Genomic DNA, 426742 nt, shown 5'->3' with positions numbered 1-426742 from the left:
CCCACCTCTCCAGGGTTTAGACTATCAGAACTCCAGCAGGACAGCTTGGGGGCAAAGGGAATTGGGTAGACACATCATTCTACAGGCCTACGTCCTTTTTGCCTAGCAGTCGAATCCTTCTCTCCATTCCTGCCTCTTGTGGCTGGTGCTGTGTATCTAGCCATTTTCCCCTTCCCCTGCTTCCCCCAAAGTGGGCACGCCAACTTGCTCAGGTGCCCATCCTTCCTGCTAACACCTTGTTAGGTTAGGGAGGCAGTCTGGCGCTGACGAAGGACCTTTGGGTGCCAAGTTAGGAGACCTGTGTGACCTATGGCAAGTTGAATAAGCTCTCAGAGCCTCAGTTTCTCCATCTATAAGCTGGGAATAGCTACACGGTCTCTGTCCTCTGTCTCATCCTAGGATTATTGACGGGAACCAAGTGAGATTTATGAGACTTTACGAACAGGCAAAGAGCGCTTTATAAAAGCCAGGTGTTTCCAGTGTTGACTGTGGGGCTTTCTCCTGGTAACTACCCACCAAAGCCTCCCTGTCCGCCCCGCCCTGGCTGCATCGGCCTCACCCACTGCATCACCATCTTTTCCATCACTGTCTTCCTGCGTCTCACAAGTCCTGTTTCTGCATCTCCCCCGTCCATTTCCGGGTCTGGCTCTCCGGCCCCTGAGACCCCTCCAGGGACTCTGTTCTCCTTCTCCTTGAGGCACTCGCTGCCCAGGCGCCCCCCACCCGGTGCGCCCTCCTTTGGCACAGCCGCCGGGCCAGAGAATCGCCCAATAAGAGCGCCGGACTGTAGTCTGACAGCTCCGGAAGCGGCCAATCGAGCCGGGCCAGGGAAGGGGGGCGCAGCGCCGGGGCTGAAGTTGGGTTAAATGGGGGGAGGGGGATTAAAGGGGGATACAAAAGAGGGGAGCTAGGACTGGGGGCGCTGGAGCCCCGGCCGGGGGCGGGGGAAGACCGCGCTCCACCCAGGTCTGGTGACGGGACCGCAGGCTGGATGCGGCTCCTAGTCCCAGGGAGGGAGGAGCGCAGCGAGAATTTTAGGTGAGGAAGGGGAACTGGGGTGCCCGCGGCCAGGCCTGAGGATGCCCGCGGGGCGCCGAGGCTGGGGCCATGGCCAGGCCGGGGGCGGAGGCGGCCTCGCGCGGCTGTGAGCCGAGGCCCGGGCGGTGCGGGGGGCGGGGAGGCAGCGGGAGGAGGGGATGCGGAGGGCTCTCCGGCGGCGGCGAGCGGGCGAGAAGGGAGGAGCGGCGCGAGCGGCCGGAGCGGCGCAGGGCCCGAAGCGTGCATGGCGCGCCCTGAGCCGGGCTCCCGCGGGCCCCCCCGGAGCGCCTCTCGGGCGCCGCGGCTCTCAGGCGGGCCCCTCTGGGCCGGCTCCTTCTGAGCCCCGGCCCTGGATCTCTGGATGCCTTACTCCCCGGGAGAAGCCTGCCTACGTTGGGGCAGAACCGCGGCAGCGCTGCGCCGGATTCCGTCCTCCGCCTAGTCGTTCCGCGCCGGCCGCGGTGGGCCCGCAGCCGGCGACGAGGAGCTTGGGGCTTGCGAAGCGGGCGCGACAGCTCTCCGGGCCGGCAGGTCCCGGCCGGCCCCGCTCCGTTTGCGGGAAAGGGAGAGGCGAGAGGGGAAGGGCCGCACCGCAGGAGCCGGTCCCGGACCCGGACCCCGCCCCCTGCGCGGACGCGCCGAAGGCTCGGCTCGGCTTTCGCCGGGGCCACGCATCCACTCTCGCCGCGAGAGGTGGGGGATGCGGGCAACGGCCCCCCCGGGCTCCAGGACCCTCCCCCCCGGGGCTCCGGAGCTGTTGCTCCGCCCGCCGCCCCCTCCCCCGTCCTCTCCACCTCCCATCCCACCTCCCCACCCCTCGTAAGAAAATAATGCTGGCTGGCGCCCGCACCTCCCAGTCGCTCCCAGTCCGCTGCGAGGAAAGCACACCCGCAGTGTCTCTTCGCCGGGACCCCCGCCGAGCCGCCCTCGCCGCCGCCGAGCCACGAGAGCAGCTGGACTCCGCTTAGGCGGAATCTGCGAGCGCCGCGCCCGGGCACTGCCGGCCCGAGGAGGCACCGCCCGCAAGGACACCACTCCGTCCCGTCTCGTCCGCAACTCCGGCCCTCGTCGAGCTCGACGCGAGCCAGGATCCCGGACGTCTCTCCGCGTGCGGCGCAGCAGCAGCCAGACCAGTCCCTGCGACCCCACCTCGGAGGCAACTCCATTTCGGACCTGGGACTTCTGACGCGGATCCTCAGCTACTTCTCACCTCGGGGCTGTGCCCTCCTCCTCCGCTCAGGACGGGGGTGCCAAGATGCCCCGCTGCAGCGCAGGGCCCCGGGCCGCCCCCGACGTGTGACCCTAGCCTGGTCCCCCTGCTCGGCCGTCCGCCCTCCCCTTGGAGACCCCCGGCCCGGCTTCCGGGGGAGGAGGAAGGAGACGACGAGGCCGAGGGGGGGATGTCCGGCTCCAAAAGCGTGAGCCCCCCGGGCTACGCGGCGCAGAAGACTGCGGCGCCGGCGCCCCGGGGAGGCCCCGAACACCGCTCGGCGTGGGGCGAGGCCGATTCCCGCGCGAATGGCTACCCCCATGCCCCCGGGGGTTCTGCCCGCGGCTCCACCAAGAAACCCGGGGGGGCGGTGACCCCGCAGCAGCAGCAGCGCCTGGCCAGCCGCTGGCGCAGCGACGACGACGATCCTCCGCTGAGCGGTGATGACCCCCTGGCCGGGGGCTTCGGTTTCAGCTTCCGCTCCAAGTCCGCCTGGCAGGAGCGCGGCGGCGACGACTGCGGTCGCGGCAGCCGCCGGCAGCGGCGGGGCGCGGCCAGCGGGGGCAGCACCCGGGCGCCCCCTGCGGGCGGCGGCGGCGGCTCGGCGGCGGCGGCTGCCTCGGCGGGCGGGACGGAGGTGCGCCCTCGCTCGGTGGAGGTGGGTCTGGAGGAGCGGCGGGGCAAGGGGCGCGCGGCCGACGAGCTGGAGGCCGGCGCCGTCGAGGGCGGCGAGGGGTCCGGGGATGGCGGCAGCTCGGCGGACTCGGGCTCGGGCGCGGGGCCCGGCGCGGTGCTGTCCCTGGGCGCCTGCTGCCTGGCGTTGCTGCAGATATTCCGCTCCAAGAAGTTCCCGTCGGACAAACTGGAGCGGCTGTACCAGCGCTACTTCTTCCGCCTGAACCAGAGCAGCCTCACCATGCTCATGGCCGTGCTGGTGCTCGTGTGCCTGGTCATGTTGGCCTTCCACGCGGCGCGGCCCCCGCTCCAGCTGCCCTACCTGGCCGTGCTGGCGGCCGCCGTCGGCGTGATCCTCATCATGGCTGTGCTTTGCAACCGCGCCGCCTTCCACCAGGACCACATGGGCCTGGCCTGCTATGCGCTCATCGCCGTGGTGCTGGCCGTCCAGGTGGTGGGCCTGCTGCTGCCGCAGCCACGCAGCGCCTCTGAGGGCATCTGGTGGACCGTGTTCTTCATCTACACCATCTACACGCTGCTGCCCGTGCGCATGCGAGCCGCAGTGCTCAGCGGGGTGCTCCTGTCCGCCCTCCACCTGGCCATCGCCCTGCGCACCAACGCCCAGGACCAGTTTCTGCTGAAGCAGGTAGGGGCCGACCTGGCCACCGGGACTGGATTGCGGGGCGGGCAGGCCTCAGCTGGACTCCAAAGAAAGGGATCCCACCCTCACCCTTTCGAATGGTGAAAAGAGCCAGAGAGACAGGGCTCGGCCATGTAGGCTATTTGGGAGCTTCTTACCCCACTCTGAGCCCCAGCGGCTTCATTTACAAAAAGAGTGCCCTTGTGTCGTTTGCAGTGTTCCTTGCCCCTTAGATAACGTGTACTGAACTGTAGCCATCACTGTGGGAATGCAGTGAGGAAGGTTGGAGGAGAAAATTATAAGGAGTGTTTCCCATCTCTTCCTGAGCTTCTGTTCCTATATACAAAAGGCCCCTAACGAAAGTGGCTGGACCCTCTAGCAGCCACCCCCTCGTGAGTGCCACTGCTGCTTTGTTAATCCAGCCCTGGATAGAGGGTTGGTGAGGGGACACCCTGCACCCCTTGCTCAGTGGTAAGGAGGAGATAGCATGAGCCTGCCACCTGTCTAAGGCTGGGGATTTGGTAGCTGGAGATATCCCTGAACTTGCAGAAGGACTGACAAGTTTGTTTCAGTTAGCAGAGCGCCCCAAGCCAAAAAGCTGCCCTTCGCTAAAGTGGGAAGGAGCCTCCGAGATGTGTGTGGTGGCAATTCCCCTTCCGGCCTGAGCAGAAAGCTGTTGTTGAACATCATGACCCCTTCAAGTGGGTGCCCCTGGTCATTGCTTGTGGTAGGGACATTTTATCCCTGCTGGGATTTGTTGGGTGAGTCTAGAACTGCAGGTTCAGGAAGAAATACAACTTTTGCCTGGTTAGCTGGTGACTCTCTTAAAGGCTTCTGTGAGAGGGGCGTGTTGGCTATCCTGACCTCAGGGTGAGAGGAGCCCCCTGCCATCCATACCATATCTCCCTTTAGTGTCCTGTGGTCTGGTTTCCTGGTCCTCATCCATGATTGCTTCTGAACCTGCTTGTTTGCATGCTGCTCCACTGTGAGAGTCCACTGGGCCCTTGCTACAGGCAAGTCTCTTCACCTTGGACCCCAGTGCACACATCTGCCCACTGGTGTCTGCCTTCTCGAATAGAACCTCTTAAGGGTTTTCCATTGTCATTGCCTTCCTCTGTCTCCCCTCTTCTATTGCCTTCTCTTAGACTTTTATCCTCTTGAGTACCGCATCTTTCTTGAGTTGCTCTCCTGTGTCCCCTGGCTTCCTGGACATAGTATTCTTCCATAGAGAATAGCACTGTTATGGGTTTCAGGGCTCTGGGCTCTAGCTGAACCTGCAAGGTGCTCTGTGACTGGGATGGAGGGGACACACAAGCTCTCTGGGCCTTTGCTACCTTTTCTAGAGAATGAGAGGACTGTTTATGTCCCTTCCACTTCTAACGTCCTCTGCCCCAAGCTGTACCCCTGCAAGGAACCTTCTTCTTCCATTCCAGCCACACTGGCCTCGTGGTCTTCTGCATGATTAACAATAGAGTCAGAGGCACAGAGTGGAGCACTTATTCATTTTCCAGTGTCCACCTGTTTTGCTGTCTGTCCAGTGTAACCTCCATGGATGCACAAATCCCAAGGTGTATGTGTTTTTCCTCCTCTATTCTCTCACCCTTACCTAAGCACAGTGCAGAATACTTAGTAGGGATTTAATAACTGCTTGCCAATATAGTTGGGGTCCAGTGAGTGGAGTAAGTGGGGCTGTTGATGCTAAGTTAAAAGTTTTTTCTGATCTGAGATGAGAAGAAAAAAAAAATCTTTAGAGACCAGCTTTGAAGAAGACTTTTGAGAGGTGGTGGTTTAAAAGTTACTACCATTGTTAGTGCTTATAAAAGCCCCAACTCTTTTGACCCGAGGACTCGTGCTTTCAGATGGTTGTTGTATCTTTGGGGACTGCTCCTGACTTGGGTGGATGTAGCTTTTCTGCAGAGGAAGGGGCATGTCATCCATATGGAGATTTTCAGGATAGTTCAGGGTATTTTGTGAACCAGACTTGGGACACAGGGTCTGATTACAGCTGTAGGTATGGTTTCTCCTGAGGGAGGTTGGAGTCAGATCCCAGGAAAGGGGTGCTGAGCCTGGGAGGGGCCCCAATTCCACCTTAGCATGAAAATACCATTGCAGCAACAAAGTGTCTGTCTGACTGACTTCTCCTTCTGGTTCCTTAGGCAAATCCCTCTCCCTTCTCTCCCCACCCCCACTGGCTCCTACCCTGTTCTTTTACCCACTGTGGTCTTTAGACTTTTGCAAGGCTGTAGGATTTTGGGTGGATTTACACTTACTTTATATGATCTGCCCTGAGTGGTGCAGAGCTTGTTATGAGTGGTTCAAGACAAGGGAATGCAAACATTTCCTCTATTTGGCTTCAGAGAAAACTGTATCTTTTTTTGTTTGTACTTGATTTACCCTTTTGATTATGCCTCATATAAAATTTGTCTTTCTTGAGCAAACCCTGCTGGCTGGTGGGGGAAGTCCAGCATTAACCTCTGCCTCAGGTTACTCCAGAGCAGCAGGCATGTAAGAGTGGTTTGGATTAGATGCCTTGTTCTTTTCTTTGTTGAGACACATGTCCAGGGAAATGGGTGGCAATGAGCAGTTCCTATGTTGGGGCTTTGGGAATTCTCCCTTCAGTGGCTTGGACACATAGTAGGCCCTCAGTAAACTGGACTGGCATTTCTTCACTGCTCCTCTTGCAAGGCTGGACCTCTCCCCCTTTACTCAGGTCCTCAACATCATTATCTGACCTGTGTATTTTATTCTTCTTCAGCCTCTTATGTGTGGGGCTCTGCCCTTGGCTCCAATTAGGAGAAGCATTTGGTTTCTTAACCAGTGGCTCCTGACAGTTTTGACTCAAGGGAGGAACAGGACACAAGGTGCCACAGCCCCTCTTGGTGGGATGGTGTTTCTTCCCTTTTCCCTCCCTCTGGCTCTGTCCATAGTGTTTGTCACCCTCCCCCTCGGCTCCTTCTCTCTCTCTGCCTGCTCCTTTCCTCTCTGACTTCCTTTCTCTTCCCTCTCCCTCTGATCCCTGTTACTGTCTGCCCACCTCACCTCTCTGCTGCCTTCCTGCAGGCTCTGCTTTCCCATCTCTCCCTCCCTGTTCGAGGCCTCTCAGCCTCTGCTGTGCTCTTGTCTCACTGTCGACTCCTGTCTCCTCGCTGGGGTATAGTAGGAGCGTCACGGGGTTGTTTTTTTCTCCTCCTTTGCCTGTTAGAAGTCCCTCTGCTACACCCATACCATAAATAACACTGGAGCATCTGCCAAACACATTCCTCACTTGTGTTAATAGGCTGCAATGATGCTGGAGCCTGTTGCCATGGCAACCTCATTTTTGTTTGAGTGTATCCCACTCTGCTACATAAAGCTTCTGCACGCACTCACACAAAAACAAGCATGCTCACACAACTATTACATATGCTTAGCTATTAACGATTATTTTGGAGAAGGTATCGTTGTGCCCTGTGGGGTGGGGTGGTCATTTGCACTCCAGGAGATTAGCAGCAGCTCTATGGTCTGGACTCTAGGTGATGATGGATGGAAGAGCTCTTTGAAAAGTGGAGAGTCCTGTTCAAATATGGGGTATTATTATTATGCATCCACATTCAACCTGCCTGACATGGTTTCTGAGGAGAAGATTCTGACCCCACATGGGTCCCCGTGAGCTTGGGGGAGCCACTAGGGGTTTTCCCTGCAGTGTGGGACAACCCATCTCCCACCCCACCCTGTCTTTCCCCAGCTTCTTAGGCCCTTCCCCCTACCCCTTTCAGAGGTACTCAGTGATTTCCTGCATTTCTTCTTTTGTGCCTATTTGAACCTACAACTGTCACCAGTTGTTCCAGTGATCAGAAAGGCACAGGCGCTGTGTGGGTGAAATTCTGTGACTGTGAGCACGTGTGTCTGTAGCGAGGAGACAAATGAGGGGTGGGGGTGGGAATATGGACCAAGAATCGAGGCTGTGGCTGTTCAGGGGTGCATGTGTGTATGTGAGCACGTGCGCATCTGCCTATCTGGTATGAGGCTGACCCAGGTGGTGGACGTGGGCCTGGGAAGCCTTTGTGTTAACTTTGAAAGGAGATCATGGCAGCCCTGTCCTGTTTATTCTTGGCTGGTAGTTGGCTTCCCCTGGCCGTTTGCTTTTCTGGTCCTGGGCCTTGATGGTTCTTCGGACCTCGACCTCTGGCTCCCCAGGGAAGTAAGTACCTGGGGCTCTTCTGACTCCATGGAGTCCCTTTCTTCTCTTTCAAGAACCTTTCCTGCTACCCACCTGCTCAGCAGCCCAGCCCAATGAGCCCCGCTGAAGAGCTGCCACCTTGCTCTGGAACTTGGCCCAGAGGCCTGTCTGGTGGATCACTCTGGCTGCCCCATGTGAGACGCTGGGTAGAGTGGAGGAAGACACACTTTCACCCACAGGCCCGGGTATTGTCTGCCACCAATTACTTTCCCTATCACCTGCATTTCTGGATAGGAGAAATTCAGTGGCAGTGAACTTCAGCAGCAGGCTGGGGTTGGGGGTTGGCTTTGGGTTTTGAGTGGAGGAGGGTCTGCTTCTCTTGCCTCAAGGCTGACTGTATTTGCCGATTATATTTACTTATTGCTTATTAGATCTCCTCTTTCTCCCAAAAGCTAGGAGTGGGTATTTGGAGGAGAGCAGAAGTGGCTGGGGTGGGGGTCGTCTTCTAGATCCCTAGAGTGCCTTGATCCCTGGGGGAGGACTTCAGGAATGGCGGAGACTCAGCGGAGGGGCACAATGCCCAGCTGCTGTATTTGTGGGAATGTACACTGTTAATAATTCAATCTAAATGTTCGTCTGCAACAGGAGCATGAGTTCTGTGTGCTGTGGGACCCAGAACAGTGTGTTCATGTTTGTCTGTAAAGAGGACATGGATGATGCGTTAAACCCCATCAACCTCACAGAGAGTTTCAAAATCAGTGTACAATACTTGGACAGGAACTCTCCTATGCATTCAAGCTCTGGCCATGAGTCCCTCTGTCCGAGGGTGTGGCTGGAGCACACGCAGGGTGGTGGCCCATGTTCGGGCCAGGCCTTCTCTCCCGCATGAGGCGTGAATGGAACTGCCACCTTGGTCCTCACCAAACTGGGACCTGAGGAGGGAGCCTCCCGTGATGGCGCAGCCTCTTGCTGAGTGCCTTCCTGTCCGTGGCTGCCTGCTTGCTACTTCAGTTAACTTTATCTTGGTGGTGGGTGCAACCTGCCGTCATGTGTTTCCCAGGAGTGTAGCCTGTGTTGAGAAAGAAAAGTTTGCTCTGGGGGCTTCAACATGATGGTGCCGGTAAATCCTTTGGGTACAGTTACATAAGTGAGGCCCTAGCATCCTTGTCTCATCCATGCTTATCAGATGAGGGTAGCTGGCTCATGGAAGGCAGGATCAGTATTCATTCTGCTCCCAAACACAAAATTGCAAAATTGGAAAGCCCTGCTTTTTTTTTTTTTTTTTTTCCTCCTTAAGGCAATATCCAAATGTAGGACAGGGAAGATCTCTCTTTACAGCATTGTGAAGAAAATCTGGGGGTTTCTAGTTAGCGGACAGTGAGCTTAATGTGAGCCCGCATTTTGGGATGGCTGTTAGAAAAGGCCCACAGGATCTTGGTTAGGTTTATAGCCTTATCCAGTTCATCAGAGCATTGAGGCCTGGTCTGAAATACAACGGCCTCTGATTCTAGACTTCAAAGGAGAGTGACCAGTTTTGTAAGGGGAGTGGAAACTTCTGAGAGAGCATTTGAGAGAATGGAGGATATTTAGCTGGGAGAAAAGCAGACCATATCAGGTAAGAAAACCTAACGCGAAGGGCAAGGTGTTATTGCTGGGATCTCTGTTTTCTGATATTAGAAGAGGGACTAAATTATTTTCTGTTGCTCCCAAGAGTAGGCTTGTGGCAGATGGGTGGAAGTAGTAGACAGGTCTCAGCTCTAGGTAGATGACACCTTTCTAGCCATTGGGTTTGCAGCAGCCAAATCAGGTGCCTCTTAGGGTAGCCAGCTCTCTGTCAGTGGAGGTGTTCAAGTGGAGACTGGATGGCCACCTCCTTGGCTTGTTACTGAGGAAATTGATTGCTTGGTGAAAATTTGGATGGGTCACTGACTGCATCATTGATTCTTAACTTTCGCTTATCATAATCACCTGGGAAGTTTTTGAAAAAATGCAGATTCACAGGCCGCACTGGGAAGGTACAACTTCCAAAGGTCTAGGGTAGGGCCCAGGAATGGATCTCTATTTAAAACAACCTGGAGCTGGTTTTCAAATCTCCCCAGGTGATTTTGATGACCAGCTCTTAGGTTTGGGATCATTGGCCAAGAAGACGGCTCAGGTTACACCTAAGCCTGGAATTCTGTGGGTCAGTGTCTTGCAACAGAGTGGCAAGACCTCCTAAAGTCCTCCAGGGTATCCTCTTATCATGCCCATCTCAGCCCCTGTTTAAAAGAAGCACAATCAGTGCATACATGCAGACTTGTTGGGAGGCATCCAGGTGGGGCTGGTGAGTGTGCACTAATGCACAGATGCAGATCTGGAAGGCGATTGGGTCATAGTGGTGGTGGTAAAACAGGATGAGAGGGATGATCAGCCCTGGACTCTCTCTTGCCCCCTCGCCCCAATCCCCCCTTCCTTTTTGAGGCAAAACAATCTGTGGCTCACCTTTTGAGGGGGAGGTTAGTAGAAAGATGGGCCTAGGTTTGACTTCTGGTTTATTCATTTGTCTGGTGAGTGGATATGAAAACCTACTGAGGACATCCCAGATCCAGAAGGGATGGTATAGAGTGTGGAGAATGAGGAAGTCAGGGGGTGGAGGAGCAAGACAGGCGATGGGGAAGAATTCCGAGGTGGTGTGAAGGAAGGGGAGTGTGCCTTAAAGAAAGGAAGAGGAGATTGGAACTGTGAGTATGAGGAGGGTAAGGACTTGGAAGTGGGGGTAGGGCTGTTCTCTGGGAACAATGAGATATGGTCACAAGAGAAAGGGGGGGTGGTTAGACAAACAAACACAAGGAGACAGTAGAGGCTTTATTCTTTAGGCTAGCCTCATGTGTCAGTGTGAAACTGTAATAGGCCCCCCTCCCTGCCCACTACCTCTTGCTCTGGTCGGGTTATGAGCTGCTGCATCTGGGCTTGTGGCCTCCTGACCTCACACTTTCATGGTCCCCTCTGCCTTCCCCTTCAGGGCTCCCTGGGCTTTATCACAGAACTCACTGAGGTCCCACCTTGTCTTTTGGAGGGAATCCTGAGGGACCCAGTGCCTCACCTCCATCAGTGCTCAGCACACAGTAGGTGCTCAGTGAGGGTTTGAATGAACAAGCAAATGAATGAATGGGTGGTGGGGTGGGTGGACGTCTGCACGCAGACTCTAAGCTCTGCCGAAGTGCTAGACCAACACCTCCACAGAAGGAAGCGACGCAGCTCGGCTTGGAAGCCTATTTTGGTGGGTTGTAATCCTAAACTCTGAGCAGGGCTTCCAAAATCCCTCCTGCTGCAATTTAAAATGTGTGCCTTCTTAGAAACAGAGAGCTGTTGCCTGGCACTGCCGATACTATATCACTTAACAGATTTGAAAACCATCATTAAGTCGTTCTTTCAGCCTTCTCCCTATTTGTTCAGATAATAATTATTTATTAGGTGCCTACCTTATAATAGGCACTGTCTAGGCCATGGGGTTGCAAAGATGACGGGTTGTGGCTCTGAGGACCGCCTTCAGCCCAGGCTCTCCCACTAAATGTGCCCCTTGGAGGGCTGTTCATAGATGTCTCACATACAGTAGTCCCTCCTTATCCGAGGGGGATACAGCCCAAGACCCCCAGTGGATGCCTAAAATCGTGGATAGTACCAAACCCTATATAACATTATGTTTTTTTCCTGTATATCTATACTTGTGATAAAGTTTATAAATTAGTCATAGTAAGAGATTAACAATAATTAATAATACAATAGAACAGTTTTGATGATATACTGTTCAGAGTTTCAGACAGAAGATTTGTTCTTACCGTAGATCTTAGCAACCTCAGCGTATGATTTTTTTCTTTCCTTATTAAGTTGAGAACTTTTACATTTTCCCTTAAAGAAAGCACTGTAGGGCCGGGTGCGGTGGCTCATGCCTGTAATCCCAGCACTTTGGGAGGCCAAAGCAGGTGGATCATGAGGTCAGGAGATCGAGACCATCCTGGCTAACACGGTGAAACCCCGTCTCTACTAAAAATACAAAATACAGGCGTGGTGGTGGGCGCCTGTAGTCCCAGCTACTCGGGAGGCTGAGGCAGGAGAATGGCATGAACCCAGGAGGCAGAGCTTGCAGTGAGCCGAGATTGTGCCACTACACTGTAGGTGGGTGACAGAGCGAGACTCCATCTCAAAAAAAAAAAAAAAAAAAGCACTTTAGGGTCTGGGCACAGTGGGACCAGGCACAGTGGCTCATGCCTGTAATCCCAGCACTTCGGGGGACTGAGATGGGAGGATTGCTTGAGTCCAGGAGTTTGAGACCAGCCTGGGCAACATAGTGAGACCCTGTCTCTACAAAAAATTTTTTAAAAAGGTTAATCAGGTGTGGTGGAACGCACCTATAGTCCTAGCTACCTGGGAGGCTGAGGTGGAAGGATCTCTTGAGCCTGGGAGGTCAAGGCTGCAGTCAGCTGTGATCATGCCACTGTACTCCAGTCTGGGCGGCAAAGTGAGAGACCCTGTCTCAAAAAAATAAAAAGGAGAGGAAGAAAGTGCTTTAGAGCTTCTCTTTGGCATATCCAAACTGCCAGCATCACTACGCTTGCACTTTGAGGACATTATTAAGTAAAACAAGGGTTCCTTAAGCACTGCAGTACTGTGACAGTTGATCTGATAACTGAGCCGGCTATGGGGCGGGGGTAGGTATCATGTACAGCGTGGATCAGCTGGACAAAGGGATATTCATGTCCTGGGCAGGGTGAAGCAGGACAGGGAGGTTTCATCACTCTGCTCAGAATGTTGCACGGTTTAAAAGTTAGAAATTACTTATTTTTGGAATTTTCCAGTGAATATTTTCAGACCGTGGTTGACCGTGGGTTACTGAAACCGCGGAAAGCAAAACTGAGGTTAGAGGGGGACTATTTTACACACACATGGTGTGTGTCAAATAAATTTAGGAAATATTGGATTAAACAGAATTCTTAGGCATTAAAGCTTCTAATATGTAATGGGTGTAAGAATTTGCCAAGAGGGGGTTATGGCATGAAGCCTTTTTCAAACGCATTTGACTCCAGCACCATTTTCCGAAGGAACCTACCGCGGGGAGGGCATTAGTGTTTGTTAGGACACGCTTTAGGATACAATTCTTCAGGGGCTGGGAGGAGCCTTGAAGTTTCTCAAGATCTAGCCCCTTGCCTCTGGGCCAGGCCTATCCGAAGGCATCTAGATGGGGGCATTTGTTTGGTGGCTCTCCTCCCTCAGGGAGGAGATTGCTTAGACTGCATCAGCCTGCTGCCTGCTTTCAAGTCTCATTCTCCATCTGGGTCAGAAATCCTTTATAAAATAAATTGAGGGGGCTGGCAGGGACTGGGGAATGCCTCCTTGATTTTGCATCAGTTTCTTTTAGGAATTTTCTGCTGTTGTTAGACATCGGAAGAGGTTGGGTCTGCACAATGACCCTTGGTGGGCTTGGGGTCCCTTGAATGTCTTTCTGGAACTTTTCCTAAGCAAGGCACTGAGTGCGTGGCTGCCCATGGGGAAGTAGTGTCGGACCATTCCAGATCAGCCTTCCCCAAATGTTTCTTTCCCATCCCCACTCTCCAAAAGGAGGAAGCTCATAAAGTATATTGATGATAACCTGTAGCTTATATTGAGTCTTCACTGCAAACCTGGCACTGGGCTAATCCCTTCCATGCATGACCTCATCTAATCTTCATGTCATCCTTATGAGGAAGACATTTTTTATTCCCATTTTTAAAATTCTACACCGCTGCAGAAACTGGGATAAGAGAAGGTAAGTAACTTCCCCAAGGTCACACAGCAAGCTTGTGACAGATGGTTCAGCACCCTGCCCATATCCCCTGAGCATGTACCTTTCACTCATACCAGCCAGACTTCCAGCTGAACCTGGAACCTGAGGGAGAGAACCTGAGGGCTTTCTCTGGCCTTAAACCTTGGGGCCTGCTGATAGGGTAGGTCAGAAGTGCCAGGGAGTTACCTCCTGAGAGCAGCATTCAACCAATGGCTGTTGGGCACTGGTAGACGAATGCCCCAGCTCGTTTGGCCTCGGGGTTGGGGGAATCTTATTCTGAGGCTGGTGTTCTGCATGGTCTCCTAGAACTCTCTGCAAGGATTAATCTCTAATGGCTCACAGTGGTTACAGGCTTAATAACACACTCTTCTTTTTGGGGGCTTTCTTTCCTTCCTTTCTCATTTCTCCACTCCCCTACTCCCCTCCTAATGTTTCCCGGGGTCACCTCCCAGAAAAGTCACTTGTACTCAAATCCTTGTCTCAGGGGCTTTTTCTAGGGGAATCCACACAGAAAGTGGAGAAGCCTGCATTCTAACCCAGGTCTGACTTGAACACCAGGGAGGTGGGGAGGCTGCTTACTAAGGACGAAAATGCATGAAGTGCAGACCTCCGTGGCAGGATTGGATCCCTGGCCCTGCCTTGGGCCTCTCTCTTCCATTTGATAGCATGTGCTTATCAACAGCTGATTGGTTGCTGGACTTGAGGAATGATATGAAATTTAAAAGTTTTTACTTTACTTATTTTTAAATTTATTATTATTATTATTTTTTGAGATGGAGTCTCGCTTTGTCACCCAGGCTGGAGTGCAGTGGCATGATCTTGGCTCACTGCAACCTCTGCCTCCTGGGTTCAAGAGATTCTCCTGCTTCAGCCTCCCAAGTAGCTGGGACTACAGGCATGCCCCACCATGGCTGGCTAATTTTTGTATTTTTAGTAGAGAAGGGATTTTGGCATGTTGGCCAGGCTGGTCTCGAACTCCTGACCTCAGGTCATCTGCCCACCTTGGCCTCCCAAAGTACTGGGATTACAGGTGTGAGCCCACCATTCCCAGCCAAAAGACAGTTTTTTTAAAAGACAAATTACTGTTTTTGAATTTTTGCTTTGAGACAAGGTCTTACTCTGTTGCGCAGGCTAGAGTACAGTGGTATGATCTTGGCTTACTGCAACCTCTGCTTCTGGGGCTCAAGCAATCCTCCCACCTCAGCCTCCTGAGTAGCTGGGACTACAGGCGCACAACACCATGCCCAGCTATTTTTGGTAATTTTTAAAAATAAAAATGGGGTCTTGGCCAGGCGCAGTGGCTCACACCTATAATGCCAACACTTTGGGAGGCTGAGGCGGGCGGATCACGAGGTCAGGAGATTGAGACCATCTTGGCTAACACAGTGAAACCCCGTTTCTACTAAAAATACAAAAAATTAGCTGGGTGTGGTGGCACGCACCTGTAGTCCCAGCTACTTGGGAGGCTGAGGCAGGAGAATCGCTTGAACCCGGGAGGCAGAGGTTGCAGTGAGCTGAGATAGCACCACTGCACTCCAGCCCAGGTGACAGAGCAAGACTCCATCTCAGAAAATAATAATAATAATAATAATAATAATAATAATAATAATAATAAAAGGGCTCTTGCCAGGTTGCCCAGGCTGGTCTTGAACTCCTGAGCTCAAGCAATCCACCTACCTTGGCCTCCCAAAGTGCTGAGATTATAGGTCTCAGCTGATTATAGGTCTCACCACGCCCAGCTGAATTTTTACTTCTTAAAAATGTGTGGCTTTCTGTGCCCTTTTTCATTTATACTCTGACCTGTCTTCAGGTTCCTAAGCTGCTGTTATAAGGTGGCAGCAGAACTTGTGGCCTTAAAAAAAAGGTTTTCTTAGTATGAGAAACAAGGACCCTTGATTTGGGGCATCTCATGCAGGTTCTGAAAGAAGTTATGTGCTGACTAAAGGGCCTGCCAGCTTCCTGGAGAGGCTGTGACATCTCTTGGTCAATGGAGGACTCCGTCATTGGTTAAATCTTCTACTGGAGTCTGCAGGGACCTTGTCTGTGGAGGCAGTCTCTCTTCAGCATTTCTCTAGTTTTGGCGCTACTATTCAGATGAAACCAGCCCACACCACCGTGCTCAAGCATCTGAAACTCAGTTGAGTTCAAGTCAGTGCTGCCTTACGTATTTATTTATTTTTTGAGACAGGGTCTTGCCCTGTTGCCCAGGCTGGAGTGCAGTGGTGCAATCACGGCTCATTGCAGCCTTGACCTCCTTGAGCTCAGATGATTCTTCCATCTCAGCCTCCCAAGTAGCTGGGACTACAGGCATGCGCCACCAGGCCCAGCTAATTTTTGTGTTTTTTGTGGAGATGGAGTCTCACTATGTTGCCCAGGCTGGTCTTGAACTCCTGGCCTCAATCAGTCTGCCTGCCCTGGCCTCCCAAAGTGCTGGGATTATAGGTGTGAGCCACTGCGCCCAGCCTCAGTGCTCACTTATTAAGCTCTTACTGTGTGTGGCATATACCTAAAGGAGTGAAACATAGCCCTTGCCAGAGAGGGGATTGTCACATATTAGTGGGAGACCTAGGCCCAGGTCCTTTTGAGGGTCCCTGTGTCATCCTGCATGGTCTGTTAGGGTTAGGGTTAGGTTTAGGGTGGTTGTATGGGTAATGGAGCGAGGAAGGGAAGGTAGGGCTATAGACCAGAGATTTCTTATCCTGGGTGCACCTTTGAATCCCCTGGGGAGTTTTGAAACTATACCTTAACAAGGCCCACCCCAGATTATTTATATTTAACTCTCGGGATGATAGGCTTGGGCACTCCTAGGGTTGAGACCTGGACTAGACAGTGGCTCAAATACCAGCCAAAAGGCTCAAATACCTTTATATTTAATTAGCATTTTTTACGTGACAAAGGACTTGTTTATGTGTGATCTCATTTGCTTCTCATGGCAACTCTGACGAGGTGATGTGTTAAAACAAGATAACCATTGGCTTTGGGGCCTAGAGGCCCAGGAGATAACCCTGACTGTGTAATCCTGGCAGAGTTGCCCTAACCCCTTTTTAGTCCTTTTTCTCTCCTGTATACACTGGGGGTGATAGATTCCTGATTGACTGGATCTGTTCCTGGGTGCCCCAAACAATTTAATGCAGGTGAGGGCACTCTGTAAGCTGTGAGGCGGGTTACAGACCTGTGATGCTGATGCGGTTTTGGAGAGGAGGAAATAAGAGGCTCAGAGAGGTGAACCGACCCCATTCAGGTTACATTGCTAGTTAGTTAACTTTGGAGCTGCTGTACAAATTCAGATCTCTGACTCCAAACCCAGTGCTCTTTTCACAGTTAGGGCAGTGCTAGGTCCTCCCTGTGGTGCTTTCAGAAGCTGTGTGGAGGGCCCAGCTGCTCTCAGGCAGTTGTCTCAGTTTGGTTTCGGAATGCATGGCTTTTTATTTGTGACGGCCCTCCTTTCCCCATAGTGTCTGGCTCAGACGGGCATTAAATGGGTTGTCATTTCCTGAGCCGGCATTGGTGCTGTGCTGAAGTGTTTGTTTAGGGGGCAGCTGGGATCAACTGTTTACCTATGAAGAGCTTCTGAGTGGTTTTGTGGATGACTGAGTAGGGACTGAGACCCAGAAGAGGTATCAGAAGTGATGTTACAACTGCTCAGCTCTGGGGTGAGGCTGCCGCACAGCCCGTCTTCTGGTGGCATAAGTGGGACAGGGAGGGAAGGGAGGAGGCTGCTGGGGACCCATCAGGATCACCTCTTGGTACAGCCCTGGAAGTCTGACCCGGGGTCTCTCTGTTGAGTAGCATTCAGTAGATACGAAGCTTGGTGCTTACTAGAGCGTTTCTAGGGTGTCTCTAAAGCCCAGTTCGCCAGCACCATCAATACCCTAAGAAATACCCCAGCATCCTTTAGCTGTGTTTCAGATTCACTTTTGTTCCTGTCGCTCTTCTCAAGAAAACTAAAGGAAAATGAAACTCGTTTGCTAAGTAGATCTTTGAGATTATATTTTTACATTTTATTTTGGGGATGGGACGGCTGTTTGTTCACTTAATGTGCCCTAGTCCCCAGTCTTCTTCTGGCCAAGTCCCTTTCCCATAAGCATTTCACCACGCTGAGTGGAAGGAATCCATCTGCCCCCTTGACTGGCTCCCTGTAGGTGATGCCAGCTGGGAAGTGTCTTGGCTCTGGTACCTCAGCTGAGCAGGCTGCAGAGGGACAGGGGCCTGAGCTGAGTCCTGGGTGAGCAGTGTGGGCTTGCACCCCTCTGGGGCCCTGCCTGCCTTTGTGGCATCTGACACCGCCAATCTAAATTGGAAACATCCCCTTCTTTTTCTCTGTAGCACTTATGCTGGTTTGTAATTTTTCTCGGTAGGTTTGTTTATGTGTCTTTCCACTGGACTGTTGGCTGTCTGAGGTCAGGGAGCTTGTCTCTTTCAATCCCCAAATATTTACTGAGTGTTATTGATTTTTAGATCCCTACTTGCCCAGCACTGTGGGAAGAAGGCAGATAGTGCCCATTCTCAGGTTCCACAGGAGTCCTGACTTTGGCAGGAAGGGGTCCCTCTGGGTGCTTCTTCCCTGGGCTGGCATCTCCTCTACCAGAGCCCCACCTCTCTTCCTTGTGCCTGGGCCCTGCCTTAGAAAACACTGGTTTTCAGCTGGGTACAGTGGCTCACACCTATAATCCCAGCACTTTGGGAGGCAGAGGCAGGAAGATTGCTTGAGGCCAGGAGTTAAGAGACCAGCCTGGGCTACATAGCAAGTCCCTGTTTCTACATAAAATGAGAAAATTAGCTAGGCAAGGTGGCATGTACCTGTGGTCCCAGTTAGGAGGCTGAGGCAAGAGGATCACTGGAGCCCAGGAGGTCGAGGCTGTAGTGAGCTGTGATCGCGCCACTGCACTCCAGCCTGGGCACAGAGCAAGACCCTGTCTAAATAAAAAAATAAATAAAAATAAGTAAAAAAATAGAAAACACTGGTTTTCATCTCCTCTCCCTTTCTGGGATCTGCCACTGTGCTGTCAGGCCATGTTGGGAGGGGCTGTATTGCACCATTTTTCTCTCCCTCCACCCGGTTCCTTCTCCAGTCTTTCTTCTGGTGTCTTTTCCTGCCTGCTGCCTCCTCCCTACTTCTCTCTTTGCAGCTGTTAAGAGATGCGGGAGGACCTCAAAGACTTGACAAGAGGCAAGTTCCTGGGCATATTGAAGGACAATAAATGTGAGTGTGGATCAGTACACAAATTCCAAAGAGGATTGCTCATTCTTTTCAAAGCAGTCCCAGGAAATAGCAGTTCCTGCAGTGCCTTTTCAACTTCCTTGTAGTTTATTGCCATGTATTATGGTGCATGTGTCAGCCTCAATTTTTCACCTTGAATGCCCAGGGCTGAGACTTAGGCTTTCTGGCTGGGTTAACCTCAATGAGTCCGTCAGAGCTTAAGGTGTGGGAAGTAAAGGTACGTCAAGGAGCTTTCACCTAATCCCGGTGCCCAGGTACGTCGGCAGTGGCTGGGCATCAGCGTTTTGTAATGCTGTGGGTGATTCTGTTGTGCGCCAGGATTGAGAACTACTGCCCTGAGCCTCCCTCATCAGCGGAGGGGTCATGTGATGACACCGAGTCTGATTTATGGCTGTATTGAAAGGCAAGTTGTTTATATCTAAGGGGTTTATTGTGGTGATTCAGTAAGGAGTGATGGCCACTAAAAATGATTGCAGGCGTGTAAGAGGGGAAGAAAACTTGGTTGGTGGTTGGTATAAAAACCTTGTCAGGCAAGGCTGTGGCTTAGTATATTTATGTTGCTCTTATCACCAGCAATTAACCCCAAATGTGGCTGGATAAATGGCTTAGTGCAGTGCTATAATAACTGCAAGAATATTTTAGGAAATGACTGTTACACATGGCTGATAGACTGACCATCTTAGCAGAGCAGCAAACCTCACTCAACATTCCTGAAGGCTTGTTAGCTACAAACAAATGCCTATTGATCCGTCAAATATTAACTCTATTAGCTCTTTCCTCCTCTCTCTCGTTTTTTTTTCTTTTGAGAGAGGCTTGCTCTGTTGTCCAGGCTGGAGTACAGGGCTATTCACAGGCACAATCATAGTGCATTACAGTGTTGAACTCCTGGGCTGAAGTGATCCTTCTGCCTCAGCCTCCTGAGTAGGGGGGATATGATATTTCACTGTTGAGTAGGGAGAAATTGTATAAACACCTGTGGCCTTAATACCCTCAGCAGTGTTCATTAGTCTGTGTGAATCTGTCTTTGACTCCACTGTAAACTAGAAGTGTCTGTAGTAGATGCTCAATAAATAGCTGCTGGCTGGATGAATGAATTTGCTCCAGTTTACTCAACAGGTAGATAGCAGTGTTAGTCTGGCACTAGTACTTTTTCTTCACCTCTGTAGCTCATGAGAAGCACAGAATTATATAGCTGGCAACTCCCCATATGTGTTTGTTGTTAGCATGTGTGGCCAAGACTAGGAAAGTTAAGAAAGGTGATGTGCAGGGTGAGGAAAGGATGGGGCTTGTACCCTCAGAGGATTTCCTTCCTGTCCACTGTGTGGACAGTTATTTTCTAGCACCTTTGGATCAGGGCAAGAAGGGCAAGGACCCTTCTGCTGCAGGTCCGGGCTCTGGGAGGACAGAGAAGCAGATGAAGTTGGGGTCTGTCTGAGGACTGAAAAGGTTGGCAAGCACCAGCTGTGGGGCTGGGACCTGGGGCCTGGGAAGCATCCCTAGTCAGGACAGGGAGATGTCCTCAGGTTAAATCCTCCACGAATGACCACATGTGGATTTGTGATGTGGTCTTTCTTTGGAAAGGGGTTATCTGGGGAGAGTTAATTTTGGATTTTGCTTTACACTTATTTTTAAAGTGGAATATTTCTCCAGCATTGGTGACAATGGCCTAGAAAAGCCCGTTAGTCACCATCTGACATCTTCCCCGTGCGGGGTGTTGCTGCCTTTGCTTCTTTCCCACCTGACGCCTATGGGGCTGATTTCGGTCCTCCTTCTCCGAGGCCTCGGGGTGATTTCACTGGCAGACAGTGCTGTGGGGAACTCCTGCTGGGCCTGAAGTGGTGTCAGCCTCTGCTTCCATCCTGGGGTGTCCGGGAGCCAGGCAAGCTTGTGGGGTGGTGGGGAGCCACATCGGAGGATGCGATGGTGTCTAGGTGAGGCCTGTCCCTGTGAGTCCAGATCTGTAAGGCTGAGTCCGGCCTGTATTCCCCACAGTCTTTTTGCTCTTTGTTTTCCCTCTGTGTCTTCTGGAAGTCACCCTCAGTCTGGGACTTAAGGAACAGGTCTAGTTTATCTTAAGGGAACTGAAAGATATGGAATGCTCATCCTGTGTTCCCTGGGTCTCCTCTAGGTTCCTTTGTGGAGCAGGAAGAGGGTCTCCATGTGTTTGCCGTGGACAGATGTGGGAGGCTGTGCTGAGGGCATGGGGGAATGGAGGAGATGCTGACCTGCATGCTTTGTCGAGAGGTGGGAGAAGGGCTGAGGCCGGCATTCACTCCCTTCCCAGGCCGAGCTGCCCCCGCTGACACTCCTGCTGGGTCTCCACACCCCACCCCCAGGGCAGCCGTTGGGGCAGGTGAGCTGGGGAGGAACAGCTGGGGTTGGACGTGGGTATGGGGTGGGGCAGCCTCTTCCCCAGCAGAGTGTGGTTGCTCAGAGCCTTGGTTTTTTCAGAAGCTGAGAAGTCTGGACTGGCCACACAGGTGGGATATGCCACCCTGATGGTGCATATGCAGCCCATGCTCTCCACCTGCTGTCCCCTGACTACACCTGCCCCCTGCCCTCTTGAGGATGGGCCATCAGGTGGTTTTAGAGGAAGATGCCTCACTCTGTCACTGTCATTCTGTTGCTCTGTCACTTGTGAATGTGGCAGCCTCTGTGTTTCTGTGAACTCCAGGCCCCGAGTGAAGAAGCCTTCAGGATGCTGCGTGATTGGCAGGTGGGGGTGGGTGGGGCGTGCTCCTGAGATGAGGGAACTTACTTTGCCTTCTGCTCTGAGGAGAGGCAGACTTTGTGGTCTCAGATGAGGGGGCTGAGCACAGGCACTCACTGGGGCAGGGTTGGGGGGATCCTCCTTTTATCTGGGGTCCCCTCTGGATTTGGAAGTATCCTAATAGCCAGCCAGGTGTGGGATGGACCATGGCATCTAGCGGTCTTTGGGAACAGCAGCTCTTTCTTTTCCATGCCACAGCCTGTGCACTTTCCTAATGAGCCCCTAGGGCTCTGGGCATGGAGAGGAAACAGGAGGCTTTGTCCCTGCCTTTGCGGAATGTTCGGTCTGATGGAAATCTACTTTTGGGAGATGCCCAGCCTAAAAATAATAGGCAATACAAATACTGCCAATCCCTATCATTTATGACACGCAGAGTGTCAGGCATGGTGCTGAACACTTAGTAGCTCATTTGACCCTCATAATCTCCCATTAGGTGGGTATTGTCTTTTTATTTTTCTTCAGATGAGAACCTTTTATAGATAAGGAAATTGAGGTTCAGAGAAGCTAAGTGACTTGCTTAAGGTTGCACAGTTAAAAAGTGGTATGATAGGGCTCCAGTGCTCGCACTCTGAACTACTACTCCAATAGCTCACAAACATAGGTGTGCAAGAATTCCCCAGGAACTCCGTTTAAAAATTTGATTCCTGGGCCCCTCGTCAAGAGAGTCTGATTCAGTGAGTCTGGAGTAGAGCCCAGGAATCTGTATCCCAAATAGGCACCCCCCGCAAATTAGAGGCATGTGCCCTGGGGATGCAGTTCTACCATCCAGTGCTCTTCCCAGGGGGAGAACAGATTGACGTTATCAGGTTCTCCTTTCCCTGAAGTGATGGGGAGTCCCAGGCCCCTCTAAGAGACAGAAGTTTCTATGTTCACTGCACCAGGAGGTGGGCTCAGGAAAGGCACAATATGATGGTTAGATTGAGAGTGGAGGGGAACTTCCTGCTGAGCCTATGCCTGGTGATTCTCAGAGGACAGGGCTAGAGGAGGCTTTGGAGGACGCAAGGGAGCGAGGAGATGGAGACACTGTAATCCAGAGAGCAGGAGCTAGGAGGTAGCCTGGTAGCAGAACCTATGTCAACAGCCAGAGAGAGGAGGCAGACAAAGGGATTTTCAGGTGACTGCAGGGACACCAATTGTTACACTACAGTGCATGACTGCAGGCACAAAAGTCCTGGCAAGAAGACATCCACCCCGCCTCAGTTTCCTTGTCTGTACAGCAAGATCAGATGGTCCCTGAAGGTCCTGCCTGTGTGTGCCATAAAGGGTGCCCTTGGGTCAAATAAGAAGGGACTGTACTCCAGGGACCGGGAGTGCTATGGGGACAAAAGTACTGCAAACCTGGAGAAGCAGAGAGTCACAAGGCCAGGTGGCGCATGGTTCTCACATATTTCTTTCTAGACTCGACCTCAGACATGGGTCCCTGTCCGTTGATCCTCCTAGTCACTGTCCCTCCATTTGCCTGAACCTAGCATGCCTCCCAACAAAATTCCTCATCATCCCTAACTTGACTTTATTTTCGTTATTATCAGTTCTCTCTTTGCCTAGGTGCCGGTGTTAAATGATTGTTGAGCTGAATTATTTAACAAATATCTACCATGTGTTAGGCACTGGGAAACCAAGATGAACAAGCCACAGACCCTGTCCTCAACAGCAAACCTGTAAATAACTGCCACCTGTGTCAAGCTGTGTTCTAATTACTTCTGTTAACTCAGTTAATCTCCACAGTAGTCCTATGAAGTAAGCACTGATATTGTCACCCACATCTTGCAGATGAGGACACTGAGTATGGCAGGTTAAGTAACTTGCGCAAGCTCACACAAGGAACTGGGCAGCCTGACTCTGGGGTCTGGCCTCTTATACATCACCACCTCCCAAGTCCAGTGGAGGGTCCTAGGAGACTTCCCAAAAAAGATGTTCTCTGAGCCAGCTTAGAGGATGAATAGGGATTTCCATGTGCAGAGACATGGGAAAGGGCAACCCTCACACAGGTAACAGCAGGAGCGAAGGCATGGTGGCAAGAGACTAAACCAGGGGCCAGGGAGAGTGGCCAAGGAATATGGTGGAAAGGCGAGGCTGGCTGGTAAGTGGGACTGGATTGGGAAGTGTATAGACTTCTGCGCCAATACATTTGGGTTTGTTGGAGGGAAAGGAGATTTCTAGAAAGCTGTGTGTAGGAGAGTAAATAGATATGGTCCCACCTGTGATTAGAAAGGTGGGTCTAGTGTTAGGGCATGGAGGTGGTCTACAGAGGGAGAGCCTAGAGGCCAGTGATGGGTGTGCTGGCTGCTGCCCTTGTCCAGGGAGGCTGGAGGAGGCCCACTGAGGGAGCTGGAGGGCTAGGGCCACAGGGAGCCCCTGGGCATCTGCCTATTAGTGTCTTTCTACCTTGGTTACCAGTGGCGCTAAAGCTTGTCCCTAATGTCCCCCAATCAGGAGATCCTCCCTAGCCTCTGGGGAACCAGATATCACCTCTTCCCCAGGGGACTTGGATGGATCCCAAAGGCCTTCCTCCTTTTCTTGGGCTTTAAATATCCCATGACAGCCTCCTTCCTTCAGATTCCCAGGGCTCTGCCTTCATCCAGGTGTTAAGCACCCGAAGAGTCAACCTCCTAGCTTCTCCTCCCTCTGGGAGCCCCCACTCTCACCAGCCCCCACTGGGTGCCTCTGAGGACCTCATTCCTTGGACCGTGGTGTCTAGGGCACCCCAAGCCCCAGCAGAGCTCCTGGTACTCCTACAGGCTCCTTGCGCCAACCTCCACATAGCTTCCTTTCTCAGGGGCTGCCTGACAAAGTATATACTTAACTCTTCTGTTTATTCCTTGCCCTCCTTCCGTCCATAACCTCTTTAGAATGTCAGCTCTGGCCAGGCGCAGTGGCTCACGCCCGTAATCCCAGCACTTTGGGAGGCTGAGACAGGCAGATCACCTGAGGTCTCCTAGGAGTTTGAGACCAGCCCGCGCCAATGTGGTGAAACCCTGTCTCTACTAAAAATTAAAAAAAATTAGCCTGGCTTGGTGGCGCACGCCTGTAGTTCCAGCTACTCGGGAGGTTGAGGCAGGGGAATTACTGGAACCCAGGAGGGGGAGGTTGCAATGAGCCAAGACCACACCACTGCACTCCAGCCTGGGTGACAGGGCAAGACTCTGTCTCAAAAAAAAACCAAAAAAACAAAAAACAAAACAAAAGAAAAGAAAAAGAAAAAAAAAGAATGTCAGCTCCTACAGGTAGGAACTTCATCCTGTTCACTGCTGTCCACCCCCATGCTGCCATGCTGCAGGGTGTTTCTCCTTGGCAAGCGCCCTGCCCTTTCTGGGCTTTAGTGCTCTCCTCCATGAAATGGGATATCATGATGCTTGCTCCCCAGAGGGTTGTGTAGAGCATTACATGTGATGATATAAGCAGAGCACTTAGCACAGGGACTGTACAAAGCCCTCAATAAATGACCCGGTGTCTGTCCCAAATGTGGATGGTTTGTACTTTTAAATTCCCACACATTCCAGGAGAGCTTGTGTTTCTCTGGACTGCCTGTATGTTTGGATGGCAGTAAACAGGTGAGAAGAAAACTGCACTACCTCCAAAAAGAAGTGGAAGAAGAGCTAGGTCCTGGGTCATGGGTTTTACCCTCCCCTGGCCCTGTCCTTATTCTGGCTGCTGGCTACCAAGTGACCAGCACAGACCTTCCAGGAGCCAGGCTGCCCCTAGAACCTGACTGGGACCAGCTTGTAAGCTGGGGCCAGGGCTCCCTGGGGTGAGTGGTGTGAACTGGGGGGGTGGGCTGGGCCAGGTCCTCCTGAATCTGGGGGTGGCTGCAGCTGAGGGAGGCTGTGGCGAGGTCAGCCCTGTGACCAGCATCCCTTCTGGGGACTGTTCTAGAGGATCTGGTAAATAAGCTGTGGATGGTTTTGAAAGGGCTCGGGCCACTGGGACAGAGAGGAAAGCCATACAGCTGCTTCTTCCAGATGTACTTCCTTCTGTAACTTCATCAAGACACGCACACATGCAGTGGGACACAATGAAACCACCCATAGACCACCAGAGGCCTCAGTGCCGAGAGAGCTCTGAGCCTGTGAGGCCTGTTGCAGAGAAGGTGGCACATGGCGAAGACCTGAGACATCAAATGGGACACCCGAGGGATCTGGCGAGGGCTGTTGATAACCGAGACAAGAAGCACAATCCCTTTCCCCCAAGTGAGTGTCTAGGTGAGGCAGGACCCATGCCTGGAGTGTGAGGTTGTAATGATGTCCAGAACATTCCTCTGGCTGGTTGGACCTGTGAACACAGGGCTGGCCAACTGGGTGGATGGTTGGAGAACTGCTGGCAAGCGGTCTGCCAGCTTCCTGCCCATCCATAACCTTGTGTGCACCAGGATGGGCCCCTCTCTGCAGTGCTCAGTTACCCTAACATTGAGAGGGGCCCCTCATGCCTGGGCTGCACTCAGGATGCCTGGGGAGGGGGTGTGCCAGTGCGCCAGAAGTCACAACAGACTCTGACCCTGGCTGAAGGAGTCAGTCTCGAAATGAACCTTTTTTTCTTTTTGGCTAAATTAACATTTGGCATTTCAGGGTGCTGGCCCCATGCCCGGCCTCTCTGGCCTTCTGCCTGTCAGCTCCTTTGAGGCTATTTTTGCCATTCACTTATTTATTAACTATTATTGCTCCCCAGGACAGATGGGCACATGGGCATGCTGACATGCGCGCGTGCGTGCATGCGCGCACACACACACACACCCTTCAAACCTGGAGCCCATTAGAAAAGCCAGTGTGTACTCGCCAGGCTGAACATGGGGTGGAGAAGGAGAAGCCATCAGGAGGACGGTCATTCTGGGTAAGGCTGGAGGAAGGGCTGTAGGGGTGGTAGGAGGCAGCCACCTCCTCAGAAATGCCCCCAGCCACCACGGCCTCGCTGTGCTTGTTCTAGCCCTCAGAGGAGTTCAGCCCTGGGAACGGCTCATGTGTGAGAGGACTGTGCATTCTGCCTGGACCATCTTTCCAGGGAAATTGGCATGGGGAATTGGGACCTCTGAGCACCCCCTGCTAGGATATAGGAGAGCACTCGCCTTCCCCCTGGGGAGGCCCCAAGGTCTGCTTCTCTGCCTGACCCCACCAAACCCCCATCTTCTAGAGGAGGGATACTTGGCTCCTGCCTTCAGAGAGCTCCCAGCCCAGGACTCTGCTCATGAAAGGAGCAGGCTTGGGTCTGTCTCAGCATCTGAGAGCAAAGGGTATCAGAAGGCACAGGCCTGAGCGGAGGGGGCAGCGTGTGCCCAGCCCTGCCCACCATTCCATCTCAGAGCAAATGCCCACCCCTTGGCCCCCACAGTCCCATGTGCGTGTGCACGGTGCAGACACTTGAGTGCCGTGGGATAATCCTCATGCTGGCTTCCAGTCTCCTTGTCTCAGGCCCAGCCATCTGCTCTAGGACGGTGGCCTCACCATGTTTCTCCCACACCTGGCACCGGGATGCTCAAAGGCCAGCATGGAACCACAGGGAGGACAGAATGAAAAGCGAGACCTTCTGCCATAGGCTGCCCAAGGCCTCTCACTGGGCGTTGGCCTGTGTGTGGAAGAGATGGGAATGGTGCTCCCTGCCACTCCAAGGACATCAGGGGCTGAGCAGGTGCTGTGTCAGGGCTGAGTCCTGGGGTGGCCACCTATGCTCTCCCACTGAGCTGGCCACCCTCCCCTGCCCTTCTTTCCTCATACCCGAGAACCCTTCTTGGCCTCAGGAAGACAGTGTGCTCCTGGGACTGGATTCTTACTGCAGAGGGACTGCCAGCTGCCGGGCCCTGTCCTCTGGGGCCCTTCTGCCTTGGGGCTTGGTGACATGCCTTCTTAGAATAGTGTCAGGGAGCTCTTGAGGGCAGGGGCTTGTCTGTCCTCAGCAGATTGGGAACTCTGAGGACAGAAACGGGTATTGCACCTTAGTCTGAGAGCCCCTTGAGGATGGCATTGCACCCCCTCTTCCCTCCCATCAGGACCCAGTTTCTGGCTGTGGGATGCAGAAGCTGCCCAGTCCTCGGCGCCTAGAGATCTGGGAAGGAGGCTGTGGGATGTGGAGGCCTCAAGGCTGTAGCTGGGGATGCGGGAAAAAGAGAAACTTCCCACCTCCCACGGCGCAGAATCACATCCCCTTAGTGGCTTCCCTCCACTTCCCCTTCTCCGCAGGGGTGGGGCGGGGATGGGTTTTATAGCCAGGGGTCAGGATTCCACAAGCCTGATAGCCAGTGGAGCTTGTGCCCAGCTTGGGCGTGCCCAGCGTGGGCATGAGTAAGGAAGAGGTGGATGTGAGTGTGGGATGGGCCGGCAATTGGGGAGGGCTGGGCTGGTGCCTCTTGGTGGGCTCAAGAGTGAGGCCAGACCTCCTGTATCCTCTTGGGCTGCTGCCTTGTCTGACCCACTCCTGAGCCCGGGGCCAGGGTGGCTCCAGTAACTGGTCTGTCCTCTCACTGCAAGGTGCAGGGAAGTCTCTCCTGTCTATGAAGTCAGCCCTGATGCTCCTTCCCAGGAGGGAAACAGGGAAGTTTCTGTACCATGTGTCCAGATTCTGCTATACAAAATTCCTCGCTCCTATCGGGTGGTATCTCTGTGTCTGTATCTCCCCTACTTGAGAAAGGACCATCTCATTAATTGGCATGCTTGCCCCCTCCCCTGAAATGGCCACCGGCCTTGGATTCTTTTGGAGCCTTATGGCTTCTAAAGGCTTGATGAGAAGAGAGACCAAGTCTGCTGCTGATGGGCCCAGCCTGGAAGCTGTTATCCTATGATCTGGGAGGAGGCGAGTCCTTACAGCTGGGCATTCTGGCTGGGGTTGAGGAGGGGGATTCGCAGCGCCCCCTGCCACCAGGCATGAGCTGAGCTCACTGCCTCTGCCCTGCAGTTGTGACTCAGTGGCTGTGTGGTTTAATGGTAGGTGCCGGGGCATTCCAGTCAGGTGGCTCTGCATTTGAAACCCAGCTCCACCACCTACCTGTATATAAGAGCCTTGGAGAAGTGATGGCAACTGTCTGACCCTCAGTGTCTCCATCTAGCACTTGGAGCTATTGCTATCCACTCCACAGGGCTGTTGTGAGAATTTGTTTACTAATCTGTATAAAACACCCTAACCTACCACCCTGCCCATGGGACTTCCGTGGGCAGCCCGAGAGGAGGTACGTCTACTAAATGACTAGCTCCTCTGGCCACTGTGCCTACCCTCAGTTTTTCAAGATCTTGTTCATTTTAGCTTCTGGCTGCTTTAACTGCTCATCCAAATCTAGACTCAGCTTTGGTGCCACTTTGCCGAGAGAAAGGGGATAAAGCCTGGCAGCATTAGGAGCTGAGCAGAACCCTTCAAGTGCCCCTCTGCCCAGGAGGAAGCTGACAGTCTCAGTGCCTGCACAGTTTTTTGCTTCCTAGTAAAGACTGCATTATTATGAGCTAATGTCTGTGCTGTCCCTGGAGTGGCCAGGGGAGAAACACCGGGTAATGTGATTATTACAACAGTGACAATAACAACAACAGCACACCAACATGCACACACATTTACGGAGAAGGCCGTGAGTTGAGGGGCTGGCTCCAGGCCAGGGCTGTGGTTAGCACACCAGGGATGGCTGTGGCGCTTGAACACAGTGAGTTTCAGGCTTTTCATGCTCAACTCTCTCTCCCACAGTCCTCCCCCATTGAATAAAAAGCCAACAGGACATATCAATAAATCCTTTCCACTATAGCATAGCAGTGGGTTTGATATAATGTGGTCTTGTGCCCGCCTGGGAGGCCAGTGGGGGAGCTCTCAAAAAGGAAGGCAGTGGGCTCCATCTGTCCTGTGCCCCCATGCCCTTTACTCTTTACTTGCCCACTCAGAACTCCTCCCACCCAGTCATTGCCTACCACCCCCCCTTGGGTGACAATGTGAGCCAGGGTACAGGGAGCAATTGCCCTGTGAGAACTCCCCATGGCTCAATCTGATGGTCATAGTGGACCACACCCAGGTGCTAGATTTAGGACTAGGTGTCATGATGAGATAATATCTGTGCTGCTCAGAACCGGCACAAGTGCTAACAGTATGATGTGATTATTGTACTGTAGTGGCTAAAGACCACCTGAGTTTGAATCCTGGGTTTGTCATTCATGTACTGTACAACCTTGAGGCAGTTACCTAACCTGTCTGGGTCTCCGCTTTCTCAGTAGGAAGTGGAGATAATAAAAGTAACCTACTTCTCAGTGCTGGTAAACATGCTTATAATAGTGTGTAGCACCTGGTAAGCCCTACGAAGATTTACTCTTTTATAGTCATTCTTTCAACAGAACAATAAGCACCTGGAGTGATTCCCACCCTTGGGGTCTGTTATATGTTAAACTGTCTCCCAAAAAGGATATTGAAATCCCAACCCACAGTACCTATGACCTTATTTGAAAATAGGGTCTTTGCAAATGACAATGTTAAGATGTCATCAGGGTCAGCCCTAATCCAGTGTGACTGGTGTCCTTATAAAAAGGGGAAATTTGGACAGAGAGACAGACATACGCAGAGGCAAGATGACCTGAAGACAGGGAGAGAACACCATCTACAAGCCAAGGAACACCTGAGGCTACCACAAGCCAGGAGAGAGTCAGGGAACAGATTTTTCCCTCTGGGGAAACAGCCCTCAGAAGGAACCAACTCTGCCAACGTTTTGATTTTGGACTTCTGGCCTTCAGAACTGTGAGACAATAGATTTCCGTTGTTTATGCCACTGAGTTGTGGAATTTTGCTGCAGTAGCCCTAGCAGACTAGTGCAGGATCTGAAGGGGTATGGTGTGGCCACTGCCCCTCACCGCTGCCCTGAGCTGTTTGTTACCCCCAGGGACAAACAGTGTCAGAACTGAGCAGACCGGGGTGGCGAGGCTTCGGCTGGCCTCAAGCCTCTGGCATCTGTCTCAGATGGTCCAGGCTCTTGGCCGTGTAGGAGAATGGAGATGGGGCCATCTGTAGGGCCTGGGGCACAGATCACTCACCCCTCACCTCCCACCCTACCTTCCTGCCTCTCACCTCTTTCTTAGCCCACTTCCTACCTGCTCCAGGCAGGAGGAAAAGGAGAAAGGAGGTAACAAATCTCTGGAGAGGACAACCCAAAGCAGGGTTTTGGCCTGAGCATCTCTACCCATCTTCTCGCCATCTCCTGGAGGCTTAACTGTGATCTCTAAGCGGGAAATGATCTGCCTGTCTAGGGTGTATCTGTGTGTCTGTGCATGCATGTGAGTGTGGATAGAGAATGTCCTTCATTAAGCTGCTGTGGCCTCATGACCATGACTCATAAACTTACAATCAAGCTGTGCTGGACAGAAGAGACCTGTCCCCAGGGTGGGTGATGCCAGCTTCTGATGTAGCAGCCAGTGCCAAGGCCCTCCGCAGCACACCTTGGCAGCCTGCCCCGCCTGCTCCCTCTAAAGAACGGTTTGTTCAGTTTCATTTGAGGAAACAGATATGTCTTGAGCATCTCTGTATGCATAGCCTAGGGATACAGTGATGAGGATGGTTCAGGCTTCACCCACAGGGAGCTCATCATTTGTGCTGGGTGGAGGGGTGGGGGGGTGTCTACAACAACTGCGCAAATAACTCAATACAAGGTAGAATAAAATGAGCACGGGGGAAGTGCAAGGTGAGAGTCGGAGTGGGAAGAGCGACTCAGAGGAGGAGGGGAGCTGAGCAGCATCTGGGGAGGGCTGGATGGGGGAGAGCCCAGGGAAGGTTTCATGAAGGAGGTCACTTTTGAGAGGGGCCGCGCAGCAAGAGCCTCGCTGGCAGGGGGAGCAGTGGAAGCAAAGGATTGGAAGCTGAAATGTGCCACGTATGTCCGGGTACACAGAGTCTTCCCTGGTGACCCACGCACAGGGTCCTCCCTGGAGCAGGCAGGAGTTGAGGCTGGAATGTGACACATCATGGTTGCCCTCACATGCTGGGGTGAGGAGTATCTACAGAACCGAAGTGTAAAAGAGGATCCACTGAGGTCTGCAGGCAGGAGTGCACGGTCGGTTGGACAGGGAGCATTTACAGGATTGAGGAGGCTGATGCAAGTCTGGCAACGTGGATATGGGGCCTGAGGTGGGAGTAGGAAGGAAACGGTGAAGGGAGAGACATTTCTGTTGGAAAAGTGACAGGATTTGGCAAGCAAGGAAGAGGAGGCGTGGAAGATGAGCCAGAGTGATGGAATAGTGCTGCCATTCAAAGAGAAGTGGGTGGGCGGACGGCACTTCCCTGGCCTGTGGGGGCGCGTGGAGGGGAGGGCCTTGAGTGCCACCTGACTGTGTGCTCCTCAGATGCATGGAGGGCCTGGAATCATGATGAGGGGAGGGGATGCGGTGCTCTCTCGGGCACCGGCTGCACTATCAGCGTTCCCTGGAGAAACAGAACCCTTAGGATTTATATAGACATATAGAAAGATTTACTGTGGGGGATTGGCTCATGCCGTTACGGAGACTGAGAAGACCCATGAGCTGTTGTCTGTAAGCTGGAGGACCAGAAAAGCCAGTGACGTGGTTTCAGTCCAAGCCTGAAGGCCTGAAACCCAGGAGAGACAATGGTGTAAGTCCCAGCCTAAGTCAGAGGCCTGAGAACCAGGAGCCCGCTGTCCAAGGGCAGGGGAAGATGGATGTCTCAGCTCAAGAAGAGAGTGAATTCTCCCCTCCTCTACCTTTTTGCTCTATTCAAGCCTTCAGTGGATTTGATAACGCCCACCTGAATTTGGTGAGGGCGATTGCTATGGTTTGAGTTTGTTTCCACCGAAACTCACGTTGAAATTTGATCTCCGATGTGGTGGTGTTGGAAGATGGGGCCTAGTGGAAGGTGTGTGGGTCATGGGGTCAGATCCCTCAGGAATGACTTGGTGCTGTTCTTCTGGTAGTGAGTGAGTTCTCACTCTGCTGAGGCTGGATTCGTTCCTGGGAGAGTGAGTTGTTGTAAAGCCAGGGCGCCCATAGGTTTTGTTCCTTCACACGTATCTGCTTCCCCTTTGATCTTTGCCATGTTGTGACACAGCATGAAAAGCCTTCTGCAGAAGCGGAGCAGATGCTGGTGCCATGCTTCTTGAACTTTTCAGCCTGCAGAAGCATGAGCTAAATATACCTCTTTTCTTTCTAAATTACCCAGTCTCAGGTATTCTGTTATAGCAACACAAAATGTACTAAGGCAGCGATTTTCTTTACTCAGTTGGCTGATTCCAATGCTAATCTCTTCTGGATGTACCCTTGCAGATACACCCAGATATAATGTTTTACAGCTATGTGGGCATCCCTTAGCCTAGTCAAGTTCACATGTAAAATTAGCCCTCATGCCAGGGATGGTGGGAACATGGACCAGGTGGTAAGGTGGGATCTTTTGGTGAACATGTGCCACTGGCCTTTCCAGGAACCAGTGATCAGTGTGGGTCTCAGCTCCTGGGGTCTGAGTGCTCTGTAAATTAGACCTGCTGATGGGGCACAGTGGCTGGGTTCACCAGGGAAATGAGCCCACTCTGATTACTGTGAATGGCAGTTTCCTTGACTGCAGAATTGTTGGTAGTCATGGCTGGTCCAGAGTCTCGCTCTGTTGGAAGGCCACCCACTCTGCATTTTCCTCCAGCACATTGCAGGCATCCCAGGCCATCTTACCTTACGAGCCTTCATTTATATCATTTTCTGAGTTCTATTTCTTAAAATTCTAGAATGTCAGGGCTGGAAAGAAGTATAACCATCATCTCCAGCCCTTTCATTTTCAGAGGAAAAAATGGAGGCCCAGAGAGGTGAGGTGACCACCCAGGGTCACATGGCTATTCCATGGCTGATTTAGACCCATCTGAATGGATCGGATTTAGACCTGCCATCTTCTGACTTGAGATACTGTCCCATGGCTCATGTCTTTTCCATGTTACTTCCTTTATTTGTAGATTTCTGGCCACTTCAATGCCAGGAGTGACACATCCATCTCTAGCATTCAGCAAAGTGGACATTTAGTAAGGACTTGTCCCTGAATGAGAGAAGGACAATGACTGGCCTGTGCAAATATCTGTTCAGTTACAGAGTTCTGGGGGCAAGGGCTTAAGGTAATGTTCTCTCTGGGGACCTGTCTGTCCAGGGCTTGTGAGGGGAGGAGGGCTCACTGGCCAGCGGGTCGTTATCTCCCTCACTGCCCCATTAGGGAGCCCAGGAAGAGGAATGAGGAGAGAAGGTGGGAGCCTCTCACTGACTTCCTGAAGATGCAGAGCCACCTGTGGCCTTTTCATGCCTCCTGCCCTGGATCACATGGTGGTGGTGGGGTAGGGGGGAACCTGGTACCTTGGGGATGCCAAGAAATCAGGGGCTCTTGAGCTAGACAGATCTGCTGTGGGGACAGATGGAACTGCAATGCACCTTTGGCTCTCAGCTCTCTCGGGGGAAGGAGCTATTCGTCTGCTCAGGCTGCTGTAACATTTACCAGAGATTGGGGGCATAAACAACAGAAATGTATTTTCTCACAGTTCTGGAGGCTGGAAGTCAGGATCAAGGTGCCAGAGGATTGGGGTCGGATGAGGATTCTCCCTTTGGGTTGCAGATGGCTGCCTTTCGCTGGGTCTTTTCTCTGTGTTCTCACAAAGCGAGAGATATCTCTGGAGTCTACTCTTTTTCCTGTGAGATGAGGGTCCCAATCTTATGACGTCATTTAAGCCTAATTACCTCCCTCAAGTCTTCATCGCCAAATACACTCACACTCATGCATACACACACACAAATACACTCCCACCCTCTCTCCTCATTCCTCTTCCTGGGGTCCGTAATGGGGCAGTGAGGGAGATAACTGCTCACTGGCCAGTGAGCCCTCCTCCCCTCACAAGCCCTGGACAGGGCTTCAACAGAGGAATTTTGGGGGCCATAATTCAGTTCGTGGCAGAGAGAGTTTGTGAATAGTAAGAGCCACGGGTTAGTATTTTCCTCTATCAGGCTGCCTTGTCCCCAGCATGAAAGCCCTATCGGGTAGGAGTTTGCTCAAAATCTTGAGGTCTCTACCAGTTTCTATGAGAGACTTGTTCTGCGTCCTTCAGTGCCTTAGAGCCTCCTCCCTCCTTTCTAGTCAAATCAGGGACAGGGAGGCCCTTTGGGAGGTTGTCCAGGCTGTTCCACTGTTAAGCAGCCTGGTGTCTTCCCCAAGACAAGGGGACAAAATGTTCTGGCTATAAATGTCCTAGGGAAGGAGGTTATTGCCTTTAGCCCCTTTTTGGGGAAGCGTCTGGAAGTAAGTCCTGAGGAATGAAGTCTCAGAAAGAGGGCTGTTGCAGCAGAGGTGACCTGTCCATTCAAACAGGTCCTGGAGGAGAATGGGCCCCACGGAGGGTGAGTGTCATGGCCACCTCAGGCCTCCCACACCACCTGTCCCTTTCTGCTGATTCTCCTTCTCCTTTGCTCTTCCCCCTTCTTGGACACCTCACCTGGGGCCTGTACTGTAACCCCTGACCCTAGGTGGGAAGTTTATCTTGGATTTTTTGGTATGGAACATTCAAAGTAGAGAAAATAATGAACTACCATATACCTACCATTCAACCAGCAGTTGTCACGATTTTGCCGCATTGATTTCACTTACTCTTTTTTCTTTTTTTCTTCTTGCTGAAGTATATTAAAGCAAATTCCAGCCATCATGTCCATTTACCCCTATACACCTAGCATGTATTTCTGGAAACAATCTGTACCTGAATTTGATCTTTGCCTCTCTGTGATCCTGGGTCCACTAAAGATGCTCAGTTTCCTCACTGTGAACGACCTCCAATGGCATGGTGTTTGGGTTAAATGAAGGAGAACTTAAAAAGAAAAACAATGTAGTAAGAAGGCGCACCAGATTAGACCCAGAGGCCTGGGCTTTGTAATTAAACTGCCTTCTCTCTGGTTGGAGCTCCTCCCCAAGGCCACAGAGGCGCTGTGGGACATGCCACCCCCTCTTTCTGGTTGCAGGAAAAGTAATCATTTTCTAAACGGTCCCGCAGACGCTGAAGAGAGGCTCATTAGTTCTCCCAGGGGCCGCCATCACCCCTGGGAGGACAAGCTCAGAAAGAATCTGGGTCATTTTCTTTTGTGCCATGAAGCCCTCCCCAGGGCTCTGGTGAGAAGTGATCTGATCGGCCGAGGCCACAGGCACACTGACACCTGGCGGGCCCACTCTGGCTCTGGCGTGGAGGTGGTACTAGTGTACCGTGGAGCTGGGGGAGAGGCTGGATAACCCTCTGTCCGGGCATGGCAGAGGGTTCCACCCTGTCCCCTGGTCCCCAGCTGAGCCAAAGGAAGTTTTATGATTCCATCCCATTCCTCTCTAACAAATGCATTTCTCTCCCTCCCTTGGCAACCTAAGCCGTGTTTACAGAAAATATGAGTCTAGAATAAACAGTTCCTATCAGACCCGAGGGCCAGTGGGGGCTGTGGGAGAATCCATGGATCCTCTCCCTGGTGATGAGGGGTGGCTGTGGGCCCTGCTGTAGCTCACCCCAAGGATCTTCTCTCTAGGGACCCAAGGGGCCGCAGTGGTGGAAGCTTTGGAGTGAGCCATATGTTCAAATCCTGCTTCTGGCTATGACTACCTGTGCAACCTTGGGCAGGTTACTTAGCCCCTCAGGGCCCCAGTTTCCTCATCTGTCGATCCTCCGGAGGGTTGCTTTAAAGATGAGCCATCAGGGCCGGGCAGGGTGGCTTGTGCCTGTAATCCCAAGCACTTTGGGAGGCTGAGGCGGGCAGATCACTTGAGGTCAAGAGTTTGAGACCAGCATGGGCAATGTGGTGAAACCCCATCTCTACTAAAAATACAAAAATTAGCCGGGCATGGTGGCGCGTGCCTGTAATCCCAGCTACTTGGGAGGCTGAGGCAGGAGAATTGCTTGAACCCAGCAGGCAGAGGTTACAGTGAACCAAGATCATGCCACTGCACTCCAGCCTGAGCGACACAGCCAGACTTTGTCTCAAAAAAAAAAAAAAAAAAAAAAAAATAAGCCATAAGGTCAAGCCCTAGCTTAGAAGTGGTCCTCAGAAATGCTGCTTTCTCTCCCCTGAGTGGGAGCTCCTCATCCCCTGGTGTTTAGTCCTGGACACAGGAATCACTGGCTGAAGGAACATCTGTATGGTTTCCGAGGAGCATTTGCCATGCGTTAGCTTGTTGGAGTGTCAGCGAAGTGGAAACTATTATCATCCCCATTTTACAGTTTAGAAAAAAAGGCTTAGAGAGGATAAAGGGTCCCACAGAGCTGCACAGTAAGTGTGCAGGTGGGGCGTGGGTGTGGGATGAGCTAGTAGGTGAGATGAGTGTAGAGGGGCTGGCAGGAGGGCCATTCTGGGATTGTCCACTTGGGAGCAGAGAAGGCTGGGGTGGACTGAGGAGTGGTGGCAGGTCTTTGAAGTTTTGGTGTCCCCCAAAGTCATTCTTCATTGACTCATCACAGGCAGATGCCGGGCAGCTTATATGTCTTTAGCCCATGACATAGTGTCCAGACCACCTTCTCAGTCTCTCTCCCTCCTCCCTTCTGCGTTTTATCTGAATCAGGGCTGGCAGGGAACTTCACAGTCATCTCCCCAAATTCTTTCAGCATCGTCCCATCTGAGAGTGAGGCTGAACACACAGGATCACACAGTTCGCAGCTGGGCTGAGGTGCAGTTCCTGGGCCTCACTCTGTCCGTTCTGCAGCCCCCCCACCCCTTTGTCTCCCCAGCTCTCTGCTGCCATTTGCTCCTTCAGGGACAGACACTGGGTTTCATGTCTCTTGCACCCAACATGGTCAGGCTTGTAGAACAAAGCAAAGGCAGGTGAACTGCTTTCCCTGCCCTCACTGAGGAAGAGCAAGAGGGCCTCAAGCTGTAGCCTGAGGGATTTAGGTTAGACTGACAGCAGGCCAGGCAGAGTGACTTGGATGGGCCTGTAGTCTTGTTTCCAAAGGCTGTTAATCGGTTGCTCCCTCTGGTAAGAGCCTCACTGCTCTGGGATTTGTTTGCTGGGATCCTATGCAGCTCTGGATACGGAATCCTCCCCTGACCTGGCCTCTCAACACAGGCTTCAGGTTTCTGAGGGGAGGCCCTCTGCAAGCCAGGTTTTCTGTGACTCTACTGTGGAAATTCTGTCTGGGAGGGGGTATCTCCCTCCCTGCTCAGGCTGGGATCAGAGGCCTCCAGAAATCAACCACCCTTCCTTGGGCCCAGCCCACCCAGGGGCCTGAGCTCATGGCTCAGCCATCTCTCTGCTCAGGGACGGGAAGTGCTCCTGCCTGCTTCAGTTTAGGGTTTGGGGAAATGTTCCGTGTTCCGTGTTTTAGGCACGCTCAGCTCCTGCCTTCCGAAAGGTCACTGCTTAAGAAAACAGCCTGGTCCTTGGCTTGGCCCATCTGCTGGGAGATGGGCTGTGATTCCTCTCCCACGAACTGGCAGAGTTTCCAAGATGAAAATGGGAAAACAGAACAGGGGAGTGAGCCTGGTCCCGTCCCGGAGGAGCCGGCGTCATGAAGCCTGTGTCTGCTGAGGACGGTGAGGTCGTCTCCAGGGGGCTCCGTGACTTCTTAGAGATGTGGATTTAACCAGGAGACAGTGCAGGCTGGCCTGTGCCGCCTGCTCTATCAGGCTGTGCTGGGCATCTGTGCCGGGAGAGGGACGCCGTCACCAGCTGTTCTGACAGGCACGTTCCTGGACGGGGCTATTTAGGGCAGTCATTGAACGAAGCACATAACCATGACTGCCTTTTTTTTTTTTTTTTTTGTCATTGTTTGTTTGTTTTGTTTTTAGCGTGAGGAAGGATCCAGATGTTTCTAGTTCTGCAGATGTCTTTTTGTGGTAAAGCTGAAGAACAGAGATAGGAAATGAGGGATGGGGGAGTTGGATCCCAGAGGCTTCCACATCACCAGATGACCCTCAATGGGGCCTCAGGTTCCTTCTGCACCAGACCCCCATTAACCCCGACTCCCAGCTCCCCAGCACATCTTCCTCCAAGGTTTTTGCTCTTAGCCTCTCCGAGCTCTCTCTGCCACCGCAACACAGAGGCTGTCAGTGCTGTAACTGCTGTCTTCATACGCTTGAAATCTCACTCCCAAACCATCCCTGCAGCCCTGGCCCCTTTGGGAACCCCAGTGTACATGGTTTCCGGGCTTTTGGAGGACACAGTGGTTGCGTTGTCTGGCGTCTATTCAGAGTTGGGGGAGAGCCCGCGGGGACGTCCTATTGGGTCCTTTCTCTGTTACTGTCTGTTCTTACTTCTCCCACCACACCCTGTCTCCTGTTGGGGCGAATACCTTCTCTAAGGGCAGCCTGGTGGCAGGAATCTGCAGTAGGACACAGGGCCCCCAGGCCATGGCTAGAGAGGCCTATGAGGCAAAGTGTCCTCTTTCCTGCCGCAGCATGCCCCTTGTGGTCAGGAAGCCTCGAGGTCTAGCTTCGTTCCCTCCTGCTGTCTCTTCCCATCCTCCCCTATGTGGAGGAAGGTTTTATGAGTGGGGGCTTGTTGGCACCTTCTCAAAAGGAGAGGGCAGGCATCCTGAGCTCCTGGATGCTGGCAGAGCCTAGGGTAGGATAGTTCAGATGCCTGTCTGGGGAGAGGGCATGTTCCAAAGGTGGAGTTCTGTGTGGGTGGGCTTGGTACCTGGGCCCACAGGCTGCGGGGATGGACACTGGGCTATGCGGGGGCAGGGGATGGGTGACAGGGCCACAGTGAGTCCACCTGGGACTCTGTTGTGCTGTCAACGGTGGACAGCCCCACGTGGGCCTGCTCACCTGTATTGACATGTCAGCTCAGGTGTCCCATTAGGTTAAGCTGTGAGCCCAGAGGCTTTGGTCCCAGGGCCACCCTGGTCACCAGGCTGTGAGGACAGGAGCAACTGTTGCCCCACCCTGCTTTGCCTCTGGAACGAGTCCTGGGGTTGGACTGGGGGTGCTGGGCCTGGCACTCTGTGGGAGCTTGGACTTAAAACATGTTGCTGGCTGGGGGTTGGGGATAAGAGGCAGGGGAAGGAGAAAGATAGGCACTGGGATCCTGGGCCAGGCTTAGGCCTTTGTCCTTTGTCCCCTCAGGCTGAGTCAGCATCTGTTGTCTCAGGAGTTTCTGTCTCAGGCCAGGCACTATGAGTGTTACCTCCCCTAGGTGCCGAGGACAGGCCCCCAGCCCGGTGATCTAACTCTTTAGTCAGTGATCGGTGAGGCCTGTCAGGGGTCTGCTCCCTGCTTATTTGAGGCTCTGGTTTCCCTTCTGAACTGAAGAGAATCCAGTCCACTTGCCAGACACTTGTTTTGCTCTTATACTTGCTCAGCCCTCTGAGTGGACCCCAATGGTGGATGGCAGGCTCTCTTCGAAGCAGGCACTAGTACGCCCTTGACTGTGGATTCCAGGAGGCCCAGGGAAACTGCAATGGAAGAGGTTGGTGGAGGCACAGGGCAAGGAGGAAGAGCTTTCTGGCAGACTGAAACAGGAGGCTCATGGAGGGAACGGGTTAGGCTTGGTAGTAGAGGGCATATTTGACAAACCTGAGTGATTTGGTGTAGCTGCTGCTTTGGAGATGCGTGGGTGCTGGAATGGCTAGTGCTAAGGAATTTAGGCCGTATCCAGTAGGTGATAGCTATTTAAGTTGTTTGAATAAGGATGGGGTGAGATGGCTCACGTCTGTAATCCCAGCACTTTGGGAGGCCCAGGCAGAAGGATCACTTGAGGCCAGGAGATTGAGAGCAGCCTGGGCAACATAGTGAGACTGCATCTCTACAAAAAATGAAGAAGTTAGCCCAGCAAGGTGATACATGCCTGTAGTCCTAGCTACTCAAGATGCTGAGGTGGGAGGATCGCTTGAGCTCAGGAGTTCGAGGCTGCAGTAAGCTATGATTGCACCACTGCACTCCAGCCTGGGCGACAGAGCTAGTGAGATTCTACCTCCAAAAAAAAAAAAAAAAAAAAGAATGGATGTGATGGTGATTAAGAGCTGCCATTGTTGAGCCTTTATTTTATGTCCTTTATGTGTCCTGTTAGATTTCATTCTTACTGCAGCTTTCTAAGGTGGACGTTATGTTGGTTTTCACCTGGTCATTCCAAAGGCAGACAGAGTGCAGGATGTGGCCAAGGGTGTTGGAATAATAGGAGATTAGCCCTTCCCCAACAGGCAGTTCACCTTGGGATATGGCTCTACCATTCCTACTTATGCCTGGGAGGTACGGGGTGGCCCCAGGCTGCTGTGTTGAGGAGGAGGAGGAGGAATTGGGGGATAAGGGTTGGGGGAGGAGGAGGAGGGGGATGGAACTCTGCCAAGACAGAGCTGCCCTGGAGGGAGTCTTTGTGGGCTGTTTCCTGAGGAGTTCTACAAGGGAAGCTTCCAGTCACTCTGCCATCCTTAAGGGTGATGAGCTGTGTTCCAGCCCCCATCCTTCCCTCCCCTTCTCATTCTCCTAGTTCTGGTGGAGGCCCTGAGGGCAGATGGGGGCCTCTCACTGGGTTGACTGGATCCAGCACCTGCTCATGTGGGAGAGCAGAGGGACCTCAGGGCTGTGGGGCCACACTGCCTCAGGGAACACAGGTCTCAGTTGGGGAAGTGGGTGTGGGAGGACCTGTAGAAAAAGAGATTTATTACTGCTCTTTCCCTGCCAGCTGCGTGTTTGCCTTTCCCAGGTCAGTGGGCTGGTGACGAGAGAGGGCAAGTTAATTTATATCCAGGTGATAGATTAGCTCCTCTAACCACAGGGAACTTTCTCAGCTAATCCAACTGGGGCTTGGAGGGTGGGAGGGGCCGGTGAGTGAGGGAATGTCTCTGGGGCAGTCTCTACCTTCTGCCCGGCCTCTGTTAAGGAAGCAGGTGAGGTGCAAGAGGGGCATCTCAACATGAGTGGGCATCTTAACCTCCTGGAGAGCTTGCTGGGCTCCCAGAGTTTCTGAGTCACAAGGTCGGAGGTGGAGCCCAATAATTTGCATGTCTAGCTGCTTCCTGGGTGATGCTGCAGCTGCTCCTGCTCTGGATATCCCACTTGGAGAACCACTGTGCTAGATAATCAGTCAAGGATTTTTGGTGGTGCTTCCCTTACCTATCTGTGCTGCTTGGACAGGACTATTAGCAGGAACACATCCTTTCCACCTGTGAAAGCTGCATCCCACCTTTAGACCCTGACTCCAAGGATACCTTCTCCAGTGGCCACCCTGAGAACTAGCATGTGCTGGGCCGTCTGTCCTTTTTCCCCACATGCTACCTGGTTTCATGGCCTGCGACTGTACACACCTGGAGTATTGGGACTCACTCTTACCAATCCCTGGGGGCCCCCATGGCACCTAGCACGGCCCCTAGCACATAGAGGAACTAGGTGTTGAGTGGATATAGTTAAAGCAGACCCTTATAAGGGTTAAACTTTTCTAAAAACCCAAGGTCAGATGGGGAGCAGATTTTATAAGGACTTTCCAGGCTGGTTATAGGCAGAGCCAGATCAAGAGCCTGGCTGCCTGTATAGATAATTTTATAGAAAATATTTCATAAGCTTAAAACACCAGCTAGCTCTCTAAATCTTTTCTATACTTCATCTACAGAGATACATTTTTATGTAAGTAAATGTGGTTTGTTATAGCTATTTTTATTTTATTTTATTTTTTGAGTCAGAGTCTCACTCTGTTGCCCAGGCTGGAGTGCAGTGGCAGGACCTTGGCTCACTGCAACCTCTGCCTCCTGGGTTCAAACGATTCTCCTGTCTCAGCCTCCCTAGTAGCTGGATTACAGCCACCTGCCACCACACCTGGCTAATTTTTGTATTTTTGATAGAGACGGGGTTTCACCATGTTGGCCAGGCTGATCTTGAATTCCTACCCTCAGGTGATCCACCCACTCGGCCTCCCAAAGTGCTGAGATTACAGGAGTGAGCCACCATGCCCGGCCGAGTATAGCTAGAACTTTGTGTCTGCTTTTTTTTTTTTTTTTTTTTTTAGATGCAATCTTGCTCTGTCGCCCAGGCTGGAGTGCAGTGGCGCCATCTCGGCTCACTGCAACCTGCGCCTCCTGGGTTCAAGTGATTCTTCCGCCTCAGCCTGTCGAGTAGCTGGGACTACAGGCGCATGCCACTGTGCCCAGCTAATTTTTGTATTTTTAGTAGAGATGGGGTTTCACCATATTGGGCTGGCTGGTCTCGAACTCCTGACCTCGTGATCCGCCCACCTCGGCCTCCCAAAGTGCTTGGATTACAGGCGTGAGCCACCGTGCCCGGCCAATGTCTGCCTTTTTAAAAAAAAAAACAAAAAACGTGACATTTGTATACTAATTTTCTTGCTGAGTGTACAAATGAATGTCTTTTGTGTGCTGTTCCTTCATTATCTCACTCAATTCTCATAACGACACTGAAAATACGTGTTACGACCATGTTCATGCGGTAGAGCATCCCTTGGAAGTGATGTTCCATGATTTGCTTAATGTGTCCCAGGCATCAAACATGGAACTGGTGTCTAGATTTTTCACTGTAGGTCCAGGGCTCTTTGTATTCTCTCTGAGACCACCTCTGATATTTCTTTTTATGTGGCCACTGTACATAATTCTGTACATAATTGATGCGTTTTCTAAAAAACCACGCTTTAAAAAATTGAGATGAAATTCAATTTTCCACCTCTGTCTATCCCAAACATTTTTGTCAGCCCCAAAGAAAACCCAATACCCATTAGTAGTCACTCCGAATTTCCTCCTCCCCTCAGCCCCTGGCAACCACTAGTCTGCTTAATGTGTGTATGGATTTACCTATTCTGGATATGTCCTATAAGTGGAATCATACAATATGTATCTTTTTGTGTCTGACTTCTTTCACTTTGCAACTTTTTTTTTTTTTTGAGACAGGGTCTCACTCTGTTGCCCAGGCTGCAGTGCAGTGGAATGATCATATAATAGCTCACAATAGCCTTTATCTCCCTGGCTTAAGCAATCCTCCAACCTCAGACTCCCTAGTAGCTGAGACTGCAGGTGCATACCACCATGCCCAGCTAATTTTTTTTTTTTTTTTTAGTAGAGATAGGGTCTCACTATGTTGCCCAGGCTGGTCTTAACCTCCTGAGCTCAAGCGATACCTCCTGCTTTGGCCTCCCAAAGTGCTGAGATGATAGGGATGAGCCACTATACCTGGCATTTGCAAAATATTTTTCAGGTTCATCCACATTGTAGTATTAATCAGTGCTTTATTCGTGTTTTATGGATGAATAATATTCCATTTTATAGCTAGAGCACATTTCATTTATCTGATCCCATTCTTTTTGATGACCAGAGAAATCCAAGTGCTACTGCTGGTTGCTGAAGTGTGATGCATGTTTAAGAAGAGAGGGCATCTCAGGAGAGGGGTGTGCACTGATGGCGATGGCATGGCCTGTGGGGAGGCTGAGAGCAGTAGGGTGTCTGGAGAATGGAGAGTTGATGGTTAGAGCTGGGGCTGGGTATGTGGCCTTGAGGGACCCAGAGGTCAGAGTGGGAGGATAAAGCTTGGCCAGGAGGGGCAGCTGAGGGGGGTATCACGTTCCTAGAATAGAGGAGCAGCCAGTTCAGGGAAATGTGGTGGCTGAACTCCAAAGATGTCTGCAGGTCTGGGTGTGGACGGTTTCAAAGCGAGGCATTTTGGTCCAAAACCAAGGAGTGACCTGGTGCCCAGATGGAAAAGGTCCTGGATTCCCATAGGAGCAGGAGCAGTGGTGGCGGCTTGGCCTGCAGGGTGGGTGTGCTAGTGGCAGCCTGGCCAAGGATGGCAGTGGCGTGTTCTGGAGGAGAGCCAGCTCAAGTGGAGAGGGCCCAGGCACTGTTGAGAGGGCCTTATTAGGAGTCCAGCTGGGTGGAGTCATGGGAGTGCAGACTTGCTCAACCCCAGTCGGCCAAGCGTCCTTGTCCCTCCCATCATTACAACAGAGCCAGTGCTCATTAAGCCATTATTTGTGCCATTTTGAGTGACCATGGGAGAAATGGAAAGGGAATAACCTTGAGTCCCAAGAGCCCAATTTCAGGAGGAAAGAAAAACATCCCTTTCCTCTCCTCTTCACTCTCTCCAACCGAAATGAAAACGCCGCTTTGCTGATCAGGGGCACCAGACAATAATCTCTGTGACTGCCTGGGGAGCCCTGCATGTGGGTATTTTAAACCGTAGATTTTATTATTGTTCAGGTATGGTGTGGCCAACAGATCAGGAGACAACCACCATGGAAAAGATAGTTTGTTACTCATGGCTCCCAAGAGGAGGGCACATGCCATGCCACGCCATGCGGGGGCCACACGGGGAAATGCCAGGGTCAGTCAGGAGGCAGAGGGAGCCAGGGAGAAATGTGGGCAAGAGCCTTTATTGTGGTTTCCAGGGAAGGAACAGAGAGGCGGGGTCAGCAGGTTTAGGATTGGCAGTTTGAATAACTACAGCAGGCTCTGGAGCCTAGAGGCTGTCTCTGGTTGTTCAGTACCTGACCCTGGGGTGATTAGGGTAGGAAAGTAATGGCCTTGAGTATAAGAACCCAATAAAGAAGGTGGTTGGGAGTATGGCCTCTGGATTGGTTGGTTTGCATATGAAAGGTGCACTCACAAGCAAGTCATTTACTGTCTCTAGGAATTGGCTAGGCCTGGGAAGAGCAGTCGGTCCCTCCAGGGTCAGCGAGGCCCCAGATGTCAAAGTATCAGAGATGAAAAATAAAAAGTGCTGGGTGTGGTGGCTCACACCTGTAATCCCAGCACTTTGGGAGGCCAAGGCAGGCAGATCGCTTGAGGCCAGTAGTTTTAGACCAGCCTGGCCAACATCATGAAACCCCATCTCTACTAAAGATACAAAAACCAGCTCGGCCTGGTGGCAGGTGCCTGTAGTCCCAGCTACTTGGGAGGCTGAGACACAAGAATTGCTTGAACCTGGGAGGTGGAGGTTGCAGTGAGCCAAGATGGCGCCACCGCACTCTGGCCTGGACGACAAAGCGAGACTCTGACTCAAAATAAATAAAATAAAATAAAATGGAGTAAAATAAAATAAAATAAATAAAATAAAATGGCATGATGGTCTAGTGGGGAAGGCCACGGGCCTTGCATTTGGTATGGCCCTGCTCAGGCCTGGCAGGAGGCACCTCTCCCCTCCTGTCCTGCTCCCTCCTCACCTCTCACAGATCTCTCAGGTCCTAAAGGAGAGAACCAAGTTGGTGTTCAGTCCTCTCTGTGCCGGTGTTCTGGGTCTGGAAGCATTTGCATTCCACGCAAGGGAAGAATTCTGACATGGAAACCCTGCAGCCTGACATGCCTTGTCCGTGCTTCTCCATCCTGTGCTCTAGACTGGTGCTCAGAGCCTGGCCATGCAGCCAAGGGAGTCCGCGGGGCAAGGCTGCTGCAGCCTGGCGGAGGGCTGGAGTCCCTTGGCATGAAAACCAGAGCCACAGCATGAGAGAGGACAGGACTAGGGAGCCTGTGCTGCTTGGCCTCGCCGGCCTTCGCTGAGCTGCTCTGTTTTCAGGGCTGCTCCAGCAGGTACTGCAGCAGCACGGTGACAGGTGGCACTTCCAGCAGCTGTCGCAGGCTCGTTCCTCTGCCCTGCCCTTCTGGCATCGCCCTACCATTCCAGCAGCACTGGTGAAACAAGGGGGGCAGGTTTGTCGGAAAACTGAGGCCCAGAGTTAGGTGCTGAGACCCCAAGATAAACACACTGATCAGACCACACTGGTGGGGTCTCTTTTTCAGAGCCAGTTGAAGATGGGGTCTGAATAGATAGAATAAAACAGAAATGTGTGTTTCAGCAGAGGGGTCTCCTGCCCAGATGTGTCCACATTTGGCTTGACTCCTCCAGTCTGTCTTCCCTGCTAGCCAAGGTAGTGAGCCCTGGCCTTGTGATTTTTCCCATCAGGCTCCACCTAATCCAAAAATTCTCGAGTGCTGAACTCAGAGTGGACCCACAACACCCTCAGAGCCCCTGTGGCTGGGAGCTCTTGTCTGAGAAGATGGAGCCTCCCACTTCTTTCCCCAGTGGCCTTCCCACTCAGGAGGCCTGTGCTAGTGTTTATTCTGGGCATAGTGCACATTCTTCTCTCTGGAACACAGCTGGAGAGATGGGGCAAGGCAGAAGCTGGGCCTCAGACACAGGCAGGAGACATGGGCCGACTGCCCACCTCCTGGCCCCTGACCATGGTGGAGTGGGAGGTCTGGATGGAGCAGTGAGAAGGTAAGGGCTGAAGATGCTGCCAGGAGGGCCTCTGCTTAGTGTTCTGAACTGACCGGTGGCTTGAGGGGTTACCTTGCTCACCCACTGTGTCTGGCAAGGATGGTGTTTGTCCAAGGTCGGAAAGCTCGGTGAAGAGGGAACTGTCTCTTTTTTGAGTCTTATGTTCTCAGCACTCGGGGTGCTTGTCAACCAGCCTTTTGGTCTGCATTTGAAAGTCCCCTTCCAGAGCCTCGAGGTAATGTGACATTGTAACTCAGACACAGTGCCGACTGTGTGGCCTTCGCTGGTGCTTTGTAATCGGCTGTTCTGCTTTGTTAAATGTTTCCTGGCTGGGCATATCTTGATCTTCTTCACTGGATTTCAGGTTCTTCAAGGGAAGAGAAGTGGGTCTTACTCCTTTCTTGTAAACTAACACTTTGTAAATCAAAATGTTTGCTATAGTCAGGAAGATGAACACCTGTGTGTAGCTGGCTGTAGTCAGAATAGCATGTAAGGAAGGCTACAGGAGAGAGACAGAGAATTCCCTTCTGTCTGGAGAGAGCAGAGAAGGTCCAGAGGATGGATATGGATTCCAGAGAGGGATGAGATTGAGAGCCAAAGGGATAGAAGAGTGTGACAAAGACATACAGGAAGGAGGGACCCGGGGTCCATGCAGGGCGGCTGTGTGAGGAGCAGCTCCTGGTGGGCTGGGAAAGCCCAACTCAGGAGTTCATTCCTAATTTCATGGACAGCAGGGACCCTCCAGGAGTTTTTGAGTGATGTGGCTGATTGATTCTCATGGCAGTGGGCAGTGGTGTGGGGGGGATTGGGAGGAGAGGGCAGCATTCCTAGAGGGATGGACCTAGGGACTGATTGCGCACCTCACTTGTTCACTCAACAATGCTCCCTGAGTTTTTCATCTTAGCCATCCTCTCACATGAGTGTTATTGCCATCCCCTCTTACTGGTGAGGAAAGCAGGCCCAGGCAACACAGGCCGTAGGTGGTGGAGCCACAGCTTGAATGAACCCAGGGCTTTCTGGCTCTAAACATGTAATCTGTACTCTTTTTTTTTTTTTTTTTTTTTTTTTGAGACAGGGTCTCGCTCTGTTGCCTAGGCTGGCATGTAGTGGTTGGTGCAATCATGGCTCACTGCAGCCTCATCTTCCCAGGCTCAAGGAATCCCACCTCAGCCTCCTAGGTAGCTGAGACCACAGATGTGTGCCACTACACTTGGCTAGTTTTTGTATCTTTTGTAGAGATGGGGTTTCCCCATATTGCCCAGGCTGGTCCCCAACACTTGAGCTCAAGGGATCTGCCTGCCGCGGCCTCCCGAAATGCTGGGAGTACAGGCGTGAGCCACCGTGTCTGGCCAATCTGTGCTCTAAGTGCTGCTCAAGACATTGCAAGATGCAGAGGACAGATGGGGAGACACTGGTGAAGACATCTTTTGATTTCCTTGCCATCACACAGTGTTGAGGAATGCTTTACTGCTTTCCTTTTTTTCTTTTTAAATCACCAATCTCTAATTATATAATAAATATAACATAAATACATCTTCCCTGCGAAAAAGAAGAAATTGTAGACACGACTAGGGCTCCTTTTTTTTTTTTTCCTGAGACTGAGTCTCGCTCTGTTGCCCAGGCTGGAGTGCAGTGGCGCGATCTTGGCTCACTGCAAGCTCCGCCTCCCGGGTTCACGCCATTCTCCTGCCTCTGCCTCCTGAGTAGCTGGGACTACAGGCACCCACCACCACGCCTGACTAATTTTTTTTTGTATTTTTAGTAGAGACGGGGTTTCACCGTGTTAGCCAGGATGGTCTCGATCTCCTGACCTCGTGATCCACCCGTCTCAGCCTCCCAAAGTGCTGGGATTACAGGTGTGAGCCACCACGCCCAGCCGACTAGGGCTCCTTTAAACATTTCCCCAACCTGGTCCTATGAGCTGCTCTTCCTTGGATGGAGAGATTCAAAAGAAGCCGGTGCTTGCCTTCCTGGGCCCCCTTGGCTTCCAGCATCCTGCCGGCATTGTCAACACATGGCCACCAGTCACCATCAATCCAGTGCTGTCAGGCAGCCAGATTTGATCCCAAGAATAGTAACTCTGGGTTGGAGCCATGCTCTGCAGCCCCGGCATTCCACCTCTGGGTCTGCTCCAGGCAGTATGTTTGGAGAGTCGAGGGTTGTCCTCCTTGCCATCAACCTTAAAAGGTCCTGCTTGTGGTCTAGGCATCTCTCACGTGCCCTGATAACCGATTGTGGTTCTGCCTTCTCTTTAACATGTTGGAACCCTCCCTAAGCCTCTTGTGTTCTCAGCCTATCTCAGCTCATAGAGAGACGAGGGCCATGGGTCCCCATCCAGCTCAGAACACACTTCCCTTTTGTGTCCTAATCACACTACCTTTAAGCTCTCAGGGGTGCCCAGCACTGGTCTTGGAGGAACTGGTGGATAAGCTTCTCTTCGTAGCCCTTGTCCATGTGACTCTGTCCTCTGGATTTGCTCCAGCCTGTCGAGGCTATATCTGAGGTATGACCTGCGCACCGGGTCTTTGACTGTGGATTCTGCAGGGACAGGCACCGTGGAGTCATCTAGGGGGACATCTGAGTCTTTTGGTATATTTCTAAGACCCTTTCTGAGACAGGCCGGGTTTTTAGGTGGGTTCGGTAACAGCTACCTGCCACACTACCTCTCCTCACTACCTCTGAGCAGAGGTCTCAGAGAACAGCCAAAAGGGACTGGAAAGTTTGGGGAAAAGTTCCTGCCATGAAGAATGCTGACCAGGGAGGGAGATTAGGACTCAGGAGGGATCCCAGCTTCTCTTCCCTACCCCCCAGAAATGCTGCCTTGACCTTTCCACCACTTGTTCCAACAAAATCTTATGTAGGTGCCCCTGGGCAAAGCTGTTAGTAGCCATTGAGGGTGATGTCTCTCCCTTCCCTGCCTAGCTCCTCTACCTGACTCCAGCCACTATGTGGGCTCCAAGGATGGTCAGACAGATGCTTGTTTTTCATCCTAAGTGCGAATAGCCACAAAAATGGCCCTTCCCTCTCATTTTTTAAAGTAGAGGGATGGGATGGTAGGAATGGCCATTCCCCATCTGGATGGGGCTCTGCTGGTCCCTGGTTCCCCAGCCCTCAGGTGCTTGTCATTTCCCTGAGCCCCCAGAGCTGAGCCTGGGCTTAGTGTGCAACCTCATTTACCACCTGTCTGACCTACCCGGACATGTTAGAGCCATGCGTGCTCTTGGGGACCTTCAAATCCAGGTTCTTTGCTATGTAAGTTTTTCGAAATTATTTATGCATATTGGGAAACTGAGAAAAGAAGAAAAAACAAACACCTCTAGTCCCGTCACTCTAAATAGCCACTATTAGCATTACAGTGAATTATCTTCTAGCTTTTTGTGGACATATACATGTGTGTCCCCACAGGAGTGCAGTGTTCCTTTTTCTTTTTAAAATTTAACTGCTTTCATACCGTATCAGCTCTTTATTTATTTATTTTTTATTTTTATTTTTATTTCTTTTTTTTGAGATGGAGTTTTGTTCTTGTTGTCCAGGCTGGAGTGCAGTGGTGTGATCTCGGCTCAGTGCAACCTCCGCCTCCCAGGTTCAAGCGATTCTCCTGCCTCAGCCTCCTGAGTAGCTGGGATTACAGGCGCATGCCACCACATCTGGCTAATTTTGTATTTTTAGTAGAGATGGGGTTTCACCATATTGGTCAGGCTGGTCTCGAACCCCTGACCTCATGATCCACCTGCCTTGGCCTCCCAAAGTGCTGGGATTACAGGCGTTAGCCACCGTGCCTGGCCCATATCAGCTTTTTAATATCCTGCCTCTTTCATATGGCCAAATGCATGTTTTCTACAGATACTGCATTATTTTAAATAACTGCATAATATTTCATTAAAGGGATTTACCATATCACAGTTTACCCATTCTCCTATTATTAGACTTTAGCTCATTTCCAGTTTGTTAGTGTTATAAACAGTGCTGAGATGAAGGTCTTTGCACATAAGGCTTTTTCCTTTTTAAGGATTATTTCCTTAGGATTCTCAGAAGCAGAATTACTGGGTCAAAGAGTTTCTGAGGCTCTTGACACATATTGCCAAATTGCTGTACAAAAGGATTGAGCTGGTTCGCATTCCCACTAGAAGGGCAAGCGGTGCTGGTCTAGCTGCGTCTTGAAGCATCCGGCTGCTTGTAGCACAGATGAGGAAACCAAAGCCCAGGATGTAAAAGCAGTGATCCAAGGGCATGCAGTTACTTGGGAGCAGAGGTGATTCTGGACCCCAGACCCACAGATTCTGTTTTAGACCTCTTAACTCTCCTCACTAGCTGCTCCTATCTTAGTGACACTTCCCTTTTTATCAGCAGTGTCCCAGTCCCTCCTATTGCAGAGACAATTCTTGATGGGGCAAGAGAACATGTAACTGCTGCGTCTGAACCCATGTTCATTGTGCTTACTGCATGCGTGGAATGGAAAGTGGCCAGGGGTCCAGGGGTTGAACTTTAGTTGTGGAACTGCCTTTGTACACAGCCCTTAACCCCTGGCCTTCTGTTTCCTTACCTGTTGACTTGGGGATATTAATTCCCGACTTGCATGTTCCACAGGGTCGTTACATGAACTGACTCATGCAAAAAGCACACCCATACTGTAAGCAGTACAAATGAAATGTGCTGTTATGATTATGGTTATTCCTGAAGCGTTCCTGGGATGAAAGATTCAGCATTAGGGCACTAAAGGTCTAAGTCAATTAACTAACTGGTAATACCAGTTTGTTCCAGAAATAATTGGAGGTATCTATCGAAGAAGCAGACATCAAGGTTAAAGAAAACTAAACTGAGAAAAGTGATGCTGTACAATAATATGCATATAGTTAACAATAATGTACTCTCCACTTCAAAATGTGTTAAGAAGGTAGATTTTACGTTATGTGTTTTTTACCACAGTAAAAAAAAAAATAAGCCTAAAAACAAAGCAGTATGGAGAGGGAAAAGAAAGTAAGAACTAGGGACAATTCAGATGGGACACTCATTACACCCTTCGGTGGGTAGAGACCATTTTAACATAAAATAGATGACCATGGTCCAATAGAAACATAATGTGAGCTATATGTGTAATTTAATATTTTTCCATAGCTGTATTTTTTAAAAAGGGAAAAGAAACAGGTAAACTGAGTTTTAGGCATACACTTTATTTAACCCAGCATATCCAAATATTATCATTTTAACAGGTAACCAATATAAAAAATACATGTGGGTGACTTTACATCTTTTGTTCACATCAAGTCTTTGGAATCTGGTATCTATGGAACATTCCAGCATTGCAGAGAGCTCCACTGGGCAGCACTGCTCTAGACTTTGGCCCTCCAGCTTGCCTTGGAACCCTTAGAGAAGCCAGTGCGGGGCTGAAGCTTGGGGAGGGTATGGAGAGAGCTCCCCCAGTCCTGCCGCTGGGAGATTCTAAGGGGATAGCTGGATGGCCGGCCCTGTGGGAGCTCCCAGTCCAACAGGGGATTCTCGAGGCCTAATGAAGGAGAAAGCTCTCCCATTGATGAGCTTGCAGTGAAATTTGGAACCCACAGGCAGAAAGATGATCCTTTACAGTTTTACTCATTTGCACCTAACACCATGGTAGGTACAAATAGTTATAGTGACAGACTGCAGCGTGGCTCGCTAAAGGAGGTGGATATGACCCAGAAGACAAGGACATCACAGGAGGGGGTTAATGGCATGGGCAAAGAAAACATGGCAGGGACAGGAAAATTGGGACAGAAAGGAGATGTACGTGACTTGAATGGTGAGGACCTAGGGTTGAGGTTGGAGTGTGTGTGTAGGGGTGGAAATATTACAAACATTTAGATTTGATCTGATAAGCTGGGGCTGCTATTTTAGGCGCTTGAGCTGAAGAGTGATTGGATGAAAATGGTATTTGAAGATTATCCCTGTGGTAGTGGCCCTGCGTGCTGCATGGTTTGGAGGCGACAAGGGGCTGGGGTGCAGTGATCATGAATGGTCAGACGTTATTCAGATCTGTCCTTGCAAAACTGCAGAGAACCAAGCCCCGTTCAGGATCCTGTGTTGTCTCAGTCCAGGAGACCCCAGGGCAGACTCCCTAGACCATGTGATGGCTGTGTGTGACCGGTTCGAGTTGGGGCACCCTCAGGTCCCTCCATCACTCTGCAGCCAAAGTGTGTGGGTCCCAGTAGAGGGGCAGGGGGAGCACTTGGTTTTGGCAGGGGGGGACTTTGTTAGAAATCACGTGGGGGCCTCATTGCTGGCGAGACCTGACCTCCAGGTACTGGGAGAGCTGGTTGCCATGGCAGTGGGCACAGGTTGCCAATGCTGTGTGCAGGAGGGCAACAGATGGTTGCTTTGGTGCTGCAGGGCTGAGGCAGTAGAGTAACCCAGACAAAGGGGTGCCTGAACCCCAAGACACCCGCGAGCAGCTTTGTCAGTGCCTTGCAGTCAGGTAGACTTTTCAACAGGAGGGTTAACCCTTAAATTTCCCTTCTTGCTCTTCTCTTGGTCCTCTCTTTACTCTCCCAGCAGCCTCTGTGCTGTGTCTACACCCACACAGTCCCCTTCACTGTCTGTTTTCACCCTATTAGTTCCTCATCTGTCCAGCCAGGGTCTGAGCCAGGGATAGAGTTACAAAAGCCCCCTTTTCCTCAGTCCCCTTCCTTAACCTCCTCCCCTCTGATTTGAAAAAGTCCATTTGACTTTAGATCAGAGGAAGAAGTAGTTGAGAATAGCAAAGAAGATCTTCCCTGCAGAACAGAAGAAGGGATTTAAACCAGACACTAGGAAGAACTTCCAGACATGAGCTTTTAAAATTTTGAGAGAATCTCTCTCTGTCACTCAGGCTGGAGTGCAGTGGTGTGATCACAGCTCACTGTAACCCTGAACTCCTGGGCTCAAGCCATCCTCTTGCCTCAGCCTCCTGAGTAGCTAGGACTACAGGTATACACCACCTTGCCTGACTAATTTTAAAACTTTTTGTAGAGACAGAGTCTTGATTTTTTTGCCAAGGCTGGTCTCAAAGTCTGGAGCTCAAGGGATCCTTCCGCCTCGGCCTCCCAAAGTGTTGGGATCACAGGCGTGAGCCACTGCGCCTGGCCAGCCATGGCGATTAAGGGCTGGCATGGATGAGTCCATTCCTTTCCTTGGCAGTCTTTGAGCACAGGCAGGACTCCTGCTTGAAGTGGGGCAGAAGAGGGGCAAGTGATTCTGGATATTTCTATGCCTCCCCCTCTGCTGTGCTGCAGCGAGCAGTAAGGAAAAAGTCAGCTAGAGGAGGCACAGAGGCAAGTGCTGGCAGGGCCCCTTCCCTTCCACCTAGTTCCACCCATTCTTAGGAATGTCAGGACAGAGACAAATTTAGCTCTTCTGTTTATTGAGGGTTTGTGGAAGGAAAAATAATAGCATAAATCCTTATTGGGCCAGGGGAATTCCTTCTCGGCGGGACCTTTCTTCCTTTCCCAGTTCCGGGAGCTCACATTGTACAGAAGTTTCCCCAAAGTCATGGGAAGGGTGAGGCATGTGTGTGAAGTGCCCGCAGGCGTGCATGCCCCTGTGTGCTACAGAAAGCAGGGCCCCTGATCCACTGTGGTATGGATATGGGTTCTCTCTCTCTCTCTCTCTCTCTCGCCTGCCTTCTTTCCTTCCTTCCTTCCTTCCTTCCTTCCTTCCTTCCTTCCTCCCTTCCTCCCTCCCTCCCTCCCTCCCTCCCTTCTCTCTCCCTCCCTCCCTCTCTCTCTTTCTTTTGTTATTTTCCCTCTTTCCCTCTCTCTCTCTTTCTGTCTCCTTCCCTCCCTCCCTTCCTTCTTCCTCCCTCCCTTCTCTCTTTTTTCTTCTCTTTTCTTTTTCTTCCTTTCTTTCTCTTTTTCTTTCTTTCTTTCTTTCTCTCTTTCTTTCTTTCTCTTATTTTCCCTCTTTCCCTCTCTCTCTTTCTTTCTTTCTTTGTCTCCTTCCCTTCCTTCCTTCCTTCCTTCCTTTCTCTTTCCCTCCCTCCCTCTCTCTCTCTTTCTCTCTTTCTTTCTTTCTCTTATTTTCCCTCTTTCCCTCTCTCTCTTTCTTTGTCTCCTTCCCTCCCTCCTTTCCTTCCTTTCTCTTTCCCTCCCTCCCTCTATCTCTTTCTCTCTTTCTTTCTTTTCTCTCTTTCCCTCCCTTCCTTCCCTCCTTCCTTCCTTCTTCCTCCCTCCCTTCTCTCTCTTTTTCTTCTCTTTTCTTTTCCTTTCCTTTTTCTTCTTTCTTTCTTTCTTATTTTCCCTCTTTCCCTCTCTCTCTTTCTCTCCTTCCTTCCCTCCCTCTCTCTTTTTCTCTTTCTTTGTTTCTTTTTCTTTCTCTTTCTTTTCTTCCTTCCTTCTTCCCTCCCTCCCTTGTTCTCTTTTCTTTTCTTCCCTTTTCTCTTCTTTCTTTTTTCCCTCTCTTGCCCTCTCTTTCTTTCTCTGTCTTCTTCCTTCCCTTCCTCCTTCCCTCCCTCCCTCTCCCTCCCACCCTCCCTCTCTCTCTCTCTCTCCCTCCCTCCCTCTCTTTCTCTCTTTCTTTCTTTCTTTCTTTCTTTCTTTCTTTCTTTCTTTTCTTCCTTTCTTCCTTTCTTTCTCTCTCTCTGTCTCTCCTTCCTTCCTTCCTTCTCTCCACTCCTTTCTTTCTCTCTTTCTCTCTCTCTCTTTCTTTTTTTGAGACAGGATCTTCACTCTGTTTCCCAGTCTGGAGTGCAGGGGTGAAATCATGGCTCACTGCAACCTCGACTTCCTAGGCTCAAGTGGTCCTCCCACCTCAGCTTCCCAAGTAGCTGGGACTACAGGCACATGCCACCACACCCGGCAATTAAAAAAAATTTTTTTTTTGTAGAGACGGGGTCACACTATGTTGCCAAGGCTAGTCTTGAACTCCTGGACTCAAGCAATCCTCCCACCTCACCCTCCCAAAGTGCTGGGATTATGTAACACGTGAGCCACCATGCCCGGCTGACATGGGTTTTCAAATCCAGCAAAAGTTTATTGAAGGTCCACCAGGTGCTGAGACAGTGCTGTTCCTGTAGGGAAACAAATAGGAGTGTCTGTCTGCACGTAGCTTACAGAGCCAAGGAGGCGGTGTACAGGCAGCGCCATCCACTCAGTATGGAAAGGAGCCTGTGAGGCGGAGGAGGATTCAGCAGGCAGAGGGGGATTTTGATGGGGAGGGAAGTGGCAGGAGATATGAGGCAGGCTGAACAGGTGCTGTGAAGGAGGATGGGCATGTTTAGGGGAGAGGAGGTAGACTGGGGTTACAGCTTAGCTGTTTATTGGGAGATAAGCCATTGTGGAGCCACATGGAGACCAATTTGGGAGGCCTTGAAGGCCCTGGATTGCCCATTTGTCAGATAGTTAGACCAGGGGACAAGGGACTGACATTCCCCTCTGGGTCTGGGCATTGGCCTGAAGGGCTCAGCCCTCTGAGTGGGGAGAGGTCTATGTCCTTGAGAGTTAGGGAGCCCTTCTGCACATCACACAAGGCCCACCAAAAGTGGGGACTGTCCAAAGGGTCATTTTCACTTAAAAAATGAAGGGTCTCAGTAACAACCTTCTCTTCAGAACCCTTGAGGAATGGGCCATTCTGTGTGGCCTGCTTTTCTGGATAATCAAAAATTCATGCCAGCATTTATTATTATAATTCTTCCTGATAGAAGTCTTCTGAAAGTACGTGCTTTGTCCACTTCCTGAAGTAGTTGCTGATGCGACCTTTTCTGGGTGACTCAGGCCACCATTGCATCAGTTAATTATCATCCCCTGCCACAATACAAAGCAGGCCTCAGGAGGGTCAGAGGAGGTTTGCTCGTACCCTAGAGAGGTCCAACTGGGTGTTTTGATAACTTATGCTTACTTTAAGAACTCATTTTCTGTCTTGTTCCTCATTAATAAACTGTGCCTTACCACTTTTCAGTGTTATCACAGTGCCTGCCAAAGTGGCTCTGCCCCGCCCCCATCCTACCTTCCCTTCCAGTTTGCTATTTCTAAACTGCACGAGCTTAACAAGTATATTATTAGAATTTTTGGACAGCAACAGTTATCAGGTACTTGTGACAATCTGAGATGATCACTTCTGGTTCAAGTCATGAATGTGAGTGTGGAGTCTAAGTGACAGCTACTTTGTCCCATCAGATGCCTTTTTGGCTATTTCCCCGCTCTCAGTTGTGCTATAGATGGATGAGGTGCTACCCTAGATATGCATTTTTAAAAAAATTCATTCAAAAACAATGAGATCCCCAGAAGGAAACATAGAAACAATTGATTTGCTAAGGTGGTAGGAGTGGAGGCAATATCCTTTATTATTTCTGATTTGGATGAAAAGAAATGTTTTAAAATCAAATTGAGTTAAGAGAAGAGAGAAAATTATGTGTATCTCTTTAAAGTTAGAAAAACAAATTTAAAATGTCACTAACTTTTTTTTTTGAGATAGAGTCTCACTCTGTTGCCTAGGCAGGAGTGTAGTGGCACGATCTTGGCTCACTGCAACCTCCACCTTATGGGTTCAAGTGATCCTCCTGCCTCAGCTTGGGATTACAGGTGCCCACCACCACGCCTGGCTAATTTTGTGTGTGTGTATTTTTAGTAGAGACAGGGTTTCACCATGTTGGCCAGCCTGGTCTCGAACTCCTGACCTCAAATGATCTGCCCTTAGCCTCCCAAAGTGCTGGGATTACAGGTGTGAACCACCGCGCCCAGCCGCTATCTTAAAAGCTGTTGTTGTTGTGCATAGTTCCTGAAGGGTCCTCAGCAGCCGGGGCGGGAGGGAGGGAGGGAGGGGAAGCCAGCCCAGGGCCCAGGGATGTCAGGGAGGCAGGGTGCAGGGGAGTCTGGTCTGCAGGAAGGCCTGAGTTCATAACAAGGATGACCTGCATGTAGTAAGCACCTGCCGGGCCATATGGGCACTTTGCACATGTTATCTCTTTCGCATGTGACGCTGTCCCTCACACCCTCATTTTATTTTATTTTATTTTATTTTATTTTATTATATTTTAGAAATAGGGTCTCACTCTGTTGCCCAGGCTGGAGTGCAGTGGCACAGTCATAGCTTACTGTGGCCTCAAACTCCTGGGCTCAAGTGATCCTGTTGGTTCAGCCTCCCCGGTAACTAAGGCTACAGGCATTACCCCACCATGCCCACCTAATTTTTAGAATTTTTTTTTATGGAATCAGAGTCTTGCTCTGTTGCTCAGGCTGGTTTTGAACTCCTGTCCTTGTGTAATCCTCCCACTTCTGCCTCCCAAAGTGCTGGGATTACAGGCAGGAGCCACTGCACCCGGCCAACACCCTCATTTTATTGATGAGGACACAGGGATTCCAAGAAGGTTTAATGAACCCAAGGCTGCAGAGTTCTGAGTGAGAGGGCTTGAACCAAGGCCTGCCTCACTCTCGACCCCGGGCTCTTTTGTATCACTGGGGGAAGACTGTTGGTACAGTGTGTGTCGGGGCAGCAGGTGGCAGGAACATGGGCCTCTGTGCCTGCCTCACCTGTTGCCTTGTTTGTGGTCTGATTACAGGGACTGAAATTCCCAGTCTTCCTAGCATGTGCCATTGTCTCAGCTCAGTGCATTTAGAGTCACTGGGGGTGGTAGAGACCCCCTTCTGATCATAAAGCCACAGACACCACTTGAACAATCTGGAAAGTTAAAAAAGTGGTGGCCTCCTGTGGATGCTGTATTCTCCTGCCACAAAAAAGTGACTGTCCTATGGGGGAGGATGAATAAGGGGCACCATTAGAGTCTTTAGTGAGGCCTGGAGGTATAGCGTGCAAGAGAGGGAGGTGGTGGTGGAGGGAGAGAGAGAGAGGGAGAGGGAGACAGAGAGGCAGAGACTGAGAAAGAGACAGAAAGTTGGAGAAAGAGAGACATGCAGAGAGAAAGAAAGATACAGAGAAGGGGAGTAACACTGTCTGCCTGGGGACCGAGGGCCTGGATTCAGACTCCAGCTTTGTCACCACTCATCGGCTGACTGGCCTTAGGCAAGCTTTGTGCCCTCTGGCCTTGGTCAGCTGACCTTTTGATGAGAGCTGGGGATGGTCTCTGTGCCTCTCTAAGTCTGCGGTTTAGGATAACCCCGTGGATCACTGCCTAACCTGTGCTGCCTGCAGACCCAGCCCATCTAAGCCCTTCCTCAGACTTTCTGAACCCCAGGCAGGTTTGTAGCCTTCCAGGAGCTCCCGGAACTTACATCTTAAGTGTCTCTAGGGGAAGAAAAAAACTTGCTCACATTCATAGCCCTGTTTCTGTGATCATAAAGCCATAGACACCACTTGAACAATCTGGAAAGTTAAAAAAGTATAAAGGAGAAAGGATAAAATCCCCCTTAATTCTATCACATTTTGCTATTTCTTTCTAGAAATCATTTAAAACAAATTAGTATAACGGAGGCTATACTGTTGTGTAACTTGCTTCCCCCACTCCTGCCACAACAGTAGTGGATTTTTCTTAATTACATAAAGTAAATTAAGACAAATGCTTTAGATGTGAGGAGGAGGCGCTCGTCCAGAGCAGGCAGGCTTTCAGCAGCCGCTGACTCTGCCCCTACTGCCAGAGTCCCAGTGTGATGGGGGTGCTTTGAGGGCCCCAGGACACTCTGGTGGGACTGTGGGTACCCCTGGGACAGAGATGAAGTTGCTGGACAGACAAGCTGGGAGCTTGGTGGAGGAGAGCTGGTTGTAGATCCACTGGCCACCCCAGGGCGAACCGTTAGCCGGTGGGACTATAGCATAAGGTCCTGTACCTGCAGGGCAGTCATTCAGATGTGGCCCACTTGTGAATGGCACTCCCTGGAGTTGTGCAAGTGGAGGTTAGACTAAAGTTGCAGGGCCTGCCTGTGTTACTACTCTGACCTAACAGGAACCCCAGGCCCTGGAAAAGCTAAGCCCATTGCTTGGGGGTGAGGATGAGAATATTTTGGTAATATTTCTGTACTGTGGCATTTAGACCTTGGGAAGGGGTGATGGTGGAGGCTGGGCTGGAACAAGGCAACTGGAGACAGCCCAGGCAGTGTCCTTGACTGGGTGTCCTCCTGGGAAGGACGTCTCCATTGGCCGCCCTCAGTCTTCAGCCCCAGGGTGTCTCCCTCCTTCTGGGTGGGAAGTCATAATAGTAATTTATAGCTTCTCTTTCCCAAGAGGTGATCTTTCACTCTGTTTTGTCCAAGCTGCACTTGCCGTCCCCTGCACAGCCCTCAAGGACATCTGGAAGTGTTTAGACAGTCTGTGGTCATCAGGCTTGAAAAGGGGGGGTTTGGCCAGGTTTTGTGGCCTGAAAGCCTCAGGAGTGGCACGTGCTTTGAAATCCTCAGAATGTAGCTCCCTTTCCTTAACCCAGACCCACACACTTTTGCTTCCTTTCCCTTCCGTCTCCTCCCCTCCCACCCTCCTAGAGGTATCAGCATGCCCTGTATATCCTTAGAGCTTCCAGGAACCCCTGGTCAGTCTGTTTGGGCAGCTGGTCCTCATGTGCAGGTGTGCTGGGCGGCCCCCAAGCCCCTGGAGGGGCAGATGGGAAGTGTGCTGGCCTCTGCCCAAGGCTGGGTCAGCACGGTGTCCTTGTAGTGTTTGGCTTCTGGTTTTCCAAAGTCAGCTTTAGGCACCTTATTCCAGGGAAGAGGGAGGCCTTGAAATGTCCATCTCACATCCCACGTGTCTCTGTTTATAGCGTGCCAGTTGCAGGTTCACTGGCAATGTGAGAGCAGACCTCAGAGATGAACCCTCGGGGATGCAGACCTCAGCCTGCTGTCCTGAGTGGGCAAAGGTGAGAAGGAGCGGAGTCCATTCCCAGGATGGGACTGGGTGGCCTAGCCTCAGGCCGTGCTGCACCTGCAGCCTTGATGGCCCAGGATCACCATGGGATTATGAGGAAGGTTCTTCACTTACATCTGCCACGCCCCGGGGGAGGCCAAGCCCAGCCCTCTGTCTTTACTCCATGGTGTCTTTTAATCCCCCAAAGCAATTTTTTATCTTCCTTTGGGCCTCTGAAAAATCTAAGCATGTATCATCCTTCCTGCAGGGAAATGCACCTCTGTGGATGCAGAGAAAGCTCAAAACCATTTTAGGAGGATCTAGGCTCCCAAAGGCCACCTGTTCACATGGCAGCAGAGCTCCTGCCAAACAGGTCTCCCATGAGGAGGTGGCCCTCCATGGCTCATTCCACCAGAGGGCAGAGGAGGGAAATGGGCTTGAAGACGCAGTGGAGGCATTCATTTAGGGTGAGCAAAAGATGGACACCAAACTGGGCGATCAAGGGGATTATAAAGGCTGCTTTGACATCCGGCCACTAGCACAGCATCCAGGTATGACCAGCTCCCTCTTCTTCCCCCATTTTTCCACAAGAAAAAGTCAGGCTTGGCTGTGAGCTGCATCTGCTGGGGAAGGGTCGTAGGGGACAGCCTCTCTCCTCTAGCTGATGGCCCAAAGTGTCTGTCCAGCTTCCTGGCCTGAGACTGAAACTGGCATCGTGATGGCTCAGGGATTGGCAGTCATCCTCACCCCCATCACCGGGAACACCTGCTCTGTCCTGGTGCACCCGGCCCTGTACAGGCCCTGTAGGAAGCCAGGCCCTTCCTACGGCTTTGCCCTCATTGTACCTCTCCTCTCTCCACTCTTGAGGAAGGCTAAGGGCCATTTGTAGCCCCCCATAGAGCTAAGCTCCCCAGCGAGCACTGCACCGTTTGTTTTTTGTAGTTGCAGCTCAGAAGGCCTGCATGGACATCTGTGCACTGTCCGTTAAATTAGTTTTTGGTGGTATTCACTTCAGGCTGGAGTTTGTCCTATTCAGAGCCACGGACAGAGAAGCACTTAATTCTGGTAGAGTTGACTGACCCTGTGGTCAGCGAGGGGGAAAGTTATAGGTTTTTCTAACCTCAGGGTTAGTGTCCCTCTCATCTGCTTGTCACATGCCTCTCCACATGTGCCGCTCTGCTGGGGGCTTCACCAAGAGCAAGAAACAGATGTGGGCCTGTATGGAACCAGGAGTGGCCAGCATGGTGTGGAACGTGTGCGTGCGCATGTGTGTGTGCTCGCAGCAGGGGTGTGGGGGTGCTTAGCTCTCTTTTGCGAAAACTCTCCCTGTACAAATGGACCCTACTGGTATTGGGAAAAAGTGGTTTGAAGATTGAGGCAGGGAGAGTGGTCAGGACTACAAATCCTAGTCCAGAGGAAAGTCTCGAAGCTGCGTTCCTAACTCTTCTGAACCAGTTCCTCTCCTGGGCCAGACATTTTGGCAAGGATCTTCTGAGGAGATTTGCTGTTTTAGTCATATCCTCTTCTCCAGAGTGGCCGATCTGAGCCCTCACTGCTGTCCTCTCTATAGCTCCCAGTCCTGTGTCTCCACCAAGCCCTCATTTTTTTGCAGAGAAACTTCCTGCCTCATTGAGGACGTCATAAGCCTTCCCTCTCCATCTCAGCCGACGTCCTGCACCTCCTGGCTTCTCAGAGCAGCCCAGTTCCTTCTCCTGCCCAAGGCATTACCTCCTTTGACCTGGCCTCCATTCTTTCCTTCTGGCCACCTTCCTCCCTCCTTCCTTCCATGACTCCTGGCCTCCCGCCCCGCCTCCTTCCCCAGGTCCCTCCTGTAGAGGCTAACTAGGGACACAGGTCCCCAGTATAGAAACACCTCCTTCACTCCCTGGCGTGCCTCCATCTCTCACGTCTCTCTCCTCCAACTCCCCACTGGCCCTCTTGACAGGGTAGTTCTCAGCGTATGTGCCTCCCCAATCTCACAGAGGACCCTCATGGTGAAAGCAGCCCTTGCCGCTCATATTGGGGGCCCCTGGCTGCCACATGATGGGTCTCCTTCACCTGGCACTGCTTGCTCTGGCCCCACTCCCATTCTCGTCTTTCTTTGGCTGTTCCCACTCTGTCTGTTGTTTTGGCCTCCTCTTTTCTTTTCCTCCTCAAGCATTTGTTTTTCCCAGGGCTCCATCTTGGGCTCTTTTCTTCCAGCTCATTTTGTCCATCTCTGTGATTTTGTTAACCATCCCCATATCTGTCCCTCTGGCCCAGCCTCTCCGGAGATGCACCTGCACATTTCCAGCTGCCTGTTAGTTATTGCTCCCTGGGGTACCTTAAACCCATCATGTGTACCCCTCACTCATCCACCCCACTGTCCTCACGGAGACCGGCTCCTCCACTGCCTCTCTTCTCTGTCTTGTTTCCTGTCATTCTCCCTGTTGCCTGCTTAGAAACTGAAGTCATCCTTGACAACTCCCTCTCCTCGCCTCCCACTTTCAGTTGGTCATACAGTGCTGATGGGTTTGGCTCTGAAACGTCCCCTCCATTCCTCCAACCTCCGCGGCCCCTCCCAACCTGCCCTGGTTAGACCTTCATCATCTCTCATCTGGACCATTGCGCAGCCTTTTACTTAGCTCTGGGCCACCTTCCATACAGCTGTAATGCGACATTTCCAAAATTCAGGTCTGAGCACATCACTTCCTTGCCATTCTGGCCCAAAATACTGGCTTCCCCCCATCTGCCCTACACCCCTGAACAGCTGTTCTCTTCTGCCAAGCTTCTCTAGAATGCTTTCTGTCCCTCCAGTGTCTTGTCCCCCTTTGCTACTCATCTGCATTCCAGAACCCACCTCAAATATCACCTTCTCTGGGAAGCCTTCCTGGGTCACCTTCCAGCATTCAGGGATGGACTCTTTCCTTTCCTTTCTGGTGCTCCTGTGTGACCACACACCGTGACCAGCTGTTGTACTCTCCTGGTTTTATCTGTCTCCTCCTAGACTGGGTGTGTCTCAAGACCCAAGATAGGCCTTATTTATTGCTGATGTTGCCAGTCCTAGCAGAGTGCCTGGCCTGCCATTGGGTTTAGTACATGTTTGCCTAATTAATGTTGTGTTGAAAGGAAATTCTTTTTTGCATCTGCAATAGGCCTTTTTAAGGGGGGTTACTATTTCCCTTGATTTGAATATCTCATGTTTGTCTATGACTGGGCTGGGCCGGGTCAGGATGAATGTCCTCCTAGGCAAGAGATGAGCTTCTCTGCGGCCTTGTAGATTTGTATTTTTTTTTGTTGTTGTTACTGTCACCTACTTTGCACTCTGTAGTTTACCCCCAGCCTCCTGCTGTGCTGATAAAATCCTGGGCAATTAATACCTATTCCCAAGTCAATGGATTTGGCTGGATTGATTTTTTTTCCCCTGGCTAGCTTCCCCAACCCTGGTATTTTCTATGAAAGTAGAAGAGGTCTCAGAGTCTAGGCTCATTTAAATAACAATGTAATAAATATCACATGGGCTCAAACATCACCAAGGAGGTAAATGTATTAAAAAGCATCGATGCATTTCAAAGCCTGATACCAATGATTTTCAGATTATTCTTGGAATAGCTCTCACAACCCACACACATGAATAATAAAATCTGTGTATACACATACATGTGTCTGTGTGTATCTACATCCAATTCCGTGGGTTGTTATATTTGTACCATTGATTATAGGGACGCAGCCTTGAACCCGGTAATTTAATCAGTTTTTGTTGAATGAATGAAGTAGTGAAGAAATGAATGGACTGGAGCCTGAGGGAGTACCTGTTTCTCCTCTCCTTGAAGGTCCAGCACTTTCTTATGGATCCTAGTGTTTGCATGAGCTGTGCTGGGTCATGGCTCTGGCTGTCGTCTTTCTCTGTTTTGGAGTGGCCGGTTTCTGCTGGAGGTTCCCCTCCACGCTGACGGGCTTAAGACCTTGGGTCATTTGCATTATGATGAGAAGACCCAGCTGGGCTATATCTAGGAGAAGTTACAGGAAACGGGGTGGGGTCGGGGGCGCTGGCAGGCAGCGTGGGAAGAAAGTTTCTGCAGCCTGCAAAGTAAAAAAGACTGGTCAGGGGTGTTTCCTGGACGTCCTTGAAACTGCCCAAGGAGGGTGAGGTGCCCCTCCTTGGCTAACAGATTTGGGCCCACAGCTCAGGTAGCCTTGAGGGAGGGTCAGGGTATGGTGACCATATGATTTAGCATCAAAACCAGGACTCTTTTGAGAGTGGAAGGAGAGAGGGTGCTGTTAATAATTTGTTCCAGACAATAGGCATAACGAGACTGTGCTGAGCAAATTGAAACATGTCTCCTAAGTAGAAGATGGGCCAGTTCTGGGGGCACCCCAGTTCCTTCCAGAGAGCACATATGGGTGGGGAGTGGCAGCATGAAGGACAGTGTTCTGAGAAGCCGAGAGATGGCCAGGGTGGAAGATAGGATCCCTGGAGCCACTGGCATGCCGTGGGGTCTCTCTCGCTGGGCCTCGGGGCTCCTGGTTGACGTTAAGGATGGTGGCCTCTGCCGAGGATGAGGGGAGCCAGGGCTCAGTGCCTGGGCCCCAGGAGGAGTAAAGTGTCAAGGCTGAGTCACCCAGCTTGGCAGCTGGCCCTGTGCCCTCCTGTCCACCTAAAGCTGAGCTGCTTCGGGCTCATTCATGCCTTTGAGCCTTTCCTGACCTCCTCCTGGCCTGGAGTTCTGAGGAGAGCTGCATCTTCTGGAAGCCTTTCCATGGGCCTGCTTGGGCTCTCATGCTCTGCCTCTTTGACGGTCCTGTGGCGCTGTCACTTAGGCTTTGACCTCAGGTCAGTGTCAGAACCTTTCTGAGCCTCAGTGTCTTCATCAATAAGATAGGGATAAGAGCACCTACCCTGGAGAGCCGTCTTGGGATTAGATACAGGGTGATGGTGGTGACGATGATTCTCAGCCTGTCCACGAAAGAAGTCTTTTTTGTAGACTATAGAGAGAGGTAAGAAAAATGAAAAATGGGAGAATTATCCTGATAGCTAGTATCTACTTTAACTCTGCAGCTCCTGATTACAGATATTATTCTCCATTTTACAGATGAGAAACTGAAGCACAGAGAGGTTAAGTAACTTGTCCAAGATCACACAGCCAGTAAGTGTTATGGTGTCATTTGGACTCCAGCTTTTCTAGCTAACTTGCGGATGGATGGGTCCCCATGCAGGAGTTCTGGGAGCTGGAGGGGCAGGGGTAGGCATTCAGAACTTTGGTGGGTTTCATCTCCCACCCTGTACACACCCCTGTCTCACCATCTAGGTCTCCAGAATGTAGAGGAGTCATGATTTTAGGCACCAAGACTATGTGTCTGGCTGGGGCTAAGTGAGGCTTATTTATAAAAGGTTTTAATAAAATAAGCACTTTGGCTCTATTAACGTTCCCTCCCTCTCCTTTCTCCATCCCCTCTACTTGCCCTGCTCCCACATACTCACAGCCACACACAGACTACAGCACTGGTTGTGCGTGCGTGTGTGTGTGTGTGTGTGTGTGTGTGTGTGTGTCTGCAGTGGACATTTTTTGCCCCTAGAAGGATGTGTACCGGCTTTCCCCTGCAGTGTGAATGTGTGGTTCTGGCTCCAGGGTGGCCTCTGCAGGAAGGGCAGCTTGCTTAGATAAAGCCATCCAGAGCTGTGCTTCTGCCTGGTTCTGGAGTTTCTTGCTTGTTTATTTACTTACCGGGGGTGGGCTGGGGTGCCGGCTGTAAGGAGAGGGGGGCCTGCGTTCAAATTGTTCAGAGCCATCTGCTGTTTGCGGTAACTTGCCAGGCAGAGCTGCTGGGTGGCTGGCTTTGCAGTGTTCCCTGTAAATATTATGACTTTGAGGACCAGGGTGGGGTCCCAGGGACTTCAAGGAGACTGAAGGGCTGGTCCTCCTTTGTGCCTGCACCCTCTGACAGTCCTGTTGTCCCCCTTCCTCTCCCGGGCCGAGGGGTCCTAGGACAAAGGTTGGCTCCAGGAATAACAAGGAAATCAGAGTGGTACTAGTGGCCTCTTCATGCTTCCCAAGTTAGAAAACTTGGGATTCAGAGACTGTCTGCAGAGCTGCACTTCAGAGTGGGAAGGTGGGAAAGAAGAGGTGCCCTGGAGCTTGAGGCCAGTTCCCTTGGCTTTACTGGGGAGGGGGCAACACAGGACTAATCTGTGGGCGTAGTGAAATTTAGATGGTCCAGCAGTCCCCTGGAGCTTGGTTCTGGGGTCAGAGGAAGGGCAGTGTCTGTGGACATACCTGGCTTTGAGTCCTAGTTCCGGCCTTTGTGACCTGGACAAGAGCCCGAGGTAATGTATATAAAGGGCATAGCAAGGAGTGGCGAAAATACCAGCAGGGCTTCGCTTCTGGGGCCATGGAGCCAACTTGCTGTCTGCGGGTGGCTGCACTTGCCCTGGCCCAGGGCGACTCAGTCATTGTGCCAGAGGAGCCTCTGTAGCTCCATGTTTTTGGTTCCCCTGGGTTGGAAGATTCACCCTCAAGTCTAACCCAAGTCCTTGATAATATGTACTGTCCAGCCAACCTGTTCTGTTGTCAGAGGGGACAGCAGGTCCCACCTGTACTTGTGAGCTAAAGGCTGTTTATTTTTAAATCTCACTCAGGGTCTTTTCTTGGGGCCTAGTGACATCAGGCCCTCTGACTCAGGAATCTTAAGGGTCACATGGTAATAACATTTGGGAGTTTCTTATTGGGTTCAGAACTGCAGGGACTAAGGAGCAGTCAGTACTGTCCCGGGAGCATGGACAGACTCCCTTACCTTCTGCAGGGCAGAAAAGATCATTTACAAGGCCACCCTTGAGGAAGGGTGGGTGTGTGTTTGTGTGTGTGTGTGCGCGCACGCGCACGTGCCTTGCGGAAGGGTGTGTGTGTGTGTGCATGCCTTGAGGAAGGGTGTGTGTGTGCACGCCTTGAGGAAGGGTGTGTGCGTGCACCTTGAGGAGTGTGTGTGTTTGTGTGTGTGTGTGCGTGCCTTGAGGAAGTGTGTGTGTGTGCACGTGCACCTTGAGGAAGGGTGTGTGTGCGTGTATGTGTGTGTGTGTGCCTGCCTGCATGTGTGGATGTGGATATGGGCTTGTGTACATTTTCCTTTCCCTCTGGGTTGCCCAGTAGTTTAAACCTCCCTAGCTGAGATGTGCAGGGGGCTCTGCACAGGGAGCCGTCGCTGTTGCTGCTGTGGAGATGAGCCTAAAATTAGCCCCGTGGGCGGGCACTTTGCCATCTGGCATTCCTCTCCCTAAAGAGCTTGTCCATCTCCAGTAAGGTGGGAGTCTGGAATACCAGGGCAGCCCCTATCCACCTCACCGTGGCATTGAGGCTGAGCTGTGAGCATCTTCACATTTTCCCAGGCGATCAGAAGAATCTTACCCCTCCCCGCTAAGCCTTGACAGTTGCCACGTAAAGCCATGAGTGGAGAGAGTGGGCCTTCGCGCTTGCCTCAAGTGCACGGCCACAGGGACGTACTTCACATTCCCGAGGAGGCGAGGAGGGCAGCTGTGGGCCTGGCTGCAGAGGGAATGATGCCTCCTCCCTCCCTTTCTGACACACACTATGGCTACTGACTTGGCTTCCCTGGAATTTCTAGTCCTGGGAGCAGGGCTCAGATTTCCAAAATGCGACTCCTCCCTATGGCCTGGGCTGCATTCCTGTGTACGTGTGTGTCCCTGTCTACCCACTCACCCCCACCGGGACAGGGCTGGGACTTGGCCATTGGTTGTGCGTGGTGGTCAGGGGTCACCTGTTAGCAAGGCTCGGGGCCCTGGGGTGGCCATGGGGTGGGGGTGGGGGAGGCTGAGGATGGCTGGTGGGAGATATGGGCCTGGAAGGAGTGCAGGGCCCAGAGTGGATTTCATGTTAAATTGAATCTTCCACCTATGCTGTTTTATTTTTCTTTATTTTGTCATAAAATGCATACGACGTAAAATTTATCTTGTAACCATTTTTAAGTGTGCCAGTCAGTGACATTATGTACATTCACCATGGTGGGCAACCACTACCAGAATCCATTTCCAGAACTTTTTCATCATTCCAAACGGAAACTCTACCCATTAAACACCAACTCCATTCCTTCCTCCCCCCAGCCCTTGGTCATCTCTAATCTACTTTCTGTCTCTATGATTTTTACTAGTCCGGGTACTTCCCACAATATTTGTCCTTTTGTGTCTGGCTTATTTCACTTAGCATAATGTTTTTGAGGCTTATCCCTGTTGTAGCATGTGTCAGCATCTCATTCCTTTTGAAGGTTGAATAATGTTCCATTGTGTATAGATAGCATATTTTATCTATTCATTCATCTGATATGGATACTTTGGTAGTTTCCATCTTTTGGCTGTTGTGAATAGTGCTGCTGGGAGCATGCGTGTAAAAATATCTGTTTGAGCCCCTGCTCTCAATTCTTTGGGGTATATAATTCAGAAGTGGAATTGCTGAATCCTATGGTAATCTTATTTTTCATTTTTTGAGAAACCACCATACTGTTTTCCACAGGGGCTGCACCATTTTTTATTCCCACCAGCAATGCCTGGAGGTTCCGATTTCTCCATTCTCACCAACACTTCATACTTTTTTAAAAGGCTGGATGAAGTGTTGTCCTTTATAGATGAGATGATGTTAGAGGACTTTTCTGGCATTAAAAGGATATCTGGTCCTTTGCTTGGGGATGGATATCTGGCTTAAGAGTGTCCCATGCAGAAGCAACAGCCAGATCAAAGGCCCTGGGGTGGGAATGTGCCTGCCGCCTATTCAGAAGAACAAGAAGGCCAGTATTGCTGGAGCAGAGGGACAACAGGGGGGCCCCAGGAGATGAGGTCAGCAAGGTAAGGGAGGGAGGTAGACCGCGAAGGGCCTTGCCCACCACCAGCTGGACTTGGGCCTTTCTTCTCCCTTGAGTGAGAAGGGAGCTATTGCAGGGTTTAAGCAGAGGGGTGATGTGATTCTAACTCACATTTTTAAGGATCCTCTGGTTGCTTTGTTGAAAAGAGAGTACAGGCCCAAGGGTAGAAGCCAGAGAGCAGTCAGGTGCCCAGGTGAGAGCTGACGCTGAGGAAAGGTCTGAGATGTGCAGCCTGGATCTAGTGCTGGCAGCGGCTCTCAGGAGCGATGGAAGCCAGCGGGAGATGTGTGGATAAGCATGCTAAACCGGCAACATGATTTGTGGGACCCTATGCAAAATGAAAATATGGGACCCCTTGTACAAAAAGTACTGAGAATTTCAAGACAGAAACAACAGAGTATTAAACTCAGTGTGGAGCCCTGTGCAGCTGCACAGATCACACATGCATGAAGCTGGCCCTGTGGCTAAACCATCCAGCTTCTCCCAGACCAATGAGCAGGGCTGGGATTTGGAGATACTCACTGTCAATGTCGTGCAAGTATAGAGTTGGCACCTGCCATTGAGCCAATTCCCAGCCACGTCTTTGGGGAGAGGCTTCTGGGATTGGCTTTTGTGAGAAAGAGGTATAGTGATTTCTTCCCCTGAACGTGGCACAGGCCACAGGTAAAGACTCCCAGGAGAATGGAGATGAAGGCTTGTGGCTGAAGCAGATGCCAAGCTCCTGCCCTGACCCCTGGTGTACTGTGACGGAGACCTCTTGGCTCTGATAAAAGGGAAAAGTGAAAATCCTCGGCATTTACTAGAAGAGGGCAGAGCAAAGAGACTACTGCGCTCCAATAATAGAAAAGCTGAAACAGAGTATTAAGTTCTTTTTTAAAGTGTGCTAGCACTTGGCACATATTATTGCCTATACTACTTCAACCACTCTATGGGGAAAGCTGTCACCACTGTTATCCCCATGATACATATGACAAAACTGAGGCTCAGACAGGTTAAGTAACTTGCCCAGAGTCACCGTATGAAGTGGAAGGGCTAGGAATGGGACCCAGGCTTGCTGTCTCCTTAGCATGTGCTCCTGACCTGTCATTAACTCTGATAAGCGTCAGTTCCTATCCCCTCCCTCTCCTGGCAAGTATCTCTCAGGCTGGATCTCCCATCCTTACAGGCCCATCTGTGTCCATCCCTTTCTCAGCGGTAATGATGTTGATGACATGTTTATTGAGCACAGTTAGCACTTTACATATGATAGCTTATTTAAGTCTTACACTGACCCGGAGAGTGGTCCCCATTTCCCAGGAGAGGCAGCTGAGGCACAGACAGGTACTAGCCATGGGGAGAGGTAAAGCACCTTGAGGGGACCTTGACATTTGCACTTATCATGGGGAAGGACAGGATCTGAGGAAGGTCAGTGGAGGTGGCCTAGGCTCTGGCTTTTGTGGTGTGTGCTTGCCTGCCCTGATTTTAGGAGGGTGGCCCTGCCGGGCATCCTGACTTCAGAAGAGGAAGCCAACAGTGCCTTGTGTTTAGAGGGCTAAGGCAGTGGGCAGTTTTGTAGGACATCGTTTAGGTCATCTGGGCTTACAGGCCTCTTCTCTCTGCATCTCCCCTTGGGAAGCCCAGGATCTAAAAGCCTCCAAACGCCAGCTACTCAGGGCTTGGTTGTGGGGGATGGGATGGAATCCACTTGAGGGCAGAGGGCCTGGTGGTCACTTTCCCCTACTCAAGCCTGTTCACCACAGCTGGCTCCCTGTAAACGTTTGTGGTTGATAATCACATGGATGGCATTGGTAATTGCAACTGGGATTTTTCTGGCTTATTTTTTCCTAGGAGACCAAACTGTGTTCAAATCTGGACTCCCTGTTTCTGAGAAGACTGGGGAGGGACGTTTCCTCATTACTTCTAATTAGGGAAGTGGCTCTAAATAGGAGAATCTCATCCATTGTTGGGAGGAGGAAAATAAGACCTAGAGATGTCTGGTTGTGTCCTTTGGAGTTAGAGGGGCCTGGATTTGAATTCTGACCCTGCCTTTGTATTTTATCTGCGTCTCCTTGGGTTGAGTTGGCTTCTCCTTTGAGTCTCCGGTTCTTCTGTAAAAATGAGAAGAATCTATTAGAGTAGGCTTGATTAGAAACCTGTGTATTAGCTAACAAGAAGAGAAATGCCATTCCAGAAGCCTTTTTAGGCTGGAGTCTGTGCTGTTCACAGAAGGTCTGATCAGAAGTTGGCTGAGACTTGGAGGCTCCAGTTGGATTTCTCAACTTCTGAAGTCCCGTCTCTGAGCCCTGTGAGGCCTCCCCACCCTCACCCACACACCCACCCCCGCTCTGTGCAGTCACAGAGCCTCTCCTGACAGCCTCCATCATCTGCCTCACCCACCCCCTTCTCCACACCTCCTCTCTCCCTTCCCACTGCTCCCTGCACCTCACAGCAGCGATGGTGGCTGCCGGATTGCTGTTCTGGGCTCTCTCAAGGTTCTTGCAAACCCGCTGCTCCTTGCTCATCTCATGAGGCTTTCCTCCCCCAGGGAGAGAGATTGAGTGTGATTTCAAAGAAGCAGAGAGAATTGCTTGGAAACATTCCTCGAGGGGAGCTAATGGGAGGTCATGGTCCAGGAAGGTCATGCTCCCCCACTTCACCAAACCCCACTCCGGGGTCCTCTATACCAGCATCACCCCCTAACCAACCCACCCCCAACCCCTGGAACTCCACCAGCAAAGGACCAGGTGAGAATGGAAAAGTGTCTCCCTCCGAGTGGCCTGTGTTCCTCGCTGGGGGTGGCAGGAACCTGTATGTGGGTGGGGGAGTGAAGTGCCAGTCCCATGACAGGCGTGTATTGAAGTGAACATTCACATCCGCTGCCCTGGTCAGTCCCATGGTACCATGGCCAGTCCCCAGGACTTCATGCAGCTTGGAGAATCTCAGCCTTCATGGAAACTAGGGTAAGAAACTCTGAGAACAAGAGTGTAGAGGAGGACAGGGGACTGACAAAATGGGCCTTTTCCACAGGGCCAGGCACCGCTGAAGGGAAGAATCTTCCCTGGGGCTCTAGGTGACATTCTCCATCTATGATAATTGATGTCACTTGCATGGGAACGTCATTTCTCACCTCTTCTTTAATCTGTACACTAACCCCGGCAAGGGGGGATGTTGGTGCCAAGCATCTCCCTTTCACCTTTGGGGAAACAAAGGCATGAAGAGACATAATTAATGACATCTGGCCAGTCGGAGCTGGGGACAGGACCTGCATCCAGGGTTGGTTTCCTAGGCCAGGGCTCCCCCTCCATGCCAGTCCTTCCACATCTCTGGCTAATGACCAGGATTTGAGCCTTGAGTTTTCACAACGAAGTGGGGCTTCCCTAAGACAGTGTCAAACTGCCCTCCTCAGGCCAGGCCCAGCGAGGCCATCTGGAGCCCGAGGAGTGAGATCTGGAGGGTCAGAGCACTAAGGTGGGAGCTCAGTCATTTCCTCCCTCCGTCTGTCCCTCTCCCTCCACTCTGCAGCCATCCAGAAGATGACGTGCTGATGTCTGGAAGAGTCTGGCCTTCCCCTTGAGCCTTCTCTGCAACTTGGCTTCCCAGACAGGGTGGGAAGTCTTTTCTTTCTTTCTTTTTTTTTTTCGAGGCCTGTGGCATGGTCTCACCTGTTCTGACTAATAGAATAGCACGTTAGAGTCAAGGGTCCTGGTGTAGACCCTGCTGTTCTGATGCCTGACAGTGTGATCCTGGACACTAGACCCATTTCCTCACCTGAAGAAGCAGGGTATCCACCCCTCCCAGGGACTGGGATTTGGCCAGACTGTGAAGATGAGAGTTGAGTGACCACGTGGGTGCTGATTATCAGGATGGTGGAGAGGAACGGTTTCTGGGCTCAGGGTGAGAATGAGAGCAGGCGACTGCTATACCTGAGCTGGTTTTTAGCTTTATTCAGAAGCTTTGTTTGAGTGCTTTTACTTAAAGCTTTGCAGAGTGCCCAAAGCTCATACCAGTTTGATTGTTTTGTTTGTTCATTCATTCATGTATCCATTCATTCATGCAATATTTTTTGAGTTTTTTTTTTTTTTTTTTTGAGATGGAGTCTTGCACTCTCGCCCAGGCTGGAGTGCAGTGGCACGATCTCGGCTCACTGCAACCTCCGCCTCCCAGGTTCAAGTGATTCTTCTGTCTCAGCCTCCCGAGTAGCTGGGACTACAGGCACACACCACCACACCCAGCTAATTTTTGTATTTTTAGTAGAGACAGGGTTTCACCAGGTTGGCATTGTGCTAAGCACCTTCCTTCTTCGTGCTGGGTTATGTCTCCTTGTTTGCCTCCACACAGAGAAAAAGCACTCCATGCTTGGAACACCAGAGGATGCAACTTCCCCAGGTGGTGAGCAGAACAGGCCTTGCCCTCATGGAGCTCACAGTCTAGCAGGGAAGTTGCACACTGATGGAAAATCACACTGGTCATGATAGAATGGTGGCTGACCACAGCACTCAGAGGGAGGGAGGTGTGGGCCTATGATGGCTGTTGTGGGGGGAGCCACTCTGAGAGGTCAGAGAAGCTTTTCAGAGGAACTGAATATTGGCTGAGTCCACAGGAAGAGTAGGAGGTAACTGGGCAAAGAAAGGTGGGGTGGGGTTTTCTTGGGAGAGGGGCTGGCACATGCAGAAGCCCTGTTAGGATGGAGCAGGGACTGGAGCCAGGGGCAGTGATAACAAGAAGTGGTGTGAGATGACACTGGAGAGCAGAAGGAGCCAGATGACTCGAGCCCGGAGAGCTGAATTAAGGAGCTTTTATTCCAAGAGACTTGGAAGTTCTATCAAAGTTTGAAGTGGGAGAGGAAGTGCAGTTTACATGATCCGATGTGTGTTTTGAGAAGATCATCGTGGCTGCTGTGTGGAGCTCCAGCTCTTGTCTGCTGTGCGCTTGTCAGCTGGAGGTGGATAGGTGTGTGTGTGTGGCGGAGAACACGCGTGCAATTTTAGAAGGGCTGGAGCCGAGCCTTCCCTCTTCTTGCTGGGGCACATCTCCTCATTGTTTGGCTCAGCACAGAGAAAAAGCACTCCAAACACCAGAGGATGCAGCTTCCCCCAGGGGATGACAGGAGTTCACTGAATACAAATCCTAGTTCTTGGAAGAATGCTAGTGGAGAAAGGAACTATTGTCTAAAATTAGGCTTTGGGACTATTTCAGTGAAAAGTAATCTTCCTGCCTGGTCTTGCTGAGGGCTCGCCCTGGTTTCCCCCTCCTGCCTGCCCAGACTTTTGTTCCCCATTCTCATCCTCCTTCTGGCCAGTTCATCATCTTCACTCACCCCAGCCACTCTGCTCTGGGGCCACCTGGGACTAAGGTTGAGGCGTTCATTGTTATTTATTTTGGGCCTCTGTGGGCACACACATAGTAGGAGGGTGGCCCATTGGCTGGCGGTGATTTCCACTCAGCAGACAGTGTCCTGAGGCCCTGAGTGGGGTGAGACCTCTAGGAATAGGTGTCCCCTCCTTCTAATGACACTTTTCTCAAAAATATACAGTCTGGACTTGGAGACCACCCTGGGCCTCGGGCAGAAAGAACATATGCTCCTCCTTGGAAGAAATTTTGATTTCTCTTACAAATGCACGAAGGCCAAGAACCCCTTAGCTGTCCTAGTGATTCTTAGGCACTCACTGTGAGGAAGACAGTCCACCGTCCCAGAGCTGGGACTCCACGCAGGCCTTTGGAGCGTGGCAGGAATCATGGCAGCGATGGTGATGAGGAGTTTTAACCCAAAAGCTGTTGAGAGCATGTGTGCAGTAGCCCCTTAGCTTAACTGTGGCCATCTCAGCTACACTCTTGGCATTTCCTTGCTCTTCAATTCTGTGGGCCCCCAAACTGAGGGCTGCCTTAGTCACAATCCCGCTGAAACAGGCAGGACTGCCCAGCAGACCTCCAGTCTCCCTTGCACCCGGGCAGCCTTTGCCCTGGTGAGCAGGCGGATTAAGGCCTTTCAGGGCTACTGCACACATGCTCTCAACAGCTTTTGGGTTAAAACTCCTCATCACCATCAGTACCATGATTCCCGCCATGCTCCAAAGGCTCGCGTGGAGTCCCAGCTCTGGGACTGTGGGCTGCCTTCCTCACAGTGCGTACCTAAGAATCACTAGAATAGTAGGACAGACATACTGACATGGACAGGTGAACAGGCATTCACTACCCAGGGCTAAATGAGGCCCTCGTGGTCACTCTGCCCAGCCTTTCAGCTATCCACTTGCTACACAAATGCCCTATCCAGCATCCCCACATGCCAGAGTGCCCAGCACAGTTGGCCCTCAGGAAACACTGAAGGATGAAATAAGCTGTTAGAATGACTGGCCTGCTGGAGACCTCTCGTCCCTCTGACCCCTCGAGCATTCTTGGGGCAGACTCTTAGCTGGAGACATTCTTTCCCAAGAAGCAAGATGGCACCAGCTGACCTTGGATTATAAATATCCCTCATTCTCCAGATTGCTCTGAGAACTGGGAATGGGGAGCCTGCCCCAGACTGGTGGCTGAGCCCAAAAACAGGGTGCACTGAGCTGTTGGGGTGATGCCTTGAGGACCACTGGGTCCCAGAGTCTTCAGGAAGCATGCCCTGCCAGTGCCCCCTTGGCTGAGATTACTGGCGACAGGACCTGAGAAAACTTAGCGTCTGGTTTATCTCTGTTTGTCGTCCACTGAGGAAAAATGAGAGTATGCTTCCTTCTCTGAGGCAGAGCTGTTTATATCTGCAGGTTCTTGACACACTCATGCATACTTTCACACACACAGACTGGAAGATAAATGAGTCCTCCACGTCGAACTTCTCAGCAGTGAGCCGACACTAACCAGATCCCAGCCCTTTCTCCTCGGGACAGATGTGCTGCCCTTGAAAAAGGGCTGGGGGCAGGGGTGGAGGTGTCACCAGGGGATGGGGCCTGTGAAGGGGCTGACAGATGGTGAGAGGCTTCATTCCTCTGGAGGGTAATTTGTGAAGACCTGGGCTGCAGGTGAAGTCTAAGTTAGAGGGAGAAGAGGAACTTCTCAAGGAGAGATATGAGTGCCCATTGATGGGCACTTCTCAACCCTTCAGTGTGAGCTCATCATGTGCCCCATAATTGGTGTCCTTCTCAACTTTCCGTCTCTGTCAAGGTCTCCATAAACATTCAAGTTTCCCCAGGCTTGGGTGGGTCAGTCCCAAATCTTGCCAGTACTTCCCTTATAGAATCTATTGGATTCATCCCTCCCTCCCAGCCCCAGCCCCGTCTCTTGAGTGCAGCAGCATTCCTAGTCTGCAGACCGAGCCTCCAGACAGATGCTGCTGCCCCCCTTTTGCCAAGGAAGACAAATAGTTCTTCCTTCTGGGATGGAGCCAGTGTAGCACAGTGATTAAGACCATGGGTTTCAGAGTCAGTTGGCCCTGGTTCAAGTTCCAGTGCCACTACTTCCTAGCTGTGTGGCCTGGAGCGAGTTGCTTAACTTCACTGTGCCTCACTTTCTTTTTGTCTGTAAAATGAGAATTCTAATTACACCCAGCCCATAGTGTTGTCCCGAGGATTAGATGAGGCTATACCTGCACACTGTAAGCATCTGGTAGACAGTAGCTGTTATTAAATATCATGAAACAACCCCCATCACCAGCTTGTAGTGGCTCCTTATTGCTTGTGGGACCAAGCCAAGCTTCCCATCCTGGCAGACAGTGGTTCACCATCTGGGCCATTTGACTGATGCAGCTTCATCATCTGTCACTCTCTGATCCTGCTATGGTGGCCTCTTCACTGCCCCACCTGTGCTGTGATTTTTTGAGGACTGTTGTTTTCATTCAAAAGTTTCCCCTCCACACCCCAACCCTACTCAGCTCCCAGCCCAAACCTTACCCCCTCCCTGATGCCTGTCTTGACCTCTTTGGCCAACAGAGGCATTTGCAATCTGAACTTAGCCATGTCATTCTTCAGCATCCACTTGTGTGGTTTCTCCTGTGTTTTCTACCTTAACCATGAGTGCTTATGTCCCATGGTGCTGCCCATGTACTGTTGCCTCCCTTAATATGGAGATTTGGGAGTTGACCATATGATCACTAGAAACTTCTCCATCGAATATGCGGAAGCCCTATCCTGATTTTATAGGAACCAAAAGGTAAAGAGATGTTTCCCAAGGTTGCCAAATCACCCTGTGGTAGAAATGGGAGTAGAGCTCCAGCCCAGAGCCTATGCTTAGCCAGTCCTGATCCTCTGCTACCTGCGGGGGGGTGGGGGGGGGCGTGATGCTTCTGGCCTGTTGGCCAAATTCCACAGCTCAGCAAGTGTCGGTGATGAAAGCCGGGCCCGGCCTCGTGAGTGCTGGCAGAGGGCTTGTTTTGACAAGAGCAATTTAGCTTAAGTGACTTGTGCTAGCACTTGGGGTGCTCACAACAGGGACCTGACTCACTCCTTTGTCAAGGACCTCTGTCCTAACTCCCCAGCGTCCTTCAGGGCAAGGAGTCGTTTCTGTGAGACCCTGTGGATGGGGGCGTGAGAATCTGTCCCTTCTGTGGCCTTCATCCTTCCAGTTCTGTTTTGGCTCTTGGGGCAGCCCAGCTGAGACTTGGAGACTCCAAGAAGAGTTCTCCATCCCTCTGGTATCAATCCAGTTTGCTGCATTAAGCAGGAAAGCCAATGGCATGGATAATGCCCAGCGACAGAGGACTTCTAAATGCGCTAGATGATTTATAGCAGACTTCCTCTCTTCATTATTTTTGGCTCATGCTGAAGTCAGATCAGTCTGTATTCCTCATGTACATACCAGCTGCCTGGAAATGGCAGTGATTGGGACACACCAGTCATTACTTGATTTGCGTGCCCCTGTTCCTACTCGAACACTTATTGAATACCTGCTGCATGCTAGGTGCTGTGGAGGTACTGGCAGCTCCGTGAGACTTGGCCCCAGCCTAGCTGGCTTTGGAGGAATGGTTTGCTGTGGATAATTCCTAGAGTGAATGAGAACCTTAACCGGGCAGGAGAGAACAGGTGGTTGAGTGTTGCATTGCCACCTCTCGCAGTATCCCTGCCTTTTCCTCTGCTTGTCAGGGTTCAGCTTGTCTGGGTTCAAAGGTGGCTTTGTTGGCTCTACTTTCTGCTGTAGCTGTGGCCTTCTTTTAAAAAATTTTAAAAACCAGTTGACACACGTTCAGACTTGCCAATGCTGATTTTTTAACGGAGTGGTCATTTGCTTAGGATAGCAGAGTACAAAGGACACACCCAGGGTTTCTTCTCATAGCAGCTTCCTTGGTGCAGACTTTGACTGACAGCTGACTTTCAGGAATGATCCTGTTGCCAGCCTCTTGCCCAGACGGGCTTACCTGCCCTTGTTGCTGGTGTGGGGCACAGGCACCCAGTGGTTTTAGGGGTGGGAGGCAGGCATGTGTGTTCCTCTTGAGGTACTCTTGCTCTGTCATCTTAGGCATGTGGCCAGGAATAGCATCTGGTGTCGTGGGCTTAAATTCCACTCCAGTCTGCCTTTCTGAGGACTTGGGGCTTTTTCCCTCTGGGAAGGGGTGCTGCTTCCTCCAAATAGGGAGGAAAAGGGACACTCTCCTATCTCCTTGCCTGGGTGCCCTCAGGATGTGGGTGCCATGTGTGGGCTGATAGCCTGCCCAATTGGGCATTGTGATGTTTCCCTGGATCTTCCTGCATCCTGGGGAATGTCATTCTCTGCTTATGTGTTGGGGGTCAGAGCAGTGTGGGCTGCTTCTGAGTCCTGGGAGAGAGGTGAGGGGGTCCCTGGGGCTGGGGGTTGATGGATGCCTGTCCTTTGGCAGCTAGGATTACGAGCATCAATGTTTAGGGCCCTCGAGCAGAGAACATGGGGCAAATTGAGGTGAGAGAAGTGTTGGGCCAGCATGGAGGCTCACCTTTCAGGAGACAACAAGGGCTCCTGGACAAGACCAGCAGTAAGTGCAGTGTCAGCAAGTGCAGAGGAACACCAGCTGAATGAACAAGGGGCTAAGAGGCAAAGGTTCTGCATAATGGCCCAGCAGAAGGTGGGGCAGGGCCCCAAGCCCCCAAGCCCTCCTCTGTGCTCACTGCAGACCCCAGGGACTTCGCCTGCCCACCTTCTTCAAATCCCCTCACTCCCCTCTCCCCTGCCCCAAATCTGGCTTAGGAGCAGCCCAGGGCCCAGCTATCCCTGAGGGGGGGCCCTGGGGCACCTTTTGCTTTTCTGCCCTTCACTGTGTAGATATGCAGGGGTGGGGGTGGGGGACAATCAGGCAGGAAACTGAGCTTCAGATCCCATGCTACCCACACCTGGCCTGGCCTTCACTGCTGATGGGGAGTGCCCTGAGGCATTGCCCACAATGGGTGCAGAAGTGGCAGCCTCATCCCCAGCTCTTGCCCCATCCTCCAGGCCTGGCTGAGAGATACCGGCTGCCGTGTGCAATGCCCCGAGGCTCAAGACCAGAACCCGGCTTGGGTCCGGCCGCGTGCCACTTCCCCTGGGAGACAGTACTCTGGTAAAGCACCCAGGCCTGTGCCTGGTGCTTCAAGACAGTTGACAAATTGCTGATGTTCTTATCTTCTCCACTCTCCTCAGGGGACTGCGATTGATTGGTTGGAGCTCTCAGTTTCTTGCTTTTACTAAACCTAGATAGGCAGTGGAAGAATAATTGCTTTCCTGACACTTTATATTATCGCCTTATTTAGTCCATCATCTTAATCTTTACACAGTCCTTGAGAAGTAGATAGTATCATCCCTATTTTGTAGGAGAAGATTCTGAGGTTTACTAAGGTTAAGTTACTCAGTCACCACCACACAGGGGAAAAAGGATGTGAACTTGGAGCTTTGATACCAGGTCCTAACCAGATCCCACGTTTTCCCCACAGCATGCTTCGTCTTCTTGAGATACTGCAGAGCTCACTCCTTCTTTCCTCTGGGCCACTGTTTGTTACCGTGCAGAGTCCGGCCACTGTGCTTCCTTCCGTCTTGAGAATCAGCCCCTCTGTCTGCTTTGTCTCTGCTCTGGTTTCTGGGCTTAGTCCCAGGTCTTGTCAGGAGCACTGCTCAGATGCCTTCAACCATTCTTGGAGTGGCCTTAGTGTTTTCACACCTCCAGCCTCATCCTGCCTTCCCTTGGCTTTGTGTGCCCTGTGTGTTGTGATTTCTCCCTTCTGCCCCAGAGCACGTGGTGGGAAGGGAGGAGGAGGAAGTGGGGGAGGAAGGGAGAGGGCAAAGGGGAGGGAGGGATGGGATAGGGGCTTGCCATCTTGATACTCAGACCTAGAAACCTCTGCTGTTTGCAGGTGTATTGGGGTCAAGGCTAAGCTGCCGTAACAAAGAGATACCAAAATACAGTGGCCTTAAGAAGATGGGAATTTATTTCTCTTGTGTCATAGTCTCAAAGTGATGGGGTCCAGGTTGGTAGGATGATTCAGTTCCATGGGGTTGCTCCACCACTTCTAAGGACATTATCCTCATTCATATGGTCAAAGCTGGGTTTGGAGCTTATCTATGTTGTAGCCCAGAAGAACGTGTTTGATAATGGGATGGGAGGTGACATGGGAGCTGCATGTAGCACTTCCATTCATACCCCACTGGCATAGTCATGACCACACCTTGCTGCAAGAGGGGCTGAGAAATGCTGTCTGTGGCTGGGCAGCCATGTGCCCAGTGACTGTGTATTGCCTGGGAAGAACAGGGCAAGGAATTTAGTTGGACAACTTACAGTCTCTGCCACAGCCTTTTAAAAATTATTATTTTTAAATAAAAAGGTTAATCTTAATTATTCTAAAGGGGGCGGTGGTGTGATAATCTATAGTCCATCACTTGGACTTCAAACTGAGAATATATTTCCAGGGGCCTAGGGAGTATGCAGGGCAGGTGAGTCTGCAAATGAACATTTGCCACTCCTCCCACTGTCTGTTTTTATAGTCTTCTATCATAATGGCTGAGTTTCATGGCTCACCCTTTGGCATTAGGTCATGCCTCCACTGGCCCTGGGAGAGAAGACTTAACACTGTTACTCCTCATGCCCCAAGAATTAAGGCAGTCAGTGCTTCCCGTGGCCGTGGTGCCAATTCTGGTCACCCTTCCTACCCCCTTGTTAGCAGCACAGCCAGGAGAGAGTGGAGACCAGGGCAGAATCTCCTGGTTTCTTTCTGGGAGACTGAATCACATCACAGATAAGACTCCCCAGAGTCCTCAGGATGTCAGTGCTCTTGGGAAGCAGCTGAGAGCTGTTTGGTCACATTCTCCCATTTTACATAGAAAGAAACCTCATAGGACCCAGAGAGCAGGGGAGTTTGTTGAGCTGGCCCAGCCTGTGAGGAGAAGGGCTGCACTGCAGCAATCCAGGCCTCTTGCTGTTCACCAGGCCTTTCCAAGAGACTCGTTTGCACATTAGCTCATTTTTCCTATAGACTCAATCTCTTCTGGGGATTTCCTAGTGATATGCTCAAGGTCAGCCAGCAAATAAGGGACTCTCCAATACTTCAGGCCAGCTCTCCCAGTTCCCAGACACTCACAGGGACACACAGACTTGTTTCATGTCTCATCTCCCTGATAGAAACCATCTCCAAATGCTTAGTGGCCATGGCAGTTAGTACCACACTCATCTTTCATTTAATTCTGATGTGGGCCTGGGCATTCCTGCAGGTAAGGATTGTCTTAGTTCATTTTCTGTTGCTGTAACTGAACACCACAGGCTGGGTAACTTATAAAGAATAGAGGTTTATTTAGCTCATGGTTCTGCAGACTGGGAAGTCCAAGAGCATGGTGACAGCACCTGGTGAGGGCCTTCTTGTTCATCATGATGTGGTGGGTGGCATCACATGGCGAAACAGAGCATATGTGTGCACGTTAGCTCAGGTCTCTTCTCCTCTTCTTATAAAGCCACCAGTTTCATCATGGGGGCCCCACCCTGATGACTTTAATCCTTATTACTTTCCAGAGGCCCCACCTCCAATTGACCTGTGAATTTGAGGATTAAGTTCCCAACACATTAAATTTTGGGGTACATTCAAAACCATAGCAGAGACCCTGTAGCCCATCTCCCACCTTGTGTTTGATGCTCACCATCAGAGGCAGCTGGGGGTCTGGGACTGTCTTCTCTTGTGAGTTGGAATATTCAAGGCCTTAAAGGTACCCTGCAGCCTTCAATTTTCTTTTCATCCATGTATTCATTTAACAAGAATTTATTGTGGCCTGCTATGTGTCAGCCTCTGTCCTGGATAATAGGGACACAACAGTGAGCAGAGGAGGCCTGGCTCCTATGTACCTTTTTTTTTTTTTGGAGACACAGTCTTGCTCTGTCACCCACACTGGAGTGCAGTGGCACCATCTAAACTCACTGCAACATCTGCCTTCTGGGTTCAAGCAATCCTCCCACCTCAGACTCTCGAGTAGCTGGAACTACAGGCATGTGCCATCATGTCCAGCTAATTTTTTTTGAGACAGTCTCGATCTGTCACCCAGCCTGGAGTGCAGTGGTGCCATCTTGGCTCACTGCAAGTTCAGCCTCCTGGGTTCAAGCGATTCTCCTGTCTTAGCCTCCCAAGTAGCTGGGATTACAGGTGCGCACCGCCATGCCCAGCTAATTTTTTGTATTTTGAGTAGAGACAGCGTTTCGCCATGTTGGCCAGGCTGGTCGCGAACTCCTGACCTCAAGTGACCCACCCGTCTTGGCCTCCCAAAGTGCTGGGATTACAGGCGTTAGCCACCATGCCTGGCCTCCCATCTACTTCTCAGCCCTCCAGATCTCTAATGGCATTGTTAGACCCAGCCTGTGTTGGTTTACACCTGTACAGTGTTAGCATTGGTGTCTTATTAGCAGGCGTCATTAGCTCCATTATAGAGATGAGCGCATTCAGATTCCTATAGGTTGCATGACTGGCTCCGAGTCACAGGACTGGCCCCTGGGGCTCCTGACTCCCCAGCATAGCACTCCTCTCACTGAATCTTCCTGCCTCTCTCCCCCAGGCAATCTCTGGGGCCCCTGGATCCCTGCTGAGGTGCCCATGGTCCCCTCCATCCCCACAGGGCAGCCTGTGTAGTGCTGGGTAGGTCCCAGGCCTGTCCCACGGAAGACATGGCCCTGTCTAGGTTCCGCACTCAGTTGGAGGTAAGGTAAGCACTTGGTGGCAGTTTCATTTTCTCTTTGGTGTTTTTTTTCTTCTTCTGGATTCTGCTGACCTAAAATGAGCCCCGGAGGTGAGGAATGGAAAGAGGGAGGAGATGTGGGCATGAGTGGATCAGGCTAGGGGATGGGGGAAGGCACGAGGGAAGCTGCACTTCACCTGTGTAGGGTGGGAACCAGAACTCCGAGTTCAGGTGGGCTCCTTCTTCCCGCCCCTGAATCTGACTCCAGCCTTTCGTCAGCCCCCTCCCTCCACCTACACGGCTGGCACCACCCTCAGCTGTCACCACTACTCACAGGAAACAATGAAGGTTTGCCTGATATTCCGGGAGAGGAGGAGGAAGCTGAGGGTGGGAGAGCTTGGGGGAGTGGGGATAATTATTCTCCAAGATGAGATTTTTGGAAGAGAGCAACTTGATTGCACTTGGAGGATAAATAAACTTCTAGCCCACAAAACTTCTTGCCAGGCCTCAAAGCAAACGTCTCCTTATCCCAGAGGTCAGAGAACTGCAGGAGAAGCAGTTTGTGGGTGGGTGAAGCATCATCAGCTTCCCTGGAAAACCTTTGCAAGGTACTCCCGCCATGCCAGCCTCTCCTTGTCCTCCCGCCCCAACTCATGTCCTTGGTTTGTATGGGAACGTGTCTGCCTTTCTCTGCTGCTTTGTATGTGTGATTCCCACGCCTGGTCCGGAGATGAGGTGGGGGCCGGGGCCTGGCATAGATTCTGAAGGACTCCGGCTTCCTCTGGGATTCCCCATGGATCTAGCACGGTTGGATGGGGGACTTTTGTACGACTTCCAGGTATGACAGGCCTTCTTAAAGCTGTAGCTTATATGCTACAATGCTGAGCATTCCGTTGCATTGCAGGAGAATGGAAGGCAGAAGATTTGAAATCAGGGATTTCTCTGAAAGTCTTTCTAAGTAGCATCTCCATTTAGAGAGGAATGCAAATTGTCCCTGCTTGAGCAGCCAGAGGCCCAGGCTGTGGCCACTCCATGGACTGTCCCAGGTGGCAAAGACCTTGGCCATCACCCACTGCCTCTCACTTTTATGGATGAGGAAGCTGAAGTTCCCAGAGGAAAGGTGACTTGCCCAGAGCCACATGTTTGTTGTTTGCAGATCCAGGCTGAGAACTCACACCTAAGTTCCCAGGCCTTTCTCCACACTGTGCTGCCTCTAGATGTTCATTCATTGCTCTTGAGGATGCCCTCCTCCCCATGGTTTTAAATTCGTATATTCTCCCCAAGCCCCAAGTTTCGTGGTGTGTAAGATAAGTGAATTTTCAGTCTGATACCCTTCTCTAGACTGTCCTAGATACCTCAGTCGTCATACCTGAGCCCCTGTCATATACCTCCATATCCCTTGGGCCTCACCTCCAGCCCCCCTTCCCTTTTCTGTCACCACATCTCATGTTTCTGAAAGCCACAGAGAGTGGCTGTGCTGGGTGTACCATCTGAAATCGGCCCTGAGCTTGGCAGATGAATCTGAGCCTTTGGGAATGACCCCCTCAGGGGAAGTAAGGAGGCAGATCACTCTGTGGGCCTAAGGTGGGCCACCAATGGCTCAGCAGTTTGATATTCTGCAAGTAACCTGGGATCTGTCCCTCATCCACTATGCTCCAGGTCCCTCCTGTCCTGCCTCCCCTTTGTACAACAGCAGTGCTGTCCAACAGAAATATATTGAGAGCCACATATATCCTTCCAGCTATTCCAGTGGGCCAAAAAGTAAAAACAAAGAAAACAAACTAACCCATGGGTGAAAGTAATTTAAATAATATATTTTATTTACCCAATATATCCAGAATATCGTTTTATCATGTAATGAATAAAAAATAATTTCAGACTCCAGTGCGTTTTGTATTTACAACACCCCTCACTTCAGACCAGCCACACTGCAAATGTTCCTAGCCACGTGTGGCTAGTGGCTCCCCTGGTGGACAGCTCAGTTCTGCAGGGAAGTACGGTGCTGTCCTCATTTACCTCTTTGGCCCCTCCCCTCCCTCTGCCTCTGGATAAATCAAGTTTCCTAACCTCCATGCTGTATTCATTCAAGCTGTGACCCACTCGCTGTCCCTTCACTGCCAAACATCCAGAGTCACCTTCATTCACCGTCCCCTCATGACCTCATGACTTAACCCCTTACAGCTCAACTCCTCCTCTACCCAGTCTGCTTATCCATCTCTTTTCAGCCTCTTCCACAACATCTGATTCTGTTGACTTTCCTACTCTTGCATTTAGCTTTTGTGACACTTTATTACTCATAACCCACTCACTCCAAAGCCAGCTCCTCCCGGACTTCCCCTAAGTGGATTAGGAACCGAAGCTCTCTTCTTCCCATAGATACGTCACCCAGGCTCAAATACTCCTTGCAGATGCCTTGCTTGGGGGCCACTCTGCTTTCCCTTCATAGAGCTCCAGCCTCTCCCAGGCCCCTGGTGCTTCTTGTCTGTGCTATTTCCACAGCCCTCTTTTAGTCTCTCTACTTCTAGCATCTTCCTCTTCACTGCCTCCTTTCCAGCTGTCAATTTAATCTACCCAAAGTTCTGCTGTGATCACATTTCCCTTTTGAAAGCTGGCAGCATTAGAAGTTGTAATAACAGGGGAACATGCTTACGTTACAATATTAAATGAAGGCCGGGCACGGTGGCTTACGCCTGTAATCCCAGCATTTTGGGAGGCCAAGGTGAGTGGATCACCTGAGGTCAGGAGTTCAAGACCTCCTGGCCAGCATGGTGAAACCCTATCTCTACTAAATATACAAACCTCGTCTCTACTAAAAATACAAAAATTAGCCAGGCATGGTGGTGGGCGCCTGTAATCCCAGCTACTCGGGAGGCTGACACAGGAGAATTACTTGAACCCAGGAGGCGGAGTTTGCAGTGAGCCGAGATCTCGCCACTGCATTCCAGCCTGGGCAACAGAGCAAGACTCCATCTAAAAAAAAAAAAAAAAAGTGAAAAACACAGGATACCAAATTATGCAAACAGTAAGAGCACAGTTTTATGAAAGCAAAAACAAAAAGCCATAAGTAGATTTTTTAAAAAAGGAAGTAAAAGAAATAAATGGAAACGTTAATACTGGTTCTCTTTGGGTGATAATTGATTTTTTTTTTCCTTTTCTATGATTTCGAAGTGTTCCATAATGAATGTACATTTTATAATTTGGGCAATGAATATACTTTTTATTTTTGTAAATGTGGCCATCAAGAGTTTTTAATGCCTCCTAGATTATGTGCTGGCTCCTTACTCTGCCATAGAAAAAATTCTTTCATGATCTGGCCATGAACCCCCTTGTCTCATCTCTGGCCAGTCCTCTCCTTGCTTCTGGTCAGCAGTGAGTACCTGGTGTTCCCAGTGTAGCCCTGGACTCTTCTTCCTCTGCCCCATCCATATTGATGCTGTTTGCATCACCTGTATGCCCCTCCACTGGGATGCCCGCTGGCCAGGTCCTGCCCATCTGCAGACACTTCTCCAGGAAGGGTCCTGGTCCCCACTGCCCAGACATGATTCCTTTTTCTATTTTGAATCTCTTTTCCCATTTGACTTATTCTCTCTGGTTTTACAGGCATTTTCATTCTCATTTTATCTCTTCTGTCAGAAGAGAAGATTCTTCAGCCAGCCGTGCTCACAGCACAAGCATGTACTTTTTTCTTTCTTTATGTAAGTTTATCAGTATTTCTTTTTAGAGTAATATGTACAATAGAAACATTGGAGAGTATTCATTGGTATAAAGAAAAAAAGTAAAAAAGCACTTATCATCCCACCACCTAGAGATACTCCATCACTGTTAACATTTTGAAATGTATACATGTGAAAAATTGGGATCATGAGTTATATGCAATTTCATATTCTTTTTTTCCCCCACTTGACATTGTATTTTGGAAAATTTCCCACAATGTTGAATGTTATTTAAATAAGACATTTTAAAGGCTTTGAGATATTCCAGGGTATTGAGCACCAAAGTTTTATTTTATTTCATCTTAATGCAGAGTCTTGCTCTGTCACCCAGGCTGGAGTTCAGTGGTGTAATCGTGGCTCACCGCAGCCTTGACTTCCTAGGTTCAAGTGATCTTCCCACCTCAGCCTCCCAAGTAGCTGGGACTACAGACGCATGCCACCATGCCCGGCTAATTTTTTATTTCTTTGTAGAGATGGGGTCTCACTATGTTGCCCAAGTTGGTCTCAAATTCCTGGCCTCAAGTGATCCTCCTTCCTTGGCCTCCCAAAGTGATGGGATTACAGGTGTGAGCCACTGCGCCTGGTGACAGCACCATAATTTATTTAACTGTTCTCTAGTTTTTCAACATTTAGCTGCTCCTAATTGTTAAATTTTATAATCATCCTCGGACATAAAGCCCTGTTCAAGCTACTGAGGTTTCTGTGGCATAGATTCCTGGGAGGGGACTAACTTATTGGGTCAGAGGGTATGAATATTTGGAAAGCTCTTCATACATATTGCCAAATTGGTTTCCAGAAAGGTTATGCCGATTTGCATTCCCACTGATAATGTAGGAGGGTGCCTATTCCATTGCATTCTTGCCAACATTATTACTATGAAAAGAAAGCTTTGCTATTTTAATAGGTAAAATACTGCTTTTATTGTTATTTCTTTGCTTACTAGTAAGGGTTAACATCTTTTGATATCACACATTTATAAGTCATTTGTATTTTTACTTTGAATAGCTTATTCATCCACATTACCCATTTTTTTTGTTCTTCAATTCCTTTTTTTTTTTTTTTCAAGAAGGAATCTTGCTCTGTTGCCTGGGCTGGAGTGCAATGATGTGATCTCGGCTCACTGCAACATTCGCCTCCTGGGTTCAAGTGATTCTCCTGCCTCAGCCTCCCGAGTAGCTGGGATTACAGGTGCGCACCACCACGCCCAGCTAATTTTTTGTGTTTTTAGTAGAGACAGGGTTTCACCATGTTGGCCAGGCTGGTCTCGAACTCCTGATCTCATGATCCACCCACCTCAGCCTCCCAAAGTGCTGGGATTATAGGCATGAGACACTGTGCCCAGCCTTTTTTTGTTGTTAAATTCTACCCATTTATTGTTAATTGGCAAAATATTTTGTATATTAAGGGTATTTCCTCTGGCATATTCTTTGCAAACTGAATGTTTATGAAATTAACTTGAGGATAGAGGATAGAGGTTGTGGAGCCTGCAGAGTTTATGTCCTCCCAACCACTTCCATGCCTTGTCTGACTTCCCCACCAGATCTGGAGTCCTAGAGGGCAAGGTGGCCAGCAGCATGGTTTCCCAGTGCTAGGCACTCAATCAGTGTTTGTCTTGTTCATGTAAGCACTATTACATGAAAGCTGTTATTTCTCTCCGGTTGCGCAAAGCGTGGGGTCTTCCTAGGAATAAGTAATTAAAAATAACAAAACATAAAATGTACAATGTGGCCACTTCTCTCTAAAGGCACAGCTGTGCAAGTTATAGAAGACATTCTCTCCCTTGTAATTGTTGCTATTTGCTTTACAAATTTAAGGGCATTAAAACCACAATAAGATACCATCCTCACTCCTGCTAGGATGACTATCATGAAAAAGATAACAAAATAAGTGTTGGCAGGGCATGTGGAGACATTGGAACCCCCATGCAATGTTGGCGGGGATGTAAGGTGGTGCAGGTGATTGAAAGCAGTTGGGCAGTTCCTCAATAACATAGAGTTGCTGTGTGACCCAGCAATTCTGCTCCTAGATATATCCCCAAGAAAACAGAATATATCCATGTAAAAACTTGTACATGAATGTTCATCACAGCAACATTATTCATAATAGCCAAAAGGTGGACACAATTCAAATGTCTATACCTGATGGTGGATAAACAATATATGGTAGATCTGTGCTGTGGAATATTATTTAGCTGTAAAAGGAACAAAATACTGATACAGGTAGAGAGCATCCTGAATCTGAAAATTTGAAATCCAAAATGCTCTAAAATCTGAAACATTTTGAGCTCTGACATGATGCCACAGTGGAAAATTCCACACATAAGTACTTAACACAAACTTTGTTTCATGCACACAATTATTTTAAAATGTTGTATAAAATTACCTTCAGGCTACATGTAGAAGGTGTTTATGAAACATAAATGAATTTCATGTTTAGACTTGTGTACCATCTCCAAGATATCTCATTATGTATATGCAAGTATTCCAGAATCTGAAAAAATCCAAAATATGAAACACTTCTGGTCCCTAGCATTTCGGATAAAGGATTCTCAGCCTGTGTGTGCTACCATGTGGACGAACCTTGAAAATATGCTAAGCGAGAAAAGCCAGACACAGGAGGCCACCTATTGTTCACTTCCATTTATATGAAGTGTCCAGAATAGGCAAATCCACAGATGTGGGAAGTAGGTTCATGGTTGCCAGGAGCCGGGGGAGGGTGGGGTGGGGAATAGGCAGTGACTAATGGGCATGGGGTTTCTTTTGGGGATGTTGAAAATGTCCTGGGGTTGGTAGTGATGATTGCACAGCCTTGTGAATACACTAAACACTACTGAATTTTGCATTTTGAAAGAGTGCATTTTATGGTATGTGAATTGTATCTCCATAAAAAATAACGAAGGGAAGCTACACTAGAGTAAGACTTGGCTTTGTGAGACAGGTGGGCCTTTCTCACCCATAGCCATGAGTTCCCTGGAGAGTGTGCCCCCGGAGGACATTCATTGAATCTGGCAGTGGCTGGGAGTAGGTCCCTAATCAGCAGTACTTTATGTGACCAGGATCTATGAAGAAGGCCTGGGGCGCCTGGGACAAGGGTGAGAGAAAGTTGAATGTCTCTTTATTAAATAGAATAAAACAAAACTAGATCTAAATTAGGTTGGGATAAATAACAGCTTAGTACAGTAGAGTAGGATGAGCTGTGAGCTCAGAAAGAGATGGCTGTGATCCCAGTTCTGCAGCTTCCTTGCTGTGTAATCCAAGGCAGGACCCCTGCCTCGGGCCTCAGTTTCCTCATTGGCAGAGGGGGATGATGCTGCCTAACTTGCTTATCTTACAGGGATTTGATGAGGGTGAAATGAACTACATGTGAGAAAGTGTTTTGTAGACTATATATTGCTGTACCCAATCATTCCTAGATATTTGTCTTTCTTCACATTCTAGTCTATTTTGTTTTTCCTTAAAATGTATTAAGCAGATGCTAATTGTTGATTTGTCAATATTTCATGCTCTAATTTTAGTAACATTAAAGTTGTATTAAATAAACATTACACTTTAGAATCGTATTATAGGTTGGTTTTTTTCAGACACAGTGAGTAGCTGGGGTAGGTGTGAGACAGGGAATGTGGTCTATGATAAGACTTAGAGGGCGTTAATGCCAGCACAGGAATTTGGACTTTATCTTACTGGTAATGGACAGTCCTGGCAGGTTTTTGGGTAGGAAGATGTCATGATGTTAAGGGTATCATTTGAGGATCTCTGGCATAGAGAATGGTGTTCACAGAGGCTGGAGGCCCCTCAGGAGGCATCCTAAGCTCTTGACGGGGAGTTCCAGAGCAAGGGAGAGTGACAATCCCAGAGCAGCTAGATCCTAAGTGGAAAGGAGAGGAGAAAGGCGATGTTGTCTGGGCAGGACCCTAGTGAGCAGAGAGATGGGCTTGATGGTGTTTGTCCAGAGCCAGTAGTATAGAACTGGCCACCTCCTTGAAAGAAGACCTTGTCACAAAAGCCCCCAAGCAGAGATAATGCAGCTTTGATTACCAGAAACACGTAATAGCAATCTTGATTCTTTGTGAAAGGAGAAATTTTAGAGGTGTCACTCATTATGATTAGAAAAACAGTTAAAAGTATGTAATAGTTAAAAAAAAAATTAAGCACCTAATTGAGCATGGTGCAGTGTACAAGGAGCCATGCCGACATGCCTTCTAAGAGTATATAATTTAAGATTATTCTTCCTTGAATTATTTTATATTATATCTTAATGGGGTTCCACTGAGGTTCCCTGAGCTTCCCACCACCACTGTGTAAGACAAATGAAATCCAGTGTAGGAGGAAGGAAGTCTTGCCAGGATGTCAGCTTCTTTTATTTGGGAGTCATTTCGTTGTTAGTTTTATGTGTTTGTAAACCGACAAAGGACTAGAACAGGAAGGAGTTGTGCCTGTCTTTAGGGCTGGGGCCAGGGGACACCTTGCGGGAGAGAGCCTCTCCTCCTTTTCTACTGCCCAGAGCTTGGGGAGCTGGTTCTCTGCCCCCAGGGTCCCTGAGGTGGTCCAGCCTCTTGTGGTCTTTGGATGGATTTGGAAAATCAGATCTTACCTCTTTGGCTTGCACTTCATCGGGGTGATTGCAGACTCTGATGCACACGGAAAACGCTGCAGTCTGTCTACTCTGTCCTCATAGGTGGAGGAAGATCTGGAAGAGGGAGTAGGGAAGAGTGGGCAGGAGCTTGGGGAGAGGGTTGTCACGACTGCGGGAGGGCAGGTGTGGTTTGAAAAGGACCCCTGGTAGGGTTGCCCAGTAAAATATGGGTCACTCAATTATATTTGAATTTCAGATAAATAATGAATATATATATATATATATATATATACATACATACATATATATATATTTTAGTATAAGTAGGTCCCAAATATTGCCTGGAACCTACTTATACTAAAAGATGTACGTGTTGTCTGTAATTCAAATTTAACTGAACATCCTGCTCCCTCCCCCATCACTAACTCTGGCTCCCCGGGAAGTTCTGATTCCCACCACAGCCACCACCATTCACCTGTGAACCATATTGCAAGGGGTAAGCTGACTTACCGGGAACAGGAACCGCATAAAAGAGCAAACTGAGCAGGGGTCTTCCCCAACCCTAGTCTCCAACTCATTTCCTTCTACTCCAAAACCATGCATTTCTCATTCCCCTTTGCCTTGCACCTTTCCCAGGATTATCCAGTAGCAAGCCTGTTGCAGTGGGCTCATGGAGCCGCCTGAAAACTCAGAGAGGAGAGGCAGAAACGATCACAGTGCCTGAGGCCAGTGGCTGGGGTTTCTTTGAGTCTTCCCAAGGAGATACTGCACAAACCGAGCACTGTAACTTCCCACTCTTGGCTCAAATCAAACCTGCAGCCTGCGGGCAGCCAGAGATTGGGTTTCAGAAGTGCTGGGGTTTTAGAAGTATTAAATATTCATAGGCATCTCCCCTTGGTTTTGACTCTGAGAATAGAATTCCAAACATTCCCCCTCTAGTGGGGTCTCTCCTGGTGTGGTCCTGGGACCCCCTGGACCTTGTCCACTCGGACCCCATCCATCTGCAGGGCTTGTTTTAAACTTTTTGTTGTTGTCGTTTTGGAGTCAGAGTCTCGCTTTGTTGCCCAGGCTAGAGTGCAGTGGTATGGTCATAGCTCACTGCAGCCTCTACCTCCTGGGCTCAAGTGATCCTCCTGCCTCAGCCTCCCAAGTAGCTGGGACTACCTGGTGAATTTTTATTTGTTTTATTTTTATTTTTTGTAGATATGGGATATCACTATGTTGTCCGGGCTGGTCTTGAATTCCTGGACTCAAGTGATATTCCCACCTTGGCCTCCCAAAGTGCTGGGATTCCAGGTGTGAGCCACTGCATCCGGCTGCTTGTTTTAAAGCAGATGCTGAGGCTACTCCAGGGCTGCAGTCTGCTGTATTGTTGGGTCTCCTTTTCATTCCACTTGGTGTACTGTGGGTATATGTCACGTGTTCCGCCATACCACCAACTCCCTTCACACGCGCGCACGCGCGCGCGCACACACACACACACACGTGTTCCATGTGGTTAGATGTGTCCTGTGAGGCCAGCACAGGGAAAACCAATAAACCCTTAATTAGGCCCTGTTTACCTGCTGTTGTGAAGCCTCAGCAGTGACTGATATCTGTTATTATTTACTAATTAGGTCCTTTACACAAGGACAGGGTTTATACTTACTTTTACTTTGCCTGTCTTTATGGGGGTGTAAGAAGGGGCTCATTATTTGATCACTGAGTGGAGAAGAGAGCCTGGCAGCATTTGGACATACCTTCCTTGTCCCCAAGGTGTGGGATCATTTTTAAACTTCAGACTCCCTCTGTATGTAAGCAGAATTCCATCAGATTTTACCGATACCTCCTCACTATTCATAAGCGGAGCATCTGCACAGGGACCTTAGCACCCTTTAAGACCTGGTGCCCAGATTCCTGCTTTTTTGGCAGATGGTGTGAGTGTGTGTGTGTAAGGCAGCTATTAATCTCTTTTTCACTTTCAGGTCCAACTTGCTGAAATCCCCCTTTCCAATAGCCTTGCTCAAGACCCCACCCTCAAACCACAGCACCCTCTTTCTGCCTGCCTGGTTTTGTGTTTAGTGAAAGAGAGATGAACACCAAGGCACACTAAGCTTAGCAAAGCCATTTGGATGGCTATTGGGTTACCACACATCTTTTTACCTGGATTTGCACTGTCTGTTGCCATTGGACTTCTGGCTATAGGAGGAGTCAGATTACAGCAGGAGAGACCCAGAGGATTAGTACAGAGATGTTGCAGCAGACACTTGATAATTGCTTTGGGGGTCATGCCTCAAAATAGACTCTGGCCTCTCTTTCTGGCTTCAGAAAGAGGGAAGGCCACTCTTTCTCTGTCCAGCCATCTGCTTACATTTTCTCTCTTAGTCTCCTGGATATGACTCCTGCCCTTTTTTTTTTTAATTAAGGTATAATTTACATACAGTAAAATTCACTTTTTTAGTGCATTGTTCTGCAGGTGTAACAAATGCATACAGATGTGTAATTGCTAACACAATCAAGATACAGGACAGTCCCATCACCCCAAAAGGTTTCCTTGTGCTGCCCCTTTGTTGTCAGCCCTACCCACTGCTCCCTGGCAACCACTGATCTATGTGCAGTGCCCACAGTTTTGCCCACATCTAAATGGAATCATGGTCTGTAGGCTTTTGAGTCTGGCTTCCTTCATTTTAGCATAATATATTTGAGATGCATCCATGTTGTACGTATCAGTGATTTGTTTCTTTTTATAGCTGAGTATTTATGCAAATATTTTTGTGTGAACATAACTTTTCATTTCATTTGAAAAAAAATACCTAAGAGTGAGGTTGCTGGGTCATAGGGCAAGTGCATATTTAACTTGATGAGAAATTGCTGAACTGTTTTCCAAAGTAGCTGGACCATTTCTCATTTCGACCAGGAAAGTATGAGTTCGGTTGTTCTGCATTCTCACCAGTACTTGTTATTTCATTCTTTCTTCTTTTCTTTCCATTTTTAATCTAATTTAACTTCAGCCATTCTAATAGTGTGTGATAGTACTCATTGTTTTAAAAATTTGTATGATAGGTTCTGCATTTAGGCCTCTGAACCATTGTGAGTTAATTTTGTATATTTTGTGAGGTTTGTTTTTATCATATGAATATTTAATTGTTCTAGCACCATTTTTTTTTTACTCATTGCCATACAAGTGAAGATCTATCACGATTTTTTAAAAGACTCCTTTCATGTAATTGCCTTTATACATTTGTCAAAACTAAAGGTGTGAAATATGATTTGCAAATATTTTCCCCATTCCGTGGGTTGTATTTTCACATTCTTGATAGTGCCCTTTGAAGCACAAAAAGTTTAAAAATTTTGATGAAGTTCAATTTATTTTTTCTTTTATTATTTGTATGTTTGGTGTGATATGTAAGAAATCATTGCCTAATCCAAGGTTATAAAGATTTATCCCTATGTTTTCTTCTAAGGGTTTTATATCTATAGTTCTCATATTTGGGTCTCTGATTCACTTCGAGTGAATTTTTGTGTATAGTATGAGGTAAGGAGTCCAGCTTCATTCTTTTGCATGTAGATATCCAGATTTCCCAGATTACTTGTTGAAAAGACTGCTCTTCTTCTACTGAATTGTCTTGGTACCCTTGTCAAAAATATAAAGGCTTATTTCTAGACTCTTAAATTCTATTCCATATATCTATATTTCTACCCTTATGCTAGTACCACATTGTTTTAATTACTGTAGCTTTATAGTAAGTCTTGAAATTGAGTAGTATGAGTCTGCTAACTTGATTGGCAATCTTTTTCAAAACTATTTTGGCTATTTTCATTGCTTTGATTGTGATTGTGTTGCATCTGTGTATCAATTTGGGGAAAATTGACATCAGAACGTGGTGTTTTTCTGTACATGGTATATCTCTCCATTTATTAAAGTCTTTTAAAATGTCTTTCATCAGTGTTTTCATAGCTTTCAGTGAACAGGTCTTAGATAAAGACCAATTTTAGATTTTTTGTTAGTTTTTTTTTTTTTTTTAGATTTCTACTGAAGTATTTCATGGTTTCTGGTGCTATTTAAATGGTGCACTCAGCCCTCTGTATTCACAGGGCATTGGTTCCAGGACCCCCTGGGGATATCAGAATCCTCAGATGCTTATATAAGTCCCTTATATAAAATGTCATAGTACAGTTGGTCCTCTGTATTTGTGGGTTCTGCATCCACAGATTCAACCAGCCATGGATGGAAAATATGTACAGTTGCCATATTGGAGGGTTTTGATCCAAGGTTGGTTGAACCTACAGATGCAAAACCTGTAGATACAGAGAGCCAACTATACCTTTAAGAATTTTACTTCCAATTGGTATTTACTTGTATATAAAAGTAGGTTGCTTTTTGTATATTGATCTTGTATCCTATGACTTTTCTAAACTTGCATATTAATTCTGGTAGTTTTTAAAATTTTTTGAGGTTCTTCTACATAGACAATCATGTCATCTGCAAATAGAGACAGTTTTATTTCTTCCTTTCTAATCTGTGTGTCTTTTGTTTCTTTCTCTTGTCTGATTGCATAGGCTAGGACCTCCAGTGTGATGTTGAATAGGAGTGACGAGAGGGAACAACCTGGCTTTGCTGCTGGTCTTAGGGGAAAGCATTCAGTCTTTCACCATTAAGTTTGATATAATTTAGCTGTAGGTTTGTATATATGCTATTGATCAGATTAAGGGACTTCCCTTCTATTCCTAAGTTGGTAAGTTTAAAAATTATTAATGTATGTTGCATTTTGCCAAATGATGTTTTAGAAACTGTTGAAATGATCATATAGTTTTTTAATTTTAGTCTATTAATATGGAAAATTACATTGGTTGCTTTTTGAAGTTGAACCAGCCTTCATTCCTGGGATTAAGCCCATTTGGTCATGTTGTATAGTATTTTCATGATGCACTAGCCTGTCTGAGGCTAGCTCCTCATCTTCTTCTTCCCAGTTTCTCCTGTCTCACTCCTGTTTTTATCACCAAGAACCTTCCTCTCTTTTCACACAGATCTCCTCTAACTAGATCATCCTTCAGAATTCCCTGTGGCCTACCCCTCAGCCTTCACTTCCTCATCTCTTCCTCCTTATTCTCTCCCAGTGGTTCCCAGTGACTTCCCAGAGGCCTGTTTTTGGGGTCTCACTTCATAATCACAGCATTGGTTACTACTTCAGGCCATGGTCTCTTTCTTCCTGGACTTTCTTCTCCCTGGTCTTAGGGGCTCTTCCTTCTGAGTCAGCTCTGCCCTGAATGGCTCCCAGCCACACGCAGGTCTTTGTTCCCTCATGCTTTGGGCTTCTGTGGCAGCATCTGGACCCGTCTCCCATTCCTGCACTCTTGCCTCTGATGAATCTTCCAGAAGCCGTGGGCTCAACCAGCCATTCTTTGGTTCAGCAGTCCTTTTGGGGGACACAAACATTCCATCTATAACACTCTTCAAGTAGATTGTAAGTTTCTGAAGAGCAGGGGTCTTCTTTCCTTATGATAAATAGGTTGGCTTTTCCTATGCCATGTGTTTACATAAAATGACAGCAATGGGATGCTAGCATAGATGTGGTTGGGGTGGAAGGATATGGGAGTTATGAGTCAGCAACAGTAGTCGTCTGAGGCAGTGGAGCTAGAAATCTGAACTTGCCCCTTCCTGGAAGGCACATCCAGGAGACACATGGGGAGCTCAGGGCATTCTTCAGCCAGGAGGGAGTAAGAGCCTGAAATGGGAAAGAGAAAGTCTTTTCATGGACCGGGGCACACACACCATGGGATGTCTCCAGGGAAAGATGGTACCACATTCAGCAAGGAGCAAGGGCAGGACCATCGCAAAGCTGTGGTGGGCAAAGCCTTCTGGTAGAAAGCAGACCTGAGTCGAGAGCCAAGAGGCCCCTAGAGAAGAGCGTAGGAGTCATCTGCCAGGGCCACTGCCAGGCAGCTGACGTCCCACAGCAAGACTCTTTGGGATCCAAATGGCCAAGTGCCCTCCTTACCCCAAGACTTGGGACTAACACAGGCCTCCTGAGGGCTAAGGGAGCCACAGCAGAAGGTGCAGCGGCTGACCCAGGCTCCTTTTCTGGAGCTGGGACTAAGGAAGTTTTTGGTGGGAGTAACTGAGGTGCAGCTTAAAGCCCCCACAGCCTAGGAGCCGGAGCATCATTGTGTGGCTCTGTTCCATGTGGCCCCAAGTCAAGGACAACAACAGGACCCATGTACTCAGATATCCAGGAGCTCTACCTGCCAAGAGAAATTTTGCCTACACATCACTCACTGGGATCTGAATGTACCGTATAACCTTGCTTTCCGTGTCGTGTTGTATTGTGTTTCATTTTCCCTTAGCTTTTCAGTAAGTATTCCCTTCAAAAGAATTCCAGCTTTGACTTTGCTGACCTGGAGGGTCAGTGGTGTTTTTCCACACACACATCTCAGTTGTTGGGGAGCGGGGGAAATGGCAGGCCCTGGCCGGCTGGTGCAGTGGTTGTCAGAGAGCTGGCAACAGAAAGACCAGAAGCCTAGGGAGGAAGGAGTGGAGACCCACTGTGGCCATGGACCCCGACTGGCCAGCCTTGCCCTTTTGTTCCCTAGAGCATTTAGCACAGTGCTGGGGACCTGAGGGGATTTGAGAAGCCTTGATTCATCGGAGCTGATCTCTGGGGGAGGGTGGCCCCTTGTCCTGTACTGGACTCTATCACACTTTCAAAAGTGAAATCCCAGCACCCTTGTGGCACCTTCCTTGCAGTGGCCCTCCTGCCCCCAGCACACACACAGCTCTGTCACAGTACATGTAGCCTTTTAATTTCTGGTACTATAGGCATGTTTAGTATGATTATTAGGTGATTCAGTGTCTTTAGAGGACATATCCCATGACAAGCCAGCCAAACTTCTGGCTTTGAGGACATCAGAGAGCCCGATCGATTATGCTCGGCTGCTCACAGTGGTTGGCCGCGTGTGGGGTGCCCTCAGCATTTGTTTGCTAGCGCCAGGTGTGAGTTTGCTGAGACAGGGGCTGAGGGCTTCACGCTTTGGGGCCAGGAAGGTCAGGATCTGAGCTCGGTGTGCTCCTCTCTCCCTCTGCAGCTTGTCTCCAATGTTCTCATTTTCTCCTGCACCAACATCGTGGGTGTCTGCACCCACTATCCGGCTGAGGTCTCCCAGAGACAGGCTTTCCAGGAGACCCGAGAGTGCATCCAGGCGCGGCTCCACTCGCAGCGGGAGAACCAGCAGCAGGTGAGTGAGGCCCCTGCCCTTGCACAGTGGAACGGAGTCGAGCCCTGAGATGTACCTCAGCTGAGCGCCTGGCCTAGGGCGGGCAGTGCTTATTACGGCTGCCAGCCCCACTCCCCGGGAGGGGACCAACCCATGGGGAATGTTTCCCCTGGAGAGAGTCCAGCATTCCAGGCCCTGTGGGAAGGGAGTTCTACCCGGCCCGTGCCCAAGGCCTGGTGCCCATAGCCATGTGGCGTCCCTGTGGTTTGCAAACAAGCCCAGCAGCAAGAGGGTCCCTCTCTCCCTCCCCACACGGCCCCTACTCCCTCCCTACACTGCTCACCACTCCCTCCCCGCACTGCACCCCACCTTGAGTTGGAGTAAGGAGAGAAGCCAGCATTCCTAACTGGGATTAAGGTGCTCCGCAGGGGAGGGGATGAGGGAGAAGAAGAGGAGACAGGAGCTGTCATCCCCTGAAACACCCCACACCTGGCTATTCCCCTCTCCGAGTTCTGGGGTTTGGTGGTTCTGAGAAGGAAGAAAGTCCCATCTCTTCCTAGACCGACTGCCTGGGTCAGGGAAGGCAGGCCATTCCCAGGGCCACAGATTCCTGGTGCAAAGAGGGACCTGCCCTGTGTACACCACTCTTGGGTGGGGTGGGAGCAGGGCTGAGGGCCACATCAGGGGTCCAGCCCTTCCCTCTTTGGGGGCGGAGTCCTGTTTGGATTCCAGGTCTGGATCCCCGCTGTCTCCTCTTCTCTGTGTGAATCAGGTAGGGGTCTGGTGACTCTGAGTCATGGCTCACACATGGGAGGCCGGGGGGCTGTGTGGCCTAGGGGAGAGAGTGGGCGGGTCTGCAGGGTGATGGGGCTCCCACTAGCTCCTGTGAGATAAGGTTGCTCCAAACCAGAGGCCTTCCCTCCCCTCTTAGATTACCATCTCCCCAGACCCTCAGCAAGCATCAGTGGAGCTCATCTAAGTGCCGCATGCTGCGTCAGCCCCCATGGCTGATACGAACATGGAAGGTCTGCCTTTGAGTGTGGGGGACACGGAGAAATGGCCAAGATGGCAGTGGTCACTCATGGCTCCAGGCTGGCATGGAGCACATGCTGTGGCCACCCTGAGTGCAGAATGTTTTACTACTTTGGGGGGCGTCCTTGATGCCATCTGGTTGCATCCTAAGTGAGTCACAGTGATATGGCTGGTGACATCCAGACAGCCAAACGAGGGGGCAAAGCTCTGTAGTACCTCTCCAGGCCCCCCAGTCCCCACCTGTCTCCACTTCCCTTCCAGCGCTGCCTCGGTGGTCGCCATGTCTTGTCAGGTCTCCACTTACGCTGACCAGTCCCCAGCCTGGCTCTCCCCATTCACTCTGGCCCTGTCTGAGCTTCTGGTCCAGCATCTTGAAGGAAGCCCTTGCTGGCAGTGTCCCTGGGGTCCTCCCACTGCCCTTTATTAACACATGTACCTCGCCTCTGGCACACTGCACCACACTCACCCCCAGGCCTCAGCATTCCTGAAAAGCCCCTCATCATCCCCATTCCAGGCCTCAGCATCTCTCACCTGAGATCAGGATACCTCCTCCTTCCATTTTTGGGGCTGTGCCTCTCACTTCTCCAGGGGAATTACCATTTTACAGCTTGCCACAGTTTCCTTGCTCTGCCCGGGCCAGTCTGGGCATTCCACCAAATCCACAGGGATTTAGGGGAGAAAATATTTTTGCCATTCCATATTCGGAGCCAATGTGCTGAGGAGGGGAAGCTTTCTGCAGACAGGTGCTTCTCAACAGGCCATAGCCAGCAAGGCGTGCAGAAAGAGCTGCTGGGGCTCCCTGGGGGAAGCTTCTAGGTGCCCTGTGATGAGTGGGCTCAGAATTGTTCCCCAGCAGCCTCCTGCCCACCCCTCCTGGCCCTCAGCCCCAGAGGTGGTTGTAAATGTAGGAAGGCCTCTCATGAAGCCAAACGGTTTGTAGCACGGTCTCTCCCAGTCATCCCACACTGTCTTTTAATTCCTATTTCTATCACCAGTAACTATTTACTGAGAGTTGGCCTTTGGTGGTCGTGTTTCCTGCTGCTTGGGGAGACCAGACCGACCCACAGAGAACACCGCCCTTCACTAATGTGTCAGCTTCTCGAGCATAAGGCTCTGGGCTGTGGCACTGGACAAGATGCAGCTCCGGTCCCCAAGGTGGCCTCTCCTCACACACAGTTAACAGGCCACTGATGTGGTGTTTCAGCGAGTGGGGGAGGGGATGCCAGCAGCCAGAATTGGACCTCCTCCTGGGAAAAGGGAGACCCTGAAGGAAGGTGAGGAGCAGTGGAGGAGGAGGGTGATGCCAGCTGAGGAGCTTGTGCGCAACAGCAAGAAAGACCCCAGGAAGTGTGGGGGCCTCTGTGTTCTGCTCTATCTGGAGTGGAGTGTGGATTTCATTTCAGTGCTGCTGGGACAGCAGGTGGAAGGGCAGGGAGGAGTCAGGTCACGGAAACCTCCAGGCCAGGCTGTGGGCGTGGGCTGATCTCAGCAGTGTCAGGAGGCTTAGAAGGCGACATGGTCTGGCGTATTTTAGGAAAAGCAGTTGCTTGCTTGCAGTGGGAAGGATGGACCAGAGGCAGCAAGCTTGGAGACAAGCAAAGTGATCTGGAGGGTACCCTGGTCATCCAGTCTGGCCCTGAAGGTGGCCTGGGCGGCAACAGGCTGAGGTTTGGGTGGAGAGGGTGCTTCAGCAAGGAGAGGAGCAGCAGCCAGTCTGGGGGTGGCAGGAGCGGGCCAGGCAAGCATGAGGCATAGCAAAAGGGTAGGGGGACATGGGCTTTGATTTGCAGTGGAAAATAAGGAAGAGTGAGTTCAGTGGGTCTGGAAGAACCCATATGTGATGTGGCTGGTGAAACTAGAAAACCTGTGGAGGTGTTGAGCACAGGTAGTGTTTCAGAGAGATCGGGGCTGTGCAGGCGTCAGGGAGGGCAGAGGGAGGCTGTCGGTCCAGGATGTCGCGACCAGAATCCAAGAGCCAGGTGAGAACTGCATGTGGGCAGTGGAGGAAGGCACAGAACAGAAAGGACAAGTGTGAGAGCTGTTTCCAGATGAGCAGGACTTCGTCAGTGCTGGACAGGGCCTGCGGCTGAGGGGAAAGGAATGAGTGTCAGAGGGAAAGATCTGAAAAGCAAAAGCCACTTACGTGGGCAGGATCTTGACACTGGTGCAGCAGAATGGGGCTGTCCCAGGCAAAGGCAGGGAAATTGAAAGAAAAGTGATTGGGGAATGACAATGTGGGAAGGCGAGTGTGGTTTGGGTGTGATGTCAGGGTGGTGGTGGCAAGACATCCAGGTGGGCAGCTGGAGGCTGGCAAGCCATGGACGGGAGGTAGGGATGTGGGAAGTGGCTGATATAGCCACCTCTATAGTGGGAACCTTGGCCATGGACTTACTCCCAGAGTGCAGGCGTGAATGGGGCGAGGACAGAGGTGGGACGTGCCATGTTTGGGGCCAGGTGGAGGGAGACGAAGCAGAGATGACATAGAAGCAGAAGAATCTCAGGACCATATGGGAGGGTGACTCTAGCATCTGGTGCAGAGTGAAGGGCAGGAGAATGAGGAGGGCTGGAGGCAGCCAAAATGAAAGGCTGGGGATGAGCGAATGATGTGCACCAGCCTGATAGGGAGCCTGGCAGGGAGGCAGCTGGGCATCTTGGAGAAGGGCAGGCCCGGGAGAGGAGCTCAGAAAGAGAGCATAGTCCAGACTCCGTAACAGGCTGACGTGAGCCTCCGTGATGTGGCCCGCCCCTCCACTTGCTTCTCTCCCACCTCCCCTGCCGCTGGTTGTGACGTGGTTTCTCTGAGTCAGTCTGCTTTCCCACTCTCCTGGGCCACTGTCCCCCAGGTGGAACTGGAGCACCTCCTCCCCACCGCATCCTTCCAGTCTCCAGGAAGCCATCTCTGACTACTCCAGTGGAGATCAGGTTTCCCTGCTCAGTGCCCCCATAGTGGTGCCCCAGACCCCCATGACACCGGAAGCTTTCTGAAGGAGGAACCTTGCCTGTCTCACTCTTGGTGTTAACTCACTTGGTCCCCAGAATAGTGCCTGGCACATGGTAGGTGCTCAATAAATATTTGATAACTGATGGAGTGGATCTCATTTAATGCTCTCAACAACTCCATCCCCATTTCACAGACGAGCAACCTGAGGCTCAGAGAAGTTTGGTAATTTGCCCAAGGTCACGCAGAGTCTCAGGGGACATCCAGGATTCTAACCCGAGGTGCTCAGTACTCACAGGTTCACCAGGAGCACTTTTGCCCGAGAAACGTGGCGAGGGAGGCGGAAGGATTAGCTGGTGTCCCGGGGAGGGGAGATGGGGGACAGGTATCCTGCACACACATACACACACATGCACAGACACACACAGAGACACACACACACACACACACACACTGTTAACCCAGGAGTCCCGGGAGAGCCTGAGAGGTTTTCCAGGGCCCTCAGGCAGGGGCACAGGTGTGGAGGAGCGAGCACTTGCCAGGCAGGTAGAAGGCGTGGTGATGAAAGCATGTGCTTCCCTCCACAGGAACGGCTCCTGCTGTCTGTCCTTCCCCGTCATGTTGCCATGGAGATGAAAGCAGACATCAACGCCAAGCAGGAGGATATGATGTTCCATAAGATTTACATCCAGAAACATGACAACGTGAGGTAGGGGTGAAGCTGGGGGAGGAGGATGGAAGGGAGGGAGAGCTGGACCCCTGTGGAGACATCCCACTTCCTTCCTTTCAAGTGGGCACAGCCCGACAGGGTAGCTTGGTGACTTTGGAGTGTGTCATCTAGAGCATGCCAGCCCCACCCCTCCAGGTGTGTTAAATGAGTGAATTATCATGGTGTCCCATGGAACTTTTTTGGGGGGTGGGGAGAGGGGGGGACAGTGAGGCTGCAGGGAGAGAATAAAAACAGGAGGAGGAGAAAGGAGGAAGCAACACCAGCCACTTTGGGGAGGAGCTCCTAGCCTACCAAGAGAGATGGAAAGCGTAGACTGGGACCCGAGTGTCACCACCATCATCTCATCTTCACCGCCATCTGGCAGCTTCCGTGCCTCCTAAGCCAGTGCGTGCCAGGCGCTGGGCCAGGCTCTGCCCACCTTATCACCAGTCCTCCTGACAGCACTGCAAGCCAGCTACCTTTACCAGCACACCCAGTTGATAGATGGGTCATGTATGCTATTTACTTCATGTATACTCTATTTGAAATTTTCTGTAATAAAAAGTTTCAAGAAAAAAACACATCACCAAGAAACAACTGGACAAATCCAGAACGTGGGACAGTCTACATTGTGTACTCTTTAAAAAGCCAGTCATGGAGAAAGAAAAAAGGGTGGGGAATGCATTCTAGATTAAAAGACTCAAGGGCTCAAGGTCCCCCAGCCAGCAGTGGTACAGCCAGGCTGCACCCAAGTGGCCGCTCCAGAGCCCACGCTCCTTTCACTGCGTGTTTGCCGCCTCCCTAGACAGAAGCTGCTGACAGCAGGGACGTGCAAACAGATGTAGATTAATAGAGTGCAAAATCTGCTTATGAGTTTCACGGGGACACGAAGCGATACAGTGGCCTTCATCCAGCATGGCTTCCTGGAGAGCCTGATAATCCTCCCATATGCCCAGAAAAGGAGCTGCTGTGTTTGCCTTCTGGAGAGTTCCTTCTCCCCAGGCAAGTTTCCCTAGGACTCACGAGTCCTCTGAGGTTGGTGTAAAGAGGACTCTTTGAGGCTTGGCCTGAGTTTTCAAGAAAGTGATTAAGTGAAATAGTGCAAATTATCTCTCTCTCTCTCTCTCACACACACACACACACACACACGCACAGAAGGAGAGAGAGAGAGAAGGTGAGGCTGACAGCAGTAGGGGTGAGGGAAGCACTGTTTTCTTCAGGCAGAATGAGAACTGCCCAGTTCCCAAGTCTGCCCTGGGATCCGAGACTGTGGATTCTGACTGCATGTCTTCCATCTGTCTCTCAAAACTGAAACTCTAAGCCTTTAGGAGAGACATGTATCTGCATAACGCATTGGCCCCCAGTTTTGGGGGTCTCCCAACCCCCCATGCTTCTCTGTCAGGTAGGGACAGTGTAGGCAGCAGTCACCTTGGTCTCCCAGGAAGAAGGCTGCCCCTGGCTGAATCTCCACATCCGGGAAGGACCTGAGGGGGTTGCAGCTGAGCCCAGCTCAGGGAAGTGGAGTTGGTGGCCGGACTTCCAGGCTTGAGCCCTTCAGGCAGTGCAGATGTGCCGTTTCCCTGCTGCTTCTCCCACCCACCTTGGCCCTCCCATGGTGGAACCATCACTAGCAGTGAGAGGTCACACCTACGCAGAGCTTGCCTGAACCAGCCACCGCCCTATGTGCGTTCATCTACTCACTTAAACCCCACGGCAAAGAAGAGGGCTGTACTGTGATTATCTCCATTTTACAGGAGAGAAAACTGAGGCACAGAGATGAAGTAACTTGTCCTGTCGTTGGTTAAGTGGGAGAAATACCCTGGAACGCTTTCTGGTACTAGTTTTTACCCAGCCTGACTACCGGACAGATGTTTTTACGTGCCCAGGAGAAAGGAGTGTGTCCGAGGAATCTGGGAAGGAGGTCTGGGGAGCCCTCAGGCTAACAGGAGACTCAGAGGAGAGGCAGGAGAGAGATTTGGTTTCCTGTGTGTGTGTGTGTGTGTGTGTGTGTGTGTGTGTGTGTCTGTCTGTCTGTCTGTCTCTCTGTCTCTGTGACTGAGGAGCCACCAGGGGCCTTTCCTGTCTGATGGCAGTTCCTAAAATCCAGGGGTCTCCCCCTTAGGACATGTGAGGAAACAGACTCCCCTATTAGAACAGATCCCATAGGCTCAGGTTTAAAGTGGGAAGGGGTAGCCCACCAAGTGGTCCCAACATATACGAGCCAAGTCACTGAGCTCCCCCTTCTGGAATTTTCTCTCCTGGTCCTGTCTTCACCACCTCACTGGCCCAGGCATTGTCTCCGGCACCGCATGGACAAAGGTGCTTTCCTTGATTGCTCTCAGCTCCGCAGAGCTTTGTGCAGGTTTCGCTCATTCAGTGGAACACAAAGGAAATCCAGAAAATTTGCTGCTCAGAAGCAGTCTGGCACCTCCAGCACAGCTTCCCAGCCTGCCTCGGCCAACACAGCCGGCTCACCGGCCACCCCTGCACCTCGGCCCAGTTCCTTGCCCTCTCTCACCATCTCTTCTCCCACTCAGCAGGCATCTTCCTATTCCTCGTTCCACGGTGCTGGCTCTTGGGCCCCCAGCCCTCCAGCAAGGGTGTTTGGTCAGATGGACTGACTCAGGCCTCTTCTACGGTGACTGCCCTTGGGGTGACTCCTCCCTCTGTCTCTCTCCCATGGAGGCAGTGACTTTGGGTTGATAAAAGAACACTGCCCTAATCACAGAGTGGCCTGCACGTCAGACCCCTGCCACAGTGGGGGTATTTCTCTCTGGGATGTGCCAGGATCAATGACAGCAATCAGGAAAGAGATGAAAGGAGAGAAAAATCAAGATGCTATAATTTTCATGGGGACAGAGACGATTCTGACTCTGACATCGCCAGGGACAGAGGTGGCTGGTACACATCAGAGGCCAACTGCAAGCAATCATATGCAAATGTCCCTCTGGGGCCTCTTTCCCTGTTCCATCAGCAGCACTGGTTGTAGCCCTTGGTAGAAACACAGTGCTTGCTCTGGTCTCTGTTTTGGGGTTGAACTTTTGGCTTGGGTTGGTGGTTAAGTAGGAGATGGGGGGTGACATCATAGTTTTAAAACACCCCTTGGGGCTGGGCTCATGGGGCGGGGCACAGTGGTTAGGCCTAGGCGCTGGGGTTAAGCAGTTCTGCACATTGCCCCTACTCTGCTGTTTCCTGGCCATGTGACCAGGACAAGTTACAAGCATTGAGCCACTCTGAACCTCAGTTTCCTCATCTGTGTAATAGGATAGGAAGAGTACTTACTTAATAGGGTTGCAAAGAGTAATTGGAATAATGTGGGGAAAGTGCTTAGCATAGTATCTGGCACATAACAAGTGTTCAGTAATTGTGAACTGCCATTATTATTGTTACTGTTATTTTTATGATTATGATCACACTCATATCAACAAAGAAAGGCCTGGGGATTCTCTAGTTGGCGAATGGAGGGTGATGAGTCACATTCATCAATTCTCTGCAGAGTTGTAATATTTAGAGAGGGTGATGACATGCTGTTCTCTAGCCCCACTGAGAGCAAGGCCACAAGAAAAATAAATCAACTCCACAGCATGACAGGCTGGGCCTGGATCTAAGGAAGAGGAAGAGACTGATGGGGGTTTGGGGAGAAGAGTTTGTCTTGGATAGGGCGGGGTGTCAGGCAGGGGCCACCACTGTCCATGGCCTCATTCTCCCCTGGCCCTGAGGAGAATATTTGTGCAGCACACACCACCCCGGGGCACAGCCAGGGACTGGCCAAGGAGCCTGTAGGATGTTTTGATGCTGAGCCACCACTGGCCGTGGGCAGACGCAGGCCAGAGGCCAGGGGACCCCTGGAGACCCCGGAGACACTTAGTTGTCTCCCCTGTCTGACGTGTGGTGACAAATGGAAATGTTTCAGCCCTTCTGACGGGGCGGGTCAGCTGGAGCCGGGGCCCATGCTGGGATGTCCACCAGTGGCTTGCAAGCCCTCCTGCCTGTCCTCCCCCACCCCAGATACCTGCACTTGCTGCAGCTGACAGCGCCAGGGCTCGGGGAGCTGTGCCCTCCCCACACCTAGGAGGGACAAGGGCCTCTGGGACATGCCAGCAGAGGCGTTCTGGAGGGAGAGCCAGCTCCTGGAGCTCTGCCTGGGGAGGGGAGAGCTCAGTCAGCCTCAGCCTTCTCAGCCAGAGAAGGCGCCATACCACGTGGGTCACAGCAAAGGTAGATGCAAACAGACCTTGGCATCACCAGCTCACCCTTGCCCAGGAGTCAGTGGAAGGGACCAAGATGAGCACCTGTGTTAAGCAGACAGGTCCACACCCAGCTCTGCCGCCTGGTGGCTGTGGGAACTTGGGCAAGGCACCTAATCGGAGCCTCAGTTTCCTCACCTGTAACATGGGATGGGGATGGTCCTCACCTGTAACATGGGATGGCCATTCACTCATCCATTCAGCTAGTGTGTGACCTCTGCCTCATCAGTGGGGACCACCAGCCACATTGCAGGACACTCAGCTACAGGCGGGCAGTGTGACATGGATTAAAGTACACATCATCACTGGCATCATGAAGCTCATCTTCTGTTAGAGAAGACACTAAGCAATGAATAATTAGTCAACTGAGTTTATCACATTCTTGTGAGAGCTAGGGTTTAGTGACCAGGAGACACGGACTTCACAGGGTATTAGTGTTAGACAACGTACTGCTCTATTGTTCTGTTATCATTGTGATAAAAGGCACAGAGGAGCAGCATCCGTAAGAGGGTGCCCAGCTAGCTAGCCCAGGACTCCTTGCAGGGCTGCTGGGAGCTGAGGTGAGGTAGGGCATGGAAGGTCCCCAGCCCCGCGCAGTGCAGGAGGCTGCAGACTGATTGCCCTTGAGGCAGGGTGGACGACCAGAGAGTCAAGGTCAGGTAACTCAACACCCCAAAGGTTTCAGGGGCCAGAGAACGCCCCAGCCAGGCCTGAGAGGGCTCTGAAGGATTCTCTGCTTTCACAGGAGCTCCTTCTTACTGTGGATGACCCTGCATCTGACTGGTCTGTGCCTGAGCTGGAGCCCTGAGGTTTTAAAGGTCGTAGGTGTTGGGTGGGTGAGAGATCATTCCAGACTCTTCTTTGTGTGAAGGGAGAGAAGGCTGTCTCCTCTAGTGGGTGCTGGTCCTTTGCCTAAGAAACATTCCCCGCAGGGCCCCAGGTTTCAGGATGGGGCACTGGTTGGGGGATCTTGGTTCACCAACTTGGATCAGGCACCCGAGTCCTGTGGATCTGCAGCCAGGGTCCCGGCAGAGGGGCTGCCAAGTCTGGTGTGGCGATGAGGTAGCCAGCCCCGCTCCCCACACATCAGGGGTGGGGCAGGGTCTTGGGGAGAGATCCCCTGTCTCCTCAGTCTTTCCCCAACACCTCCCGCTTTTAAGGTTATTATCTCCTCTCCTGTCTCCTTCAAGGACTTGGCTGCATTCCCCAGGTTGCTCTGGTGTCTGGCTCTGCTGCAGTGTGGTTCTGAATTATAATGACCACGCGACAATGTCCGAGATACTCAGATACCCGTGGGCGGATTGTGCACCCTGTAGGCAGAGGGTGGAAAATGTTTACCTTCCACTCACACCCTCAGCCAACAGACCACATGAGGAGGGGCCGTGAACATCCTGCATTCCTGTCTCAAACCTGACATGAAGAAAAGTATTCTGGGCCGGCCACGATGGTTCATACTTGTAATCCCAGGCCCAGAATACTGGGAAGCTGAGGCAACAGGATTGCTGGGGCCCAGGAGCCTGAGGTTACAGCGAGCCAAGATCTTGCTGCTGCTACTCCAGCCTGGGCAACAGAGCGAGACCCTGTCTCTATTTTTTTTTAAGTATTCTGAACTCTACTCCCGTACCAGTTATAGATATAAATGGTCTTTATGTTATTATTTTAGTCATTCCACAAACATTTACTGAGCTGCTACTATATACAGCCTGCCAGTATGAAAAAGACACTGTCTCTGCTCCTTAGGGAATATCCAGCCCTCACAGTGAGGGAGTTAAGTGCTATGGGAACAGCAGCTTGACAGCCCAGGGGGCCCTGTTGGTGGAGTCACTAGGGTTGGGTCTTTAAAAAAAAAAATTAATGGATTATTTTAGTTGTGATAAAAATACATAGCATAAAACTCACCATCTTATCCATTTTTAAATGTACAGTTCAGTGGCATTAAGTACATTCAAATTGTTGTGCAACCACCATCACCACCATCCATCTCTGGAACTTTTTATATTTTCCCAAGCTGAAACGGTATACCCATTAAACGCTAACTCCCCATCCTCCCTCCCCCAAGCTCCTGGAAACCATCATTCTATTTTCTGTCTCTATGATTTTGACTACTCTAGGTAGCTCATGTATGTGGAAACATATAGTATTTGTGCTTTTTGTGACTGGCTTATTTCATTTAGCATGATGTCTTCAAGGTTCATCCATGTTATAGCATGTATCAGGATTTTCTTCCTTTTTAAGGGCTGAATAATACTCCATTATATGAATATACCACATTTTGTGGATCCATACAAAGTGTCCATTGATGGACACTGGGTTGCTTCTACTTTTTGGCTATTGTGAATAGTGCTTCTAGGAACATGGGTGTACAAATATTTTTTTCATATCTGTGCTTTCAATTTTTTTTTTTTTGAGATGGAGTCTCACTCTGTCACCCAGGCTGGAGTACAGTGGCATGATCTTGGCTCACTGCAACCTCTGCCTCCTGGGTTCAAGCAATTCTCCTGCCTCAGCCTCCCTAGTAGCTGGGATTACAGGTGCGCACCACCATGCCTGGCTAATTTTTGTATTTTTAGTAGAGACGGGGTTTCACCATTTTGGCCAGGCTGGTCTCAAACTCCTGACCTCAGGTGATCCACCTGCCTCAGCCTCCCAAAGTGCTGGGATTACAGAAGTGAGCCACCATGCCTGGCCTGTGCTTTCAGTTTTGGTGGGTGTATATCTAGAATGGCATTGCTGGATCATACGGCGATTCTATCTTTAGCTTTTGGAGGAACTGCCATCCTGTTTTCCAGAGGGGCTGCACCATTTGACCTTCCTCCCAGCAGTGCACAAGGGTTCGAATTCCTCCACATCCTTACCTGGGATTGTGTTCCAACAAAAGACCTCAGTTTGCCTTAATTGGTGGGGACTGGAGTCAGCAGCCAGCAAGAACTTACTATTTTAGCTCTCTGGACTCAAAATGAGGGGCCCTGTGGGAGATAAGAAGGGAGGGAAGACAGAGCAAAGAGGCGCTGACCAGTTGAATTTGCCCGGCTATGTCTTTGAAACAGCTGGAATCAGCTGTTATGTATGATTATGATTCTAATAAAAATTTAGACATAAGAAGTATTATTCTGGGCTTGGGTAAGTCAAGGAAGACATCATGAAGATGGAAGGGTTAGAATCAGGCCCTAAAAGAAGAATGTGATTTGTTTTTTACCTTTTAAAAAATAAACACTTTTCTTTTTTATTTTACTTTTTTTTGAAACAAAGTCTCAGTCTGTCACCCAGGCTGGAGTGCAGTGGTGTGATCATGGCTCACTGTAGCCTAGACCTCCTGGGCTCAAACAGTTCTCCCACCTCAGCTCCCAGTAACTCGGACCCCAGGTGCCCGCTGCCACACCTGGCTGATTTTTAAATTTTTTTGGCAGAGACAGGGTCTCACTATGTTGCTTAGACCGGTCTCCGACTCCTGGGCTCAAGTGTTCCTCCTGCCTTGGCCTCCCAAAGTGCTGGGGATTATAGGCATGAGCCACTGTGCGTGGCAAAAAATAAACATTTTTATTATGTGAAGAATATATGTTCTTTGTAGAAAAATTGGAAAATAAGAGCAGTATGGAGAAGAAAAAGCACTCATAGACTCCCCCCGAGGTCACTAACTATTGCTAGGTCTTGCAGTTTCTTCTTCCTTTTGTGTGATTTTCCTTCACGAAGCATTTCCCTAAATCTTTCTAGACTTTCTAAACAGAATGTCTGTAGGTGCTATGGGGTGTTCCATCGTATGTACAGTAGGGGTAGGATTTGGGTAGGCAGAAACAAGAGAGGGGTTTGGGTAGGCGGGAGGGGGCCTGCAGGAGGCCCTTAGTCGAATCTAGGACATGCCTCGACCTAGGACCCCTGGACCCAGTCCTGACAGTCAAACCAGCCACTGGGCCCCTTGTCTTGGTTTCCACTTGCTGAAGAAAGGCGTCCTGTTGTCCTTGTGAGAGTGGAGAGAGCACGGTTGTCCCAGGGCAGGCTCTCCCTGTTGGTGGACTTTGTGCAGGCATTCTGTGTCCAGCAGGCTCCCATAGGCCTTTCCCCCTTTCCCTTTCCCAGCCTGTGCCCCTGGATGGGCCTGTGGCTGCTGCCAGTTCACATGCCCCTCTCTCATCTTTTTTGTGCCACTCCTTGGAAAACAGCCCTCTGGTGTCTGACCTCAGCCCAGTGTTAATAAGACCACACCTGATTGTGCTAACTCCCCTAAAGGACATGAGTGACTCCTTGCTCATCTTGTACCTTACTAGGGACATGTGAGCCCAAAGGATTCTTCAGGTTGGATGATGGGGGGCAAATGGAGGGGGCACGCTGCAGGGGACAGCACTTTTGGTCAAAAAGAGACCACTGGCCCATCCAGAGGTGTGGCCACTTCAGCCTCCCCAGCCCACACTGGACACTTCCGGGTACTTCCCCGGCACCTTCAGCTCCCAACTTCCTGGGAGTTGGGCTGAGACGTTGCCATACTCCCTTCCCACCATCCACCACTCAGCACAGTTCTTGATGTGGTCCTGTAGCTCTGACGATGCCAGGGGCTGCAGGAGATCAGAGGAGCTGGTGATCAGCACTACAGGCCCCCCTAGACCACTAGGAAAACTCAGCACCTGGGTGTCCAAGGTGCTGCAGGGTGTGCACAGGAGCAACGCCAGGCTCTGACAGCTTCATAAAGTCATGGGCCTGTTGGCAGCAAGATGGAACAACCACGAGGAAATGCACTTCACCAAAAGTGCACGTGGTTTGGAAAGCTGAGCCAAAGCTACTCTGGAGGGCTGAAGGGCCTGTTGTGGTAATTGGGACTCTGTCTCCCACTCTTGCCCCTGGAATAGAATGCAGGAGACTGTGAGTGATGGATGGCAGGCAATTAGGGAAGCGTGCACAGGCAGGGTGGCCCTATCCCAGTTCTGTGCGCCCGCCATGAGGGCCTGATCCTGTTCCCAAGAGGAGCTCTCAGATGGGAGCTAATAGATGAATTAGCACCTTCCTGCACGTCTGGGCCAGCGCTGAGTTGGGAAATGGCCTTCAGAGTTACTCCGGGGCAGATCAGGAAATCCTGGCCAGCAGAACAGACAGTCTGCTGTAGGGTAAACCTTGTAAAACCCAGGAGCCTGCAGAAGTGACAGTCATTAAGCAGAATCCTCCCCCAAAGCTGCAGAGAAATGTGACTTTGTCTCTGACAGGAGGTGGGGGAATGTGGGGGTGGCAGGATTTATATAAATGTGTGGTGAGGCTTTGGGGGCTTCACAGTCAGGGCCTCAGCAGCAACCTTGCCTGGGTTTCCGCACACCCGGCATAGATGCCTTGTTTGAGTGGCTCTTTCCTGGTGGGTGGTGACCTGCCCCTCCCTGGTTCCTCAGCAGCTGGCCAGGAAGAGTAGATTCCCAGGAGGCTGCAGGGAGGTGCAGGTTTTCAAAGGCACGTGGAGCTCCTCACATATCAATGTTGTTTCTCATGTCTCCTGGCACACAACCAGAGGCCACTCATGTCCCCATGTCCCTGGTACCTGTTCAGCCACTGGTTCCGTGCATATGGCTGGGAGCATCTGCTGGGGGACAGGCCGTGGACTTCATGGGCTCCTGTCTCAGGTGACATGCTTGAGACTCCAAGAGGCTTTGTGGGACAGAAAGAAGAGCTCACAATTTGGAGTTACTAGTTGTGTCTCTTGCTTTGGAACCAGGAAAGTTTCCTTCCTTTCAACAAATAAGTATTAGGCACTGTTGTGGGTTGAATTTTATCCCCCTAAAAGAAGATACATTGAACCCCTGGTACCTGTGAATGTAGTTTTATTTGGAAGCAAGATCTTTGCAGATGAAATCAAGTAAAGATGAGGTCATACTGGAGTAGGATGGGCTCCTAATCCAATAGGAATGGTGAACTTGTGAGAAGAGACTGCCTTGTGAAAGCACAGACACACAGGGAGAAGTCCTGGTGAGGACCAAGGCAGAGACTGGAGTGATGCGGCTGCAAGCCCAGGAATGGCGGCTGCCTCCAGAAGCTAGGAATACACAAGGAGAGATTCTGTTGAGTTTCAGCGGGAGCAGGGCCCTACCGACTCCTTGATCTCAGACCTCCAGCTTCCAGAACCACGAGACAATAAAAATCTGTTGTTTTCAGCCACTTGGTTGGTGGTGCTTTGTTACAGCAGCCTGAGGAAACTACCGGGGGCACCTTTCATGTCTGGGTGTTGTGCTGGGTGTCGGGCAGGGTGCAGAGCAGAGGCCAAGGTAGGCATGGCCCGCCGCATCCAGGCCGTCATTCAGCTGCTTGTTTCCTAAGGGCTGGGATGTAGCTGTGAATCAAGTAGATAAAATCTCTCCCTCAAAGAGTTTACATTTGAGTGAGAAGAGACAGACCGGAGCATAATAATAAACAACAGTAATACACAGCATAGTCAGTGGAGAAAAATATGGTAGAGAAGGGAGATAGACAGATGGGAAGGGTTGTAAATTTAAATGAGGTGGTAGAAGCTTTCTTGAGGCAACCTTTAAACTAGTGTGGTGGTTCTCAACCCTGGCTACATAGTGCAGTCACCAGGGAAGCTGAAAATAAAACAGAAAAAAGACAATCAACAGCGGAGCCCACCCCAGACGATTAAGTCAGAATCTCTGGGGCTGGGGGTAGGGGGCCTCTCCAGGTAAGAGCTCCCCAGGTGGTTCTACGAGATGCCTGGTCCCAGGACCATATGGTCTAGTGTGACAAGAGTTGCCATGGAAGAATGCGCTTGCCAAGGTCCAGCAGGGTCATCTGTGGAGAATGAGTTGACCACAGGCCTGGCCATCCAGTGCACGGGTGGGCAGAAGCCTGGCCCACCTGAGTGGCTGGGTCAGCCAGGCAGGCACAGGAGGTTGGAGTGCAGGGGAGCCCCTGGGACCACATGTGTCTGCCTTGTGTGTCTGGGGCGCCCCACCCTCCCTCTTCTCACCTCCTCTGCTCTTCCTGGTGCTGTGTGTTACTCTGCTCGGTGGCAGTCCTACCTCTGCTAGATTAGGGGACTTTTTCCTTCCTACCCCGGGGGCATCTCCAGCCCCCAAAGCCAGGCCTTTGTTGCATAGCCTCAGGCTGGGGGTGGGCCAGCCACTGGTCGTGCTGCCTGCCAGCTTTGTGTTTGAAGTACTGGTGTTGGCCAAGGGGATACTCACTGAACATGCTCCTTGACTCATGTGCAGCCAGTCTGGACCCCAGCTTCCCTTGGTTTTGATTTCCTGAGAGATGAAGAAGAATTTCCAGAACAACTATGGAGTGGGTGCTTTCACAAACTGTGGGAGAGACCTCCTCCTTCTCCCTGGGTGGAGGGGGCAGGTGCCTGGGAGGCAGGGAGGCGGAGGGTGGGCCAGGATGGGGTTCTGCAGGCACCCTGCCCCAGGCATGCACACGCCAGCATAGTCTACCTCTGGGCCACGGTGGTGGGCCCACCAGCCACGCCAGATACCGGGCATGAGAGCTTATGGAGAATCCAAATTCCCTTTCATTTTCTGGGCCCATCCCACAGCTGCACACGCTGGAGCAGCTCTCTGCTGTCCTGAGTCCCCTGGCCTGGCAGGATAGGGCCTGTCCTCTCTGCTCCACCTCCTCACCTTTTCTTCTCTCCCTCTCATTTGTTCCATCTCTTGTCCCTGTCCCCATTTCTCCCACTCTGACCTCACTCTTACAGTTGCCTTGGTTGTTCTATTGAAGTGGCCAGAGGAGCCAGGATTTGGGGAAACAGCAGTGATTGGGGGCTGCCCTCCTGTGCTTCTCCTGGGAGGTGGGACAGCCTGGCTGAAGCCTTGGGATGCACTCCCTGGTGGCCCAACCTGTTTCCACAGGCCCTGTGGAAAAAAAGAGGTTCTCCTCGTGCGAGCTGGTGAGCAGCTGCTGAGAGTGACCCCTCTCAGGGGGGTCCTGTACCTGTCCGGGACCACAGCAGCAGCTCCCAGGGGTCCTCCCACCTCCCTCACAGTGCCAGGGTGTTGGATCGTACCTTTACCCATTTAAGATGTCTGTGGGGCCTACAGACAGCATCATCTTGATTGGTTCAACTCCTAAAGTGTGGAGCCAGTGCCTGTGTGGCCTTGGCCAGGTGACTTTTCTGTGTCCTCAGTTCCTGACGGGGTGGTTATGAGGTGCGAACGAGTTAATATTTCTGTGAGCTTAAAATAGTGTCTGACTGTTTTAAAATGTAGGTTTTATGATGGTGAGGCCAACAGATCGGGAGAGGACTGCTGCTAAGATTGTCACTCACAGTTCCCACGAGGAGGAGACACACCACGCAGAGGCCAAGGGGGAGGCACCAGGGCAGTCAGGAGGCCGAGGGAGCAGGGCCCTTTATTGTGGTTTGTGCAGGAAGGAAGGGTAGCAAGGCAAGTGCTTGGCTGGTTTGAAGAATGTCTTTGCGCTGGCTCGGTATGTAGGGGCTGTCCCAAGTTGCCTGGGACTCCAGTGCCTGTCCCTGGGGTGGCGAGGGCAGGGGATTGTCGTCAGCAGTGGACTCTGGGTTGGTTGGTTTGTGTGTGAAAGGCACACCCTAAGGCAAGTTGTTTACTGTCTCTGGGAATTGGCTTGTCTTGGGAGGCACCAACTCTCGGGAGCCTTGGATGTCAAAGCATGGGAATATAAAGACAGGCTTAGTAAAGAGTACCATGTTCCAGTTAGCTGACAGCAGGGATAAATGAGCAGTATGTGAGGTGATGGATTTGCTGATTAGCCCAATCAACCATTCCACACTGTGGATACGTGACATCACATCACTTTGTACCCACCCCATAAATATATACAATTATCATTTGCCAATATTTAATTAATTTATTTATTTATTCATTATTATTTGAGACAATCTAGCTCTGTCACCCAGGCTGGAGTGCAGTGGCACTGTCTCGGCTCACTGCAACCTCCGTCTCCCGAGTTCAAGTGATTCTCCTGCCTCAGCCTCTCGAGTAGCTGAGATTACAGGTGCATGCCACCACGCCCAGCTAATTTTTGTCTTTTTAGTAGAAATGGGGTTTTGCCATGTTGGCCAGGCTGGGCTCAAACACCTGACCTCAAGTGGTCCACCCACTTAAGCCTCCCAAAGTGCTGGGATTACAGGCGTGAGCCCAATATTTGATTTAAAAAGACATGCTTAATGTACCAATACACATTTTTAGAATAAAAGGACAAAATATGTTTAGTTCAACATCATTAATTTTAAAACTGAAACATGGTTCTGGAGCCTTAGGAGTCCCGAGGTGCCTGGGAAGGAGCACAGACCTTGGAGGAAGAATCCTGCCACGCCGCTGTCTCTGGCTGCTCTGAGACTTGGCTCCCGTCTGTGAAATGGGGACTCTGACCCCTCGCTTGCAGGGCTCTTGCGCGGACTCAGTGAGATGACATGTTGGAAGCCTCCCGCTTAGCTCCTGGCTGCCAGGAGCATCTCAGTACATGACAGTTTTTAGACTTTTGTGTCCCTTTTAAGAAAAATAAATTCAGGGGCCCTTACAGATTCTGGTCCTGGGGTCTTCCCTTCCCGTTTCAAAGGAAAAAGAAAATGTTTTCAACTTAGGGAACACAAGCCACAGGGACGGGTGAAAGATCTATCACCAGCTGGTGCACTGAGGAACTGGGAAGGAGGAGTTGGGGGCTTCCAGGGACGCTGACAGGCTGTGTCTTCCTTTCTCCTCCCTGGGTCTCTTTTACTGTGTTTCTTGTAGGGGATAGAGGACTCCCTCAGGATGGAGGGCTTGGGGCTAGAGTCCTTTCTGTGTGGGATTGGGAAGTCAGAGTTTGCAGGGCCATCATTCTGGCCTGAAATGCCTTCCAGAGCAGAGGTATAAAAGGCTTCTCTTCCCCAGGAGCAGGCCCAGTGCCCTCGGGGTGTGCTCAGAGGTCAAACGGGCAGGCCTGAGAGATGACTGGGAGTTGGGGCCTGGCCCCCTGTCCCGCACCCTCCTGAGGCACACACCCAGGCCTCACGCCCCTCCCCTGCCTTCCTCCTGGGCTGGGGGAGGGTGCCGTTAGAGCACAGAAGGAGGATAGCAGCAGAAAGAGGCAGCGTCCTCAGCCCTCCAGTGCCAGGGCCTCTTTGTCCCCTGCCCAGCAGCCGCGTGGAGCCCCCAGCACTGTTGCTGGCTGGCAGCCCTCTCAGGCCCAAGGAGCTCCAGGCTGGGCCCTGGCCGCAAGCCCTGCCTCTCCTCCCTCATGGAGGTCTGTCTTGGTCTGTTCAGGCTGCTTTAAGAGAATACCAAAGAACGGGGGCTTACAGACAACAGCAGTGTATTTCTCACGGTTCTGGAGGCTGGAAGTCTGGGATCAGGGTGCCAGCATGATCAGAGTCTGGCAAGGGCCCTCTTTTGGGTTGCTGACAGCCACCTTCTCATATCGTCACGAAGTGGTGAGCAGAAAGCAAAGAAGCAAGCTCTCGTGTCTCTTCTTATAAGGGCACTAATCCATTCGTGAGGGCTCCACCCTTGTGACCTCATTATCTTTCAAAGGCCCCACCTAATACCATCACATTGGGCATCAGGATTTAATGCAACCAGGTGTGGTGGCTCATGGCTGTAATCCCAGCACTTTGTGAGGCCAAGGTGGGTGGATTGCTTGAGCCCAGGAGTTTGAGACCTGCCTGGACAACATAGCGAGACCCTGTCTCTACCCAAAAAAAAAAAAAAAAAAAAGTTAGCCAGGTAGGGTGGCAAACTCTTGTAGTCCCAGCTACTTGGGAGGCTGAGGGGAGAGGATCCCCTGAGCCCAAGAAGTCAAGGCTGCAGTGAGCCTTGATCACACCACTGCACTCCAGCCTGGGCAATAGAGCAAGACCTCTTCTTAAAAAAAAAGAAAAGAAAAAAAAGATGTAATGTATGAATTTGGGAGACACAAAGATTCAGCCTATAGTAGGGTCTTCCTCCTCTGCCTGTCTCCCCAGCATCCTGTTTGCTGACATCGAGGGCTTCACCAGCCTGGCGTCCCAGTGCACTGCACAGGAACTGGTCATGACCCTCAACGAGCTCTTCGCCCGCTTTGACAAGCTGGCCGCAGTGAGTCGCCCTGAGCCGGGGGTTGGGGTGGCCTGACCTGGGCTGTTGAGGGAGGCTGCTGTGGTCGAGGACCTTCTGAACCCCAGGGATGGGCATGTGCCTGGGTATATCCTGCTGAGCAGAGCCTGCTGGTGATGGGCAGAGGGGACCCTTAGGCTGTGGCTGTGACCTCACGCCCTGCGTGGGCCCTGGAGACACACTTAGCTGGAGTTGCTTTCAGCACTGTCGCTGACCACAAGCGAGAGTGTAGGGAGCTACACTCTCCCTACACTGCCCCCCATCCGTGGAAGCGGGTGGTGAGGCCTGCTGGTCACACTGCCCAAACCCCAGGGGAATAAGCTGTTTGTCTGGGGCACATTAGGTGCCATCAAGCCACATTCGTGATGAGATTGGTCAGACTGATAAGAGAATGAGTCTGAATCCCCAGCTGGCCTGCAGGCAGCTGTGTGCCATTCCCTAGAGGCATCCAGAAAGAGGACTCTTAAACGTTTGGATAAATTGGAAGTAACACTCCATGGCAGGGAGTGGTGAACGACACGTTCATTCCTTAGGCCCCTATTCACCCCTCCATTATCCTTTCCCAGCTCTAGGCCTTTGTAGAGTGATTAAATGTCAGTGGCCACTGACGGGTGGACACATTCCCCTTGGCCCACACGACGCCAGGCTTGGTTATTGATGAGAGGCTGGTGCCGTCAGTGCCAGTGCCAGGGCTTCTCTGGGGGCTTCCATGGTGGAGCGCATATACTTACCTGTGGGTTTTGTCACTGAACTGAATGAGGTGAATAGCACCTGCTTGTCACTTGGGTCTCAAATGAGTCCAGGCCACAAGGGCACTTGAATCCCTGTTTCTCAACTATCTTTGGGAGCCAGAGTTGAGTTGGACCGCTCGTAATTGATGATTACTGATACTCTATCGCAATCCCACTGACGGATTGGTGGTGGCCTGCAGGTGGCCCTGTGGCACCTGTCACTCAGCAGCAGCTCAGCTGGATTCTTGGCACTCATGTGCTTGCTAGTTGAGCAAAATTCTTTTTTGATAAAAGTCTCAGACAGGCTGAGTCAGTGAGCTTTTGGTTAAAGCTCATTTCTGCCTGCTTCAGTCTTTTTGTAAAAGGAGGAGAATCAGACAACTTTTGATAGAATCTCAAGCAACAAATCAGAGTGACTCCTGGGGTGTGGAGGGGACCAGAGACCCTTGTACTGGGGCTTGGGGCCTTCCTTAAGCTGATAAGGCCACCCTGCTGGCTGAGCTGCAGTTCGACCAGCCAAATTCCTCTTGGGGCTCTGGAGTGGATCTTTAAAAGTGAGCTCCTGAGTCTGGGAGCTGGAATGCCGCTCAGGGCTGCCCAGCCTATCCCTCCATCCCCACAATCCCTCCCTCCCCAATGTCTCCTGATAAGCCTGTCCCAGGACCATGCCGAGTTCCGGCGTGGGCCTGCGCTCACTGCCCTAAAAGGCAAGTTATTCCAGGCACGGGGTGAATCTGTTTGCTTCTCGTTTCTTTCCCTCCCACTTCTCTTTCCTACTATTTTTAATTTGTAAAATTAATTTGCTTTCCAGGAGAATCACTGTTTACGTATTAAGATCCTCGGGGATTGTTATTACTGCGTCTCGGGGCTGCCTGAAGCGAGGGCTGACCACGCCCACTGCTGTGTGGAGATGGGCATGGACATGATCGAGGCCATCTCGTAAGTGGCCACCCCTGGGTACCGTCTACCTCCCTGGGACTGTCCACAGCCCGAGCGACTGACTGACCTGCCGGCTGCCTAGTTGGAGGCAGGGAAACAGTGGGGTGAAACTGTCTGCCAAAAGGTGCCCAGCCAAGCTGAGGGTTGGCGTGTGCCACCAGACTTTCTGCCTTCTCCAGGGTTCCTGTTCCCTACAGCAGCCTGGGCAGCTTTTCCCAGAGGAAGTGTGTGGGAAGGGAGGGCTCTGCAGACTCCAGGAGTGGAGGAGAGGCTGGCAGCCGTGTGAGGATCCTGTGCCGTGTGAGGCCCTTGCACTTCCGGGGCCTCATGTTTCCTACAGACACCCAGCCAGGCATCGAACTGCTGGTTCCACTTCTTCCCAGATGTGAAAGGTTGGGCTCATAGGGGTTAGACAACTCCCCAGGGTGCTACTACCAGGCAGGCGGATTCAAATGCAGGTGTTCCGCTTAGAGAGAATCACCCTGCCTGTGAGCCATAGCAAAAAGGCACTTTGGCCAATTCATGGCTATCACTGGCCACAGAAGGAGCCCTGGTCATTGAAAAACATGGGTGGTGCAAGCTTATGTGACAGCCAAGGAAGCAAGTCAGAGACTTTGGGCTTTAGAAATAGCTTGGGCAGGGGCAGAGAAAAAAGGCATAGAGGGCAAGGTCAGAGGCGGGAGTGGCTGCCAGGAAGGCAGCCGGGTCCGTTGGTTTGGCTCAGTTCTACCTGCAGCACTTGCCAAGTGTCCCCAGCAAGCCTGAGCTAGACAATCAGTCTCCCCGGAAGCACAGAGCCTTAAGGGAGAGAGACCAGGACTCCTGGTGCTCAGATACAAGGCACGTCATGTGGACACGGTGAGGTAAGGGAGGCAGACTATTGAAGGAGGGCCCAGGAGGGGACAGTTGATTGCACTGAGAGGATCGAGAGAGTTTGCCTGAAGGAGGTGGCCGTGGAGTTAAGCCAAAAAGACAGAATGAGCCATTGTCAAGCTAAGCAAGTATCCAAAGGCACTGTGGATGGAAAGTATTTCAGTGAAGGTATTCTGCTGCAGTGGAGGTATTTACCAAGTTGATTCAGGACAAGAGAGATGATGGGTGACCTCAGTCTCCCCTGCAGTGGGTGTCAGCCTCTTGCTGATGGTGTGGGATGGGGTCAGGGAGTCTCAGTGGTGGTCCCACCCACTGGGGCAAGTCAGACTGCTGGTCCCATGGCTGGCTGAGTGTGCCCATGCCCCAGGTGTTAGGGAGGGTCTAGGGCCCTAGAAAGTGCAATCTGAGTTCATCCATTACCCTACTTCCTGGCACCTGCACCCTCTCCTGCAGATGCTGGGCAGGTTCCCATGGGCCTCAGACATGCACCTGGAGATGCATGGCTTCCTTCCCAGTCTGCCTCCACTGCTCACCCAGCATGAGGAGTTATAAGTGCATACAGAGGGCCTGCCCTGTCTACTGGGAGCTCCCAGATATGGATATGTGGTGCATGTGGCCAGGACCAAGCTTTCCTCTAGGGCATGGAGCACCCTAAGCCCCTGCACCTGCCCAGGCTCCCCTTCCCTCCTGAGCAGGCCATACCCTTGAAACCTGGGTAACCACCTTTTGCCATCACCCTGCTAACATCTTGGAAGCAGCAGTGTGGATAAATCCAATAAAAAGATAATCCAAAAGCCATTTCTGTCTTACCCACAAGAGCATTATACAAATAGGGTTTGGAGTGGTGGTAACTTCCCTGTTTAATTCAAGTCGGCCCTAACGTGCATTTGCATTTTTCCAATCACAATTTAATTGACAGGGCAGTGCTGGCCAGAGGTGCCCTCCTGGAGGGGAAGCAGCAGGGCTCTGGGTTTTAGTGTGGCACCGCGCCACCTTGTGGCCAAGCCGGGAACAGCCCCTTTCACAGCCGACTGCACCTGCCGCCCGCCCCAGTGCCCTTCAGGCTGAACGTTCTTGGACTCTAGGGCTGGATGGGAGAGAGAAGCCTCTTTGACCCCCACACCTTCACCTTCCCTGCACCTGCAGCCTCACCCCCATTCTGTGTGCCTGGCCTCCAGCCTTCTCCCAGCTTTACCCCTGCTCCATCCCCAGGTTGGTCCGGGAGGTGACAGGGGTGAACGTGAACATGCGTGTGGGAATTCACAGCGGGCGAGTACACTGCGGTGTCCTTGGTCTCAGGAAGTGGCAGTTCGACGTCTGGTCTAACGATGTCACGCTAGCCAACCACATGGAGGCTGGCGGCAAGGCGGGGTGAGTGACAGCTGTGGGTGGCTTGGGGCCCCGACCTGGGTTCCCACTCAAGCCCACCCAGGGTGACCATCCTGCAGAGGCGAGGCGGGGCAGGGTGGGGTGGGCAGGATGGGCAGCAAGCACCTGTGGGGGCGCTGGGGTGAGCACAGTGGAAGTAGAAATTCCTCTACTTGCCAAATCACCTGTGCCACCATTGGCCAGTTGTGGGAGCATTATGTCACCCTTCCCTGAGCCTTGACCCAGAAGATATTGACCCAAACCATGGTGGCTGGTGAGGTGTGATAGACAGAGTTCTGGAGGAGGGAGGAATCACAGATAGTTTCTGGGATGGCTAGACCATAAAGGAGGCAGGACTGGGAGGGGTGAGGAAGGTGGGGTGGGAAGAGCCTGCTGCTAGGCGGAGGGAACACAGCGAGGCAAGGCACAGGTGTGGGGAACACAGCATTTCCAAGGAATGGGAGAAGAGCAGATGGCCTTTTAGGGACGGCTAGGAGAAACAGCGCCTGTGTTCAGAAGGCATGAGTGCCAGGCTTGTGAATTTGGACTCCGTCCTGTCGTGCGCAGGAGCCATTGCTGGCTTCTGAGCAGGAGTGAGAGGCTTGCAAAGTTTGCAAGACTGGGGGCCATGTTGTCTTGGGCAAGCTAATGTAGTGGTCTGTGCCAGGATGTTCAGTGTGAGATAGTGTGGTTGCAGTGGGCATGAGAGCCCACTTGATAGTAATGGAGGGTACCATGCAAGGTTGAGGTTAGGATTTGAGCAGAGTTTGGGGCCCTAGGGTTTGAATTGTGGTGAACCCACTAATTGCAGTTTGGTTTTTCACGGGGGCTGACATTCTGACTTTGAGTTTTCTGCCCTCTCCACCCTGATCCCTGCCCCCCTGTAGACGCATCCACATCACCAAGGCTACACTCAACTACCTGAATGGGGACTACGAGGTGGAGCCAGGCTGTGGGGGCGAGCGCAACGCCTACCTCAAGGAGCACAGTATCGAGACCTTCCTCATCCTGCGCTGCACCCAGAAGCGGGTCTGTGAGCTGGGGGGCCGGGGGGCTGAGGGGCTCCCTTCCCCCAGGGAGGAACATTTTCGTGACCTGCTGCTTCCTTCTCTTTCCTTGAGTGAAGTCATGAATTTCTTATGCAGTTGTGGTTCCTGCATCTTAAAAAGGACCCCGGCAGTTAGGCCTTGCAAAAAAGATGGTAAAGAGGGAATCTTTTAATAGTGCTTCTTTTGCAAAAATGCAACAGGCCTCAAATCAGTTAGCAACAAGACATCAGAAGTCCACAAGCTGGAAATCAGCATCAAGGGAGTCTGTGGATACCGTATATTTTATCTCCATCTCTCTCCTTTTCATTTGCCTTTTACTGGGGTGGACACTTGCCCTAATCTCTCCCTCTCTGATCCATAGATCGGTTTCCATCTCCACATGTGCCTATGTCTTTGTTTCTTGAACCTATTTTCCCCTTTCCCTTTCTAGTCTCTTTTTCCCCCTTTGTCTCAGCCCACACTTGCTGAAATATAAAGCTAAATTATTAGCAGACTTCAGTGTTCTATTTTTAATAGTGTCATGTTCCATGTTCTTAATTTTTAAAGCAAATCAAGAGAACATTCTCTATTTCTCCCTAAACTAAAATGCCTTTTACTTATGAGTCTTTCTGTGGAATTTATCTGTCAGTCAGTGCCCTTTGATAGAGAAAAGCTTCCCCATTTCTCTTCCTAAGAAGTGAAACGAAAGACAAAATTAATCTGTGAGAAGAGTTCAGAGAGTCTTGGATGACAGCAAAGGTGATTTTTTAAAGGGAGGCAGGCAGGGCTGTTGAGGGCAGGTGCCCGTGCCAAGAGGGACATCAGAGGGACACCTTATCCTACCATGCAGCGCCCCAGGGGACAGATCCTGGCTGCAGGGGCCCTTCATGGGAGCTGTGTCAGACCCTCCACAGGCACCAGGAAGAGGGATGGGGGATTCAGGGCCCTGTGGGGACAGCTCCTCATGGTTTCCTTGACACGTTTGTAAGCGTTGGCCAGTTCCTTGGCCATAGTATCAATGAACTGGGTCCTCCGGGCTCTTTACCCACATCTCCCGGTGCCTGGGTCACAAGGCCTCCCGCAGCTTCCTGCCCTAGACCCTGAGTTCCCTGGCTCTTGGTTCTTCTAGCTGGACAAGCCGTCCAAAAAGGATGAAATGGAGACAGAAAGAGTGACAGGCACCCCCACCAGCAATGTCAGCTGAAGCAGGCTGTGTGTCCCCACCGTCACCTCATCTGACAAGGGAGGGAGTTGAGGGGAGGGTTGCCTTAGGTCTCCAGCTCTCTTGCACCCATTTGGATGGATAGACAGACAGACAGATAGACGAGATCCTGGGGAGTGTGTTGGCCCATAGATAGCTGACTGAGACTCTGTGTATTTGTACAATGCCTGTCAGCTCTTGAATCTCATAACTTCACTGACCCAAACCTCTTTGGAAGTGGCCTCTTGGGCCCCGGGGCATGTCCTAGTGCCCTCTCTGTTATAGCATATTTTGGAGAAGTTGAGCAGAGGTTGTGATCCCAGGTCTCCTCTCCCTCCGGTACCCCCTGGGCAACTTCAGATCAGGCCCCACCCACCCTTGAGGCTGTAGCTAGAGCCCTACCCTGGCCTGCCCATGAGCAAAGCCTGATGTGACACCACAGCCTGCCAGGGACCAAGTTGGGAGGCTTAGGCATGAGTTGGCCTGGCTGCCTAGGAGACCCAAGCTCAGCCCTCGCTGATCGCCCTGCCCCGCAGAGTAGGGGGAGGAAGCACAGTGCGGGCAGCTGGGTGCGTCAGCTCAGGCCTTTCGGAGCCTAGGCCATCCAGAGGAGAGAAGGGTACCCAGGATAGAATCTTACAGTCAAACTTACAGGGAGAACTCTTTGCAAATGGCAGATGTTCCCAAGCTCTTTGCTTTCTCACAAGACCAACTCTTCATCATCTTTTGCCACTCCCACCTGAGCCAGCCAGGGCTGGCATTAGGGAGTTTGGAGAGATCCAGGATGCTTGCCTGGGGAGTTCCAGGATCTGGGCCGAGCTCTGGCTCTAGGGCTGTGCAGAAAGGAAAGGGCAGCTGCCTTAGCCCCTTACCTGGCCAGGTACCATGTTTGGGGAAGGGTGAGGAGCCCTCCGCTTGGACTCCTCGTCTCCCCCCACCCGCAGGCTGATGCATCTGTGTTCGTCTTCCAGAAAGAAGAGAAGGCCATGATCGCCAAGATGAACCGCCAGAGAACCAACTCCATCGGGCACAACCCACCACACTGGGGGGCTGAGCGCCCCTTCTACAACCACCTGGGTGGCAACCAGGTGTCCAAGGAGATGAAGCGGATGGTGAGTGGCTGGTGGGGCAGCCTGTGGGCAACACTCTCCAAGGCTAGGGCCTTCTGTGGGCATGAGGCCCGCACCAGTTGTCTCGTGTTGCCCAAGGGAATCTGGGGAGCCACACAAGCAAATACAAGTGCGGTTTGCCCCAACTTTGGACTAGGAGTAGGGCATCTGCTTCTGGCCCCAAGCTCTCCCCACCACCCCGTGGCATGCCTCATTAGGCTTTGGAACAGACTGGCAGCACCCCTTCCTCCCTCCCTCTTGGCAGAGCTTGCGGCACAGCCTGGAAGCAGGCATGTCTGGCTAGACTCGGCCAGCCACAGCCTCCAGCTGTCTCTTGGCACTGTCTGGTGAGGCCCCAGGGAGTTGGGTGGGCACCAGCTTGTCATACCCTCTTCCAGCACCTCCTGCATTTCCCAGGCAAGTGAAACCACATCTTTTGGTTCAGTTGTTCAGAAACTATCCTAGTGCTTTCTGGGAAGTGCCAGGTGGTGGTCCCCTTTGCCCTCTGTGCTGAGAAAGACCCCCCACTAATACCAGCCTTCCAGTGGGAGCATGTGGGCTGAGCAAGTCGGGGAGGCCATGGTCGGGTGTCAGCTCCACCTCCAGGGACCCTGCCTGCACACACCGGGACAGGTGAATTCAGGATGCACTGCCTGGGCTCTGGCAGCAATGACAGGAAGATGGATTCCTGGTGGGAAGAGGAGGAAGAAGCCACGTTACCGCAGTGGTGTTTTCTCTCTTACTGTCTGAGAGGTTGGCTTCTGCCCCTCAGGCATGCTGCTCAGCTCGGGGGCACCAGGTTCCCAGGTGGGAGTCACCCATACCAAGGAAGGGCCGAGGGATGGCACAGGGACTGTGTGTGTGTGTGTGTGTGTGTGTCTGTGTCTGTGTGTTTGTGTGTGTGTGTGTGTCTGTGTCTGTGTGTTTGTGTGTCTGTGTGTGTGTGTGTGTGGTTTCTGTGTGGCCACTTAGTGAAGGAGGGGCATGTTGCACAAGTAGCTCCAAGTTTGGGCTCTGTGGAGCAGACTGGGTTGAGGTTGTGGTAGAAGGGATCAGAGACGGACTCCCTGGAAATCCAGCAGGGTCAGCAGACAAGAGCCAGGAGCCTGGAGAAGGGGACATGCTGGGGACCCAGTCGCTCTGCTCCTTGTTAGCCAACACGTAGCAGATGATACGAGCTTAAGGAAAATGTACAGGAGGAAAAGTGAATTGAGCCAAGACCCCCATTTAACATTCTGACAGTAGAGACACCTCTTGGGGGGGGGCCCTGGGTTATCAGACAGCAGAGTGGAGAAACCTGGCCTTCCCCAGGGCTCCAAACTTGAATGTCCACAGACCTGGTCAGTGCCACTAAGGGCTCCAGCCACCACCCTCCCTCCCCTGAGCAAAGAGCAGTTGGCGACCCTCCCCATTGCCACCCCAGCCCTTTGATAGTCTCCTGCAGACTCTGTACCCACATGGTCAGGGCAGTCAGGAGTTCAGGACTAGCCTGGACAGCATAATGAGACCCTGTCTCTACAAACAATAAAAAGGAAAACTAGCTAGGCATAGTGGCATGCTCCTTCAGTCCTAGCTACTCGGGAGGCTGAGGCAGGAGGATCACTTGAACCCAGGAGGTTGAGGTTGCAGTGAGCCATGATCACGCCACTGCACTCCAGCCTGGGGGACAGAGCGAGACCGTATCTCAAAAATAAAAATAAAAATAAGGGAGAAAGGGGGAAAGGGGGAAGGACTGAGAGCAGGGACAGCAAAGGGGCAGGAGAGCCGAGAGAGAGGAGGCATTGAGCAGGAAGTGGAGGGGAAGCTGGGGAGTAGGGCAGGGAGATGGGGAGGAGGGGAAGGCAGAGAGGTGGCCAGGGAAGAGCAGGGAACAACCAGCAGGGAGGCAGGGCCTGGTGGTGAGAGATTCTTTCTGTTCAGAGCCCTTGGAAAGTTATTTTTTAGTGATATTTGATATAAGCTATATCTTTAGTTATTTTGGAGTCTTAAAGGAGATAGTTTGGACTATAAGCACTGTGTTGGCAGATATATTACTCATCATTAGGACAAGGAATTTTGGAAGAATTTGCAGTCAGGACTGTCATGGGGAAGGGACAGTCTCTGGAGAAGGAGGCTGCCAGGAAGTCTCCTCCACAGCGTTCATCGCTTTGCCCAGCAGGGAGGGGAAGGAGTGTGGAAGAACAGGGCTGTGGGAACAGAGGCTCCTGTCCTGGCTGGGCCTGGTGTCCCCTGAGGGGGCTGCCATCAATGGACAGCCTCTGGGACCCACTCCAGCGTGGCCCGTGGGAATATCTAGGCTGGGGATGAAGACAGGTTCCTCAGTGCCGCGAGGGCCATTGGGCTTTCCATGCTAACGTGCCTGGAATGTTGGAGAGAGATCCATGGAAGGCGAGCTTTCACCCTGAGCTGCCCACGCTGGATGAGTTTTATGAGAAACAGTCCACTGAAGCAGGGATGGGGGGCTGGGAGCGTGAAGTAGTGAGTGAGAACTGTTAGAAGGTTTGAAGTCGGAGTCAGCAGTGCCTTTTAAATCTTTTTCCAGCTTTTACCCAGCTTTTAAAAGTGATGAGCCGTGCTGGTTGATGCTTAGGCACTAGTGTCATAAGGTCTTTAAGGTTATTTATTAATAAAAAGGTTGCCAGTGGGAAGACACGTGTGGGCTTGAGCTCCTCTCACCAAACCCAGGAATGGCCGGTAGGGTGGGGCCCAGGTGCTGCAGGAGGGAGTGTAGGCAGACTGGGAGAGGCCAAGTAGCCGCTGTCCTAGAACTGTTAGAGTAAGTAGGTGGCGGGATTTGAGCCCAGTCTGCTCCGTTGTGTTCTTAATGGTCCCCCTGCCATGGTTTGTGTACCAGTATATTTTCGGTACTGTTACCAACTCGCCATGCCGACCTGGCGCTGAGCTCTCCACACCAACATGGCAAGCAGTGTGGTTAGGATGGTCCCAGCCCCCTACTCAGCACAGGAAGAAAAAATGGGTCCCATGCACCAGCCTCAGCAAATGACCAAAGGAGCATCGGGAAAGGTCAGAACAGGCTTATTCACAACATTTCGGCCTATTTTTGAACCATAGAGACCAGCATATATGTAATATAGCTCAGTTCTTCTCGGTTCCGTAATAAAATTTTTGCCGGCTCCTGGGATGGAATTGAGTGGGCCAACCCCTCGCAGGGGGTCTTCTGCAGGGAGCTCGCCTGTCCAGCTCTCTGCTGCCCGCCACGCCTGTGCTCCAAGGGATCCTGGGAGCATCAGGCACGGGCCTGCCCCCCAGAGGGAGAGCTCACTTGAGTGACATCTACGCCTCCAGCCCAGGGCTGGGATGGTGACGTGGGACCACTTTACAGCCTGGAGGGAGGGCCTGGCCATTCTCAAAGGACAAGGAGAAGGGTGCAGTTTGCCTAGGCAGACAACTGCCAGGCCATCCTGGGCCGGTGCTGGCAGCCCGGGAGGAGCTCAGAGCCTATAGTTGGTCACTTGGAGGTGACTCCAGAGGCTGCTGAGGCTCCCCGGAGCCCTCAGCTGGGGGTAGAGCCTCTGTGCCACCAGGGCCCCATGTCTGTTTTAGTGCCTGGTGGCCCGGCTCATGGAGACGAACATAAATCCCTCTTTTTGTATTTTCAAACCGTGTCCTCATTGGGAATGAAGAGTGGTGTGTTCATTTGGATTTTGGGTTTACCCAGTGTTTGCTGAACTCTGTTTGCCCAGCAGAGTACTCCACACTGCCAGGGAAGGGGCATCCTCTGTCCTAGTCCTGGCATCCCGAGGCTAATCTAAACAGCAAGTCCTGGGGCTACTTGTCACCTCCTGCACCACCTCTGAGATTCCACCCCTCCCCACAGTGGGGAAGCCTCCATTCTGCCACCACTGGTGAGACCCCGACACACATCTCTCCCTTTGCGGAATTCATAGATTCAAGAGGGCTTTGAGTTTGACAGCCGGTAAGGGCCCTTCCCACCCTCAACTCTGATAGAACAGCAGTCAGATCTGTAGCAGGTGGGTTCCTTACCCTCTGAGTCCCCAACCAACCCTGGCCTTATAAGAAAGCATTGATTTTCAGTTACTAAAACAGCTGTTGCAGGTAACTAGAGTGTAGTTTTTTTAAGTGCAAAATGTGCGAACTCCTGGGGATTTTATGTGTGCTCAGTGTGATGTACACAGGGAGGTGAGTGTGCATGAGTGTGTCTGTGTGACAGAGATTGTGCAGCCCAGCAATTCCCGATTTCCATCTGAGTAAGAGGCAGGATTGAGAGGGGACCCTCTGAGCCCAGGGTGCAGGAGGATGGCGAGGAGAGATTTAGGAAAGGAGTTGAGCGTGGGGGCAGGAAGAGCTTAGACACATGGATTGTGCCGGTGGATGAAGTGAAATCTCGGGGCATCCCCGGCGTCTAGCACAGCACCTGTCTCTTAGGGAGAACCCAGCTGTATTCTCCAAGTGAAGGAAGGAAGGAAAGGAGCTGCTGAATGACAATCCTCTCTATGTCCACGTCCTTTGGGAGACTGTAGAGAGGAGATGAGCTGCAGCCATCTAGAAGCCTCTGAGCTTTCACTTCTCTCTGTTCTCATTCTCTTCTCTTTCTCTTTCTATCCTTCTCTTCTAGGGCTTTGAAGACCCCAAGGACAAGTGAGTAATATGCCCTTCCTTATTCCTGCTCCCTGGGTCTGGGGGATATCTCCCAATCACCTTATCACTTGGTTTCTCCACACTCCATGGAAAATGAACCCTCTTGCAGTCTTAGCTGAGAGTGAATGGAGCCCACCCTAGCCGTCAGGTGGTCAGCAGCAGCCCCAGACAGGCCAGGGCAGCCCAGAAGCCCAGGCCACCCAGCAGAAGGACAGGGCCTCAGCACTGCCCATTTTATCTCCGTGACACGCTTGTGCACGTGTGCACACATGGCTCTCTCAGGAAAGTGCAGACCTTACACACTGGTCAGCAGTGCCTGGCATCCAGTGCCCCGAGGCAATGCCCTCTTCTCCCTCCTTCACTTCCGGTTCTCAGGATTGTCAGAAATTCCACTCCAGGACTGGGCTCCACCCTGAGAAACAGGGTGTTGAAGGTCAGTACTCCAAGTCTATGAAACCTGCTTCTCAAGAGTGCCCTGAGCTGGGTGAAAGAAACCAGGTGGGCCACAGTCCCTGTGGCAGAAACTGGCAGAAACTCTCACTGCCCGATCTAGGGCTTCTTTTCGGAAGGATAGAGCTAGAGGGTAAAGAGCAGAGCCTGTTAGCTGTAGGGAAAGTCCAACTAAACTGTCAATGGTAGCTCACATTGTTATGCTAATATAATATGTTAACAGAGTCAGAAAAGCCTATTGTCAACAAGGCCCTTCAGCCCGAAGGGGACTGAGACTTGGTCAGTTGTCTGTTCATCTGTGCACAGTTGTTAAGAGCACGGCTTAGGCTTCTGGTCTCAGTCTCAGCTCCCGCTGCCCTGATTGGGCTGATGGTGGACAGCTGCCGGGCCTCTCCGAGAGTCTGTGGGGATGGTCGGAAGAGCCAGCCCTCTGCCGGTGCCCCTGTGGTCAGCCTGTCTCACGCCCGTGCCTTCTGCTCCCCAGGAATGCCCAGGAGAGTGCGAACCCTGAGGATGAAGTGGATGAGTTTCTGGGCCGTGCCATTGACGCCAGGAGCATCGATAGGCTTCGGTCTGAGCACGTCCGCAAGTTCCTCCTGACCTTCAGGGAGCCTGACTTAGAGAAGAAGGTACAGCACCCTGGGTGGGAAGGAGGCCCCTGTGCTGAACCAGGACCAGGAGGAGGAGGGCAAGAAAACAGGAGGGCTCCCTCATGCCCCCAGCACCACGGAAGGGGTGGCCTCAGTTTCCCCAGCTCTGATGCTGCACTACCTAGAGAGATGTGAGTTCTAGGGAGGCTTCCCTGGTTGGAAGGGATACACCTTGACTTCTCTGTGCCTTCGTTTCATTATCTGGAAAATGGGGACAGTTAACATTCCCACTTCATAGGGTCATAGTGAGGATGAAATGAGTTTCTTTTTTTTTTCTTTTTTTTTTTTTTTTTTTGAGACGGAGTTTCACTCTGTTGGCCAGGCTGGAGTCCAGTGGCTTGATCTTGGCTCACTGCAACCTCCTCCCCCGAGGTTCAAGTGATTCTCCTGCCTCAGCCTCCTGTGTAGCTGGGATTATAGGCGCCCGCCACCACTCCGAGCTAATTTTTGTATTTTTAGTAGAGATGGGGTTTCACCATGTTGGACAGGCTGATCTTGAACTCCTGACCTCAGGTGATCCACCCGCCTCGGTCTCCCAAAATGCTAGGATTACAGGTGTGAGCCACCATGCCCAGCAGTTTCTATGTATGAAACAGTATCTGTCGCATAGTAGGCGTTCGGTGCATATTAGTTGCTATTTGCATTATTGTTATTATCATTGTCAATGGACAGCCCAACTGCTTTGTCACATTGGGACCTCAAGGTGTTAAAGTTGGCAGGGACAGTCAAGATCTCTCTGTTGCATTTCTTCACATTGTGAATGAGAAAGCTAAAGCCCAGAGTGGTTGGGGGACCTGCTTTCGGCCCCCCAGTGAAGTAGTGACAGAGCTGGAGTCAGACCCTGGTCCAGTCAGTTCTCTTTGGACTTTGTGGCAGCATCTCCCCAGGGTTCAGTTAAAATGGACTTGTGGTATGCTCATCAGCATTAAACCAGGCAAGCAAACTGAATTAGCAAGGTGAAGCTGTGGAAAGGGACCAGCAGTATATGGACCTGACTTGGGTGTTACTCTGGGTGACTGTGCCAGCCCAACCTCCATCAGTGTGGCTGCTTGGTATCATGGGCGGAGCTGGGGCTGGGAGCCTCAGATGTGACTTTGGACAAGTCATGTGAGCTCTCTGAGGCCCAGCTTGCTCATCTCTGAAGAAGAAATGACAGCAGTTTTATTCCGACTTCTTGGGCTGTTGTGGGGGTGCTGGATGATGCCTGTAGACACCTGGCATGTTTCCTAGCATGTAGATGGCATGCAGTCATGTACAGCCATGATCATTATGGATTACTCTGAAGGTGACCCACCTGCAGAAGGTTTCAGGTCTGTCTCAACTGCCCTCTCCATAGGCACTACCTTCTGGTGATCTGGACTGGTTTCCTAGGGTCTAAGTTTGACTCTGGTTCTCGAGTCTTCCCTGTTGTGGGAGTGGGCTGCACAGGTGACCAGCCCTGAGTGGCTGCCCCGGGTGTGTGGGATTGACAGGGCTGGAGCAGACCGGGCCAGGTACCTTGGCCCCTCTCACCCTGCCCGTCTCCTCTCAGTACTCCAAGCAGGTAGACGACCGATTTGGTGCCTATGTGGCGTGTGCCTCGCTCGTCTTCCTCTTCATCTGCTTTGTCCAGATCACCATCGTGCCCCAGTGAGTATCCCCGTCCCTCTTGGGCTCCTTCCTCTGGCTGCAGGGAATCCCAGGAGTGGGAGGGGGTGGTCATTTAGGAGAACAGAGCAGGGAGTCTGGCCTGCACTTGCTCAGGCAGGGAGAGAAGTTTCTGAGTGCCCTCGGTGGGGTACGAAGCCAGGGGTCTGACCTCTCTGGGCGGGAAGGTGATGTGCTCATTCCAGGGTGGGCAACTCTCACTAGGCGCTGCACAGCTGCATGAAAGATGCTTTTTTTTTTTTTTTTTTTTTTGGGGTGGGGGTGGTGGGGACACAGCATCTCGCTCTGTTGCCTAGGCTGGAGTGCAGAGGCGTGATCTTGGCTCACTGCAACTTCTGCCTCACAAGTTCAAGCAATTCTCCTGCCTCAGCCTCCTGAGTAGCTGGGAATATAGGTGCCTACCACCACGCCTGGCTAATTTTTTGTATTTTAGTAGAGACGGGGTTTCGCCATGTTGCCCAGGCTGGTCTCAAACTCCCAAGCTCAGGCAATCCACCCGCCTTGGCCTCCCAAAGTGCTAGGATTACAGGCGTGAGCCACCACGCCTGGTCAAGAGAGGCCTTTTTATCACTTAATTGTCTCGTCCCATTAACCCACCCCACCACTGACAATTGAGTCACCCAGAGTATTCCCTGGGCTGCTTTCTGTTAGTTCTTGAAAAAAAAAAAAAAAAATCTTCAAAAGATGCAGGTTTTCTACTACTGTGGATATTTCTAAGAATGGATTTCAAGTTCTGAAGGTATTTCACAAAGAGGTGTTTCTGAACTCTTCTGAGGACTGGCTGTGTCTCCGAGAAAGCCTATGGCTTCTATGGGGAGTACTTTGAAGTATGCAGTGGGATTTTGGAAATGAGGTTGAGGTGTTTGTTAAATTGTCATTCACATTAGAGTCTCGCTTGGGAGAGAAACATAAGTGCCTTATGTATGTACACCCATGCACATATATATATATACACACACGTACATATACGTATATGTATAAATACGTATTTTTACTTTTTATTATGTAATTCCTCAAATGCACAGAAAAGTAAAGTAAGTAATCTAATCAGTACCCATCTCCTAGATAGAACAACTGTTAATATTTTGCGGTGTTTTTTTCATCTATTTTTATTCTGATTTTTAAAAAGTAAATTTAGACAAAGACATTTACCCCTAAAAACCTCAATATATACTTAATTTAAGGACATTTTCCTCCTTAACCCCAATACTTTATATACCAAAAAAATTAACATCAAATCCCTACTATCATCTACTACCCCGTCCATATTGAATCTTCCCAAACTGTCCCCCAGAATGTCTTCTACTTTTAGTTTATTTGTAGCCAGGGTCTACTCAAAATCCACTGATTGCATTTGGTTAAATCTTCTAAGCCATGCTTCATCTAAAGAGTCCCCGAAGCCAGTACCTTCTGTTTTTCATGTTGAAATAATGGTATTTGAGAAGTTACAAAAGTAGCTGAGAGGGATTCTGTGCATCCTGCATCCAGTTTCCCCGAATGTTGACAGCTTCCGTAACTGTATATAATGATCAAAACCGGGAAATTAACACTAAAATGATACTATTAACTCATCTACTGACCTTATTCTAATTCATCATTTTCCCCTCACTATCCAGTTTGTGTTCCCGGAGCCAGTTCAGGATCCCATGTCGCATGTAGTTGATTCATGTCCTCAGTCCCCTCCCATCTGTGATAGTTCCTCAGCCTTTGCTTGTCTTTCATGACCTTGGCACTTTTGAGGAGTACTGGCCAATTAATTTGTAGTTTCAATTTGGGTGTGTCTGATGTTTTTTCATGATTAGATTGGGGGGGGTCTACATTTTGATAAGGCTCCCACTGAAGTGATGATGTGTCCTTCTCCATGTACCATAGCAGGAGGTACATGGTGTCAAAATGTATTTTATTTTTAATGGCATTATTAAAAGAATGAAAATATCCCCCTTACATTTGTATCTGTCATGACTCTGTTGGATGCCACAGGTGAAAATCAGGCACTGGCAGCCAGCTCCACCCTGGTTGACCCCTGCACTGAGGCTGTGCAGAGCTGGGGTCCTTGTTGGCATAAAACCCCATCTTTCTGTACTGATGTGGACGCACAAGTATCAAGAAGCAACCTGGAGGCCAGGTGCAGTGGCTCACGTCTGTAATCCCAGCGCTTTGGGAGGCCAAGGGAGGTGGATCACTTGAGGCCAGGAGTTCAAGACCAGCCTGGCCAACACAGCAGAAATGCAAAAAATCAGCCGGGCGTGGTGACGCAAAAATCAGCTAGGTGTGGTGGTGCACACCTGTAATGCCAGCTACTCGGGAAGCTGAGGCGGGAGAATCACTTGAAGCTGGGAGGCAGAGATTGCAGTGAGCCAAGATCACACCACTGCACTCCAGCCTGGGCAACAAAGCGAGACTCTGTCTCAAAAAAAAAAGAGCAATCTGGTTTTTCATCCCATTGCAACTGACAGTCCCTGTAGTTTGAGTGCATAGTCCTGCCTCTTTGCTGCTTTTCCTTCTCTGCAGTGGCTTGGGGGCTGGGTCATCTCAGTTACCTGCCCTGCCCGCAACGGCTTCATTCCCTCCTCTGGCCACAGCTCCAAGTGGCTTAGACATTGGCAGAGGTCATTCTCTAGCCACCTCCTCTCTAGGAAAGCCTTAAAAGCCACTCTGAAGATCTTTCTTTTCCCCTGAAGAGAATTCGTTTCCCTTGTTCCGTTTGTTGAAGGCAGCTAAGTGCTGGGCTTTTGTGGAGGCTTGGAACAAAGACGCTGTTTGAATCCTCCCTAGAGGTGTTCACCTGCCTCTCACGCCCCCCACGGGCTTTTAACCCCATAACAACACCTGGCCTCGTCAGGCCACTCTTCCTCCCTTGAAAGGCCACCTGGTGGTATGGTGGGGTGTGTTGTCCCTGGGCCAGCCCTTGCCCCAGGAGGGCTAATGGGAAGTTCCAGATGGAAAGTCACTTACAGCTCTTTTGTCTGAGGGTGGCCACCCGTGGTGGCCGTGAAGGTCACCTGTGATCTGCATCTGAAGGAGAGGCAGAGGGAAATCCTTGCATTTTGCTTGTTGAACTGGCTAGGAATCGAGGAGCAAAAACTGCGGGACTTGTTGTGGGACCTGGCAGTGGAAAGGGAGTGGGGCTTAGAGATTCTGCCCTTCTAAAGAGACAGCCACCCTTGTTTCTCAAAGAGTAGCTGGCTGTGCTGCTGACATAGGCATTTCTAGAAATGAAGGCTACTGATCCAATCAGTTTTCAGCCTTCACAGTTATTTATGGAGCTGTGAGTGACGACTTGGAGGGAGTAACCAGGTGGTTCTTCCAAGCTAAATGAAGCACATCAGTGAATAGCTGAGAATTAGGCAAAATACCTATCAGGTGTCACCTGGTTCTTCATTCAGCTTCCTGTGGGCTGCTGTCTCCGCCGGAAGGGGAGGGAACCATACCCTTATGGTTCCAGAATCCACCTGCAAGGCCGTGTAAGCCCTACTCAGGGAGTCAGTGCAAAAGGCTGGGCAGTGGATTAGGGGAGGTGGAGCAACTTCAGGTTCCCTCTCTGGATTTCAGAGCCCAGGCCCTCTGAAGCTGTGAGGATGGGCACGGGGGACCTGTGGCCTGCTTGCCAGGCAGTCCCCCCAGAAGCTGCAGCCCTGCCACCTGAGCCTGGCTTCTCCCTCCCCTCCTCTCTCCTTCCAGCTCCGTATTCATGCTCAGCTTCTACCTGACCTGTTCCCTTCTGCTGACCTTGGTGGTGTTTGTGTCTGTGATCTACTCCTGCGTAAAGGTGAGTGTAGCTGACAGCTGGGTTGCAGCCACCTTCTTCCCGCTTCTCTCAGCCCTAGGGGCCCTACCCAGGGGCCCAAAATGTGAAGGGGCCCGAGTATTGTGCTTGGCAGGGGTGGGAGAGTGCCTGATGCCAGCCACACCTCTCCAATGGCATTGGCAGCAAGCTTGCCTGGAGTCTGGCAAATGGTCAGTGGGAGCCTGTTCTTCACTGGCTGTTTTAACTTGCCCTTGGCAAATCTCTGCAACCAGAAGATGCTGTGGGTGCTGTGCCTGTTCATGTTATGCACAAGGAAGGAAGGGCACCGAGCACCAAGTCTGGCACAGAGCAGTGCCCAGTGAATATTTGCTGAGAGAATGGGTGTGGAGGAGGTCTCTCTCGACACCCGCTTTGGTGCTCCCATGTGCTCTGGAATTTTCCCTGGAGGGGACCTCAGAGATTATAGGTCTTGAGCCACCCAGCACATAGATGAGGAGTGTGTTTTGGTGTTTTCAAGCAGGCCATGCAGCCAGCTGGTGTTGGCAGCAGAAATGTGGCTCTTGTTCTGAGTTTTTCTCCCATATCTCTTAGGCGCGCTGTGTCCCCTGTCCACTGTGTCCCCTGTCCAGCCATGTCCCTCAATGCGACCTGGCTCTGGGTCACTCTGGTCTGTGGTAGAAACCACTTATGTTCCTGTTTGCCCTGCCCATCAGGCCTTTCCCTCAGTTTCTTCACTAGTGGTTTCAGAATTCCCTGACGCACCAGCCTGGCCTCCGGGAAGCACTCATCCCTGGGACAGATCTGTGCCTCTCCCACATCTGCTGAGCCTCTCCGACTCCTCCCTGACGCTCACTAGGAGCCAAGCCTCTGGGGTGGGCGGTGGGGCCCCCTGGAAGCTGCACCCTCTTCTGCAGTGAGCACCATGTCTTCCTTCTGGAGGAATTGGACCTTCATCCCCTCCAAAGTCCCCTTTCTCTCTCCACCCTCCAGAGAGGGCCCTTATTAGTCTGTTAACTGTATAGTCACGTCATGGTCAAGGTCTTGGTGGACTGATTGTCAGAACTGGAAGGGACCTTAGGAATCACCTGGTGTGGTTCACCTCCCCTGGCAGGTGCAGAGGTGGACAGCCAGAGAGGGCAGGGTCAGCCAGAGCCATTGGGCATGTCTGTGAGAAGCACGCCACGCTGAGCCGCGTGCTCCATCCGTTGCTAGTATTGTAGCATCTGATAGGCTGCATCGTAGGGCTTAACATTAGCTGGTTCCCTGCCTCTCCACTGACCCTCCTTCCTCAAGGCCACAGCCTCCCTCCTGCCCCATGTTCAGCCACTCCTGCCTTTTGGTCTTTCTGTTGTCAAGGCCCCCCCCAGCCTGCTTTATCCAGAGTGGACAGTTCCACTTCTTCATCCCGTGGCTATGAAAGGACGCTGTATTTTCTCAGTAGGCACAAAGCAGAAACAACCCAAGCATCCATCAACAGATGAATAGATAAACAAAACGTGCTGTAAATTGCAGTGGAATGTTATTCCATCATAAAGAGGAATGCAGTGCTGTCTCATGCTACAACATAGAAGGACCTTGAAAACATGATGCTGAGTGAAAGAAGCCAGACACAAAAGGTCACACGTATGGTCTGATTCCATTTATATGAAATGCCTAGAACAGGCAAATTCATAGACACAGAAAGCAGACCAGAGATTCCCAGTGGCTGGCAGGAGGGAGAACGGGTGTAATTGCTTAATGGGTTCAGAGTTTCTGTTTGGGGTGATGAAAGGGTTTTGGAAATTGATAGCAATATTGGTTGCACAACATGAGTGATTAATGCCACTGAATGGTACACTTAAAAATGGTTAAAATGGCAGATTTTATGTTGTATAAATATTGCCACAATGAAAAGTCACAACCACCTACAAAAAAAGTAAACCATAGTTAAAAGTTCTTTTGCTGAACCCCAAAGAGAACATTTCTTTTTTAAGTAAGGAACTGAGGCAAAGTCATTATTTGTTTGTTTCTTTCAGGCACTTAATTAGCCCATTCAGATCAGAATCAAAGCTGTGCATAGTCTGCCATTTTTTAAGCTTGAACCTAAATTTCCTTTCTTTTCTGTTAGGGGCTTAGGTGAACCTGAGCTATACTGATTTCATTCCATTTGAGTTTCCTGATTTGCAGTCAGTTGTGGAGGAGGGGAAGGGTGGGCCCATTTTCCTGCCTGCAGCCACCTTCACTGGCCATTTTTGGTCTAATGAGTTTTTTTCCCACAGTTCAAGATGAGTTATGAAAATCATCCCTGCCTTCTTTTGTATTGTTGAATTTGCCTATTTTGTTATCAGTGCCAAATTCACTGAGCAAGTTCTCAGTTCTTTTATCTAGCCCAGTGATTTTTGCTGCCTCTGTGCTGCAGAGGCCTCAGTTTCCTTGGGTGGGGGAGGGGCCGGTGGATGGAATACCTGCCCTCTACCCCCAGGCCACACAAACACTGTCCCCCCAGTCCCACACCATCCAGCCAGGGAGCCTGCTTTTTCCATCTTACAGATAGAAAGCTTCAGTAAAGAATTTTAGTGGCTTATGAAACCTGGAACCTGCCGCTCTGGGCTGGTGGTCCACCCATTGAATAGACTCCAGCACCCACCCTTGGCTCCCATCCCTGCCGCCTCCTTCTCTCCTGGCCTGATTAGCCTCTTCTCAGGGTTTGTCCGCTTTCTGGAACACAGAGCCCAATTTGAGAAGTCATTTGTAATATGAACTTCTTTCCACTGAATTCTTCTTCTTCCCTCTTTTATGTTGTGGGTTAAACAGCTTGCACGTGAAGACATGAAAGGAGCGTCTCCCTGGCTCTACCTCCTGCCATGTGCATGGCGGGGAACAGTACCCCTTCTTCCCCGCTGTGAATGTCTGCCTGTGTCTGAGCACCGTGGCACACTCACTGCGGTGGGTTGACCGAATGAAATTCATTTTCTCACCTTTGCAGGTGCTGACACAAAGCTGACTAGCCTGCAGTGTTTAGGGTCCTTCTGTTTTGTTTTTGAAAAACATTTGCGGTTTTACCAGAACACAGAAACTTTTTCTCATTTCCCCTGTCTCTCAGAAGTCACGGGGAGTGGCTTTGCAATGAGATGCGACAGTTCCTAAATTACCCCCAAGCCAGTTAGTGTCAGTCTCTTTCTCTATTTCATTTACTTTTCCATTTTCCCAGAACAACATGGACTGACTTCCTTGAACTGTCCATATTTTAACCTTTTCGAAGAGAGAAATATGAGAGTGTTGACAGAGTGAGTCGTCTTCTCTGGCTGTCGGGGAGCAGTTTTCCCTGGTTCTTTCCGGGTTTTCCCTTCTTACTAAGTGCTCTGGTGGCCTTTTTATCTTGGGCCTGTTCAGTCTTTTCCAGACACAGCTCAGTGCAGTTCACACACTCCCCTGGATTTCTCAGCGGGGCTAACTTGGTGCCTTGGTCTTCATTGTGTCCTCAAGTCCTGGTTTCACTCCTGAGCCTCAGCTGCCTTGCAGAGCCCCCACTGCCCCTCAGATGCCTTGCCTTAGGGACCGTCCCCTTGAGTGCTTTCTTCTGGAGATGCTGTCTTAGAGGGCAAGTCTGCACATCTGCACGAACCCCCCCTCCTTCCCTTGCCTTCTATGCTGACCTAGTCCCCAGAACTGCTTTTCGTAGAGAAAACCATGTTAAAGCCCTGCTCACCATCACACGTTGTCCACAACTCAGAGAATCTCAGGTTGGAAGGGGCCCATGCAGTGAGAGAGCCCAGCCACCTACCTGAGGCTGGAATTCCGAGTGATAACCCTGCGAGGGGTGGGCCGGCCTCTGCTTTGCTTGATCACCTCCAGGGATAGGGAGCTCACTCACAGCTCCTGAGTGCAGCCCCTTCCCTCTTTGGCCAGCTCCACATGTTCCACTGGACTCCCTGGAGCTCCTGCCTCATCATCCGGTGAAGCAGCCCTGGTCTATACCTGACAGTGCTGGTACTTTTGCCGCCACCGCCCAAATGGTGACTCCCCTTTCCCCACCGCTTGATCTAGGTGCCTCAGCCTTTACTGTGGCTCATTAGAAGGCCAAACTCCTTCCCAGCAGTTTGGGACTTAGGTACAGATAGGCCCTGTGGGGGAACTCAGCTGCGTAGCTGTGTGTGTGTGTGTGTGTGTGTGTGTGTGTGTGTGTGTGTGTGTGTGTGTGTAAATCTCTCTTATCCCCCAGCCTGATGGCTTGCTTTTGGTCTACATGGTACTCATCCCCTGGACCTGATTGTATGAGCACCTGGGATCTGTGACCAGAGCCTCCTGTGGGCCCTGTCTGCTCTGCAGTCACTGACAGAGCCTCTTCTCCTCTCCCTGCAGCCTGCATGTAGCTAAAGCCACCTTGCTGGTTCTCCTTTTTACCACTCCAACTCAACTCCTGGTCCACAGTTTCTAAAATAAGGTCTAACTGTGCAACCAGTACCCCTCCCCTCCTAGGTGTCTTCCATCCTGTGAAGATTTTAGGATTCCCATGTTCACCTTTCCCCCTGCATGCTCAGGAGACACATTCCTGTCACCATTCACATCTCATCATACATGTCATTCATTTAGGAGATGGAGAGGTCTTCGTTGCAGGAGGCATATTGTAGGTACTCCCTGTGTTTTTCAAGTCAGGACAGTCCAGGATGCATATCCAAGCTATGCTACTTGGAGCTGTGTTTCCTGAGCCTCAAAGGTAGCTTTTATTGAATCTGCTTTGCAGATGAGGAAACTGAGGCCCAGAGAGGTTAGACAGCTTTTTCTAGATCCTGGAGTTAGGAAGTGGTTATTGCTAGGATTTCAACCCAGGTGGTTTTTACTTCAGAGCCCATGAGCCTCCCCTCCAGGACACTGCCTGTGCTAATATATCCAGTTAACTCCTGAAAGGCCAAGTGATGAGAGCACTGGTGTGGACCCCTTCTGCCTGCCAGGTTTGACCTCTGTGGTTTTCTTACCTTTTTTTCTTTTTCTGAAGTAGGAGCTACTGCTTCTTTTATTAGCTCCTTGTCAAAGAGGCTGTATTCTTAAACTTTTTTGCCATCCAATTTCATCCCCTCCTTTTATCTTTGCAATACCCTGGCCCTGCATCACAGACAGGGGCCCAGGGAGGTCTTCGATGTACCTGGAGACACTCAAAGAGGCCAGGATCAAATTGTTCCTTACCCCAATCATGGTTTATTAACTATGTTCCCACTCCTGTTTTTCATGTTGAATTGATTTGAATTAATCAGATTGGGAATGTACTGGTTCTGAACTTATTTTTTGAAGACAGTTCTTTTTCTGGGCTCTGATTGTGAGCAAGCATTAAGTGATTGGCTGGTGCAGGCAGTTATCCTGCTGGAAAATCCTCTCCACGATCTGACTGCAGTTGTGGTGTAGCCCTGGGAAGAGACTTTGCCCCTGGCAAATAGTTTTTTTGTTTTTTCTTTTTGTTTGTTTGTTTGTTTGTTTTTGAGACAGAGTCTCGCTCTGTTGCCCAGGCTGGAGTGCAGTGGCGCGATCTCGGCTCACTGCAAGCTCCGCCTCCCGGGTTCACGCCATTCTCCTACCTCAGCCTCCCAAGTAGCTGGGACTACAGGTGCCTGCCACCAAGCCCGGCTAATTTTTTGTATTTTTAGTAGAGACATGGTTTCACCTTGTTAGCCAGGATGATCTCTATCTCCTGACCTTGTGATCCACCCGCCTCGGCCTCCCAAAGTGCTGGGATTACAGGCATGAGCCACTGCGCCTGGCCAAGAGTTTTAAGATCCAAACTGGGGTTAGTAAAATCTAGATTTAGGGCTGACATACAGATGAACTCTCTAATTATAGGAGATGAGACACTCTTTAAACTGATATCAAGACAGGATGTCAAATCTTCTGGAGACTTCAAAAGAACAGTAATTCCTGAGTTCCTACTGAGGTTTTAAAGTCAAGAGAAACTCTTTTTAAAGAGTGTAGAGTGTGGCCGGGTGCAGTGGCTCACGCCTGTAATCTCAGCACTTTGGGAGGCTGAGGTGGGCGGATCACGAGGTCAGCAGATCAAGACCATCCTGGCTAACACGGTGAAACCCTGTCTGTACTGAAAATACAAAAACAAAATTAGCCGGGCGTGGTGGTGGGCGCCTGTAGTCCCAGCTACTCTAGAGGCTGAGACAGGAGAATGGTGTGAACCTGGGAGGCGGAGCTTGCAGTGAGCCGAGACCATGCCACTGCACTCCAGCCTGGGCGACAGAGCGAGACTCTGTCTCAAAAAAAAAAAAAAAGAGCATGGAAAAAAAAAAAGAGCATGGAGGAAGTTGGCTTGTAGCAAGCAAGCAAGCCAGTGCACACTCAGTAATTCATTAGATGGTAGAGCCACATCTAACACTGATTTTTTTTTTAAGCCTGCAGTTCTTCTCCTCACCTCTGGATGGTCCTTGTGGGGCTCCTGGTCCCATATTCACCAGGAAGCTAATGTGCATACTCTATTCCCCAACCACCTTTTATTAAGAAAGTTTTAGCACGTATTAGTAACCTTTGCCTCTATCAGTCATTACATCGGTGATTGCAAAATGATGAAAGAAGCCTCTCAATCAGTGGATGGGGTGATCAGAACTGAACAGTTTAAACAACATAGGGCAAATAGGAGTTGGGGTGGGGGTGAGGGAAGGGGATGGAGATAGAATGACAAAATTTTCAGCAGCCAACGATTTGAAACCATCTGTCATACCATTTCAGACTGAGATCCTCATGCTAGTGCCAAAACACTTCCCCAGCTGTGAAATCAAAAATTCCTTTAAATGGGAAGTAAGGACTTTCATTCTTATTGGCAATATAGCTCTTTAAAATGCAAATATTAACTAACTTTTCTGTTGCATTTAACAGCTTACAGAGCACTTTCAAATGCATCACTTTACTAAGTCTTGATAGCCACTCTGGGCGAGAGCTATTCCCAATTTCCCAATAAGGAGACGGAAGCTCAGAGTGTAGAGTAACACCCCAGGATCACACAGCCAATAAGAGGCTGAGCAAGATTTTTAAAAATAAGAGCTTCATTGTGACATAATATGCATACCATAAAATTCACCTTTATAAAGGTGAATGAACTTTTAATACACTAGTTTTTAGTATATTCACAAAGTTATTCAACTATTGGTGCTAATTCCAGAACATTGTTGTCATCCCCAGAAGAAACCCCCAGACCCATTAGCAGTCACTCTTCCTTCCCTGATCACCACAGCCCCCAGCAACCACTCATCTACTTTGTCTCTGTGATTCACATGTTCTGGACATCTCACATAAAGGGAATCTCACATGGCCTTTTGAGACTGGTTTCATGCACTTAACATATTAGTTTCAAGGTTCATCCATGTAGCATGTGACAGCACTTTACTCTCTTTATGCCTGAAAAATATTCCAGTGTATGGATATATCACATTTTGTTTATTCATTCATCAATTGATGGACAATTAAATTGTTTCCACTTACAGGCTATTAGGAAGAATACAGCTGTGAACATGGGCGTACAAATTATCTGTGCAAGTCCCTGTTTCAGATTCTTTGGGGGATATACCCAGAAGTAGAATTACTGGATCATATGATAATTCTATGCTTGATTTTTTGAGGAGCTACCCTATTTTCCCCAGTGGCTGCCCCATTTTACATTCCCACCAGCAATGCACAAGGATTCCAGTTTCTCTGCATCCTCACCAATACTTTTTTAAAACTTTCCTGATGGTGTTAGTTGATGGACAAAAATAATTAATTTTGATAAAGTCCAATTTATCTGTTTTTTTCTTTTTTGATTGGTGCTTTTGGTGTCACCTCTAAGAAACCGTTGCCTGATCCAAAGTCACAAAGGTCTACTTGTATGTTTTCCCATAAGAGTTCTGTAGTTTTGGCTTTTACATTTAAGTTTTCTGGTCCATTTTGAGTTCATTTTTGTACAGGGTGCAGTAGGGACCCAACTTCATTTTTTGCATGTGGATATCTGTGTGTCCCAGCACCATTTGTTGAAAAGACTGTCCTTTCACCATTGTCTTGGAACCCATGTCAAAATCATTGGGCCATAAATGGAAGGGTTTGTTTCTGGACCCTCAATGTATTTGATTTATTTTTATGTCTATTAAGCAGGATTTTAATACAAGCTTATGCTCTCCAGATCACACCTTTCCTTCTACCACATAAGAGGGTTTGGTCAGAGGGTCTCTTTTATTATCCCAGAGGGTCTCCTTTATTATCCCAGTGTTTGTTCAGAACATGTGCCACAGGCTTGATGGTATAGGAGCATACCTGGGAGGCTCTCCTGCTGGGGAGATGGAGTCCCAGGCCTTCATCTTTCAGCCTGTAGTCCCAGCTACTCTAGAGGCTGAGACAGGAGAATGGCATGAACCTGGGAGGCGGAGCACTGCCAGGCCTCTGCCATGGCAGCAGCTCTTCCTGTGATCTATCCATCTTTGTGGTCCCCTCTTTCCCTGTGCTGATAGGAAATGGCTTTGCTGGAAGGGTGGAGGAGGATTCTGGGGTCAGAAAGATATACACCCTCCCTATGCACACAGCCAGCCCCAAGCCCAAGACCCAGGGGTGAGCAGGGGCCTGACTTTTTGTCAAGAACTCTGTCTACTTACAAGCTAATGAGTTTGCTTGTTGCTGTTTCATAGAGGCTGGCAGAAGACACAAGACTCCTGGGTCAGAGACAAAAACTTTATTACTCATGTTACAGTCAGCAGCATGAGTGTCAGCATATTTGTGTTTGAAGTCCCTTTGCCACTGAAGTCCCATGTGATGGGCCCTCATGGATGCTGCACATGTAGTGGGTTTGGGTTGCAGCTGAAGAACACTGGACCAAGGGCCCGACACTTTTTTGAGTTGGCAGCAAATACTGTAGCACACAAGCCAGTTCCCCTCCCCACTGGGAGTAAGTGGTCACATGGTGGTCATGCTACGGCCCCATGACCTACTTAGCTGTCTGTCAGTGTGGCCAACTGCAGACGCTGTCAGTATCGGGATGGAGAAGCCTTGTGGTCTGGCAGTTTAAGCAAGAATTTGCAGGGATGCTCACAGCCCATGACTGGGGTAGAGACCTTTGCCTGCTTCACTCACCACAAAAGCTGGGGGTGCCCAAAGGTCCCAAGAGCCCTACAAATAGGAGACTTCAGAGATGGGATGCGGCTTGCTCAGGAACACACAGGAAAAGCCAAGCCAAGCCCAGGCTTCCCAACTCCTGGCTCAGTGCTTTTTCAACCACCCTGTCTGCCCTTGGGGGGTTTTATAGACACCTAGCTTGTCTGTAGCAGATAGGCCTCAGCAGGAAGTGCTGGGGGCAGGTAGGGGTAGGGCATCCTGGATCCACTGCTTTGCTTCTCTGTCCATCAGATTTTTTTTCAGCCTAGGTTGCATGGGAGATGAGGGGGACATGATTTACAAGGCCAGCTGCATCAGATTTGGTGGCAGAAATGGGACTTAGGAGCCCAATCATTTAATTACCTAAGCTGCAGGGGGTCTTTGAGTAGACATGGTTTGTCTGGTGGAAGAATACAGCGTAGGAGAGAATGAGGGAAATGGCAAGTCCTTGGAGCCTGGTGCTAAGGATAGAGCTCACTCAGTGCTCAGGGCCACACCCACCTCCTTCCTGCTCCTCGCTGGTCAGTCCCTCCTCCCGAGCCCAGAGGCCTAGTCCTCTCCAAATCCTTAAACTCACCGCTGCCCACTCCCTCCCAGAAGCCTTCTCAACCCTCCTGGGAACATTCTGAGCCCTCCACGACTCCTCAGCTGCCACCCACCGCCCCTCCCTGATGGCACACAGCGGGTCAATGTGCTTTTTATTGATTTCTCTGTTGGGTCAAGATACCATCTTTCCTGTCTTCCTGCCTCTCTCACCTGGGTTCCCCACGTAGTCCCGCTCCTGGTCAGCTGCAGAATCTGCCCTGCCGTTGACCTGGAAGCAATGGTGCAGCGGTTCAAGGCTGGAGCCTTGCAGGCTGGAAGGGCCACCAGGAAGGCCCGGGGGTCATGCTGGGGAGAGACACAGGTGGGTCCACTGCACTCCCGGGACCATTTGTGGAGTCCTTGCTGAATGCTATTCCGTCTCTCCCTCCCTCCCTCTCCACCCCTGCCCCACCCTAGCTCTTCCCCTCCCCACTGCAGACCCTCTCCAGGAAGATCGTGCGGTCCAAGATGAACAGCACCCTGGTTGGGGTGTTCACCATCACCCTGGTGTTCCTGGCGGCTTTTGTCAACATGGTGGGTGGCTGCACGACCTCCTAGCACCTCCGCAGCCCCATTGGATCAAACCCAGTGGAGCCATGTACCCGACAAGCAGGGCTAGGAGAGACTTTCCCTGGAAGTTCTTATTTGTTTCGCACCTGGGTCTGGGATCAGCTTTGACTCAATGTGCCTCACACAAGTTCTTTCTTTTCTTCTCTTCTCTTCTCTTTTCTTTTCTTTCCAGTTTTGAGACAGAGTCTTACTCTTTCACCCAGGCTGGAGTGCAGTGGTGCCATCACAGCTCACTGCAACCACCACCTCCTGGGATCAAGAGGTCCTCCTGCCTCAGCCTCCCAAGTAGCTGGGACTACAGGTGTGCACCACCACTCCCAGCTAATTTTTGTCTTTTTTTTTTTTTTTCGAGATGGGGTTTCCCCATGTTGCCAGGCTGGTCTCAAACTCCTGGGCTCAAGTGATCCGCGGGCCTCGGCCTCTCAAAGTGCTGGGATTACAGGCATGAGCCACTATGCTTGGCTACTCTCCCACTAAGTGAAGTTGTTAGCTCTTCATTCTCAAGCCTGGTGGGGCCAGGAAGAGTTTAGGGAATGTCCCCAAGGCATGTTTAAGAACCCCTCCCTGGGAGGGCACGCTAGCCACACCCCCTCCAGCCAGGACAGCTGGACAGACTTTGTCCGTTCCTCAGCCTCTTTCAGATTTTGTCCCCATCAGTGCCATGCTGCACCTGAGGCGGAGGACAGGCGGGAGCCTGCGGCCTGGTGGGCTGGGCTGCTCTACCTGTCCCCCAGCAGCTTACCCTCCCCTCATCACCCTCCTTCCTCCCCCCAGTTCACGTGCAACTCCAGGGACCTGCTGGGCTGCTTGGCACAGGAGCACAACATCAGCGCCAGCCAGGTCAACGCGTGTCACGTGGCGGAGTCGGCCGTCAACTACAGCCTGGGCGATGAGCAGGGCTTCTGTGGCAGCCCCTGGCCCAACTGCAACTTCCCCGAGGTACTGGGTGCACAGGGGCTGGAAGGGAGTGGTGCCCTCCCCCACTGTCCCCTCAGCTGCTCAGGACAGTCTGAAGGACAGGGTCTCACCAGCTCACTGTCTTCTAGAGGCCTGCTTACGCCGGTATCTCTCACTCCTACATGCCAGTGTCTGCACTGGGAACAAGGGGAGCCTCCTCCGTATGACAGTGACTGTTAAAGTGGTGTAGCTGTTGTTTCTATAGTGCTTACCAGGGACTGTGGCTAAGAGCTCTACATGCGCTTACTCATTAAATCCTCCCAACAACCTATGACATAGGTATTATATTATCTCCTTTGTAGAGACGAAGAACCTGATACACAGAGAGGCTAAGTAATTTGCCCCAGATCACACAGCCAGGACTCAACAGAGTTGGAGCTCTCATTCAAGTTGTCCAGCTCCAGACAGAGTTCGTGCTCCTGATCTGAGGGCAAAACTTTATAGACCCTCAGCTTCTCTAGCAGACCCTACCCCACCTCAGGAGAACCCACCTAAGCCCCAGCTGTTAGAGTCAGAGAGGAGGGAGGGGAGCAGAGGAACCCAATCCCAAACCAGCACTACTATAAACCTCACCCGTTCAAAGTGCACGGTTCAGTAGCTTTTAGTGTGTTCACCGATGTGTACAGCCGTCATCATCATCTAATTTTAGAATACTTTCATCACCCCAAAAAGAAATTTTGTGCCTACAGGCATTTGGGTTTAAAAATAATACCACGTATCCTTATTTGGAAAACAGCATATATGAAGCACCTGTGGCGTGCAAGTTGCTTCGTTCATGGTACTGCGTTTGCCAGGAAGCAGTTCGCTGTCAGCAGCTGGGCTGGGCTTCCAGCCCCCAACTTCCCAAACCCCCAGCTCCCTATGGGTGCACACATGAAGCCTGTAAGATGGGGGCAGTTTGCCTTTTTCTGGGGAGAAGGTCCATGTTTTCATCCAACTCCCAAAGGGCCTGTGACTGCAGCTGAGGGGTGCTGTGGGCTGTCAGTGTGGGCCTCCCACCCAGCCTGGAATCTAGCTCTCAGATGTACAGACAGGGCAGGGAAGGCCCAGGGAGGAGCAGGGCTTGGCCCCAGGTCACCTAGGCAGGTGCAGCCCCACCCCCGCTCTGCCCCACCCCTGGGCTGGTGGCAAGCTCTCTGTCTCCTCCAGGCAGCCATGCTGCACCCAGCCTCCCCTTCCTAGCCTCCCCTCCCCAGCCTCCCTAGCCTCTGCTGCCTCTCATATCTGGCTGAGAGCCCACAGGAGCTCTTCAGCTTTCTGAGGGCTGTTTATGAGGAGCAGAGGCTATTTTCAGTCTCGTACTTGCCCCTTGGTGGTGGCTCCCCTGGTGAGGCTAAGGCCTGGGGGGAGAGGGTGGCAGTGGGCAGGTCCTGGCTCCTCATTTGTGGGAGAGGCTTGGTGCCATCCTTCAGCCCCCACCAGCTGACCACCTCCCTCAAAGGTTGCTCCTGATTCAGCAACTCCTCACAGACCAGACCCTGGGGGGTCCCCAGCATCCAGTGTTGGCCTCCTGGTTATCTGGGCCAAGGTCTGAATGGGAATCCAGGCTGGCTCTTGGAGCTCCCATCCCTCCTCCCAAAGACTGGGGCTCTGGGGCTCTGAGCTGACTCATCTGGGCATGCCCTCCTCATTCCCTCTTCTGCTCCTGTTCCCAGTGGTGATGTGAGGCTTCCCCCCACAATCCAATCACCCAGGGGCCCTTGGCAGTCCTTCCTTGGCTCCAGAAGGCCTGAGGAGGCTGAGGGTCCGCCCTAGGGGCTGCCCCAGCCCAGGGCAGAAGCCGTGTGCAAAGAGTAAACATCTGGAAGCCTGATTCAGAAACAATGGTGCTAAATTAAAATAGTAATAATAATAATCATAATAATTGATGCTGACGTGCCTAGGGTTAGCATCAAGGGACAGCAGCAGATGGGGACCTCCGAGATTACCTGGTTTAGCCTCTCAGTTGTCTAAGAAGGAAACGGAGGCTCAGAGACCAGAAGGGGCTTCCCCAGAGGGAACAGCACAGGGCACGATCCCTCCTCTGAAACCTTTGGAGCCCCATATATTTTGGTCTTCAGAATTTTTCAGATTTTAAAAGGTTGCCTCCCACCCCCAGTGGAGTCTGATCATGAAATGGTCATATTTCCACAGTAGTAGCATGTCTGCATGTCACAGGGGACAGGATAAAGATGATAACTAGCGTCCCAGAAGTGAGGTCAGCTTTTGCCACCAGAGCAGCTCCGTTCAGGCGTGGCCCCCTACAGGAGTCATGAAAACACATTCAGCTTTTGGAGCTTTGGAGTTCAAAGCTGCAGATTAGGGGCTCCCTACGGTTATTGAGGGTGCCGGACACTGCAGCGAGGGCTTCCTTCCGTGTGTTCATCACAGCGAGCCATGAGATAGGAAGCCTTGCAGAGGGGACACTGAGGCTCAGAGGGGCTGAGCACGCAGCCCGAGGCACACAAAGCCCAGCGTGGATCAGGCCTGAAACCCAGGGCAGCCTGGGCCTGCAGCGCAGCTGTAATGTGGGGCTGTCCTGCAGGCAATGGCCAGACTCCAGCTGGAGCCCATCTCCTGGTTCCTAACCAGGGCCCTTCACTTTATATCACACCTGTTGGGAAATTTACATCAGCAGAAACATGCCCAGCCCAGGCCTCACTTGAGCCAGCTCAGACTGGAGGATGCATGGGGCCAGGGCCCGGGGCCAGGGGTTGGGCAGGGCCTGGGGAGCTGATGCTGCTGCCCTCTGCCCGCAGTACTTCACCTACAGCGTGCTGCTCAGCCTGCTGGCCTGCTCCGTGTTCCTGCAGATCAGCTGCATCGGGAAGCTGGTGCTCATGCTGGCCATCGAGCTCATCTACGTGCTCATCGTGGAGGTGCCAGGTGTCACGCTCTTCGACAACGCCGACCTGCTGGTCACCGCCAACGCCATGTACGGGGCACCTCCCTCACGCTCCCCACTGGGCATGAGACATTGCAGGGAAGTGGCAAGAGCAGGAGGTTTAGGGTTCTGGCACCACAGGGAACTTGCGAGGAGAGTATCTTGTTCCTCCCCAGCCCTGACATCTGGGAAAACGGCCTTGTTTCTTTCCTTCCTTCCCATTCCCAGTAGTTGGAGTGGCCTCAGGTCACCAGGCCCCACTGTGTTTCTTTCTCTGGTTTGCTCCCCCCTTGCCAGCGCAGCCTCCAGTGGGCTGCTTTCACCTTGGTCCAGCTGCCCCAGGCTCAGAGGAGTCACGGTCCAGCAGAGCCGGGCAGTAAGGAGTGTGGGAGCAGAGGGACAAGCTTTGTTGTTCACAGGGTCTGTGTCCCACCTCGAGGCAGGTGCCTGGATATCCGCTGTTCCTCTTCCTCCTGCAGCAACCCAGCCAAGTAGGCAGGCCCACCACATAAGGCTGGGCATCTGTGCACTACTCAAAGGCTCCTGGCTGTGGTGGCAGAGGTTAGGTCCCACGTCCTAGAGGTGGTGGGTGTGAAGGTGGGGCCTATGGCTGTCTGGTCCCACAGTCAGCATGGTCATGTAGTGACAGATGTAAGATTTCCAAGGGAGGTGGCTCCATGAGGGGAAAGACCTTAGGCTTCGGGTGAAATTGGGTTAGAATCTCAGCCTCAGACACATTGATTATTCCTCTGAACCTCATAATTTTTTCTTTGTAAAATGGGAATATTGTCAACCCAAACTAAGGTGATTGAGGCAGAAATAATTTGATCAAGTTTTGTTGGAAGCCGGATGTGAGGATCGGCCAGGAAGACACACGCACCAAGTTGGGCATGTTCCAGAAGCTGTTACAAGCGGGAATGCTTTCATAAGAAAGTAGAAGGGAAGGAGACTCCTCAGATCAGAGTTGTCCTTTGTCATTGGAGGGTTACAATCATTGGCTACAGATTGCAACATACAGACTAAAATGTCTACATGCCAGCAATCAGTACAACTTCATGATTCAGAAATGAATCAGCATTTTTTCATGTCAATAGATTATGCATTAATCAGTACATCAGCAATTTGAGGAGCTCAGATAAGATTCTTCACTTGGGCAGGATATTGCCGTAAATCACAAGACCTCCCTGAAGCAGGTTAATTTGGAAGCCTGGCAAATGTGAACTGTAGATTATCAACGCCCATAGTAGTAAGATGTATTGAAAGTGCCTGATTCGTAATATGCTTTTCTACGCATCACCACTCCCTATACACACACCAAGAAGTGCAAAAAAAAAAAAAAAAAAAAAGTGACAGTTTTGTGTCCCCTGAGAAAATGCAGCAAACTGTACCTTCTTTGAGTGAGAGGAAGGGATTCATCCATCCATCCATTTGTTCACCCATTCATTCATTCAAAAATATGAAGGGCCTGCTATGTGCCAGCCACTGAGCTAGGCAGTGGAGGTACAATGTGGATAAATAGAAAACTCTCAGGAATGTTCCTCTCTTGGGAAGGTGGTGTCGCCTGAGAAAGTGGAGGTGTAATGAAGGGTTTAAGTCACATTCAAGGAAGAACTTCTTGGTGGTTGTGTGGGGGCTATGGGCAGATGACCACAAAGACATGGGACAGTGGAGCATGGGACAGGCTGCAGTCCTTTGAGGAGGAACAGGAGGTCCAGGAACTTTCTACTCTTGGTTCAGGGCTGGAGCAGGGAATGTTGCCCTCCTCTTACTGCTCCTTCCCATCCTCAGCATCTCCTCTTCAGGCGCTGAAGTTGGCAACAGACAGTGAAGGTTATTTCTGGATTGGGAGACCATGGTTTGGCTCTAGGGCAACCTTGTCCAATAGATAAAAAGTGGGCCGGGTGCTGTAGCTCACACCTGTAATCCCAGCACTTTGGGAGGCTGAGGTGGGTGGATCACTTGAGTCCAGCCTGGCCAACAAAATCCCACGTCTATTAAAAATATAAAAATTAGCCAGGCGTGGTGGCATGTACCTGTAATCCCAGCTACTTGGGAGGCTGAGGTACAAGAATAGCTTGAACCCAGGAGGTGGAGGTTACAGTGAGCCGAGATTGCACCACTGCACTGCAGCCTAGAAGATAGAGCAAGACTTTGTCTCAAAAAAAAAAAAAAAAAGCCACTTATGTAATTTAAAATTTTCTTATAGCCATATTAAAAAGGCAAAAAGTATAATTTGACTTTTATTTAACAAGTACTATATAGCCAAAATATCATTTTAAGATATAATCGATATAAAATTCTTAATGAAATATTTTACCTTTTTTTACACTAATTATTCAAAACCTGGTGTATGTTTTACACATACAGCACATTTTAGCTTGCACCAGCCCCATGTTAAGGCTCAGTAGCTGCACGTGGCCAGTGGCTGCCACACCAAGCAGCACAGCTGTGGGATCTCTCCTCCACGCCCTCTGGATGGCAGCAAAGGCCTGGGAGGGGGAGAGGCGGGCAGGCCTCCACCCAGATAGATATGCTGGGGTCTGGGAAGGCAGGGTTTCAGGTAAGAGCTGGGTGGTTTGTGGTCATGAGTATCCAATGCTAGTTGGGGCTGGGCTTTCTGCCACCTCCCACCCTGAAAATGTCGTTGGATATGGAGGGTGAATGGGGCTGGGGAGCCAAGGAGCAGCAGTGGTGGGGACAGCAGAGCAGGGCGTGGGGGCTGAGCAGGAGTGGAGGCCGCCTTATGCAGAAGGGTGGCCCTGACCAGTCTTCCCCAACTCTCTTCACAGAGACTTCTTCAACAACGGGACCTCCCAGTGGTGAGTTGATGCTCCTCGGATAGGGTCGCTCCCTGCCCTCAGCACAGAGCAGACAGGGAAGGCAGCTGGTGCCCAGGTGGGAGGGGCCTTGGTGGCAAGGTGGGTAGTGAAGGAGAAGGCCAACAGGACAGGGAGGCTGGTTCCTCCTGGGGTAGCAAGGCGTCCTCAGGGGGCAGAGGCCCTGGTCACTTTCATGATCCCTGCCAAGGTGATCTGTAGTCTCTGTGGTTGGGATCACCGGCTTCAGATCATCCCATAGGCCTCATGTTAAAGCATTTAGCCTTAAGCTCTTCCCCAGGAGCCTGTGTGAGAACCTCAGACACAGGAGAATGGAAGCTGGTACCTACTTTCCCTCTGGAGTCGAGGAACAAAGGCGAGGGCTGCAGTGCTTGTGGGACCCGTCCCTGCATTGAGGGCTGCTGCCTGGGCAAGGGGCGGGGGGTCACTGGAGCCTCTGTGCAGCCTTCCAGGGGTTGAGCTCTTGGCGGGCACAAGACGTAGGATTTGGAATGGCTGCTTTTGTTAAGAGTATCTATTAGTAACAAAAACAGAATTAGACAATAATGCTACTAGTTTGCAGCACCTACTGTTTGTCAGATGCTGTGCTAAGCATTTTGTTTATAATATCTCTTTAATCCTTACTACCATCTTGAAATGTGGCTATTGTTATCCTGTTGTACAGATAAGCAAACTAAAGTTCAGAGAGATTAAGACACTTGCCCAAGGTTATCCAGAGACAGGGTCAGCATGGCCTGCGTGGTGCCCTTTTACTGCACCCACTGCCCCTGTCTTGTCCAGAGAAGGATCTGGATGTACATGCTGCCTTTTAGAAAGCTAAGTTCATCCCCTGATCTGACCAGAGGGGAGCTCCCAAGTGACAGGGGGTTGTAAGGCGTCAGGAGAGGAGTAATGGCTGCCTGAGCTGCAGGTGCAAGGAGGGTCTGAGATGGGGCTGCCAGCCAGGAAGGCTTTCTGGAGGAGGCACGCGTGCGGCAAAGTTTGAGCAGGGGGATAAGGAAGAGGGGAAGGTATAGTGGGAGGAAGAAAACAGGGCCAGCAGTGGGTGGGGGTGGGGTCCTCAGAGCCCGCTGTGAGGAGCCACGGTGGTCTCAGGCCTGTCCACCACCTCCCCACAGCCCTGAGCACGCAACCAAGGTGGCATTGAAGGTGGTGACGCCCATCATCATCTCAGTCTTTGTGCTGGCCCTGTACCTGCACGCCCAGCAGGTGGAGTCCACTGCCCGCCTCGACTTCCTCTGGAAACTGCAGGTGGGTGGCCCTGGGGCTGGACCTGGGGAGGGAGGCATTTGGGAGCAGGTGGCAGAGACAACAGGCTCGTCTGCTGGGCCAGGCCAAGCCGGGCCTTCGTCTTACACTGTCAAACTGTCCTGCTCAGGCCCCATCGAAGCCACTTGGTGCCCTGTGTCCCCGTGGGTCTGCTCCCTGCACTCTGGAGCCAAGAGGCAAAACCCTGGGACTTACTCCGTGCAGACAAACCCATGCTGACAGTGCTGGGACTCTGACGGGTCCAGGAGGCATGCTTTGAAGTCAGCAAATACTGGCTGGGCACTTACTGTGTGTGTTGCCAGGCAGGGACAGAGGGGAGGTGCGGGCAGGTCCTTTGTGGTGGGGGCAGCAAGGCGTCTGGGACGGGGGAAGGAAGAGTGGCAAGAGGTGAGTGGAGGAGTAGGGGAGGAACCTGGCCAGGGTAGGGAACTGGCACCAAAGGTTTCTGAGCAGGGCTTGACCTAGCCAGAGCTGGGTTGAAGACTTCTCCAGAGGGGATGGACTGAAGGAGCAAAGACTGTTGACCATGATGCATGCATTCCAGCCAGCACTTGGCTCTCCAGGCTGCGTGCCCTGTGCCCTGTGCCTTGTGTCTCCCTGGAGGAAGGGGTGCCTGTGGGCCAGGTTACCTGCTGGAGCATCTCGGAAGGGCCAGGAGGGAGTGCCCAAGAGCACTCAGCAGGAGAAAGCCCTGTCTTCCTGTGGGCTGCCTCACACCTTTTATTCCAGCCCAGCCCTGTGCAGAGCTTAGCCTGGCCCGGCCTCTGCCTCTCCTGGCCCGGCCCCTATCTCTAGACCACTTCAGCTCACCCACAGCTCGCTTTGACCTCCTCCATCCCAGACTTCTTAGAGGCATCAGGATGGAAGTCTTTGGGCTGGAGCAGGAGGCCCTGCTTTTCGTTGGATGCTGAGTGAGGATGGGGGCAAATGGTTGTCCCTTCTGCTGAGTATTTTGCATGGGTTCTGGCTGGAATTGAGCATGGAGGTCTGCAATTGAGGGGTCCCCTGAGTTTGGGGAAACCAGGGAGAATCCCAGAAGGGTTCTGTGCAGAATGCCCCTTGTGAAGCCCTGGGCTGGGGCACCCTGGGGAAGATCCTGTGTGAGCCTGCCCCTTGTCAGGCCTCTGCCTTCTCCCTCAATCCCCTCTTCTTTGGGAACATTTTCAGGAGGCTGTCATTTTTCTGCATTTGCTCTATCACCCACCGCCATATGTATTTTCTGACATGATGCCCCATCACCCCTAAATACTCCCATGTCTACCTTGCAAAAACAAGGTCACTCCCTGCGTCATCCCTGCGCACCCTCCCCATCGGCGATCAGCAGGGGTGCGGCAGGCCCCTCTTAGTGTTGCCAACTGTCCCGATGCTGGTCCAGGATCCTGTGCACGGGTCCTCTGCATCGAGCTGTTCCAGTCTGCAGTAGATCCTCAGTCTCTCCTCATCTCATGGTCCTTGCCAATCTTAAAGAACTTGTTACTCTGGGACCTTCAGACCCATGTCCAGACTCAGGCTGAGCCTTCCTGGAGGAAGCACACAGAAATGGAGCCGGGCACCCCTTGGTGCCTCGCACTGAGAGACTCCACCGTGTTGACCCATCCCACCACCAGTGATGTCAGCCCTGATGGCCTGCTCAACCAGCATCTGCCAGATTTCTCCACTGTCAAGTCCCCTTTTCCCCCTTTATATTTGACTAGCACTTTATGGAAAGAGAGTCTGATATTCCACTAATTTTCTGATCCTCAGCAAATCTCTGCCCAGCAGCCTTTGCATCCACTGGTGGCTCCTGCTTGTCTCAGTGCCTGCTGTGGAAATGCCCGATAGCAATGCCCAGTGTCCGCCATTCCTTCTGGACTTGCTGGTTGGCATTCTACTGCACAGAAGAGCTGTCCCTCCTCCTCCATTGATTTGCTTATTTATTCACTTCTCTACCTCAGCCTGGACTCGCAGATTCCCATGTAATCCAGTGGGTTATCGTCTGCAACCCTCACTATGTATTTTAATGCTCAAATTGTCCTAGGTTTGGCCCATGTGCATTTCAAGTTGGTGTCTGTTATTTGACAGGTCTCCATCACTCTTTGAGCTTTTTCTGACTTTCCAACACACGCGATCTCAGGCTAATCTTGTGCTTTCCCTGCTCCAGCCCAGGAATCTGTGATTTCTTCAAAGAGCCCTCCCTCATTCTTAGTAGTAGAGAGTGGTGTTTAGAAACCAAGGTCTGAGCGTTTGGTGTGCTCGCTGCTTGTAGGTGTGGAAACATACGTGGAAACGTGTGTACACATGTATCTGTACTACTTCAGTATCCATCTGTATAGATCTGTTTTTAATAATCCTGAGTTCATACCACTACCTCCCATTTTAGTCCAATACCTCGGGCTTCTTCCCAGCCTTCCCTGTTCCGCGCTTGCAATGTCATCTCTGGCAATGAGAAACTCACCTCCCATTATCTTTCATGTATGTGTTTATTTGCTCAGTGGTGACCCCCCCGCCCCCTCCTCACCTGTGTGCACACACATGCACAAGAGTGTGTGTGTACATGTGCGTGTGTGTAGGAATGTGTGAGTGAGCCTGTGTCTATCTGCCAGCCTGTGGCAACCTCTCTCCCTCAAGTTTTCCAGCAGGTCCCTCATTTTCCCATCCTTCCCCTGGGATTTTGGGAGAGGGAGCCATCATCACATAAATGCCAATAAAGAAACACCAGAAAGCAGGCCCTTGGGATGGGCAAGTGATAGTCTCTGCCCCACCCCCAGGCTGGCTTAGCAGCCCCTGTACAGTTGGCTGGTAGGCGGACTCCTCAGCATTCTTCAAGCACCTGCACAAGGAACACACTCTGACCCGCCTGGCGCCTGCCTGGCCCCCTCCTAGCCTAACTGCAGGGTCTGAGTTCTCAGGAGAGCCTGCTCTTGTCCCTTCCTCCAGCATTGACCTTAGTGGGGCCACCAAGAGGCTGTAGCCCCCCGAACCTTCCTGCCCTGCCAGGGTGCAGCCCCAGAAGTAGTTGGCTGCATTGTCAGGCGCCCACCTGTGCTGGGGTGGAGTTTGCAGAGGTGGCCGTAGCAGCTGGCCTGGCCCTGGGGATTGGCTCTGACCCCAGCTGTAGCCTGCTCTAGCGGCCCTGCCCCTAGCTTCCACCTCCATTCTGTCTGACACTTTGGGCTGATGCTGTCTGCCACCTGCAGGGTGCATCGAAGGAGCTGTAGTGCTTCTGGCATCTGTGGGCCCCCAGGCATGTGTCTCAGCAGAGGTAGGAGCAGGACTGTCTAGTCTGGTGCATTTTCAGAGGCAAATAACTGACTGCAGGGCTCCTCCATGGGACAGCCTGTGAGAAGAAGCACAGGGATGCCCCCCACCCCCCACCCCCAGCCTTCTCCCGTGGGCATAGCTGTTCCAGAGCCAGACACAGGTAGCTTTATTCATGGGGAGGGACATGGGTAAAGGGTACTGCCTCCCAGGAGCTTAGGTCACCTGGGCAGGAAGGCTGGGCAAGAAGACAGCACAGACCAGCTGGCTCCCCGTGCCTCTGTGGGTGGTGGTGGAAGGCGGGGCCCTTTAGCGTCCAGGAGCCCTCAGGATGATCCCAGTCCTCACAGCCACATTCCCAGGGACTCCAGGAGGCCACCAGGCCATGGGCAGCACAGTCAGGAGCCCACTTACCTTAGGGGCAGGGCTGGCCGTTGAGCCTAGGGGTCCTGGATCTTCTGCCCTGGGAGCTCTTCCTCCATGCTGGACCCAGGTCCTGAAGCCTTGGAAAGGAGCACCAGCTCTTTCCCCATGGACATCCACCACCACAGGGACAGCCAGGGCCCTGAGAGTCAGTCCTGGTCCTGTTGGAGATTCTACTTGCAGCCGAGCAGAAAAGTGTCTTCATTTAGTTAGGAAAAGCCCAAGTGGGCCAGCCAGATTTTTCTCATGAACACTCTTGTCAGATGGTTCCTTGCCACACCTCGGTGTGTGACACCTCTTCCCTTCAGCCCCTTGTAGGGCACTACTGGCCTCTTGACCCGAGGGATCTGCACTGTCCTTTAACCTGGAGGGTGGGTGACCAAAAAATCCCATAGACCCAGGACCCAAACTGGGGGAAAACCAAAGTCACTGGTGATGTCCCATCCTCATCCCAGGGGGTCCCTCCTGGCACTTGCTCCTCCTGGCTGCATCTGGCTCTGGGGCAAGTCTGCCCTCCTGAGAGACAGACTGGGCAGGGCTTTGGGCTGTTTTCCCCCACAGGTCCGTCAATTAAGGTAACTCTGGCTTTTGATTCCATTTCCTGATATTAAGAGGACAATGAATAGTGGAGGAGCACCGGGGAGCTGGAGGGCTGTGTGGGCTGTGTTTTGGATCCTCTTCCCTTCCAGCCTGGTTCTGGCCTTTGGCAGACAGGATCCTTGCAGCCTCACCTCCAGGCTTGTTCCTGCTCGGGGCTCCCTGCTGCAGGCTCAGCACCCCCAGAGAGGCTGGCAGAGAGAGTTCGAGGCTCAGAAATGTCTTTTCTGATTGTCAAAGTCCTGCTCTTTGGAGAAAACCTGGAAGTAGAAACAGCAGAGAGAGAAGGAGAGACAGCAGTACTTGCCAACATCCTGGGCACAAGTTGGCATTTGCGTGACTGGTGCTTTTTCTCCAGGCCATGGAGAGGAGGAGGTAGAGGGGCCGACATCTGGGCTCGCATTGGCATCTGGGTGACTTGCAGTCTTTTTCTCCCAGGCCACAGAGGAGAAAGAGGAGATGGAGGAGCTGCAGGCCTACAACCGGCGGCTGCTGCACAACATCCTGCCCAAGGACGTGGCCGCTCACTTCCTGGCTCGCGAGCGGCGCAATGATGAGCTCTACTATCAGTCCTGTGAGTGTGTGGCGGTCATGTTCGCCTCCATCGCCAACTTCTCCGAGTTCTACGTTGAGCTGGAGGCCAACAACGAGGGTGTCGAGTGCCTGCGGCTACTCAATGAGATCATCGCTGACTTTGATGAGGTGCACAGCGGGGCCTGGGTCAGGCTGTGTTCCTGGGAGGGGCCTACAAGTCCCTGGTATGGGAGGGATGTGAAGAGACCTGGCGCCCCCTTCTACCATCGTGACATAAGCAGTGATGATGGGAGCTCTGCCGGCGGGAACCTGACCGTGTCCCCAGGTGCTGCAATGGGCACCTTGCACACATGGCCTCTCTCATCATCATGTGACAGATGAGGAAACTGAGGCCCACAGAACTCAAGTGTCTGGCCTGAGGTCACTGCCAGTAAGTGGCAGAGCTGGGGTTTCAGCCCACACTGTTTGAACTTAGCCTTTGGCAGCTCCCTGACTGGCTTGCTGATCACCATTCCTCTCATGCCATCTAGGGTGCATGGGGTCCCAGGGCCTGGGACAACCCAGTGTCTGTGCCCAGGGCTTTGAGAGAACCAAAGGAGGGAGGAGTCCTCAGGCTAAGGGAGGAGGCAGGACAAAGATGTGAGGCCCTGAGTAGCAGAGGCCGAATTGAAGCATTCCTTCATTTCCTTCTCATACCCCAGTTGAGCACCTGGCGTGTGGAGGCACTGGGGATGCAGAGCCCTGTAGGGCAGTCTTGACCCTGGGAGCTCCTGAGTCATGGGCGTGAGAGGGGCCACCCCAGCGGGCACGCCGGGCCTGGGCATGGGGCACAGGGAGAAGCAGGATGATGGAGCTTGGCCAGGCAGTGTCAGGAACGGCCTGCAAGACTCCCGGGGCAGTGGAGTGATGGGAGTTGGCTGAATTGAGTGTGGGAAGGCTTCCAGGAGGGCCGGAGCCAGGGGGTAGGGAAAGAGTGTCCTGCTGGACAAATGGAGGTTTCCCTGGGTGGGACGGAGGTGTGAGCTTGTTGAAGGGGAGACAGGAGACCCAGAGGTGACTAGTGACCTTGTCTTCAGGGCTCTTAGCGTGAGGGTGGGCAGGTAGCCCACAGGCACTGTCCAGCGGGTGAGTGAGTGTGGAGGGGCCTGGCTGTGTCAGGAGCGTTGCAGTCATCACACTGATGAGGATGGAGACAGGCCCCACTGTGTGAAGAGCGGACACATGAAGGGCCATGCTGCTGCACTTCCCTGGACATCCTCTGTCCCTCCCTGTGACCCTCGGTGTCCCAGGCTTGGGGTGACCCAGGTTTGGCCTCCTTCATCCAGATCATCAGCGAGGATCGGTTCCGGCAGCTGGAGAAGATCAAGACCATCGGCAGCACCTACATGGCTGCCTCCGGCCTCAACGACTCTACCTACGACAAGGTGGGCAAGACCCACATCAAGGCACTGGCCGACTTTGCCATGAAGCTGATGGACCAGATGAAGTACATCAATGAGCACTCCTTCAACAACTTCCAGATGAAGATCGGTGAGTGGGGCCCCAGGGAGTGCTGAGCCCAGGGTGCAGTCAGGCAGAGGGCTGGCAGGGGCTCCCCCATACCCCATCCCGCATCCGCCATTGTGGTCCCAAGGTAGAAGGCCAGGCGGCAGCAGAGGCTGATGTGGTGTGTTCCCTGCCCTTAGTAGGTGGGGGCAGCCATGGGTCATTCACAGCGGAATCCGCCCAGAGCCTGGCGATGCCTCTGCTGCCTTTTGACATGAGGGCCACATGGGTAGGACACCCCTTGGTGAGTTCCCACCTCACTCAGATGCAGGGCCAGCCTGGTGAGTTCCCACCTCACTCAGATGCAGGGACAGCCTGGTGAGTTCCCACCTCACTCAGATGCAGGGCCAGCCTGGTGGGACCCAGGCTGTGCCTGCTCGAAGGGCTTTGTGGGGGATGCTCTGTGCCGAGGGCATGGGGCCTTCTGGTGGTTGCAGCAAAGCAGATGGCAGTCCCATTTGTTTTGAGTAATACTGACCTAACAGCGTTGTTTTATTTAAAAGTATTCCACATTCATTCAGTAAAAATGGAAAACAGTAAAATCAAATACTTGATACATTTTAAATACAAAATGTATAAACATGTTACCAGTCATTAAATTTGCAAATGTAGAACAACATTAAACATGTAATCTGCAAAATCGTTAGCAAAACAAAGTGAAATAGTTTAAAAAACTAAACATTTAAAGAATCATGTGATAGTGACCGTGAAATGATTATATTCTGACTTCTTAAAAAGAGTTACTTTTTACTCTTTTTATACAAGTTATGAAATGGGTCAGTGGGGTTATTGTTGAGTTGAGGTGGTGAGCAAAATCTTCCAGTGGCTGCTCATCCAAACTGGGGAAAGAAATGGTGAGGAGGTTGTGACAGGTCAAAGCCCTGGATCTTCCCTGGACTCCTTCTTTGTCACATGCCTTGCCTTGGTTGGATGGCTCTGGAGGGGCTGTGCCGATACCTCTGTGGTGTCCAGCAGAGGTCCTGGATCAGTTTCAAAATAGTCATGACCATATTCTTGCTCAGAAAGTCTTTGAACCAAAAACATATGTATTTTTTTTTTGTAAAGTCAGTTTTGTTTCATTACCCCCAACCTTTTGACAAGTTTCAACTCTACAGAAGAGTTGAATGGTAAAATGAAAACCCAGGTACACACTTCCCCATGTGTTCCACCCTACTGTGTCCATAAAATAACTGTGGAATGCCAGCTCTGAACTCGTTCCACAAAGCCCAAAGTATTTCTGCAGTTTGTTTGTCCTTAGAATAGATCTTACCGAGGGTGTACAGTCTGATGGAGCACAAGTTAGTTTAGCAATAGAAAGTTGACTTGGTGGAGTGTTGCTCCTCCTGAGGTCTGTGGAGGTAAAGAATGCTTTCTGAAAGAGCAGGCCTTTGTTCTATTAGCCATTAAATGCATTATCAACTCCCTGGGTATGTTTCAAGCCATCAATGATTCAGATTTCAAATTTTTAAAAATTACAATTATCACCCACAAAAGTACTGGCATTTCAGTTCTCAAAATTAACACATTATACCGAAATATTGGATGACTAAAAACCAGTATTGTGATCATTCGTGTCCTTGGGAGACATTTTGTTGCAGCCTGAGTGTCAGAAATCGGGTTTTCCCTGGGCCAGCTGGCTTGCTTTATCCCATAGGCACAGTGCTTTGTGGGCTTGGCCAGGTTTGCATCCTGCACTGGCTGCTGGAGGCCCCGAGCACAGCCAGCTGGGAGTCTGCTTTAAGTGATGTGCAGCCTCCATTTTTGCATTAACGTCACGCACTCTTGGTCTTGTGTAACATTGCCATTCCTGTTTTCCTTTCACCCCATCTCGTCCACCTGCTTTGGTTTGCATTTTTCTCCCAGTGTGTGTTTTTGAAAAGCCTCAACTCCTTGATTGGATCAGGCCTGGGGACTGAGTATAGAATCTGCCAAGAGGTAGATAAGGAGCCGGGCAGGCAGCTGGGAGCCTGTGTGGCAGCTCCCCTCCTACAGACTCAGGCTTGTCTTCCCTGGGTGGCATGGCTTTGGGAAATAGAAGCCATCAGGGCTCAGTCTGGTCAGCAAGGGGGACAGTCCAGCCTGGTGATGGCACATGGGGTATAAAGCTGCCTGCGGCTTGGAAGGACTGATGAGGAGGGTCGTGGAAGGAAGTTCTGAGGACTGATGGCATTGCTGACCAAGTGAGGGTCACCAGGGGCCTAGTTTGGAGCTTCTGTGTTTTCAGTCCTGCCCTTCACACACAAGAAACAGGCAACAGTGAGGCCTAATGAGGACAGTATGAGACTGGCAGGTTACACAGGAGGGAATGCCCCGTGCCTGGAGACAGGACAGGAAATGTCTAGAGAACATCAGTTGAGCCAGATACATGGGGGCAGGATTTAGCCTGGGGAGGAGGAGAGAGAACGCTTCAGGAGGGAGAAGCAGCTCAGCGAAGGCTCAGAGGCAGTGATGCTCAGGGTTGCCTTGGGTGGGATTGGGAAAGTGGGCAGAGGAGAGCCGAAGTGGTGGCCAGAGCTTGGTTGCTGCAGTGTGCCTGCTCCAGCTCAGAGGCGGGGGAGCAGGAGGACTTGGAGAGAGGAGACTGGCACAGGGCGATGAGTTGGGCAGGATCTAAGAGTGAGAATGGTGAGGAAAGAAACAGAAGAATGAGGAAGAGAGACACAGCCAGTCTGATAGGTTGCGCCTAAATGGCTCCAAGAGGAGGAGGATTAGGGAAAGGCAACTGCATTGCACAGGAGGTCACTAGAGACCTTGAAGAGGGCACTCCTGGTGAGGGGTGTCAAGGACACAGGTGCAGGCTCCTTGTGTCTTGCATTCACAGGCATTTGATAGGAGCAGGGTAGCGGGAGGCTGCAGGGTTTAGCACAGCCTTGGGCCTGGAGGCCCACGGGTGTCTCAGGTTGGGAGTCAGAAGGACCTGCGGCATGTGGCGAGACAGATGGTGGCAAGGTCAAGCCAGAGATGTGATGACTGTGGCTGATTCCTGTCCCCTGCAGGGCTCAACATCGGCCCCGTGGTGGCCGGGGTGATAGGGGCACGAAAGCCTCAGTACGACATCTGGGGCAATACCGTGAACGTGGCCAGCCGCATGGACAGCACTGGTGTACCCGACCGCATCCAGGTGAGTGCAGGAGCATCCACCACCCCTCACCCCATGGGAGGGCCTGTGTCTGACACCGAGAGGTCTTCAGGGCAGGCCACCTACAGTTCCCAGTCAGAATGTCTGCAGCCAGATTCAAGGGTGATGGGGCTGTTGACGCTGATGTCTTGGAAGCTTGGAGAACACAATTGTGTTTCAGGCCCTCAGCACCTTGGACAGATCTTCAGGCTTCCGCAGAGCCCTCTACTGGGCATGGAAGGGATTGGGGGCTGCTGGGAGTGGATCTGATTGTAGAGGCCGAGCTGAGAGTGCACATGCAGGCCCCAGTGCCTCCTAGCCCAGGCACACAGAGAGGATGCAAAGATGTCTGCAGGGAGCAGGTCTTACCCATTGAGCCTGCAGCACTCCTGGCCTGGCTCAGGAGAGCCAGTGGGGGCTGCTGGCCCTGGGATGGTACCTCCCCCAGCCCCAGCAGCCAAGGGCCCTGGCCACAGACTCAGAGGCCTTTTCCCCTTGCTCCCTCCTTTGCGAGCTGGGCTTGTGGTTTCCAGGCCTGCTGTTCTTCAGCTGCTGCTTTTTGAGCCTTCCTTGATTCTCTGCTGCAGTCTGATGGCAGAGGCACCGCCCTGGGCAGTAGTCCTCCTGCACGGCCCTCACCCCCAGTTCTGTGTGAGGCTGTGGGAGGTCAGCTCGCCTGGCCTGTTTTTCCAGGTGCTAACTGTGCTGCTTTTAAGGCCTTTTGCCAACACTGATGATACTGCTTAAATGTCCCAACTTCTGTCCCCCACAGGGCCTCTGAATAAAGGGCCTGACCCCAAGCACAGTCCTGGTCCACTCAGCCTGACCTGGCTGAGGTGTGGATGCTGGCCGAGGGGCCTGGCCTTAATGGCCTTTTCTCACCTCCATCCCTGTGCAAAGGAGAGAAGGGCAGCAGGATGGGCCTAGAGATAGGAGCAAGGGGCATGTGTGTTTCCAAGGCTTCCAGCCCATTCAGGGACAGGCGCAAGGGACTCTCTCAGCAGCCACAATAATGACCCAGCAACTCACCTTGTGTAGGGCTGCACCACACAGGAACTGCAGCTAGTAACACAGTGGGGTCCCCTCTCAGCAGCCCACCCAGCACTCCTACCCCCTGCTCCCTGGCACTTGCACTCACCGGTGGGCTTGCAGTGTGGCTGGGGTGGGGAGCTCTGACGATGCTCACAAACAGCTCTTGGGTCATCCCAGGAGCCACTGGCTATGCTGCCCCTCCCCACATCTGTCCCCCACCACTCTTCTCTTTCACCCAGCAATGGGATAGTGAAATTAGTGAGGCCATCGGTGAGCTCTCTTCTTTGTTCCGAAAGCTAAAGCAGAGCCAGGCAACAAGACCTGGACCTAAGCACAGGCCCTGCCATTTATTCACTGTGTAACTCAGGCTCGTGACTTAGATGCTCTGAGCCTGAGGGTAATAATAGTATAGTAGTCACCTCACAGGAAGATGCAGTGAGATAAGCAAAGGCTCTCAAACGACCTGTGGTGAAAAAAGCAGCTTTTAAAAATCGTTCTGATCTGTCACGGAGGGATGCTTTTGTACAATGCACCAGGGACACACTTGGAGACAGGCTGCAGCCAGGTCAGATGGCTTTGAAAGCTCCCCGGCACTTACTGTCCACTCCTGAACTTATTCTGGACTCAGGGCAGTCAGTCCATGGACCACAGGCCACACTGAAACAGCACACGCAAGCTGCCCATCACAGTGCCTGGCACGAGCAGGTGCTGAGGGTGAGAGCTGGCGTTGCTCTTTTCTTAGGATCCCTTCCATGGTGAGCTGCTGTCAGTCCCTGAGAGCACCTCAGTGGGGCAGCTGCCCCTCTCCTTCTGTGTCAGGGGCGGCAACAGGGCTGGGCAGTCAGAGGTGGCTCTACCCCACAGCAGTTCATGGCCAAGGCCATCAGTGGCTTGCCCTCTCTCCTCCTTTTCCCCCACAGGTCACCACAGACATGTACCAGGTGCTGGCTGCCAACACGTACCAGCTGGAGTGCCGGGGCGTGGTCAAGGTCAAGGGCAAAGGCGAGATGATGACCTACTTCCTCAATGGAGGGCCCCCGCTCAGTTAGCAGCTGTTGGCCAATGGTGCCAGGCAGCCTGGCCTCCAGAGGCATGGAAGCAGCTTCTATGTGTGCCGGGGGTGGCGGGGAAGCCATGCTCCAGCCCGCAGGGCTGCGCTGCTGAGATTTTCCACTTGGACTCCAGAGCAGCTTCTGCCTTTGCTGGTGGGCAGCGGCCTCTGTCCCAGGCCCCGGGGTGCCAGCGTCCTGCGAGCACCCAGCTGACCAAAGATGTTTCCCTCTGTAGAAGACTCTGCTAGACTGGGTCTGAAGCTTGAGTTTTCTAACAGGTGCTGCTGCACAGGTGGAAAGGAGCCGTGGGAATGTGTGTGTGGCACGGCCCAGACAAGGGCAGGGCTGAGGGAGGGGCCTCCAACTCAGCTGGGGGTAGACGGGCTCGACTGTGGCCTGGGAGAGCCTAGGGGTCTGCTTTTCCATGTGAGCCTTTAAACTTCAGACAGGCCACCACCCTGCACCTGCAGGGGCTTTGGCGCAGGAGTGCTGGCTTTGGAGGGACTGTGGCCTTCATCGTGGTCCTCTGCCCACACCTCCACGCACACAGACAGTGCCCTAGGAGGGAAACAGAACTAATTACGAGGGGGAGGCAAGAGGACGCCAAGCAAGGAGTGGTTATTCTGAGAAAAATATTTATTAAATAAAACAAAACAAGTTCTCCGTGCCCTTCTTTAGACTATGCTAGTTGTATGCGTGTAAGAGACACACAAGCAAACGAGGACGCCACTCGGTGGGAGGGCGGGGATCCCCACTTGTCTTTTTTGTATTTTTTATTTTGTATTATTGAAAGCCTTGGAGATCTCACAGATATGCCAAATTCTATATTTTGTAAATTATATTAGAAAACAGCTGTGCACAGCAGGACGTGTGTGCTCATTTGTACTGTGTGTATGTCGGTGTATGTACTGGTGTATATGTGTGTGTGTGTTCATGCTGTGGAACTGGTCTCACACAGGATGTGTTTCCCTCATTTCAGATTTGGCAGTTTTGGGTTTTCCCAGGTACCACCAGAGCAGTGGGTGTGTGCTTTTGGGGTACCATATGCTCAGATTAAGTAGGAGGATGCATGGACACATTGCCGCATCATCTTTCTCTGACACATGCACACGTATGTACACACATGCACACACCCTCCTTCCCCTAAGCAAAACGCAGATGGAATAAGAAAACAAAAAGCTGCTTTCCCATCCCAGGCCGAGCTGGAACCAAGGGACGCAATCTCATCCTGCGACAGGCAGTGTGGTGCCCTCCACCCTCCGCCCTCCACACCCTGAGATTTCAGACGTTTGCGGCTTACAGAGGCAGCTCCCACGGATTCCAGAGTGCTTACAGAAGTCCAGGTGCTTTGCAGGCTGGGACGAGGAAGCCAAGCCTCCCTGGCCTACTCAGTTGGCCAAGGTGCAGGTGGCTCTTCCTGGAGATGTTCACTCAGACTGGGGGATGCCATGTGCAGCCTTCAGGTTTGCAGAAAGGGAGTGGCCTTGACCTCCACCGGCAAACCAGGGAGAGGAATGGGTAGAGCCCAGCTTTAGAGTCCACAGGGAAGCTAGCAGGAATTTTGCTTTATTGGGAGGGGGCAGTTAAACATACCAAGAAAAAAATACTATTTTTATAACCTATGAGGAAGGCATTTGGAAAATGATACTCTAGCACAGAATTCAGTGGAATCCTTAGGGCCCATGCCCAAATCTTTCCATTGCTTCTCAGGTTAGAATGATCTTCACCTCCAACATGAGCTTGGAGGTGATGAGGCAGTGGCTCTGTGCCAGCTGCCACAATGTGACTTTGATGTCCACCTGTACCACCTCTCACTGGGCTCTAGCACCACCCTCCCCTCCCTGCACACCAATTGAACACAGCTCTGAGAAGCAGTGTGTGGACCCAAAACTGCCAAGCCTGAGTCTGTCCCGTGCTTCTGCTGCTCCATCCTTTGAGTTATGCATTGCCATCCTGCCGTCAGCCGCAGGAGGCCTGCTTTCTTCCAGCTGTTGTTCTCAAGTTCCCTGCCCCTCCACATCGCCCACCAGTGGTGTTGGGTTTTCGTTCTGCTTCCAACCTGAGTAAAGTGTGTGCGCTGAGTTCATCCCATGTTCTCCCATGGTCATGGCCTCCCGGCCCCATGGGGACCCCTCTCCCATCCCAGCAGTGACTGGTGACAGTGTGCAGGTGCAGTGCTAGCTCTTCGTTCCCTCTAAAGGGTGTGCACTCTTTTTATTCCTACTCTTGCAAAAACAGATACGATTATGATTTCCCATGGAAATTGAAAAGTCTATTTAAATAATTTAACTATTAAACACTTTCACTGGTAACGTGTCCTGGTCTGATTTGCAGGTTGAGCCAGAGGGGCCTGGCCCTGGGTTGAAGAACAGTGTACCCAGCCTTGGGGGTGCTGGGGAGGGGAGCCACAGAGGGCAGAGAACTCCCCTGAGCGGGGGACAGCACCTTGCTATAGAAATAATGTTGGCTGAAGACTGCGGTCCTTGTGGGAGAACACTGGTGACCGTAGCAAGAGTCAGTGCATGGGGCTGGGGAGCAGGTGCACCCAGAGCAGGAGGCTGAGGAACAAGAGCTGAGTAGGGACCAGAAGTGAAGGGGATACAAAATCCAGTATCAGACCAGAAAAGACCAGGTCCAGGGAAGGATGCTCTAATATGTTTATATGTTGGATGAGCCAAACATGTTTATATGCCACGGGAAAGAAAGGTGAAAACACAGGCATGGAACACAGATAATGGAAAGGACCCAGGCAGGTGAGTGGGGACAAGCTGCAGGCCAGAAGTGAACTGATTTGACCTGCATAGCTAATAATGATGGCATTCTCTGTGTGCCACACTGGGATATGCACCATACAAATATTATCTCATTTAATCATACTGATGAAGGAACTGAGGTGCAGAGAGGTTGAGTTATTTGCCTAAAGCCACACAGCTAGTAATGAACAGAGATGAGTTTCAGAGCAGGCCTGTCTGCCATCAAACCCCATGCAAGGAAACTCATGCAGACCTAGGACTCCTCTCCCCGCTGAGAGGAAGGGAGAGGTGGTAGGGGAGGCAGGGGCCCCTGTCAGCACTTCTGCCTGCTGTGCCATCAAATGCCAGGTTATATTTGGGTTAAGGAAAGAAATTCAGAGGGGGTTGCTCACATTAAGTAGAACACAGGTATAAATAAAGGCAGCAGTGAAAAAGATTTCACAGCTTCACTGACCAGTAGCCACGTGGGGACATAGATGTGACAGTCCTGGGCATGTGGCCTCCTGCTCATTAAGGACTTCAATGTGCCTGCAGAAAGATGTCCTTTTACTGAGGTAAGACTTTAAGTCTGAGAAATTTTCATGCTGGAGTACATTCATTAGAAAAGGAGACCAAATGATAAAATGTTCAAACTTCAGGGGCCAATTGGCCTACGTGGGAACCTCAGCTCCTGAAGAACTTCCACCCTGCTGTAGCCAGTAGAGACTAGGCCCTCAGGCAGGCTCCATGAAACCACGCATGTAGATACCAAGGAAATGCAACTCAAAACCATCAAAAGCCCTTTCCAACCCCATCCCCACTGAGCTAGTCCCAGAGAACCTACTTGTTTCTCCCTTACGAGGGTCTACTTTTTTCCAAAAGCATACTCATATCTAGAACACCAATAAGCAAAAAGTTGATTTGAAAAGATGCTTTTGATAGGTGGGGTGAGTTTTGAACACCACTTTAACGCCCACTGACAGCAAACATCACTAAAACCAAGACCAGACTTCAGCCAACATGGTGATGATTTGACTGTAGTGTGATGTTAGCAGCTAATTAGTGGGAAGACAGTGAATGCTGGTGCATTGGAGAGGCTGAAAATAAATATTCGCCAGCTAGCCACGTTACTCTTAAGACATTCAAAGTTAGAAATACATTCACAGAACTTTTCCAAAAGCAAAATTACCTGAGTGGCATGTAGTTAAATGACGCCAGGAGCTGCGGGTTTTCCATAGTGCTGCAATGGCCACGAGCTGTTCATCAGCGGGATATGAGCTTCCTGGAGTCTGAAAAAGGTGCTGAGCCCGGGTCCCTGCAGGGCAGGAAAGCCTTTTCAAGCATTTCAGCATATAGTGTTCACAAGTGCTTAGCAGATTCTCACTGCTGCCTGAACAAAAGAACAATGATGGCAGTGACAAACACGCTCTGAAATCCGGCAGCTTTTGAATTTGTCTAAATCCAAATCACACACTAAAGAGAACAAATGCTGTCCAGTTCACCTTCACAGGGAAGGGATTGACAGGGCTTGGCCATGCTGGCCCTGGCTGCCCACCGCAAGGCCCCCATCACCGAGCGCAGGATCAGGAGGAGAGTTGGAAGGGCTGCTGTTATTTATGGGTGTGGGGAGGGGGAGGGCACAGCAGACCAGAGAGACCATCCCACTCCATTTGGATGAACTTCACGGTGTGTAGAGAGCTTCCACACACATTTTCTCACCTGTGCCTCCTCAGGCCTGGGAAGCCATTCAAGAAAGGACCAGAGCCTTGCCCGAGGCCACCCTGGTACTCAGAGCAGTCCCTGTGGCACTAGTCCAGAAGCACTTCTGTTCAGGGTGCCCATCTAGCTGGGTATTGAAGAGCTTGGCAGGAACAGCGGGCTCGCCACTCCTCAAGGTTAACAATAGATGAAATGAGATCTGATGACTAAAGTGGGCTTTTCTTGTCCTTCCAGACTTTCACAAAAGCCGTCTTGGTGGCTTTTCATTCCTGTCTTGGGAAGGAAAATGTGATATTGGCTGTCCTCTTGCCATCTTTCTTTCCCACCTGCAGGGTCCCTGCTTGACGAGACAGACATGAGCAAAGGCAAATGAGGGCATTGGAGTAGCTGGTCTCCAGGCTCGCTCTCTCCTCTGGCACTCCCTGAGTCTAAATATTTGTGTCACTCTCTATCCAATCTTCAAGTGCCAGACCACATGTATGGTGCAAATATAAACACAATCTAATTAAGACGTTAAGATTTAGAGCCAAAGGCACAGAGACAAAAGAGGTAAAAGCATCGTGCCAAGGGGGATCTGTGGGAAAATCACCTTCAAACCAAAGTCAGAACCAGCCCTTGCTTTGTCCTCCTGCAGACACCAGTCTGGCCCAGCAGCGTTCACAACATCAGCACAGTCAGGGGTGTCTCCCTTCCAGGGCCCCATTCAGGAGTGAGGGGTGGGTGGAAATCAATCCAGGTTCACAGAGCAAGCAGAGGGTCCAGAGAGGGAAGGGGAGGAAGACGGTGAAGAGAAGGATAGGATTCACCTAGAGTTGAGGGCCAAGTAGGCAGGCATCCTGTCCCCACGGGATTCCCAGCGCCCAACCTCACCTGCCCGAGTGTCTAGTGAGCAGAGCTGAGCCACTGAGGGCATTTGCATCCCCAGGGCCTCTCTCTCCTACTGCTACTCCATCAGGGCCATGAATTTAAAGAATTCTCACTGGAATCCATAAGGGGGACTATCACTGTGTTTTCCCTTGACCGATTTCTAATTTAGATCTGCCTGGAATCTCAGGTTTGTCAGCATCTCTGGTTAGCCTGAGACTAGTTTTCTTACTTTGCAAAATTGCTTCCCCACTTTGTTAGCTATAGTGGCAGTCCCCTCCCGGCTCACATGGGTTTTTTTGGAGGGTGCCTTTTGCCTCAGATTCTTTTAAAAGCCATGTTGCATTTGTGCAATTTAACAGCGCCTTTCAGCTCTCACGTCCCCAGCATCTGCATGATACTGCAGCTGAAGGCTGTGGCTGCATCCCCACACGCCTCACCTTCCCATCAACGCGTGTGCACACTCACGAGGGCCCTTAGAGTGTGGGCACAAGGGCTGCCGCCATCCATGAGCAAATTGTAGATCAGATTCGAATGTTCCAAGTCAGGTGTGTTGGGACCAAAATGCTGGTTCCATGCTGGATAGGGCAAGGTTCTTAGAGGCACCTCCCTCACTCACCAGCACCCCAGTGCCTGGGAGACTCTGCAGGTACTGGCTAGCACAGTCTACCACTCCCAGGTGTGTGACACAGGGCTTCATCCTGCTTCCTTCCCTCAGGAGGACTTTAAGGTGGGCAAAGCACCTGGCATACAGCAGGCATTTGGCAAATGTGAGTCCTTCAACCCCCTCTTCTCTCTTTGGATGCACCTCCAGTGCCCTGACCAGAAGTCTGCCCACAAGTGCCTGCCTGCTAGATATTTCAATGGGATTCTTACTTAAGTGGTGGCTTCTGAAAAGTTTTGTGCAATGATTTACGACATTCAGGGGCATTTGCAATTTAAAAGACTCTTAGCACCTTTAACTGCAACAAGGAAGACCACAACGTGGTGGCAAACGCTCTCCTAGCACTTGATGTGCCAGTCTCTAAGTGCTTTACATTTACGCACTCAATCATCACAACACTGCTTTGCCAAAGGTACGATTATTATCCCCACTTTACATCTGAGGAAACTGAGGCAGAAGGATTAAGTAATTTGCTGAGGTCACCATACTAGTAGAAGAGAGAGCCAGGGATGATTCTGGCTCCAAACTCTTAAACACTATTTTACACTGTGAAAAGTTCCCTTCTATTTTTTGGTTAATGTTTTCAGAGGGATCACAAATTCCCTAATCACCTAACAGAATTCCCATTAAATGACATCAAGTCAAAGAATCAACCTATTCTGGCATTTTGCTAGGAAAAGCAAATGTTTGTAACACCCAAATCACCAATAATGCTTTTATTTTCCACATCAAGATTTATATGTTAGTTTTAGTACAAGTACTAAAATGTATACTTCTTGCCCTAATAGCTAAGGTATACATAAGCTTCACCATACATCTTGCAGCCATCTGTCTGTCCTATGTCATTGTTATAAATGTAGAGATTTTCGGAAACTATTTTATTCAACCTGGGACATCTATACTGTAGGAGTTAGCACTGACCTGATGTCTTATTTAAAAGTAATGTATATTACCTTTACATATATTCCTTATATATTTAAACGTATTTCCATGTTATCCAGCTTAAAATCACATGGTGGTTAAGAGCATGAGTTCTGAGTCAGATCTGGACTGAAATCCTGATGCTACCACATGGGTTAGGTTGTATTTGTGGTCAAGTCACTTAACTTCTTCATGGCCCAGGTGGCTCATTTTTAAAAGAGAAAACCTTCATAAATGCTTTTGGTAAAGATGAGATGCTTAGCATAGTGCCTGTCACACAGTATACATTGCCATTTCCCCCTTCATGTCTGCTTCATCTGTTCACACTGCTGCTAAAACAGTAAGAACCCAGCTGTCGTCAGTCACACACACATTCCCTAAGAAGTGTCTTTCTGAGATGCACTGTGGCATAGAAAAATGAGCACCAACTTTCAAGCGACTTAAACCCAACTCCAAATTTGAACTTCACATCCACCACCAAGTGTCATACCATACGAAGACAAGTTCCTGACCTGAGTCTTGGTTTCCTCAAATGCAAATGAGATCGTGCCCGCTCCACCTCATGCTGCCATAAGGATGAACTACGGAGAACCCAGCACTGGCCCACAAAATGGGCTAATAAGCATTCTCCTCATTAGTCCTAGGCACTGGAGAGATTCAAAGTGCAAGAATGAAATACTTTGTTCATCTTTAGGCAAGGTCCTTTGCAACCCAACCTCAAAGAAAAGTGCTGGCACAAAGAAGGTAAGCAAGCAAGGCAGAGCTGGGGAGGGGACACCAGGAACAAATGGGGAGTGGAATGCCTGAGTCCTGCTTCCTGTTGTCAGATGGCGCCTGAATGTGCTTTCTGTTGGGTGATGCTTGTATGGCTGTGCTGTGAGATGCAGGAGAAAGGGGCGAATGTAAACCGTGGGTGGGTTTGGGCTGAAAATACTGTTTGTTGCCAAGGAAACACAAGGAACGATTCATAAGGCTAGGATACTGATTTCAAAAACTCTGAGAACTAAGGCTGATCTCTGAGTTTCCTAAAACCCCCAATTGTGCTGAGACGACTGATTACATATCAGCATTGCCAACGCAGAAGAAACCTGAATGCCCACGTATCAACACCACTCACTGTTAACAAGCAGGAGGATACGCGCCACGTGGCTTCCAACCACACAGTGTTTCCACGTTTCTTTTGATTTCATCTACTAAATAACCTAGAAAACTCAGCCACTCAAGAAAGAAAGAGTGGCAGCCAGTTTTTCTCTTTGAAAAACTCGATGCTTAAACAGGAGGCCGCAATCTGCCAGCATTCAACAGCAGCCCCAGAACATTAATGATCACACACCTCCAACCTTACCGGTAATGCTCAGAGTGACATTCTCAGCTCACTCAGCCCTTTTACACAAACTCAGTCACAACCCTTGGAGCTGGGTTTCTTTTGTTAACTTTTAGCGAGGATATTACTAAAGCCAATTTAACCCTAAAATCAGACCTTACTTTACCACAGCATTTTTAGGGAGAAAGACTTTGGTTCCTTAGAGATAATAAGGCAGAAAAATACTATAAAGCACTGAACACAGACAAAGAATGTGGCCCTAAAGAGTGACCTATAACTTGTGGTAAGGCTAAGTGTTCAATGCGGTTTTGAGTGGTGGCTGCTCTTGAATGTATGTGTTCTTTTACCACACACTCCACAGAAGTTCTAACTCTTACAGTGAGCCAAAAGTCTGTTAAAATAGTAACAAGGAAGGTGTACACACACACACAACCTTTGTTGAGTTCCTTGGAAACCCAACAGCTCAGAGTATGACCCTAGGTCACTTAGTAAACCTTTTGAAATGAAGGCCAAGCAATTGCCTTTTAGGGAGCAGCTGACCTCAGAAGCCACGGAGGTTAGGTCCCTTATGACAAACTTCTGGTCTCTGTGGAGCCCTGACGAAGGAGGAGTCTAATGGGGTTCCACACGTGGCCTAACGGAAATGGAGCCGTCCATCTCTCCACACTAGATTCCACTGTGGAGACATTTACTGCAATATAAATGTGCCAATCCAGGGATAGCACACTCACTTTCAATCTTATAAATTACAGAATTGGGTAAAGGTTCTCCATGTCTTAAGGCATTTGTCTCAAATGATTTTCAAGCTTAATACTTGTTTTCAGCTTAGGATTCTTACCTATGAAAACAAAATCCTTTATTAACCACACCTACACAAATCCCCCCAAATCCTGAAATGGAAGCCTTTGAAAGCTGGTACAAGGTAAGGATCCAAGGCACAATCATAACATGTAAATGTGTGAAAATTGAGAATTCTGTTCATTTTAGCACTTCACAGGACCCCCAGTGAGAACATCTTTACTAGAAGGCATCAGGAAAGGCTCTCCCCTAAGGAACTGGTATGCTTTTCACCTACTGATAGGGCAGTGCATAACTTCTTTCCCTACCCTTAGCCTTGATTTCCAGAAAGTTCCAGAGTCAAATTTTACATACGATAATGTATGGAAACCCTCCCTTCAATTTTCATTTGTTTTTCTTCCCTTTCTGTTCATATTTCATTAACATGGCTGTATATGTCTTTTCTTGGTATGCTGCTTCAAGTGCTTTTGGGAAAGAGGCCAGGTATTAATGTAAATATATTTCAAATACAGACTGAAAAAAGCAAGCAAATATTGCAATTATCTTAGTATATAAAAGAGGGTATCTTTGCTCTCATGGTACACCTTAATCAAAAAGCAGTATTTAGGAATTATCTAAATTAAAATAAAATACACCTATTAGGATAAAATACTCCAGCAGCAGGCCTGGACTCACCAATTTCAGAACCCCTCAACTCCTTGGCTTTACCAAGAACAGTCATATTCCCTGAATATAACACTGGTCACCTTCACTAGTTCCATGCTAGTGCGAAGAGCCCTGCACTAGATCAGGGTTGTGTGTGTTTAGCTATGTGAACTGGGTAAGTCATTACCATCTGATCACCTCTGTGTCCTCCCCCTTAGAATGAGGGCAGCTACTACTGCTCCTATGCTACAAAACTATGAGGAGGTAAACTCAGGCTTGCTCTTAGAAGTGCAATAGAAACAGAAGATCATACACCATGGAGGCCTAAAGTGATTCTTTCTAAAGAGCCTAAGGACTTTTTTTTTTTTTTTGAGACAGAGTCTCACTCCATCACCCAGGCTGGAGTGCAGTGGTGTGATCTCGGCTCACTGCAACCTCCGCCTCCCGGATTCAAGCGATTCTCCTGCCTCAGCCTCCCAAGCAGCTGGTACTATAGGCGCCTGCCACCACGCCCAGCTTATTTTTTTGGTATTTTTAGTAGAGACGGCGTTTCACTATGCTGACCAGGCTGGTCTCAAACTCCTGACCTCGTGATCCACCCACCTTCAGCTCCCAAAGCGCTGGGATTACAGGCATGAGCCACCGTGCCCGGCCAGGACTTTACACCAATTTCTTTTTCTAAATTCACAGTTCTTTTTTTGGCAGCATGATACAGGTGGGGAAATGATATAAACACGGAGATACAGGCACCAAATAATGAAAGAAAACATTTCTATACATAAAACATTTATACCTGTTTTCATTTTTTTACATTAAGATGTAAACATCCTCTTATCCAAAATAGCCAGTGAAAAAATAAAAACAAAAACAAAGTAAGCCTTTAAAAATAGTTGGTGAGGAGTTTTCAAGTGTTCTTGCTGAATGCATCCGAATACCAAACATTGTAACCCGTCAATTCAATGACAAGGAGGTAGCTCCTGAACCAAACTGGTGCGAGCTGTGTCAATACAGAGCAAAATCTCAATTAACCAGAATGCTCCAACTTCCCTATTTTACAAGAAAACTCTGTTTTAACCATTAGTTTAGAAAACCTTTCTTTTTTGAGACAGAGTCTCGCTCTGTCGGCCAGGCTGGAGTACAGTGGCGTGATCTTGGCTCACTGCAACTTCCACCTCCTGGGTTCAAGCGATTCTCCTGCCTCAGCCTCCCGAGTAGCTGGGACTAAAGGCACGCGCAACCACACCCAGCTAAATTTTGTATTTTTAGTAGAGATGAGGTTTCACCACGTTGGCCAGGCTGATTCTCAAACTACTGGTCTCAAGTGATCTGCCTGTCTCGGCCTCCCAAAGTGCTGGGATTACAGGCCTGAGTCACCGTGCCTGGCCTGAAACCCTTTCTAAATTGAACCACTTCACTTTGCTGGCTACAAAATGCCCAACACAATTCAATGGTGTTTTGATGATTCAGGATCTTGTGATGCCTTGGGGTATCTCTCAGAATACGCATACTTTTGTTAGAGGAGAAAACTGGAGTCAACTACTGTTTCCTGTTTTACATGAATCCCTGATACCATAAGCTTATTGTCTTCCTTTTACCTCATTCTCCTAAAAGGAGGGTGCAGACTAAGGTTCTAGTTAAGCAAGATTTCACAGTTCTAGACATATCCACAAATACTGGTTCACGCAAACAAGACAGTTCACTAACTTTTTACCCTCTGACTATTTCTCTACTTAATAAATATGCCTAGTAACAACAATTACAATGTAATGGGATCTGTTTTTCTGGATGATATCAAATTTCAGTATCCTATGAATTCCTTGTTTGAAGTATTTTCTTTAAAAAACAAAGGAAAATCACTCATGAAGATGACTTCCAAAACCATGAGAGTTATAGATTTTGCTAGTGGAATCAAACTGTGCTTCCTATATTATTAATTCATAACTGCTTAAACAATCTTTAAAACGTTATCAAAAAACAAGTAAGTTCTCTCAGATACTAGGGGCTTAATTCCTCAAAGCCATAAAATAATGAGTTGCTAGGAAAGCCACCTTCTGATTCTTAGTACAGTCAAGCATTTCCATAGTGCGGACCCATTGCCACTGGTGGCACACAACATGTCTTTAAGTGATGCACAACATAGAATAATGCTGAATCACAGTGAGAATGTCATTCCCTTTACAGTTTCCTTTTATCCTCTGACTATTCCAGAGACAGTGCCTCATGCTGGTGCTGGTAACATCTCCCTCACTGCCACAAAGAAAGAGCCTAAGATTCGGAGCCTTTCTAGGCATTAGTTTCTAGCTAGAACTGAACAACATTTTTTGTGTTCATCTTACTTATTTTGTGGTTACCTTTTATTTATGGCAAACTGATACTGGTTTTCCACTTGGAGCAGGATTCATTTTTTAAAAAAAACTTTAAAATTTAAAAGATAAATATTAAGAAAATAATACAAGTAGTACTAAAGAGACTGAAGTTTGGGAAACAACAGCTATAGTCTGAGTCATATTTTTTAGACGTGATTTCAAAAGAAACAACAAATGTGGATTAGAAAGGAAACATCCATTACTGTACTTTCGATACTTGTGATGTTCCACAGACGAGCTCATCACAGTCTTCTTCTACATCAGGTGATTTCCAGAGTTAAGATTCAAGCAAAAATATAAAAGTAAAAAGAACCAATTTCACACCATCTTGGACTTTATAAACTCTTAGTACCATAAATGTGCAAATAATCTGATATTTATCACAGTCATTTATTTAAAACATAAACTTTCCAATTTCTGCAGCTTTTTATTTGGTCTATACTAATGCCTCACAAAGGCAAACTCAGGTTGTAGAGTTCCTCCTGCCTGGTCCTCAGAGCAATACCACATCTATTTTCTGAACTCTTCAGGAAGGATTCAGGACTGCTGGCCAAGACTTCCAATGGCATATGACTGTTCTTCCACTGTTATGGCCTTGAAGAGAGAAATCCCCTCCTCCTCTGAATGATAATCTCATAGCCAACATTCTTCTGAGAGGACTTTTCCTAGCAGGTCTTCCATGCTCACAGGCACATCATGCTGATTTTAAAAAAGGAAAGTTGGAGAGAAAGAAAGCAGAGCTTCTCCTCTGTGGGGAACAGCTTCTTCATCACAGTGGCAGTTATGATATGTTCCCTCCTTATCCCCCTGAAGCCAAGGCAATAGATCTGAAGGATGGTGTCAGACATCATAATCGGGAGCCTTGCCCTGGGCTTGCCTTAGCCAGATCTGTAGTGTAACAAATGCTCCCACAGTCACATGAAAGAAAAGCTGCCAGAGGTTGCGCAGTTCATAGAGATACATGTTGCATAGACAGATTAAGCCAAAAGTCAAAAAAGATTTGACATTCCGCCAGCCGGTGTAGTAGACAAGTAAATAACACTGTTCAAAACATAAAAATGAAAGATGATTAGGGTTACAGGAAAAGAAACAGATGTTTCTAATATAAAATTGTAATAGGTCAGAGAGTAAAATATAAGAATGGATAAGGTTATTTTTTATCTAGGGATAAGATAATGTAGCATATATCTAAGACATTCAGCTATGAAAGTTTCACAGTTTGAAAGGGAAATAGACTTTTCCTCTTACGTTTTTCATTTTTCAGAAGAAAAGCATTTTGTATCATATTTTAAATGGAAGTACAATGGAATGACTTCCTTGCAAACAGGCTGAGCAAATTCCCCATGGTGACAGGCAACTAAGAAGCATTCCCAGGGTCTGCGGGTGTTCCATTCTCACCCAGGAAAATACAAAAAGCACATACAAGCTATTCTACAAAATGGACTCTTATATAACCTGAGTCTGAGTATTAACAAAATCCACAACATTTTACTAGTCCCCCACTGAGTACAAGGAACTATGCTAGGTACAGCATCTGACTGAACATTTGAGGGAGAATTCATTCAACAAATATTTACTCAGGGCCTGCTACAAGTCAGGCATTGTTCTTCAGTTGTAAGTAAAACAAAGCCCTTGTTCATATAAATATTAAATTTTAATGGGGAAGAATTATAAATGTATTTTAAATATATAATATCAAACAGTTAATGTCTTGAAAAAGAGAAAGGAGGAAAAAAGGATAGGGAGTAAGAATGATAGTGGGTGCTATTTTAGATGAAATAGCAAGAAAGTACTCCCCCTCTCACCGCTCCTGCCCATCCTGGCATTCACCCTTTACTGCTTTATTTTTCTCCACAACATACTATAAACATACTTGAGAAATGTGCTTATTTTATTTGTCATCCATAGGCTTTCAATAGAATCTGTTTCATGAGGGGTGAGATTTTTTACTGTTATTTACTCATTTATCTCCAGTGCCCAGAACAGTGCCTGGGACATAGTAAAGTGCTCAATGTGTTGAGTGAATAAACTGTTTTCTAGAAGATGTCTAAAATTCACAACCTGGTAAGTATAGAAACCACAAAGTCTAAGAGAGAGGCCCAGGTCTCTCTGAGAAACTGTGTCCAGGCTTCAGAATGGGAAGGACATACCAGTGTCTGTTATAATGCAGAAAGAATGTGGAAATGTTCTGTTAAATATGTTTAGTTCTTATACAAATTTGGACTGTTTACTTAAAAAGAAGACTGCTATCCAAGCAAAATGAATTGGAAGTATTTATCAGTGATTTTCATCATATAAGATTGAAAAAATAGAAAAAAATAGCTTTTTCTTTCTAAACAATTTTAGAGTTAAAGATGCAAAAACAGTTTACTGTATACTCTTTGTTTACTGTATACTCTTCACCCTGTTCCCCGTTATCCTCTTATGTAATCATAGTATAATCATCAAACCAGGAAATGAACATTGATTCAATACTCTTAGCTAATCTACAGACTTTATTCAGATTTTGCCCATTGTCCCACTAGGGTCCTTTTTCTGGTCCAGAATCTAATCTGGGATTCTGTATTGCATTAATTGTCATGTATATTCCAATCTGTAACAGCTCCTCCATCTTTTTTTAAAAAAAATTTTCGGCCAGGCATGGTGGCTCACACCTGTAATCCCAGCACTTTGGGAGGCCCAGGCAGGCGGATCACGAGGTCAGGAGATTGAGACCATCCTGGCTAACACAGTGAAACCCTGTCTCTACTAAAAATACAAAAAATTAGTCGGGTGTGGTGGCGGGCGCCTGCAGTCCCAGCTACTCGGGAAGCTGAGGCAGGAGAATGGTGTGAACCTGGGAGGCGGAGGATGCAGTGAGCCGAGATCACACCACTGCACTCCAGCCTGGGCAACAGAGCGAGACTCCATCTCAAAAAAAAAAAAAAAATTTATGTCCTTGACAGTCTTGAAGAGTATTAATCAGTTATGTTGTAGGAATGTCCCTCAACTTGGGTGTGTCTGATGTTTTGTCAAGATTGAAATGAGGTTATACAATTTTGGCAAGAATATCAGAGGTGATACACAATACATGTTATTACATATTAAATTAGATCACTTAATAAGGTGGTATCTATTCCCTTTGCAATTATTGTCTTGGGGGCAGGGAGTTGAGATTATGTGAATATCTTATCTCATCATACTTTTGCTCATTAATTTTAGTATCCATTAATGATTCTTGCCTGCAACAATGATTACTGTGGTGTTCGCTTAATGGTGATTTTATATTTCCATTTTTTATCTATATTTATTGCTTGGAATGCTACTGTAAAAATGAGCTAGCGTTTCCAGTAATTAAAATATACATATACACACACACACACACACACACACATATATATATATATTTAATTCATGGTTTTCCAAGGCTTTTAAAATAATAGGTCTCTACCCCACATATTACTTATTAATTACAAAGAAGAAAAAGATATCTTTGCAATGGGGATCTGGTAGACACCATCTTAACCAAATGATCAAACTTATCACATTTCCTAACTGAAGCAATGAGAGATATTCAACATATTATACTATACAGCACTGTTGCCAGAATATTTAACCTTAATATAATCACGAGTAACAGACTAATCCAGATTGTGGTACTTGCCTGAACTATGATACTTGCCTGAACTCTTAAAAAAGTCAATGTTAAGAAAGATAAAACCAAACTAAAACAGAACAACAACAAAAAGGCTGGGAGACTGTATCATAGATCAAAAGGTACACGACAATCAAATGAAATGCATAATCCTGGATCAGGAGAAATATAGCCACAGAAAACATTTTGGAGACAACAGAAATAATCTGAATAGGAATCCTATATTAGATAATATTGTATCAATGTTAAATTCTTAGATGTGATATGAAGTCCTGGCTATGTAGACAGATGTCTGTATTCTTAGAAGATACATCATGAAGTATTTTATGGTAAAAAATATGATGTCTGTAACTTACTTTAAAAACAACTGCTCAGGGACTTCTGTTTCTGGGAAGATGGAGTAGACACACTTTTCCCTATTTCTCCCACTAAGTACAAATAAAAACACTGGACATTATATGTAAAACAAGCATAAGAAGACTCTGAACTGTGGAGGAAAAGCAGACAAATAAAAATCTTGAGATCCAAGAATGCCACAGTGGTAGGTTCTCTGAGTTTTCTTTTTTGCTTCATATATCCCAGACTTGGAGCTGAAGAAGCTGGCAACTAGAAATGCCAAGGCATGCATATCAAAACAAACAACAAAAAAGACCCTCAATAACATCTTGCTCTCTCTGGTAAAAGACCAGGAAAGAGGCACCTTAGCAAGACAGAAAACTTTTAAACAGTAACTATTATCCTCTAGCCAAACATCACACAAAAAACCCCTGTGACCCACCCATACCCACACCATCAAATGTTGAGAGCCTAGAACATTATAAGCAGATGTTTTAACCCTTCAGCATGGCTTCAGAGAAGGCAAGTAGAAGCCAGGACTTTCATTCCCACTAGATGGCAATGAATCCCTCCTCTACCCTCTTATTGTGATATCAGTGGAGAACACGTGGGACTCTGGACATCCACCTTCACTTGACAGTAACAAGATAATTCATTTCTCATCAGTAACAAGACAGTGGGATTCTCATCAGAAACCACTGAGGCCAGAACAAAACTAGAACATTTCTCAAGTGCTGAAAGAAAAAAATGCTGCCAAATCCAGAATTCTGTATTCAACAAAAATATCCTTTAGGAATAAAAGGAAAATAAAAACATTTATCAGATGAAAGATTAAGATAATTTGCTGCTAGCAGATCTACCATAAAAGAATGGTTAGAGGAAGCTCTCTAAATAGAAAGAAAACAATTAAAAAGAAGGAATCTTGAAACATTGGGAAAGAAAAAAGGACATGGTATGCAAAAATACGGGTAAATACAATAGGCTTTCCTTTTCCTCTTGAGTTTTCTAAATTATGTTTGATGGTTAAAACAAAAATCATTATAACACTGGCTGATGTGGTTCTAAATATATGTGGAGGAAATATCTGAGCCAATTATAAATAGGGGAGGGCAAAAACACATCTAGGGAGATAAGGTGTCTTGAACTAGTAAAATATTGACACGAGAAGACCATGAAGAGTTAAGTATGTATTACATGATGCCTACAGCAATCATTTAAAAAGCTATACAAATAGATACACTAAAAAATACTACAGATAAACTGAAATGGAATTCTTTTAAAATGTTAAAGTAACCCACAGGAAGATAAAGAAAAAAAAAGAAAAAAGAAAAAAAAAAGTCCTAACATATCCATAATTACATTAACTATAAATGACTTAAATACAGCAATGAAAAGACAGAGATTGGCAGGATATTAAAAAACATGAATCAACTCCATGCTGTCTGTCAGAAACTCACTTTAAATAACATAGGAAAGTTCAAAGTAAAGGATGGAAAAGGATTTATCACATAAACAGTAATCAAAAGAAAGCAAAAGTGGCTATATTGATACCAGATAAATATCAAAATATTTCAAAGCAAAGAAAATAACCAGGGACAGAGAGGAACATATATAATGATAAATGGGCTCACCCAACAAGAAGACACAGCAATCCTAAATGTGTATGAACCAAACAACATAGCTACAAAATATATGAAGCAATAGAACTGAAGTACAAAATGGAAAAATCTATAATCCAATACTCTTCTCTAGCCAACTGGTATAACACTAGACAGAAAATCAGCAAGAATATAGAACTTGACAATACCAAGCAACATGATCTAAACGTTTACAGAACACACTCACCCAATAACAGCAGAATACACATTCTGTTCAAGTGGCTATGGAACATATAACAAGACAGACCATATTTTGGGGCCATAAAAGAAACCTTAACAAATTTAAAAGAAGTGAAATCACACAATGTGTGTTCTCTAATCACAATGGAATCAAACTAGAAATCAGTAAGGGAAAGATAACAAGAAAATCTTCAAACATTTAGAAGTAAAACGATGTAATTCTAAATAATCCATAGGTCAAAGAGGAAGTCTTAAGGAAATTTTAAAAATTGAAATAAGAGAAAATGAAAATAAAACATATCAAAATTTATGGAATACAGCTAAAGAAGTGCTAAGACGGAAATCTTTAGGAGTTAGAGCATACATTATAAAAAAGAAAATTCTCAACCAATCATGTAAGCTCCTACTTCAAGAACCTAGAAAAAGAACAAAATAAATGCAAAGCAGGCATATGGAAGAAAATAGTAAAGATAAAAGCAGAAATCAATAAAATTGAAGCCATAAAAACAGTAGGAAAAAACAATAAAACAAAGATCTGGTTCTTGAAAAGATCAATAAAATTAACAAGTAAGACTGACAAAGAAAAAGAGAGAACATGCAAATTACCATTATCAGGAATGAAACAGGAGATATCACTACAGACCCTGCAGACATCAAAAGGCCAGTAAGAGAATACTACAACCAACTCTAAACACATAAATTTGGTAACTTAGAAAACATGGACCATTTCCTCAAAAAACACAAACTACCATAAATTCACTCAACATGAAACATAATTTGAATAGTTCTATAAAACTACTAAGAAAATTTATGACTTATAGTGCTACAGTAATCGAGACTATGTGGTACTGGTGGAAGGATAGACAAAAAGAAATCAATGCAACAAAATACAGAACCCAGAAATAATCTCACACAAGTATGTCCAGCTGATTTTTTACAAAGGTGCAAAAGCAATTTAATGGAGGAAAAAAAATCGCCTTTGCCATGGATGGTGCTGGAGCAATATAGACAAAGGAAACTTGGTTGAAGCTACCTAAGTCTCACATCTCATACAAAAAGTAACACAAAATGGATCACAAACGTAAAATATAAAACTATAATAAAAGGTCTAGAAAAAACATAATAGAGAAACTTAGGCTAGGCAAAGAGCTCTTAGACTTGACCACCACAAGCATGACCCATAAAAGGAAAATTTGATAAACTGAACTTTATCAAAATTAAAAAATTTGTTCTGTGAAGAACCCTGTTAAGAGGATGAAAAGATAAGATACAGACTGATCTGAAACCATTAAAAAAAAAAAAAACTGACTGGGGAAAAAACCTGTTAAGAGGATGAAAAGACAAGATACAGACTGATCTGAAACCATTTAAAAAAAAAAAAAAAAAAATAGACTGGGAAAGGATACCTGCACACTTCCTTTCTGACAAAGGATTAGTATCTAGAATATACAGTTGTCCCTCAAGATCCATAGGGGATTGGTTTCAGGACCTCCCTCAGATATCAAAATTTGTGGATGTTCAAGTCTCTGATATAAAATGGCACAATATTTGCATTTAACTTATGCACATCCTCTTGTATACTTTAATCTCTAGATTACTTATAATACCTAATACAATGTTAATGCTGTTATACTATATTCTTTACGGAATGAAAAGAAATAAAAGTCTGTACATGTTCAGTATGGATGCACTATGTTTCCAAATATTTTCAATCCATGGTTGGTTTAATCCATGGATGCAGAACCCACAAATATAAAGGGTCAATTGTATAAAAAACTCTTTAAGAAAAACAGTGAAAAAACAAAGAATCCAATTAGAAAATAAGCAAGGCCGGGCTCGGTGGCTCACGCTTATAATCCCAGAGCTTTGGGAGGCTGAGGTGAGTGGATCACCTGAGATCAGGAGTTCATGACCAGCCTGGTCAACATGGTGAAACCCCATCTCTACAAAAAAATACAAAAACAAACAAACAAACAAACAAAATTAGCTAGGCATGATGGTGGGTACCTGTAATCCTAGCTACTCGGGTGGCTAAGGCGGAAGAATCGCTTAAACCCAGGAGATGGAGGTTGCAGTGAGCCGAGATCATGACACTGCACTTCAGCCTGGGTGACAGAGCCAGACTCGTCACAAAAAAAAAAAAAAAAAAAAAAAAAAATCAAAAGATGTAGACATTTCACTGAATATACACATGACAAATACATGAAACAATGTTTAGCATCATTAGCTAATGATGTTAAACAATGCAAGTTAAAACCACAATAAGCTATCACCACACACTTAAAAGAGTGGCTAAAATAAAAAATAGTGACAGTATCAAATGCTGGTGAGGATGCAGAGAAACTAGATCACTCACACATTGCTGGAGGGAATGTAAAATGGTACAGCTACTCTGGAAAAGTTTTTCAGTTTCTTAATAAAACTACCACATGATCTGGCAATTGTACTCCTAGGCATTTATCCCAAAGAACTGAAGACTTATGTCCGCACAAAAACCTGCACGTAATTGTTTATAGCAGCTTTATAACAGCCAACATTTTAAAACAACTCAGATATCCTTCAATAAGTAAATGAAGCTGGATGTTGTGGCTCACACCTGTAACCCTAGAGCTTTGTGGGGGCTGAGATGGGAGGATTGCTTAAGGCCAGGAGTCCAAGACCAGCCTGGGCAACAAACATAGCAAGACCCCATCTCTACAAAAATAAATCAGAAAATTAGCTGGGTGTGGCAGCACACACCTATAGTCCTAGCTACTCAGGAGGTTTGAGCCCAGTTCAAAGCTGCGGTGAGGCTGTGATGGCATCACTGCACTCCAGCCTGGGTGACAGAGCAATACCTTGTCTTTAAAAAAAAAAAAAAGGAACAAATCATTTAATAGTACATTGAATACATATCATAGAATACTACTCAGCAATAAAAAGCAACAAATAATTGATTATGCAACAACTTGGCTGAATCTCCAGAGAATTATGATGACTAAAAAAATGCCTATCTGGCTTACGCCTGTAATCCCAGCACTTTGGGAGGCTGAGGTGGGCGGATCACGAGGTCAGAAGTTGCCTGACTAACATGGTGAAACCCCGTCTCTACTAAAAATACAAAAATTAGCCAGGCATGGTGGCGCACCTGTAATCCCAGCTACTCAGGAGGCTGAGGCAGGAGAATTGCTTGAACTGGGAAGTGGAGGTTGCAGTGAGCCAAGATCGCGCCACTGCACTCCAGCCTGGGTGACAGAGCAAGACTCCGTCCCAAAAAAACAACAAAAAAATGCCTATCACAAAAGGTTACTTCAAATGTTGAAGCCCTTAATCCCTAATGTGATGGTATTAGGAGCTGGGGCCTTTGAGAGGTAATTAGGTTTAGATAAAGTCATGAGGGCGGAGCCCCCATAATGGAATCAATGACCATGTAGGAGGAAGAAGAGATCTCAGCACTTTCTCTGTGTGAGGATATACTGAGAAGGCAGCCTTCTGCAAGCCAGGAAAAGGGCCCTCAGCAAGAACATGATGTGCCAGCATCTGGATCTTGGACTCGCAGATTCCAGAACTGTGAGAAAGAAATGTCTGTTGTTTAAGCCACCCAATCTATGGTATTTTCTTATAGCATTCTGAACTATGCCAGTTATATACTATATAATTCCATTTATATAATGTCCTTAAAATGAGAAAATTATAGAAATGGAGAATGCGTTAGTAATTGCCAGAGATTAAGGAGGGGTTAGATTAAGGAAGTGGATATGGCTATAAAAAGGCAACATGAGGGATCCCTGTGGTGACAGGAATGTTCTGTATCTTGACTATATCAGTATCAATACTCTGGTTGTGATATTGTTCTATATAGTTTTGCAAGATGGTAACATTGGGGGAAACCAGGTAAAGGGTACGTAAGATCTCTCTTGCAACTCCACGTAAATCTACAATTATCCCAAAATAAAAAGTTTAATTAGAAAAACTTTACCCATACACATATGTCTAAAACTTACTTTAAAAACAACTACAGAAGCTCCTTGGCTTACGGCTTACGATAGGGTCACATCCTGATATACTCATTATAAGTTGAAAATATCCTAAGTTAAAAATGTATTTAATACAATTAACTTACCAAACATCATAGCTTAGCCTAGCCTACCTTAAACATGCTCAGAACTTTGGCCTACAGCTGGGCAAAATCATCTAATACAAAGCCTATTTTATTCAAATATATTCATTCTCTCATGTAATTTATTAAGTAGTGTGCTGAAAACCAGAATGGTCATGTGAGTACCAGAAACATAGTTTCTACTGAGTGCATATCACTTTTGCATCATTATAAAGTAAAAAAAGTTCCAAGTCAGGGATGGTGTGTTTATACACGCTATATGCACATACATATAAAGAGAGAGTGAGATAAAGAAGGTGTTGCAAGATGTTAACAATTGATGACTCTAAGTATACTGGTTTTTCAACTTTTCTGTAAGTTTCAAGTTTTCAAAGTAAAACATTGAGGGAACAGGAAGTCTCTAGTTTCTTCACTGATCCTTTGCTTTCCTATTTGAAATGTTCCATATCAAGATTAATCCTATCAGGCTGAGCTCTGGGCTTCCATAAGCACCTGCATCCTGAAGAAAAAGGTGACAAACCATGTGGTAATGGCTTTTCAGATCTGATCTAAGGAGGATTTAAAAATATCCTGACAACTGGAGACAGAGCATGTTATATGGTAAAACATAATTACTTAAGTTTTACTGTGGGGAAAAAAAACAGCATTATTATCACCCTGCTCATCATATTTAGAAAGCAGGCAGTTTCATGCCTTTCAATGTGAAGGAAATTAGTTTTCTGCTTTTCTTTTTTAAAGCATGAATTTGTTTACTTCTCTCAAGTAAAAGAACACCTGAGTGACACCACTCTACCATGAAGCAACTCTCAGAACTACTTGAGGCTGTTCTGGGAAATGTAACAGAGGTATGCCTATCTATAGCCTGGTAGTCACCTGCTCTGAAGTCACAAAGATCTGGGTTTAAGTCACTAACAAGCTATAAGAATTGTCTATACCTCAGTGAGGACGATATAATGGTATATCCTCCTTTTTGTGAGGATTTAATGGTACAATGACTATAAAAGGCTTAACACAAAATAAGAGCTCAATACATTCTGCCATTATTACTAAGCATTTACAATTACTTAAGACAAAGCAACCAAAACTTGTATTTTACAAGAATGATTATTCATAAAATTATATTAAATACCTCACAGTTTTAGATAAAAATCAAATGAGATCATGTGTATAGTTATAAAATTATAACTTTATCACATTATAAAAATTACATAAATTAGGAATTTTGCCTACAGACAGCATGATATAGTAGACAGAACACAATACTCAAAATCAGAGACCCAGAGTTAAGTCCTGACTCTACCACTTTCTGATTATGTGATCTCAGGACAGTACTGAAACTGTCTCAGTTTTCTCACTTTAAAAAATGAGATATTATCCCTTTTGTGACAGGATAGAAATTAAAATAGAAAATATATACAAGAATATTTCATAAAATTAAAGCACTATGTGACATTAACAAATATGTTTTCACATTTCCTGCATGAAGTGTCATTCATCACGATTAAATCTGTCAGATTTGACAGAAAATTTCTGAATATAAATGGTTAAGAAAATCAAGCAATTTTTTTGGTCAGGCACGGTGGCTCACGCCTGTAATCCCAGCACTTTGGGAGGCCGAGGCGGGCGGATCACAAGGTCAGGAGATCGAGACCATCCTGGCTAACATGGTGAAACGTCATCTCTACTAAAAATACAAAAAATTAGCCGGGCGTGGTGGCAGGCGCCTGTATTCCCAGCTACTCGGGAGGCTGAGGCAGGAGAATGCCGTGAACCTGGGAGGCGGAGCTTGCAGTGAGCCGAGATCGCACAACTGCATTCCAGCCTGGGCGACAGAGCGAGACTCCGTCAAAAAAAAAAAAAAAAAAAAAAGAAAATCAAGTGATTTTAAAAAATGAGGGCACTGGAACTAAAATGTCTAATGTCTTTACATAAAAGTCAAATACATATATTCAAAATACGTCCCTAAAGATGTCCACTGAACTTTAGGTAGTCTTATATTTGCAGTTCTGACTCTTAACATTTTTTCTAATTCAAGCTAGAAAAATGTGTCACTTATAAAAAAGTTAGGTCAAAAAGCCTTGCTTGCTGTAACATGTTTTAACAAAGACATTCTTGCATTTGGGTAACTGGTAACTTCCTTTCCTACAAATGTGTGCCTCCTCTGGCCTTGGAAATGTGACCCAGTCTCCATGTCACCCAGGTGCAAAATCTCTTCCCTCCTTAAGTTTCACAGTCTTCAAGTCCCAGTGAGTCTTCCTTCTCAATGTCTATTTTTTTCTATCCTCACTGCCATTACCATATGTTGGCTTTCATTACTTTCTACCTGCAGTAATAATTCCAAACCAATTTCCTTGCTTCCAGTCTCTCTGCTCTTACAGTCCATTCTATTCATTACTGCTAAATTGAACCCTAAAATCCTGTTTTTACTGTGCCGTTCTCTATTCAAAAACTTCCCTCCAATACAAAATCCTCAGCCTAGAGTATAAGCAAAACCTGGAAGCTGAATAATCAACCACCAGAAAATCTAGTAGTTTTTTTTTTGTTTTTTTAAGATGTAGTCTCACTCTGTCGCCCAGGCCGGAGTGCAGTGGCGCGATCTTGGCTCACTGCAACCTCTGCCTCCTGGGTTCAAGCAATTCTCCTGTCTCAGCCTCCCAAGTAGCTGGGACTACAGGCACACATCACCACGCCCGGCTAATTTTTGTATTTTTAGTAGAGACAAGGTTTCGCCGTGTTGGCCAGCTGGCCTTGAACTCCTGACCTCAAGTGATCTGCCCACCTCGGCCTCCCAAAGTGCTGGGATTACAGGCATGAGCCACCACACCCAGCCTAGAAGTAGTCTTTACTACCATAGGCAGATGACATACCACCACTGAAGCCTCAGCACAGGAAGAAGGTTAACATCAGGTTCACTGGGATGTATGTCTACTCAAAATGGAGATACAGGTCACAAAGTTAAAAGAGGCTCAAATTAAAAGAGGAGCAAAGAACTCAGAGTTTTAATAATTTATTTAAAATGCACAATTGTTAGAATTGATACCCGAAGTAAACAATAAGGATAAGTGTTTCTTTAAAATGGAAGAAAACCTACCTGGTAAAGGCAGGCTGCTGTTCCAAGGAAAAATGCAATGATGTAATTAAAATCATCGCCATCACTCTGCAAAAGCAAAATAAAAGATTATTTTTGTTTCCGGTGGGAGCCCATTTCCAGAAACAATCCATCAAGATAGAATGTAACAATATTTACACACAGTCAAAATTGTCACACACTGGTATACAGAAATTCTCAAGAGTCCTAAAATGAAAACATAAAGCACATTCTAAGACCTAAAGAGTGTGAGGTAGAGGTACAAGTGTTCCTCTACATTTTGGCCACCCCCATCAATTTCATTCCACTCAAAAGAGGAAAACCACTGGGGAAAAGTTCTGACATAATGATAAAAGCCTCTCCTCCTACTGCTAAAAAAATCATGTACAAATGTACAACACCCCAGTGGCTAACAAAGTTACTCCAGCTCACTAGGGTCATTACTTGATTCAAATACTGACAAACTTTACTGCTAGTAAGTATATCACTGAATTGTCCAATAAAGTAATTTGATATGACTTTTTAAAAAACCGTGGAAACTGAAAAGCTACTGTCCACTAGAGTGTGCTAAATCCCAACGTGAAAAATTAAGACTAATCAGTCTTGCATGCTATGCTAGAAAAACAGCCACCCAGAGGAAAAACAGAGATACCTCATGCATAGAATGTCTCTGAAAAGAAAACTAATGGAGACATGTAACAACCCATGCTTTCCTATGCCTTTTTGGTTCTTCTTAAATATCTACATTATCGACTTCTTTCAATGTTTTTATACAGTAAAAGATAAAGTTCGGGCAGGAGCATTACATTTTTTTTTCTTCCAGGCAGGAACATTAATTTGGCCCTTTTCTTATATTAGAGAGAAAAAAAAAACCTCTTTATACAATGAAAATTTCCACAAGATACAGAAGAGTATCTCATTATCATTTCTTCATAAAATAGTATAAAGGAAAAATTCCTTTTGCACTGGTTATTGGGCAACAGAACTGACTGTAAGGCAGAGGAAAGCTGGCTTATCCTAGTGAGAAGATCTTAAAATAGGAACCACTCGTCTGCCTGGGATGCTCAGGCCAGTTGCACCCCAGAGGCAAGGAAGGCCAACACCAAACCTTTCCAGTTTAATAATTCTAAAACTTTAAATAAGTTCTGCTTGATTATTTTTTCTTTAGTCCTTTACTTTTTAAATGACCTTTTTTTTCTGATTATAAAAGTTCTTGTTCATTGTAGAGAATCTGGAAAATACAGATTATACAAAGAAGAAATTAATATAACCTATAAATGCCACAACTCTGGGAAAATTACTGCCAACCCTTTCATGTATTTCCTTCCAGTCTTTTTCTGTATATGTAGACACATTTTAAAAAATAGATTGATACTTTTATATACTACTTTTTAGTACTTCACAGTACTACATAAACACTTTCCCAAGACAGTAAATATTCCTCAACCACACGATTTGTAATGATTATATAACCTTTAATTGTGGGGATATACCATAATTTATTGTCCTTCAATTGGATACTGTATTTTTCTCTAAATTTAGACTAACTCTCTTAATCACTCTTTCTTCTCTCTCTTTTCCTTCTTTTTTTTTTTTTTTTTTTTTCAATGAGATGGAGTCTTGCTCTGTCACCCAGGCTGGAGTGCAGTGGCACAATCTTGGCTCACTGCAACCTCCACCTCTCCCAGGTTCAAGCGATTCTCCTGCCTCAGCCTTCAGAATAGTTGGGACTACAGGTGCATGCCACCATGCCTGGCTATGGTTTTTTTTTTTGTATTTTTAGTAGAGATGGGGTTTCACTGTGTTAGCCAGGATGGTCTCGATCTCCTGACCTTGTGATCCGCCCACCTCAGCCTCCCAAAGTGCTGGGATTATAGGCATGAGCCACTGCGCCCGGCCTCTTTCTTTCGAGATTGAGTCTCATTCTATCACCCAGGCTGGAATGCAGTGGCGCGATCTCGGCTCACTGCAACCTCTGCTTCCCAGGTTCAAGCGATTCTCCTGCCTCAGCCTCCCAAGTAGCTGGGATTACAGGCGCCCATCACCATGCCTGGCCAATTTTTGTATTTTTTAGTAGAGAGTGGGGTTTCACCAGGTTGGCCAGGCTGATCTTGAACTCCTGACTTCAAGTGATCTGCCTGCCTCGGCCTCCGGAAGTGCTGGGATTACAGGCGTGAGCTACCGTGCCTGGCCTTAAATGCCTTTAAAACACTTAGAAGCATATTTCTAGAGTCAGTCAGACTTGGGTTCAAATCTTTACTTATAATCTGGGACACTTATTTAATTTCCTCTTTTGAAAAATAAAAGTTGTAGAGATTAAGTGAAATAACATTTGCAAATACAAAGAAAAGTAACTGGTACATAGTAAGTACTCAGAAACATTCACTAACTCCTCTCTCCCTGGGGTTACTGTCTGCATCATTTAAAAAATCTTTAATTGATAAAGAGAAGACTGTCTACTAGCATATTATTCCATTTAATAAATATTTATTAAGCATTTACAAACCAGGTACTTTGTTACTATCCCTAGTACAGAAAAGAGTTAAGACCAGCCAGCGCGGTGGCTCATGCCTGTAATCCCAGCACTTTGGGAGGCCGAGGTGGGCAGATCATGAGGTCAGGATATCGAGACCATCCTGGCTAACACAGTGAAACCGTGTCTCTACTAAAAATACAAAAAATTAGCCGGGCATGGTGGCGGGCACCTGTAGTCCCAGATACTCGGGAGGCTGAGGCAGGAGAATGGTGTGAACCTGGGAGGTGGAGCTTGCAGTGAGCCGAGACTGCACCACTGCACTCCAGCCTGGGTGACAGAGCGAGACTCCACCTCAAAAAAAAAAAAAAAAGAAAGAAAGAAAAAAGAGTTAAGTCCACACCAACTTAAGGAGGTCACTCTAATTAAGGCAGATACATAAGTCAATAATTACCACCCAAAGTGATAACTGATGGCACAGGTGTGTGTAGAGGATACTAAGGGAGCCCAATGGAGACACATCTAATTCTGCATAGGGAAAAAAGAAAGGCCAGGGAAGACTTCCTAGAGGGAGTAAAGCTTAACCTGGGTCTTAAAGGCTGAACCAGGTAGGCAAGGTAGGAAGAGAATCAAAGGCAAAGGAAGTAGTGCGTACAGTGTCAAAGAGGGAGGAGATTAAGGTGACTCAGAGGCTTCTTGTTTAGGCAACCTTTGAATGACACCATGCACTAAGTTGGGCGTATAGGAAGAAAAGTAATTCAAGAGCAGAAAATACTGAGCTCACTGTGGGACATGCTATTCTAGAGCTGCTAGTGGGACATCCAAATAATTATATTTAGCAGATATTTCAGTCTGCTTCAGGAAAGAGTTTGATCCAGAGATCTAACTTGGCAGTCTTCTATTTTAATAGTAGTTAAATGAAAGGCCTATGACAACCAAGTAAAAATCTCAATTCTTAATTAGCTCCTAGATTAGAGAGAGGAACAAAACACTATATAGAACATTCTGGGGGCAACTATGGAAATTTGAATACAGATTTTCTATTAGGTAATACTACACTAATGTTAAATTCTTTGGTGTGATTAAGGTATTATGATTACGTAAAAGAATATCTTAGCCCTTAAGACATACATATTGAATTCAATTTTGGAATAAACTGAGATGATACCTACAGTATTAACTTTCAAATGACTCAGTAAAAAAAAAAAAAGAAAGAAGAAAGTAAAATGGTAGGTAGGTATATGGGGTGGATGTTAATTCTGCTGTTCTTTAAACTTTTCTATAAGTTTGAATTCTTTCAAAATAAGATGTGGTGCAGCAAAAGGAAAACGCAAATATTTAATAAAAAGTCATGCGGCCACTAAAAAGAATAGAATAGATCTCCGTGTACTGATATGAAATAAACTCCTACATATTTTTAGACTTAAAAAGATGCAAATTAGTATTGAGTATGCTATCATTTCTATAAAAATTTTTAAAAGAATAATTACATAAGTAAATATATAAATACCTATATACTAGCATAGGCACATAATCTCCCTAGAAGGATGACTCTGAGGAAGAAAGTTGGGAGGCAATTACTTTTCTGTGAAAATATCAACTCTTATAGGCTTTGAAATTTTTATGTGCATATTTTACTGTGTGTGTGTGTGTGTGTATGTATATATGTACGTGTATTTTTTCAAAAAGGCCATTATGAAAGTAACCAAGAAGAGGGCATGGAGTTGGAAGAATATAAAGCCAAGGACAGAATACTGGAGAATGCCACTATGTAAAGGACAGGTGGAGGAAGAAAGTGTATCAAATAAACTGAAGAATAGGAAGAGAAAGAGGGAAACAAAACAAAACAAAACGGGAGAAAACAGTTTCATAAAAATGAACGGATGAGAGATTTGTCATGAAGAAAAATGTAAATACATTAAACTATTAACAGTGACTTGGGTCTACGTTTCCTGAAATAAAATTCATTTTTTGAAATTAAACAAGGAAATGTTTAAAAGGAAGAACATAATGACAGATGAGGCAGAGAGGGTACATAAGATAAGACTCTAAAGAGTTTCTGCTGTATTTGGCAATTGAAAGGATACTGGTGAGCTTAATGGTGGATATCTGAGAGAATTACAGGAGCAGAAAAGAGATCATAGTAGACTAAGACTCATAGGTGGGAACTGAACAATGAGAACACTTGGACACCGGAAGGGGAATATCATACACTGGGGTCTGTTGTGGGGTGGGGTGAGGGGGGAGGGATAGCATTAGGAGATATACCTAATGTAAATGATGAGTTAATGGGTGCAGCACAACAACATGGCACATGTATACATATGTAACAAACCTGCACATTGTGCACATGTACCCTAGAACTTGAAGTATAATAAAAAAAAAAAAAAGAAAAGAAATAGAGGGTAAAGGAGCAAGACAACAAATGTAGTCTACTCTCTCAAAAAATTAGAAGAGAGCATATGTAAAGAGGCTTTTTTGGTTTTGTTATTGTTTGTTTTTTAAAGAACAGCAGGGCTGAGGGAAACGAGCCAGTAGGGAAGCAGCAGATGAAATATAGGTGAAGGAATAGCCAGAGGTTGGAAGGTGGGCAGAGGTTAGGAACAAGGACAAAAGTGGGAGTGGACAGAGGTAGGGAAACAGAGACAGGAAGGAAAGCAGAGGAGAGGAAGAAGAGGGCAGAGGTAAGGAGTTCCAATACAAATTTTTATGAATGTCACTATTCACCTTTAGGGGATACTAGAGTACCAATGTATTGCTCTGAAAACAAATAAAGGACATTTTCTTTTAAAGATGAGGATGGGTCAGGGGCAGTGGCTCATGCTATGATCTTAGCACTTTGGGAGGCCAAGGTGGGAGAATTACTTGAGGCCAGGAGTTTAAGACCAACCTGGCCAACACAGCGAGACCCTGTCTCTTTAAGAAAAAAAAAAGATGAGGATGAAGGTAAACAAAAGCCTCATATAATAGCCACACAATGTATTAGGAGGATACTATTAAAATGTTTATAATAATTAGGGAATATTTACTTTTTAATATTAAGTGAAAAAAGGACATAATGGATACATGTACATGTATGAAAATGTGGTGATAATTTTTATTTTATTCTTTATACATTTCCCCCAACTCGTTTTTGTTATTTTTATTTTATTTATTTATAACTTTTTTATTTTCTTTCTCCACTTTTTAATGTTATTTAATCTTTATTATCTTCTATTTTATGGCACTGTCTTGTATGATCTCCTAATTCTTTAACAATGAATTAGCATATAATCAGAAAAAATGCTTTTATTTCTTTTGAAAGAAAGTAAGCACCACACCTTAACATAGATATGTCACTAAATAAATGAAAAAGTTCTGTTAAGTATTAGCAGGGACATAATTTCTTTCTTTCTTTCTTTTTTTTTTTTTTTTTGAGATGGAGTCTTGCTCTGTCGCCCAGGCTAGAGTGCAATGGCACAATCTTCGGCTCACTACAACCTCCGCCTCCCAGGTTCAAGCAATTCTCCTGCCTCAGCCTGCGGAGTAACTGGGATTACAGGCACCTGCCACCGCGCCCAGTTAATTTTTGTATTTTTAGTAGAGACGGGGTTTCACCACATTGGCCAGGCTGGTCTCTTGGCCAGGCTGGTCTCGAACTCCTGACCTCGTGATCCACCTGCCTTGGCCTCCCAAAGTGCTGGGATTACAAGCGTGAGCCACCGTGCCTGGCCAGCAGGGACATAATTTCTTTAAAAGGCATCAACAAGTCTATGGGAAAGAAGATAAGAAATAAAAGCAAGTTGATGACTTCTGCTTTGTAGAAGCTTTTACAAACAATTTTAGAATCAGAGAAATCTTAGACTGTCTGTCCTAAGACCTAAGAAATGGTCCCTGGGCTTATGTAGTCTAAAACCTTCATCTTGCAGAATTGCAAGATGAGATACAAGAAGGTAAAATAACCCATGCAGGGTCACAAAGTTACTGGCAGATGGGACCCAGGTATCTTAACTTCCAGGTCAGCATTTCTACTGAGATATCAAAAGATTCCATTTTTTTTCTAATGTGCCATATGCAAATTACTTCCAGGTTGGTATTAGCCTAATTAATGTAATTGTTTCAAGGTTGAGCCTTAAAGAAATACATGTAATATAAGCCAATGTGATAAAAGCTTATGCCTTCATAAGGTATCAATTCACAAAAAACTTATTACCATCTCTAAACTCAGAGCAAAGTTAAGAAGTGAAAATAATCTAATTTATAGATTACTGTGGACACCAAAATAAACTTATAAACTTAAAAAAACTATACCCATCCTAAGCCTCCCCAGTTTAAACTTAGATACCAAGAAAAACTTCAGTGCTACATATTTGAATAAATCCCTTGCTATCACCCTATGAGGCAGTTAATAATCTGGAAGAAACAAACTTGTGCTGAATCTTCAAACACCATTAATAACATGCAAGAATGTTGATTCATGTGGGTCCTCAAATTTAAATGAGCCTCAAGATACTAGAGATAAATGTAGCAGTCATTTTCAGCATTCAGAAAGAGTGTTTAGAATTCACGGCTTTAAAAAAGTAAGCTTTAATGTCTATATATTACTCAAACTCAGGAAATACACTACATATTTTCAGTCAGATCTAAAATTATAATTCCCAAATAAGTCCTTTGCTCTTAAATCAAGCATCAGAGAAGCAGTAAGCCCACTCAATCTGGGGTACTGCCCCTCCCCCTCCTCTAACATTGTGATATGAATAACACCACTGTAGGTAACTTCAAAATAGATAAAACTTTAAGTCCTGTGTCCTGGGATTTGCACTCAAGTCTTCAGAGCAGACTACCTCAGAAAGTTCTACCTTTACTAACCAAAAATTATCTAGAGTGACGTTTGAGATTATTCCTAATGTAAAATGCAATGATCAACCAGAGAGAAGGCTAAGAGTATGTCTTAAGACTAATGGCTTTAGTGAAAATAAAAAGGATATTTTATCCAATACAAGTTGTCAACAATGATAAAACTTCAATAAGGGAAAATTAAAAGTAAGAGACCTCAGGTTCCCAATTTTGTATGTATTTTCTTTCAGGTTAAGTCTGGCTAAGGATGTACTCGGAAAATTACTCTAGTTTGCACTCTTGAACCTATCTGGTTTAAAGCTCTAAAGTTTATCATTGTGTCCATTTACATTCTGACACTTCATTTTCTCCTTTTATTCACTTATCATCCATTCCATCTTTTAGGACACAGAATCTTTACAAAGCAGATAATTCTAACACTATATAGTGCTCCTTCATTTATCTTCACAGTGGGAAAAGGAAAGGAAAAATATTCCCAAGCACCAGTCACTTACCAGAACATTGTACTCAATGCAGATATAAAGTCCTCGATAACTGGAACAATGGGAGTTTCTACTTTTGGTCAAGTGGATTTGCAAAGGTACTGATTTTCATTTAGGTGAGAGGATCAGAATTTGCTGGAAAATCTTTTAAAATTACCTATGAATGACAAACTACTTGTGGACTACATTATCCCCAACTTTGCATTCTGTTGTTTCCTTGCTCCTCTTAGAATCACTCTCTCAGGAACCTCAACTACTAAATGAGTGTATGTGGAATACTTCAGGTGGGTTATGGCAGAACAAAGACTTTAAGTGCTTAGGGAACACAGAGGCAGGTACCAATGCCCTCATTTTCCAGATAGCTAAGAATCCCATATGAACCAATTTACAGTTCCCTGGATCAGGTAAGTAAGAAATGTTAGAGTAATTTAGTCTAAGACAAAAGAAAGGATTCTGTATCAACCATCAGAAACATACAAGCCTACACACAGAGTTCCCAAATTATAAATGACCTACTAATAAAAAAGACCACTCTAACCTTTTCCCCATTCATAATTTATACCCCATGCTTCTTTCACACTCCACCACCATAGTTGTGATGAACTGTTTTAAATAAACAAAAAAACAAAAAAATCTCTTTAAGTTTCTAGGGAAACTGAAATCTAACATGGGGCAGGAAGAAGTTGCAATGCCCTGCAAAATATTCAGGCTCCCCCACAAAAATATTTACCTTTACTTTCTTGAAATGTTTGTTGCTTAAAAATCTACTAATTAAGTTAACAAAAGTTGTCTTTCTTTCTGCTTACATAACAGGTGCTAATAAATATTTATTTAAAATGTGAGTCAAATATTCATGATTTAAAAATTAAAAATAACATATAAAAAGATACACATAAATATATACCAGGAAAAGTCTCATTCCCACTCAATTTTCCATCTATCCAGTTCCTAACATGTTCATTAGTCTCTTATCTTTCCAATTTCTTTATGCAAATTAAAATACATTGATATTCCATCAAGCTATCCTAGGTGAGGAGACTTGGGCTGAGCTGGCAGGCACTGGTGGGTGCTAGGCCAGAGGACCTGGTCTGGCTGTCTCTCACTGGCTTTCTCAAAATGGCCATTGTTCTGAGAGGGCATACATTTGTACATGTAACCTTGAAACATGAATTCCTGATTTCAGGCTCCATTATGGCTGGGGATCTACTATCCTCACCTGGCCTGTGTGTAGAGGAAGACTCGTCCCTCCATAGGAAGAGAAGGCCCAATCCACTGCTTCCTAAGAGTGGGCTGGGCACAACAGGTTCTACTGTAACTGCCAAATGGAGCAACACCTAACTAAAGAATATCAAAGCCCAGAGTGAGAACATTCCTCCCTTTCCAGTTTTCCTCCAACTTCTTTTTTATTTTTTTATTTTTATTTTGAGACGGAGTCTCACTTCGTCGCCAGGCTGAGAGTGCAGTGGCGCGATCTTGGCTCACTGCAACCTCCACCTTCCAGGTTCAAGCAATTCTCCTGCCTCAGCCTCCCGAATAGCTGGGACTATAGGCGTGCACCACCACACCCAGCTAATTTTTGTATTTTTAGTAGAGACGGGGTTTCACCATGTTGGCCAGGATGGTCTCGAGCTCTTGACCTCGTGATCCATCTGCCTCGGCCTCCCAAAGTACTGGGATTACAGGTGCGAGCCACCGTGCCCAGCCCCTCCAACTTCTTATTATGGAGAAAGTCTGTGTTTTAATGATGGATTTTTAAAATAGACTTTTTAAGAGCAGTTTTAGGTCTACAGAAAATTAAGCAGAGAGTTCCATATATTTTTCTTCTCTCCTCTGCCCCTGATTCCTGACACAGAGCTCCTAAAACCCTTGTAAATAAACATGCTAGGAGACTCTTGTTTCCATATTTGGTCTTTTTTGTTTTGTTCCCTATATTTGGTCATGGACCCTGGTGTTGACACAGAGCTACTGAAACCTTTGTAATTTCTTGAGTGATAAGAGTATCTGAGGCTGGGCGAGGTGGCTCACACCTGTAATCCCAGCACTTTGGGAGGCCAAGGTGGGCGGATCACTAGAGGTCAGGAGTTCGAGATCAGCCTGACCAACATGGTGAAACCCCATCTCTACTAAAAATACAAAATTAGCTGGGCATGGTGATGCACGTCTGTAATCCCAGCTACTCAGGAGGCTGAGGCAGGAGACTCGCTTGAACCTGGGAGGCAGAGGCTGCAGTGAGCCGAAACCATGCCATTGCACTCCAGCCTGGGCGACAGGATGAGATTCCATCTCAAATACATATATATATATATATATATATATGATAAAAAAAAAACAGTATCTGACACAGAACTCCTAAATCACTTGGAATTTCCCAGGTAATAAGAGCATCTTTTATTCTAATCAGGCAATTCTTGGTGAGATCCTAGATGGGGGCTGGTTACCACAAAGACCAAGCCATGATTAGAAGCTAATAACTTTAAGTCCTACTCCCACCCTCCGGGAAGGGGAGAGAAACTAGAGAATGAATTAATAATCAATCATGCCTACATGAAGAACCCTCCATAAAAATCCCTAAAAGATGGGGTTCACAGAGCTTCTGGGTGGGTGCCATGTGCCAGGAAGGTGACAAACTCCAACTCCATGAGGACAGAAGTTCCTGTGCTCAGGACTCTTTCAGACCTTCCCCTATGTACCTCTTCATGGCTATTCACCTTTATTCTTTGTAATTTCCTTTATAATAAACCAGTAAACATATTTCCGTGAGTTCTGTGAACCATTCTAGTAGATTATTGAATCCAAGGAGGGGGTTGTGGGAACTTCCAATTGGTGACAACCTGAACTTGCAACTAGCATCTGAGGTGGGGGCATTCTTGTGGGACTGAACTCTTTACCTGTGACATCTGGGTTAACTCCAGGCAGATAGTGTTAAAAGTGATTTGAATTAAGGGACACCTAGCTGGTACTGGGGAATATGTTGATATGAGAAAACCTCCCACACATCTGGTGTCAAAAATGAAGCTCTGGAAGTATTGAGAATCGTGAGAATACAGAAGCAAACAGTCTGTTTTTCCCTATACAACGCATCCTTGCTTTTCCATATGAACTTTAGAATCACTGTTAATATCCATCAAATAACTTGAAATTTTGATTGGGATTGTATTGAATCTATAGACCAAGTTGGGAAGAAATGACACCTAAACAATATTGAGTCTTCCTGTCTATAAACATGGAATATCTCTCCATTTATTTAGATCTTCTTTGATTTATTTGATCAGAGTTTTATCATTTTCCTCATAAAGATCTTGTATATACATTGTTAGATTTACTCTGAAGTGTCTCTTTTTGTTTGGTGTCACTATAAATGGTATTATATTTTTAATTTCAAATTTTAATTCTTTGTAGGTATATAGTAAAGCAATTGAGTTTTGTATATTAACCTCATATCCTGCAATCTTGCTATAATTACTTATTAATCCCAGGTTTTTGCTATTGTTGTTGATTTTGGGCATATTCTACATAGAAAGAGAACTAACAATATCCTACTTAGTCATGTCATCTGTGAACAAAGACAGCTTTATTTTTTCTTCCTAATCTGTATATCTTTTATTTCCTATTCTCATCTTATTGCATCAATTAGAACTTCCAGTATGATGTTGGACAGAGTGGTAAGTGGGGACATCCTTGCCCTGTTCCTGGTCTTAGGGGGAAGCATCTAGTTTCTCATCATTAAAGATGATGTTAGCTGTACGTTCTTTCAATAGATGTTCTTTATCAAATTGAGGATGTTTCCCTTTATTCCTAGTTCGCTCCAAGTTTTTATGATGGATGGGGTTTGGATTTTGTCAAATGCTTTTTCTGTACCTACTGATATGATCACGTGATTTTTCTTCTTTAGCCTGTTGATGTGATGGATTAATTGGCTTCTAAGGGTGACTAGCCCCGCATACCTGGGATAAATTCCACCTGGTTGTGGTGTTCATTATTTCTGCACAGTGTTGGATACAATTTGATAGTATTTTGTTGAGGATTTTGTATCTATATTCATGGTCTGTAAAGTTGTCTTTTTAAAATGTATAATAGGCTGAGAAATCTCAGAGCTATCAGTCAGTTACACTTAAGTGGTAATTAGTTTAATAAGATTATTGTTCTTCTGAAACCTAAAACTCTATCAACTGCAATGAGCCAGAGACATTACTGATCAGAGGGAAGACAAGGAACAATTAGGAAACCAGGTAGGTTTTAGCCTGTTGCAGTATCTCAAAAGCAAGAAAGCTGTAATTTATACTACTTTCCTCAGTTTTTAAGTTTTAAATCAGAGGAAAAAAAAAAATCAGCCCAAGAGGAGGGATATAACATCTGAGTGCCTGAAATAAAGTACTGTTCCCTTAAACTGGTTTTGTGAATACAATAGCCTTCTCTGAATTTTAACTTAAAGGTAATGCAGTCTAAGCCCCAGGTTCCATAACTTGTATACTGTTTTATAAGTCAAAGATAGTGAAGCTCTGTGGGGGTCAAGATTTTCTCTACCCAAGCCCAAGCCTGCTTCACCAACAACTCTTCATACCCCTATACTACTGCTATTTCTACTATGTTGAGTACAAAAAAAAAGAGTATCTTATTTATAAACTTTTTCTATCAGCAGTCTCCAAATTGTCTTTGTTTCTTCTTTTTGTTAGGTCATCTAAACAGCTGAAAACTGAACTCCTTCTGCTGGAATAAATCTGATCTGGCATGGGGACAGGAAACAGAAAGGCCGAGGGACAGCAGCCGGCTGTCCTGTGCCTAAAAGGGGAGAGGAGCTTTAACCTGAGGGCAAAGGGTGTTTGGAAGAGGAACTAAGAAGTCATAAGAAGTCCTGTCCACCTCCTTTAGGAACAGCTCTGCTGCTGGAACCTGTGATGTCATCTGCTGTTGGCTTTACATGGCTAAACAGATGCAGAAAGATACCCTCTGAGGGTTCCCCAAACTAACAGCAATTTAAAAACAGAATATAAAGTGTGCTCAGTAGATTTTTACAAATGGTATTCTGCACTTAATGCTGACCAAAAAAAGAGGACTGATTCATAATGTGAGAGTGTCAAGAGTTCTTCAGAGAAAGTGAATAGAAATAAGGGAGAGGAAAGCTGTGCAGTCTCAAATGTGCTAAACTTAAAAAAAAATTTCAAAAAGTTTACAAAAAGCATAAGAGAAAAAATTAGTATATTCTGATAGCTATAGCTTCTGAAAGGAACTCCACTTGAAAATGAAATAGTTAGCAATATCTGAATAAATTTGTGGTTTTCTAGGAAGCTCAAGTTTTAAGAAGCCACTAACAAAACAAGAAAAAGCAGATGAACTAAGTAGGGAATACACAGAAGTGGAATAAACACAGCCTATGTGTGCCCTCTTCATTCTTCCACTGCTCTCTGTCTGATCAGATCTTTCCAGGACCAGTTCAACTCTCCTCCACAAAACCTTCCTTCTCCAATCCTGATTATACTGACCTCTCCCCCTTCCCAACTCTGTGTATTTGGCGATTACTTTCTTGCCTCCCCAGTTCAACTTTCAGTTATGAGACTGCAAGGCCTATGTCACACACATCTTGGGGTCCCCAGGGTGCCTATAAATAGTGCCTCCTAAAGAGCAGATGATAAACATGTGCCAATGGAATCAAAGAAGCCAACCAGTGTTTTTAGAAGGAGGCTAAAGCAGATATAAAAAAACATAGATTTTGAGTATGCACTGTAAATTATACTAATACCCAATCCAATTCAAATCAATTATGTAACCAGTAGAATGAACAGGCACAGTCACCTGAAATTGCAAAAATAGCACAGTACCTGCAGGAGACTTTCTATAGCATGAAAGCCTCGAATTAAATTCAGAGCTCCACATAAAAGACTAAGGATAAATCCTACAATCCCTGACAGAGTTGCTGGTTCCAGTCGCTGGTGAGCTGGAAAATAAAAGAAATAGTTAGAAATGAACACAGGTAAAACAGAAATTCACTGCTCAACTTAAATGGGTCAAGCAGATACTTCATAGAATTATTTAACACCATATATTCACAATTAAATACTGTTGTAAAATGAAAAATGCTTGACAAAAGCTTCATTTCCCTGAAAAATTAACTTATTTTTCTCTTTTTCCTTTTTTTTTTTTTTGAGACAGGGTCACAGTCACAGCTCGCTACAAGCCTCAAACTCAAGGGCTCAAGCGACCCTCGTGCCTCAGATTCCCAACTATCTACGATTACAGGCATGTGCCACCATGCCTGGCTAATTTTTTCTTGAATTTTTGGTAGAGACAGAGTCTCACTATGTTGCCCAAGCTGGTCTTGAACTCCTGGCCTCAAGTGATCCTCTGACCTTGGCCTCCCAAAGTGCTGGTATTACAGGCATGAGACATTGCATCTGGCCTTTCTCTATGTTTTTAACAAAGACATGTAACTTGCATTTGGGATAGACAGTGCTAAGGGATGCTCACAACTGGCAGTAAATCATTTAGAAAAAACCTTACTGCATAAATATGTCTACTATTTGCAAGTAGGTGAAAGTATTTGTAAAGGTGACTTTGCTTGGAAATTCATTGCATAATCCTACTTTCTCTGAAAATGCTTAGGAAACATTTTTAAGTACAAACATAGCTTACTTTTAAGCAAAACTTTGCCTTATCTGGGTTCTAGGGCTATAAATATCACTGGATACGTGTGAAAGCTCATATATAATCAGCAATATGAACTCCAAAACAGAATGGAGTCTTATAGCTATGAAGTTCCTGGTCCTCTGAATAACACTGGAAGGTAAAAATGACAAAACACCAGCTGAATAAGTAACCATTTTAGTTTCATAAATACATTCCCTTATCTTCCAGGGCTTCAGCAGCACAAAAGTTATACAATAGCTTCCCTTCATCATCATCTTACGCTTAATAGAATTAACAACAGGGTCTACATGAAAACACAAAACTAAATACATAATCATCTAGACCTCAAACGGGAGACAGAGGGAAAGACAACAGAATCACATTTAGAGTATTTTATTTAAATCACTGAAGTGTAAACGCCCTAACAATTAAGTTAATGAGGTGGAACATTAATATAAGGGCGGGTTTAAATCTCTGCAACTTGTATTCAGCCATTATAGCAGAACATCTTCCTTAAACAGTTATAAAAACACAAGAATCTACATATCACAAAAAAGTATTTATTCCCCAAGTTCAGCAGAAAGTGCTTATATAACATTTTCTTAAACTTCTCTGGTGCCCAAGCTGCCTGCTCTCAATTTCCTTGATATTTTAATATGACAACAGAAAATTAAATGTCACTATTCAATATTGCTTCCAAGTGTTATATCAGTAAAGAAAAAAAATTTCACGATTTAAAAATCTATCTAATTCGTCTATACATTTAAAGGCATAAAAGCCTTTAAAAAGCATAAGTCTCCTTTAACAAGAACACAGTACACCTTTGCTGAAGGACAGCTGGCGTTGTGCCAAATCACTGTGGGGAAGAAATTCTAGAGATTCCCCCACTTCCGCCCCCACCCACTTCCCAGGTTCTGTGGCTTGTACCTTGAGAAGTTATCAAGAGAATACTCCATCTGCCCACAACATAAGAAGGTGACACTCCTTAATAATTTCTCATTTTAACAAACTGAACTAGATATTTAATCACATTTTAATGTATTAACTATTTGTTATTTTTTTTTACTTCAGTAAAACAGATTTTAGATCCACTATTATCCAAAAATGCTTAATTTGGCACCATTCTAGGTACTATAATATTCGGTGTAGAGTGTTTGTAACAATAACAAATGAGAGGCAGTGTAGAAAAACAATAATTTTGCTGAATCCAAAGCAGTGTCACCTGGTCAGTTTTTGTTTTGCTTTTGTTATTATTGCCTTCTCCTATAAAGTCTTTTCTTTAGTCTTCTTGAACCCAAGGATGGCATGTTGATAACAAAATTAAATGTTTCTGAAAATGTACCAATGGTTTATGGAGACTCTGCAAAAGTTCTTAAAGAAGTAAGAATAAACCCCTTAGAACCAAAGGAACCAAAGAGCTATTGGTTACAGTAAATTAATATATTTATTCAGTAAATACTTTCTGGCATGGTTCTGTGTAAGATGCTAAGCTTTAGAAGATACAAAAATTGAATTACATATTCTGCCCTCAAGGCACTTCTAGTCTTTTATAAAAGAGATAAAACAGATAAGTATATGAAAGTAATAAGCATTCTAAGCTAAAAGAGGCAAGGAATGATGAAGTGGAAAGATAAAGTAGGGGGAGGGTGGTCTAGAACCAGGAAAGAGCTTTGAAGACAGATAAAATGTAGTCAGGTACAAAGGGGAAGAAATGCATTCCACGCAGAGAAAAGAATGTGAATGTGATGGAGATGGAAATGGGAGAAACGAGTAACAACAGCATCAACAACTACTACTTCTACCAACAGTGACTGCTCTCAACACGCCAGGCACCAAGTGCTTTATATACTTGGTCTCACTGTATCCTTCCAACAACCCAATGCAGTAGGCACTATAATTATCCTGGTTTTCTGCCCCGCCCCGCCCCCTCCCCACCCCGCCCAGAATAGGAAAGATTTAGGGACATTAAATAATTTGCTCATGGGCACAAAGTAAGTACGTGAACTGGGATTTAGATGATTCTGGAATTCATGTTCTCAGCCATTCTGCTATAGGGCATTGCTAGTGGTTTGGTTTGGCTCAAAGCGATGTTTGTGACAAGTGGGGAGAAATAAGGTCAGAAAGGGAGGTGGACACAAATTGGTAGTATACAATTCTAGGCTAAGAATTATGGAAAATTAGACAATGGGGAACCACTGAAGAACAAGATTCTCATATGATGAAGGTTATACTTAATCTATTAATGGGTTGTAAAGAGATCAAAAAGTAAGGCAGGGAGAAATAATATTTTTCTGAGTACCTTCTCACTAGGCACACATTGTCTCATTTACCCTTCAGAATGGCATACTTCATGAGGTAGAAATGACTAACTTCTCTGTGACTGAACTGGAATGACTTTTCTGTGCCTAAACTTTCTCATCTGTAAATTAAGATTAAATTATTTTCTATAAGTCAGACAGCCAGAAGGGCCATCTTCACAATTAGCACTTAGGTCTATCTGACTGCAGAGCCCATGCTCTTTCTACAGTTCTACATTAGGAAGTTTGTAGGAGAGTCACTGCAAAAGACTGACTGAAATCAGGGCCTGAATCAGAATAGTCACAGTAGAAATGGGAATCTGAGTGCTTGGGAGTTCATTAAAGAATAAAGCTAAAATTAAAAAAAAAAAAAAGAAATGGGGAAAAAGAAGTAAGATGTCATGGAGGTTAAAATTATTAGACTTGGCAACTAATTAGATGTGGCAAACAAAAGGGGAAAAAAATTCAAATAAATGTTGAGGTTTTACCTCTAGGTGATCGGAAAGATGAGAGTACTGAGCAACAGATCCACAGGAAGAAACTTAAGTTTGATTAAAAATGGGGACATTTTAACATCATATTTGAGGTGATGGTGGGCCGTGTTTAACAAGCAACTGAAGAATGGAATAGCAGTAGAGCTGGAGAAGCAGACGAGGTCTGCAACTGAAGGGAAAGGTTTAAATGAGCGTCAAAGAAAGAAGCAGGCCAAGGGAAATCCTTGGTAAACACTGTCAGTAAGGGATGGAAGAAGAGTCAGGGAAGGCAGATGCAGGAGAATCAAGCGAAACCTAGGAAGGAGAGACCATCAAGAAGAAAGATATGGCTAACAGTGCCTATAGATAGGCCAAAAAAAATCTGACCTTAAAAAAGTATTAGACTTATTGAACAGGAGATGCTAGGATTCTCCTTAAATTTTTTTTTTTTTCCACAAAAGTGGTTGAGGGCTTTTTAGATCTCACAAATAAGTGAGAACATGCAATGTTTGTCTTTCTGTGCCTGGCTTATTTTACTTAATGATCTCCAGTTCCCTCCATGCTGTTGCGAATGACTGGATTTCATCTTTTTCATGGATGAACAGTACTCCATTGTGTATATGAACCACATTTTCCTTATCAAATTCAGATTGCAAGAGGTTGAACAACTGGCGATGTTAAGAGGTGCAAGCACTAAGTGAATACTACTGAAGTTAAAGGAGAGAAAAACAGGATGAAAGCTTAACAGAGATAATAGGATTGAGAAAATAATTCTTTTTTCTCTTACAGTGTTGGAGGGAGGGAGGAAGACTTGAATACATACATAGGTGGAATGAAATAATTCAGTGAAGATGAAATAGAAGAATCAAGAAAAAGGAAAAATAATTGATGACGCAAAGTCCCAGAATAGTCCTTATGACGATTCAAAGAGATGGTACCATTCGAAATCTCAAAGATGCCCAAAATGCCTAGGGAAACAGACTGTGGAAGATGAGAGAAATTTCAAGTCAGTTCCATCTAAATGAGCCTAATTTATTACTGAAGTATGACTGAATGAGACTAACAGTCTGGCACAAAAACACACTATTCTTTTCATCAGTGAGGCCCTTCTTTATCATCACTACCTGTAAAAATCATGCATATCCTTCAAGGCTCCAAGACCTGAGTCTTCCTTCTTACCTCTTTTGGAGCATGTATCACATTCTACTTTGTGTTTTACTTATTGGATTGTATTTCCCTTTCTCATTCTGAGTACAGTTAATGTGTTTACTCTATTTCTAAAAAATGCCTCCACAAAATTTAGCATAATACTTTAGAGAAAAAAAATGATAAATACCTGTTGGATTATGAAGGGGATGTGTGTGTGTATGTGTGTGTGTGTGTGTAAGAAAGAGAGATTAGTAAATCTATTTGGCTTGTGGGCACCAGCCAAAACAGAGCAGCATTTTCAGGCAACTGACAAATTATCTAGAAAATGATAAAATAGATGAAAAATATACAAGTGTCAAAGAAACTGACAGAAGTGTTTCTATCAGTTTAAACCCTAAATTTAGGGTTTTGTGAAGTTTTTTTTTAAAAGCACAACATAAAAGTAAAAAGACTAACAACACTAAATGTTGGTGAAGATGTGGAGTAATCAAAATGCTCACAAATTGCTTGTTGGGAAAGTAAAATCTTACAACTACTTCAGAAAACTGGCAGTTTCTTAAACAGGCAACCTTTTGACCTATCAATTCCACTACTAATATTTACTCAAGGGAAATGAAAATATATGTCAACAAAAGGATGAATGTTCATCGTAGCTTTATGTGCAATAACAAAAACTGAAACAAGTTTATGTCCATCAGCAAGAGAATAAATAAACAAATTGTGGTACATTCATACAATGGAATACCGCTCAGGAATAAAAAGGAACTAATTACTGAGACAGGCAACATGTATGTATGACATCATGCTGTGCAAAAGAAGCTGAACACAATAGTCACACAATGTAGTCTTCTTTTATATAAAGTTCTGGAACAAAACAAAGTTCAAGTGGAAAAAAATAAAAACAGTCGTTGTCTAGAGGATGGTGGAAATTGACTGAAAAGGGACACAAAGAAACTTTTCGGGGGAGATGGAAATGTCCTATATTGTGATAAGGGTGTTTAGTAATCATGTCTTTTTATTCTGTATTTTTGATGCTTTGACCTCTTGGGCCTTGCTGACCATGGAAGAACTGCCTCTCCCAGGGATAGCTAATTCCTAGTGATGGCAAACAACTTGTCTGAGTCCACCTTTCATATGCATTCCAATCAATCCAGACTCACACTACCAACCAACTCCTCTACAAGGCTCTCACAGCCAGGGCCATTATTTCCCTATCCCAATCATCCCAGGGCCACATGTCAGACAACCAGAGATAGAACCTATGCCCCAGAGTCCATTGGAATTATTCAAACTAGCCAATCTTAAAACCTCCTTACCCTGCCTCACCCATTCCTTACCACCAAAACCACAATAAAAGTTCTTGCATGCAATGGCAACAAAAGCCAAAATTGACAAATGGGATCTAATTAAACTAAAGAGCTTCTGCACAGCAAAAGAAACTACCATCAGAGTGAACAGGCAACCTACAAAATGGGAGAAAATTTTCACAACCTACTCATCTGACAAAGGGCTAATATCCAGAATCTACAATGAACTCAAACAAATTTACAAGAAAAAAACAAACAACCCCATCAAAAAGTGGGTGAAGGACATGAACAGACACTTCTCAAAAGAAGACATTTATGCAGCCAAAAAACACATGAAAAATGCTCACCATCACTGGCCATCAGAGAAATGCAAATCGAAACCACAATGAGATACCATCTCACACCAGTTAGAATGAGAACACATGGACACATGGACACAGGAAGGGGAACATCACACTCTGGGGACTGTTGTGGGGTGGGGGGAGGGGGGAGGGATAGCATTAGGAGATATATCTAATGCTAAATGACGAGTTAATGGGTGCAGCACACCAGCATGGCACATGTATATATACGTAACTAACCTGCACATTGTGCACATGTACCCTAAAACTTAAATAATAAAATAAAAAACAGTGGAAAAAAAAATAAAAGTTTTTGCCCACATTTTCCTCCTGCTCCCTCTGCCTCCTGACCCACATTGGTACATCCTTGTGTGCTCCCTTTAGGGATCAGTGAGTATAACAAACTATCTTTTCTATGACAGTCATCTCCTCCTCACCATACCTGAGTAATAATGAAACATATACTTTAAAACGGGGTGGACACAGCAAAGATTTGTGCATTTTAATATACGTAAATCTCCCTTAAACAAGAAAAAAAAAATAGAAATAAATTAGTGAGTGGATGAGTGGGGAGTAGGTAGAAGTACAGATGAAAAAAGAATGGCAAAATGTTGATATCGTTGTTATAGTTGAGTACATGAGAGTTAATTATACCATTCTGTTTATTTATACTATTCTGTTTACTTTGAAAATTTCCATAATAAACAGTTTTAAAAGAAGTAAAAGCAGAACACAGTACCCTTCATTTAATATTTTAACCCCATGAACAACATCTGTAGACTTCAGAAAATAAGTATGGCAAGATAAAAACATTCATGCCAGACTGTGGGGAGAGGATCAAAAGATTAGAAAGATAAAAAAGTCAAGAAATACAAAAAAGATACTGAGAGTAAGATACTGTAACAGAGGGAGGAAAACCCTGAAAAATGATGTTTATCAAGTAACTATTAACCAGATTCTAAAATAAACTGAATAGTTTTATTTAGAAGTTCCAAAACATAAAAATATATTTTAACTTGGGGACCACAGAAAATATTATGTAGGCTTGGTCTGAATTAAAAGTAAATTTAAAGTTATATTAAAATAAGTTCTAGGCTGGGTGTGGTGGCGCACGTCTGTAATCCCAGCACTTTGGGAGGCCAAAGTGGGCAGATCACGAGGTCAGGAGTTCGAGGCCAGCCTGGCCAACATGGTGAAACCCTGTCTCTACTAAAAATACAAAAATTAGCCATGCATAGTGGCATGCACCTGTATCCCAACTACTCGGGAGGCTGAGGCAGAAGAATTGCTTTAACCCAGGAGGTGGAGGTTGCAGTGGGCTGAGATTGCGCCACTGCACTCAAGCCTGCTGGGTGACAGAGCAAGACTCCATCTCAAAAATAAAAATAAAATAAAATAAATTCTAGTTGTGAGTTACTTTTAAAACTTTTTTTTTGAGACAGGGTCTCACTCTGTCACCCAGGCTGGAGTACAGTGGCATGATCAAGGCTCACTGCAGCCTCAACCTCCCAGGCTCAAGCAATCCTCCTGCCTCAGCCTTTCTAGTAGCTGGGACTACAGTCACGTGCCACCATGCCTAGCTAATCTTTTAATTTTTTTTGTAGAGACAAGGTCTCACTTTGTTGTCCAGGCTGGTCTCAAACACCTAGGCTCAAACCATCCTCCCACCCTGGCCTCCTCAAGTGCTGGGATTACAGGCGTGAACCACTGCATCTGGCCCCTCTTCCTTAAAACAATAACAAATACCAGACTCTCCCCATTTTCCAAGTGTCTAACGTTTGGTGATCCAGGATGCCACTGCCAGCTACAGGTCAGGGTGGGGACTTATGGAAGTCAGGTGATACATGGAGTTTCTAACAGAGTCTACCTCCTGGTAAGTCAAGTTGGACCCCCACCCCTAATTTAGGTTATATACCTGAATCCTGAGTGTCTATTAACGAACAGATATATTTTGCAATATTGACTGCCAGACCCATGGAATTAGAACTATTAGAGAAGGAAGGGCCAATGGAAGTTTTTGAGCTCCCCCAACCCAAATATCATCAAGGTAATCACAGAGATCAGTGCCACCATCCAAGTCTTAAAAGATGTATAGGTAGCAATTCCTATTATATTCCCATTTAACTGTCCAGTATAAGTCTCCAAAATGGATGTGTCTTGGAGGATGACAGATTGTATGTTTCAACTGCATGTGCTTTTCCAAATGCAGTCTTCTTATGGAACAAAGCAATTCATTCTCTGACCTGTAGGTACTAATTTGGTAACACATTTTTCTCTATCCTAATAAATAGAGAAAATCAGAAGCATTTTACTTTTACCTGATAAAGATATCAGTATATTTACCATATTTTCACAAGGCTATGTCAACTTTGTGCCAAAGATTAGCAGACAGCAAAGGCTGGCAAACTATGACCCACAGACTAAATTTAGCCCACCATCTATTTTTGTAAATAAAGTTTTATTGCAACACAGCCTCATTCTTTTATATAACATCTATGGCTACTTTCATGTGTTATACTAACAGAGGCCATATGACCTGCAAAACCTAGAGACCGAAAGTTTTCGCTGCTAATACCAGGATCAGCAAAAATACAAGGATATCTATTCTTGCCACTTCATTCTTTTTGTTCACTTCATTCATTTTGTAAAGCACAGAATTCTACATTTGCAGTTATTTTCTTTCATCCTTTCAAAGTTATCATTAATTGTCTTCTGGCTTTCATTGTTTCTATCAGATCGTGCATATGTGTGCGTGTGTGTGTGTGTGCGTGTTTCTTATGGTCTATGTTCATGTAGTGTAGTCTCTTAAGGTGCTTAATTATCTATGATTGTTTGCCAAACATTTTATTTTCAAAATCTTGTTGTAGACATAATTTGAAGCTTATGACACTATCTTCTTCCAAGAAAGATATTTGATTGCTTCTACCAGGACCTTTGGAGCATCAGCACAGTGGAATCACCTCACTCCAATTTTAGAGAACAATATGATTCAAAACTAAGTTCACCCATATTCCTAGGGTGCAAAAATCTGAGGTAGTAAACCAAAGCTGGAGAGACGCTCTCCAAAATGGGTAAAAGCACCAAAGGAAAAAGTAGCTCTGAACACTGGGCTCATCTCCCTGGGCCTCCATCCTCCTCTGCATCCCACTAATTCTTAGTAATCTTGTTGGATCTCCAGAGATATCAGGAAGATTATAGTTGATTAAATTCTATATTAGATCAGACATATATATTCTACAGAATATATACATTTCATTCAGCTTTTCTACATGTACTCAGTGGGACTGGTGGTCTGAATTACCTACTCCATCACTACTAGAGCTGGAAGTCTTCAAAGTAATAATCGAATTTATTAGTGATTTTAAAAATTGAAATATAATCCACATTCAATAAAATTAATACTTTTAAAACACACAATTCAGGAGTTTTTCGTATACTCACAGAGTTGTACAACAATCATAAATATCTAATTCCATATTTTCATCACCCCCAAAAGAAATCTTATACCTATTAGTAGTCACTGCCTATTTCCCTCCATTCCTCTAGCTCCATCAATCATTAATCTACTTCCTGTCTCTCTGGATTTGCCTATTCTGGACATTCCATATAAAGAGAATGATTAATATGTGACCTTCTTGTGATTGACTTCTTTTATTTAGCATAATGTTTTTAAGGTTCACAGATGTTGTTATATGTATCAGTACTTTATTCCTTTTTATGGCTGAATAATAATACACTATATGGATATACCACATTTTATTTATCCACTCATCAGCTGATGGACAGTTGGGTGTCTACACTTTTTGGCTTTGAATAACGCTGCTATTCATGAATTATTTTGCATAATGCTACATTCATACACACATTTTTGTGTGGACATATGTTTGCATTTCTCTGGGGTACACCTAAGAGTAGAATTCCTGGGCCATATGGTGACTCTTTTTAACTTTTTGAGGAACTTCCAAACTGTTTTCCAAAGTGACTGCATAATTTTACAACCCCACTGGCAAAGTATGGGGATTCCAATTTCTCTATATCCTCATCCACACTTGTTATTGTCTATCTTTTTAATTTTAACCATCCTAATACGTATGAAGTGGCATCTCCTTGTAATTTTGCTTTGTATTTCCCTAATGACTATGACGTTGAACACCTTTTCATGTGTTAATTGTCCAGTTGTACAACTTCTTTGCAAAAATGCCTAGTCCAATCCTTTCTCCATTTTTAAACTGGATTATGTCTTTTTATCGTTTAGTTGTAACAGTTATTTACATATTCTAGATACTAGTTCCTCATCAGACATACGATTTACAAGTATTTTCTCCCATTGTGTTGGTTGCCTTTTCATTTTCTTAATAGTGTCATTTGAAGAACAAAGTTTTTAATTTTGAATTGGGTGAGGTAGTACATGCCTGTAATCCAGACTACTCTAGAGGCTGAAGTGGGAGGATTGTTTGAGCCCACGAGTGCGAGACCAGCCTGGGCAACACTGTAAGAACTTGTCTCCAAAAAAGTTTTTAGTTTTGATGATGTCCACCTTATCTATTTTTTTTTTTTTTTTTTTGAGACAAGGTCTGGCTGTCGCCCAGGCTGCAGTGCAGTGGCACAATCTCAGCTCACTGTAACCTCCGCCTCCTAGGCTCAAGCCGTCCTCCCACCTCAGCCTCCCGAGTAGCTGGGACTACAGGCATGCGCCACCACGCCTGGATAATTTTTGTATTTTTTGTAGAGATGAGGTTTCGCCATGTTGCCCAGGCTGGTCTCGAACTCATGGGACCAAGCGATCTGCCTGTCTTGGCCTCCCAAAGTGCTGGGATTACAGGCGTGAGCCACTGCGCCCAGCCTATTTTTTCTTTTTTCATTGTGATTTTGGTGTTAAGTCTTAAAAACCTAATATAAGATTATACAAAGATTTATATGTATGTTTTCTCCTAAAAGTTTTATAGTTTTGTTATTTTAAGTTTTTGATACATTTTAATTAATTTATATATATTTTTTGAGGTAGGGGTCCAACTTCATTCTTTTGCATGTGGATATCTAGTTGTCCTAGCACCATTTGTCAAAAAGACTATTCTTTCACCATTGTCTTGGCATCACTGTTGAAAATTAGTTAACCATAGTGAGTTTACTTCTGTACTCTCAATTCTACTCCATTGATCTATGTGTCTATCCTTAAACTAGACCCACACAGTCATGATAATTGTAGGTTGGTAGTAAGTTTGGAAGTGTGAGTCCTCCAACTTTGTACTTTTCCAAGATTTTCCAAGATTATTTTGGCTATGCTCCATCCCTTGCATTTCCATATGAATTTTAGGATCACCTTGTCAATTTCTACAAAAAAAGCCGGGATTTTTATAAAGAATGTGCTGAATCTCTATTAATTTGGGAAGTACAACCATGTAAATAATACTGTCTTTCAATCCATGAACATGAGACTATTTGTCATTAATGTAGGTGTTGTTTCTTTCAATTATGTTTTAAAGTTTTCAGTATATAGGGTTTTCTCAATTTCATTTTCAGATTGTTCATTGTTAGTGTATAGAATACAATTGTTTTTTATATTAATCTTGTATCCTGCAACCTCACTGAACTCATTTATTAGTTCTCAAATAGTTTTTCAGTGGATTCCTTAGAATGTTCTATATAAAAGATTACGTCATATGTGAATGGTGTTATTTTATTTCTTCCTTTGCAGTCTACATGCCTTTTTATTTATTGTCCTTGTCCAACGGCCTGCTGTGGCTTGAACTTCCAGTATAATGTTGAGTAGAAGTAGTGTAAGCAGACATCTTTGTCTTGTCCCTGGATCTTAGGAAAAAGCATCCTGTCTTTCACCATTAGATATAATGTTAGTTGTGGGTTTTCCATAAGCGACTTTTATCAAGTTGAGGAACTTCCCTCCTATTCCTAGTTTGTTGAGTGTTTTTTTGTTTGTTTGTTTTTTTGTTTTTTTGCCATGAAAGGCTGTTGAATTTTGTCAAATGCTTTTTCTGCATGTATTGAGATAATCATGTGTTTTTCATTTCTTATTCTATCAATATATTACATTAATTGATTTTTGGATGTTAAAGCAACCTTGCACACCTGAGATAAATCCCACTTGGTCAGGGTGTACAGTCATGCATCCTTTAACAATGGGGATACATTCTGAACAATGTGTCATTAGGTGATATTGCTGTGCAAACGTCATAGAGTGTATTTACACAAACCTAGATAGTATACCCTAATACGTACCTAGGCTATATGGTATAGCCTATTGCTCCTGGGTTACAAACCTGTGCAGCATGTTATCGTACTGGCTACTGTAGACTACTGTAACACAATAGTATTTGTGTATCTAAACATAGAAAAGGTGCAGTAAAAATATGCTATTATAATCTTTTGAAATCACCACCATATATTCAGTCTATCACTGACAAAATGTTGTTATGTAGCACATAACTGTAATTTTTTCTTTTAGAGACATGGTCTTGCTCTGTCACCCAGGCTGGAGTGCAGTGGTGTCATCATTACTCACTGAAGCCTCAAACTCCTGGGCTCAAATGATTCTCCCACCTCAGCCTCCTGAGTTGCCGGGACTACACATGCATACCATCACGCTAATTTTTAAAAATTTTTTGTAGAGATGGGGTCTGCCTATGTTGTCCAGGCTGGTCTCAAACTCCTGGGTACAAGTGATCCTCCTGCCTCAGTCTCCCAAAGTGCTGGGATTATAGGCATGAACCACAGCGCCTGGCCTAATTTTTTAAATACGTTGCTGGATTGGGTTTGCTTGTATTTTGCTGAGGACTTTTGTGTCCATATTCATAAGATATATTGGTCTGCATTTTACTTTCTTTGTAATGACTTTGCCTGGTTTTGGTATTAGGATGATACTGGCCTCACAGAATACGGAAGTATTTTTTGTAGAGACAGTGTTGCACCACATTGTCCAGGCTGGTCTTGAACTCCTGAGGTCAAGCCATCTACCTGCTTCAGCCTCCCAAAGTGGTGGGATTACAGGTGTGAGCCACAGCATCTGGCCCTTTACTGTTTTTTTTGGAACTGTTTGTAAATAACTGGTTATTAACTCTTCATTAACTGTTTGGTAAAAATCACCAGTAAATGTATCTGGGCCTGGAGTTTTCTTTGTGGGTAGTTTTTATTACTAATTGAATCTTTTTGCTTTTACAGATCTATTCATATTATCTTCTTGCATCATTACCAGTAGTTGGTGTTTTTCTAGGAATTTATCCATTTCATCAAAGTTATTGAATTTAATGGGAGACAGTTGTTTATAGTATTCTTTATAATCCTTTTTATTTCTAGAAGGTCAGTAGAAATGCCATCCTTTTCATTTCTTTTTTCTTTTAGACAGAGCCTCGCTCTATCACCCAGGGTGGAGTGCAGTGGTGTGATCTCAGCTCACTGCAACCTCCACCTTCCACGTTTTAAGCAATTCTCGTCCTCAGCCTCCTGAGCAGCTCGGATTACAGGCACGTGCCACCATGCTCAGCTAATTTTTTGTATTTTTAGTAGAAATGGGGTTTTGCTATGTTGGCCAGGCTAGTCTTGAACTCCTGTCTTCAAGTGATGCATCCACCTCAGCCTTCCAAAGTGTTGGGGTTGCAGGCATGAGCCACCGTGCCTGGCCCCTTCATTTCTAATTTGAGTAATTATTTTCTGGGTCAATCTAGCTAAGGGTTTGTCAGTTTTTTCAAAGAACCAACTTTTGATTTTGTTGATTTTTCTCTACTGTTTTCCTATCCTCTATTTCATTTGTTTCTGTTCTAATCGTTATTTCCTTCCTTCCTTCTGTTTGCTTTAGGTTTAATTTGCTTTTCTTTTTCCATTATCTTTAAGTGGAAAGTTGTCTTCAAATCTGGTTTTTGTTTTTTTAAACACAGGCATTTACAGCGATAAATTTTCCTCTAAATTTAGCTTTTGCTACTACATCCTGTAAGTTTTGGTATGCTGAATCTTCATTTTCATTCATCTCAAAGTACGCATTTCCCTTTTGATTTAGTCTCTGACCCATTCACTATTTAGGAATGTACTGTCTAACTTCCACATATTTGTGAGTTTCCCAAATTTCTTTCTGTTTTCACTTCTAATTTCATTCTAATGTAGCTGGAGAACATACTTTGTACTATTTCTATCCTTTTAAATTTATGAAGGTTTTGTTTTTCTTTTTGTTTTGTTTAGCTTAGCATAAGGTCTATCCTGGAGAATAGTTCACATGCACTTGAGAAGAACATAAATTCTGTTGTTAAATGGAGTATCCTAATAGATGTCTGTTATGTCTCACTGGCATATGGTGGTGCAGGTGTTCAAGTCTTGTATTTTCTTATCTTCTGCCTAATTGTTCTATCCATTATTGAAAGTTGTGTATTTAAGTCTCCAACTACCATTGTTCAATTGTCTATTTCTGTATTCACTTCTGGCAGGTTTTACTTAATGTACTTTGGGGCTCTGTTGTTAAATGCATGTATGTTTATAGCTCTATCTTAATTGATTCACCCTTTTATCATTATAAAATGTCATGCTTTACCTCTCATACCAATGTTTGTCGTAAAGTCCATTTTGTCTGATATTAGTATTGGTACTCCAGCTCTCTTTTCCTCTTCATTTATCTTTTTTTATCCTTTGACTTTCAATCTATTTGTATATTTGAATCTAAGGTATGTCTCCTGAAGACAACATATAGTTGCATCTTGTTTTTTTATTTTTACTCCAATCTTACAATCTCCATCTTTTGACTGGATTATTTAATATATTAACACTTTTTAAATCCATTCATATATAATATTATTATTGATATAGATTTACATCTGCCATTTTTTCCCTTTTTTCTTATCCATCTCATGCCTTTTTTGGCTCTATCCCTCCTTCACTTTATTATTTTTTTTTTTTGCATGAAGTGAATATTTGGTAGTACGGTATTTTACTTTAATAATTTTTCACTACTTTTTATTTGCTTTGTGGTTGCTCTAAGCTTACCATGTACATCTTAACTGCAAGAATTTATACTAAATTCTAATGAGCCACAGAAACATTACTCCTATATAGCTCTGTTCCCTTTATCTCCTTTTTGTGGTATTGCTGTTATACATATCAATAAACATCACAAACTCCATAATGCATTGTTATAAATTATGACCTTATATAATTTTATGTCTTCTAAAAATGCTAAGAAAGGATAGTAATTATATGTTTATAGCTCTTGTTAATATTTATCTTTCTGGCTTTCTTCATTAGTTCCTGTTGATTTGAATTATCATCTGGAGTAATTTCCTTATCCCAGTACAACTTTACTACCACCCATGTCCTTTTTGCTGTATGCGAAAACATATTACATTTCTATATGTTATAGGCCCAAATGACATTATATATACACTGTTTTATATGATCACTTTTTAAATCAGTTAAGAGTAGAGAGTAGAAGAAAAATGCATTAATGTATTTTTATGAGTCAGAGTCTTGCTCTACTGCCCAGGCTGGAGGGCAGCCTACCTCACTGCAACCTCAAATTCCTGGGCTCATGGGATCCTCCCACTTTGGCCTCCCAAAGTATTAGGATTACAGGCATGAGCCACCACACCTGGCCTTTACTGCCTTTTTTAATTACTTAATTACATTTACCCTTGTTCTTTGCTTTTTTTCAAATGGATTCAAATTATTTTCTAGGGTCACTTGTTTTCATCCTAAAGAATTTCTATTATTATTATTATTATTATTATTATTATTATTTTTGAGATGAAGTCTTGCTCTGTTGCCCAGGCTGGAGCACAGTGGCGCGATCTTGGCTCACGGCAATCTCCGCCTCCCGGGTTCAAGCAATTCTCCTGCCTCAGCCTCCTGAGTAGCTGGGATTACAGGCGTGTGGCACCATGCTCAGCTAATTTTTGTATTTTTAGTAGAGACGGGGTTTCACCATGTTGGCCAGGCTGGTCTTGAACTCCTGACCTCGTGATCTGCCCGCCTCGGCCTCCCAAAGTGCTGGGATTACAGGCGTAAGCCACAACGTGCAGCCAAGAATTTCCTTTATTATTTCTTATAAGGTGTTTCTGCTAGTAACGAATTCTCTTATCTCTCATTTATCTGTAAATATCTTTACTTTGCCTTCATTTTTTTAAAAGATAACTTTGCTAGATATAAGATTCTTGGTTACTGGTAGTTTTTATTTTCTTTCTTTCAGCACTTTGTATGTCATTCCATTGCCTACTAGTCTCTATTGGTTCTGCTAAGAAGTCAGCTGTTAATCTTATTGAGGTTCACTGTAAGTGATGAGTTTTGGTTTCCTTTTAACTTTTATTTTAGGTTCAGGGACAGGTTTGTTATACAGGTAAACTCATGTAAGTGACAAGTTCTTTTTCTCTTGCTGATTTCAAGATTTTCTCCTTGTCTTTAGTTTTCAGCATTTTACTATGATTCATCTATTTGTGGATCTCTTGTGTGTATCCCATTTGGAGTTCACTGAGCTTCCTGCAAGAGCAGATTAATGTTCTTCAGTAAATCTGGGAACTTTTCAGCCATTATTTCCTCAAATATTTTTTCTGCTTTTTCTCCCCCTTCTTCTTCAGTATCCTGCCACACCTATGTTAGCATGCCCCGTTTTTTTGAGGTTCCATTCATTTTTCTTCATTCTTTTTTCTGTTTTTCAGATTAGATAATCTCTATCAATCTATCTTCAAATTGCTAACTCTTCTGCCAGTTCAAATCTATTGTTACGCCCTTCTAGTGAATTTTTCATTTTAGTAATTTTACTTAATTCCAGAATTTCCACTGTGTTTTTTAAAAATAATTTCTCTTTATTGGTATTGTCTATTTGATGCAACATTATCATACCTCCCCCTTTACTCCTTTAATAGTTTCCTTTAGTCTTTGAATACGATTATAATGACTACTTTGAAGCCTCTGTCTGTTAAATCTGACAGCTGATTGCTCTCAGAGGCAGTTTCTGTTACCTACATTCTGTCCCCTCTACCCCGTGCCCACAGTGTGTGGGTCATATTTTCCTTTTTTTTTTTTTTTTTGAGACGGAGTTTCGCTCTCATTGCCCAGGCTAGAGTGCAATGGTGCAATCTCAGCTCACTGCCACCTCCGCCTCCTGGGTTCAAGCAATTCCCCTGCCTCAGCCTCTCATGTAGCTGGGATTACAGGCATGTGCTACCATGCCCAACTAATTTTTTTTTTTTTTTTTTTAAGTAGAGACGGGATTTCTCCATGTTGGTCAGGCTGGTCGTGAACTCCCAACCCCAGGAGATCCGCCCGCCTTGGCCTCCCAAATGCTGGGATTATAGGTGTGAGCCTCCACACCTGGCCATATTTTCCTGTTTCTTTGCATGTCTTATAATTTACTGGAAATTGGACATTTTAGATAACATACTGTAACAATCTGGGTACTAGCCCACTCTCCCCCTACCACCCCTGACCAACTGGGCTTGTTATTGTTATCTGCTTGTTTACTAACTGACTGGATTATTTTAATGAAATTTGTTACCCTCTTCTCCCACATTTGTATGTGAAGTGTTGTATTCAGTCCAAATTTAAAGAATATTAACAAACTAAAGCATGTCTAGAGGAAGCTTCTAGGATGGGGAGAACTTGAAATGCCATAAATGAAAAGGCTAAGTGAACTGGAGTTTTTTTTTTTTTTTTTCTGATGGAGTCTCGCTTTGTCACCCAGGCTGGAGTGCAGTGGTACGATCTCAGCTCATTGCAACCTCCGCCTCCTGGATTCAAGCAATTCTCTGCCTCAGTCTCCCGAGTAACTGGGATTACAGGTGCCTGCCACCACACTCAGCTAATTTTTGTATTTTTAGTAGAGACAGGGTTTCACCATCTTGGCCAGGCTGGTCTTGAACTCCTGACCTCGTGATTCAAAAAGGTGCATATTTGTTACAGTTTAATTGAAAATTTTGCCCTTTGTCAATATACAATGATAAATGTGTTTGCTTTGTATTCTATAGTTGATATTGTCTTACATTTTTATTTCTTTTTTTATTATACTTTAAGTTCTAGGATACATGTGCAGAACGTGCAGGTTTGTTACATAAGTATACATGTGCCATGGTGGTTTGCCACATCCATCAACCCATCATCTATATTAGGTATTTCTCCTAATGCTATCTCTCCCCTTGCCCCCCACCCCTTGACAGGCCCCCGTGTGTGATGTTCCCCTCCCTGTGTCCATGTGTTCTCATTGGTGAATTGGAGATATTTATATGAAGTAGACTAGTCTAAGAGGATGGAAAGGACACACAGTTGCTGACTTAACTGTTATTCTGGTTCTGCTGAAGGAAGGGAGAAACAGATCACAAAACAAACTAGTAGACATAGGGAAGCTGACTTTAGCTCAATTATATAAGGAAGTTTTTTTTTTCCTAAAGCCTTAGGTTGGAATAATTTTCTTAAACAAATAGTCTGACAATGGCGTATGCTACCTTATAAAATAATGAGGTGTTCATTTTAAGCAAAAGTTTATATCATTTCACAACTGTTGATGATAGTATTCCTTCTTTGGGATGGGAGGTTTGAGCAGACGATCACTAAAGTATTTACACCTTCCGTGACAGTCAAGAACCCTGGCCTTGAATGTAGCCATTTTAACAAAATGCAAAGCACTTTACATGCCTATAAATATGCAGTACAAAGAACCTATTTTTCATTTCTAGAAAAATGTTTACAAAGAAACCTTAAATGTTTTCCTAGCCATATATGAAGATCAAATCAAAATGGATTAGACTTAAATCTAAGACCTCAAACCATGAAGTTACTAAAAGATAACATTGGGGAAACTCTCCAGGACATTGGCCTGGGCAAAGATCTCTTGAGTAATACCCCACAAGTACAGGCAACCAATGCAAAAGTGGACAAATTGCATTATATTGAGTTTAAAAGCTTCTGCTCAGCAAAGGAAACAACAAAGTGAAGAGACAACCCACAGAATGATAGAAAATATTTGCAAACTGACAAGGGAATGTGAATCCCTATATTCATCTGACAAGGGATTAATAACTAGAATACATAATGAGCTCAAACAACTCTATATGAAAAAATCTAATAAGCCAATTAAAAAATGGGCAAAATATCTGAATAGACATTTCTCAAAAGAGACATACAAATGGTAAACAGGTATATGAAAAGGTGCTCAACATCACCGATCATCAGAGAAATGCAAAACAAAACTACAACGAGACATCATTTCACCTCAGTTAAACTGGGTTTTATCCAAAAGACAGGCAATAATGAATGCTGGTGATGACGTGGAAGAAAGGGAACACTGTTGGTGGGGATGTAAATTAGTACAACCACTATGGAGAACAGTAGTAGTTTTGAGGTTCCTCAAAAACTAAAAAGAGAAGTATCATATAATCCAGCAACCCCACTGCTAGCTATATACCCAAAAGAAAGGAAATCAGCATATCGAAGAGACATCTGCATTCTCATATTTACTGCAGTATATTCACAACAGGTAAGACCTGCAAGCAACCTAAGTGCCCATCATCAGACAAATGGATAAACAAAATGTGGCACACATACACAACAGAGTATTATTCAGCCATAAAAAAAGAATGAGATCCTATGATTTGCAACAGCACGGATGAACTGGAGGACATTTTATTAACTGAAATAAACTAGGCACAGAAAAGAAAAGTTTACATATTCTCACTCATTTGTGGGAGCTAAAGTTTAAAACAACTGAACTCATGGAGATAAGAGAGTAGAATTTTGGTTACTGGAGGATGGGAAGGGTAGTGGGGGTGGGAGAAAGGGGCATGGTTAATGGGTACATAATATAGTTAGCTAAAATGAATAAGATTTAGTACTTGATACCACAATAGGGTGACTACAGTCAACAATAATTTATTGTACATTTAAAAATAACAGAGCACAACTGACATGTTTATAACACAAAGAAATAATAAATGCTTGAGGTGATGAATACCCCATTTACCCTAATGTGATTATTACACATTGCATACCGGTATCAAAATATCTCATGTACCCCATAAATATATTACAAACCGAATATGTACCCATGAAAATTAACTTTTTTTAATTTTAAATTTAAAAAAATGTTTTTCTAGCAAAGAGATCCTCTGAGGTTGCTATTTGAAAGTATTTTCCTGATTAGCCACACATCTGGTAGCTTACTTTATAAATCACTGAAAGGATTGCTTTGAACTTCTATATTCTCTCATGTACTTGATTTAAAATATTAGAATAAAGTAATTCATTTTCAAGAGTTTCTCAGTTTTTCCCAAGGATTTTTTTAAAATAAAATAACTGAGATCCAGAACTCACCAGAAGAAATCTTACCAGCACCTTTACAGTCAACAGAAAATGCTGATGTGACTCCATTGGCTGACCCCAGTTCGCACATGGAAATTTGATAAGGAGGCCTCAGCTTGATTTCCGTCTGCATGTCAGAAAGATTTATCTTTGTTGAAAGAGACCTGGGATTATTATATCGCTGCTTGGTCCTCTGAATGAAGTTATCTATGTAAAATAAAAAATAAATTTCCTTGCAGTCACTTGTCAATTAATCATTTCAGAATATGATGTTTATGGATAGTAAATATTACAGGTAGTTTATTATTCAAAATTGTTCAATTCATCATGAAATAGTCCAATATTACTTGTGTTTAATGATTAATGTATCATGGAATCATCAGTTTTACCCTCTAGAAATCAGTAATTTTAAGTAAACTAAGGATTTAACACTACCTAAGTGTATTACATCCACTTCAAGAAATTACAAAAACAAAAAACAGCTTTAACTTTAAACCAAAGTCTTGAATTTTTTTTTTTGAGACACGGTCTTGCTCTGTCACCTAGACTGGGGTGCAGTGGTACAATCATAGCTCACTGTAACCTCAAACTCCTGTGCTCAAGTGATCCTTCTGCCTCAGTCTCCCAAGCAGCTGGGGCTACTGGTGTGAGCCACCATGCCCAGTTTATTTTTTTTTTTTTGTACAGACAGGGTCTATGTTGCCCAGGGTGGTCTCGAACTCCTAGCCTTAAGTGATCCTACTGCCTCGGCCTCCCAAAGTGCTGGGATAAAAGGCATGAGCCACCACACCTGGCCCAAAGTCTTGATTTTTATAGAGATTCCTATCTCATGAAATATTAAATCTGTCAGATTTACCAGCTGCAATTACATAAGAACACACGCTAGAAGTTGCATGTTTTTATAAATCTGTTTTCTTTTTATTGCTTACACCATTAGAATGTAGGTTTTAAAGAATAAATTGAATAAAACTAACATAAGACATTTCCTAAATATTTTCCAAGTGGAATTTTATTTTTACTATTTACAACATGGTGTTTTTTTTTTCTTCTACATCAGAAGTTGAGCAAACTACTGCCCACAGGCCAAATCTAGCCTGCTGACTATTCTGTAAAGTTTTATTAGAATATAACTGCACTCATTTACGTACTGCCTATGGCTGCTTTCGAGCTACAACGGCAGGGCTGAATAGTTGTGACAGGGACTATATGATCCTTAAAGTCTAAAATATGTACTATCTGGTCCTTTCCAGCAAACGTTTGCCATCCCCTATTCCACATGAAGCAGACTATAAAAGATTATTACAGAAACGCAAAAGTCTGAATCTCTGGCTTATAAATTTCTCATTGAGAAGTTATCCTCTGGCATTAATTCTTTGGACCAATACTCACAATCCCCTTCACAGCTCAAACACAATTTTTTTCTAATAAGCATCTAAGTAAAAAGTTACCATAATTTATAGATCATTTACCAAATTATTATATCAAAAGCAAAATAGCAGAAGTCCCCCCTCCACCCAGTATTAGATTTAAAATTGCTTATGATTGGATGCAGACAGAATAAAAAGGAAAAAAAAATCAGGCCCTTACCAAATTCAATGAAACAGTATGGTCTGACAGCAGTATTTGTCTTCATCATGTTATAAGTAGTAATGAACTCCTTCTGAAGCTCATCCAGGAAAGAGAAGGCGAGAACATTTGGGTAATTTTCAGTGCACAACATCATGTAGCTCACTCCCAGAGAGCTAATAAAACTATAGTGTAAAAAACATTGGTTTTAAAATTTCAAATTAAATCAAGGTAATTCACTGCTTCACAAGACTGGTTCTATACACCATAAACTGCTACTACGGTGGCAATGAAGATCTTAACATTTATTATATATTCTAGGAAAAAATTTAAAGGAACCAAAATATAGTACTATTTTAAGTTGTGGTTTAAAAACAGAAGACAAAAAATAGAATGTACTACAGAGGGACACACAATACGGTTCTAACATTTCAGTTATCACTTGGGGTAAAAAGCAGGGGAACGGATATACAAATGTATTGTAAGTATTACAGATAGCTTAAAGTCTAACCCTTCAATATGTTTTCCACTTTTGAGTCCAGAACCCTTTCAAGATTCTGATGACAGGAACAGTCTCCCTAGAAAGATGCCAGAACACAGAAGATTGCACACAATTTCAAGGTGATCACTGACCTCTTGAAGTCATCATTGACACACCCCAGAATCAAATCCTCTACTTTACACAGTAATTAATTATGAACCATGGGAGGGGGGAATTTATGAGTTTATATAAAAAACAAAAGGAGAAATGAGGGCTATGGCTTAAAGCAGAATGCTGAGTGTTGACTGGTAAACGTAGAGGAAGTGCTAGCAATGGAAAAATCAGCATTTTGCAACCAACATAGTAAAAATTGGATCAGGCAAGGACAATCATGGATGTTAAATCTAGGGGGAAATTTTCACGGGTTAGTATATTTGCATGGTTTTAAAATGTCTTTCCATGGATTGTTTCTTAGTTGCAAGGGGAAAATATTATACAGTAGAAACTAGGTAACTCCTTCACCATATACTCTCTAACATCATTAATGTTAGATGGACATTGTGTGTCTCCAGATGATATATCCTGAGAAAGACACATCACCTATATAATATTCTGAGAACGCATAATTTGAATTTAATCATTAAGAAAACACCAAAATGATCAACATTCTATTTTTGAAAAGGAAAAAGTGTATTCTTTAAAAGTGCCAGGGTTGTAAAAAAGAAATAAAGGATGTGGAAATGTTGCCAATCAAAAGAAGCTAAAGAGGCCGGGCATGGTGGGGGCCTGTAATCCCAGCACTTTGGGAGGCCGAGGTGGGCGGATCATCCGAGGTCAGGAACTTGAGACAAGCCTGGCCAACATGGTGAAACCCCGTCTCTACTAAAAATACAAAAATTAACTGGGCATGGTGGTGCATGCCTGTAATCCCAGCTATTCAGGAGGCTGAGGCAGGAGAATCGTTTGAACCCAGGAGGTGGAGGTTGCAAAGAGCCGAGATTGCGCCATTGCACTCCAGCCTGGGTGACAAGAGAGAGACTCTAAAAAAAAAGAAGCTAAAGAGATATGACGACTAAATACAATACCTAACACTAGTCCAAATCCTGTGCCAAAAAGCAATAAAAAAAAAAATGCTATAAAGCATATTCCTGGGTCAACCGACAAAAAAAGGAAAGTTGGCAGTAGAGTAGATAAAGTATGGTATGAACATTAAATTTACTGAGGCTGATATGTGTACTGTGGTTAAGTAAGAGAATATCCCTAATTTTAGAAAATATACTCTGAAGTAGTTATGAAGAAAGGGGCATGGTATTTATAAGTTTCTCTCAAATGGTTCAGGAAAAAATAAATAAATCAGATAGTTAAGTAGGTAGGTAGATAAAATGAGAAGACAAATGTGGTAAAATGTTGACCAAAGGTGACTACGGGAACAGGTGTTATTTGAACTTTTCTTATTCATACAACTTTTCTGTAAGTTTGAAATTACTTCTAAATAACAAATTCAGAAATTAAAAACGAAAAAATAAGCACTGAAACATGAAAATTAACCATATTCTATTGGAAAAAAAGCTTTCTAGAATCTAGTATATACCCCACTATAATAAATAAGCAGAGCACAAAACACAAAGTAACCCTTTTTAATGAGTCACCTAAACATCATTGCATAGCACTGTCCATACAGCTGGTCTAGATCAGGGGCAGTAAACAGCATGCAGGATGTAATTCACCACTCCTATGCTGGACTCTGCTAAACTACACAGTAATCTTTTTTTTTTGAGACGGACTCTTGCTCTGTCACTCAGGCTGGAGTGCAGTGGCACAATCTTGGCTCACTGCAACCTCCGCCTCCCAGGTTCAAGCAATTCTCCTGTCTCAGCCTCCTGAGTAGCTGGGATTACAGGCACACACCACCACACCTGGCTAATTTTTATATTTTTAGTAGAGATGGGGTTTTACCATGTTGACCAGGGTGGTCTCAAACTCCTGACCTCAAGTGATCTGCCCACCTTGGCCTCCCAAAGTGGTGGGATTACAGGTCTAGGTCACCACGCCCGGCCTACACAGTAATTTTTACTGTAAAATTCTGATCCATACTGGTCACCTTACTATTTTCTTTCTCGAATAACATAGAAGCAGAATTTATTAATGTTTAGAATAAATATGTTCACAGGATTCAAATTTAACAAGAATGAAAAATAAAAGGGTATACTGCACTTAAAGTGTCTTATCACTCTTGCCCAGATACCCAGTTCTCCTTCCCTTGGGCAATTCAGGTTAGTAATAATTTCTTATGTATCCTTCCTGCGAGAGCTTGTAAGTAAATATGTGTGTGAATATATACATGTGACATATATATATATATATATATATATATATATATATATATATATATATATATATATGAGTCCTTTTTTAAAGACCATCCTAGGCAGCCAAATGGGCTTGCCACCTACTAGTCGTCTATTACTAGTGGTATGGGATATACTAGTGGTGAAATAGTGCTGATCTTATGGTTCTAGAGTAACCTGGTTGTTCCTTTCTGAAGCATCACTTAATACACAGTCATTTAGTGCAATGTTTTTCAAAGTGCAAGTTGTAAACCACTATGTCATAAAACTAGTTTAGTGAACTACAGCATTTTCCAGAAATTGAAATAAAATATAACAGAAAATATTGGAATATTGTTTCATAAAACTTTTTAGTTTCCTATATGTGTATATACAGCGTTCACAAAGTAAAATGCATCTCTTCTTAAGGATCATAGTCAAATTAATTTAGCCATAGCATATTGCCTTTTTCTACAAATTAATATCTAAATCAAAGGCCAAAATATGCTTTGTCAAATGATTTTCTTTCCAAAAAAAACTTCACTGTCATTATCAAAGTTCTTTGACATGTCATTAGCATTCAAATATACCCCATAATAACCTCAATAACCTGAAGATAATTGGTAACTGGCTAGCTAGGAGTTATTTGATTATCCTCCATTAATATGACTGAAGTTTTTGGAACCCATTTTTTGTATTATGTCAGAGTCTTACTGTATTTCCATATTAATAACAGAGTCAGCCACAGACACCTACAGGACAGTTTATCCCAAATGGTTTATCTTACTTGTGCTAAATGTAACTAGACAATTGTATGTGAAATAAAGGAAACCCTATGTCTTTAACATGGCATGTGAGCACTTTCAGGGAGTCTTTATTTTACTACAGTTGCAAGATTCTCTCTGAAAAGGCTATAGTGTGTTCTATAACATTATGGCTTTTCATAGTAAATTTAGTTTTATAATGCTTTATTTGAAATGCAAAGCTAGTTTTCCCAAAGTATATACAGTTCCAATTATGTTTGTGATGAAAAAAATTCTGCTTTTTCAACAATCATGGGACAGATTGAAATACTCCCACCACTTCACTGAGGACTACTCATAAAATAGTCTAAAGTCATTACAGGCATGCCAGTTTGTGCATGCTTTTGCTGTGTTCATCAGGTTCACCTAGCTAATATTTTATAGACAATCTGGTGGATGTCTATCTGCCTTGAGGAGAAAGAAGAGAAATAGTAGTAAGAGTAATAGCACGTAGTTTACTGACCACTTAGTATGAGCTAGGCCCTTTGCTAAGTATTTTACATATTTGGTTTCATTCTCCCAATAAAGGGGCACTATTATCTCCATTTTACAAATGAAAGAAAAGAAACTCAGAGAGGTTTAGTAACTTATCCAAGGTCACACACCATTAAGAAGCAAAGATAGGATGAAGTTAGTTGATTCCAAGGCCCACATTCTTTCCACAATACAAAACCAACTTCCATGTAGTATAGATTAACCAATTATTCCTAATTCACCAATGTTTTTTCGCTTTTTCCAAGCCACAAATCAATCTCTATTTTATTCCCTAAATTAAGAGTAATGAAACTTCAGAGTTTTGGAACCTGTATTACAGTTATCTTCTGGAAGCCCTCCCAAACACTCCACTTCATTTTGTACAACTTTACTCCTCCCTCTCTACATTCCAGCCACCCACTGGCCTTATTTCAGATCCGCAAGGATGCCAACCCACTTCCAGCCCTCCCACTTCCAAACTGAGAAACTTCATGATTTTGTCTTCCCCACTTGCAATGCTCCAATTCTGAACTGGCTAATTCCTACACATCCTTCAGTTCTTAGACTGAAAGTCCTTCCCAGAACACACAATCTAAACTGATCCCACTCCTACAGTATATCATAGCAGCTGTTAGTTTTCTTCACAAACTAACCCAATTTGTAATTGTATATTAATATATTTTTGTTGCAATGTCTCTCTAATATACACACTCCATGAGAGCATGGATGATTTCTGTATTGCTCATCATTATATTCTTAGCACTTAGAATATTTTGTGTCTAGTATACCATAAGTGCTCAGTAAATAAATGAGTGCAAAGGTGGCATCATTCCTTTACTCATTTATACACTAATTTGTTGAGTATATCACGCACCGGTAATTGTACAGCTTAGTGGTATCTACACGAAGCAGCAGCTCAATAAATACTTGACTAAATGACAGAAGAGAGTAGAACTTCACTTGTCTTCTAGTTACTGTTCTCCAGAAGGCTTTATTGAGGGTTCAGGTCAGTGAATCTTCGACATGTCCTTAAGAGAGGGATGTTCTCAAGAGCCAGGTAGAATTACTTACCTTCACAGTGAGTACCCCGAGAATGGCTATGCAGGTCTCAAAGACTTGTCTGCTCTCCCTTTATCACTGTCATTACTCACACACAGACAGACACACATACAAACACACACTCTCTCTCCTCTTTTCTCTACCTTGGGCACAATTTTTAAATTGCCAAGGTTTTTTCCTACTTTGCTCTAATTTCCTTTATATTGTTTAGCTCCATTCCATTTCTGGGCTTTGGTGCCAATGGGGTTTGGTCTTTACTGGTACTGCTTTTCTTTTACCTGAGGAATTTATCCAATTTCATTATATTTTTGGTTCTCCTCCCTGGCACACCCACTAGGAACTTCTTTAGGGTCAAGTATAACCTAACAGGTAAGACTGGCAGAAGTCCAAATACCAGACATAGGAGATTTACCCCTTCTAATCACTTTGCTAAAAAGCTAATTCTATAATGTGTCCAAGCCATTCCACAAGTGATTCCTACGTTCAACAAAATGAATAAATGGTTTTACACATTAAACTTTTTTCTAGTATCTAATTTGATTTACAAACTGTCAAAGAAATTTTACATATCACCAATTAAACACTGACATTATTACGACAATTCTGGCCTGTTGCACCAAACTAAATAATTAGTAATAGCAAATATCTTCCTCTCAGCAGATAGAACACCTAGCATAGGGCCAGCATTCTACTTCATAGACTCTGATGTCAAAGATATAGTCCCTGCCTGCCAGGAGCTTACCATACTACTACTGGGGATGTGCTTATCACAGTGATTTACAAACCAAGATATATACATAAAATGTAGCATGCTAAATGACAAGGTACATAGATAGCAAATGATTTAGTATTACAAACTGATTTATGAACTGATATATTATTTGTATTACATATAATATGTAATTTTCATGCTATAATTGTGCCACTATACATAGAAACTCTGCTTATCCTTTGTAGTCACATTTGCCCAGTGAATAGCTTTCCTGGGTGCAGAAAAGTTCTTTAATAGGACATACCATCTCTAATCTACTGTTAAATTTGCCAAGTATAAAAAAAATGTTTTGGGCCAGGTGCGGTGGCTCACGCCTGTAATCCCAGCACTTTGGGAGGCCGAGGAGGGCAGATCATGAGGTCAGGAGATCAAGACCATCCTGGCTAACACGGTGAAACCCCATCTTCACTAAAAAAAAAATTAAAAAATACAAAAAAAATTAGCCGGGTGTGGTGGCGGGCGCCTGTAGTCCCAGCTACTCAGGAGGCTGAGGCAGGAGAATGGCCTGAACCCAGGAGGCGGAGCTTGCAGTGAGCCAAGATCGTGCCATCGCACTCCAGCCTGGGCAACAGAGCGAGACTCCATCTCAAAAAAAAAATGTTTTGGAATACAGCCTTCCACATTGAATTCCATTCTCTAAAATAAAGTGTTGAAACTTTAAAATATTAAATAGGGCCAGGTGCAGTGGCTCACACCTGTAATCCCAACGTTTTGGGAGGCTGAGGCAGAAGGACTACTTGAGCCCAGGAGTTCGAGACCAGCCTAGACAACAAAGTGAGATGCCATCTCTACAAAAAATTGTTTTAAATTAGCCAGGTGTGGTGATGCACACCCATAGTCACAGCTACTCAGGAGGCTGAGGCAGGAGGATCACGTGAACCCAGGAGTTCAAGGGTGCTATGAGCTGATTGTGCCAATGCACTCCTGCCTGGGCAACAGAGCAAAACCCCATCTCTAAAAATAAAAATAAAATATTGAATAGAGGGGCTCAACATTAACAAAGTGAGCATATCTTATGAATTGTATTACCACCAAATATGTCTCATAGAAAACAAGACGAAAACAAAAGACTCTGCCACTAGTGGAACAGTAAGGAGATAAGAATGAGGGCTCAGTAACACTGAGTGTCCACTACATGTAGCATTTTACCAGGAACTTTCTATTTTCTCACTTACTCCTTTCTTACATGGCCAACTTTCAATTACCCTCCAATGGTGAAGCGCCAAATCATGAATAAATCATCCTATGAATACAAGACCCATTTTCACCACAAATTTTAACATCATTAAAAAGGAAAATATTTATTAATATGAAATATGCCAGATGATGGTAACTTACAACAGTAACCTAAAGGAGAATCTGAGATCATTTTAAGAAGTCAATGGTAATTACACCATGAGAGACCTGGATAAAACACAGAACAAGCAAAGTTTGCCTTTGACATCTTTATTTCCTTTTCTTCAGAGTTAATCTCCCAATTCACCCTTTCTCACTTCCCTAACACAGCCACACTCCAGGGAATGAAGATCCTGACTTTTTTAGATAACTGATCAGATAATCCCTAACTTACATATTGGGTATATTTCCCAAAGCTTATTGCACCTAGATCTCATTTTCCCACAGAAACTGTACTATAACAGTAATTAGGTTCCTAGGCCAGTTCACAAGAGCCTATTTAACATATATGGTGCTGAAAAGCTGTACATTTTGCCATAATAAGCAGGAGAAAAGGAATGTGATACTAGTAATGAGACAAAATAGGAAAATTGAATACCCAGGTTATCTCCTTCCCCCAACTAGTTTAGTAGTTATAGGTTGGTTGCATTTCCCTGCCACACCCTCTCCCCGCCAAACACCTAGTCTACAATGAGACAATGCTGTCCCATCAATTTTAGGATTCACACATACTCTGTTCCTCATTATTATTGACCAAAAAAAGAGGGGGGTGGTATTTCCCTTCATTCTCTTCCCTGGTTCATTTCTCTCTCCATAAAAAGTGAAAAGAATTGGGAGAATTAGGAACACATGCTGCCAAGAAAGGGGTTAAGGGTAAAGAGCAGCAGCCATTTTTTACCAGATAATAATGCGATGCCTGAATCCAAAAGATTGTGGTTCATATATATCATTTACTATTTTTGTGACGTTGAAGGAGCTCCTTTACATTCCTAAGTCTCATTTACCTTATCTGTAAAATAGGGTAGTGATAGCACTACCCAGCATCTACCTGCCCAGCATCCCTTCCCTCTTTCCCTTTGGGGAATTACCTTCAGTGCCATTCTGTATGGCTTTGGTAAAACTCAAAGGGGTAAGGACATGTGATGCAGTCTTAGCCAAATAAGAGTACCTCATCCCCTCTGACTACAATGATTAATCAGTCTAGAAATGGTCAATTATACAAGCAAAGACAATGTCTTGTTCTTGAGACATGGAGAGGAGTTGCTCAGTTGGACTGAAGTAAGCCTGGAGCTGTCTGTGTAGTGCTTTCAAGTCGTAGAGAGTATCTATCTGCAAAAGGTGAGAGACTGTAGAAATGAGAAAGATTCCTGATAACATCTGTGAAGCCAGCTCCACCACTACCCTTCAAAATACCCATTTTTCCTTAAGCTAATTTGAGTTGTGTGTCTGCCCCTGGCAATGGAAAAGAGCTCTTTAATAGCCCTTCACAGAGCTGTTAGAAAGCTTAATGATAATGTCAGTAAAGTACCTGGCAATAGCAAGTACTCAATAATTGGGTTATAGTTTAAGTTGTTACTCTAGTAATCAGAAAATTTCCCAAAAGAGTGAAAGGGAAACACTGCTAGACACTAAAGCCAAAACGCAGGTAAGCCTAAAACAGTATTCCTGGCTGGAGGTAGCAGTGTAGGGAGAAAGTGAACCCTCATGCAAGGAAAGAACATTAGGAGGCTCACAGCGATTATACGGCTTCAAATGAATTCACAGTGAAAGAACTAAAAGATTTTACTTCTTGCACTAAAATTCACAATAGGATATGACTGGCTTCCCAAAAGGTATTTGTCTTTTCAGCATCTTACTGTTTAAATAAAGAGATTTCAAAATGTACAACTATGATTTTTAAATCTCTAAAGCCAATTGCAAAGTTTTAAAGATCTCAGATGACCCAACCTAATTTCCATATGGTTCATACTTACTTTAGCCATGTTTTTTTCTTAAGTGGTAACATAAGTTTATTCATTAAAAATTCATTACAGTCTAAGGAAAGTACCCTTCGACTTATAAAACAGATGAATTCCTTAAAATTTTATATAGAGAGAATTGGAATATCACTATAGAATGTGAGAAGAAATCACAAAACTGAATATCCCACACTACACACCATCCTGCCCAATCAACAAGGTTTCTCTGGCACTCTGAATGCTGTCATATTCCTAAAACAACCATCCCTCATTTAGTAGCTACTACGACATGCGCAAGGAACTGTGCTAGCACAAGCCATGCTCCACAGAATGTCCTTCATTGGCGAAACAGAAGTATCCAGCTACTACATTCATTTGAAATTCATCATTTTCCCAATACAGAAGAGAAGAAAACTAAAGGAATTTTCTCAATTTTATTTTATTTTTAAATTTTATTTATTTATTTATTTTGAGGCAGAGTCTCACTCTGTTGCCCAGGCTGGAGTGCAGTGGCACGATCTCAGCTCACTGCAGCCTCCGCCTCCTGGGTTCAAGTGATTCTCTTGCCTCAGCCTCCTGAGTAGCTTGGATTAGAGATGTCCATCACCACACCCGGCTTTTTATTTTTTATTTTTTTTATTTTTAGTAGAGACAGGGTTTCACCATGTTGTCCAGGATGGTCTCAACCTCCTGACCTCAGGTGATCTGCCAGCCTTGGCCTCCCAAAGTGCTGGGATTACAGGCGTGAGCCACCAGACCCAGCCTAATTATCTCAATTTTAAATGTTACTCCCCTGATTTTTTTTTCTTTCAAACTCTGGTCTTCCCTTGCCTATTCAACTAGAATTTAATGTGAGGTATCAACTGATTTGGCACATAATTATATACTTAGTGATTTTGAGATTCTGTAAAGAAAGAGTATCTCAATTTCTACACAAATTTGAAAACCACAATGCCAAGAGTTGAGGAATCAAAAATAGTATAAGCCATGGCAGATCAATTCCCTCAATGAGTTACAACCCTGTTATAAAGAGAGGATGGAGAAATAAAATTAAATTAAAAATAAGAAATTTTAATAAGTGATGAAAAAGGCAGTCAACCAAGTTCTACAGGTGATCTGTGAAAGGAGTGAGATCATTAGAGACATAAAATAGTAATGAGAAAGAAGGTGATTCAAAAGAAGTAGGGTTTGAAGGAAAGAAGCATTTAATATGGCTAGGAGAAAAGAGGGACAGCATGGTGGCAATCTCAGGCTGTGCTATGATGTTGCTACGGCAGACCTGTGAGTTTTATCTAGCAAACTCATAGTTGTTAGAAAAACAGTTGTGGTGTGAGAATTTTAAGTCAGGTAACACACACAAATTCTCAATTTTACGCATTTCAGTCTAAGCTCAATGTCATATAAGGTAACAACCTCATTAAACAGAAACTAAACCACAAGATGTCTTATCAATGATAGAAAACATATGAAATCCAGGTCCTTGTCAGGAACTAGAACTAGAACTTCTGTTTTCCAATCCTTATTGAAGGTTTGGTACAAAAAAACATGCATAGACATTTTTCTATGCATGGCTCTGAAATGCATTTATCTGAATTGTATTCTTGAACTAGACCAGATTAGACTTCTGCTGATTTATCCCACTCCTAAACTCTCATAATTATAGTTGCTGGAAGAATGTTATCCAAATGCTGTCCTCTTTATGTACTTCAGGTCTCAATAACAGGAAAAACAATGTTTTTATCCAATGGACACTAAATCCTATGGATTACCCCCTTTGCTTTGGCCACAAGGAGACTCAACGGTAATATCTGCAACCTTTTTCTAACAAATGGATGGACTATCTAGTTTGCATCTCCAGAAGGAAATGTTACCTCAGTTTATTATTCTCCTATCTCTATTTTCCTTCTTTTGACTCCCTTACTTGGCCCCTTGAATTTTTTTTTTTCCTAAATTGCCTCAAATCCTTTGTGTGGAATAAGCTGGAGTACAACTAACTAAAACTAAATGATACAAAATCTAGAATTTTCAGTTAAATAGAATGAAGGGATGTTAAAACGTTACATTTTACTTTACTTTTAAGAAAAGTCAAAATAAATTTTTTTAATTTTAAAAAAGAGTCAAAAGAAAAAAAATTGCAAAAGTTTAAGTCCAGCACACCTACCAGAATTAATATACATTCAAGCCAATCTCCTATAACTTTGATATTTGTTTATACCACTATACATTCACAAATAAAACTCAGAATAATGACCCAGGACACTAACAGAGCCTATTAAATAAAATATTGAAATATTTCAAGTTTTTCCTCTAAAAAAATAGAAGTAGGTTGAGACATCATTTTACATATATTTTAATCACCATAATCACAATATTTTCTAATTAAACCCTCAGAAACCCCAATTAAATATAACATCTTACCATTATCCAGGTGATCTAAGAAATTGTGGACATTCTCCAAGGTTCTAACCTGGGCCCTCTCTCTAAACCCAGTAGGCACTTCTCCCCTCACAATATCAACCACATCTACATGAATGATTCCAAAATCTCTATCCCATCTCCACTGGACTACCTTGTCAAAACCTCAATTTATTTATTTCATTTATATATATTTTTTGAGACAGGGTCTTGCTCTGTCACCCTGGAATGCAGGGGTGAGATCATGGCTCACTGCAGCCTCAACCTCCTAGGCTCAAGCGATCCTCCCACGTATGTCGCCACAGTAGCTGGGACTATGTCACGCCTGGCTAATTTTTTAGTTTTTTGTAGAGACAGGGTCTCCCCATGTTGCCCATGCTGATCTCAAACTCCTGGGCTTAAGTGATCTGCCTGCCTCGGCCTCTCAAAGTGCTGAGATTACAGGTGTGAGCCACTGTGCTTGGCCTAAAACCTCAAGTTAAATAATTAAAGTGGGCCAGGTGCAGTGGCTCATGTCTGTAATCCCAGTACTTTGGGAGGGCAAGCAGGAGGATCACTTGAGCCCAGGTGTTTGAGGTCAACCTAGGCAACATGGTGAGACCTCATCCCTACTAAAAATAAAAAAATTAGCTGGGTGTGGTGGTGTGCACCTGTAGTCCCAGCTACTCAAGAGGCTGAAGTGGGATGATCGCTTGAGTCCAAGAGGTTGAGGCTCAGTGAGCTGTCATCATGCCACTGCATTCCAGCCTAGGTAACAGAGCAAGCCCCAGTGTCTTAAAAAAATGATCAAAATGGAGCTTCATTATCTTTCTCTTCTGCCTCACACCTCATAAACAGTCTGTTTCAAAGATCTCATTTCTGGCAATGACACCAACATTCTGTCCAATTCCAAGGCTTCAGTCATCTTTGCCCCTTCCTTCTTTTCATCTCTGGTATTCCATCCTATCCAGCTTGGTCACTTCTTTTGAAGTGATCCAACTTCGAAGTGATCCCCAATCAAACTATTTCTCATTATCATTCTAGTTCTTTTGGTGTTCTAATTTTCATTTGCACGTTTATTTTCTTACTTCAGGCCCTAATAAGTTGGCCTCTCTGCCTTATCTCTCTCCTCTTGGACTGTCCACTCACCCTAAGTTCCACTGTCTCAGGATTGTTTTTATCAAGTCACTTCCCTTGAACCTGCAGCACAGCTTCCTATAACATATTACATCAAAGTCACATCCTTCAATCTGAACTTTTAGGGCGATCCAGGATCTGGCCCCACAATGATTATCACGCATGTCTCACAACTATCCATAAATCACCATCCACTGACCCAGGATAAGCATGTTAATACACCTACCATGCTAAGTCACGTTCTTTGCTTATTCTGCCTCTCCTCCGTACACCTGGAATGCCCTCCTCCCTGCCTTAGCCAACTCTTATTAATTCTTCAGGACATGGCTCATGTCTCATCTCAACAACGAAGCCCTCTGCTTATTATATCCTATATGGACTGTGTTTTTACCTTATTTCCTTCTGTATGCATAATCAATATCCAGCTTGATATCAGACATTAATTGTTCTCTAATTGTTTCACGTCTAAGCTTTCCAAGGTGGTCTCATCCATTCCCATGGTTTTAATCACAAACTGTAAGCTGACTTCCAAATCTAAATGTCTATACTTGTCCTCTTCACTAAGCTTCAGACTCATATATCCAGCTGCTTACCTAGCAGTGCCCCTTGGATGTCTAATGGGCATCTCAGATTTAACATGTCCAAACAGAACTCTTACTTTTTACCAATGAGACGCACTTATCCTCTCCTTTCTTGCTCATTTCAGCTACATTATTCATCCAGTTCCTCAGGCCAAAAAACTACAGGTGATTATTCTTCTTTTACCTTCACATCCCATTTCAATCCAGTAGGAAGATTTGCTGGTATTAATCCCAAAATATAGCCCCAATCTAACTACTTCTATTCATTACCACCCTAGCTCGTTACAATCAGCACCTCCACCTGAACTTCTCTGAGTCTTCCATCTGACCTCTCTGCTTCCACTTTCTCCTTTATTCTTCACAGTGCAGGCAGAATGATCTACTCTAAGCCAAATGAAATCATGGAACTCTATAGCTTAAAACTACCCAATGGCTTCCTACTGCATTAGACTAAACAGACTAATAGACTCCAAACTCACTACATAACTTGGCCCATTCCTACCTTTCTGGCCTCACTTTCTGCAACTCTATTAATTGTCCATAATTCTTCAGGATCACTGGTTTTCTTTCTGTCTCTTGGCATGTAAAAAAGGGCTTCTCCACTGGCTGCTACCTCTGCCTTGCTCTTCATCCACAGCATCCTTCATATAATTACCTCCTCTCTCATCTTTTAGGTCTCTGCTCAAATGTCACCCTCTCAGAGAGTCTCTTGACCACAATAAATAGTCACTCTCTATCCCATTGCCCAGTTTTACTTGATTTGTATATGACTCAGTGATAAGTGCTACCCCCTCCCACTACATGTAAGCTGCTTCAGTTCTTTGAGGGCAGATATCAGGTAAAAATTTTTTATTTCCAATTATAGTTTGCTTACTACAACCCTAGGTATGTAAGAATGCAAATAAATATTTAGTGATCAACTTAAAAGAGGAATATCTATGATCTGCACAACTATAAAATTTCCCAGAGCCAGCTACAAAGAAACTACAAAAAGGCTGCTGCTGACATGATGACTATTTAGTATAAGTTCAGAACAATATGATGCTCGACTTGAACAGGTTTTCCTAATCACTCCTTTCTACTGCAACCACTTAAACTTCATTAAAATGACAACTACTGGGCAAATGAGTCAAATGAAGCAAACTGAAGTCTTACTTAATGTTATAATGTCCAGTTTTCAGTGTACATCTATCAGGAAGTTGAGCAAGTTTCCTCGAAAGCATTTTAAAATACTTTCTGCACTCCTGCATTCCTGTGCTTTGTTCATAATCAGTAGAAGCAGAAAGTGGCAGTCCATCTCTGACACGAATGACTGAGGCAGATAAAATCATAGACATTTCAACCAACAGAGAAGACCTAAAACAAAATGAACAATTTGGGTTACATAAAAATTAAAGCCAAACTTGATAAGCATATGTAAAAATGTTCAACTTACTAGTAATATAAGAATAGTAATTAAAATGGCCAGGTGTGGTGGCTCACACCTATAATCCCAGCACTTTGGGTGGCTGAGGAGGGTGGATCACAAGATCAGGAGTTTGAGACCAGCCTGGCCAACATGATGAAACCCCTTCTCTACTAAAAATACAAAAATTAGCCGGGCATGGTGGTGCACACCTGTAATCCCAGCTACTCAGGAGGCCAAGGCAGGAGAATTGCTTGAACCCAGGAGGCAGAGGTTGCAGTGAGCCGAAATCACGTCACTGAGCTCCAGCCTGGGCGACAGAGTGAGACTCCGTCTCAGGAGGAAAAAAAAAAACAAAAAACTAATTAAAACAACATACTATGCTTCACTTAAAATATAGCTTTTTTTTTTTTTTTTTTTTTTTGAGACAGCATCTTGCTCTGTCACCCAGGCTGGAGTGCAGTGGCACCATCTTGGCTGACTGCAACATCCACCATCCAGGGTTCAAGCAATTCTCATGCCTCAGCCTGGGTTCCCATGCCACAGCATAGGATGTGGCTGGGACTATAGGCGCCTGCCACAGTGCTGGGATTACAGGCATGAGCCACCACACCCAGCCACATTAGCTTTTTTAAAAATAATACTTCTGTCTGGCATTCTCATAAGTACAGATGGAAGTAAAAACTGGTACAAACAGTTCTCAAAATGATTTGGCAATTTCAACAAGAGTCTGAAGGCATACCTTTTAACCTCAATAAATTTAAATATATACCTGTCTTGAGAAAAATAATCAGAAATCCAGGCAAAATTTTAAACAGAAAGACATTCTTCCACTCAAATAACTGAAAGCAATCTAAATATCCTATAAAATGGTGATGGTTAAGTAAATTATAGTATATTCATATAACAGAATATAATGCAGCAACTAAAACTTATGTTTGTGGAGAAAGTTTAATAATGTGGTAAAATGCTTACATGTTAAGGAGAAAAAAGTAGGATAAAAATTGCAAATGTTGTTTTACACAAACATAAGGATAAAGGGACGAAGATAAAGAGAAGGAAAAAGGGATTGAAAAACGGATGCAGAAAAAGATGCCAAATTAAGAATATGCTCACCTCTAAGAAATGGTATTATTGGTTATTATTATTTTATAATTTCCTAAATGTTCTCAATATTCACAGTAGACATATACTACTTCTATAATCAGAAAAAAATTATTTAAAATAAATCCTAAAGCTAAAGGAATATTGGTTTTAATGTTGTTCTCAATCTTTTTACCAGAAAGTAAATCTTAATGGCCTATTTTATTGGATTCTCTTCTTGCTTTACAAAAACAGATGAAAGGACTTCACAGGCCTGAGTCTGAAGGAACTCAGGTCAACAGTCACTCAACCTTTCATAAAATACACAGTGGCTCTCAAACTTTAGCTTGCATAAGAAGTTGAAAGTTTAGTTAAAAATGCAGATTTCTGAGCTCTGCCCTCAAAATTCTGAACCACTGACTGTGGGATAGGGCTTGACAATTTGCTTATTGTCTAAGGCCCATACTTTTTAAAACATTAAATTAAAACATGTTCACTATCTAAGATTAAGTAATAACTCTTCTCTGTCAGGCCATCAAAGCACAATGTCACTAAAGGCTTCCTCACTAGTGGTGAGGCAACTGGTGAAAATTCAAAAATCTGATAAAAATCTCACAGGCATTTTTGCAAAAATATTGTATCTTAGAGACTAAATTAATCCTTACCTGCCCACTTAATCTAGGTCAATATTATCTCATTCCAAAAAGGAAAAAATGAGTTAGTAATATATATTAAAAAAAACCACAGAAAACCAGTTGTTACAAAGCTTGTAAATCAGGAGCTGATAGTTTTCACTGCTGTGTGAAGTCAAAATATGACTTCCCATTCATGGTGATAACTGATCTGACAATAAAAATTAACCCAACTAATAAATCTAATGCATTAAGTTCACTATCCCTTTTTCCTCTTTTCATGAGGAAAAAGGAGCAATCTCTAGGTGTTACTGTGTCATTACCCTTTTTTTGTTGTTTTTTTGTTTTGTTTTGTTTTGAAACAGGGTCTCTCTCTGTTGCCCAGGCTGGAGTGCAATGGCTCACTGCAACCTCTGCCTCCTGGGTTCAAGCGATTCCCCTGCCTCATCCTGCCAAGTAGCTGGGATTACAGGTGCCCGCCACCATGCCTGGCTAATTTTTGTATTTTTAGTAGAGATGGGGCTTAACTGTGTTGGCCAGGCTGGTCTCAAATTCTGACCTCAAGTGATCCACCTGCGTCGGCCTCCCAAAGTGCTGGGATTACAGGTGTGAGCCACTGCGCCCAGCCTCAAATTTTCCTAATATGTACTTTAGCCTTTAACCAAAAGCAGAACACAGCAGTTACATTCCCTGTCAAAATTATTACAAGGTTGTCAGAGAATGGTTTCTACTTACATAGATAAGATTTTTCTTAGGGAAAAAGTTAAACCTCTTTCTACCACAGTAATTTGATTCAGCATCCAAAGCACTTGAATTTAAGCCTGACAAACGGGGATGAATGTTCAACGATCAACGTCAGGCTTAACTAATTTGTAGACAGATTCCAATCACCTTAGGCTAAGCTGTCTCTCCATCAATTCAATAAACATACTCCTACTTTTTTTCTTTTTACCACGGATTCATAATATAGTTTGTTGTTTTTTTTAAACTAATCTTATCTGGACTGTGCTAGCAGAAAAGGAAATCTGTCCATGTCAGGCCTAAGCTAGGTTAAAGTATCTTTAAGGTCTTAAGGAGGGTTGTGGTTGGGAAAATCCCAAGGAAGAACCAGTGGAACTGTGGAAAGCAAGAGATTACAACAATTGCATGGGAAGATTTAGGAGTTTTTAGCTTATCGGGGCCATAGATAAATGTTTAGGGCACTGGGCCATTTCTCCTCACCTTTAATACAGAGAAAATATTACACCTGCCTTTGTACAGCAGCAGTTAACTCATAGGGAACCTGAATAGTGGCTATTTTTTCCTCTCCCCATCAGCAACTGTTGGAGGAAAAAGCACAAGCTAGAATCTAGGTAAATATGGGTAAACTTTTATGTAAAGGCTGAGGAAAATAAATTCCCACAATGCCAAACTACTATAGTAGTGGTTAGCAAGTTCCTGGACCCAAGATAACAAGACACCCCTCTTCTTCAGAACCTTGTAGGGGTAATGACTACGGGCTCAATGTCTCAGGAAGTTATCTCTCAAAAGGTAATAAACAAAGCCCAACATATAAGTGGATTTTGTATATACGTTCTAACCAAATGCTTTCACAAATGCCACTTTTAAGATAAAAACATTTTATACTGGCGGCAAAAGCACTCATATTTATTTTAGTTCATAACTTCCCAGTCTTCAGTCATCCAAGTACCACTTTCAGAATTATCTTCATCCACCTGTACTATTTACCTAATATTGGTATTTGAATTGACTTACTTTTCTTGCCCTTTATTTTTTAGCAATAATATCTGTGAAATCAGTTTTGAGATGTTAAGTTTCTCTCCTAATTTAAATTAAATGAACTTGTTTCATTCAAATATGTATGTGTGTGAAAATTTGGGGAGAATTTTTTAATGTTCATTTGCTTATCAAATTATCTTGCATATGTGACAGTACCGAAGTTTGGGAAACAATACCAATATGGTACATATTATTTTATTAAAAGTGCTCGCTGAGGGTGGGGGATAGATTGGGTGATAAAGAGGATGGAATTTCCGCCATTTTGCCTATGCCTTCTACCTCACTAGCAGTGTTTGACATTCCTATTATGGGTGCTTGCACTGCACAGTATGTATAAGACCTCAGGCTTCACAACAGATTTTACCCACATCTAGGACAGGGCCCCCAGTACATGCTCAAATGTGTCAATCCCAACATTTTTATAGTGCCACATAGTTCACAGTTGGGTAGGTAAAACCACCATTTTACAGATGAGGAAACTAAGGCTCACTTTCTCAGTGTCACCCTGCTAGTATATAGCAGAACTGGTACTTCGGTCTAAGTTTCTAGTATCTCTACATCACTATGCTTCATCAGTCTCCCAAAACCAACAAGACGCAAGAAACCAGGGATATAGAAACTAGCTATTCACTTGCTGCCTGGGTTCTAATCCTGGCTCCACCATCTACCAGCCATGTAAATTTGGGCAAGCTTTGCCTTTCTATATCTCAATTTCCACATCTATATATTGTGCCTACTAATAGCATCTATCTCATAGGCTTGTTTTAAAGATGACAATAGTATCTATCTCATAGGATCATGTAAAGTGCCTGAAACATTGCCTTGTAACATGCTAAAAGCACTACATTAAATATTTGCTATATTATTTATTGATTACTCTCCATGGACCACGCACTTTATACACATTACCTCATTTAAGCCTTCCAAAAACCTGTGAGATAGGTATTATTAGTTCCATTTTACCTTTGAGGAAATTCAAGCCCAGAAAGCTTGAGGAATTTTTTTTAATCCCTAAACGAGTAGGTGACAAAGTAGGGATTTAAACTCAGGCCCAATTCTAACAACTCTGTGAGACACTCAAGGAAGGTCACAGGCACCCCTGTGATAGGACCTAGGCCTCTTTCATATACCAACATAAGATATACTTCGATTTTAACCAGTTGCAAGCAAAAAAAAAAAAAAAAAAAAAAAGGCACTAAACAGATGTGACGGTTTTCAACATAGGAAATACCCGAATGTCCCATTACTTTAGGATATGGTCACAGGTGTCAGAGTCAAATACTGAATGAACCTTAATATATCAGAAATTGTAGGTACCATTTAAGGCATTGCCTGATTCCTTACAATCTTAGCATGTAAGCAAATATCAGTAACATGGAAAGTGATTCAGAGTTTGAAAAGTGGCTGTTCCCCTGACTGAAGATCCCAACATCTCCAGTCTGGTGGCTGATACTTTTGCTCTGGGCTAGGCTTTGCCTTGGCTGAATAGGCATAGGAGGGACTGGTTCTCAAGCTCGCCCCCTGCCCCAGGTGGATGATCCAGGAAACTAAGCAGCAGGGAAAAATTATCTTAAGCTGTCTTCACTGGCAGAGAGATTCAAGCCAGCTGGGGCTTGTCCTTTTCTTTTGGAAGCCTCCTCCACTTGCCGAGCCAATTGCTCAGGTCTCCCTTCTGCCACATCGTTCCCAAAGTGACTCTTGAGACAGGGTCTCAAGAGATTTCCGTGAGCCAACGCGGGCAAATATCTGGGCTCAGTGCTCACTCCATCCCCACAAGACGTAAAGTAAGACACTGGTTCAAGTCCCATTCTGCCTAAAAGAAATAGGAAATGCCACCTCAAGCTCTCATGGGCCACCTACACAGGTAGATCACCGTGTTTCTGACACCTGGGCGCCAGGGAATCCCCACCACCATGCTGACAGCCAAGTGCGACTGTCCCTCCCCTTCAGACACTCCTTTCCTGGCTGCCCAATACCCGAGGCGGCTCAGACGAGGCGCAACCGCCGCCCGCCTGGCCCCAGAGAACCCGCAAGTCGAAGGGGACGGGGTCCCCGCTTGCCCGTCCCTCCAGAGCTCCGCGGCCCCGACCCCCACCCCAAAGGCACGGACTTGGCTCCTGCCCGTGGGGTAGGTCTTCAGTCCCGAGGGCGAAGACCGAGGCTGTGGCGAGAGGCAGGGAGAGCGAGGGGAGAGGCCGGCAGGGATTCGAACGACCCCTAAGAAAGGAAGCAGAGGACTGGGAGGGGCCGGGGAGTACCTGTCGAGACGGGCCCCGCCGCTCCGAGTGACGCGCCCCGCAGTGCATTGTGGGGCCTGGGAGGGACCTTTCGGCGGGGCTGCGGCGCGTCCAACGTGGCTCGCGCCCGCGGAATCAAACCACGCCCCCGTTCCCTCGGCTCGCCCAGGCCAATCGGGTTCTGCAGGAAGGACACAACAACCCGCCAGCTCCCGGGGCCCTCCTTAGTCCCACCCGCTCCAGGAGAGATTGGCAGCTTCTCTCGCACCTGCGCCAGAAAAGTACAGAATCCTCCGATGACAGAACTACGTTGACTTCAGAAATATGGCCAATGTCTTCCGCTCGCCGCCCTGTTTCTGCAGGCATTTTGTCTCTCACACGCGGCCCTACAGCAGACACTTATAAAGGGGACAGGGAGAAAAGCCCCCTCTGGGTGGGCAAGGAGAAGACCTGGCCCCGTCTATTCCCACACACAAGGAAACTAACCATGGCAGAAAAGTGCCAGATACTGACCCTGCGACCCCTTCCAGCCTTCGCATCGGTCATGCATTATTAAACAGGCATTTCCTGACTGTTTACCATGTGCCAAGCACCGTGTTAAGCACGGGGTTACAGGAGTGGACATAGCGCTTGATGGAATTTAAGGAGTAATCGAAGCAAGAGACATTAAAGCATAAATAGTTACAGAATTATAAATTGTCAGTATTGGGAGGGAAAATTAGTGGGTGCAATGATCAATTAATTTTGGACTATCAGGGAAGAGACCTCTGAATAAGTGCCTTTTAAGCGGCAGGCATATTAAAGAGCCTTAGAGAATGTTCCCCGCCAAGGAAATATTGTGTGAGGTTGTTGGGGCATGAAAGAACTTCGTGTGCTCTAGGAACTAAAAGGAAGTCAGTGTGGATGGAGTGTAGGGAGCAAGGAGAAACTTTGCCCGTTGACCTTAAGATATCTTCCAAAATACAGCCGGAAATCTGTAATGTGGCCAATAAGAGCCAGCATGGTCTGGCCCTTGTCTCATCTCAGCCCAAGGTCAATGGGCAGCTAATAAAGACTATTAAGTAGGATCCTATTTGCATATTTAAGAATCACTCAGGCTGTTTGTGGAGAATAGTGTGGAAGAGGGCAAGAAGGGCTGCTGGAAAGCCATTTGGAGGCAGTTGCATCAGGCAAAGCCAGAAATGATGGTGGCTTGAACTAGTGTAATGGGAGTTAGAGACAGAAAGAGGTAGATAATTTCAAGATATGTATAAATTATAAATGGTATCCAAGGGACTTCATAACGGATTGGTTTGCCGGGAAGGGTCAACAAAGAGGAATATTAAGGATGACTCCTTAAGTAACTAGATGGATTAAGAAGCCATTTACTGACTCATGGAACACAGAAAGAGGAGCAAATGGTTTGGAATATGTTAAATTTGAAATGCCTATAAATGGAGATGTCAAGTAGATTTGGATATGTAGGTCTAGAGTTCAGAAGAAAGGCCTGAACTAACATAAATTTTGTCCTAGATATATACTCAACATAAATGTATTCATATATTCACCAGAAAACATATGTATAAGAATGTTCATGAAATGAATAAATTTTAGAATATTCTGACCGGGCGCGATGGCTCACGCCTGTAATCCCAGCACTTTGGGAGGCTGGGGGTGGGGGTGGATCACTTGAGGTTGAGAGTTCAAGACCAGCCTGGGCAACATGGTGAAACCCCGTCTCAACTAAAATACAAAAAAATTAGCCAGACATGGTTGTAGGCATCTGTAATCCCAGCTACTTGGGAGGCTGAGGTAGGAGAATTGCTTAAACTGGGAGGCAGAGGTTGCAGTGAGCCAAGATCATGCTGCTGAACTCCAGCCTAGGCAACAGAGTAAGACTCCTTCTCAACAAAAAATAAAAAAAAAAAGGAAGAAGAATATTCACATAATAGAATACTATACAGGAAAGACAATAATCTACAACCATATGGAAAGCATGCATGAATTTCACAATCATAAAAATTGAGTGAAATAAGTCAGACACAAAAAATGATTACTATATGATTCCATTTACATAATGTTCAAAATAAAAAATCATATAAGGTAATAGAAGTAAAATATTGGTTACCCAAGGGTAACCAATAAGTTATAATTATTAGTGTTAATAATTAGAAAGGAGCAATAAGGGGCTACTGGAGATCTAGTAATGTTCTTATTGATCCAGGTGTTGATTACATGGTGTTTTCAATTAATGAAAATTCACTGGACTGGATATGGTGGCTCGCTCACACCTGTAATCCCAACACAGCACTTTGGGAGGCCGAGGAGGCCGAGGCAGACAGATTACTTGAGCTCAGGAGTTCAAGACCAGCCTGGGCAACATGGCCAAACCCTCTTTGAAAATTAGCCAGGCATGGTGGTGCACGCCTGTAGTCCCAGCTACTTGTGGGGCTGAGGTGGGAGGATTGCTTGAGTCCTGGAGGTCAATATTGCAGTGAGCCATGTTTGTGCCACTGCACTCCAGCCTGAGCAACAAAGTGAGACCCTGTGTCAAAAAAAAAAAAAAAAGGAAAAGAAAAAGAAAAGAAAATTCATCAAGCTGTATGCTATATTTATGAAATTTTCCAGTATGTATTTTACTATTGAATAGAAAGTTTATGTTTTTCCAAATGTTAAGGGCAATCCAGCCATGAGTAAATAAGTGATACCAGACTAAACCTTCCACTACAAGTAACAGAAAACTGGATCAAATCTATGAAACAAGTGTTTCCAGGCATTGGACAACTGGCATAGTAAAGTTGTGATCTTGGAAGGAAGGAAAACAAACAAGATGAGTCCCCAGAATATCCACAGATTTCTTTCTGGAGGTAAGCACAGGATAGAAGAAAGCCAAGCAGGGTTTGTTGAGGACACAAAAATTGGAATTAATAGAGATTGAGACAAATGATATTTGTGGGGCAGGGTGCCAGAGAAAGAGCTCCAGAAATATACATAAGGATTCCTGTGAATCTTTGGTATAACTTTAAGGATAGACTGTATGAGGCTGGTAAATAACAATTACTGGGGAAATTTAAGCTGAACAGCTACAAGAACTTGAATAGAGTTTGGAAACATTTAGGCTCTGACTGATTAGAATGGGAAATCTTATTAAATCTTATTAAAACCTGAAGCATTTGGTAAAGAGACCCTAAAAAGGCCACACTTTAAAGCTAAATTAGCCCAATAGTAAAGACTATTCTAGACCCACTCGAACAAAGCTGAAAAAACTGATTTGCAAGTAAATTAACTGCTTTCTTGAATGAAACTTAACAGTCTTTAAAGAAAGACAACAAAATTCAGGTACTTAACCACGTAATATATGCAATGCCTAGTATCCAATAAAAAATTACTACACCTGTGAAGAAGCATTGACACATGAGTCACAAATGGGAGAAGAATCAGTCAATAGAAACAGACCCAGAAATGACAAGGATGATGAAATTAGTTTTCAAAGCAGATAAGAACTTCACTTTTCTTCTTTAAATTTTTTTTTTTTTTTTAAGTTTTAGAGGGCATCAGCGCACTGGGGTTACAAGCAGGTAAGATAAGAACTTTAAAGAAGCTATTATAAATATGGCCAAGAATTTAAAGAAACATAAATAATGTGATAAATGAAAACCATAAAAAGAACCAAATCAAGCTTCTAGAGCAGAAAACTACAATATCTGAATTGGTAATTTTGCTCTATGGGCTTAACAGCAGATTATACACTGCTGAAGAAAAGATCAGTAAACAAAGTAACAGTGAAAAATAATTATCTACATTAAAGTGCAGAGTGAAAAAAAGTTTAAAATAAAATGAACACAGCCTTGGTGACCTATGGTTAATACAAAGTTATCTAACATGTATAATCAGAGACTCAGAAAGGAGAGGTGATACAAAATATTTGAAGTAATAATGGCCAAAATTTTCCAAAATTTAATAAAAAATATAAACCCATAGATTCAAGAAAATAAACTAGGCCAGGCACAGTGGCTCACACCTGTATTCCCAGCATTTTGGGAGACCAAGGTGGGCGGGTCACCTGAGGCCAGGAGTTTGAGACCAGCTTGGCCAACATAGTGAAACCTTGTCTCTACCAAAAATATAAAAATTAGCTGGGCATGGTGGTGCATGCCTGTAATCCCAGCTACTCGGGAGGTGAGACAGAAGGATCTCTTAAACCTGGGAGGCAAAGATTGCAGTGAGCCGAGATCACACCACTGCACTCCAGCCTGGGTGACAGGGTGAAATTTCGTCTTAAAAAAAAAAATGTATATATACAAAAATTAGCCAGGCAGGATGGTGCATGCCTGTAATCCCAGCTACTCAGGAAGCTGAGGCAGGAGAATCGCCTAAACCTGGGAGGCGGAGGTTGCAGTGAGCCGAGATCACACCACTGCACTCCAGCCTGGGTGACAGTGTAAGACACTGTCAAAAAAAAAGAAAGAAAAGAAAGAAAGAAAGCAAACAGGATAAACACCAAAAAAAGCTACACCAAGGCATGTTACACTCAAACTACTGAAAACCAATGATCAAAAGAAAATATTAGAAGCAACCAGAGAAACATTGAATCCACCTTGTGTATATAGAACAAAGATAAGAGGTACTACTGACTTCACACTTCACCTCAGAAAGAAAGAAAGAAAGAAAGAAAGCCAAAATATAATGAAATAAGAATGTTAAAGTCCTGAAAGTAAAAACTCTGTCAACTTTGAATTCTATATCTAGGAAAAATTCTTTCAAAAAATGAAAGTGTGGCCAGGCTTGGCGGCTCATGCCTATAATCTCAGAACTTTGGGAAGCCAAGATGGGAGGATTGCTTGAGTCCAGGAGTTCAAGACCAGCATAGGGAACATAGTGAGACTTTGTCTCTACAAAAAAATTAAAAAAATAAAAAATTAGCCAAGCATGATGGCACGTGCTTGTAGTGCCAGCTACTCAGGAGGCTGAGGTGGAAGGATTGCTTGAGGCTGGGAGGTTGAGTCTGAAGTGTGCCAGGATTGTGCCACTTCATGCCAGCCTGGGTGACAGAGCAAGACTCTGTGTGAGAAAAAGAAAGAAAAGTGAAATAATGATATTTTTAGATAAACAAAAGATGAGAGAATTTGTTGCTAGCATACCTGAATTATAATAAATGTTGAAGAAAGTTCTTCAGATTGAATGAAAATGATTCCAGATAAAAACCCAAATTCACTTTGGGAGGCTGAGGCAGGCGGATCTCGAGGTCAGGAGATTGAGACCATCCTGACTAACACGGTGAAACCCCGTCTCTACTAAAAATGCAAAAAATTAGCTGGGCGTGGTGGCGGGAGTCTGTAGCCCCAGCTACTCTGGAGGCTGAAGCAGGAGAATGGCATGAACCTGGGAGGCGGAGCTTGCAGTGAGCGGAGCTTGCGCCACTGCACTCCAGCCTGGGCGATAGAGCGAGATTCTGTATCAAAAAAAAAAAAAAAAAAAAGAAAAAAGAAAAAAAGAAACTCAAATTCACACAAAAGGAACAAAAAGTATCAGAAAATGTGAATATATGAATTAATATAAAACTTTTCCTCTTTTGAAAATGTATATAATTAACCACGTAAAGCAAAAGTGGTAACAAATTGTTTTTGTTACCACTTTTGCTTTAATCACTTAAAGCAAAAGTGTAACAAAAATAAAAATGTTTACAACAAACGAAGAAGTAAAACATATGTTAATGATATTGTAAGGGAAAGGGGAATGAATATATACTGTTAGAAGGTTTTTAACACCATGCATGAAGTGGTGTAACTGTATTTGAAGGTAGAACGTGATAAGTTAAAGATACATATTAGGGCTGGGCGCCGTGGCTCACGCCTGTAATCCCAGCACTTTGGGAGGCTGAGGCGGGTAGATCACCTGAGGTCAGGAGTTCGAGACCAGCCTGACCAACGTGGTGAAACCCTGTCTCTACTAAAAATACAAAAAAAAAAAAAAAAATAGCTGGGCGTGGCGGGCACCTGTAATCCCAGCTACTTGGGAGGCTGAGGCAGGAGAATCACTTGAACCTGGGAGGTGGAGGCTGAAGTGAGCCGAGATGGTGGCACTGCACTCCAGCGTGGGCAGTAGAATGAGACTCTGTGTCAAAGAAAAAAAAAATAGCCATCTGATACATTATCCTCTACCTACTCTTTTCTCCATATGTCTTAAATGTCTGATACCTTTGGTCTTATGTCGGATCAGAATGGTCAGGCTTTTATATCCTTGCTTCATGAAGTCACCAGATGTGGATTCCCCCAAGATGGGCATGATATCAAACAAGGTAGCTCTCCAAAGGTGAAACACATACAAAAAGCTATCAGCTGGAGGCTACCTGCTGACTCTCCCTGCAGCTGGGTGGCAAGTCCTCCCTTGAAGGAGAACCCAGACAGGGAATTTCTGTGTCTGCCACAGACATACATTGTTTCCGTAGGATTCCCACCAAAAATGCGAAACCAGAAAATAATCACATGGAAACATTAAAGTAACCCTAATTGAAAGACATTTTTCATGACAAATGGCCCCATACCCTTCAAAAATGTCAATGTTAAAAAGATAAAGACTGAGGATATTTTCCAGATTAAAGGAGACTAAAGAGACACGAAAACTAAATGCAGTGTAGGATCCTGAATTAGACCCTAGACTAGAGGAAGAAATAGCCATAAAGAACACTATTTGGACAACTGATGATATTTGAATACGGACAGTAAATTAGATAGTAGTACTGTATCAATACTAAATTTATTAATTTTGATCATTTAAATTTTATTTTAGTTAAGATTAAGTTTTAAAATTGAAGCAATGTAGAACTTTAAAAATATTGATTATATGTGTTGAAATGATAATATCTTGATATGTAGTTTATATTATGGTCAATGTTATCTGTTTCCTTTTACTTTTTTAAGGTGGCTACTGGAAAAAAATCACATATGTAGCTTACATTCTATTTTTATGGGACAGCACTGTTTTATACCGTTACTTTTTCATAATATATAATCAAGATTATCTGTAGCACTCCCCCCCATCCTGTGTTTTTTTTTTGCACTTTCAGATTTCTCTATTGGTATGTGAGCCAGCTCTCCGGAAGGCCTGGGCTTTTAATCTGTGACGGGAGATAAATGGTTAAGACTATGAAATCACCTTTGTGCAGCCAGTCTGAGGGAGCCCCCAACTCCACCGCCAGGCTCCAGGTGGAGTTGCTGGGGTGGTGGGGGGGGGGCGGGGGGAGGTGCAGATGTGTATTTGGGTAGGATTATGTCTGAGTCTTGGAACAGAGCGCTACAGAACCAGTGGAAAAGAGTTGCCAGCAGGAGGGGCTGGAGAGGCTGGGGCTGGGATGGAAGCAGGGATGTCTCAACGCTGCATTTGCATCAATAGTTTTGCCACCATCACATCGTTTCCTTGTCTCTAACACTGTATGTCTAGAGCTGTCCTAAACACAAAGGTGTCATATTTATATTATGTTATTTTTCTTTCAGGTTAGCACCATCTTTGACAGCAATATTTCTAAAAAACAGAAAGAAAAGTTTCTTATCTGTATCTTGGAAATTCTGAAATAACATTTCCACTGTGGTATAAATGGTTTATTATTCAACGTTGTGTTTTAATTAATGCTTCACATATTCAACAAACATTGTGCATCCTCTCTGTGCTGGGCAGTGACAGCGATAAATATGATATGGTCCCTCCTTTAAGGCACTCACAGGATGGGGAGAGAAACATGTATAAAAACAATGACAACTGCTATGGTCTGAATGTATCCTCCAAAATTCATATGTTGAAATTCAATTGCCAATGTAATAGCATTAAGAGGTGGGGCCTTTAGGAGTAATCAAATCGTGAAGGCCCTCATAAAAGGGATTGAGGGAGTGGGTTTATGCTCCTCCACTCTTCCACCATGTGAGACACAGCATTTGTCCCCTCTAGACGATGCAGCAACACGGTGCCATCTTGGAAGAAGAGATCAGGCCCTCCCCAGATACCAAACCTGCTGGTGCCTTGATCTTGGACTTCCCAGTTTCCAGAACTGTGAGAACCAAGTTTCTGTTATTATAAAATTACCCAGTCTGAGATATTTTGCAATAGCTGTACAAATAGACTAAGACAGCAGCCAAACGAGATAAATGCCAATAAAACCTGACCAAATATCTCTGGGAGGATTTCAAAGGGACGGAGATAGAAACATGGAACACTTTTTACAAAAAGAGGTGATATTTGAGAATTATAGGAAGAATAATCACTTATCAGGCAGACTGTGGCAGGTCATGGAGAAGAGAATCCATAGTTGTAAAGCACAGCACTAACTATTTAGGGAACTGCAAGTGGCCTGCTATTGCTAGAAATGTAGATAGGAAATGAAGCCAAAACAAAGGCCAGGCTCCAAAGAGCTGATATGCTAAATTGCCAAATTTGACTTTTCTCCTCCATGCAATGGGAAGACACCAGTGTATTTTCAGCAGAGGAATAAGAAGACTGGATTGGTATTTCTAAAATAAGCATATTCTATAATTGTTAAAAAATTAACCATAAAACAGTTATAAGATAGCTATAAGAAAATAAAGATGGATTTGGCTTTGGGATAAAGAAGAGTTTCTAAGCATGAAAGCAATGAAGAAACCACAAATAAAAAGATAGTAGACCAGATTGACAAGTATAAAACATCTATACATAAAAAAAGAATGAAATTAAAATTCCAACCACAAATAGAGAGAAATATATGCCATATATGACAAAGAATGCCCACATATAATAAGAAAATGAGGAACACTCCCATTGCAAATAGGCAACAAGCCTGAGAAAACAATTTGCAAAAGAACTATAACTGGTCAACAAACATTTAAATGATAATTAACGGGGAAAAAATGAAATATTCTGCCTTTCTAGTATTAATGGAAGTTGTATTTCATTTTGGAGTAAGCAAGTAGTTCCAGTTGAGAAAGGAAAGCTCTACTTAAAGGAATAATGGGAAATAAATATAATAGAAGGAATGATAGAATTAGAAAATAATCATTTTCAACCCCAAATGAAAACAGTGATTTAGACGTTAAGTATTGGTGGTAAAGTCATTAGATGAATAGTAGATGGACAGAGGACATTCTTATACTACCAAAGTATATCACAGAAATTACTCTCTGATTCAAAGGAGAAAACCCACCTGCACGAAGGAAGCAGACTGTCACTACCATAATTCAGGAGTCAATCTTAGTGGCCCTCATCGTTGACCAACAAGATGTCATGGGTCAGTCTCCTGATGTGACCCAATAATGAGCATACCACATCACCTATGATGTATTTTTCCCAAAAATGTTTAACTTTAGTCTATCACATATTCACAGCTAGCTCCCTGTTTACAAACGTTACAGGGAATATAGGACAAAGTTGAACAGTACTACAAGCAAGCAACCAGAAAAATCCTGAAAAATAAAACATTCTGCAGGCAACTTCACTAAGTCAGTGTATGGAGAGAAAAAAAAAAAAAAAACAGAAAGAAACCATAGATTAAAAGAATCTCAAGAGACATAACAACCAGGTGCAAGGCACGGTCTTGGGTTGGCTTTTGTTTTGAACAAGCCAGAAAAGACATTTTTGAGACAACTGATGCAATTTAACTGTGAAATAGATACTAGGTAATATTAAGAAATTGGTTTTTTTTGTTAACTATGATAATGCTTTTCGACTATGGAAGTAAATGTTCTTTTTAAAACTACAAATGAATAAAATATATTTAAAATTTTTTTACTACACTAAAAATCAAATAAATATGTTTAAAAACTTTTCATTTTTACCTGTGAAATAGGCCAAAGTTTCCTTTCATTATTTATCAAATTAAAAATAAAACCATTAGTAAGAGTAGGATAGCCAAAGCTTCATTCAGTCTAATCCTTTTCTGGTACAAGTACAAATTAATTCAGCCATTCTAGGAGCTAATTTAACAATGTGTATTGAGAGTCTTTAAAATATTCATGTCAGGCTAGCACAGTGGCTCACACCTGTAATCTCAGCAATGTGGGAGGCCAAGGCAGGAGGATTGCTTGAGCCCAGGAGTTTAAGGCTGCAGTGAGCTATGATTGTGCTGCTGCATTCCAGCCTGGGTGACAGAGTGAGACCCTGTCTCCAAAAAAAAAAAAATATATATATATATATATACATATATATATATACACATACACACACATATATATTCATGGCAATTGTACGTCTCCTTCTTTTCTTTTCTTTTGTTTTTGAGACAGAGTCTTGCTGTGTTGCCCAGGCTAGAGAGCAGTGGTGTGATCTCTGCTCACTGCAACCTCCACCTCCTGGGTTCAAGCGATTCTCATGCCTCAGCCTCCCAAGTGGCTTGCATTACAAGTGTGTGCCACAACGCTCGGCTAATTTTTTGTATTTTTAGTAGACATGGGATTTCACCATGTTGCCCAGGCTGGTCTCGAACTCCTGCCCTTCTTTTCTATAAATGTATTCTGATGAAATAATCAGAGATGCAACGAAATATCTATCTACATATATACATATATACATGGTTTATAATAGTGAAAAGTTAGAAACCACCAAAATGTTCAATATTAAATAATGGATGGGACATCATAATATGGTATATTTCGTAAGTATGAAAATTGCCAAAACTGGTAATAATAGGAAAATGCACATAATAAAATGCTAAGTGGAAAATCAGTAAATAATGCTATAGATTTTTAATCTTTTCAAATATATGGAAAAAAGACTGGAAGACAATACAGCAAAATATATGTACAGTTTATCTCAGAGTAAGATGTGTGTTTTTTTCTTTTTCTTTCTTTTTTTTTTTTTTTTACTTTTCTGTATTTTACACATTTTCAATAATAAATGGATATTCTTGGCCAGGCTCAGTGCCTCATGCCTGTAATCCCAGCACTTTGGGAGGCCAAGGCAGGCAGATTACCTGAGGTCAGCAGTTCGAGACCAGCTTGGCCAATATAGTGAAACCCCATCTGTACTAAAAATACAATCAGCCAGGTGTGGTGATGGACACCTGTAATCCCAGCTATTCAGGAGGATGAGGGAGGGAGAATTACTTGAACCCAGGAGGCGGAGGTTGCAGTGAGCCGAGAGCACTACAGTCTGGGCAATAGAGCAATAGAGCAAGACCATGTCAAAAAACAAAAAAATTCTTTCATAATTAGAGGGAAACGTTGTTCATAGGAAAACACCTCCCAGAACAAGAAGAGAAACCCAGAAGGTTGCATCAGGTTCGCCTGATGCAGTGTGGGGCATGGGCTGAGAATGAGAGTTGCAAAAGCCTGTTTATATAAAATTACACGCTGTCTTAAATGATTTTTTTTTTTTGAGACGGAGTCTCACTCTGTCACCCAGGATGGAGTGCAGTGGTGCGATCTCGGCTCACTGCAACCTCTGCCTCCCAGGTTCAAGTGATTCTCCTGCCTCAGCCTCCTGACTAGCTGGGATTACAGGCATGAGCCACCATGCCCAGCTAATTTTTATATTTTTAGTAGAGATGAGGTTTCACTATGTTGGTCAGGCTGGTCTTGAACTCCTGACCTTGTGATCTGCCTGCCTCAGCCTCCCAAAGTGCTGGGATTACAGGCGTGAGTCACCACGCCCGGCCTTAAATGAGTTTAACAACAAAAATCACTTATACTTGCCATAAAAATTATAATATGGAAGTATATAAAGTAAAAAATGAAAAGTCACCTCAACTTTTCTGCAATCTTTCTCTTACTCAGTTAGTGAATATTTTTTCATACACGGCTTTTTCAAAAAATGAGATCATATTCTACATATTGTTCTATAACTTGTTTTTATGACTTAACAAAATTTTATGGAGAGTCCCCCCATTCTATCCATCAGAATACGTGGGCTTACTTCATTCTTTTTAACAATGGCAGGTTGTAATGAGGATGTACCATAAGTTATTGAATCATTTTCTATTAGCAGATGTTTAGGTGCCCTTTTCATGCCATTACAAACAGCACTGTCACCAACACCGTCATATGTGCATCTTTACATAGTGTGTTTAGGTAGAACAGATTATTTGGAGTGGGATTTCTTGGTGAAAGGGCATGCAGGTTTAAAATTTTTCTCCCCAAAATCCTATACTATATTAACTTGTACTCTCACCAATGATGTGCTTGTTTCCTCATACCCACACCAAAACTAGACTTGTATCATCAGACTGTTTTCAATTTTTTTGTTTGTTTGTTTGTTTGTTTTTAGACTGAGTCTTGCTTTGTTGCCTGGGCTGGAGTGCAATGGCGCAATCTCAGCTCACTACAACTTCTACCTCCCAGGTTCAAGCGATTCTCCTGCCTCAGTCTCCCACGTAGCTGGGATTACAGGCACCCGCCACCACGCCCAGCTAATTTTTGCATTTTTAGTAGAGACAAGGTTTCACCATATTGGCCAGGGTGGTCTCAAACTGCTGACCTCAAGTGATCCACCCACCTTGGCCTCCCAAAGTGCTGAGATTACAAGCGTGAGCCACCATGCCCGGCCTTGCTTGCAATTTTTATGTTACTAATGAAGTTGGTATTTTTTATTTGTTTCCTGGCCAAATGTGTGGAATCTTTTGTAAATTACCTATTAATCTGTCCCTTTGCCTAAACAATATATGAATACTATTATTAATTTGATAGAACCTTAGATTTAAAGTGGCTTCCTAAAATATTACAAATTCTGTTAACTAAGGATAAAATGTTTCAGGCTTCACCTGAAACAAGGATTCTCATTTCTTAGACTCTTGTTTTGAATATTTGCTTATTTGGATCCAAAATTCCAAAAAGTTGATGTTCTCCTCTTTTTAGAAAATAGAATCTCATGTCACACTTTGCAGATAGTTATATTATCATAATTTTCCAGATGGGGAATCAGAGCACAAAGTGTTGTACTTAGAGTCACAGAATGATTCACTAGCAGACATGCATCCAAAATCCATTGCTCCATCTTATTTTTCAATTATGTGCCCCACACTTTCCTCCTTCAATTCACTCCTCACCACAGTCTCATTTACTGAAATAAAGAGCCAGTTAGTATTCATAGGTTTTATTCAAACACATAAATATGTAAGTTCATGAAAGAGTGAAATGATTGCACCTAGGCTATAAATTATTTCTTGTTCGTGTTTACAAATAAGGTTTTAATTACTGTATACTTCTTGGTCATAGGAAAAATGACTTAGGAATAATTTTCCTCCAACCAAAATTTAGTAAGAAATAAATTTTAGTACAGTGGTGTTTGCACAGAGAAAGAAACCTCAGTGTGACATTGCTGCTGTAGTTTAAGAAAAAAAAAATAAGGTAAGCTGCAAGGAAAGGACTTTAAACTTTTATTACGGGAGAGGGTTTTAAGTGGGGGATGTTCTCCAGATCCAGAATATGGTTTCCCTAACTGCTATAAATACATCAGTTACTTCTTCACCGCCTCCATATGGCAGTGACCTTGTAGGATAGATGGAGTGGAGAGAAAAGCCTGTTTCTCAGAAATGAGGAGTTGGCAGTGTGGTACAGCAATACCTTCTCTTTCACTATTTTCCGGGGACGACGAGATGTTGTTATTAATACTGACAAAAATGATTTTAAAATAACTGCTCCTGTTTGTTTATTATGTGCTAATTACTTTGTACTCGTTGAATTTTCCTAGCAGCCTTATGTTTTCAGTATTTTTAAAAATTTTATTTTACAGGACTAAGCCCCAAAAAACTTGCGCAATTTCCCACAGCGAGTAAAAGTAAGAGCCAAGATTCCCATCAAGACCTGCCAGCTCACATGCAGGCTCTGTTCTCCAAGATGCTTTGCTGCCACTTCCATTTGGGGGTTCCGGGATGGAGAAGGCAGTGTGAGGTGCCCTTGGGGCACCTCATATGTCTTAGAGATCCAGCCCAGGTCAAGTCTGTCTCTTGGCTTTGCAAGTTCAGAAAGCCAATGCTCTGAGCTGGTCCATCCGGGAATGGGGTAAAGCACTGGGCTAGGGGCATCCTCTGAGGGACCTAGCTGGCTGCTGGGGAAAATGTGTGTACAGACAAAATCCCCAGGACTGTGGAGGGGTGAGGAGTCAGAGGCCAGGTAAGCCACAGAGGTGGGGAGACAGAAAATACAAAGAGCATGCCACAGCATATGTCTGGTCCACTCCAACCATCACAGCAGTAGGCTGGAAGTCACATCATGGAGTGGTCAGGGTTCCCCAGAGGCCAGCCAAATGGCAACCAGGAGTCCTGAGGAACTAAAGCAGCAGAAAGGCCTCTGAGAGCCTTGCCTCCTCTCACTGCGGGAGACCAACCTGTGTGCATCTGGACGCATTTTGGGAGATCAGGGCAATCCGTGGGCTGGGGAAGCAGGAGCACAGGGCAGGCACAGCTCTTGGAGGTGCGTTGACTGACCCAGCCAAGCAACCCTGCTAGAAACGAAGCTGCAGGTTACTTCACCACCACAACCAATTAACCCTTTGGGTTTAAATTGTTGGTTCACATTCCTGAAAGTATCCGTCTATTAATTATGAGCCAACTCATTTCCACTTAGCCACAGTGGATTGGAACATGTGAGCAAAGGAGTCAGCCAGCAACCAATTAGATTATCTCATGAGTTTTAAGAAACACAGAGAATGAGTGAGTCAGATGGTATGGGCGTGGATCTGCAAGGTCATGTGGAGAGCTGGCCGGAGAGCCCGCGAAGTGCCATTTGCGGCCCAAATTACAGGGGAGTGGACATTTAGAACATAGCAAAGGAAGCCAAAGAGAAATGAATAAAATTATATGTCTCTGGTGAGAGAGAGAGAGACAGAGAGAGGTATCTCATTTTACGGTTTCCAGTGAAGACAGGCTATTTCCTATAATTAACTCTCTGCAAGATTCCCCCCAGTGTTGATAATAAACCCTCTTTTTATTTGAGTTTCTTAGAGTGGATTGCTTTTCTTACCAACAATTTCTGACCCAGAAATTCATAAATTTCTGATTTATGAATAAGAATGCCATTGTATTCATGAACAATGGGATGCTCCCTTCCAAGGAAAATTATGCTGACACATATGGAAAATGTAATGAGTAATCTGAATGTCACTTTGTGAGAAGAGTTGTCAGAACCCAGGATGTTGGATCATCTCACAAGTTTGGTTCAGACTGAGGCAGCAACTGGAGAATACTGCTTCCTAAGGAAGCAGAGAGATACGAACAATTACTGAATATCTACAGAGAGACCCTTAGATGTTGAATATGGGTTATATCATTTAAATCTCACAACTCATCAGGCATGGTGGCTCACTCCCGTAATCCCTGGACTCTGGGAGGCTGAGGCAGGCAGATCGCTTGAGCCCAAGAGTTTGAGACCAGCTTAAGCAAGATGGCAAGACCCCGTCTTTACAAAAAAATACAAAACACAAAAAATTAGCCAGGCATGGTAGTGTGCGCCTGTGGTCTCAGCTAACCAGGAGGCCGAGGTGGGAGGATCACCCGAGGCCAGTAAGTCAAGACTGCAGTGAGCTACGATCACGCCACTGCACTCCAGCCTCAGTGATAGAGTGAGACCCTGTCTCTAAAAACATAATGATAAAAAAAACCCTATTATTTTATTGTAGAAGAATCTGAGGCTACAAGAAGTTAACAAAACTGCCCAAGGTCACAAAACTAGGAAGCCTCACAGCTGGGAATCAAAGTCTTCCTCTTCCTCTCAGGTACTCTGTCTCATAGGGATAAATGCTAACAGCAACTCACCACAGCCCTTACCCCATTGAGCAGTGATGGTCAATTTTTGTATCAGCGTGGATGGGCTACTGGGCACAGAGGCTTACACCTATAATCCCAGCATTTTGAGAGGCTGAGATGGGAGGATCACTTGAGTCCAGGAAGAGAGGAGCCTGGGCAAGATAAGGAGACCCCTGTCTCTACAAAAAAAAACTTAAAAAAAAATAGCCATCTAGCTACTCGGGAGGCTGAGAGGCAGGAGGGTCACTTGGGCCCAGGAATTCAAGGCTGCAGTAAGCTGATTGCACCACTGTACTCCACCCTAGGTGACAAAGCCAGAACTGGTCTCTAAAAAAGCAAAACAGTGGGATCTCAAAATCAAAACGATTGAACTCATGGATATAGGGAGTAGAAGGATGGTTACCAGAGGCTGGGAAGGGTAGCAGAGGGCTGAGGGGAATGTGGAGATGATTAATGGGTACAAAAAAATAGAAAGAATGAATAAGACCTACTATTTGATAGCACAACAGGTCAATAATAACTTAGTTGTATATTTTACAGTAAAGAGTGTAATTGGATTGTTTGTAACTCAAAAGATACATGCTTGAGAGGATGGGTACCCCATTCTTTATGATGTGCTTATTTCACATGGCATGCTTGTATCAAAACATCTTATGCACCCCATAAATATATATACTTACTATGTACCCACAAAAATTTAAAATAAAATAAATAAGCAAAACAAAATAAAACAAAAACACGGCTGGACCATGGTGCCCAGATATTTGGTTAAACATTATACTGGATGTTTCTGTGAGGGTGTTTTTGGTGACATTAACATTTAACATTACTCATCTGCTTGTAGTCAAGCAGACTGCCCTCCATAATGTGGGTGGGTCTCATCCAATCAGTTGAAAGCTGGAATAGAGCAAAGTCTGGCCTTCCCTATGCAAAAAGGAATTCTGCTGGCAGATGGCCTTCAGACTTGAGCTGCAGCACCCATGCTCTCCGCTCTCCGGATTTCCTAGCCAGAGGTCTCCAACCCCCTGGCCATGGACCGGTACCAGTCCGTGGCCTGTTAGAAACTAAGCCGCACAGCAGGAGGTGAGCAAGAGCATTCCTGCCTGAGCTCTGCCTCCTATTAGGTCAGTGGTGGCATCAGATTCTCATAGGAGTGCATGTGAACTGCGCTTGTGAGGGATCTAGGTCGCACGCTCCTTATGAGAATCATCCCCGTCACCCCATCCATGGAAAAATTGTGTTCCATGAAACCAGTTCCTGGTGCCAAAAAGGTTGGGGGCTGCTGTACTAGCCCATTCTGCAGATTTCAGATTGGGCAGCCTCTATAACCTCATAAGCTAATTCCTTAAAATAAATTTCTCTATAAATACACACAAGCTATTGGTTCTGTTTATGGGGTGAACCCTGACTAATACAGGCAGTGATGAATAACTACTACTGGCACCTTTTTTTAAAAAGTCTGTATAAGTTAGGGCCATTACTTCTGACACCTCAGGCTTATAGAAAAGAACATTCAGAACCACAAAATAGAATACTTCTGTTGCAAAAACTCGCCTCCCTTGTCTATTAGGTTTATTTATTTATTTATTTATTTATTTATTTATTTATTGAGACGGAGTCTCGCCCTTGTTGCCCAAGCTGGAGTGCAATGGCATGATTTCGGCTCACTGCAACTTCTGCCTTCTGGGTTCAAGCGATTCTCCTGCCTCAGCCTCCTAAATAGCTGGAATTACAGGCATGTACCACTATGCCCGGGTAATTTTTTTTTTCTTTTTTTTTTTGAGACAGAGTCTTGCTATGTTGCCAGGCTGGGTGCAGTGGTGGGATCTCGGGTCACTGCAACCTCCACCTCCCAGGTTCAAGCAATTCTCAGGCCTCAGCCTCCCAGGTAGCTGGGACCAGAGGCGTGCGCCACCACCCTCAACTAATTTTTTTGTATTTTAGTAGAGATGGGGTTTCACCATGGTGGCCAGGATGGTCTCAATCTCCTGACCTGGTGATCCGCCCACCTTGGCCTCCCAAAGTGTTGGGATTATAGGCATGACCCACTGCGCCCAGCTGAATTTTTGTATTTTCAGTAGAGATGGGGTTTTGCCATGTTGGCCAGGCTGGTCTCGCCTTGGCCTCCCAAAGTGCTGGGATTACAGGCGTGAGCCACCAGGCCCAGCATATTAAATTTCATTAGATTCCATTTTAGAGTGACTTTCCTGACCTTGTCTTCAGATTCCAGCTTAGCTCAGTGTTTCAAGTAGTGGGAATATATAAATTAACCAGGATATTACTCATCATATTTTAACACCAGCAATAATAAGTACTGATTCCGGGCCTATATTCTTCAGCACAATCACAAATCTCCATAACCTCCATCTGCACACAAGTGTCATTGATACCTGCAAGTGCCAGAGAGGAGATGCTAATTTGAAAACTTTTATTGGCTGTAATTTGTTTGGAGGTGGTGAACTGAATTACAAATCAAGCTGAAGGTGTGCTTTAATATTCTTCATTAGTATACAGAGTTGCTGGAAAGATGTAGGGAGGGTGAGTCAAGAATGAAACCTCAGATTATTCAGTCAATTATGCATATTCTATTTTGGAACACTTTTCTCATTTCAGGCAACGAATAATTCTTTGGGAGGGAAGGGGAAGAGAAAATGGACAGTATTTACTAAAGTTGCATTTTGAACCTTGTGCCAATGACAAGGATACTGTTTAGACAAATACTCATATTTTAATAAAATAAAATTAGGAATAATAACAAAAAAATACAAGTCCCATATATGTAGAAGTGAAAAGGGGTCGGGCATGGTGGCTCATGTGTGTAATCACAGCACTTTGGGAGGCCAGGGTGGGAGGGTCGTTTATGCCCAGGAGTTCTAGACCAGCGTGAGCAACATAGTGAGACCTCATCTTGAAAGGAAAGAGGAAGAAAGAAAGAAAGAAAGAGAAAGAGAGAGAAAGAAAGAGAAAGAAAAGGAAAGGAAGGAAAGAAAAGAAAGGAAAGGAAGGAAGGAAGGAAAGAAGGAAGGAAGGAAAAGGCATACTTACAAATAATCTGTGAGTTGAAGAAATGAGAACCCTTAAAATTATACAACAATGAAAGCACCACATACTAAAACTTAAGTGATGCAAATAGAAGTAGAAAAAATAACTATACATTCTTATGACTGTCTATATTAGAAAACAAGATAGCAAATTAATGAGCAAAGCATTCAATTCAAGAAGTTAGAAAAAGAGTAATAGAATGAATTAAAAATAATAGAAGGAAGAAAAAATGAAGATGAAACCAGAAATTATTGAAAGTAGAAAGTAAATAATGGGGTGATTACCAAAACCAAAACAGATTATTTGAAAGGTAAAAGGACAAAGCTCTTTTAGCCTCCAACCAAAGGAGAAAGCAGAGTAAGAGACCCACAAATGAATAAAGCTAGTTATAAAAAGGATGATATAACTATAAACCTAGCAGAGAATTCAAAACCTATTGGGGGATTATGTAAACAAATATCATGCCAAATTCTGAAAACATAGTTGAAATGGAAAACTTGAGAAAAAAATATAAATTACTAAAACTTTCAGAGAAGGGATAGAAAATTTAGATAGACCAATAACTATTTAAACATTGAATCAGTCACCAAAAATTGACTCCTCAAAAGGGCATTAGGCCTGGATTTAAAAAAAAACTTTTTATTTTGAAATAATCCTAGACTTAGAGAAAAGTTGCAAAAATAGAATTGAGAGTTCCTGTATAATCTTCATCTGACTTCCCCTACTGTTAACAGCTTACATAACTACAGTACAGTTATCAAAACCTGGAAATTAACATTGGTACTGTAACAAAAAGACTAAAAACTTACGTAATTTTACTAGTTTGCCCATGAATGTCCTCTTTCTGTTTTGATATTCAATCCACGATCCTGGGTTGCATTTAGTTATATGTCTTCTTAGATTCTTCTAGTCTGTGACATTTCCTTGCTCTTTTCTTGTTTTTCATGACTTTGATACTTCTGAGTAGCACTGCTAACTTGTTTTGTGAAATGTTCCTCATTTGGGTTTGTCTGGTGTTTTCTTACGATTAGATTCAGCTTATGCATTTTTTGGCAAGGATATTATGTTTGGTCATTCTCAATGCATCCTACATAAAGAGGGTACCTGATGTTAGATTCTTATAACCGATAACATTATTTATTACTGCTGGAACAAATCTGGCCCTTAAAGCCTGCTTAATGGCTTCAGGATGGGGCACTCATCATGTCCCTTTGCTCTAAGAAGAAGAGAACCTTGACCTTAAGGTCAAGGGATCTGGTTTTTTGTTTTTTAACCTTAAGTGCAGAGAGTTCATCATAATCATTTCAAGAGTTCCTGAATTCATAGCAAATTATCATGATCAGTCCATTAAATCCCCTCTCTTTCTTTATATCATTTTTAAGCCCAATGCCATTCGCATTACTTGAAATGCATCAGTACACACAATGACATCACATATTCATAAGGACATTCGTATCCTTACTTACAGATACATCTCACACACTGGTGAGGGAGATGCACATGGGGACAAAAGGGAATCTGTAAATTAAAAAAAAAAAAAAAAGCCAAGAGAGGGGCTACCTGCCCTGGCAGTGCTAATCGTGTCCCCAGGTTGGAAGGATGATGAGAGCAGCTCTCTGGAGAGGTGGTCCATGGACGTGAGAGCCAGGCAAAAATGATGGGCAGAAACCACGGAGGGTCTATCCAGACCTACGAGCAACACCATGAGGCCACAGGGAATTTGCTGGAGATGGAGAGAGCTTTCCAGGCCTGTCTGCCCTTCTGTCCACTTTGAGTGTCCAATGTTAACACATTCAGACCCTGGTACCTGGGTAGCTTCACATGGAGTCACCTGGCAATTCCTTAGGTTCCTAGAAATACAAACAGCCAGAGTCTGACTGAATTTTGTCACTGATTTATTTCAGGATTGATAAAAAAAGTAAATTGTTCTCCTTAGAGTGGCGTTCTCCTAATACATTCCATCAGGAAAACATTCTCTTTTTCTGTGGTCAACCACTATGAAGGTTGTAGATTTTAAAGAAGAACCAGAACTGAGGGCCACATCCTGGACAGTCCTGGTCACATGCTTAAGTGATGGGGCTTGTCTGTGGATTGTCTTTGTTAGAAAGATGGATGCAACTGCAGTGCTGGTCACCAATGCTGGTGACACACGGCCTTATCCAAAGAGACACATTAAGAACTTACTGCTTGCATTCCCCCAAAGTGATCCCAACCTCTTTATGGAGGAACTGGTTAATTCAATTATGATAGAATCAGATGATGTAATATTTTGCACCCATGGAAAATCCTGCTTTTGAAGCATTCTTATTGACACAGGAAAATGTTAATATCACTTCCAGTCAAATAATATTTAGAGGGTGCCTTTGCACAGAACGTGAACTGATTAGAGCTGAGCAGAAGCACAAACAAGTCACATAAGAACCTACTGAAAATAAAAGGACACTAGTAATAAGAACTATTTTCCATACCATAGCTGATTGGTTTGCTTTTCAGACCTCCTGAGCCGTAGGAGATTGCCCTGGAATCATGCAGCGCAAGAGCTTGGGTCCTCACAAAATGCCGGGTGATTGCAGTAGCAGAGGAGATCATGAGGGTATTTGCCAGCCAGATCTTGTGCAGGGGCTAAGCCTTCCCATCTCCTCATGGCCCCTAGTTCCAAGGTCATCCTAGAAGCACAGTCCCTAGACCCTCATCTATGGATTGAAGAGTAGTAGGAAAACTAGATTTTAGGGTATTTGGACATTTAGAGCACAATAAATCCATGCAGCCTGTGCGGTCCTCATTTTTACCCCAAGGGAGGGATGCAGGGACTTCGATGCTGTGCTATCCCTGAGGCCAAAAGACACACCCCCGCCACAGTAGGAGCAGTTCCCTGTGTGCAGCTGGACCCACAGACCCTCCACCAGTTCCTATTTCAGGACACCCTCATCCAATAGGGATATGATTTTTTTTTTAATGTTCATAAAGCCTCTTAATCCTGAGAAGGGTTTGACTGTGCATTGAGCTCCTGAGAACAAGATGGCAAAATATCTATTTTTATTTATATTCTTTTAGTGACAGGGTCTGGCTCTGTCACCCAGCTGGAGGGCAGTGGCATGATCATCGTTCACTGCAACCTCGAACTCCTTGGTGCAAGTGATCTTCCTGCCTTGGCCTCCCAAGTAGCTGGGACTATAGGCACACACCATCATGGCTGGCTAATGTATTTTTTATTTAAATTTTTTTTTGTAGAGACAGGGTCTTGCTATGTTGACTGAGCTGGTCTTGAACTCCTGGCCTAAAGTGATCCTCCTGCCTCAGCTTCCCAAAGTGTTGGGATTACAGGGGCAATCCACTATGCCCAGCCAGGATTGGAAAATATCTATAAAGCATGAGTCCAATTAGTTTTATATCTAAGCATCCAGATATACCTGGAAAAATCATAGAATAAAATAGGCCAACAGCTCTCCCTAACACCCATACCATATGTGATAGTTTTAAGGAAAGTTAAAATGTATCCTTAACAGCTTTATTGAGATATAATTGATATTGAACTTTGTTTTAAGCAAACCAAAAATGAACTTAGGAGTTACTTTTTTAAACTTAGGGGTGTGAGAAAATGAAATAAAAGGCATCCATATTGGAATGGAAAAAGAAAAACTATCTCTATTTGCAAATGACATAATCTTATGTATAGAAAATCCTAAGAAATCCACTAAAAAACTACTAGAACTAATAACCAAGTTCAGCAAGGTTGCAGGATATAAGCACAATATACAGAAATCAATAGTATTTCTATATACTGGCCAAGAACAATCCAAAAATAAAATTTTAAAAATTCCATTTACAATATAATTAAAAAGAATAAAACATTTAGGAGTAAATCTAATAAAAGCAGTGCAAAATTTATACTCTGTAAACTACAAAACACTGTTGAAAAATGTTACAAGTTTTTTTTTTTTTTTTTAGATGGAGTCACCCTGTCGCCCAGGCTGGAGTGCAGTGGCATGATCTTGGCTCACTGCAACCTCCACCTCCTGGGTTCAAGCAATTCTCCTGCCTCAGCCTCCTGTGTAGCTGAGATTACAGGCCTGCACCACCATGCCTGACTAATTTTTGTATTTTTTTCAGTAAAGACGGGGTTTCGCCATGTTGACTAGACTAGTCTTGAACTCCTGACCTCAGGTGATCCACCTGCTTTGGCCTCCCAAAGTGCTGGGATTACAGGTGTGAGCCATTGTGCCTGGCCAGAAGATTTAAATAAATGGACAGACATTTCATGTTCATGGATCAGAAGACTAAGTATTGTTAAGATGGCAATACTCAACAAATTGATCTATAGATTTAACACAATCTATGTCAATGTACTCCTCCCCCTACCAGCTGAACTTCTTTGCAGAAATGGGCAAGCTAGTTCTAATATTCACTTGGAAACTCAAGGGACCTAGAACAGCTAAAACAAAATTGAAAAAGAACAAAGTTGTAGGACTCAAACTTGTGATTTCAAAACCCATGAATCTATAGTAATCAATATGTGAGGTACTGGAATTAAAATAGACATATAGATCAATGCAATAGAATGGAGAATTCAGAAATCTTCATATTTACAGTCAATTGATTTTCAACAAGAGTGTCAAAACAATTTAATAAGTGAAAGAATCATCTTTTCAACAAATGGTGCTGGGACAAGTAGATATCTACATGCCAAAGAATGAACTTGGACTCCCAATTTATTAAAAATTGATAAAAGACCTAAATTTAAGAGCTAAAACTAGAAAACTCTTAGAAGAAAATATAGGAGTAAATCTTCATGACCTTGGATTTGGCAATGTTTTTTGAGATATAACACCAAAAGCATGAACAATGAAAGAAAAAATAAATAGGACTTTATCAAAATTTAAAACCTTTTTTACTTCAAAGGACACTATCCAGAAAGTGAAACAACAACACAGAGAATGGAAGAAAATACTTGCAAATCATATATTTGATAAGAGACGTCTATCTAGAACATACAAAGAACTCTTACAACTGAGACAAATAACCCAATTAAAAAATGGGCAAAGAATCTCAATCGACATTTGTTCAAAGAAGATATACAAATATAAGAGTACATGAAAAGATGCTCAACATAACCATCAGGGAAATGCAAGTCAAAACTACAATGAGATGCTATTTCACACCCACTATAATAGCTTTAATCAAAAAGCCAGCTAATAACATGTATTAGAATATGGAGAAAGCAAAACCCCCTTACATCATGCTGCATAGATGGTGGGAATGTAGAATGATGTATCTACTTTACACACCTGTAATCCCAGCACTTTGGGAGGCCGAGGCGGGTGGATCATCTGTGGTCAGGAGTTTGAGACTAGCCTGGTCAACATGGCAAAACACTGTCTCTACTAAAAATACAAAAATTAGCCGGGCATGGTGGCACTCGTCTGTAATCCCAGCTACTCGGGAGGCTGAGGCAGGAGAATCGCTTGAACCTGGGAGGCGGAGGTTGCAGTGAGCCAAGATTGCACAACTCCACTCCAGCTTGGGCGATGGAATGAGACTCCGTGTCAAAAAAAAAAAAAAAAAAAAAAATCTGGCAGTTCCTCCAAAGGTAAACATAGGTTACCATTTGAGTCAGTAATTCCGTTTGTTAAAAAATAAACTGAAGAACATTAAATTTTTAATGAGTTTCTTTGAGCATTCAGCAATTCAGGAATCTGGCCACACCATACCACAAGCAGTTCAGTGAAGGAATACGAGGGGAAATTTTTATAAATTTATAAATTTAAAATGTTTGTGGAAGCAAGACAAAGAAAAATTTGATTGGTTAAAGTGGAAAGTCCCTAGCTGGCGGTTACTTGGTTTCTGATTGGTTAAGCTTAAGTTTTGTTTTACTGTTGACATTGAGTTGGGTTTTGGTTTGCTTATATAGGAACCCAACATGCTGGAGTGATCTCAGCCTAATGGCCTCCCAATTAATTATTTTAACATATTCCTAGGTATATATCCAAGAAAAATGAAAACATATCTTCACACAAAAATTTGCCTATGAATATTTATATCAGCATTATTCATAATAGCAAAAAAGTGGAAAAAACCCAATGCCCATCAACTGATGGATAAACAAAATGTAATATATCAATACAATGGAATATCATTTGTTATAAAACGGAATGATGAACTTATACATGCTACAACATGGATGAAACTGGAAAACATTATTCTAAATGAAAGAAGTCAGTCATGAAGGACCACATATTGTATGACCCCATTTATATGAAATGTGCAGAATAGGCAAATCTATAAAGATAGGAATAAGATTAGTGATCGCCTAGGACTGGGAGGTGGGGTTAGGAGACTGGAGAATGATAGCTGTGGGGTAGAGGGTTTCTTTTTGGGGGTGATGAAAATGTTATAAAGTTGATTATTGTGATGGTCACACAACTTTGTGAAACATACTAAAAACCATTGGATTGCACACTTTTTTATTTATTATTTTTTCCATCTCCCTTTCCTGGTATAATTGCACACTTTTTTTTTTAAGACAGAGTCTCGCACTGTCTCCTGGGCTGGAATGCAATGGTGTGATCTCAGCTCACTGCAACCTCTGCCTCCCGAGTTCAAGCGATTCTCCTGCCTCAGCCTCCCGAGTAGCTGGGATTACAGATGCCCAGCACCATGCCCGGCTAATTTTTTGTATTTTTCGTAGAGATGGGGTTTCGCTATGTTGGCCAGGCTGGTGTCGAACTCCTGACCTTGTGATCTGCCCGGCTCGGGCTTCCAAAGTGCTGAGATTACAGGTGTGAACCATTGCACCTGGCCTAATTGCACACTTTTAATGAATCAATTGTAAAGTATGTGATATCTCAATAAAGCTGTTTTTAAAATTAGGGACTAGTTACTTTAAAAAGAGTCCTTACTTTAAAATAATTTACAACAGAATTCCCTTAACTGTCAGACTTAATAAGTGCATTATAAAATGATTCAATTTCAATTTCCACATATTTAAGGCAGGGAGTGCTATAAGAAGTGAATACACATGTGGGTCAAATTCACTCACCTGCTGTAACAGAGCACCTGTGAAAAAGATGTCACTTCTTTAATTCAGTCAAACCCATGTATGAAAACAAAATACAAGGTGTAGTCATATACTTTTTCCTAAATGTCATCTCCCAAGGAAAATGCCACATCCTCTAAGAAAAGAATGTCATGTGTGTGTGTAAAGCATATATTTTAGCAGTTGTTTCAGTGCACTTCCTCAAGCTGGATTCATACTCTTGGAGCACTCTTCCTTCCTGCCAAACCTTGAGCAGGACACAGAGGCTTGGCTGAGCTCAGGGCCACCCAGAGTGAGCTGAGACCCCAGTCCTGGTGACAGGTGAAATCAGACAAATGATTTGGCTTAAGGGTTTCCTGAAAATTCATTCCACTCTGGGACACTTTTTGCTTTTCCTGGGCCATTGACTGGAAGTTACCAAGTCTAAGTAAATAATGAACTGAATATATTTGTATAAGCATGTAAGGAAGAGATGAACCACAGGCCTGGGTCTACCTTGAGAGTCCAACACAAGGAATTCGTGGCCCATGAGAGTTTTGTAAGAAAGAAATATATCAGATATTTCATATGACAGTCTGGAACTGCAGGGTCAGGGGACAAGCCACTCAGACCCCTAAGTAATCCTTGTTTACTGTTTTTTTTTTTTTTTTTTTTTTTTTTTTGAGGCAGGGTCTCGCTCTGTTGCCCAGGTTGGAGTGCAGTGGCATGATCTCAGCTCACTGAAAACTCTGGCTCCTGGGTTCAGGCGATTCTCCTGCCTCAGCCTCCTGAGTAGCTGGGATTACAGCTGTGTGCCACCATGCCTGTCTAATTTTTTGTATTTTTAGTAGAGATGGGGTTTCACCATGTTGGCCAGGCTGATCTTGAACTCCTGACCTCAGTGATCCACCACCCAGGCCTCCCAAAGTGCTGAGATTACAGGTGTGAGCCACCATGCCTGGCAAACTGTCTTATCAGCGTATCTACTCTGGAACACAGGACTCCTGACAGATGGAGTTCTAGTTCCCTACAACAGGGGTCAAAGTTCACACATTCACAAAGTGTGAGACCTCTTATTCCCCATTCATAGGACCTCAGTGGATATTTTTAGAAAAAAGAGCAAAAATATTTATTTCTCCTTAAATTTAACCTTAAATCTCTTTGTACCCAGCTTTTTGGTAGATACCTTCTCACAAGACTGTTCTCTACATGCATATATATCACATTCATATGTACACATATCTGATAGTCCATTCACAGGGTGACGTTTTCTATCTGTGCCTTTCCTGGGCATTGATGAATTCAGAATTGCACTTAAGAGAGTAGATGAAATTCTGAACTCCAGATTCATCTGAATTCACATTAAGGCAGCCATGACAAGTCTTTCCATATAATCAATGTTTTCTGCACCTAGGATTCAGGAAACCAGGATTCTTAGACATCCTCTCCTCACCACCATTTATCAGCAACCAGACTTCGATTCCTCAACTGTCAAACAGGGATGATCATACCTGCCATCCTCACAGATTTTGGGAGGTCATGGATAGGGAAGTGCTTTGTGAATTGCACAGACAGACCTCGGTTTGAGATTTGCTACCATTTATTGATGGCGGGACCTTGGAAAAGTTACTTCACCTCACTGAGCCATAGATCTTTTATCTGTAAACAAAGACACTAGTATCTGTGCACAGACGAGCTATATGGATTAAACGGGATTTAATGTATTTGAACAACACATAGTAAGTGCTAAATAAATAGTAGCTTTATTTAGCTTCTAAATAAAGCTGTTACCATCTAATAGCAGTAGCACTTATTATGTGTTGTTTAAATACTATTTAAATGCCGTTACTGCTATTACGCCTACGTTTATAGCAGTTGCATCGACGCTATTATCAGTTTCGTCAGCATTATCCATAGGCTTGGAATAATCCATAGGCTTGGAAAAAGACATTTTAGAGCACAGGATTAGAAAGAAAAGTTTGGAAAACATGGAGCAGGAGAAAATGCATCACAGGTACCGGGGAAAGTTAGGAGGAAATGGCCTTTCTAGTGTGAAGGGCTACAGAGAGTCATGGGAAACTGGGTTCAAGAAGTCAGCAGGAGCCAGAGACAGACAGTGACAGCCTCTTAAAGCGGGAGTAAGACCTGACAGAGCAGGAGCACCATCATCTCGGAAAAACACTGCCACTTTAACTTCCGGCTCCCTTTATAGCCTCATGCATTTCAAGGAAATCACTTCTCTTCTAACTACAAGCAGCCAGAAAGAGCAGACAGCAAAACACAGATAAGACAGCTGGGACACAGAGGGAGGTGGGGGGAAAGTCTCTTGCTTAACTGCCAAACTTCACCCTCATACAATGGGCCACAGTAAAACAGTGAGCCTTAAGAAGCACGTTCCTTTCCCTTCAGGTGCACTAAGATAGGAAAGCTAAAAGCAGACTCGGGGGATATGCCTGCAGCTGCAGAAAGATGTATGGAAACAGACACAAAACTCTCCCTCCCAGATAAGCACAACAAAAAGACACAAGCTGTCCAAGCCTCTGATAAACTCTCCCACCCTGAATCCTTAAAAACTCTTAGTCTGTAAGAGAGTGTGCCTCTGAGCTAACTCAGCCAGAAGCTCCTCTCAGGTTTGTTTTCTCTAAAATAAACCTGTCTTGACTGGCGAGCCACCTTTCGTGTTTCTTTCCTCTTTCTTTAATTCTTACAAGACCTTTGATCACAGTCTTGAGAGCATCAGCCTGTGTAACTCTGTTTTTAGTATTGTCCAGAATGACTGAACTCTCTTTGGTGACCCAGGTCTTGGTGCCAGAGCCTCACAGCAGCAGAGCTTCCTAATAAATAGGGCTGTGGGCAGGGCCCTTGGTAGAGAGAGGCAACAGCTGGCTTTCGTTAGGGGTCACTGGCTCCCCGGCCATGGCACCAGCTGGGCTTCCTCACCTGTTTGTTCATCAGTGGCCCCACCTCCTGGGGGAGGCCTGATACTGCTGGGGTGTGAGGTCCTCAGGCGTGGCCTAATACCTTGGCTATGTATTTATTTTTAAATCAGTTTATAAAAAAAGTAATAGATTATTATTATATAAAATTTTGATACATCTCGAAATCACAAAGAAGAAAATAAAAACAGTAATTTCATGCCTCAGTTCTAATGACTGCCTTTTTGCTTCTATCTATAGTTTTAAAACAGTTTTGTGATATGCTTTTTTCATTCATCAATACGTCATGTACATTTTTTCAAGTCATAAATATTCCTATATTATATTTTTGTAAGTATCACACTACAATCTAGCACATAGATTAAATGAGTTTATATATATATAGTTCTTTAAAACATTAATGAGTTAACATATATATAGTTCTTTAAAACAATCAGTGGCACGCGGTAAGCACTTAATACATCTTAGCAATTATTAAAATATGGATATGTCTATAAGCTGTACGTATAATTTAATCAGCCCTTTATTATTGGACTTGAGGGTGGCTTTCACTTTTTCACCTCTATAATTATGCTCTAGTGTCCATCCTTATGAACAAATGCGTTCTCTTGTCTCTAATGATTTCCTTAGGATATATTCCTAGTAGTAGAATGGCTGGGTCACAGAATATACAACTTTTCTGATTATCAATACAGGTTCCTAAGTACATTTACCAATTTATATGTGGTTCAGGCTATTAAAAAGAAAAACTTTTTTATCACCTGATGAGGCTGGGTTTGGAGCTGGTTTCTTCTCTGACAGAGAGAATTTCTGCAGCTGACAAAAACATGACTGCCCCATTTTATGAGAACAGCTGGAAGGTACGACACCAGAGACTTAAAGAAAAGCTCAGACCAGCTGTGCCATGTAATTCATCATGAAATCTTGGGTAAGGTACCTGACTTCTCTGCATCTTAATTTCTTGACCTGTAAAATAGTTTTAACAACACTCGCATCCCTTAGAATTAATAAGATCAAATGAGAATTTCAAATCTCTTCTTTCCATGTTCAACACATAGGAAGGGCTCAAACACGGCGGTGTCATTAGCAGATACAGAAGCGGTATAATTAGTTGTAGCACTGCAGCAACAGCAGTAGTAGCAAGAACTGAAGAGCCCAGCGACAACCCTTACCTCCTCCTCCTCTCCTGGATCTAGTCAAGTGGAGACAACGTTGGGGTGCAGTGGGCTGACCCCTCCCCCTCCCAAGCAGTCTGAACAACAATACAGGTCTTCAGCTTTCTCCCACCACCAGCCAAGGAAGTGAGCAAGACCCAAGCCTCCACTGCCTCAGGCGGTCCTCACCTTCTAGAAGCGGGCTAATCCAGTGGGAATCTGGCCAGACCTGCCAGAAGACATTTTATTTTATTTTTAGCCAATCTCCTCCACCCTCCAGGTAGTCATCCACCCATGTATCTCATATATATGTTGTTAAATACGCCTGTATCTTTATGAAATATGTGTTGTGTTATGGTATGTGTGTAATCATTTCTTTCCCATGGGTAGTAAATGACATTGCACAAAGTCTGATACAAAAGTCTGGACTAATTTTTAGAATGTTAAATAGATCGCTTCTTCCACAGGACTTTAAGGTAATGTGCTGATGAATAGACTATGCAACTTTATTGCATTTATGTGGTTTTCAATGCCCTTTGAAATGTGATTAATTCTTTTAAGGATCATGGACCCTTATGACACTTAGCTTATAAATAATTAAATCCAATTAATACTCCAGACTGAACTAAACCTAATTTATTTCAAGTTCCAGTTCCAGCAGAGGAGGCCTTGGTTCACTACTTCTGAAATAATATCACTACCTCACTCTATCTTCCCTTCAATTCATTTGAGTACTAAAACATAGGTGACAAAAAGGGGAAGTTATGCATGTAGAGTTTACATTAAAATATAGTATTTTATTAATTTGAAAAATGTTAAAATTCAGAAAAGTAGAGAGAATAGTAGAACTACATGCCTCCACATTTTTTCTTTAAAAAATAATTTATGAAGTATGAAATAATACATGAAAAGCCATTAAAATAATATAAAGAACATCACTATGCCCAGCCCTCAGATTAAAATTTTACAAATACGGTTGAAGGCACTTCCCTGACTCCATTCCCCTCCATTCTTTCACTGCCCAAATCACCGCTATTCTCAATTTTGTGTTTATTATTCCCATGCAACTCTTTTAGCTTTTACTACTCATAGAGGCATCCAAAACGATAGTATTGTTTCGTAGATTTTAAGCTTTGTATAAATGAGATCATACTCCCAATATCTTTCAACTTTTTAATTTAATTTTTGGTGATTTTTTCTTGTCAACAAGTATGGCTCTAATTCATTCCAACTCCATTGCCACCTGTTTTTAATTGCATGATTAAAATTTATTTTTGCGATGACCAACGACGTTGATTCGAACATTCTCAAACACATCCTCTTTTGTACATGTGAAGGAATTTCTCTAGAATATGTGACCATGTGTTTATAGACAGCAAATCTAAGTTTAAAAAGAGCAAAAACACAGCCTAATTTTTCCTTAATTATGTAGAGCTCTGTAAAATGGTAGAATATATGAGGCTTCTAATAGGACAGACCTGATAGTGATAAACCTCATATTCCATTGAGGTCCATTACTTTATACCTCTCAAATATAGTTTTTGAACCCAAGGTAATTTTATTAAGTTGGAAAAAAGTCTAAATTCAATCATTTATTTTGGTGTGAATTTTAAAAAGAAGAAAGAAAGTGAAAGAAACAAACATACATAGCAGCAAAATGGAAAGAAATGTTCTGCCTACTGGCCTCCGCAGAGCTCAGAGAAAGGCCTCCCTCTGGCCTCCCCTAAGCATAGAGAAAAAAAAAAAATCAGAATTAGGAATTCAAAATGCCCGGAAAGCCTAAAGAATGCTTCTTTCAACACTTTCTGCAAAAGCCGTATGAACTGGGGAGGCATCTTCTCCCACCTCCTCACTTACGACAACCTACCAACCTGCAGAGAGAGTGCCTTGCAACCGTGATGTGGGCTGAGAGTGGTGGTTCATAACCTTTTTTGCACTGTGGATGCCCTATGACGACTACCACTAGCACTAATACCTCTACCATTCCTACTCCTATTGCTGACCTGCATTTATTGAGAGTTTGCCATATGCCATGTTAAGCAAACTCCACGTTAATGCTCAGAACAACCGAGTATGAAGAAATCATCATGCTGTTCTCTGTGCAGAGAAAGAAGCTAAGGCACAAGAGAGGTTAGGTGACTTGCTCAAGATCACCCAACTAATCGTTAATGGCAGCCTGGCTAAGGATTGTGATCCAGATCTCTGTTGGCTCCTGAGCTTACTTGTGCTCAGCAGCTCTGCCTCACTGTCTTTTTGATAATACATAACTGTTATCCTTGATAACACTTTATTAGACAATGCCTGTTATGAACACTGCTTACCACCCAAAAATAGATGAAAATGAAAATCATCGGTCATTCTAATAGAGGTGTTATACTTTTTAAAAAACTGCTTTATTGAAATATAATTCACATACCATATAATTTACCCACTTAAAGCATATGAATTCAACAGTTTTAATACCTTCAAAAAATTGGACAACCATCACTGCAGTCTAATTTTAGAATATTTTCATGGATCCAGAAAGAAGCCCCATATCCATTCTCCCACCCTGCAATTCCCCAGCTCTGGGAAACAACTAATCTACTTTCTGTCCCTATAGATTTGCATATTCTAGATGTTCCTATAAATGCAATCACACAATATATGGTCTTTTGGAACCAGCTTCTTTTTAATTTTTTATTTTTAATTTTAATTTTTTTTTAAATTATACTTTAAGTTCTAGGGTACATGTGCACAACATGCAGGTTTGTTACATATGTATACATGTGCCATGTTGGTGTGCTGCACCCATTAACTCATCATTTACATTAGGTATATCTCCTAATGCTATCCCTCCCCCATCCTCTCACCCCACGACAGGCCCTGGTGTTTGATGTTCCCCACTCTGTGTCCAAGTATTCTCATTGTTCAATTCCCACCTATGAGTGAGAAGATGCGGTGTTTGGTTTTCTGTCCTTGTGATAGTTTGTTGAGAATGATGGTTTCCAGCTTCATCCTTGTCCCTACAAAGGACATTAACTCATCCTTTTTTATGGCTGCATAGTATTCCATGGTGTATATGTACCACATTTTCTTAATCCAGTCTATCATTGATGGGCATGTGGGTTGGTTCCAAGTCTTTGCTATTGTGAATAGTGCCGCAATAAACATACGCGTGCATCTGTCTTTATAGCAGCATGATTTATAATCCTTTGGGTATATACCCAGTAATGGGATGGCTGGGTCAAGTGGTATTTCTAGTTCTAGATCCTTGAGGAATCGCCACACTGTCTTCCACAATGGTTGAACTAGTTTACACTCCCACCAACAGTGTAAAAGTGTGGAACCGGCTTCTTTCACTCAGCTTGTTTTCAAAGTCCATCCTTGAGGCTGGGTGTGGTGGCTTACTCTTGTAATCCCAAAATTTTGGGAGGCTGAGGCAGGAGGCTCACTTGAGCCCAGGAGTTGGAGATCAGTCTGGGCAACATGGCAAGACCTCGTCTTTACAAAAAATACAAATATCAGCCAGGCGTGGTGGTGGGCGCCTGTGGTCCCAGCTACTCAGGAGGCTGAGGTGGGAGGATCACTTGAGCCTGGGAGGTCAAGGCTTTAGTGAGCCCTAATTGTGCCACTGCACTCCAGCCTGGGGGACAGAGTGAGACCCTGTCTCAAAACAAACAAACAAAAAATACAACAAGAAAGTTCATCCATATTGTAACATGTATCAGAACTTCACTCAGTTGAATCATATTTCATTGTATGTATATGTCACATTTTGTTTATCCATTGGTCTGTTGATAGACATTTGGGTTGTTTCTACTTTGGGAGTATTTATAATGTTTCTCTGAACTTTCATGTATGTATAAGTTTTTCTGCCCATATGTTTCATTTCTCCTAGGAATGTAATTGTTGGCTCAAATGGTAACTCCATGTTTAACTTTTTGAGGAGCTTCCAAACTGTTTCCCAAAGCAACTGCACCATTTTACGTTCCTACCAGCAATGTATGAGGATTCTGATTTCTCCACATCCTGGTCAACAGTACCTGTTGTTTATCTTTTTATTATAGTCATGCTAGTGGGTATAAAGTGCACCCACTTTGTCCTTCGAAGCACAAAATGTTTTAATTTTGATGAAGTTTCATTTATCTATTTTTCTCTTTTCTTGCTTGCCCTTTTTGTCATATCTAAGGTCAAACCTTATTTTTAATAAAAATATTTTTAACAAATGAAAATCAGAATATATTAGATAAATCAATTTGTATCCAATTTTTAAATATCATATTTCATTGTAAGCATTTTCAGCTGTATTTACCTAAAAATTCCCACCCCCCCATTTTACTTTATGTTTATGCTGTCTAGTTTTATCAAGGCCTCAGAGATTTAGTGGCATTAAAGAAGAAGCTGGAGGGCCAGGTCCGGTGGTTCATGCCTGTATTCCCAGCACTTTGGGAGGCTGAGGCAAGAGGAGTGCTTGAGCCAAGGAGCTCAAGACCAGCCTGAGCAACATGGCGAAACCCTGTCTCAACAAAAAAATACAAAAATTAGCGGGGCATGGTGGCACACGTCTGTAGTCTCAGCTACTTGGGAGGCTGCAATGGGAGGATGGCTAGAGCCCCTGAGATTGAGGCTTCAGTGAGCTGTGATTGTGCCACTGTACTCCATGCAGCCTCGGAGCAAAGTGAGACCCTGTCTCAAAATAAATGAATAAAATAAAATAAAATAAAATAAAATAAAATAAAATAAAATAAAATAAAGGAGAAGAAGAAGGTGGAAAAACATTGGGGGAAAAAACTATCCCAAGCCAGTAAAAACACTGGGGAAAAAAACCAACACCTCCAAGTCAGTAAAACTCCATTCCAAAAATTTAACAATATTTTTATTTTTAGAGTAATATAATCACATCACAAAAATGTAATAAGTATAGAAAAAGAATAAAAGTATCCATATGCTCATCACTTAACAGCCCTATCATTATCTTTTTCATGTATTTTCTTCTGTATTTTTAAAAAGCATATTTTTGAAGAATTGCAATCATAAATATATTCAAATTGACATTCTGCTGTTAAAATTTAACCCACCATAAGATTTCTTCCATGTTTTCCCCTAGTTTTTCATAACTATCATTTTTTACCACCTGCAGAATATAACAAATGAATGTACCATAATTTACATGTTCTTTTATTAGCTATTCCAATTTTTTCAGGGTTCTCTCCTCCCTCATTTTTTTCTATTATGAATAATGCTTAGATGATTATTATTTTTTGCTTGTAGCTGTTTCCATGTTTGAGATTATTTCCTTAGGATACATTCCTACAGCTGGAATTGCTAAATTGAAAGTTATAATCTTTTTTGTGCCTCTCAATTTCTATTGCCAGATTACTTTACAAAATTTTTGAACCCCTTTAAAATGCTATTGGTGATGATTGATAATGATTCTTTGGGTACTATCGTTTAAAAAATGCTTTGCTAATTTGAGTGGGGGAAGAAAAGCTCCTTGTTTTAATTTGTATTTCATTTTATTACTACTTAGATTATACTTAAACATCTCTTCTTAGGTAGGGCTTTCTAGTTTTTTTTTCTTTTAAGTTAACTATCAACGTAAGGAATACGGACCTGTTATATATTAAATATGTAGTTATCTATTTCTATAGATATGTGTATAGATAGATATTTCAAGCAATCTGGTATCTTTAAGTTTTATTTCAATGGGAAATTTATGTTTATAACTTTGTCATAGAGATATAACTCCAGTAAATTTATTCTATACTGGCTGAATCAAGGTCTGTAAATTGGTGAGTTCTTTTCCCTTCTAGGCAGAATAAGGGCAAGTGGGGTGAAAAGATAGATTAGTAAAAAAAAATTCATGTAGATAAGGTATTATTATGCTTAATATTGCTCATGTTAAAATTTTATAGCCAAGTTCCCATCATTTTGTAGACATCTTTTAGTATGTAATTATTTTAAATATAGCCTATTATTTTAATTATATCTAATTAAAAGCACTTTCACATATCAATGTGTATTCTAATAAAAAGGAACTTTGAATTCTTTCTATTTTACAATACGGTCTCTATTTCTCTCTTTAAAGTAACTTTATATGTAGGCAATAAGTCCTGGGGAGTTCCTTTAGATAAGCTATGAATTTTAAAACTAACTCACATTTTTATTTTATTGTGCTACAAAAATAAATGTTAAAAGACTTTTCACTAAGTGTTTCTTGCCTTCACTAAGTACTTTTCTTTTATCTGATTATTCACGTGCTGCTTTCAATGAATACTAACTACTTCTATTTGGCATTCTATGTCATAGTGAGAAGGTGGATTCACCATATCCTAATTGTCATTATTATTCCATTACCCAGGTGGTCCTCAGGAGACCACAAGAATGTGTCCTGTTGTTTGAAGTTACGGTCAATCATTACCACCTGAATTAATGCATTAAGTAAGTTAAGTCATGAATATCCTGATTCAGAAACCTGTCTTGAAAAACTAGAGATAAGAAGGCATTTGGAGCAATTTCAGAATATATTTTTTCTCCATTGATTTTTAAAAGAGCCCAACAGAAGTTTACAAAATGGGTTGGGCGAGGTGGCTCACACCTGTAATCAGCACTTTGGGAGGCTGAGGCAGGCAGATCATGAGGTCAGGAGTTCAAGACCATCCTGGCTAACACGGTGAAACCCCGTCTCTACTAAAAATACAAAAAATTAGCCGGGTGTGGTGGTGGGCGCCTGTAGTCCCAGCTACTTGGGAGGCTGAGGCAGGAGAATGGCATGAACCTGGGAGGCGGAGTGTGCAGCGAGCCGAGATTGCGCCCCTGCACTCCAGCCTAGGCAACACTGCAAGACCCCGTATCAAAAAAACAAAAAAAGAAGTTTATAAAATGATATCCATTTACTTACTACTCAACTTGGACTTCTCCCTTCGCATTCCCATTAATATATTATTCTAGGGCTGCTTTAGGAAGTTCTGAGAGTGGGCTCTCATTTCAATCCAAATGAGGGAAAGCCCAACTTACTCCCTCTGCTCCACTGCTCCACCTGCATTATTATATTCATCCCTTCTTTCTTTCCCTATTACTATCTTGATCTCATCAAGGCCTCCCATTCCTACCTTATTCCCTCTTTCTTGGTACTCTTTTTTGTCTTCCCTGCCCTTTCTTTGAACACTACCAAATAAATATCAAGCCTTACTTCTAATTTAATGGAACCTCATTTTTCTCAACTCCCATTCTTTCCTCCGTAGTAACATTTGTTGTTTTTATGATCATGCATTATCAAAGTAATTCATGCTCATTATAAAATCTGCAAAAACATAAACAAGTAGAAAGAAATGAAAACCATCTGTTATTCCAACTTCCAGAGGTAGCCATTTTCAATTTGTTGCTGCATTTCCTTCAAGTCTTTTTTTAATTAAAATATGTCTTAAAGAAATCAGGATCATAGTAGATACATTTTGTTTCTAGCTTTTTCATCTCGCATTTCATCATGAGCATTTCACTTATGTAAAATGTTAAATACATCACTGAAATGAAAATTGGAATATCTAGAAAAACAGGATTAAGAAAATGAAAATCAATCCTAGTTTTATCATCCCAAGATAATCACTTTAAATATTTTGATCTATTTCTGGTCTTTTTCTTCTATGCATATTTTTAAACGAAAACTGGATCATACACTACATACAGTTTGTGAGCTATGGGGTTCTACGTGAAAATTTCCAACATTTATTCAACACTCATTGAATACTTATCCTTTTCTGGTTTGGGGGCAAAATGGCAAACTAGACAGAAAATGTTTTTGCCCTCTAGATCTTACATTCTAGAGGGGAAGAAAGAAAATACATGAACAAATAAGACAGATGTGATGCTCTTGGGATAAATGCTATGGAATAAAAGAAAGCAGGGTGAAGAATGGAGACTGGCTCTTTATATAGACTGGTCAGAGGAGAGTTCCGTGAGTAGACCCCTAAGAAAAAATAAATAGAAATAAAAACATCATATTGTTTTTCTGGATTTTGTGTTATTTGTGGTATATTTCAGCTTTTTAAGTGTTTAACTTGTGATTTCCTTTTTTCAAGTAAATAGATATTTACCATTGTCACAAATTTTGCATATATTTATATATTTTTCTGAGACAGGGTCTCACTCTGTTGTCCAGGCTGGAGTGCAGTGGTGCCATCGGCCCACTGTGGCCTCCACCTCCCAGGCTCAAGTGATCCTCCCATCTCAGCCTCCCAAGTAGCTGGAACTACAGGTGCACACCACCCCAAGTAGCTGGAACTACAGGTACACACTACCACACTCAGCTAATTTCTGTATTGTTTGTAGAGATGGTGTTTCACCATGTTCCACAGGCTGGTCTCGAACTCCTAGGTTCAAACAATCCACCTACCTCAGCCTCCCAAAGTGTTGGGATTACAGGCAAGAGTCACCGCACCTGGCCCAATTTTGTGTGTGTGTGTGTGTGTGTGTGTGTATATATATATATATATTTTTTTTTTTGAGACGGAGTCTCACTTTGCCGCCCAGGCTGGATCTTGGCTCACTGCAACCTCCACCTCCTGGGTTCAGGCGATTCTCCTGCCTTAGCCTCCTGAGTAGCTGGGATTACAGGTGTCCCCCACCACACCAGGCTATTTTTGTATTTTTAATAGAGACGGGGTTTCACCATGTTGGCCAGGCTGGTCTCAAACTCCTGACCTCAGGTGATCTGTCTGCCTCAGCTTCCCAAAGTGCTGGGATTACAGGTGTGAGCCACCGTGTCTGGGCCATTTTTATATATTTTTTAAAAAGTGGGCCCCTAAATTGCAACAGCTTCAATCTTCAGGAATTGCAGACCTATTCCTGGCAGTCCTGCCTGTGAGGGAGACTAGGAAATGTAACTTTTTTTTTTTTTTTAAAGAGATGAGCTCTTGCTATGCTGCCCAGGCTGGAGTGCAGGGCTCGTCACAGGTGTGATCACAGTGCACTGCAGCCTCAGACTCCTGGGCTCAAGTGATCCTCCTGCCTTAGCCTCCCAAGTAGCTGGACTATAGGTGTGTGCCACTGTGCCTAGCTCATAGGAGATGTAACTCTTAAGGGAAGAACAGGGTTGGGTGGCACTGGCTCAGCAGACCAGAAACCCAACCTGGCAGTGAAAAAGCCAAGAAACAGATTCATGCTACAGAACTCTGGAAAGGCTTAGGATTTGGAGGCCCCAACTACATCCGAAAGGGAGGCTGAAAATAGGGGGATGGGCTGAGTATGTGCAACATATATTTTCATTTGTCCAAATGAAAATAAATGAATTTAAAAATGAGTCCAAACTGTAAAGGGTTGTACACAGGTAAAGAGTTATTCTTTCATAGGGTTATTAGATTGGTTCACCAGAGAAATGTGGTAGATACTAAATCCAGACCTCAACAAAATATTTGGCATTGTCTTTCATTGTACCCTTTAGGAAAGGTTCGAAAATATCAGTTAGAGACTGAGGTAATTAAGTGGGTTAGGGACTTGCTGAATGATTGTACCTAGGGATGCAGAACTAACTAGTGGATTGATGGGAAATTTCTGTTGGCCTGCTACAGGATTCTAGGCTAAACCCTATTTTTTTTTTTACAACATTTAAATTCTTGTCAAATTTGCAAGTAACATGAAGTTAAAGATAGAAAACTTATCAGAGACAGAGACAGGATTGAAAACATCCTGGCAAACTAAAATTTTCAAGAAAAAATTTAACTGAAATAATTGTCTTATAGCAAAAATAAAATTTGCGAAGATCTTTAAAAATTATAATTTCCAGAGCTAACAAGAGTTTAGGAGAACAGGTAATTTCATATACTCTTAGTAAGAACATAAATAGGTAACTTTTTAAAGAAATCGACAATATATCACAGGCTTTATTTATTTATTTCAGACAGAGTTTTGCTCTTGTTGCCCAGGCTGGAGTGCAATGGTGCGATCTCAGCTCACTGCAACCTCTGCCTCCCAGGTTCAAGCAATTCTCCTGTCTCAGCCTCCTGAGTAGCTGGGATTACAGGCACCCACCACCATGTCCGGCTAATTTTTCTATTTTTAGTAGAGACGGGGTTTCACCATATTGGCCAGGCTGGTCTCGAACTCCTGACCTCAAGTGATCTGCCCGCCTCGGCCTCCCAAAGTGCTGCTATTATAGGCATGAGCCACCGTGCCCGGCCCTAGAAACATGCATATTCTTTGACCCAGAAGGCCACTTCTGAAAATTCAAAAATGTGTAAAATAACAAAACCAGAGAGGTATATCCAGCATTATTCATAGCTTGGAATAACTATAAATAATATGTATATCTAATAAGATGGATTTCTAAGTAAATGATCACATTTACCCAGGATAAAGTACTACATAGCAACAGTTGTCAACTGGGAGTGATTTTGCCCTCTAAGGGACAAAAATGTCTGGAGACAATTTTGGTTGTTATGTGCAGCAGAGTGGGGAGGTGCTACAGGCATCCAGTGGGTAGAGATCAGAGGTCTGCAACATCCTACAATGTTCAGAAAAGCCCCCAACAACAATTACCTGACCCCAATGTCCATAGTGCCAACGTCGAGAAACCCTGTTGCATAGTCTTTAAAAAGTATGTTAAGGAAGAATATCTAATGATATAGGAAAATACTCAAAATATCTTGTAAAAACTTATTTTAAAAAGTTACAAAATGGTAAGATTTTCGTGTGTGTGTGTGTGTGTGTGTGTGTGTGGAAAAAAACGTTTAATAGTGATTCATGAGTACCAGGATTTCAAGTGGTTTAAATCTCCTTCTGTGTGCTTTTCTGCACTTTTCCAGGTTTCTTATAACATGTGTGGTTACCTTGAAAACAAGCAAATAAAAATATTCGGTGAAAATGAACTATCAAGGATTGGCCTTTTCTGTGGGCAGCGTGAAAAAGCTTTGATGGATATTGTTGAAGGTGAGCCTACGTTCTTAGATTAGATTAACCGAGATATAAGATTTGGAATGAGGAGTTCACGGTCCTCTCTACCCTGAGTGGGCCAGGTTTCACCTGGAGCCTTGTATTCAGGGCTGGGCACCACATTTTATCAGGCATAGAGGAGTTGCATCTTTACGCTGTGCCTATTGTGCAGAGAAAGGGGTGTGTGTGTGTGTGTGTGTGTGTGTGTGTTTATATTCCTTGATTTAGTAGAAATGATGATCTCAGTCTGATCTGATAAACTGAAAGTCATTTTTAGGTAAATTCTGGGATGACTCTGGGTGAATGCTCAGGGTTTCAGAGTTCCCCTCCTCCCTTCCCCATGAGGTGTGGACAAACTTTCATGTTGTCCTGGTGACAGTTAGGGAAGAGGGTCCACCTTTGGTCCTGCAGATCCTCCCTCCCTCTGCCGGTCAACACTGCACGGCGTGGTGGCTGCTGAAGCCTGAGACTCAGCCACCTTCCTTCCTTCTCTAGTCCTGGCTGGAGCCCTTTGTCTTCCACACTCACTGGCACCACCTCATTGCCCCTTGTGCTGTGGATCCCTGAGGCGGGCCTGTGATCCCACCGAGGTCACACAATCTGGTAAGCTCCTTAGCCAGACTCCCAGACATTGTCTGCAACCTTCTGTGGAGGTCCAAGGAAATCCTGGGTCCTGGCCACACAAGAAGCAGGCCTGCCTGGAGAGAGTTTGACTCAGCCCTCCTGCTAAAATGGTTTGCTGAGTTATTTATTACGGTGTGCTCTTTTTTTCCATGTATACTTTTTAGTTGGCAGGAGATTAGGGAGCACTTTTAATTTTGATGTAGTTTCAAACTTATAAAAAAATTGCACACATCTTTTGCCGAGATTCACCAGTTGTTTACATTTTGCTTTTTTTCTTTCTCTTCGTGTTTGTACTTATGTGTGTGTATGTGGGTATCTACATAGTAGATAAACAATTCAGAAAAACAAATATATCTACATAGTATAGCAGATACACACATACATACACATAGATACATTTGTTTTTCTGAATCATTTGATCATTTTTATATACAGGTTTAATATAATTCCTATCAAAATCCCAGAAAAATTTTGATATGGACAAGATTATTCCAAAATTTATACGAAAGGCAAAGGGAAGTAGAACAGCTAAAGCAATTTTGAAAAACAGAAGTAGTAGGAGAACTCAGTTTGTCTGATTTCAAGGCATTTTATAGAGAAGTTAAGACAGTGTGGTATCACTGGAGGAATAGACACATAGATCAAAGGGACAAAATAGAGAGCCCAGAAATATACCCGTGTAAGTACAGCCAACTGATATATATTTTTTTATTTACAACTTTAATCTTTTGTTTTGTTTTGTTTTGTTTTAGAGCTGCAGTCTGTTATGCTGCCCAGGCTGGAGTGCAGTGGCTATTCACAGGTATGATCACTGCACACTACAGCCTTGAACTCCTGGGCTCAAGTGATCCTCCTGTCTCAGCCTCCTGGGTAGCTGGGACTACAGGCGTGCATCACTGCACCTGGCTTCCAGTTAACTGATTTTTTACAGAAGTGCAAAAGAAATACAGTGGAGGGAAGATAGTCTTTTCAACAAATGGCTTGGGAACTGAACCTTGACTTAAGTTTCACACCTTATATGAAAATTAACTTAAAATTGATCATATCTTTAAATGTAAAACTTAAGAAAAAAAGAAGAAAATTTTTGCTATCTAGGGCTTAGTGATGAATCCTTAGATGTGACATCAAAAGCATAATCCATAAAAAAATTGTAATATTGGACTTCATCAAAATTAAGAAATTTTGCTCTGTGAAAGACTCTGTTAAGCAGATGAAAACACAAGCTACAGACTAGGAGAAAACATCTGCAAACCACATTTCTGACTGAGAATCAATTTAGAATATTTAAAGAAGTCTCAAAACTCAACAGTAATAAAACAATCCACTTAGAAAATGGGCAACAGACATGCAGTGACATTTCCCTAAAGATGATACATAGATGGCAAATAAACACATGAAAAAATGTTCAACATTGCTAGCCATTAGGAAAATGTGAATTAAGACCATGATGAGATATTACTACATACCAATTAGAACAGCTAAAATTTTTTTAAAAAGTGACAATAGTAAATACTGGTGAGGATGAAGAGAAACTGGATCTCACACATTACTGGTGAGATGCAAATGGTACAAACACTCTGGAAAACGGTGTGGCAGTTTCTTTAGAAGCTAAACACAATCATACTCCTGGGCATTTATCCCAGATAGATGAACATTTATGTCCACACAAAGGTTATACATAAATGTTCACAGCAGCTTTCTTTGCAAGGCTCAAAACCAGGAACAGCCAAAACATCCCTTAACAAGTAAATGGTTAAATAAACTGTGGTACATCCATACCACGGAATACTACATAGCAATAAAAAGGAGCAAACTATTGACCTATGCAAAAACCTGGATGGACGCTAACGACATTATGTAGAGTGAGAGAGGCCAATCTTGAAGGTTGCATATTATATGATTCCATTTATATAACATTCTCCAAATGACAACATTGTAGGGATGGAAAACAAGTTAGTGGCTGCCAAGGTTTAGGGGAGGTGGAGAGGGGTGTGAATATAAAGGGGTAGCATGAGATGTCTTGTGGTGATGGAATAGTTCTGTATTTTGATTGCAGCGGTAGTTATGTGAATCTACACAGGTGATAAATGGTACTGCACGAAATTTCGAGGGACCCATCCAAAACCAAAACAATCTCAAAAAAGAACAAGGCTGGAGGACTCATACTTCCTGATCTCAAAACTTACTACAAGCCTATAGTTATCAATGTAGTACTGACATACAGGCAGACATACTGACCGATTAAATAGAATAGAGAGCCCAGAAATAAACCCTCACATATGTAACCAGATGATTTTCAACTAGAGTGACAAGACTACTCAGGGAGGAAAGAACAGTGTTTTCAACATATAGTGCTGGAAAAACTAGATATCCATTTTTTTTTTCTTTTTTTTTCTCACTCTGTCACCCAGGCTGGAGTGCAGTGGCGCCATCTCGGCTCACTACAACATCCACCTTCTGGGTTCAAGCAATTCTCCTGCCTTAGCCTCCCAAGTAGCTGGGATTACAGGTGCCCGCCACCGTGCCTGGCTAATTCTTGTATTTTTAGTAGAGACAGGGTTTCACCATGTTGGCCAGGCTGGTCTCTAACTCCTGACCTTAGGTGATCCACCCACCTTGGCCTCCCAAAGTGCTGGGATTAAAGGCGTGAGCCACTGCGCCCGGGCTGGATATCCATTATGTTACGTAAAATACACATAACATAAAGTGTTATGTATGTTGTCTAGAGGTGTTTGGCTTCCAGGGACTGTTCTGTGCCAGGCATGGGAAGGTGATGCTTCTGGGTTCAGAAACTAGTTTGCTCCACCACAACATAAGAAGATATGGAATCTCATCTGGAAAGCATCAGGACCCCTTAGGAAGACAAAGCCTATGCTCAGGGGTTACGTGACCTGCCCACATCACACGGAATAACACAGGCGCCAGCCCTGCCCAGAGGAGGCTCCCAGTTTGAGAGTGACTAGGCATTGCTGGTCAGAACCAAACTCTGTGCATTGTGCTCTTACTGTTTCCCATTATTTTATTGTTAAGACTCGAACAACAAAAGTGATATCAGTGCCACTGAATTGTATACTCAAAAATAGTTAAAATGGTAAATCTTAAGTTATATATATTTTATAAAACAATGAAATTGGACCCTTACCTTACACTATACATAAACATTAACTCCAAATGAATAAAAAACTTCAGAGCTAAAACTATAAAACTTCTAGAGGAAAACATAGGAAGAAAGCTGCAGGACATTGAATTTGGCAATGATTTCTTGGATATAACACCCAAAGACTGGCAACAAAGGAAAAGATAAAGTGGACTTTATAAAAATTAAAAGTTTTGTGCATGAAAGGACATTATCAAGGGAGTGAAAAGAAAACTCACAGAACATGATAAAATATTTGCAAATTATATGTTAGATAAGGGATTAATATCCAGAATGTATAAATAACTCCTACAAGGGAACAACATAAAACCAAACGATCCAATGTGAAAGTGGGCAACAACTTAAAGAGAATAAGAGAATATCTTATTCTCCAAATAACATAGACAAATGGAAAATAAACATATGAAAAGATGCTCAAGGCCGGGTGAGGTGGCTCACACCTGTAATCCCAGCACTTTGGGACGCTGAGGTGGGCAGATCATTTGAGGTCAGGAGTTCAAGACCAGCCTGACCAACATGGTGAAACCCCGTCTCTACTAAAAATACAAAAATCAGCCAGGTGTGGTGGCAGGCGCCTATAATCCCAGCTACTCAGAAGGCTGAGGTATGATAATCGCTTGAACCCGGGAGGCGGAGGTGGCAGTCAGCTGAGATGGCACCATGGCACTCCAGCTTGGGTGACAGAGTGAGGCTCTGTCTCAAAAAATAAAAATAAAAATAAAAAAAATGCTCAAAATCACTAATCATTAGGGAAACGCATTTCAAAACCACAACGAGATGCCACTTCACACCCATTAGGATGGCTACTATTAAAAATGAAACCAAACCAGAAAATAACTGTTGGCGAGGATGAGGAGAAATTGGAACCCTCGTGCCTTGCTGGTGGAAATGCAGAATGGTGCAGCCACTGTGGAAAATGGTCTGTCCATTCCTCAAAAAATTAAAAATAGAGTTACCAGATGACCCAGTAACTCCACCTTCAAAAGAATTGAAAATAGGATGTCACAGAGGTATTTACTTGTACATCTATGTTCACAGCAGCATTCTTCACAATAGTCAAAAGGTGAAACTGACCCAAACGTCCACTGATGGATGAATGGGTAAACAAAATATGGTATGCACATACAATGGAATATTATTCAGCCTTAAAAAAGGTATGAGATTCTAATACATGCTACATACTTTCAAGAATGAACCTTGAAAACAGTGTGCTAAGTGAAATATGCCAGATACAAAAGGATATATGATTTTGCTTATATGAGGTTCCTAGAATAGTGGAATTCATAGAGACAGAAAGTAGAATAGTGGTTACCCGGGCTAGGAGGAGTGGGGAATGGAGAATTATTCTTTAATGGTTATGGAGTTTCAGTCTGGGTTGATGAAAAAGTTCTAGAGATGGATCATAATGATGGTTGGACAACAATGTAAATGTACTTAGTACCACTGAATTGTACCTTTAAAAATGATTAAAATGGTAAATTGTGTGCTATGTATATTTTACCACAATATAAAAAGGCATAGACATACACACCTTCACTCAGCTGCAGTAGCCAAATTTCAAGTACTCAATACTCATATGTGGCTAATGGCTCTTGGATAACACAGGCCTAAAATAGAGGATTTTGGAGGTGACATATATTTGGTGGGACCATAAGCATAATTTGGTTTTGATAGGTAGCTTAAGAATATCAGCTTCTTTCTTCTAGTCAACAATAAAAGAATGGGAAACAGTAAGAGCACAATGCACAGAGTTTGGTTCTGAGCACCAATGTGCACTCACTCTCAAACTGGGAGCCTCCTGCGGGCAGGGCTGGTGCCTGTGTTATTCCATGTGATGTGGGCAGGTGATGTAACCCCTGGACATAGGCTTTGCCTTCCTAAGAGGGCCTGATGCTTTCCAGATGAGATTCCACATCTTCTTACGTTGCGGTGGAGCAAACCAGCTTCTGAACCTGGAAGCATCACCTTCCCGTGCCCGGCGCAGAACAGCTCCTGGAAGCCAAACACCTCTAGAAGGGGAGGGAGCAGCATGAGGAAGGTAAGAAGAGTCAGGGTCCTGCTCGGAAGGCTCCAGTTAGGTGGTGATGGGGACTCACTGCTGGGCAAGGGGCACCAGAATAAAGATGTGGATCAGTTCTCCCCTAACTCACGTACTGCCTGCAGAGAAATCAGCCTGCAACGCAGGATCCAGGGGAACAGAGGAGGGTGATAGCAAGCCCTCCAGTAGGGCAGAGGGAGGAGGTCTGCACTAAACATCAGTGAAACCACAAAGAACCAAGCATGGTGACTGGGAGTAGAACTAACCCGGATGCCAGGGGGCGAGTGGAGGAAGAGAGTTCTGTCCGCAGGGGCAGCTGCCCAGAGCTGCGACGAAATTTGCTGAGGTCATGCCCAAAGTCAATAAATAGGGATGTGAAGAGGATTCCATTTCATGATATGTTAAAAAAATTTTTTAAACCTATAATTGACAATATTTCATGTTTTTAAGTCTTCATATAGAAGCTAGGCCAGGAAAGTCTGAACTTTGAGGATGTGGAATGGCCAGAAAGTAAGCCCTGTGCCTCGCAGGTGGGCACTAGTGGTCCTCAGCCAGGAAGTGGCTCTTGTGAGGTTATTATTGAAAAGGTGCAGTAAAAAAAAACCCAAAACAAACAAACAAAAAACTTTTTTGAAAAACACAAGCAAATATGTTCCCCCTACAAATACTCCAAATAACGAAGGAGACCCATGTGCAGACACACACACATGCTAGAATGGTAAACACCTGTGTCAGGATTAAATGACACCTTGTAAGATGTTCATGGTCCCCAACAGGAAGGGACTCAGTAACTGTGTTTCAATGATGTCTAAATGTATGCTTCTGTCTTTCATATCCAATCCTTGGGTGAAGTCCAGGGGCCACTGCCAAGGAAGTGGGTGCTTAGGGGAAAAGAGAAGAGCTGAACTGGCAGGAGGGTCAATTGGGAAGTTGGAGAACTGCACAGAACAAGGGCTCTCAAAACCTTGATTTCCCTTAATGAAACCACCCACAGTGGCACCATCGTCAAAACAGCTGTGAAGAACTTGGAGGCTCTGTCCTCCTCTCAGCAGATTCATCAGCAGGAAGGACTTAGGCCAGGAGGAAGGGAGCTGGGTCCAGGAAAGGAGGGCTGTTCCTGCAGGCCAAGTCCCCATCAAGGCCACCAGAGCGTGCTTCCAAGTACTGCAGCTTAAGCAACGCCCCCCTGAACTACTGGAGGAATCCAACTCTAGGACCGCTACTTATAACTAAAGACAAGATACTAGCGCAAGGCCGCTCTGCTGTCCATGGAGAAATACCACCGAGCAGACAAAACATGTTACTGCTGTGCTCAGGCTCTGCCTGCACCGCTGGGCACAGGGCTGGGGTGTCAGTCATGCAGGAATGCAGAAAGCAGGAGGACTCACCAGAAAGGTGGGTCAAAAAGGAGATGTACACAGCAAGGCACCCATCCATGGAAAATGTGGCGTAAAGATTTGGGGTTATTATGGTTGGTGGTGGGGGCGGGTGAGCAGATCTAATATCTGCACCTCGAGAACACACCATCCCTTCCAGCCGGGGTGCACAGCAAGCAGCTGGCACAGAGCCCCCCCTTCCCCCACTCCATTCATGCCCCTGAAGCGGCAACTTAATCTTCTTTAAAGGGAGATTGGGGAGGGAACAGAGAGACGAAGAGAAGACAAATAGCTGGAGAAAGATAAATACCTAAGTAAGTTCCAGGAAAACACACACAGAGGAAACACACCAATGCTGAAACCACAATGATCCAGAAGAAGCTAGTGTTTGGTTACCATTTGCTTCAGCATCCCAATTTCCCTGATCATCTTTTGTTTTTTTCTTTCTTTTTCTTTTTCTATTTTTGAGACAGGTCTTGCTTTCTAGCTAGGCTGGAGTAGTCATGCGATCATAGATCATTGCAGTCTTGAACTCCTGGGCTCAAGAAATCTTCCCTTCCCAGCCTTACAAGTAGCTGGGACTACAGGCATGTACCCCTATGCCCAGCAACTTTATTTTCTGTAGACATGAGGTCTCATAATGTTTCCCAGGCTAGTCTTGAACACCTGGCTTCAAGTGATCCTCCCACCTCAGCCTCCCAAAGTCATTGATCATCTTGACTTATTTCCTCTCATTAGCTCGTCATTTTCCAGCAGGATATTCTGCGGTCCAGTTTCCCTGTTCTGCTCTCAAATGACTGACAGGGGGCTGACACCCTCAGGAGTCACCTCCATGCAGATGGGGCACTGGAACACTGCTCTGTACCTCCCAGCAGAGGTGGTGGAATGAGGAGGATGTGAGTATCCACCTTTTTTAGTACAGGCTCCACGAAAATAAACCATACCACCAAATAAATGGTTTAATTTTATTTCAAAATTGTACAAAATGGCCATAAGCGGCTATAAAAAATTTGTCTTCAGAACATGTGGAAATTCAGAAACAACAAAACAGGTATCATTCACAGTGTAATGGAAAAGCTTTTTCTGAGGCAGGAATTATAACTCTTCCTTCTTTTTCCCTAGTCTTTCATGGTCTCCCTCCCGGAGGGCTCGAATATAATTGGTAAATCCCAATTCCTGCAGGGAAGGGGGAGAGAGAGAGAGAGAAAGAGCTTTAATCCCTGAGCTGGCTGTGCACTCTCTCTCCCCACACCCCCAGCCCCTCCAGGGGGTCACTCCTATGACAGGGAGAGGTGGGCAGACTCCTGCAAGGTGGAGAGGGTCTGCGTGGCTTGCACCAGCCCCGACCAGCAAGTGAGAAAACCCTCGGCATCTGGAGTCCAGCCTGCCTCTGGGGACAGGACATCTGTGACAACCCCTTGGGACTCTCCAACAATGTCAAGCCTCAGCCAGGCCCAGGGCCTGGGCCTCTCGGTGCAGTGTTCCAGCTGACTTCTGCAGTTTCTGGGATGCTGCCCAGTGCTGCCCCTCCTCAGTGGAAGTTTCCCTGCCCATCAGCAGAGAGAGCTCTGGGCAGACGCCTCTCCCCCACTTACTGTGCGGTCGCTGTCATACTTTTCTGCGAACTTCCCATAGTGGTAGTAGTGGAAAGTGGGGTAGCCCTTGACCGCCTCCTGCTGGCACAGGTCTTGGTTCTTGTCTTTGACACAGTCAACAGCGGCACAGGCAATCTAGGAGGCAAGGTAAAGAGAGTTGGCACAGGGTGTCCCCAGGCTGAGGCCTGGACCCCATAACACAGATTGCACATCTAGTCCACGTCACAGGCCCACTCTGATTTTTCTCCTCAGTGGCAGGTAGGAACTGAACCAAAGCACCCCCAGCTCAGGGCTCCTTGGAGACTGATGGTGCTTGTTTTCAATTTCCAGATGGGTAAGGTTAGGGGACTCGGCCTGGAGTGCCTTTAGACTGTCCTTTAAAATCAAGAGTATGATGATCGTAAAGGAAATGATGACTTGAAAGCATTTGTAAACACCACAGGTTCTGTGGTGCTATCTGTAAGGGACTGTAGGATTTAATCATTTCTCCACTAATATTTCCGGAACATTAGCTTGGGGGGACAGTATAGTGCCAAGGTTAAGAGCAAGAGCTTTCAAGTCAAGTTCCCCAAGTGCACTCTTGGTTTGCCTGGACATTAAGACTTAAGGAAAATAACTCAGCCTCTTGGTGTCTCATTTTTTTCAGCTGTAAAATGGGGATAATAATAGTATCTAGGCTATCAGGATATTGTGAAGACTGAATAAGAGAATTCAAGTGAGGCCAATGAGCACAGAACCTGGCACCAGATTCATGGTCAGGAAATGTCAGCTGCTATTACAGTCACTTCTTCCGACCCCATATACAAGCTCTGTCCCCACTTAGGGGCTCAGTGTCTGGGCAGGGGTTGGATAAAGAGACAATTCCAACATGACGTGATGTGAGGGATGAGGGAGGTGGTCCAGGTGCCAGGTGAGTGGGGCAAAGGCGCTCTGTATGATTCGCCATCTGAGCCAAGACTGGAAGAGGAGGAGACCAGGGAAGCACATCTGGAAACTGGAGGAGCCCCGCATGAGTAAAGCCATCAGAATGTTTGGTCAGAAAGTGGTTCCCACATTGGCCACTGGCCTCTTCTTGACCATCTAGCAAATTCCACATGCTGGGTAGCTTTTCCTCATCATTTGTTGTTTTTTCAAAGGAAGACAGTATAAAGCAGAAATGGGGAACTTGTTTCCCGTTGAGGGTCATGCACCAGGGAAGCCTGAGAAGGGGTCCTCAATGGCCATACCCAGTACAGAGGTGTTATGGAAGATGGGGCAGATTCCCATGAGAGCGAGTCCTCCTACCAGGCAACATGCACTGAAACCCTGCCGTGTGCCAAGCCTGTTCTAGATGCTGGGGGACAACGTTGACCTTGACAAAGTCCAGTTACCAAGCATCTGCTGTATGACAAATTAGATCATTTTACATAGAGCTCAATGAATGCTTGGAAGAAATTAAAAGAGGGTGATTCAATAAGATAATTTAAAATTGTTGAATAACCATGATTCACACAGTTCTTTGGTTGATGGTTATTTGCATTTGGACAAAGGCCCCTTTCCAGGTAGGAGAATCCTGTGGGCCCCCATGGCCACGTTTACTCATCATGTCCCTCATGCCCAGGTGAGCTGCCAGACGGATAGCTGGAGAGAAGAGTGAGGTGCGGCCTCCCCTGGCCACCAGGTGCCACCTTCACCCCCGTCACCCTCACACTTCCCTTCTACTCTTCAGCTATGTAACATTCTATGCGGTGAGACTTTTAAAATGGAGTTTACAAACTTGCTGCCTGCAATCTGTATCTGGCTCTCAGTCCTCTTCTATTTGGCCCACATTGAATTTAACAACAACAAAAAAATAAATCTGAATTAGCTCCAACATAGAAATGGAGCCAGAAGATTTAATATAACAATTTGGCTTTCCAGCTTCTCTTTAAAAGTCAGAAGACTTGATGGCACTTACCCTGCAGTCTCATAGGTGACAACTGGCTGGGCAGAGAGGCAGCTGTCCTTCAGGTAGGCTAAACATACCTTCCCCAGCATCCCCTGGAGCCCAGTTCACCCAGGCCAGCAGACTGGCCCCTACGCACTTCTGATAACCGCAGCCCACCTCTAAAGCACTTTATTATTTAAAAACATGAGGCAGATGCTCCCCTGGCCAAATTGCGGGGTTCCATTTCTCAGGGCAGGTGCTATGGGGCCCTGCCCAGGGACACGGGCATCCACATACTTTCCTTCCCTGCAGCCAGAGGCTGAGGCCCCATGTCCAGCCCGGGCCAGGAGCTGCTGCTCCGCCGTGAAAGTGCTGGACGAACATGGCTCTGGGCTGCTGCTCTCCCTGCATCTGCTTTAAATTATGAATTTAATTTGTATACATGCCCTGGAGCTATTGGAAATATAGTGTATGGTTTTATAAATCTACTAAATTAGAAATGTATACTTGTTCTGAATCACCTAAACTAGCTGCCAGCCACACACATGGAATGCAACTTCTAGCTGCAAAGGCGAATCCACGCGCAGTTTCCACAGAACAGGAGACAAATGCATCCTCCCCAAAGGCAGCAGCTTAGACTCTTTGGAAAGAAGGCAGCGAATAAAGCTCTTCTCAGCTATTGAAATTTCACCTAAATGCCTGTCCCCTTACACCCAACTCAAGATTTGCACTGATCACCTGCAACACAGAACACCTACGATTTCTCAATTTGTTCTATGGTGGTTGGTACAAATCCTGGGGCACACGCTGCTGGTGTCCTGCCACATCCCCTCAGACCAGCCCTTGCCACAGCACCTGCTACTCTCAGCCTCAGAGCATCCTCCCAGCCTCAAGGAGCTGGATGTAAGGCCAATGACAGATGGGGGACTAGAACAAGGACCCTGGCTTCTTTGGCCTTTGAGTGGAACAGCTCTGTGTCACGTTTCCTGGTGAGGTCTCCTGTGGGACTGAGCCTTGGTGACTCATCCAGTCATCTGCCCATAAAACACCTGCTTTGGTTCCTCCCCTTTCGTGTCTCACTTCCAGGGTCCTCTCTGAACTTCCTGAGATCACTTTCCAAATAAATTCCCTGCACATGAGCCCAGGAGCAGGGTCTGCTTCTGGGAGAACTCAAACTCTGACAAACTCTGTTTGTGATTCTCACTCTGCCCCTCTCCAGCTGAGAAACTAGCATATGATCTCTCTAAGATTCAATCACCTCTTCAGCAATATGAGCACTGTAACAATACCTAGTTGAGCAAGCTATTGTAAGGACAATATGATGTAAGAAATGCTTTCAGTGGAAGAAGAGCTCTCAGTAAATATCAAATATGTTATATTGTTCCTTCATCTAGTCAACATTTACACAGCTCTAAGGTGTCATGACTGTGGGGAGTTCAAGGACAAATGAGGTCTCTGTCCTGAGGGAGCTTTCGCTTGGAAAAGGCAGTAGCCAGCCTCATAAACAGGAGGACCTACATGTCATGGCCAGATTCCAGCAGTGAAGTGGGCCCATGGCAGAGGTGGGGCCCCCACTGCCTCAGGGCCTCCCTGTAAGGGTGACCTTCACACCTGGCCCCACACCACCCCCAGGATGCACACCTTGACGTGCAGTGAAAGGTGAGCCCCCCACCTGCTTGCCAGCCCACCACAGGTCCTGTCTGCCTTGCCCCTTCAATAACACCATCTGTTCCAACACTAACACTTTGCATTCCTTTCCCCACCAGCGTGCCAACCGATAAAGTCCCCAAGTAAGCTCCCGGGAGGGGGTGGAGGCTCCCCCGCTAAAATATGAGCTGCCACACACAGCTTTATTGATTCAGTAAAATAAATCTCTGCAGGAGCTAATATTGACTTTGGCTATGAAAATGGAAGTGAACAACCAACTGCATATTGATTGGGATAGGAACAGGGGCTGGGTTCTGGGTGGAAAAACCCCACAATTCCAGCTAAGAAGTGGCAGCTTGGGGTGTCAGGAGACCCAGTTCTGGCTGTCAGTGACCCGCTGGGCATTCCTGAGCAAGGGACACAGCTCCTCTCTGGGCCTGGATCCCTCACGAGTAAAGGGAGAGGGGACAGGCCAACAGTCCCCACACACCAGCCTGTTGCCAGCACAAGAGCCAGCTCTTAAAAACCACAAATTTCCAGCACCATCCCCCAGAGACTCTGATCTGATAGTTGTAGGATGGGACCCAGTAGTCACAGTGCCATGCCTGGAGCACAGAGTGGGCACCAGTAAGTTCAGCCCCCCAGGCCAGATGGCTGGCTTCCCTGATGTCATGAATGTAACCTCCAGGAAACCCAGGCAGGCCACCTGCCTCAGACAGAGAGGTTATGAAGTGCATTCCTGAATGCAAGTGAGGGTGATCCCTGGCTTGGAATAAAGGAAGCTGAAAGGAGAGACAGAGGGAATAAGAGACAGGGGGACTGAACCCAGGAAAAGGCCACAACACCACTGGCCCAAGACAATCAAGCAAAGGTGTGTCAGTGTCTAAGGGGAGGGGAGCATCAAGGAAATGGGCCCTCATGTAGCAGTGGAGGGGGAATGGGAAGAGAAGACGTGGGCTCTCAGCTGCCCGCTGGAGGCCTGGCAAGTCTGGCCTCACCTGCACTGATGTGGGTCAGGCCACAGGACAGCCTCAGCGGTGGTCTAGTGGGCAGAAAGGGGCCACGTCAATGGGTCTGCCCCTTCAGGGTTTCCCCAGCCCGCTAGGTGCCTCAGCTGGACCACGCTCCCTGACACCATGCTCCCCAGCATGGCTGGGAGGGCAAGCCCAGGATCTGTGTGCCAGTCATGCCTCAGGACCCTCACAGATCTCCTGGGGCCTATGGAGACCTGAGTGTCCAGTGGGACAGGGAGATGGCACACCTCAGTCTTTCTCCTGCTGACCAGAGCACCCAGCATTCTGGGTGGCACGTGATGGACGTCAATACAGAGTGGGAGCTATTCTGGTCCTGTGGACTGGCAGCCCAGGCCATGCTGGATATCGTGGGACCACCAAGCAGGAGCAACTACCCTGTGCTGTGCACAAGTGGGTGGGAACAATGAGGGACATGGACACGGGAAGGAAGCCCCTGCTGCCATACCCCACTCAGTGCAGGGAAAGGGGCAGGCAGAGGAGAAAACGCTTCTGGTCCTTGTACTCCCTTCTGGTGGGGGTGAGGGGTGCCTCAAAGCCGCAGCCAGGGCTTTTGGGTAACAATGGGACCTCCTGACTCCAGAGAGAGTCCTGGGCTCTGGGTCTAAGTGAGAATCAGGTTCCCAGTTCATCCCCACTCTCCCTGCATGGGCCTGTCCCCAGCCTGGCTTCCTTTGGCTTTATGTCCCTGTAAAGTTCTCATTACCCCATCTCTGCCACTGTCTCTGGGCCTGTTAAGGTGATCCTAGCACCTGTATCTCTGCTCCCACAAGGTCTGGATGGTACCTTTAGGCCTGACCTCCTGTTGGCCTTGATCAAAACTTCAAACCCTGCCCACCCGGCCCTGGGATGGTCATCTGTCTCTGCTTGTGAGGGCTGCTCCACTAATACCTGCTCCCCTTTCCTGCCTTGGCTGAACCTCCGTCTAGGCCTGCTTGGCCTGTTTATCATCTAGGACTCTATGCTCAGCTTATGCCTGGCCTTGGTTCCTTCCAGCCTGCCCTGGCCCCACCTGGGATTCCACCCAGGAAAGTAAGGCACCCCCGCACGTGACTCTGGGTTTGGGTGTGTGTGAATGCAGATCCCACGTGACTGCCAGCTTCTAGGGCCTGTTAGGCCAGAGGTTCCCATGACTGAGTCTCAGGGCTGGGAGGAATGTTTGCAGTCCTCTGCACCAGCGCTCCGCCTGGCATGGATGAGAAGGGAACTCAAAGGCTGGCAGTCAATCACACTTCCCCAAATTCAGGGGTATTTCCCTGCCCCACAAGCCCTCTCCCAGCAGAAGCCCCCACTGCACCAGCTGCCTGGGGGATGCGCCTGGGGGACGCGCCTGGAGGCCCTGCACTCTAATCCAATCTGCAGCTCTAGCTTGTTAATTTTATGCTTCATCAGTCAGCAGCTGCAGGAGCCTTTCACTTAGGCAGGGCGAGGCTCCACTGACATGGCCTTGCTCTCCTCCACCATGGCATCCTCCAGTTGACTTTTGTTGGATTTTTAAATTTGTATTTTTAATTATATAAGTAATGCATGATGACAATCCTAAAGTAAAAAGATTCAAACACTAAAAAAGTAAATAGATGACCCCTTTAACCATCCCTCTCCTCCAAGTAAGTGCTGGAATGGTTCAGCATATCCCTTTTAGTTGATTTTGCAGCATAAATCCAGCCTGCCCTATCTTCCTTCTAAAGAGAATGTCCTGGTTCCCAAGGAATTTCCTGCTTACAGGTCTTAGCAGATCTGCCCCTGTTTGGGGAAGGGACCTGAATGACAAGAAGGAAGGTGTAGGAATTAGCTGGAGGCAGATCAAGAGATGAAGAGCGCTGTCCTTACCTTTCGGTCATCTTTGAAGGCATCAGCAGTAGCAGTAAAGTGCGGAATGACCTTCTTACAGTGTGGGCACCCTGTGTGAGAGGGGAAGAGAGCACACAGGACCGTGATGCATGTGCAGGGAGGCTGCAGGGCCAGGGACCCTTCCTGAAAGCTCCAGAGGGGGCTCTCCAGGAGCCCCCCACTGCCCACCACACTGTCAGGGTCCTTTTGTCAACCTTGCCACTCTAACCACCTCCCACCCATGTCTGATCTATTGGTAGGGGGGACTGGTAGGAGTCCCTGTCACAAGCATCATATGCTCCTGCCCAGGCTGGGGGGCGATGGTCACTGTAGTCTAGTTCTGCTCCTTCTACAGAGGACGAGGAACAGCCTGACCCTGGGGGCAGAGGGAGCTCTGGGCTTAAAGAGGAAGGCACGGGATTCTCAGAGCCGCTACAATCTTCTCTTGCTCCAGGGACAATAGCAAATCTCTCCATTTCCTGACTGAGAGGAAGTGGCGTTGGGAAATGCAGGGTGGGGGGATTTTGGGGCAACTACTCTGCACCCACGGCTCATGCTTTGCTGCTAACTTCTGCATTCCTAGCAACCTCCACCCAGCCCAGACTGTGAGCAGCCAAATCAGGCCCTGGTCCCCAGGTCTCCATCTACCCTTTGCTCTACAATAACCAGAACCTCAAAGCCAGGAACAGGAAGGCCATGGTCAGGGTAAGAGGGAGAGGAGCTACAGGAAGTCACCAGGCAGTCCTCAGGTCCCTTGATGCTCCCTGTCCCAGGGAGAAGGCTTGTCAGAGCAGCCTAAGGCCTTTGAGCTATACTGGGGCCCCTAGCTCCAGCATCTGTCTCTTGTTCTGGGCATCACCCTGAGCCCCAACTCTGACCTCAGTGTCTCAGAAGCAGGGTAGGGACCTCTGTGGGGGCCACTTTCTCCTCCTGTCCTGGTGAGCCCAGGAGCTGCAGGCTGATCCAGCCCTTCCCTCAGCACTAACAGATCAGAACCCAAACCCCCCTCCTCTCTCAGCCCTTTCCCAGTCACTGGTGAACAGAACTGCCCAGGGCACAGAAGGGCTCTGAGGGGAGGGTTTCCCTGGGCAAGGGGAGGCTCCAGCCCACACCTCTACGTCAGCCGGCCTCCCTCAGCCTCGGGAAGGCAGAGATGCCACGGTGGGAACAGAAACGGCTCTGCTCATCTACTTTCTCCTTTTTAAAATAAGATAATAATGACTGGCATTTCAAAGGGCTTTGTGAAACCAAATTAAGGCTAAGCTACAAGTTTAATCTGAATTTAGTCCTTGAGCCAGTCTTGAGATGAGCAGGACCACCCACATGGTCTGGCTGGCAGAGTGGCCAGCTGGCCCAGAGCATTGTGGGGGGTGATGGGGGGTGGGGGTGTAGAGGGCTTTGCCAAGTCTCATGCAGAAGGAGCAGAAGAGACCTGAGCCAGTGATGGGTTATATCAGAAATGAGACAAGCACAGCTTAGCAATGTGCCTAGCATAGCCTAGCTCATGGCAGAGACTGGATGATTTTTTAATAGCCTAAAATGGCAATTACAAGTAACACTTCACTAATTTGACGTAACAGAAAGAAAAATAGCTCAAATTCATGAAAATGTCACACGATAAAGGGATGATGTTATAAAATTTTCAAAACACTTAAAGAGCGCAATCTACTGGTTAACAAGGTACGTCACAGACAGCTCCTGCAGGCAGCTGCAGGCCCCTTGTGTGTGGCCTATGCCCATAATAGCATTAGGCTGGCTGAAAATAACCACCCCCCTTCCTCAAAACCTGGTTTCACTATTAATTTTTCCTTTTTAACCTCTTTGTTCATTGAAAGTCTAAAGGTAACTGTCAGCCTAGTGTAAATTCCTGTTACCATCAATTTAAAATATCTAGGCCTCAGATTAATGGCTTTCTGTTGCATCTAATTTTCTCATTATCCGAAAGAAAGAGTGGGGCCAATGAATAATGGGAGGGAGGGCTGTTTCAGAAAGTGCATGAAGATGCTTCCAAGAGGTGTCAGGAGGGCCAGATGTGGATGATTTTTTTTATTTAATGTAGGCTTAAAAAAAAAAAAAAAGGCACTGCCTCTGTGTAGCGGAAAACCAAAGACGCCTCCCAGAGTGGGGAAAGAGGAACAAAGACTGAGGACAGGCTGGACAATTGCAGTTCTAGAGACTCCGCCAAGCTGGCCTGAGAAGGGCAGTCACCATGACCAGACCATTCAGCGTAAAAGGAACAACGAAACAGCAGGAGGAAGAGCTGTGCAGAAGCTGGGGAGACAGGATGCAGGGGCAGACATGGTGGGAGAAGGGATTTGGGAGGTGGAGAGATGTGAGGGGAGGTAAGATGTTGGGGTGAGGCAGCTAGAAGGGGAGCAGGAACGTGTGGGCATGCTGCTTTTCCTTTAGACCTCTATCAGGCATTTGACTTTACTATTTGACATTTCTGTAGTGTTTAGATCCTTCATATATAAAAAGTATATAGTATATGCCATATTTATATATAAAAATAGGTATTATTATTTTCATTATTAAAAAGTCAAAAGATGTATCTATTTTGTCCTTGGAAAGTCTTCCCCCTGTAACCCACTGATAAAGATGTATGTCCCTGGGGCAAGGTTTAGGGACAGAAAAACGCAGTAACTGAAATGAAGAAACTCTAAGGACCAAGCCCTCTGCCAGAGGTTGAGTCACTCAGTGACCCTGCCCTGGATGGATTGCGCTTAGAATTTTGTCAGGGTAGACAGTGAGCCCCTCAAGGCCTGGCAGGGACATGTCTCCCTCCCTTGTACCCTGGGCCCTAGACACTGCACAGCACAGAGCTGATATTTGATGGATAGATGGAAGACAGGCGGGAAGGCAGGCGGGAAGGCAGGCAGGCCAGAAGGCAGGCAGGCAGGCAGGAAGGCAGAAAGGAAGGCAGGAAGGAAGGAAGGAAGGAAGGCAGGAAGAAAGGCAGGCAGGAAGGAAGGCAGGCAGGAAGGCAGGCAGGAAGGAAGGCAGGCAGGAAGGAAGGCAGGCAGGAAGGAAGGCAGGAAGGAAGGAGGGCAGGAATGAAAGCAGGCAGGCAGGAAGGAAGGAGGGCAGGAAGGCAGGAAGGCAGGCAGGCAGGCAGGCAGGCAGGCAGGCAGGAAGGAAGGAGTTGTAGATCTTTGGCAGCCCAAAAGGGTAAGAGTCTCTCCCAGATTCCCTGGGGATTCAAGCACCTGTCTGCCCCAGCAGCCAGGGTCAGGGTGGCGGGGGGCTTATGTCTGCTATGAAGTCCCCTCAGTCAGGGAGGAGCTGAAGAGAGGAAGAGGAAGCACTGGGCTCTGGTCCAGAGGTCTGGGGGAAGGTATTTCGTCTGGTCAAGGGCTTCCACTCCTGCAGCCAGGTTCTCACTTGCTGCTGAAAACACTCACTCTCTGGACTGTGCCTGTGACATAGAGAGAGCCATCCAGGCTGCGGGAGGGGCCGGCCACTAACTTGCCCCATGGCCTTGGGCAAGGCTCAGTCCTCCACCCCCTAATGCCAGAGGGAAGATGTCAGCTCCCAAAAATTTTCAGGCTTCTGGGCACACTCTACAGACAGAAGAGGACAGCCGGAAGCTCTGTAAGGGACTGGGAGAGGACAAGTCCCACTCTGAGAAGGAAAGGCAGAAAGAGATGGGCAGGGAGGCTGCCTCAAGGAGGGGCTGAGGCTGTGGCGGCCCCTCTCAGACCCTGAGAACACAGAGACTCCACGGATTACTGACACTTGAAAGGTGGGGACAGGGGGAGCCAACAGGAGGGCCGGCTACAACTGAGTGGGTTTATGGCTAGATGGAGCTGCCTGGCTTCTCTGTAGACTGCAGCTTTTATTATCCTCACTCCATTAAGCTGAGCTGTAACCTGGGGGAGAGAGAGAAGGGCAGCAGAGAGTGGGAAATTCTAAGAACCTTTCATTGTAAGTATCAATTAACAACTTCAAAATGGGAATACACAGAAACCTGAGGTCACCGATGCCAATGTCGGCAGACGTGTCACTTCCTCAGCTTAAGCTCTGATTAAAATGAGCACAGCACAGGAGCTCAGGAGCGAATGTGGCTGTGCCTATGCCACGGCTCCAGAGCCATCTGGAAGGGCAGGGAGAGGGGGTTCCAAGGTGCCGAAGATAAGTCAGTGTCTGGAGAAGGAAGAGGGGGCGGGGGCAGCTGAGGGGTGGGAAGTGTGCAGGTAGGGGACAGGGGCATGGAGGAGCCCAGGGACAAGAGGGGACGAGCACAGAGGCAGAGGGCTTTAGGACAGACACGAGAGAGGCTGCCCCAAAGGAAGGAGAGCCCGACAAGTCTGACAAAAGGAGGCCCTGGATTTGAAGGACCTCTTAGCCTGGAATAAAATTGGAGAGCCTGGTTCATAATGGAGATGACCCTGGGATCCATCAGCGGCTGCCTTGGTCCCTGGGGTGGGTGTGCGGGTCTTTTTGGTTTGGTGGGGCCAAACCCCTCTTACCGTGCCACTCAGTGAGCACCCAAGCTACTTACAAGGGGCGTAGAACATGACCAAGGTGTGTTTCTTCTTCTTCAGGGTCTCCCGGAAGTTGTCCCCCACCAGGTGCAACAAGCTTGTCTGCTGCTCTTCCCACGTGGGCTCTGGGGGTGGGGGGGCCTCAGGGCTGCAAGAAGCCAGGGGAGTGGGGAGGCAGCCATAAGGAGAGATTTTTAGATGGGCAAGGAAATCCACCCTCAATGTCCCAACCACTCGGGGGAACATGCATGAAGAAACCACTACAATCCTTCTAAAATTTCATTTTAAAACCACAGTTTAAACACAAACAAATCTGTGCCACCAGCAAAGACCTTCCCTGATTCCCTCTGAGGAGCCCATTAAAGAGCCATTTTGTAAAATATGGAAGACTTGATGCCATTTTAGGTCAGGGCAGCCCCCCCTAGTTGTGGGCCACGAACTCCTTGACAAGAGCATAGAGGCACCTCCACTTGGGCTCCCAGGCCCCTCCTTCCTGCCCCCTCTAGGACCCTACATGATCGTTCATTATCTTCTGGTTCTCAGCTTCTGTTCTGGTGGAGAGCATGGGCCAAGGAGTGAGGCGGGCCTGGGTTCAAGTCCAGATGACTTACCAGCTGTGCAACCTTAGGTAAGTTACTAAACCCCTCTGAGCCTCCATTTTCTTTTCTGTTAAATGAGGACAATGGGATCTTTACGAAGAGCAGAGAATGTATGTAAAGCATCTACTCAGTCAAGGAACTAATATTTACTGAGAGCCTAGATGCTCTAATAAATGCCAGGCATTGGATAAATGTTATTGCTTCTCAGTCTCTTGCTGTCCACTGGGTCCCTCCACTCTGCCTCATGCAAGGATGGATCTCCAGGGTCTTGCAATAGCTTTTGCTCCCCTGCTTCCCTCTCTATAACTCAGCTCCCCTTCTTGGAGCATTTCTGGGGAGAGGGCTGCACCCACGCTGCCACGTCTCCCACTGGGCTTGTGCCACAGCCCCTGCACCAGCTGAGTGCAGCCCTCTCTCTGCTTCCAGTTCTATTCTGAGCCCTTGCAATTCTCAAAGATCTCATTCCTCTGCATGGCTCCAGTGATTTCCATGGCCGAGAAGAACTTAAGGCCTCACCTCTCATCCAAGCTCCTTATTTCCAGGTGTTTTTCAGGCATTTCCAGCTGGAAGTCCCATTGTAACCTCAAATCCACCATGACTTAGAACACATTACTCTTCCCTCCTCCTCCCAAATCAGTCTCCCTGCCTCCCACCTTCTCCTGTGCTGGTGACTAAGACGGGCCCCTCCCAGCCTTCCTCCCTGTCTTTGTCCTCCAGCTTCTCTGGTTCCATGGCTGACACCACTCATCTGACCTTTCTGCTCTGCCTTTTCCCTGAACACTGCCTCCCCAGGCTGGCCTGCTGGCAGGCGCATCTCAGTTACCCACAGCCTGGCAGCCTATGCACCTGCCTGTAAATGCCATCCACCTTTTCTGGCGCTGTCTGCTCGCCCTGCTTCTGGGTGACGAGCCTCAGTTCTCCACCCCCGAGCCATCGGCTGTTCACACTCCACCTGAAGGATCCCCTCCAAGTGCCCGGAAGAACTACTATTTGTCCCTGGATAGGGCCCTTAACCTCTCTGAACCTAAGTTTCTTCACCAATGAAATAGGAATTAAAAACTCTGGCCTCAGTAGGACTTGAGGATGAAATGGAGCAAGAGATAGGAGAGCATTCTGCAAAGGCTGGCTGCTGTGATCACTTATGTATTGATACTGTCAGTCATGAGAAGTCCACAATCAGTCATAAAAATAGCTTCAACCTTTTTTTTTTTTTTTTTTTAAGACAGGGTCTCATGCTGTTGCTGAGGCTGGAGTACAATGGCGCCATCCCAGCTCACTGTAGCCTCAACCTCCTGGGCTCAAGCAATCCTCCCACCTCAGATTCCCAAAGTGCTGGGACTATAGGCGCACACCACCATGCCCAGGTAATTTTTTTGATTTTCAGTAGAGGTGAGGTCTCACTATGTTGCCCAGGCTGGTCTTGAACTCCTGAACTCAAGAGATCCTCCTGCCTCTACTTCCCAAAGTGCTAGGATTACAGCCATGAGCCACTGTGCCCGGCCAGTTTCAACTTTTTTGAGTACTTCCACATCATGTCCTGTGCTGAGCACTTTTCACAGGAGTCTCATTTAATTCCCTAGACAAGTCTATGGGGAAATTACTGTCTCCATCTTACAGATAGGAAACTGGGGCTTAGAGGCATCAAAGAAATGGCTCAGGGTCACGATCCGAGCCCAGGTCTCTCAGACTCCAAAGCCCATGCTCTTGACCTAAAAGCACTTAAGAAAGTACTTCAACCTGAAAGCACTTAGCCTGAGTGCTTTTCAGGCTCTCAGTAGCAGCAGCGGCACACAGAAAGGACAGAGGCCCCTCATGCTCGCTGTTTGTGGCCAAGACTCTGGAGCACTGATTAGTGATGATCGACACTCTGGATTCCCTTGGCTCTCTAACCAGAAGTCCAAGCATCACAGGGACCTGGCCAGATCCCCCGCCCCACCCAGTCCTTTCCAGTGAACCAGCCCTGGCACCAGAGCAAGGCTGGAAAAGTGGGTGTGAACAAGCCACTTACTTCAGACACCAGAAGGCCTTGAGGGGTAAGCGAGCACCTTGTGCCTTTCAGAGGCAAACCATCATCTTCCTCTGGTCCCTAAGACAAAGGCCTAGCTACTTTCCAAATCCTCCCAGTGGATGAGCAGGACAAAGTGGGAGAAGCTGAGGCCAGGATCTCATCAGTCCATTCACCTCTTGCCAGAGGCCTCCCCTGAATCTAGTGGCAACTTTGCTGCCATTCCACAAGCTGGTGTTTCTCAGAACACCATGGCTGAGGGTCCCATTCACACTTCCTGAATAAAAGAGTCTCAGAGTCTATGCTTTAAATAAACACCTCATATCTGACCAATGTCCTAACAAAGTAGCTCAGACCGTATAGGTTCAACTGTGTCCCCCTCTAATTCATATGTTGATGTCCTAACCCCCATTATCTCAGAATGTGACTATATCTAGAGATAAATTATCCCTTTAAAGTGATAATTCAGTTAAGATGAGGTCATTAGGGTGGGCTCTCATCCAACATGACTGGTGTCCTTATAAGAAGAGCAGATTAGGTCACAGATACATATAGAGGGGTGGCCATGGGAAGTCACAGGCAGAAGATGGCCAAGGGGAGGGGCCTCAGAAGAAACCAACCCTGCCAACATCTTGATCTCTGAATTCTAGCCTCCAAAATTGTGAGAAAATAGGCTGCACAAGGTGGCTCATGCCTGTAATCCTAGCACTTTGGGAGGCTGAGGCGGGTGGATCACTTGAGCTCAGGAGTTCGAGACCAGCCTGGGCAACATGGTGAAACCCCATCTCTACTAAAAATACAAAAAATTAGCCAGGCATGGTGGCATGTGCCTGTAATCCCAGCTACCTGGGAGGCTGAGGCAGGAGAATCGCTTGAACCTGGGAGGTGGAGGTTGCAGTGAGCCGAGATCATGCCTCCAGCCTGGATGACTGAGTGAAACTGTCTCAAAACAAAACAAAACAAAACAAAATTGTAAGAAAATAAACTTCTGTTATATTGTTATATTATATTGTTGAGCCACCTGGTCTGTTACTTGGTTATGGCAACACTAGCAAACTAATACACAGGCTGAGGGGGCTCTTCAAAATCTTTATCCTCAGTTGCAAACCACCACAGCCTGCCCTGTGGACATTACTGGAGGCCCAGCCAACCACTAGCAAACCTGGATGAAATGAGTCTAGCTCTGGCTATGAAGAGCTGTGTCTCCTTCATATATTCAAAGGGAATGGAATAAAATGCAGACAATAAGATCTGGGCCTAAGGAGGCTGAGACAGAGAAAAAGCAACACACGGTTTAGTGCGTCGATGAAGCTGCATCCAGAAGGACTGCCAGCAGTGACCTGATCAAGACACGTGATCAGCATATAAACGGTGGTTTTAGGGTTGAGGAAGTCAGATCCATCTTGACTCCTATGGGCCTGAGCCCAGGGCATTGACCATAAAGTTTACTTCACCTCCTCAAGTTGGTCTCCAGGGGCCGCCAGCTGGCAGTTAGGATGTGCTACTGAGATCGTAACACTTACTTTTGCATCCACTCGAGAAACTTCTTCTTTGTCCTGAGCACGGGCACTGCGTATTTCTCTCCATTCTTAAAATACTTCAACGTAGGAAACTCTGAGATGTGGAATCTTTCTGCCAGGGCCTTGTTGACAGTGGCATCGACAGCTGCAAGGACACCAGAGCTCTGGGATGGGGGAAAGGCCAACCATGCATTACAGCCTCAGATGCGGTGCTGGTAGAACACAGGAGCCCAGACGCTGCCCCCACAACCCATCCTGGACCTGCCGGAATTTAACTGGGGTGGCTAGCCCGGTGGGCTCCCATATCCCAGGGAACAACTGAACATTGGCACGGCCATCATTTCTCATTTATGAGCTGAGATGAGGCTTTTGAATCTGCCCCACCAGCCATGTTGAGTAGATTGGCACCTGTTCCTGTTAGCCAGGGTCCCAGAGAAAAGAGGGAGCAGGCAGAGGTCACCTGGACGGGCACAGGAACATGGCCCAGTAGTCCTTCTGCCCCCCTCTAGGATCCCATCTGTCTAAGATGTTCTACTTAGGCACACAGAGGTACTGCTGGCCTCCACAGACCACGGGAGCTGCAGCAGGGCTTGCAGGGGAAAGTCATAATGATTCCACCTGTCAGTGATTCTTTCAAAGAGAACGGTGATGGGGAAGGAAAGGAAGCTTACATCCGCTTCTCCATGGAGGGCTTCTGCTGCCTTCTCAAACTCCGGCTTCATTTTCTTACAGTGGCCACACCCTGTGGGGAGAGATCAAGAGAAACCATTCTTATGGCACAGAGGCCCTCGGGATGCTCCCCTGCGCCGCCTCTGTAAGGCAGCTCAGCCCCATTCCCAGACACCTGAGAAAAGCAGCAGCAGCACCAGCTCAAAGAAAAGAAATATTTTGCATAATCCACCAGAAGTGGGTTGGGGTAGTGGGAAGGTACCCCAGACACAAAAATAAAACAACTGCATAAATAATACGGGCAACATGTATGTAGCCCTGGTGTGCCAGGTACTGACCAGTGCCTTACAGCCTCATAACTGCCCCACAAAGTAGGAACTGACATTATCTCCATTCTATGGATTAGACAATTGAGGCACCAAGAGGGCAGGTGACTGCCCAAGGCCATATACACAGCCATGGTCACAGAGCTGGGTTGAAAACCCAACCAATGTGGTGAGAGGCCCCAGCTGCAGGCAGCGTGTAGGTTGTGGCACCATGCTGTGATCACCATCATCATCTTCTCTGGACAGAAGGCAGTCTGAGGCCTTGAGCTGGGCATAAAAATTCACAGAAGCATAAGTATGGGACATAATTACATTCTAATTGTCCTCATATGACATGATGGGATTTTTTTGGGATAGAAACTGCTCTGTCCTTTTCTTTCTTTTTTTTTGTTTTGAGATAGAGTCTTGCTCTGTCTCCCAGGCTGGAGTGCAGTGGGCCATCTCTGCTCACCACAAGCTCTGCCTCCTGGGTTCACGCCATTCTCCTGCTTCAGCCTCCCACGTAGCTGGGACTACAGGCACCCGCCACCACGCCCGGCTAATTTTTTTTGTACTTTTTCAATAGAGATGGGGTTTCACTGTGTTAGCCAGGATGGTCTCCATCTCCTGACCTCGTGATCCACCCACCTCGGCCTCCCAAAGTGCTGGGATTACAGGCGTGAGCCACCGCGCCCGGCCTGCTCTGTGCTTTTCTTACAGCCACATGAACACAGTAAGATGTCAGAAATAATAAAATTTGATGCATTAAAAAGAAATTAAGCACTTTGTGTAGATGACAGACCTCGACATTTGTACATTGTTTTCATTTTAATAGAAAGAGTACTTTCTGGCCTCTGATGCTGGAGGGACTGGGAGGTGAGGGGTCTGCAGACTGGCTCAGGATGGAGGCTGCTCAGAAGATGAGCCTGGCTGTGCGGGGACCATGCATTAACTAGGATCAGCAGATGACAGGTCGTGACTCAACCTTCTCAGGGGTGTGCCACTGTGTGGGAGCTGAGAACGCTATAATTCTACTACTGATTGTTAGGAAAAAGAAAGACAAGAAGAAAGCAAGACAGAAAGTCAAACAGTATAATCAGAGGAGACCTCCCACTGAGCTATGGAATCGGCTTTCCGGCCTCCAGCTGAGCACCCAGCAGGGGTGAAAGCTCCTGTCTCCTCCTCCAAGGCCATTTCTGCAGAACTCAGCTCCAGGTGAGACATGAACCTGTCTCGTTCTTAATCTCTCCATTTCACTCCTGCCTGTACCTGGCTTCTTCAGCTCATCCTCACCCTGTCCCTCCCAGGGACAAGGGATCCCGGAGTGGCTACTCCCCACTTAACTGATAACAGAAAACCAAACTGATCCTTGAGCTCCCAGGCAGTGTTGTGAAGCTCCTCTGGACAGAGCACTGGAGACATGACTCAGTCAAGGGCACTGACCCTCATGGAATGTAGCCCAGGGAGTGGCTACAGTGCTTAGCCACATCAACATGTCGGCTCTTCCCAGGTGGATCCAAGGAAGAGACACACTGCTAACCCTCAACTGGGAGGCTCCACAACAAGAAGAGGAGGAACTGCTGGGTATACAGGCACCTCTGCTGCCGTTATCTAGGGAGCTCCCTACTTCTGTTGGGCTATGATGCAGAAGAAAGGGTAGAAAAGGCATCAGCCCTTAGAATCTTCCAGTATAATGACAGAGAGGACCATGGTCTTTGGTCCAGAGGGGAATAGAGTGGCACACATGATGCCTTCAAGGGATGAACCAGAGGAAGAGCACTCCTCACCTGCCCTGGCAGCCCCAGGGGAGCCGGCAGCTGCTTGTAGCCCTATTACATATTGTACCCACACTACACACTCATCATGCTGGGCTCTAGGTACCAGACAGTGCCTCTCTCTCTCTTTTTTTTTTTTTTTTTGAGATGGAGTCTCGCTCTGTCACCCAGGCTGGAGTACAGTGGCACGCGATGTCAGCTCACTGCAACCTCCGCCTCCTGGGTTCAAGCGATTCCCCTGCCTCAGCCTCCCGAGTAGCTGGGACTACAGGCATGTGCCACCACGCCCAGCTAATTTTTTGTATTTTTAGTAGAGATGGGGTTTCACTGTGTTAGCCAGGATGGTCTCGATCTCCTGACCTCGTGATCCACCCACCTTGGCCTCCCAAAGTGCTGAGATTACAGGCGTGAGCCACCGTGCCCAGCCCCAGATGGTGACTCTCTAAAGGTGGGACCTGAGGGTTTTTTTTACCTTGTACCTCCCCATGAAGCAAAAGGATCACCATTTAATAGATACATGATAAATATTTACTGGTCAGCAATGAAGAGACCTAATTAAATAATTAGTAGACAACTCCTGGGGTGACCAGGGGCTTGAGAAGACCTCCTGGAGGTGGCAGATGAAAGGACACATGTGGGCAAGTTAGAGACAGAGGACAGAGGGCCCGGTCAGGAGGGCAGGGGCAGCCTCAGAGAAATGAGGACGTCCCCACGCTCAATTCAGCAGTGCAGAATTCCGCTGCCAGGGCTGAGCAAGGCACACAGCCCCAAAAGTGCTCCTAAGGGCTCCTCTGGGACTGCTGAGCTCGGCCCCCCCAGAGGCTGCCCCTGGGCTGGGCAAGACAGCCTGGCTGTTCCTGGCCTTGTTCTCCACAGCAGATATTCTTAATGTCCCCTGCAGTCAGACATTGTGGAGATCATGATCAAAGTGGTAAACCCTTCTTCCAGAAAAATGCACACATGGTTAGACGACTTTGGGAGTTCACGGTCTGACTAGACCCCACTTGCGATCCCCCCATCATAAGCTGTAGAGATATCAAGGTCACCATTATTTTGAATGACAAGAATATCACCTTCCAGAAATGAACATTTAGCATCATCACGAGCCATGTGTTACCTAAATAATCCAGTCACAAAAGGGTTGTTTTGGTAAGTTGGCTGTTTGTTTTCCCCACAGAAACAATTTTACACACCGATTACATGCAGATTCCCAGGGGCAACCACAAAAACCCATTTAATAGGATACACCTGAAACATAAAAGCATGCAGTGCTATTTGTATTTCCCCGAGCCTGCTCCCAATGGGACACGTGCAGCCCGCAATCCAGTGGGGACAGGAGGCAGGCCGCTCCCTCTAGGCAGCGGCCCCCACCTCAGCAGTGAGAGGAAGAAGAACTCCAAGAGGGACCAGGGAGAGCTGGGGCAGGAGTCTGTGCCTCCCAGGCACTGACATTCTTGAGATTGTCACAAAAGCCTCTCCTCCCCTTCCCCACACTGATGCATATACTCCACATGTATGTACAATTCCAGAGGGATCCTGGACTCCCTGAACTTGCTCACAGAACTGGGGTTAGGAGCCCAGGACAAAGGAGACCACCGGACTCCAAGCCAATCACTATCCAATGGGAGGCGAAGCGGAAGAACACGGAGAGCTGATGCACAGGGGCCCAGGCTTAGATGTCTTTCCACACTGGCCCACATGTCAGGAGTAAATGGAATAATCTGCAGAAGCTTCTACTGACTTAATATGAGGTATATTAAGATTAAAAAAATATTTTTTTGCTTCTCACTAAAATAGAGTGGAGTAAACCATCCTTTGGGGACATGGTCAGGATGAAAAAGTTCTACAGCTCTTAAAGGGATCTCCCTGCCCTGGGGGCAACCCCAAGCTGCTGCTCCCTGCACCTGTCCAAGGTGAGCCCCCCACTCTCCTGCTTTCAGGCTGACCTCCCCTGACTGGGGCAGAGTGAGGGGGCTCACCCTGCATGAACAAACTGCAGGAGAAGGAAGCTCAGAGACTCTCCTGCGGCGGTGAGTCTATCGCCCGAGAGTTCAACCTGCTCTGGAGAGATGTGAGTGGTCCATGCAAAGTCCCCAAAGGTCCACTGCCCTGAGACAGACTGACTCAGCCCAGCAGCACATAGTGGAGGACACACCGGGAGGCCTCAGGAAATGCAGGCATGAGGCCCTGGGTGGCCTCCAGGGAGGTGGGAGAGGCAGGAAAGAGAGGCTCCCTTGACCACTCTCCCCATACCCTCCATGATATGGATGGTGCTGTTAGGCCAGCTGCTGGCAGGGCCCATGGTCAAGATGGACAGTGGGACTGGAGTAGGAATCAGGAGAGGGAAGACAAAGAAAAGCCAGCCATTGCCATTCACTGAGAATCACTGTTGCTTTCTAAAGTGACCCAGTTGATGTGGCAGGAATCCTGAAGATGAGAATTCACTGTGTGCTGGTAGTGAGGTTTACTTCATCCCTTTATCAGGCTCCAGGCCTTTGACGCCACTGCCCTGCTAGGGTGGCAAGTGGGTTTCATTCCACCTGCCAGCTTCCATCAGCGGTGGGCCTGAGACAGCGGCTGAGTCTGAGAACTCGCTCACTGGGAAGAAGAGCTGTGACCAACTTGCAACGTCTGCCACACACATGGGAAGCCAGCTGGGGTCAATACCAGGAGACCTCCAGTTTCTGCAGCTCGCACACATGGCTGTCTCCTGGGCTTTGGCCTCAGCTCCCAGAATTCCCCACCTCTATAAGGAAAGCACTCGCTGTCTGTGCTGGGCTTCCACACTCTATCGCAGCAGCCCCACCAGACACATGACACAGCTCAGTAGGTCCGTTTTACAGTGCCAGAAATTGTAGCTCTGGAAGACGAAGTGACAAATCCCCCACGGCCATCACCATCTGCCACCTCTTCCTCCCAGCCCCTGCCCTGATGGATAGGACCTCTCCACAGGCAACATCCACCCTGGACAACCCCTCGCAATCCTACCTTTGTTCTGGCCCCTGCTTTGAGTCTTCCCAGTTCACTGTAGCCCCATCGAATGATCTGTTTCTCTTCTAATTACAAAATACTTCTTATTCAGATATTTCTATGGCATTTAATTTTGTGTTGCTTTGTGACTGTGATATTGCTGTCTTCTGATATTTAAGGGCAGCCGGGGTATATTTTCAAAACATCAATCAGATCAGATCCCTTTGCTTAAAACTTTCCAGTGGCTTCCTATCACAGGTAGATTCAAATCCAAACTTATTATGGCTACAGACTCCACACAAGCTGAGTCCTGCCTACCTTCCACCTCAACTCAGGTCACTTCTACTGCAGCCTCTGGCTCTCCTCTTCTCCCATCACACCAAGTTCATTTCTACCCCAGGGCCCTGGAACATGTTCTTTCCTACCCACCTGGAGCATACATACCAACATCTTCCCCCAGGTCTATATGCGGCTCACCCCTCTTTTACATCAGCCACTCAGGCTTCCACTCAAATTTCACCTTCTAGGAGACCCTCCCTGACCACCTATCCCAAAGGCGCCTCATGCTATCATGCCCTCTCCCAATATCCTGTTTTATTTTCTCAATCGTACTCAAAGCAGCTGGAGTAATCTGCTCACTTGTTCCCTGCCCATCCCCTCAACTGGAATGGAGGCTCCGTATGTGCAGGCAGGGGCTCGGCTGTCTTGTCTAATTGGCCACCATATTCCTGATACTGACCACGCTGCTCCACACACTTTCTGAATGAATTAGCCTCATGAATTGTTAGGTTGTTAGGTTTACACCTGTACACACAAGGTTTGGCAGGACTAAATTCTTTATGGGCAAGGGTCATGGCTTGCACTCAAATAGTCGTTAATTTGACTAAACACCTCTAATTAGTAGAACTGGCAACCAAGCCAGTTACTATGCACATCCCCTCTCCTCTCCTCCCCACTACCATCTTTACGCCTCCTCTGCACCTCACTAGGAGAAAAATGTCTCCCCAAATCTCTAACATCTAAGGATGCTGTTCTAAAGTTTCCCATACACACCCTAGAATTCTCTTGATATTGTTAAGGTTTTCAATTCTAACATCAATTCCCTCTGACCCTGAATAAGACACTAAGGCTAAGCAATAAACTTCTGCAAACAGAGTTTAAGATGAGGAGCCTGGCCAGGCCCAGAGGAGGAGAAAGGTCTGGCTGAGAAAACACCTCCCTTCCAGACACCCTCCTGTCTTGGGGAGCCGCGGGTGATAGATAGAGCTGGCGGTGACCTGAGGACCAGCCTCCTGGGCCTGGCCTTCATGATGTCCCCGGCTGTGGGACAGCTGGAGGAGGAGGGTTACACACAGGGAGCGGGACTCCGGCCCACTGCATTTTGTGTCCTGATTGTGATTTCAGAGGCCATTAAGTTTTATTGCTAAACTTCCTTGTTGGGCTTTTATCATCTGTGTAAGTGCACTTACTCCGATTTCCGTGATCTGGCATAGAGGTCTGCACATCAACTCCTTGATCATGCTCTTTTCTGGCTGTGGGAATGTTGGCTTCCTGTCAACCCAAAGCCCTCGGATTCGTCTGGATTTCATTAAATTCAATTATACTTATGATTTTACTACAGGCCAGCTACAGGGCTTTCCTGGATGCTGGAACCAGAATTTCCCAGAGGACCAGATTAATCTGTAAAGCTCCCTGGTAGCCAGGGTACTGGGGTAGTACTTGGGCCTCTAGAAGAGCCTGGTTCCTGCCTTGCTTGGAATTTGGCTTGGGGCATGCCAGGAAGGGAGGGTTTCCTACAAATGCCAGCAGAAATACGGGCGTGGAGGGGCCTACAGAGACCTCAGAGCTCTTTTAAGGCTTCCAAACGCATAAGCACCAAAGTGGACTCCTTGACAGTTACAGGCATCTTGGGGCAGACTCACACACTCACAGATGCCTGTATTCATCACATGACCCCTCTTCTTATGCAAAGAGTTTGTTTTTCCTTTATGTTAGCACAAAATGTGGATAAACAAGCTTTTAAAATTTTACTTCTAGGTTCTTATCCTAAGGAAATAATCAGACATGTAGACAAATATTTTTGCATTAAAATGTTCTTTGCAGCATGATTTATAATGGGAAATATGGTAAACAACTCAAACCTTCAACATTATGATGCTAGTTAACCAATTTGCAGTGTCATTATATTCTACAGCGGAATATTATGTGGCCACAAAAAGCATGTACAAAAAAAAGCATTTTTAATAACATACGAAAATACCTACAAGATAATGTTAAGGGGAATATGTAAAGGAAAAAGATGCATAGAAAAGACTTAAATAAATAAAATTAGGGCCAGATGCAGTGGCTCATGCTTATAATCCTAGAACTTTGGGAGGTCAAGGCAGGAAGATTGCTTGAGGTCAGGAGTTTGAGACCAGCTTGGGCAACATAGTGAGACTCCACTGCTATAAAAATTTAAAAAATTAGCCAGGCGTGGTAGTGTGTGCCTGTAGTCCTAGCTACTTAGGAGGCTGAGGCAGGAGGATCACTTGAACCCAGGAGTTTGAAATTGCAGTGAGCTATGATTATGCCACTGCATTCCAGCCTGGGTGACAGAGTGAGACCCTGTCTCATATCCCTTCCTCCCACCTGGCACAATAGACAAATGAAAAATAGAGATGAATTAAAGAAAGAAATTAAAAAATAAAAACATTATAACAAAATATAGGGCACTATTTTAATATCCTAAGGGAGAATTTCCTAAACAACCCACAAATCCCAGAGGTCAGGATGGGAGAAGGCAGACTTGCAAAATGGCTCAGTGGTTAGGCTGTGGCCTCTGGGACAGCCTGTGATTTCATCCTGGCTGCACTTTTTGGCTATGTGACCTTTGGCACGTTTCTTGACCTCTTGGTGTCTCCCCGTCCTTACTTATAAAATGAGAATAATTAATCATGACATCAAATTCACAAATTTTTTATGAAGACTAAATCTGTTAAAATATGGAAAATACCTAGAACAACACCTGATCCATAGTAAGTGTGATCAGTGACCAATAAATATAATAGCTATTACTCAGCTACAAAGGATGTAAAGCTTTGTACAATGAAAGGCACCATAAACAAAATTAGAGCAAGAAATAGACTAATGGAACATGGAAAACACAGAAAACAGATAAAGATTAATATCTATAATTGTAGAGTTCTAGGTCAAGAATAAAAAGACAAATAAATAAAAAGACCTAGCAGAAAAATGAGCAAAGTGTATGAATAGGTGGTCCATGGAAGAAACATGAAAAGCTGATTATCACATGAAAAGATGTCCAGCTTCCCTAGAGGTCAGATAGCTGCAGACAAGTTGCTGTTTTGCCGAGCTTAGCAGAAATATAAAAGGCAGATAGTATCCATGGCTGCAAGGACAAAGGCTCTGTCACCCGCTGGGTCTGGGAAAACCTTTCTGTAGGGCAATTTGGTAGCATCTGCCAAAGCTCAAGCTTACTTACCCCAGGGCCAAGGAAATTCACTTTTAGGAATTAATCAAAAATATTTACACATTTTCCCAATTATATATGTTTACCAATGCTCACTGTATTGTTTGAATAGTGAAAAACTGGAGATAAATACAATACCTATCAGTAGGGGAATGGTTTAAAATTTCTGGCATATCCAAATTATAAAATACTATTCAATGGTTAAAAAGATTGAGGTAGATTTATGTGCCAATATCTACATTTACATGAAAATATCTTCGAGACCTATTGACAAGTTAAAAAAAGCAAATCACAGAAGAATGGATAGGAAGTGGTCCTACTTATGTTAAAAAACAAAAACAAAAAACCCAACCCCGTTTTTTTTTTTTTGTCTTGTCACCCAGGCTGGAGTGCAATGGCATGATCTCGGCTCACTGCAACCTCTGCCTCCCGGGTTCAAGCAATTCTCTTGCCTCAGCCTCCCAAGTAGCTGGGACTACAGGCGTGCACCACCATGCTCTGCTAATTTTTGTATTTTTAGTAGAGACACAGTTTCACCATCTTGGCCAAGCTGGTCTCGAACTTCTGACCTCATGATCCACCCGCCTTGGCCTCCCAAAGTGCTGGGATTACAGGCGTGAGCCACCATGCCCAGCCAACCAACCCCCTGTTGTTTAGGTAGAAGCACTGTGGAAGGAGAAGGAAGGATCCATCCTCTACTGTGAGTGGTGACCAGCCCTGAGAAGGGGCATGGCGTGGGGAGTGAGGGATTTTCACTGTCTGCACTATATTCTTATGTATCCCTTGAACCTTGCACTGCTGATAACAAGAATGCTGTTAATATTATTCTTAAATTATTTGTGCAATTAGAAAATACAAGTGGCCAAGTGCAGTGGCTCACGCCTATAATCCCAGCTGCTTGGGAGGCCGAGGCAGGAGAATCACTTGAGCCCAGGAGTTCAAGACCAGCCTGAGCAACATAGGGAGACTCCATTTCTACAAAAAGAAATCCAAAAAATTAGCCAGGTGTGGTGGCCCGTGCCTGTAGTCCCAGCTACTAAGGAGGCTGAAGTGGAAGGATCACTTAAGCCCAGGAGTTTGAGGCCAGCCTGAGCAACATAGTGAGACCCTGTCTCTAAAAAAAGAAAATAAAAAAACAGAAATAAATAAATGAATAAAATAAAATGACAGCATGAAGGCCCTTCGTGGCATGATAGTTACACAAATCTATACATGTGATTAAAAAAAAAAAGGTCGATTTTATGGTATGCTCTTTTAAAAAATAAAAGTTAAAAATAAGACCAAAAAAATGAAAAAGACTAGCAAGAATGATGCCAAAAAGTAAAAAAAAAAAAAAAAAAGTGGTTACCTCTGGATAATGGGGATTATAGGTAGTTTCTTTCCTTAATCACTTATATTTTACTATACCTTCTAGATTTTCTACAAAGGTTATATATTGCTTTGAGAATAAGACAAAAATACAGTTAAAAGCTTAAAAAAAAAAGATGACAGCAGAAAATCTTGAGTCTGATGGGGACCTGCTGCCAGAAACAGCCCGGCTCCTGGAAGGCAGTGCAGATACATGCTGGAGGCAAGATATGGCAAAGAAAACATCCCATCTCAGACCTGTTGCTAAGGAAAATGGGTCGATGAGTCAGGGGGTAGGCAAGGGTAGAGCCACGTGGCCCCCAAGAAGCCCTGTAGCACAGGGGAGAGGAAGAGCAGGGGGTCCTCAGGATCCCCAGAACCTGCATGGGTGTCCATGGGCCTAGGAGAGATGAGCTGCTCAGGAACACCCCTCTCTGGGATGCCCCCCTTGCTCCCCTGAACATCCCCACATAAATGATGTCTACTCAGGTAGTGCCACAGCAGCTTGTCCTTCCCCTGCTAATGCAGACCTGAAGTTACTTAGAGAGGGACAAAAAACAGTGACAAGAGGAGATGAGTGGCCACGCACACTCTGACTTCTCTCGTATGGAACGCCGCAGAAAAACACAAACAAAAAGGTGCCATGGGTGGCAGCAGCCACTGTCCTCCTGACACACCATTTGCAAAGAGCATCTCCGTCGCCTGCAGGGTGGGAAAACTGGGCCTGGGGCTGCATGTGAGGCCCCACTGTGAGGACCAGAGGGAGGTCAGGCACGAAGCCTCGCTACAAAGGGGAAGCCAAGTGCTAGCAAGAGAGGCTGCTCCTGGCCTTGGGTCCAGGCAGCACCACAGACACACCCCTCTCAGAGCCCTCTGCTCACACTCGGCCTGTCCTGCCCAGGAGGCCCGGCCCAGCTCCTGGGGGACAGGGCTGTGGGGCAAACCTGGCTGTAAATCTCAGTGCGGCCTGTGGCAGAATAGAGATCACCCATATGAAGGGCCTAGCACCGTGGCTGCCCTGGGCTCATTTATTTAGTGACAACTTAGGCATCAGTTGGAGAGGCCACTGAAGTATCTGTGGAGGGTTTCTAATGGGCTCTTGCTGGGAGAGAGAGGGAAGAAAGACAATGGAGAGATGGGGGCAGATGAGGTGGGAAGTGAGTGGCAGGAGTGCTGGGAAGAGGGTAAAGGAGCAGGGCCCATGGTGTCTCCAGGTCAGTCATCACTTACGGTGATGGGTAACACAGAATGGGGAGGGGTGCCGTGTGCCTTTCCTGCTGAGAGCCCAGCAGGGCGGCCTCACAAGCATCCCATCAGTTCCAGGCAGAGAAGCAAGTGCCTTGCCTCTGGAACCCACAGGTGCCAGAGAGCACCCCCCTGGGGTGGCACAGGTCAGAGGAAAGCCGAAGACCCTTTCCCTTCCTGGCCTTTCTAAGCGGGACCGGGAAAGAAACTAACATTGACTGGGTACTTACTACAGGCATAGAAGCAACAAAGCAGACCAGCCTGGGCAACAAAGTGAGACCCCGTCTTTACAAAAAATTTAAAAATTAGCCAGGTGTGGCGGTGTGCACCTGTAGTCCCAACTACACAGGAGGCTGAGGTGGGAGGATCACTTGGGACCAGGAGGTCGAGGCTGCAGTGAGCTGTGTTTGTGCCACTGCACTCCAGCCTGAGTGACAGAGCGAAACCCTATGTCAAAAAAAGAAAGAAAAGAAAAGGAAAAGAAAAGAAAACAAACAACACTGCAAAGAAAGACCAGGTTTTCTCTGGGAATCAGTATCAGGAAGCATTTTAATTTTCTTCTCTATACTTTCCTATATTATCCCTTGATAAAATGTACATGTATTACTTTTATAATTAGCATAGAGTCATAAAAAATAAATCAGCTTTTTAGTTTGAGCCCCACTATTTTGGTTTGTTGGGGTACTTCAAAATGTCAATGCATGGTCTGACATTTCAGCTGGTCAGCCTTTTCCCAAGGCTAACCCTGCCAAATGTGAAAGTATGCCTTTTTATAGCATTAACAAAGTTGCTGATTAAAAACAAGTACATACCCTCTAGACAGACTCAGGCCGGATTCACAGTCACAATGTATCCTGGGGATGCTTCCCCTCAGGGTAGCTCCATCCTGTCTGATTCTCCCCATCACAGTGAGGAAAACAGCAACTCATTTTGTCAAATGTCTTGATAAAAGAAAGACACGCTAATTCATCAAGCTCAGCAATCCTATCCCAAGAAACAAACCAAGCGGCGCATTCAGCGATCTGGAGTAGAAGCTGTGGTCTGCTATGTTGATGGATCCCAATTTGTTTCTGTGAGTCTCTAAAATGGTCTGTCTCCAAATCACTCCGTATTTGGCCTGGGACTGACACCTGGAACACTGTGATTTCCAGAATTCACCCTTTCTGCACTTAGGAAACCCAGGATGACACTGCTGGTCTCTGGCCTCTTGACATTTGTCCTTTACTCCAGGTCCCTCAAACACTGCAAAAGTGGTTTCTTGATCACTGGGGAATTCTCAGAAGCACTCTGGCATGAGATACGAAGCCAGGCAGCTATGAGCTCTCTGCTCTCAGTTCACCTGTCCTGAGCTCCAAACTCCCTAAAGCATGTACATTCCATCCCTTCCTAGGCTAAAGACCATGCTCTTAATGAAGAAGTGTGTAGAAAGGGAATTAATCCAGAGCTATTACCATCCGACGGGAACATTGACGGGCAGTATATCAGGAAGCTAATCACATGCTTTTGCCCTGATCCCTCTCACTCTGCCAGCCCAGCAGAAATAAACCCACATGCGCAGAACCATGAATGCCCAGGGGACTGGTGACCTCTCCCAACCCTAACTGGAAGGACAGACACATGGGGATGAAGACCCTGGAGGTTCCCAAGGAGGAACTGGAAACAGCCAGCCAGTATCTGCTGTCACGGCTGGGACAGGGGTGCAAGGAGGGTGATTTCGGCTCTAGATTCAACATCAATTCCTGCAAGACTCGCTTCCAGCAGCAGCTCTGAGGCTGGCCAGGGAGTGTATTTTATAGCTAGGAAGAGCACTGCAGTGCTACCTAGCTGGCCTCATGGCGGGCACTTTTTTGAGTACCTTTACCCTCGGGGATGCCCTCACCAAGGCCCTAGCAGACCTGAGGCAGATGCCCTTCATTGCGCTTCATCAGGAGAGGCCCACAAGACTAGAGGGTTTTTGAAACTTAGTTTTGGGGGCTTGTTTTGGTCTCTTTTCTAGGAACTCAGAAGAGCTATAGGAAACCTTTCCTTTAGAGTCTCCTAAGAATTTAGCACTTGTAAGAAATAACGAGTTAGGAAAATCCACGGTAAGAGTATGTTTACGAGCAATTCCCAGGCTAGCCAAACTCATGGATACTGTGGGGGAAGGGGAGGCGAGGAGACTGGGGCTCAGGCTCTGACCCTGTTCTTCCTGGAACCTAAGGCTCTTGAGGCCTGAAGCAGCTCAGGACTCACGGAGCCGTGGGTGGTCTATGTCATTTCTCTGTGTGACGGTCTCATCTGTAAAATGGGGCTAATTGTACTCACTTTGTGGCACGCTGGGTAAAACAAAAGATGACCCTTCAGGAAGACAATGTGTTACCACTGTAGGGTGACACACAACTGTTGGCATGAGGACCCTATGATTAAGAGGAGTAATAACATTTCCTCCTGATAGAATATGCCTCTATGGACTAACCATCCTCATGCACTGTGACCTCACGATTTCAGCCCTGCTCCATGAGGCACTGACCTCTTGCTTTTCCTCCACAATCTCTTACTCACAACACTCTGTGCCCACACCTGCCATCCCCTGGCTCTCACGCGGTCTTGTCTGCCTTCCCAGGGGCAGCCTTGTCCCTCTTGGAAACCACCTATGGTCAATTTTCCACTCTCCATGGGAGTAGGAAGACACTGCTCCAGAAAACTCCTGAGCCACAGGCCTTCCAGCCCTTATCGCAAGCACGTTTGATAGCATTTACAGGATTTTACTTCCTTGATTCACTGTGGTCATTTCAGGATGAGACTGCAATGAGGTGAAGCAGACAGAAGGCATTCTAGATGCTGGATGATCTGCAGCTCCAGCCTGGCCTCCCCATGCTCTCTCAGCTCCTGGGCAAGCACAGGCTCTCCTGGGGCCTCAGCCCGCGACCTCTTGTAAGATAAGAGGTGACTACTGCCCTAGATAATATCTTTTTTTTTTAATTAAAAAATTGTTTTTAGAGACAGGGTCTTTTTTTTGAGATGGAGCCTCGCTCTGCTGCCCAGGAGGGAGAGCAGTGGCACAATCTTGGCTTACTATAACCTCTACCTCCCAGGTTCAAGCGATTCTCCTGCCTCAGCCTCCCAAGTAACTGGGATTATAGGTGCACGCCACCAAGCCCGGCTAATGAGACAGGGTCTTGTTTGGTTACTCAGGCTGGAGTGCAGTGGCACAATCACAGTTCACTGCAGCCTCAACCTCCCAGGCTCAAGCAATCCTCCCACCTCAGCCTCCTGAGTAGCTGGGACTACAAGTGTGCACCATATGCCCAGCTAATTTTTAATTGTTTATAGAGATGGGGGTCTTGCTATGTGGCCCAGGCTGGTCTTGAACTCCTGGCCTTAAACAATCCTTCTGCCTTGACCTCCCAAAGTGCTGGGATTATAGGCATGAGCCCCCATATGAGGTATCAGCCCTAATTTTATTTCCAGGCCCAGTCTGTTCTAGGTAACATCTCAGGGTGCTTCCAGCTTAATTTCTCCAATTCATGCTGACTGGGAGGAAGATGCTCAGAGCTAGGGGTGGTGGAGACTCACTGAGCTCTAGCTAAGGGACAAGTAAAGCCTGATCAGGACTTCTGTGTTGTTTCCATGGCAATGGGGGGTAGGCCATGTGCACTATGAGGGTGGGGACCTCGCCTGTCACCACTGCATCCCCTGGCTTAGCACGGGTCCTGGCATCCAACAAATAAGTGCTTTCTGGGTTCACATTGCAAAGCGCCACACTCATCCTACTCTGAGAGAGGGGAGGGTGTGGAGGGGGAGGAGCAAAGTTCCACTCACATGGGGCGTGGAACATGACGAGGACAGAGGAGTGTTCCTTCACAAACTGGTCAAAGTCTTCATCGGTCAGGTGATAAACGGAGCCGCCCTCATCTGCCCAGGGAGTCTCAGGGACCTGGGGCTGTGGCGGCTGCGGACTGGAAGACCAAAAACAGGCAGAGCTCAGAGCAGGCCCTGGGGCCTTGGCAGCCCTTCTAATTCCAGCCCCCTGGACCCGAAGCTCCCCATGGGCTCGGGACGGCCCACTCCAGGGTCTCAGCCTTTAACAAACCAGAAACTGCCCTCATGGAGGTGTCGTGGGGTGAGTGGTGTGGCCCTGCCCACCTCCACCTTCCCCGCAAAGCCCCAGACAGGTACTTAGCTGATATCCTGTTATAAACAGTGGCTTCTGGCTACAGCTCTCTAGATAGCCTAAGAAATCTCACTTCCTCCTGGGAATCTAGGGGCTTGTTAGCTTTCTCAACCTATTTCAAACTTTCAGCAAACTGGAAAGAATAAATAGCAACAGTGAATGGTGACCTTTGCAAAAGCTCACTGTTGTGTTTAAAACTGCCCACTGGGCAGTGGAGGGGAGGAAGAGGGTACAGAGAGGAGGGGGTGAGGAGGAGAGAGAGAGGCCAGGTATCTGAGAAAGATCAGATCTAGGCCATGCAAGGGGAAGCTGCCACATGGGGGTGCAGGGGAAGGTTGCAGCGAGGGAAGTAAGGCTGGGGGTATCCTAACTACGACAGCGTGTATGCTACATCACTAATCCTTCCCAGAGGCCAACAACCAACTTATTTAGTTCTCCCAGAAGCCAAATCAACTCTACCACTCATCAGCTGCAAAACCTTAGGCAGCCGCCTGACCTCTCTGGAGCCTGTTTCCACAGCGTGACTGTGTGCCAGTCCTAGGTCATCATCTGCTAGGAGGAGGGAGGCTCGCAGGGGCCCTCCCTTGCCCCAAAGTTCAGGACAAGGTGGCTGGTGGTGACACAGTCTCCCTGCTGCTTTACTGTCACAACTACCTTTGCCAGAGCACCTTAATTGCAGCTTTGAAAAAACCCTCAAGGATGACAAATGTGAAAAGACAACCATTGTGTCGCACTTTTGAGAGCCTACAGGAGGAAATATTTTAAAGTTCCAGCAGCCAGGGCTGGAAAATCCAGAGGGAGTGAAGTGGCTGACACAATGGAACTCTGCCACCCCCTTCCCTCCACAGCTGGGTATGATGTCGCCTTCAGAAGCCCTCTCTGGCCCTTCTGACTGGGCCCCACTGGCCACCATGGCCTCCCAGGTCCCAAGAAATGGAAGGAGGCAGGGAGAGGGCAAATCAATCTCAGTCCATGCATATCCAATGTCAGATGGGACTGGTGACAAAATCAAGCTTCAGAATGAGTCACCAGCCAGACAATGGTCCTAGACATACATCATGCAATCTAGGTTCCTATACTTGGGCTCAAACTACTGACCCCTCAAAACACCACCAATTACACTTCAGAGCAATTTATCTTTACAATACACCTGCACACATACAAAATTATGTGCATCTGAAGGCATTCACTGCAGGTTATTTGTCATAGCGAAAATTGGAAGGACGGGTTAGGTAAACTGCTGTCCATCTACATGAGGGAGGGCTGAGCACTGCAAAGAATGATGTTCTCTATGCACTGATGTGGACAAACTGCTGGAGATGGATGGAACAGTCTAGAATTTGCTAACTTTTGCATTAAAAGGGGGGAGATAAAATATACTTATTCACATTTGCTAATATCTACATAAAGAAACACTCTAAGAACATAAAAGAAACTGGTCTAAGTTGTAAATTCTAGGGTATAGGAGGGAGGATAAGGAGGAAAGAAGTGAAAGCGAGACTTTTGAATGTATTCTTTTTAAGCACCTTAAAATTTTGCCAGCCAGGGCAACAGAGTGAGACTCCATCTCTACAAAAATATGAAATAAAAAAATTAGCCGGGCATGGTGGCCTGTGCCTGTAGTCCCAGCTACTCAGGTGGCTGAGGTGGGAGGATCGCTTGAGTCCAGGAGTTCAAAGCTGCAGTGAGCTATGATGGTACCCTCTGCACTCTGGCCTGGGTGACAGAGCAAGACCTTATCTAAAAAAATAAAAAAATAAAAAATAAAAAATAAATTGAATTATGTGAATGTAATTGACTCAAAAACTAAATTTTTGAAAAGTCAAGCAAGTGCACAAATACAGGATGGAGAAGGCTATATTTTGCAGGAGTACAGGCACTGGAAGGAAAGAACGGGAGGCACTTCTAGTTAAACACAGAGGCGAATACACTCTAAAACTGCTAAAATAACAGTTCAGGAGTTTCAAAACAAAAAACAAAAAACTTTCTGGTCAGAAAAAGCAGAGTAGGGGCCCAAGAACCACACGCACACAGAAGACAAGGCTCTGAAGGGCCCAGGGGCCCACTCCTTGAAGCAGAGCTACAGCCTGCGGCTGAAAACAGGGTTTAGCGGTCACTGGAGTGGTCAGATCCTCAGATCCTAGGGCTCTCCCCTCTCCCACCCAGGAGATGACTGGAAGTTTCTTTTTGGGAGAGGACTGGAGAACTGGGCACCGTGGTAAGAGGATGTACTGGGAAGAGAGGGACTGAGTGAGAGTCTGAACCCAAAACACTGAATGATGCTTTTCACTCCCCACCTACCCCAGGCCGTGAGCTCCTTAAAGACTGGGCTCTCCCTCACCCCTTTACTAACTCCTGCACCCAATACACAGCAGACACTCAGACACTCAATACACAGCAGACACAGCTCCTGCTCGTTGAACAGGAGCATTCCTTGAATGAGGGAAGGCTCAATCCCCTCATTCAGGGAAAAATGGCTTAAGGAACTGGAAGTGTTTAATTCGGAGAAAGGACATAAGAGAGCACAGTGGCTATCATCAAATATTCCAAACTGCATTAAGAAAAGAAATTAAGATTTATTTTCTAGGGCCCTGAAGAGGAGAACCAACACTAACAAGTGGAAGCTCCAGAGAAACTCCAGTTTGGTGTAAATAAGAATGTTCTGTCTTCAGCAGAGGAGAGGGAAAGAAGGCCAAACTGGGAGTCAGAAGACCTGACTTGAGTCCTGTTTCCTCCACTAGCCACAATCAAACAGCTTAAAACAGTGACAAGATAGTGCATTGTGGTCCTTTCTTTACCTAGCTCTCAGGCTCAGATAGGCCGAGAATGGATGTGAGATGCTTTGTAACTTTATAAAGTACTACCCAAATGCTCCTAGATATCATTTATCACCTAAATCATAAGAGTCATTCAAGCATGAATGGGGAACCTCAGAATGAGTCCAATGGGAGTGAGGAAATGCAAACATTGAAAGGAGAATTGCTGGGGCAGATTTGATGACTTGTATGTTCCCTTCTGATCTGCCTTCATGCGACTGATTTCATGAGCTCTGCAGTTTGGAGACAGCAATTGTTCCAGGCTCTCTAGGACTGGGAGGGTCACACAATCAGACCCTCATCTAAGGGAGATGCATGTGCCATAGATGAGAAGATGCAACTCTAAGCATTACGAGTCCAGAAAACTTGGTGTTTGCTAATTCAGTTCACTTCTGGTTGGCATAAAGCTACACAGGCCAAAATGACCCTGCCCAAAATGTATCACTGCTTATGTACCCCTCCACCTGTCTGCTAGCCCAACTCACCAGTGACAGCTTCAAGTGGCCAATGAGATACGTGGCCATTAGGAACACAAAAGACACCAGTGCCACGATCAACACATCTACTCCAGAGCCCTCATACACTCAGACGCCAGGGGCTGACTCCCTGCCCTGCCTCACCTGGTGCCACCCTTCCCTGGTCCAACCACCAGAGTCACGCATTGAAGGGCAGGACCTAGGTCTTCTCTCCTAGGCATTTGAGAGACATTTGGAGAATTAGCTAGGCTGGCTTCACCCTCATCTTTGTATACTTGGCTGCACAGAAGCCCTGAGCAGCTAAGGGCCAATGGAGAAACCTAGAGAAGCAGGAAAGATGAGGTCACTACTGCCCACCAGGATGTGAGGGGAAACTGGAAAAGGCTTAATCCATGTGGGACCGGGAAAACCCACATGCAGAGCTGGATCTATGTAGGGGAAATAATAACAATATGCTATCTTTGGGTAATAGGGTGGGGGAGGACTTTTTGTTTAACCACACTTTTAGGTTTTTCTATAATAAGCCTATCTTAGTTGAGTATCTCTGAAATCAGAAAAGACTTTAAAAAATTAAGCCAGCTGGTAGCAGAATGACATTGCTAGCTCTTGCAGAGGATAAAGCCGTTAACAAGAGCTCCTTCTCTCCCACAGCGGGGGATGGGGGGAAGTAGGAAGTGGGGATGGGGTACCCAGGACCAGAGTCTGGAGGCAGCTGTGGGGTGCAGGCCAGCCAGAGCAATGCGGGTGGGGGAGCCGGGATGGGGTGTGCCGAGAGGAGAGGGGTGGGAGGATGGAGTAGGAGGCTCCAGCGGGGAGATAATAGCCTGTTTCAGAAACACCATTAGTGTGCTCCCTTTGTCTAGGGTTAGCAGGCAATTCTGAATACTTAAAAAAAAACACACAAACCTTATCCTTCCAAAAAAGATATGAGGGTGTTTTGAAATCAGAAAAGGTTAGAGAAGGGAAGGGAAGCAGACAGATTTTATGCTCTGGTGACAAATGAGATTGCTATTTGTTGAGACCTTCTCCCAAAGCAGAATGAGATGTGTCTGGATAGAGGAGAGGACATGCTTATTATCAAATGAAAAAGGAAAACAGGAAAGCAAAGGCCCAGGTTAAGACAATGAACACATGATAATGGGCAGCAGCCTTCCCAGGCGGGGGCTGGAAATGAGGTAGCCGATGGGGACAGAGATGTGAGAATGCTTCCAAGAAATAAAAGACATGATGCAAACATATGCTAGCACTTGTGCCTTATCTCCCGAGAGTAGGCAGAACAGAAGATGGAGATTCTCCACCTTTAGAAATCTAACACTTAGTTTCATGTGCATTTTTTTCCTGGTACAAAACCCACCCTTCTTTCCCATTTTGAAAATACACATTTTCAACCTCCACATCTTGGATAACTAATTCTTTAACCCTGGGGTTTGCACACTGTGTTCCTAAGGTAATGATGTCAATAAATGTCCACTGTGCTGGCAGCCGAGGGGAGGGGCTCCGAGCAGAACTTGAGGAGGCTAAGTTGGACTGTCGGGGCTGCAGGGAGCTGGGTTGGTGGCGGGGATCCATCAGGGCCCTGCTACTGCTTACCGGCAGCACCACCCCTTTACTGTGCCTCAGGGACCTCATTCATAAAATGAAGAGAACGGTAACATCTTCCTTACAGTGCTGTTGTGAGGATTAAATGAGAATCCATGTAAAGTGCTTAGAACAGTGTTAGCCACAAAGGAGAGCCCAAAAGATGTTGGCTGTTGTTACTCCAGCACATATGCACAAATACTCATGAAGCAGCCGTGGCTGGTAAGTGCCAAACTCGTGACACACAGAGCTCAGCCTGAGTAGGGTGCGTGCTCAGCGAGGGTGGCCTGGGGAGGCTTCCAGAAGGGGACATCGTGAGCCTGTCGTGGAAGTGCTGGTGAGAAGTGGGAATGGGGTGATCTGGCAGGACAAAGCAGCAGGCCTAGCACAGTGGAGGCTCTAGGTAAGGAGGCAGGAGCCAACAGGGTGGTGGGGTTTGGCATTACAAGGATCTAATCATGTTATAAAACAGGGATCACAGGTTGCAATGAAGCAATGCCTGAGGGGGTTGAACAGTAAAGCACTCAGCAAACCTAAGGCATTAGAATATTTCTTAGTACCTTCACAGCACCGAAGACAGTGCTGTGTTTGAAATAAGTGTTCAACTGACAATTCTATTTTCAGAGAGACCTGCAGTGGAACCTCTCTCAAACCTGGTAGCCTGGGTGAGAAATACCTCTATCCATCAGATAGAGGTGTTGAGGAGAAACTTGATGTGAAATGTGGGAAGAATTCAGAAAGGCCCTGACTATTCCAGAAGAGCTGACAGGCTTAGGCAGCCCCTCTCCAGTTCCAACCCGTGGAGAAGGGAGGTAGGGGAGACAGACTCCACACCCAACACCCAGGCAGGTCTGATCATCACAGGCCAAAGTCACACCAAATCCTCATGGCTCCTGCAACCTAAATTCCCACAATCCCCACAGTGACCTAGACTCAAGCCAGAGACAGCTGTGTAGGCAGTACCACAATTCCCTTCCTCATTCTTTCCCCCAGCCTCCAGCCAGAGACCTGCGACCCTCAGGCCCGGCAGATGCCCCGCCCTCTGGGTCCACGCCCACTGACACACACACACCCCACTTACTTCTTCAGCCACTCCACAATGTCCTCAGCTGTGGACCCATAGTTGTCATACTGGAACAAGAACCGTCCTTTCCTGTGAAACGTGGAGAAACAATGTGGGCTCAGTCACGGATGCAAATGCCACCCTGAGATTATGGTCAGTCACCAGGGAGGGAGGTGAGCTTTAGAAGGAAAGTGGGAGACGTACTCAAAATAGCAGATGGTGGGGAAGCCACGCACGCTGTACTCCTCCTTGATGTTTTCAAATTCAGAGGAGTAGACATTCATCCCGGCCAGCACCTGGGAGGAAGCGGAGAAGAGCCGTGTGGAGCCTGTGCCCCACAGACACCCTCTAGTCCACACGCCATCTGTCCAGCTGCTGTCCCACCAGAAAGACATATGGGACAAAGCCCCACAGACTGATGTGCATCAGGGCTGCTGAGAAACAAGGCCAGCGAAGCCAGCCGGGAATCATGACCTGGCGCTGGAGAAGTCAGGCATCTGGGCCGAGTGCTGCACTCTGCACGCCTGCTCCCTCTGCCTCCCTGCAGGAAGAACCACCCCAGAGCAAAACCAACGTTCTGAGGGTTGCAGAAGAAGCCGGGCCTTGCCATCAAGTTCACATTACTCTCAGAGAGGGGCCACTGCCAAGGATGTGTTATGCCTATTTCTCTGCTCATGTCAACTCGGGTTGTACTCTTTCCTAGGCTATGGAAATAAGTGGCTTTCATACACCAATTCAGCTCTGTACAACGTCCTTAGACACCTTCCTGGATACCTCACGGTTTGCCCACCTAGGCTTGAGTGTGACGTTTTCAAACCTCACAGCTTATATGTGGCCAGGGAGGCCGTGTGGTTCTCATAACACAACATGAGAAACGAGGCACCTGCCTAACTCTCCTCCTTCCAGGCTGTGCTGTGTCTCCCCAGTGTTTCCTCCTGTTGGTGACCATTACCCACAGCCTGGCTGGATCATCATCTCAGAATTCTGAACACATTATGGCTCCAGGGGTCCACATGTCCACTATCCCTGAATCAGAAAGTATTTTAGTAGCTGGGTAACCGACGATGTAGCTAAATACTAAGACTGACTCAAATAAGGAATCCCCTAAAACTCCCTCTGCAGTGGCATGATCATAGCTCACTGCACCCTCTAACTCCTGGGCTCAAGCAATCCTCCACCGTCAGCCTCCTGATTAGCTGGGACCACAGACATGTGCCAGTATGTCCGGCTAGTATATTTTTCTTTTTGGTAGAGATGAGGTCTTGCTGTGTTGCCCAGGCTGGCTTCCAACTCCTGGGCTCAAGCGATCCTCCCACTTCAACCTCCCAAAGCACTGGAATTACAGGCATGAGCCAGCATGCCCAGCCAGGACTTTGAATCTGTTCTTACCAGAGAACACAGCTAGAATGGCCAGACACACAAAGGTTGTTCCACAAAGCAGAGTGGCATAGAAGCGAGGGAAAAGTAAGTTAAAAAAGCCAGCAGTAGTTACAGAAGCAGAGAGAAGAAACCCAGGAAGCTGAACTTTACTGAATAATACATAAGGACACAGAGAGAGAGGAAAATAAATAACCGTTTCAGTGGACAATAAATTGATTGCAAAGACAGCTTCCACTTATGAGTCATGTGACCTTGGGCAAGTCACTCACTCTCACTGAGGTCCCTTGCTGGAAGATGTGACCATCAAAGGGCTCTTTAGAGAACTAAATGAGATGAGAGGTTTTAGCACAAAACTGGAGCTCAGTAACTGTCATCTTCCTACCAAGTCTTCCTGGTGATGGGAGCCACTGTGCCTCTGGCCTCTCCATTCCTAGGGGCACCTGGATATCTTTCCAATTGTCTTAAGTCCCTAGCACAAGGCCTCACATACAGCAAGGACACAATAAATGCTCACTAAATTCACTGTTTTTTTTTTCCTAGCCCATTTTAGGATGCAGCAAATAATAAAGGAAGAATAAATTTGAATTCGAATTTACCTGAAGCCCTGGAACGCTCTATAAAAGTCATTCTGCTCACTTCCCAGACTGCTCCAGCGGCCGGTTCCAGTAATATTTGTCTTCTTTAAAAGTCCTTTTATTTTCTGCCTAATTGATCTCCCCAGTGTCAGTGCACATTCACCACAGATTAATCTTACACGTCCTCCTCGCTCATTACATCACTTCCCTGCACAAAACCTTCCAATTCCATTGAATATAGGCTAAAATCCAGCTCCATATTCAATGCCCATATGTTACCTATTTCATTTTTGAATCTTTCTTTCTTACAAAACTCTTCATTGTACACCTGTTAGGGTCTAGATTTTTTATTCTCCCAGAAACAAGACAGTCTGAGATTTCTGCACAGGAAGGAAGTTGGACCGTCTGCCTTCTCAGACATCTTGCTGAGTGCAGCAGCAACATGCAGTAGCTGGAAGCATGGACTCAGGATGCCTGGGTTTGAGTCCCAACTCCCCATGGGGTCGTGCATTTCCTTGAACGAGTCACAGTTGTCTCTGTGTCTCACTTTCCTCATCTGCAGCCACCTCATGTGGTTGTTGAGAAGATTCAATGAGATAATACAAGAAAATCAATAACACAAAATGTATTAGCTATTTTTGTTACTAGGACTAGGAGGTGCTCTATTTCTGCCCACACTTCTGGAACACTCGCTGTTCTCTCCTGGCCCCCACTTGGTGCCTTCCAGTCCCCTTGCTGAGGCGGCCCATCCCCCGCCTCCTGGCGACCCTCCAGACTCACCCATCCCTTAAGGCAAATCAAACCTCACGTCTCTGGGCAGCCTTTTCAAACCACCTTTGCTTGGGGTGAGCTCTTAATTCTCCAAGTTTCTGTAGCACTTTTGTGCCATTTTGGGGGCATCTATTAGTTAATGAGGCAAAAATTTTTGAAAAACTACATACAAACACTTTCTGGAGTTAGAATTTGTGAAGTCAAATGAGGTGAAACACCTGGTCTCGGCCTGTGGAGAAGATAAGAACACAGCCTCCCTGCTCCCCACTGCCATCTGCATGCTTGGGGCCACTCAGCTGGCGTGACATGCTCTTCTGTGTGTTCAGCCCTGCTGCCAGGAACCATCACGGCAGCTTCTTAGCGTGGGCTGCATGTGAGCTTGCACTCAGAGGAGAGTAAGATTTCAACAGATGTCCCGGGATGGGGAACTGGAGGCAAGGCAAAGAAAGATGTGGCCCAAGAAATGGAGCACATTTCCATCTAACTGGAAGGCAGGATACACAGAAAGGAGAAGACATGAAAGAAAAGGCTGAGTGAGTTGGCCAGGATCACTTTGGGAAAGGCTTGAAATACCTAAGAAATCGGGACTGTATTCAGGAAGTGATGGAGAGCTCCCAAGGGTTTCTAAGTAAGAAAGCAACCCTCAAACCAGTTGCATCTCTCGAAGCAGAAAGGATGAGCTATGAGGGAATGCTGTGGTCGGGAGACAAGTCAGCAGCCTTTGGCCACCAGCTAGCATGGCCCACTGGAGCCTGGACAGGGCTGGTGGGCAGGGAGAGGATGAAGGGTGCATGAGGAAGATGCTTGATGATGCCTCAGTAAAGAGAGGTGGAGGTGGGGGGTGGGGAAAGAGCCTGGCCCCTGGGGAAAGGACTTAATGCAAAGTTCACAGTCTGCCAGATGGAAAGATACTGAATTTTCAGACATGCATTTGAGACACAAGGGAAAAAATCCAGACGGAGATGTGAAGCAAGCCATCTGACACGCGGCACTGGCACTTAGGGGAAAGACTTGGGCTCCATGGAGCTACGTTTTGTTGAAGCTATGGACAGAGATGCGGTCACTGGAAGGCAGACTGTAATAAGACAAAACCTTGCTCCAATGTGTTAACAGGAAAGCGGAACCTTGGGAGCACCCCCAACTAGCCGGTGGAAGGAACGTGGTGCAGGGCAGCTGTAGGGAGAGGGGATCAGTCATCTGTGTCTATGAGTGCTCTGTGGGGTACAGGGCTTCTTCTGCACAGCCCATTTGTTCCTCACCACAACCCAGTGAGGTGGGCAGGGTTGGCATTATCATCTCCATTTTATAGATGGAGAAATGGAGGCTCCAAGGCTAAGGAGCTTGGACCAAGATCTCCCAGCTGGTTAGCAAGAGCCAGCACTAGAGCCTGGTCTGTACAAATCTTCATCATGACGGTTCTATTTCATGGTGTTTATACCCAAACTGGCCCATCATGGCCGAGGTCCACCAAAGACTAGGCAAAGCTCAAAGGCTCAGTGCAGATGTCAATAACTGGCAAGGCTGGGAAGAGGCAGATGGAGACAGGGCTCATCCTGATGGCTGTTCTGAGATAGGGGGCAGCGTGGCTGCTAATGAGGATGTCAATTAGCAGGAGTAGATGGGACAGACGCGATGAGTCACCAGACGTCAATGACAGCACAAAAGAGGCAGCCGTAAGTTTGGAAATGGCAAAGGCTGTGCATCCCTGACCTGGCATGCCTTCCTTCCTAATGATATCATCAGGTTGAACACCTCCCAAAAAATCTGTAGAGGAGAAAGATTTTTGACCCTTGCCAGAGACAGAGCCAGCCAAAAAGGCTCAAAGATGACAGAGATGAAGAAGTGACAGAAGGCCCTAATCCAGCTGTGTTTCAGCAGCGAGGAGGGGTGAACTTTGATTTCTGGGGAATAGCAGCCCATTTATTAGTCCCACCTCTTTTCTGTGTGTGAAGACAAAAAGCAATTGACACCTGTGGTCACTCAACCCCTCCAGCCAGGTCTCCAGTTTCTGGGGAGCTGCCCCTGCAGAGTAAGCCCTAGCCTCTAGGGGCCTCCTGCGTGGGTGATGCCTGCAGCGGCCAGGGCCCTTCCCTCTTTATGTAGCTGGGAAAGGGCTAGAACTTTCCAGAAGATGCTTTTCTAGGAAATGAAAGGGAAAATAGAACAAAACAAACCCCAAGCAAGAAAATATACAAACAAAGAAATGAGTTTACACAACCCAGATGTCTTAGGCCAAGGCAGCCAACACCTGGTCACAGCTTGACTTGCCCAGCTTTGCAGACAACACCCCTGACTTTTCTGTAATGTTGAGGGAACTAGAATGGGTAACTTTTATATTTCTAGACCTGGGCCCAGGCAGAAGAAGCTGGAATTCATTTTTTTTTTTTAGAGACAGGATCTCACTCTGTTGCGCAGAGCATGGTGCAATCATAGCTCACTGCAGCCTTAAACTCCTGGGCTCAAGTGATCCTCCCACCTCAGCCTCCCAAGTAGCTAGCATTGACTACAGGTGTATGCCATTGCACCCAGCTAATTTTTAAAATTTTTTGTAGATATGGGGTTTCACTATGTTGCCCAGGCTGGTATCTAGCTCCTGGCCTCAAGTGATCCTCCCACTTTGGCCTCCCAAAGCACTGGGATTGCAGGCATGAACCACCATGCCCTGCTGGAAGCTTATATTCTGAACACGAGTGGTCTTTGCGGTTAACCTTATAACCTGTCCCACAAATGTCCTTCCCACTATGCTTCCGGCCTTAATAACAAATGCTCTGAATTCCTTTAAAAGAGAGGACCATCACTTTTAATATAGAGCTTAAAATAAAACATACCCCCAGGAGTGATGAGCAAAAAGCCTATTCATTCATCGGCATATACTGGATAGCTACTGTGAGCTTAGCCCTGTGCTATGTGCTAAAGAAATAGACATGAACACAACTCCTGTGCCCAAGAAACTCACATATCATAATTAGTATCAAGTGCTGAACAAAGTGATCTGGAACAAAAGCAAAGATGAACGTATCTGGCTGTGCGTGACAGGGACGAGCTCTGTGGCAGCATGGGAGGGGGCCTAGAAGAATACTGAGTTTGGCAGTGGATGCAGCATTGGCTGAGAATGGCCCACGAGATGCACTGAGACTGGCATCAAGTTCTCTTCTGCTTCAGTGGGTCTGGCTGGAATAACTTGTGATCTGATTTGGGGCTGAGCTGTTTACCTTCCACAGCACAGAATTCGGGAAGTTGAGCTGAGCAGATTTCTAAGTGTATGCGGGTGCAGGCAGAGAGAATACTGTGGGTAATTAAGTCTTTTCTCCAGGCTAAATAATCTCAAAATATGGTGTCTATTGAAGTCCCAATAATGTGAAGTGAAACTTCCCTGGGGTGATGTATGTGTGCCCCAAGGCCAAATGTCTCCAGGCAAGTTACTAAAAATTCATTAGTGAGAAGCAAGCAGGACCTCAGTGTCACCCCAGAATGAGGTCAAAAGAGAAAGCATTGGCTCTCTGCAGCCCCATCTTGCAGCTGGCGAGCAGGGCCGTCTCCATGCCCAGGTGCTGCCACTTAAACTTTTTAAGTTGACTTTGAGCTAATCACCACTTAATTTGATCCACAAAGATCATGATGCAGTTTCAGGACTTCAGGTCTCCCTTAATGGGGCTTTGGCCACACTATTGAGATGGCTCCTCTCGATAACCTTTCATGAAAGATGGATGGATTTTTCCACGCTCCCTAGAGGAGCTGGCAGCTGTTTTTATGTTGCCATCAAAACAAGACACTTCTGCTACTTGGGGTAAGTGCAAAAATGGATAAACAGATATCCAAAAGAATTAGAAGCAGGATCCCAAAGAGGTATTTGCACACCCATGTTCATTGCAGCATTATTAGCAACAGCCAAGAAAGCTAGAAGCAACTCATCAACAGATGAGTGTATGAAGAAAATGTGGTATGTACATAGAGTGGAATATAATTCAGCCCTAAAAAAAGAAGGAAATCCTATGACATGCTACATGGATGAACCTTGAGGATATAATGCTAAGCAAAATAAGCCAGTCACAGAAGGACAAATACTATAGATTCCACTCATAGGAGTAACTTAAAATAGTCAAAATCATAGAAATAGGCCTGGCTAGATGGCACACACCTGAAGTCCCAGCTATTCAGGAGGCTAAGACGGGAAGATGGGTTGAGCTCAGGAGCTCAAGTCCAACCTGGGCAACATAGTGAGACCCTGTCTCTAAAACAGACAGAATATATATATATATAAAATCATAGAAACAGAAAGTAGAAAGGCAGTTTATCAAGGTCAGGGGTGGGGTGGGAAGGCAGAATTCATATTTAGTGGGTACAGAATTTCAGTTTTGCAAAATGAAAAAGTTCTAGAGAAAGGTTGCACAACAGTGTAAATATACTTAATGCTACTGAACTGTACATTTAGAAATGGCTAAGATAGTCAATGTAATGTTATGTGTTTTTTACCACAGTGAAAAAATAATAGACACAAGGCAGAGAACAAAAAAGCCTGGCAGGGTGGGGGAACACAGAGGTACCAGGGAGCATTTGGTGACTGACCCTCGGCCCTTCTGTGTGAGGTCCATCCCCCCTCCCAGCTCTCTTCTCCCCCACAACACTCCAGGCTCCCCTCCTACCTCCCCGCCCCATCCCAGCTGCTCCTACTTCTCTGAAGGCCCGTTTCCTTAGTGGCTCCTCTTCCTCCTCCTGTAGAGGTGGGCATCCCTAGGACACATGTGTCTCCATTCTGCCTATCCTTCCCTACACTCCTTCTGGGAGAATGCCTGCATTCCCAGGTCTTTCGCTCCCCATCCAGCCCCACCTCCTCCTCCTCTGGTTCCCACCGTTCTTCCCACCCCACAGGAACCACAGAGCCTGGGAAGCCGGGACAGGCCTTCACCTCTGTGAGCCCCCTTTATGCTTCTGGTCCACCCCTAAGGTCATCACACCCTCTTCTTTGCCACTGGGCTCCACAGCAGCTGCCTCAGCTCACTTCAGAGCCCAGCCCTCAAAATTCTGGACTCACGATGTTCCGACCTTGGTCCCTGGCCCCCTGACAATGCCACATGTGCATCTTGCTGGTGTCCTATTTCATCACTGGCCTTTGGCAGGTGTCAAACTCTCCTGGTCCCAGCAACTTGGTGGAGTTCTCAACCTTCACAGAGTACAGGTCTCTGAGCTCCATACAAGGCTGCGATTCAGCAACGGCCCAGGCAGCAGGGTCAGTCATCCTCACCATTTCAAAACCTGCCCCCACCCCACCCCCGGCACCCTTCCTCCGCCAAGTCCAAGAGTGACCCAGCCCTGCCAGGCAATGGCGCCTCACTTACGGCGTGGCCCCGCAGCTGAGTCGCAGCCTTCTGGAAATGCGGCATCATCCTCTTGCACATGCTGCACCCTGGTCACAGGCAGGAGAGAGACCACATCCGGTTACAGGGATGGCTGAGCCCTTGCACCCTGCCCTGCCTCCCCATGGCCATCCTCTACCCAACAAGCACTTATCCAGCCTTGAGAAGCTCAGGACTATTCCAGACCCTGGGGACACAAAAGCAACAGGAGGTGGGCGTCTTGGCCCCCAAAGAGCTTATAGTATCAGTGGTGCAAAACAAGGCACTGCCCAGCAGCCACTCATAAATGTTGGACTGAAGAAACAAACATGACATGATGGGAGAAGAGCAGAGCCCAGAATACTTCAGCACTGATAATGAATTCAACAGAGATTCAGAAAACCAGAACAGGTGTCAAGAGAGCAACTGCTGCGCTCACAGCAAAAAGCCACCCCTCACTGCCCAGGCAGGGCCTGCAAATGAGCTGGAGTCAAACGCCATTATGAAGAAAAATGTGTGACCATGAATACAATCACTTTTGGGATGTCCATGCATCCTTTCTCTTTCATTAACAAGGATAATTAAGCAATGACCAGAGGCAGGCTGACGGTGAACAGTGCTGGCTCTGGCCTGTGGGAAGAGCGTCAGGCCAGGAATCGGGATGCCACGCGGACTCTGATCTTCACTCAACTTGCTAAAGGCCTTGGAGAAGTCACCTCCTCTCTCTGGGCTGTTTCTTCTAGCAGATGAGGGGGGCTGGACCACACAACCTAAGGCCCCTTCCAGCTCTGACAGCAAAGGATTCTGTCTGCGATGGCCTTAGCTCAGCCCTCTGGGGCTCTGTGGTCTACCATGGTCACACTCCTCTCCTAGTGGTGAAGACCCGCAGCCTTGACAGGGGGCCTTGAACTCCTGGACTCAAGCGACCAGGAAGGCCAGGTCCCAAACATCCACTAAAACTTTAGAGTGACCTTAAACTCCTTCCCTTAAACCAGAGCAGACCACGTTTCAGCACTGATCCCACAGGACATGAGCAGTTTCCTCAGACAGCAGGGATTCTGAAGTGCCAGGCTATTACCCTTTCAGACTGCCTCTCTGCTACAAAACAGGGCTTAAGATGCATCTGAAGAGCACAGAACCAAAGCTGCCTGGAACCATGTGTCAGGCTGATCTCAGCTTGGCACAGCGGGCACAGGGTCCATGTGGTGACAGGCAGCCCAGCTCCAATCCATGCTTAGCTGACGCCTAGACAGGCCGTGAAGCCAGAAGGCCAACATTCCTTCTGGGCCACCAGAACCTACCCAGCACCAAGCCTACCGGACAAGATGCAGACACAGGACATTTGGCCATGAGGCTCCAAAAATGCCCCACAGCCCCCTCCTGACATTCCTGTCTGACAGATGGACTCACACACACCCCAGTATGTGAACCCTGGGCTTAAGTTCTGCCATCAGTCCTGGCAGGAGAAAAGGAGCTGTTTCGAGGCCAGCCTGCAGCGCGAGCCCGCCGAATCTGCCCTCAGAAGATAAGAGGCACCTCTCCTCAGGACCTGCCACCTCAGTGCGAACACCATCAGTGGCATGACGGAAGGAATATGACACTTGTCAGGGGCATTGTTTCCACTGTGGGGATTCAGAAAGAGGAGAACAGAAGCAGGAACAACGCTCAGGAGGAAATGCACCGGGTGGAAAACAGGAGGCTGCAGATGGCGCAGAGGAAGGAGCTCAGCTCTGGGAAGAACGAGGCTGAGACCGAGGTCTGTATCTCCCCATAACTCCCACTGGCTGGGTGATCTTGGGCAAGTGGCCTGGGCTCTCCAAGCCTCGGCTTCCCTATCTGTGCAGTGGGGATAGGTGCCCTGCAGGTGTTAGATAGAGCCGGGGAACATTCAGTGCCTGCAGAGACATCTTAGTCCAACACCAGGATTTGGGGGGGGGGTGCTTCCCAGTCCATGGTGGGGGAAACACTTCCACTGAGGGAAGAGGATGTCGCTGCACTCCCCAGGAGGGAAAATAAGGGGGGACACCTGCAGCCTTTCACTCATTCTTCACTCAGTGACTTGAGTCTGACACCTACTGGGCCACATTCATCTATCAAGAACTTTATTTACTATCTGTCTCCACAGTGTGGCCTCTCTCTTCCTGTTTTGCCTGTTTGCAGCCTGCAGCAACAACACCCTGAAACAGAGGATAAGTCGGCCAGTTGTCCCTGTGGGCAGGGCCAGTGGTGCTGGGTGGAGAAGTTATTGGCTGGGGAGAGGTGATGCAGGAAGAGTAGGAAACCACAGGCCAAGCCAGTTTCCAATTTAACTTTACCAAAAATAGGGCTGGCCCTGTGATTCCTGAGTTTATCTTCCAGCTGATTCCACTGGGAGGCAGGGGGAGAGGTAAGACTAATTATCATTCTCAAACCTCAAAAGTCAGAGTAGTCAGCCTTTTTATTTTCTTATTAATTCAGTGAGCAAACATTTCCTGAATAAGCGGTAGATCCTGGGGAGCCAGGTTCCTTGTCACCACCAAAGGTTCTCACTGCCTTTGGGCCCATTCACCCAACATGTGACCAAAGAGTCACAGAGTCCTAACAGACGTCCCAGTTAGGGAACTGCTGTGTATCCCAGGAATCAGCTGAATTATGATGCCATGGAGACTTGATTAGACTAGTGTGCTAAAAGCACAAGTTTGTTTCATTTTGTAAAAAATCATACACACGTGCATAATCAAAAAAAGGGTCCCGAGGTTCCTTGGGACCTAGGAATGCAACCGATCTGACCCTCCACCAAAAGTTGAACTTAACCTCCGAGTTTTCTCCTCCCTCCCCTACCACCAATAAGCTTTGTGACTCTGTGAGGTACCTAACTTCCCCTGCCCCAGCTTTCTCTTCTGTAAAGATGATAACTGTGCTCACCTCTCTGTTGTGAAGGGTGGGATGGGCACACTGCCACACAGCCTGGGTGCATGGCGGGAGAGGGCACAGCACATGGGCGCAAACTGCCCGTGCACCACTTCTAAATGACTAATGGCATCACACTGAGACCTGCCTGGTTACACCCGGATGCCGTCTTGTGGCACGCGCTGCATATTGATATACACTCCATTTTACAGCTTCATTTAACCAATGTGTTGAGTCCCGAAGGGCTTTAAGATATACCAAAGGAGGCCCATCCTCTAGGGGCTGTGTGGACAGGATAATTCCTAAAGCAATTCACAGCTGGGTAGTTAGTAATATTCCTCCAAGAAGAAACAAAAAGGGGTGAAACCAACTAATGAACATTAATAAAGAGAAGGAGCGAGGGTTAAAGTAGCTACCATTCAGGGCAGAGCTGGATCTACAGCAAGTGAGACACCAGGGCCTCATCCCAAAGGTAAGCACAGCCCTGGGGCCAGCGAGGAGGCCTGGGGAGGAGGCTGGGGCTGGAGAACACCCAGCAATCAAAACAGGGCTTGGGGGGACGGGCACGGTGGTTCACGCCTGTAATTCCAGCACTTTGGGAAGCCGAGGCGGGCGGATCACCTGAGGTCAGGAGTTTGAGACCAGCCTGGGCAACATGGTGAAGCCCCATCTCTACTAAAAATATACAAAAATTAGCCAGGCATCATGGCGGGCACCTATAGTCCCAGCTACTCGGGAAGCTGAGGCAGGAGAATCATTTGAACCCAGGGGGCGGAGGTTGCAGTGAGCTGAGATGGCACCGCTGCACTCCAGCCTGGGCAACAGAGCAAGGCTCTGTCTCAAAACTAAAAAAAAAAAAAAAAAAAAAAAAAAAAAAAAAGAATAGGGCTGGGGAAAGGCTGCTGTCATGGCGAATAAGCTACTGGCTCAAGTCAGGCAGAACCACCAGAATGCCATAGAGGGGCATCCGGCTCGGGGGCGTCATCCCCAGGGCACAGATGGGAGGAGCCTTTGCTTAAAGAACTTCTCAGGAAGTGGGATTCGAGATGGGCTTTCATGAGCAAACAGAACTCTGGTTTGCTATGACAAACCAGAGCCTATGACACCCTCCTGAGCCACACACACACCTGGGCACACCTGCCTTGCATCATATACAACCCCTCTGTTGCTCAGCCTTCAGGGAAACACTGACACTGCTGGCTTCGTGAAGGGCCGATGCAGCTCACAGAGGTGCAGCACAAAGGGCCTTGGCAGGCTCAAATCCAGGGTTATTTTCAATCTGTGGGTTGGGACCCATTAGACTGTGGAGGTGCCCGGACAGTGAATATTTGAGGCTTTGCAGGCCACGCCGTCTCTGTTACAAGACTCAACTCTGTTGGTATAGCTCGCAAGCGCCCATGGACACCACATCAATGTATGGCCATGGCTGGGTTCTAATAAACCTTTACAAAAAGAGGCAGCTGGCCCGTGGGCCATAATTTGCTGACCCTTTGTCAGAGGGTTATGAAGCAGTACGTATAACCAATAATTTTTTAAATAAAACAGAACAGAAAATAGTGGGCATTACATCTGGTAAACAACAGATGGCAATAGTAAGGGCAAGAGTGGTTTTGCGAAACTTTTGTTTCAGCTTATTTGCATATAATTTATATATACTTCTAGTACTGGTTGCAATATAAAACATTTTTAATTCTGTGAAATTCAGTCAAAAAGTTTGAAAGCCACTGCTGTGATCCAGTCCCTTTTCTTACAGATGTGGAAACTGAGACCTAGTGAGGTGAAGGACTTGGCCAAGCTCACCCGGCTTGCAGTGGCACAGCTGGGATTCAAACCCACATGTTCTGGCTGTCATCTGAAAGATCCTCCTGCCACTTCCCACATCCTCCTGCCTCATACAGGGACTGAGCCCAAATCCTGGAACCAGTTTCTCTCTGCTCCTGGTCCCCTGCTCCTCCCAGGTGGCACCTGCAGAGGATGCCAACAGAGGATGCGGGAGCCAGAGCTAGACAAGCTGCTGCCCCCAGAGGCGGGCCAGGCTCTGGACCATGATGCCATGCCCGAGGGGTGGCAGAACAGCCACAAGGTGACCGCCACTGGGGCATGGCACCACCAGCAGGAAACGGGACATGGTGGGGGAAGGTGGAGGTGACCAAACAGGGTGAAGCTCTGGATAAAGAGGGTAGAAGGACACAGATTCTACTGGAGACAGAATGCAGGGCAGACAGCAGGAGGGGAGGAGCCAGATGAAAAGGCAAAGATGAAGGAAAAGAGGCGCAGATGGAGAGATGAGATTCAGCGTTCTAAGCCAGGCACCCAGGCTAGTCCCTCAGACCCTGCCCGCAACCCCCACCTGCCTCCCACCCACAAAGAGACTAAACAACTAGCTCTGGCCCAAGGGAGAAAGTTCACTCACAGGGGGCATAAAACATGATCAGGAGCGGCTTCTCTTCCTTCTTCAGGAGCCGTCTGAAGTCCTGAGGCACAAAAAGAGAATACCAGCAGCTAGCACACAACACAGTAACAGGATGAAACCCCCTCCCCGCCCCTCCTGCATACAGCGGGGTGAAGGGTAGGGATGGGGAGGGGAGGGGGAGTGAGCACTTCAGAAAGCACACGCTGGCAGCTGATTTGCGGGTGGGGGCAGAGCCGCGGCAGGCCAGGAGCTGGAAGAACCTCAGAGATAATCTATTCGAGACCACCCTCACGTATTACAGATGGGAAAACTGAGGCCCCAAGATAACAAATGGCTTTGGCCACCTGGTGAGAGGGAGTCTTGAGGACCAGGCTGCTGGCTTTCCTTTCAGCTCCACCTGAACAGTTCAAAGATGGCAAAGAGCGGTTTTTGTCCCGTGAGGCTGTTGAATAGGCTGCCCCTTCCTGTGACTTACACAGCGGTTTTGTTGTGCTGCGGGTGGCTGTTTTCATGTGTGCCTGACTTGGCAGATGGGGATCCACTCACTGTGGGAAGACAGGTTAACCCATACCCACTAATCTCTTGCTAATCTCTCCCCAGGCTCCAGCTCTGCCACCACCATCCTTATCCCCAGGAGTCCACGGAGCACACAGGGCAGAAGGAGGGGGCCTGCTCCACCCTCCAGGAGGTTACAGGCAAAATGGATTTGTAAAACCCTTAGAACAGTGCCGGGCATGTTATTAAGCAATACATAATGATTTGTTAGATACATACAATAAAGGCAAAAAGACAAATGGCCACACAGTGCTCATGTAAAGACTTGAGTGTGTGAACAGGGTAGAGACTTTTCTTCCAATGAGAGCCAATGATGGATGGGAAAAAGCAACTCTATCAAGGACTGCAGTGAAGCACGATGATAAGAGCATATTTCGATTAAAGTAAGCTGCTCAACCACATTTTACAGAAGAAAATGAGAGGGTTTTCTCTTTTGAATAATAAGGAAAATAAGAAAATTTCAAAATGCAGCTTTCTGGCAGCAAGAAGGCATTAGGTAAATAAATGATGGCACATCCCGCACAATGGGATACTACTGCATCATTAAAACTGACAAAGAGGAGTGTTTAATGTCACAATCAGATGTGCACGGTGCACTAAAGGGTGGGGGAAGCAAGTTACAAAACAGCACATAAAATGTAATGACATCTTTGTGAGTAAAAACATCACGTACACATTATCTTGAAAGCCTGGAAGACTACAAAAATATCAGCAGGCATCTCTCTCAATGTAAAGGTATGAGGTGATTTTTTTTGTCTTTCTGCTGAAGGTGCATTTTCTAAATTTTCAACAATGAATGTGCATTAACTTAAAATTTTTCAGTTAGATTAAAAAAAGATTAAATTTTTGTGGATATCCAAAACACTAGAATAAATTCTGGAAAAGTTTACCTTTGTTTACGTAACTAGAGAGAGCATTAAGGCACTAATTTTCAAACAAATTTTGTTTGTAATTTCCAAACAAAATTAATAACCAAGATATTTAACCCTAACTAGGGGTACAGGATGCAAACACTTCTAAAATTGTCTTCTGGGATTTCTGGAGATAAAAGCTAGTAAAAGACCTGAGAAGAGATTTTTATTGAGCCTATAGCAATTTGGTTTCATACCCTGAGTAGTAACAGATATTACATTCAAAGATGCTTAATTACCTTCACAAAGTATGAAATTCCAAGCCTACAAATTGAATCAGCAATTCAAACTTGAATTTGGAACTTTTTATTATTTATGTGGACATTCTATTAGCAGAGAACCAGCTATACTTCTTATTTCCATAGGAGAGAAAAGAGCACAAAGCAGAACAAGAGGATTCCCTACAGGTGTGAAAGAAATATTTCCGCTTGATATTCCTACAGTTACAGAAGAACAACCTTAGGAAGGTCAGGACATTGTATCTGGGGGAGGAAGGCACCAGGCAATCACTTTCCAGAGAAGCTATCAACATTCATCATTACAGGAGCAGCACTCCGTTTAGGCTGTTTGTATTTCCATGGGTCTAGGCACATGTGCCACTCTCTCCTGGCACTTGCCCCTCTTTCCCTGCCCCCACATGCTTTTTTTTTTTTTTTTTTGAGAAGGAGTCTCGCCCTGTCACCCAGGCTGGAGTGCAATGGCATGATCTCGGCTCACTGCAACCTCTGCCTCCCAGATTCAAGCAATTCTCCTGCCTCAGTCTCCCGAGTAGCTGGGATTACAGGCACGTGCCACCATGCCTGGCTAATTTTTTTATCTTTTGTAGAGACGGAGTTTCACCATGTTGGCCAGGCTGGTCTCAAACTCCTGACCTTGTGATCCACCCGCCTCGGCCTCCCAAAGTGCTGGGATTACAGGCGTGAGCCACCGTGCCGGACCCACATGCTTTTTAAAAAGACATCTTTAAGGCCAGGCACAGTGGCTCACGCCTGTAATCTCAGTACTTTGGGAGGCCGAGGCGGGTGGATCACTTGAGGTCAGGAGTTCAAGACCAGCCTGACCAACATGGTGAAAACCCATGTCTACTAAAGTACAAAAATTAAGCAGGCATGGTGGCACACACCTGTAATCCCAGCTACTCAGGAGGCCAAGGTATGAGAATCGCTTGAACCCCAGAGGCAGAGGCTGCAGTAAGCCAAGATCACGCTACTGCACTCCAGCCTGGGTGACAAAGTAAGACTCTGTCTCAAAAAAAAAAAAAAAAAAAAAGACATCTTCAAGATGACAATACTGGCTCTTTGTATCCCAGAGAATGTTGTGCCCAGTCCTTAATTTGAATCACCACTGATCCACTAGGTTGGCTCACAATGATGACATATTTTACCTTCCTCCAGAAGGTTAAAAAAAGGCATCATTTTCTTCTGGGCCAACAAGCATTAAGAGTACAGTCAATAGGCAAGTTACAGAGGCCCCTGTCCGTAATCCCAGCACTTTGGGAGGCTGAGGCAGGAGGATTGCTTGAGGCTAGGTGCTCAAGACCAGCTTGGGCAACAGTGATAGCCCATCACTACAAAAAATTTAAAAACTAGCCAGGCATGGTGGCATGTGCCTGTAGTCCCACTTACTTAGGAGGTCGAAGCAGGATTGCTTGAGCCCAGGAATTCAAGGTTACAGTGAGCTATGATCACAACACTGTACTCCTCCAGCCTGGGTGACAGAGCGAGATCCTGTCTCTAAAAACAAAAAAAGTCAACAATTTTAAAGGAAAGGGGAGAGAAGGAAGAGAAAGATGAAAGCTATGTTTTATTTTATTGAGATAGGAATGAACCCTCTCCCTCTACCTACAAAAAGCACTGCTTGCCTCACAGACCATCTGGACTATCACAGAGAAGTTCTTGCCCATCCCAAGTGAAGGCATCATACAAACACGGATGCACATGGCTAAAGATGCACATTCAGGTCAGGTGGGCAGGCTGTGGATGGAGGGGCAATGTGTGTCACAGCTTTTGCATTCTTTATTTTTTTAGAGATGGGGTCTCACTATGTTGACCAGGCTACCCTTGAACTCCTGGGCTCAAGCGATCCTCCTGCCTCGGCCTCCTGAGTAGCTGGGACCACAGGCACCCGCTACCACAACCGGCCTGTCATAGCTTTTGTTAAATACTTAAGAACTAATAAACACCATAATCTAGATCTACCCTTCTACCTCCACCCCTGGCCAAATTTGGAAATTGAAGCATAAGAGGGTAAATAATTGGTTGAAAGCTATAGAATGACCAAGAATTGTAGAGATCTGCCTCAAGTCTCTGGAAATCTAACCCAAATCTCTAAGGTTATTCTTTAAAAAAACAAAACAAAAACAAAAAAACAAGATGTAAAGCCAATCCTAACAACATCTGGATTACACAATAGGGAGAGAACATTTAAATCTACATTAATGTATGGAAAATCTAAACGTGTTCAAATGCATTAAATAAGGAAGGTGAAGAATGGAGAAAATTCTCAGGCAACCTGTGATCGCCGCTGGTTACAACATGGAGCTGGGAAGGGGAGTCAAATATTAGGGTCCTGGCCTAGCTTCCCTAGAGGAAAAGTACAAGTGATCCTGGAATAGTCCCATTTCTCAGTTCGTTGGGCTCCTTTCCTTGGGAGGCCCTGGTACCAGGGAAGCTTCCAGCATCCATCAGAACTGACGGGGAATACATTACCTTTTCACTGTCAAGGTGGACAACATCTTTGGCTCCAGGATCTTCCTCCCACAGTGGGGGCCCTTTTGGATCCTTCAAAAAGGCCACTATGGACTGAGGGAAAAAAAAGAGAAGAGAAAATGCATTTTAGCCCTGAAAAGAGGGAGGTGGGGGAATCAGGAACCTGTCCTCTTTCCCTGCCTGGAGACCTGGTCACACCAGCTGCTGAGCTCAGGACTGCATGTGGCATAAGCTTGGAGGGTGTGTTATTTCCGCTGTCCACTGACATCATGGATAAGTGCCCAAAAATGCACCTCCACCACTCCCATCGGGCTTTTTCAATCACAAGACACCTTGCTCACTCCAGCCAGGTGGTCCATGCCTACTATGCATCTTCATGGACAAAAAAGAGAAAATTTGAGACAATGAGTTGGCTTATTCAAACCAGAGACATACTAGTGCTTCTACTAAATCTCATCTCCTCCAAGAAGTCTTTCTGACTAATGGAATAATGGTCTCAGTCTTGTCCAAAGGAGACATTTCCACATTCCTGCAGCCACTAAAACTGTCATCCCATAAGCAGATCATCATACCTACTTATGACCTGCTTGGTATTTCATGATCTAAACTGGTTTTGGAGTGGATTAAATCCTGATTATCCTCTGCTGTATATGAATGAGTGAGGTCCAGGCTGGGAAGCCCCCAGGGCAGGGTGGGCACCAATGTGGCCTCACCCTTGTTGCTATACTTCTCATCCTGGGGCCCCTCTTCTAGACTGCCTGGGTTGAAGATCTGACAAAGTTCTTACAGATAAAGGGCTTCGCTGGCCTTTGTTATGTGTACAATGACTCAAATCTCCACTCCCTGTGGGGAAGATGCACAGGGGCAGGGAAGAGCGGCACTGTCCTTCCACCCTCCTCTGTATCCTTTGCCACTCTCACTGGTCCAGGGCAGAAGCAGCATTCCCTTTCTCTTCAGTCACTCAGAGATGGTGCTCAAAGTCTGAGAGCCAGGATCAGGAACCAGACCCCAGCCAGATTCTGTTACTTCTGTCAACTTTGACCACGCTCCAGCAAGCAGATGCTGAACTGAGAGTGTATGTGTGTGTGTGTGTGTGTGTGCGTGTGTGTGGCCTGAGATGAGAAAGGGAAGTGCCCTTCTATAATAGTAAGGGTGTGCATTCAGCCCATCCACCAGTCACACACGGAGAGGACCTTATTATTGCTGGAAACTCTATTTGGAAAGAACTACTACGGGAGAATGGGAGACAGCCAAGACTTCATAGGATTTCATTCAGGTAGTGCTTCCTGCCTGTCCAAGTGGAGCTGTGAAACGCCTCCTGGCAAAAGAACAGCCATTTCTGCCACAGCTAAAGGCGGATCCACCCTTTCTCAGTCCCTTGTCAAGGCTTTGCCATGACAACATAAGGAACTATGGAATTGGCAGGGTCTTCCCGACACCCACACTCACCCACAGCTGCAGAGGCACCTGTCCACCAGGCCATGTGAGAAAGATGCTGGTAGGCACCCACCTGCCCGGGGTTCCAGAAATACCCGGTGCAGGGGTTCTTAATCTAGGGTGCACAAGGGACTTTAGGAGTCGGTGAAGCCCCAGACTCATGTGAAAACATTGACTTTGATTTGTATGCACACACGCTTTCAGGGACAAGGTCTGGAGTTCAGTAGGTGCTCAGTGGGATCAGGACTCCAGAACAAGTTAGGAACTGCTTGCTCTGGGGGGGTCCTGGCCCCACGCCCAGCCCTCCTCCCCCTTCTCCACCTCAGCATCAAGAAAAAAAGATAGCAGTGGATGGAAAAAGGAGATAAATGACCTTTTAACGTAACAACTGACATGTTCGTACACACAACCTTGTTTTTCAGGTGAGGATTATTCTCATTTAACTGAAGCTGAATAACCCCACCCATAGGTTCTCTCCGAGTTGATCTAACTGGACAAGACCTCAGGGCAAAAGTCTGCAGGGAGCAGCACCCTCAACTGTCCTATTCTGGGTGCTCTGAGTCCCAGGCACTGTCTGACACCACATCTGGCCTTCACAGCTGTAATCCTGGCTCACAGCTACTGGGCCCTGAGGTCATCAGTGAGTCATCTGAATCCAGACTGCCAGGCACCTCTGGCCCTTACCACTTCTATAGTAAGGATTTGGGGAGTATGTGCTAACAAGGAAAGGGCAGCTTAAAGGGGACATTCCCCACTTCGAGTTTCCTATTCTTTGCCAGTGGGGAGATAAGTTCTCACTTAACTGGCCTATGACCTCTCTAGGTGCCGTGGCACAGCATCTGTGACCAGGCTTCTGCCCAACCATGCGGGTTGACAAAAACCACAGCCAGAACATGGGCCTGCAGGTGATGGGCCCCTCCTGTCGGGGGGGTCCTCCATCTCTCTGGAGTCAGGGTCCTAGGAGAAACCCTGAATGGAAAGTTAATTAGTGACTGAGGTGGGCTCTGATCTCAGCTGTCTTAAGCTGAAAAAGCAGAAGCCATCAGCAGTCAGGGAACTGTCCTGTCCCCTTCCCTCTGCCCTGGAGAACTCCAGGGATTCTGCCCCAGTCCTGCTTGGGGATGCTGGGACTAAGAGTGCCCTCTCTCCAACTGAAACTGAAGACTCTGGCCCCGTACGATGCTCAGCCACTTCTTCACCTTGTTGATGCCTAAATCACGGGAAGGTCAAGAGAACGCTGACCTCACACGTCTGGTCTTTGTAAGAAGTGGGGCGAAGCCAGGATTCTGCCTCTCCCACCCAGACACCCAGTGGCATGCTGGGGCCGCCTGGGCTCCTTGCTTCTTCTCTGCTACCACAGTTATGAGTAGCCGCTCAGAACTCCCTGCTCCATAAACCCAAGACAGATTCCTCAGAGGTCCCGGTTAAACATAAAATATACACAGCCTTCAATAACAAAACAAAACTCCAGCCCTCTTTCCATCATTGCATAAGCACTTCCCCCAACCCACCCAACTAAATCTTGTTCCTGGGGAACATGTGTTCTCTCCAACAACTTCGGTTGACGTCTTAACATAGAATAAGAAGGGCTGAGCAACTCTAGTTGGAAGAACTTTCTAAGTGTCTAAGTAGGTGTTAAGGTGATGAGTAATCAGGCTGAGTCCCTATATAAGGTGAACGCTGTAGCAATTTAAAAAAAGAATGAGTGTTAGTGGATAAGCAAGAATGACCTGGAGAGATGGTGGGGAGAGACAGAGGGAGAAGGAAGGGCAGAGGGAGAGGGACACTGACAGCTGCACAGACAGATGGACAGATAGGAAAAATGGAAGAGACACAGATGGAGAAAGAGGGACAGATGAAGAGACAGGAGCACAGGGTCCAACCCAGTGTGGGAAACAGGAGGGTTAGGAAGTGAGTTCAAACACGTCAGGACCAGGAGAAATATATGGCTTCAGCCAACGCAGGACCAGAAAGCAGAAGACAGGCTGGAGGAAGGGAATCCTGACCCTGAAGGAGGAGAGTTGCAGTTCAGGAGGACTAAGGGCTGGGGCAGCCGCTTTGTGATTACAAAGCATGTATAGATTACAGGATCTCATATTTCTTTCCATTTATGCTTTTCCATCTACTTCTAAATTGGATTGATAGCAGGGAACTCCTCAATGATACCCATATCTCATCTGGAACAAGCTGCATCAGCCCAAAGGTGTCAACCAGCCCATGTGTGATACCCTGTGCTAACCTGGGCATCCAGCCTGAGGGTGGCCACTACCACAGAGATGAGGGGAGGACTTTGAAGCTACAACGAAATGAGGCCCAGGCCTTTGGCAAAGAGAGAGGTGACATCACCTGCCTTACTGGACAACTGCTGATACATTCACAAACCTATTTCCAAAGCTGGGTCAATCTGTTATGTTAAGAGCTACAAACTTTTCCACATATTCTGCTGACATATGCTCTAGAGATAAGAATCTCTCAGGTCATTTAGAAGAGCTATTTGTGCAATCTGCCCTTTCTTTTCTCAGAGAGAAAACCTGCCAGACTTTGGGCGTCCATTCAGACTCCACCTCTGCTGAGAACAAGGGAGGTAAATTTACCTTAAATGTCACAGCTCGGTTATATTCAGTATGAAATGCACCATCCCTGTCAAATGAGGAGAAAAATGTGTTAACTTTAAGAATGGTTGTGAAGATACATACCTTTGGTTTCCTGCAGCATCTTAATAAGATTCAGCTTTTGAATGGAGTTCAGGATTTTTTTTTAAAAGAAATAATTGTAAACACAGGAAGAAAACCATTCTGAAATAAAATTAATCTAACTAAAAATTGCTGTTCGCTGAAAATACCAATGAAAGCATTTGGCACTTACTTGGAAATTGGAAATGCCCATGTGTACTTACTGGTAATGGAATAATTCGACCTTTTTGTCCTTCGGGCTCAGGTCAACTTTCATCTTCTTGCACAATTTTCTACTCTCTGCATCACTGGAAGACACAAATGTTGGGAACCATTTATTACCTGAAGTCCTCACAAAGGTGTTGACAGCAAAATCTGCTGGTGTCCTAAGAAATAAGTCAGGTAACTTGGAATTCTCAATAGCAGATGAGGGCCTTACTATAGATGGGCTGTGAGAACTAGAGGGTGGAGACTAACTAGCAGGCTAGGGGCTGATCAAGAAAGACAGAGGCTGGGCGTGGGGGCTCATGCCTATAATCCCAGCACTTTGGGAGGCCAAGGCAGGCAGATCACCTGAGGTCAGGAGTTTGAGACCAGCCTGGCCAACATGGTGAAACCCCGTCTCTACTAAAAATACAAAAATTAGCCAGGTGTGGTGGCACGTGCCTGTAATCCCAGCTACTCAGGAGGCTGAGGCAGGAGAATTGCTTGAACCTAGGAGGCAGAGGTTGCAGTGAGCCAAGATCATGCCACTGCACTCCAGCCTGAGCAACAGAAAGACTCCATCTCAAAAAAAAAAAAAAAAAAAAGCAAGAAAGAAAGGAAAGGAAAGGGAAAAGCAGACAGGAGCATGTGTGTCACAACTTGTGGGTGGCAACACAGACAGGTCCAGACAAAGGAGGTGACCCAGAAGCTTAGGGGGTGGACAGCCCATGGTAACAAGAAAATAAACTCCAATCCTGGCCGTTCTTTAAAATTATGAGGCAAGTTTTTAAAAAGATGGATGCCCTGGCCTTCCCCTGATTATCAATTTGGAATCTCTGTTGGGGGTGGACAAGCAAGATTTTTGTTTTTGGAGCTCTGACATAGGCTATCTGCTATATACTATGTGACCAAGGTAAGAGGAAAACATGCTACCATGTTGAAGAAGTTATGAAATCTGGCCAGGTATTGACAAAAGGCAAAAGGAGAAAGGGCCAGGCTGTGGTTAAAGGAGCCCCTCCCTTGGCATCTGGGATATTACACTCTCTTCCAATAAGAAATGCCTGTCAGGTGCCATTCCCTGTTTACAAAGCACTCATGCACAACCTCATCTCATCTTGGTGCCCTGCCTGTTAGAAAAATGGATTTCAATGTGTGGTCCCTGAATCAGTGGCACCAGCATCATCCAGGAACCTGTTGGAAATGCAAATTATCAGCCCCATCCCAGACCTACTAAATTAGAAACCCTGGGGATACCTGAGCAATTGCGTTTGAACAACCTTCTAGGTGATTCTGATGTGTGCTCAAGTTTGGAAACCACTCACTGCATTAGACTAGCTCCTTCACTGGCTCATGTTCTTCTCCCCTACCTCCACAAGGTTTGGCTCCCCTGTGCCCTAAACCAGTCCCTTAGAGACCTGACCTGTTCTCAACAGCTTCCCCATCCTGCCTGCACTCAGCCAGTCAGAGAGCTCTTGTTACCTGGGGGCCATCTCCCCAGCCCTGAAAGGACTCAGTAAGGGCATCTCGGCTACCCAATGCCCACTGGTCACCACTGACTACACAACTGGAGTCATCTTTTGGGGAACTTTGTTGGGACAGGTACGACAGCCACCTGAGGCAAGGCGCTGTATCCCCCAGTTGCTTACATGCCTCACCTCCACCAACAGCCATCAGCTTCACACAGCTGTGCACCAGCCCAGAACAGATGGACTAATTAAACCACTCAGCTCAATTCTAAAAGCAACACTCATCAGTGGACATGTAAAAAACGCAGGACCTCATTTTAAGTGTAAAGATGCAATTTGCAACTCAAGAAGCATGTCTTACTGGAGAGGTGTGTGGTGGTCAGAGAGGAGGAGTGTCTCCCTGCCCCCTTCCTCCCCCAGGCCCAGGGGTTTCCTCCCTACTAGTCCCAGCTGTCTAGCCATCACTGCAGCCACTGCAGCTTCCAGCCATGGGCCTGGCAAACAGTGGGGACTCATGAAATGCATGAGGAATCCAGAGAGGAAAGGCTAATGACACTGCAATAGTTCCTCCCCCAAGGTGGCAAGGACATTTTAGGATAGAGTCCAGAGAGAAGGGGCAAGCTGGGAGTGGGCTCTCCAAATGGAGAAGGCAGCCCAGGGCACCCGCTGAAAACTTTCTTATCCTTAATCCCTCTGAGGTCCACGCATGCCTCTTCTGACGACCGCTATTACAGTTCAGGTGTGCCCCATCCCGCAGGGACTCTGTGGTGAAGCTGCATGGACAGGTGGTGGGTCTGTTTGAGAACAACTGCGAACGAGGTGCCCTTTCCCTGTTTGAGTTAATTCCCTGGGACACAGGGCTCAACTCAGGATGTTCACAACCACTCACTTGGCACCTTCCTCGCTGGCCTTTGTTCTGCTGTGCTCCACTGTTTCTGTGACCACCTACCATCCACCCAACTGCAACAACAAACAGCAGCTGGGGCAGGGGCCAAGGCTGGGATGGGATGTGCATGGCCTCCCTCAGCTCCATCAGCCCCATCCTGACACCGGCAGCTGCGAAGGGCTTGCTCATCGCCTCTCTGTTCACACTGCAGTTCCTGCCTGGGGGCTCAGACGCTGCAAGGCAGCAACTGGACAGGAGAATCCCCACCCCATGCTCCTCTCTCTTCCACCAAGCCTGGCTGGCAGCCTCTGCCTGTGACTATCACAAAGCAGAGGGAGGAAACAGGGGCTTGGTTCATTTCCACGCCAATCCTGGTCCACTCTGTGGGAAACCCCTCCACGGAAAAGTTCCACGACAGCAGTCTTAGGTTCCCTGAGGGCCCAGGCAAGGCTTAGGACCAAGACTCCAAACCAACTAAGTTGGCTGGTAGAGCTGGGGGCACAGAGGCACCCCTGCATGTTCTTCAGTGTGGCCTCCAAGGTTCAGCCCAGTGCACAGCCTCCTGCCTCACTCCACCTAAGCAAGCGCCCCACGAGCCCTCACTGCAGACTCTGTGCCACCTTCTTTGTTAGGTTATGTAACATTCCTAAGGATTCTCTCCTCTCCCCATCCCCTGCACTCTCTCTCTCCCTGAGGGGTGAGTGGGGAGGAGGCTTCCTGTCCCGTCTGAGCACACTTCTGGCACAAACCAAAGGGCCACTGGCTCCAGCACTCCCAATCTCCCCTCCCCTGTTGTCTTCCTCTCCACCGCGCTTATCAACATCTGACCAACTTGTCCACTGCCTGCCCCATCAGAAACATGTGCTCCGTGAAGCCAAGGGCTTGGTTTTGTGCACAGCTATCTCCCCAGTGGTACAACAGCAGCTGGCACACAGTAGGCACTCTATAAATCACCTGACTGAATGGCTGAATGGCTGAAATGAATGATATTGTCTTACCGCTGCTGGGATGAGGCTCTGCATTTCTGGCTTTCTGGGATCTCTGGGCTCTGTATATTGAGCTCCGGGAATCCTGCCAGGTGACAATTCCTGACAATGTTCTCTCAGCACTGCTCCCCTCCTTCTCATAGTTGTGTCTCTCAAAATGTATAAGTGTGAGTAGTGTGTGTGTGTGTGTGTGCAAGCATGTGTGCACACACTAATTGTGCAGTGCAGACAATGAATATCAGAAGAGTTCAAGTAGGGGAGAAAATTACCTAAGCTCAGAGACTTAAAAGGATCTGAGTTGAGAGATTAGGTACAATTAATTGATCTACTGCCTACCTCCCTCCCCCAGCCAATGACTGAGGTTCTAGGGGAGAAAGGAGACAAAGCAGTGAGCAGGAAAACGAGATGCTTTGCTCGAATTGAGGGAATGGAGAATGCACCATGGGTCATGGAGAAAGGGCTGGCAATGCAAAGACCCTCACCTGACTCCCCGGCCCCTGTCCTGCAAGAACCAGCCATCCCTCTGCCCATTTACTCACCACTGTTCCAAGGAATGAGGCATCAAGGCCACTGATCTGCTCCAGCCTATCCCTCCCCACCTCACTTGGCTCTCTTCCATGGAGAATGTGGAAGGAAAGATTGCAGAGGCCTGTACACACTTCCCTCCCCACCCCACACCCCCACACCCAGACAGACACATGGGCATGGGTGTTTTCGTCTGAATCTGCCATGGGACAGCTGGCTGCTAGTCGGGAGTGGCTGCTGCAGTTACACAGTGCTATGTTTATTGGATTTTCCTGTGCAGTAATTACTATCCAAGAGACTCGAGGCACACTCCTGGGAGTCAGGCCCAGGGATCAAAGTGGGGATGAGAGCAGGAAGAAAGAGAAAAAACAAGGTCTGGGAGATGGCAGGGTCAGGGGGTGGGGGTCTGAGGTCTTTCACAAGTCCAGCCTAAGTACCACAGCCCATAGAATGGCAGCTTCAACATCTGGCTCTGCCATTAGCGACCTCTGGCGGGACCCTTAGTTTCCTGAGCTGCAAAATGCCGGAGTTATCCACATAAGCTTAATGGAGCTTGATTTCTCTACGGGGTCAAGTCAGACTAAATAAAGCATGGAGACAGGCTGCCTTATATCCTGACACATGAACCAGGAGCCAGAACCTGGGGCAAAAGATGGAGACAAAAAAACCTCCGAACCCCTGTCATTTCTCTCCTCACCTCCCAACCAGATCCTCAGTCAGCCACAGTTGGGGTTCTCATGTCCACGGCAGACCACGCTCAGCCCCTCCTGGTGGGGTAGAAAGACTACACTGAAGACCAGAAGGAAGGCTGATGCCTGCCTTAACATTAACTTTGTGCCCACGACTACCCCAGCCTCTCTAGTTCCATTTCCCCATCAAAGAAGGGATAACTCTCTTCCTCCCACCGGCCCTGGTCTAACATGGCAAGCTTCTGGCCAGGTGGACCTGTGATGCCCTGGGGACAGGTAGGAGAAGAGACTTAGAAAGTGCCCTCACTTCAAGGACATGAAGAAAATGGGCGGGGGGGGGAGGGGGTGCAGGGGTGAGTGCTGAGCAAGAAATACTGAGTGACTGCCTGATGCCAAGTACCAAGGACGATGTGAAAGAATGTGGCTAGAGGATACAAGGCAGGAGGCAATGAGAGAGAAGTCCTGGAAGAGCTGAACCTTGAACTTGGACAGGTGGTGGTGGTCACGTAGCACCCTCTGAAGGAAGGATTCCCTACAACAGGGCTCCTCCCTGAGTTGGCTGTTTCCCTTGGTACGTGCCTCAAGAAGATACATCACAGGGTCTGGATTACACAGTACAGTTAGTAAGAGTGGTGGGAAAAAGAGAGAGGAACATGGCTTCTCTGCAGACATGTAAGGTGCCTCCCCTCCGCTGCCCTCCCAGCCCAGCAATTCTAAGTGTCTGCTCCTCAAGGGGATGTGTCACTCCAAAAAGTGCATGGTGGTGTGCTGGAAGGTATCTGAAGCCACAAGATAAACACGACAGTTCTTCTGGGAGTCTGTTTTACCCCCTGATAAGTAATGTTGAACATGCTTAGGAGCAAATGCTAAATTCAAATAGTTTTTAGGAGAAAACATAAGTCTTTAAAATATGTTATGCTTGCTCTGGCAGGCCCCCAGTCTTGCATCTGGGAAGCTGTGACTGCTCCAGAGAAATCAAGCAGATGGGGAGGAGAGCAGGAAAGAAAGCAGATGTGGTTAAGCAATGACCTTAAGCCCCGAGGAAAAGAAAGTAGCAAGCACCTGATAGGACAGCCTTGCCCCCTGTGAGACGCAGCCTCGGGAATTAGCAAACCAGGCACAGCTCCATGCTGGCTCCAGCTCAACTTCCCAGACAGCAGCACTCCACGCCAAGCCCGAGCCCCAGCGCCCAGCTGGCAGGGCACGAGGGGAATACCAACTCCCGCACACACAACCCGCTTAACAGCCGGACAACCACCACCAGCCAGACTGAGCGTGCCTGTTGAGGTCTAAGCCAAGAGTGGAGTGAGGGGGAAGGAAAGCTGACAAAACCCTAGACAGAAGTCAGACGCCCTACAGACACCCCAGAGCAACAAGTTACAGGGCCTGGACTGGGGAGAAAACCAGCAGAGAAGTGTTTGTGTGTTCCTGTAGGTGCACATAGAGGAATAGGGAGGAAGAGTCAGAAAAGCAAAAAATTTTTTTTAAAAAAGGAAAATAAATATCCATATAGAAAGGAGAAAGGGGAAAAGAGGCCAAAAGAAGGCCAGGCCGGGCACGGTGGCGCATGTCTGTAATCCCAGCACTTTGGGAGGCCGAGGCAGGTGAATTGCTTGAGCCCAGGAGTCCAAGACCAGCCTGGGCAACATGGCAAAACCTGGTCTCTACAAAAAAAATATAAAACTTAGCTGAGTATGCTGGTACGCGCCTACTGGGGAGGCTGAGCTGGGAGGATGGCTTCAGCCCAGGAGGTCAAGTCTGCAATGAACCGAGATTGTGACACTGCACTGCAGCCTGGGCAACAGAGTGAGACCCCGTCTCAAAAACAAAAAGGGCCATGCAATGGGGCGGTGCAGGGGGAGTCCTGGACTCAGGATTGGGAAAAGGGAATAGAAACCTAATAAGGGGAGAGAAAAGGAGGAGACAGGAGAGGACCTCAGAGAGAAGGATAGGCACCCTTCCAAAATGGGGAATGGGGAGGGAGGGGCACAAAAAGACCCCCCTGAAAGACTAGAAGGCACACGCCCACCGCCACACTTATAACACACACACCAAGCCTGGCAGCTTCCGGCATTTTCTGAACCAGGCTATTTAGGGATGAGAGCAACTTGGAAGACTCAACTCCACATTTCCCAGAAGATTCCATTGAAGCCCAGAGAAGGGCAGTGACTTGCCAAAGGCCCCACAGCTATTTGATGTCAGAGCCTGGACTCAAAGCTGGGTCTTCTGACTTTTAGTCCTACAGATTCCACTGCACTGCACCCTGTACTTTTTTTTTTTTTTTTTTTTGAGACAGAGTTTTGCTCTTGTAGCCCAAGCTGGAGTGTGATGGCACGATCTCGGCTCACCGCAACCTCCACCTCCTGGGTTCAAGTGATTCTCCTGCCTCAGCCTCCCAAGTAGCTGTGATTACAGGCATGCACCACCACACCCAGCTAATTTTGTATTTTTAGTAGAGATGGGGTTTCTCCATGTTGGTTAGGCTGGTCTTAAACTCCCGACCTCAGGTAATCCGCCTGCCTTGGCTTCCCAAAGTGCTGGGATTATAGGTGTGAGCCACTGTGCCCAGCCTGCACCCTGTACTTCTTAAGGGTCAGAGCAAAACACCCGTGGCCTGGGGCTCACTCCCATGCCCAAAACCTTCTTCAGATTCATCCTTACAAGAACCAAGGGATCCTCACCCAGTAAACAGTTGCTGAGTGAACAAGCATACCACTTCTCCCTGTCCAGCTTTCTCCTGAACAAACTTGTCTAGATGAAAAACCACACTAGGAGAATGGTGTCTCACATTTAAATTGTATTTCCTATTTTATAAAGAACTTTCATTTACCCGATCCTTATCACAGACCTGGAAAGAAGGCAGAACGCGTATCACTGTCCCATTTCACAGCTGAGGAAACAGTCAGAGTGACCGACTTGCCCGGTGTCACAGGGCTAGTGAGCAGCGCAGCTAACTAACTAGTTAGCAGTCAGCCCGGGCCCCCTCCTAAGCCCAAGGCTTTCTCCCTTATTCCACACACCTGCAAAGACACCTCAACACTGGAGCAGTTTCTTCTCTCACCCCAGATGCTCCCTGTTCCCCTCACCTGCCTTTTAAAGGGAAAAGCAGGGTGGCCTGTGCACTCCTGACCTTCCTGGTCACCCCAACCCCAAGCCCTGTCCCCATCCTAGCCACCAACCCTTCGTGGGCAGGGCAGGAAGTGGAGCTGGAAAGGATGAGAGATGGGTGCCTCAGCAGGGCCCATTTGAGGGAGGCAAGCTCTGGCTGGCTACCTGCTGTTTCACAGTGACAAGGATAAAGAAGGTAGCATGGCCCCGTGCCACCTACTCGCTCCTCGGCAGACAGCACCAGAAAGCAAAGTTCCCAGCACCACTTCTGCCCATCCCTGGGTGTGTCTCATTCACAGACCCACAGACACGGACTGGACACACTTAGGACAACTGCGAGAGCTGTCAACGCAGGGCTCTGTGGAGCTAACACGGGGGCTCCCCATGCCCTGATTACAGGCAAGTTTAGAAGTCTAGGAGCAGGAGTGAATGAACTGGAGGGCAGGAGCTGGGTTCTTGGAGATCTCCTTTTCTAACAGTGGTTCGTGACAGCTGCCACCTAGAGTGGCCTACATGGGCCACAGCCCAGAGTTCTGAACCTTGGGCTACTCCAGAAAGATTGCACCCTGACTCTAATTTCAAACTCACACCCAGATATTCCTGAGTCCAACTTAATCTACTTTGGCTCCATAATCCACCTACTTGTCCACACTATTTTAAAAGCTATCTAACATTTCAGTTTCTATTTCCTCTTACAGGAATAAATTCAACACAGCAAGGCAACTACATGGAATAGTCCATCCTTCTGTCTTAAGGTTAACTCTTTCAAGCTCCAAGGTGCTTCCCTGCCCCAGTTTTAATTTGAGCACATCGAAATTCACAGGATATTCTCATTGGCACTTTTATTGACTCTAGACATCATGTTTCCAAACTTGAGTCCTGAAGTTGAATCTCCATAGTCTGTCTTCACCCACTACTCCTGACCCCATTTCACTCAGGCACCCTGCGCTGCAAGTTTTCCAGGCCGCTCAGGGACAGCAGCAGGCCTTTCACCTCCACAGGCAGTTCTGGGGGCCCACTCCATAGGTGGCTGCCTGCAGGGAAAGCCAGGGCACTGTGAGCACGTGGTATTGTGCTCTGAGGTCTTTGCACCAAATGTGAACTCGACCGCCTCTGTGAAGCTTTTCTCAACCTTTCCAGGAAGAATGGAGGGGCTTTCCCTCCATGCATATAGTCTGTGTTTGTGGCACTATTCACCTGATATTGCAATCGCTGGGCTAAGTGTCTGCCTTCTCCTCACACACTGAGCTCCTTGAGGATGCAGTTATCCATCTGTGTATTCTCAAAGCACATAGTAAATGCCCGGTAATGTCTGTTACATGGACCCAGGTGGAGACAACAACTAAGTCAAAGCTCCTCTGCCCATTTCTGCCACCTACAAGCCTCATAAGAACTCCCTACAATAAGCCTCCATCAGCTTGGCAGAACTGCTGTCATCTTCAGATATGGAAATTCCAAAGTGCCTTGTCTTCATTTAATAGGCTTTTTACTTTGCCAGTCACACGGAGCACGGCTGGTCAAGGCAAGCACACTTTTGGACCAACTATGAACTAGAATTAACCAATGGCTAAGATCTCACCTACTGCCTGGTGAGCAACCTTTTCTGTTCAGTTAGTATCTGAATGAATCTGGAAGTATGAGGCCACACACACACACACACACACACACACACACACCCTCTACAGCACACACCACTTGGCTAAGACTTATTATCCTAGTTTCACTCAGTGCTTTGTCAAAATATGAATCTCCTTCAATGCTCTCTAATCACAGGCAGAACAAACTTGAGGTCATCAACTTATAAATCAGTTGTGTCCCAAAAATTCACTCGAAAAGTAACCATTTAGAACTCAGACTAAAGAGGAAGAGGATTACACTGGAGTGGGTGCCATAAAAGCTCGCTTAACCTGCAGGGTAGTAACAGGGCTTATGACTCAGGCAATAATAGCTACATTAAAGATTTAGAAGACCTTTATAGGCCTGGGCCCCCCTCAGAAGCCGAGGCATAGACAGCTTGACCCACTGATTCTACCTTTGCATGGTGGGCAGCAGAGGCGTCTAGTGGTAATGTCCTGGGTTGGGGGTAAAGCTCATGGTTCTTGCTGCAGACCCACCACCGGCAAACCCACTGGGTAACCTTGAAAATCACCTTGCCTCTCGGGGTATCAAGGCCACCCTCTATAAGACAGGAAGGCCCCCTCTGCCACTCACCTCCCTCTGGGTAGACAGAAGAAAGAAACACATGGAAATAGAAGAAAGTGAAAGCTCTACGGAAAAAGGGAAGAAATGGGGCTGGGCTGGGAAGAAAGGGGTGGAAAGCCAGACACCACTCTTCCAGTCCAGAGGTGACCTCGAAGCATCACTAGATGGAATCTTTCCATCGCATCCTCTCTCCCAGATTATTAATCAAGAGACAGTTCCTGTCCCCACCCATCAAAGCCCCAAGTGCCCCCCTGCCCAGCAGCCACCATGGCACATGGCCCCAGCACATACCCACAGTCCACCCAGCAGATGGTCCCTTGTCCTTTCACCACCTGGGCCACTGTGGACAGTAACCTGAGATGATTTTCAGCTGCCGCCTCTGTAAAAAAAAAACAAAAAATTAAACATCTGTGCCCAAGGGCACTGGGTCATGTCTGCTATCTTCCCTCAGGGGTGAGGAAGGATGGAGACCAATCCCAGAGGGGGTGGAGAAGTCCTGAGCACCAGGTAAAACACCCATCCCTGCATTCAACAGTGCCAGGGCCTGTGCTGCAAGAATGGTCCTGGCTCTTCTCAGAAACCCCTGATCCCACCATACTCAGGGGCCTTCCTCTTGGACACAGAACCCCCAAGTCGCCCTGCCTTAATCCACACCTCACACCTTACTATTCCAAGAATCTCTCAGCCAGATCCTCAAGGCCAGTAAAGTCTCCGACTCATGTCTTTCTGGGATAAATTTTGACAATTCCATAAACAATGACAATCCTATAACTAAAGCAGGGAATGATGTTGCTGACTCCACGTTCATCTGTCCTGATGCCCCACCTAGGAGCGGACGAGAGCTGGGATCAGATCCTTCCTTTACTTGTGCAGCACACGCTCATCTAGGAGCTCAGTACAACCTGATGATAAAATGAGGTCTATACGTGACACTAGGCTCTGATGGGCCAATGCCAAAGACACCTAAGCCACATTTAACAGCCCACTTCCCCAGAAGCCACGGGGCAAGAGCTGGTCCTGGTAGCACCTCCAGGGGTCAATTGCAGGAATGTGGACCATGCCTTCGGACAGGATGGAGTGATCACAAGAAAGGAAGACTTTCTCATTGGTGCAGGTGTCAATCCTGATGGGTCAGGGCAAGGCACCCGGATACTACTGTGGGAGGGCAGGGTCTTAGGGACAGAGCCTCTGTGGCCAGGATTTCAGCACTGCCAGCCTGCAATGATCCACTGCAAAGTGGCTGTGGCCAGTGTTTGATTCCTGTGGCCAGCAGGCTCCTGAGTCACGTTCTCCTAGGCGACACCTGTGAGCTCACTTGAAAGGCCTGCCAGACAAAGACTTGTGGGGAGAGCGATCTGCTGCTTTCTCCCGCCAAAAACCATATGATACATCCCCAAGCCAAGCAGAAATGATGTCTGAATTATGTGCCTCCGCAGATCGCCTTTTCTAGTGTGGATAATGGTAGCTGTTTGTGAATACAGAGCATGCTGAGCCTTTCACAGAAGCAAACAAAAGTATCGCTCAAGAGACATGCACGGAGTCACTCAGAGGAGGCACTCCCAGGAAACCACGGCCAGGGTGACAGGAGGAGGGCGAGCCACTGAAGTGGGGAAAGCCATTGTTCTACTGCTGGGACTGGGTTCTGGGAAGCAGGGGAGGGGGAGAAATAAACTACAGCAAGATGAAGTACCCCCTGCCCTAACCTGCATTTTAGCCATGGAAAGGGAGGCACTGCTTGGAAGGATGGGAGGGAGCAAAGAAAATCCAGTTTCTGCCCTGTTCAAAAGCCCCACTGAAGGTCACATGTCTCTCGTGCAGCAGGCCTGGGCAAGGAGGCAGGAAGTTAAAATAATTGCCCAGGCCCCATCAGGCAATGAAAGCAGGAGGTAGGCTGACAAGTGGGAAGCACCAGGGGCTCTACTCTCAATGGCTCAAGACAGGGTCGGGTGAGGGAAAGAGAGCTTAGGTGCTACCTCCTGCCCTGCAAGCGCCTGACAACAGGGCCCCACCTTTCCACTCTCTAACTTCCCATAATGATTTTCCGGCCTCAGCCCCAACCTGATCTCAAAGCCCTTCTGTCATTGCAGAATCAATACTCTCTTCCCATCCTCCATCAGAGAAAATGAGAGACAGCGGGGCATAGGGGACCAGCTCCCACCTGCTGCTGGAAGATCTCAAATGAGTCCGCTACTCCCAGCTTCCATTTCCTCATTTGTATACTGGATGTCCTCTGACAACCTGCACTGCCTCCCTCACAGCAAAGGAGCCAATGAGACTGTATTATGATGAGCTTTTATGATGGGATCTACCCTAGGGAAGGAATGGAGCGTGTCTATCACTGACAGTCCTCCTAGTTCCAACTCCGGGAGTATCCAAGGCAGCAAGCCACACGTTTTCAGGGCCCTATGCCCCAGGCCTCAAGAGGACACTGCTTCCCCTTTCCCTTGATTTCACCCCTATTCCTGACAGCAGAGGAATGCTAGTCACATGCTGGGCTCCCAACAATGCACTCGGGGCATGTGTGCCAGACCCTCAGAAGGGGAAGCAGCAGCCGCAAGTGGCAATGAACACATCCCACGTGCCAGGGATGCCTGGAGGATGCAGGCACGTCTGGAGCCTCTATCATCCCCCAGGTGCCAGTGAGTGCTAAGGCCGAGCTGCCGGGGAAAACTTTGCCCGGAACTGGCCAGCCACTGGCTGCTGCTTCTCCAGGGCCACAGAAAACTTGGCATCCTTAGAAGCAGCAAAAAACACTTAACTCTGCTGGAACAACTTCAACAGAGTCAGCGTTCACCCTCCCCCAAAGTCACTGCCAAGAGCCAAGCAAACCTCTCTCCATCTTCTATGTCCTTGCCAGCCTCAAGGTCAGAAGAGAGGCAGGCCGCTGCTCCTGCCTCCAAGAAATGCTGTGACCCAAGCTTAGAGCCCATTCCAAATTCAGTCTTGCATCTGACCCCAGAGCACGACAGATGGACTGGGCAGGGCCAGGGCTGCCAGCTGGGGTGAGTGCTTCCAAGCCTGGGACCCATTCAGCTGGCAACAGGCCGGCCTGGCCAGTTAATCAACAGCTCTGGTGAAGCATGCCCTGGCAGGGCTCGGCCCCATGCCTGTGCAGGAAGCCAGGACATCCATGACCAGTGCCCGCCACTGTGATCCTCTGTCCTACTTCACACACGCCCTCTCCCTCTTGAGGAGTGAGGGGCTCCAGAGGACTTTCCCAAGAAACACTCATAAAAAAGAAATGGAACCACCCCCTGGGATCAGAAAGTGGCAGAGCCAATGCCTCTGTGTGCCTCTGCCTCTGTCTTCTGAGGAAAGGTGACAAACCTCATGTCCCTTGGACCCTCCCTAAGTGGTTTTCATCCTAAGGTCTCCTGCCTCCCACTTCCACCCCACTCCTTCCCCTGAATCCCATCCTACCCCGATGGTTGACCTCAAGGCCAGGAAGGGACACTCACCAGATTTGGAGTAAAGCACCAGTACATTATTCCGGGTTCTGAGCAGTTTTTTCAAGTCCTTGGGGTCAGAGATTCTCTCAATGAGCGAGGAGACCTTTGCAGAGGACAGCCATGATGGCAGGACCACCTGGGGATCAAGGAGCCAACGACTGTGAGTTCCAGCTTCTGGCTGGGCCCCAGAAGAATCGGTGCCCATGGATGTGCTGCCTAGAGCTGCTTTACTTCCAGAGGATGAGGGCAAACCAACATATCTCATGCATCACACCTACTTTTTCACCTCTAGGGACACTCCCCAGCCCACTCCCAGTCTCCCTTCCCCTCCATGCACTTTTATAAGGCTGTATGGACTGCAGATATATACAGTCAGCCCTCTATCTCGCAGGTTCCGCATCCACAGATTTGACCAACCATGGATGGAAAACATTTGAAAAACATAAAAAATAACGGGATAACAGTAAAAAATAATACCAATAAAACCAATACAGTATAACAACTACTTACTTAGCATTTATATTGTATTTGGTATCATAAAAAATCTAGAGATGATTTAAAGTATACAGGAAGTCATGCATAGGTTAGATGCAAATACCATGCCATTTTATATAAAGGACTTGAGCATCCATGGGTTTTGGTATCCTGTGGAGGCAGGATGCTGGAACCAATCCCTCAAGGATACCAAGGGAGGTTTGTATAAACATTCTGCATTGTTACACATCAGTCGAGAGCCCCCTGGGAGGTCAATGTCTGTCCATATTCCTCATGTTACCCCAATGCCATATGCTGGGGCAAAGTAAAAACTCTATCCCATCTAGAAGCACCAAAGCATAAAATACTCAGAGAAATAAGATCATCCCTTAATGCTTAGGGTGGGAATGGATGGGTGAGAGGTTTTTAGCTTTTCTTACTCAGCCAAGTGATCTCAGGAGGTCAGTCAACAAGAAAAGAGCCAATTCTCCCCCAGAGAACCCTGGAAAACTTCGGGAACTGGAGGTATCAGGCACCTCTGCAGGCACAATGAAGGGTGGGCTAAAAGCAATGGGTGGGGGTTTATTAAAAGTGTGAATAAGGAGTAGACACAAAGCAGATCCCCTTGCCCAGATTGCACAGCTGGGCAACAGCCCCTTGCCCACCTGTCAGAAAGCAAGAGGGTTACTATATGGAGAGATTGAGTAAGAAAAGTTCCACTGGGAGATAACCCGGCAGAGGGTGGGAGGATGGCCCTCAGAAAAGACAGGGGGATTCAAAGAAAGTCTACAAACTGAACCTTGAGATCACTCATTCCTCCAAGCTCCCAGCCCCCAGCATCTCCCTTCCCTTCTCTGGAATGCCACCTGCCAGTCTTATTCCCCAGGCAACAGATTAGAGAATTTCCCTCTGGAGAAACTGAGGAGCATAAGAAAAACAACCTAAAGACAGTGATTTGGAGATCCTCAATTGAAACAGCTGGGTTCCTGCTCCAATCTCCACTGTGAGGCTCTCCCAGTAAACAAGCACTCTCCACTCCCTCCACACACTTACAGAGCTGCCAGTCAATGTGCTAGTGCCTTGCTCTTCAAAACAGACAGATAATCAAGGTTCACCGGTTACAAAAGACAGAGACCAGAACAAACCAATGGAAAGATGAAATGTAGAAGAAAAAGAAAATTAAAAGAACAGAAGAAAGCAAGAAAATTATTATTCTCAGATAAATAAAATGCTGCATCCATAAAATAAGAATAGAATGTTATGAAGAAAAATAAATACTCAGAGAATCATGAAAATCTCTTGGAAAGTAAAACTATCACAGAAATAATTAGGGTTGGAAGTAGAATTGAAAAAAAAAATCTCCTAGAAAATACAACAAAAAGATCAAGAAATAAAAAAGGACTTAAGAAAAATAAGAGAATGGACCCATTAAGCACAAGAACCAAATTAAAGAGACTCCAGAAAAAGAAAAAGAAAAAAAAAAAAGAGGAAAATCAATTATCAAAAAATTAATTTGAAGCCTGGCACAGCGTCTCATGCCTGCAGTTCCAACTACTCAGCAGGCTGAGGCAGGAGAATCACTCGAGCCCAGGAGTTCATGGCCAGCCTGGGCAACAGTGAGACTCAATCTCTAAAAAAGCAAATAAATTAAAATAATAGTTGAAGAAAATGTTCCAAAACTGAAGGATATGAGTCTTCAGTTGGCAGGGCCCAGCATCATGAATAAAAAGACTCTTACCAAAATACATCACTGAAAACTTTCAGAACACTGCTGACAAAGGGGAGACCCTAACCATTTCAAAGAAAAAAAAATACAACATACAAAAGATCAGGAGTCAGAATTGGCATAAGACTGTTCGTCAGCACACAAAAGACAATCAAGCATTGGCTTCACAATTCTCAAGGAAAATGATTTCTAACTGGAATTCTGTAACCAGCCAAACTATCAATCATGAAAATAGACTTGAACAGATGAAAATATCAGATGTATAACATTTACCACCAGTGCACCCTTTCTCAGAAAGATACTGGGACCCGTCTTCCACTACAACAAAAAATAAATGAAAAATTAGACATGGAAACTAGGAAACAAAGAATTCAATGAAAGAGAGAGGCAAAAGGATTACCACATTGATGGTGAAGAGAAATCCCAGGATGACAACTGTTCAACAGCCTGCAGAGCAACCAGACCAGAACAGAGCAAGGACGGAGCTCATGGAGGAACATGGTCAATAAAAAGGGGCAACCATAGCTTATTTGATATGCTTGGTCATACTGAGAGAAGTGTTAATTTCTGCCAGAAAAAATTTTTTTAAAAATAATCTGACCAAAATTACACAGCTAGTAAGTAGAGCCAGGATCTGAATCCCAATCTTTCTAATATGAGTCACGCCTTCTCAGCCTCCTGCCTCTTTGCAGCCAGAAGTCTTGGATTGAGTCTGAGCCTCATCACTCAATAGCTAAGATGCCTAGCCAATGTCACTCAACCTTTTACAGGCTTAGTGACTCCTGTCTGACATACAGATAATGATACTTCCCTCGTGGGATTGATATGAGGATGAAATGGGATAATTTATTGAACGTGTTTTATAAATCAGAAAGCACTCTGAGAGTATCAGTTACCATAATATATAACACAAACTTCCATCTCAGCAGAGAAGAAGACCGAAACATTACCATATTCTAGTGTTTCTAAATATAATCTGCCATTGGAATTCAAAGTTTCCCTCTTCCCAGAGTAAAGCCATCCAGGAGGAAGCCATGGAATGATTTCTCCCTCATCACACCCTGCAGAGCAGGGTAAAATGTCTGAGGACCCGCTGCCCTTATGCAGGCCACCTTAAGAGCTCACCAAAAAGTCTGCTAAACTTTATTATTATTACATGTTATCCTACTACTCCCAGGGAGCTAACGGACTTCAGACTGAAAACTCCACAGCTCAATGCACATGATTAAAGGGAAAAAAAATAATCTGTTGGAAAAACACATTGCCTCACTGCTGTTTTTAATCCTCAGATAATCTGACCATCGGAGAGCAACAACTGCTCTTGCCCAGGGCCTCAGGACTCTGACCTGTAGTCCAGCCCCTCCTGAGGCTGGTAGGCACCCACACTTCTGGAACTGGGGAGAAGGAAAGGGGAAGGCAGAAGGGAGGGTGAGCCCAGAGCTCATCTGCCCAGGCAGCGGTGTGTGCAGCTGAGCCACAGCGACAACAAAGTGTGTACAAGAGAAACCACTAGAGGCTGAGGCTCACAGCACACCCTCAGCTTCCTTCCCATAAAACCCAGTCCATCCTGCAGGTCATCTAACCGAGGGCCAATGAGATTAAAGAAACCACCTTCCAGCCAGTCAGCCAAGCCCCTCACCCAGCATTCGGAGTCACACAGTAGAGAAGTTAAGCCCAACCAGAAACGCGCTGAGCAAATTTACTTTGCTTAAAAACCATCACTGGGCATGACACTGGGGCTCAGACTGGGCATCACCCACAGCCAATCCGGTTTTGAAGCCTTATGAAGGATCCATCTCCTCCCTACCCTCACCCCCATCCCCAAGATTAAGAGCTCTGGAGGAGGGCAGGGCCCCCACACAAGGCCTGGCGCATTGAAAGCCCTCAGGAAATGTTTGACCAGTGTTATAAACATGACAAATTACACTGTTACCACACTCCTGGCCTTAGCAGAGGTCACCCACTATCAGTATGTGATGGGGTGAGTCCACAGCAGCCCTTGGGAGGCCCAGAAGGGTCGATGGAAGCCACACAGACCACAGGTCAGGGGGTGTCTGGGCTAGAGCATGGCAGAAGGCAGTGGGGGCAGGCTGGGCTCTTCAAAGCCTGCCCAAGGACCTGGCCTGGTGCAGGAAGAGAGTGGGAAGCATCATTGCCCAGTTAGCAGGGGAGTGAGAGGATGAACACGGTATATTGTACAGACTCATCTGGCCGTGACCTCAGACTGGGCAGCAGCCGGGGAGGCCGGAGGTGGAGGGCCCTGCTGGGTGGCTGCCCGCATGGAGAGACACAGATCAATGCAAAAGCCTCAGAGGGAAAAACAACAAAACCCAATGACTATTCATAGGTAAGTGAGAAAGAAAGAGTAAAAAAGTCTAAAATGACTCTTAGAATTCCAGGCTGGGAGGCTGCAACAACAGCCAAAGGTGGAAGAACGGAGAAGCAGCAGCAGAGGAGGCTTTTCTCTTACATTAAGGAAGATGATAATAGGCTCAGGTTTTGGACAGGTAGACAGTGAGGCATCAAATACAGGCCTCCTCCAGGTTGCAAGGTGAGCCACCAAGTAAATGAAGTCCCCATGGACCGGGCTCAGAGGGAGGAGACAGGAAACACCCTCAGTGAGGGAGGAGGCAGGACCAAGAGGGAGGTGGGGAGGGCTGCGTCCACAGAGACCAGGGAGGGGACACTTCTAAAGAAAAAAGAATGATCCACAGGCAGTCAGAGTGGGGAGGCTGGGACAGGGCCAAAGGCTGTGAAGTCCCTGGGAACACTGGAGAGAATGTCAGCAGTACACGTGGCGGAAGCTGGAAGCCAGGCTGCAGAAGAGAGAAAGTCTACCCAGCACAGGAGCTGCGGTGATAATGGGAAGGTGCAAGGAAGTGCCACAGGGTCAGAAGAAGGATAAGTTGTATCCCATGAAGATGGGGGCGTGCGGGCGTTAGTGGGCACAGGAGAAGCAGGATTTGCCTAGAGTGGCTGGATCTGAGAACGAGAGAGGAAAAATAATCAGGATAGGTTGATCAGGGAGAATCCAGGGAGATGGGGTCCAAAGAGCTAAGACACTAACTGGGCTTCTGAGAAGGGGAAGGATGAAAGGCCCCTCTGTGTCTGGCCTCAGACAGACCCTCACCCCAGCAAACAACCACAGACGCAGACAAGTGGGAGCGCTTTCCTCCCTCCCCATAAGCCCAAGGGGACTTTCCTCCTGCCACTTAACATTCTCCTTTCTCCTCCACTTCAGTCTATTTTAACCTTTCCAATGTGCACGCTCCTTCCTTTCCTTAAGATGCAGTCCCAGCAAGCCTCGGAGCACCTTGCCAAGAGCCTTACTGCAGACTTCATAAGTCACAACCCACAAACCTTGATAACAACAATAACTACAGCAACAATAACAACGTTAATGATGCAAAAACTATCTGTTCCTTTGTCAAGCCCTTGGGGGAAAGGGCAGGATTTGAGAAGTGCTTCCAAAGGCAGCCAGGGTTCCATGCCAGCCACGGCATTGTTCCTGGGCTTGGCAGGCTCTTTACATTCGAAGTCAATCGCTCTAGAGGTAGAGAAAAAAGATCCCCTTTGTTCACCATGCAAACTCCTTCTGACCTTCTCCAATAATTGCTTTCTTTCTGCTCACAACCCTCAGCTTTAACAGTATTTACATCAGGGCTGAGCTGCCCCCGCTGGCTGGGCTGAGACTCATAAAGCATCTCCCTGGTGCAGGGCAGAAAACTGCCGGGAAAAATGGCTTTCCCCTTTTCTGCTGCTGGGAAATAGAGGCCCCCAATGCCAGGTCCTGCCTATTATCAGCCAACCAGCACATCGCTGTCAGAGCACCAATGCCTCTAACCTCCAAACCCCCTCACAGAGCTTCACTGCACACCCCCCCCCCACCCCGAGCACCAGTTCCCTTCCACCACCCAATCCCTCCCCTGAGTACAGGCTCTCTTCAGAGCCCAACAGCACCAGAGTGCCGGGCACGGAGGTCCTCACTGCCCACCTCTGCCATGGCTGGAGGCAATGGGGTGGAGACTGAGTCCTTCCTCATCTTCCAGACCCCCTGCTGTGCTCTTGTAACAGGTGTCTGCTCATTCAGGGCTGGCCAGACAAACCACCATCCCACTTAGAAACCCACTCTCTTCTCCCTCTGCAGTCTTCCAGACACCACAGAAAGAGCACTGGCTCAGGAGTCAGACAGACCCGGGGGAAATCTAGGTGCCACCATTTATAGCAGGATGACCTCAGGCCTGTTACTAGACCTCTGAGTGTCAACTCCCCACCTACAAGGTGGAGAGGAGAATACCAATGCCCACCTTGCAGGGTGGCTCAGGACTGCATGAGGGGAGAGATGACAAAGAATCTAACATAATGTTTGGCATGCAGAAGCACAGAATAATTGCACTTCTCTTTATTAGCGAGACAACTTACAAGGGGAGCAAGGACAGCAGTAACACGGGGACCACCTCTTCCTCTCCAGGGGCCCTGCCTCCAATCAGGCAGGGCAGCAGGTCCAGGCAGGAAGGAGCAAACACGTACACACATTCAGCCACCAGAAAACCTCAAATCATCACCAGCTGCACAGCGACCTAGACCAAGAGGTCACACGGCACATTTAGAGCACACTTCCCAGGTTTCATACCCACTAACTCGTTTACCCCTCACAATACCCCAGTGGGTAGGCACTCGCCTCATCCTACAGATGAAGAAACTGAGGCTCAGACAGGTTACATTAATTACCAAGGTCACACAGTAGGTAAGTAACAGAGCCAGGACTAGAACTTGGGCCTCCCGACTCCAGGCCACAGGAGGCCTGCTTCTCTCAACCCCACAAGCTCCCTGGACTGCTGCAACAGATGGCACAACACAAGCAGAAAAGGAACATCTCCTTCCAAGGCAGGGCCTACCGAAGCAACCAGGAAATGCCCCTATCTCCCAGAATCCCAGGGCAAGGAGGGTCCCAGCAGGGGTTTAGACTAACCCTCTGCTTTCTGCAAGTCCAGCAGATCCTGGAGTCTCCCAAGGTTCCTGGGGCCAAGAGCATGAAGATCCTAAATGTGGCAATTAGCCCAGGTCTGTTTCCAGCCAGAGACTGTGTGCAGGAAGTGTGTGGTCCTCCCAATCTGCTAACATAGCACACACAAACTCCTCTCTTCACTCAGCTCACTTAATGAGGCTGATCGCCACCCAGCATCTCCATCAGACTAAAGAGATAAGAGTCCCAGCACGCTGGAAGATAATCAGGGAGAACAGTCCTTGCCACATTACACCTCAGCTTTAAAAAGCTCCTCATCTCTGGGGCGCGTGCCAGCACCCTCGCATTCTCTGTAACTAGCCAAGCCGTCTGTCATTATAGATTTACTATTCAATGCAGACCATGAAGCCAGAGATATTCAATTATGTAAAAGCAGCTTGCTAACGGAGGAAGACTTGGGAACAGAAGTTTAACATTGAGGAAAAAGGGTGAAGGTGGGACTCAACCTCTTTTACTCTGCCACCTGAAAAAAAGATACCCTTATGTTAAGAACTGTGAAGGAACAGGTTTAATTTAGTTTAACCCACATTTTGCTCAAAATAGTTTTGAAATGTCAGAATCTAAGTCTAGACTCATAAGAAGCTGGTACGAAAGGGACTCAGGGAAAAGAGGAAGACCTGAGAAAACAGATGTGGCCCTGAATCCAAGGTCAGAGAACTTGAGCGGGCTGAGAATTTAGAGCTGGTGGTTTGGCGGAAAGAACACCATACTTGGAGTCAGAAGCTCAAGTTTTGTGCTGACTTTGATTATTACTAGTTGTCATCTCTCCTTCTCCAAGTCTGTTTCCTACTCTGGAAAACTGAGGAACTGAAAGTGATTTCCAAAGTTCTTTACAATCATATCATTTGGTAAACCCATTCTCACGACCACCACCAGAGAAGTACTGTGAGGTAATCACACCTTGTGAAGAAACCATTGAGTTTCCCTGGGCATGTGGCCACCCGCAATAAAAGCCTTATCTCTCAGTCTCCCTTGCAGCAAGGCCATGTTCCAGCCCTTGGAATGTAAGCTTAAGTGTGATGTGGCAACTTTTAGAAACTGTCCCTAACAGACATCTGATAAGAGTCTTCTTAGTCCCTGCCTCATTCCTGCCAGCTGGAATTTGGACAAGATGGCTGGAACTCAAGTAGCCACCTTGAGACAATGGGGAGGAAGGGCCTGCTAAAGAGGAGCTAATAAGATAGACGTTATCTGGGTCCCTGACACCACAGAGGGATATTCTGGCCCTGGAATATCCCTGTGCAGGCTTCTGCATGGGTGAAATAAATGATCTTTTTAAGGAGCTCTCATTCTGGGTGTTCTGGCACACACAAATAGATCTTGAGTGCCCACTGAACAAAAGCTTTAACTAGAAAGAAATACAAACATCTGTTCCAACTGGGATATTTCAAAGTGCCTCAAGCACCAAATCATGCATTAACTTTAGATATGTTATTTATAAGGAAGGAGACAGAGAGACTGTCAAGGGATTGATTTACCCAGTGTTCTTCCTAGTAGCCCAAATTTTCAGTGTGCCTGTTCTTATCAGGTACCTTGGTCACCTGGTGCCAGCTATCCACAAATGAAAGAAGAATTAGCCTGGGAACTCTCCAGTTTCCTTACCTCAGCCCTTTTCTGGTAAGAGGACCACTGCTGGAGACAGAAAAGCCAGGACATCTCTTTCAATTCAGAGTTGAGTTGGGCTGATTAGTTTCCCAAAAATATAGAAATCCCCTCAAAATTCCTCACATACCGTCTCCAGCCTCCAGGTAGCCCTCCAGAGACAAGGACTCAAAATCTCCTGAGACCACTCAACTCAGCTGGACCCAGAAGGCTGTGGGAACTCAATATGCTAATATGTAGAAGTCCCATGTCCTACACCATACCCATATCATCTTGGAGGGCTCCTCATTAGAAATGTTAAATCCCCCCCCAACACACACCCATCTGTCAGCCTATCACACTCCAAAGACAGCAAACACGTCTCTTTTAGGATTCTCTAGGTGAAATATCCTAATTCCTCACGTGTGACCTCAAATCCCCACTGTCTAGACACTGCCACCTCAGTGATTCCCAGAGTTCTTCCCAATGCTCTGTTTCAGACTGTTGCAGCTTGAAAAGAGTAATGTGCTATTTTATACCATAATTTATTTTTAGAAATAAATACCTAGGCTCTCATAAGTCAAAATATAGGAAATTAATCTCAACACAAATCTTCATTGGTGGGTCACAGTTTAAAAAAAAAAGGTTGAGAAACACCATTAGTGAATCTCTTAAAATATGGAGCCCAACTGTCATATACTGCTGGCAGAAACCTCAACTAGTACAACTCTTTTGGAAAGGTAGCTGGCACAATTTATCATGTATCTCTAAAGTATTTATGCTCTTTGACTTGGTAATTCTACTTCTGGGAATGTGTCCTGAGGAAATTAGCAGAGGTCTGACACACATATGACTCACAACCATTCTAACCATAAGAGTTAAAACCTATAAACAACCTAAATGTCCAGCAACAACAGAATGGTTACACAGAGTAAACCACTCAATAGAAGAATAAGCCATTTAGATGGTATTTTATTTAAATGGTGTTTTTAAAGACTTCGCAATGCAAAAATATTTGCTTTAATGTTGTCTTTAAAAATAGAATTCACTTTGGGCGGATCACGAGGTCAGGAGATCGAGACCATCCTGGCCAACACAGTGAAACCCCGTCTCTACTAAAAATACAAAAAATTAGCCGGGCGTGGTGGCGGGCGCCTGTAGTCCCAGCTACTCAGGAAGCTGAGGCAGGAGAATGGCGTGAACCCGGGAGGCGGAGCTTGCAGTGAGCCGAGATCGCACCATTGCACTCCAGCCTCAGCGACAGAGTGAGACTCCATCTCAAAAAAAAAAAAAAAAAAAAAGAATTCAAAATATACGTGGTATAACCACAACTATAAGTAAACAAAAGTATGCTCAGAAAAACACTGAGGATTTGCCCTCGGTAATATTTATTCTTCCCTTTTCTCTATTTTTCAACTTGCCATAATAAGCATGTCCAATCTAAATGTTTAAAGAAAAAAATTACCACCACTTGGCTACCATTATGAAAATAATTAACTGCCTCAAAGTATCTCCCCACCAGAAAATGTATCTTTACAGTGGGAAAACATGGCAGAAACCCCCTTAACTAAGGGACCAACAGTAACACCACCACTAATGGGTCAAATTGACGTCAGGTGCCCCCTGATATAATGCACTAAATGAAAACATCATCAAAAACCAAATTGAGGAAAATTCTTTAAAAATGTCAAGGTCACAAAAGACAGAGACTGAGGAACTATTCCAGATTAAAGGAGACTAAAGAAGGACAATTAAATGCAGTGTGTGATTCTGGTTTGGGTCCTGAATCAAATACTACCTTCCTAGTTTTGATCGTTGTACTGTGGTTACATAAGAGAATGTCTTTGTGTTTTAGGAAATACTGAAGTATTTAAGGGGCAAAGGAACATCATATATAAACTTCATATATGTAGAGGAAGAGTATGATAAAAACAAATGTGATAAAATATTAATATTTGTGGAATCGAGATAAAGGGCATATAACAATCCTTTGGATTCTTCTTGCAACTCCTCTATAAATCTGATATTATTTCTAAATAAAAGTTACAAAGAAAAAAACCTGCCTAAGAAAAAGGAAAGAAAGAGGCTTCCAGAACACAACCAGATACCGCCCCCAGCTCTTGCATGGGCCTTCTGATTCCTCCCGGCCCAGCGCTTGCTCTGTGCCCTTTCCCACGTATGTGCAGTGCTTATGTGTCCTTCTGTACTGCTAGCTGAACTGTCTCACCTCCGTTCATGTGACATTGCGTGGTTTGGTTTTTTTCATAACTATTATAAGGAATCTGCAAAGTACTTGGCACGCAACACATACCTAGCAAATACTTGTAGAATGGTTTTGATGAGAGATCTAAGAAAGAACATTAATTTTAGGCCGGGCACGGTGGCTCATGCCTGTAATCCCAGCACTTTGGGAGGCTGAGGCGAGTGGATCACGCAGTCAGGAGTTTGAGACCAGCCTGGCCAATATGGTGAAACCCCGTCTCTACTAAAAATACAAAAATTAGCTGGGCATGGTGGCACGTGCCTGTAGTCCCAGCTACTCGGGAGGCTGAGACAGAAGAATCACTTGAACCTGGGAGGCAGAGGTCGTAGTGAGCTGAGATCACACCACTGCACTCCAGCCTGGGCAACAGAGTGAGACTCTGTCTCAAAAAAAAAAAAAAAAAAAGAACATTAATTTTAAAATATGCATACTGTATGCCCCTTAAAAGGGTAAATTCTAAACATCTGCCATGAGCCACCATAGCTAAACACCACTCTTCACAAGGAGTGAAGGCCTAACCTTAAATCAAGCTTGGGGATCTCACTACCGATGCTTCCCAATGTTCAAATGTCTACCCAGCAGCCTCTGAAATAAAACCAAGCACCATGAGTCCCTGAATGGTGGTGATATTGTTGTGTGTGTGTGTGTGTGTGTGTGTGTGTATGTGTGTGAGGTGGGAGAAGAGGCTGGCCCTGGGATGTGAGACCCTTGGCTAGTGGCAGCCAAGGGGGCTAACTGTGCTTATTAACAAAGAGAAATGCAAAAGCACCTGGCAAGGAACAGAACCCAAGAGACGATCCTTTAATTCCAAATCCAGGGCTTAGGGATTAGCCCATGATAACAATAACAGCCAAAAGTAGAGTGCTTATTGTATGACCAGCAGTGAGCTAAGCAGTTCACATGTTATCTAACTGAATTACCTTGACAAGTATATAAAGTAAGCACTTTTATTATTCCCATTTTATAGATAAAGAAACTGAGACTAAGGGGAGTTAAGAAATTTGCTGAAGGTCACACAGCAAGTAAGAGAGCTGTGATTCAGACCCAAGTCTGACAGACTCCAGCACCAGAGTTGGGGCATAAGGAAGACAGATTCCCAGAGCCACACACATCTTACTGCCTGCTGCTGTAAATACAAGTCCAGCTGCATTTCTTATATTTTGCTTCCTTTAAAAAGCCACACCTTACATTTGGGGCTACGCAGCACAGTGTCTCCCCTTTTTATTCCCCATGGCACAAATGTTGCTGTCAACAATGGACAATTCAGGGGCAGGGCAACTTATCTGAGAGCTTATGAAAACAGGTTTTCTTATCCTGAAATTGCAACTGCAGTGCATTTAGCCAGGACTTAAGTCCCTAAAGCTTTTAATGTTTTGGAAAACCTCTTCTTGAGCCAAGAGGGGTCTGGCTCACCGCCAGCTTGGTGTGCCAGGCCTGTTAACGAGGAAGAACTGGTAGAGGGAACATTGAATTAGGCAGCAGGGAGGGAGGAAGAGCAGGTGAATTCCCACTCCGGAAATCAACTCTGCCTCCAAGCTCCGTTAACTGATAAGAAAATAACAACTCAGTGTTCATGACCCACGGTGTACATCCATGCTTTTACACACAGGATCTCATTTCATCCTCTAAAGCTGAGAGTCTAAGCCACTGTTTCCACCCTTCAGGTCTCAACCCAGGAGTCTAGTCATAAAATCAGTGAGTTACAGTAGCATTTTTTAAAAATTACATTGACTAGAAAACATCAGTGAGTAGCACAGGTAGCAACACTATGCATTCAGTGAGCCCAGTGTGTACTGGGTTACACTGTAAAACGTATAACTGTTCTTGCAGGAGTTGAAAAACTGTCACAAACAATGAGTGTTTATAGGCAGAGGTGGTACTATCCCCACTTTAGAGATGTGAAAACTGAGGCTCAGAGAAGGGATTTGCCTCGGATTAAGCCTAAAACAGTAGAGCCAGGTCCCCGCCAGGACAGATCTGATGCTTTTCTCTTGGGCTGTCAATGTGAATAGTTCCCACAGACATCCCTGGAGCATCATCCACTCCCCGTTGCTCCACCCAGAATAATACCCGAGAGGCTGGCAAGTCTGCTGTCCCTTCCAATCTAGCTATTGAGCGTGACCTGCTGAAAAGAGCCACAATGACAACCTGATCCATCTTCCCTCTGCTACCAGCATGTCCACAAACCCCCAAATCCCTTCAGAGAAAAGCACATGCTCAGGCCAAGTGACACCAAGCAGACAATGGTGACACAGCTCCAATGTGAGCAGAACTTGTGCTACACACTCAATTGAGAGCACCCACCTCGGCTGGCAAAATACCACCAGCCATATAAGATTAACTTGGAAATGTGTCTAGTTTTGTAGCTGTACCGCAGAGCTCGGTATTCTGGGAATACAGATTCCTGGGCTTTATTCTTGAAGAAAAACGTCTCCAGGGGCTGGGAGCCCAGGAATCCATTTTACACATATCTCCTTAAGGTGAAGAAACTCCATCACTGACCCATCTTTTAAAAACTCTCTCTCTGGACCCCATATCACTCCCCTCTCCACTCACAGCCAGAATTTTCCATCTCCCCTGCTCCTCCCATTCTCCTCCCTCCTTCCATTGCTCATCCCTCTGAAATCTGCCCTCCCCACAACCACCACAAAAAAGGCTCTTGGTGAAGGCTCAACAATGACCTCCTATAGATAAACCCTACAGGCACTTCCAGTTCTCATCTTATTTGGCCTCTTGAACTGGATGCGACACTTGGTTTCCCTCCTACCTCTCTAGCAATCATTCCTTTCTTCTTTGTAAACCCTCCTCTCCCCATTCTTTAAATGTTGAAGTTCCACAGCTCACTCAGTCTACCCTCTCTTCCTACCCTATATGGTCCCCCAGCCAACTTCACCCACTCTCCTGAACAGCACCCCTAAATTAACATCTCCAGATCAGACCTCTCTTCTAAGCAACACATCTTTACGTCCTGCTCACTCAGCAGTTGAACTGGAGTCAAGTACAATTCTAAAATGTTAAAAGCCTAATTCTCATACAAATAGGTATTGAGCATATTTCAAAGTTTTACTTAACTTGCTAATAAGAGACCCTAAAAAAGAGGATATAATCCCGATATAAGATTGCTACATTAGATACCAACAGGTTAATGTCCTTCAGGGCAATAATCTTTGTGTTTCTCTTCTTTACCAAACAGAAATAATTTGCATCCTACTTAACTTTACAAAGTATGGCCCATAAAAAATAATAAACAGAGTTACATCCCCTAGAACACAGCTGGTCCTTAGGTGGTTTCTTATACAATACTCCAGTATGATACTAAAATGTCACAAAATCATCTTTTATTTCCAAGTGTTATATAATTTTTTTCTACTGTAGTCTACGAATTTGGACAGAGAAAAATGACATCTTTATCTTCACTAACCTCTAACTGAAATTTAGCCTTTCCTGTATTATGAGTGTATTTATAAATGTATAAATGCTTTCTACATTTATGAATGTAGATAACAAATTACAGTAGTAATTAGGGTAGCAGTGTCTGTGACTTTGCCACCAACAGAAATCATATTTTCTTATCACATTGCAAGATATCCTGAAACACTATTTATGCTCATCACAACTTAAAATTATAGAAGTTATCAAGCTTGTACCTTTGATCTTTTTATATGATGCATTAATAAACATAAATATTATTTTATCACAACCTTGTTGTTATATTTTGATAACTGTATTTCAATAAAACTGCTTTCTTTGTAATTCTATGCATTTTACTTTATACATTTAAAAACATTATTCTAAGAAAGACCCAGAGGTTCTCAGAGAAGCTTTTCCTGACTCCTTGAATTAGGTTAGGGATCCCTGTTATACATTCTCTTACCACATTATATTAACACTTTCTCTTTCCAGCACTTACTACCTGAATTAAATAATTAATCAGTGGCTGTCCCACTAGGCCATGAGAGAAAGAGATGGTGTCTGTCTTATTTATGGTTATCCCCAATGCCTTAGCATGAGGCCTGGCTCATAAAAGATTCTCAAGGAAATATCCATTTGGGAAAAAAAAGAAGTATCTGTTGAATGAATGAACATCTGTGGCACATGTAGGATGCTGATGTTGGTCCACCTTCCTTTGAAATAGGGGCATGTACTAATACTCTGCCCAGGACCCAGTAAGACTAGACCCTGTGATGAGAACAAACCCACTCGTTCCTCAAGACCCTTCCCTACTTGGCCCAAACAACAGAGCTTTCCTACCAGGCCCACATCTGGGCTCAGATACTGGATCACCTTTATGTTTAAGCCCCAGTTTACAACCCTCAACCTTGATTTTCATCAACATCTTCCAACAAGGATTAAAGGACCTGCTCACGAATTCAAGAAATCTGCCTGCGCCAAGGGGTTGGAGGAACTGTAGGATTCTTTGCAGGCAATGGACACTCCACCCTTGCGCCCCCGCAGCTCTAATGAGCTGGAAACTCTGAAGCCAGACACAGCCCCACCATCACACCATCTAGGAATGGAATGTGCATCAGACTGGGGCCTCAGTATGACTTTGAGGAATAAAGGCTCTTTTAACCCCACACTGCATGAGTGTCTTCAACCCCCCAATGTAAGATCACAAAGCTAATTATTTAGAAGTGGTTGCAAACTGGTATGTGGAAAGAGGCCCTGCTGATGTAGGGTGGCAATAGGGGACAGTGAACTGGAGCTCCTCGGGGGAAGGATACAGTCAGCACGTACCTGGCTGGCCACCCCTGTCCAATGCCAAAGCCACCAGGGAGCAGCTGAAAAGCAAGTTTCAGGGACACTCCTGGAAAATGGCTGCCAACGCAGCTGCTTACACATTCAAGCCAGGCACTGAGAACTCTGACTGTGGTCCCCACCTATCTCTTTATGCCTTCATCTTCCAGGCCACAGACACCTCAACCTCATCTAAGGACATGTTGCTTCCCACCTCCCTGTCCAGCCACCCATCCCTCTCCAGGGATGATGGTACTGGGCTAGCCTACTCCCCTCACCAAGTTACATGGGGCTCAAAACCACACCGTCGTGAAATACGTGGAAATGCTTTGCAAACTCTCAAGCCCTCTACAAATGCATCCGATTTGACAATTCTGCCAACAGATCACAACGGGGTGCCAGAGGCTCCAGGCAGTGCTGAAAGATGGCCAGGCAGAAGGAATGGGCCAGCCCACCAGGGCTGAGCACTCCTGCTCCTTTCCTCTCCCGTTGGGACCTAAGATGCCAGGTGTTAAAAACAACAACACCACATACACATAACACACACACACACACACACACACACACACACACACACACACAGAAGGAGAGGTAGGGGGCAAATAAACCATCCCAAGTCCAGGTTATGTGGAAGAACCTCCGCCTCTCCTTATACCCCATGCATTCATTTCTGGCCCACTGTCACTCAGCCTCAAAGGCTACCACAACCAGCAAGCAAGACACAAGAGCCCAACAGAATAAAACCACAAAGCTGGGGCAAAACCCTCCTGGGATACAGTGTGTTTGGTGTCTTCATTCTCAAGAGGGGATCTACTTTCAGAAGAAAGGGGAGAGAAACCAAGCACACTTACATCCTGAGCCCTTCTGCACCACCCCCCCTACCTGGGATCTCTGCAGCAGCCTGGCAGAGAGGAGGCAAGGAGGCAGTCAAGAGCTCAGCTCCAAGTAACTCCCGTGGGGAGAATCCTAGCTGCACAGGGGTACCCCTACCTGGCATTCAAATCATGTAGCCTCTCTCTGGCCCTTCCTTGCCCACCTCCTCCTCTTAACTGCCTTCCCCATCATCTCTTACTCAACAACTGGCAATGACTGCTGAGACTCCCAGTGACTGGGCACTTTCACGAGCCAAGCGCTGTGTTGGGTGCTTCCTGTATTTTTTCTAATCCTTTCAACACTGCAAGATGGATATCATTACCACCACTAACAAACAAGAAAACTGAGGCAGGGCCCAAGGTCACGCAGCTCCTGAGTGTCTAGCTGGCTAAAAGCCCATGTTCTTTCCACTACATAACACTTGAATTTATCTTGTAGATAACAGAGAGGAAAGTAAGGATGAAAGTGTTGTTCTGGGAAAATTAGTCTCTCCCCCTCCCACCCAACCCTACATGTGGCCTGATTGATCTTGTTATTAAAAGGGCAGCTTTCATCAAGTCTCTCCATTACCTACAGAATCGAGTCCCCCACAGCTTTGCCAGGCATTTAAAGTTCTTTACGATCCACTTTTTCAGTCTTACTCCCCTCATCCCCAGACTCAAACCCTCCCTCCATCCAGCCTGGCCTATCATCCCTCATTTCCCACGTCTCTGGCTTGGAAGGTTTCCTTCTCTGCCTGTGACATTAGTTCCATCAGCCAAACACGGACCGGGGCTGACGACATGCCAGGCCCTGGGCTAGGTGCTGGGGACACTACAGCCAGGACAGGGGGCTCCCTGCTGTCACAGAGCTCCAAGTCTGCCCTCCTTGTGAGGCCAGTCCACACCTTGCTCTTTCCTGGGGCCTTCTCTGGTCACTTGGTGTCCCACTGCTTGGCCTCGTCCTGGATCCCCAGCACACAGGGGCTGCCACTCTTATGGCACTCAGCCACACTTCCACCTTATATGCCGGGTCTGTTTTAAGACTTCCGCTGTAATGTGTTTATTTCTGTGGGAAATGTGCACTCCAGGTTCCAAACAGCATTTTAAATGGCAATTCAGTCCTCAGGCCAACCCATAAAAGCCTATTAAATATATAATCGTCCCAGAGAAGTACAGAACCTAAATAAGTGTACCTTAAAAGCTCTACAGGAGATGCCAGGAACAAACATCTGCCTCCTGCACCTCCACCCACTGTCCTCCAGGGTCTGAGCTTCAAGCTACCATCAGGGGCAGAGGCAGAGAAGCAGGCGGGAGATGGATGAGTGGGAAGAACCCGATTTACATTCAGCAGATCTGGCTCTTCTCCCAGCTCTGCCTTCACTAACTGGGTGGCCTTGAGTGAGTCCCTTCCCTCCCTAAGCCTTGCTATTCTCCTATAAAAGGAGAAGGCTGAGTTAGATCAGTTCTGAATCTCACAGATCAGCAGAATATATATATATTTAAATATAAAATGGATTTTATATTATTAAAAATAAATTTTATCAAGAAAGGGCTTTTAAAAAGAAATCACAATATACTACAACCAGCCTCATTTTTCAAAGGGATGCTGTAACCCCCTCCCCCTCAAAATATGGTCATCATGTCAGAAAAATTGACAAGTTTTTAAACTGAAAACATTTGCATTCATGAAAAACAAACAAACAAAAAAATACACCATTTTTTTTTTCCAGTTTGACTGCAGACCAGAAAACTCTATCCCAGCCCAGCTTCAGTCCTTGGCCCGATGCTTGAGAACCACTGAGCTAGGAGACCTAGAGTTCACTCCAGCTCAACGTTTCTCCATCCTACAGGCTGGATGGAGCCAACAGGACCATCAGCATGGACGGCCCTAGAGAAGAGTCAGCTGCAGGGAGGAGCTGAGCTGGACAGCAGGAAAGCAGGCAGTCAGCGCAGGGATGGGAGCAGGGCAGCATGGCTCGGCAGGGATCACCCTGTGCCCTAGGGCTACCTCCTGCCCCTGTGTCCAGGAGCACTTGGCAGGGAGGGCACCGCCACCCATAGCCTCTGAGGGCACAGACACCCAGCCTGGAAGCTCTTGGAACTAACCTGTCCCACGTGTTTGACTGTGACACCTTCCTCCCCAGTATTCTTCTGGAAGGCTAAGGGTTCCCAAAGCAACATTTTTAAAAATCTTTATTAACTTTTCTGATTATAAACTAATACATATTCATGTGAAAAACTTGGAATCCACAGAAAAGCATAAGCAAAGAAGCAGAAGTCATCACAACTCCACCTTCCAGAACAATGACTGTTAACATTTTGATGCACTAATTCTTCATACATGTAACTTCAGCCACCCTCGGATTTGGTTTTACATCCTGCTTTTCCCTTACTTATCACACTTGGGCATTTTTCCACATCCTTAGATATTCTTCATAAACATCATAAAATGTTTTCATAATAAACATAATATTCTGGTAAATAAAAATATTCTTTATAAACATTGCAATGGACTGAATATTTCTTCTTCTTTGTCTTCTTTTTTTTTTTTTTTTTTTTGAGATGGAGTCTTGCTCCATCCCCCAGGCTGGAGTGCAGTGGCGCGATCTCAGCCCACTGCAACCTCTGCCTCCTGGGTTCAAGCGATTCTCCTGCCTCAGCCTTCTGAGTAGCTGGGACTACAGGCGCCCGCTACCATGCTTGGCTAATTTTTGTATTTTTAGTAGAGACGGGGTTTCACCATGTTGGCCAGGCTGGTCTCGAACTCCTGACCTCAGGTGATCCACCCGCCTTAGCCTCCCAAACTGCTGGGATTACAGGTGTGAGCAACTGTGCCCGGCCAGGACTGAGTATTTCTGTCATTCCCCTGAAAATTCATATGTTAAAATCCTAACCCCCAAAGTGGTGGTGTTAGGAGGTGGGGCCCTTGGTACGTAATTAGGTCATGAGGGTGGATCGCTCATGAATAGGATTAGTGCCCTTGAAAAAGGGACCCAAGAGAACTGTCTAGTCTTCTTTCTATCATATGAGAATACAATGAGAAGTCAAGAGTCTTCTGGAGGAGGGTCCTCACCAGAATTCAACCATGCTGGCACCCTGATTTCGGACTTTTGGTCTACAGAACTGTGAAAAATACATTTCAATTGTTCTACACCACCAGTCTATGGGATATTTCTTATAGCAGGCCAAACTGAAAAAGATAAATATCACTTTCCATGATATGGACAAGGCCAGATATTATTTAACCATGCCACTATTATTGAGCATTTAACCCATTTCCACATTTTGCTATTGTAAAAAATGTGGTGGGTGTATATCCCTGTACACGAATCCCTGCAGATGCCTTTATACCCTTCAGGTCACAGCCCAGTCCTGTGCACATATCAGCCCTCAGTAAATATTGAGTGAACAAAGAAACCCAACCGGCTTCCAGGAACCTGGGGAGCCCTTATCAGATAGATACAGCATTTAAATTTACAAAGGCCCAACCCGCTGTCCAGCAATCACTCACCACTGCTCCTGTTGGCATGCTCCCTCCACCTCCTACCCGCTAAGCCAACTCTAGGGCTTAGGGAAAGGAGAAGATAGAAATTGCTTGCTCAGGACTCCCAGGTTCTAGTGCTTTCAGCAAACCTACCTGCTCTTCCGCACCTCCTGGTGAAGGGGACCTGCAGCCCTCCACTGCCTAGCTAACTACCACACATCTTTCAGACTCTGTTCAACCCTACCACCTCAGGAAAGCCATGGCTGACCTCCCTTTAAATCAACGTATGGCTCCGGTTCAGTGAAGGATACTAGTACTTAAGGTCACAGCACTTGCAGTTCTGTCATTATTTGCTCACAGGACTGACTCCTTTGCCCAATCCAGGGCAACACCAGACGGCAGGCACAATGTGTGTTTTGCTCTCCGCCCAAAATCTAACCCAGTGGAGGGCAAAATATCAATCCAAACAATGTGATTGACAAATAAATGTCTGCCGAATGAAATTTCAGATTCTCAAGCCGTTTGTTTTCACAAAAGGGAGGGGAAAGGGAGGAAAGCAGGACCTCCTACTCAGCCCAAGTGCAAAGACCGATGGGGGGCGTTTCAGGAGATAGCTCCCTCCTCCTGGCCCAGAGACCCGCCCAGACCAACTGGCTCCAGGGAACTGATGGCAAACCAGCATTCAACAAACCCAGATGCAATTAAGTGACACTGCCCCACTCCAGCCTGGTTCTCCCCAAGAGGGAGAACACAGACCGAAGAGAACAGGGGGCTTCCTTCCCCACCCACTTCCAACCAGAGAGTACCAGGCCACTCCTCACTGGTGATCCAAAAGGCCAGGGTATTGGGAGATGGAAGTGTTTCAAGCAACTCAACCCACACTTTTTCTCCTCCCATTTGCCCAGTGGCCTTGCCACACCCAAATGGAAAAGAACGGGAAAATCTGGGTTGGGGGGAGGGTGCCAGGAACAGGAAGTTCCCTGGAACTTCAGAGGAAAAGGACCAGGATGGTCCTAAAATAAGGGAGGGCATAAGTTATGGAAAAGATGGGGAAGGAGGCCACAATATCTCATCGCACACCCACAGCGAAACGAAGGCCAAACCCCAGACCTGGGCCGGCAGGCACACCCATTCCGACCTCTCTCAGGGATGCCTGGAGTCCCCCCCACCAAGTGTAGCAAACTACTCTTGGAGTCCACTCCTTTTCCACTTTTGTAAGATTGTGCAGTTTACACAGCTTCCTCCACTGAGACCTCATCCGACTCTCAGAACCACCCTATGGGGGTAGCTTTGCCTTTCTATATCATGGATGAGGAGACTAGCTCAGATACATTAAATGAACCGCCGCGTCACACAGCTAGAAAGTGGCTGAGGCTCGAGCCCGCCTCAGTTGGGTGTAGGAGCAGCTCCTCTGCCGGGGCGGGCTACGTCGACCCCACCCAGCCCACCGAGCCTGGCCTGTGGGCGGAGGCCCAGGTGGTGGCCCGCAGTTTCCCAGACGCCTGGGGCCGAAACCAAGAACAAGGTGGCCCTAAACCAAGGTTTCCGGCAGTGCAGGTAGTAAGCACCCCCATCCCACCCCGCACTCACACAGGTGCAGGGCTCGGAGTCTGGGGCGGAGCTCACCCCGCAGCCCGCCGGCGTCCTGCCCGACCGGCTGTGCCCCGACCTGCATCCCCGCAAAGTTGTGGCCGTGGCGTAAGCACCCTGCCAGGGATCTCCCGGCGCCCCACAGCTGCCTCCTGCCCCTGCGTCCGGGAGCGCTTGGCGGCGAGGGCACCGGGACTCCCGCTGTCTCCCGCGTAGCACCCAGTGCCCGCCTGCCTGGCATGCACGCCCTCATCCCGGTGCCCCGGGGCAGCTCCCCGCACGTTCCGCAGAGGGCTGGAGCAGAGAGCGCAGAAGGGCACGCGGGACACACGTGCTGGCCCGGCCCGGACCCCTGCCCCACAGTCTCACCCAGATTGCCAGCAGCAGCCACGCCGGCCCGGCCCGCGCCATCCCAGCAGCGCTGCCCACAGCTGGCTCCTTTCTCCACTCCGGCGCCCGCTCCCGCCCGCCCGCCTGCTAGCTCCACCGCGGCCAACCACCACGGCCACTTCCCAGCCGCTCCCCGCCTCCGAGTTCCCGGTGCCACGTCTGCCAAAGCATGCGCAGCAGCTGGGGAGAGGCGGCCGGGAAGAAGTGCTCGCTGGGAGTTGTAGTCTGCAGCCTGGCTCAGCTGGGGGCTGCGGGTGCGGACTGGGCTCCGAGGCCACGTGGCAGCGAGTGAAGTGCGAAAAGGCAAGGTCAGGGAGTAAGGGAAGGCAATTAATGCGCGGGGGCTTACTCTGTGCCTGGAGCTTCAGAAACAGTATCTCACGCAGCTCACAGAAATTAGGTTTTATTTTCTCCACTTTGAGGATTAGGAGGCAGCCCAGGGAATTTAAGTACGTTGATCCAGATCACACAGCCGGTAAATGGCAGAGTCCAGGGCTGCCTGTGAAGGACAGGAAAAGCCCTCATCCCTGCCTCCCCGACTCCCTCCTGCTTATTCTATTTAACTTCAGTAAAACATTATTGAGCTGTTGGAAAACAATCTGGTGGTTCCTCAAAAAGTTAAACATAGATTACTATATGACCAGCAATTCCACCCTTAGGCTAATACCCAAAAGAATTGAAAACAGGTATTCAGACAAATGCACGTACACCAGTGTTCACAGCAACACTATTTACAATAATCAAAAGGTGGAAACAACTCTAACGTCTGTCAAAGGATGAATGGGTAAACAAAGTGTGATACATCCATCTAATGGAATGTTATTTAGCCATTAAAAGGAATAAAGTGGCCCAGCAGGGCAGCTCATGACTGTAATCCCAACACTTTGGAAAGCTGAGGCAGCAGAATCGTGTAAGACTAGGAGTTTGAAACCAGCCTGGGCAACATAGCAAGACCTCATCTCTGCTAAAAATAAAAATAAAATAAAATAGCTGGTGTGGTGGCAAGGGACTGTAGTTCCAACTACTTGGGAGGCTAAGGCGGGAGGATTGCTTGAACCTGGGATATGGAGACTGCAGTGAGCCGAGATCATGCCACTGCACCCCAGCCTAGGCCACAGAGTGAGACCCTGTCTCAAAAAAAAAAAAAAAAAAAAAAAGGAGGGGGGAGGGAATAAAATGCTAATACATTCTACAATGAATGAATCTCAGAAATGTATGCTAATGAAAGAAGCCAGACACAAAAAGTCACATATGATGTGATTACATCTTATGAAATATTTAGAATAGGTAAATCCACAGAGACAGAAAGCATAGTAGTGGGGGTGGGGAGGAAGGAATGGGGAATGACTGCCTAATGAGTATAGGGACTCCTTTGGGGGTGATAAAACATTTCGGAACTAGATGGAGATGATGGTTCCACAACATTGTGAAGGTACTAAATGCCACTAAACTGTACACTTTAAAATGGTTAATTGATGTTATGCGAATTTTACCTGAGTAAAAATTTTCAAAAGAAAAAAACTCTTTATTGAACCCATTCCCTGTGCTAAAGCAGGGGTCCCCAAACGCTGGGCCTCTGGACAGTCTGTGGCCTGTTAGGAACCAGGAGGCAAGCTGTGGGCCAGCGAGCATTACCGCCTGAGCTCTGCCTCCTGTCAGATCAGTGGTGGCATTAGATTCTCATAGGAGTGTGAACTCTATTGTGAACTGCACATTCAAGAAATCTAGGTTGTGGGTGCCTTATGAGAATCTAATGCCTGATGATCCGAGATAGAACAGTTTCATCCCAAAACCATCCCCTGTCCCCCCACCATCTGTGGAAAACTTGTCTTCCATAAAACCGGTCCCTGGTGACAAAAAGGTTGGGCCCTGCTGTGCTAAAGCATTCTTGCATGCAGTCAGTTCATACATTCAAGAATGTTTATTGAACACTTACTATGTCCTGAGGCTCAAGATATCCAGTAGTGAGATGAACAAGAGAACTGCACAGTCAGAGGTTGGTAAGTTATAGCTGAAAGGTCCTTGCCTTCTGTCAGGAGAGTCAAAGCTCAAAACTTAGAAGTTATCCATTACTCACTTCCTATTCTCAACAGGCCCATCCAACCCCTCACCACATCCTGTCAATTTTACCTCCAGAATATATCTCTCCTGCCACCTCCCAAGTCTAAGTCACTGACATGTCAGTGACTATCACCTAGGGAAGGGTAACAGTCTCTGAAAGAGTGTGCCTGCTTCTCCCCCATGCCATCCATATGTTAATGTCAGTTGGATCTTGCTTGCCCCTCCCCTGAAACCCTCCAGTGGTTTCCCATTACCCTTAGAATAAAATCCAAACTCTTCCCAAGACCTGCAAGCCCTGCATGGTCTAGGCCCTCGCCCGCCCGGTAGACCTCATCTCCTGCCTCCCACAACCCCTGTCCACTGGGTCCAGTTACACAGACCATCATTTCCTCACCCCTCCCCTCTCCAGAGCTGCTCCTGCCTCAGGGCTTGTGCTCCTCCCATTCTCTTTGCCTTGGCAATTTCCTTGGCCTTTGTCTGGCTGGTGCCTTTGTATCCTTCAGGGTTCTCCTATCTATCCCCTCTCAGAGATGCCCTTCAGAGCAGCCCATCTACAGGTGAGTTTACCCTCCCCACTGCCAAGCTCCTTTTTCTCTATCTCAACTTCTGCTTAGGTTCTGTTGCTTCTTTGCCCAGCACCTACCAAAATCCACAAGACTTACTGAGTCCTTGTGTTCATTGTCTCTTGCTCCAACCTGAATGTCGGTTTCCTGTCCCTCTGTTCATCACCTTGCTTCCAGGACCTAGCACAGGACGGAGCCACAGATGGTTCTCACTGTTCTTTTTGATGAATGACTGAATGATTGAGCTAGGTAATGTGTTGGGAAGTGTCAGAAATTCCTAAAGCAGTTTGGGGACAGGGCTTCCTTGGCATGCTCTGCTCTGCAACCTCGAACTTATGACCTGCACATGGGAAAGTGAGCTTTGCACCCCTCTCTGTGGGTCTCTGTTTCTCATCTGTCAAATGAAGCAGTTGGTGAGGATGCAGAGCTACTGGAACACTCACACATTGCTGTGGGAGTGTAAATTGGCTCACCTACTTTGGACAACTGTACATGTACAAAATCTGCGCCAAAATGTTCATGGCAGCTTTATTCACAGAAGCTGTTATGGACTTGTGTCCCCCCAAAATTCATATGTTGAAGTCCTAACTAACCCTTACTACATCAGAATATGACCGTACTTAGAGCCTTTGAAGAGGTAATTAAGGTTAAATGAGGTCATTGTGGTGGACCCTAATCCCATATGGCTGGTATCCTTACAAAAAGAGGACAGTAGGACACATATACAGAGGAAAGACCATGTGAGGACACAGAGAGAAGACAGAATGGCCAGTGACACGCCAAGGAGAGAGGCCCTCAGAAGAAATCAACCCTGCCAAAAGCTTGATCGTGGATTTCTAGCTTTCAGAATAAAACAAAAAACAAAAAACAACCTCTGTCATTTAAGCCACCCAGCCTATGGTGGTCTGCTATGGCAGCCCTAACAAACTGATACAGTAGCCCAAACTGGAAACAACCCAACTGTCAGAACAGGAGAGTAGATAAATTAGCGATAGCATATTCTGCAAAAAAGAGAGACAGAGAGAGAGAGAGAGAACAAACTACTGATAATATGCAACAATGTGGATGAATCTCAAAACCCTGACGTTGAGCAAAAGTAGCCAGACACAAAATAATATATACTGTATGATTCCATTTATCTGAAGTTCAAGAACAGGCAAGTACAATCTGTGACGATAAAAGAAAACAAGTGGATGAGGAATAGAGACGGACTGTGGGGAAAGCATGAGCAAACCTTCCAGGTACTGGAAATGCTCTGCATCTTGCTTTTTTGTTTCTCTGTTTTGAGACAGGCTCACTCTGCCACCCAGGCTGGAGTGCAGTGATGCGATCTCACTCACTGTAACCTCCATCTCCTGGACTCAAGTCATCCTTCCACCTCAGCCGTCCGAGTAGCTGGGACCTCAGGCTCACACCACCACACCGGGCTAATTGTGTATTTTTAGTAGAGACGGGGTTTTGCTATGTTGCCCAGGCTGGTCTTGAACTCCTGGGCTCAAGTGATCTGCCTGCCTTGGCCTCCCAAAGTGCTGGGATTACAGATATGAGCCACCATGCCCAGCCTGTATCTTGATTCAATGATAGTTACATGACATTTAACATGTGTTAAAATTAATTCATTATTCCAGCTGAATCGATTTATTTTCTAAATTATATACTAAGATTTTACGCTTTATATACACTATCTCTCAGTCTTTTTCTTAAGTCTAAACATTGAAGGGTGGTGTGAATCAGCTAATCTTCAGGATTCCTTGTAGCTCTTGTATCTTCCAAGTTCAAGACTGGCTAAAAGTTCCTGGGTCCAGGGAGGGCTGAACTCTGCAGAAATGTAACTGCCAAAAGGGGCAAGAGTTGAAGGGAGGAAGGGAGGAAGGAAGCTATGCACCTGAGAGCCAGGGAAACAGAGGGCAAGGGACCGAGGGGGGCAAATAAAAATTTCCAAGAAAACAAGCCATTTCATTCTGCAATTGAAACAAGCTAAAATGTGATTTGTAGCCCTTCTGGGAATGCTTACCAATTCTAAGCTTCACTCTCCTTGAAATATTAGGAGAATAGCACAGGGCAAGCACTGTCCCTCCTCCATTAGAGCCCTCAATGGGCACCATCCATTTTCCAGCAGCAGCCCCGCAGGGCCAGGCCAGAGACACTTCTTGTCCTGCAGTTTATTGCGAATGGTGACACCAGCTTATATTTGTGTAGCCAGTTCCCCTCCATCATCTCGGCTGGGATGAGGACTAGCACAATGACCATTTTCTGCATTCAGGCACGATAAGAATCGGCCCAGAAAGAAAAGGAGGAATGTTGAACCAAAGAAGCCAGACACAGAAGAGTACATTCTGTAGGATTCGTTTATATGAGAAACATGAGGCAAAGGTTGTCTATTTTGTTAGAAGTCAAAATAGTGATTACTCCAGGGGGAAGGATGTCAGTAGTCACTGGAAGGGGCCTCTTGAGGTGCTGGTAAGATTTCACGTCTGAATCAGGGCACACGGGCATGTTTACACTGTGAGAATTAATCACACACACCCATGGACTATAAAGTATGATACGGTTTGGATCTGTCGCCCCACCCAAATGTCAAATTGTAATCCCGTGTTGGAGGTGGGGCCTGGTGGGAGGTGATTGGATCATGGGGGTGGTCTCATGAATGGTTTAGCACCATCCCCCCTTGGTACTGTATAGTGAGTTCTCGTGAAATCTGGTTGTTTAAAAGTGGGTGGAACCTCCCCCCTCTCTCTCTTCCTCCTGCTCTGGCCGTGTGAAGACGCCTGTTCCCGCTTTGCCTTCCACCATGAGTAAAAGCTCCCTGAGGCCTCCCCAGAAGCAGATGCTGCCATACTTCCTGAACAGCCTGCAGAACCATGAGCCAATTAAACCTCTTTTCTTGTAAATCACCCAGTCTCAGGTATTTCTTTATAGCAGTGCGAGAATGGACTAATAATACAAGGTACATATGTTACATTTCACAAAGAAGTTCATGATTTTAAAAAAGAGGAGGAATGAGATGGAAGGAAAGAAAAGTCAGCTCTGAACAGGGAAGGTGAAAGGTAGCGGGGATCCCAAAGAAGAAACAGTTGGGAAATAATTCAGTAACCTCAACGCCTGGGTGAGCAGCCCATCCCCCCAAGTGGGACTGACCGGTACAACTCGTGGTGCTCAGAATACCCCAAGCTGCCTCACAAGCCTTTGCTTCCGCTCATCCCAACTGCTGACATGCAGCTCCTCCCTCACTCCCTTGCTTGGCTGGTACCTACCGAGTTTGATCACCTCTCCTTCAAAAGCCTCTTCTTACACTTGTCATCCTCCTACTGACACCCCCCCAAGTCCAGAGCTAAGTGTCCCTGCTCTGTGCTTGTACAATTTCCCATGTAGAACATGGTCCTCAAGACAAAGACTGGGACACTTTCATGGAGGCAGAAAGTAGAAACATGGTTTCCAGGGGCTGGGTGCGGAGGAGCTATTGTTTAATGGGTAAAGAGTTCCAGTATGGTATGATGAAAAGTTCTGGAGATGAATAATGGTGATGGTTGCCCAACAACGTGAATGTTCTTAATGCCACTGAATGGTACACTTAATAGTGGCTAACAATGGAGAACCAAAAAATGGTGTCAGGAAAACTAGATGTCTACATGCAAAAGAATAAAATTGGACCCTTATCTCACACCATATACAAACATTAACTCAAAATGGATCAAAGACCTAAATGTAAGAGCTAAAACTATAAAATTATTGGTGAAAACACAGCACAGAAACTTCATGATATTGGATTTAGCAATTATTTCTTAAATATGAAACCAAAAGCACAAACAACAAAAGTAAAAATAGATAAATTGGATTGTGTCAAAATTTAAAACTTGTGTGCCTCAAAGGACACAATCAACAGAGTAAAAAAGCAACCTACAGAATGGGAGCAAATACTTGCAAATGATATATCTAATAATGGGTTAATATCCAGAATATAGAAAGAACACACACACACACACACACACACACACACACACCATTTAAAAATAGGCAAAGGACTTGAATAGACATGTCCAAAGAAAATATACAACAAGCACATGAAAATATCCTCAACATTACTAATCATTAGGAAATGAAAACCAAAACCACAAGGAGACACCTCCTCATACCTATTGGGATGGCTGTTATAGTGGAAAGAATGAAGGAAGGAAGGAAAGGGAAGGGAGGGGAGGAAGGGAGGAAGGAAGGAAGGAAAGGAGAGAGGGAGGGAGGAAGGAGAGAAAGAAAAGGGAGAAGAAAGAGGAGAGAAAAAGAAAGAGAGGAGAGAAGGAGAGAGAAGAAAGGAGAGAAAGAAAGAAAAAAAGAAAGAAGGAAAAGAAAGAAAGAAAAGAAAGAAAGAAAAAGAAAGGAAGGAAGGGAGGAGAGGAAGGGAGGGAGGGAGGAAAGAAGGAAGGAAAAAATAAATTAAATAAAGAAATGGAGAAATAACATGTGCTGGCAAGGGGTGGAAAAATTGGAGCCCTTGTACACAGTTGGTGGGAATGTAAAAAGGTGTAGCCACTACGGAAAACAGTATGACAGTTCCTCAAAAAATTAAATGTAGAAATACCATATGACCCAGCAATTCCATTTCTGAGCATATATCCAAAAGAATTGAAAGGAGTGTCTTGAAGATATATTTGTATACCCATGTTCATAGCAGCATTATTCACAAGAGCCAAAATGTGGAAGCAATGCAACTGTCCATTGATGAATGACTGAATAAACAAAATATGGTATGCAATGGAATATCAGTCATCCTTCAAGGGGAGAAATTCTGATACAAATTACAACACTGATGAACCTTGAGGACATTATTCTAAGTGAAATAAGCCAGTCACAAAAAGGCATATACTGTGCGATTCCACTTATGAATTACCAAGGATTGTCAAATTCATAGAAACAGGAGCTAGAATGGTGGTTGCCAGGAGTCAGGGGAGAAACAAACGGGAAAATGAGAAGTAGATGTTTAATAAGTTTAGAGTTGCTATTTTGCAAGATAAAAAGCATTCTGGAGATTGGTTATACCATGATGTGAATGTACTTAATATTACTGAATGTACACTTAAAACTAGTTAAGATGGTAAATTTTATGTTATGTGTATTTACTACAATTAAAAAAAACTGTGACCTTAGAAAGGCATGGATATGAGTCCTGGCTCTGCCACTTACTAGCTGTGTGGCCTTAGAGAAGTGACATGACCTCACATCCCCCTTCTGTAAAATGGGAATAATAACAGTACTTTCTTTACAGTTCTATTGATGAGTAAATGAGATGATCTGTGTAAAATATGTAGCTAGCATTTGTACTGGATGGATAATTAGCTTTTCTTTGATAGTCCTCTTTACAATATATTATATTTTCCTACAATGTCCAGTTTCTCAACCACTCCAACACCCATATCCCAACATACACACACATGCGCACGCACACACATACACGCACACACATACACACACACACGGTGTGAACTCTTAAGGACAAAGATGGCACGGCATCTGGTTTACTTCATTTATCTTCGTATCCCCAAGTGCCTGGCACATAGTAGGAGCTCATTAAATGTCTGAAATGAACTGTAGCAAGAGGGTTTGACAACACAGACAAGGAAACCCTCTCAACATGAATATAGACAAACAGCAGAACAAACTGATAAAGTAATTTTAAGACCAAAGAAGAACTGTCACAGACCTGGGCTAGGCTACATCCTTCCAAAAATGAGTACATAGAAGGACAGCTTCAGGAGAATGAATCTGGGTGAGCAGCCCATCCTCCAGGAGGGACTGACCGTGACAACGGTCAACCTTTGTTTCAGGGCAGGCCTAGGAAGTGCGTGGTTGGTTATTGAACAATAATTAGTAACTCATTATTGGACATTGATTGGACATTCATCATAGACTCATTTGCAGGGCCTGCATCTGACATTTCATTAAGAAAACATCACATTACAAAGCCCAGTTCTCAAGTTAGTATGTGTGCTTTCTGCCTGTCCTCTCCAGCCTGGGTCCTTATCTCTTCTGACCATCTTGCCCTCCTTTCCACCTACCCATCCTGACTCCAGCTGGTGAGTTGTTTAACCCTGTAGTCCTGCAGGCCCACCCCTTGGCCTTCAGTTAGAATTATGACCACCCCCTCATGTGGCTGGAGTCCCCCAGACAAACTCTACCCAGTCATGGTTCCAGGACCTGTGCTTTTGGGCCTCTTTCATGGACCCTAAGTGAAACCAGAGGACCCTGTGGTAGTGCATTTGAACTTCATCCTGCTCAGAAGGTCTCCCTTGAGAACTATATCTCTAATGTGTCTGTGTTTTTTTCACTTTCCCCATTTTTTTTTCATAACTTAACTCCCCAACTGATTTTACCTACAAGGCCCCAGGCTCTAGCTCATTTAAAACAACAACAACAAAAAAAACACATTGACTTGCTGTAACTAAATCTAGGGCTGACCTTGGAAGACATCATTTTCTTCCTTAACAATAACATTCACATTACTGAAGACTTGAAGTTTATATTTAAAGCCAAATGTCAGCATCCAGGATATCCTCAGATCCTCTATCTTGTGGGGTCACCCTTCTGTTGATAGTTACATTTAAATGACTCAAAACCTTTTCCCATTTATGATGGGAAACAACCCAACACCTTCTCCCCACTAAGTACCTTTGGAGAGTCTTGACTGAGGACTCTCACAGAGGGATTCTGGGGGCTCTCAGGGATGAGATGTTTTCCTTTGTCATCTCTAGCTCCCATATCTCGTTTCCACCAAGGCATATGCATCTCGGTGGAAACAAAATATTGGAGCTAGAGATACTGGGACTTTGGTTTCTTTCCATCCTGTGCTGACACAAACATGATGTGGCCCCTTAACCTTTTGGGTCTACACTAACTCTGGGAGTCAGTGTTAGAATTGAACTGAATTGTTGGACACCCATCTGGGGTTGGAGAATCAGACAGAAACCCTTCTGTGATGGGGATTGCTCTAGTGGTGCCTGTGCCTGTATGTGTGTTTGGCAGACCTGCAACCATATAGGTCTTGGTGACACTCAGAATCCTGACTCATATTTGCAGCATCCCCGAAGGCCATACTGTAGCTGAGGTGTGGGCACAGTGATCTAAACTCAGCCAACCAGCTGCCTAGGCCAGTGACTGTATCTTTGGAGTGAGTGCTATGAATAACGGAAGGAATGTTTATATAGTTTATAAAAGGGGCACCCATGTCTGGGCAACATGGCCTAGGGTGTCCAGCCCTGAGCAGGCTACTCCTTGGTGTGGCCTTGGCTGGGGCATTGGCCGTCCAGCTTTCTACCTGCTTTTCAAGTCTCATTCTCCAACTTTCCTGGATAGTTTTAATTTTAGTATATGTCCAAAAATTATTTGATACTTCTCCCCTTCAAGAGCTGGGGCTTAATTTCCCTGTCTGTGAGGATGGGCTAGACTTAGTGACTCACTTCTTATGAAAAGAATGTGGCAGAAGTGGGCCGGGCTTGGTGGCTCATGCCTGTAATCCCAGCACTTTGGGAGGCCGAGGTGAGTGGATTACCTGAGGTCAAGAGTTCAAGACCAGCCTGGCCAACCTGGTGAAACCCCATCTCTACTAAAAATACAAAAATTAGCCAGGCATGGTGGCACACGCCTGTAATCCCAGTGACTCGGTAGGCTGAGGCAAGACAATTGCTTGAGCCCAGGAGGCAGAGGTTGCAGTGAGCCGAGATCGTGCCACTGCACTCCAGCCTGACCAACAGAGTGAGACTCTGTCTCAAAAAATAAATAAATAAAGAAAGAATATGGCAGAAGTGACCGTGTGTGACTTGTGAGACCAGGCCAGAAGAGGCACTGTGGCTTCCTCCTTTCTGTCTCTCAGACTGCCCGTACGGGAGAAGCTGCCTTCCATGTCCTAAGGACTCTGAGGTGGGATTATGGAGAGTCCTGCTGAAAATCAAGCCCCATGCCAACCGCCAGTGAAGTGCTGAGGTTTCCTGTCGGCATCCTAGTGAGTGAGCCATCTTGGAAGCAGCTCCTCCAGCCCTAGTATAACTTGAGAAGACTGAAGCCCACCGGACATCATAACTACAGCCTAATGAGAGACCCCAAACCAGAACCACCCCACTAAATTGCTCCCTAATCCTTAACCCGCAGAAATTATGAGATAATGAATGTGTGTTATTTTTTTGCCTGTAAGCCTTGGGGTAATTTGTTGTGTACCAAAATAGCTAATATACTTCTCCTGGATTTTTTTTTTTTTTTTTTGAGACAGATCTCACTCCCATTGCCCAGGCTGCAGTGTAGTGGCACCATTATGGCTCACTGCAGCCTTGACCTCCTGGGATCAAGCCATCCTCCCACCTCAGCCACCCGAATAGCTGGGACTACAGGCCCATGCCACTTCGTCTGGCTAATTTTTTGTATTTTTAGTAGAGATGGGGTCTTACTATGTTGCTCAGGCTGATCTCGAACTCGTGGGCTCAAGCAATCCTCCTACCTCGGCCTCTTAAAGTGCTAGGATTATAGGTGTGAGCCACTGCACCCAGCCTTCTCCTGGATTCTGTGAGCCTTCCTGTGAATTTCTTTTCTGCTTAAGTTAGCTAGGGTCAGGGTCGGTTTCTGCTGTTTACAAACAAGAGTCCTGTCTGATACCACTCCACATCTTCTCCCTCTACTAATGAGGTGGCTGCTAACCTCCACCCCCAATCCACAGCCCCAACCCCTCAACCCGGTTTATCAGGCAGGGTAGCTCAGGATTCTCATGACCTCACCAGCATATCCAGGTTATGTCCTGGAGCCTTCAACCTTTCTCATCAAACAGGGCATCCAGATATTTTCCTAGTTGTGAAATCATTGTCACCACTCCCTGAGAAGGCAAAAACAGCTGGAGACTACTGTGGCATTAAATGACTTGCAGCCTCCTTGCCCCAAGGACTTCCCATCTGTCTTCCACCCTCATCACTGACTTGCTGCTCCTGTGGAGGTTTCCCACGGTCTCCTCCTCAGTGAGTTAAATTGCCTTGTCTCAGTCCCCTGAGAACGTCCTTGTTTGGCCTGTGCGCAGTTTTGAGCACCATTCACCAGGATCCTCTTCTGAAAACCCTCTCCTTCCTCGATTTCCTCTGTGTTGCACATGCTGCATTTCTGCCCCACCTCTCTACCTGCTCTTTATTTTTTAGGTTATTTAGTCTCTCGTTTCCTAAATAATGTGTCTCCCCTGGTTTCTTCCTCTGCGCTCTCCCTGGGCTGCCTCAGCCTCTCTCAGGCCTCAGCCCTCAGCTAAGGGGAACCCCTGAATTTCTTATTCTGCAGCTGACTTCTCTCCCGAACACCAGGCCCCGTTTCTTTCTGTTCAATTAACGCTAATTAGCTCTGTCACTGGTGCCTCAGCTCAGCATCGGTGTGTGAGAGCCAGAGCCTGCTCATCTTCTCTCCTGACTTCCCTCCTTCTATTAATGGTATCATCCTTCCTTCTGGAAATCAGGCACAAATTCCCAGTTATCTTTGACATCCTCTCTCCTGTTACTCCCTAATCTCCTTGGTTGTGGAATCCCACCAAGTCCTTCCCTTCAGCACCCACACTTCCCTTCTTAGCCACGCTGGCCTCTCCCCTCCGTGGGTATCTCTAGAATCTCTGCCTCTGTCTGCACTCCACCACCTCATCTCCCCGCCATACAGGCTCCAGAGCAATATTCCTAAGAAATAATCTTCATCTTACTTACTGCCTCACTTAAAAACCTTGCATTCTATCCAACAGTTATTGAGTTCCTATTGCATGTGTATTATTTATGATTCTTTGTATGCAACCTACTGAAACCAACTTGTGCCAGTTTAAACTGAAAAGGGGGTGTGGATCACACAGATTCAGGGAGAATGCAGCCAAGCCTCAGAACTGGAAAACTCTCAGGACTCCATGGCGTGCTCTTTCTCCATCCCCTCTCTGCTTTTCTTGGCGTCTACTGCCTCCTCCCCGGCTGCAAAGCCCAGCTTTCTCTGATACCCAGTGTCTTGCATGAGATCCTTGTCTCAAAGGAGCCAAGGTTTATTTTTATCCCTGCCACTCAAAAGACCACTCCCAATAGAAATGGAGTCTTTCAGTCCCAGTTTTTAATTTGCAGGTGTGCTGGTGCAGGATCTTCTGCTTGCAAATGATGAAAACCCAACATAACTAGCTTGGACAAAACCATGATTTATGGGCTCTTATAAACAAGCCTTGGAAAGGGCAGGGCTGGGACTAAGCCTCCTTGACAGAGGGTGACAGGGACTGGATATCATTCATATCCCCATTTCTTTTCTCTGACTGTGAGCATCCTTTCTTTAATACAGACCTGCCCTTTACACATGTTGAAGGCCATGAACCCCTGATGACGACTGATAAATCTTACCACCTAAGAGGCTTGACTCTTCTTCTCCAAATTTCAATTTTTTAAAAAAACCCTTAGAACTCTACTTGATCCTGCTTGGGACATGTTTCTATCCCTTATAGGCTCCGAAGTCAGACTACCTGGGTTTAAATCCTGGTTCTGTTGCTGATTAGCTGTGTGACTCTTGGCACTTAAACCTCTCTATATCTCAGTGTTCTTGTCTGTTAAGTGGGGATATCAATAGGACCCATCTCATAGATTTTATAAAGATTAAATTTAGACTGCTTAGAATAGTGCCCAGCACAGTCAGGCTCTGTATGGGTTAGTTATGATGATAATGATGTTGACGACGATGATGATGGTGACAACAATGTCAATGACAATGACCACAGGGGAGGAGGAAAAGAGTAACTTCTTCTCGAACCACATGCTTGAGAGGAGAGGAGAAGCGCATCAAAAGGAGGGTGTCCTAGGACTGCTGTAACAAAGTATCACAGACTGGGTGGCTTAGAACAGATATTTAGTGTCTCAGTTCTGGAGGCCAGAAGTCTGAAATCAAGGTGTCAGCAGGGTTGGCTCCTTCTGAAGGCTGTGAGGAAAAATCTTTTCTCTGCCTTTCTCCTAGTGTCTGGTAGCCTCAGGGTTCCTTGGTTTGTAGATGGTGTTTCCCTTGTGTCTCCTTATCATCTTCTCTTTGTACATGTCTATCTCTGTGTCTAGATTTCCCCTTTTTATAAAGGACACTGGTCATGTTGGATTAGGGCCCACCCTAATGACCTCATCTTAACTGGATCATCTATTTCCAGAGACTCCGTTTCCAAATAAGGTCACATTCACGTGCTAGGGATTAGGATTTCAACATTATCTGGTGGGAAGGGGACACAATTCAACCCACAATAGGCGGGGATGGGGCAGTGCCGCCCAGACCAGCAGCAGCTGTTCCATCCACTTATGATTCCCAGGACTGCACATACCGGTCAGGCCAGCTTGGATTGGTTGCTCAGCCCTGGTCCTATCAACAGTGGCTTGGGAAGTGGGATTGAAGTTGCACTGCACAAGACATTGCTGGGGACAGTGGCATGTCTCAGAGAAAGGGCTGGGATGTTCGCCTGCTGGACGATCATCTCAGGTGCTGTCCTCTCCAATGTGCAAAGTGCCCATCACTCAGTGGGAGGTTCCTGGAGATGAGCAAGAAGATGTTTATGCAGCAGTGATGGAGAAAGTCCCCTATTGAAGAACAAACGACGGAGCAGGTGCCACAGAATAAGTGCTCCAGTGGAGGCACAAAGCACTATGGGACCACGAGAGTGGGTGGAGAAGTTTCACATTGGTAGGGAGGGGCTGGAAAGAGCCTTTCCAGAGGAATGGCCATTGAGTTCATCTCAATTGAGGACAAGGGGAGTTCATCTCAACAGAGACAAGGGGAGAATTTGGTGGGTAGAGAAGATGTAGGAATGGGAGGGAAAGAGTACAATCCTATGGTCAGAGAATGGTGAGGAAATAATCTAAGGTGTCGGGGTAGTCAGATGAAAAAGGAAAGTGATTGCAAACATTCACTGAGAGCTAACTGGATACATGACATTGTTTTATATGTTTGATGTGCATAATCTCTGCTCCCTTCACCATGACCTCTACCTTGGTACATTACCATCACTTCTACCCTACAGATGAGGTTCAGAGACCTGCCCAAGGTCACATGGCCAGGAGATGGTTGAGCCCAGGGTCTCCATGCTCAGTTACTACTTCTGCCCCCTCTCCTATTATTAAGTGTTAACTTGGAAAGCTGGGTAGGCACAGAATGTGTCTGGCTTTGCCAAGGAGTGTGGAATTTATTCTGCAGGTAACAAGAAGCCACTGAGGAATTGTAGGCAGAGGAGGACCTGATTGGGCCTTTATTTCAGGATGACAGCTTGGTGCCAGTGTGGAGGATGCTGTGGAGCAGGGAGAGATTCCAAGAGAGCGAACACCTGTCTTCTCCTACCCCACTGCGAGGCAAAAGCATTAACCAGGCATCCTTCTATATAAGACAGCACCAGGGGCCTCGGGGACCATTTGCTCACTCGTTCTTTATAATTTAATTTTTATTGAAGCATAACCTACGTACAAAAAAGTGCACAAATCATAAGTGTGGCTTGATAGATTTTTCATCAGATGAACACACCTCGTGGGTTCATTCTTTACCTTAACAACTCCAAATAATTCCCTATCAAACGTAGCTCTGAACCCACCACTCTGACTACCCCATCCTTCCCTGGGAAACCTCTTACTGATTAATTATGGCTCAACACTTTCTGCTGGAGAAACACACTGTCCTTCCAAAGTGGTATGGGCAGCAGTGCTAACTGTGAGTCACAATGTTTAGACTCCAGGCTTCCCCTTACTCACGGTGCAGCCTGAGGCCACAGTTCCTTCACCTCTGTAGGGCTTAGTGTCTGCATCTGTAAAATGGAGTAGTAAGGGTTAGTTTCTATTTCACAAGCTTCATAAAAAATTAGCTGTAGGCTGGGCATGCTGGCTCATGCCTGTAATCCCAGCACTTTGGGAGGCCGAGGTGGCTGGTTCAGGATTGTCTGAGCCCAGGAGTTCGAGACCAGCCTGGGCAATACGGAAAAACCCTGTCTCTATGAAAAATACAAAATTAGCCAGCCATGGTAGGAAGCACCTGTAGTCCCAGCTGCTCAAGAGGCTGAAGTGGGAGGATTGCTTGAGCCTGGGAGGTCAAGGCTGCAGTGAGCCGTGACTGTGCCACTGCACTCCTGCCTGGGTGACAGAGTGAGACCCTGTCTCAAAAAAAAAAAAGAAAGAAAGAAAAAAAAAAGCTGTAAATAAACAAATGCATTATAAATTAAAAATTTATAGAAACTTATAAAATTGATAAAATATAATAATATATTATGTTTATAACATATAATGTATAATTTATATAATTGATGGCATTAATTAATTAAACAGAATAATTATTGGCCATCACCATCTTCACCATCTTTGATGGTGTCCATTCCATTTACTTTGATATACACTTATGGAGGTGTTTTTATGCCAGCTGGAGGCAAGATGCTGTGGGGGACACAGAGGCAAGGAAGATGCACCCCTCCCACCCCCACCCAACAAGCACTGGAGATATAGTGGAGAGTGGTGGAGAGGTGTGCAGTGTGGAAACCAGGTACACAAATGACCTTTAAAAGATTCTCTTGGCCTCAGCCAGTGTGGTGTTTTATGGGGCTCTGATGGAGCTTGAGCTATTTACTATCTCTCTCTGCTTTGCTCTGAAGAATTCTGCCTGGGGGCAAGGGGGAATTGAGGCCCAAACTCAGTGGTGATGGTTGGTTAACGCTTTCCGGCCCAGAGTTGGTGATTAGGTTTAGACTGGGAGCTAACTTTAGCTGCTAAGCTTTGTGCTTCATGTTGCATTTTCAATGATCAGTGATTGTATTTTCTCCTCTTCCCTCATACACTTCCAGCCAGGTCACTCTCAGACTGCCTCTCCCCTTCATTCAGCTCACATCCTGGGAGACAGGGAGCTTCAGACCACAGAAGTCCCAGGGGAGGGGCCTGCTTGCTAAGTGGACCCATTATCACCACTGGCCTCCTTGAAGGTCAGTTGCCCAGCTCTGCTTCTCCCCTTCTCCTGTGGGAGCAGGCTCCCCCAGGTACTTTTCCATGCCTTCCAAGCTCCAGTGTGGGTGGTTGAGGGCAGAAACATCCATGGCAAGTGGAAATCAGTGTTTTCTGGGACATCTGAATCCTGCTTCTGTGAGATTTATTTCTGAAGTATGGAATCACAGAAAGGATGCTAAGATCAGAAGGTTAGAAGTTGGAAGCCTGGAACTCAAGTCTACATGTGATCAGTCCTGATTATCTTGCTGTTTGTTTACTTCTTGTAGCTTCAGCTTCTTTGCTTATAAAATGAGAATAATACTGACCCAACTCATCTCAAAAGAGTGATTGTGCTTTTAGAACTGTAATGTGCTAGGAGGAATGTATGAGATTATTATTCTTACTATTGTCTTTCTTCCCTGCCCCCCGTTATTGGAAAACCATATAATAGTCTTTTAAAAATAAAATTACAAAAGTAATACATATTTAAGACCTACACTATAAGCAGTAGAGAAGGGCCCAAGGTGAACAGTTCAACTCCCCTTCACTTTCCCCACTCCCACACCTCCAAACCCACCCTTCTAAGATCGCCACTCCTTTTCATTTCTTTTCTTTCTTTCTTTTTTTTTTTTTTGTTTTTTTTTGAGACGGAGTTTCACTCTTGTTGCCCAGGCTGGAGTGCAATGGTGCAGTCTCAGCTCACTGCAACCTCTGCCTCCCGGGTTCAAGTGATTCTCCTGACTCAGCCTCCCGAGTAGCTGGGATTACAGGCATGCGCCATCATGCCTGACTAGTTTTGTATTTTTAGTAGAGACGGGGTTTCTCCATGTTGGTCAGACTGGTCTCGAACTCCCAACCTCAGGTGATTCGCCCCCCTCGGCCTCCCAAAGTGCTAGGATTACAGGCGTGAGCCACCACGCCCAGCCCTGTTCATTTCTTATGTATCTTTTCCGACATCTTCTGTGTGTAAACAAGTGAGTATGTATGTAATAGGGTTCTTTTTACCTAAATCAGATTATACTGTACACCTCTTCAGCACCTCGCTTTTTTTCATGTAGAATTTTGAAGAACTTTTCATTTTAGCACAAATAAATTCTTTTTAGTGGCTACATGACACTCCAGTATGTGAATATACTATGATGTGTTTACCAAGCCCTAAAGTTGAACATTTGGAATTTCCATTTTTGCTTTTTTTTTTTCTTTTTTCGAGACACGGCCTCGCTCTGTCACCCAGGCTGCAGTGCAGTGGTGTGATCGTAGCTCACTGTAGCCTTAAACTCCTGGCTCAGGCGCTCCTCCCACCTCAGCCTCCCAAAGTGCTGAGATGACAGGCGTGAACCACAGCACCTGACCTCCCATCCTTTTAAGGTCCCTTAGCTGGCAGTTTGGAAACTCCACAGTTGTCCCTGACTTTGTGTTCTTCCTCATTTAATCCTCTTAGGAGTCCTTGGGGCCCGTGGGAGCTGAATGTAGCCGGCCTTTCCGGCCTCAGGATGGGAGGAGCAGTGAGAGACTTGTTGGCACCCATGGGCTGAGGTCTCCCCAGGGCACAGGAAACAGAGGAGGAAACACCGGGGCTAGGGACATCACTCAGTGTCTCTGTCTCTGTTGACCTCTTCAATCTCCCTGACTGCCTCCGAAACCACGCAGGGCTGCTTGACCTGGCCTCGCAATAGAATCACCTGGAAACCTGCCATCTCAGAGCGAGACCACGCCCCAGGCTAAGTAAACTAGAATATTTAGGGGCCAGCCCTGGATAGCAGCAGTTTGAAATATTTTAGGTGATTCTGTTGTGCAGCCATAAGAGCTACAGTGCCTGAGCCTGGAAATAATAACAGCACGACAGGCCTGAGGGCCTTTGCTTTCTTCCTCTTTTCAACTATGAGAGCGAGATGCTTATCCCACAGCACATGCACCAGAATGCATTTAACATCCGTGATGTGTACATGGAGTGGTTCTTATTTTATTCCTTGCCAAGTTTTTATTTAGTTGCTCTTTTCACTCTTGTTCAAAATTGTTTATGTAAATTAGTAAGCTTTTAGCAGACAATTTGGCAATATGTATCAAGAGAATAAAACTGTTCAGAATCATTGGCCTAGTTATTCCACTTTTGGAAGCTATTCTACAGAAATAACATAAATATAGGGGGAAGCTACATGTGTAACATGTTCATCGCAGCATTATTTATGTTAATGAAAAACGGGCAAAAGCTAAATGTCCAGTGATACAGGAATGGATAAGTAAACTGTGGTATATCTCTCTGGTAGAATATTAAGTAATCGTTAAAATTATGGTTATGAAGCCAAAGTAATAACATGGAAAATTCTTGTGCCATAAAGTTAAATGAAAACGTAGGACACAAAATTGTGCAGATATACTACAATTACAACTACTTGTGGAGGGAATGAAATATAAAGGAAGTAGAAAGTAAAAGAACAAAATGCTAACATAGATTGTGTTAGAATGATATGACTAATTCTTTCTTTTTCCTACTTTCCAGGTTTTTATAATATGATTACATTATTGTTTAGCTGGAAACAAACAGTAAAAACAAAAAATTTCTCTTGTGCATTTTTGTATATGTCTGTCTGAGACTGGAAACACCCTAATGTTAAGATACCTGGCTGGGCGCGGTGGCTCACACCTGTAATTCCAGCACTTTGGGAGGCCGAGGCAGGTGGATCACCTGAGGTCAGGAGTTCGAGACCAGCCTCACCAACATGGAGAAACTCCGTCTCTACTAAAAATACAAAATTAGCTGGGTGTGGTGGCTCATGCCTGTAATCCTAGCTACTTGGGAGGCTGAGGCAAGAGAATCGCTTGAACCCGGGAGGCAGAGGTTGCGGTGAGCTGAGACTGCGCCATTGCACTCCAGCCTGGGCAACAAGAGCAAAACTCCGTCTCAAAAAAAAAAAAAAATTTCCTTATAAACAATGCTAAGGCCACTGTACAGCATGCAGCACCTCAGGCTGCCTACAAAAGGCCTGACAACAATGGATCAGAAGTCAGAGGATCTGGCTTTTAGTCCCAGTCTCAATTTCACAGTGTGACCTTGAGCAAGTTTTTCCTCCTTTCTGAACCTCAGTTTCCTAATCTGTGAAACAATAGATTTGACCAGAAGGATGCTTAAGAACCTGCCAGCTCTGAAATGTGATGATCATGACATGGATGGTGATGAAGATGATACTATTGAACCCCAAGTGCATTCAGATCCATCGAATGGGAGAGTAAGAGGCAGAAAAGTATCTCCCCTAGAATGGGTGCAGGCCGGCTGCTCCTGCTCGTTATTTCTACATTCGGAATTGCTACACTCCATCCTTTACATCCTGAAAAGCATAACTGAATAAATATAAGGCAAATCACGCCCCTCTGTTCAATATTTGGTCATTTCTCTCCACATCACTTGCATGCAGCCCTGATGACTTGTAAATATAAGTGCCTCTGAAATATGCAGGAGAGTGTTTGGAGCCAATCAGGAAACACTGCTCCACCCCCAGCCCTGATTTCTCATCTTGATAAAGTGATTTTCCTCAACAGGCAGAGGATGGGGAGTCATAAATCAGTGACAACACAGCTCCTTGGGGTCTGCACTGCCCTCTGCTTGGGAACGATGCCTCTCTTAGATGATGTGGATGCACCAGCCTGGGGCTAGAGAGTAACAAAGAGAAAGGTCTGGGGTTGTTAAAAACAGGATCATTCTGATGGGAAGGACAATTGAAACCCCAGGATTTAAAGAGAGCAATAAAGGTGATGATGGGGACCAATGGGAACTGTGAAGCCCACGGATACACAGTGCCGCCTCCCTCATCTGGCAGGAGGGAAGGAGCTGCTGGGATTGGTGCCTTTTCCACGTGGCTGAAGTTTAACTGTCGAAGTGCCAGCATTGACCTTTAACCCCATTAAGATGCTTCTCGATCTTCTTAAATGTTTGTGTAAGACATAAGTTAGCATTTTTCTAATAATACAAGGGAAAGGAATCAAGAGTTACATAATCATATATTTATTTGGGTGATTATTTGGGGCATGCCCATATTCCCCATGGGACCATAAGTTCCGTGAGGATGGGGACTGTGCATTCCAGCCCTCAGGATGTGCCTGGCACAGACATATTTGTTGAATGAGGCACTCAAGACCTATTTGTTGAATGAGTGAGTGAGAACCCCCTGACTGCCAATAAGCTGTATTATGAAGAACTCTCTGCACTCTACGTATTAGAACATGGCTTTTGCTAAGCTAGGCAAAACTGGAGATGTATTCGAGGGCTTTATGGGGTCTATAAAGGTGCTGTTGTACTGAGAATTGACTAGGACCCGGATGGAGCCCTGCGGATTCCCAGGAAGAACTCCTTCTCTTCACCCCTGCTTGTCTTTGGACTCCTTCGGTTTCTCTCTCATTGAGGCCCATCTTTTTCTGCTCTGCAGAACAAGGATATCTTCATCTTTTATTGGTCCTCAGTTTCCAGGAGTGAGATTGGCCCTTCTTCATTTTTTCAGTTCCTCAACTTCCCAGGATAGGACTGTATTGGCCTGGTTTGGTTGGTGTGCATCTCAGAACTGATTAACTGTGGCCAAGGAGCAGGTGGTCTTGGCACCGATAGGATGACTGCCCTGGAAACCGTGTAGGTGGAATGGGTGTGGGAGTCTCCAGACAAAGGGGTACGGCTCCACAAAACAGTAGGCACTCACTACGTTCACACCATCTCCTTTAGTTTTTATCACAATAATCTTGTAAGGCAGGTGGGCCTGTTGTCTTCACAAGTAGAAAAACTAAGGTTCAAAAAAGGATAAGAAATTTGGCTGAGGTCACACTCCTAACAATAGGTGGAGACTAGAGGCAGGAGCGACAGGGGAGAGGTGGCATCAAAGCCTGGGGTGTCCCTCTCTGCCCTGCAGGCTCCTTGGTCAGCCTCCCAAACATCGGCCACTTCTTTATACTGTGGTAATTGCAGCAGACAGGATGGCCCAGAGGGCTGAGTGATCACTGACCCCAGGAAACGCCCTGCAAATTGCTCTTTTGGAAAAGCCCCAAAGTCAGCTTGCTTTTGGCTGTTTGTTTGTCTCTCTGAAAGCTGGGTGAAGGTTGTGTCCTGTCTGCTCTTGGGAGCCATGTACTGCAGGTTGCCTTTTTGCAAAATTAATTAGCAAATCAAAGGTCGGAGCTGCCTCCTCAGTGATTGCTTGGTCCTCCAGAATAGCTTTTTCTTCCTCACTGTGGCCATTGGTGTCCTTTAACTCTTCCACAGCCATGGAAGCTGGGTCAGTTATATCTGCATCTCTACCCCCAGGAACCAGACTCATGCACTGTGCCTTCTATATTTAGGAGGTTTTTGTTTCGAGTCTGAGGGAAGATTATTCTTTGCCACTGCCAAGAAGCTGCGCAGGTGTCTTTTGACCCCAGCTTATCCCATCGCTGACATCATCATCTTTCTCATCACCAGGTGACACTTTTCTCCAGATATGCCACTGGTCATGATTTCCCCAAGTTCTTTTAATGTTTGACTTTCAACAACCTATTAAGCACAAGCAATATGAAAACCATATCTTTAATATGGTCACAAGGCTGGAAAAAAATCTTCTATAGTGTCTACATGGTAGAGCAGCTTGCTCATGACATTTGTTTTGTAATAATACCTCATATTCTGAATATCTCCCTTCTCCATAGGTCAGATCAGGGAAGTAACATGGAGAAGATGAAGGGGAGGAGGCAGGGCAGGGAGACCGTGAGAATATTGTCAGATCTCAACCTTGGGGAGCATTTTATAATTACCTAATAATAAGATAGCTTGGCTTACCTAGGGAGTTCTGTTTTTCTCAAATAATCATTCATGAAAAGTTCAAATGGACATAAGTACCAGTTAGGAAAAATATATTTGAGAGAACTGGTGTCACATATTTGAAAGACTGAAATATTCATTCAGTTAAATTTCTTTTTTTTTTTTTTTTTGAGACCGAGACTCACTCTATCGCCCAGGCTGCAGCGCAGTGGCATGAGCTCCGCTCACTGTAAGCTCCGCCTCCTGGGTTCATGCCATTCTCCTGCCTCAGCCTCCCGAGTAGCTGGGATTACAGGCACACACCACCACGCCCGGTTAATTTTTCTATTTTTTTTTAGTAGAGACGGGGTTTCACTGTGTTAGTGAGACTGGTCTCGAGCTCCTGACCTCGTGATCCACCTGCCTTGGCCTCCCAAAGTGCTGGGATTACAGGCGTGAGCCACCGCACCTGGCCTCATATGGTTAAATTTCTAAAAAAGATTGTAAACTCCTGGTGGGAAAGAGCTTTCAAATAACAGAAAACAACTTAAAATGTATGAAATGATGAAGAGATTTACTATTATTTCATGTAACAAGGACAGTTTTTTGGGTTGGTCAATTTATTGGTTTAACAACAATATCAAAAACCCCAGCTCTGTCCATCTCTACTTTCTGTCATTCTCAGTACACTTGCTAGCTTTCCTCACAGTCACTAGATAGCTGCACTATCTCTAGGCATCACATCCTCACACATCGCCATCCAGAGGCAGAAAAGGGACAGTCTTTTCTTTGTGCCTTTTTATTTTATTTTATTTTATTTTATTTTATTTTATTGAGATGGAGTTTTGCTCTGTCACCCAGGCTGTAGTGCAGTGGCGCCATCTTGGCTCACTGCAACCTCTGCCTCCTGGGTTCTAGTGATTCTCCTGCCTCAGCCTCCCAAGTAGCTGGGATTACAGGAGTGCACCACCACGCCTGGCAAATTTTTGTATTTTTAGTAGAGATGGAGTTTCACCATCTTGGCCAGGCTCATCTCGAACTCCTGACCTCATGATCTGCCCACCTCAGCCTCCCAAAATGCTGGGAACCACTGCGCCTGGCCCTGTGCCTTTATTTAAGACTAAGAAACCTCTCTCGGAACAATCTACCCAGTCAGTGGCTACTAATGGATCAATGGACAGAATTCAGTCACATGTCCTTTTCAAAGCCAGTCACCAGCAGAATTAGTAGAATGATTTTGAATGACTAAGACTGTTGGACTGGGGCTGGAGCGATCCATCCTTGAAATACACGACTACCCGATATCTGAACAGTACATATATTCTCTTAGCAAAAAGGTAGCTATTGGGTAGGGCATCAACTGTATCTGCTACAGGGTTCACTACACATTTCTTGATTTTAATCTATTTTATTCTGCTTAAACCCCAGGACATTTGATTCACTGATACCTACTGAGATAGACATCATTAAGCCTCACATAATAACAAACTGGTTTCAGAAAAACTATAAAAGTGCTCTAGAAAGACAGTATTCAGAAAAGATTTCCTTGAAAAAGCCCGAAAATTGGTCTACAACTTCATGACGAAGTGATTCCTTTTCCCTAACTTGATATAATCTAATTCTGTGTCTCATTTTGAAATGCCAAGGCAGCCCTTCAGAAAACACACGACTCCATCAACCACACTTGCTTGTTTAAATCCATTTGCTTTTTCAGTTAGCACTGGGCCAGAGAGAGGATGACTATATGATACTTGAAATAAAAGTTTTATCCATATATACCTATATGTGTGACTGTCTACCTATCTATCTATGTGCACCCATCTATCTACCTGCCATCTCTCATAACTGTCTACGTTCCACAAAAGCTGAGATGTGCTCTTTGACATTTTCATTAGAGGAACTTGGGAATCCCTCTCATAGGATGACACTCATTGCAAGCTCTTTTTTTGCCGCGTTTCCCCTCCAGTTTGACACTTAAAATCTTTCCATCGCATGTAGCAGAAATCGATCATGGTTAATTTATAAGGAAAAATAATTTATTTGGCGGACACAGGGTAGTCCATAGACTCAAGGGAAGATCCAGGGATCTGGGTACAGGAACTAATTACGGCTAGTTGCTGGGATGAATTCACTCCTGCATGCCAATCCTGCCCTCAGATTCAAGAGTCTGGAGAGAACATCCAATTGGCTGCGCTTGGCTACGGGCCCTTCTGTTAGCCAGAGGCAGCTGGGGCACTTTTATTAAAGTGCCTATCAAAACTGCAAAACTGGGGGAGGAGTCTTTCCTCATCAGGAAATCAGCATTTGGGGCTGGATGCTGGGCAAGCAAATACAGACACCCAAAGCAACAATGAGCACTGCCTGAAAACAACACAGAAGCAGCACATGGAGCAAACAGGATTCATAGAATGTAACAATAAAATAACTTTTCTTGTTTTGCTTCCCATGTCTCTTTAAATCTACTTGGTGGAGGAAACCTACGCTCTGACTGTAAACTCTACCCCGACTGTAAACTCTACTTACTTCTAGATAGTAAAACAGGCCATGGTCACTTTAAGATGCAAACACAATCTGGAATTCAGTAACAGAATGTTAATTTTATTACCACTTTAATTTTCGTTCAAGGATAAGACTCCTCCCCAGTTCCCTACCTGGGATCAGGGATCAGTTGCAGGCAGACTGTCTGCCTTTGGTCATGGGAGTGGTCAGCTTTTCTGTCCCTCTCATCCCTCCCTGGTCACAGCGAGGGTGGAAGACATGGGAACAAGGACAAGAAAGTTTGTATTTCACTGGTATTGTCATCAAATGTCCTTGTGTTCTCATAGCAGAGCAGAGCTTTAAAGCTGACTCTTTGTCTCTGGGCACCTTCATGGATTTTTTTGAGACTCCTCTGCTGTGTCTTTTTGACCACAACCCTTTTGCTCTCAGCTTCCCAAGTAGCCCACCTCTCTTGCCTTCTAGGTTTCATGAAGCAGATGACAGACACTACTCTCCTGTGCTCCTGGCCTCTGACAGCAAGGGTCACATAGTTAGTTTTCTGAGTGATTCTGTTGTATCCCCCTTCACTCGGCTTTAGCTGAGAGATTGGCATAGCTCTGATGGGGTGTGTGTGATTCTCGGCACAACGCTCTCCAAGGAAATTGTCTTAAGATAATCCTCTCCCCAACTGCCATACCCTCAATTCCTTGGGTTCAACAACATGAAGGGTTCAAGAATTGCAATTTTTTTTTTTTTTTTTGATACAAGGTCTTGCTCTGTCACCCAGGCTGGAGAGCAGTGGCACGATCATGGCTCACGGCAGCCTTGACATCCTAGGCTCAAGCAATCCTCATGCCTGAGCACCCCCACAACTTCCCAGTAGCTGGAACTACAGGTGCCCGCCACCATGCCCAGTGAATTTTAGTAATTTTTGTAGAGACGGGGTCTTGCCATGTTGCCAAGGGTGGTCTCAAACTCCTAGGCTCAAGCCATTCATCCCCCTTCAGCCTCCCAAAGTACTGAGATTACAGGCATGAGCCACCACACCTGGCCTGTAAATAATTTTTAAAAACCTTTGCCAATAGATGACAATAGTATTTTGTTTTCATTTGCATTTCTTTAATTACTAGTGAGAGTACACATTTTCATATGCCCTTTCTGTGTCTAATAGTAGAAATAATTAATACACAACTCTTATTACGCACTAGGTACTTTACTTAAGCCAACTCATCTAATCCTCACATAGACACTATGCAGTAGGTACTATTATTATTCCCACTTGACAGATGAGGTCCAGATTGATAAACTCGCTTGCCCAAGGTCACGCAGCTAGTGGATCTGGCTCTGGCGTGCTCCTGCCTGACTTTTTCAACATTCCCGCTCTGTTCATTCTACTTTACTCTGTGTCCTCCTCTTCTTTTCTTTTCTTTCCTTTCCTTTCCTTTCCTTTTTCTTTTCTTTTCCACTTCCTCCTTATCCTTCTTCTTATCTTCTTCATTTTCCCAGGGAGCACTTTGACCTCACTAGCTGTTGTCAACCTGTTCGGTTTGAGTTCAACACACAAATAGTGAACATTTAGCATATGCCAAACACTATGTGAGGGGCTGAGAGACAAATACGACTTGGAGTGACCCTCAGGAGATAACCATCTAATAGGGAAATTATGGGCTGCACACAAAGAGCACATCATGGTGTCCTAGGCATGCTCACAATTCCCCCTCCACAGTTACTGTTCTCAGAGACATTAAATGACCTGGAGGTCATACAACTCAGTCATGGTGGAAGACAGAAGACAGTATGAGGATTTCTGGCATACAAATCAACCAATCTCAGGTTAGCTCTGCAGACCTTTTCTTCTTTTACTGTTTTCATTGTCACTCCATGTCCAGGGCACTAGAAATAGCCTTCATATCCATTTTGGGGCTATTCCTGGAGCTTAAAGCTCATGGAAGGATACTCTCTGGCTAATTGAGGTGTTACTCTAGCAACAATAACAATACAAATCAGAATAGTAGCTGCAAATTTCACATCAAAAGACTCAGGTGTGGAAACGTGTAACTTCATTTCCTTATAACTCAAGTTAATTTCTGACCCCAAGCCCGTATTCTGCTTGATGCAAGAAATTTATTCTAGTGACTTTCAAGTACAATCAATAAACTTCAGTATTTCTCAGTCTTTTTTTAATTTAAAACTTAGTCTATTCAGGATGATTTCCACTTTTCTGAGCTCCTGGAGAAAGGTGGGATTCCCTAAGTGGTCCCCCAGTAGCAGTGTGCTTCTGAGGTGGATAGTGGTGTCTGTTTGCAGTTTCTGCGGGCCTCATAGTTGGGCTTGGCTGGGGTAATAAACAGTCCTGCTCAAACAGAGACTGCACTGTCCTGGTGCTGGGGATCCCTGAGTTGTAATCACATCCCAGTCAGATTCACTGTGGGGACAGTTCACACCACATCCCTCTGCTGCGTGACCCCTCATCCCAACAGAGATCCCCTCCTAGGGCTCTTTCTTTCTCTCAGTTAACTTCCTTGACCCACTCATAAGAACCTGGCTCACCCTCTCATGTCACTCTCAAGGCCTAGAAAGCCCAGGGGATAAGGGCTTTCTCTCCCCTTGCCTTATGGCCAGAATGAGATGGAGAAGAGGAAAAAGAGAAGAAAAGAACAATGTGGTTATCATCTCAAATATCATTCTGTTGCATCAGTACACATTGCCTCCTCCAAAGCAGTGCTATTTTTTCATTTCCAAGTTGAAATCTACCAACATGCCTCTTTTGATCCCTTTTAACCAGGTTTCTACTTTCTTCTCAGATTGTTCAAAGAAACACTGGGAACTTTCCCCTCCCTGAGGAACTTCCATAGATGTACACCTTTGGTCTCCATCCCAAACTTGCTGACCTGTGATTGTTCATCCACTGCCAGCCATCTCTGTCCTCCAAACTATTGGTCCCCTGCACCTGGGACCTGTTGCCCTGCACCCATGGACAATCTCGGCTTCCATCCAGCTCCACTTTGCACTCTCTCCACTCTTGAATCGCATGAACCCAACCAACTGGTTCATATGTTTATTTTTCATTTCCTTCTTTTCTTCTATGTAAGTGTTTGTTTATTTTTAAACCTTTTTACTTGCCTTGAATCCTTTTTGGAAATAGATGAGGTCTAAATTAAAATTCTAATAAATAACACGAGCATAGCCTTTTTAAAGTTAAATGACTAGAACTACCCACATTATGCCAGATGTGGATACACCATAATTTTCCTGTCTCCAAATTGCTTTCATTTTGAATAGATTTCTTTGTGTGAAGCCTTTGATGTTTTTCCCCCTTCTGAGTCAGTAATCCTAGTTAGGCAAAAGAAAGAAAAGGAATAATGGTGTTGGGTTATCTGTGATATCCCAGGTTTTCTGCTGGACCTGTTTGTCTACATTGTCTCACTGCATGCATCCCAAATTCCTAGCTGGAGCCAAAGCCACATTTACCCTAAGGTTCAAACAAGCCTATCCGTAAGACTGCAGGGGGAAATGGGTAGACAAAAATGCAGAGATTGGTTTGAGTCTCCTGTGAAAAAAATTAGTTTTCTAAGCTTGAAGAGAGAATCCACCTGGAAGAGAAGAATTTGTTAATTCGTTCAACAAATATTTATTGAGCATCTATAATGTACCCAGCACTGTGCTAGAGACACAATGGTGAGAAATTCAAGGGCGGTGAGCCAGTTTTGGAGGAGAGGAAGAGTTCTGAGTGCAGCAAGGGCGAGTGTATCGCTCGGCTTGTCCTCTGGACCAGACAGTCCTAAGGCACGACAGCTGCAGTGCAGAGCCAAGAAACACCAAAAGTTGCTCCAGTTCCATTTTCAAAGGAGAGTGAGAGAAAAGTTGAGGCCAGTGTTTTCTACAACCTGCAAAACAATCCCTCTTCACAAGCATCAGGAAACTTAACTTGGAGATGTTCTTGGACACTAGGAGGGGACTTAAAATGAGACATCAGTAGAGTCTAGGGACATTGACCCAAACAGCCAAGGCAAGAAGGAGGGGCAGAGCAAGGGCAGCTGACAGGACTCGGGCCCTGGACTCGACTGAGGCATGTGCTGGGGCTTGCAAGGACTTACCAGGAAAAAATGGGGGAAAGCTGCAATTTCCAAGTTAAGAGGGTGGAGCTGGAGAAACAGCTTTGGGACTTTTGCCAAGTCTTTATTTGTATCCCCAGGCTAATGTGGCCTGGAGTGGGTTAAGTTATTTCACACTGGGGCTCAGAGGAGATAACGCTCTTTCTCAAGGTCATTGATTTGGTAAGTCTTTCTCCAAAGTCCCAGACCCAGTCCACCATACGGTATTATAGAAGAGCTACAGGGTTCGCATCTCTGCTCTGCTGTCAACACATTGTAAGATGTTGGACAAGTGAATGTATCCCCTTGAGCTCTACTTTTTCATCTTTTGAAGGGAAGTGTTGGACTAGAGGAGCTACAATATTCTGTGATTCTTGGGCTGATTTCACTGGTTCTGGGTACAGTTGATAATCTGATCCAGCCTTACCTATCCTGACGAATCCCCCTCATGTCCTTGGCCCTTTCGCTGTAGCCAATCCAGTTTTCTCACTGTCCCTAGAACACAGCACACTCGTTTCCATTCCTGACTCTTTGGCAAATTCCTCCTTAGGGACACTAAACACATCAGAATGCACATGCTGGTCAGACCATGGTCTCTCCATTGTTGGGAGGGACATGCCCACTACCTTCCTTGATGCAGACTTTCAAGGTGAGCGTATGTCAGCTTCCCTGGGCATCCATTTACATCTCTGACATTAGTTTGTCCAGACGCTTTGTGAATTCATTTCTATTTCCCTCATGTACTACATCTTGGAGTAAATTGTTCCACAATTTTATTACCTATTCCTTTTATTTGCTCTAACTATTCCTCTCTCATCTTCCCCTCCAGCGAGTATTTGGGTTGAATAAGTCCTTGTTGATCTTCTGGTTATTGATGAGTTTACTGATTGCCATTGTGTCCTTTTCCAGTCTGGAGGGTTCTAACCCTTTCTGGCCTGTCTTCCCTCGGCAGCCTTGAGTTATTCTCTTCCGTTCCTTCTCCAGTATCTGAACATCAGAGGTTCAGTGACTAGAACCCAGCACAAATCAGTGAGAGGTGGATGTATCATGTTTAAAGAAATGTGGGGGTGGGGGCTCAGTTATTTTCAGCCACCTCCTCCCCTCGCTGATGCCTGACGTGTTTTCTTGGCTTTTGGAGCAAAGCAGGACTTTCAACTCATGTATTGGAAGGGAAAATTCTTCCAAAGGCCCTCTCCTGACTTTTGACAGAGATGTTAGTCACAGAGTTTGGATTTTATTTTTAAACGTATCTGCACATGCCACGTTAAATTTATCTGCCCCTTTTCTTGCCAAATTATACAAACTCAGTGGGTAATGATAACTAACATTTAGTGAGCTCGTACAATGCCCTAGGCACTGTATTAAATGTTCTCCTTACAGTATCTCTTTTAATTCTCTCTGCAACCCTATGAGGTAAGGACTATTATTACACAATGTTGAAGACAAGGATATTGAGAAACAGACAGATTAAGTAACTTGATCATCACACAGCTGGCAAATGACACAGCCTAGACTCAAACTCAGGGAGTCTGAGATTTTCAGCCTTGATGCTCTAACCAGCCGACCCTGGCTGTGGATTGGAATCACCCGGGAGCTTTGAAAAAAAAACACTAATTCCCAGGGCCCCACTCAGGACAGTTAAATCAGATTCTCTGGGGATATCTTCAAAAGCTCCCAGAGATGATTCTAATGTCCATCCAGGGTCAAAGACCAATGCTCTGGTGCCTCCTCCTGTCAAAGCCTGTCAGTTTCTTGCCACTGTACCTGGAGGATTATAGTTGGAGCCATCTGCAAGGGAAAGATTTGTCATGTGACCTTCCCCTCCAGAACACGTATAAAGATGTTAAATTATACCAGTCTTGGCATAGACTCTTTTTTTTTTTTTTTGCTGTTGTTGTGGTAAAATATAAACAACATAAAATGTATCATGTTAACTGTTATTTTAAAAATATTTACTTTTTAATACATAAACTGGGCCGTTCCACATATGTATTTTTTCCTTTTTAATTATGGTGAAATACACTAACATAAAATGTGCTGTCTCAGTGCTCCTGAAGTGCACAGTTCAGTGGCATTAAGCACATTTGCATTCAGCCACCGTCACCACCATCTATCTCTACAACTTTTTCATCATTCCAAAGTGAAACGCTGCACCCATTAAAACCTAACCCCCCATTTTACCCCTTTCTCAAGCCACTGGCAACATCCATTCTACCTTCTGTTTCTGTGAGTTGACTACTCTAAATACATCATAAAGGTGAAATCATACAGTATTTATCCTTTTGTGTGTGACTTTTTTACTTAGCATGACTTCAAGTTTCATCCATGTTGTAACATGTTAAATTTCATTCATTTTAAAGGCTGAATATTTCATTGTATGTCTATATCATATTTTGTTTATCCATTTATTGCACAGATTCTTGAAGAGAAAATTTTAACAATGGACCATCTAAAGAAGCCTAAATTTTTTTTTTCTTTTTTTCTTTTTTTTTTTTTGAGACAGGGTCTTGCTCTGTCATCTATGCTGGAGCAAAGTGGCTGGATCTTAGCTCACTGCCACCTTGACCTCCTAGGCCCAAGGGATCCTCCTGCTCAGCCTCCCGAGTAGCTAAGACTACAGGTGTGTGCCACCATGCCTGGCTAATTAAGAAAAAAATTTTCTTTTAGAGTGACGGGGTCTCACTATGTTGCTCAGGCTGGTCTTGAACTCCTGAGCTCAAGCAATCCTCCTGTCTCAGCCTCCCAAAGTACTGGGATTACAGGCATGAGACACTGTGCCTGGCTGAAGCCTAAATTTGTTCCTACCATTTATTTTCTGTCTCTAAGCCATTCTCTTGATAAAAGAGATATCATTCTTTCCTCCCCCTCAAGTTTCATGGTGACTTAACCTTTCAAAAAAGCCTTTCTTAGAGAACTTTGTCAAAAGCTCTTTAAAAGTCTAAGTGGGTTATAGGTGTTTCCTCATTATACCTACTCCTCCTTTACTTTCTTAAAGAATTCCACTAAATGCATGTTTCATCACCTGCATCTGCCCACGCCTACATTTTCTTTGTGACCCAAGGCAATTCCCACCTCCTTCAAGAAGCCTTCCTGGACACTAAGCCTCAGCGACTCCCTCTCCACTGAACTTCTCCAGTGTTTATTGCCTGGAGCAGTCAATCTGGCATTTACCTGCTATTTACTTCTTGCTTGCACCTCACGTTCCCAATAAGATGATCATCCCTTAAGCACTGCTTATCCTCTGTGTGTGTCCTCTCTAGCCTCAGAACAGAACTGAGCAAATAACAGGGGTGTGAAAATTCTTATTTAATTGAAGTGAGGAAGCCTGCTGCCTCCCACTCAAATCAGGGCTTCTTGGCTAACATCTGAGATCCAAGCTACCTGCAGCATTGCCAGGATGTGTTAAGGACACGTTCTATCCCCCTCATTTCCCAGATGAGAGCAGAGCCAGCACAAAGCAAAATGGATGGGGTTCAGGCAAAGTTGTCTTCATCAGGACTTCACTTACTTCACTTGGCTCACACTCCCCCTTTCTCTACTGATCACTCGTATTGTTTCTCTTATTCTTTTTTATTCCTCCCCATCTTAGTTCCCTATTCTGCTTTCTGACCCCTTAGGGTACTACCTCATGCAATAAGTGTGCATAATGGGTTTTCATTGTTTTTGGCATATCTGCCCCAATCAGGATCCTACTCAGGTGCTGGGGCTGTCATAACAGTCTCCTAACTGGTCTCCGTCACTCAAGTTCAGCCACTGCTACTGTTCTCACTTCATCAGCCTTCTGCCCCAAACTTTGGATTATTTCCCTTGCCTGGACTACAGGAAAAATTCCAGCCCCATTCCATGGCATTCAAGGCCTCTCTGGCCCTCCCACGGTCATGCATCGTCTGCTGCTGCATCCCTCCATGCCTTCTATCAATAACAATGTCTTGAATGCCTTCTCTCCGGGGGGCTAGGGTTCTAGGTGCTTTATATGGTCCTGGTACAGAGGTGTGCTCAATAGATCATTCAAAGGGAATGGCTGTTTATCTCCCACTCCTGCTAAGGTGCTGCTAATGTATGTGTTGCTGCTAATGTATGTGTTTAGATAAGGCATTAGGCCAACCTACTGTTTCACTGCTATGAGGATTTTAGTCCATGGAACACCAGAGGAGAGACATTTCGGTGGGGGCAAAAGCCTTTCTGGACCTCTCAACCACTCCAGTGGTTTTCTACCCCCAACCAGGCAGGAGGTTCTCCCTCCTTATGCCCTACCCAGAGATATGGTCCTGCTTGGGTCCTCTAAGCACCAGGCCAGGCCCATGCCCCTTTTTGGTTACAACCTGGGATCTTTTCCTTTTCTTTTATTTATTTATTTTTTTTGAGGCAGAGTTTCGCTCTTGTTGCCCAGGCTGGAGTGCAATGGCGTGATCTCAGCTCACTGCAACCTCCGCCTCCCTGGTTCAAGCAATTCTCCTGCCTCAGCCTCCCGAGTATCTGCCATTATAGGCATGTGCCACCATGCTCGGCTAATTTTTTGTATTTTTAGTAGAGACGGGGTTTCTCCATGTTGGTCAGGCTGATCTCGAACTCCCAACCTCAGGTGATCCACCCGCCTTGGCCTCCCAAAGTGCTGGGATTACAGGCATGAGCCACCGCGCCCGGCCCAGATCCTTTTTTTAATGGGATACAGATCTCCTTCTGGGAACACTGCTTTAGGTGACCTTGGCCAACGCCCATCCTGTCCTGATCTTATCCAGGACCTCTGTGGCTTCACGCTGGTCCTGGGAGATAATCACAGACACAGATCTCTAGTGTTCAAATGCCTTCAAGAAGGGTGACCACACCTTATGTTCTTCCTTGGGTCTAAACATCCTAAGAGTTGCCACTGTCTTCCTTGCCTGGAGTTGAGCCCTTGGACTTGACCCTTTATCCTGCTCATCTGCCAGGAAGCCTGGTGTCATCCCTGAACCAGCCATGCCTCTGATCTTCACACCCCATACCTCACTTCCTCTTGATTTATCCTCACCCCAAATCTGACAGTCTGTGCCAGCTGAGCAGGAAAGAGGAAAGCAGAGAGGTGCTTATGAGTGCTCAGGAAGAGAGATGTAATTACCCCTGGGTGTCAGCCCGAGGCCAAGCTACAAAGCCTGCCTTCCCAATCTCTCACCACACCCTTGACTTAGGACTGTATGAAGAAAAACTAGAAATGTAACACAGGGAACAAAAATGGTTCCAGAAAAATTGCGTGTATGTGGGATTGATGAACACTTTTTGTGGGTTTCAGAGCTAATTCTCCCCTCTGTTGTGATTTGGAATGCTGCAGGTGGTTAACTGGGTTGAAAAACAATTAGCATGTTTTACTATAATATACATTTTCTATTAAAGAGTTTTTAAGTGCTAATATAAATATTAACTAATAAGCAATTGGAGAAAAAAATTTATATGGAAAAATCTCAGTTCAAGCCTAGCTCTGAAAATTACCAATTGCATCCCTGATTCCTATCTGTAAAATGAGGATAATAATCATTCATTTATTAAATCATTATTTTGTACCTTTAAAAGAAACCACCAAACAAACAAAAACCAAGCCCTGTTCTGTAAGCTGGGGCTATAGTGATGAACAAAGCAGGCAAGGCCTCTGCTCCTGTGGAATTTATATTCTGGTCAGGGGAGACAGACAATAAATATGTACAATGTCAGATGGTGATAATGACAAGTATTTGTCATTTTCGAAAAGATGGTAATACATCTCTGATGAATTGATATTTAAGCAGAGATTAAAGGAAGTGAGGAAATGACCTATGTGGACATTTGGCAAAAGAGCTTTCCAGGCAGAGAGAGCATCAAGTACAAAGGCCTTGAGGTGAGAGCCTTGGGTGTGTGAAGAATAGCAGAGAGGCTGGGGAAGCCTGAGAGAAGTGAGGATAGGGAGAGCGCTAGCAGATAATGTCAGACAGGCCTTGTGGGGCGCTAAGGCTTTTTCTCTAGAGAGCTGGGGAGCCATAGAAGGTTTTTGAGCAGAGGAGTGATAGGATCTGAATTAGGACAGCTTCCGTGTGGAGAACAGACTGTAGGTACAAAGGTTAGAAATGGCAGAGCAAACATCCAGGGGAGAGAAGAGAGTGGTTTGAACTAGGACACAAGTGGAAGAGGTGGGGAGAAATGGTAAGATTCTGAAAATATTTCAAAGATAGAGACGACAGGATTTATGGATGGTCTGAATGGGGGGTATGAAATGACTTCAAGCTTTTGACCTTGAGGAACTGGAAGAATGGAGTTTTTACTTACTAGGATGGGGAAGACTGAGGGAGGAGCTGGCTTGGAAAAACAAATCAGAAGTTAAGTG

The 426742-nt window shown here is 46.6% G+C and overlaps 3 protein-coding genes across 4 annotated transcripts; 1 reads left to right on the top strand and 2 right to left on the bottom strand.

The window, feature by feature from the left end:
- Positions 1–1893: 1893 nt before the first annotated feature.
- Positions 1894–168998, top strand: ADCY5 (adenylate cyclase 5). Of its 2 annotated transcripts, none has more exons than XM_008950512.5 (21): positions 1894–3569; positions 98546–98695; positions 103232–103353; positions 118486–118597; positions 120158–120285; positions 122371–122529; positions 123414–123555; positions 125727–125867; positions 130462–130484; positions 131419–131563; positions 133116–133213; positions 136913–137000; positions 147066–147182; positions 147993–148157; positions 150914–151089; positions 153828–153857; positions 154994–155126; positions 159840–160103; positions 161261–161465; positions 164477–164601; positions 166551–168998. In XM_008950512.5, the coding sequence occupies exons 1-21, from the start codon at positions 2439–2441 to the stop codon at positions 166677–166679; spliced, it is 3783 nt and encodes a 1260-aa protein (XP_008948760.2). In that variant the 5' UTR covers positions 1894–2438; the 3' UTR covers positions 166680–168998. The 2 variants fall into 2 exon arrangements, with proteins under 2 accessions (XP_008948760.2, XP_034813085.1); XM_034957194.3 differs by lacking the exon at positions 1894–3569 and adding an exon at positions 32101–32214.
- An 8020-nt stretch (positions 168999–177018) lies between these two features.
- Positions 177019–248057, bottom strand: SEC22A (SEC22 homolog A, vesicle trafficking protein). Its single transcript, XM_003825209.6, has 7 exons — positions 247852–248057; positions 241850–242050; positions 227554–227717; positions 225979–226173; positions 205318–205433; positions 191714–191779; positions 177019–179756 (listed from the first exon to the last, which is right to left on the bottom strand). Exons 2-7 carry the CDS (start codon positions 242029–242031, stop codon positions 179556–179558), a joined length of 924 nt encoding a protein of 307 aa, XP_003825257.1. The 5' UTR covers positions 242032–242050; positions 247852–248057; the 3' UTR covers positions 177019–179555.
- A 48650-nt stretch (positions 248058–296707) lies between these two features.
- Positions 296708–391718, bottom strand: PDIA5 (protein disulfide isomerase family A member 5). The gene is made up of 17 exons (XM_003825208.5): positions 391506–391718; positions 369411–369537; positions 366244–366331; positions 356111–356194; positions 355809–355854; positions 351778–351870; positions 347604–347664; positions 342305–342372; positions 334447–334538; positions 334261–334332; positions 327958–328094; positions 313045–313115; positions 312377–312537; positions 308267–308397; positions 303766–303836; positions 297352–297486; positions 296708–296932 (listed from the first exon to the last, which is right to left on the bottom strand). Exons 1-17 carry the CDS (start codon positions 391545–391547, stop codon positions 296852–296854), a joined length of 1560 nt encoding a protein of 519 aa, XP_003825256.1. The 5' UTR covers positions 391548–391718; the 3' UTR covers positions 296708–296851.
- Positions 391719–426742: the final 35024 nt, after the last annotated feature.

The sequence above is a fragment of the Pan paniscus genome, chromosome 2 (assembly GCF_029289425.2).
Source record: "Pan paniscus chromosome 2, NHGRI_mPanPan1-v2.0_pri, whole genome shotgun sequence".
NCBI lineage: Eukaryota > Metazoa > Chordata > Mammalia > Primates > Hominidae > Pan > Pan paniscus.
This window is presented reverse-complemented; position numbering and strand designations above follow the sequence as displayed.

Bases quoted from the DNA above. Each gene is read 5' to 3' on its own strand.
- PDIA5 (XM_003825208.5), bottom strand. From the start codon at position 391,547: ATGGCGCGGGCCGGGCCGGCGTGGCTGCTGCTGGCAATCTGG. The intron at 303,837-308,266 runs GTAAGTAGCTTG...CCTCTCACACAG, and splicing joins GGTCATGTTCTACGCCCCTT to GGTGCCCACACTGTAAGAAG. The intron at 296,933-297,351 runs GTAAGTGGGGGA...CCTTCCCTGCAG, and splicing joins AGTATGACAGCGACCGCACA to GAATTGGGATTTACCAATTA.
- ADCY5 (XM_008950512.5), top strand. From the start codon at position 2,439: ATGTCCGGCTCCAAAAGCGTGAGCCCCCCGGGCTACGCGGCGCAGAAG. The intron at 98,696-103,231 runs GTGAGTGAGGCC...TTCCCTCCACAG, and splicing joins AGCGGGAGAACCAGCAGCAG to GAACGGCTCCTGCTGTCTGT. The intron at 153,858-154,993 runs GTGAGTTGATGC...ACCTCCCCACAG, and splicing joins AACAACGGGACCTCCCAGTG to CCCTGAGCACGCAACCAAGG.
- SEC22A (XM_003825209.6), bottom strand. From the start codon at position 242,031: ATGTCTATGATTTTATCTGCCTCAGTCATTCGTGTCAGAGATGGACTG. The intron at 226,174-227,553 runs GTAAGGGCCTGA...TATTTTACATAG, and splicing joins ATACTGTTTCATTGAATTTG to ATAACTTCATTCAGAGGACC. The intron at 205,434-225,978 runs GTGAGTTCTGGA...TTTATTTTCCAG, and splicing joins TGCTGGTAAGATTTCTTCTG to CTCACCAGCGACTGGAACCA.